General features: G+C 42.7%; 1 protein-coding gene and 1 non-coding gene across 2 annotated transcripts; one reads left to right on the top strand and one right to left on the bottom strand.

The window, feature by feature from the left end:
* Positions 1 to 18,767: 18,767 nt before the first annotated feature.
* Positions 18,768 to 19,336, top strand: LOC120926356 (60S ribosomal protein L21-like). Its single transcript, XM_040336193.1, has one exon. The coding sequence runs from the start codon at positions 18,818 to 18,820 to the stop codon at positions 19,286 to 19,288; it is 471 nt and encodes a 156-aa protein (XP_040192127.1). The 5' UTR covers positions 18,768 to 18,817; the 3' UTR covers positions 19,289 to 19,336.
* A 553,194-nt stretch (positions 19,337 to 572,530) lies between these two features.
* TRNAG-UCC lies at positions 572,531 to 572,602 on the bottom strand. The gene has a single exon. It is a non-coding gene; the product is annotated as a tRNA-Gly (tRNA).
* Between the last annotated feature and the right edge of the window lie 4,114 nt (positions 572,603 to 576,716).

Genomic DNA, 576,716 nt, shown 5'->3' with positions numbered 1-576,716 from the left:
AGTCCAAAATGTTTTAGTGGCTTTTGTAACTGTTCCATGAAAGTCATTTGTGATGTGAATATGAATATTGTTGTTCTACGATTTATTTCTAAAGATTTCTAGCACTTGTGTGCATATTGGGCTATATTCTAAGCATTGTTTAACCTCACTTTGAGAAAAAAATAATAAAATTTCACTTCTGAGTATTGGTTGTGTAGGTTGTGAAAGACGATTGTCTTGTACAGTGACACGCTTCCTCTTTTTTTTTTTTTTTTTTGCAAAGGAGCTTATTGCAAGGGAATCAGGTAGTGTGTAAAATTTGTGAGAGATACAGTTCAGTAGTGTGTAAAATTTGTGAGAGATACAGTAGGGTAACATTTGTTCTGTGTTTATTATTCATATTTTAAACACCTTGGGACTCTTGGCTGTTTACTATTTATGATCCAAAAAAATGCTTATTTCAGCTATTTGCCTATATTTTGGGGGTTAATTAGGGGTTAATTAAAAATTAATATAGTTAATTAGGTGTAAATAGAGATGAATCTTTAATTAAAAAAAAGTTTTTTCCACATTACAGATTCCTGCAGCCCCAGTTCAGGTAACAGAACAAGCCTATGACCTGAGCTACCAAAGCTGCAGCAGCCTAAGTTTGTGAGATAAACCCGATCAACGCCTCCTCCTTTTTAAACCGTGATCAGCCCTGATTGGACACAGTTGATCACTTGGTAAAGAGCCTCTGTGTGTAGCGGTGTGCCAGACTGACACGCCACACCACCGATCACCTTGATGCATGCCCCAACGGGCGCGCGGCAGCTGTTATCCTGCTGGACATATGAACCTTCTTCATCCTCCTGCACCTATTAAAAAAAAATCTCCTTTTTTTTTCTTCTCTTTTGTTTGCAGTGGACTGTCCAATACTACAGAGTATAATGTTAACATTAAATGTCTCTGCAGTATTGAACTGTGGGTCCAGGCTAACAGTGTCTGCAGCAGACTGTCATCAATACTGCAGAGAATGATGTTAACATTAAATGTCTATGCAGTATTGTACTGTGGGTCCAGGCTAACAGTGGCCCAGATTCAAGAAGCACTTGCGCCCGCGCAACCATAGGTTACGCAGCGCAAGTGCTTACTTGCTCCGGTGTAACGAGTGCTCCTGATTCAGGAATCTCGTTACACCGACTGCAGGCTAAAATATGTGCGGCATAAGGCTCTTATGCCTCGCAGATTTTAGGCTGAATTCTTGCGGGGGCCGCTAGGGGGCGCTCCCATTGTGTATCAGCGTGTAGTATGCAAATTGCATACTACCACTGATTCACAAGCTTGCGCGGGCCCCGCGCAAGCCAGGTACGGAGTTTCCGTACGGCTACTTTTAGCGCAAGGCTGCCCCTTCTAATAGTAGGGGCAGCCAATGCTAAAGTATAGCCGGCCTTCCCGCGCCGTGAAATTTGAATTTCACGGTGTTTGCGTAAGTGAAACGTGAATGGCGCTGGACACCATTCACGTTCACTTAGAAGCAAATGACGTCCTTGCGACGTCATTTGCCGCAATGCACGTCGGGAAAGTTTCCCGACGGAGCATGCGCTGTACGCTCGGCGCGGGAGCGCGCCTAATTTAAATGATTCCCGCCCCCGGCGGGATCATTTAACTTGCGCGCGCTTACGCCAGGCAAATTTGCCGGCGCGCCCTCGCAATTCACGGAGCTACTGCTCCGTGAATCGAGGGCAGCGCAAAATATTTGCGCGGGCGCAGGGCAAAATCGTTGCCCTGCTCCCCCGCAAATATCACGCAATTCTACTTGAATCTGGGCCAGTGTCTGCAGCAGACTGTTACCAATACTGCAGAGAATGACGTTAGGATTAAATGTAGATGCAGTATTGTACTGTAGAACAATAAGGGGATATCTACAGCAGCCAAGGTTCACAGTAAACAGGTTTTCCTTCAGCACACTGTTATCATAGGTTGACAAAGGTGCAGAAATGTAAACAAAGTTTTTTTTTTTAATTAATGGAATTTTTTTTAGTACTGTCATTTTATCTGACAATGAAAGTGTAAAACAGATGTACACTAACACCTTCAGCCTAGAGGCTTAATACATATTTTTTCATAGCTAACATGGTGATCATATGTTCAGGAACCATTGAGATTTGCTCCTGATTGTTAGTGGGGGCCTGTACTATTAACGACAGCCAGATATTGGAGCTAGCAGTGTTCTGCCACTCAAGGACCTTATAATCTAAGGTTTCTATTACAAATGTCCACACCCATACGCAATAACATCAGTCTGAGTGGAATTAACTAAACTGCCTGTTTTTAGATAATGGAAGGAAATGAAAGAGCCCAGAAGAGACTCATTCAGACACAGTAAAGGCATACACGCGTTGAAGAGATGTAATAGGATGTAATAGGATGACAATGGGATAGTCTACTATATTCTAATAAATCATTGCCTCATATTCTCGGTTGGACTCCAATCCTGCAGTCCCAACCCAGCACTGCTTCTCCTGCTTCTGGATAGGCCCTCAGACAGCCTATCAGCCAGATGTCCCTGGGATAGGCCTCAGGTTTCTGGCCTAGCAGCCCGGGCAGCATAACACATCCACCAAGACAGCCATCCAGGTGGCACAGAACACCAATCACCTGACTCCAACCAGATAAATTGGCTCTCCCAGCAGACCAAGGGGCTAAAGAAACCCCCGCCATAACCTGACCTTGCTAAACCCTTGTCTATCTAATGTCACCAACATAATGCCACCTAGAAACAAAAGAGAGAAGGTGCAGCACGTCCAGAACTAGAGAGAAATCAGTGGATCTACTAACAATTAACCAGGGCAACTACTGCCTGGCAAACAAAATTTACTAGCAACCCTGCCTAAACACCAGGATGCTACAAATGTATATATAATCCTTATATACATATATTGCATGCACATATACTACATGAGGTAAACAAATGTGATATAATGAAATATTTGCAGAACCAGGTTATTAAAAAATGAGCCTATTTATACTTAATCTGAATACCAAATACTGAACCACAGCTAGGAGAATTACTAGAACCAAAACCCAAATGTTGGGCCAGATTCACATAGAGATACGACGGTGTATCTCCTGATACACCGTCGTATCTCAGAGTTGCGTTGGTCGTATCTATGCGACTGATTCATAGAATCAGTAACGCATAGATATGCCTAAGATCCGACAGGTGTAACTGTGTTACACCGTCAGATCTTAACTGCAATTTTAAAATGGCTGCTGGGGGCGTTCTCCCTGATTTACGCCGAGAATATGTAAATCAGCGAGATACGCCAATTCACGAACGTACGCGGGCCCGACGCAGTCACTTTACGCCGTTTACGTAAGGGTTTTCCCGGCGTATAGTTACCCCTGCTTCTATGAGGTGCAGACAATGTTAAGTATGGCCGTCGTTCCCACGAACAAATTTGAATATTTTATGTCGATTGCGTAAGTCGATCGCGAATACGGATGGACATAATTTATGTAAACGTCGAAACCAATGACGCCATTGCGACGTCATTTGGAGCAATGCACGCTGGGAAAATTTCCGGATGGCGCATGCGCTATTCAATCGGCGCGGGGACGCGCCTGATTTGAATAGTACACTCCCCCTATCCGCGGAATTTGAATTCCGCCGGGGGATTTACAATACGCCGCCGCAAGTTTTGAGGTAAGTGTTTTGTGAATTACCCACTTGCCTCAAAAAATTGCGGCGGCGGATCTTAAATCACATAGGTTACGCGGATCTAAAGATCCGCTAACCTATGTGAATCTGGCCCGTTATGTTTATTTTAGGGTTTTAGGATCACAATTTACCAGTAGATTGATGATAGGTACCAATCTGATTTAGAGGCTTCTTAACTAAGTAGAAAAGTGCCCAGGTCACCTGCTGGAGAGTTGTAGTACTTGCATTTATAAAAGCAGAAAACTGCTTGAGCCCACCAAACTGCAGGAAAAAGGAACATATAAAGGAATTAAATCAAATTATGCCATGCAAGATTCTTGGACAACATGGGAGTTTTTATTTATTTTTTCTACAGTTTCTGTACTTGCGAACACCAATAAATAGGTGCATACAGTAGTTTAATTTAGAGGCTATGTTCACCTTTATAAACATGTTCCACTCATGTTTACAGTGTAACATGTTGGGCAGGGGATCTTCTGTCACTATGTGCTCCACTGTGTGCTAAACCCACACAGTCACATCATTCATTTACAGAGATCTGTGAATGAAAAAGCTATGAGTACCATCTTCCACTGTAGCTGTTTGCAGATTTGTAGTTTGCATGGGCCAAGAGCTTTAGAACTGAAAGCCCATATGTAAATATGGCACAAAGCTAGGGGAAGACTGTGCAGGAGCCTGACAATGCACCCACAATCTGCTGATCATCGATGCAATGCGCTGCAGACTCAAGTAAAAAAAATAATAAAAAAATGCACATTTTTTACCTGCAAAAATATGTGCAATTATTTATTAATTTGTTTATTTTTTAAACTGAAACTTATCCTTTACCCAGTTCACCAGGGTATGAATGTTAATGGTCTCCTCCCCATTTGAGGGCATTAATTTCCCTTGCTGGCATTTTCGCTAGGATGATAAAGACTTGAATTTCAGCATGCTGGGTCTTTCAGAATCACCACATCTAAAATGTATTTTAAATTTGCAAAATATAAAACAGATACTATTTTTTAGGAAACCTTTGTAACCCATTAGCAGAAGCAAGAGTTAAAAAAAGAATTGCTATTTCAAAGGATTCAAGTGTTCACTTCCATCAGTTCTGACAAAAATGCACACATAACGGGAAATTATTTAAATACCTGCCATTCTTATCTAAACCTAATGATGCTTTAGCTGATTAAATTAGATGGTATGCCATGGCTTTTGTCCAGAATGATATAGCAATATAGCATTTGAAACTGTGTTGAGAGAAAGCAGACCTCTTTATAACAAAGTCTGATTGTACAGAAAAATCTATGTTTGCAGAATGTGAGACAAAAATGAATTTCATTGTTGCAGAACCTCCATCTATAAGAATTGCAGCTCTATTTAACTAAACCATAGTTGCTATGAGTGCAAGCATGAGCTGAAAATATGTCATGCCTCTTTTCAAATAGTGTAACATAAAGAATAAGACCATTTGACTTCTGTAACTTTTAAGAGTTAATTTGGAGAAGAGGAAAGAATACACTAATGGGTTACAAGAAAGAAATCATCAATGAGACAGGAACGGATATTTAATTAAAATGAGAATAGATTCTGATTTATTGCACCCATTATTATAATAATTATGCCTTTGCAAATATTATTAAGAAAGAGAAATGAACTGAATATTGATGCAATTACAGATATTTGGCTGTAAAATAATGAGATTTGTGATGGTAGCTTGTGTTATATTGCAACAAAAATGTTTCTATTATCAGTTTATAAAATAACAGTGCACATTAAATGAACTGTCACATACAGTTATTAAAGTTCATGCCACTGAATATAAAAGATTAGGTTTTTCAACACTTAATATTTGTGTGGGAATGAAGTCAGTATGATGATGGATTATGAGACATCTGCCTAGCTGTATATCCTGTCTCTTCCAGTATACATCAGGTGAACACACCATTAGGCGCGGTTCACACCGTTACCGCATGGGGCTCACAGCAGGGGTCCGGTGCGTGCTGGTTCACCGTTTCAGGTCCGATTTCAGCCCGAATTTTGGGCTGAAATCGAACCTAAAACGCACCAAAGAAGGCACAAGTTTTTCCTGCGCACCGCACCAGACCCGCTGCAGAGATATGTATACCGGCTCCATAGAGAGCCAGTCACATTATCCTGCTATGCGAATTGGATGTGGAGAAACGCACATTCAATTTGCATAGGTGTGAACCCAGCCTTAGGGGTGTACTGCATGTAGCTGCAAGGGGAGTCTCTCGGCCTCCAACCAGGTACATGACATGTTAGAATAGGTTACTGGTGACATCAGTAATAGCAGGGGAGCCTAGATCTAAGGTTGCATATGCTGAAATATCCACCAGAGCTCTATGGCTGGAACTCTGAGGGATTCCCACACACACACAGTCAATGGACTTGATATAGCTACAGTGGTTGAAAGCATGAAGTGAAGAAGCCCGACTATTAGCTTCCAAACATTAACTCTTGCAACACTAAAAGGTATGATCCAGCACCTAGTGCTTAGGTTTTGTTACTACTGGTGAGTGTTATTTATTTACTTATGTGGCAGAATATATAAAGCCTGGTTCACACTGTTCTTCCATTCAACCCAGTAGGCTGAACGGAAAGTAACTGAGGAGCTTGGGAGGAGCTCACTGCATTAACTATTTAACCTCCCACTGAGCTATTGTGTTCTGACAATAGGACTGCTCCCCCTGCCATTGGCTGTCAGCACTGACCATTTGCCAATTAGATGCTGGTTTTCCAGCATGCATATTCCACAGAATCCTGGTGTACACACAGGGGCTGAATGTTGGCCATTTTCTGTTGAACTGGCCAAAACTGGCCTATACTTGGCCCATGTGTACTAAGCATTAGCCTGTTTCAACTATTTATGCTGGTTGGACTGTGGTTATAAACTGTTGTACATTATGTTTAAATATTAATTTACTGTATACAAATGCCCTTACCTGGGGACAAACTAGTATGTTAAAAGACAGGTACCCTATATGCAAAGCATGGTATACAGTATTGTATCTAAATAGTTTATTTCTATCCAAGTGTCCCTATTTGAGCATAGTCTATTGCATTGTATTTTATGCTGTAAGATAGTCAATCCAATTTGTGAGAGTACCACTCTAACGCTATAAAGAAGTGTAAGAGCTACTTACTAACCCTGTTTGATATACATACAATAATACAAAATATTCAAGTATGTCACATCACATCAAGCATAAAACAGCATATCTACACACTCCCCTGTTAATTCCTACTAAAAAAAATACATGCATGTATATAGGTAAAGTGTGCAGTTGTATCATGCTGCCCATTGTTTGAGTTATTATGTAAGGGAAATATTTCTAGAAGGGGCAACTAGATTCACAGGTCCACTATATATATATCCTTATGGCGTCTCCAGCACAGAACTAATGTAGATGGTTCCTCTATTATTTTTCTTAAGTACTTCTAATTTACATGCAAGCATTCCAGTGTTGCATCATACTAATTATGACAATTGTGAAACATACCTGATTTTTTCTTAACAACAAGTCATGAGTCAGGATCATACAGCACACAGCTATGGAATGGATCTAAAAGTGCAAACTGTGGGGTTATAGACATATCAATCATCCAAGAAAGAATATTCATCCCAGATACCTTTACTACATACCATTTTTTCAAAGAGTCATATATACTTCTTTGCAAGTGATTGGATATTTTTTTAAATGTGACCTTTCGCTAATATTTACTAACTCCAGGGAAACGTCCATTGCAAAGTGAACAGCTTATTTGCCTTTAGTAAATCCACACCAGACTCTCTTCTGACATGATGGTGGTGTATATAAATAATGTATTAGCAAGGTAAATTGAATCTCACATTTTAACTTTTTATCTGAACCCCACAGTCCCAAATGAAGTAATCAGCGCTAGAGACATTTTTGCAATCTCCTGTTGTCCAACTGTCTTCTCAAATGTCTGGGTTTCTGAATGTGCACAGAAGGTCATACTGCCAATCGTTGTTTTTGTTTTATTTCTATATGCTAATGATCTCCAGCCCTTTTGTAGGTACATGCACCCTAACTTTAATAGGGAAGTTTCAGGAAAAAACTTTCCACAGCCCCCTTGGTATAACACGCAGGCACAGTTTACCCTCTATTTTCAGGGTAAATAAGTGAGTGTTATACCCAGGGCTTTTTTTCTCAGACAATAGGTACAGGAACTCCCCCTATCCAAGTCACCCCTTTTCTCTGCCCCTACCCACCTCCCAGTACTGCCCCTTTTAGACAATATAGAACCAAGTATCATTTTGTGGTTCTAAGTAATTTCTATGGAATTTGGTAATGATATCAAGGAAAACTGTAAAATAGATCCCCTGTAGCCAGCTACAATAGATCCCCCTAACAACAATGGACCAACCACAACAAAATCTCCCCCCAGCAACAATAGACTCCCAGCAGCATCAACAGACTCTCCGGCTGCCATCAACAATAGACCCTGCCCCCAACAGTAGACCTCTTTCAGCAACAACTGACCCCCCCAGAAACATAAGAAACCCCCAGCAACAATAGACCTCCCCAGCAACAATAGACCCCCCTGCACAAATAGATCCCCAGCAGTGAGCATCAATACCCTGCAGCACACCCCAGCACCCCTTGCCATTACATACAGTCAGTCCAGGAGGTGCCGGAACTGCGTTCCCCCGCATTCCCGCTGAAAAAAAGCCCTGGTTATACCACAATAAATACAGTACAGTACTACCAGTCTACAGAGAAGCATTCCAGCATTGGCGGAATGTTATTGATCTGGAATGTTTGTTGGCACAGCTGCTTGTAGTCTTCACCAGGAGTGAAAGTAAGAATACAAAAGCAGTTGGTAGAGAGTTGTCACACCATAACAGGAAGGGCCTGAAAAAAATACTTATATGTTAGGATCACCAGGTGGCTTAGAAATGCTTCAAAATGAATGGCCACAGTGCTTGTGCATAGCCTGCCAGATTTTAAAACACACTGAAATACTGAATGAGCTATAGGAACACAGTGGTTTAAAATGACCTACTTGTGCAGTTTGTCAATGTTCAGTGTTATGTTTTAAATTGGACTAACAATGAGTTTTCGGGATGAGATCTTTATAGGAATACAGCAGACAATAAGACAAGTTGTACACTGTATTGGCGAGAATATGTCTTTAGAAGTGGACCCAGATATGTCTGTTATACATCATAGGTTGCAGGAAAACAGGGAAAGGGAAAATAGATTTAGAATAAAGTGTCAAATGTAGACATGAACAAAACATCACATAATTAGCTTTGCAGTCAATTTGCCAAGTTTATCCTTACATTTTGGTTTATGATGTGAAAATCCTCTGCAATTCAAAAAGAGTGAAGTACAATATACAAATAATCCAAAAGAGTAGACATTGAGAATGTATCAACTTTAAAAAAATGACACATCAATTACATTGCAACTCTTGGGGGGAAAAAAAATGTTTGTTCAAAGAAAACTAGATGGTTTTTCTGAATTGTATTTTGCATTTATCATGCATTTTATAAACTGATGTTCTATATCTGTTTAGTGATTTTTTTGTGAATCCTTTTAATCTTCTGCCCTTGTTGTTTTAACTTTGGATAGTAAAACATTTTTTCTGCCAGTAAATTTCTTATAAAGCCCACTTTCTGTTTCTTGTCTGGTAAAAAGCCTAGGCTTATGACATCATGCACATCTCTCTTGCTCAGTCTTGTGAGAATTTTCCAGGAAGGGAGGGGGTTGAGCCAAAAGAGGGACAATGAGAGCTGCAGGGCTGCATAATTGGAGGTGTGCTTCTGTGTGTTGGTGTAAATCCAGGAAATGAACAGGCAGCAGCTTCAGCTACCCATAGTTAAAATGGATGCAGTCAGACTTAGTGGATGAAGATTTCTGCAGAATAGTTGGCAAGCACAGATACACAGTATATATAAAATAATATGCAGGGTGTTTGGAGGGAAGCTTCAGAATGGCAAAAATGTTTTATTTCAAATTATGAGAGCAGACTGCAGTTCCTCTTTAACGAACCAGTGAAATGTTAATGATAAAATTAATTAAAGTTAAGAAAGCACCTTTGCATACGTTTCTCAAAATTTCTGCTTGGGTTTTAGCTTTAACCACTTAACGCCCGCCGCACGACTATTTACGTCCGCAAAATGGCACGGACAGGCAGATGGGCGTATATATACGTCCTTGCCCTTCCGCGGGTCGGGGGTCTGATCGGGACCCCCCCGCTGCGTGCGGCGGGCGGCTTACCCCGGGGAGCGATCCGGGATGACTGCGCAGCTATTCGTTTATAGCCGCTCCGTAGCGATCGCTCCCCGGAGCTGAAGAACGGGGAGAGCCGTATGTAAACACGGCTTCCCCGTGCTTCACTGTGGCGGCGCATCGATCGTGTCATCCCCTTTATAGGGGAGACACAATCGATGACATCAGACCTACAGCCACACCCCCCTACTGTTGTAAACACACACTAGGTGAAGCCTAACACGTTCAGCGCCCCTGTGGTTAACTCCCAAACTGCAACTGTCATTTTCACAATAAAGAATGCAATTTAAATGCATTTTTTGCTGTGAAACTGACAATGGTCCCAAAAATGTGTCAACATTGTCCAAAGTGTCCGCCACAATGTCGCAGTCACGAAAAAAATCGCTGATAGCCGCCATTAGTAGTAAAAACAAATAATTAATAAAAATGCAATAAAAATATCCCCTATTTTGTAAACGCTATAAATTTTGCGCAAACCAATCGATAAACGCTTATTGCGATTTTTTTACCAAAAATAGGTAGAAGAATACGTATCGGCCTAAACTGAGGAAAAAAAATGTATATATGTTTTTGGGGGATATTTATTACAGCAAAAAGTAAAAAATATTGAATTCTTTTCAAAATTGTCGCTCTATTTTTGTTTATAGCGCAAAAAATAAAAACCGCAGAGGTGATCAAATACCACCAAAAAAAAGCTCTATTTGTGGGGAAAAAAGGACGCCAATTTTGTTTGGGAGCCACGTCGCACGACCGCGCAATTGTCTGTTAAAGCGACGCAGTGCCGAATCGCAAAACCTGGCCTGGGCATTTAGCTGCCTAAAGGTCCGGGGCTTAAGTGGTTAAAGCATGCATCCACTAAATCTATCTTTCAGGGCTTCCTTTCCACTTATATTAAAATAAACTTACTTAAATCACTAAGGCCGCGTACACACGGTCGAACATGTCCGCTGAAACTGGTCCGCGGACCAGTTTCTGCGGACATGTCCGACCGTGTGTATGGCCTAGCGGACAGGTTTCCAGCGGACAAAAGTTTCTTAGCAAGCTAAGAAACTTGTCCGCTGGAAACATGTCCATCGGACATGTCCGATGGTTAGTACACCTAATCGGACATGTCCGCTGGTTATGACGTGTAATCAGCGTCCCGAAATCCCGCTCATGCGTCAAATTGATTCGACGCATGCGTAGAAGCATTGCACTTCCGTGTTTGAGAACGTCGGTGTCTTCTACGTCACCGCGTTCTCTGTCCGCGGGGATTTTGGTCTGATGGTGTGTACACACATCAGACCAAAAGCTCCCAGGAGACATGTCTGATGAAAACGGTCCGCGGACCGTTTTCATCGGACATGTCTCCTCGTGTGTACGGGGCCTAAGAGGTTTACTCTTTCATTGGTTTTTCAGCATCTCGTTTCTGTAAGCAGCACACATATTTTACATCAGCCTACCGGTTTTATCTTTAATGGGGTTGTGAAGGTTTATTTTTCTTAAATAACAAACATGTCATACTTGCCTCCACTGTGCAGTTTGTTTTGCCCAGAGTGGCCCCGGTCCTCCTGTTCTGGGGTCCCATGGCAGCTCTCGTTGCTCCTCCCCGCAATAGCTAACCCCCTCTGGGAAGCTCTCTCCCGAGGGGGTTACCTTGTGGGTGCACTTCCGTGTCATACACTCGGCGTCCATAGACGCCGAGTGTATGACTTGGTCTCGCCCTGGCGGCCGCGTCATTGGATTTGATTGACAGCAGTGGGAGCAAATGGCTGCACTGCTATCAATCTATCCAATCAACGCTGAGACATAGGATGCATTAAGGTGAAAAAACACAAACCTTTACAACCCCTTTAAGCACTCCTGCTCTGTCCTCATGATTAAAGGGGTTGTAAACCCTTGTGTTTTTGTGGTGAAAAAACAACTTGCTGTGCCTGCCCCCCCCCCCATTTTACTTACTGAGCCCCAATTTCTATGGGCGTGATCCCGTGTCGCTCTCCCCACGGCTTCTCGGGTCTTCATTGGATAGATTGATAGCAGTGCAGCCATTGGCTCCCACTGCTGTCAATAAAATCCAATGATGTGGCCACCGGGGACGGGGCCGAGCCATACACTCTATGACACGGGGGTGTGCCCACAAGGTATTGCGGGGAGGAGCCGGGAGAGCCGCCGTGGGACCCCAGAAGAGGACGATCTGGGCCACTCTGTGCAAAACTAACTGCACAGTGGAAATAAGTATGACATGTTTGTTATTTAAAAAAAAATATGAACCCATAGTATCACTTTAAGGCCCCTTTCTACTTGTCCAGACAGTACTTACACTCACACAGACACTTTTACACAAATACATCAACTCTAGCTACTACAGGCTATATTGACCCATAAACTGACATCAGGGCAGAGAGCTCCTCTGCTCACGGGTGGAGCCTCCACATTTTTGACAAAGAGGGACATCTTTTAAAAGTATACCCATGGTGAAAGGTGGTTGTAACCATATGAGAATGCTTTTAAGGGGTGTACAGGTAGTTAAATCGTGGTGACCATGTGACTCAGATGATAGTCATCAAATCAGAAAATTAAGTGAATGAATAAAATAATGTTTATTATAATGGTTCTCGACAGTACCTCCATATTATTCTTTAATAACACTGCTCATAGCAGATCACCATATATTATATATCGGCAATTATATACAATCTTATATGTGCTCTTATATTAATATGTCTCTCTCAGCAAAATTATATTTTATATATATTCCTTTACTTGTGGAAATGGCAAGTATATTACTTTGCCTGGTTTTCTCCTGTGCACATGCTGCCTGCCACATGGGAACTCAAACAAGAGCACAAACAAGAGCTAGTTTTGGCATTACAACAGGCTCAGGATGTAGAAAAGAAAGCAACATTTTATTTTATCCGGCCCTGGAGCCTTGAGAATTTGTAGAGCTTTGGCCTCCATTTCTAGGTCCACATCTTAGGTAAAAACAAATGGCAACCACCCCAAACTTACAACTGGCCTTGGCAGCAAGGAGCCCATGGAATGGCATCACATGTCAAAAAACAACAAAAAAAATTCCCAGCTCACATACTGACAAAGTCTGTCTTGGATAAGGTAAAGCAGATGTTGGCATTGGGAGTAACTGAGGAATCACAGTGAGTGTTTGAGCTCAATTGTGTTGTACCCAAGACAAAATGCAATTTGTGATTCTTCAATGATTTCTTAATGAAGTGTTAACATGTGATACCTATCTCATGCCCCAAGTCGATGAGCTATTTGAATGACTATGTTAAGCAAAGTAAATCACCACTTTGGATCTTACAAATGGATATTAGCAGATACCAGGCTGCCTGAAAGAAGACACCTTTTTCCACCCAGATATGCTGTCATTGGGAATACAGTTTGGTGTATGTGGGTGAATCTGCCAGGAGGGACTGGGAATACCAGGCACGTACCTAGGAATAGGACGTGTGGCCCATAGCTCCAGGCAGGCAGGTTCTCTGCTCTAGCCAGCACCTAGCATCCAACATCACGGTGTCCAGGACCGCAGAACAACCTCAGATCTCGCACCCAGTCTTCTTCCTTTCCCCCAGCCCTCACAGCCCTACCAGGGCTTTCCCCCTTCTCCAAACAGCAGCCAACTGTAGCCATGGATACCTCCCGCGCACTGACTGTAAAACCAGGCTGGTAGGACAGACCGTGGCTGCGGCCTGCAGTTTACCCAACTAGCCGCCCTTCTTCTCCTCTCCCTCACCGCCTACCTTCCGCCCGCAGGTACCGCCAGGCTCAGATACCAGAGGTGTGCACGATAAGGTAAGCCCTCACCAGCTCCCACTCTCCACAACGCTCCAGCCCACGATGGCTGCTTCAGGAAAGCCTGCGGCCTAGCGGCACACCGCCAGCTTCCAGACGCCACATCCACGGCAGAAAATTCCCAGTTCTCAGACCCAACACCGCCTCAGGAGCCTCTCCGGTTCCCCCTCCCATTCCCGGTGCCCCCTGCGCCGAACGGCCTCCTTCCCTGGCAGGAAAGCCCACGGATCGGGCCTAGCTCTGTCCGGGGGCCATCTTGCTACACCCAAGGGACAGGGATCACCCTGTTCCTCACCCCACCTCACCATCTACAACCATACCATCCACAAGCAGGATCCACCTGGAAACCCTCACCCTTGAGCCTCCAAATACATCAGAGAGCTTACCCTCCCTGGTTACTCTTTTTCTCTCCCCCCATCCGCATCCCAGTGCAACATTGGAGTATCGGCCGCACAACGTGGGACAAGCAGGCTCCCTGCAACTCCAACAGGTAAGGACCTACACCTCGATCGCCATAGTAAGTTGATCCAGGGTTCACCCGATCACCCTCGAGGGATCAGGAAGGAATTTTTTCCCCTGCCACAGCAGATTGGTCATTGCTCGGTAGGGTTTTTTTCGCCTTCCTCTGGATCAACTGGGGGGTTAGTTGGGGGTCCACCCCATCGCCGCTCACCATGGCCATCAGAATTTGTCACCGTCATTTATCACCAGCGCGATCACCACAAATAATTTTTAACTATCTTCGGCGCATCCGCTAAAATGGTTAACTTGCAATATTCTGCAAAAACCTTGGGGTCTAAGGACATCCACCTCAACACTACCAGTCCTCATCAAAAAAGCACTAAGGAAAGAGCAACTGTTAAGAACCAATCAACGATCGACAGTAAAAAATAGCACGCCAACACTTCAGGTAAAACATATATCATGCGCCTTGATCAACACAAGATCCGCAGTAAAGCACCGACAGGAAATCCACGATTTCATCATTCAACACAACATTGACTGCCTCTTCATCACAGAAAGCTGGCTAACATCGGACTGTAACACCATTCTAGGAGAATTGGTGCCAGAGAATTATGGCATTCTAACAGAAAACAGAGTGGGGCAAAGAGGAGGAGGCCTAGCGGTGATCTACAAGGCTCACCTCTCGGTCACCAAACCAGATCTACAGAGCTCCCTACCATTCATGGAAACCCTCACTCTGCAACTGCAAACAAATCCCCAGGACACCATTTACATACTACTCTGCTATACAGTAGACCACCTGGACCAAAAACACAGCTCATCACATCATTGACAGAATTCATCTCCACCTACACCTTATACATCAAACATCTTCTGCTATTCGGGGACTTCAACCTCTGGGCCAACTCCTCACAGGACTCTGTCGCCGATGCCTGCATTGACCATTTGGAAGGATTAGGTCTGCAGCAACTTGTTTGCGGGCCCACACACGTTTCAGGTCACACGCTCGATCTTATCTTCAAACGAGATTTGGATATCAACATACTGGGAAATCAGCCCCTACCATGGACAGATCACCATGCAATAAAGTTCAAAATCACTACAAACGCCCCCTTAAAAATCAACAGACCTGTTAACAACACACTGGACAAGATCCCAGAAGAAGCTCCACTCGGAATTCTTCAAAACGACATTATTGAACAAAATAAAAACAGCAGAACAACGTCAAACAGCAGCGGAAACACTCAACTCCGTCATCAAAGCTCTACTACAGACAGCAGACATAGTAGCTCCGAAACGCAGAACGCTCATCTGGAAAAACAACTTCGGCTGGTTTAACGACGAGCTCACATTGTTAAAACAAGAACGCAGAAGAGCAGAAGCAGCCTGGAGAAGAAGCTCAACAGAGAAAATCCACACAATTTACAAACTAATTACCAAGAAATATCATAAAGAAATCTTTAAAGCAAAAAAATATCACTTTTCTAACATCCTTGCAAAAGCCTGTAACCGTCCCCCCGAATTCTTTAACTTAGTCGCTCAGACCATGAACCCAGTATGCCTAGAGGCTCCAAATTTTGAATCGCAAGAGTTTTGCAACGAATTATCGGATTATTTCATTAACAAAATTGAAAAAACCTGTGAAATTATTTAGCAAAAGAGAACCTCCACCGACTCCCCTTTAAATCAAAAAGGCAATATTCACATAAATATGCAGCAATCAACTAAATTCACACTAAAGTCTATCTTCATCGACACCACTAAAAATATCATTGGTACCCTGCGAGACAGCACAGCACCTAACGATATCATCCCCACCAAACTGTTGAAAGAATGTGCCGATATTATGGCACCGTCTATCACGCACCTCATAAACCAATCATTTAAGGAAGGCATGGTGCCAACCCCGCTGAAACAAGGCATAATTAAACCAATTCTAAAAAAAAACACCCTCGACCCCAAAGACCAAACCATCATCGACCCATAACAGGCCTAAACATTCTCTCCAAGGTAATGGAGAAAGCAGTAGTGCAATAGCTACAACATCATTTAGACACCCACAAACTACTGGATCCACTTCAATCGGGGTCCCATCCTGGTCACGGGACAGAAACAGCACTTCTCAAAATATGGGACGACGTTCTCGAAGCAGCAGACGAAGGAGAATCTTGCCTTCTGGTACTGTTAGACCAAGCGCAGCTTTTGATACAATAGACCACAAATTGTTGCTGACTTGCCTAGCCAAAGTAGCTAGAGTGGAAGACTCCGATCTACTGTGGTTCTCCTCCTTTCTGGAAAACCGATCACAAATAGTGAAACTAGGACCTTTCACTTCTGAAAAATGCACAGTGGCATGTGAAGTCCCTCAGGGGTCTCCCTTGTCGCCCATTCTATTCAATATTTATCTCCGCCCTCTCCTTGAAATCATCAGCAACCAGAATTTACTCTACCATTCCTATGCGGATGACACCCAACTCTACTTTAGCATCAGCAACAAAAAGGATCATTATCTCGGACTAGAGAAATGCCTTACTTTGATAGAAAATTGGATGACGGAGAGTTAACTTAAACTTAATGGCTCAAAAACAGAACTTCTGCTTCACGCCAACCAAAAGAGATTTGCCACGACAACATGGACACCCCCCACCCATTTTGGGACTAACCATCACCCCCAGCACCAAAGTCAAAAGTCTCGGAGTCACGACTTGTAACAGGAAAAAAAACATGGGAATCAATCTCCCCCTCCCTGAGATCCATTCACTGGTTGCCCGTAAAAGACAGAATTACGTTTAAGGCACTATGCCTGACGCATTAATGTGTTAAAGGAGGTGCACCTTAATATCTATGTGAAAAAATTAAATGTCCCAACCCCAATCGCGTTCTCCATTCTACTAACCAAAATCTACTCCAGATACCCAAGGCCAGATACAAGTCCAAAGGAGAACGAAGATTTGCAGTCCAAGGACCTAGACTGTGGAACGCTCTACCGACCAGCATCCGAACGGAAATGAATCACCAGGCCTTCAGGAAAAAACTCAAAACCCATCTATTCTGAAGGCAAAATAAAGTAGGAAATGGATACCAAGTGCCCTGAGGTGATTCAGTTCGCATGTGTCGCGCTATACAAGTTTCTCACTCACTCACTCACTCACTCACTCACTCAGTGTTGGACTCCCTGAGAAGGAGGGGATTTTCAGTGAACCCAAGAAAGTGTGCTTAAGGCACAGAGGTAGTGAAGTACCTAGGGTACATCATGAGAAAAGGGATGGCAAAGTGCAAATAAGCAAGGTAAATGCTATACAGTCCTGGCCCCTCCCCTTACCAAAAATCAGGTGTGTGCATTATTGGGCATGGTAGGGTACTACAGATACTGTGTGCCTAATTTTGCCCCCTGGTGGTGCAGTTGACAGATCTGACCAAGGGTTCTGAAGTCAGTGATGATCAAATGAAACACCATTGCTGAAAAGGCCTTCCAGGAGCTGAAGTAATTGCGCCTTCTTCTTAACCTGTCAGCGCCGACTTCTCAGAATAATTTCTCATCCAGATAGATGCCTCTAATGTGGAACTAGGAGTCATTTTGTCACATATAGAGGAGCTTCTCAAGGTCTTTCTCAGTCAAAAATGAACCATGACTGAGAAAAACAATAGTGGAAAAAGCATGTTAGGCAATTACATGAGCTCTGGTATTACCACTTAGGAAGGAAATCCAGGCTTATATCTTACCATGCTCTATATATACAGTAATACACTGCTCAAAAAAATGAAAGGAACACTTTGAAAACACATCAGATCTCAATGGTGAAAAATATCATGCTGGATATCTAAACTGATATGGGTAATGTGTTAAGAATGAAAGGATGCCACATCATTTGATGGAAATGAAAACGATCAACCTACAAAGGGCAGTATTCAAAGACACCCCAAAAATCAAAGCATGCTGGTCCATTTTGCTGAACTCTCATTGGAGCAGCTCAAAATGGTACACTGCACCAACGTAGGGTCTGACAATGGGTCCAAGTCAGGGTGCCATTGTCTAGCCTGAAGAGGTCTGTGAGTCCCTCCATGGATATGCCTTCCCAGACCATCACTGACCCACCACCAAGCCGTTAATGCTGAAAAATTTGATAGGCAGCATAAGGTTCTCCACAGAGCTGGACAAATGCAAAACAAGTGAAAAACAGTCAGATGAGTAGGGAAAAAATATCAGTAGCCTCCACCTGTTAAACCATTTCTGTTTTGGACATTGTCTCATTGTTGCCTATCTAGTGCACCTGTTAATTTCATTAACACCAAAGCAGCTGAAACTGAACAACAGCCCGCTCTGCCACCTAACTGACCAGATAAATATCCCAGCAGTTTAAATGACTTGATGCTATACTCTGATTAAGAAGTGTTCCTTAATTTTTTTTTAACAGTGTATTTATTTTATAAATGAACATAATACATGACAAAGAATTTCCAAAGGCATATGTGTTTTGAGTGGAAAGACAATAACAGAAGCTATCTAATTCTAGACACAGCCATCTTGACCATTGATAAGGGAGGTAAATTATTTCCCATGTAGCTCTTTCCACCGGACCCGCCATCTTGCAGTAGGGGCAATTGTAACTGAAAAATGACGAACACAAGAGGCAAGAGGAGAGGAACCCGTTATATGTTCTCTAGACCCTTCCGCAAGCATGGTCCGGTGCCACTGTCAACTTATATGCGCATCTACAAGAAGGGTGATATTGTTGATATCAAGGGTACAGGCACAATCCAGAAAGGTATGCCACACAAGTGCTACCATGGCAAGACTGGCCGGATCTACAATTTCACACAGCATGCTGTTGGAATAATTGTCAACAAACAAGTCAAAGGTAAGATACTTGCCAAGAGAATCAATGTCCGTGTAGAGCACATCTGCCACTCAAAGAGCAGAGACAGTTTCCTGCAACGTGTGAAGGAAAACGAGAGGAAGAAAAAGGAAGCCAAGGAGAACGGCACCTGGGTGGAGCTTAAACGTCAGCCAGCCCAACCAAGTGTAGCTCACTTTGTCCGAACATTTGGAAAGGAACCCGAGCTCCTTGAGCCAATTCCATATTAGTTTATGGCATAAAGTACTGCTATTAAAACATCCTTTTCTCAAAAAAAAGTTTTAGCTTGAGCTATTGAGCTGTGTAATCACATATAAGGAGAAAGAACACATGTAAAAAAAGCCTAAGGCCCCGTACTCACGACCAAACATGTCTGCTGAAACTGGTCCGCAGACCAGTTTCAGCAGACATGTTTGGCCGTGTGTAGGCCCGAGCGGACCATTTTCGGGCGGATCGGACACCTGTCCCCCCGACATGTACGGTCGTCTGTACAGACCTACCGTACATGTCCGGCCGCCCGCCATCCCTCGCATGCGTCGAATGACTTAGACGCATGTGTGGAAGCATTTTAAAGGCAGGCCGCCCACGTCGCCACGTCATTGTCGCGGCGACACCGCGTCATCGACGCGGCGACACCGCGGACACGCCCCGCGTATTGTTTACGCGCGGACCTCTGTTCGATGGTGTGTACAGCCATCGAACAGAAGTCCCCGGGCAGACATGTCTGCTCGTGAGTACTCGGCCTAAAGCCACCTAAATGTTACCATGTAACAATTTATACTTACTGTGTTTGAATTAACAAATACAGTATATATATATATATATATATATATATATATATATATATATATATATATATATATATACATACATACACAAACATTACTAAAAGTATTGTGACGCCTGCCAACCCTTTGCAGCTATCACAGCTTCAACTCTATGGGAATGTTTAATCATTCATCTAGAAGCAAATTTGCGAGGTTAGGCACTGATGTGGATGAGAAGGCCTGGCTTACAGTCTCCGTTCGAATTCATCCCAAAGGTGTTCTATAGGGTTGTGGTTAGGACTCTGTCCAGGCCAGTTAAGTTCCTCAACCCCAATATATACAGTCCTCAATCCTCAATATTATATATATATATATATATATATATATATATATATATATATATATATATATACTGTATATATATATATATATATATATATATATATATATATATATATATATATATATATATTGTGATTGTGCAAGGCTCCGCCACTGTGAAATCATAGGAGAAGATTTCTTCCTTTTCTTGGATGATAGAAAAGCATGGAAGGATCTCTACTGCTCTTTTGGGACTGTCCAGTACTGGCATACTTTTGGCCAAGGGTCAAGACCTCTAATAAAAACCTGACAGAGTTGTCTCTTGCAGACAAGCCCCCCACCTAATTGTTACATGACACTCCACTTTTATTCAAGAGACACAAGAATTCTCTTCTCAAACACCTTTTGAATTCCACAAACGTTTTCATTCCTGCTATGTGGAAAAAGACAGAACCACCTACCATGGCATAGTGGCACACCAGAATTTTGTACATCAAATTTATGAAGCAATTCAAGGCAGACTTGAAGGACCAATTCGAAAAAACATTTTTTGCATATGTTTGCTGGACTTTGTATATATAATCACTGACCTCCTATCCCCAGGCTTCCTAGTTCTGCGTATTTAGCCTTGAGACTCATTATCTGGTAGGAGGAACCCCCCACATCTCTGCCACCTTTTTTTCCCACCCAGCCTCATACATTCCCACTCTCCTAGGATATAGATATCCCTGCCCTCTTCTTCGCTCTACCCTTACCCCTCCAATGATATCACATACACCCTGTTCCTTCCCCAATAATTCATGCAAACCCTACAGAAAAGGGGAACTTTAAATATACCTCTAATAGTGAACTTACCCACAAAGACAAACCAATTAAAATGTATCATATAAAGTCTACATAAAAAAAAATAATCATTACATCATATCATCATAAACATTGTATGCAAAGAATCAAACCTCCATCACTTGCATATAAAGGCAAGGAAGAACAGAGAAGAGCAAAGGGAGAACAAAAAAAGAGGGTGGAGGAAGGAACAACCCACACCCAAAAGCTACCACTCACACATATCCGCATAAGTGGGTGATGAACAAAACCTCATCAGTTTCTCCCACAGGCACCAATTCCAGATAGAGTGGTGGGCATCAAAGAGAGGTAAAAAAAAGGCTCCCCTAGCCCATGGATGACCCACACCACGCACACCTGTCACAATGCCAAATGTAGATATATTTGTCTGCCTATATTGTTGTGGAGAGCAGGGAGGGGTAGGAACCTCTAACACATATTTACTGTGGGCTGTGTCTCTGATAGGGAAATGTGTCCCATCAAGTTCCCAGTTATCATCACCACTAGACATAAAGGAAGGGAAAATCACGCATTTTAAATTGTTCTCTTATGAAAGCAAAAGGTGAAGAGAAAAAATTTCTGGTGACAACTGTTACTAATATGACAATCCCCCTCACTTTTTGGAGACACCTCCTCTCACTTTCTGTTGCATCTCAAAGATGGCCAATGTCTCTAGCGTGACATAGACAGAAAAAAATTACCATATAAAGGTATTATTCCTTCACTACTTTCTCCAAAACGAAAAAAAAACTTTTGATACACACTCTATTTTAGTTATGCACTGTCTAATATAAACATCTTATTATTACCACATTTGTACCTGTTGGAATTTTGGGTGACCCTCTTGTCAAGACTTTGCAATTGCTGTCATATGACACTGATTAGCTGCTACTGGCTGGGTACAAAGAAGAATTTGCTTTCTGCTTTAGTGGATATCAAATTGTTGACCGCCTCTTAAAATCATTGAAGTATTTGCATATTTGCACAGTGAATATTCCTCGTGTGTTTACTTCTTTTTTCCAGACACTGCATTGTCTCTCTCTCTTGTAGTTTCTTGTTAATGCAACTGTTTTATGAACAACTTGTCTTGGGATATTTTATGTATTTTTTTTTACCTGGACTATCCTCCTTCATTATATCTGTCACTTTGTCCATTACCATGAAGTTGTTATATAATTTAATATATAACAAGAAAAATATTCCTATACGAAATGTAAAAAGGAGCGTGCTTAAAAAGTAATTACAAAATGTCTTTGTATGCTACTTTTTACTGAATGACTTTACATTAATTGTATTGCCTTGTTAAAAATCTACAAAGAAGTGCATATTTGTGTAGATTTTCTTATTTTATTTTTTTTTGTAGAGTTTCATTCTTACAACTGGAAACACAATAAATATATTCAACATAACAGCAATAGTTTTTATTAAATAAAAACTGAATAATGTATTCTGCTGCATGGGGATATTGGCTCTACAAATCTGAAAGGTTAGTGTGTTATCTAAAATGAGCAATAGAGACCCTTTCATCGAGGTGCCAGATGCACAAGCCTTGAGCAGTGCTCTAACAAGACATTACTAATTACTGATAGAGCTCTGGAAAGGGAACCTTGGCATTGATGATGTATGAGCACATTTGTCTTCATAGTGACAAATCCCATTAAGGTTACTGGGAGGATAGAGGAAAACAAATGCAAGATCATTTGTATTGTGTTGAAACAGAATGAAAAAATACATTCATGAAAATGGAACAAGGGTATAATTTAAGAAAAAGCATCCCTGTAGAATAAACTAGTCTTTGCAAAAACAAATTTGCCCCTTAAATGCAATTACAGTGGTTCTAAAGGCTAAACGTTTTTTTTACCTAAATGCATTCCCTACATTAAGGTAAAAAACTACCCATTAACTGTTCCCCCACCCAACACTTACCTTAGTACTTTCAGCAATCCAGCACTGTCCTGGCTGGAGCTCTTCTCCTGTCCCTTCCTGGTCTCACAGGAGACACAGGCAGTAGCGTGGGCGATAGGATTCTGCTACTGTCAGTCAAATCCTATGAGGGGGGAGTGGGGTACATGCCATCTTTGGACACACACAGCCCATTTCAGGAGCATACCTGTACATGTGCCCCCCCCCCCCCCGGCACACAGTTTGCTATTGGGGCACTCACAGGAAGAAGGACCAGACAGCACCTGCGGAGGACTCCTAGGGAGGAGATAAGGGACCACTCTGTGCAATGTCATTGCACAGGGCAGGTAAGGAAAACCTCTTTAATATTTAAAGCGGATCTCCGCAGAAAAAAAAATATTAAAAGCCAGCAGCTACAAATACTGCAGCTGCTGACTTTTAATATTAGGACACTTGCCTGTCCTGGAGTCCAGTGCGGTCGGCAGCAGAGGATGAGTGATCACTCGTCACTCTGCTGCCCCCACCGCCATGCTCGGTGAGGGAACCAGGAAGTGAAGCATTGCGGCTTCACTGCCCAGTTCCCTACGGCGCATGCGCGAGTTGCACAGCACCGTCCTCACTGGTTCCCGCTGTGTTCTGGGAGCCGAGTGTTTCCCAGAACACAACGGGCAGGGGTGGGAAGTGACGCACTACCCGCAGAATCCCCGCAGTGAGGATTTCCGGAAGTGGGTGCAAATACCTGTCTTTGACAGGTATCTGCACCCCCCTCCCCCTGAAAGTGTCAAATGTGACACCGGAGGGGGGAGGGTTCCGATGAGCGGAAGTTCCACTTTAGGGTGGAGCTCCGCTTTAAATAAATAAAAGGTTTTAATATTACCTTAATGGACTACAAATACTTTTACGTAAATAGATTTTTATATCTTTTCGGTTATCATTGTTCATCCAGTGAAACGTTACAAATTTCTATGAATAAAAAAACTTTATTCTAATGATGTTGAGTGAACAGCAGCTAGATGATGGTTCTACCATTGTTATCATTGGAGTGGAAAAGTGAAATTCCCCTCTTCTCCTTACTGTTGTGAGCAGCAGTAAGACCCCTCCAAGAGATTCAAGGCATTGGCTAAATTTACATTTCCAATGTCTTGTAAAATATATTATTTTATAATATATCAAAGTATAGTTTGCTTTAAAGGATAACTGTTGATGGAAATTCTGTTGCACATGAGCAGGCTGGCTAACAGATGTTTTGTAAGAAGGTTGTACCGTTCTCAACAGTCTATGAGGAGTGGGAATGATTCTTCTTTAACGTTTAAATGATAACTCAAATAGTTTTAAGTTCCTGACACAAAAAATTACTAAACCTTTAAAAAATGAAACATTTGTTAGGGTAACCATCAATGGAGGCATCCCAATTATGAATGAGCTGATGGTTTGGTCCGAATCTAGGTTTAGACCAATCTTTGACTGTTGGGGCATTCGAACAAATACCCAAACTTTTGCCTGTTCAGCCCCCTATGTGCAGCAGCTAAGCATCATATATTATGGCACCCACTGCATCCCTAGCAACTGCCATTGTCACCAGCACATTGCTTACATGGTAATGACATTGACCAAATATGGCCATTACCATATTTGGTCAATGATGTCACTACTAACCTCTTCCTTTCCCTTATATAATTGATAACAGCTCAAGGAGCTGTCATTTGGTGAGGGGTGCCATTGAGATCAGTTGTGTGCTCTAGGTTCATCAGGTTTTGAATTTTGGTGAGTTAGCAGGCAGGGGGCATTGTGATTGACAATGGATTTATAATGGGGGACTTTTTTGGCATTTTTAATAAAGGACTTGTCAAACATTTGGGTTTTTATTTCAAGGTTACTTTTTCTTCTTTTTTTTTGTTTTCAATATTTTTTATTGCTAATCTCCAGGTAGTGCACATAAAAAAAAAAATGTCTAATATAGAGAATGATTATTCATCAATATCAACCAATGATAAAATTCAGACAGATGGGACACATTTTGACACTATTTTGGGACCACTGACATTTATACAGCGATCAGTGCTATAAATAAGCACTGATTACTATATAAATGTCACTGGCAGGGAAGGAGTTAACACTAGGGGCGATCAAGGGGTTAAATGTGTTACCTAGGGAGTGATTCTAACTGTGGAGGGATGGGACTGACTAGGGGAGGAGACTGATCAGTGTTCCTATATACTAGGAACACACAATCTGTCTCCTCTCCCCTGACAGGACATGGAATTGTGTGTTTACACACACAGATACACGTTCCTGCCTGTCACAAGCGATTGCAGGAGCATAACAGTCATCGTGGCCACCGGCATGCGCATTGGCTCCTCAGTGATGTGGCTGGCATGCGCACACCCCCCCTATACCACCGGGAAGCTGAGGCTGTCATATGACGCCCGCCCAGGATGGGAGATCCCATCTGCGGACGTCACATGACAATGGGCAGGGAAGGAAGTGGTTAAGATGATGATTCTATTAAATCTTGAGAAAAGTACATGATCATAGGCCTTTAGGTCAGAGAAGATTTTTTTTGGGGGTGGGGCATAGTTCGAAGAGTACAGTTGGGTGAGATCCACTGGAATATGTGCACCTAAGTATTTCGGTAAGTGGGGATACTTCTTAAAGGGGAAGTTTAGGTTTTGAAGTATTGTCTCAAGAACAAGGGCATGCTTAATATCTCAGATTTTGAGTAGTTGAATTTAAAATTGCTGAGTGAGCTAAACCACTTGTATTTGTGAATAAGGGAAAGCACAGCCATGAGGGAACTGGTGAAGTATAATAAAAGATCGTCAGAGAACAGTGAGAGTTTAATGTTGAGAGCATACCTGACTTCCAGAAATTGACAGGATGGCCCAGAGAAAGTTAGAGATAGTCAGGACATAAAGCAGCATATGGACAGGTAGCAGTATATTATTATATTATATTTATATATTATATTATATTATATTATTTATTATTACCTTTACTGTAGTATAACGATGATTACTTTGACTGAATGATATACTATGTACTATTCTACTGACTTTCTATTATTGATTACATTGTCATTATATTTGTGCAACCTTTCATTATTATTACAATAAAAGCTTGTAAACAAAAAAGCAGCATATGGAACCTGGAAGACAAATATATCTATAGACAAATAGCTGTTAATGTAAAGTGCTAGAATTTTCTGAAGAAGGTTGGAGTCTAGTCCATTTGAAGGGGAACATGGTGCAGAATGGAAAAATTAACATAGTGAAAGGCTTTCTCTGCATTGACAAATACGAACATGAAAAATACATGAAAAGCACATGAAAAAAAAAATGTCACTTAGAAATAGACCCAAATGTTTGTCAAGTCCAATATTTAAAAAATGCAATTTCCCCCAAAAATGTCCCTCATTGTAAATCCATCGTCTGAATTCCTGAACAACAAAGTCCATGACAGTGTCACTATGGCAATGAAAAAAAAATCATGTTAAAAATGTAATTTAATTTTGTTTTTAATATACTGTCACAAGTTATTATGCCTGCCACACCAGTCATGTGATGACACTGTACTGCACAAGTGACAGTATGTAAAATAAACATTGCAAAAAAAAATGTATTTCTTAATTTTTCCAAAAAATTGTGACAAAGAATTATAGCGAGTAAAGGGTATTGGAACCCATGGATAGAGAGTGCTGCACACCCCTGATATGTCTTGAGAAAAGAGAAAATTACCCCTAGGGGCTTTGTGCTGCAGCAAGGAATAGAAACGTACCAAAAAATATATAAAAGTATAAATTTATTTAAATATGTTGTACGAAAAAAGCCCCAAACAGTAGGGACTCAAGATATGAGCTTGGTAAAAAACATAAGTCATACATGGCAAATAAAAACACAAGGTAGAACAAGTACAGACATAGCATAACAGTACTGTAAGTATACAAATACTATGGGCGAAAAACACCCCTACGCGTTTCGACCTTTTATAAGTAGCGGTCTTCTTCAGGGAGTATTAGTTAGACGCTGCCATAGGTTCTGTAAGAAAGAAAATACATACAAAGAGAGATACATATAGATAAGTGGGACATAATAAACAGAAGAACACAAAGAGGGCCCGCCACCCACAGCCATATAGGTAGATGGCAGGATGCGGGTAAACCTCCTACAAAAGTGGACTAGTGTAGAAAATCCCACTGCCACTCACCCAAGACGTCCAATGGAAGGCGTAGACCCGGACCAGATGAACCACTGCCGCACCATCAAACTCCCCCGGGGGGTACCAGAGGGGTGGAAAAAGGGGAGAGGAGCTCCCCTGGGTCAGTGTAGAAAAGGACTCCGAATTCAGGTGCACCACCAAGAGAGGTACCGCCCGGGCCTACGAGAGGTCACCAGATAGCGTGCCAAAGCCGCGCCCCGAGGCAAGCCGGAGGGGGGGGCGGGGGCGGCAGGCAAAAAGGGGGGGGGGGAGGAGTGACAAAGAATTACAACTTCAAAAAACCCAGTATGCCTCTTACTAAATACCTTAGACCAGTGGTCATCAACCCTGACCTCAGGGCCCACTAATAGGCCAGTTTCTGCCTAGTGACATGTCAGGGATCTACTGTTCCCTGTGATGGGGAACAGTGATCGCTGACATGTCACTGGTAGCTCCTCCTCCTAACAGTTAGAATCACACCCTAGGACACACTTAACCCCTGCAGCGCCCCCTATTTGTTAACCCCTTCACTGCCAGTGTCATTTTTACAGTAATCAGTGCATTTTTATAGCACTGATCGCTGTATAAATGACAATGGTCCCAAAAATGTGTCAAAAGTGTCCGATGTGTCTGCCATAAAGTTGCAGTCACAATAAAGTTCAGTCTGAAGACTAATTGAAAAAAGTTTATGTTTGAACGGACATATTTACTCCCCATGCGCAAATGAAGATGCAGGCCCCTATAACTATTTTTCCTATAATTCCGTGGGTTTCTGGACATACCCAGAAGAAAAAGTTCCCCAGTTTCTTTCCATAAGCAGCTCAGACAGGCCACACCTAGTTAGGCATAGGTAGCTGGGAAAATGATCTGAAGCCAAGTGGCTTCACATCAGGCAGGAGTTTAATAGCACACAACTTCTATGGAAGATCGAGCTAATATGTACTCCAGAGTACTCCAGTTCTACTAGGGTAATCCTTTATCCTTGGGCCTTGGGTTCCTCTATCTCAATGGTTCTCAACCTTCCTAGTGCTATGACCCCTTGATAAAGTGCTGGGGGTAGTTCTGATCAGCCAACTTAGGTGCTCTTGATCAAGGTCATCTGCTGATCTGAAAACTGTAGTGAGGACTTTTAATGGCAAATATAATCACAGGCAGTGTAACTCACTGTGTCTCTGGCTTTGTGATGTCTCGCAGCAGTGACCCCTATGCTGAAATCAGGAGATAGGGTCTCTTCCAGCTCCTCCCACTTCACATTCCTCACCAGTCAGCTGACCTTTAGTGTCTGCCCCCAGCCATGCTGTCAACCAAATGGGCAGCCGCAAAGAGGTTGAGTTGGCGACCACGGGCTCTAGGGACAGCCCTGCTGGGCAGCCGCGAAAAAGGCTGAGAGAGTGGTGTGGGATTCAGGAAGAGCCCAGGATTCGGTGACCCCTGGCAAATTGTCATTCGACCCCCGAGGGGGTCCCGACCCCCAGGTTGAGAACCACTGCTCTAGCTGATTGCCTGTGTTACTAGAGCTACCCTGGACATCACTGTGAGAGATGGTATATATGAGGATAAACGTTGCACTCTGAACTGTTTTTCTGAAGTAGTAATTCTCATCTTGACTCTCTTTTGGTATAGAGTATTATAGAGAATTTGCTATGTAGCTATGTAGTCACATTGCCCATATTAAGCCACAGTGACAAGAGTCTATGTTTGTGCAATTTTCATAAACTGTTTTGTTTTATTCTGCAGTATAAGCATTGCATCCTGAGACTGTTTTGCATTGATAAACGGAAAGTTACTCCACGTCTGATCATTTAGCCGATTAGCTATTCTGCTAAAAGGTCACATCCTCCCCCATATCTGGAAGAACTGTGCATTTTTAAGGAGCAGCAGTCACAGAAGAAGAAGCAGCAGAGAGTAACATGAGATAAGTGTAATGTGGTTAAGGCCAACAGGCACTGTCACTTTGCCCCGAATGGGAAAGTTTACAGTGTTTCTTTAGGTTAACCACAGTGGATTGTTAAATCAGATACGGAACGTGGGCAAGGGGTGGGGGATTATGGATGATGTATAATTTACCTCCCACAATGAGGTCCTGTTAGCTACTACTGTCAGTCTTTTGAAACTGAACCGCCTAGACATTTACAACAATGTAATAAGAGTTAAAGCTGGAGTTCACCCAAAAATCTACTTTCTGCAGTTAGATCCAGCATACTGCTGACATCTGCAGTATGCTGGTCTTTTTTTTTTTTTTGGTACTTATTGTTTTAGCAGTATTTCTTCTATGGCTCCGAGCGGGGATTACTTCCTGGTATAGGCGTTCCCTTCAAGACAAGCAAGTTGATTGACAGCCTTCGATAGCGCGTCACAGCTTCCGAAAATACACGAGTGACGCTCGGCAATTTACGGCGCCTGCGCAGTCAGCTCTACACGGCAGGCGCAGTCGCCGTAAACAGCCAAGTGTCACCTCGGCTGTTTTCGGAAGCTGTGACACGCTATCGAAGGCTGTCAATCAACTTGCTTGCCTTCAGGAACGCCCATTCGCCGAAGGATTCCCCGCTCGGAGCCATAGAAGAAATACTGCGAAAACGATAAGTACCAAAAAAAAGAAAAAAAGACCAGCATACTGCAGATGTCAGCAGTATGCTGGATCTAACTGCAGAAAGTTGATTTTTGGGTGAACTCCCGCTTTAAGGAAATCAAATACAGTTTTTTATACAGTAAATCAAACTAAGGTCTTAAGTGTAAATCAGGGTAAAAAAAATATACATCTATACAATACATATTTATATACAAAATCAAATATTTATTTCTAAATGTTTTTTAATCACTTTTAGCCTTCTAATAATTTGAATGATCATGCTGTAGGAAACGTTTCAAGAGAAGGAATCAGTACAGAAATCACTGCTTGCAGGCAGCAAGGTACCATGGGTTATATAGTCATTATCAATTGAAAGTAAACAACAGAGAAGCTGCAAAGCATGCTGAGAATCCAGGAATGTTAAAGAAGCAGATAGGCAGCACTCACAACATGACAGAAGATTTTTTGAGAAATCTTATATTGGATTGTCAAAATATCTATTGTTTTTGTTGCTATTACAAAGCTGATGTTGAAAATGAAAGTGTATGCTGTGACCATAGATGTCCCTGAAAGACCATGCAAGTACAGAAAAATAACTATTAATCTGCCAGAAATTTACTCAGATCCTAATGCCGCGTACACACGATCAGTTCGTCTGATAAAAACGGTCTGATTTACCGTTTTCATCAGACGAACCGATCGTGTGTGGGCCCCATCAGTTTTTTATCCATCAGTCAAAAAACTAGAAACTTGTTTTAAAATTATCTGATGGTTAAAAAACCCATAGAAAAAAAACAATCATCTGTTAAAAATCCACGCATGCTCAGAATCAAGTCGACACATGCTCGGAAGAACTTAACTTAATTTTTTTCAGCACGTCGTTGTTTTTTTACGTCACCGCGTTCAGACACAATCGTTTTTTTAACCGATGGTGTGTAGGCACAGACCGTTTTCATCAGATGAACTAATCGTGTGTACAGGGCATAAGTTGTAAGTGGTGTCAACCCTGTCCATTGTCTTTTGCCAAACTACTCAAGCCCTTCTACTCTTCTATCTCTACAACACAGATTCTAATTATAAATCCGTACAAAATAGGAACTAATGGGGGTAATTACTATCCTTGAAATAAAACATAAAGTGTGAAGTGTGAACAGGATGTAGAATATCTCTTTATTTATGACATGATCAACATTTTTTTTTTTTAACAGATATAACAAAGTGCTTTCAATGGTATATTTAGCAAAACAAAAGGTAACAAATACCATTTTTTTGTGTTTGATATGCTTTAAATAACAATGTCTCCCTCCCTATTCTATGGCTCTTGTGTTACTTCATCTGGGGTTATATATGAAGAAATCTTTCTTGACGTCATAACTTCCAACTCAAGCTTTTATTAATCTTGAGGAAAAAACACAGATTTGTGGTGCAAATATAGAAAAAGATAAATAGTTCACTTTCTATTTTTATGTATGCAGCCCGACACCATGCTCAAATTTTAAAAGGAAGATTTACATAAAAGTATGTTTCTCCTTGGTATTTGTTAGAGCTTAATTTCCAAATCAGATTCATGGGATTTAAAAACAATTAAATAAATCTCCTCTGAACCTGATTGGGTAGTTATAGAAAACATAAGCACCTTCTTGTACAGTACTTCACAGAAGGATTCCAACTGTAACTTTGCCAAATTACCATTTTAGAGATGGATTGTTTGGTGGGTTACAAATTCTGAGGATATTTCAGACAGTCTAATTCATAGTGAAAGCCTGCTCCCTAGTGTTACAGTGTAGTGAAAGTTCAATAGATCAGAACAAAGGTATTATAATTCATACAGACAAGAGGAGAACTGACAATCTGCTGGAAATTTATTGTAGAGGAATTTTAAGGGAACACATTCATTGCATGTTTATAAAATAGTGCACTACTCTACATATTTCTAAAAATTGTCTGTTTGCAGAAATAACGACACGCTGCTTTAAAATCATTTTAAAAACAAAATGCAAATCTTTCAACAAATCTTCACACTTTGCCTAATGTAAATGTTCTGCATTTCAGATACATCAAACACACTGTCATAATATAATCATCATTTTACAGTTAATATAAATTGTTTTTATGAATTCCTATTCACTAAACATCTTTCTGTGTATGTTCACATCCTTTATAAAAGAATTTGAGGAAACAGAATTATCACCTTTGTAAAGTGATACAAAGTTCATTAAGCTTAGTGACTAGGATAAAGCCACTTCAATCATCCAATCACGTGCAAGCAAATGTATGATATATTCACTGAAACACTGCAGACAATCCAGTATGTGCTGCTATACTTGTATGATACATACATATGAGTGAGTTGTTTTTTTAAACCTTTGATTAATGAAAAAATTAAAAAAAAATTATTTATTTTATTTCATTTTAGAAGTTTTAACAAACTCACAAGTATAAGATGCCATTCTAATGTACAAACAATAAAGTTCACTGTGGACCAATACAAAAGTGCAAGCAGAGCTGAACAATGAAGAAGTACAGTAAAAAGGCTTAAGGTATCATCTGATAGGCCAGTGATAACATACTGATTTAACAATGATATTCTAGGTGTCAACCTTAGGGTATTTCTACTAATACCTCCTCTCACCGCTGGACACAGCCCAGCGAATGAGCGGCTGAAGCTGTGACATTACTTATATAGAGGAGGCAGGGCCACCCGTCACGTGACCCCGCCCCCTCTGACGTACCCTCTGCTACGTCACTGGGGAAGCCCAGGAAGAGGAAAGACCCTGGGCTTACCCAGTGACGTAGCAGAGGGTACGTCAGAGGGGGCGGGGTCAGGTGATGGGTGGCCCTGCCCCCTCTATATAAGTAATGTCACAGCTTCAGCGCGTCATTCGCTGGGCTGTGTCCAGCGGTGAGAGGAGGTCGGGTGATGCTGCTGCGCTGGATTGATGGATCTTCTCATCGCTGGAGCGGAGATCACCCGACGCAGGATCTTCTCATCGCTGGAGATCACCCGCAGCCGTCGCAGGACATCCTCCCCATGTTGAGGGCATGTGGCCTGGTGTGGTTCAGGAGAAGGGGGGCCGCACTCTGTCCCCCCCTCTTTTCTGCGGCCGGCCAGGTCAACGTGCTCGGATAACGGGTCTGGTTATGGATATTTAGGGGGAACCGCACGTCATTTTTGTTTTAAATTGACGGCGGGGTTCCCCTTAATATCCATACCAGACCTGAACGGTCTGGTTATGGATATTTAGGGGGAACCGCACGTCATTTTTTTTTTAAATTGACGGCGGGGTTCCCCTTAATATCCATACCAGACCTAAAGGGTCTGGTTATTGAATTTGCGGGGACCTCCGCGCATTTTTTTTCCCAAACTCCAATCCCGGACCCAAACTTTTTTCAATTATTCGGGTCCGGGTTCGGGAAAAACCCAAAGTCCGTACCGAACCCGAACTTTACAGTTCAGGTTCGCTCAACCCTAGAAGCAAGATGAAGTACTTTGTACAGATCAGCAATCTGGGAAGGACCCTGGGCACATGTTTTTTCCAAAAGCGTAAATAGAACTAAAAAAAACTTTCAGGAAGATCAATTATAGTACTCAAGTCATTAAAAGCCCTTATTCGATGGGTTACTTATTGCCTGAGTTGGAAAAATTCAGCTTATGCCCCAGGTCACACGTTATGCATAGAAAGGCTCTCTGACTAATATTCAATACAGAAGAAAAGGGGAGTAAAGGGAGTTTTACTCTCTGCATTGATTTCTTATAGCAACAGTAAATTGCATTGAACTGAAACCCCCAGTTTCCCAATCAGTTGCTTATTAGAGGGCCACACCAATGAACAAGGATTTGCAGATCCACACAGTGGTGTAGTGGTTAGAACTTTCACCTAGCAGCAAAAGGGTCGCTGGTTCAAATCCCGACCACGACACCATCTGCCTGGAGTTTGCATGTTCTCCCTGTGTCTGCGTGGGTTTCCTCCTACACTCCAAAGACATGCTGGTAGGTTAATTAGATCCTGTCCAAATTGGCCCAGTATATATGTGTGTACGACTGTGTGCCCCAAGCATGTCAAGATCCTACGGGGTAAATGACCGCACCAGCCGGGAAGACACTGGCTGCAAAAAGCGCCTAGAGGCAATTCAGTTTGCATGTGTAGCGCTATATAATTCGCTCATTCATTTATGTTTAATCTCTGTCCAAACATTCTGGCCATATTGGGCCAGATTCTGAAAGGACTTACATTTCCGGTCAAATGCTCGGCCCATAGGCTATAGAAAAATTCTAATGTTGGTTGACTAGTAGTAATAATTAATACAGAGAAAATAACGCTGCGCCAAGACACTTTTAAAAATAAAATTAAAATTTCAATAGTGAATTTTAAACAAGTCCAAAAAATATATATATGGGTGTAAAGTCCCAAAGTGCATACATATACACGATCCTGAGTACAGACACCACCGTGATGTAACAAGTATTTCCACACTGAAGTGACAACCCTCCTCCAAGATATGAGGCCGCTTACCAAAGGGCAAGCTTGATTTGCAGTCGACTATAGCCCAGCAGCTGCCTTTATTTAAATGGACTCACAGGAATGCAGGGGGAGACAGGTTCCCAGGGAAGAACTTCTGGCACAATCTCAGGCTCATCCAGATATATAGGTAGAGAAAAGGTGCACCATAGTGTAATTCTATTGTTCTTACAAGAGCAGATAAAAACATGCAGCATAGAAAACAAAGTGCCGGCCGGCAACTAACGGAGCCCTTCCTCCTTAGCGTGGTGACGTCACTGCACGTCCTCCCAGATGCGTTTCGTCATTACTCAGGGATGGTAACGTTTTCAATGGGATAATAATTAACCACTTGCCGCCCGCCAATGACAGATTGACGGCGGCAAAGTGATTGTAGAATCCAGACTGGACGTCATATGACGTCCGAGGGGTTCTGAGCCGCTGCTCGCCCCCGGGGGCACGCATCGCGGCGATCGTTATTGCGGGGTGTCAGTCTGACACCCCGCGACACCGATCTAGGTAAAGTATCTCTCACGGAGACACTTTACCACGTGATCAGCTGTGTCCAATCACGGCTGATCACGATGTAAACAGGAAGACCCGTTGATGGCTCTTCCTCACTCGCGTCTGACAGACGCGAGTAGAAGAGAGCCGATCGGTGGCTCTCCTGACAGGGGGGTTCGCGCTGATTGTTTATCAGCGCAGCCCCCCCTCGGATCGCCACACTGGACCACCAGGGAATTAAAAAAAAAAATGGGCAAAAAAAAACAGTAAAAAAAATATAAATAAAAAAAAAGACAGGAAAAAAAGATGCCAATCAGTGCCCACAAATGGGCACTGATTGGCAACATGGATCCATCAGTGCCACCCCTCAGTGTCCATCAGTGCCACCCCAGTGTCCATCAGTGCCACCCCACAGTGCCAATCCGTGCCCAGTGCACCACCTATCAGTGCCCATCTGTGCCACCCATAAGTACCCATCAGTGCCACCCATAGGTACCCATCAGTGCCACCCATATGTGCCACCCATGAGTGTCCATATGGGCTGCCTATGAGTGCCCAGTGCCGCCTATGATTGCCCTTCAGTGCCGCCTATGAGTGCCCATCAGTGCCGCCCATCAGTGCCGCCTATGAGTGCCCATCAGTGCTGCCTATGAGTGCCCATTAGTGCCGCATACCAGCGCCCATCAGTGCCGCATACCAGCGCCGCCTATCAGTGCCACCTCATCGGTGCCCATCAGTACTACCTTATCGGTGCCCATCAGTGCCACATCATCGATGCCCATCAGTGCCGCCATATCAGTGCCCATAATTGAAAGAGAAAACTTACTTATTTACAAAAAAATTAACAGAAAAAAATAAAAACTTTATTTTTTTTCAACATTTTCAGTCTTTTTTTAGTTGTTGCGCAAAAAAAATCGCAGAGGTGATCAAATACCACCAAAAGAAAGCTCTATTTGTGGGGAAAAAAGGACGCCAATTTTGTTTGGATACAGTGTAGCATAACCGCGCAATTGTCATTCAAAGTGCCATATGGCTGAAAGCTGAAAATTGGCTTGGGAGGGAAGGTGCGTAAGTGCCCTGTATGGAAGTGGTTAATAAATATAATTATTACTAGTCATACAACATTAGAATTCTACTATAGCTTGTAGGCGGAACATACGACCGGAAAAGTATGATTGCAGCATCGTATAGTTTCGCTGCTCCGTTGAATCTGCTTTGAACATTCGACAGACAGTCAGACACCATAAGCCTTCAAAGACAGATTCAACCTCAATTCGTTCGGATTTTTGGACAAATGCAATTTCCAACGAAAAACTAAATAAATAAAAATTAATTTCGGGAGTAACTAAATAAATGTATTTTTCCGACGAAAACGAAATTCCGAAACAAAATATTTCAGTGTGCACATGTCGAAACGGTAATAGGTAGACCAACTGTTACTATCAGCATGTTTTGCACATTGTGTGCTGCTTTAACACCTTGCCATACAGTATAAGGTATTCAGCCTTTTAAATAATGCTTATTTAAAATAACATTTTAAATCATTATATATTTTTTTTCTTTAATAATTACCCCAAAATTCTAAACTATGCCTGCTATAAATATAGAAGAACTTGTACAGTATAGTGGTTACTTTACACACTTTCATTTTCAAAGAATATCATTTTATCATATCTGAGCAGCATATTCCATTTACGCTTGTTTCTCTATATGAGAATATTAGAACAAGGAAATGATGCATGTCCTTATTGTTGCCAGCCATAATTTTCGCTGTACTGAGCTACATGCAAAATCCTTTTCTAAGAAGAAAATCCTACAGTCATCAGTATACATAGAAGTAACTGACAAGAAAGCTTGATTTAAAATGTGATTGGAGAGCTGGAAAATAGCTCATGTTAAAATAATTTCAATCATCTGCTCAACATGTCTTCGCTTGATATTCATAATTACAGATTCAATCTGGCTTAAGTTTTTAACCACTTAAGGACCGCCTCCTGCACATATACGTCGGCAGAATGGCACGGCTGGGCACAAGCACGTACCTGTACGTCCTCTTTAAGTGCCCAGCTGTGGGCCCGTGACCCAGTCCAAAGCTCCGTACCCGCGGACCCGATCGCCGCCGGAGTCCCGTGATCGGTCCCCGGAGCTGAAGAACGGGGAGAGCTGTGTGTAAACACAGCTTCCCCATTCTTCACTGTGGCGCTGTCATTGATCGTCTGTTCCCTGATATAGGGAAAGGCGATCAATGATGTCACACGTCCAGCCCCGCCCCCTACAGTTAGAAACACATATGAGGTCACACTTAACCCCTACAGCGCCCCCTAGTGGTTAACTCCCAAACTGCAATTGTCATTTTCACAGTAAACAATGCATTTTTATAGCATGTTTTGCTATGAAAATGACAATGGTCCCAAAAATGTGTCAAAATTGTCCGATGTGTCCGCCATAATGTCACAGTCATGAAAAAAATTGCTGATCGCCGCCATTAGTAGTAAAAAATGTTTTGTATAAAAATGCAATAAAACTATCCCCTATTTTGTAAAAGCTATAAATTTTGCGCAAACCAATCGATAAACGCTTATTGCTATTTTTTTTTACCAAAAATAGGTAGAAGAATATGTATCGGCCTAAACTGAGGAAAAAAAATATATTTTTTATATATTTTTGGGGGATATTTATTATAGCAAAAAGTAAAAAATATTGCATTTTTTTCAAAATTGTCGCTCTATTTTTGTTTATAGCGCAAAATATAAATACCGCAGAGGTGATCAAATACCACCAAAAGAAAGCTCTATTTGTGGGAAAAAAAGGACGCCAATTTTGTTTGGGAGCTACATCGCACGACCACGCAATTGTCAGTTAAAGCGACGCAGTGCCGAATAGCAAAAACTGGCCAGGTCCTTTACCTGCATTTTGGTCTGGGTCTTAAGTGGATAAAATGTCCTTTCGACACAACTGAAAACCTCCTGCTTCAGTGTTTGCATACTATCAGAAAACTGATTAACCCTTTATTGGTATAGACTGACAATAAAAGTTAACAGTGAGGTTGGCAAACTGTATTTATTTCAGAGCTATTCCTAGATTTAATTGAATTTGAAAAACTAAGGTAGATATAAACCTCATACATAAAATGTCATATAATCTTAAACATTTATTTGTACAAGTTTGCAAGTAATTGCAAAAAAACTTCAGCTTTTGTTATCCATGAAGGTTCTCTTTAAAGCACTTCCTTTTATAAAGTGACAATCTGTTCGTGTCTTTCAATTGCTCTCCCGTATTGACACCCCTTCACATGTACTTCCAGTCACTGCTATAAACAGCTATGCATTTTCTCAATGTTCAGGCAATTTCAAATGTTGTAACTATCAGGAAGAAAATAGAAAAATTAACTATGGTACACCCTTCAAGTTATGTCCCTAAATCTTTAAATAGGTGACTTCACAAATTTCCATTTCCAGCAAAAGATCACTAGAGCTGGTGTGTGCTCTGCCAGCTTCTGATTTACATTTTAGTGCATCCTGCCTGTATAGGAGAGAACATGGTTAAACCTGTGTGATTTGTTTTCTTGTGAATCAGAATAGTAATTCATTTTAACAAGTCTGAAATTTAAAACAAAAACAAATAATTCATTAGTATTCATTTATTTAATTTGGATGAGATAATGCAATATTTTTGGGCCATGAAGGCCTAATGCACACTGAACATTATAAAAAAGCCAGTAGCCTTATCTTTAGAAAGCTGTAGCTGTAGAAAGCTGAGTTGTTCAGCGTTTTTCAGCTGTAGCGTCTGATAGCTTTTTTTAGCACAACCATTCTCCCACAAAAGCTTATGGCTCAAAAAGCTGATAAACGCAGAATAGCCAGATTTTTAAGCTGTTTTTAGCTTTTTTCAGCATTAGAATGTTTTTCCAGCTGAAAAACACCTCTCAAAACCTACTAGTTCTGGGAGGGGTTTTCCAGCTAGAAAAAAAACTGCTGATAAACGCCTATGTGTGCATGGACACATAGAATAACATGCTAGGGAGTTTATTGGCTGCAGAAAAAAAAACGCCTGAAGCCAAAAACAGCAGCTGTAAAAATGTCCAGTGTGCATGAGGCTTTAATGTTTGAAGCATCCTAAATCCGAAATAATAAATTCTCCAAATTGATTCTGAATCCATTTGTTTTTACTCTAATTAGCGTAGCATGAATATTCTAATACGATTCTTTTTGCATTGGGGTTGAATGTACTACATATGAAATGGAAACATATTGCAATCAATACAGTAAGGTATAAAAGTGAAATAAGATGATTCCTACTTATTTAGTTTAAGTTTGATCGTGGTGGATCCTTGAGAATCATTACATAACAAATTAATTTGAAATTACGAACAAGTTAACACATTAAAAAATATAGCCAATCTTTCAAAATAACTGAAAATCTGAAATTAATATTTTAAACAAATCCAAATATACTATATAAAAAGGAATTCCGAAAACAAATCATTTTAATGTAACAAATATCATGAAACAACATGGTTTACTTAATGAATGAACCTAAAACAAAACAAATGTTTCCATTGTGCACAAGGAAAAGACCTGGGGGCAGATCCACAAAGATCTGCACCGGCGCAGCATATCTAAGATACGCTACGCCGCCGTAACTTACTTGGCTTTGTTTTAAATCCACAACGAATTTGCGCCATAAGTTACGGCGGTGTAGTGTATCTCTTGCGGCGCAAGGGCGCGGAATTCAAATGCGGCAGGTAGGGGGCGTGTTTCACTTAAATGAAGCGTGTCCCCGCGCCGAATAAACTGCGCATGCGCCGTCCCTAAAATTTCCTGCTGTGCATTGCGCTAAATGACGTCGCAAGGACGTCATTGGTTTTGACGTGAACGTAAATGGCGTCCAGCCCCATTCACAGACGACTTACGCAAACAACGTAAAATTTTCAAAATTAGACGCCATACTTAACATTGAGTACGCCACCATATAGCAGCTTTAACTATACGCCGGAAAAAGCCGAACGGAAACGACGTAAAAGAATGCGACGACCGCTCGTACGTTTGTGGATCGTCGGAAATAGCTTATTTGCATACTCAACGCGGATTACGACGGGAACACCACCCAGCGGCCGCCGGAAAATTGCATCTTAGATCCGACGGCGTACTAAGGCGGAAGCCTGTCGGGTCTAACACAGATGCCGTCATATCTTGTTTGGTGGATACCAAAACAAAGATACAACACGCAAAATTTGAAATTATGCGGCGTATCAACAGATACACCGGTGTAATTTCTTTGAGGATCTGCCCCCTGGTGGTTAGCAGTTGATCATTCCATGTATTAGCTCCTCATAAGGGATCAGAAAATGGAAATAACTTGTTACTTTAAGATTTTTCACAGAGGGACTCTGGTTTGATGATGTTTCTCTTTTTTTAACACCAAATTCTGGGGTAACTTTTTCTTTTATAGAATAGACTTTTGGGCAGGGTTAAAAAGCAACATTGTTCTGTCTCTCCAATCTAAGTGCTTCAAGTGTCATTTCTATAACTGATCCAGTTGTGACAAGATAGCTGTAACGTACAGTCTCAGTAGAATTAGCAGATCACTTGATCCAAAATGAGATCTAGAAGATTGTAGAAAGTTTATTCCAAAACATGTGCAGATCTTAAAAAAATTACATCAGATAGACCAAAAAATCCAAGTATGTCCAGTAATTACATGTTTTTACAAAAGAAAATAAAGAAACACTGAAAAAAGGGTGTTACTAGCTATAACAATTATCTTATAGCAAAAGAATGAGAAAGGGACAAAAATATTTAAAGGCAAACAAACAACAATGCACATGTTATTTGATAATCCCTGTTGAAATCTACGATTTAAAATATTAAACAAGTGAGAATAAAGCACAATTTTCACAAGAGAAGACTATTCCTGGAACACCTGAAAAAGAAGGAAGGGAGAGAAAATGGAAGAATAATGCAAACATTAAAGGCTAAGGCCTCGTACACACGGGCAAACATGTACGATGAAAACGGTCCACCGGACCGTTTTCAGCGTACATGTCTGCCCGGGGATTTCTGTATGATGGCTGTACTCACCATCATACAGAAATCCACGCGTACTCGATACGCGGCGACGAGGCCATGCCATCGCTGCGACGATGACGCGGCGACGTGCGTGGCCCTGCCAGTTCAATGCTTCCACGCATGCGTCAAAGTCATTCGACGCATGCGAGGGATGGCGGCCGCTCGGACATGTAGGTCTGTACAGACGACCGAACATGTCCGAGCGGACAGGATTCCAGCGGGCTGTTTCTAAACAAGTTAGGAAATATTTTGGAAATAGGCCCGGCGGGCAAATGTATGCTGGAATCCTGTCCGCTCGGCTGTACAGACGACCGAACATGTCTGCTGAAACTGGTCGGACCTGTTTCAGCAGACATGTTCGGTCGTCTGTACGGGGCCTAAGTTCATCTTTTTTTTTTCTAAATTCCAGCTCCCCTATGCACCAATATAGCATTCATATAATTTTTTTGCAAAAATATCAAAGCTTTCTGTAAAATCTACAGACACGTACCTTACTGTCCTACATCAATGATTCCAAAAGTATCTATTGCTTCTGTCTTATGTCCTTACAGACTGTAGGTCATGACACAGGAAGGAGGTGACCAGCTGATCTCATTAGCACACACCCTGCATCATCCACCCTCCCATTCCCAGGTGCACGTTTTTTAAATGAAATACAATCAATCAGTGATCACCCTTCTCACTAAATACACAGATTGCATATTGTATGGCCATCTTTATACAAGTACATAGGAGGGAGCTGTCAAGCCCCATTCACATCTCTGCATAGCGGGAACTCACATTCTCACTTGCATTTTTTTAGTGAGGCGGGGGGAGATGTTTTGGAGCATTTTCACTCATCACACATAGGGCAGCCCATCCACCTAAATGTGCTGCCATATACACAGCAATCATCCCAAATAAGCTTCAGAACTTTTTTAGAGCTGAGCTTGGTGCATTTTTACTGCGATTTGTGGGGCAGTATATTTCTGAAATGCAAGGAAACACACAGATGTGAATGGAGCCTCATTGTTCTTGTGTTACCGCACCAATTTCACTTTCAGGCCCCATTCACATCTAGCATAGTGGGAGCGAACGTTTTGTGGCTCGTTTTTCCCGTGACACACATACAGTAGGTGAACCCGATTTTGTGTCAATCTCGCTCTCTTTCTCGGCGAGATTGAGCACCTACGAGCCCCATCGCGGGAGCCAGCGCCGAGCTGGCTTGCCGCGATGGAGACAGAGCCGTCATAGAAGCGACGGGAGATCCGACTTGGATTCCCGCCAATTCTACACGTGTGCGGCGTTTGTTATGAATCCTGAGGGGGAAGTCCCCGCCGGATTTTAAATAAAAATCCGGCATGGGTTCCCCCTCAGGAGCATACCGTGCCCTTAGGTCTGTTATGGGTTGTAAGGAGAGCCCCCCCTACGCCGAAAAAAACGGCGTAGGGGGTCCCCCTACAATCCATACCAGACCCGTATCCAAAGCACGCTACCCGGCCAGCCAGGAAGGGAGTGGGGACGAGCGAGCGCCCCCCCCTCCTGAGCCGTACCAGGCTGCATGCCCTCAACATGGGGGGGTTGGGTGCTCTGGGGCAGGGGGGCGCACTGCGGCCCCCCACCTCAGAGCACCCTGTCCCCATGTTGATGAGGACAGGGCCCCTTCCCGACAACCCTGGCCGTTGGTTGTCGGGGTATGCGGGCGGGAGGCTTATCGGAATCTGGGAGCCCCCTTTAATAAGGGGGCCCCCAGATACCGGCCCCCCACCCTAAGTGAATGAGTATGGGGTACATCGTACCCCTACCCATTCACCTGCAAGAAAAGTGGTAAAAACACAAATAAACCACACAGTGTATTAAAATATTTTATCCGGGGGGTCTTCTCAACTCTCCGGGGTTCTCCTTCTGTCTTCGCCGCTCTCCGTTGTTGACTCGTCGCACCCCGGTTCTTCGTCTCGCAGTCCGGTCCCTTCTTCCGTGCTGTACGTCTTCTTCTCCTTCCGTGCTGTGATGAGTTCTTCTTCCGCGCTGTGACGTCATGTTCTTCACGTCTCTCCTTCTCCCGATGTTGACACGTCGCCTTTCCTCTCTGCAATGACGGGTGCGCGGGTGCATCGGACCTATATAGGCCTCACAGTCCCATCATGCTCTGTACCTACCCATGTGATACCTACCCACGTGGGTAGGTATCACATGGGTAGGTACAGAGCATGATGGGACTGTGAGGCCTATATAGGTCCGATGCAATCCGTCATTTCAGCGAGAAGGACCGGCGTGTCAACATCGGGAGAAGAAGAGAAGTGAAGAACATGACGTCACAGCACGGAAGAAGAACTCCTCACAGCACGGAAGGAGAAGACGTACAGCACGGAAGAAGGGACCGGACTGCGAACCGGGGTGCGACGAGTCAACATCGGAGAGCGGCGAATATAGAAGGAGACGCCCCGGATAGCGGAGAAGACCCGTCGGGATAGCGGAAGAAGAAGAGCCCCGCCGAAGACGCCGGAGGAAACCCGCCGGGGGGGTGGGGGCTTTTTTAAAAGCCACCCCCCCGGCGGTGGAAGAGAACCAGACGGCGGCCCCCACCCACCCGAAGACGTCAAAGAAGAAGCCCCCCCTGGTAAAAGAGCTAATAAAGAAGACAGGGGAGGCCTCCGGAGCAGAAAAATAAAATATTTTAATACACTGTGTGGTTTATTTGTGTTTTTACCACTTTTCTTGCAGGTGAATGGGTAGGGGTACGATGTACCCCATACTCATTCACTTAGGGTGGGGGGCCGGTATCTGGGGGCCCCCTTATTAAAGGGGGCTCCCAGATTCCGATAAGCCTCCCGCCCGCATACCCCGACAACCAACGGCCAGGGTTGTCGGGAAGGGGCCCTGTCCTCATCAACATGGGGACAGGGTGCTCTGAGGTGGGGGGGCCGCAGTGCGCCCCCCTGCCCCAGAGCACCCAACCCCCCCATGTTGAGGGCATGCAGCCTGGTACGGCTCAGGAGGGGGGGGGGCGCTCGCTCGTCCCCACTCCCTTCCTGGCTGGCCGGGTAGCGTGCTTTGGATACGGGTCTGGTATGGATTGTAGGGGGACCCCCTACGCCGTTTTTTTCGGCGTAGGGGGGGCTCTCCTTACAACCCATAACAGACCTAAGGGCCCGGTATGCTCCTGAGGGGGGACCCATGCCGGATTTTTATTTAAAATCCGGCGGGGACTTCCCCCTCAGGATTCATAACAAACGCCGCACACGTGTAGAATTGGCGGGAATCCAAGTCGGATCTCCCGTCGCTTCTATGACGCGCTTGCTGGGATGTGCTGTCACTATTCCAGTGAGTGCGAGGTGTCGGCGAGATCTCGGCACCATGTCGCCGAGAATCAGCGCGATGCTGTCGTGCTAAAAGCACAATATCACAAACACCTACTGTAGTGCAGCCTGCTGATTTAAATGGGCTGTGCTATATGTGGCTTATGAGACATGATGGCGTTTTGTGGGTTGCGTGTTTTTTACTGTGCCTTTTGCAGCATTTTGTCATTCATTTTTTCACATGCCAAAATGTCCATAGTCTTATTTTCCTTCAAGAGGACTATGTTGACCATTTTTAAGTTGGGATTGCTAGTTTGCCATTTGCCACAAGCTGAATGGTTACAAAGGTATTCCCTTTTCCAACAACTCCAGAAGACATTGGTAAAGTGCTGAACTTGCTCGTGGTGATGTTGAACCAGCAGTGTAATGATGTGATGTTGACCTGGATTAATAAGGGGATTCTGTTCCCTATATAACATCCAAATCAAAGTAACTAGTTGCATTCTTTTTTTTTTTCACAAACATTCTTTATTGGGAGCCAAAAATGTATACAATACAGACTACTCAAACAATAGATAGAAGTTCAAGACAGCCATAAGCAATCAAGATAACAAACATCAACAAAGTCATGGAGGGCATCAAAAGGAACAGAACAGTATATCAAATTGTATTTCAAAGTTGCATATTATTCAAGGAAAAATCTATTAGCAAAATTGTATTACAGTTTAAGATTATTTCAGATCCATATTTTGTATCCTGTGAGGCTCAAGAAAGACTGCGTGCTGGAACAGGAGATGTGAAAAGAAACAAAAGAAGAAGAGAGAAAAAAATAGAGGGGAGGAGAGTGGGAGGGGAAAAAGAATCTGAGGGAAAAAATTGTCAGGGTAAGTTAAGGAGTTGCCCCGCTCACCTGCTCCCATCCACCTTGGTTTATGCTGAAAGTATGTGTTTCATTGGACCGTCCAGGAGTCAGTATGACAGGTAATACTCAATAGTTTTGAAGTGATTCCAGCATAACCAGGTATTCGTAAATTTTTGTAACCACTATTGGGACTATATTCTAGCCATATCTGCCCTACCCCATCTATTCACATATTTATTTATTTATACCTCTTTTTTTCCTTTATGGACATATCTGCCCTACCACCATATTCACGCTCATTATCACTTATCCTTGGGTCCTGATGAGGACATTCCCAGGGGGCCTTACATTTACTAGCATCCAGTCTGTTAGATTATGGAATTTCATGTGTTCCCATATAGTATTACCGTAGGTGCATACTATTATGACTAGTTATCCACCCATTTAGTTGTGCTATGAGTCTATGGATGACTTTTGGGTTATATGGCGTTATCGTATTTGTTTTGATGATCGCGTTATATACATTTATGTTAGTACAGAGTGCTGCCTTTACTAATGTTATGGTGTATCCTTCACACAATCCCGCATATATATGGGTGTAACATGGCACTATCTGTTTAATTACATCATGGCCCCATTGTATCTGTATATTGTTGAATTAATCTGTATGCTATCCGGGTGTTGTATTGTGCCGCAGATTATCACATCCATGGGATCTTTCGGCCCCCCCTCCAAATCTACATATTGGCAGCTCACTGCCGTAAGGGTACTTGGATTGGATGTATCCCCAGGGGGTGGGCATATTGACCCTGCATGGTGACACCCATAAGTAACAGCAGATGACGAAGCACAGACACGCCTCAGAAGACGAAAGGATTTTGAAACGTACGTCAGGCTTGTACGTGCTACGTCACTTCCGGGTAAGCGTTAGGTGGTTCTTGGCTGGAACGCACGCCAGCATTGTTAACCACACTCTCGATACCCAGCACAGTCTAGCTAGTGTTTATCCGCTGGCTATTTTACATTTAGACTTTTATTTTATTTTTTCTCTGTTTTTACCATTATCTGTACGCTAGAGGCTGTGCCTCAATGTGGGTCATATTGTCATTTTGTAATTACTGTGCTAACATGCTATGTGTGTGGTTCTTAGTGCCAATGAGCCCACATGGTACCATGTTATGTCATTACTATGCTATCCATCTATGTGCAATAAATTGTATTATTTATGTTTTACTTAATGGCTACAAATGGTGTTACTGTGCTACATACATGGTTCTTGTTTACCATTTCCTACCCACCAGACACACTTTGACGTGTTCCCTCCTTGGCTGCTTGATTCATACAAAGTCCCCCATGTTCTTCTCTCTTCCATATTGTCATTCTAGCCATCCTGCATAGGTACACGGCGCCTCCCACCACAGGTTATGACATGACTTTTTATGGAATAAATTTATATTTTTTATATGTCACAATGGTGTCATACATTATTGCACTATTGGTGTCCCCCTTTTTCTCCCATTGAGGCACGGAGGGAGCTGGGCTGTATTAGCGCTTACGGCTGGAAAGCTACACTTTGGAGAGCCTATCAGAGGAGCTGAGGAGAGAGAGAGCAGCGGAGTAGAGCGGTGATCCAAGGAACCTGTCCTATACGCATGTTACCCCAAGCGGGGGCTTCTATCTGGTGAGTGGGGAACCCTGAGGGGAGCACCGGGACCACCTCCAATTGTGCTATAGGAACACTCCCTTCACACTGGACCTCCTTGCTGGACTCTTAACCACTTGCAAGCAATATTGATGATCTCAGATGCTCATATAATAATAGCCTAGTGGCTACGGATTTATTGTCTTTTCCCTCATTATAGGAACCACGGACATTGCTTATATTATATATATTTATATTTTTTTTATCTTTATTGTGAATGCTGGACCTACGCATCACAGTCCATATTGGGTTATTTACTACGGCACTATATCTGTTGCATTATTAAGTGGACATTCTTGTTAACAGGTTTTTCTTTATAGGGGGCATTAGCCCAGGTATCAGCACATAGTGTATTTTCTGTGTTTGATGCATGGTCTCTCTTATTTTTGATAACGTATCTTATGTTTGCATACTCTCTAGTCTGCACACTAACTCCCCCGGTTTTGGAATTGTTTATTCTCATTTATTGGGTGCATCCACACATTGTACCTGCCCCTTCATTGGGTAGACCATTTTAGGGTACACAGTGGGCATTAGCACACCCAGGCAGCGCCACTACCCCAACCTCGATACTTACTAATTTATATCTATCCCCTTCTAGGTGATAGACTTAGGGGGGCAGCAGCCTTTACCATCTATATCCCAGCGCAGGTCTTCACTACTTATTACTCTTGGGACATATGTATAAGTTCTTCTATTTACTCTATCCCAGAAAGTCTAGCAAACTATTCCCTTATTATATGAACTCCAATGTACAGGAATGCAGTGTCTTGCCGTGTACCATGTGCATCATGTGCATAGCCAGTGATTTGTGGTAGTCTTTTTTGGATAAAGTTGTGTGGTGTAAGAGAAATTGAACTGGGGTAAAGTCAAGAGGGAACGTAGTCACTTGTGCAAAGTAAACATGGACCTTCCTCCAGAAGGAATGGAGCATCTGACAGGATCACCAAATGTGGAGCATGGAACAGAGAATCTTCGGATCGACAGCACACCCACACAGAGAGTAAAGTAGGTAGCAGGGGCGTACCTAAAGCATTTGGCAACCGGGGCGGATCCTAAGATCTGACAGTAAAAAAAACTATTACACCTGCCGGATCTTAGGAATATCTATGCGTAACTGATTCTGTGAATCAGTCGCATAGATAGAAACAGGGATACGATGGCGTATCAGTAGATACGCCGGCGTATCCCTTTTGTGGATCTGGCCCAAAGTCATTTGTGACGAAACGACGTAGGGTGAAGCGGCGTGCTGACGTCATCACTACATACAGAGTCCCGGAGTGAACGGGTTGTGTTAGCCGGCCGGCTACAAATTTTCGCATGCAATTTTTTTATCTTCATATTGTAGGTGTGATTTTATCTATCTAATTTTATATTAAAATGTCAGCCTTCTTTCCTTCCTCACTTGGTTGTAATAACATCTGACCATTTGTGAGCGGTGGGAGACCCATTGGATACCGGAGAAACAATATCCTGCTGCATAGACCCCTAGGCTGGGTTAGAGAGCCATACGCCAACAGAAGATCTCTGGTTGGGATCTTCTCTTTCGGTAAGAGGCAGCTGTTTAAGAAGGTGGATGTTTTCCTTTCTATCACATCACTGTTCTGCGGTTTCTTTTGGCTTGATGTCACCATTTTTATCTGTAGGAGAACAGCAAATCTTCAGCTTCTGACCATCATTTGATCATCATCATCCTTTTTTCACTGGGACTTATCAGAATGTAATACAAGTAGGGCAACCTACCTGTTGCAGTGATTTCAATACACTTAGAGCACAATAATTTTAAATATTTATGCTTGTTGAGCTTTTGGTTTGAATGATCACATTTATTGCGCAGCTTGTTTTTTCTATATTTCTATTAACATTACCTCGTCTAGGCTTTTTGTCACACAAGAGTTTCTCCCTCTCTGTGCCCTCTGCAATATTAATAGCTCTATGAAGCATGTTCTCACCATAGCCTCTCTTTAAAAATCTTTTGCTCATACTACTTTTTTCCTTTTGAAAATTCTCATCCCTGCTGCATAGTCTACGCAATCTTAAAAACTGTCCCACAGGGATGCCACGCGTACCATGATAAGGATGCCCGAGTAACGCATTGCCAGAATTAGGCTTCCTATATATGCTAGACTGAACTTGGCCATCGCTACTGAAAAGCGTGACGTCCAAAAAAGAAATAGATTCGCTGTTCATCTGTTCATCTGCCCAGTAAACTGCAGGTTCAGACGATTGTCATTTAAATGTTCCAAATAAGGATCCAAATCACCTACAGTACTTGAGCAAATAAACAACAGATCGTCTATGAATTGCCAGTAAAACTTTATTCTTGATCAGTACCTCTCCCACCAACCCATGTACAGGTTGGCAAGAGATGGTGAAAACCAAGCTCCCATAGCTGCTCTACACTTCTGGAGATAGAAACCCCCATCAAAAGAAAAAAGTTGTGTCAACAATAAATCTAAACATTCCAAAATGTATTCCTTGTGAGTCACTGAATAATTGCTGAAATGATCAAGAAAAATTTCTACAGCACGCAAGCCCATATGATGAGGTATCGACGAATAGAGACTGGTCACGTCACACGTTAGTAAACAGAAAATGTAGCGCTAACAAACTAAAACTCCAAAAGATATATAGTACCATGTAAGGTATTTACCATGTGGGGCAAATATATAGTACCATGTGAGGTGGCAACATTCATCTATGAGTACATATACATGAACCACTAACAAAAATACAAGTAGCTCAAACAGTGCTGAGTGCAAAGAAAAAGTCTATATCTCAAAGTTGAATGGACACCAATTAGGTGATTGGTGCAGAAAAACAGGTGAGCTGCTATCCGATGATTGGGATACAACAGGTATACAATTTGTCTGTAGCACTCTATAGGATCACAATCACATCAAGGTAGGTAGTGGATATAAATACGCTTACCAGATGGGTTGGACTCTAGTACTGTACAGCAAAGAGTGAGCCAGACATGGTGGTCTTTGGAAACCGGGACCACTGAAACCGGAATAGGACCATAAGCGGGACTGGAACTCCAGAATGACATGGACAGCAGGAACCAGCAATGCTTGAATGGTGTATTAGATCAATACCACAAGCTCTGAATACGATCCTTGAACCAACAGTCAGGAGGTGCAGGCAGGAATGTTGCTAGAGCTCCCAAGATAATATAAAATGGAAAAAGGAACTCCAATAGTGCAGGTCAATTAAAACCAGATAGGTTTATTGGTAAAAAGTCATAGACAAAATATGACATGGATAAAAGTGATCACGTACAAAAATGGCAATGTGGGGTGCTCAATAGCAATACCCGACGCGTTTCGGCTAAGTAAGCCTTCAACAGGGGCATGTTACCCCAGTGTTACCCCCACACACGTTACCCCAGTGTCTCCATCCTCCCATACCAAGTCCCCACATTGCAACAGCTGTTTTGTGTCACTAAGGTAAGCAGGGAGGCTCCTCACTAAGGGCTGTAGCTGACAGTCAACCCATAAACCCAGATGTTCATTAAGGAAGCCTATCCCAGCAACTATGGGGCTTCCCTTAAGTGGGTCTAAGCCTTTATGTGTCTTAGGTGGATGGTGAAACACAGACATAATAGGTGTTAAAGGAACCATATTCTCACCCTCCTTCTGTGTCAAAATGCCCAGATGAACCCATTTCAAAACTAAACTGGCCAAAATACATTTATACTCATTAGTAGGGTCACTTTTAAGCTCGGAATATATGTCGTTATCAGACAACTGTTGGAGGGCCTCTTCCTGATACATGGTAGCATCCTGAACCACCACTGTGCCCCACTTATCTGAATTTTTGATCACTATGGATGATTCCTTAATAAGTGACTCAAGCGCAAGTCTCTCTTCAGAAGACATATTTTCATTGAAAACATTGGGCCACATTCACAGTGGAGATACTCCGTCGTATCTCTCAGAGTATCTATGCAACTGATTCATAGAATCAGTTACGCATAGATATCCCTAAGATCCGACAGGTGTAATTGTTTTACACTGTCGGATCTTAGGATGCAGTACCGTGGCCGCCGCTGGGGGGAGTTCGCGTCGTAAACCAGCGTTGGGTATGCAAATTAGGAGTTACGGCGATCCACAACGGTTTTTCACGTTCGCTACGTCGCCGCTAGTCTAGTTTCCCGTCGCAAAGTTAGTCGTCGTTTTTGGTGCCTTAACTTTAGTCAGCAAATGTATTGCTGTCTAAAGTATGGCCGTCATTCCCGGGTCGAAATTTAAAATTTCACGTCGGTTGCGTAACACGTCCGGGAATACGGAATTACGCTACGCGCGTCGCCGTTCGAAAAAATGACGTCACTTCACGCAAAGCACGGCGGGAGTTACGAAACAGAGCATGCGCATTAGGTCCGGCGCGGGAGCGCGCCTAATTTAAATGGCACACGCCCATTTAAATTACGCGGTCTTACGCCGGAGGCCACCGGCGTAGTTTTCATCGCAAGTGCTTTGTGAATCAGGCACTTGTGATGAAAACTTGCGGCGGTGTAACGTATCTACGATACGTTACGCCGCCGCACTTGTACCTGAATCTGGCCCCATTGCCCCTATTACCAGAGCATAAGTCCAATCTAGTAAATTTTTTTCAATTTTTCAACAGTCCTCTGAAAAGTATCCAAGGCTTTTCCTTTAGAATTAATGAGATAAAAGTCAGAAATGTGTTTTAATAGGGGCCTCCACAGGAAGGGTGATGTCACATTCGTCTCCAACAGATGATGTATCTTGTAGCTCTTCTAAATCTTGAATTGCACATGATTCTCTAAAATTCATAGATAATTGTGATGTCACAGAGCCAGAAAGATTAACTGAAACTTTGACATCTTGGTAGTAATGTTTCCGTTAAGTGAGATTGCGTGCAAATTTATTTGCATCCAAAATTGTATCAAATAAACTAAAATGTCTAATCGTACATAAATTCAAACCCTTGGAATGTAAAGAAACTTGTGATGGGGATAGTGATTTTGTGGACCAATTTAGGACGTTAGCGCAGTCTTCCACTGATACCAACTGATAGGGGACTCTTCCTTCTTCTCCTACCCCCTCTCCTTGTTTTCTTGGGGGGTGTCGTTTTCCCTGTTTTTTTTTTTCTTTTTTTCTGGAAGGCTCATTTGGGAGTTTAAATTCATTTCAACAACACCTCCAACCACCCCCTTCACAGATGAATCAGAGGCAAACCCGCTTCCAGCATGATCATAAATCTCAGTTTCTGTGTCTGAAAAGCTAACGTGCTTGCCCGTGCTGCTCGCTGTAGAACGTCTCCTAAACCTGTGTTGAAATTTTTTTTTTCCCCATACAAAAACTGAATTGGTCTCATAATCAAATCTCCTTCAGGTCCCCTGGTTCAAAAGAGACCATCTACATCAAACTGGAATGACCATCCTTAACCACTAGCTGACGGCCGTACGACTTTGTATGGCCGCAACGCGGCTCTCAATCTCTAACAGGCCGTCTTTTTACGGCCGCCCCTTTGCTTGTTCCCCGCGCGCACTCCCGAGCGCGCAGCGGGGAACTGCTGTGCTGGCCGTGTCCCTTGGACACAGCCAAACACAGATCGCGGTAAATAGCCAATTGCAGCGGCTATTTACAGCGCGATCTGTGCGGCCAATGAGAGATGATCTCATATGTAAACATATGAGATCATCTCTCATTGCCGGCTCTCCCCTCCTTACACAGACACCGCGTGTGAGGAGGGGAGAGAAATCAAAGTACGGCAACCAGCAAAAAAGAAAAAAAATTACTAACCAGTGCCACCACCTGTGCCCCCCACAGTACTACAGTGTCCCACACAGTGCCCCCCACAGTACTACAGTGCCCCACACAGTACCCCCCAGTACTACAGTGCCCCCACAGTGCCCACCACAGTGCCTGCCACAGTGTCCCCCACAGTACCACAGTGCCCTCCGGTACCACTGTGTGCTCCCCAATACCACCGTGTGCCCCCCAGTACCACCGTGTGCCCACCAGTACCACCGTGTGCCCACCTGTGCCCACCAGTACCACCGTGCCCACCTGTGCCTACCAGTACCACCGTGCCCACCAGTACCACTGTGCCCACCAGTACCACCGTGCCCACCAGTACCACTGTGCCCACCTGTGCCACCGTGCCCACATGTGCCCGCCTGTGCCACCTGTACCACCTGTGCCCAGTGCCCATCTGCCACCTCAGTGCACATCTGCAATCAGTGCCCACCTGTGCCACCTCATCAGTGCCCACATGTGCCACCTCATCAGTGCCCACCTGTGCCACAGTCAATCAGTGCACATGAGTACCCATCTCATCAGTACCCATCTCAGTGCCATCTGTGCCACCTCATTAGTGCCATCTGTGCCGCCTCATTAGTGCCATCTGTGCCGCCTCATTAGTGCCATCTGTGCCGCCTCATCAGTGCCCACCTGTGTCCACCAGTACACAGGCCTCATCGGTGCACATCAGTACCCATCTCATCAGTACCCATCTCATTGCCATCTGTGCCGCCTCAGTGCCATTTGTGCTGCCTCAGTGCCATCTGTGCCACCTTATCAGTGCCATCTGTGGGCATTCCTGGCTTGTTAGGGTCTCAAGAAATTAGATAGGCCTTCAGTACATCAGGTGTGATCAGATGTGATTATGATTTGCACTTGTAGACTTTAAAACTTTCACACAGACCAAATAATTTCCAAAAACTTTGGGTTATTTTTATCAAAGACATGTAGCAGTATAAATTGTGGCCAAAATTTATGAAGAAAAATTAATAATTTGCAAAATTTTATCACAGAAACTAAGAAAAAATATAATTTTTTCCAAATTTTCGGTCTTTTTTCATTAATAGCGCAAAAAATAAAAAACGCAGAGGTGATCAAATACCACCAAAAGAAAGCTCTATTTGTGGGAAAAAAAGGAAAAAAAAAACATTTGGGTACAGTGTTGCATGACTGAGTAATTGTCATTCAAAGTGTAAGAGCGCTGAAAGCTGAAAATTGGTCTGGTCAGGAGGGTGTTTAAGTGCCCAGTATGGAAGTGGTTAAACACCATTTAACTTCCACATATAATGCTGTGGTACCAACTCTACCCAGGAGATTTGATAACATTCACACCTTATACTATCTAATTGAATGACTAACACCTATAAACACTTTCTAAAAATTAGTATTAGGATTATGTAGCTAGAACAGGGAAATTCCACCACTTTTACACCTCCTAACCTTTTATTGGACAATAAACGTGTCCACGGGAGGACGTCATATAACGTCATATAACGTCCTCGACTTTGTGCGGTGATATCTGAATGATGCCTGCAGCTACAGGCATCATTCAGATATTGCCGTCTTCAGCCGCCGATACTGTGCACGATAAGAATGATCAAAGTGGCGGTTGCACTGCTTGATCGTTCTTATGGGCAGCCGGAGGGGACGTCCCCCCTCCCGCCACGATCCGGTGCTTCTCCGGGCTCCCTCGTGCCAACGGGGGCCCGGAGAGCGAAACGGTCGGAGCTGCTGTAAAGCATAGAGATGACTGGTGACCAGATGGTCATCAGTCATCTCTATGACCGTCGGAGGTCCGGGCGCGATGTTATGACGTCATGCCCGGTACCTGGAAGTAAACAAAGCTGCAATTGCGGCTGTCAGCATGTGATCTGTGATTTTTTTTCACAGATTTCATGCTTGTAAGCCTGGAGGAGAGATGTGGGGTCTTATTGACCCCACATCTCTCCATAAAGAGGACCTGTCACACTGATTCCTATTACAAGGGATGTTTACATTCCTTGTAATAGGAATACTAGTGATCAAAAAGAAAAATTTAAAAAAAGTGTAAAAATAAAAAAAAGAAGTAAAATAAAAATATATATATATTTTTTTCAAAACGCCCCTGTCCCCGTTATCTCGTGCGCAGAAGCGAATATGCATGCAAGTCCCGCCCACATATGTAAACGCCGTTCAAACCCCACATGTGAGGTATCGCCGCGTGCGTTAGAGTGTGTGCAACAATTCTAGCACTGGACCTCCTCTGTAACTCGAAAATAGTAACCTGTAAAAAATGTTAAAGCGTCACCTATGGAGATTTTTAAGTACCGAAGTTTGGCGCCATTCCATGAGTGTGCGCAATTTTAAAGCGTGACATGTTAGGTATCTGTTTACTTGGCGTAACATCATCTTTCACATTATATAAAAAAATTGGGCTAACTTTACTGTTTTGTAATTTTTTTAATTCATGAAACCGTTTTTTTCCCCAAAAAAAGGCGTTTAAAAAATTATTGCGCAAATACCGTGCGAGAAAAAAAGTTGCAATAACCACCATTTTATTCCCTAGGGTGTCTGATAAAAATATATATATAATGTTTGGGGGTTCTGATTAATTTTCTAGCAAAAAAATTGTGATTTTTACATGAAGGAGAGAAGTGCCAAAATAGGCCTGGTGGACAAATGGTTAATGGCCTTTTCTATATCAGCTTTTTTAAAAGGGTCACTTAAAATAGCTTAGTTGAGTCTCCAGTGTCCACAGCTATTCAAACCCAGCTGACGTTTGAAGACTGCAAAAACCGCTGAATGATCAGCGACCACTGAGTCTTTAATGTAGGATTTAGTGACCAAAGGAGAATGCTTTGCTAGGATGAATATGTTATCAATTTGTGAAAATGAATTATGCGGGGCAGAATAGTGGGTATAGTCACGCATCGCAGGGTTGATTTCCCTCCAAATATCAATTAGAGCTTGAGAATAGATCATTTTAGCAATCTTCAAGCTCTTTTTCGATGGTCATATAAGATGATCACCTCTAAGTCTATCTTTATCTAGACCTTCGTCAAAAGCCACATTGGAGTCTCCCCCATAGATCACCGTGCCTTCTACCAGGGGCCCTAATATTTTGAACATATTTTGAAAGAATTTGTCCTGGCCAGTGTTTGGAGAGTAATATGAAATTAATGTATATATTTGCTCATCAATAAGTCCCTTGACCAATATGAATCTCCCTTCTGGGTCCTTAAGTTTAGAGTAAATTTGCATTTCTGTGAGAATATTATAGCAACACCTTTTGTTTTGTCCTCAGCATTTGCTAAATAGAAGGTTGGGAATTTGGCATAGAGGAAGGAAGGTTTATAATGTCTGGGGAAATGGGTTTCTTGCAATAGGATGATATCAGTTTTCTGACTATAATAATGTTGTAAGGTCTTACGTCTTATAATAGGCGAGTTTAGACCCTGTACATTATGGGAGACTACCTTCATAGTAGGATGGTGTGAATCGGATTTAGCCATGGAACAAGAAAGGGGGATCATCTCGCTTCACAAGATCACTTACCTCAGAAGTACATATCCCTGATTTCTGTGTTTGATGGGCAGAATGATGCGTCTCAGATACCATGAGGAAAGCAATGCGATCTCCCGGGACGGTCACTAGAAGAGAAAGGGGTTTAGTTTCACAAGTAGGGTCAGATAACAAACATATGCAGACAGTAGGAGAAAGGGGGGTCCAAAACATACCCTCTAGGCTTGGGGGATGGTTTCCCCCCAGGTCTAAAGGGGGAGAAGTTAGAAAAAAATTGTTTCACCTCTTCTAGAGAGGAGACTGACCTGTCTCAGAGTGAGTCGAAGCTCAAAGCTGACCAACAGGTGGAGGTATAAGAGTACCACTCCGGGCCTTCGGCCGCCTCTATGTTAGTATTAAAATAAGGGGGATAATAAATCCCCTTAGGAGAATGAATACATCCTGTAGTGAACATTTTGGTGTAGGGCCCAATCAAAGCCGTCGAACAAGAAATAAACCCTAGCGGGTTAACATAAGAACAAAATATAGGTTAGAACAGTAGTTCTTAACCTTGTTGGAGGTACTGAACCCCACCAGTTTCATATGCGCATTCACTGAACCCTTCTTAATTGGAAAAATAAAAAATGATTTTGCGTGTGATGGGCACAGTGGCTGCGTGTGATGGGCACAGTGGCTGCGTTTGATGGGCACAGTGGCTGCGTGTGATGGGCACAGTTGCTGCATGTGATGGCATAGTGAGGCTGCAATTTATATATATATATTTTTTTGCTAGTCAGAGAAGGCTCATTTAAAATAACACAAACATTTTTTTTTTATCTGCCATTTTATATTAATAAAGTGCTGGTCACCTCACCTCAGTCAGCCTCCTCCCCTCCCCCCCCAATCCAGCCATTTAATTATATGCTCTTAACAGGTTCTACTTACTTTTAAACAAGTTCAGTAGTCTATTTTAGCACACTGTCTGCTTGGTTCAAATTCCACTAGTCAGGCAGGCTCCCCGAGACTAGTCCTTGCCTCTCTAGCTCGTCACAGGCAGCGCCGACACACAGCTCTCTGCGCTCCGAGTCCCCCCCTTCCGGCCGTGAGTGGAGTGACATCACGCCGCTGGAAGGGACCAAGAGACTCCTTCATAGGGGGAGTAAAAAGGCTGCAGCAGACAGGAAAGGGAGCCGGGAGGTGACGCTCCCGGATGCAGGAGTGCACTCGGCACACAATTTGTACAGTGCCGCTGGCCGCGCTGGCAGCCGTGGCAGAGCATCACCTGCGGATGCGCCCCCCCATCTATACGAAATGGTATCGCCCAAGGCACCCATCCGCCTTTGCCTTGTACCGGCGGCCCTGTGTGACCTCATTATACTTCTGCTACAGGTAATGTTCTTCGTAAATTGTGGGAAGTTTCCCGCTTTCTGTGGGCTATGGGGCTCCTTGGGCTATCTAAGGAGAATATCCCCTTGTTTCCTGGCTCTGTATATTTGTGCCTGCAAAATGGGGGCAGTGTCCTTTTGTCTGTGGGTTGTGTGGCACTGGGAGTTAACTGAGGTAAATATCACCTTGTTAACTGGTGATGGACCCTGCAAAATGGGAGCTAGCTGAGGATAATATTACCTCATCCACTGGCTCTGGTTAATTGCCTCTGTAAAATGGGGAAGGTTATTTCCTGTCAGCAGGCTGTTGGGCTCTGGGAGCTGGCTGAGATATGTGCTTATTCCATTGTTTGAAGCGCAGTCCGGGCGCCTGTGTGGAGCGGAGAAATCCCCCCTGCCTGTGGAGGAGGAGCCTTAAGCTGCCGTTTGTGGCTGAGGTGCAGGTGCCATTTTAGGTTTAGCGGCTATGTCCCGCCATTTTAGGAGCGGAGAACTGCCGGAGTGGGACGGAGCTCCTAGATTAGCCGTCTATCCTCAGAGCCTCCGCCGGCTTGTTGTTTTTAACTCTCATCTGTAGGCTTCTAACAGTTAACCTCTCTATGAGTTTGTGAGTGTTTAGAGGACGTTGTTGTATTTTGTACTTTGTTTTTATTTTTTTATTTTTTAATCAGATTGTATTTATTAGAAAAAAGTTTTAATCACATAAACAGATACACAAAAAAATTAAAATAAAAGTGAAAAGAAAACAAAAAATAATTAAAAACTAAACCTACAGACACACACATAGCACATGCCTGAATGCAATTGAAACAATGTAAATGGCAAACTATCAGTTTTATTAGTTTTGTTATGTTTAGAATTATTTATTCTTGTAAAGCCAGGTGTATTTATGCCCATGTGTTTGATTTATATTTGGTACATATTGGTTTTAGGAAATGACCAAGTTTACAAAAGAGATATGTCATATGCTAAGCCATTTTATAGTAAATTAATAAAGCATATCTTCAAAAATATGAAGTTGTAGATTGTCTGATGTGTTGCATAATTACTTTGAGCATGCTGCTTTCAATAAATATCAAAGAACAAATTAAAATTACAATTATGTGAAAGGAATAATGAGATCTTCTTTTGAGCTTATAATTAAAATGCTCTTTTGCTACCATTAATTAAAGACAACACAGAAATTCCATTGCCTTAAAATATGATGTGTTATGGCATTTCCATATGTTTAGCAAAGGTGACATCTTATGCACCTAAGCAAATATTTAAATCTGAATGCTATTTGTTTCATTTTTTTAAATTATATATGCAAAATGAAGTATCTTTACATGAAAAGATAGTACAAACATTTCATATAATGAGTATTTAAAAGCCCATTTTAAAATTATACAGCACTGAATACATTTTTTAAAGAAGTGTATTGCTGGTTAAGGATGAGTTCAATGTTCGGGTCAAACATAAGTTGGACTCAAACATTGGGTGTTCAACCGTTCGCTGAACAGCGAACATTATGGGGCGTTTGTGGAAAATTTGAGTGCAGCGGAACGCCCCATAATGCACTGCATTGCTGTATGATGATTGGCCAGAGCAAACACCTGACCTGCATGCTTTGGCCAATCACAGCGCACTCTGCTAGGAGAGACATAGTTGGCCAAAGGTAGGGTGCCTTTAGCCAATCATGGCTCAGGGGGACTAAGTCCATGCCCCACACTATATAAGGCTACTTATAAAGTCCATAAATGTTTAACACATGAAATGCCAAAAGCCTGTGCTCTGTGCCAAATTACAAAATCAGTTGAAAACGTGTCCAAAGAAAAGTGATGTATCCTCCACCAAACTATAGATTGGCTCCTTACCAAATCGCCATGATCCATTATGACAGGGGATCATGAACAGCATATAATAGGTAGTCGCTCCCAGTCTTGCAGTTCAGACAGATACGATCCTTAACATTGGGTCTCATCCACAAGTGATTAAACTTCACCAACATCAATGCCCACCATGTAAAAAACAATAACAGCTCCACATAGCGCATTAAATGAGTAAAAAAAGATTTATTAAAAGTTATGTTGCACTTACAAACATGCAATAAAAAAATGCCTCGAATCTGATGTGCTGGCCGGTACACAAATTCCCAGACACCCGTCCACTGGGGGAATGTTTGGAGCTCTTGGGTGACGACAGCGCGCCGCTTCGCCCTACGTTCGTTTCGTAAAATATTACTTCTTCCAGTTAGAACACCTCTAGGGAACACACATTTAACCCCTTGATTGCCCCCTTGTGTTAACCCCTTTCCTGCCAGTGACATTTACACAGTAACATCAGAAACAAGGTAACTAATACAATCAAAACAAATAACCACATCCACATCATTGCACCACAAAGTGAAGAATGATGCATAATGATCATATATAAAACATCATTCAAAAATCAATGTATAAAGAAAATAAATGGAAAAGTAAAAATAAAGTTCTATTAGACATATAACAAAGTATGTATATAAAAACCAATGTTTGGATGAGAACTCAAAAAAATATCCCAAAATTTTGTGACCTCATGATGGTATCCAGTTGCGGAATAACACTGGAGGTGGAAGACTATGTATGTTCAAATATGTGAAGCAGTGTATAAATTCAGTGAATCAGTGTATAAATTCATATATATATAGGGGTAGATTCAGGTAGATTCAGGTAGATTGGCGCATCTTTATACCGGCATAGCGCATCTCATATGGGCTACGCCGACGTAACTCAGAGAGGCAAGTACAGTATTCACAAAGCAGTTGCTCCTAACGTTGCGCCAGCGTAACTTAATTTTGTTGGCGTAAGCCAGCGTAAGTGTAAGTGGGTGTGACCTTATGCAAATGATGGTCGGAACGTGGAGTAGTGATATACGGCCGGCGTATCCTGAATGGAGCATTCAGGACTATGCTGACCCAACTTCCTGGGATACGCCGGCCAACCGGCTTACGCCGAGCCTATAAATACACCCAGACATGCGCCCGTCCGGCGCAAAAGTACATCCTGTTTTGTTCCCCCCTTAGGGAAGGTACTTTTGCAAAGCGATGGCAGCTGCTGCAACTACAGACAAGAAGGAGAGGAGGAAGAAAAACTTTAGCCTGGAGGAGAGGGATATTATTGTTGCTGGCATAGTGGCACATGACAAGTACCTCCATGGTGCCCTCAGTCACCAGACCAGCAAGGCTATAAAGAAGGAGATCCTGAGGGAGCTCAGCCTGCAGGTCAGTGCCGTGGGCAATTCGACCAGGAGCCCCCAGGATATCCCAAAAAAAATTACGATCTTAAACGTAAGGTCCGTGAAAAGCTGGCTGGGATAAGGAGGCATGCCAGGGGCACGGGAGGAGGACCAGCCTGTACTGTGCGGTTGACCCCAGAGGATGAGATGATCACCCAATGCCTGCAGCGTGAGCAGATGGAGGGCATGGAGGGGTTCAACTCCGGTGACCAGTCCTTGAGGTCAGGTAAGTGTGTTTTATCTCCTATCCGGTGTGTAGCATGTGAGGGGGTGGAAGGGAATATGTGAATAAGTGTGTGGGTCCACCAACATGTGAATGCTTTGTGTCATCCACAGATGTGCTGGAGGGAGCTGGGCCGTCGTCGGCTGAAGGGCGACCCACACCATCCAGGGATGAGAGTGCCCATACCTCACCTCTGGAGGAAGTAGTGGAGGAGCATGGGGACCTGGAGGACGTGTTCTACATAGTGGAGGAAAATCCCAGCATCCCTGAACCCTCCCAACCCTCTTCTGCCATCAGTGAACCCTCTAAACCCTCCTCCACCATCAGGGTACCATCCTTACCCTCCTCCACCATCAGGGTACCATCCTCACCCTCCTCTTCCATCAGGGGACCATCTTCACGGGCCTCCCCATCTACACAGCCCCAAGCCTCTCCTGCTCCCAGGAAGGCCACCAGAAAAACCAGGGGTGTTCCTGAGGCCATCCAGGAAACCCTTGCGAGGGATCAGGCCCACCAGACCCACCATGTGGGTGCTGTTGCCCGGGACATGAAGCGTCTCGCAGACAGCCTGGCCTCCTCGGCAGAAATACCAGACTGTCTGCAGGATATTAATGCCAATTGTGAAGCAGTTGCCACCTGTGTTGGGGGGCTGCAGGCCACGACTCCACGCCTGGTGACAGAGGTCAAGAGCCTCACAGTGGCTGTAAAGGCCAATACGGCAGAGGCAAGGCACAGGAGGCTCCAGCAACAGCAGACCACCATCCGCCAGCTGTGGATGCAGGCAGAGACCAATGCGGTGCTCACCCGCATAGCCGTGGCGTTGGAGGGCAGGCAGCCAGAACCTGCCAGGAGTGGCAGACTTGAGGAGGAGTCTCCTGCTGATGCCCCACCCCCACCTGAAGTTGCCCCCAGGAAAGTGAGGAGCCAGAGACGTGGCACCAGGCGGAGCCCACGACGGGGCAATTGAGTGTTTTTTTTTATGCTCCGGTGAGGATTTTTTTTTGTTTATGCTCCGGTGAGGAGTTTTTTTTTTTATTACTGCACATGGTCAGTAGTGCAGGCTACAGTGTGACTGGTGTTAATGTGGGGGTGACATACCTGCCAGTAAGGTGTGTCACCCTGGGTCGTCGGGAAGAAGTTATCCCCACGACCGTGTGAATGTGGTATGAATGGTCAGCGACACCATTGGAGCCTTGGCGCGGTGTTGCTGCTCCCAAGTCCTGCATGGTGGACTTGGGCTAATCCAATGTGATGTGGATGTGGTGTGTGAGCTAGGGACCACAGTGGTGTGCATGCGTGTATTCTCCTTGTGCCATGATGAATGTGTGTGTTTAACGTGCAAAGATGCCTTCCACGAGGCATCTCCTGACTGCTCTTCCCTCAGCAGACGGGGTAGACTCGGGCAGGGGGGGACTGTGTGGTTCGGGGGTCAGGTCATCACGTATGTCAATCTCCAGACCCTTTCTCATGGCGTAGTTGTGCAGCACGCAACATGCACCGATGATCTGGCACACAAAGTTTGGGGAATACAACAGGGTCCCCCTGGAATTATCCAGGCATCGGAAACGGGACTTCAGGAGCCCAAATGTGCGTTCCACCACTGCACAGGTACGTATGTGTGCATCATTGTATTTTCTCTCTCCTCTGGTTTCGGGATTCCAGAATGGAGTCCTGAGATGGGGCCCAAGTGTATATGCAGAGTCACCTGGAAGGGAAAAGACAGGAGGACGTTAGTCATGCATGTGCCCCTCGTGATGTCTGCATCATGAGGTCGGACCCATGTCACTCACCAACCAGCCAGCTGTTCCCGTACACGTTCTGTTCGAATTCTGTTGGGATGTTGCTTTGACGGTATATGTAGCTGTCGTGGCTGGACCCGGGGTGTTTGGCACGGACGTGCCATATGAGGCATTGGGCATCGTCTATCACCTGTACGTTGATGGAATGCCACTGCTTCCGATTGCGGAATATGTGCTCTGTGTCACGGGGGGGGCCATAGTGCCACATGTGTGCAATCAATGGCCCCCACGGTGCGTGGGAATCCTGCAATTTCGTAGAAAACCCACATTGCCTTCTGCCGCAGGTGCTCATGGGTGGGTTTGATGAAGTGGTGGGACATGTGTCTGAGGATTGCAGGGACAACCTGGCCCCCACGGTGCGTGGGAATCCTGCAATTTCGTTGAAATCCCACATTGCCTTCTGCCGCAGGTGCTCATGGGTGGGTTTGATGAAGTGGTGGGACATGCGTCTCAGGATTGCGGGGACAATCTGGTGCACACATCTGCTCATGGTGGATTGTGACATCCCAGCCATGACTCTACTTGTACGCTGAAAAGATCCACTTGCAAGGAAATGCAGTGTTGCCAGTACCTTGACCAGTGGCTGCACTGCATGTGAGCGATGTGTCTTGCTGGTGAAGTCATCATGCAGGGTTGTGGATATTTCCAGGATGGCTTCAGGGCTGAATCTGAAAATGCGATACACCTCCAAATCACCCATGCCAAAGACGTTCATGCGCGTGCGGTATATCCTCTCCCGTGCCCTCCTACGTGGCGGTGGGCCCATTAGTAGTTCTAGGACCACAGCTGCCATGTGTTGTCCTGCAAGTGGGGTTGCTCAGCTCGTCCGTAACGGTGCTGCTGAAGCTACTCTCCAGCTGACTTGTGCAAGTCTGGTGCAAAGTTACCCCTGCTTTATGAGGGGTAACTTAAGGCCGGGCGTACAACTTACGTGCACCGCGCGTGGCCTGTGCCGGACGCGCGTATGTTCGGGAATCGGCGTATCTCCCTCATTTGCATATTTGCATCCGAAATCAATGGGTGCGCCAGTTACGTTCGGCGTAAATATGCGCCTACGATACCCTGGCGGAGGAAGGTTACGTCCGTCGGGAGAAGCCTATTTTCAGGCGTATCTAGTTCTGTCGCATAGATACGACGGCGCACATTTACACTTACGCGGCGTATCTCGAGATACGTCGGCGTAAGTCCTACCTGAATCTGGCCCATACTGTATAAGCCACAAAATTATGTCTTGGAATTGTGATATAGTCAAAACAGATTTTTTGCTCAATATTACCTATTTTGCGAAGCATAAATGCTCAGTTTTTAGTATTTGTGTGTTTTTTTTTTATTTGATTGTTTTTTGCATACTGGGACCTTTTCTTAAAGGGGTTATAAAGGTAAAAACGTTTTTCCCTAAATAGCTTCCTTTACCCTAGTGCAGTCCTCCTTCACTTACCTCTTTTGAATGTCCTTATTTCTTCTGAAAAATCCTCACTTTCTGTTCTTCTGTCTATAACTGAAAAAAGAGAGAGTTTGGTCAGCGGGACTTTAAATGAGGCCAATCACCATGCAGAGTAAGCATATAAGATATACAGTATTGCTTAATTGGGTTCCAACACAAAAGGGGGGAGTAGGTTCGGGACTTGGAATGAGAGATGTTTAACAAAAAGCAGTCTTAGCAAAGAGCATTTTATTATGACTTGTGATATAATGTAAAGCATACTGAATGACAAAAATTGCATCCACAAAATCGCATAAACATGCTACAAATTACATATGCATATTGACATCATGGTACTTGGCATATCGTGGAGTAAGGACAAGTCCTGCACAACACGAACCACTGGAGGGGCTTGATGGTATAATGAGAATGTAGGAGTAAAACAGTATAAAAAACATAAAATCATCTGTATGAACATCATGCATCTGTGTATGCCCGATGCGTTTCGTTGGGGTATATCAACTCTTCAGGGGCGAATGCAATAGTGATGTCAACTGTATAGATGTGAGCACAGGACCAGAGCCGTTGAAATTGTCTGGCATGGGAGCTGAGGTAGAGACACGTGGACAAACAGGGAGCACTGTAGATTCCCCAAAGCCAATGTGTGGATGTGGAAGACAGTGGGCCAACACTTCTGTGGATTGAGATCAGTAGTATATAATAAATGTATAATATTATTAAGAAGTGTGAAAAAGCCCATGCACCAGGTCAGATGAAAGGAAGAACTGAGCAAGCGCTAAGTGTGAAAGTGGGTGAGAAAAAAGGAAGATGTAGCCTGAGTGAGATCATGAAGGAGCCTTTCTGTCTGTAACTACACACCGTAATGGGAGGCTTTCTCCCTGGTGTGGAGAAAGCCTCTTGAGGGGGAAGGGGGCGAGCAGGAGTGTCAGGACTCCCACTAATACACAGCTCCTTTCTCTATCTGCAAAGTAGAGAGCGTCCTGACCCTCCTGCTTGCCTCCTCCCCCCTCAAGAGGCTTTCTCCACACCAGGGAGAAAGCCTTGCATTACTGCATGTAGTAGACAGAAGAACAGGAAGTGAGGATTTATCAGAACAAATAAGGACATTTAAAAGCAAAATTGAAGGATGAGGTAAGTGAAGGAGGACTGCACTAAGGTAAAGGAAGCTATTTAGGGAAAAACATTTTTACCTTTAGTTTTTTTGTCTTTTTTCTTTAATAAAAACTGTAAAATAAAAAAGCTAAAGAAGGGGTTGTTTTTGGAAAAAGAACAGATCCAGGATATTGAAAGTAACTTCTATAAACCTCAGAAGTAAATTTTTTTAAGTGTCCCTATATATGTCATAATTTTTGGACAATAGTAGCTCATTTGCATTCTTCATCCTTGCTCTTAAAGGGTTTGTAAAGGATTTTTTTTTTATCTTAATAGCTTCCTTTACCTTAATGCAGTGCTGTTTTCATGTCCTCATTGTTCGTTTTTGCTCTCAAGTTGCTGTAATTCTTCTCTGATCTCCACACTTCCTGGATGTCTGTTTCCTGATAACCACAGTACTGGGAGCTTTCTCTCTGTGGTCACTAACTTCAAGGAGGTGTGATTACTTTGTGTCTAAAACCCCTCAGCACCAATCAGTTTAGTTTTCCAAACCATCACTGCCCTGTATTGGCTCTGTGGCTCTGTATAGCAGAGAGGCAGGAAACAACATGCAAAAATTAAACTAGAAACTACAGGTACATTATATGATTGATTTTTATCTATTTGTAATCGTTTTTAAAAGGAATCAGTTAACTATTATGTCTCTATACCCTGTAAACAGTCATTTCAGCAAAAAAAAACATTTTTTATTTACAACTCCTTTAAATGTTCTGAACTGTAAGCTTTGGTAACCTATACTTTGTGAATACTACATGCAGTTTTGCTGAAATTTCTTTCTGTACATTTACTGCAAACCTTTAGTTGGATTCAAATAGACCGCCGCATCTTTGCGGCGGCGTAGCGTATTGTATTTACACTACGCCGCTGTAAGTTAGCTAGGCAAGTACTGTATTCACAAAGTACTTGCCTGCTAAGTTACGGTAGCGTAGCGTAAGCGTGCCTAATTCAAATTAGGCTGAGGGGGCGTGTTTTATGTTAATGGTGGGTGACCTGACGTGATTGGCGTTTTTTTACGAACGGCGCATGCGCCGTCCGTGTACATATCCCAGTGGGCATTGCGGCAAAGTACGCCGCAAGGACGTATTGGTTTCGACGTGGATGTAAATTACGTTCAGCCCTATTAACGGATGACATACGCAAACGACGTAAAATTTTCAAATTTTGACGCGGAAACGACGCCCATACTTAACATTACTAGTCCAGCTATTTGATGAAATAACTTTACGCCTGAAAATGCCTTACGTAAACGGCGTATCTTTACTGCGACGGGCGCGCGTACGTTCGTGAATAGGCGTATCTAGTGATTTACATATTCTACGCCGAGCACAATGGAAGTGCCACCTAGCGGCCAGCCTAAATATTGCACCCTAAGATACGACGGCGCAAGCCGTCGTATCTTAGATAGGTTTAAGTGTATTTCTGTTTGAGAATACACTTAAACTTATCTACTGATACGCCGGCCTAACTCTATGTGAATTTAGCTACTTGTCTTTTTTCATTGAAGGACTGAGCATAAAGCAATGTTTCTTTAAAAGTTTGCTTTTCATCACTGTATAAACATGACCAATTGCAACATGAAGAGGAGTTTACACATTTTTAACACAAGTTATGACTTTTTCTCAGTGAGTTATGCAAATGAGTTCCTTTTTAATAAAGTGACTTCAATGATGATTTTAATACATGTACAATGCAAATTATAGTCTAATGACCTGTGCGCACTTTGACCTGCTGAACTGAAGTTGACAGTCAATTATAGCTAAACTATTATGCCTGAATTTAAAGCACAGAGATTCAAACATTAGCTTCATTGACAGGCTGCCTTAATTTGTATCATGCAATACAACAAACCTTCTACAAAATTCACCCTAGAGGGCTACACAAGAGTGCTTAATGGTTTCCTACTTTTACAGTACAGTATAGAATTTAGGACAGAGATTTTTTTATTTGATAATGTGACGAGTGATCTAATCAGGGGCAGCTGCAGCATCAGAGTCCTACAGCTATTACATGTCAACTTGTATCAATGTAAACTGTTTCCACTCACTTTTTGGTGAACCTATTCAGATGCAGTGGACTATGCAAAAAAAAAATATATATATATATATATATATATATATATATATATATATATATATATATATATATATATATATATATATATATATATATATATATATATATATGAATTAGTTCAGTGATTATCATTGAATCAAATCTAATTTTTTAAATTGGAAAATAAAAATGCAGGGTTATTTAAAGGGCAAACACAATGTCAATGCATAAAATAGGAAAGGCTGTTATTTTTTGTATTGTAATTATCTGGTTGTGGTTGTCTATGGTTTGTATTTGCAGTAAACGATAACTTTGAACTATACTGTAGTAAATGTATATTATAGTGAAAATAGCCCCAGGTTATAATCCTTAACAGAATTGTTAATTTGCCCAGGCTGTGGTGCTTTCATGACTGAGTAACTCATCCTCAGCTTTTGGCACCTTAGTGGGTAGCCACAGGTGCTTGAGTGGAGGTAGGGTCGCTCAGAAAATAGATCACCAACCCTAATTGTGCTACTAAAGGCACCTGCAAAATGCTTGGAGTTTTCCTTTGGATGCACCCTGTGATTGTGATTAACCAGTGGTTGTGAATGTGCAGTTTGCCACAGGGGCAGAAAAGAATGATTCTCAGGGCTCTGTCCACTATTCTAAAATAAAGGAATATGGCAAAACACCCTTATTTTTGGACCTGTGATTGAAATGAGATCTTCCTTCTATTTAACCCCTTCCCGACCAGCCGCCACAGTTATACTGCGGCAGGTTGGCTTCATGGGCCAACCGACATAGCTACATGTCGGTTCACCTTTTGACCACTAGGGGGAACACGCGGTGACCAGCGGACACCTGCGATTACTCCACACAGAGACAGAATGGAGATCTGTCAATGTAAACAGACAGATCTTTGTTCTGTCAGGGGTGAGGAGAGCGATCTGTTGTTCATACTAAGTATGAACAACGATCAGTCTCCTCACCACTCAGTCCCACCCCCCTACAGTTAGAATCACTCCCTAGGTAACACAGTTAACCCCTTGATTGCCCACTACTGTTAACCCCTTCCCTGCCAGTGACATTTACATAGTAATCAGTGCATTTTTATAGCACTGATCGCTGCATAAATGCCAATGGTCCCAAAAATGTGTCAAAAGTGTCCGATCTGTCTGCCATAATGTTGCAGTCCCGATAAAAATCGATGATCACCGCCATTACTAGTAAAAAAAAAAAATATTTCCCCTATTATGTAAACGCTATTACTTTTGGGGATATTTATTATGGCAAAAAGTACAAAATATTGGGGTTTATTTACTAAAAGCAAATCGACTTGAAAGTGCACTGAAAGTGCACTTGGAATTGCAGTCATTGTAGATCGCTGTAAATCTGAGGGGAAGATCTGAAATGAGGGGAAGCTCTCTGCTGATCTTATTATCCAATCATGTGCAAGCAAAAATGCTGTTTTTTTTTATTTTCCTTGCATGTCCCCTTGCAGTGCAGTTTCAAGTGCACTTGCAGTACAAAGTGGATTTTCCTTTTGTAAATAACCCCCATTGTGTTTTTTTTTTAAATTGTTAGTCTTTTATTATTTATAGCGCAAAAAAATTAAATCCAGAGAGATGATCAAATACCACCAAAAGAAAGCTCTATTTGTGGGAAAAAAATACATCAATTTTGTTTGGGTACAACGTTGCACGACCGCTCAATTGTCAGTTAAAGTGATGCAGTGCCGTATCACAAAAAATGGCCTGGTCATTGAGCAGCCAAATCTTCTGGGCTGAAGTGGTTAAGAAGCCTCTGTTCTGTTTCCCACATATTAAGAGGGGGTAGGATTGGTACCTTTATGTCCACCACACCATAATGGGGGTTATTTACAAAAGGCAAATCCACTTTGCACTACAAGTGCAAAGTGCACTTGATATTGCACTGCAGGTGCCCTTGGAAGTTCAGTCACTGTAAATCTGAGGAAAGATCTGAAATTAGGGGAAGCTCTGCTGATTTTATCATCCAATCATGTGTAATCTAAAATACTGTTCTTTATTTTCCTTGCATGTCCCTCTTGGCTATACAGTGACTACACTTCCAAGTGCACTTTCAGTGCAATTTCAAGTGCACTTTGCACTTGTAGTTTGCACTTGTAGTGCAAAGTGGAGTTGCCTTTAGTAAATAACCCCCATTGCAGCTATACAGCTGTATGCAGTTTCAAATATTTAGCTCTATAATATTAGGCTGTATCTATACTATTAGTCAGCAGCTCTGGGTGTTCAGTTGACCCCAGGGGCAGAAAGAAAGGGTTTGCATGGCCCTACCCAATATCCTAACATTAAGAATAAATTATTTTGTTAATATCTGATGAAAGTAAGACATGCAAATATCTTGTGTTTTAAGTCTCTTCTGTGTTTCTGGTTAGTTATGTTGGAAGGAGTGATTTGCAATTTCTTTTAGCCAGCCCTGTCATAATGTGTCAGGTTGTCCCATTTTACCATTTTTTTCCTGTTCTCATTGCTCATCCTTATCTGAGGTGAGAATTGCTTGAGAATGAGGGATTTTATACCCAGAAAACATTGCAGAAAAGAGGAGAGGGTGTCTCTGGCTACTAAAGTCTCCAGAGTTTCCAGGTTTTGTTGTGTTTGTCTAGAGCAGTGATGGTGAACATTTTTGAGCCCGAGTGCCCAAACCGCAACACGAAACCAATGTATTAATTTCAAAGTGCCAACATATACAGAACTTGATGAGCGTATGCTGTGATGTCTGGGGGTGAAAATGGGACACATCAGAAATCATTGTGTATTCACTATGTAGTCAGTGTTTTGTACAAGAAAATCTAAAACTAGAACACATTTGACAAAAGTTTTTTTTTTTTTGGAAGCTGTCCTAGCATTGTGCAATCAAATTCCAGTATCACTATTCTACTAACGATTAATATTCAATACACTCAAGTTGCATGACAGGTGCACTTTAAATTACTAGTTGTTCAGTAGAAGCATCGGCTGGATGATAAAGAAATCCTGTTACAGGGGGTGACATGCAACCAGCCACTCTGCAGCTGCAGAAGAACTTCCCATTCCCCCCATGCCCTGCTGGCACACATTATAGTCCTCAATGTCCAGGAAACATTCTTCTGAACGTGAACATTCAAGGACAACTGTAACAATGCATTACCAATGGTTCACTCACAATGCCTGTGCAGTTCATTGCATGTCAAATGCAAACTCCCAGCAGCAGCTTTACACCTCTGTATAATACCAGTGATTCTGGACTGTCTGTCATGTGACTCTGGTGTAATAAAATACAGGGGGATGGCAGGGACAAAAACCATATGTATTTACATCTCATTATACTGCAGTGGTCTCTGCAAAATCTAGGAGGCATTCCCAGCCAGATAAACCTGAATATACAACACAAAGCATGAGACATCTGCAGCTTTCATTTTTTCCCTCTTCATATCCAATGGAAAATGCTTCTCTGACAGCTTTGATAGAGAGTAACACAGGCAGCATATACACAACATTATTCTGACCTAGAATAATTTGTTTCTATTTGAAGAGGCACATAAAAATTGTTTACACAACTAAACACATTACTTCCCCACACAGCATGTACACTTACTTTAACAGTGTCAGCGATTGCCACAGCACTCTAACAACACATGCATCAGCCGACTCAGTTCCCGGGCACGAGAACGGCCTGTGATTGGGCATCCTCAGTAGGCACCATCACAGCCCCCCATTGGCTCAATCCCCACCACCTGTTCTGTCTGCCATCCAACAAGGAGCAGCTCTTCATTCTTGTCCACGCCCATCCTAGACACGGCCCCCCATTGGCTCAATCCCCACCACATGTTCCACCTGCCATCCAACCCGGAGTAACCCTTCATCTCGTTCACGCCCATCCTAGACACATCACCCTTGAACCCAAAGACTTGTGGGAAATGTAGTTCTATGTGGAGGGGAGCTGTGGACGAGATACACCTCTGTACATGATTTACAGGATTTTCTCACGTGCCCACAGAGAGGGCTCGGCGTGCCGGCTGTGGCACGCGTGCCATAGGTTCGCCATCAATGGTCTAGAGCATTGACTAGCATGACCAACAGAAGCTCTATCATTTACAAATACCTTTGTATTTTTTTTAAGTGCCGTATGAATGTGAGCATAATATTATCAATTGTTAGAAAATTATGGATTATAAATTAAAATTCTTATTGAAAATTTATAATTTTTTAGACACATACAAAAATTCCTTGAAGAAGCAGAAGTGCTCTGCAAAACATGCTAGAACCTAATGTGTTATGGAAACAAATGTGTAAAATTTACCGCTTGAAATTCCAAATATGGATCTATATTAAGCCACTGATATAGTTTTATGCCTGTACATCATTTTCATGCTTTTAAGATTGGTATGATTTTGGTGACCCAAGAATGGATTTTTAACCTATATTACAATAAAGAATGTTTATTTTAACAAGTATTTATGTCTACCTCAGTGACAACCTCACGTGCACTAAAGTCCTGTCACCCCATTGGATTGTCTCTTTTTGAAATTTGGATATTAGCGGTCAGTCTGTTCATAGCAGGAGCTACACAAGGAAAAGGTAACCTTAGGGGGTACTGTGTAAGACCTGGGGGAGAAGGAAAACTGTAATTTTAGAAATTAGTTTTTAATTTTAAAGTTTTAATTTTAGAGCATAGGCAAAACATTTTGAAAAATTGCCTATTACATGCCTTACAAGATGTTTTGGGGTGTAGTACTAATGAAATAGGACTTTGTAAGCATTTTACTTAAATAGGGTTTAGATGGAGCTCCTATTAGCCTGTCTCCTGATTATCCCGATTATTTGGATTATCAGGTAGAAATAGGGAGTTCTACACACAGGTCTTTTTCCCATTTTGCAAGGTAGTGATGTTTGGGAATGGGCTGTTTGTTAAGTTTTACAAATGTCCTAAGTTACAGCTTTTCTTAACAGACTATGCTTACAGATAGATTCAAAGCAAGTAAACGTGGAGAGTATAAGGGTTGTGAGAGGGTTTGGGTGTAGTAAGGTATTTTAAAGGTAGGAAAAATCATTTAGTGGAGATAAATATAGCCAGGAGCTAGCATAAAGTACCCTCTTTAAATAAACAAGTGGGGGTCTGCAGGAGAGGGGCTTATTGGAATCTGGAAGCCCCCTTTAACAAAGGGGCACCCCCAGATCCCGTCCCCCCAAGTGAATTGGTAAGGGGTACCCCTATCATTTCACAAAAAAAATGTGAAAATGTTAACAACGACAGGAGACGGCTTGGGGCAAGTCCTTTATTAAAAAATAAAAAATAAAAAAATGATTCCAGCAATGTCAGTCTCAATTTCCAGCATTTTAAACCATTCTCGATGTCCAGTGGTGATCCATTCTCCAGCGATGCTCTCTCCAGCGAGGAATGACACACGATCCTGCCCGCACCGGAGGCACGCGGCCGAATGACACGCAAGCTGTTTGACAGTTCTTTTATAACTGAGGGAGAGGCCACCCGTGATGTGTGACCCCCACCCCCTTTGACGCATCAAAGGAAACCCCCTTAGCCACTATTACCTCAGAAAAAGGACTGTAGCCATCTTTAACAGTCAGCAATATTTCAGAGAAGCTGTCAGTTTTTACCTGAAGCAACCATTATCTCAGGAACTGTACGGCAGCCATCTTTAGCAATCAACAAAGCTGTCAGTTCATTTTTGGCCACCAATATATCAGAAAAAAATAATGGTAGCCATCTTTAACAGTCAGCAATTTTTCAGAGAAAATTACAGATTTTACCCACAGCCAGCCTTACCTCAGGGAGAGGAAAACAGTCATATTGAATAGTCATCAACAATCCAAAGGGGAGTTGTCAGTTTCTCTCGCGACTACTTTTACAAAGTGGCTGTTGGTCATTTCTTGAAGGGGTTGAAAAATGGCAAAAAATCATATTTTACATTGTTGAATCTTAACAAGGTTCCAAGTAGAGCTTCCACATGCAACAAGAAGAAATGAGAGTGAGACAAACATTTTTTTGAGCATTCAATTAATTGAAAATAACGAATAAACTGAAACAGGCTGTTTTTCAGCTGATCAAAAGTTTAGGACCACATGCCTTTAAAAGGCCAAATATGTGCAAAGATGTGGATTCATTGTCATTTTCTGTCAGGCAGTCACACGTTGTGATGGCAAAGGCAAAAAAAAACTCTCCCTTTTTGAACTTGGTAGGGTTGCTGAACTGCATAAGCAGGGTCTCTCATCAAGACACTGGACGATCCTCGACCCAAATTAAGGCCCGTACTGGTGCTGACTGCAGCCCCATAACCATCAGACGGCATCTGAGACTGAAGGGCTTCAAAAACAAAAAACGTCTTCAAAAACCTTGTCTCCTTGAACGCCACAGAACTGCTCGTTTGGACTTTGCAAGAGAGCACCAAACATGGGACATTCAAAGGTGGAAGAAAGTTTTATTCTCTGATGAGAAAAAATGTAACCTTGATGGTCCTGATGGTTTCCAACGTTACTGGTATGACAAGCAGATCCCATCTGAGATGTTTTCTAAACGCCACAGTGGAGGGGGCACCATAATGGACTGGGGTGCTTTTTCCTTCAGTGGAACAATGGAGCTTCAGAAAGTGCAGGGGCGTCAAACGGGCGCTGGCTATGTCCAGATGTTGCAGAGAGCATACCTCATGACTAAGGGCCCTCGTCTGTGTGTTAATGACTGGGTTTTTAAACAGGACAACGCTACAGTACACAATGCCCGCAGGACAAGGGACTTCTTCCAGGAGAATAACATCACTCTTTTGGCCCATCCTGCGTGTTCCCCTGATCTAAATCCAATTGAGAACCTTTGGGGATGGATGGCAAGGGAAGTTTACAAAAATGGACAACAGTTCCAGACAGTAGATGGCCTTTGTGTGGCTGTCTTCACCACTTGAAGAAATGTTCCCACTCACCTCATGGAAACGGGAGGCATCAAGCATGCCGAAACAATTTTTTAAGTGATCTTAAACTTTTGACCAGGACTGTATATGTCTGTAGATGGCTCTGATGGGGAAATTGCATATTTCTTTAATAATGTTGGCCTCAAACGGTCATTTCTCATGGCAAATCCACTCTGCACTACAAGTGCACTGCAAGTACACTTGGAAGTGCACTTGGAAGTGTAGTCGTTTTAGATCTGAAGGGAAGATCTAAAATGAGGGGAAGTTCTGCTGATTTTATCATCCAATCATGTGCAAGCAAAAATGCTGTTTTTTATTTTCCTGGCATGTCCCCCCCAGATCTACAGCGACTGCATTTGTAAGTGCACAGTGGATTTGCCTTTAGTAAATAAACCCCATAGTCTACTAAGTAATTTTTGTGCAAAGTGGTAATTTTAAGGTTTCTTTACAGTAAGAGGTGTGAAAATGTTAAAAATACATTTACACGAGCTGGAGTGTTTATACACACACAGAATATAACTGGCTATTAATATTTTTAAGTAAAAATAACACTGTTACTAAAACTAGAGTGCAAAATCTGGTGGAGCTCTGCCTAGAAACCAATCAGCTTCCAGGTTTTATTGCCAAAGCTTAAAGCGGTTGTATACCCAAATGTGACACTTTTACCTACAGGTAAGCCTATAATAAGGCTTACCTGTAAGTCAAATTAATATCTCCTAAACCTGTATGGTTTAGGAAATATTCCCTTTGCATGCAGCCGCTGACATCAACAGCGCATGTGCGGGAGTGAGGTCATCGCGATTCCAGCCACTCACAGCGCCAGAGCCGCGAACCTGGAAGACACGCCAAGGGCAAGATGTCAGCTTCCTCGGCGTGGACCGGGCTCTGATACATGGGCTTTGTTCTGAGGTAAGTATTTCATACCTTTGCCTTCAAAGTTTTTATTTTTTATTTATTTTTTCGTGAGCGGGTATACAACCGCTTTAATTGAACAGGCTGAATTTAAAAGCTGATTGACTACCATGCACAGCTACACCAGATTCTTTGTGCACCATGCTTAGTAAATCTCCCTCTGTATATTGCTGATTCAGTTAATATATAATTGCCCTAAGGTTCGGGAAGGAATTTTAAGAGACTTTAAAATACTGCATATGCTGAGGCTGGGACGCTGAAAGTTATTCATGTAAGACTGTGTTGTACTGATGGGAAGATTTACCTGTCGTGTTTAGGCTGATTCTGAAGACAAAGCCTGTCGCTTTTCAGTTTTGCTGATGAACAAAATGGATTTTAAGTTTACTGAGCTGTCTGTCAAGAGCCGGTTTATCCCTCGGATCCTGACAATATATAAATATATACACAAATGTTTTGCCTTTTATTACTGAATGGGTTGTTTTACAAGGTGAGGGTTTACATATACTTTAATAAATATTTAGAGATGTATGCAAGGCTTCTTTTTTAATTGGATTGTTTTTTTAAGAAAACCAATTGATTAACATTTATACACTAATGCTAATATGCAAACACTGCAAACACCTCATAGACAAATGTGCACAGCATATGCTAAAAGATTACAAAATATGGAGGAAGTAAACTAAAATATTAATGTGTTTTAAAACAATACAACACACTCCCATCACTCCCTCCTAACCAAAAAAAATATTATTTGACACCCTTAATTGCTTACATATGTGCAGCAGATCTAAAAAAATTACTTTTAAATACTGTACTTTAAAATAATAATAATAATAATAATAATAATAATAATAATAATAATAATAATAATAATATTTTACAAAATATTCATTTGGGGCTAGTCACAGTGGCCCTGTACCATGTTATAGCTGTAGCCAATCACAACAGTAAACAAGCTTTTATGAAGGAAATATGTTCATGACTGTTAAAATGATTACGTTTACAGTGAAATGGGGACACTATGGTGACACTGCACTATTCTGGTGACAGTATGTAAAAAACATTGCATATATACCCACTCACAGTGTCCCTATCACGTTGCACTAGTCCCAGTGTCCCTGATTATTGCCAAACCAGTCATATTGTCACTAATCAGTAATCACCACCACATAGTTACATTGGGCTCCATTCACAAAAGCATCTGCATTGCGGTATTTAGGTTCCCAGACACTTTTTTCCACTTATCACTTGCAATCCTGAAACTGTCAATTAACTATACCGGTTTGCGGTATTTACCACAAAAAGATGAAAATGCTTGGAAAAATACTGCATGAAAATGCATTAAACTCAATTCACAAATAAAAATAAATAATTAAATGCATGTGGTAATTAAGTATGGGTCCATGCATGTGGTATTTAACCTCCTGGTGGTATGATTATGTCAGATTTTTGATGCTGAAAGTGGTACATTGTTTTGTACAGAATTTTGTCGTTTTATATTGTAGGCCTGTAATTCTTAGGCCTTGTACTCACGACCGGATCTGTCCGCTGAAAACTGTCTGCCGGACAGTTTCCGGCGTACAAGGCTGATTTTTGTTTTGTTCCGCTGGCTTGTACACACCAGCGGACCAAATTCCCGTCGTACCGGAACGCGTGCACGTAAACCACGTACGACGTCACTATAAAGGGGAAGTCCAAAGTTAATGGCGCCGCCCTCTGTTCCTCTTTTGCTAGTTACGGGTTTGCTCGTGTTAGTGAAGGTTTGGTTAGAGCTGATTCGCGCTTCTCGGTCTCCACGCTTTGACAGCGTGTATTCACGGGTTCAGTGCGTGTGCTTGCGGGATCGTAGTTGTCATTCGGCTATAGGCTAGCAGGTTGTTTCTGCTTTTGCAGTTGCATCCTGTGCGCTCATATCTGTTTGTCACGCATTCGTCGCAGGTAGTGCTGGATTTGCGAGTGCTTTCTGTTGGAGTGTGTTCTTGACTGACCAGCCGGCCGGTTTGAAGCCATGATGGAGCAGCAGCGTCAATTTTCGCGAGTTGGTGCTGTTTATGGGATGGCTGCTGGATATGTTCATTATTCCAGTACTTTGGCCAGAAACAGGGGGCGGAGGCGTTTCTGGACCAAGAATTGGTTGCGCCAGCGTGACCAGTTCTCACATATGCCTCTGCTTAGGGAAATCCAGGAGAATAATCCTAATGACTTTAGGAATTTTCTCCGTATGACGGACCCCGTATTCAACAGTCTGCTGGATCTTCTGTCCCCCTATATCACGAGGCAGGACACTGTGATGCGCCAAGCCATCACGGCCGAGCAGAGGCTTATTGCCACGTTGCGGTACCTGGCGACTGGCAGGAGCCTGCAGGACCTCAAGTTCTCGACAGGCATCTCTCCGCAGGCGCTTGGGGTCATCATACCGGACACGTGTGCTGCCATCATCAAAGTTCTGCATGAGGAGTATCTTAAGGTAAGTTTCCTGGCTGTAATAATGTGGGCAACTAACTTTATTTTTAAATTCCCAGATATGCTGTGTGTTTAACTAACGTTCCCTTTTCTCCCTATGCATGTTGATATAAGCTTTACATGTTTTATTCTTGGCCTACCTGCATATTTGTCCCTTACCCAATATTAACCTGTCCAGCATGCTATCCTAGGGACAAACCCACCTTGCCAATTTGTCAAATACGACTTTTTGGTTTTTGTGTTCCCCCCCCCCTTAAAACTTTTTAAGTCCACATCAGAGGGCTGTGGAGTCTCTTAATTAAGTGGCCCTATATATTTCATTCCCCAAATTCTCCCTGCACATTTTTGAAATGCAATTTTAATACTGTGAAGTAGCACAAGGATGCTTGTAGGATTATGTTTTGAATGTTTATGTGCCAAAGTACTAAATCTCTTTATTTGTTTGTCCCCACAGCTACCCTCCACACCACAGGAATGGCAGTCTGTGGCTTCCCAATTTGCCCAGCGGTGGGATTTCCCGAACTGCGGTGGAGCAATAGATGGGAAACACGTCCGCATAGTGCCCCCACCCCACTCGGGGTCCTACTATTATAACTACAAGGGTTATCATAGTATTGTGTTGATGGCGGTGGTGTCGGCACAGTATGAGTTTCTATATGTGGACGTGGGGAAGAATGGCCGGATGTCTGATGGGGGAGTGTTCGCACGGACTGATTTTTATGATCGTCTCCAAGCTGGTGGTCTGGCATTGCCACCAGATGAAGATAATGTGGAAGGACTTCCGTTTGTGTTCCTAGCAGACGAGGCTTTCGGGCTTGGTCCTCACCTCATGCGGCCTTTTCCCCAGAGGACCCTCACCTCAGAGAGGAGTGTGTTTAATTTTCGGTTGGCCAGGGCTCGGAGGGTAGTCGAGAATGCCTTTGGGATACTCACCAACCGGTTCCGCCTGTTCAGGACATCGATACATCTGGCGGAATATAAATTGAACACCGTTGTATTTGCCTGCTGCATTTTGCACAACTTTTTACGCAGGCACTCCCAGACGTACCTACCCGACATCGGTTCTGAGGCAAGACTACCCTCAGATCCCCTTCCCGGGCTGGACACTGGTCGCGCTGGCTTGGCCCCCCAATCAGCTCGTGAGGTACGCGACAAATATGTTGAGTACTTCATGGGTCGGGGGGCCATTGCTATGCCAGATCATATTTCTTTCTAATTCGGCCCCCAAAAGAAAGGAATATTCTCACAACTAATAAATAATTAGACCATTGGACTTTATACAGTTGTTTGTCATTAATGCTTTTTCTCTTTTTATCTGTCTTCCTGGTTCTCAAACTAACTTCTGCAGTTATAGTGCCAAATTTATTTCTCCACTTTTAGTAAATAACCACATTTGCACAGTATTCACTCATCTACAAACAGGGTATTGAGTCTAGAAATAAGAAGCCACTCCATTTTAAAATTTTGAGGTCAAGTGTTTTAATTTCTGCTTGTTCATGACCACAACAATTATTTTATATTTTTTTCAGTACTCCCTGCTTTTGTACTTAGGAGTCTACAATATTTTTTGTACTTTGTGTAGTATTTTTTCAGGTAATTAAACAAAAAACATTATCAAGAATATACATTTTTTAACAAGTTCACAGTTTTGGTTATCAAATATAGTTCTATTTATTGTTTACATATATATATATATATATAGAATATTTTTGGTGGGGTGTTTACCGCCTTTGAATTTTTTCTTTTTAGATTTTTTTACAAATATATTATATTTTTTTTTCCTTTTTTTGTTTTTTTGTTGTATTTTTTTTTCAAATTTGGTTTGGGTTTTTAAATACGAATATTTTTTTGGGAGATTTTGGAGTCAAATCTCGACTTCACTAAATTAGGTGATTATAGAGATATATAATTCTATATATATATATTTACTTTTTTTGGGTGTTTATTCTTTGATTGTTTATGGTATAAACTTTATAGTATACAACAATTTACAAAATGGACAAACAAAAGAACTTAAACCTTATAAAAATATAAGAATTCACAACAGCAGTCAGTCATGGTGTGCTTTCACACTGGAACACGCCAAAATTTGAAGATACACACATTCAGTGAAAAATCGCCAAATGTCATTGGTTCAACAGACAAATGGCCACATGTGCTATCTGACATCATGGGTGATCAATGTCTGTGTTTTGTGGGAGCAAACCCTTCCTCTCAACTACTTGAGGATGGAGGAGGGGGTTGGACCCACAAAGCACAGACACTAGATATTCTGTGATGGCAGATAGCACATGTTGGCACACTGTGTGTGTATCTTCAAATTTTGGCGTATTCATTATTAAAACAGTAAAAATGGTTGTGGGGGCGGGGGATGGGCGGGGGGTGTTTCAGTCTTTGACACGGCCCATCATGTCAATAATAATTTTCAAATTTGCTTCGATGACCATCATTCTTTGCCGCATATTGTCCATTTCCGTGCTGCATTCCAAAAGGACATTTGTTACATTCTGTTCCATGACAACCATCCTTTCACGCATATTGTGCATTTCAGTGCTGCACTCCATTACCTGTTGAATAATTATAGCAGCACTTGCACGCGAAAATATTGCCACACCATCCTCCTCCCCTAAAAAAATAAAAAATGTGCATTCAAAAATTAAATATTTGATGAGGCCTATCTACATATGTTTTTCAAAATCAAGCTAGGGTGACACTGACCTGATGGGCTTCTCCTTTCCACCTCTTCGCCATCTTCTATCACTCCTCCTTCTTCCACCACCTCCCCATCATCTTCTATCACTCCTCCTTCTTCAACCACTTCCCCATCATCTTCGACTCCTCCTTCATCCATCAATCCACCTTCTTTCAATTCGCCAAATTCTTCTTCCGCCACTTGCCCTTCATCTGCTATAAATTCTAAGTCCAAAATTACTTCTTCCTCCTCTCTTCCTTCCTCCTTTCTTACTTCCTCCTCTCCTTCCACATCCTCTTGTCCTTCCACATCCTCTTCTCCTTCCACATCCTCTACTCCTTCCACATCCTCTTCTCCTTCCACATCCTCTACTCCTTCCACATCCTCTTCTCCTTCCACATCCTCTTCTCCTTCCACATCCTCGTCCTCCTCCACATGGCGAGATTGTAGATTTTGGCCTTGTCTGGCCCTCTCTGCCTCCTCCAAATGCTGGTGACTTCTTTCCCCTAAATAACACAAAACAAAATGTATACTCATCAGCACACAGATATTGGAGAGCAGAAATCGCACACATTGCTTAGAAGAGGCTTTCATTTATTGACTTTTATCTTTCACCAAACCTACATTTTTGAAAGACTTCTATGGCAAGCTCTGATCCTGCCCCTTTTTAGCAAAGTGACACACATGGATGTCCCCCCTAAACTGTATTTCTGGGAGACCCTACCAAAAACAAAATTTTAGTTGGGGAGACACAGGTGCTCTGCATTGCAGATGTGAAAACATCTGCTTTATTACCACTGTTTTTAGAATGAATCCTGTTTGCCTTTCCCATTCTCTTAATTAGATTTTTTCAAACTAGCTTTTACACAATGTTTACAAACAAAGTTTTTGGCCAGTGAGCCATGTCCAGGTGTGTTGTTCCTGGAATAACCGAGCCTTTCTGAGAAACTATGTGATGTTACGTGGTTTACTAAGAACACTATTTGTAAATAGGTAGGTATTTATGTAATAAAAAATAAATGACAACATGTCTTCAAAATTGCAAGCAGGCCAAGGAGGCAGATGGTGAAATATACATGGCAACACATTCTTGCAGACTATCAACCCCCCCCCCCCAACCCCCAAAAATATTTACTTACTTTTACGCAGAATTTTAAGGATCTTCTTCATCTGATGTGGCTCCCTCAATTTTAAGTCTGACCAGCGTTTCCTCAGCTGTTCCTTGGACCTGGTGATCCCAAACATCCTCTGCATTCTCCTCGCCACCTTGTCCATAATATGTGCCTTTCGGCGGTTAGGGGTCTTGTATGGCCCTAATTCACCATCATAGTCCTTCCTCCGCATGATGGAAACTAACTCCACCATTTCCTGGAACCGCATATTAGTGGCTTTGTATCTTCTTTGCCTGGATCGGGACGTCCCTGCCTCTGTCCCTTCACTTGTGGCATGAGTGCATCGTGCCCGCTCGTGTGACATCGCCATCTTTCCTTTCCCACAGAGATTATGGGCGGGGAAAAGAGGAAATGTTACGCCATGGGCGGAGACGAGGGCGGCATTTCATACATACGCGGAGTGTAGAGAATGCAAACAACGTGTTTACGTAGGTTACGCGGAGAATATTCGAGCGCATCCAGAACATACACAGTTAACGCCATATTTCCTAAACACATTGATTAGGGGCCTAGCAAAGGTGACGAGGGTGGCGTTTCATACATACGCGGAGTGTTTAAAAGGTGCACGCCGTGATTACGCAGCTTACGCGGTAATTAGGCGAGCATGAGAAACGAGGAGCGAGAGACAGGAAGGTAAGGAAATTAAAAATGGGATCAGCAGAGGCCTAGAAAATGGAGAGCCATGGGATGGGGGTTTGGTCTGTTGGTTGCACCCTTTTTAAGCTATTCTGTCTATGGGGTACCACAATGTTATTTTGGTGTCCAAATGCTTTTGGACACCTCACAAAATAGAGATGTGAACAATGCTGTACCTCATTGACAAGTTTTTGAATGGTGTATTCAGATCAGGCAAAGTATTGTTCAAGTGTTGGTTGTACAGAGGTCATTAGGAAGTGTCTTTTATGTCATCCATTGTCAGGGGCAGGAGATCTACACATGAAAGAGTGCCTAGATGAATGCTCTCATTTGTAAGCATTGTTTAGTTTTCTATATTAAAATTAGTTACTGCAATGTTAACAATGGCTCTGCATCTAGCAAATCAATGTTTGGTACAACCAATGCGGCCGAGCTGCCAATCATTTTTTCAACAAGAGAGACTGTGTTTGTAATTAGATATAGGTCATAAATTTGAAGACACATATTATATCAAGGTCAACGCTGATCCTTTTTAATATCTATTTTTCTTTGGTTTATGTTTTGCGAATCTAGACTCAAAAAAACAATTATAAAATCACGCCGGGAAATGGACCTCCTACAAACTAAGGAATCAATAGAGGCCTTACTAGAAAAATTTCAGGACACGCCCATCCTGTGGAATTCAAAACACTCGTTATATTGCAATAAAGATGTACGAGCGGCAGCACTAGAGGAGCTAGCAAACTATATGCAAACATGAGTGCCAGGATGCACTGCCAACATGGTGAAGGATAAACTTGCCAACCTGAGAAGCACATATAGAAGAGCATACAAAGCTAATAAAACCAAAAAATCGGGAGCAGCAGCAACACAAGCAAAGGAACCCAAACTATGGTATTACAAACAGATGGCTTTTTTGCGGAACGAAATGGAGGGCAGGAAAACGATGTCTAGTCTTGCTTCCAACCTTCCCTCCACGCTACCTTCCAGTGGACATTCCCCAGATGATCACAGCCCTGCAGAGTCGGAGGAAGAGGGCCTGGCTGACAGAGATGCAGATCTGCCACCCTTCGATGAGGAGGTATAGTAGTTTCCTCTATATTTCTGGCGTAAATAATTATTGGTGGATTAATGAGTTGATATTGTAAAAGAAAAGCCAAGCTGGGAAAAAGCCAAAAAAAAGGTGTACAGACAAATAGGTGTCAGGGATGACAACTGCAGGGGTCAGAAGTAGAGTCTATTCAAGTAATAATGAACCGAAAATACTAAACGAAAAACAGGAAAATGAGTGTGGTTTTATTTTACGAAATTGTAAAAAATGTCCTTTTTTTTTGCACACAGGAAGAAGAGATCAGCCAGGAGGTGGCAGATCCTCCCGTCTCTGTCAGCCAGGAGGAGGCCGGGGTCAGTGGCAGCCAGGAGGAGGCCGGGCCCAGTGGCCTGCAGCAGGTCCCCCCGCCCAGGACAACCACCACCAGCCAGTCTTCTCCCCCCCAGGTGAGGCCATCAGGCCGAAGGAGGCAGTTGAGGCCTGTGGAGGAGGCAAGCCTCCGCATGATCCAGGAGGCAAGCGCCATCATGAGGGCCCCCCTCAACCCCACAGAGGCCTTCAGTGCCTCCTTGGCACATGATTTAAATGAAGGGGAGGAGGAGCAGAGAAGACTGGCAAAGGCCCTGATGAACCAGGTCCTTTGGTGGATGCAGAAGGGCCTGCTGACCCCAGACACTGGGCTATGTGACCCGGCCCGGCTTGCTGAACACCATCCTCCTGCTGCCACATCGACCCCACCTGCAAGAGCCCGTGTAAGATCCGCTGGAAGGCTGCCTGGAGGGAAGGCTGGAAAGAGGAGGAAACGGTGATTCCCTGCCTTACATTTCCTTCCACACAAAGGACATCTTGTTTGGACTACCACAGTTTGGGTTCCTTTGTTTCTGTGCTGCTGCTTCATATTTTTGGTTTTGCCTCCTGAGGCTTGGTAGTTTATCCTTCACCATGTTGGAAATGCAAGTTTGCATATAGTTTGCTATCTGTTCTAGTGCTGCCGTTCTTTTTTTGTTTGGATGACATTTGCATAAATAAATGTCTTTTTGCTATCATTTGAAAACATGTCTATTGTTTGTTATACTGTGGGGATTATTAGGCAGCAAACCTTTAATAAATATACAATGGGTCATTTACAAAGGACACACTCCTTGGGGGGGGGGACATTTGGTGTGCCAACATGATTCAATATTCTCAAATGAAACCCCAAAAAAAAAAAAAACACTATAAAAAAATAAAAACATGTAAGAACAAAATGAAGAAAATGGTGACATAACTAGAAACACCAAAAAAAAAAAAAGATGCACATTCCTTTACAAAAATGATTTAAAAAAATTATGGAGGACCACCAACAAAAACACACGTCTGGCCTAGAAAACATTTTTAAAGCATTACATCACAAGCAAGAAATGTGACATTTCAGTATGGGACAACTCAATAGAAATTGCATCAGCAAGAGAACAGGGTTATTCTAGCAAGAGAATAATTAATAAAACGAGGCAAGAAACTGTGGTTTAGTGCGCCTTTTTAAGACATTGTTCTCTTGCTAGAATAAAAGCTTTCAAATGACGAATGTGCCATATCCCAAACAAACGCGAGTTTTACCTGAACGAGCGCTCCCGTCTCCTCATTTTGACTGAGCATGCGCGGGGTTTTTGTACGCTGCTTTTGTGTACAGACGACCGAACATGTCTGACGGACACGATTCCAGCGGACTGTTTTAAAGCAAGACCAGGAAACAGTTGTTCGTTGGGAAACGGTCTGGCCGACGAATGTTTGCTGGAATCCTGTCCGTTACTGCCTACACACGATCGAACATGTCCGCTGAAACTGGTCCGCGGACCAGTTTCAGCAGACATGTTTGGTCGTGAGTATGGGGCCTGAGGAATAACTTACTTACATCTGTCCAAACAAGAGTCTAGTAGACATCCCGGGTATGATAAAGTTTGAAACACAAAATCATAAATTATAATATAAATAACTATAAATAATCATCAAAAATAATAATATGAATAATAATAAAATGTATTCAATAATGTACGCAACTCAAAAACACTGAAATTTGCTGAGTTGCAGAATTTTCGCTGTCGTCACTTTCAGTGTCTGATGATGAATTTCCCCACAAATCACTATGGCACAATTCTGTGTTCTAATTTGCTATTTCTGTTTTCTAGCTGGCCTAAAACCGCTTTTGACATAAAGGAATGCTTTTTGGTCGCTATGGACATTATCCAGTTTCCAGGCAGTAAAAACAGTATTAATAATATAAAACTACATGTGGGGCACTGGACAAAGCACTAGGGACAAAAGAGAGGTGAAATAATTTGATACAGTAATGTAATCTGTAAGATTGCAATTTACTGTGTATATTCTGTTTTTTGCACTTTTTGAATCTCCCGCGTGTGTACCGCTAAGAAGGAACGTGTATGATCTTAACTGGTTGTTAACCAGTTCCTGCCTAGCGAATAGCAGATTGACGGCAGGGCAGTGGTTTTGTTATACTGACTGGACACCATATGACATCCTGTCAGGTTGCGGCGAGAGCGCAGCCATGGGGCCATGCAGTGGCATGATCTGTCACTTGCCGATGACCAATCAGAGTACCAGCTCACTGCCGGTAACATGTGACCGCCATGACCAATCACAGCAGGTCACATGACAGTTGTACCCAATGGATGGATTTCTTTCATGCCATCCATTGGTTACAACTGTGTTGCTAGCTGTGACTGAAAACTTCAAAAGAAAAACTCTATTTGTGTGAACAAAATTTATAAAAAGTTAGTTTGGGTACAGTACAATTGTCATTCAAAGAGTGTACTTTTTTGAAGTTAGGCAGGCTAGTCAGTTAATGTTACAGTGTGTAGAGGATATATATACATCCCCGGAGTTGTACATATATTTATACACTGTATAGTTTAGTTAGATTAGAGGTGCAGGGTGCTGTGTAATATAAAGGGGTCCAGTGGTGCAGGGTGCTATGTAGAGGGGTCCAGAGCTGTGGGGTGCTGTGTAATGTAAGGGGCCCAGTGGTGCAAGCTGCTGTGTAATATAAAGGGGTCCAGTGGTGCTGGGTGCTATGTAGAGGGGCCCAGAGCTGTGGGGTGTTGTGTAATGTAAGGGGCCCAGTGGTGCAAGCTGCTGTGTAATATAAAGGGGTCCAGTGGTGCTGGGTGCTATGCAGGCCCGTCGGAACAGGACAGGCAATACAAGCAACTGCTTGGGGCCCCGACCTGGTCAGGGGCCCCCAAGCAGCAGCCTGCATGCCTGTCCACTCTGGCTGCGGTGCCGCAGAGCGCCAGGGTATCCTGATCGTTAGTCCTGATTGTGCAGGGGGCCCCCCTCGCGCCTGGCGGCTGTTGTGTATTCTGCATGTACGAGGAGGAGGTAGGCTGTCCCACCTCCTCCCCATGTGTTAACTTCCTCCTCAGTACCTACTGATTTGCTCCACCCACCTCTTCCCTGCGTCCAAACAGCAGCATGCATAAATTCATGAAGGAAAGGATAATAAAAGGCAAGTACAATCCGATGCACTCACCATGGCAGTTTGGGGTTAAAATGCTCAGTTAGATCTCCCCCAGCAGCCAGCGTGCTGTGCTGAACTGTCAGCACTTCACAGGAGCTCCGAGTGTGTGTCAGCCTGGAGCAAATACTGATAAGAGGACGGGGTCGGCAGGAGAGGACACCAACAGATGAGATTACACCCTCGAGGGATGGAAGGAGGACAGATCCTTAAATATCAGGGCAAGGTTCATGCTGGGATGTGCCCCCCCCCCCAAAGTTAAGGACTACAGGTCCCAGCATGAACCCCCCTAGAACTGAAGATGCCCCCCTCAATCAGTGAACTACAGGTCCCAGTATTAGCATGTGAAATCTATGAGCTCACAGTAATTCTCAGGGGCCCATGCTGGGACCTGTAGTCCTTCAATATGGGGGGATCACATTCCTAGATGTCAGGGGTCCATGCTGGGACCTGTAGTCCTTCAATATGGGGGGATCACATTCCTAGATATCAGGGGTTCATGCTGGGACTTGTAGTCCTTCAATATGGGGGGGATCACATTCCTAGATGTCAGGGGCTCATGCTGGGACTTGTAGTCCTTCACCTTTGGGATGTGACCCCCCAAAAGTAAAGAACTACAGGTCCAAGCATGAACCCCTGACATCTAGGAATGTTATCCCCCCCATATTGAAGGACTACATGTCCCAGCATGGACCCCTGACATTTGGAGGCAGGCTACAGGTGGAAAGTGGCACACTGGTCTCTGAGCATTTTCTGTATCATGTCTGCAGTCTCTGACCACCTCTTGTATGATATCTGCGGGGGTATATACTTATTGGAGGGGAGGTCCGTACTGAGGTAGGGGGCCTATACCTAGTGGAGAGGGGGGTCCGTACTGAGGGAGGGGGTCCGTACTGAGGTAGGGGGCCTATACTTAGTGGAGAGGGGGGTCCGTACTGAGGGAGGGGGTCCGTACTGAGGTAGGGGGCCTATACTTAGTGGAGAGGGGGGTCCGTACTGAGGTAGGGGGCCTATACTTAGTGGAGAGGGGGGTCCGTACTGAGGGAGGGGGTCCGTACTGAGGTAGGGGGCCTATACTTAGTGGAGGGGGGGTCTATTATTACAATGTAATAATGGAATTATATTCCAAGCATGGTATTTGGATGATATAAGTGCTATAACCAGCCATTCACCTGACAAAACACCCTGCACCGAAATCCCGCCAACCCTGAAATTACATTCAACACGACCCCCCTGGTCCTTGGCAAAATTGTCCCTGAATGGCAGTTTGGAAATGTGGTCACCCTAGATGGGGACACCTGCTGTGGGGGGGGACTCTGATGGGGACACCTGCTGTGGGGTGGGAGGGGGGAGTAAGAAATATGTTGGATTTAGTTATTGTGCACTTTTTTATGTATATTAATTGATTTTATGGTACAGTGGTGTTTTTTGCAAATGTTCAATTGTTGAAATTGTTCAAATCTTATGCACATTATATGCAACAGCAGTATCTGCACTGTAAACCTTTTTTATTTATATAACGTGTGGGTGAACTTAAACTGTATCGCTATGTTGTGGTTCCTGTAGGCTTTGCGTGCGTGCGCGGGGGGGGGGGGTCGGGGTTTCTGGGGTTTGGGGGCCTCCATGTCCATTTTGCTTGGGGCCCCCAAATTCCTTCAAACGGTCCTGGTGCTATGTAGAGGGGCCCAGAGCTGTGGAGTGCTGTGTAATGTAAGGGGCCCAGTGGTGCAAGCTGCTGTGTAATATAAAGGGGTCCAGTGGTGCAGGGTGCTATGTAAAGGGGTACAGAGCCGTGGGGTGCTGTGTAATGTAAGGGGCCCAGTGGTGCAAGCTGCTGTGTAATATAAAGGGGCCCAGTGGTGCAAGCTGCTGTGTAATATAAAGGGGTCCAGTGGTGCTGGGTGCTATGTAGAGGGGCCCAGAGCTGTGGGGTGCTGTGTAATGTAAGGGCCCCAGTGGTGCAAGCTGCTGTGTAGTATAAAGTGGTCCAGTGGTGCAGGGTGCTATGTAGAGGGGCCCAGAGCTGTGGAGTGCTGTGTAATGTAAGGGGCCCAGTGGTGCAAGCTGCTGTGTAATATAAAGGGGTCCAGTGGTGCAGGGTGCTATGTAAAGGGGTCCAGAGCTGTGGGATGCTGTGTAATGTAAGGGGCCCAGTGGTGCAAGCTGCTGTGTAATGTAAAGGGGTCCAGTGGTGCAGGGTGCTATGTAAAGGGGTCCAGAGCTGTGGGGTGCTGTGTAATGTAAGGGGCCCAGTGGTGCAGGGGGCTGTGTAGTCTAAAGGGGTCCAGAGATGCAGGGTGCTGAGTAATGTAAAGGGGCCCAGAGGTGCAGGGTGCTGTGTAATAAAAAGGAACCCATAGGTGCAAGGTGCTGTGTAATGTAAAGGGGTCCAGTGGTGCAGGGTGCTATGTAAAGGGGTCCAGAGCTGTGGGGTGCTGTGTAATGTAAGGGGCCCAGCGGTGCAAGCTGCTGTGTAATATAAAGGGGCCCAGTGGTGCAAGTTGATGTGTAATATAAAGGGGTCCAGTTGTGCTGGGTGCTATGTAGAGGGGCCCAGAGCTGTGGGGTGCTGTGTAATGTAAGGGGCCCAGTGGTGCAAGCTGCTGTGTAATATAAAGGGGTCCAGTGGTGCAGGGTGCTATGTAAAGGGGTCCAGAGCTGTGGGGTGCTGTGTAATGTAAGGGGCCCAGTGGTGCAAGCTGCTGTGTAATATAAAGGGGTCCAGTGGTGCAGGCAGGGCCGATCCTAGGCAGGGTGCACAGGGTGCTTTGCACCCAGGCGCCTCCAGAGGTGGGGGCGCCAAAGTGGCAGAGTTCTCCCCTCCCTCCTTCTCTCCTTGTTTGTGTCCGTGCAGAACTAGTGTTCTGAGCATAGGTGTATGTCCGTCCAGAACTGATGTGTCAGTTGACCATCTCCTGTACTATGTCTGTAGTCTCTGACCATCTCCTGTACTAAGTCTGCAGTCTCTGACCATCTCCTGTACTAAGTCTGCAGTCTCTGACCATCTCCTGTACTAAGTCTGCAGTCTCTGACCATCTCCTGTATCATGTCTGTAGTCTGAAGGGGGCTCTTTCTAACAGACTCTCTAACAGAAGCCCTCTCTGTGTCCATCAGAGAGGCCCCCCTCCAGGTCCCAATAAAGTACTCTGCTTCTCTTCCTATATTATGTATTTTGTTTATTGTTAACAGATCATGTAAGGATCCCAGGGTAATGAAGACTTTGTGGGGGAGCATTTCATGCGGTTGAGTCATTGCCATAGACTCAACTCAGGGGAGGGGTTAGTAAAATGACCACGCCCATGCGGGGGCGCCAGAAATATTTCTGCACCCAGGAGCCTGTGACCCTAGGATCGGCCCTGGGTGCAGGGTGCTATGTAGAGGGGCCCAAAGCTGTGGGGTGCTGTGTAATGTAAGGGGCCCAGTGGTGCAAGCTGCTGTGTAATATAAAGGGGTCCAGTGGTGCAGGGTGCTATGTAAAGGGGTCCAGAGCTGTGGGGTGCTGTGTAATGTAAGGGGCCCAGGCTCATAGCGTAAACTGTGCCCACCTGCCCAGTGCCACATCTCATCTATATTGTGTTGGCACAGTTGATAAGATATAAAAACAAAATTCACTGCAATACATAATAGTAGTCATTTGTCTGCCAGGGTGTCTTTGCCTCACAGGGTAAACTGTGCCCACCTGTCCAGTGCCACATCTCATCTATATGCGTCAGAGGGTGCGGGGTCACGTGATGGGTGGCCCCACCTCCCCTATATAAGAAATGTCACAGCTTCAGCCGCGTCATTCGCTGGGCTGTGTCCAGCGAGAGAGGAGGTCGGCGTGGCTGCGCAACTGGATGGATTGATCTTCTCATCGCTGGACCGGAGATCACCGACCGTCGCTGGAAACAGACGTTAATTTATGAAGAACAATTATTTATTTGTAAAGATTTTTAACAGAAACAAAGAAAAAACATGTTTTTGTCAAAATTATCAATTATTTTTAGTTTTAGTTTTAGTTTTTATAGCATATTAAAATGTTGATTAAATACCACCAGCTCTATATGTCTCAAACATTATACAAATCATACCCATTTGCTTTAATATATCAGCCCCTGAGTATCTTTCCAAAGGCATATATGTTCTCCCTTGTTTATCCACCTACAACATAAATCTTGCTAGGCCATTCCATGTAACAATATGTGATCCATTATGTAGGTACAAATGTAATTCCCCAATATACACTGCCTGTTGAATGGCAGGGTGTCAGGAAATTTGACAGCTAAAGCATCAGCTTAACAGCCAGGCAATCTGCATTTTCAGAAAAGGTCAGCAATAACAGCCTACCTATTTTTTTGATTGCAGGTTTAACTCTTACAACGGTTTATTCCAGGTCAATATGTTACTCTAGATATTAGATATTAGGAATGAGAGGACAGACATGTGAATGGCTGAGCTGGGTTTCAAAGCACTTAAATCTGAAGAGAAAAACCTGCAGGAAAACGGATAGTGTGTATGGGGCTTAATGCCGCGTACACACGATAGTTTTTCGGCATGAAAAAAAACGACGTTTTTAAAAACGTCATTTAAAATGATCGTGTGTGGGCTTTACATCGTTTTTCGACTTCTGAAAAAAACGACATAAAAAAATTCGAACATGCTGCATTTTTCAACGTCGTTTTAAAAAATGTCGTTTTTCGGGTTGTAAAAAATGATCGTGTGTGGGCTAAAACAACGTTTTAAACCCATGCATGCCCAGAAGCAAATTATGAGACAGGAGCACTCGTTCTGGTAAAACTACCATTCATAATGGAGCAAGCACATTCATCACGCTGTAACAGACAAAAAAGCGCAAATCGTCTTTTACTAACAACGAATCAGCTTAAAGTAGCGCAAAGGCGAATAGAACTTCCCCTCCAGAGTGCCGTTGTACGTGTTGTACGTCACCGCGCTTTGTTCATAATTTTTCAAAAACGATGGTGTGTGGGCAACATCGTTTTTAATGATGAAGTTGGAAAAGCTTCGTTTTTTGGACATGCTGAAAAACGTCGATTTTTTTCATGCCGAAAAACGATCGTGTGTACGCGGCATAACTCTCGCTTTTACACAAGCACAGGGATCTGATTGCTGACTTCCTGGTTTGCCTGATACGTTGAGCCCATCCAGTCTATTGTGCTGTTTACCATTGTGAGCTGCAGTTCGTATAAACCCAGAGTGAGATTTACAGTAGTAATGGTAATGGTATGAAGTATAGGCTTCATACCATTTGCTTTCTGGTAAGCAGGATATCCTCACGGTGGTGGCACATGTGTGTTAGTGGTGTAAATATTTGGAGGTTCACCCTTCTATCCAATGCACCGTTAAGGGGTTGGACACGCCAGGTTTCTATACCTACTTATGGACTCTTACATTTAATTATTTGATTTTGATTCATGTCACTGTCATATACTTATTTATGGACTTTCTTATCCTATATTCATTAAATTTATGTTTGATTCACATCACTGTTATCAATTTAATTTATTAGCGCAGCCCTCTTTTTTCTTTATTTACTCTAGATATTGCATTGCTGTACTTTCAAATCCCCTTTTGTTTGTAACATGGATTCGCTTCACTTTCTTTGAATAAAGAATTGTATCAGATTGTTTTTTTGATGATGACTAGTTCTACCCCTTAGCAAAAAAAAAAAGCATAATGCCATTACTATACACAAAGAAGGCCAACGGTTTTCCATACAAATACAGTAGGTGTTTGTGATATTGTGTTTTTAGCACGACAGCATCGCGCTGATTCTCGGTGACATGGTGCCGAGATCTCGCACTCACTGGAATAGTGACAGCACATTCCAACGTGCGCGTCATAGAAGCGACGGGAGATCCGACTTGGATTCCCGCCAATTCTACACGTGTGCGGCGTTTGTTATGAATCCTGAGGGGGAAGTCCCCGCCGGATTTTAAATAAAAATTCGGCATGGGTTCCCCCCTCAGGAGCATACCGGGCCCTTAGGTCTGTTATGGGTTGTAAGGAGAGCCCCCTACGCCGAAAAAACTGCGTAGGGGGTCCCCCTACAATCCATACCAGACCCATATCCAAAGCACGCTACCCGGCCGGTCAGGAAAGGAGTGGGGACGAGCGAGCGGCCCCCCCCTCCTGAGCCGTACCAGGCTGCATGCCCTCAACATGGGGGGGTTGGGTGCTCTGGGGCAGGGGGGCGCACTGCGGGGGCCCCCCCACCCCAGAGCACCCTGTCCCCATGTTGATGAGGACAGGGCCCCTTCCCGACAACCCTGGCCGTTGGTTGTCGGGGTATGCGGGCGGGAGGCTTATCGGAATCTGGGAGCCCCCTTTAATAAGGGGGCCCCCAGATACCGGCCCCCCACCCTAAGTGAATGGATATGGGGTACATCGTACCCCTACCCATTCACCTGGAGGAAAAATGTTAAAGTCAATAAACACAACACAAGAGTTTTTAAAATAATTTATTAGTCTGCTCCGGAGGCCGCCCCCTGTCTTCTTTAGCTCTGTTTACCAGGGGGGCTTCTTCTTTGACGTCTTCGGGTGGGGGCCGCTCTTCGCCGCCGTCCGGTTCTCTTCCACCGCCGGGGGGGGTCGCTTTTATAAAAGCGCCCACTCCTCGGCGGGTTTCCTCCGACGTCTTCGGCGGGGGGTGGTGTGCTTCTTCTTCCGCTATCCGGGGGGGTCTTCTTCGGCTATCCGGGGGGGTCTTCTTCACTCTCCGGGGGTCTTCTGCTATGTTCGCCGCTCTCCGCTGTTGACTCGGCGCACCCCGGTTCTTCCTCCAGCTGTCCGGTGCCTTCTCCTTCAGCGCTGAACGTCTATCTTCTTCTTCCGTGCTGTGACGTATTCTTCTTCTCCTGGGCTGTGACGTCATCTTCTTCTCTTCTCCAGATGTTGACACGCCGGCTCTTCTCGCTGAAATGACGGGTGCGCGGCTTGCATCGGACCTATATAGGCCTCACAGTCCCATCATGCTCTGTACCTACCCATGTGATACCTACCCCGGGAAGGGGCCCTGTCCTCATCAACATGGGGACAGGGTGCTCTGGGGTGGGGGGCCCCGCAGTGCGCCCCCCTGCCCCAGAGCACCCAACCCCCCCATGTTGAGGGCATGCAGCCTGGTACGGCTCAGGAGGGGGCGCTCGCTCGTCCCCACTCCTTTCCTGACCGGCCGGGTAGCGTGCTTTGGATACGGGTCTGGTATGGATTGTAGGGGGACCCCCTACGCCGTTTTTTCGGCGTAGGGGGGCTCTCCTTACAACCCATAACAGACCTAAGGGCCCGGTATGCTCCTGAGGGGGGAACCCATGCCGAATTTTTATTTAAAATCCGGCGGGGACTTCCCCCTCAGGATTCATAACAAACGCCGCACACGTGTAGAATCGGCGGGAATCCAAGTCGGATCTCCCGTCGCTTCTATGACGGCTCTGTCTTTATCGCGGCAAGCCAGCTCGGCGCTGGCTCCCGCGATGGGGCTCGTAGGTGCTCAATCTCGCCGAGAAAGGGAGCGAGATTGACACAATATCGCGTGCACCTACTGTAGGAGGCATAATCAACCTTTGCCCCAGAACTTAGTGAATGCGGTGAAGTAACACTTTGCAAAGAATACCCAATCACATGCAAGGAAACTTTTGCTTGCACGTGATTGGATGATGAAAGTCGTGGAGAATTTCACCTCATTCACTCGCAGCGCGGCGATCGGTGAAGCGGGGTGTCAGTCTGCCACCCTGCATCTCCGATCTCGGTAAAGAGCCTCTGGCGGAGGCTCTTTACCACGTGATCAGCCGTGTCCAATCACGGCTGATCATGATGTAAACAGGAAGAGCTGTTGATGGCTCTTCCTCACTCGCGTCTGACAGACGTGAGTAGAGGAGAGCCGATCGGCGGCTCTCCTGACAGGGGGGTTCGTGCTGATTATCAGTGCAGCCCCCCTCGGATCGCCACACTGGACCACCAGGGAAGCCCCCACTGGACCACCAGGGAAGTGCAAAAAAAAAGGGGGCAATAAAAAAAAGAAAAAAAGGCAGTAAAAAAAAAAAAGGCAGTAAAAAAAAAGATGCCAATCAGTGCCCACAAATGGGCACTGACTGGCAACATGGATGCATCAGTGCCACCCCACAGTATCCATCAGTGCCACCCCAGAGTGTCCATCAGTGCCACCCACAGTGCCCATCCATGCCCAGTGCCCACCTATCAGTGCCCATCTGTGCCACCCATAAGTACCCATCAGTGCCACCCATAAGTGCCGCCCATGAGTGCCCATCTGTGCCGCCTATGAGTGCCCAGTGCCGCCCATGAGTGCCCATCAGTGCCGCCCATGAGTGCCCATCAGTGCTGCCCATGAGTGCCCATCAGTGCTGCCTATAAGTGCCCATCAGTGCCGCCTATAAATGCCCATCAGTGCCGCCTATGAGTGCCGCATACCAGCGCTGCAAATCAATGCCCAGCAGTGCTACCTCATCGTTGCCCATCAGTGCTACCTCATCGGTGCCCATCAGTGCCACCATATCAGTGCCTGTAATTGAAAGAGAAAACTTACTTATTTACAAAAAAATTAACAAGAAAAAAAAAACATTTTTTTTTTTAAATTTTCAGTCTTTTTTTTAGTTGTTGCGCAGAGGTGATCAAATACCACCAAAAGAAAGCTCTTTTTGTGTGGAAAAAAAGGACTTACAACCAAATCTTCCGGGGCTCAAGTGGTTAGAGAAGAACTTTGCAAGGACACCAATTTTGTTTGGGTACAGTGTAGCATGACCACGCAATTGCCATTCAAAGTGCGACAGTGCTGAAAGCTGAAAATTGGCTTGGGCGGGAAGGTGCGTAAGTGCCTGGTATGGAAGTGGTTAATAAATCAATCATATCTAGTTTGAAAGCAGTAGCAGAATCAGTGCTTGGTACTATGTTATGACCTGCATAAAGTAACGCCACTTGTGACATTGTGCTCTGTCATGTTGGTGGTAATCCTACCTGACCTCTAAATTTTACTGCATGGGGTATATTATTACCATTATGTATACAAATTGTCACAGAAGCTAAGATTTCTCACATATTTGCACTTGCTACTGAACTGATAGCAAGCTACATTAGTTTTATCTGCTATCATTTCATGCTTGAAAAGTAGGCTTGCCTTCAGTACCCTTCAGCCACACATTAAAAACTAGGTTTACTATAAAAACATTGTTAGGCATTATAATGATTTATCTCCGAAGAATTAATTCAAATTTGTGGGTAATAGAGGCAAATGTGTTAATTTTTGTGTTGTTTTTCATATCTTTTCATTCATGTATTTATTCTATGGCTTCTTTTACATTATCTGTGTTAATCATGTAAAACATAAATGACTTTTACCACCATTTTAGAGGAAAAAAATGATTAATAATGACAATACTCCTTTTGGTGAAATGTATTGCTTCAGTATGATAAATTAAATCTTCACCTTCTTACCCTTGGAGACAATTTGTGTCTACAAACATTTTATGGAACAAATTATGCATTTAGCTACTTTCAGTTCTGCCTTTTTTCTTAAAGAAAAAATGCATACTCTATGTGTTTTTCCCTTGGGCAATGGCACAGGAAGAAATTAATTTTCCTCTGTTCACCTAACAGAAGCTGACTGGCAATATCTGACTGCTTGTCCTTGGAGGTAAAAGTCACTAAAACACTGCAGTCATGCAGTGATCTAATTTAGCTATTGTAGAATTAAAGAAAAAAGTGTCTAGTCCCTGCTCAGTTTTAACCACAAGAAGCATCTGTAATACACAATTTACACCAGAGAGATGATTATTATCCACTGTGATAAAGAAATATAATTATCATATGTTTTACTATATGCTAATATTGGGATTCTTTATATAATAGGTTCCAGTGCTAGGATGTCAGACTCTTTTGTGTCCCTGGAATGTGGTTTTAGAACATGTTTAGAAGATTCTATTTTGCAGTCATGGACAGACAATAAAACTAGCCATGGATGGATCAAATGTCGGCTGGCTCAACAGGGACCGGCCGAGATTCAATTAATCTATCGGCAAGCTGATTGTTTTGGATCGATGGATCGACTTGGGTACAACCAATATTGTCAGATTTTTAGCATGCGATTGTTGCCAGTAGCTAAAGCCACTAGCAGTAACCACTGTGTTCTCCTGGCAGGTTGCAGGAAAAAAAATTACATTATCTATGGCCTGCTTAAAGTGGTTGTAAAGGCACAAGATTTTTTACCTTCATGCATTCTATACATGAAGGCAAAAAACCTTCTGTGTGCAGCAGCACCCCATCCCCCCTAATACTTACCTGAGCCTCCTCTCGATCCAGCGATGTTCAGGAGAGTCTTGCCTCTCAAAGGACTTGCACTCCTGATTAGCTTTTGACAGCAGCAGGAGCCATTGGCAATCACAGCCAGTAAACCAATCAGGAAACAGATGGGGTGGGGCCGAGCCATGGCTCCATGTGTGAATCGACACACAGAGCAGTGGCTCAGCTCAGATGCCCCCATAACAAGCTGCTTGCTGTGGGGGCACTCGGCAGGAGGGAGGGGCAAGGAGTGCTGACATGGGACCCAAGAAGAGGAGGATCTAGACTGCTCTGTGCAAAACCACTGCACAGAGAATGTAAGTATAATATGTTTGTTATTTTTTAAAATAAAAAACAAGACTTTAAAATCACTTTAAGTCTCCTAATATTGTACAGAGATGTATCTTTAGGCTATGTTAGGCTGATAAGGTATTCCATGACAACAGAAATTATTTTCTCTTGTGAATCTTATGTATAACTTGCCCAAATTCTTCATGGCTTAGCATTTGAGTTAATGTTTGCTAGGTTTTGCAACAATAAACTATGCTAGAACCCTTCAACCATACTAATATCTTTTATTATATAAATACAAAAGCAATGCGCTTTAGAATGCAAAAACACAATAGTAGTGTTGTTTCTTACTGTAAATACCATAAACGTAACAAGAAATAAAAAAACATAAATATATAACAGTGTATATATAATACAATCCTCAGTAGTGATCTTAAATGTGTCCAAAAAAGAAAAAAAAATCTTAATAATGAAAAAATATATATTGTATATATAAATATACGGTGAAAAAAATACTAATAATAATATAATAATATACTATATACACACATATATATATATATATATATATATATATATATATATATATATATATATATATATATATATATAGTCATGGCAAAAACTGTTGACACCCCAGAAATTTTTCCAGAAAGTCTACTATTTCTCACAGAAAAGTATTGGGAGTAACTTTGACAGCCCACCAGGCTGTCTCTCCTAATGGCGGTCATCGCAATACTTTTTGTCACACCGTATTTTCGCAGAGGTCTTACAAGCGCACTTTGTTTGGAAAAAATTAACTTTTTTGAATTAAAAAATAAGACAACAATAAATTTGGCCCAATTTTTTTATATATTGTGAAAGATAATGTTACGCCGAGTAAAATGATACCCAACATGTCACGCTTTAAAATTGCGCCCGCTCGTGGCATGGCGTCAAACTTTTACCCTTAAAAATCTTGATAGGCGACGTTTAAAAAATTCTATATGTTGCATTTTTTTAGCTACAGAGTAGCTCTAGGGCTATAATTATTGCTCTCGCTCTAACGATCGCGGCGATACCACACTTGTGTGGTTTGAATACCGTTTTCATATGACGGCGCTACTCGCGTATGCGTTCGCTTCTGCGCGCGAGCTCGTCGGGACGGGGCGCTTTAAAAATATTTTTTTTTGGTTTTCTTATTTATTTTTATTAATTTTATTATTTTTTACACTGAAATAAAAAAAAAAATTATCACTTTTATTCCTATTACGAGGAATGTAAACATCCCTTGTAATAAAAAAAAGCATGACAGGTCCTCTTAAATATGAGATCTGGGGTCAAAAAGACCTCAGATCTCATATTTAGGCTTCAATGCAAGAAAAAAAAAAAAAAAAGGAAAATTTGTCATTTAAAAAAATGACAACAAAAAAATTGTCTCTTTAAGACGCTGGGCGGGACTGACGTTTTGACGTCACTTCCGCCCAGCAGAGCTATGAGGACGGGTGGGGGCCATCTTGCCCTCACTACAGTCCTCACTCTCCAGGCGGCAACATCCGATCTCCTCCGCCGCTACCGACGGCTCCGGTAAGCGGCGGAGGGCGCGGAAAAGCGGCGGGAGGGGGGGGCCCTCTCCCGCCACCGATAACGGCGATCTCGCTGCGAATCCGCCGCGGAGACCACCGTTATCGTTTACACGGCAGCCCACTGTAAAGGTGGATATCCCGGTTCTGGCAGCAGCTGCTGCCGTTACCGAGATATTCAGCTTTAAAAATAGGACGTATATATACAGTGGGCTGTCGTTAAGTGGTTAAGGTAACTTACCAGCAAGCATTTAAATATTATGTCTTAAATCTAGAAGTCCGGCCATAGAAATTTGTGAATACCAGTCTCTATATGTTCATGCACATTATTACATAATTTACTTTAGTGATCAATACAATATTACCCCTTTGTCAGCCATCTTAATTTCAAGGTCAGGGTGATTCTGTCATTTTTGAATAGCCTGTAATTGTGACCATGTTAGATTATTATTTTTGGAAGTAATGATCATTCTTTTAATATCATTTACTGTGCTCAATAGAAAGGCCCACATGTTGGGATTGGTCATTAGGTCAGGAAATTAGTAAGACCTCATCTGGAATATGCAGTTCAGTTTTGGGCACCAGTTCTCAAAAAGGATATAGGAGAACTGGAGAAAGTGCAGAGAAGAGCAACCAAACTGATAAGAGGCATGGAGGAGCTCAGCTATGAGGAAAGATTAGAGGAACTAAATTTATTCACTCTTGAGAAGAGGAGAATAAGGGGGGATATGATCTCCATGTACAAATATATAAGAGGTCCATACAGTGAACTTGGTGTTGAGTTATTCACTTTACGGTCATCACTGAGGACAAGGGGGCACTCTTTACGTCTAGAGGAAAAGAGATTTCACCTCCAAATACGGAAAGGTTTTTTCACAGTAAGAGCTGTGAAAATGTGGAACAGACTCCCTCCAGAGGTGGTTCTGGCCAGCTCAGTAGATTGCTTTAAGAAAGGTCTGGATTCTTTCCTAAATGTACAGAATATAACTGAGTACTAAGATTTGTAGGTATAGTTGATCCAGGGTAAATCCGATTGCCTCTCGGGGGATCAGGAAGGAATTTTTTCCCCTGCTGTAGCAAATTGGATCATGCTCCGCTGGGGTTTTTTGCCTTCCTCTGGATCAACTGTGGGTATGGAGTTGGGTGTATAGGATTTTACTGTGTTTTTTTATTTTGTTTTTTGTGGTTGAACTGGATGGACTTGTGTCTTTTTTCAACCTGACTAACTATGTAACTATGTAACTATGTAACTATGTAATCTATGAGATTTTGGTTTGAACTTAGTGATATGTGTTTGGGTAGGCAAAGAGGGGGTAGGGGGAGGGGGGCTGACTGACAATGGCGTCCAACTCGTTATTCTCATCCAATAGAAGCATCAGATAACAGAGGGCTCGAAAGTCATCCATGGTATAATGTTTGATCTGTTCAGTTATCTGTCTATCTTGTTTGGATCAAAGAAAGTCTTTATCAAAGAGGATTTGTAAGTGAGTTTGCGTGTAAACATATAGACAACTTGGATAGCTTAATATTTATTGATGTTCATAGAGGAGCAAAAACTGAGCCCTAACTTTAAGACATCCAATTCCTGACTCATAAAATAAAAAGGGGTAAGATTTATCACATCTAAACCGGAATCTAAGTGGGTGGTAGATTGGCCATTGGTAATTAAAAAAATGCCTGTGGAGTACCTGGCTGAGTGATATGTGAATCTAGTGTGCTTTGTTTTGTGAACACCTGTAATTGTGTCATGGGTGGTATATTTTGTTGTGCGTTACCTGATAGTGATTGTGAATTATCAGGAAGTGAAGTGTAGCAAATGAAACTGCAGCTATATTACATCCTATTAGTGACATGTTGCAAGTGGAAAGTGATTGGGATACATGTGGGATGTGTGGCTGTCTGGCTGAGTGTTTAAGATTTGTAAAGCTTGCATAGCAGCCACACCGCATATACAGTGGGGATCGAAAGTTTGGGCAAATTTGTATTAATGTGCATAACAAAGCCAAGGAAAGATGGAATAATCTCCAAAAGGCATCAAATTACAGATTGGACATTTTTATATGTCAAAAAAAGTTAGATTTTATTTCCATCATTTACATTTTCAAAATTACAGAAAACAAAAAAATGGCGCCTTCAAAAGTTTGGGCACCCTGTAGAGTTAATATCTTGTACTGCCCCCTTTGCAAAGCTGAGACCTGCCAGTGTCATGGATTGTTCTCAATCATCGTCTGGGAAGACCAGGTGATGTCAATCTCAAAGGTTTTAAATGCCCAGACTCATCTGACCTTGCCCCAACAATCAGCACCATGGGTTCTTCTAAGCAGTTGTCTAGAAAACTGAAACTGAAAATAGTTGACGCTGAAAAAGCTGGAGAAGGCTATAAGAAGATGGCAAAGCGTTTTCAGATGTCAATATCCTCTGTTCGGAATGTAATTAAGAAATAGCAGTGGAAGTTAAAGCAAGATCTGGAAGATAAATTATTGAAACTGATTATAACCTTGATACAACTACATAGAATCTAGAGCAGTGGTTCTCAACCTGGGGGTCGAATGATGATTTGCTAGGGGTCACCAAATTCTGGGCTGTTCCTGCAGCCCGCACTGCTCTCCCAGCCTTTTCACAGCCACCCAGCAGGGCTGTCCCTGGAGCCTGTGGCCACCCAGCTGGGCTGTTTCTGGATCCCACGGCTGCCCACTCAGCCTCTTCGCAGGCATTCAGTTCACAACATGGCTGGGGGGGCAGAGACTAGAGGTCAGCTGACTGGTGAGGAAGGTAAAGTGAGAGGGGCTGAAGGAGACCCTATCTTCTGATTTCTGCATAGGTGTTACTGTTGCAAGACACCTCAAAGTTGGAGACACAGTAATATCTGTGATTATAGTTTCCATTAAAAGTCTCCACTACAGTTCTCAGATCAGCAGATGCCCTGGATCAAGAGCACCTCAGTTGGCTGATCAGAACCCCCCATCAGCACTGTCACTGATCCCACCCCCTATCAGCACTGCCACTCGTACCAACTCCCAGCCAGCACTGCCACTCATACCACCCCCCCCCCAAGGAGTAAGAGATGGAATAAACATAGAGAATACATGGAAGGGAGAGGAAAAGAGGAGGAAGAATAAAGAAAAAGGGTGAGAAAGAATAAGAGAACAAGAAAGGCGGTTAGAGAGAGGGATGGGGAAAAAAACAAGAAATTAGGATAGAGAGAGAGAAAAGGGAAAGAAAGGAGAACAAAGAGAAAGAGGAGTGGTACATCCCAAAATATACCATAAGGGGTTTTAATACTGTACAAGTGGAAGGAACTCAGGGAGCGCTAAATGTCCGTAGGTTAGGGGCGAAAATTATTTGTCTTGCCTTGGGTGCTGACAACCAACCCTAAGAAAATTATTTTAATGTTAGGGTCCCCACAACTTGAGAAATGTTATCAAGGGGTCACGGCACTAGGAAGGTTGAGAACCACTGATCTAGAGGCAGATAGGAACATACCATAATATCAGTAGATCCCATAGTTCAGTTATGGTACAGTAAAGCGATATATACTTGATTGTGCTCTACATGTTACGCGCCGTGCGCATTTATGGTGACTATTTAATGAGGAAAAGAAAAAGCATAAATAAAGTATACAGTTTACACAATATGAAAATTAATAATAATAGGTATAAAAGGCACAAAACACATAGAGTAGAGAGAATATACTGCTCACCCCGGTATATACGATAGAGAAAGTTTCCCCGGTGGGGTTTTTAGGCAGGTCAGAGTGACGAGTTAGATGCAATTTGTGAAAATATTATTTATTCACATGTATCAACGAGGGACTGGGGGTATAAATATGATATGAGTTGCAGCATTGCAAAGGACATTTAAAATTCACATAATATTTACAGTACACAACAAATGATTTATACAGCTGAATACAATAAACACTGCATGTATAAACAATAATCCTAACGCGTTTCGACCATGATGGTCTTCTTCAGAGGTTTTTTGGTTGTAACGGTAAAAGAGTACAAAAAAGAGTCTTGATGATGCTTTGCTGTCACATTCAAGGAGGTCTGGCCGCCTTCCCAAGGATCGCTCCAACCCTGGGGCTCCCATGTGAGCGTCCAAAGTGTGCTGTGTGGTCCCGTGTGACCCAACAGGAGGCCACCCGAAGGGGGGGCGAAGCCCAAGAAAAAATGGTAGATGGGGGAGGAGGGGGAGATCACATGGAGGGAAGGATAAGCCTTGGTAGACAGAGTACAGGTGAATCCTTAGGTTAGAGGGATCCAGTGAAGACCAAGGTTCAATATGAAGAAACCACTGGTATTCAAAAAACGTAACAGCGTTGTCCCCCTCTCCTTTGAAGGGAAGGATTGTTACTTCTCCTGGAGGTCAGCAGAGTACCTAATAATAGGTAGACCCAGATATAAGCAAACAAGGGGGAAAACCATACAAATAGAGTGCTGTTAATAACAATGAAAGCAGAAATTTAAAACGTGCATTCTAAAATATCTCAGATGGGAGATCCTCAGAAATGTGAGCTGCAGCTGCAGTAGCAACACTGATGAATGTAGCCAGATATACATGCTATCTTCAGCGTTCTATGTATGTACATCCTGGTTCTGGTGGAACAATAACCACATTGTAGATTTTACTCAAAAAAAGCAGTTGACCAGAGGACCTGGGTCATCATCTCAGTTTGTGAAACCTTTTACAAATATTTTATAGTTAATATAAATTAAAAGTGTTTTTTGTGTTTTTTTTATTTAAATGTAACAGGGTGTTTAAAATATAAATTTTAGTTTTTTCATAGCACAGAAATACAGATGGATGTGTAAGCTGCATTTTTACTTATTTGACAAAGTTTCATTTCAAAGTATTCCACAAAGCAGTAATATTATTTATATCATAATAGCAACTGAAGCAATCACAAGGGAACTCTGTATTTTATAAAATGTTATCACTTCAAGGTCACAAAGGGCGGTGTTCTGTCTTCCTACTCCCATTTTGTTCTTTAGATGTCAATCTAATCTTTTACTCACTAAGTTTCCATCTACAAAAAGCAGAATCAGACTTCAGATTGCACTTGGTAGTTTTGCTTCAGTAGTTTTAAAACAGCTACTTTTGTCGGTTACCATTTCGCATGGTCAGTCTTCACTAGATTATTTTATCCTTCATTACCTTCAAACTGAACTTTGGCTGAAGTATTGCTATTATGGAACCTTTGTCAAAGCTACAAATTTTCCTATCATTTTAAAGTATGGAGTGCTCCTCTCTCTCATTTGGCCTTGCTAGTTTAAATGACCTGTAGGCTTTTTACAATCCATAAAGGTAGTGCTATCAAAATTGGAAACCATTTTTTCAAATTGCATTCATTTGAACTGCCATGATCGAGGTTAACGGCTTGACCTGGCAATTTATCTGCAATTTTTTATATATTTATTTTATTTATTTATTTTAGGAAAAGTGATTTGACTAAAATTGTTAAGAGTATCACTGTGATATTTAAGACATTGTATTGGTCTTATCTTGCCATGGATTTACAATCCTTAAGACTAATATTGTTAACCAAAAGATTTTAAGATGTAATGGCTATGCATAAAATGGCAGTTGAAAAGGATGACTGGCAGATAAGCCATTTTATAATAGGAAAGGTTAAACATTTCAGCTATTTCTTAATGTAATTATATTATTGAGATTACACTGGAGCCTTACATGTAAAGTCATAAATGCAGAGGCTCAGTACATTGAAATAAGGCTTCAAAGCAATTCTTGTCTAAGCCAATGACCTGAATATGGAAATACACTTTTCATTCACTCTTTTAGTCTAACTCAATTATATTAAATAATTTTTTAAATATATTTTGAAAATGAGCACTGTACAAAGGGGACAGCATTTTAAACAAAGTTCAGTTTATAAGTGCTTGCAAGTAAAGACCATCTGAATGTCGATAAGGCTAACTTGTATGATTTAAAGAGAATGCACAGACAAAATCCTTCTTTAAGGGGTTAAGGGAAACTTTATTTCATATAGAAAATGCTGATAAAAGATTTATTTCCCCAACTTTGGGAGCATGCACATATAAAGAGATAAAAAAAAGTTAAATCATTAAAACCATCCACAAGATAATGAAGTACATATACAGTACATTCCACTAATATTTACACAGCTACCTGCTTAAGTTGAACATAGGTTAGACTGCTAACATTTAAAAGATGAAAAATATTCTAGTATAAATAAAAGCTTGATCTGAAAATGTAGGACAATAAACTATGGGCCAAATCCACAAAAGGGATACGACGGCGTAACTGCTGTTACGCCGTCGTATCCCTGTTCCTAACTATGGAACTGATCCAAAGAATCAGTTTTCCATAGTTAGGCAGAAGATCCGGCATGTGTAAGGGACTTACACTGCCGGATCTTAGGATGCAGTACTGCATCCGCCGCTGGGGGCATTTTGTGTCGAAATGCCGCCTCGGGTATGCAAATTAGCACTAAGTTTTAGTTTGCATACGCAAAATTAGGGCTGATTTTACAAGGTGTAAAGTTAGTACACCATGTAAAAGCAGACCCTTCTGTCCAGCGACGCGATTTTTATTTTATTTTTTATTATTTTTTTCCCGCCGTATCTTTTTTTTTTCCCGACGCAACTTTATTGACCCGACGCGATCCACAAAGCACGGCGTAACATAATTTCGCACTATGCACGTCGGGAAAATGACGTCACGAGCATGCGCAGTACGGCCGGCGCGGGAGCGCGCCTCATTTAAATGGGAATCGCCCCCATTTGAAGAGGAACGCCTTGCGCCGGCGGAATTTAAGTTACACCGCTGCAAATTCCCAGGTAAGTGCTTTGTGGATCGGGCACTAACTTGGGAAATTTGCGGCGGTGTAACTTAAATGGAAAAAGTTAAGTTACGCCGCCTGGCTGAGGATTTGGCCCTATATACCTGTTCTTATAAGTATTTACACTGAACAAAAAAAACAAAATGAACAAATAGATTGGTCCAGGTTTACTGAGTCCTGTAAACCTAGGGCAATCAGAAATAATTAGAACCTGTTCTAGGTTTTCACAGAAAAACATGCCTTTAGTGAGACATACTGTATATGAAATAAATAAAATGAATGTCACACAACAAATTATCTAAATATTTGTGTGGTTATGGGACATAATTGTGCATTACTATCTCCATGTACAATGGGCCAGATTTTAGTAGAGCGGCGCATATTTAGATCGGCGTAACGCATGTCTATTACATATAAAAAGAGATTTAAAATCTATAAGAACAATAATTGTCAGCATAGAAAAAATCACAAACAGCGCTAATAGTGGTAAGTTCTAGTGTAAATCCCAAAGAAGGAACCACTTATACACTCGGTGCAGAATAAAAGAGTGTGTCAGTAAAATAAAGAAAAGTCCATTGATACAGTGTCCGATATAAGGAAGAAATCAGATAGCAAACACCTTCCACCCGAATTCCTTAAAGGGCACCACGTGGGACAAAGTAAGCCCCCTCTGGGGTGCGAACTCACCGCAACACAATGAATATAAGGCGATGTATAATATCTCCAGACTGACAAAACTCTTCAGGTAGGGTAATCAGAAACATCTGCTAATAGTCTCCCAAACAGACCAAAAAAACACAGAGAAATGCCATAGCGTAATTCCGTTTTTAATGGTAATGTAAAACAAGAGCCCCACAGCACAGATTCCCCTCAATCAATGCACGTACATGTAAATAAAATCAATAGCGCAACATAGTCACCATCTCCAAGGACTGGAGTAGCATCATACTGGCCTGGTGTAATCTCGTGGGAGACAGACTGTCCTGGTTCCAGCAGAGGCTCTGGTGGAGCGCATAGGTCACTTCCTGAGCGTCGTGATAAGCCACGCCCTGACGCGTTTCGTCATAGGACTTCGACAGAGGGCGTGGCTTCACGACTGCAGACGCTAATATAAATAGGCAAACCCATTGAACAGCGCTCCAATCGCCGTGTAGTGGAGGGCGGGCATTGGTGCTTGTCCCGCCTACCTCTAATCACTGCCAGCATATGGGAACGAGCAAACAACGGTCTCCACAGAATAATCTGTCTCGTACACCACAATGCGGCACAGCCACTCAACAGAGCAGAGGGGCAGCATGTGGATTAATAACAGACCTCAAAATACATCACATCAATACACAATATATATTAATTATGCAAAGCGGAATAATATATGTACATGTTCATGAAAGGCATACTCATGTGACACGAAGCAGCATAAGATCACACTTATTAAAAAACATGTATTGATCAATTAAGCATCAATATGTAAAAGCCAAATCAACCAATATATCTATATCAATCAAAAGCATACATACATATATATATAATAAATATATCTAAATTAAAAAACGGCTTTAAAATGAGTATCATATTACAAATATAAATAAAACATTATGTATTGCTACACATAATATAGCCAAAAAAAAGAAGAAGACATATATATAGATGCTCCATCTTGTGGTGGTTAAGTATATCTACGACTAACCTCAGCATCAGGCAGAAGCAGGTCACAAACAGATTGTTTGCAAAATGCCCCACCATGGGAAGCCAACAAAAAATGCCAGCTAATGGTCAAAAAACAGCTAAAAAAAGAACCATAAATGGGAGGCAAAAATTGTATGGCAAAAAAATATATATATATATTATCCCATAGAGTAAGTCCCGAAAATATAAAGCAGACATAACTCACAGATCGATAATCTCTCAATAATCACTAATAAAACAATTGATATCTAAATCAATATTAAGGCCCTTCGGGGCCAAAGTGTCAGCCGAGATTATCCATTGGGTCTCTCTTTTTGATAAGTCCCTCACCAGATTAGAGCCTCTCCATGTAGGTTTCAAATGGTCAATGCCCCAAAACTTCAGACCACTCGGGTCTTGCTTATGAAAAAGTTTAAAGTGTAACGAAACGTTATGATCCTTGAAACCCAACAGGATATTAGCAATATGCTCCCCAATACGTACTTTAAGTTGACGTTTAGTACGTCCAATATAAAGTAAACCACAAGGGCACTGGAGAGCATATACCACATGGGTGGTATTACAAGTGATGAACTCACTAATCAAAAATTCTTTGTTATTGGCACTGGATGTAAAATTACATGTCTATTACGTTACGGCAGCTTAATTTTGTGACGTAAGTCCCGTATCCACAGAGTATTTGCGCCCAAATTTGCGTGGGAAGGAAGTGGGCGTGCTCCATTGAAATAAACAGTGACACCATGCAAATGAAGGGCCGGCGGTACTGCGCATGCGCGCATGGTTATGCACCTCACTGGGCATGCTCAGAACTCGGTCCGGCGCAATCATTGAGATAGGAACTAGGCCCGGCGCACTTAGTGAGATATGCCCTGTGTATAAATAGGCCCAGACAAACGCCCTTCCATTGCAAAAGTACATCCATGTGTTTCCCTTCCTGAAGCAAGGTGCTTTTGCTCCGTTGTCTGTTGGTGTTTGTTGGTTAGTGTAGTAGTGTTAAAGTAAAGATTTATAGGAGTAGGATATTGTATTAGCTGTTTGTTTTTTCTGAGTGTTTTTTGTGTTTGTTTTTTCTGTGTGATTTTTGTGTTTGTTTTTTCTGTGTGATTTTTGGAGTCTGTATTAGCTGTTTGTTTGTGCTGTTTGATTTTGGTGTCTTGTTTGTGCTGTTTGATTTTGGTGTCTGGTTTTTGCTGTCTGATTTTTGTGTCTGTTTGTTCTGTGTCTTTTTGTGTCTGTTTGTTCTGTCTGATTGTTGTGTCTGTTTGGTGCTGAGTGCTGTGTCGTGATATGGCACCAAAGAGGAGAAAGCTCAACTACTCGGTACGTGAGAAGCAAATACTTGCTAGGGCAATCACCCAACATGCATGGCCCTGAGAGCCGGGACATCACCCCGGCCAGGACGAAGGCGATCCTACAGCAGATTACTGATGAGATCAATGTGGGGGGGGAGACGAGGACCGCCAATGGGATCGCTAAGAAGATCAATGATCTGAGGAGCCTGGTCCATGATAAGCTGGCCAAGATTACTGCACATGCCAGGGGCACTGGCGGGGGACCACCTTGCACCATCAGGTGGACAGATGAGGAGCGTGCAGTGGCCCAGTGCTTCCACAGCCAGCAAGTGGTGGGCCTGCCTGGCTTTGACTCTGATGAGGCCGTGAGGACAGGTAAGTTATTTTTTTTTATTTTCTATCTGGCGAGTAGCATGTGTGGGGGGGGAGGGAATATGTGCCAAGTGTGTGGATCCTCCAACCTGTGTATGTTTTGTGTCATCCACAGATGGCCAGGAGATTGCTGGGCCATCTGGCCAGTCTGCTCCATCCCCTGGACATCAGGCTGCTGAAGAGCCCCAAGAAAGGCAGGAGTCCTCAGGCCAGGGGAGTGGCCACAACTCACCTCATGAGGAGGTTGAGGGGGAGGAGGTTGAGGGGGAGAAGGATGAGGGGGGGAGGTTGATGAGGATCCAATGGACATTGCCAGTGAGATACTTTTGGGCTTTTGGATGATGCTCCCCCTGTGGCTGGCAGCAGTCAGGCCTCCATCAGGGGTGCCCCTCCCACTCCCCCAACAGGGCTCCCCCCCAAGGGTCTCTCTCTCCCCTCCTCCCAGGCCCCAAGCCTCATCTGCAGGCAGGAAGGCCACCCAGAAGACCAGGGGGTGGCCGAGTTTCTGCCTGCAAATCTTAGGAGGGACCAGGCCTGTCAGACCCACCATCTGGGTCAGGTCACCCGGACTTTGGCCCAGATGGAGCACAGCCTGGTCTCCATAAAAGACTCCGTCAATGATGTGGGCACCAACTCTATGGAATACATAACTTGCCTTTGTGACCTGCAGACCGCCACAGCTGGCGTGGCCCTGGAGGTGAATGCCCTGACCCAGGCTGTCCAGGCCAATACCCAGGCTGTCCAGGCCAATACGGCAGCCCTCACTGTGGGCCTGAACAGAATAGCCATGGCCTTGGAGGGCAGGCCAGCAGGTGGGTAGAGCCCAGGGCAGGCTCCTCCTTCCCCTGCTTCCCCCCCCATGAGTCTCCCCTGAGGGCCCGTGGCCGTGGCCGGCCAGGCGTAGCTCACGCCGTCGGTAATTGTGGATGTTCTTTAGATTATTTTTTTTTAGGGATTTGTACTGTGATTATGATTTGTTTTATGTGTGTGAATGATGTATGAATGTGGGGGTGACATTCCTGCCAGAAAAGGGGTGTCACCCTAATTTTTGGTGGAGTAGGGATCCCCAGGACCAGGGAGAAGTGATCCCAGGTCCATGTGAATGGTGTATGAATGTACAGTGACATAATTGGAGCCTTGGCGGGGCGTTGCTGATCCCTAGTACCGTGCGGTGTACTTCGGTCTAATCCAATTAGATGAGGATGTGGGGTGTGTGTGCTAGGGACCACAGTGGGTGTGCATGCATGCATTCTCATTGTGCCATGATTAATGTGTGTGTTTACTGTGCAAAGATGCCTTCTGTGAGGCGTCTCCTGGCTGCTCTTCCCTCAGAAGACGGGGTACCCTCAGTTAGGGGGGAATGTCTGGTTCGGGGGTCAGGTCCTCACGTATGTCAATCTCCAGGCCCCTTCTCACTGCGAAGTTGTGCAGCATGCAACATCCACCGATGATCTGGCACACAAAGTTTGTGGAATACAACAGGGTACCCCCAGACTTATCCAGGCATCAGAAACTGGACTTCAGGAGGCCAAAGGTGCGTTCCACCACTGCACGGGTACGTATGTGTGCAGCATTGTAGTTTTCCTCTCCTGGGGTTTGGGGGTTCCGGAATGGAGTCATGAGATGGGGTCCAAGTGCATATGCAGAGTCACCTGGAAGGGAAAAGACAGGAGGATGTTAGTCATGCATGTGCCCCTCGTGATGTTTGCATCATGGGGGGGGCAGTCATGCCTGACACCCATGTCACTCACCAACCAGCCAGCTGTCCTTGTACACGTTCTGTTCAAATTCTCTTGAGATGTTGCTTTGACGGAATATGTAGCTGTCATGGCTGGATCCTGGGTGTTTGGCACGGACATGCCATATGAGGTATTGGGCATCGACTATTGATTGAATGCCAATGCTTCCGATTGCGGTACATGTGCTCTGTCTCACGGGGGGGCTGTAGTGCCACATGTGTGCAATCAATGGCCCCCACGGTGCGTGGGAATCTGGCAATTCTATAGAAATCTGTCATTGTCTTCAGCCGCAGGTCCTCCTGGGTGGGTTTGATGATTTGGTTGGCCATGCGTCTCAGGATTGCAGGGACAACCTGGTGCACACATCTGCTAATGGAGGATTGTGCCATCCCAGCCACCACTCCACTTGTACGCTGAAAAGAGCCAGTGGCAAGGAAATGGAGTGTTGCTATCACCTTGACCAGTGGCTCCAGTGCATGTGAGCGGTGTGTTGGGCTGGTGATGTCATCTTCCAGGGTTCTGGTTAATTCCATGATGGCTTCAGGGGTGAATCTGAAGTTGCGATACACCTCAGAAGCAGCCATGCCAAAGACATCTAGGCGTGTGCGGTATATCCTCTCCTGTGCCCTTCTCCTCCTCCGTTCCCTCCTCCTTCTGCGTGCCTCTAAAGTCACTAGTATAGCTATGAGCATGGATGCCCCAGGCATGTTGGCATACAGATTGTTGTCCTGCAAGTGTGTGTGTGCTCAGCTCGTCCCTAATGGTGTTGCTTTAGCTGACCTGCACACGTCTGGTGTAAAGTTAAGGCAGCTTTTATAAGGTGTAACTTTACACCGGGAAAAAAGCAGATGCGCACACAGCGTAGCCTGCGCTGCACAAGCGTACTTTTGTGGATCGCCGTATCTCCCTCATTTGCATATTTGACTAGCAAATCAATGGTGCGTCTAGCGTATTTTGCGCTCCAAGATGCACCGGTGTAATCGTTTTACGTCGGACGGAAAAAATGGTTTTCAGGCATATCTAGTTTTGAGGATACGGCGCATAGATACGCACGGCGCATTTTTCAATTACGCTGCGCATCTCTAGATACGCCGGCGTAAGTGCTTTGAGAATCTGGCCCAATATTATTTCCAACTGAGATGAATAGCAAGGCAAGGCATCTGTTCTACAGAAAGGTAATTTTTTTAAGTGATAACTCTACATTACATAAAGTACAATTCTTCTTCTTTCCCAGTCACCATTAAGAAATGTAACCAAATTTCCCCCACCACATACTGTATGTATACATTTCTAGATCTCACAACCACAGCCTGTCATAATGTTCACATCCTACAGACAACCTTTGATATCCATCAGGGGGAAATAACCTCTATGATCAATGTTCTACAGTTTTCACTTTTAGACCATTAAAACACAGTTTTGGAGTGTTGACTTAGAACAACACACCACACATGAATATGTGGCGAATAGGTGGTGAATATTATTTTTGCCTGGTGTGTGTATATATAGGGTGAATTATATGATTAGAACAAGTTCCCACTAAATATGAGATATTGGTAGACAGCAGTAAATGTTTCTTTATTCAAAAAATGTGCAGTGATTTTTGGTGAGTGCCACATTTGTCAGTGTATAAATGTGTCCTTATTATGTTAAACCAAGCACATTTGCCCTTTAGGTTTTGGTCTTTGAAAAATACAATGAACTAAAATGCAGCCATGTTTTTTTTTATCATTAGGTATTATGAATATTTCTAGAAAGTAATTTCCTTCCATATTATATATTCCAATAGATGTTCAGGGGCTATGTTGTTTTCAAATTAATTCGGTATTTCACTCAAAACAAAATCAATTAACTTTATTATTCATCTCATGAAAAGTTTTGGAATGAAAATGCATATTTCTAAAAGTATCTTTTAGACTGGATTCTTAATATTTGATTGTGTTATCTGGAGACATGAGCTTTGGAAAACTAATCCAGAATGTGCTTGATCAAATGGATTTAGAATTAGTTTGTCAGAGGTTGTTATCTGGGGAATAATCTCATCTCTAATGGAAATATTCCAACATAAGCTGTATAATTATCACTACTGCAAGCTATTAATGCCATTGATTTTCTGTCTTATGAAAACAACAAACTCTCTTTAAAATTCATTGCGATCTGAACTCTGTGCTTCCAAACCACTTGTAAGTATGTAATTTACTTTTAAACTAGAAGCAAAAGAAAATAATGGAAAGTAAAATATAAGACAAGGCTAAAGAAACAGCTATGTAGCATTTAATCTTCCATAATTTTAAAATAGTTTACCTTGTAGTGCAAAACAATGTGACAGACATGCAGCTACTGCAAAAATAAAGACTATAAAGAATTCAGTAAAAAGGTCAGAAATTCACTGCACAATTTAAGGTTATTTTTCATGCATGACTCCTACTCATAATTTTATCTTTTATGACACTAATTGTGTAGAAATGACAATATCTTCATTTTTCAGCTGTATGCATGAAATCTTTATACTAACTGATATTCAGAAATATAATCCAAATTTCTTTGTCACTAAAATTAATGTGGAAACAAAAAAGCCCTCTGCAATAAAGACATCTAAATCCGTGTACACACGGTCGGACATCAAACAAACTTTCCCTTGGATTTTTGTCCGAAGGGAGTTGTCCGGTCACACCCATAGCATACACACGCTCTGACTTTTTCGGCAACAAACCAGAACGTAGTGAAATTTCAACATACTGACGAGAGTTTAAAAGAGGAAGTTCAATTCTCCGGAGTCACCCTTTGGGCTCCTTCTACTAATCGAGAGTTAGTAGAGGTTTCATCTGTGTGCATCTGCGATTTTCAGTTTCGTGCTGTTTATGGGCTTGGAGTTCTGGCTATAGCTCAAGCCCAGTCCAGGTCCAGGAGTAGGAGGAGAACTGTTTGGACCAAAAATTGGTTGCTTCATCGGGACCAATTTTCCCATATGCCATTGCTCAGGGAGCTGCAGGAGAATAATCCGAATGATTTTCATAACTATCTGCGGATGACGGATTCCTGCTTTCAGCATCTTTTATACTTGCTGTCCCCGTATATCAGGAAGCAGGACACCTGTATGAGGACTGCTATTCCTGCAGAGCAAAGGCTCATAGCCACTTTGTGTTACTTGGCGACAGGGAGAAGTCTCCAGGACATTAAGTTTACCACTGGGATCTCTCCCCAGGCTCTGGGAGTCATAATTCCTGAGACTTGCTGTGCTATTATTCAAGTCTCAGATCAAATCTTCGTTTGTTCCCCATTTTGGTCACATGGAAGTGGAGAGGAATATTACCACTCCCAAAACTTTACCCATTCAACCTCATCTCCCTAAAATTATTGTAATGTGTCACCAGAGGGAGTGAGGAACATATAAGTATAAAAATTTCAATTTTTGGTCAACATACTGCTTTAAATGCTATATTGTTATATTGCCCCGAGAATGTATGTGTCAAAATAGCTTGCAATTGTATGTGCTCAAGTCGTAACTAATGTTTTTGTTTGTCTCTACAGTTTCCTTCCAACCCCGAGCAATGGCATGATGTTGCGGCCCAGTTTGCCAATCTTTGGAATTTTCCCAACTGTGGGGAAACATGTCAGGATTGTTCCACCACCTGACTCTGGCTCATATTATTTCAATTACAAGGGCTTTTGCAGCATAGTTCTGCTTGCTATATTTTCAGCGAACTATGAGTTTCTGTATGTGGATGTCGGTATGAATGGTCGCCACTCTGATGGAGGTGTCATGACACATACCAAGTTCTACCGGTGTCTCACGAATGGCACCTTATGTTTTCCACCTGCTCAGGACAACGTGGAGGGCCTTAACTTCGTCTTTGTGGCAGATGAGGCCTATGCTCTTGGGGAACATCTGTTGAAGCCCTTTCCGATTAGGAACCTCACCCCTGAGCAATGTATCGTTAATTACAGACTCGCACGTGCCAGAAGGGTGGTCAAAAACGCCTTTAGCATTTTATCTAGTCGTTTTCGCCTTTTTCTTACTGCCATTAACTTGGTTGAATATAAACTTAACCATGTGGTGTTGTGCTGCTGCATCCTTCACAATTATTTACGAAGGAATGCTACCAACTACATAGGCTCCGGGCATACTGATGACCCCTCAGGTGGACGGCCAGCTGAAGAGTCAGTGATGCCAACCCTGCAAATTTGCTCGACCTGCTGACTTCTCCCAGAATGCCCGTCTTGTGTGTGAGCAGTATATGGAGTACTTTGTGAGCAGAGGGGCAGTGCCTTGGCAGAAAAATGTCCTGGAGAGTCTGTAAAATGTATATATTTTTCTTATAAAATGATTTTCTGGACCTACTGTTGTCTGTGTTTATTATTCTTTTATCAAATGTCATTCTAATCATATTTGTCATTTTATCAACTATTGCAAACCAAGCAGATGTGCAAATTTGCCTCTCAAATCTTGCATTGAGCTATGTAGTGTATTATTTTGTGTTCTGGCTCTGCTACACACATTTTCCAATACAATGTCAATGTAACTACACCAAATTCTCAAAGATACTGGTAGTGATCATATAAATAAGAAGCCACACATTGTTTGAATCAAAAATAATTGTTACTTCCAGCAGAATCAAATGTGCGTTTTTTAGTGTTTTAGAAAAATAAAACATTGTTATTTGTGTATGAACATTTATATTTTCCTTATTTTCTCTTATTTTCTTGCAAAACATGCACATTTTGAAACAGAGCAATACACATCGTCAATTCTTTAAAAAATGTCCACATTTTTACCTAAAAACGCCATATAAGACATTAAAAAATGTATGTGAAAGTGTCTGCGCTGTAAAATCTTGAAATGGGGGAGGGGGAAGGGTGAGTGGACAAAGGTCCGTGGACCAGTGGGGTGGTGGGGTGTACAAACACAAACACAAATGGAAGTGACCTACAATTGGAAATTGTGTGAGTGCAGTCTGACCTAGACTGTATGGCAGGGAACACACAAAAAAACTACAAATGTAAATAATTGATGAACTACAGTTCAAAGAAAACCTTGGATTGTGGATGGAAATCAGAAAAAATAGAATAAGCAAAACTAAGTAAAAAGTGAGATCCTACAAACAATATTGGAGTGCAGTCCAAAATTCAGACAAATACAAAGTGAAAATGGGTAAATAAGTGGTTAAATGTGAGAGGTATCAAACTCAGGTGAATGAAGGTGTCAGGTAAAAATATCAAGTGTCAGGTAAAATCCACACACCGTGCACCCTTCACCAATGGTGAATCAAACAGCTTACCTCCCTACTGACATACAGACCCAGATGAATCACTATACCAGCTTACTATTTGATGGATGTCTACTTGTCAGATCTCAGTGGTTGGTCATACATGTAAAAACAATGGTAAAGGTATTGTGGCTTTATTCTCTTGAAGACAAGGAGGAGAAAAACTGCACAAAAGAGTGACCAGATGTCCACTTACACAACTTACAAAAGTGTGTAGGGAGCGTGTGCCTGTTTCCACGAGCGCCGAGCTCGTATCCTTGTTTTCTTCCCGCTGCCAATTTCCCCCTAGCATCCGTAGAGCCGTCCGCTCATAGCGAGATAAGAAAGGCAGGGGTGGAAGAAGAGAAGAGGGCACATCGCATAAACCGTGCAGCAAAGTAAATTTATTAGATCATAAAACATTCGGTAAAAAACTCACATGGGGCAGTCTAAAGGCGGTCACGTAGCCACGAACACCGCGCTCGTCCACCGTCCGTCAGGTACTGCTCCTAGTGTATGCTCTGTTGTCCCGACGCGTGTTCGTCACATCACGTGACTTCATCAGCCATATAAGACATTATTAAAGATTATTCTCAAGTTAAGAATATATTGCCTTCCTCAGGTGGTATGAGCTCATCACTTTCCTTGCCAAATTTAGAAGAGGCCTAAATCTAAAATTTGCCTTATGATACCCTGCCTAAAATGTGTGTACCTTCAATCCATAAATAGTAAAAAAGTGTTTTTTTTACAATTGATAAATCCACTTTGCACTGCTAAGTGCACTGAAAATGCATTTGGAGGCGCATTCGCTGTATATCTGAGGGGGGCAAATAGGATACCAAACATACATTTTTGGATCATGCCCATGATTGGATCTTACAATCAGCAGAGCTTCCCCTCATTTAGGCTATAAATAATGTTTAGCGACTGCACTTCCAAGTGCACTTTCATTGTACTTGCAGTGCACTTGTAGTGTACATTTTGAATGGTGTCTAGAAAAAAACACCCACTGTGTATTGTATGGAATTTTAAATCTCCATGTAGGCTAAAAATTCTCCTAATTTTGGCAAAAAGTGATCATTAGGGAAATTGAAGGTTTGTGTCCTCATTTCTGTGTTTCTTCACATTTTGTCTTTGAATAGACAAACAAAAAATTATTAACCCAAAATGTAAATGTAGGACCAGATGCAGTATCGTTCAGTTTGGTGTGTGCGTCAAAAATGCATGCACAGTGTTTCCCATGTATTCCAATGGTTCTAGTTGGCTCTAGTTCACATCATGCAGTCAGTTTCTGTGCCAGAAACTTACTGCATGTTGTGAACTAGAGCCATTAGAATACATGGAAAACACTGTGCATGCATTTTTGACGCACACAAAAATTAACACCAAACTGAATGGAACTGTGTTTGTTGTGAACTGGCCCTTAGGACAGTGTTTCTCAACTCCAGGTGCATTACCAGGTCCTATTTTCTCTAGTTTCAACTTTTTCCATAGGTGCATTGTTAATTTTTTTTTTTATGCGCAAAGTTTACGTTATTAGGTTTTAAAACTTTAATTAACTTCTTCTTTAGCCCCCCCCCCCCAAAAAAATAAATAGGCCCGAAAAAGTTTGATCCATCTATTATAATGTACAGACAGCGAATTCTAACATTAAATGTGCTTACTTTTTTAATAATGGTGCGGGGAACGGAGTTCTCTGTGTTTCAAATCGGACCATCGCTTGCGAATTTCATCTTTAATTCGTTTGACCCCATATTCTCCTTCCAATACCTTCTTAAGAACCCAGTCTTTATGGCTGTTGGGCCTATCATAGTTCTCCATATTGCAGTCATAATCATATTTTTCAAATATGCGCACCATCTCCCCCTTGCTCATGGGGGTGGCCTTGTGTTTGCGATAATCTCCACCACTGCGGGGCCTGTTTGTTTTCGTGGATTCCGCCATCATGTTCTCCCTCACACATGTTCCGCCGTGTATGTTGCATGCAGAATAAAGAATGTGGTCACGTCCCAGCGTCATGACGCACGGAGAGCGGAGTTTCACGCATGCGCAGGCTATAAAAATCCATTAACGAGCGGTCAATGTACCGGACACATGAACGAAGGGATACGCGAAAATAAGGTAGGTGACTACATTGTGACACTGGTGGTTACTGCAATATTCTGCTTAGATAAAGACCTATATTGTAAGCAGGTTATGAGCTAGAAGCAAGCCATTATTGTTTGTATTGTATCCTTTATTGCAGACATCTGCTAAACTTGAGCCCAAAATGAAGGGGGGGGAACTGAATTCACGCAATTTCATCACTGCTTTTATTGAGCAATTCAGATCGCACACCTGTCTGTGGCAGGTCAAGCATAAGGACTATTCGAATAAGAATAAAAGGCAGGCAGCAATTGATCAACTGATGAAATTAGCGAAGACTGTGTACCCCAGGACAACTGAAAATATGATAAAGACTATAATTGGGGGCCTGAGGAGCATGTTTATCAGGGAGATCAAGAAGATCAAGGCATCTAAAAGATCGGGAGCAGCATCAGATGACGTTTATGTGCCCAAGCTGTGGTACATCTCCAGCCTGCTATTTTTGAAAGATCAAACTGTGCCACGGAAACATCTCTCCACACTACCCTCCGCATCAGCAGAGGCCACCGATACTGAGGCAGATCCTACACAGGATGAAGAGGAGGAGGAGGAGCTCAGCTTGACACAGGTATAGCATTCTAGAAAATATTGTAATTCAAATATACAATGATGTTAATGTGTTGTTATGATGGCTCAAAAATTATAACAAAAACAAAGTGAGTTGCATATCAAATAGACAGTAGTGAAAAAATCCATTTGGACAAGAATGAGAAATGTTGGAGGCATAATGATAGGCTTTGCTTTTTGGACACATTCAAGTTGTAAAAGTAATTAGCTAAAAAAGTGTTTGGTATTGATGGCACAAAAACTAAAATGAGGCTCCTTTTTCTGACACAGGAACTTGATAGCCAAGAAGAGGCCGGGCCCAGCAGCCAGAAAACTGAGTGCAGAATCTCTGCCCTGCGCCCTCCTAGAAAAAGGGCCAGAAGGAGCCACCACCTGGATGAGGCCACAGCTGAGTTCCTTACTAGTGCCACATCTGTAATCACCACAGCACCCAATAGTGCTGAAGGCTTTGGCTGTTTCACAGCCAATAAGCTTTGTGAGGTTGATGCAGATCAAAGGGAGCTATGTGAAGGGATCATCATCCAGCTCCTGAGCAAGGCCAGGAAATGTGAGCTAACCCCTAAATCCCATGTGTGTGATTTGGACCACACACCTCCACCTCCTCAACAACAAGCCTACCCACCCCAGCCAACCTACCAATCCCTGATAACGTACCCACACCAGCCAACCTACCCACCCCAGACAACCTACCCACCCCAGCAAGCCCACCCACCCCAGCAGGCCAACCTACCTCAGCAGCATGGGGGTCAGTGGCCAACTCCGACCCAGGATTTTAGGGGCTACTAATTTTTGATTTAATTGTATTTATTTCATTTATCTTTTCTTGGTTCTAGTTTTTGTTGGATAATTTGCTGTTTTGATTTCAAAATTATCATTTTGATGACACAGAATATGTCTTATTTGTTGGATTTTATTTATGTTGGGAATGCACAAGAAACAAAATGGCCTCAGCTGATGTGGATAGAAGTGTGGAGAGTGTTGTGCGTGGTTCAGTCTGGTATGACAAAAATAATAGCCTGTTGTAGTACCACACCCTAGGGACATATATGTCTTCTGCTGCTGCTCCCCATCTTTTAGAGTCCACGATCTTCTTGTGCTCCCTATATTTTACGTACTCAGGTTCCCAATTTTTTAGCTTAAAACATAATTGATGTATGTCCTGGGGTACAGATGCTTTGCCAATTCCACCAGTTGATCTATTGCTGCCTTCCTGTTGATTTTGATATGCCATTCTTGTTATTTTTTAAAATTAAGATGATAAAAAATCTTTGATTATGTGTTGACATTCTAATGTCAGTTTGTGAGTAGACAGGTACTTTGCTAAAATTAAAGGGACACACATAGAGTAGTTGGTACTTTGAGCATAATAAATATAGGGGATAATGGGGTTGTGCCAACGTGACCCACAAAATAATATAGAAATTTGTTTGATTCATATAACTAAAATACACTAAGTAAAGACATTTGTTTTGACTCCCTCACTATCACCAGCAAAACAGCTTTTAGTATTATGACACTATAAAGAAGAAGAGAATGTTCGCTGCTTTTCTTGATATCAGAACTTGCTGCGTCACGAATGTGCTCTTTCAAATACGAACGCTAGTTTTACTAGACAGAACGCTTCCGGCTGGTCTTTGCTTCTGAGCATGCGCGTTTGTACCTTGTACAAAAGTCTGATTGCTTGCTGTACACACGGTCGGACTAGGCACCATCAGACTCTTGTTGATGTAAAGTTTGTCCGTTTGCAAACCAAACTTTTTGTCCGATGAAACCTGAAAAGGCTTGTCTGATGGAGCGTACACACGGTTGGACTATTTTGAAAACTTGCTTGTTTTGAAGTTTGTTGGCAAAAAGTCCGACCGTGTGTAGGATCTGGTGAGTGCGGGATATATCAGAGCACAAAAGAAGGGGGCACTGTGCGGAACACGGCAACAGTGTTGAAACTGGCACAAAGCATTTTTTATGCAACATCCAGCACTCTCTGAATGAAGACACAAAGCAATTTTATGCAACATCCAGCACTTCTTTGATAATATAGTTGCACATGGACTGTTCACTGTAATTTTATTATAATTAGCACCTTCATGTGCACTATTGGAATATTTTATCCTGTGTTATCATTTAATATATATTGTTTATAATTTCTTAGCACACCACTGGAAGCAAACTTATATATATATTTATATATATTATCTATTTATCTTTACACTTACTGAATAGAATTTGTCAGGCATGCACCAACTTCTACTAATTTTCTCCATTCCATACAAAGTTTGTTGTCTAGGGGACCTACGGCTGGGGAGCACCGATTTTTAAAACCGGGCACCCCTTCCATAGACTCCCATGTTAAAAGTCAGTCTAGTCATGGACACAGTGAGGCATGGACACAGTGAAGCATGGACACAATCAGGCATGGGCACAGTGAAGCATGGACACAGTGAGGCATGGACACAGTGAAGCATGCACATGGACACAGTGAGGCATGGACACAGTAAGGCATGGGCACAGTGAAGCATGGACACAGTGAGGCATGGACACAGTGAGGCAAAGTGAGGCACAGTGAGGCATGCAGATGGACACCCTAAGCTTATACTCGAGTCAATACGTTTTTCCATTTTTTTTTGTGGTAAAATTAGGTGCCTCGGCTTATATTTGTGTCAGCTTATACTCGAGTATATACGGTACGTGATTCTGATTTTCCGGGTAGGCGGTGCGTGCCTGCCCCCCCAGCTGTACAGTCATTGGCTCCCTTACATGCCATTCAACAGGTCCTGGCCAATGACTCATGGCCTGAACCCCACTCATCGGCAGAGTGGAAGACACATGCCTGAGTAAAAGCACCACACAGTAAACACATAAAGCCCTTGTTAAGCACACAGTTAACCCTTTGATTGCCCCAGATGTTAACCCCTACATGTTTTATAGCAAAAAATAAAAAAAATAGTTTTTTTCAACATTGTTGGTCTTTTTCATTTATAGCACACAAATAAAAAACTATGCTGTGATCTAATACCACCAAAAGAAAGCTATATTTGTTGGGAAAAAAAATTGCGCACAAGGCTGTATGACTGCGCAATTGTCAGTTAAAGTAGCGCAGCACCATATAGGAAAAAATGGCCTGGTCATGTAGAGGATGTAAATCTTCTGGAGCTGATTAAAGGAATCTTTTTCATTTTTTAATGTTGCCTATAAAATATTATTATTATTATTTTTTCTTTGGTACATTTTCCCTAGGTAAATGTCCAGCTTCTCATGCTGTTTGTTTTCAAAGCCCTTGTCTATTAACCTGGGCCATTACTTTTTTTTACATTTACATCTCATTGACCTCAATAGGGTTCAGATTTGGCACCCAAATTTCAGTAATGTTCTCCAAACCCACCAGGAACTGAACTCAGGTACACTTTTCTCATCCCTGTTCCCTACTAAATCATAAATTCAAAGTCTAATATGCTTAGATATGCACTTTTTAGTACTGCATTTCATCACTTCTTGCATTTACATGCATTTATGTGCATCTTGATGCATTTAAACATGTTCATAGTATCCTTTCTGTCTCTGGATGCACAGAGTGTATCTGGAGTTCTATTTTCTCAAGGTACAGTGTGAAATACACTATTTAACCACTTAAGGACCCCTCACTGTATATATACGTTATTTTTTTAAAGCTGGATATCTCGGTAATGGCAGCAGCCGCTGCCACAACCGAGATATCCATCTTTTCAGTGAGCGGTCCTCTAAACAATAAGGGTGGTCTCCGCAGCATTTTTTCCTGCGAGATCACTGTTATCGGCCACTGGAAAGTGACCTTTCATCCTAATTTTACAGGAACAGTTACAGGCCCCCTATTTATATTCACATTTTGATGAATTAGCCAAATTTTTGAGCTTCTATATATCTATAATTAATAGTGGACATATCATCCTGTTCATTAGGAATTAATCGTCACTCAGCTGACACCTGTTTACTTGACTTTGTATGAATGTGCGGTTGATGTTGCTACCTGTGTGATGATAACATTATCATTCTTTATACAATTATATGGTGGAGGTATAGTTTTTAACTTTTTCTATGGTGGAATTATTTATAATAAAAATATATATATATATTTTTTTTTTGCTAAAACCAGTTTTGTTCCTCTTTGAAGAATCCTGTCTGGGTTGTTTTTCCCTTCCTTTCCCCCTGTTTCTATAGGCATTCAATTGATTCAGAGGAACATACCTAATCCTTCCTAATTAATATAATCTAGGTACATGGTTTGATTTTGGGTAGTTGTGGAATCTACGATGTACCATGTTTTTTGTTAAACATGATTTCCTCACTACCCGAATCTATATACTAGGGGGATCCTTCATGACAATTCCCCCTCTTTTTTTCACACAGGTTACATACCCCACGATTGTTAGAGCAAGAGCAATAATTCTAGCACTAGACCTCCTCTGTAACTCTTAACATGGAGATCTAATGCCGCGTACACACGGTCGTTTTTTGTGATGAAATAAAGCAACGTTTTTAAAAACGTCATTTAAAATGATCGTGTGTGGGCTTCACATCGTTTTTTGTCTTCTAAAAAACTACCAAAAAAAAATTCAAACATGCTTCAATTTTTTATGTCGTTTTTCAAAATGTCGTTATTTGTGTCATAAAAAATTATCGTGTGTGGGCTAAAACGACGTTTAAAACAACGTTTTTAAACCCGCACATGCTCAGAAACAAGTTATGAGGCAAGCTTGAATGGAAGTGCCGTCGTACGTGTTGTACGTAACCGCGCTTTGCAAGAGCAATTTCAAAAAACTATGGTGTGTGGGCAACGTCGTTTTTAAAAATGAAGTTTGAAAAACTTTGTTTTTTTTCATGATAAAGTACTAAAGTTTGGCCCCATTCACAAGTGTGTGCAATTTTAACCACTTCAGCCCCACTTCAGCCCCGGAAGAATTGGCTGTCCAATGACCGGGCCATTTTTTGTGATTCGCACTGCGTTGTTTTAACTGACAATTGCGCGGTCGTGTGACGTTGCAGAACAGGGACATGTGTGTGTGTAAACACACAAATCCCTGTTCTGTGAGGAGAGGAGAGGCAGATCTTGTGTTCCTAATAGCTAGGAAAAAAGATCTGTCCTATCCTCTAGTTAGTCCCATCCCCCTACAGTTAGAACAGACACTAGGGAACACAGTTGACCCCTTGTTCGCCCCCTAGTGTTAACTCCTTTTCTGCCAGTGACATTTATATCGTAATCAGTGCATTTTTATAGCACTGATCGCTGTATAATTGTCAATGGTCCAAAAAATGTGTCCAATCTGTGCGCCATAATGTCGCAGTCCCGTCATTACTTGTAAAAAAATATATATAATAAAAATGCCATAAATCTATCCCCTATTTTGTTGACGCTATAACTTTTGCGCAAACCAATCAATATTTGCTTATTGCAATTTAAATTACCAGAAATATGTAGAATAATACATATCGGCCTAAGCTGAGGAAAATTGTTGCTTTTAAAAAAAAAAATGGGAAAATTTATTATAGCAAAAAGTACAAAACATTGTGTTTTTTTCAAAAAAAAAACTGTTTATAGCGCAAAAACTAAAAACCACAGAGATGATCAAATACCACCAAAAGAAAGCTATAATTGTGGGAAAAAAAGGACGTCAATTTTGTTTGGGTACAACATCGCACGACTGCGCAATTTTCAGTTAAAACAATGCAGTGCCGTATCGCAAAAAATGGCCTGGTCATTGAGCAGGCAAATCTTCGGGGGCAAAAGTGGTTAAAGTAGCCGCTCTGTATTTAGCTTCTGACAGGCTGTGCAAGGAGCCCCAAATCTCTGGAACCATAGGTCGTACCCTGCCTCACCTTCCTACCCTGACTGCACATGCCTGAACTCAAATGGAAGTGCTAGGACTGGGTTACAAATTTACTCCAGCACCTGACCTAGTTCTTTGCAGCAATAGTAAGGGATTTTAGGAAAACAGGGCTGGCACCATTATACAATACAATATGAGCATCACCTTGTTGCTTTTACATTTAAATTGACAATCCACAATATGATATATTTGCTCAAGCTGTGCTGTAGATTGAATATGAAACAGAAGAGCAAGGGCCCTTTCACACGGGGCAGATCAGTAATGATCCGCCTCCGTGTGTCCGTAAGCTCAGCGGGGATCACTCTGTATATCCCCGCTGAGCCGGCGGATGACAGGGCGGTCTCCGCACACTGTGCAGGGACCGTTCTGTCTTTTCTCCGCTCTACCCTATGGGGGGATCAGATGAAAACAGACCGTGTGTCCGTGTTCATCCGATCCGATCCGCAGACGGAATAAAAAATAGGACATTCTTCCGTCTGCAAAATCGGATGTTTGCGGAGGCGGATGATTATGGGTGTCAGCGGATGTTTATCCTCTGACACCCGCAATCACATAGGGACCAATGTATGTCCCTTTTTCATCTGTAAACGGATGGATGAAAAAGCGGACATACGGTCCGCACGTCTGAAAGGGCCCCAAGAGGGTTTTCTTAAAGGTAGTGGTTAGAAGCAGCTGGGAAAGTATTACTTAACCACTTAACCCCCGGACCATATTGCTGGTCAAAGACCTGAGCACTTTTTGCGATTCGGCACTGCGTCGCTTTAACTGACAATTGCGCGGTCGTGCGACGTGGCTCCCAAATAAAATTGGTGTCCTTTTTTCCCCACAAATAGAGCTTTCTTTTTTTGGTATTTGAGCTATAAACAAAAATAGAGCGACAATTTAGAAAAAAATGAATATTTTTTAATTTTTGCTATAATAAATATCCCCCAAAAATATATATAAAAACAACTTTTTTCTTTAGTTTAGGCTGATATGTATTCTTCTACATATTTTTCGTAAAAAAAAATCGCAATAAGCGTTTATTGATTGGTTTGAGCAAAAGTTATAGCGTTTACAAAATAGGGGGTATTTTATTGGCATTCTTATTAATATTTTTTTTACTAGTAATGACGGCGATCAGCGATTTTTTTTTCGGTACTGCGACATTATGGAGGACACTTCAGACACTTTTGACACATTTTTGGGACCATTGGCATTTTTATAGCGATCAGTGCTATAAAAATGCATTGGATTACTATAAAAATGCCACCGGCAGTGAAGGGGTTAACACTAGGGGGCGGGGAAGGGGTTAAGTATGTTCCCTGGGTGTGTTATAACTGTGTTCTAACTGTAGGGGGGGTGGCCTCACTAGGGGAAATGACTGATCTTCTGTTCATACGTTGTATGAACAGAAGATCAGCATTTCTCTCCCTGACAGGACCGGGAGCTGTGTGTTTACACACACAGCTCCCGGTCCCCGCTCTGTAACAAGCGATCGCGCACGGGAGTCGGGGGAGAGCGGCCTGCACGAGAGCTGATGTATAGCTACGTGCTCTCACACAGGGGAGCCAACCTGCCGCCGTAAAACTGCGGCTGGTCGGCAAGTATGAAAGTTCAAGCCAAAATACCTAATACATTTAGACAAATACGCATTGAGGATTATTTACGAAAAGGAAAATGCACTTTGCACTGAAAGTGCACTTGGAAGTGCAGTCGCTGTAAATCTGAGGGGTAGATCTAAAATGAGGGGAAGCTCTGCTGATTTTATTATCCAATTATATGCAAGATAAAATGCTTTTTTTTTTATTTTCCTTGCATTCCCCCTCGGATCTACAGTGACTGCACTTCCAAGTGCACTTTCAGTAAAATGTCAAGCGTACTTGTAGTGCAAAAGTGGATTTGCCTTTAGTAAATAACCCCCATAGTATATTGAATAAATTGAGCTCTAGCTCAAATGTACACACACACATATAGCAAAATGATTTAGAAGAGTGACTTATTGCCAGTTTTCAAATGGGCATGGAAAATAACTCAAAAAGAAACGAATCTGTTAAGCATTAAAGTAACATTGTCAATGCTAAGTTGAAGTTTTACATTGCCACTTAGCAGTAGGCAGGTCATCTGTGACACACTGGGAGAGATAGGTTATTTTATTGTCAGCCTAACAAATCCATTGGGCTTGATGATAGCATAGCGTTATACATCTCCAATGAATCATAACGTTTTCAGTATACATTAAGCAGACATTTGGAATTACTTATTTAATTTGAAGATCTCTGTTGCATTGTGCATTTGTCTTTTTTGATACACAGAGCTAGAATAGACACTGTCAGCTTCAACTAAAGGATTCAAGAATAGAAGTGGTATAGTGCAACTTTTTATTATAACATAGAAATGACAGTGTCAGGACAAAAACTGGTTTGGCCTAATGATCATTAGTTAACAATAGTATCTGTACCTTTTTATGCATTTTTTTTTCATACAATGATGAACATGTCTTTTTGTTTAAATGTGTTGCAATAACTGTATTTTATCATGCACAACTTAAAAATTAAAGATTAAAAATAAGTCATATCAAGAAATTATAGTGCAGCACCACTTTTATGAAAAGCTATACTTTGACTCAATACCAATACTGAATTCAAATATCTAATCAAACACTACTTTCATTTTATCTTCCATTCAAGCCCAAAACTGTATTTTATTTTTTTCAAAGAGAGTCTTTTGTTTACTTTATGCCTGGTTTCTTTTGGGGAAAATGCTCCCCTTTTCATGTCTGTTTCATGGGTTTTAAACAGAACAGAGAAACAGGAGGGGAAATTTTACTAGCAGGAAAACACAGAAGAATAAAACTTTTTTCTTGTTAAATGGTGAAAGTTCAGAATCTTTGATTGCTGTCTATGCTACCATCAGAGAGATTCACTTCCTGTCCAGGTGTCCAAGTATTAGACATTGTCACAAACAGGGGTCCATATCCACAGAGGGAGAGAGAGAGTCCAGGAAATACAGGTGCATACCTGAGGCTGTGTGAAGAAACACGTATCACAAAGGTGTTCAGTTGGAGTCACAGAACGATAAAGGGTGCTCTGGGGTCACTGCATAGGACAGGATGTTCTGGGTCATTGGGAGACATTGGATGCTGTGGAGTCACTTGAAGTCACAGGGTGCTGATAGGTCACTGTGCGATGCAGGATACTCAGAGGTCACTGGAGATTCTGGAGACACTGGGGTCACTGAAGGAACCGCAGTCAGACACAAGAGCACAGGGGTTACTGAAAATACTTCAGTTACTGGAGTCACTGGAGATGCAGGAGAGCAGGGATCACTGGAGACACAAAATTCACTGGAGACACAGGAGAGCTGTGGTAAATGTAGACACTGGTGTCACTGGAGACACAGGAGTGCAAGGGTCACTGGAGACAGTGAGTTCACTAGAGACCCATAAGCCACTGGAGAAACAAGAGCACAAAAGAAAATTCTGCAGTCTTTCTAGACACAGGAGTCACTGGAGCAGCAGAAAGAAAAAGGGTCACTGGAGACACAGAAGTCACTGGAGATTCAGGAATATAGGTGTAGCTAGAGTCACAGCTGAAATGCATGATACATGGAGGGACATTGGAACAGAGTGTGGGTAAGTCTCAGGCCGCGTACACACGGTCGATCCATCTGATGAGAATGGTCCGACGGACCGTTTTCATCGGTTCACCGCTGAAGCAGGCTGATGATCTAATGTGCGTACACACCATCAGTTCAAAAAACGATTGGGTCAGAACGCAGTGACGTAAAACACACGACGTGCTGAAAAAAACGAAGTTCAATGCTTCCAAGCATGCGCGGGTTTTAAACCGATGCTTTTGTGTACTAACCATCGGTTTTGACCGACGGTCAGCCGTCCATCGGTTCGATTTTAAAGCAAGTTCTAAAACTTTGGTCTGAAGGGCCGTACACACCGGTTTGGACCGATGAAACTGGACTTCGGTCCGTTTTCATCGGTTTGGACTAGTCGTGTGTACGCGGCCTAAGAGGGCACAGGGAATTGGTGTAGGGCATAGTGATGTCTGTTTTCCAGGTGGGGCCAACATGATGCAGGAACTCTGGATCTTTCTTTAGAGCTAAAGCTCTACCAGTCATTTGGTTACTTAACTTTCCCTCAAGAAAACTTGAAATATTTGTGAACTTATTACTGTTGGAACGGTTCAGCTTGAGGAGTAGCAAGAGACAAATAATGGGAAAACCCTTTTAGGTCTAAAGATGTGCGTATTTACTCCCCCCCCCAAACACAAGTGTGCAGTAGCATCTTACAGTGCCTTGTGATCTTTAGGCCCCATGAACACAGGTGTTTTTTTTTTTTTTTTTTTTTTTTTTCTGATTCCAAACACCCCTCCATGTTATCCTGTGTCAATGCACACATAACATTTTAGAATCTTTTGGTGGCAGGGGCATTTACAGGCAGGAAAAAAACAAACAAACAGGGCCAGTGCGTACAGGAGCAGCAGTGTTTTGGCTGAAAAAACGTTTAACACATGTAAATGTGCCTAAATGCGTATTAACACTAGGCGTTTAGTGCTTGAATGTAATTTCAATGGCCAGAATAAATTATTGTTCTGGCCAATGAAATGAATGCCCAAGTGCTTGATGCCTGTAAATGAGCCTACAGTAGGTGTTTGTGATATTGTGTTTTTAGCACGACAGCATCGCGCTGATTCTCGGCGACATGGTGCCGAGATCTCGCCGACATCGCACTCACTGGAATAGTGACAGCACATCCCAGCAAGCGCGTCATAGAAGAAGAAGCCTCCCCTGGTAAAAGAGCTAATAAAGAAGACAGGGGAGGCCTCCGGAGCAGACTAATAAAATATTTTAATACCCTGTGTGGTTTATTTGTGTTTTTACCACTTTTCTTGCAGGTGAATGGGTAGGGGTACGATGTACCACATACTCATTCACTTAGGGTGGGGGGCCGGTATCTGGGGGCCCCCTTATTAAAGGGGGCTCCCAGATTCCGATAAGCCTCCCGCCCGCATACCCCGACAACCAACGGCCAGGGTTGTCGGGAAGGGGCCCTGTCCTCATCAACATGGGGACAGGGTGCTCTGAGGTGGGGGGGCCGCAGTGCGCCCCCCTGCCCCAGAGCACCCAACTCCCCCCATGTTGAGGGCATGCAGCCTGGTATAGAGCATTTGGCTGGGCGCAGGTTTGTGTACCTCTGCCCGAAAATGGAAAAATAGTCCCTCCCCAGTGCCCACCTCCTGAGCCCCTCTGTTCACCCGAAGGGGCCCAGGAAAATATATTTATACACTCCCTAAGCCAGTAGGATGTCATTTATTCAGCCCAACTTTTTGGGTTTGAATAAAATGCACTATAAAACTGTCCCCCTGATGAGCTCATAGGGCCGGGGCCCAGTACAGCAGTGCAGGTTGTACTGTCCTATCAACGGCCCTGTTGGAAAGTATACAGTTTTGTAGGTGATTTGCAAACTTCTTGTGTTTCAGAGCAGAGTTCTGGAGTGCATTTTAAATCTTGAGAGGAGACCTGGCACTGCATCAGGGAGGAGGTGAGTGTAACACACAGAACATAAAGTGAGAGAAAATCTTCTTTGTGGTGTCACAGACAGACAGACAGCATTTGAAACCCTGCAGGTGCTCTACTCTTATCTAATTTACAAGAAAAAAAATGATTGGAGTTGGGCTTTAAAAGCTTTAGTAGTTGGTTTTAAATAGTTGCATCATTTATTTGTAAGCTCCACATGGGGTATTAGAGGTAACTAGTTGATTAATTCATCTTTACTTTATTTCTGCAGATTGTTAATGGTGCTCTAAACCCTTATGATTGTTATGTCTTGCTAAATAAATCAGAGAACAGAAGTTTGAGACTTTGCTAAAATTCACTTAAAGTACTGTTTGCATCATTTGAGTTTGTAATAATACTTAGGCCAGTAGCGTATTTAGGTTTTGTGCGGCCCTAGGCCTGATTAAACTCGTGCACCCCCTAATTTAAAAATATGACCCACCCCTTCCTGTTAAGGCCACGTCCCTTTCTGTTTAAGACCCACCCTGAAATTTTTTGAGTGTGGACACTAGTTCTGAGGCAATGAATTCCCTTAATTTGCATAGATTTCCTCTCACTTCCTGTTTGGATATGGGGCAGGAAGTGTAGGGAAATCTCTGCAATGGGACAGGAATGGTAAAAAATAAACTGACATGGGTTGTAACCCTCCCTTACTCTATCCAAAATGAAAGAAAAAAGTGCTGCCTATAGTTCTACTTTAAGCACAAATTTCTGATAATTTTATGGAGAGGACTAAGAAGATATAGCCATGCCAATGGTGCAGCAGAAAACATATAGCACAGTGAAGAAGGTTTGTGGTCCAGGCTGATAGGACAGTCAAAATTAGAAGCAGCACCCCCTGCCACAGTTGTGGAATGCCGGCCATCCGGCGTCTGCATACCAGAAGCAGTGTGGCCGCTTTATGTGGGTAATAGACTAATTTGCCTCTCAGCCCAGTCCGCCCCATAAGACTGGAGCTACACAGTGTAGCCCAAGCCGGCGGGGACTCTTTCCATGATGCCCCCCTGCAGAGTGCTGCCCTAGGCATGTGCCTTGTTGGCCTAGGCCAAGATACAACGTTGCCTAATGCCACGTACACACGGTTGTTTTTTGTGATGAAATAAAACAACGTTTTTCATCATGAAAAAAACGAAGTTTTTCTAACTTCATCATAAAAAACGACGTTGCCCACACACCATCGTTTTCTGAAAATGTTCTAGCAAAGCGCGGTTACGTACAACACGTACGACGGCACTCTGTTCCATTCAAGCTCCCGTCTAATAACTTGCTTCTGAGCATGCGCGGGTTTAAAACGTCATTTAAAACGATGTGAAGCCCACACACGATCATTTTAAATGACGTTTAAAAACGTCGTTTTATTTGATCACAAAAAACGACCATGTGTACGCGGCATTAGGCACATCAAAGCTTCCAAAAATATTCAGTTTTTTCCTTACTGACACTTTGCCATGTTTTATGTTGATTTTACTCACAAATGATATGAGAACTCCTCTTTAATGCCACACCTCCAGCCAAATTATGCCTACCACTAATACTTTTTTCTATGGAAGGTGGAAACCTTGCTTGGAGATTGGGTGGCTCATTAAAGCAAATCCTACCTATTAAAAACTAAACAAAATTTGACTTTACAAATCCAATGCTAGTAAAGAAAAATCAAAAAATGTTCTGATTGTTAAATACACAGTACCCTTTTGAGCAAACACTGTCTTTCTGATGAGCATAAAAATTGTATTCATGGACATTCATCCAATATTGAGGCCAAACCATAACTCTTCACTTGAGAGTCATTTATTTTTCTGTGCACATGATTACCATTTACTCTTGCACATCACTGTCTGGCTTTGGTGAAGCAAAGCAGCTGAATACTCAGGTAGATTTGGGCCTTGTCTGAAGATGACACTGAAGCCTTTATCTAAGCCACATCATCTGACCCAACCCCCCCCCCCCATGACTTAGCAGAATTCCATTTTTTTTTAACAGTTTATTTAGAGTTGTCATGATTGACCAAAGAAAGTACACAATTATATAATCAAAATAGGAATGTGGGGGGGCGTGGCTACCGCACGGCTGTATGGACGTGTGAGTGAGTTGCTCCGTCCAAGGGAACCTTCCGCCTAGCTACAGCGGCGACTATTCCGCCCATCACTCGCTCTACTCCCGCCTGGAGGTCCGGAGACACCCGCAGCATGACCCGCAAGAGAAAAGAGGGGTCCCAACCCCGGAAATTGGAGGAGTTTTATCCTCCAAAAGGCCGCGGCCTAATACAAGATGGCGCTGGCGCCGGCCTGGGAGACGCGTCTCCCTCCTCACCCTGCAGCTCCCGATCAACCGCCTCGAGTCCACGGATGCATCCTGGCACTACACAGCAGTCTCCAGGAGGATCGACCCCGTTTGATAGGAGCCCTGCTAAGTCCAAACCTCGCCTGGAGGCGAACACCAGCCAGGTGAGCGGGGGGGCCGAGGCCCTGGAGGACACTAGAGAGCTGATTGACCCCTTCACTGCCTTCCCCACTTCAGGAAAGGCAGTGTCTGACACGACTCTGAAAGACATGCTGGTCTCCCTCAGGAGTTCCATGCATGCTGACATGCTTCAGTGCATGAGGAACTTTAAGGCAGATGTGGGTGAGCTGGGGGACAGAGTTACACACGTGGAAGAAAAAATGGGGGAATTTGCATCCTCCCACAATTCATTGATCGATGCCCACTCTGAACACGATACTGAGATAGCCTGGCTGAGGGCAAAGGTCGCTGACCTTGAGGACAGGTCAAGGCGCAACAATGTTAAGCTAAGGGGGGTCCCGGAAACGGTGCTCCCCGCCCAACTACAGAAATTTGCCAGAGACCTGTTGCAGCAGATTCTCCCAGATGCCTCTGAGTCAGAGCTGCAGATTGATAGAATCCACAGGCTGCCCAAGCCTGGTTTCCTGCCTGATAATGTACCCCGAGACGTCCTGTTGAGAATACATTTCTACCAAATTAAGGAGCAGCTCATGACTTCATTCAGAAAAGCTCAACAACTTCCGGAGCAGTTCGCTGGGCTCCAGCTGTTCACAGACTTATCACAGTTCACTATGCAGAAGCGACGGTCACTGGTGACAATTACCAAAGCTCTGCGCAATCACAACGTTCCCTATAGGTGGGGTTTTCCGGTGAAGCTTACTGTCACTCATGATGGGAAGGACACAACAATTGTTAGCCTGGAGGAAGGCCTTACATTACTCAGATCCCTAGATATCCTCCCGGCTCAGGCGCCTACAGGTCCCATGCCATCTGCCAAAATTGACCAGCGCTACCAATGGCAAACAGTGTCCAGAAAGAAAAGCGGCAAAAAACGTGCTGCGTGATCCTTTCGGGATGTAGTGTCTCATTGCTCACTTGAAGGTTCCCACTCCATGCGGAGTATCCACTTTGTTCCGTTCCTTGATCCCCCTTGATTATGGGCAGAATGTCTGCCCTCTGGTTCTTGCTTCTTCAAGCTTTTTTAGCTGACTCCATGTTTTTTTTTCTTCCCTTTGACTCTGACTTTTTTATTTCCTTTCCTCCTTCCTGGTCGATGGACCCAAGTCTACGCTGGAAAGCTCTGTCTGCACCCCCTACTCTCCCTGCCGCCCCGGGAAGGCTGTATCCAATAGGCATTGAAGGCTGTCTACACCGCAAGATGCACCGCTCTCCACAGATGAATACAAGGTACTCTTTCCAACCTCACTCACTGTTCCCAAATGGCGATTAAGATTGTCTCCTTTAACGTGAATGGCCTCAACCACCCCGCCAAACGGGCATCGGTCTGGAGGGAGGCTCTGGACCTCCAGGCTGATGTCCTCTGTCTTCGGGAGACCCATTTCTCCACTGATAACCCGCCCCGCTTCTCACACAAGCGTTTCCCACACATTTTTATGGCTTCTGCTCCAACCAAGTCCAAGGGTGTTTTGGTAGCTATAAAGGACTCGGTGGCTTTCAGCTTACAACAAACCCTCGCTGATCCAGAGGGGAGGTACCTGGTCGTGGTGGGAGAAGTAAACAACAAACCCTTCACTATTGCCAATGTGTACGCACCTAACTCCCACCAGCTCCGTTTTTTGAAGAGGACTTATGCTAAAATCGCCTTGGTAAGACAGGGGTCCCTGATAATCTGTGGGGATCACAACCTGACAGTTGACCATGCCCTAGATTCCTCCTCCACGACGAAGAGATCCCTTCCCCAACTCCAACAGCTGTTGCATTCGGAGGACATCTTTGATGTTTGGAGGTGCCACCATCCAACAGAACGTGACTATTCTTTCCATTCAGCCAGGCACAATTCCTATTCAAGAATTGACCTTATACTTGTTGATAAGATGCTTTTGCAGGCAGTGTCCTCCTCCGCCATCCATAATATAACGTGGTCTGACCATGCTCCGGTCTCTATAACGGTGGCGGAGGGGCACACTCCCAGTCCTGCGTATATTTGGAGGGCTAATTCAAGGATTTTCCAAATTCCTACTCATGCTACTACGATTGCCAAATGTCTGTCGGAATTCTTTGTAAATAATGTGGGGTCTGTCTCTGACCCAACTACTCTGTGGTGTGCCCATAAGGCAGTGGTTAGGGGGGTGATCCTTCAGATCTGTGCGAGGGAAAAAAGGCAGAGGACACTGAAAATTAATCAACTCCTAGGTGACATCAAACAATTAGAAGCCCAAAACAAATCCAATACAAATACGACACTGGGGAAAACTCTCTCTCAGTGTCGGGCAGAGCTCAGGTCCCTTCTTATCGAGCAGTATGATAAACATCTACAGCGGTTGAAACTCAACCACTACTCGTCTGGTAATCGAGCGGGGAAATTTCTAGCCCAGAGGCTCCGAGCAGCCCAAACTAAAGCTAAGATCCCTTTCCTGTTCCATCCGACCAACAAACACAAAATTGTTAACCCTAAAGACATAGCAAACTCCTTTGCTGATTACTATTCATCCCTGTATAATCTAAGAGACGACCCTGACACTCCACAACCCTCTGATGACAAGATCCGGGGGTTTCTCGCTAGTGTGAACCTCCCGGCTCTGTCTCAATCACAACTAGACTCTCTAAATGCCCCTATCTTGGAACCTGAAATTAGGAAAATTATTAACTCACTCCCTCTAGGCAAATCTCCAGGACCTGATGGTCTTCCAAATGATTACTATAGAACGTTCCAAGACGATTTGGTTCCTGCTTTACAGACCCTATATGCCAAAGCGGTGTCCTCTGCCTCCTTCCCTCCTGAGATGCTCAAAGCGTATGTGGTTACTATCCCAAAGCCTGGTAAAGATCCCACCACCCCTTCCAACTTCAGACCAATCTCATTATTGAACTCTGATGTAAAATTATATGCAAAGATATTAGCTCATAGAATCCTATCTGTCCTTCCCTTTCTTGTTAAATCTGACCAATCGGGCTTCACCCCAGGAAGACAGGCATCGGATGCCACGAGAAGAGTGTTGGGAGTTGTGCAGCATGCTAGATCCTGTCGGACGCCTTCTCTGCTACTCTCTTTGGATGCGGAGAAGGCGTTCGACAGGATACATTGGGGATATATGAAAGATACCCTAGGGAAGTTTGGGTTCTCTGGACCGATTCTCTCGGCGGTGCTCGCCCTCTACTCCTTTCCGTGTGCCCAGGTGTACACCTCAAATCTATTGTCAGACACATTCTCAATATCAAATGGCACCCGCCAGGGGTGCCCTCTGTCCCCCTCGATCTTCAACCTCTTAATGGAGCCGTTGGCGGAGAGGATCAGGTCCCATCCAGCCATTGAAGGGTTTCGGATTCACAATAGGTCGCATGTTATCAACTTATTTGCGGATGACATCATCCTCTTTTTGACCTCTCCCCTGGTGTCCTTGCCCCATGCTCACGATACCTTACGGATGTTTAGTGAGATCTCATTCTATAAAATTAATTTTACCAAATCGATTATCCTTGGTCTGAGTGTTCCCTCCCCCTTAAAATCAAGACTTCAACTTAATTTTCCCTACTCCTGGGCCACATCCCATATCTCCTATTTGGGCCTAAAGCTGACCCCTGACCCATGTGCTTTAGCAAATGCCAATTACCCTCCCCTAATCGACAAATTAACTAAAGAAGTCACCAGGCTTGCCAATGTGGAACTATCCTGGTCTGGAAGACTGTCGGCATTTAAAATGCTGCTTCTTCCGCAGATACTATATGTGTTCAGAACCCTCCCCGTCCCTCTACCGGCCCCTTATCTTAAAGCCTTGAACACACTCCTCTCCAGATTTATTTGGCGATCCAGACGTCCCAGATGCTCTAAGCCCCTGTTGACCAAGCATAGAAGAGCCGGAGGTATGGGTCTGGTGGACATTAGGGACTACTACAGAGCGTCCATCTTGACGCAACTTAAGACCTGGATGACCCCCCAGGATGATTCAGTCTGGGGGTCAATCGAACGGGCCCTGGGACCTTCCACCCACCTTGATCTTCTTCTCCTTGCGGATGTCTGGAGGCCATTTAGTCTGCGAGAACTCCCGATTACTATTCGGGCCTCCCTTGAGGCCTGGAGGGCTTTGAGGGAGATTCATTTTCCCCCTTCTGAATTAATAGAGGTCCCCATCCCACTGGAGACATTCTCCCTGGTCATTCCGGACCTTCCCATGCCCAGGTGGAGGGCAAGGGGGATTGCCGTCGTTCAGGACTTGTTCCTGGGCGGGGCTCTCCTCACCTTTCCAGCCCTGGAGAAAAAGTTCAACTTAGGCCCCCCAGATCATTATGCCTATGTTCGCATCTCCCACTTCCTGAACTCAATTGGACCGCATAGTATACTCATGGCCAGAGAAGTGTGGAATTTTTATCATACCGTCCCGACACCCCGTAAGGGTATTTCTTTTTTCTACAACCTCTTCCAAAACAAACTGCGCTTTGTTAAGTCCCAACCCTTCAGGAAGTGGGAGTCTGACTTGGGAATAACAATCACGGAAGCACAGTGGAGTAAAGCGTTTAGCTCAATCTACTCTTCTTCCAGATGCATCAATCACTGGGAGCTATCCCAGAAAATAGCACTTCGGTGGTACCTCACTCCATATAGAATTTCTAAATTTGGAAACCAGGGGTCCCCGCTATGCTGGAGGAATTGTGGTGGAATAGGCAATCTGTTCCATATGCTATGGTCCTGCAAGAACTTAACTAGTTTTTGGCACTCTGTTTTCCAATACATATCCAGGATCACTGGTATTCTAACTAGGCCCAATCCTAGCTTGGCAATTCTACATGTGGGGATAGAAATCTTCCCGGTAGACTGCAGAGTAGTGGTGACTCATGTCCTCTTGGCGGCTAGACTATTGCTTGCACAGCAATGGAAGGCTGATAGGGCCCCCAATGCCTCTGAGGTTCTCCTTTTGACACAGACGCATTATGTTCATGAGTCTCTTTTGGCTAGAAGAAGAGGGGTAGGGTGTAAATTTGATGCCCTGTGGAAGATATGGACCACCTGGTATATGGTTAAAAACTGAAATTCTCTTATATATTTGATGTCTCCCGTAAAAGCGGAATCAGCCTTCTTAGTACTGCTACCCTACTCCTCCTCATCTCAGCCTTCCCTTCCCTCCCTCCCTCCCTCCCTCCCTTTCCTCCTCTTCCTTCTCACCTTCTGTCTCCTCTCTGTCCCCTCTTCTCATCTTGTTTTAGTTCCTATACCTTTGACACCTTCCTTCTTATTGTTCTTCTCTTACTTTGAAAGAGGACTGATACATTGAAGGTTTTATAATTTATTTTGATTTATCTTTATCATTTTCTTTGTTGTCTTTTTACACTGGATCCATGGATGCGATAGTAGATTTATGTTATGCTGTATAGCTGTAAGATGAAAATCTAGCTCTGGTCGCGCTGTGCGCAACGACCTCTTGAAGTACTATGTATGTATCTGTGCTTCCTAGGTACCAAGTGTATGTTTGATGTTTGACGAAAAAAAAAAAAAAAATTTTTCTTCTCAATAAAAACAATAAAAAAAAAAAAAAATAGGAATGTGAACAGAAAAGTAGGATTCCAAATTACAACTTTACCTGTTTTCAAAATGACCCTCTTCCCTGTAAAACATCGACAAAAATTATGCTAAAATGCAGAATAAAATGCATGAAAAAAGCATATAGAATATGCACCAGTATGTAAACCTGTACAGTATAATGCACATGTTAAAATGCATGCATTTTTAATGTAAAATAGTACACGATGTTCTCTGGATCTTTTAGCATATTTTGGTATAAGGAAAAATAACTAAATCAGGTTTTTAGTAGGAAATCCACTGGCAGCTCCATGGTAATTGATTTTAACTTTTCTTCTTCTAATCCACTTTCCGAAATTTTGTTCATCTGTATCCCACCTCAATAACTTTTATGGTGTATTGACATGACATAGGCTAAAAAATGGTGAGTTTAGAATTTTTATTGAAATTGTTTTGTTAAAAAATATTTGGCCAATTTAATAAGTTATTGCTTTACCTTTTCTCAAGGACACAATGGATAATATAAAAGCTTCAGAATAAAAGCATTTAATTTGCTATCCCGTCATTCTTCCAGTTACTGCAAATAACGTACTGCTGATTCACATCTGTTCTGCCTTTTAGAGTTGTGTGCATTATGTTATAAATATATATTTTTAATAACTTTTACAGAGAATTCTTCAATTACTCCAAGGGTCATTGAGCTTTTCTCTTTACGTTGCTATAAATCTTGATTTTCTTGGAAAATAACATTCCACAGGAAGCATATTTGCCTTCCCTTCTATCACGTTATTTGTATTCTCCTTGCAGGTTTCCATCTCTTCGACCTTATATAGTCATTTTTTGTGTAGGCGCCGTGCTCATAAAATCAATCAAAGCATCACAAATGTTTAATAACCTCCAAATAAGGTAAAACCAATATCTGTTTGATGGAAAGATGTTTATGGCTGATGGTTTCCAAATCAATCATTTTTTTAAACATGGTTTCTGTCCTCCTTGAGGGCATGAGAGGACTCCTGGAATAGACTGACAGATGCTGTGAGCATAGAAAAAAACTTTGTATCAGTGGAGTATGTGACAGCATAAATGATATTGATATAACAGCAAATAACATGCACTTTTTTATTGGTCTTAAAATTGTATTCAATGATTTCTCCTGGTATACAGGTAATCTGTAGATATAGCAACTATATGTTTGCTTTTATTCGACAAATATACAACATCACAACTGAGAATTTTTTTCAAACATACTTAATTATGTATTTATTATTATAAATTGTATTAATATTGTTGCTATTATTATTATTATTATTATTATTAATAAATTGTCTATTAATTTACCTTGTTTTTCCCTAAATGTAAAGTGACCATGACACCACAAGGTCACTTGTACACAATGCACATCCTGTAAAAAAGAGGCAATATAGTAATATTTCCAGTGAACTGTGTGCTGAAATGTCACCACATTGCTTTTTCCTGGCTGCTACATGTAACTAAACACTCCCAGCTGTGTAAAATACATGGTCACCCACCACATGGGGATACAGGAAGAGCTTTTGGGAAAAATAGTAGCGCACACATGAGCGCACACATGAGTGTTTTGTAAAGGCATTGAATTTGTTGACTGAATATGACAATGCAAGACAAATCCAATGTAAACTGCTACTAGCTATACCATGACCTGAAAATGAGAACTTAATGGGTAGGCTGAATACACCAAGTTAATTGATCGATCAACTTGGGTACAACTAGCCTGTTGGATTCTCTTGCGATTATTGCTAGCAATTATTGCTAGCAAGTGATTTGGGTGTCTTACTCTGGTGGATTAGATCTCTTCGATTATTTTGGATGTCACATTTTGAATATTGCATAGGCGATCTTCACTGGACTTTATTTTCACTGTTTGGATCTTCCACTACTCACCACTATAAGTGTATGGACTACACTCATTTATTACCAATTTTCCAATATCACCATTTAATATGAACTTTGCCCTTTTTTTTTTTTTGCACTATTGGAATTTTACAATATCATATGTAATTTCTATATATGTATCGCTTGTGTTTTTTATATATATACACCTTAGTTCATTCATAGGTATTTTCATCAGTCACTAATAGTTTTTGCGCTGTACCTCTTTCCTTTATCACTTGTCTTTTAATTTGTTCTGCAATTTTTGGTACTTGGCAGCATTTACACCTTATTGTTTCTGTGCAGTGTTTTTTCTTGTTAGAAATGTATTTGTTTGAGAAAGTTTTTCCGATTATAGCTAGCAGCTGCTGGATCCTGTGGTTCTTTAATCCGGCCCATAGCTGAATGACGGTTACAGGGCAGTTTGATAACTCTGGGAGGGCCTACATTGACGTCCTCCCAGAATCGTGCTCCGGGGAGTGTGCGTGACCGTCAGGTCCAGAGGACCCGACGCATCAAGGATCACGGTAAATGGTCGCTGACAGCTACTTCGTGATCGCTCGTTAAATGATGGAGCAATCACTTCCAAACAAACCGATGTCATGACGCCGGTTCCTCTCTCCCCTCTCTGTACCGATCGGTACAGTGTGAGAGGAGAGGGGGAGAGATCGGTGGCAGCAGCGCTGTGGGCTGGATCTGTAGTGCCCACAGCGCTGCTCGGTGACAATTGCAGTCACATCCAGTTATCCATGCACATCCATCCCTGTATACCCAGTACTCAGCCATCCATGCATACCCAGTACTCAGTCATCCCTGTACACCCAGTACGCAGCCATCCCTGCATACTCAGTACTTCGCCAACCCTGCATACTCAGTACTCAGCCATCCCTCCATTCTCAGTACTCAGCCATCCCTTCATTCTCAGTAATCAGCCATCCCTCCATGCTCAGCTATACTCAGTGATACCCAGCCATACTCTTCCATACTCGGTGATACCCAACCATGCTCAGTGATACTCAGCCATACTCTACAATACCCAGCCATACTCTGCCATACTCTGCAATACCCGGCCATACTCAATGATACTCAGCCATACTCTGCAATACCCAGCCATACCCTGCCATACTCTGCAATACCCAGCCATACTCTGCCATACTCGGCCATACTCGGTGATACCCAGCCAAACTCTGTGATGCTCCGTTGATACTCAGCCGTACCCAGCCACACCCAACCATACCCAGCCGTACTCAGCCTCTCTAGGTGGACAGGCTGTGGAAAATTCTCCCACATGTGGTATCGCAGTACTCAGGAGGAGTAGGAGAATCTATTTTGGGGTGTCATTTTTGGTATGCACATGCTATGTGTTAGAAATATTGTATGAATTGACAACTTTGTGTAAAAAAATGCATTTTCATTTTCTTTCCACATTTTCCAAAACATTTTAGAAAAAAAATGACATGTTCAAAAGACTCATTATGCCTCATAGATTATACGTTGTAGGGTTTTATTTCCAAAATGGGGTAATTTTTGGGGCATTTCCATTGTCCTGGTGTTCCAGGGCCTTCAAAAATGTAAGAGGTAGTCAGGAAATTAGATGTGTAATTTATGCTCCTAGAACGCCAGAAGGTGCTCCCTGCATGTTAGGCCTCTGCATGTGGCCACGCTGTGTAAAAATTGTACACATGTGGTATCGTCACACTTAGGAGTAATAGCAGATAGTGTTTTGGTGTGTAATTTGTGGTATGCATATGCTATGTGAGAGAAATAACCTGCTAATATGTCAATTTTGTGGGAAAAAAACATGATTTTGCAAAGAATTGTGAAAAAAAATTATAACTGCAAAAAACTCACAATGCCTATTACTAAATACCTTGGAATCTCTACTTTCCATGACAGGGCGGTCCCTGAGCAGGGACCGCCCTGTCATGCGCCGGCTCAGCGGGGATCAACAGAGCGATCCCCACTGAGCAAGCAAAGGTTCACAAGGCAGATAATTACTGATCCGCCCCGTGTGAAAGGGGCCTTAGGGTCTCAAGAAATTAGATAGGTCTTCAGTACATCAGATGTGATAAATTTTCAGAGATTGGCATCATAGCTTGTGGACTCTATAACTTTCACAAAGACCAAATAATATACACCAATTTGAGTTATTTTTACCAAAGATATGTAGCAGTATAAATGTTGCCCAAAATGTATGAAGATAAATGACTAATTTGCAACATTTTATAACAGAAACAAAGAAAAACATTTATCTTTACAGAATTTTCAGTCTTTTTTCTTTTATACCACAAAAAGTAAAAAAAAACAGCAGTGATTAAATACCACCAAAAGAAAGCTCTTTTTGTGTGAAAAAATGAACAAAAATTTCATATGGGTACAGTGTTGCATGATTGAGTAATTGTCATTCAAATTGTGAGAGCACCGAAAGTTGAAAATTGGTCTGGTTAGGAAGGGGTGGACAAGTGTCCAGTGGTCAAGTGGTTAATATATGATTTTGGGCTTGAAGGGAAAAAAAAGCAAAACTGGTAGGCCTTAGGCCTTTTGGTGTGAAGTACTATCATAATACAGGTTAGGGTAATCATAACTTATCGTATTTTCCGGCGTATAAGCTGACTTTTTGCATCTAAAATCATGCCCCAAAAGTCGGGGGTTGTCTTATACTCCAGGTACCTGTCTGTCAGACGGCGGCCATCCATTATTCAAAAGCCGCGCCTCCTCCTCAGAGTGTTCTGTGATTGGCGGAACACTAATTTTCCCAGCAGAGCCTCTGTTCAGTGTTCCGCCTATCACGGATGCCTTCTCATCCTCGGTCTTGGCCGAGGAACAGCCTGAGGAGGAGGTGCAGCTTTTGAATGATGGATGCCAGCAGCCTGAGTAACTCTGCAAACAGGAGAAGGTAGGAAGATCGTCGAGGCAGGCATACTGGCACAGTGAGGCAGGCATACTGGCACAGTGAGGCATGTATAATAGCACAGTGAGGCATGTATAATGGCACAGTGAGGGGTCGTCTTATACAGTGAGTATAGCCCAAAACCAGCATTTTAGCTGGAATATTAGGGGGTTGTCTTATAAGCCCAGTCGTCTTATATGCCGGCAAATACGGTACATTAATTAATTTGTTTATTTGTTTGTCTTTTTTTGACAGAAAATATGTGCAGGTACTCACCTTCTTTCAGGGGGAGTGTAATAAAGTGTTAAATGGTGGGTGTGATCAAATTCTGCTAATAGTGGAAGGATCTTAAAAAAAAAACGGTTAAAAGAAACCTGAGTCTACTCTACTCCATGACAGCAAGCAGGGGTTCCTCTGTCTGGGCCGCTGGCTGTCACATATAAAATCTTTGTGGCTGTGTGGGGCTCTGCCTTCACAGCTGAAGTCATTCAATCACAGGGATCTGTAAATAACTGAACTACAAACGTGTCTGATATTATGGCAGATGGCTTGTAGTTCTCAAAGGACTACTAGCATGCTGATCAACATACTTGTAGTCCATGCACACTTCTTCCAGCTTTGTAACTGAAAGTCTGTGTGGAGGTACGAGAAGAGGGTTAGGAGGAGAGTGTACAGGTGCAAGAAATTGCACACGCAATCCACTGATCGGTGAAATGCTTTGCAGGCTCCTGTAGAAAAAAATAATAGATGCACATTCTTTGTTGAATTTAGCCGTTAACTACTGTGCCACAAGTGAGAATCTAACATACATTCACAAACATTAAAACAAATGAAAATGGGGGTGGTTCTGGTGCAAACTGTAGTTCAAATGATGCATTGTAATGGGTGGGGATCAGGGGAGAGCACAAAACATGCAAGATCGATGGTGATATCCAGGGGTGAAGATCCACACCTCAAAGCCATTCTTCCTGCCAAACCTTGTGTCACATATATTTTCATTAAAAAAGGCAAAAACGCACAAAATCGCTGAATTTTACTACTGTTCCTCCGATTTGGTGGTGTACTGCATTACTTGCCCATGTAAATTTCTGTATATAGGACGTACTAAACATCCCCTCATACATCGGTTTAGTAAGCACCGTCGCTTTGTGGAAGAGGGAACAGATCAACACAGTATCCCTCACCGCTTCACACAGTGCCACCAAAAATCTACCCAGGGCCTAGAAGTCTGGGTTGTTGAGCAAATACCAAAAAGTCTCCCTGAAGCAGAGAGGTTTCACCAACTGTCCACCATTTGGCTCCCTTGTCCCCATTTCTTAAATTACCAGCACATTATTATGCCCTCATGATCCCCACGATGGACTGAAAGTCCAACGCTTACATCAAGTCTAAATGCTTTTATCCCAATATTTTAAGATTTATCACACAATTTATCATTGTTTCTATTTTTATTTTAGCCACCTTTTATTGGTCCATGCCTTTTTTTTTGTTGCATGGTCATTCCTATTCTGAAATGTAGTACATTACATTGGTTATCATTGTTGGTTTTATTGTTATTTCCAGTATGTTATTTCCAGTATGTCCACTAGATGGCCCCCCACCTGTATGACCATATTATTCTCCACCTGTGTTTCATCACCTGTGTTTCATCATCACCTCCCATTTCCCCCTATCACCACAATAGCATGTTGAATTCATGAATATCCAGCGTGACAAGGGAACGCGCCTGTCCATTCCACTGACAGTGTGCAAGAAATGGCGTTGCAACACTTCCGTTGATGTCAGACACCGCTGCAGTCTACGAACGCCTCAGACCTTTCCTCTGTATTGCCATCTAAGCCACAGAGTGCACAGAGCCGGCAGACGGCCTGTTGAACCAGCGAGCAAGGAGACGATCCGCTGCAGGATTTTCCTCATGCTGATCGTTTTTAACCTCAAAGTGAGTGTTTTCATTTATTGTACCATAAAGTTTCTATAGTTCATACTTAGAAGGCACCTCTTTCTTTACCCTTTTATTAAAACAAATGATACTCTTCTGTTATGTATGCTTTTTGACCTACCTCAACCAGTTGCCGACTGGCTCATGCCAATATACAGTGGGGATCAAAAGTTTGGGCACCCCAGTAAAAATTAGTATTAATGTGCATAACGAAGCCAAGGAAAGATGGAAAAATCTCCAAAAGGCATCAAATTACAGATTAGACACTCTTATAATATGTCAAAAAAAGATAGATTTGATCTCCATCATTTACACTTTAAAAATTACAGAAAACAAAAAAATTGCATCTTCAAAAGTTTGGGCACCCTGCAGAGTTAATATCTTGTACTGCCCCCTTTGGCAAGTATCACAGCTTGTAAACGCTTTTTGTAGCCAGCCAAAAGTCTTTCAATTCTTGTTTGAGGTATCTTTGCCCATTCTTCCTTACAAAAGTCTTCCAGTTATTTGAGATTTCTGGGCTGTCTGTCACGCACTGCTCTTTTAAGGTCTATCCATAGATTTTCAATTATGTTGAGGTCAGGAGATTGTGAAGGCCATGGCAAAACCTTCAGTTTACGCCTCTTGATGTAATCCCCCGTGGATTTTGAGGTGTGTTTAGGATCATTATCAATTTGTAAAAACTATCCTCTCTTTAACTTCAGCTTTTTCACAGATGGCATCAAGTTACCATCCAAAATTTGCTGAAATTGTATTGAATCCATTTTTCCTTCTACTCGTGAAATGTTCCCTGTGCCACTGGCTGCAATACAACCCCAAAGCATGATTGATCCACCCCATGCTTAACAGTTGGACAGAGGTTCTTTTCATTAAATTCTTCTCCAAATGTACCTTTGCTCATTCCGGACAAAAAGTTCTATTTTAACCTCATCGGTCCACGTAGAAGAGGTTTTCTTCTGATGACTCTTCCATGAAGACCATATTTGTACAAGTATCTCTTTATAGTGGAATAGTGTACCACAACTCCAGTGTCTGCCAGATCTTTCTGGAGGCATCGTGCAGTCAAACGTGGGTTTTGAATTGCTTTTCTCACAATCCTGCGAGCTGTTCTGTCTGATATTTTTCTTGGTCTTCCAGATCTTGCTTTTAACTTCCACTGTTCCTGATGACTGCCATTTCTTAATTACATTTTGAACAGAGGATATTGACATCTGAAAATGCTTTGCTATCTTCTTATAGCCTTCTCCAGCTTTGTGAGCATCAACTATTTTCAGTTTCAGTTTTCTAGACAACTGCTTAGAAGAACCCATGGTGCTGATTGTTGGGGCAAGGTCAGATGAGTCTGGGCATTTAAAACCTTTGAGGCCTCGTACTCACGACCAAACATGTCTGCTGAAACTGGTCCGCGGACCAGTTTCAGCGGACATGTTCGTTCGTGTGTAGGCAGTAACGTACAGAATTCCAGCAAACAATCGTCGGCCAGACCGTTTTCCAACGAACAACTGTTTCCTGGTCTTGCTTTAAAACAGTCTGCTGGAATCGTGTCCGTCAGACATGTTCGGTCGTCTGTACACAAAAGCAGCGTACAAAAACCCCGCGCATGCTCAGTCCAAATGAGGAGACGGGAGCGCTCGTTCAGGTAAAACTCGCGTTTCTTTGGGATATGGCACATTCGTCATTAGAAACCTTTTATTCTAGCAAGAGAACAATGTCTTAAAAAGGCGCACTAAACCACATTTTAAAGCCTCGTTTTCTTAATTCTTCTCTTGCTAGAATAACCCCGTTCTCTTGCTGATGCAATTTCAATAGAGTTGTCCCATACTGAAATGTCACATTTCTTGCTTGTGATGTAATCCTTTAATAATGTTTTCTATGCCAGACGTGTGTTTTGGTTGGTGGTCCTCCATAATTTAGAGTAGTCATTTTTGTAAAGGAATGTGCATTTTTTTTATTTTTTTTTTGTTTCTAGTTATGTCACCATTTAAACAATTTTTTTTTTACATGTTTTTTTAAATTAATTTTTTTTTTTGGTGTTTCATTAGAGAATATTAAACCATGTTGGCACACCAAATGTCCCCCCCCCCCCCCAAGGAGTGTGTCCTTTGTAAATTACCCATTGTATATTTATTAAAGGTTTGCTGCCTAATAATCCCCACAGTATATCAAACAATAGGCATGTTTTCAAATGAAAGCAAAAGGCCTTTTATTCAGGCAAATGTCATCACAAAAAATAAAAAGAACGGCAGCACTAGAATAGATAGCAAACTATATGCAAACTTGCATTTCCAACATGGTGAAGGATAAACTTCCAAGCCTCAGGAGCCAAACACAAAAATATGAAGCAGCAGCACACAAACAAAGGAACCCAAACTGTGGTAGTACAAACAAGATGTCCTTTATGTGGAAGGAAATGGAAGGCAGAAAATCAACGTTTCCTCCTCTTTCCAGCCTTCCCTCCAGGCAGCCTTCCAGCGGATCGAACACGGGGTCTTGCAGGTGGGGTTGATGTGGCAGCAGGAGGATGGTGTTCCGCAAGCCGGGCTGGATCACATAGCCCAGTGTCTGGGGTCAGCAGGCCCCTCTGCATCCACCAAAGGACCTGGTTCATCAGGGCCTTTGCCAGTCTTCTCTGGTCCTCCTCCCCTTCATTTAAATCATGGGCCAATGAGGCACTGAAGGCCTCTGTGGGGTTGAGGGGGGCCCTCATGATGGCGCTTGCCTCCTGGATCATGCGGAGGCTTGCCTCCTCCACAGGCCTCAACTGCCTCCTTCGGCCTGATGGCCTCACCTGGGGGGGAGAAGACTGGCTGGTGGTGGTTCTCCTGGCCGGGTGGACCTGCTGCAGGCCACTGGGCCCAGCCTCCTCCTGGCTGCCACTGACCCCGGCCTCCTCCTGGCTGCCACTGACCCCGGCCTCCTCCTGGCTGCCACTGACCCCGGCCTCCTCCTGGCTGACAGACACCTGAGGATCTGCCACCTCCTGGCTGATCTCTTCTTCCTGTGTGGAAAAAAAAGGAATTTTTTTACAATTTCGCTAAATAAAACCACACTCATTTTCATGTTTTTCGTTTAGTATTTTCTGTTCATTATTACTTGAATACACTCTACTTCTGACCCCTGCAGTTGTCATCCCTGACACCTATTTGTCTGTACACCTTTTTGTTTGCTTTTTCCCAGCTTGGTTTTTTTTTTACAATATCTAATCATTAATCCACCAAGAATTATTTACGCCATAAATATAGAGGAAACTACTATACCTCCTCATCGAAGGGTGGCAGATCTGCATCTCTGTCAGCCAGGCCCTCTTCCTCCGACTCTGCAGGGCTGTGGTCATCTGGGGAATGTCCGCTGGAAGGTAGCATGGAGGAAAGGTTGGAAGAAAGACTGGACATCGTTTTCCTGCCTTCCATTTCGTCCCGCAAAAAAGCCATCTGTTTATAATACCACAGTTTGGGTTCCTTTGCTTGTCTTGCTGCTGCTCCCGATTTTTGGCTTTTATTAGCTTTGTATGCTCTCCTGTATGTGCTTCTGAGGTTGGCAAGTTTATCCTTCACCATGTTGGCAGTGCATCCTGGCACCCAAGTTTGCATATAATTTGCTAGCTCTTCTAGTGCTGCCGCTCGTACCTCTTTATTGCAATATAAAGAGTGCTTTGAATTCCACAGGATGGGCGTGTCCTGGTATTTTTGAAGTAAGGCCTCTATAGATTCCTTGCTTTGTAGGAGGTCCATTGTAATTTTTCCCAAATTATATTTCTTTTTGAGTCTAGATTACAAAAACATAAACCACAGAAAAATAAATATTCCAAAGGATCAGCGTTGACCTTGATCTAATATGTGTCTTCAAATTTATTACCTATATCTAATTACAAACACAGTCTCTCTTGTTTAAACAATGATTGGCAGCTCGGCCGCATTGCTTGTACCAAACATTGATTTGCTAGATGCAGAGCCATTGTTCACATTGCAGTAAATATTTTAAATATATAAAATTAAACAATGCTTACAAATGACAGTTTTCATCTAGGCACTCTTTCATGTGTAAATCTCATGCCCCTGACAATGGATGACATAAAAGACACTTCCTAATGACCTCTGTACAACCAACACTTGAACAATACTTTGCCTGATCTGAATACACCATTCAAAAACTTGTCAATGAGGTACAGCATTGTTCACATCTCTATTTTGTGAGGTGTCCAAAAGCATTTGGATACCAAAATAACATTGTGGTACCCCATAGACAGAATAGCTTAAAAAGGGTGCAACCAACAGCCCAAACCCCCATCCCATGTGTCTACATTTTCAAGGCCTCTGCTGATCACATTTTTAATTTCCTTACCTTCCTGTCTCTCGCTCCTCGTTTCTCACGCTCGCCTAATTACCGCGTAAGATGCGTAATCACGGCGTAAACCTTTTAAACACTCCGCGTATTTATGAAACCCCGCCCTCGTCACCTTTGCGAGGCCCCTAATCAATGAGTTTAGGAAATATGGCGTTAACTGTGTATGTTCTGGATGCGCTCGAAGATTCTCCGCGTAACCGACGTAAACACGTTGTTTGCATTCTCTACACTCCGCGTATGTATTAAACGCCGCCCTCTTCTCCGCCCATGGCGTAAGAATTCATCTTTTCCACGCCCATAATCTCTGTGGGAAAGGAAAGATGGCGATGTCACACGAGCGGGCACGATGCTCTCATGCCACAAGTGAAGGGACAGAGGCAGGGACGTCCCGATCAAGGAAAAGAAGATATAAAGCCACTAATATGCGGTTCCAGGAAATGGTGGAGTTAGTTTACATCATGCGAAAGAAGGACTATGATGGTGAATTAGGGCCATACAAGACCCCTAACCGCCGAAAGGCACATATTATGGACAAGGTGGCGAGGAGAATGCAGAGGATGTTTGGGATCACCAGGTCCAAGGAACAGCTGAGGAAACGATGGTCAGACTTAAAATTGAGGGAGCCACATCAGATGAAGAAAATACTTAAAATTCTGCGTAAAAGTAAGTAAATATATATTGGGGTTGGGGGGGGGGGGGTGATTGTCTGCAATAATGTGTTGCCATGTATATTTCACCATCTGCCTCCTTGGCCTGCTTGTAATTTTAAAGACATGTTGTCATTTATTTTTTAGGACATAAATAACTACATATTTACAAACAGTGTTCTTAGTAAACAACGTAACATCACATAGTTTATCAGAAAGGCTCGGTTATTCCAGGAACAACACACCTGGACATGGCTCACTGGCCAAAAACTTTGTTTGTAAACATTGTGTAAAAGCTAGTTCTAGAAAAAAAAAGTATGAGAATGGGAAAGGCAAACAGGATACATTCTAAAAACAGTGGTACTAAAGCAGATGTTTTCACATCTGCAATGCAGAGCACCTGTGTCTCCACAAATAAAAAATGGGTTTTGGTAGGGTCTCCCAGAAATACAGTTTAGGGGGGACATCCATGTGTGTCACTTTGCTAAAAAGGGGCAGGATCAGAGCTTGCCATATAGAAGTAATTGCTAAATGTAGGTTTGGTGAAAGATAAAAGTAACTAAATGAAAGCATCTTCTAAGCAATGTGTGCGATTTATGCTCTCCAATATCTGTGTGCTGATGAGTCTACATTTTTTTTGTTTTATTTCAGGGGAAAGAAGTCGCCAGCATTTGGAGGAGGCAGAGAGGGCCAGACAAGGCCAAAATCTGCCATCTCAACATGTGGAGGAGGAGGAGGATGTGGAAGGAGAAGAGGATGTGGAAGGAGAAGAGGATGTGGAAGGAGAAGAGGATGTGGAAGGAGAAGAGGATGTGGAAGGAGAAGAGGATGTGGAAGGAGAAGAGGATGTGGAAGGAGAGGAGGATGTGGAAGGAGAAGAGGATGTGGAAGGAGAGGAGGAAGGAAGAAAGGAGGAAGGAAGAGAGGAGGAAGAAGTAATTTTGGACTTAGAAGTCATAGCAGATGAAGGGCAAGTGGCGGAAGAACAATTTGGCGAATTGAAAGAAGGTGGATTGATGGATGAAGGAGGAGTCCAAGATGATGGGGAAGTGGTGGAAGAAGGAGGAGTGATTGAAGATGATGGGGAGGTGGTGGAAGAAGGAGGAGTGATAGAAGATGTCGAAGAGGTGGAAAGGAGAAGCCCATCAGGTCAGTGTCACCCTAGCTTGATTCAAAAAAACATATGTAGATAGGCCTCATCGAAAAATAATGTTGTAAATGCCTTTTTTTTTGTTGGTTTTAGGGGAGGAGGATGGTGTGCCAATATTTTCACGTGCAAGTGCTGCTATAATTATTCAGCAGGTAATGGAGTGCAGCACTGAAATGCACAATATGCGTGAAAGGATGTTTCTCATGGAACAGAATGTAACAAATGTGCTTTTGGAATGCAGCACGGAAATGGACAATATGCGGCAAAGAATGATGGTCATCGAATCTAATTTTAAGAACATTATTGACATGATGGGCCGTGTCAAAGACTGAAACACCCCCCGCCCATCCCCCGCCCCCACAAACATTTTTACAGTTTGAATAATGAATACGCCAAAATTTGAAGATACACACACAGTGTGCCAACATGTGCTATCTGCCATCACAGAATATCTAATGTCTGTGCTTTGTGGGTCCAACCCCCTCCTCCATCCTCAAGTAGTTGAGAGGAAGGGTTTGCTCCCACAAAACACAGACATTGATCACCCATGATGTCAGATAGCACATGTGGCCATTTGTCTGTTGAACCAATGACATTTGGCGAGTTTGCACTGAATGTGTGTATCTTCCAATTTTGGCGTGTTCCAGTGTGAAAGCACACCATGACTGACTGCTGTTGTGAGTTTTTATATTTTTGGAATAGGATTTTGTTACTTTTTGACCATGTTGAACATTTTGGGATACTATAAAGTTTAGACCATAAAGAATAAACAACGGTAAAAAATTTAAAATATATATATATAGAATTATAAATCTCTCTAATCACTGAATTTAGTGAAGTAGAGATTTGACTCCAAATTCTCACCTAAAAATTTAGTTTTAGAAAAACACACCAAAAACAAAAAAAATGTTAAAAAAATTATTGTTTTTTGTGCATAAAAAATATGCCCAAAAAAAAAATTAAGGCGCTAAACACCCCACCAAATATAATCTATATATATATATATATATATGTAAACAATAAATCTAACTATATTTGATAAAAAAAAAAGTGAACTTGTTAATAAATGTATAATCTGCATAATATTTTTGGTTGAATTACCTGAAAAAAAAAAAAAAAAAAAAAAAAAAATTTTTTTGACTCCTAAGTACAAAAGCAGGGAGTAATGAAAAAAATATAAAATAATTTTTGGGGTCATGAACAAGCAAAAATTAAAATACTTGACCTCAAAATTTACAAATGGAGTTGCTTATTATTTCTAGACTCAATACCCTGTTTGTAGATGAGTGAATACTGTGCAAAATGTGGTTAGTTACTAAAAGTGGAGAAATCAATTATGCATTACAATTGAAGAAGTTAGTTAGAGAACCAGGAAGACAGAGAAAAAGAGAAAAAGCATTAATGACAAACAACTGTATAAAGTCCAATGGTCTAATTATTTATTATTTGAGAGAATATTCCTTTCTTTGGGGGCCGAATTAGAAAGAAATATGATCTGGCATAGCAATGGCCCCCCGACCCATGAAGTACTCAACATATTTGTCGCGTACCTCACGAGCTGATTGGGGGGCCAAGCCAGCGCGACCAGTGTCCAGCCCGGGAAGGGGATCTGAGGGTAGTCTTGCCTCAGAACCGATGTCGGGTAGGTACGTCTGGGAGTGCCTGCGTAAAAAGTTGTGCAAAATGCAGCAGGCAAATACAACGGTGTCCAATTTATATTCCGCCAGATGTATCGATGTCCTGAACAGGCGGAACCGGTTGGTGAGTATCCCAAAGGCATTCTCGACTACCCTCCGAGCCCTGGCCAACCGAAAATTAAACACACTCCTCTCTGAGGTGAGGGTCCTCTGGGGAAAAGGCCGCATGAGGTGAGGACCAAGCCCGAAAGCCTCGTCCGCTAGGAACACAAACGGAAGTCCTTCCACATTATCTTCATCTGGTGGCAATGCCAGACCACCAGCTTGGAGACGATCATAGAAATCAGTCCGTGCGAACACTCCCCCATCAGACATCCGGCCGTTCTTCCCCACGTCCACATATAGAAACTCATACTGTGCCGACACCACCGCCATCAACACAATACTATGATAACCCTTGTAATTATAATAGTAGGACCCCGAGCGGGGTGGGGGCACAATGCGGACGTGTTTCCCATCTATTGCTCCACCGCAGTTTGGAAAATCACACCGCTGGGCAAATTGGGAAGCCACAGACTGCCATTCCTGTGGTGTGGAGGGTAGCTGTGGGGACAAACAAAAAAAGAGATTTAGTACTTTGTAACAAAAACATCCTACAAGCATCCTTGTGACAGTTCACAGTATTAAAATTGCATTAGAAAAATGTGCATGGAGAATTTGGGAAATGAAATATATAGGGCCACTTCATTAAGAGACTCCACAGCCCTCTGATGGGGACAATAAAAGTTTGAAGGGGGGGGGGGGGGGGACACAAAAACCAAAAAGTCCTGTTTGAAAAAATGGCAAGGTGGGTTTGTCCCTAGGATAGCATGCTGGACAGGTTAATATTGGGTAAGGGACAAATATGCAGGTAGGCCAAGAATAAAACATGTAAAGCTGATATCAACATGCATAGGGAGAAAAGGTAACGTTAGTTAAACACACAGCATATCTGGGAAAATAAAAATAAAGTTAGTTGGCCACATTATTAGAGCCAGGAAACTTACCTTAATATACTCCTCATGCATAACTTTGATGATGGCAGCACACGTGTCCGGTATGATGACCCCAAGCGCCTGCGGAGAGATGCCTGTCGAGAACTTGAGGTCCTGCAGGCTCCTCCCAGTCGCCAGGTACCGCAACGTGGCAATAAGCCTCTGCTCGGCCGTGATGGCTTGGCGCATCACAGTGTCCTGCCTCGTGATATAGGGGGACAGAAGATCCAGCAGACGGTTGAATACGGGGTCCGTCATGCGGAGAAAATTCCTAAAGTCATTAGGATTATTCTCCTGGAGTTCCCTAAGCAGAGGCATATGTGAGAACTGGTCACGCTGGCGCAACCAATTCTTGGTCCAGAAACGCCTCCGCCCCCTGTTTCTGGCCAAAGTACTGGACAAATGAACATATCCAGCAGCCATCCCATAAACAGCACCAACTCGCGAAAATTGACGCTGCTGCTCCATCATGGCTTCAAACCGGCCGGCTGGTCAGTCAAGAACACACTGAAACAGAAAGCACTCGCAAATCCAGCACTACCTGCGACAAACGCGTGACAAACAGATACGAGCGCACAGGATGCAACTGCTAAAGCAGAAACAACCTGCTTGCCTATAGCCGAATGACAACTACGTTACCGCAAGCACACGCACTGAACCCGTGAATACACGCTGTCAAAGCCTGGAGACCGAGAAGCGCGAATCAGCTCTAACCAAACCTTCACTAACACGAGCAAACCCGTAACTAGCAAAAGAGGAACAGAGGGCGGCGCCATTAACTTTGGTCTTCCCCTTTATAGTGACGTCGTACGTAGTTTACGTGCACGCGTTCCGGTACGACGGGAATTTGGTCCGCTGGTGTGTACACGCCAGCGGAACAAAACACAAATCAGCCTTGTACGCCGGAAACTGTCGGGCAGACAGTTTCCAGCGCACAGATCCGGTCGTGAGTACAAGGCCTGAGATTGACATCACCTGGTCTTCCCAGACGATGAATGAATGAATGAATGAAAAATTTATATAGCGCGGCACATGCGAACTGAATCGCTTCTGGGCGCTAGTTGTTTGTGTCTCATGCCTTCAGAACAGCAGGGTTTTGATCTGCCTTCTGAAAGACAGGTGGTTTTGCTCCAACCGAATGCTGGTTGGTAAAGCATTCCAAAGCCTGGGGCCCTGGAAAGCAAACCTTCTTTCTCCTTTGGACTTGTATTTGGTTTTAGGAACCTTGACCAGATTTTGGTCGGTGGATCGCAGAATGCGGTTGCAATTGTGCGTTTTGATCTTGTCGCATAGATATCTAGGAGCCTTCCCATGGATGCACTTATGTGTCAGGCAGAGTGCTTTGAATGCAATTCTGTCTTTCACTGGCAACCAGTGAAGGGATCTCAGTGAAGGTGAGATTGATTCCCAAGATTTTTTCCCAGTCACCAGTCTAGCGGCCGTATTCTGTACGACTTGAAGACGAGCGATTTGGTACTTGGGGAGCCCGAGGTAAAGGGCATTTGCATAGTCCAGTCTGGAATTCACGATTGTTCCCACCACGACTGCTATGTCTTCTTTGGGAATAAATGGAATAAGTCTGCGTAGTAGGCGCATCAAATGGTGCGTCCCGCTGACTACTGACCCTATTTGTGCGTCCATTGTCATGAAGGTGTCAAACGTGACTCCTAGACTTTTGACTTTGGAGCTAGGGGAGATGGTCTGACCCAGGATGGGCGAAGGTGTCCAGTTTGTTGTCGGTTGTCTCTTCCGACTGGCATTGAACATAAAGAGTTCTGTTTTAGCGCTATTGAGTTTGAGATAACTCTTAGTCATCCAGTTTTCTATTGAAGAGAGACATTTCTCTAATCTGAGATGATGATCCTTTTTTTGGCAGATGCGAAAATACAACTGCGTGTCGTCTGCATAAGAGTGATAGAGTAGTTCTTGGCTACTGATAATATCAAAGAGAGGACGAAGATAGATATTAAACAGCACCGGTGATAGGGGGGATCCTTGGGGGACCCCACATGGCACCGTGCGTTTTTCTGACGTGAAAGATCCCAGTTTCACTGTTTGTGATCGGTTTCCGAGAAAAGAGGAGAACCATGGTAAGGCATCTTCTGAGACTCCGGCGACTTCTGTTAGTCGTCTCAGTAGCAATTTATGGTCTACTGTGTCAAAGGCTGCGCTTAGGTCCAGCAGAACCAGGAGACACGATTCTCCTTCGTCTGCGGCCTCGAGCGCATCGTCCCATATTTTCAGTAAGGCCGTTTCTGTCCCGTGTCCGGGACGGAACCCGGATTGAAATGGATCGAGTAGGTTGTGGGTATCCAGATGCTGTTGCAGCTGATTTACCACCACTTTCTCCATTATCTTGGACAGAGCATTTAGACCTGTTATGGGACGGCGGTGAGTTGGGTCCATAGGATCCAAATTAGGTTTTTTCAAGATCGGCAGGATTGTGCCCTCTTTCAGCAGGGAAGGCACTATGCCTTCCTTAAATGACTGATTTATAAGCTGTGTGATCGGAGGCGCCAGGATGTCGGCACATTCCTTCAGTAGCTTGGTGGGAATGATGTCATTGGGTGCTGTGCTGTTGCGCAGCGCGCCAATGAATTTTTTAGTGGTATCAATGGAGATGGGTTCCAAAGTGAACTTAGTTGATTGTAGAGGCGTTTCGTCAGTGTTTTGATTGAAGAGGGGGCTGAGTGGAGTATTGTTTTGCCGAATACTTACCCGAATTTTTTCAATTTTGTTGATAAAGAAATCCGATGATTGAGAACAATCCATGACACTGGCAGGTCTCAGCTTTGCAAAGGGGGCAGTGCATGCTTTAAATTCTGCAGGGTGCCCGAACTTTTGCAGACGCCATTTTTTGTTTTCTGTAATTTTGAAAGTGTAAATGATGGGGAAAAAAATCTAACTTTTTTTGACATATTATAAGAATGTCTAATCTGTAATTTGATGCCTTTTGGAGATTTTTCCATCTTTCCTTGGCTTCGTTATACACATTAATACACATTTTTACCTGGGGTGCCCAAACTTTCGATCCCCACTGTACAGCTACAGAATGGCTCTCCCTTTAAAAAAAAAAAAAAAAAGAATGGCTCTCCTGCGCAAACTGAGGTACCTGTATGTCAGTCCGTAAGAATAGGATAGCATGTGGTGCCGGAGAGTGCCCGCGGGTCCCACGGACTCATTGATCATTGCATTTTTATAGCACTGATCAATGTAATAATAAAAAGTGTAATTTGGTGTCAGATTTGTCTGCCGCAATGTTGCAGATTGCTGACATTACCAGTAAAAACAATAAAGAAAATAAAAGTCCCTAAATCAATCCTGTAGTTTGTAGACACAATAACTTTTGCGCAAACCAATCAATATACACCTATTGTGATTTTTTTCAATTAAGAATATTTTAGCAAGGTGCTACTTTACAATGTGGCTGAAAGACTACCGTTTATAGTTAAGAAGTAACTCAGCTCCCTCCGTTGGACAATTGTTATATTGCCATCTCTTGTTTGATTTTACTTTATTAAAGCAATGGATTATGGGAGTTGAAGTGCGGGGATATAAAGACTCCATCGCCTTGGGTATTAGACAGCCTACGATGCCAAGAGTGCAACTGTGCCACCCCAAAGTGCTTTGCACCCGGCACAGCCTGCGGGGTGAGGGGATTTAAGGAAGAACAAGTCTTTGGCTCGCTCTCTTGGGACCACCTCTCCTAGCAAGCGGAAGGCTTGTGCAGAGACCTGCTTCCAGGAAACCTAGGCCCGAGAAGCCTGGGCCTACAGTCGCCAGCGTGGATCGCCCATCCTGAGAGGGGATCCCTCATGGAGTGTTTTGGCCTACATTCCATTGCAACGAGTGGCATCTGTTGACCAGCGATTTGTGACGGCTGCGCGGAAGACCAGGGACTGTCAGTTGCGGAGAGGCTGAGACCCGAATATTACAGAGGGAGCATACCGGAGAGGCGAGGCCTCATTGGGTGAGAAGGACCCAACAATATCATAACTGTGTCGCAGGAAGGTGGATATAGTAGACTCATCATTGTTACTTGAAGGTTGACAGGCCACGTGCTAGGATACGTAGCATCCGGCAGTGACTGTGCATCAGAGGAATTGGCGCTAGCGTTGCCAACACACCATACTTACTCAAACGTTCGTTTCCAGTTCACTTACTCCCATTGGATTACAAATTGTTTTATGTGCATCGACCAATGCTAGCGAAGACATCGATCAACTGTTAAGGAACGATTGAAAGGCTTAGTTTGATCAACTAGGCCACCATATTAGGACACATGTCCAAGGACTACCCACTAGAGGGAGTTAAAGAGGTATAGACTCTTATACATAGAGTAATTAGTTCATACTCATTTTGCACAGTATTGCTGTTACTAAGATCTGGGCGAGGCCTGGGGGAGAGGTACTTCAGTGCTGATAGTACTGTACTGGAGAGACCCCTCCACCATGTGCTTACATGGGTCTGTATTCTGGTTTGTGACATTTGAACCAGTTTGATATCTATTATTGACTCTTGCAGGGCCCTGTAAGCAGTCCACTGTACCTGTTTAACTGTGTTTATTTATTTTTCTCAACAAGTGAACCATTACCTTTTGGTTAATCAGAAGTTGTGTGTGGAGTTTATCTGTTACCTTTCAGGACAGGCGGTATAAGGTAACCATAATTAATTGCAATTTATTTACTGTGTATATCATTGTAGTTCCCAACTAGTGGGTTCACGGGAGGGTTCGAGCAAAATATATTGGGGTTGATAGGCAGAGTACAGACCCAAAATTACTCAGCAGCTCCTTCAGGGCTAATGCTACACGTGGGGGCTCGTCCGGGATAGGCTGTTACCTCTCGCAACGGGATTGGAAATGTTATTTCGCTATTGAGAGTCTGAGCTTGTCAGGGTGTTGAACTGTGCTTGCAAAGGGGTTAAGGTCAGGTTACTTGGCAGAGGTGTTGGCTGCACGTGCAACGGAGAAAGGTGCATGGAGCGACGTGCCACGCAAAGAACTGAAAGGGAGAGGAGTTACCAACCCCTGCGTGAGACGTGAGTGTGTCTGAAGCAGAAAAAGTCTTAATTGCTAGATCGTAGAGTGAAGATCGCAAGCAGTCATATCGGCGTATCCATCGATCGCCATCAGCAGGACCGAGGTCTGTAATGTTCCAGGCCGGAGCTAGTGTGAGTTCTGCACCAACAGGAGCATCATTGACGGATACGGGCGTTACGTGCTATATACCAGTGGTAATATGGAAGCGCTTTGTGTGTCATGCCCACGATGCAAAGGATTAGCGGTCCAGCTCTGACCCTTCGGCTGATGTCTTCAGTGTGGAGAGTATTTGTTTGCGGTGGATCAGCCTACCGGATCACCCCACGCCTATCGGGTGTACTGGATTACAGGCACCATCACTTTAGCCATTTCCTGGCCTACTTCCAGCTCTACACCTGCCGTGCCTGCTATGGTGAGTGACACCAGCAAAGATGTCGCTAATGCAACTGTTTCTGAGCCACCAGCAGATGTTGTTACAGAGAGTGTTTGTACGGCGGTTGTACCTGCCATGCCTGCCGGGAAGAAGGTGGGCTTCATGGAGGCTTCTCACGGCTGTGGTCAAGGCCTACCCCAGCATCTACCAGAACTGGACTCTGAGGAAGATGTTACCCTCGTGGAGACCGCGACAGGGACTGGTAAGCAGGCTGGGGATAAAGTGATAAAAATTGTGCATACATATTTGCCTGTGGAGGAGTATGCAGGCTCTGAGATGGACTCTTTGTCAGATGCCGGTGATGATCACTGGTTTGAGCCAGAGTTGAAGTGGGACAAGAGATTTAATGCTGCCTTTACCCGTAGTTCAGGGAAATGTTTTCCTATGAACTCTGGGGACACAACGCCTTGGGCGGAAACCCTGGGTGTAAATCTAGAAGTTGTCATGGATGCAGGTATTGTTACTGGCAGAAAAGATGCGCCTACAATTATGACGCCTGTTCTGGAAAGATCTCCAGAGGCTTGTGTAATGCCGGGACTGGGACACTCCTGCACACTACCCAAACTTGCCCGTCTGCAACGAATACTAATGAAAAGAGTAGCTATTGATTACGGGTGGGAGTTTCCCTATGTGCCAGAAGCAACTATGGAGGAGATCGAGGCAAATCGGGAGAAATGGTAGAGTTTCTCTTTTATCATGGCTCACCGTTTTGAAGGTTGTCCTTATAAAGGAAGGTCTGTGGCAGAGACTGTACTTTATTCCGTGTGTCATTCCTGCTGCTAGGCCAGTGAGAGGGACCTATCCGGGGTGAGCAATACCCACTCTGGCTAGAGTGGCAATGAGAACTGTTTGCTGGAAGCAGGAGTGTTTCCTATTTGTGACTATACACCTGAACCTATTTACCTACCCTTCCACCCCTCCAACTTCTATTCTACTAAGTTCTACAAATAAATCTTAGAAAAAGAAGCGTATCGTGGGGACATTAGAATTTTTTAAACTCTCTTTACCATCCTGGACAACGAGAAGATAGAGGTAATGTGCCACCCAAAAATACTCAGCAGCTCCTTCTGGGGTAGTGCTACATGTAGAAAAATATATATCGGCCTAAACTGATGAATACATTTTTTTTTCTTTTGGGGAGATGTATTATAGCAGAAAGTAAAAAAAATATATATATTTTCAAAATTGTCGCTCTTTTTTTGTTTATAGCGAAAAAAATAAAAAACGCATAGGTGATTAAATACTACCAAAAGGAAGCTCCATTTGTGGGGAAAAAGGACGTCAATTTTGTTTGTGTACAGCATCGCATGATCGCTCAATTTTCAATTAAAGCATTGCAGTGCCGTATCGCAGAAAAAATCTGGTCATTAAGGGGGCAAATTCTTCCGGGGCTGAAGTGGTTAACCACTTGCTGACTAGCCGCCGCAGTTTTACTGCGGCAGGTTGGCTTGGCTGGGTAAAACAATGTTAACTTAATGACACTTCGCCTTTTGGTCACTAGGGGAACGCAGCGGCAGCATGTACACGGAGTCAATGCGAGTGCCCGGCGGACGCAATGACCGCCGGGCACCCATGATCGCTCATGACAGCGCGAGAACTGGGATCTATGTGTGTAAACACACAGATCCTGGCTCTCTCAGGGGAGAGGAGACTGATTGTGTGTTCATACAATGTATGAACACCGATCTCTCTCTTCCCCTAGACACTCCCATCCCCCCTACAGTTAGAACACACACTAGGGAACACAGTTAACCCCTTGATCACCCCTAGTATTAACCCCTTCACTGCCAGTGACATTTATACAGTAATCAGTGCATTTTTATAGCACTAATCACTTTATAATTGTCAATGGTCCCAAAACTGTGTTAAAAGGGTCCGATCTGTCTGCCACAATATCTCAGTCCCGATAAAAAACGCAGATTGACGCCATTACTAGTAAAAAAATAATAATATAAAATGCCATAAATCGTTGCCCTATTTTGCAGACGCTATAACTTTTACACCAACCAATCAATATACGCTTATTACGATTTTTTTTATCAAACAGAAGAATACATATTGGCCTAAACTGAAAAATGTGTTGTTGCTCTTCTTTAGTTTATGGAGCAAAAAATAAAAAGCGCAGAGGTGATCAAATACCACCAAAAGAAAGCTCTATTTGTGGAAAAAAAAGGACTTACAACCAAATCTTCCGGGGCTCAAGTGGTTAGAGAAGAACTTTGTAAATTATCAATGACTACTCAGAAATTCTTGAGACAAGAGGTTAGAAGTATGTAATGTAAAATATAGCAAAAATGAAGGTGTCAGGAGTATGTCATATATAGCCTAGAGCAGTGGTCATCAACCCTGTCCTCAGGGCCCACTAACAAGCCAGGTTTGCAAGATAACTGAAATACATCACATGTGATATCATTTGCTGCTCAGTGATTGCAGCATTCTAGTCTGCATCTTCCCAAATTAATACATAAAACCTGGCCTGTTAGTGGGCCCTGAGGACAAGGTTAATGATCACTGGCCTAGAGTATAGAGTGCAGTTCCCATAAGTATAAAATGTACAACAAGGTATACCAGTGGCGTAACTAGAGACTTCAGGGCCCCGGTGCAAGAAATCATGAAGGCCCCCCCGAAAAGCCTGATTTTGATATTTAATTTTTTCACACTGTACGACAAAGTAAACAACTCTGTTTCTGATTTCACTTGAGGGGGGGGGGGGTCTGCGGCGACAGTGATGGTGCCATCCTCTCCCACCACCACCTGTGCCTCTTACTGATCCCACCCCCCCACCACTGTTCTCATGTCTACCTCTGTTGTAGAAGTAATAGGGGGATAGGGATGAGATCAGTGGTGGGATGAGATCAGTAAGAGGCACGGGTGGTGGTGGGAGAGGATGGAACCTCCACTGCCACCACAGCCACCCCTCCTCAAGTACCACCGCTGCCACCTCCCTCAAGTATCACCGCTTCCACCCCCCCTCAAGTACCAGCGGTACTTGGCTGCAGCGGCAGTGTTGGTGCCATCCTCTCCCACCACCACCCGTGCCTTTTAGGGATCCCATCCCCCCACCACTGATTTCATTCCTATCGCCCCTATCACCTCTGTTGTAGAAGTAATAGGGGGATAGGGATAAGATCAGTGGTGGGGGGATGGGATCAGTTAGAGGCACAGGTGGTGGTGGGAGAGGATGGCACCACTACTGCCAACCCCCCTCAAGTACCACCACTGCCAACTCCCTCAAGTATCACCGCTACCACGTATCACCGCTACCACCCCCTCAAGTACCACTGCAGCCACCCCCCTCAAGTACCAGTGGTGGTACTTGATGGGGGGTGGTAGCGGTGGTACTTGAGGGGTGTGGCAGTGGTGGTACTTAAGGGGGGTGCAGCTGTGGTACTTGAGGGGGGTGGCAGCAGTGGTACTTGAGGGGGGGTGGCTGCAGTGCTACTTGAGGGGGGTGGCTGCGGTGCTACTTGAGGGGGGATGGCTGCGGTGCTATTTGAGGGGGTGGCTGCGGTGGCGTGCCATCCTCTCCCACCACCACCTGTGCCTCTTACTGATCCCAGGCATCCCCCCACCACTGATCTCATCCCTATATCCCCATCACCTCTGTTGTAGAAGTAATGGGGGGATAGGGATGAGATCAGTGGTGGGGGGATGGGATCAGTAAGGAGGCACAGGTGGTGAAGGTTGGCATCGATTGATGAGCTCTGCCTCTGTCACTTAATTGACTTACCGTCAGTCAATGAATCAATCGATTCCCCAGGAATTCCTATTGACTTCTGTTCTGTCACGGGTCTGACCTTCACCGTGCCTTCTTCTCCCGCCAGGATGCCTTGCCTCACATGGGAGCCGGGTAGGTACACGAAGCCGCAGAGGGGAAAGCTCCTCCCCCGCCATCTCTCATTTGTTGTCAGGGTCCGCCCTGCCTCGCCTCCCTACATCTCTGTGTGCTATCTCAGCGCCTCTGCATTCTCTCTATGTATAAGCCAACATAACACACTGACAGTCAGGCAGACGTCTCACACGGACGTGTGGCGGGCCCCCCAGACTTGGCAGAATTACAGGGCACAGTCGCAACTGCGACTGTCGCGACCCTGATAATTCTGCCACAGTGACTGTGCCATCAAACGCAGCCACGGGGTGGCTGGAGAGAGGGGGGGCGCACCGCTACTAACACATACATGCACACTCACATACATACATATTTACATGCACACTCACATTCATACACACATGGCATGCACACTCACTTACACACATATGCACAGGCACATGAGCACATACACATGAACACACACACATGAACACACACACATGAACACACACACATGAGCACACACACATGAACACACACACACATGAACACACACACACATGAACACACACACATGAGCACACACACACATGAACACACACAAATGAACACATACACATGCAAACACACACACATGAACACACACACACACACATACACATGCAAACACACACACACACACACAGTAGATAAAAAACGGCAGTCTTTTACCTTAGCACTGGCAGCTCTTCCTGCCGGGTACTGCACTGTAGGGGGAGACAAACAGCACACACTTTCGCTTTCACTTTGTAATGAATGTGATGAGCTCCCCGCACAGGGCCGATTACAGTTCGGCTTGGGATCGGGGAGCTCATCTCCGCTCCTCCAAAGCACTGTATACAGGGGGCCCTCGAGGGCCCCCTGCAGCAAGGGGCCAGGTCGCCATGGCGACCTCAGCGACCCCTATAATTCCGCCACTGAGGTATACATAACATAGAGCATATATACACAATACAACATATAGTCAAAATCAGTAATGAACTGGCACTGCTACAAAAAAGTCCCCAGAGGCACAATTAGGGATGCTCATCCAAATGCCCATTCAGCAAGAAATGAACATCATATACTGAATATTTGCTTGTTTTTTTCCTGCTGCTATATATGACAGCTGCTGTCTTCTTATTGAAGGTTGTTAAGGAATCATAGGCCACCGACACCCACCACATTCTTAGCAAACAGGGAAGTCATTTAACCCCATTGATTTACTGTCAGGGAATCCCCGCCAAACCCCATGCTGTATTTTTTGTTCTGTGTGGCAGTCCCCCATTAACATCTATATCAGACCCTCATCTATGATAAGGGTTTAGAATAAAGGAAAGGAAAACCACAGAGATAGTTTTTAAAAAAACAGTGTGAGGAGTTCTACTTATAATTTATACTAGGCCCTCTGGGTCTGAAGAACCCCACACAAAAATCAACAAAAAAGTGATAGCCTCCAAAAAAGAAAAAAACAGTCTTTCTGAGCATTTAGCTTGTTTGACCAAGAAAGGGGGAACCAGCATGTGCCCCCCCTGAATCATACCATGCACCATGCCCTCCACATTTGGGGAATACCTTTCCAGGGAGGATGCTCTGGCAAAGCACCTTGTCCCCATGTTGATGAGGATAAGAACATCTTCACATTAGGCGAGGGTTAGGAGGGTCTGCGGGTGGGGGGCTTATCATAACCTGGATATCCCCTTTAACAACAGGGGCATCCTGATAAGGGCCCTCCCTATGTGAATGAGTAAGAGGTTCATAGTACCCTGACTCTTTTACAAAAACATACACAGTTTGAGAAGTTTTTGAGAAGTCCTTTAATAAACCCAAAAGTCCTACAATGTACGTCTATCATCAATCATGTCCTCCAATGATGTAGATACTCAGTAATCACAATGCCTGATGCCTGCTGACCCACTAAAGGGAAATAAATGCAGACACGTGTCACTTCTCTCAGCAAAATGACATCTCTAGGTCCTGGCCGCTAAACAAAGAAGTGGGGTCTCCCAGGTGATGTAATTTACAATATATGGACATGCCTATATTTGGCCATTCATGTCTCACAGATGATCTTCCCTCTTAGTTTTTATTTTAGTGTCCAGGATCAGGTTTTATTCTCCAAAGATGGTGCGCTCACCATCCTGAATGAACACATCACTCTGAATGAAAACATTGAGCAATTGGTACCGATTGCTCACTGCAGGGGTACATATACTGTTTGAAGGGGGTATCATTTCTGGCGTGGCTTCAAAGCATAGCATCCTGGGCGTTGCATTTTAAATATTTGATTGAATTTCATAATAATCGACATAATTCCATTAACAGAGCATATACAATAATATAATCAAAATAGATATTCCATTAACAGAACATGTACAATAGAATAGTAGAAAATGGTGTAATCATTCATAAATGTAACTTTTATGCCGCGTACACACGATCAGTTAAACCGATGAGAATGGTCTGATGGACCGTTTTCATCGGTCAAAACCGATCATGTGTGGGCGCCATCGGTTAGTTAACCATCAGTTAAAAAAAAGGCAACTTGTTTTTAAATTAACCGATGGATTCCTAACCGATAGGACAAAACCGATCGTTAGTAGGCACGATCGGTTAAAAATCCACGCATGCTCAGAATCAAGTCGACGCATGCTTGGAAGCATTGAACTTCGTTTTTTTCAGCACATCGTTGTGTTTTACGTCACCGCGTTCTGACACGATCGTTTTTTTAACCGATAAAACAGTCCATCGGTCCGTTCTCATCGGAGGGACTGATCGTGTGTACACGGCATTATAAATGTAAATGAAAATAGATAACCTAGCGGATTTTCGAATAAGATTGTGTAATGAATTTATTAAAATAAACATAAAATTGCACTTACAATTGTGCTGGTATATGTAGGCGATACAATTCATAAATTCGAGACGGCCAGCTCTCGATTACTTGGGTAAGTGGCGTGCTGACGTCATTGCATACTTTGTCAGTCCCGGAAGCTATGAGCTGTGATCGAGAGCCGGCCGGCTTGAATTGAATTGTATCGCCTACATATACCAGCACAATTGTAAGTGCAATTTTATGTTTATTTTAATACATTTATTTTTCCGGGTTACACTATGGAAGTGTCTTTCTGTTCCACATGGGCCGTATATTTATTTGTTGCGGTGGATGATTGGGCTGGATACCTCTGAAAACTCCCTCCATTGAGATGCAGAGACCCAGAGCTGGGGAATAAGCTCCTAGGGCCAGATTCTTAAAAGGCTTACGACGGTGCACCGCCATTTGCGCCGTCGTAAGTCCTAATCTGGCCCGGCGTATCTATGCGACTGATTCTTAGAATCAGTTATGCATAGATATCCCTTAGATCTGACAAGGGTAAGGCTCTTACGCTGTCAGATCTTAAATGCAATTTTTTTTCCCGCCGCTAGGTGTCGCCTCGTCGTTTTCCCCGTCGTCTATGCAAATTAGCTATTTACGGCGATTCCCGAATGTACGCGCGGACGACGCAATGAATTTACGACGTTTCCGGAAGCGTAAACTTGCCCCTGTTATATGAGGGGCAAGTTTACTAAGGTCCGTCGTAAGCCATGTTAAGTATGGCGTCGGGTCAGCGTCGTCTTTTTCCGTCGTTTACGCCGTTTTCATAAGTCGTTCGCGAATACGACTTTACGTCAATGACGCTCACGTCGGCGTCATTGACTTTTTCCGTCGTGAGCTGGAGCATGCGCACTGGGCTATTTTTATGCCTGGCGCATGCGCAGTTCGATCGTCGCGGGGGCGCGCTTAATTTAAATACAAGCCGCCCCCTTTGAATTACGCGGCCTTACGCCGGGCCATTTACACTACGCCACCGCAAATTACGGAGCAAGTGCTTGCAGAATATGGCGCTTGCTCCAGTAATTTGCGGCGGCGTAGTATAAATGGCTTACGCTACGTCGCTGCAGATTCTACCAGAATCTGGCCCCAAGTGTGTGTGATCTCTCGAACCAAGGGATAATATAATCTGGTAAGCGGCTGCTACCTGGTGGTGGAGGATCCCTTTTCACTATAAATATATATATATATATCACTCCTTCCTGGGTGTTGTATACATGTCACTGCAGATTCTGGGTGCGAGGAATCTACATCTTTGAAACCCCCTTTTGGAATTCTGCTTCTGTTGTGGAAATGTAAATGTGGATTTACATTGTGTAGGGCACATTAGCCCATTTTTTTTAATCACCTTTTTCTTACAGCACTCACTGAAAGATTATGAGTTATGTTTTATAAGGTTTCTTTTTTATATTTGTATGACACATGATTACAGTGATCACTCACTTAGATCAGTGGAGGAAACACGAGACAGTTTCTCCATTTTTTTATGTGTATGCACATCATATATATACACTTTAATTTATTTAATTTCACTGTCACAGATATTTGCCCAGCTTAATTTTTTTGTTGTACTGTAGTGTGTGTGTCTCACATGTAAGTTGCAGCATTATCATTCACGTATATTTTAGGAACAGCGCAGTAATCATCATTTTTTTAACAAACTTGCATATGTTGTGGGTGTTTGGCAAAGCTGGCATTAAAATGCTGGGCATGAGGGAGCCTGCAAGATTGTATTTTTATTTTACTCCAGCAGCAGAAACATTAAGTACCCATTAAGACAACAATGCAGAGCTCTGTGTACCAGTCCTGGGAATTGCAGTGATGAAATCCACTGACTGCTTATAGCCAGTTAGCAGAGTGATACAGGGTTAGCTGAGAAGGAGGAGAAAAAAATACACATGAAGAGAACTATAAAGAAAATGGTTACTATGCAAGCTTGAGAAGAATGAGTAGGAAATGGGTGTATTAGTAGCAATGTAACAAAATGGCTGACATATGCTCTTGTGCCCAGCTACAAAATGCCCTTTATTGTGCAACCCCTTGCCTATTAGTCTTAAAAATGGCCAGAATTGATTATCAAGATTTGCTCCATTTCTTTTCATTACAGGAAGCTCTTACACAAAGGATTAATGTACAAGTCTTGAAGAAATATACAAAGCACACCAAGATTGATATAGGAACGTACACACTTCTTATATTTAGCTTTTAAACGCTACTAAACCTTCAGTTTATTTAAGCAATTTCAGCAGCTGATTTAGTCATGTACTGAGTATGCAGCTCCTTTATCTTTAAATCCTTGTTTTTGCTCCATTTTAAGCTGGCTGCCATGATGGCTGCTCCAGGTTTTCAGTTTCAGGATGGCTTCATTCTCTTACAGCATTCTATGTTGAGATTCTTGCACACAGGGACCCGAACTATGTCTTTGTACACTGTGTGCTTCATTGGTAACACACAGCCCCATAGCCTAGGATGGCAAGGCCCAACCCTGATCCTTCCTTCTCCTCTTCCCCACCGTCTTCAAGCTAATTGACTGGCGCAAGACTGCCCGCTCTTAACTGTTTCCTGTGAAGACCAGAAGCTCAGGAAAGCAGCACTAATAGAGCAGGAGCTAGAATGCTTTGAAAGTTGTAACTTTCAAGTACTGAGGTAGCAATTTTAGCAAATAGATTACTGGGCATTGTGTTAATTTAAAAAATGTTGAGTGGTATTCAGTGCGTCTTTAAGTGTGAGTATAACAATTTTTATTTTTCAGGTTATTTTGTTTTCACTTGGTTTTAAGTTTCCCTTAATGTAAGCCTTGTGCAGCTTTATACTGAAATTTCTACACATTACTCTAAAACAAGAGCTCAACCTCTTGCTTTTTTGGATTTGCGAGGAAGTGATAATATGTGAAGGCAACTGTGTACTTTTTTATTTGAATTACTGTGTCGCATTTATTTTAAAAGGTTTTAGCATTGGCATGCTGGTAGCTGCTTGTATCTTTTATTGTGTGTTAAATCCAATTTAGTAAGAGAATCAGTGTTAACTTACATCTAAAGAATGGTTTTGCTTTTTCTTCTGCAGTTATCAAATTACATGCTCCATGTGCAGGAAAATTCAGGTTAGGAGTTCTCAGGTATTTTCACGAATGCTAATGACCAAGCAATTTGCTGTATGTCTAGATACATTTTGCTTGCTGCCATCAACAATTAAGAGGTGCCATGAAGAGGTCATTCCAAATTAATATACGGTTTAATACACAAGCAGATTTAAATAATAACTGGTCACTGGTAGGAAATAAAAGATTTGTTTTGTGGTATTAATATGGAACGAAAACCTCTGCATTCATATAATTATACTGGCAAAAAATATACATGTTTAATGGGTTTTAAACTATACAAAAAAAATGAAAATATCACAGCAGCGATAATGTCTCTATTGCCCAAATGTTTGTACAATGCCAGGATCCTGCAGCTTGCTCTTTCCTCCTTTTGACTTTGAGCGCTATAACGTCAGGTACGACAATTTGTATGCAAATTCAGTTTTTGCAGACATAAGCCACAGGACAGATGAGGTCTGTAAATTTTCTATAAATAATATTAGGCTACACAATTGGCCAAAATGGCACAGTGGCAAACCATAAGCAACACCCCCCTTTGGAGATCACTAGAGGCCAATTTTCACTGCCCTATCGCAATAGCTAACCTGCCCTCTAAGAATCAAATTAGGAGTACCTGCCCTGTCACCAAGTACATTTTTGAGGGTGTGGAACCCTTTGAAGGCCACTCTGCAATGGTGTGTATGTGCATCTGATTTTATCTGATTATTTGTCTTGTAGTGCTGAAGTATTGTTAGTTGAATACTATACACAGAGATGCAAGGACCAGTGTACATTTACAAACATCAATGCAATCAACATTCTTGGCAACCTTTAAGCCTAGTTATTTGTTATTTTAGGGTTGAACGAAAAAAAAACTGTCAGCTCCAGTCAGAGCTGCTGTACTCACTATACAAAATAAGTACAGCGATCTCCCCCACCTGAGGTGTTGTGTTCTGACAGGGGGATGGCCCCCTCGCCAGAACACTTTGATCAGTGCTCTCCGCCATTGGCTGAGAGTGCTGATTGGGAGTTGGCCAGCTGCTGGCTGTTGCACAGACCGACATACAAATGGGCTGAATGTCAGACATTTTTTTTTGAACCGGCATATGTCTCCTGACATTCGGCCAATGTGTACCCGGCTTTAGGTCATGTATCTATGTGGGCATATTTTGAGTCTTGTTGACAAGTAAGCTCATCTGTTTATATGAAGTGTGTGAAGTGTGTTCTTGAGACACACACATCATGCGTAGCAGGTGAGGATAACCTGCAGAAGATAGAAAAGCCCTTAAAGAGACAGTGCTCTCCTTTTTTTCTGCTGAGTGGTACTAAGTACTATCATCTGTGCTACAGAGTGTCTGTAAGTGTGGAGCATTCAAAAATAAAAGACTACTTTGAAAAGATGATTGAAAGAGTTGGGAGGCTGGAGGGGAGGTCACCAGGTACCTGAACGAGCTGTGTCTGCAAGGAGAAAGGGTAAATGTGTGTTGGTAGCGGTGGCCCTCAGCTACTGCAACTGTAAAGCTCCTGCTGTGGGAGTAGGAGCCTAATGAAAAGTTCAAGAGGTGTGCAGTTGCTTGTAGCAATGTTGGTGACATCAGGCCTGCTGAACGTGTGACAAAGATGTTGCCTATCGCAGATTGTGGTAAAGCAAATATGCAATATGGATTTAGAGTGTCAAAGTAGAAGAAGAGTGTTTCAATGACAAACAAAAGCTTCTAAGTTTTGGCTCAATCTTAACGTGCGCTCTGCTTGCCAAGGGTCGGCATGAAGAAAGCTGTGTGTGTGTCCTAAAATGTACTTTAGTGTATTATTCACTGAAAATATGCATTTAATAAACTTGTGCACAAATAGCATGTGACATAAAAAAATTGTGTGTAAAATGTGCATTTTAACATGTGTACAAAACCTGAAAAATTACTGGTAGAAAAGTGGTTAAAGATGAAATGTGCAATGGGAGGAATTTACTGAAACTGGAGCATGAAAAATCTGGTGCAGCTCTGCATAGAAATCAATCAGCTTACAGGTTTTATTGTCAAAGCTTAATTAAAAAAGTTGAGGTTTGAAGCTGATTGGCTACCATACACATCTGCACCAACCTCTGAGGTTAATAATTTTAGAAAATCCCCTACTCTCACTATGTTTTGCTGTGTCTCCTTGGACAGACTGAGCAGTGCTGCAGAGTACTTTTTATTGGAGCATAGAACAATTAGATTGGTAATACTTTTTTTTCCCCCAAATTAAACCAATGTTAAAAGAGGTCTCTGTGTGTAAGAGTGGGATGTACTTTTTTTTCTGCTGTGCCAGAGTGAGGGGCTGCTAAACAGCTTATGGACAAGCAGGCATGTGCAGATACCTCTCAGAAGTCAAAAATTGTTAAAAACAATTGGACGCCAAACAAAGTGGTATCAATGAAAGTGCGGAATGACACATGCTGTAGTAACAGAAGAGATTGAGGTCACTGCCTAAAAAACGGTGTATGTAAGGAAGATAATATGTAAGGACAGTTGCTGGCAGAATGTCTTGTGTCAGTAGAGTTAGTGTACAGTGAGATTGCCATGGAAGATGACCACTACGGTGGTCATTGATAACAATATTGATAATGATGGAATGTGTAAGTGAATGTGTAAGCTGAAAAGTGTAGTGAAATGGGTATTGGTTCATTGGTGAATGCAGAGTTAAATTCGCATGTGCTGCGCTATATAAGTTTTCATTCATTCATTCATTCATTCAATGTAATGGGAGTAGGCCCCTTACAAGCACAGGAGAGTGACTTGGTAAAAAAAAGAATGTGCCCAAAAACCTATTGCAACGACAACTGTTGTAGCTTGATTTGGAATTACACTTTAAAGATTGTTTTATTAATCTATCTCACTAAGTGTAAGTCTAACTCTATTGTGGCAATTTTCATCCATGGTGAAACATATGTTGTGGGCAATAATAGGAAATCATTTTTAGGCTTTTGTAAAATGGGGGGGGGGTGAGTTAGGAGCTTCCACTACAGGCAAAACTGATTATATCATCCCTGAAGCTTTAGATAGGAATGGGAAACTGTGGGTGTGTCTGAGGAATGCCGTGGGGTGTTGAATAATGTACAAGATGTTTTGCCTGGCTCTAATAGTAAAAGCAAATAAGATTATGTGCCAAACTCAGAAATCAAAAATAATAATTTTGGTACTGAACAACTGAAAGATTCCGCACTAGCTAAAGCCATAAAAAATTACAACAATGTCACAAATCATGCTCAGAGTATAAGCATATGCAGAATAGAAAAAAGTCAAGCAGAAGTGTACCCATATGGATGACGGTTGCCAAAGAAAGGGGTAGTGTGTGTTTCAACCCCTAGGTAAAAACGAGGCAGCATGGCAATATCTGATAAGAGATTGTAATGTCACAGTGTAAAATGGCTGTTAGAATGCAGTTTTGCAGGCGAAACGGAACTGCAGGATCATAAAAAGTTTAAACACCACCCAGGGTTTTCAGCCATACAGGGTAGGCAACACTAGGACGTGTGTTGTATAGAGAAAAAAACAAGTTTGTCAATATTCTCAAGGCTTGAAAAATCCAGGCCTGAGTCCGAGAGTGTGTAGGTTTTACAGAGACTTGGGAGAGATGAAGTTTGCAACTCTAGGTCCACAGTTTCTAAGCAAGCAGTTGTACATAATCCCTTTTTAGTTTTGTAGTGACTGTAGCTTAGGGCTTCACCCTGCCTAGGAGTCCATGTGGCAGCAAGGAAGCAGCAAGGGGTGCATGTGTGTACAAGAAAGTTTGAGTACTGTGCAAGGATTTTTCTCTACACAGGCATTTTGCCATAACCCCCACCCCCTATTAGCTGGTGCCGATCCTTTACACACTAAAGCTAACCTAATTGTTCAAAATGACAAGGAGGGGACTAGGATGCTGTCCACATCTCTGTCTCAGAACAGAAGTGATCTATTAAGTCTCTGTTCACATGTGTGCAATTTTACACACCAACATGATTACCATTTATTGTTATGGGGTTCTGTTAACACTGTGTGATTCTCTTCTCTACAACTTAAAAAAAAGTCTAGATTTTTTTTTTTTTTTTTGTGCAACATTTTCAAGCCCCATAGATTTCATGGTAATGCATGAAAAACATTGAAAATGGATGAATAAAACAGCATAATGTAGAGATGCACAATGTGAACCTAGCCTTAATGTGAAAGAAGGATATTAAAACAGAATCAAAGTTCTATAAACAACAGCCAGCCAGGACCCCTCAATTAAACTACGCTTGAGCTAATATTTCCACTATATATATATATATATATATATATATATATATATATATATACACACACATAAGCAACTCAGAATTTTTTTTCCCTCTTGTCATGTTACCACTTTCCTTTCCCAGAACAAGTGATACATTTTCACCCCATCAGGTGTTAAACAAAAGATATACAGTATAATTAATTGAAAAAGACAAGCTAACCAAACAGGAAGTGGCAGCTGGGTAGCCAATGTTGTGACAACTCATTGATTGTGACAATCAGCAATTAGAAGTGCAGAGTAAACAAATTAGAGTAACTCAAATATAGGTTTAAATTTAGATTGCACCATTACAAAGCTCCTGTTTAGTATGGCCATATATGTGACAAATATTCAGATAAAAAAAAAAACTTCAACAAATCTGACAATTGTACAAAAAACAATTGCTGGGGAGCAATAGAAATGGGGGAGAAGAGCAGATTTTGGACAGCCAATTATTTTGGGTGGACAAACATCTCTAAAAATGCTATCTACACATTGGGGTTGATTTATTAAAGGCAAATAGGCAGTTTACTTTTCAAAGGAATCTTCTCTTGGCTTAGAAAATGTGAAAAAATATAGGGCCAGATTCACAAAGAGATACGACGGTGTATCTACAGATACACCATCGTATCTCTGACGTAAACTGGTCCTATCTATGCGCCTGATTCATAGAATCAGATACGCATAGATAGGGCTAGATCCGACAGTGTTACACTGTGTTACACTGTCGGATCTTTTTTTAAATTTAAAAATGGCGCCGGGGGCGTTCCCGCTGATTTACGATAAATAATATGTAAATCAGCGAGATACGCAAACTCACGAACGTACGCGGACCCGTCGCATTGTTTTTACGTCGTTTCCGTAGCGGTTTTCTGTCGTATACTTACCCTTTCTTTTATCAGGCGCAGCCAATGTTAAGTATAGCCGGCATTCCCGCGTCGGATTTGAAATTTCCTACGTCGTTTGCGTACGCCGATTCACGAACACGCGCGTCGCAAGTCCCGCTCACGTCGCAACCACTGACGTCCTATTGACGTCAGTGGGAGCAATGCACGCCGGGAAATTCCCCGGACGACGCATGCGTATTTAAATCAGCGCGGGAACGCGCCTGATTTAAATATGACACTCCCCTAGCCGCGGAATTTGAATTCCGCTGGGGGATTTAGGATCCGCCGTCGCAAGTTTGGAGGTAAGTGGTTTGTGAATTAGCCACTTGCCTCCTAAACTTGCGGGAGCGGATCTTAATTCATGTAGATCGAGCGGATCTATAGATCCGCTGAGCTACGTGAATCTGGCCCATAGATTTTTATTTGAATTGCAAGTGATTGTGTATTCTTTGCAAAGCAAATTTCCACCTCATTTACTTAGCTAAAGGAAAATTCCCTTGCAAAGTGAACAGCCTAATTGCCTTTAGTAAATCAACACCCTTAGATACAATGACTTAACCCCCCCCCCCCCCCCAAATCAAATGAGTCATAAAAAACAAAGGCTTACTAATAATGACACATAATTATACACAATACAATTTTATTACATGTTTTGCGTGATCTTTGCACCTAAGAGATATTACATATGGGCCCCACTCTACTTTTTTTATGTAGTAGGCAGTAGAAAGAGTGTAACAATCCTGCATGTTCGCACACATTTTTTGTCTGTTCGCATGTTCTGGCCAAACCAGGGGTGTTCGGCTCATGATTATATGGAAACTCAAAGTTAACTGGTGTGTTTTGATTTAACATAGATCTTTTTCTAACTACTTCTTGTATTATCCTTAAACCTTAAAGTGTCAGGCATGAAATTCACATGGAAATCATTAATTTAAAATTAATAAATGTTATGCCATTTAGTGAATATTTGCATATGCTGCAATCTAATTTGAATATATTAGGGATTCAGAAACAAGTGCATTTAATCCAATTAGTAACAGTACACCCCAGAAGTACACAAACTTATTTTCTCTTTAAATATTCTGTTCAGAAACAATCAGAATGTATGCTTCTAATAAACTCTAAGGTACATAATAAAACCAAACATTAAAGAGCTTTAAGACACAGCTGCTGTATATAATATGAAGTTGCTGAATCAAGCAAAGAAAATGTTATTATAACCTCAGAAATACTTGGATTCATATTTCTTTGGACTTTGTTGTGTCTCAACACAAAAGTAGTTTAGAATACCACATAGTTCTGCATTCATGATCATGCATATTTTAAGTGATTTTAGCTTTTTGGAAGAAGATAGAAAAATATGCAGTGGGTGTGTGTAATCCCCTGGATAAGTTCACCACACAAAATTAGGCGAAGCAAATAGCATTGCAGGTGAAAAGACAAAGGTGCAGTTTATTTACACGATATACAAGGTAAAAAAAAATGTCAACAAAACAAAAAGAAACATAACAATAAACCCTTGCCAACTTGGGAACTTACTACATATACAGGTTCCCTGGCTATCAACTAAGTGCAACCTTGTGCTGCCCCCAGTACCAATCTCCCTGTTTAAGAGGATTGCCACACAGGCTATGTCTCACCGCACTGGACATAAGATTTGTCTCAACACAAAGGCAGGTATCAAGCTTCCCCCAGTCTACACATGCACAAAACTGGTCCAGGAAGGAGGAACTCTCTAAGCAGGCTGGGGATTTTTGTAGAGGCCCTAATGAGCCAACTTACTTTAGCTGGGCTCATTACCTCACCACTGAAGGACTTTCAGCACTTCCCACTAATGGAACACATTTGCATAGAGCCTGAATCTAGGACACACATACCTGCTATCCTGGATGCAACCAGGCGATTTTTAACATACCCCCCTCTTGTTTCAACCTTGGGGTTAGAACACATGTAGTCAGGCACACATGAACCCAGGATAAAGCATCCACATTCCTCATCTGAATACCAGGGTGATGCTTTACAGTAAATTTGAATTCTTGTAGGTCCAGGAACCACCTATTTAATCTTCTATGGGTCTCCTTGTTTTTAGCCATACACATTAAGGGAGAGTGATCATTAACCAGGTCACAATGGCTACCTAGCAGATAGTACCAAAGGAAATCTAGAGCTAAACACTTCTTCTCAATCGAGTCATTTTTCACCTCGTGGGATTTCAATTATCTGCTGAGGTAAATGACTGGATGCTCTTCCCCCTTCCAAACCTGGGACAACACGGCTCCTAACTAGGGATGAGCCGAGCACCCCCCTGTTCGGTTCGCACCAGAACTTGCGAACACACCAAATATTCGTGTGAACATTAGAACCCGTTAAAGTCTATGGGACTCGAACATTTGAAATCGAAAGTGCTATTTTTAAAGGCTAATATGCAAGTTATTGTCCTAAAAAGTGTTTGGGGACCTGGGTCCTGTCCCAGGGGACATGTATCAATGCAAAAAAAAGTTTTAAAAACGGCCGTTTTTTCAGGAGAAGTGAATTGAATAATGCTAAAAGTGAAACAATAAAAGTGAAATATTACTTTAAATTTCGTACCTAGGGGGGGTGTAAAGTTAGCATGTGAAATATCGCATGTTTCCCGTACATAGAACTGTCCCTGCACAAAGTGTCATTTCTGAAAGGAAAAAAAGTCTTTTAAAACCGGCTTTGTGGCTATAATGAATTGTCGGCTCTGGCAATTCAGAGCGAATTCATTCATAAAAAAAGAAAAAAAATTGCGTGAGGGTCCCCCCAAATTCCATTACCAGGCCCTTCAGGTCTGGAATGGATATTAAGGGGAACCCCGCCGTCAATTTAAAAAAAAGCACCCTGCGAGCTGAAGGGAGTAACGCTGGTATTACAATACCCCAATCACGGCATTCGGCACCAGGTTCCTCTCTACATATAGAGCTCGGGATTCCCCCTAGCAACTCTAAGAGGATCGTCCGCATTGGACTCAAAAAAAACCCCTGACCTGCTGCACTATTGCCCTAACAAGCCCTACATTTGGGATACCGTGTGTTTGGGATCAATCGGAGCCATCCCTCCCCTTTCTCTTTTCTTACTTATGAGACCCCATAAGTCGGCCCTGGGGATATCCTAAACCGACAAGTTGAGGGTCAATTTTCAAACCCTGGTTTACCACAAACGAGAGAGAAAAACAGCTTGTAATCACACACTCCTGTGGCCCCTGATGAAGGTCTGTTGCTCCATCAATAGACCAGAAACGCGTCGGGCATTTCTCTACTACTCTCTACAGAGTGTTTTTTAATCTAATTGTATTGTATCTTCACGAGGTTTTATTTGAGTACTTTCTTGTTGTTTCCTATTTTCTCCTGGGTCCACACATGGGACGTGTGCCCCAGGTGTCACTTTATCACTACTTCTTATATGTTTTTTATTCTTATTATACATAATTTCTGACTGTTCCAGAAGATTTCTGTAATCCAACATCCAGAATTACTCTGTAATTAAGTGTTTACCCATCTTGGTGCAAATATCTAATAAATTAAAAAAAATTTTATATATACATTGGAGTCTGGCCTTAAAAGTCCCATCTGGGGGTAATCGTTTTTTTTTTTTTTTTTTTCTTTCTTGTCCAATTTAAAAAAAATGACGTGGGGTTCCCCCCAAATATCCATTCCAGACCCTTCAGGTCTGGTGTGGATTTTAAGGGGAACTCCACCCCAAATTTAAAAAAAAATGGCGTGGAGTTTCCCCAAAAATTCACACCAGACCACTTATCCGAGCACGTTAACCTGGCCGGCCGCAGAAAAGAGGGGGGGACAGAGTGCGCCCCCCTCTCCTGAACCGTACCAGGCCACATGCCCTCAACATGGGGAGGATGCCCCCATGTTGATGGGGACAAGGGCCTCATCCCCACAACCCTTGCCCGGTGGTTGTGGGGGTCTGCGGGCGGGGGGCTTATCAGAATCTGGAAGACCCCCAGATCCTACCCCCCCTATGTTAATTGGTAATGGGGTACATTGTACCCCTACCATTTCACGAAGGAAGTGTAAATAGTTGGAAAAAACACACACACACCGTAGAAAAAAGTCCTTTATTAATAAAAAAAGAAATAAAAAAAATCCAGCGGTGACACTCGTTCCCGGCTTCCTGCTCCAACGTTGTCTGTATCCAGCGACGGTTGCGGGTGATGTTCAGTCCAGCGATGAGAAGATCCATCCATCCAGAGCGCAGCATCGCCGATCTTTATTAAGTCTTCCCCCTTGCTGGTCTTCCCCAGTGACGTAGCAGAGGGTGCGGGGTCACGTGACGGGTGGCCCCGCCTCCCCTATATAAGAAATGTCACAGCTTCAGCCGCTCATTCGCTGGGCTGTGTCCAGCGGTGAGAGGAGGTCGGCGATGCTGCGCTCTGGATGGATGGATCTTCTCATCTCTGGACCGGAGATCACCCGCACCCGTCACTGGATACAGACAACATTGGAGCAGGAAGCCGGGAACGAGTGTCACCGCTGGATATTTTTTTATTTTTATTAATTTATTAATAAAGGACTTTTTTCTACGGTGTGTGTGTTTTTTTTTAAACTATTTACACTTGCTTCGTCAAATGGTAGGGGTACATTGTACCCCATTACCAATTCACATAGGGGGAGGCCAGGATCTGGGGGTCCCCTTTGTTAAAGGGGTCTTCCAGATTCTGATAAGCCCCCCGCCCGCAGACCCCCACAACCACCGGGCAAGGGTTGTGGGGATGAGGCCCTTGTCCCCATCCTCCCCATGTTGAGGGCATGTGGCCTGGTACGGTTCAGGAGAGGGGGGGCCGCACTCTGTCCCCCCCTCTTTTCTGCGGCCGGTCAGGTTAACGTGCTCGGATAAGGGGTCTGGTGTGAATTTTTGGGGGAACTCCACGCCATTTTTTTTTTATTTGGGGTGGAGTTCCCCTTAAAATCCACACCAGACCTGAAGGGTCTGGAATGGATATTTGGGGGGAACCCCACGTCATTTTTTTTAAATTGACGGCGGGGTTCCCCTTAATATCCATTCCAGACCTGAAGGGCCTGGTAATGGAATTTGGGGGACCCCCACGCTATTTTTTTTTTTTTATGAATGAATTCGCTCTGAATTGCCAGAGCCGACAATTCATTATAGCCGCAAAGCCGGTTTTAAAATACTTTTTTTCCTTTCAGAAATGACACTTTGTGCAGGGACAGTTCTAAGTACTGGAAACATGCGCTATTTCACATGCTAACTTTACACCCCCCCCCCCCCCCAGGTACAAAATTTAAAGGAATATTTCACTTTTATTGTTTCACTTTTAGCATTATTAAATTTCACTGCTCCCGAAAAACGGCCATTTTTAAAACTTGTTTTGCATTGATACATGTCCCCTGGGACATGACCCAGGTCCCCAAACACTTTTTAGGACAATAACTTGCATATTAGCCTTTAAAATTAGCACTTTAGATTTCTCCCATAGACTTTAACAGGGTGTTCTGCGGCTTTTCGGATTTGCCGCGAACACCCCTAATTGTTTGCGGCAACGTTCGAGTCGAACATGAGTTCGACTCAAACTCGAAGCTCATCCCTACTCCTAACCCAACAAGAATGATTAGCTAATAATGGCCAGAAATTCCTACACATACTTGTACCTGCTTCTTGCTGTTGGGACACGGCCAACTATGTATAGCTTCAACTTTGTTGAGTTGGGGTTTTATTACTCCCCTCCCAATAGTGTACCCAAGATATCTGGCCTCTACAGTACCTGTACAATGGTACGCTTCTTTGGATTGGCTGTAAACTCAGCTTCCCGTATAGAATCTAACATTGCTTGAACTTTTGGCAGATGTGAGGCCGAATCTGTGCTATGGACAATCACATTGTCCAGGTAAGCTGCAGCATACTTCTGATGGGCCACAGAATCTTATCTTTTTTCTGCTGAAATGTTGCCAGCACATTCTGTAACCCAAATGACATTCTTCTATACTGGAATGCCCCATCCAGGGTTACAAATGCAGTTTTCTCCTTTGCCAACTCGGCTAGGAAAATCTGCCAAGACCCCTTGGTCAGATCAAGCGTTTTCATATACCGGGCTGCTCCCAGTCGGTCGAACAATTCATCTATATGTGGCATGGGACAGGTGACAAAATTTGTAACTCTCTTCAACTGTCAAAAATTGTTACATAATCGCCAGCTCCCATCTGGTTTGGGCACTAACACTACGAGACTGAATGAATGAATGAATGAAAACTTATATAGCGCGGCACATGCAAACTAAATCGCCTCTGGGCGCTTGTTGTTCCTGTCTCCTTTGATATCAAAAGAGATGAGTCTTGATCTTTCTCCTGAATGCTAAGTGGTTTTCCTCCAACCGAATGCTTGTTGGTAAAGCGTTCCATAGTCTGGGACCCTGGACCGCGAATCTTCTTTCTCCTTTGGACTTGTAATTGGCTTTCGGTATCTGGAGCATATTTTGGTCGGTGGATCGCAGAACGTGATTGGAGTTGTGAGCTTTTATTTTGTCGCATAGATAATGGGGAGCATTCCCATTGATACATCTATGCGTTAGACAGAGTGCTTTAAAAACAATTCTGTCTTTTACTGGCAACCAATGAAGGGTTCTCAGTGAAGGTGAGATTGATTCCCAGGGTTTTTTTCCAGTCACTAGTCTGGCGGCCGTATTTTGAACGACTTGCAGACGAGCAATTTGGTACTTTGGGAGTCCGAGGTAAAGGGCGTTTGCATGATCCAATCTGGAGTTTACAATCGCTCCCATCACAGCCGCTATGTCTTCTTTGGGAGTAAGTTTGCGTAGTAGGCGCAGCAGATGGTGAGATCCGCTGAATACTGAACCTATTTGTGCGTCCATTGTCATGTAGGAGTCAAAGATGACCCCGAGACTTTTGACTTTGGAGCTAGGGGTGATGATTTTGCCCAGAATGGACGGGGGTATCCAAGTTGTTGCAGGTTGATTCATACACTTGGCGTGAAACAGGAGAAGTTCTGTTTTCGCTCCGTTGAGTTTAAGATAACTCTTTGTCATCCAGTTCTCTATCAAAGAGAGGCATGTCTCTAGATTGAGGTGGTGATCCTTTTTGTTGCAAATGCGGAAATACAGTTGCGTGTCGTCTGCATATGAGTGATAAAGCAGACTGGACCAGTTACTCTGGGACTCCTGTATCACACCCAATTTAAACATTCTCTGTACTTCCCCACATATTGCCTCCCACCTGGCCTCTAATATTCAAGAGGGTTTCATGGGCTCTATGATCGTACACCCTCTGCTGTGCTAACTGCACTTAGGCTAAATGTTTATTTATGATTGGCATTACCTGTGCAATTCTATCTTGTATCTGTGCTATATGCTCAATCACACTCCTGTAGGGAGAACTCTCACGTTTCCAAGTTTCCTTAGCGATGTTAAACAGCCCTCTTGGGTGTCTTCCATAGAGTAACTCAAAGGGTGAAAAACCTGTAGGCAAACATCCAGTAGGGTATTAGACAGTCCCAATACTTTTCATCTCTATCCACCACCTTCCTTAACATTTGTTCTAGGGTTTTGTTGAACCTTTCAACCAACCCGTCGGTTTGGGGGTGATACACAAATGTACACAATTATGTCCCTTTGAATAACTTGCACAACTCTTTCATAAGCCGGGACATAAAGGGGGTACAATGGTCTATAAGCAGTTCCTTACAATACCCACGCAGCTAAAAAAAGAAATGGCTCTTTGGCTATCATCTTGGCAGAGGTATTTCAGAGAGGAATGGCTTATGGATAGTGGATGGCATAGTCCAGTATAACTAAAATAAACTGATGCCCCCTAGAGAACCTCATCAACAAACCTACCAAATCCATTGAACGAACCTACCAAATCCATTGCAATCCTCTCAAAGGGGACCTCAATGATGGGAAGAGGTACCAGTGGATTACGGAAATGTGGCATAGGTGCCAACCTCTGACACACAGGGCTGGAGGAACAATAATTTTCTATTTCCTCAATGAGCCCAAGCCAATAGAATCTCTGCAATACTCTCTCTCTGCTTTTTTTCTGCGCCCAAATGACCTCCAAGAATGTGCCCATGGGCCAACCCCAACACCAACTGCCTGTAAGTTTTGGGCACCACAAGTTGCTCAATGGTTTCTTCTGCCTTTGAGCAACTCGATACAGTAGATCCCTTTCCACAATGAAGTACGGGTAAGCACAAGTCTTATCTGGGTTTTTGAAAATCCCTCCCCATAATGGCATCATGTGGTAAGTGAGACACTAACCCCCACCTGATAAGAGGTTACCTTTGGGGGTCTCAAAAGACACTGTAGCCACAGGATACTCTCTGGTGTCCCCATACACACAAATAACAGCCACCTTTTTATGCCCAGAGACCTTGGTAGTAACTAACTCTGCTTTTACCAATGTTACCAGGCTACCCGAATACAGCAACACAACAACATTACTACCATTAATATACATTTTGTATAAATGTTTCTCTGTACCCCGACTGGCAGTGCATGCAACTGTGGCAAACAGCGACTGACGTCTGTCCCTTAGAAGGTCACAACAGGGAAATTTCAAATTTGCTGCAATATGTTCCTCTTGCTGGCAGCGGTAACAAATAATCTTTTTAGCTGCCTCGTGCAGCCTTGACTTCCCAGGCTGCTCTCGCCAGACATATGGTAGAATTCCTGCCCTCTCACTCTCTTCACCCTCAACCCTTGGTATCATCTTACCTGCCACTGGGTATGGTCTGGTCTTAGGGTGGAAAGTCTATGAGTCCCTGGGAGAGGAGAATAGGTTCTCTGTAGCTAAGTACCTTCCAACCAGATCCACAAGCTTGTCTGCCGTTTCTGGGTTTCCATGGCTTACCCACTTTTAGATGGCAGTAAGAAGAGCTCTCAGGAACCAATCCATAACCACACGTTCCACAATCTTTGGTGCGGTCAAAGTCTCTCTCTCTGACGCCACTTCCTGCTCAGGTAAATGAGATCATACATCTAAGACATGGGGGGATTTCCCAAGCCCGGATAGCCACGGTGACACCCAGCTGTGCCAATATTTCCATTTTCAGCACATCATAGTCTATTTCTTGGTAAGGCTCCAGGTCATAATAAGCTTTTTGCGATTCACCAGATAATAATGGGGCCACCAGTCCAGCCCACTGCTCCTTAGGCCAATTTACAAGGTAAAAAATAGCAACAAAAACAAAATAAAAACATGAAAATAAACCCTTGGCAACTTACTACACACACAGGCTCCCTGGCTATCAACTAGGTGCAGCCTTGTGCTGCCTCAAGCACTGATTTCCCTGTTTAGGACGATTGCCACACAGGCTATGTCTCACGGCACTGGACAAAATATTTGTCTTACCACACAGCTAGGTATTAAGCTCCCCCAGTCTACACAGGCACAAAACTGGTTCCAGGATTGAGCAACTCCCTAAGCAGGCTGAGAATTTTTGTAGAGGCCCTAATGAGCCAACTTACTTCAGCTGGGCTCATTACCTCACCACTAAAGGACTCTCAGCACTTCCACTTAGTGTAAGAAATCTGCATAGAGCTTGAATCTAGGACACATATACCTGCCATCCTGGATGCAACCAGGCGATTTTACCTGCCTGCTGTCACAACTGTAAGCCCAGGTTCACACTGGGCTGCAGTAATGAAGCCATGGGAGTTCAGCTTAACTCGCACAATTTAACTCCCGCTTGTCAGTCCCGATTTTGGCTGCTATTACAGAGACATCTGTGCAGTACAGAAACTACTTTTTGAAATCGGTGCAGCATCGCAGATGCAGCGTCACACCGATTAGTACGGTGCAATTGCTGGCAAATGCCGCCGATTTGACATGCGATTTGACATGTCAAATTGCACCAGCGTGAACCAGGGCTAAATGTTGTATTTTTAATGCTTGTATGACATGGTGGTTAATTATCTTACAGTTTATAACTGTGTCCACTATAAGTTATTATAGGAGGCATATTTTAGATGATGTTTCTATTTAATCTCCCAGGAGGGAGGGGGTCTACATGTTGATAATTTTCTAATTAATTATTAGCATTTATTTGGCTAAAATGAGTCTGTTGTAAAAAATAAAAAAATAAAAAAGTTACCAGTAGTGATGTGTTGTTTTGTGGTATCTGCAATGTGGAATTCTTATACAGGATCATGCATGATTTTTTTTCAAAGTTAGGTGCTACTTAGTTCATTAGCTTTGATCAAGTATTACTTCTTACTGTGACCTTTCTTTCATTTTTCTTCCATCTTTATTAAGGCATCCTTCAAGCCCTGTGTTTACCTCCTAAATAAAGATGGTGTCCCATAGATCACATATTCATGTAAATCTTGATGCACAGTATTCTTTATGTTGCTGGAAGTATTAACCCAAACTTGTTTTCTCTGCCCAGCTCATCTGCTGCTGCCTCTAACTTTGTATATTGCCAGATAATTATAGTGTTATAGCTTTTTGCGGAATATTACAGTAAAAGATTACTGGTGCTTTTTTCAGGCTTTGGGTATTAATAATAAAGATAGAGCCCATTTTTTTTTAAAATTAGAGTGTTTATACAGTTACTAATAAATATATTTAATGGTTAGTCATTGTGTCTTTGTGGAGCCCCTAGATTCCAGGGCTCAGCTATACACAGGTCCATAATGTTGTCCAGGTTGGTACTAAAACATGCCCCTTTCCAGCAATTAGCCCTAACACAGCATTCAAAAGTCTAACACCAGAATTTCAGAGGGCAATAAAGATTATGGAATTGTGATATTAAGGCTGGGTTTACACTATTGCGATGTCAGACACGGCATGTGATTCACACCACATTGCTGTGCAAATCACATGTGATGCCTGTGCAATGCAAATTTGATGTGTATGCTGTATGTGCATCAAATTTGGACCAAAATGACATTATCCCCCATTAAATCAGTAAACAAAAAATAACAAAAAGGGAAACTTCAAGTCACCAACAGAGGAGCCTGGACTAGGGGGATGTTATTTGTGTCATACAATACACAAAAATAAGTTTGTAAAAGAAACACAATGGGCTAGATTCAGAGAGAATTTACGCCGGCATATCTATAGATACGCCGCGTAAATTCAAATCTGCATCAGCGTTTCTTCTTTCTGTATTCAGAAAGCAAGATACGCTGACATTAGCCTAAGATGCAACTGGCGTAAGTCTCTTACACCGTCGTATCTTAGGGTGCATATTTACACTGGCCGCTAGGTAGCGCTTCCATCGTTTTCGGTGTAGAATATGCAAATTACCTAAATACGCCGATTCACAAATTTACAAACGCCCAGCGCAATTTTTTTACGTCGTTTACGTTAGGCTTTTTCGGCGTAAGGTTACTCCTGCTATTAGGAGGCGCACGCAATGTTAAGTATCGCCGTCGTTCCCGCGTCGAAATTTGAAAAATTGACGTCGTTTGCATAACTCGTCCGTGAATGGGGCTGGACGTCGTTTACGTTCACGTCGAAACCAATGACGTACTTGCGGCGTACTTTGGAGCAATGCACACTGGGAAATTCCACGGATGGCGCATGCGCCGTTCGGGAAAAAAGTCAATCACGTCGGGTCATCAAGAATTAACATAAAACACGCCCCATCATCCTCATTTAAATTACGCGCGCTTACGCCGGCCCCATTTACGATACTCTGCCGTAACTTAGGAGGCAAGTGCTTTGTGAATACAGCACTTGCCTCTCTAACTTACGGCAGCGTAGCGTAAATACGATACGCTGCGCCGCCGTAACTATGCGCGCCCCTACCTGAATCTAGCCCAATATCTTTATTAATGTTTAAAAAACATTTTTTCTTATTACAATTGATCCATATTTGCATTATATAAATGTATAGAATACAAAATGTTGAGCCTACTGGACTAACCCATTTTGCATTAAATCCAGTGCTTTTTCAAGATCCACAAGCTCTCTATGTCAAAATATGGGTACATTATCTAAAAACTACAGGTATACATTAACCAGCCATTGTGAAAAGTTGTATATCAATGAAGTATAGATGTCTCTCACAAAAATGTCCAAAGGTGATCTTACTCCATCAAATATACAAGACCCATCCACATTCAAACATAGATTGAATCACAGAGTATAATGTTCCACTCTTTCATAGGATGCTTATACACCTACAACTTCCAGTGATCACACCAGGAATGGCAGATCCTTTGAAAATACATTAATCCTTTTTACACAAGTATCCATATTTGCATGATATAAGTGTATAGCGTACAAAATGTATTGTCCTGTAAGGATGCCTTTTAACGACGTGGATGTCCACTTTTATAGTACAACATTGCATTTGTGGCTGTAGGTGTGCGAAACAGCTTAGTAGCTATACTATTATCAGTTTTTTTTCTAAACCGGCAAATACAAAATTGAGATTTGCTACAAATCGTATACCAGAGTACAATGCAAGTTAAAAGGATTTCTGGCGAGCAGTTCAGCAAATTCAACCAACAGATCCACTAAACCAATCCAAAAAAATTCAATTTTCTCAACATGTCAAAGGACAGCTGTCAAATGTAATAAAGACCAGCTAATGGTCCATAAGAATAATAGAAGCGGATAGGGATCTCGGGGCTTACTATCTTGACAGCAGAGCAGTATCATGACAAGATTGATAGTCCAGGAGGTTAGATTCAGTCCTCTGTACATAATGAGATGATAGCCTGGTAGTCTCTGTTTAATGAGAAAAGGAAAGAAGGAGTTCCACAATGGCAAGTATGGGATTTTCCTGAGGTAGTATGCCATGGTTAAAAACAAGAAACCGCGCTAGTACCTCCCACTCTATACCCCAGGCAGCAGCTGGCGTGCGATAACACAAAGGCAAAAATTAAACAGAAAAAGCCGCGCCACAAAACAGTCAATTGAAACACACAGTCTCTGAGCTTGTGATTTGGTTCCGTAATTGATTAAAACAGTTGTATGTTCACAAGGTAGGCAGATTGGACCCTGGCGAAAATACTTCATACGTTTTCACACCACCAAGTGACACATAAACAAAAGTGACCCTCCACCGGAAAGAAGAGCTGCTTACCAGAAGGCAAGCAGTTAAGGCAGATGGCTATAACTGCGTGATCCTCCCAGACGCGTTTCGTCACTAATTGGACGTTGTCAATGGGGGTAGTGACGTCCAATTAGTGACGAAACGCGTCTGGGAGGATCACGCAGTGACATCACCACGCCAAGGAGTAGGGCTCCTGTATGCCGGCCGGCAATTTATACAAATGCTGTTTTTATACGCTCGTTTGTGAGTATGTTTTACCTTCTTTTTTAAAATAAAAGTGTATGGTTATAGAGTTACGCTATGTGCGCCTCTTTTTTTGTTTATATCTGAAACGTTGGAGCTGACATCCATCATACTGAAAGGACAGGGGGCTCCCTGGTGGACAACGTCCAAGGATTAAAGGCCTCGGCTGGGTTATAGCCATCTGCCTTAACTGCTTGCCTTCTGGTAAGCGGCTCTTCTTTCCGGTGGAGGGTCACTTTTGTTTATGTGTCACTTGGTGGTGTGAAAACGTATGAAGTATTTTCGCCAGGGTCCAATCTGCCTACCTTGTGAACATTCAACTGTTTTAATCAATTACGGAACCAAATCACAAGCTCAGAGACTGTGTGTTTCAATTGACTGTTTTGTGGCACGGCTTTTTCTGTTTAATAGTATGCCATGGTTCCCAGGATGAAAGATATAGGAATGTTGGACCTGGGGGATCTGGCCACAACTAAAATTCCACTGCAGACAGGCCTACATTTTTTACAAAAGTTGGAAGGTCAGCCAGAAAGCTGAGGATTTGAAAATGGCTGTTAAGGAAACCCAGTGTTTTGTGCACCTGATCTATCGATGGGGTCAACTACTGGGTTGCACAAGAGTATGTTGAAAATATCTATCACTGTTGACAGCAGGTCATCTTGTTGTGTTGTCTCGGGTAAGCTCCACAGGCATATGCTGTCCCTTTGGTGTCTGTCCTCCAGGTCATCTACTCTAGACCTGTATCTGGGTATGATGATCCAGGAAAATGGCCTGATGTTCCCCCTGGGTTGACAGGAGTGGCAGAATCACAGTCTACACTGTGTCTAAGCAGTCATGGAACCCTTTGCAGGCTTGAGTGAAGGTCTGCGATGGCCCAATTGTGGACTTCATCCATCCATCTAGACTTGGCCTCCAGATTCCTCTTTGTTGGCAATAGGGCAATTTTGACAAGGATCCCAGTGGCTCACTATGTTCCTGGTCACTGCCCAAATCAGAATGATGATGTGGACAGTTTGTAGCAGTTTCACTGATGTTGCAAGCTGAACGAGCCAAGGAAGATGCTTTGGAGCCTGCTGAGAAAGGTGCCATCTTGAAGGTATACATAACATAAGGCAGGGCTCAAAATTTCAAGTCCTGAGCTACTAGCCAGGCCTCAAGGGTTACTCGCCACCAGTTGCCCCACCCAGCCCTCCCCGCCCCTAATTTTGCCCCTAAACATGCCCTCATAAATCTCATGAAATGACACTTAAATGTTTTATGCAGAATTAAGTTATAAAAATAAATATTAACCACAACTGTATCCGTGCCCACCAATGCAGGCTGCCTATGCCCACCAATGCAGTCTTGTGTCCACCAAATGCAGCCCGTGTTCACCAAATGCAGCCTGTGTTCACCAAATGCAGCCCATGTCCACCAAATGCAGCCCGTGTCCACCAAATGCAGCCCGTGTCCACCAAATGCAGCCCGTGTCCACCAAATGCAGCCTGTGTTAACCATGCAGTCCGTATCGAACAAATGCAGCCTGTGTACACCAAACGCAGCCCGTGTCTACCATGCAGCCTGTGTTCACCAAATGCAGCCCGTGTTCACCAAATGCAGCCCGTGTCCACCATGCAGCCTGTGTTTACCAAATGCAGCCCGTGTCCACCATGCAGCCTGTGTTTACCAAATGCAGCCCGTGTCTACCATGCAGCCTGTGTTTACCAAATACAGCCCGTGTCCACCATGCAGCCTGTGTTTACCAAATGTAGCCTGTGTCCACCATGCAGCCTGTGTTTACCAAATGTAGCCTACCTGGTTCCTGTGTGCAGGGGAGGAGAGGAACAGGAGAGCCACCCAGGTGATCAGAATTGATCAGAATGCAGCGCGGTGAACACAGGATAACAGTTTTCGTTTACTTGTTCCCGCCGCTCAACGTCATATTCAGCCCCACCCCCTGGCCGGGGTAACTTTAATTGACAGATCACCCGTCACCAGGATTGGATGGGTGATCTGTCTATGAAAGTTCCCGGGACCAGGAGGCAGGGCTGGATCTGATAGCGAGTGGCTGGGAACATGGCAATTAAAATGAAAACTGTTATTCTGTGTTCCCCCGTGCTGCGCTCTAAACATCTGGGCGGCTCTCTCTCTCTTCCCCCTCCACGGTCACTGGGAGAAGGACTCCCATTACATACAGGCTGCCAGCAGTGCTCGCCCCCCGAGTCCCAGGCAGCCCTTCCTCGCCAGACCTCAAAATCCACTCGCAAAATGCGAGCAGGCGAGTGGATTTTTTGAGGGCTGAGGTATACATAACATATGTTGGCTTGTGGGTTCCTGAAAGAAAGTTCGGATATCAGAGTTTTAGACCCCTTTAAACTTGTGCCTCTGGGATTTTTCTTTGTTTGCTTGCTCATGGCATGTGAGCTGAGTAGGTGTATAGTGGATTCTTATGGTGAAAAGGTTCACAGTTACCGGAGCTGTAGAAGAAAGCGTCAGCAAGCCATGCCATGATGAAATTAATAAGTTATGATACAGTAGATAACATTTTGAATATGTGGGATTTGTTGTTACCACTAGGTAAGTGGATGCAAATAATTATTTTGCATCAGCTGGTTTATGTTTATTATTTGTAGGTAAGGAACATTATCAAAATAATAATAATTTTTTGCACTGCTCCATTATTAGCTGTTTTTTACCTTTTCCTTTTTTTCACTGTTTGAAAGCAGCTTAGTTTTAGGATCCTGAGGTTTCTCTTGTCAGATTTATGAAAATGTATGCTCTGCAGCACACAGCATTGTAACCTTCATGGGCCCTTACTGAAAGAGTCAGCTACCTCTTTTCTTGTAACTCTTTTTTGTATCTAACTGCTCCAAATTGTATGTTTAAGGTTATTTTCCTTGCTATTTCATGCTGTAGCTCAGGGTCTTAATCACATAACCATGACAATTCAATTATTGTTCAATTGCAATTTTTCTTCTGTTTGGGGACGGGACCCCGTCAAAATTTCACAATGGGGCAGTGTGATCAAGTTATGCCCCTAGATCCAAGCATTTTATAAAGCTGGTCATGTAGATTCATCCAAATTGTTTGAACACAGCAGAATTTTTGAATCCACATCAGATTACTATACAAACATATTCAAATTCAAATACTTTTAGCAAGTAAAATTTGAAAGTTTCAATGTACCTTAGACATATAGAAATATGTGTAATCTCACAAGCAATTCAAGAAAGTGTATGCAAGCCTTACCCTATTCAAATGCTATTCACTTTGGTGGGGGACAACTACACCATGTATATTGTTTGATCTACATCTGTTTCATCGTCCTATTAACACTACTAGGTTTGAATTGACTTTCAGTAAAAAAATTATGCAATGCACCTTTAAAAAAAGGTTAAGACTATTAAAAAGAAACTATGAAAAGTAGGACATTGCTGTAAATGGAAAAGATATAATTAGCAGTTATACACAAATGTGTTTAATTAAATAGTGAACACAAAGAACAATTCTTTGCATTAGCCCACAGCACATTTCAACAGTTCATAGCACACTGAACAATTATTATTTTTATTGTTAATATTGCTGGTTATTTTGCTAAACATTTGGAAATATACTTATTAGCAATAAGGTTTGCAATAAATGTTTGATTTGAATCCTTTTCATATAAAATCTATAAAATCATAGTCATTACCACCATCCTTGAAATTTTGATAATTTTAATCTTCTTTGAATTCATCTGCTGATACACATTCTAAGCCTCATGGTGAATAGGTTTTTCTTTCACCTTCTTCGGTCATTGTTTATACATCATTACATTTTTTAGAAAATCAATACCATAATTCCCTATTTGGGATTTTCAGCTTGTAGTACTTTAAAGTGATTTTGAAAGTGAGTTGCCCTCAAATATATTCTTTCCCCTTTCCAATATTTAATTGACCTCTTCATTGTAGATAGTTCAGTGGTTAGATTGGATCAATCTTGGTAGTGCCTACTTATGCAGTCATCATATTTTGTTAAAACATTTCATGGTTTTGGCAGCCTTTTCCAATTACAGGATTATTTCATTTGTTAAATGTATTGAATATTGTCATTTAACATCCATGGTTTATAATAAGCTCCCAAGCATGTCACAGTAAGTTTCTAATATTGTAGTTTCATTTGTGTAAATTCCTGAAATACCTCAAACTTGGGGGCTGTTGTCTTCAAAATCCATAATCATAGACTTCCTTCTTAGGCCCCATACACACGGGAGGATTTATCCGCGGATACGGTCCAGCGGACCGTTTCCGCGGATAAATCCTCTCGAGGATTTCAGCAGATTTTAATGCGATGGAGTGTACTCACCATCGCATTGAAATCCGCGCCGAAATCCTCTGGCGATGACGTGTCGCGCCGTCGCCGCGATTATGACGCGGCGACGTGCGCGACGCTGTCATATAAGGAATTCCACGCATGCGTTGAATCATTGCGACGCATGCGGGGGATCCCTTCGGACGGATGGATTCGGTGAGTCTGTACAGACCAGCGGATCCATCCGTTGGGATGGATTCCAGCAGATGGATATGTTGTGCATGTCAGCAAATATTTATCTGCTGGAAATCCATCCCAGGGGATAAATATCCGCGGAAAAAGATCCGCTGGCGTGTACACACCATAGGATCTATCCGCTGAAACCCATTTGATGGGATTTATCTGCGGATGGATTCTATGGTGTGTATGGGGCCTTAGTATAGAGGGCTCTTTTTTCTCCTTTATCTCACTGAGCTGTTAGCACTCTCAGCCCCGTCTGCAAAATCAGAATTCAAGAATGAATTCAAACAAGACATTTTGAATGAATGGTGATACTTGTTAGTCAAAGTGGAATATAAAATATATATTTAGTGTGATAGTAGTAAGACATGCGAAAGCCGTCATGAAACCCATACGACACCCTCATTTTCTTTTTTAGCTTAGGAAAGTATCAAAGTGATTCTATGGAGCATGTCACAACATTTCAGGATCTGAATTTGTAGTATAATTTTAAATAATACAGTACATATTGCTTTGGTAGCTTTCAACACCGAACATCCGGTGCAGATTTCTATCTAAGTCCTCCCTTAAACTAAGCCTTGCTACAACTCTGATACACCGACCCTCACACTAACCCTTTCCAATCAAATAAAAAAAACATACAGGTGCACAAGGGTCAAAATATAAACACAAAAATTGAAATTCAAAGTATACAATTTTTTTTTGAGAATATAGAAAATCCCAAAAAATTCAGCAATCTGCCACTAGATTAGTTGAAAAATACTCCATATGCCCAGGGAAAACTCAACAGGCAATACTGTAATATAGCCAAGGGACCAAATCTTGTGAGACTGATAAGGATACAAAAGAGGGAACTCCAATCAGTAGTAAAAACAAACACTTGGATAACCTGAAAGTATCCACTTGAGACCATGTCCAGAAAACAGGAACTGATGCATGGGGTAGAGAGAGATTTTAGCTTCCCATCTTGTGGCCAGTCAAGGAAAGGTAGAGGACACAGTTGAAGGAAACAACTGTCGGTGCCAGACCACCAGTACCAAAGGGGCTAAAACTGTGCAGTTGCCAGTCCCTGTACAGAGACCAGATCTACATCAGCATGTTGTTCCATCCTACAGAACTTCCTGGTAAATGAGAAAAGCATCCCACCATCTGTGTAGAAATCCATATCAAGGCACGGCTTCTTTCTCAAGCCAGTATGGAAGACGGGCATAAGAAAACTGAATACTATTGAAAAGGGGCATAGTGAGTGACCGGAAAACTAGAATCTGCATTCTAGAGATAGGCATGACAAAATAATAAATTTTATTTAGTTTAGGATTCATTCATTAAGTCAATCATTTCATTGGTCATATTCATTATGTTAGAATGATTTGTTTTTGGAATTCATTTTGTATATTCAGATTTGTTTTGTATATTCTTTGTCCCAAATCGGTGAGTATTTTCTAAAGTTATTTTGGAAGATTCAGAGTTATTCGGTTTCCAGTTCAGCTTTACATTGCGACTTGCTTATGACTTCAATGCAACAAGCTTGCAACTTGCTTGTGATTTCAATGTTTTAGGACTTTGGCCTTGGCCAAACATAACAGTACAAAGAGTGCCACATATTATTAAACTTCCAAATTTTGGATTTGCTGAAATTCATTTCTATTGTGAAACAAAACAGAAATTTAAATTAATAACAAAAAAAAATCACTTGCATGCTACATCAGAATTCTGCCAAAACAACCTTTACCAATATAAAAAAAAATATTTATAATAAATGGATGTTTAGAAGCAATAATAAATTACTAAATTCTATGAAGCCCTTAGAGGTTTGTTACAGCACCATAGTGAACAAACAGCATCATGGAGGCCAAGGAGCCCATCAGACAGGTCAGGGATAAAGTTGTGGAGAAGTTTAAAGCAGAGTTAGGGTATAAAAAAAATATCCTGAGCTCTGAACATCTCACAGAGCACCGTTCAATTCATTATCCAAAAATGGAAAGAGTATGGCACAACTGCAAACCTGCCAAGACATGGCTGTCCACCTAAATTAACAGGCCACGCAAGAAGAGCATTAATCAGAGAAGCGGCCAAGAGGTCCATGGTAACTCTGAAGGAGTTTTAGAGATTCACAGCTCAGATGGGAGAATCTGTCCACAGGACAACTATTAGTTGTGTCCACCACAAATCTGGCCTTTATGGAAGAGAGTGGCAAGAAGAAAACCGTTGTTGAGAGAAATACAGTAGGTGTTTGTGATATTGTGCTTTTAGCACGACAGCGTCGCGCTGATACTCGGCGACACGGTGCCGAGATCTCGCCGACATCTTGCACTCACTGGAATAGTGACAGCACATCCCAGCAAGCGCGTCATAGAAGCGACGGGAGATCCGACTTGGATTCCCGCCAATTCTACACGTGTGCGGCGTTTGTTATGAATCCTGAAGGGGAAGTCCCCGCCGGATTTTAAATAAAAATCCGGCATGGGTCCCCCCTCAGGAGCATACCGGGCCCTTAGGTCTGTTATGGGTTGTAAGGAGAGCCCCCCTACGCCGAAAAAACCGGCGTAGGGGGTCCCCCTACAATCCATACCAGACCCGTATCCAAAGCACGCTACCCGGCCAGCCAGGAAGGGAGTGGGGACGAGCGAGCGCCCCCCCCCCCCTCCTGAGCCGTACCAGGCTGCATGCCCTCAACATGGGGGGGTTGGGTGCTCTGGGGCAGGGGGGCGCACTGCGGCCCCCCCACCTCAGAGCACCCTGTCCCCATGTTGATGAGGACAGGGCCCCTTCCCGACAACCCTGGCCGTTGGTTGTCGGGGTATGCGGGCGGGAGGCTTATCGGAATCTGGGAGCCCCCTTTAATAAGGGGGCCCCCAGATACCGGCCCCCCACCCTAAGTGAATGAGTATGGGGTACATCGTACCCCTACCCATTCACCTGCAAGAAAAGTGGTAAAAACACAAATAAACCACACAGTGTATTAAAATATTTTATTTTTCTGCTCCGGAGGCCGCCCCCTGTCTTCTTTATTAGCTCTTTTACCAGGGGGGGCTTCTTCTTTGACGTCTTCGGGTGGGTGGGGGCCGCCGTCTGGTTCTCTTCCACCGCCGGGGGGGGTGGCTTTTAAAAAAGCCCCCACCCCCCCGGCGGGTTTCCTCCGGCGGGGCTCTTCTTCTTCCGCTATCCCGACGGGTCTTCTCCGCTATCCGGGGGGTCTCGCCGCTCTCCGCTGTTGACTCTTCGCACCCCGGTTCTTCGTCTCGCAGTCCGGTCCCTTCTTCCGTGCTGTACGTCTTCTTCCGCGCTGTGACGTCATGTTCTTCACTTCTCTTCTTCTCCCGATGTTGACTCGCCGGTCCTCCTCGCTGAAATGACGGATGCGCGCCTTGCATCGGACCTATATAGGCCTCACAGTCCCATCATGCTCTGTACCTACCCATGTGGTAGGTATCACATGGGTAGGTACGTTTTTTCGGCGTAGGGGGGCTCTCCTTACAACCCATAACAGACCTAAGGGCCCGGTATGCTCCTGAGGGGGGACCCATGCCGGATTTTTATTTAAAATCCGGCGGGGACTTCCCCCTCAGGATTCATAACAAACGCCGCACACGTGTAGAATTGGCGGGAATCCAAGTCGGATCTCCCGTCGCTTCTATGACGGCTCTGTCTCCATCGCGGCAAGCCAGCTCGGCGCTGGCTCCCGCGATGGGGCTCGTAGGTGCTCAATCTCGCCGAGAAAGAGAGCGAGATTGACACAAAATCGGGTTCACCTACTGTACATAAGAAGTCCAGTTTGCAGTTTGTGAGAAGCCATGTGGGGGAACATGTGGAAGAAGGTGCTCTGGTCAGATGAAACCAAAATTTAACTTTTTGGCCTAAAAGCAAATAGCTATATGTGGCAGAAAACTAACACTGCACATCACCCTGAACACACCATCCCACCATGAAACATCTTCAGCAGGGACAGGGAAGCTGGTCAGAGTTGATGGGAAGATAGATGGAGCAAAATACAGGGTAATCTCAGAAGAAAACCTGTTAGACTGAAAAAGATTTTAGACTGGGGCAGAGGTTCATCTTCCAGCAGGACAACAACCCTAATCATACAGCCAGAGCTACAATGGAATGGTTTAGAGCAAAGCATATTCATGTGTTTAAAATGGTCCAGTCTAAATACAATTGAGAATCTGTGGCAAGACTTGAAATCTGCTGATCACAGACTCTCTTGATCCAATCTGACAGAGCTTGAGCTATTTTGCAAAGAAGAATGGGAAAAAATGTTACTCTCTACCTGTAGATGTGCAAAGCTGGTAGAGACATCCCCAAAAAGACTTGCAGCTGTAATTGCAGCGAAAGGTGGTTCTACAAAGTATTGACGGCAATACTTAACATTGGCTAGGCCAGCTATTTGTTGGAATAACTTTACGCCGGAAAACGCCTTTTACGTAAACGGCGTATCTTTACTGCGACGGGCGCACGTACATTCATGAATCGGCATATCTAGTCATTTACATATTCTATGTCGAACTCAACGGAAGCGCCACCTAGTGGCCAGCGGAAAAAATGCACCCTAAGTTAGGTTTAAGTGTATCTCAGTTTGAGCATACACTTAAACTTACGACGGCTTAGATTCCGAGTTGCGTATCTACTGATGAGTAACTCTTTGTGAATCTGGCTAATAGTGTGAATGTCATCATCCACCATTTTATTCTCTAGGGCCTCTGAAAATAAAATATGATGTTTCAGGATTCTAAGTAAATTTTCAGCAAAAAATACAGATTTTTTACTTGTAAACAAAAGTGCCAGAAAAGGTCTGGCCTTAAATGGATAACTGTGCCAAAGTTTGGGTACTGTAAAACCCCATGCACACGATCAGATTTCCAATGGACAAAGCCGTGGAATTTTATGCGAAGGGTGTTGGCCGTGAACTTATTCTGCATACAAACGGCAAAACTTTGTCGGCTAACAAACAGAAACAATGTGGCTTTCTGCTCTTTTGCATCACCCTTTGGGCAACTTTTGCTAATGTTGTCTTATGGTTAGCATTGCTTCTGAGTAGGGATGAGCCGAACACCCCCCGGTTTGGTTTGCAGTAGAACATGCGAACAGGCAAAAGATTTGTTCGAACATGCGAACACCGTTAAAGTCTATGGGACACGAACATGAAAAATCGAAAATTGCTAATTTTAAAGGTTAATATGCAAGTTATTGTCATAAAACGTGTTTGGGGACCCGGGAGCCCCAGGGGACATTTATCAATGCAATTTTTTTTTTAATGTCTGTTTTATCGGGAGCAGTGATTTTAATAATGCTTAAAGTGAAACAAAAGTGAAATATTCCTTTAAATTTCGTACCTGGGGGGTGTCTATAATATGCCTGTAAAGTAGCACATGTTTCCCGTGTTTATAACAGTCTCTGAACAAAATGACATTTCTAAAGGAAAAAAAAGTAATTTAAAACAACTCGTGGCTATAATGAATTGTCGGGTCCCGGCAATACAGATAAAAGTAATTGAAAGTCATTGAAAAAAATATGCGTGGGGGTCCCCCCAAATTCCATTACCAGGTCCTTCAGGTCTGGTATGGATATTAAGGGGAACCCTGCACCAATAAAAAAATGGTGTGGGGGTTCCCCCCAAAAATCCATACCAGACTTGGAGGGTCTGGTATGGATTTTAAGGGGAACTCTGTGCCAAAATAAAAACAATGACATGGGGTTCCCCCCAAAAATCCATACCAAACCCTTATCCCAGCACACAACCTGGCAGGCCACAGGAAAAGAGGGGGGATGAGAGAGCGCCCCCCCCTCTTGAACCATAACAGGCCACATGCCCTCAACATGGGGAGGATGTCCCCATATTGATGGGGACAAGGGCCTCATCCTCACAACCCTTGCCCGGTGGTTGTGGGGGTCTACGGGCGGGGGGGCTTATTGGAATCTGGAAGCCCACATTAACAAAGGGGACCCCCAGATCCCAGCCCCCCCATGTGAATTGGTACCTACCATTTCACAAAAAAGTGTCAAAATGTTAAAAACGACAGGAGACAGCTTGGGACAAGTCCTTTATTGAAAAAAAATTGAAATAAAAATAAAAAAAAAGATTCCAGCGATGTAATCCATTCTCGATCTGCAGTGATGTAATGTATCCTTGATCTCCAGTGATGATCTCCAGCGAGGATACGACGCACACGATCCTGCCTCCACCGGAGGCACCCAACGAATGATGCGTCACCAGCCTGACAGCTCTTATAATGATGACGGCGGGGCCAGAGATGCAAGGGGAATCGACAGAGGTTACCCAGTGATGAGTACGGGTGACCCTACCCTCCCCTCTGATGCAATGGGAAACCTGACTTTTTTCCTTTAGAAATTTCATTTTGTGCAGGGACTTTTCTAAGCACAGAAAACATGCGCTACTTTACAGGCATACTATAGACACACCCCAGGTACAAAATTTAAAGGAATATTTCACTTTTATTGTTTCACTTTAAGCATTATTAAAATCACTGCTCCCGAAAAAACTTCTGTTTTTAAAACTTTTTTTGCATTGATACATGTCCCCTGGGGCAGGACCCAGGTCCCCAAACACTTTTTATGACAATAACTTGCATATTAACCTTTAAAATTAGCACTTGAGATTTCTCCTATAGACTTTTAAAGGGTGTTCCGCAGATTTTCGAATTTTCCGCGAACACCCTAAATTGTTCGCTGTTTGGCGAATGGGCAAACAGCCAATGTTGGAGTCAAACTCATGTTTGACCCGACCATATAGCTCATCCCTACTTCTGAGCATGCGTGTTTGTACTTTGATTTTTTTATGATGGACCTGTTGTACACATGATCGGAAAACCCGACAAGACACATTTGTTGTCGGAAAATTTTAAAGCATGTTATCACACATTTGTTGTCAGACATTCTGACAACAATTGTCCGGTGGAGCGTACAAACGGTCAGATTATCCGACAAAACCCAGCCATCACACAAATCCCGTCAGAAAATTTGATCGCGTGTACAGGCCTTTAAGCCTCGTACACACGATCAGATTTCCATCAGACAAAGCTGTGGAATTTTGTCTGAAGGGCGTTGGCCATGAACTTGTTCTGCATGCAAATGGCAAAACTTTTTCAACTAGCAAACAGAAACAATGTGGTTTTTCTTCTTTTTAGTGCCACCCTTTGGACAATTTCTACTAATGTTGTCTTATGGTTAGCATTGAATCTGAGCATGCGTGTTTGTACTTTTGATTTTTTTCCGACGGACTTGTGTACACACGATTGGAAAATCCGACAAGACACAAAGGTTATCAGAAAAATTTAAAGCATGCTATCCCACATTTTTTGTTGGAAAATCCAACAATTGTCCAATGGAGCATACAAACGGTCGTATTTTCCGACAAAACACTGCCATCACACAATTCCCATCAGAAAATCCGATCGTGTGTACGAGGCATAACAATTACTGTGCAACATATACTGTATATGTGGGGTTGTCTTGACTGATTAGGCAACACTGGGCCAACAATGACAGATAAATGTTTTAAGGCAATTTCTTTTATTCAATGTTCAATAAAAAATGTGTTTAGATTTTTAACTAATTGTGGTCAATTGGTGCCTACAAAATCCCCGTCTGTGCTTTCTGCTTCTGCCTTAAATTACTATGATGCCGCGTACACATGACCATTTTTCATGACGAGAAAAATGCAATTTTTTTTAATTTGGTCATTAAAAATTATCCTGTGTATGCTCCAGAGCATTTTTCTCGATGATAAAACTGGGCATTAAAAATTTAGAACCTGCTCTATTTTTTCTCGTCGTTTTTGACATCCTCGTTTTTATCGTCGTGAAAAAATGCATGCTCAGAAGCGAGTTATGAGAAGGAAAATTTGCATAATCAGCCCAAAGGGTGGTGCCATTTGAATGGAAATTCCCCATCGTACGTGTTGTACGTCACTGCGCTTTGCTCAAGCATTTTTTTCACGATCATGTGTATGCAAGGCAGGCTTGACAAAAAACACGTTGAGAAAAACAAAGTTTTTTTCCATGACATGAAAAACGGTCGTGTGTACACGGCATTAGGGATGTGGCACCTTCGCAATGATCAGATTATTGTTCCTACACAGTAAAGTTCTGAGCAGCATCATTTACAACATTACAATGACTTTTGCTACCACTGGATAATAATCTATTCCTGCCTTACCCAAAAGTCCCTTTTAAAAATGTATCAATTCACATCAAGTGTTTAAAAGGGTATGTTATCCTTTTATAACATAAGCTCTACAACATTTGCGGAGTGGATTGGTTTCCCTTGTGCAATGGGGTAAACTGGTTCAAACCCAAACAGGGTCTGTTATCCAAAGTGGTCATGTTTCTTCAATACACTAACATAATGTCACAGAAAAATGTATTTCTGGTTTCCGAAATGTGTTCTATAGATTGACATCTTGGTCCTTTTAGATCTGTCCACAGCATTCGACACGGTCGACCATCAAATACTTCTTTCTAGACTACGGGAGGTGGCGAGGGTAAGCGATCCAGCCTTGGCTTGGTTCGCTTCGTTTTTGGAGGATAGGGAGTTTAGGGTGAAGATGGGGGATCACTATTCCGACCCTAAAAAGGTGACTTGTGGGGTCCCCCAGAGTTCTCCCCTCTCCCCCCTCTTATTTAACATCTACCCTCGCCCTCTCCTCGCCTTTATAGCGGGGATGGGACTCCGTTTTCAGTCGTATGCTGACGACACCCAACTCTTTTCCAGAATTTCAGCCGACTCTCCTGCGGCTGAGGCTAGGTTGATTGAGGGATTGGACGCCATCAAAAGATGGATGGGGCTCAATTTCCTTCAGCTCAACCGGGCCAAAATGGAGGTGCTGCGGTTCGGCAACATTACGGGAGAGGTTTGGGTGTTATCATGGCCTGACGAAGGTGGTGAGTTCCCTAAATCTGCATCTGCGGTGAGGACGCTGGGTGTCCACATTGATGAGGGCCTAACCCTGGGACCACGCCTGGACCAGGTTGTCAAAACTTGCCACTTTAAAATGCGGCTGCTTCACCGCTTTCTGCCCAACCTGACTGATCAGGCCAGGATCGTTGTGGTGCGCGCCCTCATCCTTCCGCATCTGGACTACTGTAACGGGCTGATGGCTGGTTTACCTCTCTACCAGATCAAATGCCTACAGAAAGTCCGGAATCAAGCGGTAAGGTTTGCCCTCAATCTGAGAGGCCCAACCTCTGGGCACCAGGCAGCCCTTCATTGGTTGCCTGTGGGTCAGTGGATCAGATTCAGGGTTTTAATCTTAGTTTTTAAGGCGTTCAATAAATTAGGTCCTACTTACCTCCAGGCGAAATTGACAAGACATCTCACTGGCCGTTCATTGTGAGTGGCCACTCAATTCCGTCTGGAGGTCCCAAAGTTTAGATTAAAAAAGTGGGGGGGCAGAGCATTCTCGAGGTTGGGACCTAGAGAGTGGAACCTCCTGCCGTTGGCTCTCAGGCAGACCTCAAACCTGCTCCAGTTCCGGAAGGGACTGAAAACCCTTCTGTGGACTGAGGCTGGGTAGATGGCTGTGCAACAGTGGGTGGAAACTGATGGGGTGATAGGGGTTCTTTTTCTTCTCAGGGCTCTTTTACAGTTTTTTTCTATTTTTATTTGATTTATGCTATTGTTTTTTAATGTTTCTTTGTTTTAACGGCTTTGATGTCTGTGATTTTATTGTTGTTATTGTATGTACGGCGAATGGCACGTGGTCCCGTCGCCGGGTAGCGTTTTGATACCTAACGCTTAACAAAAATATTCAATAAACAATAAACATAAAAACCTGAACGCTACACATTGTTTTTTGGTTTATGAATATTTGAATGGTTCCAAAAGGTTTATATTATTGAATGGTTAAATACAATTTTGCAGCATTAAACAGTGTGTACTGTATAAAGAGTATGACATACCTGAAAATACATCAGATATATTTTATTTTAAATACTAATTTACAGCAAGCACAATGAATCCAAAACTCTTCATTGCTACAGTTTAAATGATACAGCATGATAAGGTGCAAGCAGCATTCAGTCAAGGGCAATTAAGCATACCTATTATCTAATGCAGCAGACAGCTTAAGATGTTAGAAGTGGTTCATTTTACCCATTAGTAGGAACATCATAAGGGTGCAAATGTCCTTTAATATGCAGCTTCCATAAATAGGCCATCTGTTTTCCATTAGATCAATATGAATAAGAGCTGAACTTATGCCAGTCATTTTCGATGTTAAACTAAAAAAAAATCTTTTAAATGGATCTTTTGATTTTTTTTCCTCTTTTCTTTTGATGTACAAAAATTACAGTGCTAGTGATCTACAACCCTGTATGACAACTATATGTTAAAAAAAACATTATTTCTATTTCCAAAACTTGTATTTTCTTTGTTTTGGTGTTTTAAGTGCTAATTGAACCATCTGCACGCTAGATCGCAGGTGACGGAAAGACATGTAAATGTACTCTCCATATGTTGGTACATTTTATACAAAGGTTTTAACATACTTACATTGCTTAAATATGAAAACTTTTTTTATTGTAATGTTCTTGAAAAAGAAAATTAAACAATGACTAAGGAAACAATGTTCAAAGTAATTAAATGAACCAGTACACATTTAGACACTTAAAATAATAGATTAACCACAATTCATAGAATTCCATTAAAGTAAATGCTCTATTATTTGTATAAAAAGCTACTGTATACAATGTCAGCCATAAGATTAATTATCATGGCTTTAACTAATTTTTTGTTTTAATTAGTACTTTTCCTGAATTTTGGAGATGATATTGTGAAGGAGATGATATTGTGATTTGTGAAGGCTAAAGGGTTTTGTGTTATTGTTTTAAAAGCAAAATAATAATAGGGGCAAGTTGCATTGATTAACTTTGATAGGATCTTTGAAATTTTTGAAGTGAGAGCATTTTTAGAAATGTTACATGGTTTTATATATCTTTCAGGTTCTGATCACCTTTTCCTTGTTTAGAGGTTCTGTGGTAGAGAATGTAGTCAGTAGGTCTAATGACAGTATGAGTTCATGTACACAGGTACTGTTTTCTTGCATTTTACATAAAAAATGCACATCAAAAGCAGGTGAGCAAAATGCCAATGTAGAGCAAGTACATGACAGTCCAGAGGTTGTGCTTGAGCTGCTTTGCATTGTGATGTGTTTATTTGAACCAGCATATCCTGGTCCAAGCAGGCCAAACACAACCTTTTCTTGTTAAATGCTGTAATTTCCATATAAGTGGAGACACGTGCATTTAATTTTTTTTTTAAATGTGTTATTTAGAGGAAAAAACACTAAAATTGATTAAGAGGAAACTTATACAATACAGTGTATGAAGCCCATTTTCAAAATTATATTGTTCATATGTGGCCAAAAGCCTAAGGCCGCGTACACACGATCAGTCAAAACTGATGAAGACGGACTGAAGGACCTTTTCATTGGTCCAAACTGATCGTGTGTGGGCCCCATCGGTCAGTTAACCTTCGTCAAAAAAATTAGAACTTGCTTTAAAATTGAACCGATGGACGCCTAACCGATAGGTCAAAACCGATGGTTAGTATGCAAAAGCATTGGTTAAAAATCCATGCATGCTCAGAATCAAGTCGACGCATGCTTGGAAGCATTGAACTTCGTTTTTTTCAGCACGTCGTTGTGTTTTACGTCACCGCATTCTGACACGATCGTTTTTTAACGTATGGTGTGTAGGCACATCAGACCATCAGTCAGCTTCATCGGTTAACCGATGACAACGGTCCTTCGGACCATTCTCATCGAATGGACTGATCGTGTGTACGCGGCCTAAAGAGCTATCAAACACTAGATGTACAACTAGCCCCCATGTCCCAATCAACTGCTCTAATTAGGAACAAGCTGGAAAAGCTAAAAGGACGCTTCCATGTAAGTACTTCTACTGCATAGAAAAATAAATTGCAAGTGAAAAAATATCTAATGTTGCGTACACACGATCAGAAATTCTGACAAGAAAATCGTGGATTTTTTTCCAACGGAATGTTGGCTCAAACTTGCATACACACGGTCACACAAAATTCCGACCGTCAAGAACACGGTGACGTACAACACTACAACGAGCCGAGAAAAATTAAGTTTAATGATTCCGAGCATGCATCAAATTGATTTCGAGCATGCGTGATTATTTGCATATTGGAATTGCATACAGACGATTGGAATTTCCGACAAGAACTTTTCTTGTTGGAAATATTGAGAACCAATTCTCAAATTTTTGCTGTCGGAAATTCCGGCAGACCGATGGAGTCCGATGGAGCCTATACACGGTCGGAATTTCCAACCAAAAGTTTCTTGTCGGGATTTCCGATCATGTCTACGCGGCATAAAAATAGCTGTTTATGCTGAGTTAAATTCTCATTAAATTACCAATTTTTCAGAAGTATCACTTAGAAAATACGTTAATAATACACTTGCTAAACCAACAGTGTGTACCTGTAAAGAGTGGATAAAAGTATTCTGAAAACTCAGGCTAGGCACAATTCTTGGTGAAAGAGAAATCAAGTAGTGCAGATCATGAGGCACAAAAATCAACATCGAGGTCACAAGCTGGGGTTGGTGCAGGTAGCAAAAAAACAGTGTCAGGGTCACAAGCTAGGGTCAGGGCAGGCAGCAGAGAGCCGGCACCAGGATCACAATCCAAGGTCAGAAACAAGAGGTATCTCAGGACAGCAGGCAGGATTATGTGTGGAGCACAGTAATCTGCCAAGGAAGCAGTAATGACTGCAATTGTTAAAGCAAGTCATGCACTATTCCTTGGGAGACTAGAGTTCAAGAGCTGGCAGACTCAGCTCCTGACTTTTGTGGTTGCCTCCACATTACTATTTAATTGCTGGGTCTTTTATGATTTTTTTTAAGGAGAAGTAGGGCCAAAACACTTTTGGCCTGACTTTTCTTGTGGGTCACAGGAGTGCATTTAGCGGACAGCGGGTTAAAGTCACTCAGTTGGTCCAGACTTTGGATAGATCCACTTAGATTCCTGAGCAGTGAGGGAGGAGCCGGTGGGGTATTTAAGCAGACCACTCGACCATGCCCTTTGTCGGTTTCAGTGCACAATTCCTTATGTCACCAGGCCGACTCTTCCCAGCTCACTTTGTGTTTGTGAGTCTGTTGTTCCCGAATTCGGTGTCTTGCGGTTGCTTTATTCGTAGTTTTGTCAATCGAGTCTTGCTCAATGTCGCATGTAGGATCTGTAACCTCGTTTCATATTATATTCAAATAATTCCTGTTCATTGTATGCCCTACTTTGCATGTTCGGTTTCCCGCAGCGGAACGTACAAATTGTTTGTAGGTCTCCAAAGCGCAGTCTTTATTCCTGTCTTATTTGCTGGATTCGCATTGCATACATTGCATACTCACTACAGTCCTATTCAAACCTAGTCACGACAGCGGCACAACTGTTCGCAATGGATACATTGCATGCCGATTCGTATCGGTTCATGACGCTTCCCCTATTACCGATTCGTATCATTTCACGTTATTTTCTCCGTTCATGTCATTACCCTACCTACCAATTGTATCAGATCCGTTTTCCTACTCATCACAGCCCGATGCAAATCTAGTCGCGTTGGTGGCACAATTCGTATCGGACAAACTGCACACACCAATTCGTATCAGTTCACGTCCTACCCTACAACTGATTTGTATCGGATCCGTTTTCATACACATCACAGCCTAATGCAAATCTAGTCGTGTCGGCGGCACATCGATTCATATGGATGCACTTCACACACCGATTTGTTCACCTGCTACCCTACAACTGATTCGTATTGGATCTGTTGCACAGCTACAACCTGTTAGGGTCACAGTTCATTCCTACACATTACATTTTTCTGCTATCCTTGTTTTCAATTATCAGTAGGTTACTTTCTTGCAATTGTTGCAGGCACAATTCAAGCAGCACAGACTCTTAAAATTGTTGCAAGCATGTCTCCAACAGCACAAACATCTTGCAATCGTTGCAAGCACGTACAGTAACAGAAACTTCTCACAGTCACTACAGAAACATCTTCTGTGACATAAACTCCCTTGCAATCATTGTAAACACACATCCAAGCACAAATTTGTCCAATAGTTTCAAGCACACATCCAAGCACAACTTCTTGCAATCATTTCAAGCACGCATTTAAAGGGGTTGTAAAGGAAAAAAATGTTTTCCCTAAATAGCTTCCTTTACCTTAGTGCAGTCCTCCTTCACTTACCTCATCCTTTGATTTTGCTTTTAAATGTCCTTATTTCTTCTGAGAAATGCTCACTTCCTGTTCTTCTGTCTGTAACTACACACCGTAATGCGAGGCTTTCTTCCTGGTGTGGAGAAAGCCTCTTGAGAGGGGAGGGGGTGAGCTGACAAGTCAGGACATTCTCTACTTTGCAGATAGAGAAAGCAGTTGTGTTAGTGGGCGTCCTGACACTCAAGCTCGCCCCCTCCCCCTCAAGAGGCTTTCTCCACACCAGGAAGAAAGCCTCGCATTACGGTGGTGAGTTACAGACAGAGGAACAGGAAGTGAGCATTTCTCAGAAGAAATAAGGACATTTAAAAGCAAAATGGAAGGATGAGGTAAGTGAAGGAGGACTACACTAAGGTAAAAGAAGCTATTTAGGGGGGAAAAAAATCCTTTACAACCCCTTTAAGCATAACTCCTTGCAATTGTTGCAAGCACGCATCCAACCATAACTTCTTGCAATCATTGCAAGCACATCCTCAGTGGCACACAATAAGCCACACATCATTTTTTAGTGGCACTTGTCTCAAGTGGAATTCATATGACCCACTCATTGCTTTCTGTCTGTCATTTCTTTCTTAGGTCAGTCGAGTTCAGGTCCCATCATGCACAAGTTTGGATGCTATTTCCTCAGGTAAAGAAAAAAAATTAAAAAAAAACATAGGGATCGCACCTTCACCCGGGCCAGGCACATATAACATGGGTGGGACAGCTTGTTTAAAAAAATAAAAATAAAATATCATATAAATATAAGGTATGTATTGCACTTATGTCACCCTACTACGGGTCTCCGGTCGACCAATATTTCGAACTGGAAAGGTGAAAAATCCACGCTGCTCTCTATAGTCAAGTGTAGAAAATAAAAATCTCACTAACAAAATGGAGAGGAATGAACCTCACCTGTGAAACATTTGGGTGCTGCAATTCAATTACGGAAAATACACCACACATCCCTGTGTCCGAGGGACCCTGGATCCATCCGCAGCGGTTTGTGAACCATCTTTATAGTATCCAGCTCCGAAATCCATGATTAATCCGTGTGTGGAATAACTGAAAGGATTTTTCCCAAGGGCAGGTCGGCACTGCTGCGAGCCCAATATCACCATCGATCCGATAAGCGGCCATTCACTTAGCGTTAAATGGATTACATTGCATGATACCTATCAACGTACTAGTGATGTTCGGTTTTGATATGACAACATCTTTCTAGCAACATTATATTCACATGTGGCATTTTTGGACACTGATTATTATCTTCCTACCTTTTTTGGACTTTTAGCACAATTTATTCATAGTATTGTGATATTTTTTATGCAAATTTTTCAGCATAATTGTGTAGTTTATGGCATTGCTAGATAATTTCCAGGCAAGTCACTTATTTTATTCAACACATTTTTTTGGGTTGCGCAGTTTCAATCACTTTCTACTAATATTTCGATCCCAACCAGGACCTCGCTACTAAGGCGTCAATCAGGTGTATAGTTCATGGGTTCCTCTGTCACATTATCCTGCAGCACCCTTTCACTAAACCTTTACTTCACATACATGATTTGAGATGCTCATCGGGCGTTAGTTACTGTGACATTTGTCTCTGCATTACACTCTGTTTTTAAAGGGCGACCCTTCAACAGCAGACCACAACATCCCTACGTAGGCCATACCAGACTTCAGCTTCTTGCCCCAGTACACCCTGGAGTTCTGGTCCACAGGTTTGTGTTCAGCACAGACAGGCACCCAAACTATTGGTTACCTGGATATTTACCTCCTGGCTCACCTCGGTTGCCATGTACTTTTTTGCGTTTTCTAAATTTCCACTCTACACAATAGAACACAGTTGGCTCTATCTACGCTTGTCATTTCTTTTCCTGTTCTCCTTTTTTTTCTAGTCTAAATTTTCTGGATCACACTGCGCTCTCAATTCTTACTGCTATGCCTCCTCTTAAACACATGCACCCCCTTGTTTTTGTCTTATAGCCAGAGCCATGTCGCAGGCCAGCAGTGAGGACTTCACATCCGCCCCTCTGTCACCCTCCGTGGGCTCAGGGAGCGGAAGCGAGAATTCCCTCAGGGGATGGACCATTGCCAAGCTCATAGCAGAGCTTAGGTGCCAGGACATTACCTACCCCACCACGGCCAGGAAGGCAGAGCTTTTCAGGCTCCTCTTCCTGCCACCAGCTGCAGCTGGGCCCAGCACCCAGCAGATATCCCTGCAGTCCATCTCTTGGGACATCTGCCAGCTGCACTCCTTGGTCTCCTCCTTATCCACAGCAGTCTCTGATGTTCAGACCAGAGTGACAGTCCATCCAGAAGCGCCAGCCTGTAGCCAACAGAAAACGCCCGCCCATCACAAGTGTCCTCTTTAGGGACATGTCTAAAATCCTTTCACATTCCTCGTTCAGGGTTATGCCCAGTCTAATCATCTAAGCAGCCATCTACCTGTCCTTCTGCGATATTCTATAGCCTAGCAAATTTACCTTTAGTGGCATTGGCAGCCAGATACAATACAGACACCACCTGACTCACTTTCAAAACCATTAGGTCCTTCATCTTGCGGTCTCCAAAACTCAACAATCCAGAACCTGGGTAAACAACAACCTCTTTCAAAAGAACAATGTCCGGTGCCCAGTAACAGTACTCGACCGACTACTGTCTCACCACCAACCTAGCCAATCAAATTCTAGCCCATTGTTGCATTTTCCGACCAGCCCCCTAAGTGGAAGCCAATTCCTTTCTGATTGGTGCAGCCTCAGCTGCATCTCAGCACAGAGTGCCAGACCATGTGATCAAGAAATTAGGCAGATGGAAATCCACCTGCTTCACTAGACACATTCCAAATCCTTAGGTGGAAATGGCACAAGCCTTTACCAAGCATGCTTAATGATGACAGTGTCAATAAAGAATTACTTCCCTATCTGGGTATTTTACCCCCTTTTCTTTGCATAAGGAACACCTCAGGTCTATGTTATTGTAAGTCTTATCGCGTGTTTATATCATCCATGTTTGTCTCGGTCAATGGGCCATGACCATAAATAATAAGGCCAGTATGGTGGCCTGAATTTGTGGCCTGGGGGATATTTAAGCAGACCACTCGCCCATGCCCTTTGTCAGTTCCAGTGTGAGATACCCTCCCTCCCATTCCCTTTTTCAGCCACTTTTTTCAGCATATTCTTCTCCACAATCTGTCTTGGCCAAAGGGGCATGACCATAAATATATATATATATATATATATATATATATATATATATATATATATATATATATATATATATATATACACACACACACATACTGTGTGTGTGTGTATTTAGATATAGATGTATCTATATATATCTATATATATATATATAAATATATATATATATATATATATATATATATAAATATATATATATATATATATATATATATATATATATATATATATATATATATATATATATATATATATATATATATATATATATATATATACAGTGCCTTGAAAAAGTATTCACACCACTTGAAATTTTACAAATGTTGTCGTGTTACAGCCAAAAACGTAAATTAATTTTATTGAGATTTTATATGATAGACCAACACAAAGTGGCACATAATTGTGAGGTGGAAAGAAAATGATAAATGTTTTTTTTTTTACAAATAAATATGTGAAAGGTATGGTGTGCATTTGTATTCAGCCCCCTTTACTCTGATACCCCTAACTAAAATCTAGTGAAACCAATTGCCTTCAGTAGTCACCAAATTAGAAAATAGAGTCCACCTTTGTGTCATTTAATCTCAGTATAAATACAGTTGTTCTGCGAAGCCCTCAGAGGTTTGTTGGAAAACCATAGAGAACAGCATCATGAAGGCCAAGGAACACATCATCTGAAAAAGGAAAGAGCGTGGCACAACTGAAGACCTACCAAGACATTGCTGTCCACCTAAACTGACAGGTCGGGCCAGGAGAGTATTCATCAGAGAAGCAGCCAAGAGGCCCATGGTAACTCTGGAGGAGCTGCAGAGATCCACAGCTCAGGTGGGAGAATCTGTCCACAGGACAACTATTAGTCGTGTATTTCACAAATCTGGTCTTTATGGAGAGTGGCAGGAAGATAGTGATTATTGAAAAAAAGCCCTAAGAAGTCCCAGTTACAGTTTGTGAGAAGCCATGTGAGGGACACAGAAAATATGGAAGAGAATGCTCTGGTCAGATGAGACCAAAATTTAACTTTTTGACCTAAAAGCAAAACGCTATGCGTAGTGGAAAACTAACATTGCACATCACCCTGAACACACTGTAAAACATGGTGATGGCAGCATAATGTTGTGGGGATGATTTTCTTCAGCAGGGCCAGGGAATCTGATCAGAGTTGATGGGAATATGGATGAGCCAAATACAGGGCAATCTTAGAAGAAAACCCTTTTAAAGTCAGCGAAAGACTTGAGACTGGGGCTGCGGTTCACTTTTCAGCAGGGCAACAACCCTAAACATACAGCCAGAGCTACAATGAAATAGTTTAGATCAAAGCATATTCATATTTCAGAAGGGTCCAGTCAGAGTCCAGACCTAAATCCAATTAAGAATCTGGCAAGACTTGAAAATTGCTGTTCACAGACGCTCTCTATCCAATCTGACAGCGCTCAAGCTATTTTGCAAAGAAGAATGGGCAAGAATTTCACTCTCTAGATGTCCAAAGGTGGTAGAGACATCCCCAAAAAGACTTGCAGCTGTAATTGCAGCGAAAGGTGATTCTACAAAATATTGACTCAGGGGGGCTGAATACAAATGCACACCACACTTTTCAAGTGTTCAGGGCATTGTACACCTGCATTACTGGACAGGTGAGTGTCTAATAATTAATAGTCAGCAGCTACACTTTTTGTAGCTGCTAACTTTTAAATGGATTTAAGGATGAGTTGGCAGGAAAAGTTTAAGTGATACTTACGTCTAATTTTTTTTAATTAAAGATAACAAACATGGGTCCCGCTTGGGTGCTTCTGGCACCTCCCTTCTGTTGATTGCCTCCACAGCAAGCAGCTTGCTATGGAGGCACCTGAGCTGAGCCACAGCTCCCTGTGTCCATTCAGACACAGAGTCATGGCCCGGCCCGGCCTCGACCCCTTTCTCTTCTCATTGGCGAACTGGCTTTGATTGAGGGCTGCAGGAGCCAATGGCGCCTCACTGCTGTCTCGGCCAATAAGGAGGTGAGTCCTGGGCAGCTGAGGCACTCCTACAACATCACTGGATCTAGATGGGGCTCAGGTAAGTATTGTGGGATGCCCCACAGATGCTCAATAGGGTTTAGGTCTGGAGACATGCTTGGCCAGTCCATTACCTTTACCCTCAGCTTCTTTAGCAAGACAGGGGTCATCTTGGAGGTGTGTTTGGGGGTCCTTATCCTGTTGGAATACTGCCCTGCAGCCCAGTCTCAGAAGGGAGGAGGATCATGCTCTGCTTCAGTATGTCACAGTACATGTTGGCATTCATGGTTCCCTCAATGAACTGTAGCTACCCAGTGCTGGCAGCAGTCATGCTGCCCCAGACCATGACACTCCCACCACCGTGCTTGACTGTAGGCAAGGCACACTTGTCTTTGTACTCCTCACCTGGTTGCCACCACACACGCTTGACACCATCTGAACCAAATAAGTTTATCTTGGTCTCTGTATTCAACAAACTGTTTGCAGGCTTTCTTGTGCATCATCTTTAGAAGAGGCTTCCTTCTGGGATGACAGCCATGCAGATCAATTTGATGCAGTGTGCAACGTATGGTCTGAGCACTGACAGGCTGACCCCCCACCTCTGCAGCAATGCTGGCAGCACTCATACGTCTATTTCCCAAACACAACCTCTGGATATGACGCTAAGCATTTGCACTCAACTTCTTTGGTCAACCATGACGAGGCCTGTTCTGAGTGGAACCTGTCCTGTTAAACTACTGTATGGTCTTGCCCACTATGCTGCAGCTCAGTTTCAGGGTCTTGCCAATCTTCTTATAGCCTAGGCCATCTTTATGTAGAGTAATGCCGCGCACACACGGTTTTTCCAATGGAAATCTGCTCAAGCTTGGCTTGCATACACACGGTCACACAAAATTTCTCTGAACTTTCGTCCGTCAAGAATGCGGTGACTTACAACACTACGACGAGCCGAGAAAATTAAGTTCAATGCTTTCGATCATGCGTCAAATTGTTTCCGAGCATGCATCTGAATTTTGTGCGCCGGAATTGGTACAGACGATCGGATTTTCCGATAGGATTCTTTTCCGGCTGAAAATTTGAGAACCAGCTCTCAATCTTTTGTTGGTGGAAATTCTGACAGCAAAAGTCCGATGGAGCATATACACGGTCGGAATTTCCGTTCAAAATGTCAGACTTTTGCTGTCGGAATTTCGGATAGTGTGTACGGGGCATAACAATTCTGGTTCTCAGATCCTCAGAGAGTTATTTGTCATGAGGTGCCGTGTTGAACTTCCAGTGACCAGTGTGAGAGAGTGAGAGTGATAACACCAACTTTAACACACCTGGTCCCCATCCACATCTGAGACCTTGTAACACTAATGAGTCGCATGACACCGGGGAGAGAAAATGGCTAATTGGGCCCAATTTGGACATTTTCACTTAGGGGTTTACGCACTTTTGTTATATATATATATATGTGTGTGTATGTGTGTGTGTGTGTGTGTATATATATATATATATATATATATATATATATATATATATACATACAGGGCTTTTTTTCTCAGAAAATAGGTGCAGGAACTCCTCCCTTCCGAAGTCCGCCCCTTACCCACCTCCCAGTACCACCCTCTTTTAGAGAATACAGAACCAAGTCTCATTTTGTGGTGCTAAGTATTCTGTATGGAATTTGTTAATAATAACAAGAAAGGCAGTAAAATAGGTCCAGCAACAATGAACACCCCAGCAACAATAGATCTGCCCCAGCAACAATAGATCTTCCCCAGCAACAATGGACTCCCAGCAGCCAGCAACATTAGACCCCTCTCTCAACAGTAGATCTCTCCCAGCAATGATTGACCCCCCTGCAACATAAGACCCATCCCCAGCTACATTACATCCCCCACCAGCAACAATAGTCCTACCCAGCAACAATAGACCCCCCTGCAAAAATAGATCCCATTCAGCAACAATAGATTCCCAAGTAGCAAGCATCAATAGATCCTCCAGCAGCCATAGCAACATTAGACTCCTCCCTCAACAGTAGATCTCTCCCAGCAATGATTGACCCCCTGTAACATAAGACCCACCGCAGCTACATTACATCCCCCAGCAGCAACAATAGACCTACCCAGCAACAATAGACCCCCCTGCAAAAATAGATCCCCTTCAGCAACAATAGATTCCCAAGTGGCAAGCATCAATAGATCCTCCAGCAGCCATAGCAACATTAGGCCCCTCCCTCAACAGTAGATCCCTACCAGCAACTATTGACAACCTGCAACATAAGCCCTACCCCAGTAACAATAAATCCCCCATGAGCAACAGAAGACCTACCCATCAACAATAGACCCCCCCTGCAAAAATAGATCCCCTTCAGCAACAATAGATTCCCAAGTAGCAAGCATCAATAGATTCTCCAGCAGCCATAGCAACATTAGACCCCTCCCTCAACAGTAGATCCCTCCCAGAAACTATTGACCACCTGCAACATAAGCCCTACCCCAGCAACAATAAATCCCCCATGAGCAACAGAAGACCTCCCCAGCAACAATATATACCTTGTCTCCATGAAAACATATCCCCTACAGCAGTGGTCATCAATTCCTGTCCTCAGGGCCCATTAACAGGCCAGGTTTTTATGTATTACCTTGGGGGAGATGCAGACTACAATACTGCAATCACTGAGCAGCAAATTATATCACCTGTGATGTATTTCAGTTATCTTGCAAACCTGGCCTGTTAATCGGCCCTGAGGACAGGAGTTGATGACCGCTGCCCTACAGCAACAATAGATTCCCCAGTTGCCAGCATCAATTGACCCTCCAGCACACCCCAGCACTCCTTGCCATTATATATATATATATATATATATATATATATATATATTCAGTTCTGAAGGTGCCTGAAATGCGTTCCCCCGCGTTCCTGCTGAAAAAAAGCCCTGCGTATGTATGTATATATATATATATATATATATATATATATATATATATATATATATATAATTGTTTTTTTACATATGCTGTATAAACTGTATATGATATTTACTTGACTTTCATTTTTATGTATTTTTGCTGGAAAATGGTAAGCTTTAACAGACATTTACTCTTTACTTTGAGTGGTAGTAACTTCAGGCATTTACAGTCACTCATGCTAATTTCTTAACAGTAACACAGCAGGTTATTAGTTCCTACTGTTATATTCAAAACTGCAACAGAATTGAAAAACAAAACTATCATAAGCAATAAATATCACAATAGTAACAAAAGTAAAGGGAAAAAAAGATGTGCTAACAAGGTATCATGTTAAATTTTTTGATACAAGATGTTTCAATAAAAAGTTAAAAGACTGGAAAAGATGACCACAGGCTACAATTTAATTAATATATATATATAGGAAATGGAGCAGTGGCGGTCCGTCCATAGAGGGCGATGGAGCGCCGCCCCCTCTGGCTCCGCACAGCCACTGAAAATAACATACATTCATGCATTGCATGAATGTATGTTATTGTTGCCAGCTGCCGCTGGTCTATTCAGGTGGCCGGACATTGAGCGCCGACCACCTGAATAACGGCAGCTGGTTGGCTGTGCGGAAGTGCCTATCAGAGCCAGCGGCTCTGATTGTTTTTCCGAGTACAGCCCTTGTCTCCCGGATGCTTTATCCAGGGAACGTATGGGGTGCGTTCGTTGGATAAGACTGACGGCCGTCTCAGCCAATCAGGTTCGCCGATTCTGGTTATCGGTAACCTGATTGGCTGAAGGGTCACCAAGGCGGGAGAAGAAATCGAGGGCCATGGAAGGATTAAGGTAAGTGCATTTTACAGGGCACAGCGGCGACAATGGGCATCAATGGGCAGAGTGGCATCAAGGGCACAGTGGTGACAATGGGCATCAATGGGCACAGTGGCATCAAGGGCACAGTGGCAACAATGGGCATCAATGCGCACAGTGGCATCAAGGGCACAGTGGTGACAATGGGCACAGTGGCAACAATTAAAGGGCACAGTGACATGCACAGTGGCAACAATGGGCACAGTGGCGACAGTTAAAGGGCACAGTGGTGACAATTGGCACAGTGGCGACAATTGAGGGGCACAGTGGCTGTGTTTGATGGCATGGCACAGTGGTGACAATTGATGGCACAGTGGCTGTGTTTGATGGCATGGCACTGTGGCTGCGTTTGATGGCATGGCACAGTGACTGCGTTTGATGGCATGGCACAGTGGTGACAATTGATGGCACAGTGACTGCGTTTGATGGCATGGCACAGTGGTGACAATTGATGGCACAGTGACTGTTTTTGATGGCATGGCACAGTGACTGCGTTTGATGGAATGGCACAGCGGCTGCGTTTGATGGCATGGCACAGCGACTGCGTTTGATGACATGGCACAGTGACTACGTTTGATGGCATGGCACAATGACTGCATTTGATGGCATGGCACAGTGGTAATAATTGATGCCACAGTGGCTGCATTTGATGGGCACAGTGAGGCTGCAATTTTTTTATTTTTTCGTTTGCGCCCCCCCAAAAATTTTGAGCACCAGCCGCCACTGAAATGGAGTATAGACTAGCTATGCCCTATGTGCAAAAAAGTAATGAAGCTCAAGCTGTGGCTTACAAACATTTCTTTGTTGATATTCTGACAGCATCCTAATGTCAGGGGCAGATTTTTAGCAATATGTTGCAAATCAAATAATAAGTGATAGTTAATGTTCTCCCAGGTTTTTTAAATAAGCGTGATAGTGCTGAAACTGTATACTAAAATAACGTTCACTCAGGATACGTTTTGTGCTTTAATTATATAGTAACGCAAGCTTTATAACTGCCCTCACACTTTTGATTATGCGATACCAGGCCATGCACTTTGCTGTGTTTTAGTGCCCAATGCACTAAAGCAACACAACTGATGCAGCATGCCTCAATGCCAGAAATGCAGTAGAATGTGTTGCATCCAAATAAGGTACACCATGACATACGGGTACGTCTCATAGCCTGGTTGTCTCACACACTACCAGTATATGTACTGTTGGTGGATGACAGGTAGTTAAATAGGAGCTCCAGACTCCTTCAGAAAAAAATAAAAGTCAGCAGCTACAAATTCTGTAGCTGCTGACTTTTAACATTAGGACATTTACCTGTCCAGGAATCCAGTGGTGTCTTCACCTGATTCACCTGATTTTTCAATCGGCTGTCAAAACTAGGTACCCGCTCCCACCTCCCCCCAAAAGATGCTAAATGTGGTAGCGGAGGAGAGTAAATGGATAGACAAGCGGAGATTCCCCTTTTGGGTGGAACTTTGGTTTATTCACCACTGGTACAGCTGAAATGTTTTAATTTTTTTTTTGTAATTTCAGTAGACTACACAGGAAATAGTAAACTATGGGGCCAGATCCACAGCCAGCGGGCGCAACTTAAATATTCCGATTTAAGTTACACCGCCGCAAAATTTCTACCTAAGTGCCCGATCCACAAAGCACTTACCTTGAAATTTGCAGCGGTGTAACTTAAATCCGTCCGGCGCAAGGCGGGCCCAATCTAATGGGGCGAGTCCCATTTAAATTAGGCGCGCTCCCGCGCCGGACGTACTGCGCATGCTCCCGACGCGATTTTCCCAACGTGCTTTGCGTTACGTTGCGCCGAGTTTTGTGAATCGCGACAGGTAAAAAAGAGATGCGGCGGGAAAAAAAAAATTGACAGCGACGCGGGAAAGAAGGGTATACTTTTACATGGTGTACTAAGTTTACACTTTGTAAAAGCAGCCCTAATTTTGCGACGGAAAACTAACACTTACGGAGACTTAACGAAGGGAAAAACCTTTGTGGATCTCCGTAAGTGCTAATTTGCATACCCAACGCGGAATTTCGACGAGAAATGCCCCCAGCGGCGGCCGCGGTACTGCATCCTAAGATCCGACAGTGTAAAACTATTACACCTGCCGGATCTTAGGAATATCTATGCGTAACTGATTCTATGAATCAGCCGCATAGATAGAAACAGGGATACCACGGCGTATCAGCAGATACGCCTGCGTATCCCTTTTGTGGATCTGGCCCTATGTATGTAAACTTGTCCTTACCTAACTCTCATGCCGCATACACACCATCACTTTATGTGAAGTAACATTTTCTGTGAAGTAAAAAACAAAGTTTTTGAAACTTTAATTTTCAAAAACCACATTGCCTACACACCATCGTTTTTTCACAATGCTCTAGCAAAGTGAGGTTACGTTCACTACTTTTTTCCATTGAAGCTCGCTTCATAACTAGCTTCTGGGCATGCGCGGGTTTAAAAACGTTGTTTTAAACGTCGTTTTTTGCTACACACGGTCAATTTCTGTGAAACAAAAAAACAAAGTTTTGAAAAACGACACATAAAATTGAAGCATGCTTCAATTTTTTTTTGTCGTTTTTCACAAGACATAAAACGACGTTTTCCCCCACACACGGTCATTTAAATTGACGTTTTTAAAAATGTCGTTTTTTTTATCACATAAAGTGATGGTGTGTACGGGGCATTAGAAACCACTTTTTCTTGAAGTGGATGGTACTTATTTTGGGACTGGGGCTTTACTCCTTCAAAATGTGTCAGGCAGTAGACAACCTTGTATGAAGATGTATACTATCAGTGACTGAGAGTTCCTTGTTTGATAGGCTTTATTCTTTACAAGATTTACCTTCACCATCACTTATAGCACTGAGTAAGGCAGATGACCTGTCCAGGTCTTCTGGTGTTTCTGGTTGCGGTGAAGTTGCTAAGAAAGTAAAAGTTCATTGGGCAGTTACCACCACCTATGCACTTATTCATAATGGTGGCCCAGTATCTGGTGTGATATCAAAGATTTCATCCTGGTCTTCCTGGTAGATGCCCAAACCAAAGCTTGCAAATTGGACCACTCAGGTTTTCTTCAGCCTCTACCTATGGCATTGTATCCCTATGGCATGTGTATATATTGTAAAGTGCTGCGTAAACTGTTGGCGCTATATAAATCCTGTATAATAATAATAATAATAATTAGATCGTTCACGTTTCCAAGGATTGCCCTGTTTCCTGGGTTGCTGTTGACTGATCTTCCTGGTTTCACTTCCCTCAGCGCTGGTACACATTTTTTTTTTTCATCAAGGAGGTCTTTTGTCCACATGGTTTTTCGACACACATTACCTTGAATAGAGGGGTACTCTAGATTTTGTAAGGCCTTGTGCAAAGACTTTGGTGCTTCACAAAGACATGTAGCGTCGCTTAATTATGAATGATGTCATCATGCCCCCCCCCCCCTCTTGGCCAGTTATCTTGCTTCCTGCTAGCTACAGTGGCCTCCAATCATACACACCCGTGTGGGTTCTTTCTGGTTCTCATCTTATGAAAAACTATAGTGCTTCTTGGCATACTTGCCAATGCCTGTGTTACACTACCTCTATATAAATTGCATCTGTTTATTTTTCGTACATGGCCTTTTATTACTACACAGAGTGGTGCACTTTCCCTCTCTCCTCTTTCTTTTCTTTTAATATCCATCAAATTATCCTTAAGAAGTTGCCATCCGTTGATTTCTCTACTGAACATATTGGTATGCTGTATTTTATCCATGTGTATGTGAGTGCATTACTTATTCCACCTGCAATTTTTACATTTTTTAAGTCAGCAGCTACTAACAGTGTAGCTGCTGACTTTTAATAAGAACACTTACCTGTCCTACTCGCCCGCGCTGATGCCCCCCCCCCCATGCCGATCCCTCGGTCTTTGCAGGTCCCACGCCACCATTAACACTAAGGGAAACAGGCAGTAAAGCCTTACAGCTTCACTGCCCGTTTCCTACTGCGCATGCGCGAGTCTCGCGTCGACTTGTGAATGGGCAGCTGCTCTCTGGGAACACACACAGTTCCCAGAAAGCAGCACGCCCCATTCACTAGAAGAAGACGCGGCTTAGGAAGAGGCAGATTAACGACTTCCGCATAGCAACAGGTATTTTGGGTGAGTATACTGTACATTTATTTTTCCTGGGTGGAGCTCCGCTTTAACATCCACTTTTTTTTCCCTAATACTACTATGCTTAGACAGTGGCAATCTCGCTCCCCCTCCCTGTTTTCTGTTATTACCAGCCTTTGGCATTACCCTGAATTTCCCACATCATCCCCAATTGAATAGCCAGATGGATAGGATTAATTTAGAGCAGTTCTTTGACCCAAAGAATCCTGCATGCTTACTGGCCTTGGAAGGTTTGCTGTGCATGCACTAGAGAAGATCACTTATTCTTTATACTCTGGTCTTCTGTAAACCCAGCCGTGGATAGGGTAGGCTCTCTCCGGCTGTGGTTTGGCTGTCTGTAACAGTATACATATAATTAATGCTCAAGATAAACATAAAGATTATGCTACAGAGTTTTCAACACAAACTAAAATCTTACATTAAAACTGAATTACCAGGTGTACAAGCAGTATTTGGAAAAAACTGAGGAACTGAGAACATTGTTGCAGATACATACTGGATGACTGAATAAGCCAAGGAGTACACGATGAAAGTCAACATGTGTTTATAGGTTACAACCCAGCCTTTGACTCTGATAAATATGTGATATAAAATGTCCTCAAGAAAATGGGTTTTTATAAAGAACCTCTACATGTATCAAAAAATCATAGTGATGACTTAAAATCGAAACAGATTGGTTTAAGACTGGCCAAAAAATAAGACAATGCTGCATACTCTGATCAACCCGTATCCTGAACATATAACGAGAGAAGCAGGTCTGGAGGAAAATCATAAAGGTTTCATTTGCGAAAACTAAGGTTATGAAAATAGGAAGGACAGCTATCTTCAAAGTTGATAATGGAGACATAGAAATAGTAGATAGTTCCTGCTTCCTTGGAATAATTATTTACAACAACAGTCAAAAAATACAATGAACCATGGAAAAAAATGATAAACGAACTAGAAAATATCTTCAAAAGTACTGATGTGTTTATAAGAACAATGATCAGAACAGTCCAGTTTATGGTATTTTCTGGCACTCCTATGAATGTGAAAGCTGGAATGTAATGACACAAAACAGGAAAAGTATGCTTTGAACCTTGGTGTAGACAAAGAATTCTAAAAATATTATTGACAACAAATAAAAAAAGCAGATGGAACCTTCATGTTCAACCTTCCACTAGATGTCCAAAAGACTAGACTGTAGGTATGTTATTTTTAGACATATCATGGGAAGAGCCAACTCAATGGAAATTTTTAAATATGCTGGGAGAAGTTGAAGGTAAGAAATAAAAGGGCAACCAACAATAATGTGGCTGGATAGAGTCACAAAACATCGGGAACATGCTGTTGTGAAGATGTAAGAATGAACAGAGCCACCCTCTTACAGGATGTCAGATCATAGCCGCAAAAAACAGGAATTTGGAGATTTGGAGGAGGCTGAAAGCACAGGTGGCATAATATAGGTGGCACTGATAGGCAGCACTGATGGGCATTGATAGGTGGCACTGATGAGCACTCATAGGTGACACTAGTGTGCACTGATGGGCACTAATAGGCGACACTGATGGGTACTAATGGGTGGCACTGATAGGCGGCACTGATAGGTGGAACTGATACGCGGGAATGATGGGCAGTGATAGGTGGCACTGCTGGGCACTGATAGGCGGCACTGATGGGTGACACTGATAGATTGCACTGATAAGCATCACTGATGGCACTGGCTGGCATTTTTAATGGACACTGATTGGCAGCTGCCTGGGCACTGATTGGCATATCCCTGTGGTCTAGGGTGGCATACCTGTTGGGGTTCATTTGTGGGCATCCTTGGTGGTCCTGGTGGAATCCCTGATGGTCCTGGGTGGGCATCCATGGGGGTGGCTACACTGATAAACAATCAGCACAGACCCCCATGTGATTGGACACGACTGATCATGTGGTAAAGAGCCTCCGTCAGAGGCTCGTTACCGAAATCGGTGATGTGGTGTGTCAGACTGACACACCAAACCACTGATCACCATGCTGTGCACCCCCACGGCTCGCGATCGTGGGTTATCCTGCTGGACATCATATGACTCCCAGTCAGGATAACTGAACCACTTCCCAGCTGTCATTCTGCTATAGGCCAGGCGGGAAGTAGTTAAACATTATGTTGACTGTCTTTTTGTTTGCAAGTTACACAGCAAAATTTGGCAAAATGTATCTGTAGCCATGTCCCCATAGGAGTTGCTGAATGTAGTGGTTCACCTGCCACCCTGCCCAGCCTGGCATCCATCTCTCAGACACTCAGAGATGAAGTTTGCTTTATATTGAGGGGATTGAACTTGGATGGGAAATGGGAAATTATGGGATGCCCAGGAACATTCAGTTCAACTTTCTTGGGACTTCTATATACACTCCAGTATATGCACTCCAGTTTTCTCTCCAGCACAAACTCTTGCTTAAGACCTCTTATCCTTCACTCCTCCAGAATTGCTCTTGCTACAGACTGTTACTCCACCAGCACTTCCCTTGCTGCAGACTGTTACTCCTCCAGACTAGCTAGCACCACATGGTTAGGCCTGACACTAATTCAGCCAGACCTCAGTAAACTGCCTTTTGAGGGCAGGGACCTCGGGTCCTTGTGGTATAGAAATAGTTCAGGTGCTAACTGTTCTCTATTCAGCTACCAATCCCAAATAACTGTCTTTAGGCCCTGCCAGCCAGCCTGGCTGCCATTACCTCTCTCCACTGCCACTGCCCTTCCCAGAGTCTTCTCTTCTGGTTCTGCACCAATCTAGTTATCTCCCCAGTCCTCCCGACTGTACTTCACTCACCAGCCCTCCTGGCTGCAACCAGTTGTCCTTCCTGGAGTCTCTTAGCAGTGTTCTCTCCCACTGTCCTCTCCTTGCTCTCTCATGTGCTTCTCCTTCCAGGATCTCTTCTCTCCTCCTGGATGCACCTGAGCCCTGGCCCTGAGCTACATCACCAATCTTGTCTCCAAATATCACTCAAACTGTCCTCTCTGCTCCTCTCAAAGCCTCCTACTCTCAAGCTCCCCTGTCTCCTCCTCCAATGCTCATCTCCAGGATTTCTCCAGAGCCTCTCCAATCCTCTGGAACTCTCTACCTCAACCTGTCTGGCTATCTCCTACTCTAGCTGCCTTCAGGCAATGCCTAAAAAAAAATTTCTTCAGGGAAGCCTATCACGCCTCCATCTAATCTTTTACCACTTCCATCAGCTCATTCCCCACAGTTACAACCTTTTTTACCACCTGCCCCATCCCATTAGATTGTAATAGGACCCTCTTATCGTCTTGTATTTTATTGTATTGAAACTGTATTGTCTCCCTTTTATATTGTAAAGCGCTGCGTAAACTGTTGGCGCTATATAAATCCTGTATAATAATAATAATAATAATAATAATAATCATCATAGGAGACCTTTTTCAATTCAAAAGTAAAACTTCCTTGGCACAGAATGTGCCCCAATGAAAAGTCAGCCCAGTGCTCTAGCAAGCTACATTATTTCATGTCACATCAAGACTTTCTTTAATGCTCTAAAAATGCTAGTTCCCTGGTTGTTTTTTATACCCTCTGAACTAAAGGCTCAATCCCTGACTCAAAGCACGAAGCAAAGTCAGAGTGAATTTATTCCTCTTTACCAACAGTTCTGTTCCAAGTCATTAGGGTTGACTTACTAAAGGGAAATAGACTGTTCACATTGCAAGGGAGGTTGCACCCTGCAAGGGAATTTGGCCCAGAGCTTAGTGAATGGTGAGAAGCTGTGTTGACTTTCATCATCCAATTATGTGCAAGCAAAAATGCTCTTTTTTTCTTTTGCACATGATCAGGTATTCTTTGCTCAGTCAAATTTTCTCTAAGCTCTGGGGGAAATTATTGTGCAAAGTTCAACTACCCTTGCAAAGTGAACAGCTTATTTGTCTTCAAAAAAATCAACTCCATTGTCTCAAATTATTAAAATAAAAGTGTCAGCGTGATAAACAACTAGCATTTTCAGAAGGAAAGGTTAACAATGGCAACTTCCATCTTTCCCTCATGACAGGCTTCCCTAAAGTATCTCCTTAAGCTTTTATGGCATTTCTTGTGTTACACAGGACACAAGTGGTATTCCAAAAAAATACAGACTTGAAAACTCCTTGCGGTACTTTACAACCAATCTCCCTTAATTGATTCAATAGTGCTGAAAACATATTTGGTTGTTCCAGTGCCATTTTTTAAATGACATCTGATCTCTGTGTCATTCTTCACTGGGTCCTTGTGGGTGTTAATTATAACTGCCATAGAGAGCTGCTCAGAAATGTGAGCAACTAAGAAAACTGGTGTCTGTGCAGATAAGCTGGCAGAGGAAATAACAATACAGGCCCATGTGTCATATTGGTGGATGCAGCACATGCACAACAAGACGACAGTATGGCCGAAGACCACAGGAAAGTTGCTTATGTTGGGGATATAAAATAAATACAGATCTAGATTAACCCAACAGGTATACCACCCTAGACCACAGAGATATGCCAATTGCTATGATATTGATGTTGGCTTCCTAAACCTCCTTTCCATGCCCACAGGCACGCCACTAGTGTTTTGGGGTGGTACCTCTCCCTTTATATGTGCTGCCCCTTTCTGTCGAGGATGGTATTTTTTTTATCTGCCCTATCTTACCTTCTACTATAATTTGTAAGCAACTAATTATTATTCTATGGTTTCTAAATTGTGTTTATAATGATGGAGTTTTGATGGACTTTTTGAATATTAATGATGGAGTTGTGTTTGCATGCATGAGTTTTTAAGAAATTATATGTTAGCCTTAGTTGGGTGAGACCATTGAACACATTTTTTTTATCTGAAATTGTGCTTATATACAGTACATGCACTTTTGTATGCATACACTTATCTGTTAGTAATATATATATATATTTATGAATCGTACTGTATATGTTGCTTCCAGATGGATTAGACCTTTTACAAGAAAAAAATATAATTTGTACTACATATCTGCCCTGCTCTAAAGAAGCTGACTTGACCAATAAATACTTTTCCAAAGGGGTTTAACATCTGTATGTTATACACTGTGTAATATACATCCTGTTTTTAAAGATGTTCCTGGCATTTATTCTATTTTCTGCATACTGTATTTTTCGCTCCATAAGATGCACCTGACCATAAGACGCACTTTTAGAGGAGTAAAACAAGAAAAAAAATATTCCGAACCAAATGGTGTGCTAAAATATTTACCAGTGCCCATGAAATGCAGCCTGACCAGTGCCAATGAAATGCAGCCTTACCAGTGCCAACAAAATGCAGCCTGACCAGTGGCAATAAAATGCAGCTTGACCCGTGCCAATAAAATGCAGCCTGACCTGTGCCAATAAAATTCAGCCTGACCAGTGCACATAAAATGCAGCCTGATCAGCACCATGAAATGCAGCCTTACCTGTGCCACTTCCACCTCGCACAGACTGACATTCCTGTATGCATCCACCTGTCACTCAGATAGAAGACAGAGCAACCTTAGCGGCCGCCAAGTCTTCTGTCTGTGGCTGAGTGACAGGCCCAGCGGGAGATCGCTCGGTGCTCACAGGTGATGGCCGGGCCGCTGCTGGCTCTGTACTGTAACATGGCGGTGGCAACAGGGGGGGAGGGGCCTGGTCAGTATTCACTCCATAAGACGCAGAGACATTTCCCCCCTTTTTTATAGTGTGTCTTATGGAGTGAACAATACAGTATATGATAAAATTGTCACACTTTAATTTTAAGAAAATGGTCTAGGAGTTGCTTTAGGAGTCATTCTTCTCTGTTTGGTTTACAGTTGTCACATTAGATGAAGTGATAAAAAATGGTGAATCCATAAAATATACTGAAAATAACTAAATACTAAAAAGCCTTTTTTGCACTTGATGGCCCTTACACTTACTGCATCTGCCTATGTCCTCATTCTCTGGTTTCCATGGATTCAGAAAGTTATTCATTTTGTTTAATAAATATCATTGCTGGCACTCATCTTTCCCAGAGCTATGGTGATTTTATTCAAGTGAGGCACACAATGATTTCAGCAGCCTGACTTGATATGATCCTGGAAATTAATTTTCCACGCAAGCCCTGACATTGATGGTGAAGTGGATAGATGCTGAATTGATTTACTGTTTGTTGCTGTGAACCCCAATGCTGGTCCCACTTATGGGCAATGAAATTGCTACTAGTAGGAAATGAAATTGCATCATCAGAAATAAAATGCTTCCATACAGATAAATGCAGCAAACTTTAAGATTTAAGGAACTTTAAATACAATGAAGCATTTTAATACCTCACCGCTGCTCCATCAAAGAGCCGCGACAAAAGTATTGGCCCTGACATTCTTTCCTGTAACAGATGGAGTATTTTCCTGTGAATTAATATTTGATTTTTTGCATGAATGAAAAGGTCTTCCCAAATACCAAAAAATTAATTGATATTAATATTGCAAAGGCATAACTCCAGAATATTTCAGGATCACAGGCTATTTCCAAATGAATAGCTTGATGTGTTAATTCTTCTGGGAATGCTTGAATGAAAGATCTTCTAGAAACTGCAAATATTGTGATGAGAGGCCAAAGTCAAGAAAGAGGTTTTGATCTGTAAATGCAATATAAACTGATGGATGTTCTTAATGTTAACTTTTGGCAAGTTATCACTATTTCTGTAATCTGTAACATTAACCAGTGAGTCTGTAAGAAAGTGAAAAGAAGGGTGAGGGAAAAGGGGGCGCTAATAAATAAACAGTGCATATAATATATACCAATATCGTGTATCTAGCAAAAAAATATATACAATTATAAAAATAAGAAATAATATAAATAGTCCATATAAGATATATATATTTTGAATATAATATCTGCTGCTGTGCAAAAGAAATATATTTGTGATCAAAAAGTCCTTTATGTTGTATATTTTGAAAAGTTGTGTGATGAAAGTAGATATCCAAAATGGAAAGTGAAGCCTTCACCAGACATAAAACATTCACCCGACGTGAATAAATAAATTGGCTCCTTACCAACAGTAATGGACCCTTTAACTAAAAAGAGGTCAAATAGGCTTGTTTTACCCAATGTAAATAATCATTGCAGACAGGAGGAATCCAAAATCAAACGATAGTACTCCAGACAACAGATGTCAAATCCCGCCGAATATAGAAGAGAAATACCGCAATAGTATAACACTGCTTTATTTAAAATTGGATAAAAACAAGAAGACAGCCAAATGGCTCCTTACTATGTCCGGTGCCCAAGTCCCGGCACTGAGGCTGCTGAGCGTTATGTCAGTATGAGAGAGCAGGTCTCCATCTCCGCGTGTGCTGGCGTGCGTTCCACCTCCAACACCCACCGACCCGGAAGTAGCGTGCGTGTGCGTGACCAATCTGCGCCTCGACGTACGTTTCGTTATGGATTACGTCATCAGGAAGCGTAAGAAAGTGGTGCTAACAGAACAGATAATAAAATAGTTTTTTAAATGGACTTTGGTAAAAAAAAAATACACTGTAACTTTTAGTACCAGAAAATATTTATTGGGCTACATTTAACTGCTTAATACTAATTATGGGGGTTAGTGTATTTGATTGGTTACAGTTGACACAGAGTATGTGTGGGGGAAACTCCACATTTGTCCCAATTTTTCGTCTATGAACAGCGAACAAACAGCGAACAGCCTGCACAGTATGTATTTCTCACTATACCATAGCTTTAGGTCACACATCTCTCTATATGCAGTGCAATAATTAACAAATTGTTTGCTTTCAAAGTTAAGGCCCCTTTCACACTGGGGCGGGAGGTGCGGTGGTATTCAGCCGCTATCGGTGTGCGGTTTTACCCCCGCTAGCAGCTGAAAAAAGGTTAATACCGCCGGCAATGCGCCTCTGCAGAGTATAGCCGCGGTTTCCTATTGCTTTCAATGGGAAGGATCGGTGGAGGAGCGGTAAACACACCGCTCCTTCACCGCTCTAAAGATGCGTCTAGCAGGACTTTTGGAGTGGTCCTGCTAGCGTACCGCTCCAGTGGAGAAACAGTAGCCGCTGTTTCATGTTGGTTTCAGGCTTTCAGCCTGCTGTTTCAGGCGCGATTTTTAGCGCAATAGCGCCTGCAAACCGCCCCAGTGCTGAGGGGTAGCCAGAACAACCGCTGACAGGAACAACCGCTGACAGAAACAGGTTTTTTTTTAGCTTTTTTCAAATCTCACTGTGCCATTACATTACATTACCTGTCTCACTGTGCCACAACATGCCTCACTGTGCCATTACATTACATGCCTCACTGTGCCATTACATTAGATGCCTCACTGTGCCATTAAATTACATGCCTCACTGTGCCATTACATTACATGCCTCACTGTGCCATTGCCTACCTCATTGTGCCATTATACATGCCTCACTGTGCCATTGCCGACCTCACTGTGCCATTGCCAACCCCACTGTGCCAATGCCGACCTCACTGTGCCATTGCCTGTCTTGACGATCTCCCTGCCTTATCCTGTTTGCAAAGTTTGTCAGGCTGCGGGTGTCCATTATTCAAAAGCCGCGCCTCATCCTCAGGCCGTGATAGGCAGAACACTAATTTTCCCAGCAGAACCTCTGTTCAGTGTTCCGCCTATCACAGATGTCCTCTCATCCTCGGCCTCGGACGAGAGGACATCCGTTATGGGCGGAACACTGAACAGAGGCTCTGCTGGGAAAATTAGTGTTCCGCCTATCACGGAACAGCCTGAGGAGGAGGCACGGCTTTTAAATAATGGATGCCCGCAGTCTGACAGACAGGTACCAGCGTATAAGACGACCCCCGAGTTTTGAGGCATTTTTTTTACATACAAAAGGTCGTCTTATAAGCCGGAAAATACAGTACTAATCTTACTGTGTATGAACCTTCAGATGCCTAATTCACTAAGGTCATAGGCAGACTTGCTAAAATCATTGATCTTGGTGATGCTGCAGGGATATCTCTCTAGTACTATGTTTACCCAAAAATAAGACCTACCCCGAAAATAAGACCAAACATTATTTTTTCAGGAGGGCTACAATGTAAGCCCTAGTTTAAAATGCTTGAAAAATCCTATAATCCACTCTATTACAGTAGTATATCATGAACAATGTGTGTTTCTGTAATATAGATGTGTCAAATACCTCCAGTGCAGCGCTGATCGGCACTCAGCTGACCTCCCGCTGCTCTCCTCCTCTTCTTCCAGCTGTTAGCAGGGGATCCTGGCCCCCCTCTGCAGTGCTTAGAGTGGGGAAGAGAGCTCCAGCAGGTCACGGAAGCAAAGAGCGGCACTATAATGAAGGTATTTGGCACAATTATATTACAGAAACATACACATTATACATTATATACTACTGTAAGAGAGTGGATTATAGGATTTTACAAGCTTTTTAACTCAATTTACACTGGGGATTCCTGACAGGCAGGGAGGTAGAGGGGGAGAGAAGACAGCACATTACACGGTAAAACCTACCCCGAAAAAAAGCCCTATTGTGTCTTTTGTCACCAAAATTAATATAAGAACCAGGCTTATTTTCTGAGAAACACGGTATATTGAAAGAAAATACAAATACATAGATGTGTAAAAAGGCATGATCTGATGGTTTAGAAGAGTGAACTCTTCGGATTGGCTACATCACCTTGACTACATCTAATTCCGCGTACACACGGCCATTTTTCATGACGTGAAAAATTACATTTTTTTTAATGTCATTAAGAACATACTCTATTTTTTCGTGTCGTTTTTCACGTTGTCGTTTTTCACGTTGTGAAAAACGGTCGTGTGTAGGCTTTAACAACCTGAAAAAAACGCACATGCTCAGAAGCAAGTTATGAGATGGGAGCGCTCGTTCTGGTAAAACTAGCGTTCGTAATGGAGATAGCACATTCGTCACACTGTAACAGACTAAAAAGCACAAAGACAGAAAAGCGCAAATCGTCTCTCACCAAACTTTTACTAACACGAAATCAGCAAAAGCAGCCCCAAGGAAGGCACCATCCAAATGGTGCTTCCCCTTCTATAGTGCCGTTGTACGTGTTGTACGTCCACGCGCTTTGCTTGAGCATTTTTTTTTTCACGATCGTGTGTAGGCAAGAATCGAGTGGAAAAAATGTTGTTTTTTCTAGACCATTAAAAATGGTTGTGTGTACGCGGCATAAGACTTTCTTTATTCAGTGGTTTTTACCTCGAGTTTGTCATTATTGATTTTTTAGCGCTGCTTTGTGTATTTTAATACTACAGAGACTGAACTGTTTTGCCATTTTTTGATATACCTGTTAACTTAGGAAGTGGGAATTGCTTTTTTTTTATCATGCAGCTCCCATTGACTTCAATAGGACTTGGATTTGGCGCACAAACTTTAGTTCACTGAAACTACCTTAAACTGAACCAATTGTGATTTGATGTATGTAGATAGGTTTAAGGGGGCTTTCAGTGTATGGGCTACTTTGGACTAATAAACAGGATTACACTATATTGCTGTTTCTTGTTTTTATGACCTTGTGTGGAGCTCCTGTGCCTGCTGTCCCCGCCTGCTGGTGATGGTCCGTGACAAAGTGGCTGATGTATTCGCTTACTTAAGGCTCTGATTTTTCAGTCTTCTGATGAGTTTAACCCCCTTGGGGAGAGTGCATCACGTGGTGGATTGAGATCATTGTTTTCCCTGGTGGAAGGTGCATGCTAGGATTACCACTACTGACACACCATTCAGCACTTTGGATTGTCTACATCACCTTCACTACATCCAAGACTTTCTTTTATTCAGTGGTTTTTACCACGAGTCTATCATTATTAATTTTTTAGCGCTGTTTTGTGTATTTTAATACTACAGAGACTGAACAGTTTTATTCTTATACCGTGTTTTTATATATAGACATGACTATGATCAATCACAGGAATTCCGGTAAACTCCTTTTTAACCTCTTACATCGAATATGAGGGCTCTCGTGGGTTGGCCTTGGTGCAGTGGGGACGCATAATTCCGTGCATTAGTGCAAATAAAGCTGTGCTGAGAGTGCATGCCCTGTGCGCTCCCGTTACCGGAGGCTAACAAAAAGCTTGCGATCGGGAGCTATCCGACCACTTGGCCACCGCGACAGCCAATCACGGCGGTCACATGACCATAAGCCCTACCTCCCAACATTCTGAACCTCTTAAGGGAGTGTCAGGTGCCAGTTCCAAGGGGTTAATTACTACTTGCTTGCAGTATGGTCTCAAATTTTGTAAATCAGGCCTTCAGCTTGGTTAATTATAACAAATGAATGCATCCTTATAAATACGGTATGTACTAATTTTCACGCAAATATTGTCTTCTTTTATAAAGCCGCATGAGCAAGTTAGACTGCCATAAAAAAAATAAAAAAACAGTTTTTAGACATTTAATACACCCCTATCAATATTCCACAAAATGTGCTTTCAGTTTCTCATAACATTTGATTCCATCAGACAAAATAAAGTAATGATATTCTTTAATAGTAACTTCAGGGAGTAATAACTCACACTTCTATGGACTGCTTTTTAATATACCTCCTATACTTAAAAACAAATCTTTACTAATACAGCTTAAATTGCTTGAAACTATTGAATTTCAAAGAAAAATAATGGTAGGCAATATTTTTAACTGTTTTTTTCCCCCCAGTCTGAGTCATGTGCAGTGTATTTGGTCTACCAATAAACAAGACAAAGCCATAACAACTGGAAAAAATCCTGAGATTGATCATGCAATGTATTCATGCAGCAATACCAGAAAATATATCAAGTCTGAGCTAGGCTTTTTATAGTAAAAGAAGTGACTGGTCTGTGTAGAATTCTATGACATCTTTATTGATCTACTTCTGGCACTTGTCAAAAACTATTGCTGTTACATGAGATGAATACAGCATAATAATGAATAGGTATCTTTCCCATTTTTTTGTCTGCTTAGAATATTAAAGGTGCCAGATCCAATCGCAGCAATGTTTCAAGATAGGACATTTAAAATGCCACAAGCTAATGATAAACAAAGCCAGCCCAAACATCACTACCGTATTTTCCGGCGTATAAGACGACCCGGCGTATAAGACGACCCCCTAATTTTCCAGGAACATTTTTGGTTTTGGGATATACTCACTGTATAAGACTACCCCCTTTTTTTCAAGCCCCACTGTGCCATTACATGCCCCCACTGTGCCATTACATGCCCCCACTGTGCCATTACATGCCCCCACTGTGCCATCACATTAAATGCCCCCACAGTGCCATCACATTACTTTCCCCCACAGTGCCATCACATTGCATGCCCCCACAGTGCCATCACATTGCATTCCCCCACAGTGCCATCACATTGCATGCCCCACAGTGCCATCACATTGCATTCCCCCACAGTGCCATCACATTGCATGCCCCACAGTGCCATCACATTGCATGCCCCACAGTGCCATCACATTGCATTCCCCCACAGTGCCATCACATTGCATGCCCCCACTTTCCCCCCCACTGTGCCATCACTCACGTTTTGCAGGCCGGTGACAGTCTCCGTCTGCTGCGAGCGTCCATGATTTCAAAGCCGCGCGCCGTCTTCTCAGCGTGTCCTGTGATTGGCAGAACACAAATTATCCCAGTAGCGCCTCTGTTCTATGTTCCGCCAATCACGGATGCCTTCTCATCTCGTCCGAGGATGAGAAGGCATCCGTGATAGGCGGAAAACAGAACAGAGGCGCTGCTGGGAAGATTTCTGTTCCGCCTATCACAGGACAGCGAGGACGGTCTTGAGAAGACGGCGCGCAGCTTTGAAATTATGACGATCGCAGCTGCACGGAGACCGTACCCGGCGTATAAGACGACCCCCGACTTTGGATGCATTTTTTTGCATCCAAAAAGTCGTCTTATACGCCGGAAAATACGGTATTATATTATTTCTCAAAATATGTTAATCCAAATCAACATTTTTTTAGCTTGCCTTTGTGGTAAAGTGGTAGTAAAGCCTATCTTGTTTACTTGTACCTAAAATAAGGCTTACTTGTAGGTACAGCAAATATCTCCTAAACATGCACCTTTTAGGAGATATTTACTAAAGTAGCAGCCGCTGGCCTCACCAGCACATGAGCACTGAGCTCTCAATGGACGGCATGCCATTCATTGAGAGAGGCGAGCTGCGGCCGTGACTCCTGTGAAGTCATTGCTCGGCTAGTCAAACAGCCAAAGCCCGCGGACCCGGAAGGAAGACCTGATGAAGCCCTGTAAGAAGTAACAGCATGCCACTGGAGGGCTTCATGCTAAGGTAAGTCTTTCATAATGTGCTAGTATGTGATGCATACTGGCACATTATGCTATTATTTTGCAGGGGACATTTTTTGCATTTGTTTTGGATGATTTACTATTACTTTAAAATGATGTTATATAATATATAAATGTACATTCTAATCATTAAATATTGTAAGTGTATCTAAACCCAATAACAAAAACACAATATATCGCTGTTTACTAGTCAAGTTATGGTGTCTGTATTAGTTTTCTTTTTTTCCAGACCCTTTTCCCATTTATTTTCACCTGATGGTCCTGGCAGTAACACATCCTAGGTTGACTACACTTGTCCTGCTATATATAAAGGAGCAGTACTGTCAAGCCGTGTACACACAACCACTTTTAATGTCCTAGAAAAAACAACGTTTTTTTGGACGTGATTCTTGTCAAGTCTGCCTTGCATACACACGATCGTGAAAAAAAAATGCTCGATCAAAGCGCGGTGATGTACAACACGTACGACGGCACTATAAAGGGGAAGTTCCATTCAGATGGCGTCACCCTTTGGGCTGCTTTTGCTGATTTTGTGTTAGTAAAAGCTTGGTGAGAGACGATTCGCGCTTTTCAGTCTTTGTGCTTTTCAGTCTGTTACAGCGTGACGAATGTGCTATCTTCATTACAAACGCTAGTTTTACCAGAACGAGTGCTCCCGTCTCATAACTTGCTTCTAAAAATGCAAGTTTTTTTCACATCGTTAAAGCCTACACACGACCATTTTTCACGGCGTGAAAAATTATAACGTGAAAAACGATGCAAGAATTTAGAACATGTTCTAAATTTTTAATGCCCATTCTTCACGTCGAGAAAAATGCTCTGGAGCCTACACACGGTCGTTTTTAATGACCATTTTTAAAAATTTCACGTCATGAAAAATGGTAGTTTGTATGCGGCATCACTCTTGATTGCTGTCCTTTTTAGACTATAAACACTTTTCCCTCAACTTCATCTCCAGAAAACAATGGAAGGGAAGGTTCTGTAGTTTACCAAAAAGAACTGGGAAGGTTGATACAGTAACATTGTTTGGGATTTCAGTGCAGTGCAAAGGAAGTTATAAGCACAATGGATTGTACTAAAATACAATTTCTTCCTCCATGTTGTTGGACATACCTGTTTCATCACTCTCGTTAACAGGCTAATGCCTTGTACACACGATCGGAATTTCCAATGGGAAAAGTCCGACGGAATTTATTCATCGGATATTCCGACTGTGTGTGTGCGCCATCTGAGTTTTTCCATCGGAAATTCCGATGGACTTAAAAAGAGAACATCATTAAATTCCTAAAGGAAGAAAAATGTATGCATAAATAAATAAATAAATAAATATAGATGTCAATGTCCTAATCGGGCCAAGGCTGGCACACCTGGAACAATTGCCAAATACAATGAATGGAGGCAGTTCCCAGTGAATCACTCAGGAGTGTAAGTCAGTCCTCACACAGTAAAAAAAGAAAGAAGGGCTGCGCTAATAGCACATAAATCTGTGACTAGACAAAAAAATATATAATAAATGAATATGTAAATGTAAATAAATTTAATTGAATTAAATTAGTATATATATATAAATCCTGTTTGAACAGGATCAATATCACACCAAAAGGCGTTTGCCGTGTGCAACCGTGTGAAAGCAGTCCACAATAAATAAGGGAATTCGTTTAAATAAATAAATAAAATAAATAAATAAATATGTTAAATTAAATAAATAAATTGTTATTATTACCCAAGGAGGGGGGCTGAGGCTGAGCCGTGAGGCCACAACCACTCCTCCAACACCAAAATGAATGAGACATCAGGTAAATCACAATAGTAAGCAAAGTGACATGTGTTTTAAAAAAACAGTCATAGTAATTAAAGGACGTCTGTGAATCAGATGAAAAGTCCCAAGGACCACATATGTGGTGAAAAACATAAATGACCCGATTTAACTGACATCCACTATAGCAGGACGATTAGCAGAAGTAGAAATCCACCACCAATTAGAATTGAAGTTGGTAAAGGAGGAAGAAAGGAATCCCAAAGATCACACCGGCAGGACAAAGGTAAGTATATGCTCTTACCAGATCACCATGAATTCAGGCGTATTGATCCACCGATCGGATGTACCAGGAACTGTAAACTCCCACGCTTCCAGCTGCTTCTTGCAAGGTAACCATACACCACCTCTCTCCGCTCCACTCAAGGTCTCAACTCACAGGCTCCATCTTCCAATGGGGTACCCAGGAGGAAAAAATGAGGGCTCGAGATCGTGAGGTACCGTTAGGCAGGTTTATTAAAAGATTTGTAGCCAGAAACACACTACATGCATTTAAAATTGCCGGCATAAAACATATAAAACAGAGATCAAATATAGAGCAAAATCATACGCCTGTGCTTCCGGGTCACAGACAGCGCAGTGACGTCAGTGCGTAGCTCCGCCCGGTGTGATCTTTGGGATCCCTTTCTTCCTCCTTTACCAACTTCAATTCTAATTGGTGGTGGATTTCTACTTCTGCTAATCGTCCTGCTACAGTGGATGTCAGTTGGATCGGGACATTTATGTTTTTCACCACATATGTGGTCCTTGGGACTTTTCATCTGATTCACAGACGTCCTTTAATTACTATGACTGTTTTTTTTTAAAACACATGTCACTTTGCTTACTATTGTGATTTACCTGATGTCTCATTCATTTTGGTGTTGGAGGAGTGGTTGTGGCCTCACGGCTCAGCCTCAGCCCCCCTCCTTGGGTAATAATAACAATTTATTTATTTAATTTAACATATTTATTTATTTATTTAATTTATTTATTTAAACTAATTTCCTTATTTATTGTGGACTGCTTTCACACGGTTGCACACGGCAAACGCCTTTTGGTGTGATATTGATCCTGTTCAAACAGGATTTATATATATATACTAATTTAATTCAATTTAATTTATTTACATTTACATATAAATTTATTATATTTTTTTTTGTCTAGTCACAGATTAATGTGCTATTAGCGCAACCTTTCTTTCTTTTTTTACTGTGTGAGGACTGACTTACACTCCTGAGTGATTCGCTGGGAACTGCCTCCATTCATTGTATTTGGCAATTGTTCCAGGTGTGCCAGCCTTGGCCCGATTAGGACATTGACATCTATATTTATTTATTTATTTATTTATTTATTTATGCATACATTTTTCTTCCTTTAGGAATGTTAATGGTGTAGTCACATATTTATTTATGGAATAATTACACACTTCACTAGGTGGTAATACTAGCGCAAACCTTTTTTTGATTTTTTTGTTCTGTTTCACATGTATATCACGTGTTTGTAGGTGTTGCAGCTGGAGTTTTTGATCTAACACAATTTATCATAATTTCTGTATCAATTTAAATACTTTTCCCCTTAGCGCAATTATTTGCCTTGTTTACTTTTTAAAAAGAGAACGTGTTCTCTTTTTTTCCCATAAAAAAAAATTCTATCAGAAATTCCGTTCGTCTGTATGGAACTCCAACGGAGAAAAAATCATGCATGCTCAGAATCAAGTCGACACATGCTCGGAAACATTAAACATAATTTTTCTTGGGTCGTCGTAGTGTTGTACGTCACCGCGTTTTGGATGGTCAGAATTTGGTGTGACAGTGTGTATGCAAGACAGCTTGAACGGAATTCCGTCAGAAAAATCCATCTGAGTGTACGAGGCATTACATCCAGTCTTCAGAGGCTCAGTTCACACTTGTGTGATGCGATAATCCTGCAAATCCACTGTGGGTTCCTGCATCGCACCCGACTCGCACAGCAGTTCACACTGCCATATGCGAACTGCAAGGAGTGTCAATACATTGTTAATGAGACCCCCATTTTCAGTTTGCATATCACACTGCAAACTGACAGTTAATCCGATGCAATTTGATCCTGGTGCGGACCAAATAAAGGGTCCTGTGCAAGTTTGGTCCAAATGCAATGCAATATCAGCCATACTATCTGGCTGAAATCGCATCGCACGGACATTGTATGTTATTTACACTGCAGTGCGGTGCAAATTACATGCAATCTCGCAGAGCGCGCTGGTGTGAACCGGCACTTAGACTAGTTTCCACCTTTAACCCTATACTTCAATCCCCACTGTTGCTTCCCATAAACTCATTTACTGTCCATGACATTTCAAAAACAAGATATGTGCAATTTTGATGAGATTGCCACCGTCCAGTGATGTCCCCCAATTACCATTTGAGCTCCAGAAGCTTTTACCCCCCCATGACGAGCCATTTTTTTTCTATTCAGCACTGGGCTACTTTAAAAGGCAATTGCGCGATCATGCAGTACTGTATGCAAATTATATTTTTATCATTTCACCCCCCCCCCAGGACCTATCCTCATTACCTCCCTCCCCCCTACCACCTTTCTCTCTCTTTTCTTACAGTACCTTCATACCCTCCTTCTTCTTCAGATGACGCACGCAGTCTTAGCCCAACATGGATTACCCCTATCAAGGACAACCCATCCAAACAATAGCATGCATAAAAACCCCTTTTTGGAAAGTAGACAGCTGGAGGCATTTAGTAAGAGGCACTGTGAATAGGGATGAGCCCGATGTTCAAGTCGAATAGCAAACAATTTGGGGTGTTTGCGGCAAATTCAAAGGCCGCGGAACACCCTTTAAAAGTCTATAGGAGGGGGGGGCGCGGCCTGCAGCGGAGCCGGATGGCAGCATAGAGAGAGAGCTCCGCAATCCACGAGCGAACAACGGCACTAAACAACCTACAAAAGGACTAATTTTGGCTTTACAACTGTGCGACCCGATCTGGGCACACTCGGGGATCATGACTAACAAGCGGAAGGGCTCCGTGAAACCTCAGCGCCTGATGGACATGTTTACAGTCCCGAGGGACGGAGGCAGGCAAGATGGCGCCGGCGCGGCCTCAACACCCGTGCCCAACAACCAGACCAAACGCAGTGGGGGAACCCGCTCGGACTACAGATCACAGATGTCCCCTCAGGGAGACCAACAATCCACTCCTTCTCCCTCCGACAGCCCTGCAAAAGCTCGGATGAGGCTGGATGGCGCTGGATGCGGCCCTGCAGTGAGCCCTATGACAGAATCTGGGGATGACACACGTGAGTTACCAGACTCCATTGCCACTTTCCCTACTAGTAACCAGCCTGTGATGGACACTGTACTTAGGGACATGTTGGTGACACTACGTAGCTCACTTCAAGCAGATATGATGAACTGTATTCATAAAGTGAGTGGGGAGCTGAGGGAGGTGGAAGACAGGGTGGAACACATCGAAACAAAGATGGGGGAGTATGCCTCCACCATTAATAGCCTAGTGGATGCTAGTGAAGCTCAGGAGGAGAGCAGTGACTGGATCAAAAACAAGTTAGCAGACATTGAGGACAGATCCAGGAGAAACAATATGAAAATAAGGGGAGTCCCTGAGTCAATACAACCCCTGGATCTGCGATCGTATGCGATCGACTTATTCTCGTCTCTCCTCCCTAACCTTACCGAAGTAGACATTACAATAGATAGGATCCACATGCTTCCAAAACCTGCCTTCCTACCTGCTGATGTACCCAGAGATGTGATTCTACGCATGACCTTTTTTCATGTGAAGGAGCAGCTAATGCAGGCGATGCGCAGAAATGATAATATTCCCTCCAGATTTCAAAACCTGCAATTCTACCCTGATCTCTCCCAGCACACCATGCAAAAAAGGTGGAATCTTGGCACTATCACCAAGGCTCTGAGGAATCATAGTATTCCCTACAAATGGGGCTTTCCCACTAAGCTTGTCATCACATACAAGGATAGATCATTTAATGTAGACACTGTGGACAGGGGAATCAAGCTACTGAAAGAATGGGAGATCCTGCCGAGTTCCAGCGAGAGCGACAAACCAACTTCCCAAAGAGCAACTGTCACCCCCGTTTGGAAACAGGTTACACAAAGAAACGCCAGATCACATAAGTAATCTCCACTTTGTCCTTCGTTAGGATCTTTAAGGTCTCTCGTGGTTACCGCGATGGGTTTTGGGCATGAACTTACCCCTCCTTGAACCTGAGCAGTATTCAGCTGCACCCGGGCATGACCTTTTTGTGATACCTTCTGTTGCCATGGAAATGGCCGGATGTCCGTTGATATCCCAACTATTTTTTTGTATTACCTTTCTGTTTCCTTCTTTTTTCTTTTGTTTTTGGATACATGCAGATGACAATGAACCCTTAAGATGGAGCTCTGCTGGATGTTATGCTCAATCTCCGCACCATGGACCTACGGCTCGGATGGTCGTCTCCAGAGGCAGTTGCCAATTCGGGGACGCAGTGAGTAGTCTTGTTCATAAACCTAAACAGACACTGATACATGGCCCGCCAGGAGGAGTTACGACCCTCCAGGGATCGATCCTGCCACAGAATACACATCTTCCCTGGTACGCAGATGCCGATCACAATCTTATCTATTAATGCTAGGGGCCTAAACCACCCTGTCAAGAGACGGTCCATGTGGAAGGAAGCCACGCTACATAAGAGTGACATCATATGCGCCCAGGAAACACACTTCAGCAGAGAATCCCCACCCCAGTGCTCCCATAGAAACTTCCCCCATGTATTCGCTGCCAACGCTAACACCAAAACGAAGGGGGTACTAACAGCTATACGAGACACAGTAGCCTTCACGTTACACATGGAGTTGGCTGACCCTGGGGGGAGATTCCTGGTCCTGGTGTGTGATATCAACTCAGTGACATACACAATTGTTAACGTTTATGCTCCGAATGTCCACCAGACACAATTTTTCAACAAATTAATGAGGAAACTACAGTCTATTAAGAGAGGTCTTCTTGTGATGTGTGGGGACTTCAATGCTGTGCCAGACCTAGCCATGGACTCCACGACCAGAGCACATAGGATGGGGGCGTCCCTTCAGGGATCTATCCACAATGCAGAGATGTTCGATGTATGGAGGTGTCTCCATGCTGGAGAAAGAGACTTTACCTTTTTTTCGGCTCCTCATCGCACGTATACCAGGATAGACTTGTTTTTGACTGACTACAACACTCTGACTAGGGCTGTCTCCGCATCTATTAACGACATAACGTAGTCGGACCATGCTTCAATTTCTATATCTCTTAAAGATGCTTCGCCCGCCAATCCTCCCCCTGTGTGGAGGGCTAACACGTTTCTATTGCAACAACCTGATGTGCGACAAACTGTAGAAAAGCACCTAAAAGAATTTTTTGCTATAAACGACACACCTGCCCAGGATCAATTCACCTTGTGGTCTGCCCATAAGGCGCATATTCGGGGGATACTTATCCAATTGGGGGCTAGGGCGAGGAGGCAGCGGCATAAAAAAATCAGGGACCTCACAGAGGAAATTGCAAGGGGAGAATGTGAGAATAAAAAACATTCCTCACAGGCATTGTCTGCTAGGCTCACACAACTGAGAAGTGACCTCAGGCTCCTCCTATTAGAGGATTTTGAGAAAAGTTGAAGATGACCTACTATGCACAGGGCAACAGGGCTGGCAAAATGCTAGCAAACAAAATTAAGGGGCGAAGAATTAAAACCAGAATCCCTTACATTCTGCATCCCTTACACAAAACAAAATTGTTTCATCCTCAAGATGTGGCAGATGCCTTCAGCCATTACTATGGCACTCTTTATAACTTAAAAGAAGACAAAGACACGCATCAACCCACTGCCCCTATGATAAATGATTTTTTGAGCAAAGTGTCCCTGCCCCAACTATCCCCGACACAAATTGAGTCCCTAAACTCCCCCTTTACTATTATGGAGATCCAAAAAATTATTGATTCCCTCCCCTCCAACAAATCCCCAGGTCCTGATGGTTTTGTAGGGGAATACTACCAGATGTTTAAGACCATCCTGACACCCTACCTTGGAAAAGTATTTAGCAAAGCTGCCGCCTCCTCGTCCTTCCCCTCAGAAATGCTATAAGCACTTATCGTGACCTTGCCCAAGCCAGGGAAGGATCCGGATACTCCAGCCAACTTTAGACCCATTTCATTATTGAATAGCGACATTAAATTATACGCCAAACTTATTGCAAGCCGACTAGTGGATATATTACCTGTATTGATTCACCCTGACCAGGTCGGATTCACCAAGGGGCGACAGGCCTCAGACGCCACGAGGCGGCTGATCAATGTTGTTCACTTGGCGCAGGTGCAGCGAAGGCCTTCTCTGCTCCTTGCTCTGGACGCAGAGAAGGCCTTTGATAGGGTCCACTGGGGGTATATGGAGATGGTCCTGAAGAGGTTTGGGTTCACTGGACCCATCCTCTCTGCAATATTGGCCCTATACTCATCGCCATCAGCCAGGGTGTTTACCTCTGGGACGCTCTCTAGACCCTTTACTATCACCAATGGCACTCGCCAGGGGTGCCCTTTATCACCCTTGATTTTCAACTTAATTCTAGAACCCCTTGCCTCGCATAATAGAACACATAACAACATCAGTGGATTTCCCACGTCTAAAACGGAACACGTTGTCAGCCTTTTCGCTGACGACATTATTTTGATGCTTACAAACCCCAATACTTCCCTGGCTGCGGTACATGAAACACTTCAAATGTTTGGGAAACTTTCCTACTACAAAGTTAATGAAAATAAGTCTTTTATTTTGGGTATGGGGATTAGCAATGGATTAAGATGTTCACTCAGTTCACGGTTTCCGTACACCTGGAGCAACAAAGGAATTAAATATTTGGGTATCACACTGACAGCTGCATCAAAGGAACTATATACGTCCAACTATACAACATTCCTGGCCTCCTTCCCAGCTAAGCTGCAGGAGTTGGCTAAAAGCGAACTGCTGTGGTCGGGCCGCCTGGCGGCCTTTAAAATGATGGTCCTCCCACAAATAATTTACTTGTTCAGGACTCTCCCCATCCCAGCCCCTAACTCCTTTTTTGTTAAACTCCAAGATCTGATCAATCGTTTCTTATGGAAAGGCAAGAAAGCAAGGTGGGCATTTAGGAATTCCATAGCTTCTAGAGGGGCAGGGGGGGTGGGAAATGTAGTGGTCAGAGACTATCATACGGCTGCTATTCTGACACAACTTAAGACGTGGTTCCCTAGTTCGCCAGCCAAGAGATGGAAAGAACTGGAGGAAATCCAATATACCCTTGGGAGTCTTTATGATCTTCTAATGGCATCTGTTCTTCCATCTAGGCCTCCAGACGGAATGTCTCCCACTATGATGGCCTCTTTGAAAGCGTGGGATATGCTTACGCAGATACCCCAGATACATCATCCTGGGAAGACTTTTCCTTTGCCGATAACATGCCTCACAGCCGTTATCCCAGACTTAAATCTTACTCATTGGTCTAAGAAGGGAATAGCTTACATCTCCGATTTAATGATAGGCCCCAGGGGAAAGACATTTAGATCACTCCAGGTGGAGTTTGGCCTGGGGAGGCTGATTACTTTACTTACCTGCGAATATACCATTTCCTTAAGAATGGTCCGCCTCTCTCGATCCAACTCCACTGGAGGATAACACTTACTTCACCAATCAATATACCAACATAAAAGGGATTTCCCTGTTTTATAGTGCTATAAGTAATAAACTAGTGTTTACGAAATCCACCAATATAGAAGCGTGGGAGAGAGACCTAGCTACTTCTTATTCCTCGGAACAATGGCAACGTGCTCTACAAATTACTTACGCCTCCACTAGATGCATAAATCTTTGGGAACAACACCAGAAAGTGCTGCTAAGATGGTATTTGACCCCTTTTAGGATCTCAAAATTCAGCCCTCAGGCATCTCCACTATGCTGGAGGGGATGTGGCCATGTGGGTACTCTATTCCACATACTGTGGGAGTGCCCACACTTACGCCCGATCTGGAACGCAGTTTTTGACCTGGTGACCCAAGTAATACAGGGGAGGGTGCCTAAAACCCCGGGGTTTGCTGTGCTCTCGCTGGAGATAGACTCTATCCCAAAACTCAGTAGAGGGATTGTTTCCCATATACTACTGGGTACCAGATTGGCTATCACCCGCCACTGGAGAGACAAAAGGGTTCCCGTATTGCAGGAAATAATTACAACAGTCAACACGCACATAGGATATGAACTAATGTTCGCAGCATCCCAAGGCAGATATGTGATGGCTTGCAAAAGGTGGAGTCCGTGGACTGAGTGGTACAAGATGAAACATAGCTGTTAACAGGATTTATATTTTTAACTATTGAGAATACATGGAGCGCCCATAGTAGATACAGACTTCAAATGTGCATATAATCACTTGATATCTGTATGTGTCCTGCTCTCCCTTTTTTTTTTTTCTCTTTGTTTTTCTTTTCTCTTTCTTTTTCTTTTATATTTTTTCCCCTCTTCTCTTTCATCCTCTCTATCCTTTTCATTATTCACTGATGTTTACTTACCCTCTACTGTGCTATCTTGACAATCTCGAATATGACTTTTATTGCTTCACTCATGTAGGTCTTGTTATTGTTGCTATGTGGGGATGGGGGGGGGGGGGGGGGGCTGGACCCTCTCAGGAAGTACACAGTTAGATCCCATGGGGGTGTGGAGGGAGATCCACCCTTACTCCTTCCTCTCCTTATGCCCTCTGGTCTCCCGCTCTTTTCCCGAGACCACACCAGTTTGAGAGTTCTGTTGACCTAGAGGGAAGACATGTCTAGAAGCATATTCCTTCAATACAGTATACGGGTATATTGATGTATAACTTTTACCTTGCAACTAAGTTATCGAGATTTTCTGATGATTTGTACATAACGTGTTGCTCATTGTGTTTATCTCTTGAAAAATTTAATAAAAACGTATTGAATTAAAAAAAGTCTATAGGAGAAATACATGTTTACCGCTCTCTAGGTTTAGACCTGGGGTTTACATGTCTTATTAGCGCTGCACATTTCTTTCATTCAATACAATAAATGTTTAAAAACTATTTTGCGGGGAGAATCTCTTTTAATAAGACTTAAAATGTAATAATAATTTATGTGAGGCCTATAGATCAATTCCTTTTATAATTTTATTTCTGTAATGCAGCTTTCTGGCTGCATGCATGGGTAATTTCTTATATCCTTTTAGATGTAAATGTACTGTTGAAAAGCTGTATTATAACTGAAACAATTTAAAAATTTCTATCTAGAACATCAGCAATTTTACTTCTTGAGCCAGCTGATAAAAATGTCAAATATCACTCATGATTATTACAATAAAAAGGGCTGAGAGATGAAAAACAAGATACTTTTACTTCTTTAAATGTAACATTCAATAAATCCCCAAAAAGAGATTAGCCCTCTGAAACTCAACCTATAATTTGGTTTATTATAAAATGTATAATACCTATATTTGTATTTGTTCATTTCCCACGTGAAATTACAGGGTGCAATGGAGAGCATGTCTATGTAAATGTTTGTATTAGATAACACTATTTTTTGATCCATAAATGATATCAGACTTTGTGTTATAATTAATAAACAAATTAAATATACTTAATTTAGGCAGTGTATTCACTACCAACATAAAATACAAAACAGAAAAGCTTATAAAAAGGAGTAGGTTTGATAGGAGAGGTACGCAAAAGCCCATTGGTAGCCCATTGGTAGCAGCAGAGGTACTCATTAACCACTTCATTACTGGGCTCTTAAACCCCCTTCGTGCCCAGACCAATTTTCAGCTTTCAGCATTTTGAATGATAAATTGCGCGGTCATACAACACTGTACCCAAATTATATTTTTATAATTTTTTTCCCACAAATAGAGCTTTCTTTTGGTGGTATTTGATCAACTCTGTGATTTAAATTTTTTGCGCTATAAACAAAAAAATATAGAAAATTTTGAAAAAAAAAACACAATATTTTTTACTTTTTGTTATAATAATATCCCAATATTTTTTTTATTTTTTATATTTTTTTCCTCAGTTTAGGCCGATATGTATTCTTCTACTTATTTTTGTTAAAAAAAATCACAATAAGTGTATATTGATTTGTTTGCGCAAAAGTTATAGCGCCTACAAAATAGGGGATAGTTTTATGATTTATTTTTTATTTTTTACTAGTAATGGCAGCGATCTGCAATTTTTTTTGTCAGGCCTGCGATATTGCGAAGGGACATATCGGACACTTTTGACACAATTTTGGGACCATTCACATTTATACAGCGATCAGTGCTATAAAAATGCACTAAATTACTGTATAAATGTGACTGGCTGGGAAGGGGTTAACACTAAGGGGTGAGGAAGGGGTTAAATGTATTCCCTGGGTGTGTTCTAACTGTGTGGGAGGGGGACTGACTGGGGGAGGTGACCGATGCTGTGTCCCTATGTACAAGGGACACAGATCGGTCTCCTCTCTCCCTGACAGGACGTGGAGCTCTGTGTTTACACACAGAGCTCCACGTCCCTGCTGTCACCGCCGATTGTGGGTACCTGGCAGACATCGCTGCCGCCAGGCACACACATCAGCATCCGAGCGATGCACCGGGCACAGTGTTTACCCGCTGCGCGCCCCCAGCGGCGCGCGCGGGTAATGCACATAAAAGGACATCCAGGGATGTCCACCCGGCACTTGAGAGCTGCGCTGTGGACGTCTTTCGTCTATAGCGCGGCTCTCAAGTGGTTAAGATTGATTGGAGTGATCTGGTTAAATGCCCATCTAATTTGCTTTATTTAAGCAAAAGGATGCATTTTGTGGCTTTAAATTGCCAATTCTTCAATTCAGGGGGACACACTGATGTCTGTGGGTACAGAGTTTAAAGAACATAACACATAGGGTTGTGTAATAGATCGAAGAAGATTGATTAAAATATGGTGAATATATAGATAAAATAAAATTCTACATAAATATTGTGTGTATATATATATATATATATATATATATATATATACACACACACACACCGATCAGCCATAACATTATGACCACTGGCAGATAAAGGGAATATCTTGTTACAATGGCATCTCAAAACTGGTGGGATATATTAGGCAGCAAGTGAACATGTTGTCCATTAAGTTGATGTGGTGTAAGCAGAAAAAAATGGGCATCTCAGTTTTTTGTGTATGGGGCTGTGAAGCCCATGTCCACAGCTAAAAGCTTCTACAATGGTCACATGAACATCAGAACTTGACTAGGGAGCAATGGAAGAAAGTGGCCTGGTCTGAAGAGATACATTTTCTTTTACATTATGCGGATGGCCTGGTGTGTGTGTGTCACTTACCTTTGGAAGAGATGGCAACAGGATGCAGTATAATAAAGCAAGTGGGCAGAGGCAGTGTGATGCTTTGGGCAATGTTCTGCTGGGAAACCTTCTGTCCTGACATTCAGGTGGATGTTATTTTGGTGTCCATGTCTCAATGGGTCAGTGCTGTTTTAGCAAAAGGGGAACATACTCAATATTAGGTGGGTGGTCATGATGTTATGGCTGATCTATATCTATATATATATAGATAAATATAATGGATAAATAAAAAAACACAATATAAAATTATGTAATATTTACTGGTGTTTGCACCAGTCCTCAGAAAGGATGTACTGCAACTGAAGAGAGTCCAGAGAAGGGCAAAAAAGTTAATAAAGGGACTGGAGGATATTAGTTATGAGTAAAGATTATGAGCACTGAACTTATTCTCTCTGGAGAAGAGATGCTTGAGGGGGATATGATTTCAATGTACAAATACCGTACTGGTGACCTCGCAATAGGAATACATTTTTTTTGCGAAAGGGGATTTAAAAAGACACTCGGCCGTTCACTTAAATTAGAAGAGAATTGGTTTAACCTTAAAATGCGTAGAGGGTTCTTTACTGTAAGAGCAGTAAGGATGTGAAAAATGTATACATCATATTTTATTCAATCTCCTTCGAATCTATTGTACAACCACAGACATCAGTTTACCACCCTGAACTGAAGAAGTGACAGTTTAAAGCCACAAAAATGCATATTTTTGGTGAAATAAAGTAAATTTGATATTCATTATACCAGATGACTCTGATCCATCTTTATGTGTAGGGGTTGGGGTAGGTGTGGAATCACAAGTACTCCTACAGAGGCACCATACCCTGAAAGTATGCAACTATGTTTCAAAAAAAGGTTTGGACTTTACTTGTGCTTCTGAGGCGTGTAAGAAAGAGATGCAACTACTATGATTTATAGAAAAATAGATAGTTTTATTTATCTGCCAAGTGGCAGTACAATTTAAAAATCAAATATAAACAAATTACAGTCTTGAAGTTCGGGGTGTGCAGATCCCAAGCGGTTATAACAATGTGGCGCCCCTCTTTTTTCTAATCAACACTGTTTACATAGCTCCCTCTCTCTGACTTATCAGATCTTCCTATTTATATAAAGGAGTCCCCCATTTTCCTCCGTCTAGGTGGGGGAGAAACGTTCCCACGGGCAGGTAGGCTTCTGCGTCTCACCGAGCCAGTGTTCTCCGATTACAGTCTCTGGGTAAGTCGTGAATGTGAATCTAAGCCAACTACCTCTAGTGCAGGCATGTCCAAAGTCCAGCCCGCGTTCCAGTTTTGAATGGCCCGCCAGGTTATTTAGACATATATATATTTTGTGGCCCCCGACGATCTCCCAGCACCGGGGTCACAAAAGATGTATATGCCTTGGAACGGGACAGGGAGGAGGCAGGACAAACGCTGCCACTGCCGCACACACACAGGAGAATTTCCTGTTTACGGACGGCCTCTGTAATAGATTTTCTATTAAAGATGCCACTGTGTAAACAGAAGATTCTCCTGTATTTAATTTTTGGCGCTTGTGAGTGCATTCCTGGCAAATGGTGCTGCATTCCTGGCAAATGGTGCGTGCATTTCCATTTCCCCTTCTAATTTGGCCTTCAGAATAGGTGGGTCTTGAGTTTTTTTCTGAAGGCCTGGTGATTCATTTCCGTTCGGATATTGGTTAGTAATGCATATAGTCGGGGTCCTTGGACTGCAAATCTTCGTTCTCCTTTGGTCTTGTAACGGGCCTTGGGGATTTTAAGTAGATTTTGATTAGTTGATCAGAGAACGCAATTGGGGTTGTGGTATTATATTGTGGAGCGATTCCTTGTACACATTTGTGTTTCAGGCAGAGGGACTTAAATGTGATCCGGTCCTTCACAGGCAGCCAGTGAAGGGACCTGAGGGAGGGAATGATTGATTCCCAGTTTTTTTTTTCCTGTTACAAGTTGTGCCGCCGTATTCTGGACAACTTGTAGACGAGCAACCTGGTATTTTGGGAGACCAAGGTAAAGGGCGTTTGCATAGTCGAACCTGGAGTTGATTATTGTTCCCACCACTACTGCATTGCCTTCTTTTGGGATGAAGGGAACAAGTCTACGTAGCAGGCGCAGCAGGTGATGAGATCCGCTGACTACTGAACCTATTTGTGCATTCATTGTCATGTCGGAGTCAAAGGTGACTCCGGGGCTTTTGACTTTGGTGCTAGGGGTAATGGTTTGTCCCAGAATGGGCGTGTGGCGTCCATGTCGTCGTTGCTAGTCTCTTTCAGTTTGCGTGGAGCAGAAGAAGTTCTGTTTTTGATCCATTGAGTTTAAGGTAACTCTCCGTCATCCAGTTCTCTATCAGTGAGGCATTTTTCTAGCCCGAGAGAATGATCCTTTTTGCTGCTGATACGAAAATAAAGTTGGGTGTCGTTGGCATATGAATGGTAGAGTAACTCCTGGTTACTGATAATTTTGAGGAGAGGGCGGAGATAAATATTGAATAGTACAGGCGACAAGGGTGACCCTTGGGGGACTCCGCATGACACGGTACGTTTTTCTGAAGTAAAAGGACCTAGTTTCACTGTCTAGGATCGATTTTCCAGGAAGGAGGAGAACCAAAGAAGATCCGAGTCTGCAACTCTAGCTACTTCTGCTAGGCACGTCAGCAACATTGTGTGATCTACTGTATCAAAGGCAGCACTCAGGTCCAGCAGTATCAGAAGACATGATTCTCCTGTGTCTGCTGCTTCGAGAGCATCATCCCATATTTTGAGAAGTGCTGTTTCTGTCCCGTGACCAGGACGGAAACCCGATTGTAGTGGGTCCAGTAGTTTGTGGGTGTCTAAATGGTGTTGTAGCTGTTGCACTACTGCTTTCTCCATTATCTTAGAGAAGACAGTTAGGCCTGTTTTGGGTCAATGATGGTTTGGGTCTTTGGGGTTGTTTTCTTTTAGAATGGGTTTAATTATGCCTTGTTTTAGGGAGATTGGTACCGTACCTTCCTTAAAAGATAAATTTATAGGGTGCGTGATCGCCGGTGCCAAAATATTGGCACATTCTTTCAGCAGTTTTGTGGGAATGATGTCATTAGGCGAAGTACTATCTCATAGGGTTCTGATGATATTTTTTGTGGTGTCGATGGAAATTGATTTTAGTGTAAATTTTGTTGATTGAGGCGTACTTGTATTGATATTAACTTTTTGATTTAAAGGGGTGGGGCTTGTAGATTATTTTTTCTGAATTGTTTCACAGATTTTTTCAATTTTGTTAATGAAGTAATCCGATAATTCATTGCAAAAATCTTGTGTTTCATAATTTGGAGCCTCTAGGCAGGCTGGATTCATGGTCTGAGCGACTAAGTTAAAAAACGTGCGGGGACGGTTACGGGCTTTTGCGAGGATATTTGAAAAATTATCTTTTTTTGCTTTAAAGATTTCTTTGTTATATTTTTTAGTGATTAGTTTGTAAATTGTGTGGTTTTCCTTTGTTAATTTTTTTCTCCAGGCGGCTTCTGCTCTTTTGCGTTCTTGCTTCAATAATGTGAGCGTGTCATTGAACCAACTGGAGTTGTTTTTCCGGATGAGGGTTCTGCATTTTGGAGCGATTATGTCTGCGATCTGTAGTAGTGCTTTGTTGATGGAGTTAAGTGTTTCTACTGCTGTTTGATGTTGTTCTATTGTTTTTATTTTGTTTAATAGTGTACTTTTGAAGAGTTCCGAGTGGAGCTTTTTCTGGGATCGTGTCCAGTGTGTTGTTAATGGGTTTGGCGTTTTTTTTTTAAGACGGTGTTAGTAGTTATTTTGAATTTGATTGCATGGTGATCTGTCCAGGGTAAGGGCCTATTCTCCATTATGTTGATATCCATATCCTGTTTGAAGATGAGAACGAGGGTGTGGCCTGAAGCATGCGTGGGCGCGCATATCAGTTGCTGCAGACCCAGTCCTTCCAATTGGTCAATGCAGGCGTCGGCGCCAGGATCCTGTGTAGAGTGGGCCCAGAGGTTGAAATCCCCAAGTAACAGGAGGTGTTTGGTATTTAAGGTGTAGGTAGAGATAAATTCTGTCAGCGATGTACAGAGATGTGTCTTTGGGCCTGGCGGTCTATAACATAGTAGTATGTGGATGGTGTCCTGGGGTGGTGTTTGGAGTTGTAAATCACTGCTAGGCCTCCTCCTCTTTGCCCCACTCTGTTTTCGGTAAAGATACCATAATTCTCTGGCACAAGTTCTCCTAGAATGGTGTTACAATCTAATGTTAGCCAGCTTTCTGTGACAAAGAGGCAGTCTATGTTGTGTTGAATGATGAAATCATGGATTTCCTGTCTGTGCTTTACTGCGGATCTTGTGTTGATCAGGGCGCATGATAACTGTTGTATCTGAGATGGTGCCGTCCTGTTTTTGAAGGTCGATCGTCGATCGATTCTTAGCAGTTGTTCTTTCTGTAGTATTTTTTTCATGGCATCCGGTAGCATTGCAGCGGTAGTCCTTAGACCACGAATGGTTTTTGCTGAATATTTCATGTTAACCATGATACAAAAAGCGCCGAAGATGATGAGATGGTCAGTGGTAATAGCGCTGGTGATAACGATGGTGGTAACTATCTGGTGGAGAATGCTAATGATGATGAACGGTGGCGATAGGGTGGACCCCCAATCTGACCCCCCCAGTTGATCCAGGCGAAGGTGAAAAAAAACGCAGAGCAAGGCCAATTGGCTACAGCCGGGGAGAAAAATTATTTCCTGATCCCTCAGAGGCAATCGGGTGAACCCTGGATCAACTTACTATGGTGACAGAGGGCTGGGTCCTTACCTGTTTGTGAATCAATGGTCGAGACCTACTTGTCCCACGCAGAGCTTTTTTTCTCAGAAAATAGGTGCAGGAACTCAACCACGACCCCGTTCAGATTTCATAAACAGTAGAAGGGTCTTTAAAGGGGCATTAAATACCAGGATTACATTACATACAGAGTGTAGAGTTCAGGGGGTTACACACAGAGTGCAGAGCTGTCACTTGTAAACACAGAAACCAGACTTCTGTGTTTACAAGTGATTGTGGTGAGCAGGCACCAAAGGGACTGAGCCAGAGGTGGTGGAACTCAGTTCCCCCAAGTTCCCCCTGAAAAAAAGCCCTGGTCCCACATCATGCGGCTGACGGTCCTCTGGTGGAGGCACGGCAGGTAAGGGGAGGTTGTGATGGAGGGAAAAAAAGAGGGGATGAAGTGAGGGTGAGAGTGCTAGGTTGTAGCACTAATGGCTGGTGCTTAACGGTCTGTCCACCTTCCTTCCGGATTTCCTGATGTTGGTGGCCCGGGGGGGGGTTGCTAGTTCCAGTATGGTCTTATGGAGGCTGAGGGGGGTAGGGATAGGTGAACTGGTTCCTTAGTTCTTCAGCTGGGTGTACCAAGATGGCCGCCGGACGGAACTAGGCCTGAGCCGCAGACTTTCCTGCTGGAGGTGGAGGCCGTTGGCTCGGGAGAGGGGAGGGGGGGTGAGCCGCCATGGCTGCTCAAGGTGGAGGGCGGTCTGGGGCAATAAACTTGCGGCTGGCCTTGTGGATGGGATCATAAGTGCCGAACGGCGTGCCGCTAGGCAGCAGCAGCGGACTTTCCTAAGGGAGCCGCGGACTGTCATGGGGAGCGGGCGCTTACCTTTTTAAGCGTTCCGGGGCTCACTGCCGGTTGGGTGGCAGCTCTGTGGAGCTCGATAGCTGGCGACCTGGGGAAAAAGGAGGTAGGAGAAAGCTGGGGGGGGCTGGATGATTTTAGGGTGCAGCCGCGGTCTGTCCTATGGGCCTGCGCCGCTCAGGTGGCCAGAGAGACAGAAATGTGGCTGCGGTCGGCTGCTGTTTAGGGTGTTGATCAGGGCGCATGATAACTGTTGTATCTGAGATGGTGCCGTCCTGTTTTTGAAGGTCGATCGTCGATCGATTCTTAGCAGTTGTTCTTTCTGTAGTATTTTTTTCATGGCATCCGGTAGCATTGCAGCGGTAGTCCTTAGACCACGAATGGTTTTTGCTGAATATTTCATGTTAACCATGATACAAAAAGCGCCGAAGATGATGAGATGGTCAGTGGTAATAGCGCTGGTGATAACGATGGTGGTAACTATCTGGTGGAGAATGCTAATGATGATGAACGGTGGCGATAGGGTGGACCCCCAATCTGACCCCCCCAGTTGATCCAGGCGAAGGTGAAAAAAAAACGCAGAGCAAGGCCAATTGGCTACAGCCGGGGAGAAAAATTATTTCCTGATCCCTCAGAGGCAATCGGGTGAACCCTGGATCAACTTACTATGGTGACAGAGGGCTGGGTCCTTACCTGTTTGTGAATCAATGGTCGAGACCTACTTGTCCCACGCAGAGCTTTTTTTCTCAGAAAATAGGTGCAGGAACTCAACCACGACCCCGTTCAGATTTCATAAACAGTAGAAGGGTCTTTAAAGGGGCATTAAATACCAGGATTACATTACATACAGAGTGTAGAAAAAAATGAGAAGGGGGGGGGGGGGAAAGGGGGTAACCAAAAGGACCCCGGGGCTTTTGAACGGTGCAAGTAGATAATCAGACAAAATTTGATTATAAAATTAGAAAATATAATTTATTACACAAATAATTAATATGCCATAAATACGATAAATTTTAAATACATCTCGATTAAATACGTGATATCAAGACGAAGCATTGTTTAAGTCAGCTCTACATGTTTCACTCCGACGAGTTTCTTCAGGAGCTTTCAGACATACAATGCTAAATATCAAAAGAAAAAACAACAAGACATATAATTAAATGACTGTTGAAAACAATCATTTATATATCAATACATTTTGGTAAATAATGTCAAAAAAGGGAAAAGAAAAATATTGATCATGAATACATCAGTTATTATAGATAATGCATGCTCAAGGATCTCAACTACATATAAACAGGGGCCAAAAGTGAAAACAATAATATTTACTTACCAAAAAGGTAAAACAGCAAAAGACAGCAGACCATACAGGAAGGAACCAGAGTCCTCAGGGAAAACAGAATAGTTCAGGAGAACCACAGCAAGATTTTAAGCCATTAATAGAATTGATCTGAAAAATCAGAAAAGCACATGTGGAAACACATATGCAAACTATTCTCAGTTATATTATGCAACAGTGGGTAAAGAGAATATACACTCCAAAAACTTGTTATAATGAACAATATATGTAATATATATACCTGTCAATAGTAAGCAAAAATGCCTATTGTCAGTAGAAACAGTCTAATGTTTGCCATAGATATGGATTGAAAGAGGATAAAGGGGAAGGAAGACACTCTCACAGCCCCTCAAATAACCTGATCAAAAAGCGGCATCCGCTCTGTTAAGAAAAAAGGGGAGAAATAAAAAAGTATATTATAAGTAAATAGGGATAGTTCAGTGCCAAAAAATGCACAGAACAAACAAATCCCTAATGCTCACAGTGTGTAAGCACAAAGCCAAAAAGCTTGTAAGGTAAATACCTGATTAGGACAAAGTCCAAAGATGAAAAGGCAGAGCCACCTAGATAGCTGTGCATACAGCAGCCTTTCCTTGCATTAATTAGGTCTGGTCTCAGCTGGAGCGCTTAACACAGCGCTTGGGCTTTAAATCTGCCACCACGGCGATGATTGACAGAGTGTAGAGTTCAGGGGGTTACACACAGAGTGCAGAGCTGTCACTTGTAAACACAGAAACCAGACTTCTGTGTTTACAAGTGATTGTGGTGAGCAGGCACCAAAGGGACTGAGCCAGAGGTGGTGGAACTCAGTTCCCCCAAGTTCCCCCTGAAAAAAAGCCCTGGTCCCACATCATGCGGCTGACGGTCCTCTGGTGGAGGCACGGCAGGTAAGGGGAGGTTGTGATGGAGGGAAAAAAAGAGGGGATGAAGTGAGGGTGAGAGTGCTAGGTTGTAGCACTAATGGCTGGTGCTTAACGGTCTGTCCACCTTCCTTCCGGATTTCCTGATGTTGGTGGCCCGGGGGGGGGTTGCTAGTTCCCGTATGGTCTTATGGAGGCTGAGGGGGGTAGGGATAGGTGAACTGGTTCCTTAGTTCTTCAGCTGGGTGTACCAAGATGGCCGCCGGACGGAACTAGGCCTGAGCCGCAGACTTTCCTGCTGGAGGTGGAGGCCGTTGGCTCGGGAGAGGGGAGGGGGGGGTGAGCCGCCATGGCTGCTCAAGGTGGAGGGTGGTCTGGGGCAATAAACTTGCGGCTGGCCTTGTGGATGGGATCATAAGTGCCGAACGGCGTGCCGCTAGGCAGCAGCAGCGGACTTTCCTAAGGGAGCCGCGGACTGTCATGGGGAGCGGGCGCTTACCTTTTTAAGCGTTCCGGGGCTCACTGCCGGTTGGGTGGCAGCTCTGTGGAGCTCGATAGCTGGCGACCTGGGGAAAAAGGAGGTAGGAGAAAGCTGGGGGGGGCTGGATGATTTTAGGGTGCAGCCGCGGTCTGTCCTATGGGCCTGCGCCGCTCAGGTGGCCAGAGAGAAATGTGGCTGCGGTCGGCTGCTGTTTAGGGTAAGGGAGGGCTGAGAGAGGGAAAGGGAGACTGCTTTCTCGGGGGACCATGGACTGGTAAGATCCGAGGGAATATCACTGGAATCTGGAATCGTGCTGCATTCCTGGCAATGGTACTGCATTCCTGGCAAATCGTGCTTCATTCTTGGCAAATCGTGCTGTATTCCTGGCAATGGTGCTGCATTCCCGGCAAATCGTGCTGCATTCCTGGCAATGGTGCTGCATTCCTGGCAAATCGTGCTGCATTCCTGGCAATGGTGCTGCATTCCTGGCAAATCGTGCTGCATTCCTGGCAATGGTGCTGCATTTCTGGCAATGGTGAGTGCATTCCTGGCAATGGTGAGTCCATTCCTGGCAATGGTGAGTCCATTCCTGGCAATGGTGAGTGCATTCCTGGCAATGGTGAGTCTATTTCTGGCAATGGTGAGTGCATTCCTGGCAATGGTGCTGCATTCCTGGCAATGTTGTGTGCATTCCTGGCAATGTTGTGTGCATTCCTGGCAATGGTGCGTGCATTCCTGGCAATTGGGAGTGCATTCCTGGCAATGGTGGGTGCATTCCTTGTAATGGTGCTGCATTCCTGGCAATGATGGGTGCATTCCTGGCAATGGTGCTGCATTATGGGCAATGGTGGGTGCATTCCTGGCAATGGTGAGTGCATTCTTGGCAATGGTGAGTGCATTCCTGGCAATGACATGTTCTATTTTTTTTCACCGATGGAAAACACACACGATTGGTTTGTCCTATGAAAACGGTCCATCGGTCCGTTTTCATCCGACAAACTGATCGTGTACAGGGCTGTGTACATGTGTGGTTTAAACGGCTTTTACATATGTGGGCGGGACTTACGTGTGTGTTCGTTTCTGAGTGTGAGCTACCGGGGACAGGGGCGTTTTAATTATTATAACATTTTTTACTTTATTTTTTTTATTTTTACACCTTTTTAAAAAAAAAATTATGACTTTTATTCCTATTACAAGTAATGTAAACGTCCCTTGTAATAGGAATCACTGTGAACGGTCTTATTTATGGAGAGATGTCTTATTGACCCTGTATCTCTCCTCCAGGCTTGAAAGCATGAGATTGTGAAAAAGAAAAATCACTGTTCGCATGCCGACAGCCGCAATTGCGGCTTTGTTTACTTCCGGGTACCCGGGAGTCACGTCATAATGTCGCGCCCGGGGCCTCCGGCGGTCATAGAGGCTCGTCGCGAGGCGGCCGATTCGTTCTACGGCCCCCCAATGGCCTGGTAGAGCACGGAGAAGCACCGGATGGTGGGGGGAGGGGGGAGTCCCCTCCCGCTGCCTATAAGAACGATCAAGCCGCTATGATCATTCTTATGGTGCACATAATCGCCGGCTGAAAAGAAGGATATCTGAATGATGCCTGTAACTGCAGGCATCATTCAGATATCCCCACCTCAGTACCAGGACGTCATATGACGGCGTGCGGTATTGAGGTGGTTAAAAACCTTCTGAATTTATAACCCCTTTAAATGCCCTTTTTTACTTTGTAAGATTCATTTGACAGCACTTTCAGGCTTACTTTGTGTTGTTTATTGAACATACATTGATTGCATTACATTATAACTAATGTGTGAATTCATACATTACAGCATAATTCATCTCTGACACCAAGCTTCTTGCTTCAATGCATTGCAGCACTAAAAAAAATGTTTTTTTTTTTGTTTTTTGTTTTTTAAAGTGAGCCACATACTATGCATTTTTTAACAATTACTTAGGTTTTCAAAGCCAGATGGTATGGAATGGTGACCTTTACATGTAAGAATGAAATGGTGATCCAGAAAGAAAGTGAATAAATGGAATTCCACATTTACAAAGAGATTTTATTTTTATCAGAATGTTAAATATTATTAAAGCATAATGTGATGGTACAATACATTAAATCAGAGAAAATAAATATATGTCTCTTATTTATTTATTTCTCTCTATTGGAATTCCTCTTGAGCCAATGATGTCCTTAGATGTCACTCTTACTAATACATGGAAAAACAGGTTAACAATCACTGACAACCAGGGACAGAACAAACAGTCCCTTGAGTCATAAAAGTCACATTTTTATTCAAAAATTAACAGTTATGGTTATACTAGGAGACTGCCATAGCAGGCAAGTCATTGACATCCAGGATTGTATTAACTATAGAAGTACCAGTGGGCCATTGCCTAGGGCAGTAGGGTTAGAGGTGGCGGCATCATGTCTCAAAATTAATTATTTGCAATAACATTTTGCTTATTGCTTCCACTCTTCTGGCTTCTGTCTTGCAATTTGTGGCTAAATTCAGCAAAACATTAGATGGTGAAGGAGCTGAAGAGCATGTCAAAAGAAGAAGACAGTAGACTCACTACAGTTCATTACAACATAAATGTGTCTCCTTTATGTGTTTGCTGGTCTTAACAGATAAAAAGTAGCCCTTAATATACAGAAACCCCTATGCAGCTTATACTAGCAGTGTTTTTAAAATAATAATCGCATGACTCGAGGGGCAGAAGAAAGTGTTACCATTAAGGCACCATCTAGTGGGAACCAGGTCCAGCGGTATAATTTAATACATTGGAGCAATGACACAAAATGTGAACCATGCCTCACTACTAAAATCAGCTTCACTAAGCTCAAATACCTATAATAAATAATATATGGACATACAAATATTTTCTAGCTAATAATCACACTCTGAAGCTACCTTTAATGCAATGATAAAGACGGAGTGTAATGGGCCTTTCACACTGATGCGTTTCTCCTGTGTTTTTTTTTTCCTTGCACGAAAAATGCAAGAAAAATATTTCCCTTTAAATCCTATTGGACTTTTCACACCACTGCATTACAGGTACAGTGTGTTTTGCAAAGTCCTGCAGGCTACAGCTTCCCATTGAAATCATGGCTAAATCGTGGTAAAATCGCTATAAAAACACACCACAATTTTGCATTTTCGAGTCACATATCCATTTTTTATAGGTGCAGGCAAAACCAAAAACGCATCAGAAATGTGAATTTTTTTAAAAAAATATCACTTTATTCATTTGTTTGTCATGCAAATTATGCTAGCTGCTATATTTGTTTTGTTTTTCTCATACATTATATCAAAGCACTGGTTATCAACTCCACTAAACGCATCTGAAACACAACAAAATTGCGGTAAAAATGCACTTTGCTACAGAGCAGTGTGAAAGTACCCTAAAGCCTCGTATACACGATCATTCCAAAGCGATGAAAACGGACAGAAGTTCAGTTTCATCGGTCCAAACCGACCGTGTGTACGCCCCATCGGTCTGTTGTCCTTCAGTCCAAATGCAGAGAACTTGCTTTAAAATTGGACCGATGGACGCCTGACCGATAGGTCAAAACCGGTGGTTAGTACGCAAAAGCATCGGTTCCAAACCCGGGCATACTCAGAATCAAGTCGACGCATGCTTGGAAGCATTGAACTTCATTTTTTTCAGCACGTCGTTGTGTTTTACGTCACCGCGTTGGACTCGATCGGTTTTTGAACTGATGGTGTGTAGGCACATCAGACCATCAGTCTGCTTCATCGGTGAACCGATGAAACTGAACTTCAGTCCGTTTTCATCAGTTTGGACTGATCGTGTGTACAGGGCCTAAGTTCAAAGCTAGTTGTTACCTCTGCTACTCTTGCAGCCACTCTGCTGGTGGAAATCACAGCTACTAAAGGTAGTTTAAAAAAAAAAATAACAAACATGTTACATTGTACTTGTCTGCTCTGTGCAATGTTTTTGCACAGATCAACCCCAATCCTTCTTCCCAAACACAAACTCTTCTTGGGTCCACTGATGGCGCTCCTGGCTCATCTCCCCTGCTGAATGCCACATAGCAAACTGCTTGCTATGGGGGCACTCATGCATGCTCGCTCCTGAGCCAAGCTCTGTGTGTCCATAAGACACACAGGGCATTGGCTCAGCCCCGCTGCTTTCTCTGAGCAAATTAGGTGGCAGAGAGCCAAGAAAGCCACTGCTCTCTTGCACATCCCTGGATCAAGATACAACTTGGGTAAGTATTTTGGGGGCCTTAAGGGGAGCTGCACACAGAATGCATGAAGGTAAAAAAAAACTTCAGCCTTTAGAACCACTCTAAAGATTTAAAGTAGTAATAAACTCAAAAGCACACATGTATTTCATTGCAGATTACCAATTCTTAGGCCTCGTACAGACGGGCAAACATGTACGATGAAAACGGTCCGCCGGACCGTTTTCAGCATACATGCCCGCCCGGAGATTTATGTATGATGACTGTACACACCATCATACAGAAATCCGCGCGTACACGATACGCAGCAACGAGGCCGCGATGATGATGCGGCGACATGCGCGGCCCTGGCAGTTCAATGCTTCCACGCATGCGTCGAAGTCATTCGACGCATGCAAGGGATGACGGCCGCTCGGACATGTACGGTAAGTCTGTACAGACGACCGAACATGTCCGACGGGCAGGATTCCAGCGGGCTGTTTCTAAACAAGTTTAGAAACATTTCCCGCTCGAAAACGGTCTGGCAGGCAAATGTACGCTGGAATCCTGTCCGCTCAGCTGTACAGACGACCGAACATGTCTGCTGAAACTGGTCCGCGGACCAGTTTCAGCAAACATGTTCGGTCGTGTGTACGGGGCCTTAGATGTGATTGCTGCATTCATTTTCTTTTTTAGACCTTTTTTCTTCTATTTTCATCAGGTGATGCATATAGTGGGCCAGATTCAGAGAAGAGATACGACGGCGTATCTCCTGATACGCCGTCGTATCTCTGAGATACGATTGTCGTATCTATGCAAATGATTCATAGAATCAGTTATGCATAGATAGCCCTAAGATCCGACAGGTGTAACTTGTGTTACATCGTCGGATCTTAGGCTGCAATTCTAGGCCGGCCGCTAGGTGGCGAGGCCATTGCGGTCGGCGTAGAATATGCAAATGACTAGTTACGGCGATTCACGAACGTCCGCGATGCCTGTCGATCTAAATTTACGTCGTTTCCGTAGCGATACGTGTCGTAAAGTTAAGGCTGCCTCCTAGGTGGTCTAAGCAATGTTAAGTATGGCCGTCGTTCCCGCATCAAAATTTTAAATTTCACGTTGTTTGCGTAAGTCGTCCGTGAATGGCGCTGGACGCCATTTACGTTAACGTCAAACCAATGGCGTCCTTGCGACGTCATTTAGCGCAATGCACGTCGGGTAATTTGACGGACGGAGCATGCGCAGTACGCTCGGCGTGGGAACGCGACTAATTTAAATGGTGCCCGCCCCATTTGAATTAGGCAGGCTTGCGCCAAGCGGATTTACGTTACACCGCCGCAAGTTTACAGGTAAGTGCTTTGTGAATCAGGCACTTACGCTGTAAACCTGCGGCGGTGTAACGTAAAAGGGATACGTTACGCCGCCGCTGCGCAACGTAATTCTTTCTGAATCTGGCCCAGTAAGTCTGTTGTTTTTCAACAGAACAAGCTCTCCAGCAGAATGTATCAGTTGCAGAAATTAAACAAAGCATTTAGCACTAGCAATAATAATCTGCTTTAATTTATTTATGTAATACCTTTCCCCCAAAATGTTTGCTGTATATACTTGAATTAGTTTTATTTTATGGAATTACGCTATGTATATGCATCTTTTTTGTCAATAGTGACACTTAGATGGAAGGATCGGATCGTAACTCTTTGAGTGGATGTTAACACTGGTGCATTCCTATATTTTATCCGGTGAGTTCATTACCATAGGGGAGAGATCTCACGAGGTGTGGTGACGGCTAATCGTTTAGGATTTATACCGCACATGGATAATTTGGATGGACTTTTTATTCAGGTTTTAGTAATCTGATATATGTGAATATAAGGATGGACTTTACACATTTATATTGAAATGGATGGATTAACAAATTTCAATCACAGTGCTCTGTTTACAACCGTTTACTGATCATTCCATATGTTTTGTACTTTAAAGTATTATCTGGAGCCTGGCTTCAATGTGTTAATATATTTACATAGTTACATAGTAGATAAGGTTGAATAAAGACAATAGTCCATCCAGTTCAACCTGTGTAGGTGTACGTGTGTCAGTGTCTATAATTATTTCCCATATCCCTGTATGATATGTTCTTTAACCGCATGCCGACCAGCACACGCACGATGATGTACGTCAGCACAATGGCCACTGTGCAAATGAGCGTACAGGTACGTCCCCTTTAAATAGCGGCTTAGTGGGCGCACTCATGCCCACCGCGTATTCCGTGACTCAATGTCCGCTGGTGTCCCGCGATTGTGTCAGGGAGAGGCAGAACGGGGAGATGCAACAAGGCATTTCCCTTTTCTGCCTAGTAACATGACAGTGATCTACTGCTCCCTGTCATTGGGAGCTGTAATTGCTGTCATGTCAGTGGTAGCCCATCCCCCCTACAATTAGAATCACTCCCTAGGACACACTTAACCCCTTGATAGTCCCTAGTGTTTAACCCCTTCCCTGCAAGTGTCAGTGGTACCAAAATAGCGTCAAAAGTGTCTGATGTGTCCGCCATAATGTCGCAGTCACGATAAAAAATCGCAAATCGCCGCCATTTCTAATTAAAAAAATATATAAAAAAATTGCATAAATCTATATCCCCTATTTTGTAGATGCTAACTTTTGTGCAAACCAATCAATATACGCTTGTTGTGATTTTGTTTTTTACCAAAAATATGTAGAAGAATACATAATGGCCTAAACTGAGAAAGAAATGCTTTTTATATATATTTTTGGGGGATATTTGTTATAGCAAAAAGTTAAAAATATTGTTTACTTTTCAAAATTGTCGTTATTTTTTTGTTTACAGCGCAAAAAAAAAAATGTAGAGGTGATCAAATACCACCAAAAGAAATCTCTATTTGTGGGGAAATAAGGACCTTAATTTTTTTTTTGTGCAACCTTGACGTGCAATTGTCAGTTAAAACTACGCAGTGCCGAATTGCAAAAAGTGCTCCCTACACTGGCACTGTTGCTGTCCAAAGGTGTCCCCTGTGCTCCTTCCTCCAGAGGCAGGGTATCCTAATACAGAAGGTGTGTTACTCGCCAGATCACCAGGTGAAAACAGAGGGGGAAAAGCCAAAGAAAAGAAAACTGATGCAGCCACCACTCCTAATGATTGGTAAGCTGAAATATATATCATTATTGGTTTTGGGTTTAATACCGCTTAAACTCCATGGTCTCTGGCACTCAGGAAAGTTTTTGCACATCTGACACTGTTGGCCGATTTGTAATAATATGCTTTGCTGCTTTGTGATGCATGCACTGTATCTTAGGCCCCATACACACCATAGAATCTATCCGCAGATAAATCCCATCAAATGGGTTTCTGCGGATAGATCCTATGGTGTGTACACTCCGTCGGATATCTATCCGCAGATAAATCTCCCCTGGGATGGATTTCCAGCAGATGGATATTTGCTGACATGCTCAACAAATCCATCTGCTGGAATCCATTCCAACGGATGGATCCGCTCGTCTGTACAGACTTACCGGATCCATCCGTCCAAAGGGATTCCCCGCACGCGTCATAATGATTTGACGCATGCGTGGAATTCCTTATATGACAGCGTCGCGCCCGTCGCCGCGTCATAATAGCGGCGACGTCATCGGCAGAGGATTTCAGCGGGGATTTCAATGCGATGGTGTGTACACGCCATCGCATAGAAATCCTCTGAAATCCTCGAGAGGATTTATCCGCGGATACGGTCCGCTGGACCGTATCTGCGGATAAATCCTCTCGTGTATGTGTTCTTATAGGAAAGGGATGAACTCACATGGCTTGCATTCTGAAAACAATATATATTTACTGCAGTGTTTCAGTCAAGTAAAAGTAATATCCTGAGGCACAAATCAAAGCATTATTGAACACAAGTATATATAGGGTAGGTTTTGTTTGTGTATATATTTTGTGTGGTGTGTCTTATTATGATTTCAGCCTGAGGGTTGTCGATTTACTTTACACAACAGAAACATTGGAGAAAATATATTTTTGTCTGGATGAGTCCTGAGAGTTTTCCTCTGTTCTGCCACACATACACACGCAAACAAGATAAGCAAAAAAATTCTATTTTGTGAATAAACAGAATCTGGAGACACATACAAGTTATTGCTTTTTTGTTTTGAGCAAAGATTTTGCAACATATTGTAAATGTACAGCGGTATGTATAGAAAAATAACTTTTTCTTATTGTTCATTATGAGTTTCAATTTAATTGAAATAAGTAAATACAGTAAATAAAAGACAAATGAAAGGTTTAATATAATGGTTTATGGAATTGTCTGATTTTGTTTTTGTTTTGTTTTTTATTTTGTTTTTTAATTCGTTTTTTTTTGTTTAGTTTGCAAGCATTTAAAGGGGTTGTAAAGGTAAAAAAAAAATCACCTTAATGAGTTCTATGCATTAAGGTGAAAAGAAATCCGACAATACCAGCCCCCCCGTTATACTTAACCGACCCCCTCAAAAATCCTGTGCTCGCCACCGACATCTTCTTCGCCGCTTTGCCTGGCCGTTGATTGGTTACAGTGTATGGATTCAAAGCAGCGCAGCCATTGGCTCGCGCTGCTGTCAATCATATCCAATGATGCGGCGCGCCGTGGACGGGGCCGAGTGATACAGTGAGCGGCTATGGCCGCCGGCTGTATCACGGGAGCGCGCCCGCAAGAACTCAACACCATGCAAGCTCGCATGAAGGTGTTGAGTCCTTGTGGGGGGAGCCGAGACAGCCGCCGAGGGACCCCAGAAGACAAAGTTCGGGGCCACTCTGTGCAAAACAAGCTGCACAGTGGAGGTAAGTATAACAGTCACAAAAAAAATTCGCCGATCGCCGCCATTACTAGTAAAAAAAATATTAATAAAAATGCCATAAAACAATCCCCTATTTTGTTAACGATATAACTTTTGCGCAAACCAATCAATAAACGCTTATTGCAATTTTATTTTTACCAAAAATATGTAGACGAATACGTATCGGCCTAAACTGAGGAAAACGTTTTTTTGTATATGTTTTTGGGGGATATTTATTATAGCAAAAAGTAAAAAATATTGTTTTTTTTTTAAATTGTCGCTCTATTTTTGTTTATAGCGCAAAAAAATTAAAACCGCAGAGGTGATCAAATACCACTAAAAGAAATCTCTATTTGTGGGAAAAAAAGGACGTAAATTTTGTTTGGAAGCCACGCCGCATTACCTGCATAATGGTCCAGGTCTTAAGTGGTTAAACTGTTTAATATGTGTGTTAACTATGTATGAAAGCTAGTCAAAAGGAAATTTTGTTGGTTTGAGGATTATTTCATACTGGTCATATATTTGACATTTTATGTTTTTTAAATGTTGTTTTGCATCAGTTTATTTATTTTTGGCTGTATGCACACAATATTTGTTTTTGACCCCTTTCACACTGAGGCAGTTTTCAGGTGCTTTAGCGCTAGAAACAGCACCTGTAAAGAGCCTGAAAACTGCCTCCCATGCTGCCCGAATGTGACAGCCTGAGTGCTTTCACACCCGGGCGGTGCGCATGCTGCACGCTAGAAAAAAACCTGCAAGCAACATCTTTGGGGCAGTTTGGTAATAAAATGAATGGGAAGTGCTTTGAAAGCGCAGCATCACAGGTGCTTTTAACCCCTTCTTAGGCCACTTCGGGCACTAGCAGGGGTTAAAAGTGCCCCGCTAGTGGCCAAAAATCACCGCTTAAACAGCGTTAAAGCACCACTGAAATGGGCGACTCCAGTGTGAAAATAGTCTTAAAGTGAATGTTTTGTACATAACAAAGGATTCCCAGAGCGCTACAATTAAGGAGGCAGCATAGCAGTTGTCCCTGCAAAACCTAATTCAGTCCACAATAAACAGATATTATCTGACATACTCCTACACATGTGTTGTCTTTTTTGATGGGGGAAACATGGCAACAAGGTTCACATCAAGGCCCCTTTCATACAGGGCGAATCAGTAATGATCCGCCCCGTGAACCTCCGCTAGCTCAGCAGGAATCGCTCCGTTGATCCCCGCTGACCTGGCTGATGACAAGGCAGTGCAGGGACCGCCCTATCTTTTCTCCGCTCTCCTCTATGGGGCGATCGGATGAACACGGACCTTCTGTCCATGTTCACCCGATCCAATCCGCAGACGGATGGAAAAATAGGATTTTCCTCCCTCTGCAGAATCGGAGGATTGCAGATCCGCATGAGATTGGGTGTCAGCGGATGATCCGCTGACACCCGCTGACACCCAACCTGGAACGCAGCACGGTGCCGTGCGATGACGTCAACACGCGAGCGCCGTATGCGCTCCAGCACGGAGCGCCTGTTACAATGTGCCACTGTGTAGCAAGCTGGAAAATATTCAGTCCGAGATGTCTTGGTGATACTCCAATTGATTACCATGTAAAGGAGAGATGGACCCCAATAGTATAATACTGATAAAACTTTTATGTTAAAAGGAATATGGAAACGTACTCACATTTAGCTTAAACATTAAAAGCATGTATTACTGACACTAACGTTGCCGACCGGAAGTGGTGCAAGGACGCACGTTGACTCTACCCTACGTGCTTTGTCACTCTGACGTCATCTGGAGCGTGGGGATTTAGAGAAGTGTTTGCATAGTGTTTGCATAGTGGGGATCTCTGAAAAACACAGAATAAGGATTTCCCCCACGGTAAAAATGTGAGCATTTGAATTGTTATGGTTGGAGACAATGTTCATGATTTCAAGCCATGCGCCTTCCTTCGTCTTACTAGAGAGCATGGCTTCCAGGTACAGGGGGCGGGAAATCGTACACACTGCCTCCACCCAGACATGCCCATAATGTCCTGTACACATGACCCTATATTTCCGTCGGAATAAACTCGGATGATTTTTCCGACGGAATTCTGACGGAACTCCGCTCAAGCTGTCTTGCATAAACACGGTCACACCAAATTCCAACCGTCAAAAACATGGTGACGTACAACACGTACGACGACAATATAAAACGGAAGTTCAATTCCAACGGCGCCACCCTTTGAGCTGCTTTTGCTGATCTCGTTTTAGTAAAAGTTTGGTGAGAGACGATTCAAGCTTTTTAGTATCTGTTTTTCAGTGAGTTCTTGTCCACTCATTTCTGATTTTCAGGTCGTTCTTCATAGGCCTTGCTGTTCTTCAGTGCGTTCTGTTTAGTTCATTCTGACCAGCCGACCATTTTCTAGCTATGTTGCGGTTACATACTCGTCGCAGAGTTTGTGCTGTTCATGGGCTTGGTGTTGGGGTTCTTGCTTTAACCCAAGCTCAGTCCATGAACAGGGTTCATTGACAAAGAATTGGTTGCTCCAGTGTGACCAATTCTGTCTCATGCCTTTGCTGCGGGAGATCCAGGAGAATAATCCTGATGACTTCAGGAATTATCTCCGGATGACGGACCCCGTTTTTCACCGTCTGTTGGCTTTGTTGTCCCCTTATATTACCAAGAAGGACATCTGCATGTGGCAAGCCATCACTCCCGAGCAGAGGCTAGTCGCCACGTTGCGCTACTTGGCGACAGAGAGAAGTCTGCAGGACCTCAAGTTCATGACAGGCATCTCCCCCCAGGCTCTGGGGATCATTATCCCAAAGACCTGTTCTGCCATCATTCAAGTCCTGCAGAAGGACTATATTAAGGTAAGTTTTCTCCTTTAACATCACACCACTTTCTCCTTTAACATCACATTCTATGTATTAGCGCCCAGAAGCGATTCAGTTCGCATGCGCCGTGCTTTATAAGTTTTTCATTCATTCATTCATTTAATGTATGCTAATGTATTGTATTTCCTTCATTATTCCCTAATTACCATGATTGCAATATGCTGTGAATGTCCTCTTTGTCCTCATGTATGCCGTAAGCTTTTAATGCTCCTTTTTTGGCCTACATGCATATTTCCTTTCACTAACCTCTCCAGCATGCTATCCTTGGCCCATACCAACCTAGCCTAGTCATTTAACAATGTATTTTGTCAGCTCCACTGTAGTCCTTTACCATAAACACCCCTTAAAATGTGTACAAATATTTTAGTTCTCATTAAATTCAGACAGAGTGGCAGAGGCTTTTTTTGGGGTCCAAAACTCAGCTAGAACCCCCCTAAAATGTTTACAATGGGCCATCAGAGGGGGTGAGGAATCGGATAAGTGGGCCTTATATTGTTGTCTTTAAATACTCCTTTAAATAAATGTTATACTGATGTTTGGCAAGAATGTTTTTGTGTAATCTGCTTGCAATTTTATGTGCAAAAGTACTAATATATTATTTTCTGGTTTAACTGCACAGTTTCCTTCAACGCCACAGGAATGGCAGACTGTGGCACCTCATTTTGCCGAGCTGTGTTTTCCAGACGTCTCCAGAGGGGTGGCTTGGCATTGCCACCTGATGAAGACAATGTTGAAGGACTCTCATTCGTCTTTATTGCTGATGAAGCATTCTGTCTGGGTGATAACCTGATTAGACCATTCCCCCAAAGGACTCTCACCCCAGAGAGTAGGGTTTTTAACTACTGGCTGGCCAGAGCCGAAGAGTCATTGAGAATTCCTTCGGGATAGTGACCAGTCAGTTCCGCCTATCAGTGGCGGCTGGTGCTCCAAATTTTTGGGGGGGCGCAAACGAAAAAAAATAATTGCAGCCTCATTGTGCCCATCAAATGCAGCCACTGTGCCATCAATTGTCACCACTGTGCCATGCCATCAAATGCAGCCACTGTGCCATCAATTGTCACCACTGTGCCATGCCATCAAATGCAGCCACTGTGCCATGCCATCAAACGCAGCCACTGTGGCATCAATTGTCACCACTGTGCCATGCCATCAAACGCAGCCACTGTGCCATCAATTGTCACCACTGTGCCATGCCATCAAACGCAGCCACTGTGCCATCAATTATCACCACTGTGCCATGCCATCAACTTCAGTCACTATGCCATCAATTCGCACCACTGTGCCATGCCATTAAATGCAGTCACTGTGCCATGCCATCAAACGCAGCCACTGTGCCATCAATTGTCACCACTGTGCCATGCCATGCCATCAAACGCAGCCACTGTGCCATCAATTATCACCACTGTGCCATGCCATCAAATGCAGTCACTAGGCCATCAATTTGCACCACTGTGCCATGCCATCAAACGCAGTCACTGTGCCATGCCATCAAACACAGCCACTGTGCCATCAATTGTCACCACTGTGCCATGCCATCAAACGCAGGCATTGTGCCCCTCAATTGTCGCCACTGTGCCAATTGTCACCACTGTGCCCTTTAATTGTCACCACTGTGCCCTTTAATTGTTGCCACTGTGCCCATTGATGCCACTGTGCCCTTTGTCGCCACTGTGCCCATTGATGCCACTGTGCCCTTTGTCGCCTCTGTGCCCATTGTCGCCGCTGTGCCCTGTAAAATACACTTACCTTTCTCCTTCCACGTCCCTCGATGTCTTCTCCCGCCTTGGTGACGCTTCAGCCAATCAGGTTACTGATAACCAGAATCGGTTAACCTGACTGGCTGAGACGGCCGTCAGTCTTATCCAAGGAATGCACCCCCCGTACGTTCCAAGGATAAGCATCCGGGAGACAAGGGCTGTACTCAGAAAGCCTATCAGAGCCGCTGGCTCTGATAGGCACTTCCGCACAGCCAACCAGCTGCCGTTATTCAGGTGGTCGGCGCTCAAGGTCCGGGCCACCTGAATAGACCAGCGGCAGCTGGCAACAATAACATACATTCATGCAATGCATTAATGTATGTTATTTCAGTGGCGGTGCGGAGCCAGAGGGGGCGGCGCTCCAGCGCCCTCTTTAGACGGACTGCAACTGCCACCTATATCTGACAGCAATACATATGGCGGACTTCAAACTTAACCACATCATATTATCCTGCTGCATATTGCACATTTTTTCATGGCAAAATGCCCAAAATTATCTTGTCTCAGTTGCAAAGCACCCGTGACGTTAGCCAGAAATATGTCGATTATTTTACAGGTAGGGAGGGCCATTGCTATGCCAGACAATGTATGAATATTTTTTTAATAAATTATCTGCTAAAATCTTGAATTTCCTTTATTGCTTATGTTTATTTTATAGCTGTCTCCTAGTGCACTTTTCCTTTAGTAAATAACCCTCATTGTCACTGTAAACACAAAATTACTTCAAAAACTGGTATTGAGCATTGAAAGAAGAAGCCACACATTGTTGATTAGAAAACTTTTTACTCTGTGCACATTCACATGTGCGCTATAAAATTTGTGGGTTAAATTAAAACATATATTTTTTCTCAAGTTTTACAATATATATATATATATTTTTGTATAAACATGCATGTTTCAAAACATAACATACACAACTCTGGAACTTACATAGTTCAACGTAGAAAAACTGAGGCAGGATCAGACATTATAGTGTGTCAAAACTGTGTTGATCTGGCCTTCATCAGATAAGGTGATTTTACCCCTGTAAAAGCCACATTTTGAAGATGCACACAAATTGGCAGTCAAAAAATGTGCATTCCTTCCTGATCCCATGCCTACTGTTAACATGTCCTATTTCCCATAATGGGGGATCAATGGATTCCATCAGACTTTTTCCATCGGAAGCTCTGACCAGGGCCAGGGTACAGGGCATAAGACTCCTAGTCATTTTTCAGTATAACCCCTCCTGTTTGAAGGAATGCTTGATTGGTCGATTGTGAATCCATCAAGCTCTATTGTTATATAAATAAAGATTGCTCCCAGGATCAGGCCAGTTGATCGAGCAGAGGACATAAGTTTGTAAGCATGGTGGTCATATCTGTTTACTTATACAGGAAATGGGTTTACTAAGATACATTATACCAAAAGGCTGAGAAGGGTGCTTAAAGTGCAGGAGACATGGATTACGCATGGTGTATAGAGAAATCTCCATGACAGATGGTGAGCCAGTTAAGGAGTGAACAGAACCTCATTCACATCAGATCGGGGAGGAGAGTGGATCCCAGTCCGGGACATCAAACTGGTTGAAATACTTTGTTGTCCTGAGGCAAAGGGGTACGTTTTCCCGGTCCGATGTGTTGGGTAGGTTCTGCTTTGCAAAAGAACACATTTTTCATCTTTTGGTATACTGGAGGGATTGTAATTGTATGTTAATTATGTATATGATTTGTCAGTATTGTTTGGGATACTTACCTCCCATATAGGACCCATTTAATACAACCTAAAATGTTTGTGTAAGGAGACTGTATGTTGTGTATGACTGAGCAGGTTGTGTAACTAACTGATGCTGTGTAATAAGTTTGTGATGCATATGAGAATTAGAAATGTATGAATTGTGATTATTACCTATTTATGTGATCAACAAGCCAGTTGTGTATATTGTTTAACTGATGTCCCCATAAATGTAATAATATTTTTTTTACAAATGGTTTAGTGGACTTAGATGGTCGTTTAGGAAAGGGTTTGTTAAGTTACTTTTGAAAATGGCTGCCGCATTTTCAAGTGTTCAGGTGGCTGAGGGGGGAAGGTCATGCATTGCTGGGAACATCACTTACAATAGTACCTGTTTGTTGAAAGGGAGACGCCCTGTGGGTGGTCTCAGTTTTTTTGGACAATAGCATGGGAGAGCTCTATTATTTTGAGATGAAAAGATCATGCATGCAACCATTGCTGTTTGTATTTCTCAATGTCTTGTTCCCATAGAAGCTGATGCCAGAGTAAGTATATGAACTTTATTTGGAAACAAGAGTGTATGTTTGAGCCATGTTATTTTGTGTTTTATGTAACGTTGGCAGTTGGGGCTGTGTTTGTTTAGTTGGATAGCCTGTGTTCCTATGGGCCCTAGTTGATGTAGCCTAAAGTGTGTGTCTACGATTAGGTGTTCATTTGGTGTCTCAATTGTGTAGTCAGTTTTTGTGAGGAGAAATTTTGGTTTTCTGTGAAGAAAGAAATTAGTGAAGAAATCTTGGTTTGTGCAACTGCATTCCATGTGTTAAAGTCACCATGTGGTCCGATTGTCGTTGCCCATTTTTTTGCAGTCACCAAGTGGTCCGATTGTCATCGGTCATTTTGTTGTAGTCACCATGTGGCCCGGCTTTCATCAGCCATTGTGCTGTAATCCAGATGTCAAAAGATAGAACACTCCTAAAGCCCCATCTGTATAGGATCGTGTTTGTGAAAAAATGAGTCACATTTTTTTTTTCAAAGGCTCTGGGTCAGACTTTGTATCAAGATGGACAAGAGTATAATAAAAAAATGTATTTTATTAAAAAATCGCTCACAAACAGATAAGGTTTAGAAAGAGTTAAAAAAACATACATTAAACACAGAAAGATACATAAAACTATGATGTGAACAGAAGGTTGACACCAAATGGACAGCAGTGAGCCCCTGTGAGTCAACGTGTTTCGCTATTTCACTTCATCAGGACACACTTGAGGATGATCGAAAATAATAGGTCTCACTATCTATGTGTCAGGGACCTGCCAATAGGCTCCGGCGTGCACGCATGCGCACACATACTAATGGTCGGAATCAGCACCAGTCACCTATTCATGTGCGCAGGCGCGCCCCACATGCACACGGATATGTGCCAATTGCGCGCATCTGCGTGCCAAATGTGCGCGCGCATGCGCCTACTACACACGCACATGCTCGTTAATGCGCGATTAGCGCCACTCAGCCTTTAAAAAGCTAACAGCTGCAGTGACACTTTGCTGTCTGATCTGCAGCGTTGTATCAGTGAAATCTGTGACCTGTTGTAACCTGTTACCTCAAACCGACCCGGCTCCGTCTGACCATCCGACCCTCTCCACTCTGACCCCTGGCTTGCTCTGACTCCACTCTGCTCTCCTGTGCCTGAATCTGACTACGCTTGCTTAACCCACCTGATTATCTGCTTACCCGGTTTGCTTCACCAGCTCCTGCTATCCAGTGCCTGTGCCAGCTCCAGAGACGCTGTCTCCTGCAACCACCGCTCCGAAGGACCACCAACCGTGCCGAGCTGCTATCATCACCAGGCACTCCTACCTCGCCGCGCTCCCGAGCTTGCTGTCCCAACTTCAGCAGCTCCAGAGCCGGGGCTGTAAGAGAGACCTCTTCCTGCACACTAGGCTCTGGCTACAAGGTACGTTCCAGTACATAACACTATGATAAAACACATCAGTCAGACATTATATACTAATAACATACAAAATAATATACAAAAAACATTAGTCGCTGCCATATCCAAAGGACATGCACACAATGCACATATACAAATACCTTATCAGCATACAATTAACCCGTATGGGAGACTCCAGATTGGACCTCAAGGCTCATCATATGAAGAGGAAAGAGAAAAGGGTATTCTAGCGTTGCTAGCGGCCAAATATTTTGCTGGAATGATCGACATAATAGTCACAATTACCATCACAGTCAGTCAGTCCATCATTAATAAGATTTAGTAAAAAATTGCATATAAAAATCGCATATGAAAAATATATACTTACTAGCAGAGGATAGAAACTATTTCTTCCTATAGAGTTTATTGCAGAGTAATGTATATCAAAATGACATAATAAACACCCAGATGATTAAAAAGAAAGAGATAGGAAAATGGAAAAATGGGGGGGGGGGGGGGGGGGGGTGGTGGTGGTGGTATATCCAAGGCCTTTCAAAACTGTATTTGGTACGTAGTATCAGAGACTGGAAAATTCACCCATTTAAACCGGTTAGATGGGTTTTTAGAGCCGAGCATGCAACAGGAAGTTCTTTACAGGATGTGATGTATCAACAGGAAGTTGGTGGGGGGAGCTTGGGGTCTTTTGAAATAAACATGTGGACAAAGGGACTTTGGAAGGACGATGGAAATCGCCTTGGTTTTTTAAATAGAATTCCAGTTGTTTTGCAAAGTTTTATACTGTAATACAGTTTTGGGTACAGAGTAACCACTCTGTAAGTAAAACGCAGGGTTCTCTGGATGCAGAGTTTGCACAAAAAAATGATTTGGATCATCATGGGTAATGTTGGTCATCCATGCATTGGAGGAAAACTCCACACCAGTCAGACAGCTGCACCGCACATGAGGTCTGGGTTTGGGGCTCCGGACACGAGACCCCTTAAAGATTGGCATATATAGTCTGAAGGTACCAGTAAGGCCCCGTACACACGACCGAACATGTCTGCTGAAACTGGTCCGCGGACCAGTTTCAGCAGACATGTTCGGTCGTGTGTAGGCCCGAGCGGACAGGATTCCAGCATACATTTGCCCGCCGGGCCATTTTCCAGCGGGCAAATATTTCTGGACTTGTTTTAAAACAGCCCGCTGGAATCCTGTCCGCTCGGACATGTTCGGTCGTCTGTACAGACCTACCGTACATGTCCGAGCGCCCGCCATCCCTCGCATGCGTCGAATGACTTAGACGCATGCGTGGAAGCATTGAACTGGCAGGGCCGCCCACGTCGCCGCGTCATCGTCGGCGCGGCCACACCCCGCGGATTGTTTACACGCGGATTTCTGTATGATGGTAAGTACAGCCACCATACAGAAATCCCCGGGCAGACATGTACGGTGAAAACGGTCCGGCGGACCACTTTCATCGTACATGTTTGGTCGTCTGTACACGGCCTAAGGTGTATTCCTTCGGAAGGTACTTTTTATGTCTGGAGGTACGAGATCCCAGAATAAAAATAAGTTGAAAGTAGTTCAGCTGTGGCTTCAGAAATCTGTAATGATAAATGGGTTGATGGATGTGTAGTATTTTTTTCTATTGCTAAAAGAGTGAAGGCCGAATTCCATCTGGTTGTTTTGTTTTTTAATTTTTGTTTTGGAAACTATGAAATATCTCCCTCACATTTGTATCTAACTGTTTGTCTCATGTTTTAGAGCCGGTTCACACTGGGGCAGCACGACTTGCCGAGCAACTCGGCAAGACGATCTGCCCACGTCCCAAAGTAGTACAGGAACCTTTTTCTAAGTCGGAGCGACTTGAGTCGCTCCTATTAAAATGGTTCCATTGTACAGAACAGAGCACGACTTGTCAGGCAGCTAAGTCGTCTGACGAGTCGCTGATGGTGGTAGCCCCTCATAATGAGCACAGCACAGGGATGGTGGGAGTCCCTCATAATAAGCATATTGAGTCGACAACTGCCATATTGACAAAGGTATTTTTTGCTTTTTAAATTCATCATAATGAATGTTCGTAATTGTTGTGGAAAGTTAACAAACCTAATGAAAATTCGTATTCAATCCAAATTGAATTTCGGACACAAATTACGAAATACAAATAAACGGCCCAAGCTACAATACCTTTCTCAATATGGTAGTCGTCAACTCTCATTATGCTCATTATGAGGGGCTACCACCATCCCTGTGCTGTGCTGACTTCCTCCTGGGGCTGTGCCCCTGCTGTGCTCATTATGAGGGGCTCCCACCATCCCTGTGCTGTGCTCATTATGAGGGGCTCCCACCATCCTTGTGCTGTGCTCACTTCCTCCTGGGGCTGTGCCCCTGCTGTGCTCATTATGAGGGGCTCCCACCATCCCTGTGCTGTGCTGACTTCCTCCTGGGGCTGTGCCCCTGCTGTGCTCATTATGAGGGGCTCCCACCATCCCTGTGCTGTGCTCATTATGAGGGGCTCCCACCATCCTTGTGCTGTGCTCACTTCCTCCTGGGGCTGTGCCCCTGCTGTGCTCATTATGATGGGCTCCCAACATCCCTGTGCTGTGCTCATAATAAGGGGCTCCCACCATCCATGTGCTCTGCTGACTTCCTTCTGGGGCTGTGCCCCTGCTGTGCTCATTATGAGGGGCTCCCACCAACCCTGTGCTGTGCTCATTATGAGGGGCTATCACCATCCCTGTGCTGTGCTGACTTCCTGGGTTTTTAACTTCATTATAACGAATAATGGTAATTATTATAACAATAGTAAAACAATATTTTAACATTCGAACATTCTTATTTTGTCTGATTCTGAATCTCCAATCAACTACCAGTACCAGTCTCCCACTCCCATATTAAAAAAAGTCATTTTCCCAACCCTTTAGCAGCAGAAGAAAACCTCTGGTCAACAAAACACAAGTCACGTTTCCGTAATCCAAGATTCGTAATCCAAAATTCGTAATCCAAAATTCGTCAACGAAATTTCATATTTTTCATATTTCGTAAAATTCGGAAGCATAGCAATTTGGATTTTGGATGCTTACGAATATATGAATTTTCGTAAATTCGTATGAATTTTTGATTTGTGCGAAATGAACCGCACATGTCTACCTCCTACCTATTTTTGTAGGAACGTGAAACTGAGGCCTTGTACTCACGACCGGATCTGTGCGCTGGAAACTGTCTGCCCGACAGTTTCCGGCGTACAAGGCTGATTTGTGTTTTGTTCCGCTGGCGTGTACACACCAGCGGACCAAATTCCCGTCGTACCGGAACGCGTGCACGTAAACTACGTACGACGTCACTATAAAGGGGAAGACCAAAGTTAATGGCGCCGCCCTCTGTTCCTCTTTTGCTAGTTACGGGTTTGCTCGTGTTAGTGAAGGTTTGGTTAGAGCTGATTCGCGCTTCTCGGTCTCCAGGCTTTGACAGCGTGTATTCACGGGTTCAGTGCGTGTGCTTGCGGTAACGTAGTTGTCATTCGGCTATAGGCGAGCAGGTTGTTTCTGCTTTAGCAGTTGCATCCTGTGCGCTCGTATCTGTTTGTCACGCGTTTGTCGCAGGTAGTGCTGGATTTGCGAGTGCTTTCTGTTTCAGTGTGTTCTTGACTGACCAGCCGGCCGGTTTGAAGCCATGATGGAGCAGCAGCGTCAATTTTCGCAAGTTGGTGCTGTTTATGGGATGGCTGCTGGATATGTTCATTTGTCCAGTACTTTGGCCAGAAACAGGGGGCGGAGGCGTTTCTGGACCAAGAATTGGTTGCGCCAGCGTGACCAGTTCTCACATATGCCTCTGCTTAGGGAACTCCAGGAGAATAATCCTAATGACTTTAGGAATTTTCTCCGCATGACGGACCCCGTATTCAACAGTCTGCTGGAACTTCTGTCCCCCTATATCACGAGGCAGGACACTGTGATGCGCCAAGCCATCACGGCCGAGCAGAGGCTTATTGCCACGTTGCGGTACCTGGCGACTGGGAGGAGCCTGCAGGACCTCAAGTTCTCGACAGGCATCTCTCCGCAGGCGCTTGGGGTCATCATACCGGACACGTGTGCTGCCATCATTAAAGTTCTGCATGAGGAGTATATTAAGGTAAGTTTCCTGGCTGTAATAATGTGGCCAACTAACTTTATTTTTATTTTCCCAGATATGCTGTGTGTTTAACTAACGTTACCTTTTCTCCCTATGCATGTTGATATCAGCTTTACATGTTTTATTCTTGGCCTACCTGCATATTTGTCCCTTACCCAATATTAACCTGTCCAGCATGCTATCCTAGGGACAAACCCACCTTGCCATTTTTTAAAACAGGACTTTTTGGTTTTTGTGTCCCCCCCCCCCCCCTTCAAACTTTTATTGTCCCCATCAGAGGGCTGTGGAGTCTCTTAATGAAGTGGCCCTATATATTTCATTTCCCAAATTCTCCATGCACATTTTTCTAATGCAATTTTAATAATGTGAACTGTCACAAGGATGCTTGTAGGATGTTTTTGTTACAAAGTACTAAATCTCTATTTTTGTTTGTCCCCACAGCTACCCTCCACACCACAGGAATGGCAGTCTGTGGCTTCCCAATTTGCCCAGCGGTGGGATTTTCCAAACTGCGGTGGAGCAATAGATGGGAAACACGTCCGCATTGTGCCCCCACCCCACTCGGGGTCCTACTATTATAATTACAAGGGTTATCATAGTATTGTGTTGATGGCGGTGGTGTCGGCACAGTATGAGTTTCTATATGTGGACGTGGGGAAGAATGGCCGGATGTCTGATGGGGGAGTGTTCGCACGGACTGATTTCTATGATCGTCTCCAAGCTGGTGGTCTGGCATTGCCACCAGATGAAGATAATGTGGAAGGACTTCCGTTTGTGTTCCTAGCGGACGAGGCTTTCGGGCTTGGTCCTCACCTCATGCGGCCTTTTCCCCAGAGGACCCTCACCTCAGAGAGGAGTGTGTTTAATTTTCGGTTGGGCAGGGCTCGGAGGGTAGTCGAGAATGCCTTTGGGATACTCACCAACCGGTTCCGCCTGTTCAGGACATCGATACATCTGGCGGAATATAAATTGGACACCGTTGTATTTGCCTGCTGCATTTTGCACAACTTTTTACGCAGGCACTCCCAGACGTACCTACCCGACATCGGTTCTGAGGCAAGACTACCCTTAGATCCCCTTCCCGGGCTGGACACTGGTCGCGCTGGCTTGGCCCCCCAATCAGCTCGTGAGGTACGCGACAAATATGTTGAGTACTTCATGGGTCGGGGGGCCATTGCTATGCCAGATCATATTTCTTTCTAATTCGGCCCCCAAAGAAAGGAATATTCTAAAAAATAATAAATAATTAGACCATTGGACTTTATACAGTTGTTTGTCATTAATGCTTTTTCTCTTTTTCTGTCTTCCTGGTTCTCTAACTAACTTCTTCAATTGTAATGCATAATTGATTTCTCCACTTTTAGTAACTAACCACATTTTGCACAGTATTCACTCATCTACAAACAGGGTATTGAGTCTAGAAATAAGAAGCAACTCCATTTGTAAATTTTGAGGTCAAGTATTTTAATTTTTGCTTGTTCATGACCCCAAAAATTATTTTATAGTTTTTTCATTACTCCCTGCTTTTGTACTTAGGAGTCTACAAAATTTTTGTATTAATTTTTTTTGTTTTTCAGGTAATTCAACCAAAAATATTATGCAGATTATACATTTATTAACAAGTTCACTTTTTTTTTTAACAAATATAGTTAGATTTATTGTTTACATATATATATATATATATATATATAGATTATTTTTGGTGGGGTGTTTCCCGCCTTAATTTTTTTTTTGGGCATATTTTTTATGCACAAAAAACAATAATTTTTTAACCATTTTTTTTGTTTTTGGTGTGTTTTTCTAAAAGTAAATTTTTAGGTGAGATTTTGGAGTCAAATCTCTACTTCACTAAATTCAGTGATTAGAGAGATTTATAATTCTATATATATATATTTTATATTTTTTGGCGTTGTTTATTCTTTATGGTCTAAACTTTATAGTATCCCAAAATGTTCAACATGGTCAAAAAGTAACAAAATCCAATTCCAAAAATCTAAAAACTCACAACAGCAGTCAGTCATGGTGTGCTTTCACACTGGAACACGCCAAAATTGGAAGATACACACATTCAGTGCAAACTCGCCAAATGTCATTGGTTCAACAGACAAATGGCCACATGTGCTATCTGACATCATGGGTGATCAATGTCTGTGTTTTGTGGGAGCAAACCCTTCCTCTCAACTACTTGAGGATGGAGGAGGGGGTTGGACCCACAAAGCACAGACATTAGATATTCTGTGATGGCAGATAGCACATGTTGGCACACTGTGTGTGTATCTTCAAATTTTGGCGTATTCATTATTCAAACTGTAAAAATGTTTGTGGGGGCGGGGGATGGGCGGGGGGTGTTTCAGTCTTTGACACGGCCCATCATGTCAATAATGTTTTTAAAATTAGATTCGATGACCATCATTCTTTGCCGCATATTGTCCATTTCCGTGCTGCATTCCAAAAGGACATTTGTTACATTCTGTTCCATGAGAAACATCCTTTCACGCATATTGTGCATTTCAGTGCTGCACTCCATTACCTGCTGAATAATTATAGCAGCACTTGCACGTGAAAATATTGGCACACCATCCTCCTCCCCTAAAAAAAAAAAAAAAAATGGCATTTAGAAAATTATTTTTCGATGAGGCCTATCTACATATGTTTTTTTGAATCACGCTAGGGTGACACTGACCTGATGGGCTTCTCCTTTCCACCTCTTCGACATCTTCTATCACTCCTCCTTCTTCCACCACCTCCCCATCATCTTCTATCACTCCTCCTTCTTCCACCACTTCCCCATCATCTTGGACTCCTCCTTCATCCATCAATCCACCTTCTTTCAATTCGCCAAATTGTTCTTCCGCCACTTGCCCTTCATCTGCTATAACTTCTAAGTCCAAAATTACTTCTTGCTCCTCTCTTCCTTCCTCCTTTCTTCCTTCCTCCTCTCCTTCCACATCCTCCTCTCCTTCCACATCCTCCTCTCCTTCCACATCCTCTTCTCCTTCCACATCCTCTTCTCCTTCCACATCCTCTTCTCCTTCCACATCCTCTTCTCCTTCCACATCCTCCTCCTCCTCCACATGTTGAGATGGCAGATTTTGGCCTTGTCTGGCCCTCTCTGCCTCCTCCAAATGCTGGCGACTTCTTTCCCCTGAAATAAACCAAAATAAATGTAGACTCATCAGCACACAGATATTGGAGAGCATAAATCGCACACATTGCTTAGAAGATGCTTTCATTTATTTACTTTTATCTTTCACCAAACCTACATTTTGCAATTACTTCTATATGGCAAGCTCTGATCCTGCCCCTTTTTAGCAAAGTGACACACATGGATGTCCCCCCTAAACTGTATTTCTGGGAGACCCTACCAAAACCCATTTTTGATTTGGGGAGACACAGGTGCTCTGCATTGCAGATGTGAAAACATCTGCTTTATTACCACTGTTTTTAGAATGAATCCTGTTTGCCTTTCCCATTCTCATACTTTTTTGTTCTAGAACTAGCTTTTACACAATGTTTACAAACAAACTTTTTGGCCAGTGAGCCATGTCCAGGTGTGTTGTTCCTGGAATAACCGAGCCTTTCTGAGAAACTATGTGATGTTACGTGGTTTACTAAGAACACTATTTGTAAATATGTAGTTATTTATGTCCTAAAAAATAAATGACAACATGTCTTTAAAATTACAAGCAGGCCAAGGAGGCAGATGGTGAAATATACATGGCAACACATTATTGCAGACAATCACCCCCCCCCCAACCCCAATATATATTTACTTACTTTTACGCAGAATTTTAAGTATTTTCTTCATCTGATGTGGCTCCCTCAATTTTAAGTCTGACCATCGTTTCCTCAGCTGTTCCTTGGACCTGGTGATCCCAAACATCCTCTGCATTCTCCTCGCCACCTTGTCCATAATATGTGCCTTTCGGCGGTTAGGGGTCTTGTATGGCCCTAATTCACCATCATAGTCCTTCTTTCGCATGATGTAAACTAACTCCACCATTTCCTGGAACCGCATATTAGTGGCTTTATATCTTCTTTTCCTTGATCGGGACGTCCCTGCCTCTGTCCCTTCACTTGTGGCATGAGAGCATCGTGCCCGCTCGTGTGACATCGCCATCTTTCCTTTCCCACAGAGATTATGGGCGTGGAAAAGATGAATTCTTACGCCATGGGCGGAGAAGAGGGCGGCGTTTAATACATACGCGGAGTGTAGAGAATGCAAACAACGTGTTTACGTCGGTTACGCGGAGAATCTTCGAGCGCATCCAGAACATACACAGTTAACGCCATATTTCCTAAACTCATTGATTAGGGGCCTCGCAAAGGTGACGAGGGCGGGGTTTAATAAATACGCGGAGTGTTTAAAAGGTTTACGCCGTGATTACGCATCTTACGCGGTAATTAGGCGAGCGTGAGAAACGAGGAGCGAGAGACAGGAAGGTAAGGAAATTAAAAATGTGATCAGCAGAGGCCTTGAAAATGTAGACACATGGGATGGGGGTTTGGGCTGTTGGTTGCACCCTTTTGAAGCTATTCTGTCTATGGGGTACCACAATGTTATTTTGGTTTACAAATGCTTTTGGACACCTCACAAAATAGAGATGTGAACAATGCTGTACCTCATTGACAAGTTTTTGAATGGTGTATTCAGATCAGGCAAAGTATTGTTCAAGTGTTGGTTGTACAGAGGTCATTAGGAAGTGTCTTTTATGTCATCCATTGTCAGGGGCATGAGATTTACACATGAAAGAGTGCCTAGATGAAAACTGTCATTTGTAAGCATTGTTTATTTTTCTATATTAAAATTATTTACTGCAATGTGAACAATGGCTCTGCATCTAGCAAATCAATGTTTGGTACAAGCAATGCGGCCGAGCTGCCAATCATTGTTTAAACAAGAGAGACTGTGTTTGTAATTAGATATAGGTAATAAATTTGAAGACACATATTAGATCAAGGTCAACGCTGATCCTTTGGAATATTTATTTTTCTGTGGTTTATGTTTTTGTAATCTAGACTCAAAAAGAAATATAATTTTGGATAAAATACAATGGACCTCCTACAAAGCAAGGAATCTATAGAGGCCTTACTCCAAAAGTATCAGGAGACGCCCATCCTGTGGAATTCAAAGCACTCTTTATATTGCAATAAAGAGGTACGAGCGGCAGCACTAGAAGAGCTAGCAAATTATATGCAAACTTGGGTGCCAGGATGCACTGCCAACATGGTGAAGGATAAACTTGCCAACCTCAGAAGCACATACAGGAGAGCATACAAAGCTAATAAAAGCCAAAAATCGGGAGCAGCAGCAAGACAAGCAAAGGAACCTAAACTGTGGTATTATAAACAGATGGCTTTTTTGCGGGACGAAATGGAAGGCAGGAAAACGATGTCCAGTCTTTCTTCCAACCTTTCCTCCATGCTACCTTCCAGCGGACCTTCCCCAGATGACCACAGCCCTGCAGAGTCGGAGGAAGAGGGCCTGGCTGACAGAGATGCAGATCTGCCACCCTTTGATGAGGAGGTATAGTAGTTTCCTCTATATTTCTGGCGTAAATAATTCTTGGTGGATTAATGATTAGATATTGTAAAAAAAAAACCAAGCTGGGAAAAAGCAAAAAAAAAGGTGTTCAGACAAATAGGTGTCAGAGATGACAACTGCAGGGGTCAGAAGTAGAGTGTATTCAAGTAATAATGAACAGAAAATACTAAACGAAAAACATGAAAATGAGTGTGGTTTTATTTAGCGAAATTGTAAAAAAATTCCTTTTTTTTCCACACAGGAAGAAGAGATCAGCCAGGAGGTGGCAGATCCTCAGGTGTCTGTCAGCCAGGAGGAGGCCGGGGTCAGTGGCAGCCAGGAGGAGGCCGGGGTCAGTGGCAGCCAGGAGGAGGCCGGGGTCAGTGGCAGCCAGGAGGAGGCTGGGCCCAGTGGCCTGCAGCAGGTCCACCCGGCCAGGAGAACCACCACCAGCCAGTCTTCTCCCCCCCAGGTGAGGCCATCAGGCCGAAGGAGGCAGTTGAGGCCTGTGGAGGAGGCAAGCCTCCGCATGATCCAGGAGGCAAGCGCCATCATGAGGGCCCCCCTCAACCCCACAGAGGCCTTCAGTGCCTCATTGGCCCATGATTTAAATGAAGGGGAGGAGGACCAGAGAAGACTGGCAAAGGCCCTGATGAACCAGGTCCTTTGGTGGATGCAGAGGGGCCTGCTGACCCCAGACACTGGGCTATGTGACCCGGCCCGGCTTGCGGAACACCATCCTCCTGCTGCCACATCAACCCCACCTGCAAGACCCCGTGTTCGATCCGCTGGAAGGCTGCCTGGAGGGAAGGCTGGAAAGAGGAGGAAACGTTGATTTTCTGCCTTCCATTTCCTTCCACATAAAGGACATCTTGTTTGTACTACCACAGTTTGGGTTCCTATGTTTGTGTGCTGCTGCTTCATATTTTTGTGTTTGGCTCCTGAGGCTTGGAAGTTTATCCTTCACCATGTTGGAAATGCAAGTTTGCATATAGTTTGCTATCTATTCTAGTGCTGCCGTTCTTTTTATTTTTTGTGATGACATTTGCCTGAATAAAAGGCTTTTTGCTTTCATTTGAAAACATGTCTATTGTTTGTTATACTGTGGGGATTATTAGGCAGCAAACCTTTAATAAATATACAATGGGTAATTTACAAAGGACACACTCCTTGGGGGGGGGGGGGGACATTTGGTGTGCCAACATGGTTTAATATTCTCTAATGAAACACCAAAAAAAAAAAAAAAAAAACATGTAAAAAAAAAATAGTTTAAATGGTGACATAACTATAAACAAATAAATAAATTAAAAAAATGCACATTCCTTTACAAAAATGACTACTCTAAATTATGGAGGACCACCAACCAAAACACACGTCTGGCAGAGAAAACATTATTAAAGGATTACATCACAAGCAAGAAATGTGACATTTCAGTATGGGACAACTCTATTGAAATTGCATCAGCAAGAGAACGGGGTTATTCTAGCAAGAGAAGAATTAATAAAACGAGGCTTGAAAATGTGGTTTAGTGCGCCTTTTTAAGACATTGTTCTCTTGCTAGAATAAAAGGTTTCTAATGACGAATGTGCCATATCCCAAAGAAACGCGAGTTTTACCTGAACGAGCGCTCCCGTCTCCTCATTTGGACTGAGCATGCGCGGGGTTTTTGTACGCTGCTTTTATGTACAGACGACCGAACATGTCTGACGGACACGATTCCAGCAGACTGTTTTAAAGCAAGACCAGGAAACAGTTGTTCGTTGGAAAACGGTCTGGCCGACGATTGTTTGCTGGAATTCAGTACGTTACTGCCTACACACGAACGAACATGTCCGCTGAAACTGGTCCGCGGACCAGTTTCAGCAGACATGTTTGGTCGTGAGTATGGGGCCTGAGGCCTCGTACTCACGACCAAACATGTCTGCTGAAACTGGTCCGCGGACCAGTTTCAGCGGACATGTTCGTTCGTGTGTAGGCAGTAACGGACAGAATTCCAGCAAACAATCGTCGGCCAGACCGTTTTCCAACGAACAACTGTTTCCTGGTCTTGCTTTAAAACAGTCTGCTGGAATCGTGTCCGTCAGACATGTTCGGTCGTCTGTACACAAAAGCAGCGTACAAAAACCCCGCGCATGCTCAGTCCAAATGAGGAGACGGGAGCGCTCGTTCAGGTAAAACTCGCGTTTCTTTGGGATATGGCACATTCGTCATTAGAAACCTTTTATTCTAGCAAGAGAACAATGTCTTAAAAAGGCGCACTAAACCACATTTTAAAGCCTCGTTTTATTAATTCTTCTCTTGCTAGAATAACCCCGTTCTCTTGCTGATGCAATTTCAATAGAGTTGTCCCATACTGAAATGTCACATTTCTTGCTTGTGATGTAATCCTTTAATAATGTTTTCTATGCCAGACGTGTGTTTTGGTTGGTGGTCCTCCATAATTTAGAGTAGTCATTTTTGTAAAGGAATGTGCATTTTTTTAATTTATTTATTTGTTTATAGTTATGTCACCATTTAAACTATTTTTTTTTTACATGTTTTTTTTTTTTTTTTTTGGTGTTTCATTAGAGAATATTAAACCATGTTGGCACACCAAATGTCCCCCCCCCCCCCAAGGAGTGTGTCCTTTGTAAATTACCCATTGTATATTTATTAAAGGTTTGCTGCCTAATAATCCCCACAGTATATCAAACAATAGACATGTTTTCAAATGAAAGCAAAAAGCCTTTTATTCAGGCAAATGTCATCACAAAAAATAAAAAGAACGGCAGCACTAGAATAGATAGCAAACTATATGCAAACTTGCATTTCCAACATGGTGAAGGATAAACTTCCAAGCCTCAGGAGCCAAACACAAAAATATGAAGCAGCAGCACACAAACAAAGGAACCCAAACTGTGGTAGTACAAACAAGATGTCCTTTATGTGGAAGGAAATGGAAGGCAGAAAATCAACGTTTCCTCCTCTTTCCAGCCTTCCCTCCAGGCAGCCTTCCAGCGGATCGAACACGGGGTCTTGCAGGTGGGGTTGATGTGGCAGCAGGAGGATGGTGTTCCGCAAGCCGGGCCGGGTCACATAGCCCAGTGTCTGGGGTCAGCAGGCCCCTCTGCATCCACCAAAGGACCTGGTTCATCAGGGCCTTTGCCAGTCTTCTCTGGTCCTCCTCCCCTTCATTTAAATCATGGGCCAATGAGGCACTGAAGGCCTCTGTGGGGTTGAGGGGGGCCCTCATGATGGCGCTTGCCTCCTGGATCATGCGGAGGCTTGCCTCCTCCACAGGCCTCAACTGCCTCCTTCGGCCTGATGGCCTCACCTGGGGGGGAGAAGACTGGCTGGTGGTGGTTCTCCTGGCCGGGTGGACCTGCTGCAGGCCACTGGGCCCAGCCTCCTCCTGGCTGCCACTGACCCCGGCCTCCTCCTGGCTGCCACTGACCCCGGCCTCCTCCTGGCTGCCACTGACCCCGGCCTCCTCCTGGCTGACAGACACCTGAGGATCTGCCACCTCCTGGCTGATCTCTTCTTCCTGTGTGGAAAAAAAAGGAATTTTTTTACAATTTCGCTAAATAAAACCACACTCATTTTCATGTTTTTCGTTTAGTATTTTCTGTTCATTATTACTTGAATACACTCTACTTCTGACCCCTGCAGTTGTCATCCCTGACACCTATTTGTCTGTACACCTTTTTGTTTGCTTTTTCCCAGCTTGGTTTTATTTTTACAATATCTAATCATTAATCCACCAAGAATTATTTACGCCATAAATATAGAGGAAACTACTATACCTCCTCATCGAAGGGTGGCAGATCTGCATCTCTGTCAGCCAGGCCCTCTTCCTCCGACTCTGCAGGGCTGTGGTCATCTGGGGAATGTCCGCTGGAAGGTAGCATGGAGGAAAGGTTGGAAGAAAGACTGGACATCGTTTTCCTGCCTTCCATTTCGTCCCGCAAAAAAGCCATCTGTTTATAATACCACAGTTTGGGTTCCTTTGCTTGTCTTGCTGCTGCTCCCGATTTTTGGCTTTTATTAGCTTTGTATGCTCTCCTGTATGTGCTTCTGAGGTTGGCAAGTTTATCCTTCACCATGTTGGCAGTGCATCCTGGCACCCAAGTTTGCATATAATTTGCTAGCTCTTCTAGTGCTGCCGCTCGTACCTCTTTATTGCAATATAAAGAGTGCTTTGAATTCCACAGGATGGGCGTGTCCTGGTATTTTTGAAGTAAGGCCTCTATAGATTCCTTGCTTTGTAGGAGGTCCATTGTAATTTTTGATAAATTAGATTTCTTTTTGAGTCTAGATTACAAAAACATAAACCACAGAAAAATAAATATTCCAAAGGATCAGCGTTGACCTTGATCTAATATGTGTCTTCAAATTTATTACCTATATCTAATTCCAAACACAGTCTCTCTTGTTTAAACAATGATTGGCAGCTCGGCCGCATTGCTTGTACCAAACATTGATTTGCTAGATGCAGAGCCATTGTTCACATTGCAGTAAATATTTTAAATATATTAAATTAAACAATGCTTACAAATGACAGTTTTCATCTAGGCACTCTTTCATGTGTAAATCTCATGCCCCTGACAATGGATGACATAAAAGACACTTCCTAATGACCTCTGTACAACCAACACTTGAACAATACTTTGCCTGATCTGAATACACCATTCAAAAACTTGTCAATGAGGTACAGCATTGTTCACATCTCTATTTTGTGAGGTGTCCAAAAGCATTTGGATACCAAAATAACATTGTGGTACCCCATAGACAGAATAGCTTAAAAAGGGTGCAACCAACAGCCCAAACCCCCATCCCATGTGTCTACATTTTCAAGGCCTCTGCTGATCACATTTTTAATTTCCTTACCTTCCTGTCTCTCGCTCCTCGTTTCTCACGCTCGCCTAATTACCGCGTAAGATGCGTAATCACGGCGTAAACCTTTTAAACACTCCGCGTATTTATGAAACCCCGCCCTCGTCACCTTTGCGAGGCCCCTAATCAATGAGTTTAGGAAATATGGCGTTAACTGTGTATGTTCTGGATGCGCTCGAAGATTCTCCGCGTAACGGACGTAAACACGTTGTTTGCATTCTCTACACTCCGCGTATGTATTAAACGCCGCCCTCTTCTCCGCCCATGGCGTAAGAATTCATCTTTTCCACGCCCATAATCTCTGTGGGAAAGGAAAGATGGCGATGTCACACGAGCGGGCACGATGCTCTCATGCCACAAGTGAAGGGACAGAGGCAGGGACGTCCCGATCAAGGAAAAGAAGATATAAAGCCACTAATATGCGGTTCCAGGAAATGGTGGAGTTAGTTTACATCATGCGAAAAAAGGACTATGATGGGGAATTAGGGCCATACAAGACCCCTAACCGCCGAAAGGCACATATTATGGACAAGGTGGCGAGGAGAATGCAGAGGATGTTTGGGATCACCAGGTCCAAGGAACAGCTGAGGAAACGATGGTCAGACTTAAAATTGAGGGAGCCACATCAGATGAAGAAAATACTTAAAATTCTGCGTAAAAGTAAGTAAATATATATTGGGGTTGGGGGGGGGGGTGGTGATTGTCTGCAATAATGTGTTGCCATGTATATTTCACCATCTGCCTCCTTGGCCTGCTTGTAATTTTAAAGACATGTTGTCATTTATTTTTTAGAACATAAATAACTACATATTTACAAACAGTGTTCTTAGTAAACAACGTAACATCACATAGTTTATCAGAAAGGCTCGGTTATTCCAGGAACAACACACCTGGACATGGCTCACTGGCCAAAAACTTTGTTTGTAAACATTGTGTAAAAGCTAGTTCTAGAAAAAAAAAGTATGAGAATGGGAAAGGCAAACAGGATTCATTCTAAAAACAGTGGTAATAAAGCAGATGTTTTCACATCTGCAATGCAGAGCACCTGTGTCTCCCCAAATCAAAAATGGGTTTTGGTAGGGTCTCCCAGAAATACAGTTTAGGGGGGACATCCATGTGTGTCACTTTGCTAAAAAGGGGCAGGATCAGAGCTTGCCATATAGAAGTAATTGCAAAATGTAGGTTTGGTGAAAGATAAAAGTAACTAAATGAAAGCATCTTCTAAGCAATGTGTGCGATTTATGCTCTCCAATATCTGTGTGCTGATGAGTCTACATTTTTTTTGGTTTATTTCAGGGGAAAGAAGTCGCCAGCATTTGGAGGAGGCAGAGAGGGCCAGACAAGGCCAAAATCTGCCATCTCAACATTTGGAGGAGGAGGAGGATGTGGAAGGAGAAGAGGATGTGGAAGGAGAGGAGGATGTGGAAGGAGAGGAGGATGTGGAAGGAGAGGAGGATGTGGAAGGAGAAGAGGATGTGGAAGGAGAGGAGGATGTGGAAGGAGAGGAGGAAGGAAGAAAGGAGGAAGGAAGAGAGGAGGAAGAAGTAATTTTGGACTTAGAAGTCATAGCAGATGAAGGGCAAGTGGCGGAAGAACAATTTGGCGAATTGAAAGAAGATGGATTAATGGATGAAGGAGGAGTCCAAGATGATGGGGAAGTGGTGGAAGAAGGAGGAGTGATTGAAGATGATGGGGAGGTGGTGGAAGAAGGAGGAGTGATAGAAGATGTCGAAGAGGTGGAAAGGAGAAGCCCATCAGGTCAGTGTCACCCTAGGTTGATTCAAAAAAACATATGTAGATAGGCCTCATTGAAAAATAATGTTGTAAATGCCATTTTTTTTTTTTGTTTTAGGGGAGGAGGATGGTGTGCCAATATTTTCACGTGCAAGTGCTGCTATAATTATTCAGCAGGTAATGGAGTGCAGCACTGAAATGCACAATATGCGTGAAAGGATGTTTCTCATGGAACAGAATGTAACAAATGTCCTTTTGGAATGCAGCACGGAAATGGACAATATGCGGCAAAGAATGATGGTCATCGAATCTAATTTTAAGAACATTATTGACATGATGGGCCGTGTCAAAGACTGAAACACCCCCCGCCCATCCCCCGCCCCCACAAACATTTTTACAGTTTGAATAATGAATACGCCAAAATTTGAAGATACACACACAGTGTGCCAACATGTGCTATCTGCCATCACAGAATATCTAATGTCTGTGCTTTGTGGGTCCAACCCCCTCCTCCATCCTCAAGTAGTTGAGAGGAAGGGTTTGCTCCCACAAAACACAGACATTGATCACCCATGATGTCAGATAGCACATGTGGCCATTTGTCTGTTGAACCAATGACATTTGGCGAGTTTGCACTGAATGTGTGTATCTTCCAATTTTGGCGTGTTCCAGTGTGAAAGCACACCATGACTGACTGCTGTTGTGAGTTTTTATATTTTTGGAATTGGATTTTGTTACTTTTTGACCATGTTGAACATTTTGGGATACTATAAAGTTTAGACCATAAAGAATAAACAACGCCAAAATTTTTTAAAAATATATATATAGAATTATAAATCTCTCTAATCACTGAATTTAGTGAAGTAGAGATTTGACTCCAAATTCTCACCTAAAAATTTACTTTTAGAAAAACACACCAAAAACAAAAAAAATGGTTAAAAAATTATTGTTTTTTGTGCCTAAAAAATATGCCCAAAAATAATATTAAGGCGGTAAACACCCCACCAAATATAATCTATATATATATATATATATATGTAAACAATAAATCTAACTATATTTGAGAAAAAAAAAAGTGAACTTGTTAATAAATGTATAATCTGCATAATAGTTTTGGTTGAATTACCTGAAAAAAAAAAAAAAGTTTAAAAAAATTTTGTAGACTCCTAAGTACAAAAGCAGGGAGTAATGAAAAAAATATAAAATTATTTTTGGGGTCATGAACAAGCAAAAATTAAAAAACTTGACCTCAACATTTACAAATGGAGTTGCTTCTTATTTCTAGACTCAATACCCTGTTTGTAGATGAGTGAATACTGTGCAAAATGTGGTTAGTTACTAAAAGTGGAGAAATCAATTATGCATTACAATTGAAGAAGTTAGTTAGAGAACCAGGAAGACAGAAAAAGAGAAAAAGCATTAATGACAAACAACTGTATAAAGTCCAATGGTCTAATTATTTATTATTTTTGAGAATATTCCTTTCTTTGGGGGCCGAATTAGAAAGAAATATGATCTGGCATAGCAATGGCCCCCCGACCCATGAAGTACTCAACATATTTGTCGCGTACCTCACGAGCTGATTGGGGGGCCAAGCCAGCGCGACCAGTGTCCAGCCCGGGAAGGGGATCTGAGGGTAGTCTTGCCTCAGAACCGATGTCGGGTAGGTACGTCTGGGAGTGCCTGCGTAAAAAGTTGTGCAAAATGCAGCAGGCAAATACAACGGTGTCCAATTTATATTCCGCCAGATGTATCGATGTCCTGAACAGGCGGAACCGGTTGGTGAGTATCCCAAAGGCATTCTCGACTACCCTCCGAGCCCTGGCCAACCGAAAATTAAACACACTCCTCTCTGAGGTGAGGGTCCTCTGGGGAAAAGGCCGCATGAGGTGAGGACCAAGCCCGAAAGCCTCGTCCGCTAGGAACACAAACGGAAGTCCTTCCACATTATCTTCATCTGGTGGCAATGCCAGACCACCAGCTTGGAGACGATCATAGAAATCAGTCCGTGCGAACACTCCCCCATCAGACATCCGGCCGTTCTTCCCCACGTCCACATATAGAAACTCATACTGTGCCGACACCACCGCCATCAACACAATACTATGATAACCCTTGTAATTATAATAGTACGACCCCGAGCGGGGTGGGGGCACAATGCGGACGTGTTTCCCATCTATTGCTCCACCGCAGTTTGGAAAATCACACCGCTGGGCAAATTGGGAAGCCACAGACTGCCATTCCTGTGGTGTGGAGGGTAGCTGTGGGGACAAACAAAATTAGAGATTTAGTACTTTGTAACAAATACATCCTACAAGCATCCTTGTGACAGTTCACAGTATTAAAATTGCATTAGAAAAATGTGCATGGAGAATTTGGGAAATGAAATATATAGGGCCACTTCATTAAGAGACTCCACAGCCCTCTGATGGGGACAATAAAAGTTTGAAGGGGGGGGGGGGGACACAAAAACCAAAAAGTCCTGTTTGAAAAAATGGCAAGGTGGGTTTGTCCCTAGGATAGCATGCTGGACAGGTTAATATTGGGTAAGGGACAAATATGCAGGTAGGCCAAGAATAAAACATGTAAAGCTGATATCAACATGCATAGGGAGAAAAGGTAACGTTAGTTAAACACACAGCATATCTGGGAAAAAAAAAATAAAGTTAGTTGGCCACATTATTAGAGCCAGGAAACTTACCTTAATATACTCCTCATGCATAACTTTGATGATGGCAGCACACGTGTCCGGTATGATGACCCCAAGCGCCTGCGGAGAGATGCCTGTCGAGAACTTGAGGTCCTGCAGGCTCCTCCCAGTCGCCAGGTACCGCAACGTGGCAATAAGCCTCTGCTCGGCCGTGATGGCTTGGCGCATCACAGTGTCCTGCCTCGTGATATAGGGGGACAGAAGATCCAGCAGACGGTTGAATACGGGGTCCGTCATGCGGAGAAAATTCCTAAAGTCATTAGGATTATTCTCCTGGAGTTCCCTAAGCAGAGGCATATGTGAGAACTGGTCACGCTGGCGCAACCAATTCTTGGTCCAGAAACGCCTCCGCCCCCTGTTTCTGGTCAAAGTACTGGACAAATGAACATATCCAGCAGCCATCCCATAAACAGCACCAACTCGCAAAAATTGACGCTGCTGCTCCATCATGGCTTCAAACCGGCCGGCTGGTCAGTCAAGAACACACTGAAACAGAAAGCACTCGCAAATCCAGCACTACCTGCGACAAACGCGTGACAAACAGATACGAGCGCACAGGATGCAACTGCTAAAGCAGAAACAACCTGCTTGCCTATAGCCGAATGACAACTACGTTACCGCAAGCACACGCACTGAACCCGTGAATACACGCTGTCAAAGCCTGGAGACCGAGAAGCGCGAATCAGCTCTAACCAAACCTTCACTAACACGAGCAAACCCGTAACTAGCAAAAGAGGAACAGAGGGCGGCGCCATTAACTTTGGTCTTCCCCTTTATAGTGACGTCGTACGTAGTTTACGTGCACGCGTTCCGGTACGACGGGAATTTGGTCCGCTGGTGTGTACACGCCAGCGGAACAAAACACAAATCAGCCTTGTACGCCGGAAACTGTCGGGCAGACAGTTTCCAGCGCACAGATCCGGTCGTGAGTACAAGGCCTAAGAGTTACAGAGGGTTTCGTTGTCGGTTTTGGGGAATGTCAGTGACAATTTACCAATGTACACACATGTTATATTATTTGCCATTCTTTGCAGGTTAAAGATGAAGGATAGAGTAATACATTTTGTTTATAAGTATCTTTTCAGGTCCAAGGAGTTTCTGAAAGTATATGTACATAGAAAGAAGGTGTATGTAGATAGCTGTACACATACATAAATACTCTTGCCAAAGAAGGTAAAAGTATCATAGGCTATTTCACTGTTTAATTGTTTTTTCTGCACCATTCTAGACCCTGCGTGTCTTCCTCCAGTTTGTAATGAGGAAAAAAATGGGGGGATAAAGGCAAGAATGACAATTTTCAAACCAATAATTCTAGCCAAGTTTGTGACCTAGTAGGATGACATGTTCCATGACTGTCTTTCTTTGATGGAATTTGAATCAGCAAGCAGCAGTCCGGTGAAGGAGGCTCCCATCCCAGATGCTAAGAACCTTTTTGTCAATGGTTCCAGGTATTACACCCCAGATGGTAAGCCACGCACATGTTATGCAGTGACCACAGTCATTCACCATATGAGGTTTGTTTGGAAGTCAACCAAAAACAGGGTTGTACTTTCCTCAGCAGCTGTCGACATTCTCAGCTGATGGGGTAGGTGCAGTCACTGTAACATGAACTTCAAAAGACCACCACAGGGTTCATGAGTCCCTCCTGGACCGTGACACAATAACCGGTTTACATTATTTCCAACCAGGTGACTGGGTCATTATAAAAAAGCTTAATGGCTGACACAACTGGATCCACACTAGCCACTGCAAGAAGCTGCTCAACTACACCAAAGGATGAGAAGTATCTTTGTTTATTTATATTTTTAGCTTTGCGTATCCTCCAACTAGCTAAGAAAGCAAACAGGACCAATTGCTGGGTCTACTCTGAATCTCCACCAAGCATCAGTGATGGACCTGTCCATGAAACAATCACAATGACCAGTCATTTACCAATCTGTACATTTTGCACTACCACCACCACTAAAGGCCAGGGGCCAGATTCACAGAGCAGATACGACGGCGTATCTCCTGATACGCCGTCGTATCTGTTGTTCTATCTATGCGACTGATTCATAGAATCAGTTATGCATAGATAGCCAGAAGATCCGACAGGTGTAATTGTTTTACACTGTCGGATCTTAGGATGCAATACCGCGGCCGCCGCTGGGGGGAGTTTACATCGTAATACAGCGTCAGGTATGCAAATTAGGAGTTACGGCGATCCACGAAGATTTTTCCCGACGTTACGTCGTCGCGAGTGTTAGATTTCCGTCGCAAAGATAGGGCACCTTTAACATTGTGTAAAAGTACTCCACCATGTTAAAGTATGCCCGTCTTTCCCACGTGGCTTTTGAATTTTTTTTACATTTTTTCTGTTTCCCGGCGCAAGTTTTTTTTTTCACGTTGCGATTCACAAAACGTCGGCGCGTCGTAATTTTGCACAAAGCACGTCGGGAAATTTGCGACAGGGGCATGCGCCTAATTTAAATGGTACCCACCCCATTTGAATTGGGCCGCCTTGCGCCGGACCTGTTTACGATACACCGCCGCAAATTTCCAGGTAAGTGCTTTGTGGATCGGGCACTAACTCGGAAAATTTGCGGCGGTGTAATGTAAACGGGTTACGTTACGCTGCGCCGCCGGACTGTGAATCTAGCCCCAGATTCCTAACTATCGTAATTTAAATTTACCACTGAAAATCCCACGTGAGGTCAGTGACTATATGGTCATTGACCTCACCTGAGTTTCTGAGCAGTCTAAACTTAGCTGCAAATCTGCCATTTAGCTGTGGGAGTGCAACATGTACAGCCCATCTGAATTCCGTCACCATTGATTTCAATAGTGTTTGTAACACTAATAAACAACTCATCTTACTTAGGTCTGGAATGGATATGTTACACTTTACAGAAAACTGTTATTTCAAACTTTGTATATTTAAAAAAAAGAAACATTTCTGGCAGTCTAATACGTTTTTTTTTTTTTGTATTATTTTCAAAACTAACAAGTTTTTCTAATTAATTCTGATAAACATCTAAAATCTGAATAAAGCCATAATTATTCAGAAAGAAAAAAAGAGATCAAATAAAGTTATTGGCAGTTTGTTCAAGTGAAGCTACAAATATATTTTACACTTGCCTGATTATGATATTTGATAGTACATATTTAAAAAAAGAACAGCATTAAGAGCACCTTACTTCTGGAGGAGATTGAATTATTTTATTGTAGACAAAATTCTTCAGGTGGAAAACACTTCTAGTATACCAGACAAGAACACCTGGCATCTTAGGAGTTGTAAATATCTGGCAAAAGACAACGTGGGCAATGTAGCAGCAGATGTTTGTGATGAAACTAAGATCACCTTGAGCTGTTATGAATATGAATCTAGCAAACTGTGAAAAGTTTGTCCTTTTAAAAGTACCTGCTGAATTGTCGTGAAGTTAGCATGCCAAAAGTAAAACTCATAAAAGCTTTTATTTTTAAAGCAATATATTCTACAGGCCCCTTTGCTTTTATGTAGGCAGTATTCTAAACTAAATGTGTTACACATGTGCCAGAATAGGTAGCCGACTTCTGCACATATGCTTAGTAATAATGACACAGATGTTGCTATCCAAATCATAAATTTTATTTGCTATAATTTTAGTACCAGTGCAAATTTAAAGTAAGCATCAGCCTAATAAGGAAAAAAAGTACAGTCATTATTGGCCGGTCAGTTTATGTGAGATCTTTGTTTTTTGGGTTAATTAGGGTTCAAACAGGAGAGAAAATTATGCAACACAAGGAGTCAAATTGTTCATCTGCTTAAAAGGAACTTGGCGATGAAAGGAGAAAGCAGAGTGACAGAGATGTGCTCATGACTGTGCTGGTTCTCCTTAGGCTGGGCTCACACCATCACCACATCTGTCTCAAAGCTGGGGTCTGGTGCATCTTGGTCCACCGTTTCAGGTCCGATTTCTGCCCAAATTTTGGGCTTTATTCGGACCTGAAACAGACCAAAAGATGCACAGTGCAAAACACACCAGACCTGCTGCAAAGGTATGTGAACCAGCTCCATAGAGAGCTAGTCAAAATCTCCTGCTATTGTGAATTGTATGTGGGGAAACCCGCATTCAATTCACAATAGTGTGAACCCAGCCTAACTGTCCCTTCACAGGTCGGGAGCAGGTCCATGATATTCTGGCTCAGTGGCGGTAAGAGGTAATCGGGGGGGGGCAGTTCTGAATTAAATGCAAAAATGTGAAAAGTATTGAAACACAACTGCTTTTTAGTTTATTTTTTAATGTACTATTCATTTTTTTGCCTAAAGCAGTGGTTCTCAACTACTGTCCTCAGGACTCACTATCAGGTCATGTTTGCAAGATAACTGAAATACATCCCAGGTGTTATCATTTGCTGCTCAGTGATTACAGTATTCTAGTCTGCAACTCCCCAAGGTAATACATAAAATCTGGCCTGTTAGTGGGTCCTGAGGACAGGAGTTGGAAAATTTAGGAAAAAATGCCCCTGGGATGATATAGATTGGAATATAACCATATGGAATGCCAAACGTATATATACAAGTAGAAAAATATATTTATTATAAAAAAATTAAATATGTACATACAATACTGAATTTTTTTTAAAAACAGACTCTAGCATACAATTCAAGTTGCTCAAATACATGTAGATACACTCCAATGTTGACAGATGGGTCAATGCATATGGGAGCAGATGAAAATCTACATATTTCGGAGACAAATGTATAACTCCTTCTTCAGGGTTTGTATATAAGTACAGAGCATTTAGTTTGTCTATTAAGCAAAAAACAGAAAAAACATAATGTCATTATAGGAGTAAGTACAATTGTTTGTTACTTTAAGTCTCTCATAAACAACATAATTTATATACATAACAAACACAGAGAGCGAAGAAGAAGAAGAAGAAGAAAAAAAAAAGGAATTGATGTCTCTATAAAACAGGGGTGCCCAACCTTTTGAAGAGCGAGGGCCACTTAATCAACTTGGTAACCGGTCACGGGCCACATTGAACGGAGCAGGTGGATGGCAGCCCACTCTACTCTACAGAGCCCACTCTACTCCTTTTTTTGTTGGATCAGATTGGAGGTAGGCATTTGTAAACAGACACAAGTCCATTTACATCTGCCACTCCTTAGAAGTGATTGGTCTGTCCGATTGGGTCGTACTGACTGTGTGAAAGGGGCCTAAGGCTGCATTCACACTGATGCATGGTTGTTTACCTGCACCACAAGTGCAGCACAGTTCACCTGTGGCTTTCCTGCAGGTTAGCTGCACTTTGCCAAAGACTTCTATTATATCCTGTAGGTGTTATGCACTTTCAGAAAGCACACCAAACTCACAGGTAATAGAAGTATATGGCTTAGTGCAAGTTATCAGTTTGAAAGCAGCCCAGTAATCACTGATGAAAAGATATGCCCATATATACACTGTGATTTTAGTAATAAACGTACCTTTTAATAACAGTATTCTATTCTAGTGTATTCCATCCCAGAGCATGAGGTCACGGGCCACATCAGAGGGCGTTCCGCGGGCCACATGTGGCTCCAGGGGCCACATGTGGCCCCCGGGCCACTGGTTGGGCACCCCTGCTATAAAGTAATACTTACATCTCACAAAGTGATTGCATATATGAAGAAAACCTGGACAGGGAAAGTGCCATAGAATGGAAGGACCCCTGGGGGATGGAAAAGCCTCGATATTTACCTACCATTTTTGTGCGCAACACATCCGGGCTGGCTTTTTTTTATCATTGCTCTGTGTTTGTTATGTATATAAATTATGTTGTTTATGACAACTCAAAGTAACAAACAATTGTACTTACTCCTATAATTACATTATGTTTTTTCTGTTTTTTTGCTTAATGTACTTGTACTTGGTCTTAAAACGGTACTTGCACTTGGTCTTAAAAAAGTGGTATCGGGACAACCCTAGTATTAACTAAAGCACTGTGTTTTAGTGTTGTAACACATGTACAACTGGAGTGTTGTATTGTAGCACATGTACACATAGTATTAACATGGGTGCACCACAGAGCAAAAGACTGTTTTTAGCCTTACTGGCTTCCTTTTTTGTAAAAAAAAAAAACACTGTTCTGTTATGAAAACAATTGGATTCTTTGTTTCCTTTTGTGACAATGACAATACTACAATTTTTAGATGCTTCAGATTGTCCCCAAGTCATAAAATCAGCAAGTACTTGGCAGATAGCGTAACCATGTTCTTAGAAGTTCTAGATATTATCTCTGTTCTGTAAAAATAGTGATCGTACTTAAGTTCAAGGTATGTTAACTGAAATTGATATTATGATGGGGTGGGATAGGGTGGGTATAAAGAGATGTTTCTTAGGCCCCATACACACGATAGAATCCATCCGCTGAAAAATCCCAGCGAATGGGTTTCAGCGGATAGATCCTATGGTGTGTACACTCCAGCGGATCTGTTTCCGCGGATATTTCTCCCCTGGGATGGATTCCAGCGGATCGAATATTCGCTGACATGCTAAACAAATCTATCTGCTGGAATCCATCCCAACGGATGGATCCGCTGGTCTGTATAGACTCACCGGATCCATCCGTCCGAAGGGATCCCCCGCATGCGTCGCAATGAATCGACGCATGCGTGGAATTCCTCATATGACGGCGCGACACGTCATCGCCAGAGGATTTCAGCGCGGATTTCAATGCGATGGTGAGTACACTCCATCGCAGAGAAATCCGCTGAAATCCTCGAGAGGATTTATCCGTGCAAACGATCCGCTGGACCGTATTCACGGATAAATCCTCTCGTGTGTATGGGGCCTTAGGGATGAGTAGTTCTGGGGTTTGGTTGCTCTCTTTTTTTATTTACCGTATCTTTATACATACAGTAATCTAAAGTGTATTTAATTAGTGTTAGAGAAAAAAAGATTTTGGTGTAAAAGAGAACTTATGCTGCGTACACAAGATCATTTTTCGGCATTAAAGAAAACGTTGTTTTTCAGCATGTCCAAAAAACGAAGTTTTTCCAACTTCATCATTAAAAACGACGTTGCCCACACACCATCGTTTTTAAAAATTTATGAAAAAGTGCGGTGACGTACAACATGTACAACGGCACTCTAAAGGGGAAGTTCTATTCGCCTTTGGGCTGCTTTAGCTGATTCCTTGTTAGTAAAAGACGATTCAGGCTTGTTTTGTCTGTTACAGCGTGACGAATGTGCTTACTCCATTATGAACGGAAGTTTTACCAGAACGAGCGCTCCCATCTCATAACTTGCTTCTGAGCATGCGCAGGTTTAAAACGTAATTTTAGCCCACACACGATAATTTTTTACTACCCGAAAAACAAAATTTTTTAAAACAAAGTTAAAAAATGCAGCATGTTCGAATTTTTTTTTGGGGCGTTTTTCAGAAACCGAAAAACGATGTGCAGCCCACACACGATCATTTTAACCACTTAAGACCCGGCAAAGTACCTTGCCCCTTTTTGCGATTCGGCACTGCGTCGCTTTAACTGACAATTGCGCGGTCGTGTGACGTGGCTCCCAAACAAAATTGGCATCCTTTTTTCCCCACAAATAGAGCTTTCTTTTGGTGGTATTTGATCACCTCTGCGTTTTTAACTTTTTGCGCTATAAACAAAAATAGAGCGACAATTTTGAAAAAAATGCAATATTTTTTTTCCTCAGTTTAGGCCGATACGTATTCTTCTACATATTTTTGGTAAAAAAAAACGCAATAAGCGTTTATCGGTTGGTTTGCGCAAAATTTAAAGCGTTTACAAAATAGGGGATAGTTTATTGCATTTTTTTTTTTTTTTACTACTAATGGCGGCGATCAACGATTTTTTTCATGACTGCGACATTATGGTAGACACTTCGGACAATTTTGACACATTTTTGGGACATTGTCATTTTCACAGCAAAAAATGCATTTAAAATGCACTGTTTACTGTGGAAATGACAGTTGCAGTTTGGGAGTTAACCACAGGGGGCGCTGAGTTATGTGTGACCTGAAGTGTGTTTACAACTGTAGGGGGGTGTGGCTGTAGGTGTGAAGTCATCGATTGTGTCCCCCTATAAAAGGGATGACACGATCGATGCTGCCGCCACAGTGAAGAACGGGGAAGCCGTGCTTACACACGGCTCTCCCCGTTCTTCAGCTCCGGGGACTGATCGCGGGACTCCAGCGGCGATCAGGTCTGCCAATCTCACGGTCCCAGTCACGGAGCTTTGGACCGGGTCGCAGGAGCGTGCCGCGGCACGCGCCTGTGACCCACGGCTGGGTACTAGTACAGGACGTACATGTGCCCAGCCGTGCCATTCTGCCGACGTATATGTTCAGGAGGCGGTCCTTAAGTGGTTAATTAACAATAATAGTGTCATGGATATGCAATAAAGTCTGGCAGCTTACCTGTCTCATGTCTTCATTAGAGGCCTGACCCTCTTTCTTGCTTCTTTTATCACCTTCCTCCCTGTATGGCCCCACCCAGGCCATCCCAGGAAGTCTATATTAACTGTTGCACTACAGGTCTGCAGTGCTGTTCAACCTTTGTTTGTAGCTTGTTCCTGTCTGCAGTGTGTTACGTTTACCTTCCTGTGTACCGACCTTGGTTCGTCTCTGACTTCTCCTGTTTGCCTGTTTCCCTGACCCTTGGCCTGTTCCTTGTTTACCCTTGTCTGCCTGTTGCCCCGACCTCGGCTTACCCATCACTATCGCTTGTCCTGGTTGCTGCTTCCCCCCTCTCCCTGCGGAGCGTGACCTTGGGGACCCCAGGGGTCGCGACCTGGATCCAGCTGCGGCGAAGGCCATCCTCACCACCAGAGGCTCTGGTGAACACAAAGCTGGGTCTTAGACTCTGCGCCCTGGGGAATCTTGGGCTCACGCTTCCTCTCTGATCGCAGCAGTCGGCCATAGGGTTCACTACCCTGTGGTGCATCCCTGACCCCAACGGGGTGCACTTGTCACCTGGCCACAGGTGACCTGACAAATAGGAAGTCAATTAATAATGTGGAAGAGGCACACTGGTGATTTCCTGTTTGTGTCAGGCAATTCTGAAAATGAGCCTGAAGGGGTATAAAGACACAATGGAACTGGAACCTCAAATTCACTATCACATATAGTACAATGGAGGTAACTTTTTTAGGCTTGACCTTCAATAAACAACTTCCCAATGTCTTGGGAGGGACAGCCAAGTGACTGTTTTTGTTTTGCCTACTTCAAATGCTTCTTTGTACCTTTTCATTAATGTTTTATCACTCATTTTCTAGATGCACAGGCTTTGGGGGTGCTCTAAAATTTAAATAAAAGTCATGTCAACACTTTAGGCAAAATAACGTGTTTAAATAGATGTGTAACTCGTTTAATAAATATGTCTACAGTATGCAATGTATGCAGAGGATTTTTTTTTATAATATGCTAAATCCTTGTTTGCAATATGTGCAAAATTAATATCCTGCAGTCTTGAAATAGTGATGTATAAACACTTTTGGGCACATTAGCAAAAACTAATAGCGTGCATGGCTTGGATCTTACCGTCTGTGAAGAAGTGAATACCTTATTACTATTAATGGATGAAATACACTATTTATAAGCCCTGTTGTTTATCAGTGACAGTTTCATATGCAGTTTGCATAAGTACTTGAAGATTAACAGTAAAAAAAAAAATATATAAGCTACAAATTCTGCTTCTTCAAGTCACAGAAGATTGTATGCAATATATTTATATGAATAAATAAAATAATAATAATAAAAAAAAACTAAAAATAATTTTATAAACATTGTAAAAAATGCATAAAAACATACACATTTCATATGTAGAACTTCTTCACATCTATTTGTTGCAGTAGAATGCATTACCACAATTTATGCCACTTATTTAGGCACAACACCACAGGTGCTAATGGTTGCACACTGCAACTTAATTTAACACACATACCATTGAGTTTTTGTTCCACTGCCATTAGTTGGCGGCTTATTCTTAAGGCCTTACACACGATACGAAAATCGGAAGTAAAATTTCATCCGATTAACGATCGGCCGATTTTCAGATCGTTAGTATGGTGCTTTTTCGACAGCGGATTCTGGATTTTCGTTAGACAAAATCTGGACCTGCAGACTATAACATTTTCGTCATACTTGACCTCAACGTCCCAATTTCTTTTAATTAGTATGGTTTTCGTGTGAAAAAAAAATGTAAGACTATGACTACACATGCTCAGAAATGAAAGAATACATACAAAACTAGTCAACACATTACGTCACCTCTGAAGTTGTTTTCTTACATACGAGAATTTTTGTATGGTTAGTAACCTCTTCACTTTCGACATGAGACTAGCATGCAACAAAAAAAACGGATGTTAGGTCATCCGAAAATCTGATTGTGTGTATGAGGCTTTAATGAAAGGGATTATCAAAAGAAACACACACGAATGAAAAATATACATGTGTTAACATCACAACAGAATGTACAGGTGTATACTACACAAGCATATACCCTTGTTCAGGGGTGGACTGACAACTCATGGGGCTTCCAGGTTATAGGAGATTATGGGGCCCTAGGGGAATATGAGATTATGGGGCCCCTGGGCAATAGGAGATTATGGTGCCCCCAGGCAATAGATTATGGGGCCACACAGCATACACACAATATACACACACAGTATACATATATACACTGAGAAGGTACTGGAGAGGCGGGGCAGCTATAATCTTGGGATTTTAAGGCCAAAAGGAAATTGGTATGGGATATTTCAGGGACAGATGTAAAAAAACACAGATTTTTACATACTGTCCCTGTTTTTACTGAGGCTGGCAGCCCTGATGGGGCCCCCTAGTGGCATGAGGCCCAAATGGTCAGTCCACCCCTGCCCTTGTTACACTACAAACATTAGATATCCTCACACATATTATATATTTGAACCCTTTCAAAATCATGCACTGTAGTAACACATGGTAAAAATTCACATTTCACCTTGCATTATCACAGTGCGCATAAGTGCTTTGTGGTCCCATTAATTTTGGATTGCATCCCAATGTACCTAGCCAGAGTATCTCAATGACCATGCCATAATAAATTATTAGAATCTCACAGGGAGCAAAATGAAAAGCTGATATTAAAGTGAAAACGACTATGCAAACTAAAGTGTTTAAATATTCTCAACCAGCGGTGAAAGCACTTTAAGGCAGACCCTCATTTATCTATATAGCTATAAGCAGTGGGGAGAAATTAATCTTCAATGTTCACTGAAATCTTAGCTATTTTTCTATTTCAAAAGAATCTTGTCAACCTGCCAGCCCTCTAAATTATACTAGCGTTCTAAGTTGTCAGAGACCAACTTTAAAGACTTTTAGCTAGATTCATAAAGACTTACGACGGCGTATCAGTAGATACGCCGTCGTAAGTCTGAATCCGCGCCGATGTATCTTTAAGCGTATGCTCAAATTGAGATACGCTTCTCTGTTGCTAAGATACGACCGGCGTAAGTCTCCTACGCCGTCGTATATTAGCTGCATATTTACGCTGGGCGCTAGGGGCATATAAGCGATTTACGCCGAGAATATGCAAATAAGCAAGATACGCCTATTCACGAACGTACGCACGCCCGTCGTATGTAAGATACGCTGTTTACGTAAGGCATTTTCAGGCGTAAAGATAAACCAACAAAAAGATGGTGCAGCCAATGTTAAGTATGGACGTCAGGACAGCCGTCGAATTTCACGTAGTTTACGTCGTTTGCGTAAGTCGATTCAGAATGGGGCTGGGCGTAGGTTACGTTCACATCTACAAAGAAACTCCCACTTGAAGCGCTACACCATAGAAACGGTAAACCACAGTGTTATGTGTGATTAAAAAGTTTCGCTAAAACACACACGTTCACGTCTAAAGCATTGACGATTTGAGATGTGATTTTGAGCATGCGCACTGGGATACCCACTACAGTCTACTTTGAATTACGCGCGCTTACGCCGGCCCATTTACACTACGCCGCCGTAACTTAGGACGCAAGTTCTTTGTGAATACTGTACTTGCCTCTCTAACTTACGGCGGCGTAGCGTATATGAGATGCGCTATGCCCGCCTAAAGATAGGCACGTCTACCTGAATCTGGCTAACTGTTGTGATCTTTGGTGATGTTTAACCACTTGGTAACCGCCCTATAGCCGAAATACGGCTACAAGGCGGTTCCCTAACTCTAGGAGGGCGTCAATATACGTCCTCCCAGAGAGTCAGAATTGCGCGCCCGAGCGGGCGCGCACACGCGATCACCGGCGCTCGCTGGGTCCACGGGACCCGCAGCAACACGGATCGCGGTAAGGAACCAATGGAAGCGGCTCCTTACCACGTGATCGCGCCGTCCAATGACGGCGCGATCACTTGTAAACAAACCGGCGTCATGTAATGACGCCGGTTCCTCCCTCTCCTCTCTGTACCGTTCGGTACAGTGTGAGAGGAGAGGGAGGGGGGGGGGAGCGGGCGGCAGCAGCAGCCGCCGCACTGTGGGCTGGATCTGTGACAATTGCAGTCACAGATCCAGCCATCCCTGCGCAATACTCTGCAATATAAAAATAATGATAAGCGCTAAAGTATGAGTGCAATACTCTGCAATACTCCCCCCCATACTCTGCAATACTCCCCCCCATACTCTGCAATACCCCCCATACTCTGCAATACCCCCCCCATACTCTGCAATACCACCCCCATACTCTGCAATACCACCCCATACTCTGCAATACCACCCCATACTCTGCAATACCCCCCCAATACTCCGCAATACCTTGCAATACGTCGCCTATGGGGATTTTTAAGTAGCAACGTTTGGCGCAATTTCACGAGCGTGTGCAATTTTAAAGGGTGACATGTTGGGTATCTATTTACTCGGCGTAACTTCATCTTTCATATTATGCAAAAACATTGGGCTAACTTTACTGTTTTGTTTTTTTTAAGCACAAAACAGTTTTTTTTTTAAAAACACGCGTTCAAAAAATTGCTGCGAAAATACCGTGCAAGATAAAAAGTTGCAACAACCGCCATTGTATTCTCTAGGGTATTTGAAAAAAAAACATATATAATGTTTTGGGGTTCTATGTAATTTTTTAGCAAATAAATGATGATTTTTACATGTAGGAGAGAAATGTCAAAATTGGCCTGGGTGCTCCAGAACGCCTGATGGTGCTCCCTGCACGTTGGGCCTCTGTATGTGGCCACGCTGTGTAAAAGTCTCACACATGTGGTATCGCCATACTCGGGAGGAATAGCATAATGTGTTTTGGGGTGTAATTTGTAGTATGCATATGATGTGTGTGAGAAATAACCTGCTAATATGACAGAAACTGGAATTTTTTTTTTATTTTTACAGAATTTTCAGTCTTTTTTCTTTTATAGCGCAAAAAATAAAAACCGCAGAGGTGATCAAATACCACCAAAAGAAAGCTCTATTTGTGTGAAAAAAAGGACAAAAATTTCAGATGGGTACAATGTTGTATGACTGAGTAATTGTCATTCAAATTGTGAGAGCACCGAAAGCTGAAAATTGGTCTGGTGATTAAGGGGGTTTTCGTGCCCAGTGGTCAAGTGGTTAAGAAGGAATAACTTCACATACAAGCAGCTCGAGAAGTTGGGAATGGCTTTTTTTAAAGCTCTTTTAATTCTTGGTAAGACTATATTAAAAGCTAAATGTCCACAGGCTAGGCACTCATGAACTTAAAGGTTTCAATAAAAAAATAAAAAACTTTGATCATTATAAAGGGGAAATGAAAAACCTGCTCGGACATTCAGACTTTTGAATTTGATATTGCTGCAATGTACCAATCCACCCTAATATTTTTGTTGATGATCTGGTGATTTGGCCAGGCCCTATTCCAACCTTTTTGTAATGCAGGATTTAATCCCAAATGCATACACACCATAGACTTCTTGCAGTCATACAGCAAGCCCAGTTAATCAAATCAGTAGTAAGAAGAAATTCTTTACAGCCACCAATGAGATTCAAAGCTGTCTTGAATATTTTAATCTAATAAGCAGTGGCGGTTCGTCCATAGAGGGCGCTGGAGCGCCGCCCCCTCTGGCTCTCACCGCCACTGAAATAACATAGATTCATGCATTGCACGAATCTATGTTATTATCGCTGCTGCCGCTGTTATTCAGATGGTCGCGCTCATGTCTGGCCATCTGAATAACGCCAGCTGGTTGGCTGTACGGAAATGTCTATCAAAGCCAAAAGCTCTGATAGGCTTTCCCAATACAGCCCTCGAGTCCTGGAAGCTTATTCTCGGAGCGCACAAACTGTACGCCTTTTGGATAAGATGACAGGCGTCTCAGCCAATCAGGTTGGCCGGTTCTGGCTACCGGTAACCTGATTGGCTGAGACGCCTGTCAGTCATCGAGGGCGGGAGAAGACATTGTGGGACGTGGATGCCTGACTCCAGTAAAGGTAAGTGCCGGGCGGGGGGGGGGGGAGAAAGCAATTTACAGGGCACAGTGGGGACAATTGGCACAGCGGCGACCATTGGCACAGCGGCGACCATTAAAGGGCACAGTGGTGACAATTGATGGCACAGTGGCTGCGTTTAATGGCATGGCACAGTGGTGACAATTGATGGCACAGTGGCTAAGTTTAATGGCATGGCACAGTGGTGACAATTGATGGCACAGTGGCTGCGTTTAATGGCATGGCACAGTGGTGACAATGGATGGCACAGTGGCTGCGTTTAATGGCATGGCACAGTGGTGACAATGGATGGCACAGTGACTGCATTTAATGGAATGGCACAGTGGTGCGAATTGATGGCACAGTGACTGCATTTGATGGCATGGCACAGTGACTGCATTTAATGGCATGGCACAGTGGTGCGAATTGATGGCACAGTGGCTGCATTTGATGGTATTGCACAGTGGTGCAAATTGATGGCACAGTGGCTGCATTTGATGGCATGGCACAGTGGTGCAAATTGATGGCACAGTGGCTGCGTTTGATGGCATGGAACAATGGCTGCGTTTGGGCACAGTGAGACTGCAATTTTTTTTTCCTTTGCGCCCCCCCAAAAAATTTTGAGCACCAGCCGCCACTGCTAATAAGTGATACATCAAGCATAAAAAAATAAAGTTTTACAGCACAGACTCACTAGAATTTGAAAACAGTGCATTAAATAGAGGCCTGTGTAGGGTAAATAAGTAATCTTTTTGAGTATATTATTATATATGTTATACAGCTAGCATTTACATTGCACTGTTTTTATCTTTGCCTCAGAGTTGCTCTGTGATTCACTAATGCAATCTGCTAGGTTTTAAAATGCCACAAAATAAAGCAATTGTTCCAGATTGAGTTTCTGAGAGTACATTATCATACAGCATCAAATGTCATATGCTTTCAATTATTATCTGCTGGTATATGGAACATATTTCTAGGTGCATTTTATTAAAAAGGAAAACAACTATGGAAATGCAAACAAGCAATGTTCATCAAATATCACTGAAGATATTCTAATATCAGAAAAAGAACTGTTTCTTATTTTAAATAAAAAACTAATTTCAAACCACAATGAGGCACAGAAGAAAAGGCCTGGTGGTCTGTTGCTAAGCAGCTGAGATCTTTCTTGACGGTCTGGTGACATAGGTTGAAAGGAACAGCATAAGGAAACAGAATTTGAATTCCAAAAAATGTGAGAGACAGTTATATAAATAGGAAGAGACCACAATACAAATATAAATTTACATTCTAAAAGCATGGACAAAGCTGGCAAAAGCAGACCATTTCCAATCCTAATAATACGCCTTGAAACATCACTCTGGTCTGAAGCAACAAGCTAAATTATTATTTTAATCTTTTTTCTTATCAGTTTTCATAACATTTAAGGTTAAAGCACATCATGTGAGATATGAGAAATGGGAATAGTTTCATTAACATTTTTGTCACTTGTGGATACATTTATAAAGAAACATGCATTTATTTTCGGTTTTGCCTTTGGATGTAGTTATGTTATTGTTAACAGTTTGTTTTCCATTTTTTACCCTGTAGGTTTGAATTAAAGGGTACACTTGCCTTTGATAAAAGAGCCCCAGCTTAAAAAAAAAAAAAATAGGCTTACTCTAAATGAAAATCCTGTAGGCCAAATGTGGCTTTCATGAAGTCTGGCCTAAAGCTTTCGTGACATCTGCAGCATCCTGTACAGACTATAGGTAGTGAAATCTGTTAGGTGCAACTCAGCTTCTAAGACATGCTCACACAATCTAATACAAGGGTTGGCAACCTGTTGATCGCGGGCTATCTGTCGACCGCCAACAGGTAGACCGCAAAGAAACCCCACTATTGCGCCCCAACATACGTGTGTCTACAGACCTCTGTACACTGCCCTCTATCCTACTGACCTATCTCACAGGAACCTATGCAGTGCTGGTGTAATATGCAGAGTATCTCACAGGAACCTAGGCAGTGCTGGTGTAATATGCAGAGTATCTCACAGGAAAATATGCAATGCTGCTGTAATTTAATTTGTGAAGCAGGACTGACTCCTATATTTTTCTCTCCCTATAAGAACAATCTGGAACCTTTCCCTAAACTATCTAATGCAGAGTATCTCACAGGAACCTATGCAGTGCTGGTGTAATATGCAGAGTATCTCACAGGAACCTAGGCAGTGCTGGTGTAATATGCAGAGTATCTCACAGGAACCTAGGCAGTGCTGGTGTAATATGCAGAGTATCTCACAGGAACCTAGGCAGTGCTGGTGTAATATGCAGAGTATCTCACAGGAAAATATGCAATGCTGGTGTAATATGCAGAGTATCTCACAGGAAAATATGCAATGCTGCTGCAATTTGATTTGTGAAGCAGGACTGACTCCTATATATTTCTCTCCCTATAAGAACAATCTGGAACCTTTCCCTAAACTATCTAATGCAGAGTATCTCACAGGAACCTATGCAGTGCTGGTATAATATGCAGAGTATCTCACAGGAACCTAGGTAGTGCTGGTGTAATATGCAGAGTATCTCACAGGAACCTAGGCAGTGCTGGTGTAATATGCAGAGTATCTCACAAGAACCTAGGCAGTGCTGGTGTAATATGCAGAGTATCTCACAGGAAAATATGCAATGCTGCTGCAATTTGATTTGTGAAGCAGGACTGACTCCTATATATTTCTCTCCCTATAAGAACAATCTGGAACCTTTCCCTAAACTATCTAATGCAGAGTATCTCACAGGAACCTATGCAGCGCTGGTGTATTTTGATTTCTGTAGCAGGACAGTCTGACTCCTATCTAAATCTCTCCCTCAGATCAGATCTGCAGCAGCCTTTCCCTACCCTATCTAAAGCAGAGTGACGAGCTGTGCTATGTCCCTCTAGCTTATATAGAGTCTGGGTCACTTGCTGGGTCACATGCTGAACTGGCCAATCACAGCCATGCCATTAGTAGGCATGGCTGTGATGGCTTCTTAGTCACAGTAGCAAAACAAATTACAAATCATTACACTGTTTATTTGTGGAATGTTAATCTAAACATTCATATATTCATCATTACTTATTTATGATATGTTATTTTGCTTAGGAGCTGGTGATTTTGTTTAATATGTATACCTAGCACAATATATATTTATGTAGCAATTATTCATATATATTTAGCACAAATTTTTAGCGCCCCCACCCCCACATAGACCCCCATACACTGCCCTGCATACTACTGACCTATGTATACTGCCCTACTTACTACTGACTCCCATACACTGCCCTGCATACTACTGACATCTGTACACTGCCCTACATACTACTGACCCCCATACACTGCCCTGCATAACACTGACCTCTGTACACTGCCCTAAATACTACTGACCCCCATACACTGCCCTGCATAATACTAACCTCTGTACACTTCCCTACATACTACTAACCCCTGTACAATGCACTACATACTACTTGCACTGGCCAGAAATCAGAGCAGGCAGCCAGGACTGAAATTAGTCAAGAAAATTAGCCTGCAGTACTAGATGTTCTGCCTTCATGATGATCTCTGGCATCAGACTTGTGGGGGTAACCAATTACTCCCCAGACATGAAAAAAAAAATTGTGAACACAAATGAATGCTGAGTTTCTCACTGAAGCTAATTTTATAGGTAGGCTAAGGGTATATTTTTACAGTGACATTAATTGTAGTACATTTTTCTAGGTTTTTTATTGCCACCTTTATTGGGGGCTTGCTAGGTAATTGCTTTAAAAAAATCGAGGTCACTGCAGGAGATCTTTGATCTCCTAAATGTTGTCCAGGTAGATCTCCATCTCTCAAAGGTTGCCTACCCCTGATCTAAAAGTCATCCCTCCCCCTGTCAGAGGTGGCTAAGCTTAGCGCCTAATGGATCTTATGTTCTAGATTCTATGCAGGACACAGTGAATGCACTGAATGAAAATAGTTTTGGCTAGGCTTCAAAGAAGCCACACTTGTCATACAGGCTTATCATTTAAAGTAAGCTCAATTTGTCTCCTGTAAAGAATGTTTTTTTTTTTTTTTTTTAAACTAGAGCCCTTTATCGCAGTGTATATGTTAATACAAAGACAAGCTAACCCTTTAAGCTGTTTTTATGAATTAGGATATTTTAGAATTTTTTTTTTTATATTTTACATATTAGATAAGAGTTGCATGCTAATATTTTGCCCATTTGTAAATTATTAGGTATTGTGTTTTTAATGACAAGTTTAAATATTTTTAAAGCACAAAAAAGAGATGAATTAAAAAAAAAATGATATTTCAGTGCCAGGAATAGTAACATTTCCCTGCAATAATGCTAATCTCAGGATCTCCAGTGTATGCCCAATATAAGATGGTAGGAGTTCTGCCTTACTCCTATTATTACAATCATTCTTCAGAGGCATAGTTCAATATCTTTCACACATGTACTCATCCATTTGATGGGTATCTAGAGGGAACAATACCTGCTTACGGTGAAATCCCTCCACCGTAAGTGTAAGCCGCTTACCAGATGGCAAGTAATACAAGCGGTTGGCTATAACCCAGCCACGGCCTTTGGCTCCCCAGGGATCTCAGATGGAGCAGACAGCGTCCCGATTATCCTGATATAGGCCACTCCAAAGCATATGATTGTATGATAGAAAAAAAGGCGCATATAGCGTAATTCCGCGAGGTAACACAATTTAATTAAAAGGTAACGTACTTACAAACGTTGAAGTTAAAAACAGCGTGTGTATTAAATGAAAAAAGCCGGCCGGCATGAAGGAGCCCTCCTCCTAAGCGTGGTGACGTCACTGACGTCACCACGCTTAGGAGGAGGGCTCCTTCATGCCGGCCAGCTTTTTTCATTTAATACACACGCTGTTTTTAACTTCAACGTTTGTAAGTACGTTACTTACAAACGATTGCTTATGATTGCTTACGATCTGCTTATTTAGTCACTTCTCCTCTCCCTGTCTGCTGACTGGCCAATTAAGAATGACATAGAGATCAAGGTCAATCCTGAGCTCTCTCCTTATTTAACCCCTTGTCTATCAAGGTACGTTTATAAACATCCTGGTGACTGAGGAACTAAAACAAGATCACAGCTGCTCTGCAGTCATAAGCTTGCTATTGTTTTTTTCAGTTTGCTCTGGGCTTTCATGTAAAAACAATCTGAGTGGCTGTAGAGTTGTAAATGCTACTAAAGAGCCTGACAATTACTTTTACGGTACTGTGGATATGCTGCCCCCTCCCAACGACACTGCCCACTGTGGTTCCCAGGATTCCCCTTCTCCAAGGAACTCAGGTCAGTGGCAAATTTTCTCACCCATTACTCGATCGCCTCTGTGAGTAATAAACTTGAAAGTGACTGGGATTTAATCACTTCTGGGTTCAGAGCTGTCTATCCTGTGCGGCTAGGGAAGCAGTTAATAATGTGCAGTCTGTGCTTGATTAGCTGCAGTGAAGGACAGAGGTAACATGAAAGATCTAACAGACCCCTGATGTCTCCATAATCAGAATCTGTCATCTGTCCTGCATGCAAGTTAAATTAAAAAATAGAAAAAAAAGTTTAAAAATGCAATTATAATAAAATAAATAAAAATAATAATAACATTTAAAAGCAACCCCACTGCCCCACACACACCAGGGTATGCAGTAATATGTAAAGAGTAGCTGTGAGCCATAACCCATGGTTAATTCTAAATTGATAACCTGTAAAGGCTTTTAAAGCATCGCCTATTGGAAATATTTAGATACCATCATTTTTTTGTCATTTCACAGGTTGTTGAAATTTTAAGGCATGACATGTTTGATACAGTATCTATTTACTTGACACAAGCCAATATTTTATATTTTACTAAAAACGTTGGTGTTATACTATCCTTGTTTGTGCTAAAATTCATTTTAGTGTATGTTTTCTTTAAAATATGCATTTGATAAACAGTTGCACAAGCATCATTGAACATAAATTGCAACGGCCACCATTTTGTTCTACAGTGCCCCTGCTTTCAGAAAATATATACAGTAATTGTTTGGGGGTTTAAAGCAATTTTCTAGCAAGAAAACTCAGATTTTAACATGGGCAAAAAATTGCCCTGCAGAAAAGTGTTTAGGGAAATTCAAGCCAATGACTAGTTGAGAACATCCTCCTCCAGTTTCAGTGGTGCTGTTCAGAGGAGTGTGGGATGATGGCTGTAGATGTATGTAAAAATATATTTAAAGCCCCACTCCAGTCTATATATATATTTTTTTTGTCTTGTGAGGAGTAAATACTTATGTCAAGTTTGTATTGCTGTCCAGTACTCCACCGGGGAAATTTTGCATCACTTTTTGTCCACTGACAGCAAGGCAAAAAATTAGAGAAGCAGTTGTTTACTTACAAAAAAATAATTGTAGTCAACTGGAGATATTTCCCATTGCTTTCTATTTCTAATGTAAGGAGAATTCTTGTAAATTGGGACATAAACTACAATTCTCTTCTCTTTCCCCCTGTGTCCAAAGCTAAAAAAAAGTTTTCGCTGGAGTTGGGCTATAATGATTTTTTTATGAGACTGGTCATAAAACTTGATAAACTAAAAAACAATAATAATAACGATTGCTGCTGTTTTGTCATTGTTGACTAGTGGTATAAAGGGAATTAACTTTTATCCTTTTTCTATCTTTTATTCATTTTTCTTTAAAGAATACTCTTTAAGAGGAACTAAACTCCGGAGGCTGTCCAAAAATGACAAGCAGAGGTCAAAAGACTAGCCACTAGCTTTGCCTGTGATCTACTTGCAGCTGATCTTTCCTCGTTGCAGACCTACTGTGCCTTTTTCTGCAACATGACTCTGTGTCAAGGTGACCATATTGCCTTTTTTCAAAAGGAATTTAAGATAAATTGTATTGTAATACTATACATTTGCTTCAATAAACTTGTAATGTTAAAAAAAAAAGAAGTACCCTGATACATAGTTATTTGTATCAGGGTACTTCTTTTTTTTTAACATTCCAAGTTTATTGAAGCAAATGTATAGTATTACAATACAAGTCAAGTGCAGAGGCCTCTGCTTAAAATGAGGCAAAAACAGGTACAAATAAACAACAGTTCGCAACCTAGGAGGTCAGGCACCCATAAAGTATGGAGATTAAGTCGTCAATCTTATGTTACCAGGACTAAGTATCATCAGTACTGTAGCAATTTCTAAAGCGTTTCAATAGCCTATACGAGCCCATAGAACTATGGCTGCTACCTCAGCCTCAAGTGACTGCAGTTATATTGAAACAACAACAAAACAGACACAGCAAGCAACAACCACGCGATCTGCACTTTGGAATGAGAGCAGGAGAGAGAAAAAGAAGAGTATATAAACAGAAAGAGACAGTAATAGTCAGTATACTGAAGATGAACCCAGACTCATCCAGATAAGAGGGCCCGGGCGCCAGAGACGACCCAGGACCCTCCAAAAAAATATATACAAGGGCACTTAGGACACGTTATCCATCTATGTAGCAGAGTACCTAAAGAGCAGCCATGGCTGCCAAATTTTGTGAAATTTTTCGACGCTATCAGTGGACTGAGCTAGAGTTTCCTCCATGGTGTAAATGTCAGACACCCTCCTCAACCATTCAGCAGTGGATGGAACTCTTTGTGACTTCCAGTAAAGTGAAATTAGGGACTTCGCCACATTCAGGAGATGCCTCGTCAGAGAGTTATTGTATCTCTTCAGGGAAACATTAGTGATGTGTAGCAAGCATGCAGCCGCATTCAAATTAACTTTGGTTTCCGTTATCTGCTTAATGAGAGCAACAACTTTTTCCCAAAAAAGCGCTATTTTTGGACATTGCCACCAAATGTGTAGCAATGTCCCTCTCTTCTTACTACATCTCCATCAGGAGTCTGAAATCTGAGAGTTCCATCCATGCAGTTTGGCCGGCGTGTTGTACCAGTGAGTCATGATTTTGTAGGCCGTTTCTTAGTGCTTATGGAACATTTATGTGTCAAAATACAGGCATACCTCCACTGTTTGACAGTGATCTCTACGTGCAGCTCCTTCAACATTCTCACTCTGAGTTCATCTGTTGCTTTGTGCTTCAGGTCCTGGAGCCCCACATAGGCCAAGGAAGTGTTTTTTATACAGCGCACACCTTCATGACAGACAGACTCCAGGGCTGTAAGGGGCCTCTGAAATTTGCTTTTAACCGTTGGCCTACCCAAATAACTGCGTAATTGTAGGAAGGCTCAAAAAGGCAAGTGAGGTGTATTCGCCTCCGTCCTAAGAGAATCTTTCACTACTCCCTTGCTGAAGCAGTCCCCTGCCAGGAGGGGCTTCAAAGTGTCCGAAGATCGAAAATGAGGGTTATTCATGCCTGGTTCAAAGTCAGGGTTATCTTTCAAGGGCGTCAGCGGACTAGGTTGAGAAGAAATGTCTAGGGTCTTAGTCAGCTTATGGAAGATTTCAAGCGTACCTCCAGTAATGGGGTGATTTTTAAGACTATTCGGATAGCTTCTCCAGGGCACCCAGGGGGAGTATCCAAACGGGTTGAGGACTTGAATCCGCCTCCAGGGTCCCCCAATCTTTCACTGCACCATGACAATGCCAGTCGATGATTCTAGTCAGATGTGAAGCCTGATAGTAGGAGACAAAATCTGGGATACCCATGCCCCCTCTCTCTTTGGGTTTCATCAATAGGGAAAATCTGATTCTAGGCCTTTGGGAGTTCCAAAGAAACCTCAATAGAATGGTTTCAGCGAGGCAAAAAAGGTCATAGGAATTCTGAGGGGAAGGGCATGAAATAGGTATAGCAACCGGGGGAGAATTACCATCTTAATGATGGCGGCACGTCTGAACCAAGAAAACAGTCCCGACTGCCATCTCTCTAAGTCAGTCTTAACATTTTTGATAAACGTGGGGAAGTTCTGTCCGTAAGTTTCTGTCAGTCTGGGTGTGAGCCAAACCCCCAGGTATTTCATGGCCATCTAAAAGAGGACGTCAATTTCACTTGACTTAGCAATCTATCAGATAGGGAGACATTCAGGGCTTCCGATTTGGCGTAGTTTATCTTGAGATTGGAGACATAGCTATAAATAGCAAACTCCTTCATCAGGACAGGCAGGGACATTAATTGGTTTGTTAAGCAAAAAAGTAGGTCGTCCGCATAAGTGGCCATTTTGTAACTAGCACAGTCCGTAGGATTCTTACCATCTTTATGAATGTGATATGGGCCGATAAAAAATTGGGAGGGACCCTTCTGGGTTCAGACAAAGAATTCAGGGCAGCTTGCAGAGGATTCACCAAGATCTGGGCAAAGGACTTATAGTAGATGGACGAGAATCCATCCGGACCTGGGCTTTTACCTGGCTTAAGTTGTTTAATGGCAGAAGTCACTTCCTCCACCGTGATCGGTGTCTCTAAAAGTGACACGTCTGAGTCAGAAAGGGCAGGCATGCCACTTTTCACAAGAAAATCCAGAATAATCTGGGGCCTCTCTCCTTCCATATCCCCCAATCTATGCTGAGCAGGTAAGTTGTATAGTAGTGTAGTGTAGTGTATAGAAGTCATGGAAATGTCTGGCTATCAAGTCAGTTGTAACATCCCGTTTACCATCTCCCCCTCTAATACCCTGTATGAAGTTCCTAGACTTCTGTTCCTTTAAGGCCCTTGCCAGGAGCTTACCTGACTTGTTACCAGATTCATAATAAATCAGTTTTCTGAAAAACAGATACCTCCTTGATCTGTCATCAAAGAGCTGTTGGAGGGCCTTCCTTTTTTCTAGAAGTTCGGTGGCCATCTGGATGGACAGGAACTGCTTGTGCAGTCCCTGTCTTAGTATTTGATCCATCCTGCTAGGGCCTGTACAAGTTTTTCTCTATCTTTCTTACGTCGCGCACCCATCCCCATGAGTTCCCCCCATATCCTGCATTTGTGGGCTTCCCATACTGTGAGTGGGTCAGTGTCTTCAAGAGAGTTTCGTTGGAAGAATTCAGTGATCGAGGTAGTCAGTTCCACCAGAAGGTCAGGATCGGTCAATAGGGACATGTTAAGCCTCCAAGTGTGGGCTCTTGGCGAAGACGCAAGATCATTCAAGAAGATTGGGACCGGGGCGTGATCTGAAAAGGATTGGATACCTATGTGTGCACCCGTAAGCAATGTCAGATCTTTTTGGGAGATAATCTATGCGGGAATGTCGGTCATGAGGAGGAGAGAAAAATGTGAAATCACGTCCGTCAGGGTGTAAGAATCTCCAAGTATCAAAAAAAGTAAGGACTGGAGCATAGATTTGATCCGCTTAAGGGTCCGATACGTAATGCAAGTTTTCCCATTGGAAGTGTCAGTAAGCGGATCAAGCGGTACATTAAAGTTCCCGTCCAGGATTAACCATCCCGAGGTGAACCCCAGAAGTTTCTGTGTTACTTACTGGCAAAAGGAGAAGTGTGACTTATTTGGAAAATAAAACATTGGCTACCGTCAAAGGAGCATTGTTGTACAAGCCCTTCAGAAACACAAATCTGCCTCCGGGATCTATCATCGTTTCCTGTAGGGTAAAAGGTGCAGTTTTGTTGATCAAAATGGAAACCCCTCTAGCCCTGGAGTCATCAAACGTTGCGTGAAAATCCTCCCTATATAGGAGTATGTCAGTCTAGGGACATGGTGTGTTTTAAAATGAGTCTCCTGTAAGAGTACAAAATGTGGCCTACCTTTTTTAAGTTCTCTGAAAAATGTGGATCATCTCTAAGGGATGTTCAAGCCCTTGACATTGTGGTATATTACGAATGGGTTCCGGGCTAGGTCCGCGTAAGCCATGACGAGAACTCAGAGCGAGGTGGTGTAGAGCGTCTCTGAAAAGTAAAACTATAGGTCTCAAATTAGCTAAAAGCAATTATAGTCACATACACAAGTTAAAGTTGACTGTACCAATAGGTAAAAAGGAAAGAGTATAGAGAAAGATCAGAAAAAGAGAAGAGTAAAAGATAAAGGAGTGAATTAAAGAGTTCCCTTCACAGGTAGAATTATGCTAACCTGAGTAGGAGGTGTGATAGTGTGTCTGTCACCCAACAGATAGGTGTGGAGGCACTCAGTGGGGGAAGAGGGAGGCAGCCGAAACCAAGTAAACAGTCAGCTACTCGACTCTGCTGAATCAAACTATAAAGTGGTAACTCAAGTAGGTGTAGGAATTTGCAACAAAACACACACACAGCCTGCAGGTTAAAGCTAATGTGGCATCATCTAATCCTAGATGTAATTTTTCCCTGACCCAATACGGAGAAGCAAGACTTCTGGCTGGCAATACAGTGATCAAACAAACCCCGATAGTATCAAGCCACCCCACCCACAGGAAACAATAAACAAAAGTAGGTCCCCAGCCCCCACCCCCCCAACCCACCCCATTCCCAACCTTCCAGCTCTTCCCAGTCCCAAAGCAAGCAACCTAAATTTGTCCTCATTTTCTGGGTTGGCCAGGTCTAACGAGTCTTCAGTTGAAACCTGAACGGAAGGGGAGGGGGGGACACAAAAACATGAGGAGGGAAATGAAAATAGCCAAGCCAGGAGTTTTAGTATCTCCTGTCATTCAAAGTCAGCTGCTCATTCCTCCTCGCCTTGCGCATTATTTCTTCCTTCAGTGTAAAATCAGTGTAAAATACTTTAGGGGAAATTTGCATAAACATATTTAACATACTTTTGCATACGCTCAGGGTAGAATGAAAATTCAGATATAACATTGTCTTGGGTGTTAAATGTCGTGTGTTTTATGTCTCCAGTTTCTACCAATAACTGCTCGATTTTCAAGCAGATGAAATATTTAGGCATGTATTCCAAAGCCTGATATAAAGCCTGATAGCTTTATATTTATCACAGATGTTCTTGATGCCAGAATAATATCTTAAAGACAGTTCACAGAGATAAGCCCTGTTAATAAATTACATAACTACAACGCCTGAAGATCAGAGCTAATAACTTTTCCATAACATTATGTTATATGCCCTTCTGGTAATTTAATATTCCCTCAACTTACCGAATTTCTTAAATATATACTTTTGACATCCATAAGTCTAAATCTCTCAGTATTTTATATATAGGTCCCATGGGGAATGGATTACAGGATCTAGCTAAGGTATTTCCTGATAAATGGAAAGGGGATATGAAAGGAAAGCCCCACATCAGCTTTATTGGTGTTAATGTAGTACGTATTTGATAATAACTAAATCTCTCTGGAATTAAATATGAAGATGTAATAGATTCAAAGGTTCCATAATGGATCCATAAAATATTTAATTTTAAGCTCTCTGGAAAACCAATCTTGGTAGATTCTATCAATCACTGCGCTCACAAATCTGGGATTCCCAATGAATAATAAAGGAAAAGCAAATCATGAAATTCAAACCCAACCATAAAATGGGGCATACAACTACATTCTAATTGTGTCAGCAAGTACTGTATATGTACCTCTTAATTTACACCCAGGTAATAGGATGATATGTATGAAGCTTAAAGGGTGAGTTCACCTTTACCAAATAGCTGCATATGCAGGTAAGGGGCTCCTGCAGTTAAAACAAACTTTGCAGCTTTGGCAAAAGTTGGATAATGCCCTTGTAATTAGTGTAGGCCATGTATGTGCCTCCTCAACCTTGGCGAAAAAACTCCCAGAGATGGCATCGTCCTATGCTGCCTTGCTCCCAGAACATTGCTAAGACACTCCCATCTGCTACTGCTCACCCCCACCATGACAGAAGTGAGCTCTCAAACCTCCACTATCCAGATCCAGATCCACTATCTCCTTCATTGCAGCATTGCAGGGCTCAGAGCTAATGCAACAGTGGAAAAATAGTTTGCGGTAGGGGTTTGAATCAGCAGGGAATGTCTTTGTGATGTCCTAGTAACATGGCAGAATGGTATGATGCCATCTCTGGGGGTTTTTTAGTCAGGCGCCAAAAGTTATGTAAATACACCTTTAGCAAGGGCATTATTTAATGTTGGTCAAAGCTGCACAGTTTTTTTAAGTTTTTTTTTATCTAAAAGTGCTCCTTACCTGTATAGGAAGTTTTTTGGCAAAGGTGAACTAACTCCTTAACCACTTAAGCCCTGGACCATTTTACTGGTCAAAGACCAGGCCACTTACGTGCGACGTAGCTCCCAAACAAAATTGACGTCCTTTTTTCCCACAAATCAAGCTTTCTTTTGGTGGTAGTTGATCACCTCTGCGGTTTTTATTTTTTGCGCTATAAACAAAAATAGAGCGAATTAAAAAAAAAAAATATATATATATTTTTTACTTTTTGCTATAATAAATATCCCCAAAAAATATATTTTTTTTCCTCAGTTTAGGTCTGTGACGGTATCGGTATGATATCCCCGTCAACGTTCCCTTCTTCCCATAACGACAATCACCCCAATATTCCACGAGGAGGGATATCCCTGGAATCGCCCAGAAAGCCACACATGAGACAAGCTTACTGCTGGAACAAGACACTTTATTGACACAAAAACTCAGCTTATATGTGGTTACAGCCTGTTAGGAACGCCCCCCTCACACAGTGGGGTTTCCCATACAGATTATAGGAGACAAGTCGGAGCCGACCATGCAGACATGTTTCTTTAGATAAAGACATCACTGGAGTTAATTACTAGGTGTAACAGCCTGACCACAATGAAGCAATCAGAATAATTAACATGAGCCCCTTATCTAATCATTGTAAACAGTAAGGCCGGTCTCCTTCCCACACACAATAAATCAATTACCATTTGAACTAGGGAGCTGGCTGAGGAAGGGTCATTAACATGTCAATAGCTTGTGACACATGAACCAAGCAGGGAGATTTACACTGACATCCTTCACAATGGCCCCCCTTTTTCTCCCTGCTCCGGCAAACCCGGTTGGACCTTCCCTGGTCCAGTAGGGTTGACGGGTTCAGAGCTTTTAGTCCGAGGTTAACTCCGTTTGGCGTGACTGACCTCCATTGGTAACTGCTTCCGACTCAGGTATGCTACCGGGTCGTCAGATCACACGCCGGTCAGTCCCCAAGTCTTTGTACGATCTGCAAAGTCACCAGAAGTCAGTGTGAAGACAGCGAATGGGTCTGTGCGCCGCCGTCTAGGTGTCCCGCTATGGGAGGGGGCAGGTTATGGCTCTGAAGTGACAATCACAGGAGATTCATAAAAAGAAAAAGTTATATTTGTTGAAATGCTGTAGCACTGGTGCTCAGAGTCCGGGGGGGGGGGGGGAGAGGGGACTCAGAGCCCCATAAGGTCAGCCACCCCCTGCTCCCTCCGCAGCCGCCGGTTCTCCTCTTTGAGCTTCTCCAGCTCCATCTCCAGTTCATGGAGCCTGGGGGGGTCAGCCCGCTGTGACCTCAGGTGGTTGTTCTCCTCCTCCATGCGGCTTATGCACTCCTCCAGCTCTATGTACTCACGGATCAGATCCTGCTTGCTCATGTCCTGCAGGCTCTCCACGTGGTCCTTCATCATCAGGAACTGGGTGGTGGTGTAAGGGGCCACCGGTGGGCCCTTGGCGAACATCTCGGCCCGCATCTGGGGCGCCCGCTGCGATTCCATCTCCTCCAGTCGCTTCTTCTCCTCCCAGGTCCGCTGGTTATATGACTTCCAGGACCTCTTCTTCTTGGAGGGTAGCTGGCGGTGCCTCTTTCTGCCCAGCTCCCTCCAAGGCCCCTCCGGCTCATGGCGGTCGCCCATGACCAGCTGACAATGGTGTTCCCTGTTGTCCGTAATAACAGATTGTACCATGAGGTCTTCGTAAGGGGTGCCCAATGGTTCTTCCGGACCCAGCTCCTGGAGATCCCAAGCCGAGTCTACACAATGGGCTGCTGCTGGTGGGCGGTACCCAGGTTGAGACCAATTTGACCTGGTGTTGTCGTTCATGGGGCAATTCTGCTTGAAGTGACCCAACTGTTTGCACCGGAAGCAGCGTTGTTCGTTGTCCTCCTGGCGTGGGTAGCGAGGGCTAGATGTCATCGGTCTGTTAGGCGGTTGGTATCTAGCGGCTGGTGGGTGTGAGGGCGCCGTTGGTTGTGGAGGTTGTACCCGTGGTGTGACCTGGTTTGTCTTGCGAGTATCCGCATATTCATCCGCCAACTTCGCGGCCTCTGGTAGAGTCATGGGCCTGCGATCTCTCACCCAATCTTTGACATCCGTCTGGATGTGATTGTAAAATTGCTCCAGGAGCATTAGTTGCAAAATGTCCTCTGCGGTGGTAGCCTGGCTGCTGTTAACCCAGTTAGAGGCCGACAGGGACAGCTGGCATGCCCATTCTGCGTAAGAGTCTTTCGTGGTTTTGCGTGAGTCCCTGAACTTCTGTCGGTGGGACTCTGGGGTTACTGCATAACGAGCCAGGAGCGCTTCTTTAACCCGGGCGTAGCTATGGATATCCTGATCTGGCACGGTCCGGAAAGCATCAGAAGCTTTGCCTGACAGTTTGCCTGACAATATTGCAACCCACTCTCTTCTAGCAATTCGGTGCAGGTTACATTGTCGCTCAAAGTCTGCCAGGTAGTTATCAATTTCACAGTCCTTTTCATCAAAAGCTTTAAAAGCGCTAAACGGAATCTTCCTTGCGTCTGCTGTGCTGTACTCACTGTTCGTAGAAGGTGCGGCTGCTTGTTGGACTGCTGCCAGTTTTAACTGTAGCTCTGCGTCCCTTATTTGTTTATCCTTCTGTAGTTCTGCGTCCCTTATTTGTTTATCCTCCTCCGCTAACAGGTCCATCACTTTCAGAACCACATCCGGCGTTGGGTTCGGGCCGAACCACGCTAGCTTCTCTCTCATTAGCTTGTTGGCTGGCGATTCCTCCTCCTGAATCACTGGTGTCTCCATCTCTTGTACTGCTGGCGTTGCTGCAATCCCGTCCTCCTGGTCTAGCTCCATTAATTCTGCTATGATGACCCGCTTGGTTTTGTTGCTAGCGATCCTTCCACGAACTTCCAGTAGTTCTTCCAGTGTCTGCTTGGAATCCGGGTGTGAAGGGGAATAGAAGGGAAAAATCCCGCTGCTACCAACCAATTGTGACGGTATCGGTATGATATCCCCGTCAACGTTCCCTTCTTCCCATAACGACAATCACCCCAATATTCCACGAGGAGGGATATCCCTGGAATCGCCCAGAAAGCCACACATGAGACAAGCTTACTGCTGGAACAAGACACTTTATTGACACAAAAACTCAGCTTATATGTGGTTACAGCCTGTTAGGAACGCCCCCCTCACACAGTGGGGTTTCCCATACAGATTATAGGAGACAAGTCGGAGCCGACCATGCAGACATGTTTCTTTAGATAAAGACATCACTGGAGTTAATTACTAGGTGTAACAGCCTGACCACAATGAAGCAATCAGAATAATTAACATGAGCCCCTTATCTAATCATTGTAAACAGTAAGGCCGGTCTCCTTCCCACACACAATAAATCAATTACCATTTGAACTAGGGAGCTGGCTGAGGAAGGGTCATTAACATGTCAATAGCTTGTGACACATGAACCAAGCAGGGAGATTTACACTGACATCCTTCACAAGGTCGATACGTATTCTTCTACATATTTTTGGTAAACAAAATCGCAATAAGCGTTTATTGATCGGTTTGCCCAAAAGTTATAGCATCTACAAAATAGGGGATAGTTTTATGGCCTTTTTATCAATATTTTTTTTGTTTACTAGCAATGGCAGCGATCAGTGATTTTTATCGTGACACATCGGACACTTTTGACACATTTTTGGAACCATTGTAATTTTTACAGCGACCAGTGCTATACAAATGCACTGATTACTGTGAAAATGACACTGGCAGTGAATGGGGTTAACCACTAGGTGGCGCTGAAGGGGTTAAGTCAGTACTAGGGAGTGATTCTTAATGTTAGGGGGTGTGGCTAAACGTGACACATCACTGATAACCGTTCCCGATCACGGGGGAACAGCCATCAGTGACATGTCACTAGGCAGAATAGGGGAATGCCTTGTTCACCACGATCGCGGGCCGCCCAAGAACATCGAGTTCCAGGGACCCGCGAACACGCTCACGAGGCACGCGGCGGGCGCGAGCTCTCCCGTGGCGGTGCGAGCACACCCACGCCTGCTGGCCGGAAAATTTAAAGGTACGTACAGGTACGCCCATTTGCCTGCCCGTGTCATTCTGTCGATGTACATCTGCGTGCGGCGGTCGGCAAGTGGTTAAAGATACCACACCCAGCAGTTCTTCAGATTACCACCTAGGCTTACATGAATTTAATTATGAAGACTATGCAATAATGTCGGTTTTTAAACGCCTTACAGTGAAATAACTGATTTTATATAATTGTGTGATCTTTTTAAATCTTTAAGCACTCACAATCTTCTTTTTGAGGGCATTAAAGTGATACTAAAGTCTTATTTACATTTTTGGGGGTTTAAAAATAATAAACATTTCATACTTACCTGCTTATTGGGTCCATTGCTGGTGCACCTGGCCCCTCCCTCCTGCTAAAGTGCCCACATAGCAAGCAGCTTGCAGTAAGCAGCTTGCAATGGGGGCACCTGAGCCAAAGCTCTGCTCTGTGTGTCCATTCAGACATGGAGCTGTGGCTTGGACTCGTCCCTTTTCTCTCCTCATTGGCTCACTGACTTTGATTGACAGCAGCTGGAGCCAAGTCTCAGCCAATCAGGGAGAATCCCCGCAACATCGCTGAATAGAGAGGGAGCTCAGGTAATAAGCAATAAGCGTTTATCGGTTGGTTTGCGCAAAATTTATAGCGTTTACAAAATAGGGGATAGTTTTATTGCATTTTTATAAAAACAATTTTTTTTTACTACTAATGGCGCCGATCAGCAATTTTTTTCATGACTGTGACATTATGGCGGACACTTCGGACAATTTTGACACATTTTTGGGACCATTGTCATTTTCACAGCAAAAAATGCATTTAAAATGCATTGTTTATTGTGAAAATGACAATTGCTGTTTGGAAATTAACCACAAGGGGGCGCTGATGGGGTTATGTGTGACATCATGTCTGCTTCTAACTGTAGGGGGGTGTGGCTGTAGGTGTGACGTCATCAATTGTGATTCCCTATATAAGGGAACACACGATCGATCACGGCGCCACAGTGAAGAACGGGGAAGCTGTGTTTACACACAGCTCTCCCCGTTCTTCAGCTCTGGGGACCGATCGCGGGACTCCAGCGGTGAACGGGTCCGCGAGTCCTGCGGCCGTGGTCACGGAGCTTCGGACCGGGTCGCGTGCACGTGCCCGCGCGACCCCACGGCTGGGCTTAAAGGGCAACGTACATATACGTTGATGTGCCCAGTCGTGCCATTCTGCTGACGTAAATCGGCGTGAAGGGGTCCTTAAGTGGTTAAAGGAGTTGTAAAGGAAAAATTTTTTTTTGCTGAAATGACTGTTAACAGGGTATAGAGACATAATAGTTAACTGATTCATTTTAAAATTGATTAAAAATAGATAAAAAATCAATCATATAATGTACCTCTAGTTTCGTTTTTGCATCTAGTTTCGTTTTTGCATGTTATCCTGCCTCTGTGCATGTACAGAGCCATAGTGATGGTTTGGAAAATGAAAATGAAAACTAGAATCTCCCAGTACTGTGGTCATCAGGAAACAGACAACCAGGAAGTGTCCAGAACAGAGAAGAATTACAGCAACATCAGAGCAAAAACGAACAATGAGGACATGAAACCAGGACTGCAGTAAGGTAAAAAAAAATCCTTTAGTGACACTTTAAGTCACACACAATAAGAATATTGGACAAATGATTGTCTGTTTTTTATTTTCATGCCAGTCTTATATTGAAAATGAATAGGTCACTAGAGTTACGGAAATTCTTGTAAGAGGTAATACAACTTCCTGCAATGATGTAATGTATCGTTTCTGAGAATTTGCAGCTTTGGTCACTCGATTTTTATGGATGAATACTGTACTGATAAAATGAAAATTGTTTATTCGTTCTGTTCTCGTACGAGAAAAATGTCATGCTTGTCTCTTTGAAGTTTTGCATGAACTGTCGTGAAAGCTGTGTACTGACGATCAGATTATTGTCCAATTTTTCATCTTGTGTACTAGACATTAGAATGTTATTTTGATCTTGTCCTTATGACACCATTCATGTCCATTGCAAAGATCCTAGGGGCCAGATTCAGAGATATCTGCGGCGGCGTAACGTATCGCATTTACGTTACACCGCCGCAAGTTTTACGGGCAAGTGCTTGATTCACAAAGCACTTGCCTGTAAAGTTGCGGTGGCCTAACGTAAATCCCTCTGGCGCAAGCCCGCCTAATTCAAATGGGGCGTGGATCATTTAAATTAAGCGCGTTCCCGCGCCAAACGTACTGAGCATGCTCCGTTTTGAAATTTCCCGCCGTGCTTTGCGCAAAATGACGTCGCACCGACGTAATTTTTTGAACGTCGACGTGAGTTACGTCCTTTCCTATTCACGGACGACTTACGCAAAAAAAATTTTTTAATTAGACGCGGGAACGACGGCCATACTTTAACATGGCAAGTCTAAATATAGGCCAAGAAATAGCAGCTTTAACTATACGCCGGGAAAAGCCGACTAGCGACGACGTAAGAGAATGCGACGGCCGTGCGTACCTTTCGTGAATCGCCGGAAAAAGCTAATTAGCATACCCGACGCGGAGAACGACGCGAATTCCACCCAGCGGGCGCCGAAGTATTACACCTACGATCCGAAGGCGTACGAAGCCGTACGCCTGTCGTATCGAAGCCAAAAGCCGTTGTATCTTGGTTTGAGGATTCAAACTAAAGATACGACGCGGCAAATTTGAAAATACGCCGAGTATCAGTAGATACTCCGGCGTATTTCTTCTGTGAATCTGGCCCTAGATATCTAAAGTTTAAATAAGACAGGTTCTACCTGAATACTCCATACGGAGGTTCAAATTATTTGCACCTGATTATAATGTCAAGGATTGGAAGTGGTGTGAGTTAACTTACCTTTTCCATGTGATGAGCTACTTTTTCACTAATTTAGATTATGTGGATAAATACACCACATCAATGTTATGCATATTCATTCAAGTAAATCAACTTTATCCGTAGGCACTGTTTGAATATTATCTAATATTTGCCTATTCATATACACTCACTAGCCACTTTATTAGGTATACCTGTTTAATTGCTTGGTAACACAAATTGCTAATCAGCCAATCACATGGCAGCAACTCAATGCATATAGGCATCTAGACATGGTGAAAACAATCTGCTAAAATTCAAACCAATCACCAGAATGGGAAAGAAAGGGGATTTAGGCGACTTTGAATGTGGCATGGTTGTTGGTGCCAGATGGGCTAGTCTGAGTATTTCAAAAACTGCTGATCTACTGATCTACTGGGATTTTCACGCACAAACATCTCTAGGGTTTACAGACAATGGTCTGAAAAAGAGAAAATATCCAGTGAGCGACAGTTGTGTGGACAAAATGCCTCTGCAGATACCATCTCTGAATGCACAACATATCGAACCTTGAAGCAGATGCACAATAAATTCTATGAAAATTCACCTACATTTTTCTAAATATGTGCAAATGAAAAAATAGAACATGGGACGCAGCACCAAAAGCATAGTGTAGTTAGTAGGATTAATCAATTGTTTTATTAGACATATTGTGTTTTACTCTCAGGGTTAATAAACTTCATATCATGTTGAGGAACATGGGAAACTTGTGTGAAGATGAGAATGGGTCAGCTACAAAGTTCTCCAAGTACCTTGGCCAAGGGCATGGATAAAGATGGAAAGACAACATCTGAACAGCTGATATTCTAGTGAACCTCCCCAGTTCTGAAAGCACCAGCCGCCCTATGATGTCACCGCTGGAGCATGCACAGAACATGTTTTGAGGCAATACAAAAATAAAAAAAAAATGGATGAAACCAAGTTTTTAAATAATAATGACTAATAAATAAAAATAACTAACTGGGGAAGGTTTTTTTTTACAATTTTTCTTAAAAAATAAAACAAAATAAAAAAATGATATATAATGTTTTAATAACATCAAGGATTGCAAAAACACATGCACATACCCCTAAATAAGAGAGCGCACATACATGCATGCCCAAAACAACATGCATATGTAGAGATGTGCACTATAAATGTGCACAACTAAAAAAAATAGTTTTGTTTCAGATTCATTCGTTTAGTAAATTATTTTGTTTCCTCATATTTCTTAAGATTAATTTTCAGAACTTTTTTTTAGTATATTCAGATTTGTTCTTCCGAATCGATTAGCAATTTTCAGTAGCTATTTTGGATTAATTCGTTATGTTGCTTGAAAAAAAACAGCCCAGAATAGCTGCTTGTTAAGGAGCAGCGGCCACCGCGTCCTTCACAAATATCACTCACCTACTGTCAGTGGGGTTCCCCGCTGAAGGCAGAATGTAAACAATAGAAACAGAATAACTGGTGATTAAGGAGTGGGTGGCTGCCATGTCCTTAGCAATTATGACTGTCAGCAGGGTTCCCCTCTTGTAAACAAAATAAGCCGTATCTAGCTAAGTTGCATACTCGACGCGGAATTCGACGCAAGCACCACATAGCGGTAAAAAAAAATGCAGTTAAGATCCGACGGCGTAAGAGACTTACGCCTGTCGGATCTAATGGATATCTATGCGTAACTGATTCTAAGAATCAGGCGCATAGATACGACGGGTCGGATTCGGACTTAGAACGACGTACATGTATTAATAAATATATACGCGTAGAATACCAAACTCTGATGATCGTTTCATGATGTGATTATCTTATAGAGGTAATGTGCGCATGTGCATGATTATCTTATAGGTCCAATTACCTTTTCTATCAATTAGGTTTTGCAATGGTTGCTGTATACTGTATGGCCCACATCCACGTAGCGCGGCGCATTTGTAAGTCCAGCAGTGTATCTCAGATACACTACGCCGCGGTAACTTACAGCGTATTTCCCATATACACAAAGAATTTGCGCCGTAAGTTACGGCGGCGTAGTGTAAATGTGTCGGCGTAAGGGCGCGCAATTCAAATCACTAAGTTGTGGGCGTGTTTTATGTTAATACGTCTTGACCCCACGTAAATGACGTTTTTTTTGAACGGCGCATGCGCCGTCCGTAGGGGTATCCCAGTGCGCATGCTCCAAATTAACCCGTAACAAGCCAATGCTTTCGATGTGAACGTAATTTTACGCAAAGCCCTATTCGCGAACGTTTTACGCAAACGACGTAAACAACGGAAAATTCGACGCTTGCCCGACGTCCATACATAACATTGGCTTTGCCTCATATAGCAGGGGTAACTTTACGCTGGAAAAAGCCTTACGGAAACAACGTAGAAAAATGCGCTGGCCGGACGTACATTTGTGGATTGGCGTATCTAGCTAATTTGCATACTCGACGTGGAAATCGACGGAAGCACCACCTAGCGGCCAGCGTAAATATGCACCTTAGATGCGACGGCGTACTAAGACGTACGCCAGTCGGATCTAGCACAGTTTCAGGCGTATCTTGTTTTGGATACAAAACAAAGATACACCGGAGCAACCTAGAAGTTACGCGGCGTATCAATGGATACGCCAGCGTAACTGCTTTGTGGATCTGGCCCTATGTGTTTGTGTACAGAAGAGAGAAGTAGAGATATTATTTGCATTTATGTGTCTTGACTAACGTATTGTTTTTTTTTTATTAGACACAGAAGACAGTCATTAAAATGTTACTACTACAATCTATGTATTTATTGTCCAGTATTGTGGACTTTAAAGTTTACATTCAGAAGTGAACACAAACTGTTTCTTTATGTTGAAATTATAACAGCAATTATAATAAAACTGCATTGGCTTATATGCAGCTTAGACTTATAATGAAATTTCAAACACTGATATCATTTTTACATTAGGGAAGATTAACATCCATAGAGACATCTACAATTTAAACTCTTTAAGTTAAGTACAGTACTCTTGAGAAAAGTCTGTTAACTAAATTGGACCATGTAAGTGAAATATAGTAATTGTAGTCTGTAATAGAAAATCTTCTCATAAGACACCTATTTTAAAGCTCATTAATTTTTGTAGCTGATCACGCATAAGGCAGCGCGCAGTAATTTGCTGAATAAGATTGTGAAACCTTATGAATTCTTCATCTCCCAAGGGTGTATGTCTATAATCAGATGAGGTATTCCAGAAGACTCACGGTGTCATACATTACACAGTCCTTAGTAAAATATTTCCTAGAGATTATGTTCCAGTAATTTCAACACGCATAATGCATTTTTCTCTTCACTTGGACTCACAAATGCACTTGTAAGATATGTGCTTAATATTCATAGAATATCAATATCATAAAATTACAATGCTAACAAAATGCAACCTACTCTCATGATTATTTGGATTATTATAGATAGTGGTGTGCAATAATTAATAACAACTAATCAGAGAGCAGCACCGACCAATTTAGCTACTCGAATCCTTAGGCATCTCATTACTCATTGACAGCTACAATTTCTGGCCCTAATGTGCCATTATATGGGTATCTATCTTTCATCAATCTGCAGTTACATTCCCATGTTATCTGATTAGCCAGGGCTATGATGTCAAAAATTGATCAAAGCAACATTCATTGTATGTAGATTATTAACCACTTGACAACTGGGCACTTAAACACCCTTAATAACCAGACCAATTTTCAGCTTTCGGTGCTCTCACATTTTGAATGACAATAACTCAGTCATACAACACTGTAACCAAATGAAATTTTTGTCCTTTTTTTTCCCACAAATAGAGCTTTCTTTTGGTGGTATTTGATCACCTCTGCGGTTTTTATTTTTTCCGCTATAAATGAAAAAAGAAAGAACATTTTGTAAAAAAAATGAATTTTTCTTCATTTCTATTATAACATTTTGCAAAAAAGTATTTTTTTTTCATAAATTTGGCCTAAAATGTATACTGCTACATATCTTTGGTAAAAAAAAAAAAAAAAAATTGGGTTATTATTTAGTCTGGGTAAAAGTTATAGGGTCTACAAGCTATGGTACCAATTACTGAAAATTGATCAATTTGATCACATCTGATGTACTGACGGCCTCTCTCATTTCTTGAGACCCTAACATGCCAGAAAAGTACAACACCCCTTTTTGGAAAGAAGACATTCCAAGGTATTTAGAAAGAGGCATGGTGAGTTTTTAGAAGTTGTAATTTTTTCCCACAATTCTTTGCAAAATCAAGATTATTTTTTATTTTATTTTTTTTCACAAAATGTTCATATTCGCCGGTTATTTCTCACACACAGCATATGCATAACACTAATTACACCCCAAAACACATTCTGCTATTCCTCCCGAGTATGCCGATACCACATGTGTGAGACTTTAACACAGCGTGGCCACATACAGAGGCCCGACATGCAGGGAGCACCATCAGGCGTTCTGGAACACCCAGACCAATTCTGACATTCCTCTCCTACATGGAAAAATCATCATTTATTTGCTAGAAAATTACATAGAACCCCAAAACATTATATATGCTTTTTTAGCAAAAACCCTAGAGAATACAATGGCGGTCGTTGCAACTTTTTATCGCGCACGTTATTTTCGCAGCAATTGTTCGAATGTGTTTTTTTGGAAATAAAATGGTTTTGTGCTTTTAAAAAAAAAAAACATTAAAGTTAGCCCAATGTTTTTGCATAATATGAAAGATGAAGTTACGCCGAGTCAATAGATACCCAACATGTCACCCTTCAAAATTGCACACGCTTGTGGAATGGCGCCAAACTTTCGCCTCCCGTAAGAACGATCAAGAGGCGGAACAGCCGACATGATTGTTCTTATGGTGTAGGGAATCGCCGGCTGAAAAAAATGATATCTGAATGATGCCTGTAGCTGCAGGCATCATTCAGATATCCCTGCACAAAGTCAAGGACGTCATGACGGCCGGTGGGCGGGAAGTGGTTAAAACGCATTTTTTTCCCAGAGTATTTTCTGGGTACTGCAGAGTATTAGCCGGGGTATTGCAGAGTATTGGTGTTGGGGTATTGCAGAGTATTGGTGTTGGGGTATTGCAGAGTATTGGTGCGGGGGTATTGCAGAGTATTGGTGCGGGGGTATTGCAGAGTATTGGTGCGGGGGGTATTGCAGAGTAATTGCGCAGAGTAATTGCGCAGGGGTATTGCAGAGTATTGCCGGGGAGTAATGCAGAGTATTGCCGGGGAGTAATGCAGAGTATTGCGCAGGGGAGTAATGCAGAGTATTGCGCAGGGGAGTAATGCAGAGTATTGCGCAGGGGGGTATGCAGAGTATTGAGCAGGGGGGTATGCAGAGTATTGCGCAGGGGGTGGTATGCAGAGTATTGCGCAGGGGGTGGTATGCAGAGTATTGCGCAGGGGGGTATGCAGAGTATTGCGCAGGGGGGTATGCAGAGTATTGCCAAGGGGGGTATGCAGAGTATTGCGCAGGGGAGGTATGCAGAGTATTTCGCAGGGGGGTATGCAGAGTATTGCGCAGGGGGGTATGCAGAGTATTGCGCAGGGGGGTATGCAGAGTATTGCGCAGGGGGGGTATGCAGAGTATTTCGCAGGGGGGTATGCAGAGTATTTCGCAGGGGGGGGTATGCAGAGTATTTCGCAGGGGGGTATGCAGAGTATTGCGCAGGGGGGTATGCAGAGTATTGCGAAGGGGGGTATGCAGAGTATTGCGAAGGGGGGTATGCAGAGTATTGTGCAGGGGAGGTATGCAGAGTATTTCGCAGGGGGGTATGCAGAGTATTGCGCAGGGGGGTATGCAGAGTATTGCGCAGGGGGCTATGCAGAGTATTGCGCAGGGGGGGTATGCAGAGTATTTCGCAGGGGGGGTATGCAGAGTATTTTGCAGGGGGGGTATGCAGAGTATTTCGCAGGGGGGGGTATGCAGAGTATTTCGCAGGGGGTATGTTGAGTATTTCGCAGGGGGTATGCAGAGTAAGAACGATCAAGAGGCGGAACAGCCGACATGATTGTTCTTATGGTGTAGGGAATCGCCGGCTGAAAAAAATGATATCTGAATGATGCCTGTAGCTGCAGGCATCATTCAGATATCCCTGCACAAAGTCAAGGACATCATGACGGCCGGTGGGCGGGAAGTGGTTAAAACGCATTTTTTTCCCAGAGTATTTTCTGGGTACTGCAGAGTATTAGCCGGGGTATTGCAGAGTATTGGTGTTGGGGTATTGCAGAGTATTGGTGTTGGGGTATTGCAGAGTATTGGTGCGGGGGTATTGCAGAGTATTGGTGCGGGGGTATTGCAGAGTATTTGTGCGGGGGGTATTGCAGAGTAATTGCGCAGAGTAATTGCGCAGGGGTATTGCAGAGTATTGCCGGGGAGTAATGCAGAGTATTGCCGGGGAGTAATGCAGAGTATTGCGCAGGGGAGTAATGCAGAGTATTGCGCAGGGGAGTAATGCAGAGTATTGCGCAGGGGGTGGTATGCAGAGTATTTCGCAGGGGGTGGTATGCAGAGTATTGCGCAGGGGGGTATGCAGAGTATTGCGCAGGGGGGTATGCAGAGTATTGCCAAGGGGGGTATGCAGAGTATTGCGCAGGGGAGGTATGCAGAGTATTGCGCAGGGGGGTATGCAGAGTATTGCGCAGGGGGGGTATGCAGAGTATTTCGCAGGGGGGTATGCAGAGTATTTCGCAGGGGGGGGGTATGCAGAGTATTTCGCAGGGGGGTATGCAGAGTATTGCGCAGGGGGGTATGCAGAGTATTGCGAAGGGGGGTATGCAGAGTATTGCGAAGGGGGGTATGCAGAGTATTGTGCAGGGGAGGTATGCAGAGTATTTCGCAGGGGGGTATGCAGAGTATTGCGCAGGGGGGTATGCAGAGTATTGCGCAGGGGGCTATGCAGAGTATTGCGCAGGGGGGGTATGCAGAGTATTTCGCAGGGGGGGTATGCAGAGTATTTTGCAGGGGGGGTATGCAGAGTATTTCGCAGGGGGGGGTATGCAGAGTATTTCGCAGGGGGTATGCAGAGTATTTCGCAGGGGGTATGCAGAGTATTGCGCAGGGGGGTATGCAGAGTATTGCGAAGGGGGGTATGCAGAGTATTGCGAAGGGGGGTATGCAGAGTATTACGCAGGGGAGGTATGCAGAGTATATCGCAGGGGGTATGCAGAGTATTGCGCAGGGGGTATGCAGAGTATTGCGCAGGGGGGTATGCAGAGTATTGCGCAGGGGGGGTATGCAGAGTATTTCGCAGGGGGGGTATGCAGAGTATTTCGCAGGGGGGGGTATGCAGAGTATTTCGCAGAGGGGGGTATGCAGAGTATTGCGCAGGGGGGTATGCAGAGTATTGCGCAGGGGGGTATGCAGAGTATTGCGCAGGGGGGTATGCAGAGTATTGCCGGGGGTATGCAGAGTATTGCGCAGGGGGGGTATTGCAGAGTATTGTAGGGGGGGTATTGCAGAGTATTGTAGGGGGTAATGCACAGTATTGCAGGGGGTTTCAGGGATGGCTGAGCAGGGATGGATGGATCTGTGACTGCAATAGTCACAGATCCATCCGCAGCGCTGCTGACACCCGCGCTCCCCCCTCTCACACTGTACCGCTCGGTACAGAGAGAGGAGGGAGGAACCGGCGTCATCAAAAGACGCCGGTTTGTTTACATGTGATCGCTCCGTCATTGGACGGAGCGATCACGTGGTAAACAGCCGCTATCAGCGGCCATTTACCGCGATTCGTGATCGGCCGGGTCCTCTGGACCCGGCGGTCACGGATGTTCCCGTGTGCGCGCCCCAGGGGACGCGCGGGAGAGCGACTCTGGGAGGACGTACATTGACGCCCTCCTAGAGTTAACCACCCGCCCTGTAGACGTATATTGTCTATGGGGCGGTTACTAAGTGGTTAATGGAAATGTATAAGGCCAAAATTTGAACAAATATAGACAGTTATATAAAAATGTTTTCAAGTATACCTCTCTACATTACGTTTCAACTTAAAATGGGTCTGTCTTAAAATATGTTAAAGAGGAGCTCGAGGCTCCTGCAGAAAAAAATACTGCAGCTGCTGACTTTTAATATTAGGACACTTACCTGTCCAGGACTGTCCAGGAATTCAGCAGTGTCTTCACCTGAGCCGATATTTCAATCGGCTATCAGGTGCTGCCACTGCCATCTCCACTAAAGCTGGCTATACACCTATAGATTATCTGCACATTTTCTATGGTTAGATGGAAAAAGTGCAACACATTTCTCCAAGTACGTTAACTGTGTGGATGGAGGAATCTCCCACTGGGCCAAGCTTCAGTATCTTGCTAGTCGGCCCCACTGGCTCTCAACCTAAACAATGCCCGCACCTAATCAGAATGTTTAGGGATTGTGAGAGCCAGCGGGGCCGACTAGAAAGATATGGAAGCTTGGGCCAGTGGGAGATTCTTCCACCCACACAGTTCAGCGTAGATGGGGGAGTCTGTTCCACTTTTTCCATCTGACCTACCCACGTGGGTAGGTATCACATGGGTAGGTACAGAGCATGATGGGACTGTGAGGCCTATATAGGTCCGATGCAAGGCGCGCATCCGTCATTTCAGCGAGGAGGACCGGCGAGTCAACATCGGGAGAAGAAGAGAAGTGAAGAACATGACGTCACAGCGCGGAAGAAGAACTCACAGCACGGAAGAAGACGTACAGCACGGAAGAAGGGACCGGACTGCGAGACGAAGAACCGGGTTGCGACGAGTCAACAGCGGAGAGCGGCGAGACCCCCCGGATAGCGGAGAAGACCCGTCGGGATAGCGGAAGAAGAAGAGCCCCGCCGAAGACGCCGGAGGAAACCCGCCGGGGGGTGGGGGCTTTTTTAAAAGCCACCCCCCCCGGCGGTGGAAGAGAACCAGACGGCGGCCCCCACCCACCCGAAGACGTCAAAGAAGAAGCCCCCCCTGGTAAAAGAGCTAATAAAGAAGACAGGGGGCGGCCTCCGGAGCAGACTAATAAAATATTTTAATACACTGTGTGGTTTATTTGTGTTTTTACCACTTTTCTTGCAGGTGAATGGGTAGGGGTACGATGTACCCCATACTCATTCACTTAGGGTGGGGGGCCGGTATCTGGGGGCCCCCTTATTAAAGGGGGCTCCCAGATTCCGATAAGCCTCCCGCCCGCATACCCCGACAACCAACGGCCAGGGTTGTCGGGAAGGGGCCCTGTCCTCATCAACATGGGGACAGGGTGCTCTGAGGTGGGGGGGCCGCAGTGCGCCCCCCTGCCCCAGAGCACCCAACCCCCCCATGTTGAGGGCATGCAGCCTGGTACGGCTCAGGAGGGGGGGGGGGCGCTCGCTCGTCCCCACTCCCTTCCTGGCTGGCCGGGTAGCGTGCTTTGGATACGGGTCTGGTATGGATCGTAGGGGGACCCCCTACGCCGTTTTTTTCGGCGTAGGGGGGGCTCTCCTTACAACCCATAACAGACCTAAGGGCCCGGTATGCTCCTGAGGGGGGGACCCATGCCGGATTTTTATTTAAAATCCGGCGGGGACTTCCCCCTCAGGATTCATAGCAAACGCCGCACACGTGTAGAATTGGCGGGAATCCAAGTCGGATCTCCCGTCGCTTCTATGACGGCTCTGTCTCCATCGCGGCAAGCCAGCTCGGCGCTGGCTCCCGCGATGGGGCTCGTAGGTGCTCAATCTCGCCGAGAAAGAGAGCGAGATTGACACAAAATCGGGTTCACCTACTGTACAATGCAAGAAGCTTGGCTACTAATTCGGGCAGACAGTGTTCTAGTTATAATTGATAATGAAGATTTGCCTGTACAAAGTTAATTATGACAAACACAGTTGTCCATCCCCATCATAAGCAAAGCAAACTATGTAGGATTTTTCCTTGCTTAGAAGAGCCAAAACAGAGCATCCAAAAATGGTAAGCTGCATATTTTTGTTTTTAAATTATTATATGTGAATTGGGACATGCAACAAATATAAATTAGGTGCTATCCCAATTTGGCTGCAAAAGCAGAAATACATTTTAAGATTTTAAAAAAGTGCTCCTTTGTCATTCCATGCCTGAAAGCCATACATGGCCTGCCTGCACAAACTCAGAGTAGGCTACCTTCCTTCCATCTTGTCCAGGTGGCAGGATGGGCTGGACAATACAAGCAAGCTCCCAAGACAGAGAGACGTTCAAAGACTATTCATTTGCAATGTGTGATCGCTTCCTCTATATGGCCTATACGTTTGGAATGACAACGGAGCCCTTTATAAAAAAAAACCTGAAGAGTGGATTGCAACATGCTTTGGGTTCTACAGTTCATAGGGGGTTTTAAAGAATGACCCTAAATGTGATTTAACTCTTTAGGGCAAATAGCTACATCCAACACACCTCAATCGTTCCATTATTAGTGACATTGGAGCAGTCATGTCAATGACTACATGTTACAATGGGTTAACACTGCACTTTCCCAGTATTAAATACTTTTAATATGAAAAAAAACATACTCAAAAAAATTTATGCTACTTTAAATATACCTTGCTATTGGTATTTTCTTTTAAAGAAGCAGAAGTTTGGGTTCCAAACACAGGCAACCAGCTGCTTCACAAACAGGTGTTAGATACATGTATTAGAAATCTAATTTTTATTGCAAGAGTAATTCGCTAACCTTTAAGCCCCACATTTAATTTAAAACCATGCCCAGCACTGTGTTATTTTTATAGTTCAATAATTGTACAATGGTTCACTAAATCCAAATTAAATGTTGCTATAGCTGTATCATGAGTAGTTGCTTTAGCAAAGTCATTCCCTTTAACTTAGCCATACGCAGAAAGCTGTAAATCCTCTTTTAATGAATATTTTTAACACAAAAATCTAAATCGCCTAAATGATATATCTGGAAAAGTTGTCCATTCCAGGAATTATTTTCTTTCTTATAATTTAGAAAAAATGAAAGTCCAAGACTAATGGTGCATTAAACTGCATAGGAAATGTCTATACAAAATCACAGTATTCTTCAATAAAGGATATAATATATTAAGTACTCAGACTTCCTTTCTAGTCCAAAAAAAAATTATACCATACTACTACATTCCACAAACTAGTTTGTTTAAATCACTGTAGTTAAATGTTTTTTTTTTTTACATTCTTAACATTTTTACATTCTTAAGGACCACGGAAAGAATTGCCCCCTTATGACCAGGCAATTTTTTGCGATACTGCAGTGCATCGCTTTAACCACTTAAGGACCGGACCAATATGCTGCTAAATGACCCAAGGGGTTTTTACAATTCGGCACTGCGTCGCTTTAACAGACAATTGCGCGGTCGTGCGACGTGGCTCCCAAACAAAATTGGCGTCCTTTTTTCCCCACAAATAGAGCTTTCTTTTGGTGGTATTTGATCACCTCTGCGGTTTTTATTTTTTGCGCTATAAACAAAAATAGAGCGACAATTTTGAAAAAAATTCAATATTTTTTACTTTTTGCTGTAATAAATATCCCCCAAAAATATATATAAAAAAAAATTTCCTCAGTTTAGGCCGATATGTATTCTTCTACATATTTTTGGTATAAAAAAATCGCAATAAGCGTTTATCGGTTGGTTTGCGCAAAATGTATAGCGTTTACACAATAGGGGATATTTTTATTGCATTTTTAATTTTTTTTTTTTTTTTTACTACTAATGGCGGCGATCAGCGATTTTTTTTTGTGACTGCGACATTATGGCGGACACTTCGGACAATTTTGACATATTTTTGGGACCATTGTCATTTTCACAGCAAAAAATGCATTTAAATTGCATTGTTTATTGTGAAAATGACAGTTGTAGTTTGGGAGTTAACCACAAGGGGCGCAGTAGGAGTTAGGGTTCACCTAGTGTGTGTTTACAACTGTAGGGGGTGTGGCTGTAGGACTGACTTCATCGATCAAGTCTCCCTATAAAAGGGATCACTCGATCGATGCCGCCGCCACAGTGAAGCACGGGGAAGCCGTGTTTACATACGGCTCTCCCCGTTCTTCAGCTCCAGGGAGCGATCGCGACGGAGCGGCTATAAACTAATAGCCGCGCCGTCGTCCCGGATCGCTCCCCGCGGGAAACCGACCGCCGCATGTAGCGGGGGGGGGTCCCGATCGGCAGAGCTTTTTTTCTCAGAAAATAGGTGCAGGAACTCAACCACGACCCCGTTCAGATTTCACAAACAGTAGAAGGGAATTAAAGGGGCATTAAATACCAGGATTGCATTACATACAGAGTGCAGAGTTCAGGGGGGTTACACACAGAGTGCAGAGCTGTCACTTGTAAACACAGAATCCAGACTTCTGTGTTTACAAATGATTGTGGTGAGCGGAGGCACCAAAGGGTCTGAGCCAAAGGTGGTGGAACTGAGTTCCCCCAAGTTCCCCCTGAAAAAAAGCCCTGCCGATCGGACCCCCGAACCACGTCTAGGTGGTCTGGAAGTGGTTAACTGACAATTGCACGGTCATGGGACACTGTACTTTTTCCCCACAAATAGAGCTTTCTTTTGGTGGTATTTGATCACCTCTGCAGTTTAATTTTTTGTCCTATAAACAAACAAAGAGCTACAATTTAAAAAAATATTATTTTGCTATAATACATATATTTAAAAAAAAAAACATTTATTCATCAGTTTAGGTCGATATATATTCTTCTACATATGATTGTTAAAAAAAATTGCAATAGGCATATAGGGCCAAATTCTCAAAAATCCTGCGTAACTTAAATTTCAGCAGTTAAGTTACACTGACTTAAAATTTCTACCTAAGTGCCCGATCGTCAAAGCACTTACCTAGAAATTTCAGGCCGTGTAACTTAAGTGCCGCCGTCGTAAGGCGGTCCTCCTCTCCTGGGGGCGTTTAAAATTTAAATGAGGCGCGCTCCCGCGCCGGCCGTACTGCGCATGCGTGTGACGTCATTTTCCCGACGTGCAGCACGCGAACGTAATTAACGCCGGGCGGCTTTGAGAATTTCGACGGGACACTAAAGTTGCGACGGGTGAAAAAAAAAAGACGCGCCGGGAAAACAAATAATTATTAAAAAAAATGACAGCGTCGCTCAGCATGCATTCCTGAGAGGGAGAACTCCATGCCAATTTTCAAAGAAAAAACCGGCATGGGTTCCCCCCCCCAGGAGCATACCAGGCCCTTAGGTCTGGTATGGGTTGTAAGGAGACCCCCCCACGCCGAAAAATTGACGTAGGGGGTCCCCCTACAATCCATACCAGACCCGTATCCAAAGCACGCTACCCGGCCGGCCAGGAAGGGAGTGGGGACGAGCGAGCGCCCCCCCCCCCTGAGCCGTGCCAGGCCGCATGCCCTCAACATGGGGGGGTTGGGTGCTCTGGGGCAGGGGGGCGCACTGCGGGCCCCCCCACCCCAGAGCACCCTGTCCCCATGTTGATGAGGACAGGACCTCTTCCCGACAACCCTTGCCATTGGTTGTCGGGGTCTGCGGGCGGGGTGCTTATCGGAATCTGGGAGTCCCCTCAAATAAGGGGGCCCCCAGATACCGGCCCCCCACCCTAAGTGAATGGATATGGGGTACATCGTACCCCTATCCATTCACCTGGAGGCAAAAAGTAAAAGTTAGTAAACACACAACACAAGGCTTTTTAAAATAATTTATTATTCTGCTCCGGATGCCCCCCCTGTCTTCGTTATTAGCTCAATTACCAGGGGGGGCTTCTTCTTCCACTCTCCGGGGGTCTTCTTCCACTCTCCGGGGGTCTTCTTCCACTCTCCGGGGGGGGGTTTCTTCTTCCGCTCTCCGGGGGGGGGCTTCTCCGCTCTCCGGTGGGCTTCTTCCATCTTCTCCCCTCTTCCGCTGTTGACTCGGCGAACCCCGGTTCTTCTCCAGCTGTCCGGTGCCTTCTTCTTCAGCGCTGGCTGCCTGCTATGTTTGTGTGTTAGCTCAATTAGTAACAGGCAGCCGGCGCGGTCTTCTGTGACGTCAGGGTCTTCTGTTCTTCTCCCCTCTTCCGATGTTGACTCGTCGCCTGTTGTCGCTGTAATGATGGAAGCGCGCCTTGCATCCCATTTATATAGGCATCACCGTCCCATCATGCTCCGGTAGGTACCCACGTGGTGGGTGCCTACCCACGTGCACCCACCACGTGGGTACCTGCCGGAGCATGATGGGACGGTGATGCCTATATAAATGGGATGCAAGGCGCGCTTCCATCATTACAGCGACAACAGGCGACGAGTCAACATCGGAAGAGGGGAGAAGAACAGAAGACCCTGACGTCACAGAAGACCGCGCCGGCTGCCTGTTACTAATTGAGCTAACACACAAACATAGCAGGCAGCCAGCGCTGAAGAAGAAGGCACCGGACAGCTGGAGAAGAACCGGGGTTCGCCGAGTCAACAGCGGAAGAGGGGAGAAGATGGAAGAAGCCCACCGGAGAGCGGAGAAGCCCCCCCCCCGGAGAGCGGAAGAAGAAACCCCCCCCCGGAGAGTGGAAGAAGACCCCCGGAGAGTGGAAGAAGACCCCCGGAGAGTGGAAGAAGAAGCCCCCCCTGGTAATTGAGCTAATAACGAAGACAGGGGGGGCATCCGGAGCAGAATAATAAATTATTTTAAAAAGCCTTGTGTTGTGTGTTTACTAACTTTTACTTTTTGCCTCCAGGTGCATGGATAGGGGTATGATGTACCCCATATCCATTCACTTAGGGTGGGGGGCCGGTATCTGGGGGCCCCCTTATTTGAGGGGACTCCCAGATTCCGATAAGCACCCCGCCCGCAGACCCCGACAACCAATGGCAAGGGTTGTCGGGAAGAGGTCCTGTCCTCATCAACATGGGGACAGGGTGCTCTGGGGTGGGGGGGCCCGCAGTGCACCCCCTGCCCCAGAGCACCCAGCCCCCCCATGTTGAGGGCATGCGGCCTGGCACGGCTCAGGAGGGGGGGGACGCTTGCTCGTCCCCACTCCATTCCTGGCCGGCCGGGTAGCGTGCTTTGGATACGGGTCTGGTATGGATTGTAGGGGGACCCCCTACGTCGATTTTTCGGCGGAGGGGGGGTCTCCTTGCAACCCATACCAGACCTAAGGGCCTGGTATGCTCCTGGGGGGGGAACCCATGCCGGTTTTGAATTTAAAAATTGCCGTGGAGTTCTCCCTCGGGAATGCATACCAAATGCCGTCGCTGGAATGGGCCTTTACAATGTGTGACTAACTTTCCACATTATAAAACCAGCCCTAGTTTTGCGCAGGCAAATTCGGAACTTAGGCAGAAATCACAGTGATGAAATGCTTTGAAAATCTGCTTAAGTCCTCATTTGCATACGCAAAGCTGCATTTCAATGAGAAATGCCCCCAGTGGCGGATGCGGTACTGCATCCTAAAATCTGACCGTGTAAGTGTCTTACACATGTCAGATTTTCTGCCTAACTTTGGAAAAAGCCTTTTGAAAATCGTTTCCAAAGTTAGGCACAGGGATACGCAGGCTGAACAGCAGTTAAGTCTGCGTATCTCTTTTGAGAATCAGGCCCCTATTGATTGGTTTGCACAAAAGTTATTGCCTCTACAAATTATGGGATAGACTAAGGCCTCGTACACACGATAGGTTAACCACTTAAGGACCGCCTCCTGCACATATATACGTCGGCAGAATGGCACAGCTGGGCACAAGCACGTATATATACGTCCTGTACTTGTACCCAGCCGTGGGTCGCGGGCGCGCTCCCGCGACCCGGTCCGAAGCTCCGGGACCGCGGGTCCCGCGGACCCGATCGCCGCTCGAGTGCGGCGATCGGTCCCCGGAGCTGAAGAACGGGGAGAGCCGTGTGTAAACACGGCTTCCCCGTGCTTCACTGTGGCGACGTATCGATCGCGTCATCCCCTTTATAGGGGAGACACGATCGATGATGTCACACCTACAGCCACACCCCCCTACAGTAGTAAACACTCACAAAGTGAAGCCTAACTCCTACAGCGCCCCCTGTGGTTAACTCCCAAACTGCAACTGTCATTTTCACAATAAAGAATGCAATTTAAATGCATTTTTTGCTGTGAAAATGACAATGGTCCCAAAAATGTGTCAAAATTGTACGAAGTGTCCGCCATAATGTCGCAGTCACGAAAAAATCGCTGATCGCCGCCATTAGTAGTAAAAAAAATTAAAAAAATAAAAATGCAATAAAACTATCCCCTATTTTGTAAACGCTATAAATTTTGCGCAAACCAACCGATAAACGATTATTGCGATTTTTTTTACCAAAAATAGGTAGAAGAATACGTATCGGCCTAAACTGCGGGGGGAAAAATTGTCGCTCTATTTTTGTTTATAGCGCAAAAACTAGAAACCGCAGATGTGATCAAATACCACCAAAAGAAAGGGGGGAAAAAAGGATGCCAATTTTGTTTGGGAGCCACGTCGCACGACCGCGCAATTGTCTGTTAAAGCGACGCAGTCCCGAACTGTAAAAACACCTTGGGTCTTTAGCCAGCATATTGGTCCGGGGCTTAAGTGGTTTTCATCGGTCCAAACCGATCGTGTGTAGGCCCCATAGGTTATTTAACCTTAGGTCAAATAAATGGCAACTTGCTTTAAAATTTAACCGATGGATTGCTAACCGATAGGTCAAAGCCGATCGTTAGTACACACAACCATCGGTTAAAAATCCACGCATGCTCAGAATCAAGTCGACGCATGCTTGGAAGCATTGAACTTCATTTTTTTCAGCACGTCGTTGTGTTTTACGTCACCGCGTTGGACTCGATCGGTTTTTGAACTGATGGTGTGTAGGCACATCAGACCATCAGTCTGCTTCAGCGGTGAACCGATGAAAACGGTCCGACGGACCATTCTCGTCGGATGGACCGACCGTTTGTACGCGGCCTGGACCGACGACCATTCTCGTCGGTCATTCCGACGAGAATGGTCCGTCGGACCGTTTTCATCGGTTCACCGCTGAAGCAGACTGATGGTCTGATGTGCCTACACACCATCAGTTCAAAAACCGATCGAGTCCAACGCGGTGACGTAAAACACAACGACGTGCTGAAAAAAATGAAGTTCAATGCTCCAAGCATGCGTCGACATGATTATGAGCATGCCCGGGTTTGGAACCGGTGCTTTTGCCTACTAACCATCGGTTTTGACCTATCGGTCAGGCGTCCATCGGTCCAATTTTAAAGCAAGTTCTCTGTTTCTGGACTGAAGGACTACAGACGGATGGGGCGTACACATGGTCGGTTTGGACCGATGAAACTGAACTTCAGTCCGTTTTCATCGGTTTGGACCGACCGTGTGTACGCGGCCTCAGAGAGGCCACACTTGAGAAAGAGGTAGCTGAGCAAGTGATCTGCAGCTAGGTGAGTGGACCGCCACTGTACGAACCCGTGTGCAGACAGCTAGGTCAGAGCCTAATAGCATCCAGCTTCACTGGAAGACCCAACTACTGTGGACAGCCTCTCCTAAATTGCTAGCAGAGTACTCTAATCCAGTGGGTGGCCCTTTGTCCTTGGACCTTGGATCCATAATGTTAATCACATGTATTAGTGCCCCTGGAAGACGTAATTCTGTTGCGGGACAACATGGGGCGGAGCGGCGCGCTGACATCATCACCTATTACACTTTTGTATCCAGTTGGACAGGTTTGCCTGTTTGTGTCCGGCCGGCACAACAGGCTTAAGGCTTTTTCATACTGCATAAATTGTAGGTGTGCTACTTTTTATTTCCAATAAATCTTGAAGCGTTTTTACACTATAGAAGCTTTATGTCTCTTACGTGTATTATACATGAGTCTGATGCCGCGTACACACGATCGATTTTCGGCATGTAAAAAACAACATTTTTCAGCCTCTAGAAAAAAAGGGGAAGTTCCATGTGGATGACGCCACCCTTGCTTTTGTTGATTTTGTGTTTGTAAAAGACGATTTGCGCTTTTTGTCTGTTACAGCGTGATGAATGTGCTTACTCCATTGCGAACGGTAATTTTACCAGAACGAGCACTCCCGTCTCATAACTTGCTTCTGAGCATGCGTGGGTTTTTCACGTCGTTTTAGCCCACACACGATCATTTTTTACAACCCGAAAAACGACATTGTTTAAAACGTTGTTAAAAAATGCAGCATGTTCGATTTTTTTTTTTTTGTCGTTTTTCAGAACCCGAAAAATTATGTGAAGCCCACACACGATCATTTTAAATGACATTTTTTAAAAACTTTGTTTTTTAAATGCCGAAAAATGATCGTGTGTACGCGGCATGAGATCTACTGAAAATATCCACGGAGTGGTTTGACTAGGATTGAGATACATCTTTGGTGTTCCTGGAGTGTCTTTCATACTAAGCTTCTCTGGATCTTCCGTAGCGGGGGGTTACGGAGTTCTGGTAAACAGGCATTTTTTTAATTTTGGTGGTGGATCTCACATTAGTCCCTTTCGAACATCTGAGAAGTTTTTTGCCTATGGATGTTTTTCACGGGTGCACGGATATATTATTATTATTTGATTATTGATCAAATTTTTTATGATTTTTATGAATTTCTCACTTCACTATTTTTTATTGATTCTTCATTGATTTCTCTGATTTATTTTCTGCTTGAAATCTATCTTTGAGTTATTCATTCATGTAAGGGTTATCTTTATCTTTTTTTCTGATAATCAGCAGTGTGTTTTTATTGGATTAGTCCCTGCAAAAGTCAATATACAAAACTAGAAGGTTAATATTACTAAATTCACAAGTAGCTATAGATAGTCTATGCTCGCGAGCTCTCCTAGTGGGCAATTCTGTAAAGTACAGTTGCGGATAATCTTGGCTAAGCCTAGCCCAGACAACTCCAGAATGTTCCTCAGAGGTGAAATCGATCGTGAAGACGTTGGTGCACTTTAACTTATTTTGTAATCCAAGGATACTTAGGCTCAGTCAAAGGGGGATGGTAAATACAGGTGCTTGCGGACCGATTGCCCAGTCAGCATCGGTCAACTCGGCCAGCGTGACTTCCGGACGTTAGGGATGTGCTCTGGGATGTGTAACACTACAAGTCACAAGGCTGAGGAAGTATTGAAACTTTGGGCAGGTGCCCTCTCACCCGAGCAGGCCTAATCCGCCTGAGTCCCTCACGAAAGATGCGCTGATCAGTGGCCGCTCTGCAACGCGCAGTTTCCGTTGTCAGACTTTACGCTGTTACGACTGTCAGCCGGTGTGTTTCTCCGATCTCTTGAAAACACAATCTGGAGGCACTTGGTCTTGTCTCTCCAGATGGCTGGCCTCCAGATGGATCCCGCCTCAGGATTCAGGCCTAGCTGTTTTGCTGGAGAGCTCTCCCTCGTTCCGCAGAGGGAAGAAGGCCAATCCCAAGAGAGCAAACTCAGCTCCTCCCCGCCTTTAAGTAACCTCCCCCATAAAGCTGTGCGGGGTGCAATGTTACCTGGCAAGCCAATGCATTCTGGATAACGTAGTCTATTCCTACTACTGTCAATGGAGTCCTTTTCTCCTAATCCTTCAAATCCCACAATGCATTGCTTTTGAAAAATAAACACATATGTCCAACGTGACTGGAACTCCCGGGGAATTCAGGTTTACATAACTATCAATAGTCCACGGTAGTGTGACCCCGCTACAATAAATAACAGGATAATAAATAAGAATACATGATCATAATAAATACCGTATTTATCGTCATATAACACACACAGGTGTATAACATATACAGGTAGCTTCATCTTATGGGGGAAGTTTCAGGGGGAAAACAATTTAAATAAAGGACTTTGAAGCAAAATAAGGGTCAGTGCCCATCAATGCAGCCTGATAAATGCCCATCTGCAGCCTCAAAATTGCCCATATATGCATCTTGATCAATGCCCATCTGCAGCCTCATCATTGCCCATCAATGCAACTTAATCAATGCCAATCTGTAGCCTCACAATTGCCTATTAATGCAGCTTGATTAGTGCCCTTCTGCAGCCTTCCCATTGCCATGAATGCAGCCTGATCAATGCCCATCTTAGGGGTGGGATGAGCGCCATCAGATTACATACAGCGAGAATCTCCTGTTTACTCGCCGGCCTCTTTAATTCAAAGTCCCGCCTCCTGGACCAGCTTCTATGATAGACAGAACAGTGGTCCAATTGCCGGCCCAGGAGACAGGACTTCCTATTACTGAGGCCGCTGAGTAAACAGGAGATTCTCACTGTATGTAATCTGATGGTGCTCTTCCCACCCCCTCCCCATGCTCTCCGAGGCAGCAGAAATTGCAGTATCGGCATATAACACGCACACACTATTTGCAACCGCTTTGCAGGGTGAAAAATTGAGTGTCATACGCCAATAAATTAACTTGTTGTAATTTATATATACAAATATGCACATATGGTATGATACAATTCAATGACAAGTTGATTGTGTATAGCCTCCAAACTCTAACAAAAGCCTCAAACTATTGCATCATGTAATCCTAATGAATTTCAGATTGGTTGAAATTTGTTACTATTGCAAATAGTACGTTTAGAATTTATCGGAATCTCCAAATCATGCAGATTTTGTCTGAATTTCTATTTGTAACGGAACAAATCATACATGTCTGCCTGCTTTGTTAATGCTAGTGACAGACTTCACCATATATGTCATTTTTCCTTTTTCCTTTAATACCGCTTTAGCTGCATGCATAACCCTTACAAATGTCATATCCATACACTGTAATGCCGCGTACACACGATCGGTTCGTCTGATGAAAACGGTCCGATGGAACCAACTATTATCCGAACAGTGTTTTCTTATGTGATCTCAATCAATTTTCTCATTTTTTTCAGTGTCTTTTTTCAGTGTCTTTCAGAGAGATTATGGCTATGCAGCTGTCGTTTCTGGGTTGTGCTATATGTATTCTTTGCCCTTTCCTGTCTATCTATCTATCTATCTATTGATCAATTCAAGTAATTCAAGGTGCAAAGTACTATTTTTCTAGCAACATGGTTATTCAGGGTATCTGACAAAATTATTGATAACCAATAGCAGACTGGTTTGAACAAACATTTAGCAAACCAAATAGCTCAAATATATTACTGAATACAAAGTTGAGATAAAGATGAGCTGCGATGTCACGAGGACAGGAAGAGGTTAATCTTCCACTTGATACATTTTCTTTTTCAATATAATTTCTGAAAATACTCTCATAAAATCTCTAAGCAACTGGGAAGTAGCACCTAGCAAGTAATGAGGATCAAACCAAGAACACGTTGTTGCTAAGCAACAACAGTACATAAATGCTTTGAGACAAAATGAAAATGCAGCACAGCACTTTTTAGTTTTCAAAAAATAAAAACAAGATTATAAAAGGAACTTACTCTTTTACACATGTGTACGTTATTCATAAAGCTTTATTATACATGATTTGTTTGTATTAAAATAAATAAAGAGAAAATATATTGTAATGCGAGTGCCGCCGAACGAGAGACAAATAGATCACTTAGCTCAGCTTCATGTGTCTTCTTCCACTGGTCCGCTCTGTCCTCATACTTCAGAGAGAAAACAGGAAGTGATGTCTTCAATCTTCTCCTGCCTTTGTGACGCTTCAGCCAATCAGGTTACCAATAACAAGAATTCGGGAACCTGATTGGCTTAAATGGCCATCAGTCTTATTTAAGGAACGAAGTGGGCTGCGTTCCTTAGATAGACTTCCGAGAGCCGGAGGGCTGTACTTGGAAAGCCTATCAGAGCCGGTGGCTCTGATAGGCACTTCCGCTCAGCCAACCAGCTGCCGTTATTCATGTAATCGGTTATATGAATAGAGTCCAGAGGCAGCTGGCAACAATAATAACATACATTCATGCAATACATGAATGAATGTTATTTGCGAGAGAGGGTGGCGCTGCAGCGCCCTCTATAGACGGCTGCCACAACTGCAGTTAAAGTTAAAGTAAAATGACAGAACGCGTAAAATAAAAATTCTTAAAGGGCCCGTTTTTTGTTTTGTTTTCGTGACTACAGGAGGGGGGGCGGCGCCCGGGCGCCCCCTATGGACGGGCCGCCACTGGTGTCTGCCATCAATATTGTATAGAAGCATAAGTAGGATGCAGAAAATGAAATAAGAATAGTGACAAATCATTACCCCTATACAGTACCTGTTGCAAGTCAAAGAACTGAAGCCAAAACATAAGCATGACAACCAGACAACTACCATTTCTGGAAGAAGAGTTGTAAGGTAGAGCACATGTCGTAAAATCCAATGTCAAGTTCACATTGGCATCATCCCATAAATGAAAATTATATTTTTGAAACAAAAGAGTAGTGGGACTTTAAAGGGGTTGTAAAGGTTTGTTTTTTTATTTTCTAAATAGGTTCCTTTAAGCTAGTGCATTGTTGGTTCACTTACCTTTTCCTTCAATTTCCCTTCCAATTTTTTTTTCTTTTTCTGAATCTCTCACTTCCTGTTCCTCCTCAGTAAGCTTGCCCCCTCCCTTGGGATGTAGTCCCAAGGGAGGGGCGAGCACGCTGACTAACCCCCAGACAAAACGGCTTGGATAATGGGGGCAAGCTTACTGAGGAGCAACAGGAAGTTTTGGCTTCCAGGGACATGACAGAGATTGCGGTTCCCGATGACTGGGAACAGAAGATCTCTGACGTGTCATCTGTCAGAACAGAGATCCGCCTTGTTTACAAAGGCAGATACCCATTCTGCCTCTGTACTAGGTGATCGCAGGCCGCCGGCAGACATTGAGTCTGCCCGATCCGCAGGCATGCTCCCGCAGCAATAAGTGCTGGCCCACAACTGCGCTTGCACAAGCTGTTGTAAAGTGATTTGAGCCAACCTGCCGGCGTATAATGACGGTGGCTGATCAACAAGCAGTTAAACTATGCATCAACCTGTGTACAACGGCCTCCAGAAGTCATCTACTTAGTAAATAGAGTCCACCTGCATCTAATTTAATCTCAGTATAAATACAGCTGTTCTGTGATGCCCTCAAATGTTTGTTAGAGAACCTTAGTGAATAAACGGCACCATGAAGGCCAAAGAACACACTACACAGGGCTGGGATAAAGTTGTGGATACGTTTAAAGCAGGGTTAGGTTAAAAAAATCCCAAGCTTTGAACATCTCACGGAGCACTGTTCAAGCCATAATCCAAAAATGGAAAGAGTATGGCACAACTTCAAATCTACTAAGACATGGCCATCCACCTAAACTAACAGACAAGGAGAGCACTAATAAGAGATGCAGCCAAGAGTCCCATGGTAACTCCGGAGGAGCTGCAGAGATCCACAGCTCAGGTGGGAGAATCTGTCCACAGGACAACTATTAGTCGTGCACGCCACAAATCTGGCTTTTATGGAAGAGTGCCAAGAAGAAAGCCATTGTTGAAAGAAATTCATAAGAAGTCATGTTTGCAGTTTGTAAGAAGCGGGGGGAGGTGTGGGAGACACAGCAAAAGAAGGTGCTCTAGTCAGATGAGACAAAAATGTAGCTTTTTGGCCCAAAAGCACATTACCCTGAACACAGCATCCCTACCGTGAAATATGGAGGTGGCAGCATCATGTTGTGGGGATATTTTTCTTCATCAGGGACAGGGAGGCTGATCAGAGTTGATGGGAAGATGGATGGAGCCAAATACAGGACAGTCTTAGAAGAAAACCTGGAATGCTGCGTTCACACGGTTGAAATTTCCGATAAAAAAAGTCAGATGGAATTTTGTGTATGCCCCATCTGACTTTTTCCTTTGGAAATCCTGACGAACTTAGAAAGAGAACATGTTTTTCCGACGGGACATCCGATCGTGTGTACAGGGCATTAGAGTCTGCAAAATACTTGAGACTGAGACAGAGGTTCACCTTCCAGCAGGTCAATGACCCTAAACATACAGCCAGAGCTACAATGAAATGGTTTAGATTAAAGCATATTCATGTGTTAGAATGGCCCAATCAAAGGCCAGACATAAATTCAATTGAGAATCTGAGTCAAGAATTTTTTAAATTTCTGTTCACAGATGCTCTCCATCCAATCTGATAGAGCTTGAGCTATTTTACAAAGAAGAATGGGCATGAATTGCACTTCCTAGATGTGCAAAGCTGGTAGAAACATTCCCAAAAAGACTTGCAGCTGCAATTGCAGCGAAAGGTGGTTCTACAAAGTATTGACTCAGGGGGGCAGAATACAAATGCACATCACACTTTTCACATATTTATTTGTAAAAAAAAAAAAAATGAAAACCATTTATCATTTTCCTTCCACTTCACAATTATGTGCCACTTTGTCTTGGATTATCACATAAAATCCCAAATCCCGATCCATTTAAGTTTTTGGTAGTAACATGGCAAAATGTGGAAAATTGCAAGGGATATGACTACTTTTTCAAGACACTGTATATGTTTTTTTTTACCTTTATGCACCCTTTTCATCCTCCTTATCTTCCTTAAAGCGGAGTTCCAACCACAATTAGCATTTTTTAAATGTATGTCCTTTCATCCTGCGTTTTTATAATATAAATCTGGTCACTTACTATTTTACAATCCGCCGCCGATCCGCATAGATATTCAAAAAAGATAGTTTATAAAACTATATCTACACCGTTGCCATTTTGCTTGTGGGCATTGTGAAGCCTACAGGCACTTACTTCCTGGAAGTCTTGGATGGGGAGTGATAATTGGACAGCGCACTGCATCCTGGGAAATGATGACACACATTTCCCAGGAGTATTAGAGGGAGATGATGTCAGAATCCTAGGTGGTTTCAAAGGAAGATTTTGTGGGACCGCATAGCAACAGGCATTTCCAGATGAGTAAAAAAAAAAATTGTCTTTTTATTTTCCTTTTTTAGTCGTAAGCTACAGTTTAAAGCAAAATTGTTTTTTTGATGGAACCTCCACTTTAAGGCTGCATAGAACCCATTTATTTTTACTCCATTTCCTCCTCCAACACAAGATAGTTGTAGCTGAAGTAGAAACTGCTACAAAGCAGCAGCATAGAAGAGTAAGATAATTACAGGGGAACTACCCATTTTTCATTGCCGCGCAGCAAAAAAAAAAAAAAATCACACTGTGGCGCTTTTCAGGCATTTTAGTGCTAAAAATAGCACATGTAAAGCACCTGAAAAGGACCTCTTATCCCTCCCTAGTGCGAAAGTGCTTTCACTGGGGCAGTGCAGTAGCAGGATGGGAAAAAAAAGTCCTGCAAGCAGCATTTTTTAAATGAATGGGCAGCGCTTCGGCAGCGCCGAAACACAGGTGCTGTTCTTCGGCCGCTAGAGGGGGTTAAAACGTCACGCTAGTGGCTGAATAGCGCCGCTATAACAGCGGTAAATCGCTGCTAAAACTATCAGTGCTGACGCCTGCACCGCCCCAGTGTGAAAGGGTCTAATGGCTACAAGGAATACCACCTTGTAGTTAAGGGCAAAGAGAGGAATGTCTCTAATGCAGGGGTCTCAAACTGGCGGCCCTCCAGCTGTTGCAAAACTACAAGTCCCATGAGGCATTGCAAGGCTGACAGTTAAAAGCATGACTCCCACAGGCAGAGGCATGCTGGGAATTGTAGTTTCGCAACAGCTGGAGGGCCGCCAGTTTGAGACCCCTGCTCTAATGGGTAAAAATGGCATTTCTGAAGTACAGAGGGAGCCATATTGTAACACATAAAGAATAGTTAGTGGGCAATCCAGCACTTGTCAAAATCTTCTGAATAGAAAGCTACTGCGAATGTGGGGACTCTTTTTTTCAAGCTGCTCAGAATCTTAGTGGGCGATATCCTACTGGATTGGGAAAAGGGGGGAGCTGGGTAGTGTTAGCTGTAGACAGAGGAGACACTTTGAAAATTAACAAAGTGACTTTGAAGTATTTTGGCACCTGTACAATAAAGAGATTTGATCTAACTTTCCCTAAAAAGTTTATAAACCAATTATGTAATGATAATGTTAATTTCTTAGACTTATAGTTTGTGGTAATATGAGAAAAACAAAACGGATTACTCAATACTATTAAAGGCAGCTTTTGTCCCTGTTGACATATTGTCCAGTAAGCAAGGGCAGAATCTAGGTGTAAATATGATGATAACTAGACACTAGACTTTATTTTTATTTTTAAATAGAAACATTATTAGCATAGCTCCCAACCGTCCCTGATTTCGAGGGACTGTCCCTGATTTGGAGCAATGTCCCTCTGTCCCTCAGTCTTCCTCATTTTGGTCTGATCTATATAGATGTATATAAAATGCACTTTTTATCTATCAAAACCTGTTTTCTAGCGCTAAACCTTTCATCTGCTTTCTAATTTGCTGCATGTATTAGTAATATTATTATTACTGGTATTTACGGTATATACATTAGGCTTTATTACTGGCTCCCTACTATCGTAAAGCAAGAGAAGATAAAGAAATATTTTTGTCTGGCTGTTCTGGTTTAGTATAGAGACTGAGTTGCATATTAATAGCCATCACAGCTTCAGATATTATATTGATCAAGCAGTATATTAAGAAATCTAATATGATTTCTCATTAGACTGGATTTTTTCCCCTAATGTATTACAGTGGAGAGCCCTTTAGTGTAGTCACAGGTGCAGCTGTGCACATTAAGTAACTTGGAGTGTACTGATAACTATGCAGACCATCTCCTATTACATTTCCCATGTATATTACAATATAGCACTTCACTAAATGAAACCCATGTAATGCACACCATATTTAGAATTTCCTGCTTCAACATTTTTATCCTTGGCATGAACTTATTTTGACATCATGCTACACTTGGGAAATATTTGCCCTTGTGTCATGTTGTTATTTAAATAAAAAATGTATTAAACAATGCAGCGTTGGAGGCAGCATGTCATTAGCTATATATGCAGCTATTTTTCAACTACCATATATACTCGAGTATAAGCCGACCCAAATATAAGCCGAGGCACCCAATTTTACCATAAAAAAATAGGAAAACATATTGACTCAAGTATAAGCCTAGGGTGTCCATCTGCATGCCTCACTGTGCCTCACTTTGCCTCACTGTGTCCATGTGCATGCTTCACCATGAACATGCCTCACTGTGTCCATGCCTCACTGTGCCCATGCCTCACTGTGCCCATGGCTCACTGTGCCCATGCTTCACTATGCCCATGCCTCAGTGGGGCAGATTCAGATAGAGATACGATGGCGTATCTCCTGATACGCCGTCGTATCTCTGAGATCCGACGGTCGGATCTATGCGGCTGATTCATAGAATCTGGTTCCGCATAGATCTCCCTAAGATCCGACAGGTGTAAGTGACTTACATCGTCGGATCTTAGGCTGCAATTCCCTGCCGGCCGCTAGGTGGCGCTTTGGTTTTTTACGCGACGAATATGCAAATGTCGATTTCCGCCTATTCAGAAACGAACGCCCGCCCGTCGCTTTTTTTTACGTCGCTTGCATTCGGCTTTTTCCGACATATAGTTACCCCTGCTATGTGAGGCGTATCGTATGTTAAGTATGGCCGTCGTTCCCGCGCCGAGTTTTGAATTTTTACGTAGTTTGCGTAAGTCGATTCAGAAAAGCGCTGGACGCAAGTTACGCTCACGCCGAAACCAATGACGTCCTAGCGACGTCATTGGGAGCAATGCACGTCGGGAAAATTTGCGGACGGCGCATGCGCAGTTAAATCGGCGCGGGGATGCGCCTGATTTAAATACTACACTCCCCCTAGCCGCAGAATTTGAATTCCGCCAGGGGATTTACGATACGCCGCCGCAAGTTTTGAGGTAAGTGCTTTCTGAATACAGCACTAGCCTCTCAAACTTGTGCCGGCGGATCGTAAATCAGATAGATTACGCGGATCTAAACATCCCCTAATCTATCTGAATCTACCCCACTGTGTCCATGACTAGACTGACGTTTAACATGGGAGTCTATGGAAGGGGTGCCCAGGTTTGAAAAATTGGTGCTCCCCAGCCGTAGGTTCCCCAGACAACAAACTTTGCACACTTATAGACGAGAAATTGGGCTACATGTGTACCAAGTTCCGGGTCTTGGAGACCTACGACCGGCTAGTACTAGATCCCCAAAGTCCAGGAGATGAGATGCAAAAAGGTGACTCCAGTATAAGCCGAGGGGGGCATTTTCAGCACACAAAAGATGTGCTGAAAAACTTGGCTTATACTCGAGTATATACGATATATGTCTATTTCCTGTCAGTTTTCCTGAATAATAAAAAACCGTTTGATGCCTGTTACCGTCCCCAGTACCTCCTTCCTCCTACAGTTTTCTTGCTGAATGTATTACCAAATGTACAGAGATATGCACAGGAGGGAAAGAAGATTATTAATAATTATTTGTGCATTTTAAGGATTAGTGATATTATAACAAAACAATAGTGTAGCGCTCAGGCAGTGAATGAATAAAATTAAGATAATAAATGTTGAAATGCAAATAAACATGTGCAAATAGGAGGGATAATAACACAACGTATTAGTCCATCTTATTAGGAGATACCGTCATGGTATGAAGTGCATTAACACAAGTGAATAGTGAATCTTGAAAAGTACTTGATCGTGAAGTGAAGTAAGGTTGGCACGCTTACCGGATGAGATGGACACATCATGTACCGTACAGCACATGGGTCAAACAGGCATGATGAGGGCTTTGCCTCAATGGAGCAATAAGCAGAAAGTAGACCTCATGGATGGTCACACTTTAGATCGGCAAACTCCAATTCATATAGCAAATGTTAAAACGTTCCATTGGCTTTGAACATGAAAAACAAATGGATACACATAGAGTAATAATGTAAGGTCTTTTATTTAAAAAAAGAGGGGGTTCACACTTACAGAATTGCAGGTAAAAAACAAGCTTGTTCTTAAATGGGTAAAAAGTAATTGCCACAAATGTCACAAGGTTTTTGCTATTATCCAAAGATCCATTAAGCCTCATACACACGAATGGTTTTCCCGTCAGGAAAACTGCCATGAGAGCTTTTGGCCGAGAAAACCGACCGTGTGTATGCTCCATCGCAGTTTTCCCGACAGGAAAACTGCCAGGAAAAAAAGAGATCCTAACACCATTATGAAAAAGACTTCCCATCTCTCTGGCCCTATGCAGCAAAGTTACTTTATCATTATAGTTTAAACATTTCAGCAGCATTGATCTGGGATATCCTCCTGGGGGTGGGGGCCTAAAAGGGACTCTGTGTGCTCTTTCTATTGAGAACTGTTGTGAAAAAGTCTCTCTTCCAAATGACTCAATAAACCATTTTTCCAAAAAAATCAATTGGATTAGGCCCTTCACTCTTTTCGGGTAGTCCCACCAGCCTCACATTATCCTTACGAAGTCTATTTTCCATTTAATAAATATTTTTTCGGTGAGCTTGCCCATTTGATCTTTTAGAGTTTTAACCTCCTGTTTTACTGGATGTAAAGCATCCTCTATTTGACTTATCCTCCCTTCCTCAGCCGTTGTTCTTTCAACATTTTTTTGCAGCTCATGGCATACCAAAGACAGTTCCTCTTTAATACCCTTCATTTGATCGCATAGTTCCCCCAGCGACTGTTTACATGCATTGACCACCAGCAATACATTGTTTAAACACCTCAATACTGGGCACTTTTACCCCCTTCCTGACCAAGCCATTTTTCAGCTTTTAGCTCTGTCACACTTTGAATGACAATTGAGCGGTCATGCAACACTGTACCCAAATGAAATTAATAATTTCCCCACAAATGGAGATTTCTTTTGGTGGTATTTGATCACCTCTGCATTTATTTTTTATTTTTTGCGCTCTAAACAAGAAAAGAGCGACAATTTTGAAAAAAATTCAATATTTTTTACTTTTTGCTATAATAAATATCCCCCAAAAAACATATAAAAAACAATTTTTTTCTCAGTTTTGGCCGATACGTATTCTTCTACATATTTTTGGTAAAAAAAATCGCAATAAGCGTATATTGATTGGTTTGCGCAAAAGTTATAGCGGCTACAAAATAGGGAATAGATTTATATATTTTTTTTTTTACTAGTAATGGCGGCAATCTGCGATTTTTATTGTGACTGCGATATTGTAGCGGATACATCGGACACTATTCAGCCACCACTAACCAATGCTCACAAGCAGAAATGGCTGCATTGGGTAGAAAAATACATGAAGACTAATTTTCAAACAGTCCTGTTCACTGATGAGTGCCATGCAACCCTGGATGGTCCAGGTGGATGGAGTAGTGGATGGTTGGTGGACAGCTACCCTGTTCCAACAAGGCTGCGACGTCAGCAAGGCAGAGGTGGAGTCGTGTTTTGGGCCGGAATCATGGGAAGAAAGCTGGTCAGCCCCTTTAGGGTTCCCAAAGGTGTAAAGATGACCTCTGCAAAGTATGTGGAGTTCCTGACTGACCACTTCCTTCCCTGGTACAGAGGGAGGAACTATTCTTTCCGTAATACAATCATCTTCATGCATGACAATGCACCATCTCATGCTGCAAAAAATTCCTCTGCATCAATGGATGCTATGGGGATAAAAGGAGAGAAAGTCATGGTGTGTCCTCCATCCTCCCCTGACCTCAATCCTATTGAGAACCTTTGAAGCAGAAACTTTCCAAAAACTCACAAGTTCAATAGATGCAAGACTTGTGAAGCTGCTCTCAAATAAGGGATCCTATGTTAAAATGTAATGTGACCTGTTAAAATGTTTACAAAGTTAAAATGTTGTTCAAAGTTTGATTGAAATAGCTTTTGATTTCAGTAAATATGCTGCAAACACAACAAATGACAATTTTCAGTTCTTTACAACCTATAAAGTGTTTTGAAACTTACTGTGCATAAAAATTTGGAACAGTGCATTGTAAGTTTTTTATTTTGAAAAAAAAAAAACTTATCATTAGGAGGTTTGTTCAATAATATTTGAATTGTACTCTTAATAGTTGATAACTTGAGAATTATGCTGACTGTTGTTTACATCAACTATTTAGGTAAATTAGAAAAATATCATTGGCATAATAATTTGGAACAGGGTGTATGGTCTGGGGTATGAGCATACCTCTCCAATTTGGCTGCTGTTGCTGCGGACTGTCTCCCCTAATGCCGCGTACACACAATCAGTTCGTCTGATGAAAACGGTCTGATGGACTGTTTTCATCAGACGAACCGATCGTGTGTGGGCCCCATTGGTTTTTTATCCATCGGTGAAAAAACTAGGAACTTGTTTTAAAATTATCTGATGGTTAAAAAAACGATAGAAAAAAAACAATTGTCTGTGGGCACGTCCATCGGTTAAAAAACCTTGCATGCTCAGAATCAAGTCGACGCATGCTTGGAAGCATTGAACTTCATTTTTCTCAGCACGTCGTACGTCACCGCGTTCTGACACGACCGTTTTTTTAACTGATGGTGTGTAGGCAAGACTGATGAAAGTCAGCTTCGTCGGATATCTGATGAAAAAATCCATCAGACCGTTTTCATCGGATGAACCGACCGTGTGTACAGGGCATTATCCTTTTCCTTTGCATACCTCAATGATTGTGGCCCCACATTCTCCTGGCTGGCATGCTCATCCCCTCTCCTCCTTGCTGACATATCTACTCTCCAACATGTTTTTTTAAGGTGATTTAGGGGGACTCGGAAGATCTAATGGGACTTTACCCAATGCCTGACACAAATCAGAGGCAATCAAGTGGAAGGGATAGGGTCTAGGCAGGCAAGTCTAATTATGTCCAAAGTGTCCAATATATCCTGTATGCATCTCTACAACTCTCTGTATGCATACAATTAAAACTAAACCAATATAGGACCAATCCTGGTCAGCTTGTAAAGCTTTTAAACACATAGGGCCAGGAGGAGACACACACACCCTTGCTCTCACTCCTCCTAACTCCCCGCCACCATCACCATCTGTTCACGCCCCCACATCGCACAAGACTCTAATTTGAATACTTATTGTTTTTAATCCCTATTTACTTTTTGCACCTGTGTATGAAAGCCTCTAAATTGTCTATCAGTTCTCATTATTGCTATATCACACATGAAGTTTCTGACTGTGCTGAACCTCCTTCTCATCCCTCCCACCACTGTACCTCCTGCACATCTGCCCCACCACTGTACCCCCTTGCTCTTCTGTCACACTACTGTAAACCCCCTGCTCATCTGCCCCATAAATGTACCCCTTTTCCCCTTTTTCTCATCTGCCCTACCACTGTACTTCCCTGCACATCTGCTCCACCGCCGTATCCCCATGCTCTTCTGTCTCACTACTGAATCACCTTCTCATCTGTCCTAACACTGAAGCCATCTGCTCCACCACTGTAACCTACTTTCTCATCTTCCCACTAAAGTACCTCCTGCACATCTGTCTCACCTTTGTACCCCCCCTGCTTTTCTGCCCCACCACTGTAACCCCCTGCTCATCTGTCCCACCAATACACCTCCTTTCACATCTGCCCACTGTCCCCTACTTTTCTGTCTCACCACTGAACCTGCTTCTCATCTGCACCAACACTAAACCCTCCTGCTCATATGGCCCAACATTGAACATCCTGCTCATCTGCCCCAATACTGAACCCCTCTGCTAGGGATGAGCTTCGAGTTCGAGTCAAACTCATGTTCAACTCGAACATTGCCTGTTCGGCGAACAATGAACAATTTGGGGTGTTCGCGGCAAATTCGAAAAGCTGCGGAACAACCTTTAAAGTCTATGGGAGAAATCTAAAGTGTTAATTTTAAAGGCTAATAGGCAAGTTATTGTCCTAAAAAGTGTTTGGGGACCTTGGTCCTGCACCAGGGGACATGTATCAATGCAAAAAAAAGTTTAAAAAACGTCCGTTTTTTCGGGAGCAGTGAATTTAATAATGCTTAAAGTGAAACAATAAAAGTGAAATATTCCTTTAAATTTCGTACCTGGGGGGGGGTGTAAAGTAAGCATGTGAAATAGCGCATGTTTCCCGCACTTAGAACTGTCTCTGCACAAAGTGTAATTTCTGAAGGAAAAAAAGTAATTTAAAACCGGACTCCTGGCAATTCAGAGAGAATTCATTCATAAAAAAAAAAAGCATGGGGTCCCCTTAAATTCAATTACCAGGCCCTTCAGGTCTGGTATGGATATTAAGGGGAACCCCACCGTCAATTTAAAAAAATTACGTGGGGTTCCCCCCAAATATCCATTCCTGACCCTTCAGGTCTGGTGTGGATTTTAAGGGGAACTCCACCCCAAATTTAAAAAAAAATGGTCTGGTATAGATTTCAAACGTTCGAGTCCCAAAGACTTTAACGGTTCTAAAGTTCACACGAACATTTTGTGTGTTCGCAGGTTCTGGTGCGAACCGAACAGGGGGATGTTTGCCTCATCACTACCCCCTGCTCATCTGCCCCAATACTGAACCCCCCTGCTCATCTGCCCCAACACTATACCCCCTTCTCTTCTGTCCCACTGCTAAACCCCCTTCTTATCTCTTCCACCACTGTACCCACCTGCTGATCTGTGCCACCTCTGAACCCCTCCTGCTCATTTTCCCCACCGCTGTAACCTCCTACTCATCTGCTCCACTGCTGTACACTCTTCTCATCTATCATATGCGTAATATGCAGAGTGGTAAAAGGAAGCAGAGATGAGACATATCTTCCTGTCCTGGCAGACTCATCCTGCTGATCCACCTCTCGCATCTAGCCCTGGTGCTTGTATGGGATGCATGTGATGTATGTGATGACCCAGCGGAGCACAGCTGCAGCCTCCAACTGAGGCTGCATCATAGAGGTTAGTATGTGTGTTTTTTTTTTTTTTTTTAATACTACACTTCTCGTTTAAGGAGTATGAAACATACAGTAGTGAAGCAACGTAATTATAACATACAGTAGTGAGGCAACCTAATTATATTTTCCATTCTGATTCACAGGAATAACACAAAAAGGTAATTAAAGAATTCAGACTTCTCATTTTTATTTATCATTAAAATTTCACTAATGCTTTAAGCAGTTCAATTTGCATTCATATAAAAATAAGGATAGAAGATTATGTGAAAAATGTCAGTAAGAGCAGTTTGCTCCAAAGTGATGCCAGACAGCATCTAACCTACAAATTCTTCTGCACCAAATCAGATAAGTCATGTCAAGTAACATTTAACCATCCACTTGGTTGAGCAAGCTTACAATGGCCCGTGTTTTGAATAGTAAACATTGAGTGACTAGGTTAGTTTAGGTCATGAAATTCATAGAAGGCAAAATAAATGGAGAGCAGACAGGTCAAATTAATTCCAAATCAATTTAAATTCCCTTGAAATAACATGTACTGGTATAAGAAATTCCAGCGGCTCCTATTTTGTGCTTCATTCCATATTTCTCTGCTCAGAAAGCATTTCATCTAAATTTACAGCATGCTGTTAATACTGTTGAATTGGTTTATTTGATAAAAGATGATTACTTGACATTTGTAGCACTTCTTAGAATGACTTTGTGTTAAAGGGTTGATAGAAGGGGGATTCAAAAGAGAAAGCTTGACCATTAGTCGCTCTTTAGCTACATGAAATCTTAGTCAGGAATCAGATTCATAGAACACTCACTTGGGTTGATTTACTAAGGGAATGGAGATTATTATTCGTTTAGCAAAGTGCATGTTCACTTAGCTTGGAGCAGCTTTGAATACCCAATCATGTATAAGAATTTGTTTTAAAAATACTTACTTTGCTAAGTAACCAAATCTCTATTCCATTGGTAAATTAATTGCACTAATTCTATTCTTATTTCAGGTCAGCCTTGCAATGATACTTGCTCTTGCCTTATCACCTCTTAGCAAACTAAATTGGGGATAACTTTCTATTATCAGATAGACCTAGTATACCCCATTACAAACTCTTTACATTCCCCACCTTTTTTACATTTTTTTCAGTCCTGAACAAACACGCATTTTAAAAGAACTCATTCTAAGAATTCAATTATAAAAAATATATTTGTAGGCATTAAGATACTTGCATTAAAGTTCAGATTTGTTTTCAAAGCCGAAAGCTGTGGGCTCAAATACAGTATATTGCATTACATTCCATGTGTGCCTTTTTTTTTTTAATACTCACTTTTTTTTATTGTATAGACATAGAAAAACACAGTTACATATTCAAAAAGAAAGAACCTCCTATTCCTTAAACTATGCCCTATACACTTATTCCCTCTACCCCTGTGTGCCTCTGTTAATATAGTACAGAGACAATACATTTTTTATTATTTTTTTTTATTATTTATTTGCATACATTTTTTCACGAAAAGCTTTAGGAGTATGTCTCTTTCAAAGTCCAAGCAGTACTGTCTCCTTCTTCAAAATCCAAGCAGTACTGATTTACAAAGGTTTTAGCAGAATGTTAAAATGTAAAAAGAAAAACACAATCTCTGAGGGAAAGGAAAAAAAAAGAAAAAACAAACTCATACAAATCAATGTATATGGCAATGGTAATAAAGATAGCAGTTGAGTTTGTGAGATAAGGCAGAGGGAGAGCTATAGACTGGGGGGGGGGGGGGTGACAGTCACAGAGGGGGTCGTAAAACTTTAGTATAATGGGTAAGGAAACCAATACAATTCAGGCCATTATTTTTTGTGTCAAAAATAAGTATCATTCTTGCTTCAAATGTTTTCCTTTCCTGAATAGTTCTGAATTCCCTTTAAGAACTAAAACATTGAGGTCTTCTATAGAGTGGTCCAGTTGTGAGAAGTGATGTCCCACAGGTGTGCAGAAACTGTCTCCTTTATGTTCCCCGATAGTGTGTCTGTGCAAATTCATCCTTGCTTGCAACTTCTGTCTTGTTTCACTAATATAAGATCCTTTGCTACACCTTTTGCATTGGATGAGGTACACAACATTACTGGAGGTACAGCTGTATGATACAATGATTCTGAAGGTCCCATTTTGTGTGTGTGACACTTTTGGATAGATTGATCTGGTTGCACAATTCGCAGCGTTTTTTATTGCAGGGTTTGTGACTTCATAATCAGAGTGAAGTTTCCTGCTGATTAGTTTATGTCTGAGGTTGGGTGGTTGTCTGAAAGCCAATATTGGGGGTTGTTGGAATATTTATTTTCATCCTCTGTTATAATGGGTTGTAAATCTTTGATTAGCTTTTTGATCCCTTCTAGTGCTGGGTTGTATGTGGTGACTAGAGGTACTCGGTTATTTTGTTCTCTGTGTATTGGATGAGATTTTCTCTTTGGGTTTTCAAGTCTGTGTTTATGCTGTTGTTGATGGTTTTGTCTTTGTAACCTTTCTTATGGAAGACATTTGCTAGTGTTTTGAGATGTTTATCTCTGTCTTCTGGGTCTGAACATATTTGGTGGTATCTGATGGCCTGGCTGTGTATGATGACCCGTTTAGTGTGTTGGGGGTGAAAACTGGAACTATGAAGATAGCTGCATCGGTCAGTTGGTTTTCTGTATATCGAAGTGTGAAGCTTATCATCCCTGATGTATACTGTAGTGTCTAGGAAGTTAACATGTATGTTCAAATAATCAATTTTTAGTTTGATAGATGGGTGAAAAGTGTTGGTCAATGAGAAAAATTGCTTGAGATTTTCCTCACCTTCAGTCCATATCATGAATCAATATAGCAATAATATCTGTATGGCTTTTGTTGTATGCTGTTAAGGAATTTGTCCTCTAGGTCAGCCAGTAATAAGTTTGCATATTGGGGTGCAATTTTACTACCCATGGCAGTACCCATACACTGGAGATAGATGTCTTTGTTGAAAGTGAAATAGTGTGTGTAAGAATAAATTAGATGAGCTGTGAAACATCATCAGCTGTGTATTTGTGGTTTGGTGAGGATGATAAGACTCTGTGACATGCCACCAACCTATACTTGTGAGGGATGTTACTGTACAGAGATTCTACATCCATAGTGACTTGAAGTGTATTTGGTGGTAATTGGTGTTTACTGTTAAGCTTGTTCAGAAAATCAGTGGTGTCATGCAGGAAACTCACAGAGTTCATGACTAACGGTTTTAATATATTATCTGAGATATGTTCGGTAAGTGTATTTAAACCTGTTATAATGGGTATGCCTGGATTTCCTGGCTTGTGAATCTTGGGCAGCATGTAGTAGTCTCCAATTCCTGGATTATCTGGAATAGCACTGATAAATTCTGAATGTAGGTGGCTTGGTATTGTTGTAATAAGACCCCTTTATTTGCTTAGTATAATCCTGGGTCGGATCATAATCCAGTTTTTTGTAGTAAGTAGTATTTGCCAACTGCCTCTGGCCCTCTTGTATATATGTGTCTGTATCCATCACAATGACTGATCCCCCTTTATCTGCTGGTTTGGTGGTTATGGCATAATTATTGTGCAGATCGTGTACAGCTCTTCGTTACAGTGGTGAAAGGTTGTATAATATTTTCTTTTTCTGGATGAATATCAGGGATGTAACTTGCAGCCTGAAGCTGTCAATATAGGTGTCCAGTTTGGGTTTGCGTCCTTGTGGAGGTGTAAAGTTGCTGTTCTTTTTATTTTTGTCGCATCCTATTGTCCTAGGATTCCTTTCAGAATTGTGAAAATATTCTTTGCGCCTTAGTCTCCTGAAAATTTCCTCCATATCTGACCATACCTGTAAATTATCCAATTTGGTGGTTGGAAAGATTGTAAGGTCTTTGGAGAGGGCAGTTATTTCTGGTGCTGAAAGTTTATGATTTGACCAATATTTATGATTCCAAGGTCCTCTATTAAATCCACATTTTCAGTCAGATGTGCATTTTCACAAAGGAGACTTTGGGATTCTGGATCGGGTTCCAAGTCGTTGATAGCAGGAGTTATAGAAGTTGTGTTTGTTTTATATTGTTTAGGTCGTATCCAAAAGGTCTGCTCTAGGTGTAGCTTTTGGAGGTTTTTTTTGCTTCCTTTTTTTGCAGTTGTCTTTGTAAGGTTTCAATTTCAGAAGACAAACTGGGGTTGTTTTACTGAAGGCAATATAGGCAGTACACTTTGCAAGGGAATTTTCATTTTATGAAAGAATGTTCCCTGAGCTGAGCTTAAATGAGTTGTAACTTCAGAAGGTTTTTTTTTTATCTTAGTGCATTCTATGCACTAAGATAAATAAAACATCTGTATGTAGCAGCTATCCTAGCACCCACTAATTACTTAACTGAGCTCATCTCTGTCCAGCAATGTCCATAAATGTCTTGGCCGTCCAAGATTCTTCCTCCTGATTGGCTGAGACAAAGCAGCGGTGCCAATGGCTCCTGCCAATCAAAGTCAGTATGCCAATCAGGAGAGTAAGGGCCGAGGCCAGGCCGCAGCTCGCGCTTTAGCTGTTCTCAGCATCTTGACCTTGGTAAGGTACGTGACAGTGGGAATGCAACCAAGTTCGTCCATTTTGAAAACAAATCTTTCACATACCGTATTTATCGGTATATACCGCGCACTTTTTTGCCCTGAAATTCAATGCAAAATCGTGGGTGCACGATATACGCCGATACCCGCTTTCCGCGCCGAGTTTGAACTACTGCGCCGGCATATACCGAGCGCAGTACACTCGTGTATAGTCGGGCAGGCTCGGGTTCTCTCGCAGTCACGTCCTGGACGTACAGGACGCCGGACCCGACAAGGACACCATCGAAGCCGCAGACGGACGCCGGACCCGACGAGGCCGCCAATGGACGCCGCGCAAGACATCAAAACTGTAAGTACTAAAATCTTTTTTTTTTACAGGAATGCAGGTCCACTTTAGGGGTGCGCGCTATACGCCGGAGTGCGCAATACCCTGATAAATACGGTATATATGTATCTGTATATAAAACAAAATCTATGATGAGTCTCTTATCCCTTTTATCCATTTTGTCCAGTCCCATTAAAAGTCAAATATCTTGTCTTCTTAGACTCTTTTTATCAGCTGCATGTCAGCTTATCTCTAGGTTCTGGAAATACAATACTAAACCTCCCCTAAATTTATGGGTAGGCTTAATAAATTACATCATGCTTATGGAGGAGAAGCAAGCTAGGGAACTAGACGCATGGGAAATACATAACAAATTGTGGTACATTTGGCTTTAATACTCTACCTCGGATACATTTTCAAAAAAGATTTTCCACTTAACCAGAATGGGATTTCTAGCATTACCTCCCCCTTCCTCTTTTACCTTATTCCAATTCCTACTCATAGATTCTTCCGCACAGAAAAAACTTCTGGCAGTCTTTTGATTTTAATGGTTAACATTGTGTCATTCCAACCAATATTCCATGCAACTTTCCTTTTCTTTTTCTTCTTTTCTCTTTATCCCCTTCCCTCTATCCCCCCATTCCTCCCCGTGACAATTTGTAAAATGCTCACATGATGTGGTTTACTGTAACCTGTGGCCTCTGAAGGGCCTCTTTTTGTTGTTTTTGTATACTTCTGACGATGGTTACACTTCATTCCTCTCCCTTTCTTTTATTCTGTACCCACATAAACTTTGATTTTTATAAGCAGAAAATACACTGTATTAATAAAAATATATTCAACTTAAAAATAATTTTTTATTTATTTTCCTTGCATGTGATTGGGTACTATTTGCAAAGTGGAGCCTTACCTCATTTACTAAGCTCTGCAACGTTTGTTTTTGCCTTTAGTAAATGAACTCTGTTGTGTTTCTAATAACAGTATTTAAAATGTCTAATAAGTAGGTAACTGAACTAATGTTTAGTTGGAGTTTTGCTTTAAAGGGGTTGTAAAGGAATAATTTTTTTTCCCTAAATAGCTTCCTTTACCTTAGTGCAGTCCTCCTTCACTTACCTCATCCTTCGATTCTGCTTTTAAATGTCCTTATTTCTTCTGAGAAATCCTCACTTCCTGTTCTTCTGTCTGTAACTACACACCGTAATGTGAGGCTTTCTCCCTGGTGTGGAGAAAGCCTCTTGAGGGGGGAGGGGGCGAGTAAGCAAGTCAGGACACTCTCTACTTTGCAGATAGATAAAGGAGCTGTGTGTTAGTGGGTGTCCTGACACTCCTGCTCGCCCCCTCAAGAGGCTTTCTCCACACCAGGGAGAAAGCCTTGCATTACTGTGTGTAGTTACAGACAGAAGAACAGGAAGTGAGGATTTCTCAGAAGAAATAAGGACATTTAAAAGCAAAATGGAAGGATGAGGTAAGTGAAGGAGGACTGCATTGAGGTAAAGGAAGCTATTTAGGGAAAAACGTTTATTTCCTTTACAACCCCTTAAAGATTGGCTGGCTGAGTTGATGTTTATCTTAAATGGTAGATAATTACATTCTGAATTTGTTTTAGGAAATTGCAGATATAATTTTCATCTAAGTATAGATTAAAATTATACAGCACATTGTGTGCTCCTTTTTATGAGTACTCAATTAAAACTTTTTTGAATAGTAATAATAGTTTTATTTTCAAAAGTTAAAGTGACACAAATTATATTTTGCATGTTGATTATAATTACGTCTTAATTTTCATTCCACCTTGTCACATTGTTGACATGTTTGTCTTTAATTAAATCATGGTAAAAGATGTTCTGACAAAGATTGCTGTTTAAGTTGACAACATAATTGTTAATGCAAAATTTTGCCCAAACCACAACATTAAACATTATCACATTACAAGAGAATCAATAAAAATAACCCAGAACAACGTTTATTGTAGAAGACTAGGGATGATATTTAAACCCCTTTCACACTGTACTGCCCATAGCGTCGGCGGTAAAATAGCGGTAAAACGCCGTTATTTTAAAAGTCAGATTTGCAGTGCATTTCGGCCGCTAGCGGGACGCTTTTAACCCCCGCTAGCGGCAAAGAAAGGGTTAAAGACTCCCGCAGTGCGCCGCTACAGTGGCGTATTGCCGGCGGTACATCGGCGCTGCCCATTGATTTCAATGGGCAGGAGCGCATTAGGAGCGGTGAGTTCACCGCTCCTAATGGGCTCCAAAGAAGCTGCTGGCAGGACTTTTTCTGACGCCCTGCCAGTGCACTGCTCCAGTGTGAAAGCCATCAGGCTTTCACACTGGAGTGAATAGAGCAACAGTTTAAGGGCGGATTGCAGGCGCTATTTTTAACGCTATATCGCCTGCAAAGGCCCTCGGTGTGAAAGGGGTCTTAAGATTGCAGTTGTCAAGGGTTAACAGTGAATCCCTGAGGTTCACAAAGCTCATAAACTTTTGGCTTAATAGTTGGCAGGTTCGCAGCCATAAATAAGAAACAACCTATAATGCACTTCCTAGGCTTTTGTATGGTCAGTTGAGTTACAAGAGCCAATAAATAATTTCAGGAATGGATAACCAAGTCCCCTTTTTTTAAAGGATAGGCTCCCAAAATAAATATTGCCAGCATGTTTGAGAGATATTAGGCAGAGCTGATATTTCAGTATAGGGAGAGACAATTGTTTTAATGTTGGCACTGGTACATGTCCTCCATAGCGGTGCTTAGCTTCCCATGCCTTTTGTTTAACAAAAGCTAGCTTAATAATAGCACTGCAAATAGCCAGAATTGAATACTAAGATTTACCCTCATAAATTTCAATGGTTCATGAACTTTAAACCAAACTTACAAATCAAACCCAGACAAATGAGTTCAACTATACAGAAGCCTGATGGACCTTATGATGGAATGATATTATCTTTGACTTGGTACCATTCCCTTATCCTTCTACTACTGTCTACACTAGAAACTGAAAGAAACAAGAATTAGCTATCAAACAACACTGCATAGTTTTATGCTCGTTTAGGAGCATGGGTCCAGTATATTAGACAAGCAGAGAAGAGTGTTTAGTACAGAATGGTACAATAATCTTTAGTACATCTAATATTTAATTTGTAGCTAAAGCCTTTTTTTGTAGTAGTGGTAAGGGGTTAGAACCTCTGTTGGGGTTTTACTGCTGCCTGTGTCCCCTCTGATTCATCTTTTCTTTTTGTCCTGATGACCATTGTAACTGTGATTGAAAGTGAGAAATACATTTTGATTAGGAATAGAAAAGAACTCTAAAAACATTTGTCCTGCTTGACAACTTTAGTCTTTTTTTTAACCTGTGGATGTCCAACTATTGCACCCCCCCCCCCCCAATCTCCCTATGTTCTCTCACCCATTGGTTTTGGGCCCAACTTAAACTGTTATCACGTATTCATTAGTAAGTTTGGGTTTTTCCCATATTGTTTAACTAAATGTTGTAAAATAAGATGTGTGGTGTAATAGATGATCCTATTTTATCTTTACTACCTCCCATTATATGTGTCCCTTATCAGATGGCTTCCACTTGATGGTTATCCCTCTGTCTCCTCTGACATAGGAGGACTCAGTATATTTGTTGTGGATTACAGCCCCTTTAAACTATATTAGGTGTATGCTTTTTACACCGGTCATGTTGTTTTCTCACTTTGGCAACGTTTGTTTCCAGCATTATGACTCCTCCATTCTGGTTTGCCTCATGTCCCCTGAATAGTTTGTTCCAGAACAGTCCTCCAGATTCTTATTGATAGAAATCTATATTTTTCTCTCTCTCCTTCCCCTCCCCTTCTCCCCCCCTTCCCTCCTTTATATATATATATATATATATATATATATATATATATATATATATATATATATATATATAGTGCTATATTTTTCCCTTAGTTTTTTTTTATTTTGTATATAGTGAGTATCACTGGTAGTGATAAACAACTTGAATATATTAACACTGTTAAACCTTGCTGCAAATAATTATTGCATTAGAAAAGACAACCCTCAATATTCAGCAACTGTGTGTATAGAAAAGGCAGTAATCAATATGCTCATAACACAGGCGCTGAGAGGGAGGAGAGAAGACTTGTCAACTTCTCAGCTCCTTCTGGGCCGAAAACTCCCTTGAAAGGCAAACACACAAAGAAAAGAAATGTGTTACACAAGTACCATAAGCACAGTTCTGTAATGTTACAGGTCCTAAGGGGAAGAATACTAGTGTCTTCTGCTAGCAAACGGTAGGGCCCTTGTTTTAAGAGTAGCTTTAGCTTGTGTGGAGTAGTGTTGAGCAGAATATGCCATATTCGATTTCGCGATATATCTCGAATATATATTCGAATATTCGAGATATATTCGCTAAATTCGAATATTCGTGATATTTTATCGAAAGTAAATGATTGCGATTTTTCGCTATTGCGAATGCGAAAATAATTGCGATTTTTTAATAACTGCGGTAGGAGCACTCTGATTGGCTCAGAATATTCGTGATATTCTATCGAAATATCGCAACATGCGAATGCGATATTTATTGCGCAATTTCGAGAAATGCTGGAGGAGCGCTCTGATTGGCTCAGAATATTCGTGATATTCTATCGAAATATCGCAACATGCGAATGCGATATTTATTGCGCAATTTCGACAAATGCTGTAGGAGCACTCTGATTGGCTCAGAATATTCGTGATATTTTACAATACAAAATAATTGCGAATATTCGGCAAATGCGGAAGGAGCACTCTGATTGGCTCAGAATATTCTTGATATTTTACAATACAAAACAATTGCGAATATTCGGCAAATGCAGAAGGAGCACTCTGATTGGCTCAGAATATTCTTGATATTTTACAATACAAAATAATTGCGAATATTCGGCAAATGCGGAAGGAGCACTCTGATTGGCTCAGAATATTCTTGATATTTTACAATAGAAAATAAAAAGTGTTTTGCATTGGTGGTGATTCTTTACTCTATCCATCTGTCACAGCCGTTTGTCAATCAAACACCTTAAAGATTGAACACGTTCATGCTGCATGCTTTGGACTTTTTTTCACTTCACATATCAAAGACATTTTTATGAAAGATTATTTTTCTATTATTGGGACTATATTTCTTTATATATTTGTTTCACTGTGTATTTCACAAGTTATTTGCGCTTGCTTATTTTATAATTTGCCCACATGTCTTGTCACTAGACATATTTTTTATTCTTGTAGAGCGACTCCATTTTCTGTCTTGTATTAATTTATGTTGTATAACATTTTTGAGTTGCTGCTGTATTCTCCCCTTTTTTAAGGTATGCGCAATTTTTCCCTTCTTACAAAAAATAATAATATCAAACATACAAATATTCATAACATACACATACACAAAGCCCCCCCCTTTTGCATCAGAGACAATCAGAGTTCTCCTACCACAGTTATCGAAAATTCGCAATCATTTTCGCATTCGCAATAGCGAAAAATCGCAATTTTTTTTTTTTCAATTTGGCAACATAAAAGGATCGCCTCAGCTTAGCTACTCGGCCCAGGGTCTCTAATCATACCAGCAATGCTTTTAGACGTCGATAGGATGTGATCTGTTTTAAAAATCAAATTGAAAAAATGCGAATATTCGGAATTGCGAATATTCACCGCGAAATTCGAAATATAGCGCGATTTCTCGAATATGCTATATTCGAGTCGAATATTCGCAATGCGAATATTCGTGAGCAACACTAGTGTGGAGCAGTAATCATCTAGAATGTTCCATTAGGTAGAGATTTAAAAGGACAAACTGCTAGAGATGGCAGCTCGAAATAAACATCCCGTGGCACTAAAAAGCAAAATTGGTGTCTACATGCAGTGTCAGTACTGTGTCAATATGGATGTTGGGTTTGCACCCGCTAACCAATCCTGGTACAACAATCTTATGTGCTGGTTCAGGCTCCTGATGCTCCTAGCAATGTAGTAAGGCACCGGATCCCATCTTGATCAAGATGACTGATAGTGAAACTGACAAGGATACCGGACAGTGGCCAAGCCAATACCAGGATGGTCTTCGATGAGCTGGGTGGTCCTGAGCTGCTGAACAGGGTACCTGAGCTGAATGGTAGTGGACCAGGTGGGTGACACTGTTCCTGGATCCCCTCAGTCCTCTGGCAGCACTCTTCTAGGAGCCGTGGCAAAACCATGGCTTTCTCTCTCCTTTAGGTGGAATTCCTCCACAAAGTCCTGTCACCTCACCACTCCTGTTCTCTGTCCCCTCTGTTTGGTGTAGACAGTCACACAGCAAAAGGGGCTTTTTGAGGCTTGTATCTCTGTCCTTCTGTCAGCCACTCCATCTTCCCTTTCTCCCTCCTCTATCTCTCACACACACACACACACCACCGTCCCTAGGCTTGTACCTCTTCTCCTCTTTTCTGGGCTCCCGATCTCCCTCCTTCTTGTCTTGAGCATGCTGAGAGCTGTGGCTTAGTCCAACAGGGATCGCTTGCTGCCACCTGTCTGTGGGACTACACTTCCCATGATGCACCTCTGGCCTCTCTGTGATTGGTTGCCCTCATCCAGCCAATAGAAGGGAAGAGGGGACTGAAGCGTTGGCGGCTGGATTTCACAGAGCTGCCCCCTCTCTTCAGCCTTCTCCCACACTGTGACAGGAGACAAGGGGGGGCCGAGTGGGGGAAGATGAACTGACAGCCCATGCTCTGTCCCTCCTTTAGTGGCAGCAGACCTCAGCGGGAAGAATTAGGGGGTTGGCAGAGTGAGCTGCAAGCGGGAGAGGAGACACACGCCCTCAGCTTTACCCTCTCTGCCTTTACATGCAGGTCCTATGGTCTTCCCTGTGGTCGAAATTGTTGGCACCCCATTTTTTTTCCAGAAAATCAAGTATTTCTCACAGAAAAGTATTGCAGTAACACATGTTTTGCTATACACATGTTTATTCCCTTTGTGTGTATTGGAACAACACAAAAAAGGAGGAAAAAAAAATTGGACATAATGTCACACAAAACTCTAAAAATGGGCTGGTCAAAATTCTTGTCACCCTTAACTTAATATTTGGTTGCACACCCTTTGGAAAAAATAACTGAAATCAGTCACTTCCTAAACCATCAATAAGCTTCTTACACCTCTCACCGGGAATTTTGGACCACTCTTCCTTTGCAAACTGCTCCAAGTCTCTCTTATTGGAAGGGTACCCTTTCCCAACAGCAATTTTAAGATCTCTCCACAGGTGTTCAATGGGATTTAGATCATTGTCCTGCTGGAAAACCCAAGATCTCAGACGCAAACCCAGCTTTCTGACACTGGGCTCTACAGTGCGACCCAAAATCCTTTGGTAATCCTCGGATTTCATGTTGCCTTGCACACATTCAAGGCACTCAGTGCCAGAGGCAGCAGAACAACCCCAAAACATCATTGAACCTCCACCATATTTCACTGTAGGTACTGTGTTCTTTTCTTTGTAGGCCTCATTCCATTTTCAGCAAACAGTAGAATGATGTGCTTTACCAAAAAGCTCTATCTTGGTCTCATCTGTCCACAAGACATTTTCCGAGAAGGATTTTGGCTTACTCAAGTACATTTTGGCAAACTGTAGTCTTGCTTTTTTTATGTCTGTGTCAGCAGTGGGGTCCTCCTGGGTCTCATGCCATAGCGTTTCATTTAATTTAAATGTCGACGGATACTTCTTGCTGACACTGATGATCCCTGAGCCTGCAGGACAGCTTGAATTTCTTTGGAACTTGTTTGGGGCTGCTTATCCACCATGCGGACTATCCTGCATTGCAACCTTTCATCAATTTTTCTCTTCCATCCACGCCCAGAGAGATTAGCTACAGTGCCATGGGTTGCAAACTTCTTGATAATGTTGCGCACTGTGGACAAAGGCAAATCTAGATCTCTGGAGATGGACTTGTAACCTTGAGATTGTTGATATTTTTCTACAATTTTGGTTCCCTAGTCCTCAGACAGTTTTCTTCTCCTCTTTCTGTTGTCCATGCTTAGTGGGGCCATAGGTGTGTGCAGCCTACGGCATTAGAGTGTGCACCCCAAACCTTCAACACATATGCGTTTGACAGAATTACCGGCCTCTTCCCCGCTCTCCATTCTGAAACAATGGGGGAAAAAGGGGGAGCAAGGGAGCACATGGGGGATCCGAGCAACAGAAGGAAATGGAACAGGCAAAGGAGGGGTGCAATATATTAGCACCGATCCCCTATATTTTCCTCCTGTGGCAGCTGAATGTTGACAAAAAGGGAGAGGAGGAGAAGCCTACTATCAGCTGCTGCAGGAGGAAAATACAGATCAGTTCCACCCCCACCACCTCTCCTGTCCAGGTTCTGAGGGTCGGCAAGGTAGGATTGTGGTTTACTGATCACCTGCCCACCATTGACAGGTTGCCAACCCCAGGATTAGGGTGTGCCCAGGCACACCTGGCACACCCCTTGCGCACGCCTATGAGTGTGGCACACACAGACACACAATGCAAAGACAAAGTGAACTTCTCTCCTTTTTATTTGCTTTCAGGTGTGATTTTTATATTGCCCACACCTGTTACTTGCCCCAAGTGAGTTTAAAGGAGCATCACATGCTTGAAACAATCTTATTTATCCACAATTTTGAAAGGGTGCCAAGAATTTTTACCAGACCATTTTTAGAGTTTTGTGTGACATGTCCAATTATTATTTTTCCTCCCTTTTTTTTGTTTTGTTCCAATACACACAAAGGGAATAAACATGTGTATAGCAAAACATGCGTTACTGCAATATTTTTCGGAGAGAAATATTTGATTTTCTGGAAAAATTTCTGGGATGCCAACAATTTCGACCATGAATATAGGTAGCTATGGCTTCCCATAGGCATTGAAAAATGTACCCCACATTGAGCAGGGAGTTTTCTTAGGCGGGAGATCTCTAAACTGAAAACGAGATAGATTTACTGGGCCAGATTCACATAGATGGGCGTACTTTAGGGCGGGCGTAACGTATTTGATTTAAGGACGTCCTTGGTTTTGACGTGGACATAAATGGCATCCAGCCCCATTCACGGACGAATTACGCAAAATAATATGCACCGTATTCATATGTTTACATTTTTCAGATGTATTTCTAAAGTAATATTTATGTGTATATGGGAATATTGTTGTATGTTCTTCTAATTTTTGTATATTTGGTATCAATTTTTGTGTTAGCTGCTTTCCACACTACACTGTCAGCAAACCTGAGAACAGATTTATAAGCCCTATTGTGTTACTTTCCTGGCTGTAGTGGGTAGCACTGACATCTAAGGACACCAAATTTGAGTTTGCTACCCGCACATCTTCACTTAACTTATCAAATTTGTTTGGACGCTGAAACACAGGACTGGCTTTCCTATTCTTTGAGCCCCTGCCACTCAATCTAAACACAGTAACCCAGCATTCTACCTGATCATGCTCACTTTCCCCTCCACCCCCCATATCAACCCCAACTGCTTGCTCAGTGAGCAGAAGATTCCTCTCCAGGAAGTCAAGTCTCTTCATTGTTGCAATTCAAGCCTCCTGATCTCTAATGTAAGTCTAGGACCCTCTAGTATGTGCTAGGATTGTTAGTGTAGAATTGTTAGTGTAGGAAAATTTTGTTCAGCTCAGGACTAAGCCTCGGCTGTGAATCTGGGTCAGTGACCCTGGGCTGGATGACTCATCCTAGCAGCCTTTCTGATGCCTTCCCTTTTTTCTGGGACGTTGGAGAATGTTCTAGACATAGTGGGTGGGGGGTAGGAGGGGCTGCTATGAATATTTATGAGGACCTCAGCCAATCCCCAGTAAAGGGCTGGCAGGGGGCAGGCCACCTCATAAATAGACATGAGCCATGCTAGTAGGAGGAGTTGGGTGGAAGATGGAGATGGGGTGCTGAGAAGACTGTAGGTGGCCCTCAAGGGTGCCGCCTAGTCGGGGGGGGGGGGGCTGACCTTGGACCAGGGCTCAGGTGCTGGAAGGATCCTGCCATAACACACAGAGGAAGACCTTCCTGGATGCATGGGAGCAAGAAGAGAGGACAGCAGAAGCAGGTCAGCACTACTGAGAGCTCTCATGAGAGTCAGCTGGGTGGGCTGGTGAGTGTCAGTCTGGAGGGCTGTGGTGGAGAAGTTTGTCTGGAGGGCTAGTAAACGGTCTGATGAAAACGGTCCGTTTTCATTAGACGAACTGATCGTGTGTACGAGGCATTAAGGGTGTACTCACTTTTGTTGCCAGCGGTTTAGACATTAACGGCTGTGTGTTAAGTTATCTTGAGGGGATAGACACTGTTATACAAGCTGTACATTGACTATTTTACATTGTAGCAAAGTGTAATTTCTTCAGTGTTGTCACATGAAAAGAAAGATGTAATAAAATATTTACAAAAATGTGAGGGGTAAAATTACTTTTGTAAGATAATATATATATATATATATATATATATATATATATATATATATATATATATATATATATACAGTATATATATATATATACAGTATATATATATATATATATATATATACAGTATATGTGTATGTATATATACATACACACTGTTTATACTGTATGTGTATATACTGTTCTTTTAGTACAAGCTATATAACGCTATTTCTCTTGCAGTAAGGCCCATTTTTGGTAGTAGAAATACACAACAGGTTAAACATTAATGGATTACAAGAATATGGTATCCACAGGTGTACTTTAAACTCTCATAATGGTAATTGCATCTTAATCCTTTAATGTTTCCTAACTTTCTCAAGTCATAGAATGATTCAAAATAGGTGACATGCAATTCCCTGTTTTGTAGAGCATATCCTAGGATGTTCATTGTTGTTTAATGCCTTTTTCTCTGCTTTCTTATCTACACTCAATCCAGGCTCATTTAATTTCAGGAAAAGCTGAAAAAAAACCTGTGAGGGCACATTGAAGAAATGTTTTTAAGTACAAATTCGTTTTGGAAGTAAGCACAGGTTAGATTAGCATGTTGAGCCTACATAGGCCTAACGTTTTTCATTTCAATTTCAATTAGCTGAAAGCAATACCTGTCCATAACAGTATTTAGGGACAGGTATATAACTCTATGCTTATGGCACAACAAATCTACAGAAAACTGATACTTGACACACACTGAATTCAATGTTTGGCCAAATGAAATAACAAATTAATTGCACAGATGTTTTGCTGTTTGCATCAAAGCTGAACAGTTTTCTTGCCAAAATGCAAAAGGAGATTGTGTTCTCATCAGAAAGGAATAAACTTATTCTTAGCACAACGCATACAATGAATGATTTTCTTCTGGATGACTGCTACTGAAAGAAGGCAATTATATATTTTTTTAACTATTACACTTCCCCCATGTCCTTCAAAGTCAAACGTTATACAAGGGAGTTCAAAGAATATAAACTAACACATATGTTAATATTAACAATAATTTGATCAGCCGTGTGGATTGTTTAACCTTTTAACATTTGCAATTGGCAGTTTTTTATATACAGTTTTTATTTCAGTTTCATGGTTCAATACAAGGTAATAGATAATAATTATGCTGTAAAGGTACTTGATTTATATAGGATGCAATACCATTTATACCAACCTAAAGTGTGCACAGAGTGTAAGTCCAGCCAAAACTTTTTTTATAGAATAGGTAAGAATAAGCTATAATTTTGTGGACACCTGTCCATTATACTACATTAATTTGTTGGACACCCAGTCCCGAAACCGTGGGCATAGATATTTTAAGGCTAAGTACATTTTCTGTAGGTACCTTTTCTTTCAGAAGCCTTGTGTCACTGTAACTTATTTTAAATGTAATTTTTTTAGCAGCCTTCCTAGGTCTCTTTGTGGACTATAGAACACCCCCATGTTATGGAGCTAAGGAGAGGGGGAGGTTGTCCTAAAACTTCCTGTCATAGGATTTCTCCATAGATGTATTATTTTTGGGTTTAGATACATTTTTCAAATGATAAAGCTTGGTCACCTTATTGCCCCCAACTTTTGACTGGACAATAAAGCTGCACCATTAGTTCACCCTTCTGCTCATACTGCTCTTTTCTCCAGTTGGAACAGATGATCAGCTTCATTATCTGAACTTTCCTCTCCCAGCCTGGGTGGTGCTGTATGGCAGAGGTCATCAAGCTCCGGGCCGTGGCACACTACCTGTTTACAACTGGGCTACGAAGGCTGCATTGTCTGACTTGCGGCAGGGGATCGAGCAGAGAGAGGACATAATTTCTCACTGCCCGCCTGCATCACCGCTGTTCTTCCCTCACAGCGCCCATCACTGCTCTTCTGCCTACACAGCACAGCAAAACACTGCTACACTGTTGGAGGTGAGGCATGGGAGCAGAGAGATAAGATCATCTCTCACAGCCCACCCCCCATCACCCCTGTTTTCCCTCACTACCACTACTCCAGGCTTGCCTCTGAACTAATGCGCATGCCTGTTCTACCACCACTGCAGTGAGAATACACATCTGGTGGAAGGCCACGTGGCAAATGAGAAGCTGCATCTGATGGAAGTTAATGTGGCAAGTGACAAACCGCATCTGGTGGCAGGTGATGTGGCAACGGACAATCCGCATCTGGTGGCAGGCGACGTGGCAAGAGACAATCCGCATCTGGTGGCAGGTGACATGGCAAGGGACAAAACGCATCTGGTGGGGGGACTTCTGTTTTCCGGGGCGTGGTCTGAGTATGGCAGTGTGAGACGCCGTTGAGCGGAGCCGAGCGATCCGACCCCGCACTAATCTAATGCCGCTCTGACCGGGATTAGATAGTGACCCATGCTGGGAAGTAAACAGAGAGCAGGAGCCAGAAAGGTGCATGACGCGGAGACATGCTCACATGCTATACCCACTGTACGTTCGCAAAGTCAGAGAAACAGTACAGCAGAGGTAGGGGGGTACCTAACGCGATCTACGGCAGCAAGGGCAACAAACACTGGATTCATCACTGGAGCTGCATCACAGGACACCCTGCTAAAGGTAACTCAGCTGGAGCAGACTTTGTTGAGGTCTTAAACAGTAGAATTGAGCATGGAAGCTAACGGGGAGGCAGTAGTGCACAGCAGCAAGGGCAGAGGAGCATCTCTAACATCTCTGCACCCCCTACATCGCAAACACCCTCAATATCATTAATACCGTCGACACTGCTAATATCTTCAATACCGCTAACACCACCAACACCAACACTAATGGCACTGCCAATACCTCTAACATCAGCCATGTTACAGCCGACCCCAAGAGGTGATAACTCTCAGGTATGCATTTTAAATTCCCAGGGCATAGGTTCAGGAGAGCAGGGGAATTTACAGGAGCTAAGGCAACTGATCCAGGCTCTCCCCACAAAAGAGGATATACACATGATGATGGGGAATTGTCTGGGACTGCTGAAAAAGGAAATAGGAGAGGTGCGAGAAGAGGTGGAGGTTATAGACCAGAAAATGCATAGACTTGAGGAGTCGCAAGAAAAATCCTTTATACGGATAGCAATGATAGAAGATAAAGTGAAAATACAACATCAGAGAATGGTGGCAATACAATTACAAGCTGAAGAAGCTGAGTACAGAAGCAGAAGGAACAATATACGTAGAAAGGGATACCAGAAACAGTAGCAGTGTCAGAATTAAGAGTAACCGTGTCGAATATTCTGAATAGGCTATTGGAAAATCCCCTTGATACGCAGATTGAGATGGATCGGGTGCATAGGGTCCCGGCAGTACGTTACCATGCTCAGGTAATCCCTAGAGATGTTGTATGCAGAATGCATTTTTTTAGAGTTAAAGAAGATATTATGAAGGCTGCCTGGCAAAAGAGAACTGGGGAACCTAATAAGGATGAGGTACAAATTTTTTCAGACCGTGCTGGCAAACAAAGGAAAGGCGAAAAAGGGGAGAGGGGGAGGGGGGAATAGGTAATAAAGGTATGTTTCTTTTTTTTTGTCCCCTCACTAGTAATTATAGAGGAATAAGGTTAACACAGTGGGATATACATATATGTATAAGTGTGTGTGTGTATATATATATATATATTTGTGTAAAAGGGGGACTATATCAAATACACAGGATGACACTTGGGCAAGTAGTAATAATTTGAATAATACTAACATAAAATTAATTTATTATACATAGATGTATGGGAGGGCTCAGTACACAGTTATACACCTATAACTAATTACATAAATACACAAATACACTAAGGAGAAGGTTAAAATGGAAAAGTAATAAAAACAATTTTTTTTTTTGGGTTCGACCCCTAGATTATTATACTTTTTTACATTTTGAAGGGAGAGAACGGCAGTAGTTTAGAAAATATATAAGCACATAAAATATGAGATTTAAAAAGCTTTCAAAAGCCTTAGAAAAGCTGAATACACAAGGGAGTGGGAGGGCATAGGATATCACACTGGAGCAGGAGTCTATGATTATGGTGTAGGGGGGGGATGACCCTGTTTTCCTTCATGTGTATATATATGTGTTAATAGTTAATATATATATGTATGTGTGTATGTACATATACTGTAAATATGTTTTTTTTTTGTCTATTCCTACCTTTTTTTTCTCCTTTTTGGTGTTCTCCCTAAGAAACCCCTTAAGAATCGGTTGATAAACAATAAAAGTGGGAGTGGGGAGAATTTTGAGATTAAGAGGTTAAGCTAAATAAATTGGCAGGAAGATTTTGAATATACAGTATGTATGTATGTATGTATGTATGTATATGAGGGATGCGGGGGAGATGGTTAAAACGGAGGAGATATGAGGTAAAAAATGTTGTCTCCAAAATATAATTTTAAGTTCATATGCAGACAGGAGACTGTGACTATAAGCTGAATTGAAGGGGATAGGGGAGGGGAATGTATATGTTTTTGTTAATAGGAGGGGTATTGATAATAGGTCACATAGATATAATTATGGTGCAGGGTTTTGGATCGCTTGGTGCGGACCCTGGTCTGCTCAACCACTACCCCCACAACAAACGCCTCTCCTCCGGGTGGAGGATAAGTCGGAGGCGATGGGGTATAAAAGTTTTTTTGTTTTTTTTTTCTTCATCTTTTTCGGGACAGAGGTCAGATCCGGAATCACATCTAGACATCTTCCCACCCTGAGGGAGGGGTTTTGGAGGAAGGGAGGGAGGGTGAAGGTTTTTTGTTTGTTTTTCTATGCTCTCGGATTTTGTACGGGTTTCCTCCCCTCTTCGATACAGTAGCGATTGGTTATAGAAATGACAGAGATAACATTTATGTCATATAATGTTAAAGGACTGAATATCCCAGAAAAACGTGTTAGACTTATGACTGAACTAGGGAGATCTAAGTCCCAGGTAATTTTCCTACAAGAGACGCACTTCAGAAAGGACACAATACCAAGAATTATAGATCATAGATTCCCAATAATGTATCACAGCACATTGCAAACATCAAAAAGCTGTGGGGTGTCTATTATAATTTCCAAACAGATACCGTGGATAGAGTCTGGGGTGAACACGGATGATGAAGGGTGTCTCTTGATAGTAAAAGGAACCCTAGGCCAGCAGAAGGTCACATTGGTGAATATATATCTACCAAATACAGATCAAGTAAGCTCACTAGAGCGATACCTATTTAAGGTGCAACAACATAAGGAGGGAGCACTGGTGATTGGGGGTGACCTTAATATGGCTTTAGACCCATTGATAGATTCATCGAAAGGTACCTCGCATCTATCGTATGTCAGACTGAGAAGATCAAAAAAACTCATTCAAGATCTGCAAGTGATAGATAGCTGGAGAATGTTTCACACACAAGGGACAGAGATTATACGTTTTTTTCAGCAAAACATAATACATATACCAGAATTGACTATGTATTGATATCCCAAAGTATGATTACCTCTTTGAAAAAAGCTGTTATAGGTCCTTTCACGACCTCAGATCATGCACTCACAACTTGCACGGTTGAAATGGGAAGAAGAGAGAATAGAGAGTGGCATTGGAAGATAAATGAAACCCTCCTAAAAGAGTGGGAATATGAAGAAAAATGGAAACAGGAATTAGATTCCTTTTTTTAAATTAATGAGACAGGAGAAACAACACCCTTTGGTGTTTGGTAAACACATAAATGTGTAATGAGAGGGGTGCTTATAACAAAGCGAAAGCTAAATTAACAAGAGGGAGGCGGATGTTTTATGAATTTGGGAACAAGCCAGGGAGAATGTTAGCAAATGCTTTAAAAGGGAAAAAATACGCAAAATCTGATTAATCACATTCAAACACCAAAAGATGGATTGGTTAATACCCCTCAGAAAATAGCACAGGCCTTCAAGGAATATTATGAGCATTTATACCAACTTGAAGGGAAACCTACTCCAGAAAAAGCTCAAAAGAAATGGGAGGAGTCGATCAGGTATATTGGAGAAACAGAAATGCCTAGGATGTCGGAAGAAACAGGAAGAGAATTAGATATCCCAATTAGTTTAGATGAGTTTAGGAAGACATTAAAAAGTTTGAAATTGGGGAAGGCACCAGGCCCCGATGGGTATACCCTGTTATATTATAGATTGTTTTCTGAGAGACTGGCTCTGAGATTCATAGCGGCGTACAATTCATTACGCAAAGGAAAAAATATGCCGACAGAAACTTTTAGCACATATAACGGTGATCCCCAAAGAAGGGAAAGACCCCTCCCAGTGTTCTAGCTACCGCCCGATCTCCCTGCTCAATGTAGATCTTAAAATATTTACAAAAATACTTGCTATGAGACAAATAGATCAAATCCCAGGACTGGTACACCCAGACCAAGTATGATTTACGCCTGGGAGAGAAGAAAGGGAGAACACACAACGGGTAGTAAATGCAATTTATTTGGCTCAAAAACAGCACAAACCAATGGTGCTAGTGTCCGCGGATGCGGAAAAAGCATTCGATAGAGTAGACAGGATGTTTTTGAAAGCAACTTTGCAACACATAAGTCTGAGAGAGGGGATGATGAGGTGGTTTACAGAAATATACTCGAACCCTAAAGCGAGAGTATAGGTAGGGGATAGAATCTCGGAGTCATTCTCCATTCACATTGGTACACGCCAAGGATGTCTACTTTCGCCCATTATTTTTATTCTGACATTAGAGCCTTTCTTAAGGGCAAATCAAAGTATTAAGGGGCTACCCATCAAAGAAAAGGAACAGAAACATGATGCTTACGCAGACAATTAATTTTTTTTTATAATTTCCCCAATTATATCTTTACCATCACTGCTGGTGGCGTTGCGCGAATATGGAGAGATTTCCAATTCTAAAGTAAACTATGGGAAATCAGAGGCAATGGGTATCGAAATAAACATGTGTTTACTACAGTTGATTACCACACAATTTGATGGACTGAGTCTCATATAAATTATTTTGGGATAAAAGCAGGGTTTGACAAATTTGCTTTGAAACTAGGAGCCAGCTAAAAAAGTTAGGAGCCAGAAAACGCGCCCCTTCCCGACGAGCTTGCGCGCAGAAGCGAACACATACGTGGGTAGCGCCGGAATATGTAAACGGTATTCAAACCACACATGTGAGGTATCGCCGTGATCGTTAGAGCAAGAGCAATAATTCTCCTCCTCTGTAACTCAAAACATGCAACCTGTAGAATGTTTTAACCGTCGCCTATGGAGATTTTAAAGGGTAAAAGTTTGTCGGCATTCCACGAGCGGACGCAATTTTAAAGCGTGACATGTTGGGTATCAATTTACTCGGCGTAACATTATCTTTCACAATATAAAAAAAAATTGGGCTAACTTTACTGTTGTCTTATTTTTTAATTAAAAAAAGTGTATTTTTTCCCCAAAAAAGTGCGCTTGTTAGGCCGCTGCGCAAATACGGCGTGACAGAAAGTATTGCAACAATCGCCATTTTATTCTCTAGGGTGTTAGAATAAAAAATATATATAATGTTTGGGGGTTCTAATTAGAGGGAAGGACATGGCAGTGAAAAATTACATATTAGAACTGCTGTTTTACTTGTAATGTCAACGGCCACCACCAGATCACGCAGGTCACAGAAGGAAGCTTGGCACTTTACAAGGCCTCAATTACCGGTCGTCGCGGGCCTTCCGCGATCGCGTGGCAGCGGAGGTGGGGGTGCACGGGGGCACACTGTGCCTCCGTGCGCCCCCACCTCCCCCGCCGCATGATCGCCGCAATCCACGGGAGCGCAGCGGGCAGTACCGCGACCGCGGCCTCAATTACCGGTGGGCACGGGCGCCAGGTCACAATTTCTTGTCGCAATTGCGCCCTGGTGCCCTGATTTTGTCGAGCCCTGGATAAAAGTATCTAAAAATTGGAATACATGTTTTTAGCTTAATTGGAGCTTAACCACTTAAGGACCGGACCAATATGCTGCTAAATGACCCAAGGGGTTTTTACAATTCGGCACTGCGTCGCTTTAACAGACAATTGCGCGGTCGTGCGACGTGGCTCCCAAACAAAATTTGCGTCCTTTTCTTCCCACAAATAGAGCTTTCTTTTGGTGGTATTTGATCGCCTCTGCGATTTTAATTTTTTGCGCTATATACAAAAATAGAGCGAAATTTAAAAAAAAAAAACAATATTTTTTACTTTTTGTTATAAGAAAAATCAAATAAACTAAATTTTAGTCAAACATTTAGGCCAACATGTATTCAGCCACATGTCTTTAGTAAAAAAAAATCGCAATAAAAAAAAAATAGCTGCCTAGCGGGAACAGCGACACTAATACAGCGATCAAAAAAATTATCGCTTAGTGACACTGGCAATAGGGAGTGAAAGGGTTAACTCGGGCGGTGATCAAGGGGTTAAAACTTTATTAGAGGGGGTACGGGGGCCACCCTGGGCCTAACACTAACTGCCTGTCACACTGACACTAAATGCAGTGATCAGTACATATATGATCACTGCATTCAGTGACACTGTGACAGGGGGGGGAGGGGGTGATCGCAAGGGGTTAATGTGCCTGCGTGTACTGGTGTCAGTGTAGTGTTGTGCAGACTCACTGTGTGATGTGATCTCTCCTCAGCGGCGGTTGAAAATACCGCCGAAAGGAGAGTGTGATACATTTGCCTATATGTCTCAGTTTACTGCTCCCTGCTAGCCAGGTTATTGATGTGCTAATGTCCCCTCACTATTTCTAAAGGTTAATTGATCTATTGTGTTGTGTGAAGGAGAGCTGGGTTTAAGTGGCTTGTGTTAATTATTCTGATTGCTTCATTGTGGTAATTATCTCTATACAGGCATACCCCACTTTTAAGTACACAATGGGACCAGAGCATGTATGTAAAACGAAAATGTACTTAAAGTGAAACAATACCTTTTTTCACTTCTAGGGTGTAGCAGGGGGTCAGGGGCTGTAGTGGGGTTGTCAAGAGCTGTAGTTGAGGTCTCGGCGGCTTTAGTGGGGGTGTCAGGGGCACACTGGAACAGAGTGGGCTATGCTCTCTGAGCTTCAGCTCTTTCTACTGCGATTGTAAAATGTCTGTAGAGTACTTGTAAGGCACTTTACATACACTCGCGGGTATGTCCTTACTCGCGAGTGTATGTAAAGTGAGTGTACTTAAAGCGGGGTATGCCTGTATGCGGGGTCGAGCGGTCTGGTTGATGTATTCAGTACAGCTAGTGCTCAGCGTCATTGATGTCATTGTCTAAAGAAAATGTGTTTTCAGCATCGGCCCCGTCGTGTCTGCCTACTCATCTGTATGGAAGCCCCAGTGTGAGGGGGGCGGAGATTTGTCATTGTAACAGTTTTGGAAATGACATATAAGCTGTGTGTTATAACATTAAAGTCTGTGTTGTTCAAGCAGTAAGCTGGTCTCATGTGTGGCTTTCTGGGCGACTCCAGGGATATCCCTCCTCGTGGAATATTGGGGTGATTTTCGTTATGGGAAGAAGGGAACGTTGACGGGGATATCATACCGATACCGTCACAATTGGTTGGTAGCAGCGGGATCTTCCCTTCTATTCCCCTTCACACCCGGATTCCAAGCAGACACTGGAAGAACTACTGGAAGTTCGTGGAAGGATCGCTAGCAACAAAACCAAGCGGGTCATCATAGCAGAATTAATGGAGCTAGACCAGGAGGACGGGATTGCAGCAACGCCAGCAGTACAAGAGATGGAGACACCAGTGATTCAGGAGGAGTCACCAACCAACAAGCTAATGAGAGAGAAGCTAGCGTGGTTCGGCCCGAACCCAACGCCGGATGTGGTTCTGAAAGTGATGGACCTGTTAGCGGAGGAGGCCAAACAAATAAGGGACGCAGAGCTACAGTTAAAACTGGCAGCAGTCCAACAAGCAGCCGCACCTTCTACGAACAGTGAGTACAGCACAGCAGACGCAAGGAAGATTCCGTTTAGCGCTTTTAAAGCTTTTGATGAAAAGGACTGTGAGATTGATAACTACCTGGCGGATTTTGAGCGACAATGTAACCTGCACCGAATAGCTAGAAGAGAGTGGGTTGCAATATTGTCAGGCAAACTGTCAGGCAAAGCTTCTGATGCTTTCCGGACCGTGCCAGATCAGGATATCCATAGCTACGCCAGGGTTAAAGAAGCGCTCCTGGCTCGTTATGCAGTAACCCCAGAGTCCCACCGACAGAAGTTCAGGGACTCACGCAAAACCACGAAAGACTCTTACGCAGAATGGGCATGCCAGCTGTCCCTGTCGGCCTCTAACTGGGTTAACAGCAGCCAGGCCACCACCGCAGAGGACATTTTGCAACTAATGCTCCTGGAGCAATTTTACAATCACATCCAGACGGATGTCAAAGATTGGGTGAGAGATCGCAGGCCCATGACTCTACCAGAGGCCGCAAAGTTGGCGGATGAATATGCGGATACTCGCAAGACAAACCAGGTCACACCACGGGTACAACCTCCACAACCAACGGCGCCCTCACACCCACCAGCCGCTAGATACCAACCGCCTAACAGACCGGTGACATCTAGCCCTCGCTACCCACGCCAGGAGGACAACGAACAACGCTGCTTCCAGTGCAAACAGTTGGGTCACTTCAAGCAGAATTGCCCCATGAACGACAACACCAGGTCAAATTGGTCTCAACCGGGGTACCGCCCACCAGCAGCAGCCCATTGTGTAGACTCGGCTTGGGATCCCCAGGAGCTGGGTCAGGAAGAACCATTGGGCACCCCTTACGAAGCCCTCATGGTACAATCTGTTATTACGGACAACAGGGAACCCCATTGTCAGCTGGTCATGGGCGACCGCCATGAGCCGGAGGGGCCTTGGAGGGAGCTGGGCAGAAAGAGGCACCGCCAGCCACCCTCCAAGAAGAAGAGGTCCTGGAAGTCATATAACCAGCGGACCTGGGAGGAGAAGAAGCGACTGGAGGAGATGGAATCGCAGCGGGCGCCCCAGATGCGGGCCGAGATGTTCGCCAAGGGCCCACCGGTGGCCCCTTACACCACCACCCAGTTCCTGATGATGAAGGACCACGTGGAGAGCCTGCAGGACATGAGCAAGCAGGATCTGATCCGTGAGTACATAGAGCTGGAGGAGTGCATAAGCCGCATGGAGGAGGAGAACAACCACCTGAGGTCACAGCGGGCTGACCCCCCCAGGCTCCATGAACTGGAGATGGAGCTGGAGAAGCTCAAAGAGGAGAACCGGCGGCTGCGGAGGGAGCAGGGGGTGGCTGACCTTATGGGGCTCTGAGTCCCCTCTCCCCCCCCCCCGGACTCTGAGCACCAGTGCTACAGCATTTCAACAAATATAACTTTTTCTTTTTATGAATCTCCTGGGATTGTCACTTCAGAGCCATAACCTGCCCCCTCCCATAGCGGGACACCTAGACGGCGGCGCACAGACCCATTCGCTGTCTTCACACTGACTTCTGGTGACTTTGCAGATCGCACAAAGACTTGGGGACTGACCGGCGTGTGATCTGACGACCCGGTGACATACCTGAGTCTGAAGCAGTTGCCAAGGGAGGTCAGTCATGCCAAACGGAGTTAACCTCTGACTAATAGCTCTGAACCCGTCAACCCTACTGGACCAGGGAAGGTCCAACCGGGTTTGCCGGAGCAGGGAGCAAAAGGGGGGCCATTGTGATACATTTGCCTATATGTCTCAGTTTACTGCTCCCTGCTAGCCAGGTTATTGATGTGCTAATGTCCCCTCACTATTTCTAAAGGTTAATTGATCTATTGTGTTGTGTGAAGGAGAGCTGGGTTTAAGTGGCTTGTGTTAATTATTCTGATTGCTTCATTGTGGTAATTATCTCTATATGCGGGGTCGAGCGGTCTGGTTGATGTATTCAGTACAGCTAGTGCTCAGCGTCATTGATGTCATTGTCTAAAGAAAATGTGTTTTCAGCATCGGCCCCGTCGTGTCTGCCTACTCATCTGTATGGAAGCCCCAGTGTGAGGGGGGCGGAGATTTGTCATTGTAACAGTTTTGGAAATGACATATAAGCTGTGTGTTATAACATTAAAGTCTGTGTTGTTCAAGCAGTAAGCTGGTCTCATGTGTGGCTTTCTGGGCGACTCCAGGGATATCCCTCCTCGTGGAATATTGGGGTGATTTTCGTTATGGGAAGAAGGGAACGTTGACGGGGATATCATACCGATACCGTCACAGAGAGATCACATCACTTCCCTCTTCCTGTGTTTACACAGGCAGAGGAAGTGACACACGGGGGAGCGCGAGGATTGGCTGAGAGCGATCCGGAGGGGATGGACAAAAACGAACAGCCGCCCCCTCATCCCGGATCGCTCGGACAGCCACGGGAACCGCCGCATGTACCGGGGGGGTCCCAATCTGACCCCCGACCCACGTCTAGGCAGGGACGTACAGGTACGTTGATGTGCCTGTCCGTGCCATTCTGTCGACGTATATGTACATGCGGAGGTCCTTAAGTGGTTAATTATATACCAATGGCGAGACAGATCAAAATGGATTTTCAGAGATGGGATAAAGAAATTTTTACATGGTTCGGAAGGACAAATATTATAAAGATAAATATGATGCCAAGATTCCTATACAGACACTGCCAATTAAGATCCCACTGAGCTTCTTGAAAGATCTGAGATCGAGCTTTATGAGATTTATATGGGTAGGGAAGTCTGCAAGAATACACAGGGTGGCATTGGGGTTCCAGACCCATTAAGATATCAAGAAGCCTCTCACTTAGGCAGAGTAGTGGAGTGGTGTGGGAGAGATGAGGAAAAACCGTGGATACAAATGGAGCAGGCAACAATAAATATACCCTTAGAGGGGCTAGTATGGATACCAGAAAGAGAGATAGTAAGGGAAGTGAGAAAACATCCGACAATAGGTGCTACTTTAATAGCAACTAAAAAGATATTTAAGAAGACAAACATCTCAATGTATCCTAGTCCGATGGCCCCAATTCTGGGTACCCCGGCCTTTCAGCCAGGCCTTAAAAATTCCAGATTCAGAGCAATACGCCAGAGAGGTATTAGCAAGATTATCCATTTCTCTATGAATAATCAGCTTATGTCAAAAAATGAGAGAGATAGTAGCGAAATTGGACTTTTTAAGAAAGATGTAACTAGATGCTTTTTTTTAGAACTCAATTAAACATGTATGCTAAAGTGAGATCACCGTTGAGATTTGAGGAGATATGTCTGAAAGGGGAATCAATAAAACATTCTATGTCATATTTTTACGCAATATTAACTGAATTGGAAGCCCCACAGGAACTCACCTTCTTTCAGGAATGGGAGAGAGATTTGGGTGTAATATTTTCGCAAGAGCAGAGAAATAGGATCCTGGGGCATAATCAAAAAGCATCTGTGGCGAGTAGGTACCAAGAAGGGGGATATAAAATTCTTACCAGATGGTATAGAACACCTATGGTTTTACTGAGAGATGATACTGCTCTAAAAACTGCTAATCCCTTGGCTTTGCTTCCGTCCCACTAAACCAAAAAGGTGCTGGCTATGCACAGGTGCATTGGATAGAAGAAGATCCTGAACTGCCGCACTCCTTAAAACTAAATGTCTTTATTGTACAAATGAAATCATGTGATGCTTACTCATAGCATACCTACAGTTTTACACCGGATAGACCCCCATAAATCAGAAATCTGTTGGAGATGTAAAGAAGCAATAGGAACCTTTTTACATTTTTTGGGGGAATGCGTAAAAATCCAACAATTCTGGAGAATGGTAGCGGAAATTATTGAATCAAAAACAGGAATAATAATAGGAGAGAATCCGGCTACATCTACTGTTTGATATCCTTATCTCAGTTGAGAAATATAACAATTATTTATTGCGACATCTCTGGTGGCAGCGAAGGCGGGTATCCCTGTTCTGTGGAAATGTGAAAGTTCTCCATCAAGAGCACAATGATTAGCGAGAATCGCGGAAATTCAACAGATGGAGAACCTCACTTTGACAATGAAAGATCAAGATGGGAGGCACAGAAAGACATGGGCTCCATATATGGCATATAGGGAAGAGAGAGGGGCCGTTGAATAAGAAATGCGACAATCAGCGGCTTTGAGACTATGAAGGAGGACGGGGGGTTTTTTTTGCTTGTTTTTTTGTTTTGTATAGGGATGGGGAAAGGGAAATTGCAGGTTATGACAAGTACTAAATCTGGAAATAATCAAATGTATTCAATAGATTGTAATAGATATGTGAAAAAAAGACTATGAAAGATTATTTGGAATTATGTTAAGAAAATTGTGTAAAATAAAGAATTAATAAAAAAAATGCATCTGGTGGCAAGGGACAATCTGCATTTGGTGGCAGGCAACATGGCAAGGGAAAATCCACTTCTGGTGACAGGCGACATGTCAAGAGACAATCCGCATCTGGTGGCAGGCGACGTGACAAGAGACAATCTACATCTGGTAGCAGGCGACGTGGCAAGGGACAAAATGCATCTGGCGGCAAGTGATACACTAAGTCTGGTGGCACATTCTACATTATTGTGAGTTGAACTATGTCATTCTACAGTGTGGGCCATTTATATGGATACACCTTAATAAAATGGGAATGGTTGGTGATATTAACTTCCTGTTTGTGGCACATTAGTATATGTGAGGGGGAATCTTTTCAAGATGGGTGGTGACCATGGTGGCCATTTTGAAGTCGGACATTTTGAATCCAACTTTTGTTTTTTCAATAGGAAGAGGGTCATGTGACACATCAAACTTATTGGGAATTTCACAAGAAAAACAATGATGTGCTTGGTTTTAACGTAACTGTATTCTTTCATGAGTTATTTACAAGTTTCTGACCACTTAAAAATTGTGTTGAATGTGCTCTCCAGTGACATGCGGCGAGTGCTACGCTGTGGGCTCTTGCTGAATGAAGCTAGGACAGCCACTGATCTTTCTTCATTAGACCCCTTTCACACTGGATACGCCTATAGTGGAGCGTTAAAATCGCGGTAAAACACTGCTATTTTACCGCGATTTTAGCGCTCCGCTATAGGCGTATCCAGTGTGAAATGGGTCTAATGAAGAAAGATCAGTGGCTGTCCTAGCTTCATTCAGCAAGAGCCCACAGCGTAGCACTTTAATTGTAATTCTATACTGTATATAACTATATTGATTGGTTAGGGTTTCTATCTAAAACTTTTTATTTAACCCTCAAGCCAATAGGAATCCAAAAGATCTTAGAAGCACCTCTAATTGTTGGTTTAACAAAATAGGTAATCAGCAGAATGATCATAAGGGAGTAACTGTGTATATATATATATATATATATATATATATATATATATATATATATATATATATATATATTTATATATATTTTTTTATATATATATATATATATATATATACATACAAGTGCAAAGTGAGAATAAATAAGGTAAACATGTTTTAAAGTGGCAAAGATCAAGAACAGACTGCATAATAATGCAAAACAGGTAATAAAAACCGCACAAACATGGACTCTTATCCTTGTGGCTTAGTCAGGGTAACATGTGGCGGCATTGCAATGCCTCTATAAGAGTGATCAGTTCTGTAATTTTCCCTTACTGTGATAGACACATCAGAAAGAATAGGAGAGATGGGGCTGCATGCTCTCTGCCGACCCCTGCCCCCCCCCACTCAGATTGGGAGGGAGAAGAAGGGCTGTTAACCCCACGGGCTCTGCTTGTGTAATCACTGCAGGGGCAGAGTAGGGTACATGAGCATGCAGGACTTTGGTGTGCGTTTTAGAAAATGCATTAAAACTGCCCAATCTAATTGAAGTCTATGGCAAGGCATGTTTAACCCACACCAAACCATGGGTACACTGCACTGCAACCTGCTTTGTGCAGTGTAACCCTAAAAAAATTGGGTCCTGTTCCCTTAAAGCATATTATACAGCACAGTGCTTGTGCTGTGTCATTTGATCCCTTCTATCATCTGAAATACCTGGCTGATCCTGCCTGGTTATACCCCCCCCCCCCCGTAGACTGACCATGGTTTATCATGGCTGCTGGGCCCTAAAACCGTCGTCAGTTTACATGACTCAATCATCCGCTGCTATCTGCAGCTCTTCAGCACTGGGGACATTATTTAACATACAGTAGCAGAGGGGATTGTTCCAAGCTTGTTGTATTGGCTTAACTAACTCTTTAAGATGCAGTTTGTCTGATTGAAACTTAGGACTAAGCCATATCTGTAGATTTGAGGCACTGTAATGTCACTGTGATAAGTGACTGCTGACGAGTCACTGGGCTGTGGAAACAACTCAACAAAAAGGAAATTAGAGCAATTAAATTGTGACTAAAGCAACATTTACATTTTTAATGAATAAGGAAAAAAAATGATGCTCAAAATCCTTTTTAAAGCACACCTGAAGTGTAAAATACTTGTCTAATCAAGAACTTTCAGCTTGGGTCACTGCATTTCAGGCCCATTTTCTATTTACGCATCCTGGTTTCTCTGCTATATTTCGAAAGAAAATGTCAAGAGGAGTTTGGCTTTGCTTCCTCCTACTTCCTAATGTTTACTATTGGCTAATCTGGTCACCCATTGCAGGCATTGATTACCCATCAATTTGAGAAACTTCTGCACAGAAGAGTACCAGGGATTCTGGCTACATAGGGTGTAGTAAAGACAAAGGGGCAGATCCACGTACAACGGTGCATTATTACTATACACTAAGCTGCCGTAACTTACTTTTTTTTTCAAATCCACAAAGCCAATGCTTACGACGGTGATGTCATTCTACGCAAATCCCTATTTGCGAACGACTTACGCAAATGACGTAAAAAATTCAAAATGCGAGGTGGGAACGACGGCCATACTTAACATTGAGTATGCCTCATAACAGTAGCTTTAAATATACGCCGGAAAAAGCCGAACGCAAACGACGTAAAAAAATGCGCCGGCCGGACGTACGTTTTTGGATCGCCGTAACTAGCTAATTTGCATACTTGACGCGGAATTCGACGGAAACGTCACCTAGCGGCCACCGAAAAATTGCATCTTAGATTCGATGGCGTACTAAGACGTACGCCTGTCGGATCGACCCGAGATGCCGTCGTATCTTGTTTTGAAGATACAAAACAAAGATACGATGTGGGAAATTTAAAATTACGCCGGCGTATCAATAGATACGCCGGTGTAATTCTTTTGTGGATCTGCCCCAAAATCAGAAATGGCATAAATGATGCAGCCGTCACTAGCATTAACAAAGCAGAACCTTTCCCTCCATAAGGTTTTTCCCTGTTGCTCCTGCTGTAACTTTTCAACTTCCTTTAACAGTCCAAACTGTCCAGCAAAAGTGTCAGTAATGCCTTGTACACACGGACAGACTTTTGACCGTGCAAAAGTCTACCGTGAATCCGTCGGAAGTCCGACGGAAAGAAGGAGAACAGGTTCTCCATCTAAGGTCCGTCAGACTTCTGAAAAAAAAAGTCAGATGGAGGCTACACACGGCCAGAATTTCATAGAAAAAAAGCCAGTCTGACTTTTTTTCTCGGAAAATCCGGCCGTATGTACGAAGCATAAGAGGGTTGAGACAACCATTTAACACTGTTGCTTACAATGGTCAGATTTTCTTTATTTTGTTTATCCCAAAAATAAGTTTGTGTAACTACTGTACATATAGTGTTTGGTCGAACTAGACTTTACCTTGTTAATCACTTAACCTCCCTGGCGGTATGATTATGTCAGATTTTAGGTGCTGAAAGAGGTACCATTATTTTGCGTGGAAATTTGGCGTTTTATATTGTAGGCCTGTAATTCCTAGGAATAACTCACTTAATTTTGTCCAAACAAGAGTCTAGTAGACATCCCGGGTATGATAAAGTTTGAAACACAAAATCATAAATTATAATATAATAAATAACTATAAATAATTATAACAAATAATAAAATAATAATTATAAAAATTATTCAATAATGTAATCAAATCAAAAACACTGAAATTTGCTCAGTTGCAGAATTGTCGCTGTCATTAGATTTGTTTGATGACGAATTTCCCCACAAATTGCTATCGCTTTCTGCAAGTGATTCTACAAGAATTCTGCAAGTGATTCTAATTTATTATCGCTGTTTTCTAGCTGGTCTAAAAGCACTTTTGACATAAAGGGACACTTTTTGGTTGCTATGGACAATCTACAGTTTCCAGGCAGAAAGAACAGTTTTTATTATATAAAAGTGCATGCAGGTCACTGGACAGACCACTAGGGACAAAAGGGTGTGTATTTATTGTATACAGTACTGCCATCTATAAGATTACAGTATACTGTATGTGTACTGTGTTTTAACTTTTTTGAATTTGGTGCTGATCTCCGCCCCCGTGCGTCGTAACGTCACAAGGAACGGAGCACGGTGGCACTCGGCACTGTGTGAATCGAGCAAGGACACAGCTTGATCGCACAGTGGGGAGACATCACAGGATCCAGGGACAAGGTAAGTAACTCCCTGCCTGTATCCTGCGATGCAATCTCGAGTCTGCCTCGAGGTTACCGCTATTGGTGCTGAAATTCCACCCCGAGCTAGACTCGGGAATACCGCTAGGTAGGTTAAATAAAGCCCATCTAAATCTACTAGTTCATCTTACACTACCCTTTCCAGAAAGTGCTGCTTTCCAAGAGTGATTCCATTGCTCATCCATATAGAGACACCCTAGAACAGCCATTGTTTTACTGGGCAGATCACCAGATGATGAACATATAGGTAAAATGCCTATAAATGAAAACAAAAGAAGCCATCATATTTAAGGAGTACTAAACTGCAATATATATTATATATATTTTATTTTTATTTTTATATAAGGCAAATTTTAAATATAATTGCATCGTACTGTACATGCAGTCCCCTGGATATACCATATAACAGCAGTAGATTCAGTAAATTATTTACACCTCATGTTTACTTAAATTGGGCCAATCACTACTGTAATATTGATTTATAATAGCAACCAACATATATGCACTTTACAGATAACTGTCATAAGGATTCAATGATTAATGCCTCATTTGTGCCTCAAAATAACAATCAATTAAGGAACTATGCTTAGCTGAAATCACTTGACCCCTTTTCTGTACAAATTGAGTGCAGAACAGGTGTTTATCTGAATTTAAAAACAGAACTCTAAATTACTGAAAATTATTCATTTGATGATTTAATTATTAATCACAAAAAATAATTTCCATAAATGAATACAACTACACAATATAGTACATCCTCTGCCTGTATTTTGTATTCTTGCTTCATCTACTGTAAGTGTGTTTATTACGTAAAATGTGTTTCAAGTTGGAGGCATTAGCATAATTGGGGAGATGGCTTTTTTTATCTACTAAAATGGGAAGATGAAAATATAACTCAAAGGCTCTACCTGATCAAAACTTCAATACCAATGTATGCAGATCAAATAAAATCTGGTCAAAAGGTGAAGAAAGGCAAACACTTCACTGACCTTTAGTTAAAAGGTACTAGTGAAAATCAAAAAGAAATGTTCATCGTTCATGGCTGCATGTCAAACAGTAGTTTGCTCATTAAGTAAAATGTAATCAAATTAGATTTTCAAATGCATCACATCTGTCACATTTTGTTAGGATGGAAATGTATTGTATATTTTAGTAGTTTGTATGTGCATCCTGAAAATAGTTTTAAAAAGTACAGAGAACAGTGTCTACCTGGCAATGGATTTCTTTTTTATTCAGGCACATGGGTAATGCCCCAGACCCTCCTCCATGCTGCCTTTTGCCAGTACACAGGTGTCCTTGGGGTACACCATAATACTTCTAAAGTTACCCACTTTAATCTCCTAGAATTAAAATATGACTATGCCTAGTCATAGATCAAGATCTACCAGCATCAAGCGTAAATAGATAACATTGAACTCATATTAAGGTAAAATTTGTAAACATTTTGGCCTGGATTCACGTAGCACTTACGCCGACGTATTTCGAGATATGCCGCGTAAGTGCACATATGCGCTGTCGTATCTATGCGCCTCACTTTGAAAGCAAGATATGCCTGTAAATAGGCGTCATCCGACCGATGTAAGTTTCCTACGCCGTCGTATCGTGGGCGCATATTTACGCTAACTGGATCACGCCCACTTCCACCTACTTTGAATTAGGCTGGCTTACGCCTACGATTTTATGTTACGCCGGCGCAACGCTGGGAGAATTTGCTTTGTGAATTCCATGCTTGCCTCTCTGCATTGCGTCGACGTAGCATAAAAGAGATACGCTACGGCGGCATATATATGCGCCGATGTATGTGAATCCGGGCCATAAACTTTAACCCAGCTAGAATGTTCCCAGGAGAAATGCAGTTCACTTATTGAATTTACTTGTTACTTATAGTTACACCTTTAGGTAATACTGATAACATTTGTAAATTTGTAAATCCATACATTATTAAAACATTATTAAAATATACTTTTAAGGTGGTAAACAAGTATTTTATAAACAAACAAAGCGGAACTTTACAAGGAACTTAGAAGTTTTAAAAAAAATAATTGATTAATAAAATTGACAGAAAATAGCCAGAATCATTTTTGTCGGGTAACCTGAAAATCCTGTGCCAGTGTACATTAAGGCCCCTGGGCCTACGTGGACTCAGAAGATCTTCAGGAGTCAGCAACAGAGGATATATCAGGATATTTACTAATCCCAGTCCCACTATAGCAGCAATCAGTCAGTAGTGGGTACTCATTTTTCTCACACCTAGTTGTTGTGCTTCTCCCTTACTTGATAATATTTCCTCATGCAGAACCTAGGCCCATTGCTACATGTTCTTTTAGGTATTATGTCACTTATATAGCAGGTGTCTATGAGAATTTTGTTGGTTTTCATTTAGTTTGAGCTAATCACCAACCACGTGGAGATGTAGACTGTGGTGCTTTCAGACTCTTTCTCTTTAGAACACAGTAAAAGCATGTTTTTATCTCTGCATCTTTGGTATAATAGGGTAAATTTAGAAGCTTCATTGACACTCCTCCAGACCCCTCTAGAGTCTATATGGGCTACCTAGATATGAGATTTAGCCTACATATGTTTGATTCTGAAAGCAGCTTGAAGGGCTCACCAGAAGATTGCTGCCAGGTGAATTCTGCATGAAGACATCATTGTACTTTTCGAGAACATTCTTTGTGAGCTTCCAAATATGTTGTCAAATAGGGCTGCTTTCACTTACTGTACAACAAACCAGGGAATGTAGCTTGCTACCAGTTGTAACATTAGCAGTTCCTGTTGAGGGAATTGATCACACAAGTGATTTGGATGTGTGTTAAGTCTCGTTAATGCCCCCTAGCTCTGCAGGGCACACCTATGTCATGTAGCGTGCCCTGCAGATTTCTCCCCCCTTTACTGATGAAAACTGGGAATCAAGGTGTTGGAAGATGATGTCACCCAGATTCCAGCAGGAAATTTCAAGGGACAGAAGTAAGGTAATTAAGAAAAAATTTTGGGGGGTGCGCATGAGTGGGGGTACTTCCTTATCAACTAACTTTAGATATAATAGGGAAGCATTGGAACCCATGTCAAGTTGTTATTGTTTCTTTTTTCCCTGTTGAGGAGATTGACCCTCTCTATTGTCTCAATTGTCAGTGAGGGGAAACCTTCTGAAGGGTCATTTGTTCACACGACAACTGGCTAAGAGGAATTCCTTTCACTTGCATCATGTTGCATCTCCAGGACAAGACAGAAAGTGAAGGGAAAGTTTCAGGGCACAAACATCAAAAAGTAAATGCACAGAATTGTTGCCCTTTCCTACATTAAAGTGGAGCTCCACCCTAAAATGGAACTTCCGCTCATCGGAAACCTTCCCCCTCCGGTGTCACATTTGGCACCTTTCAGGGGGGAGGGGGTGCAGATACCTGTCTAAGACGGGTATTTGCACCCACTTCCGGGAGTCCACTCTGCAGGGACCTGCGGGTAGTGCGTCACTTCCCCCATCCCCCACGGTGGAGCTCCACTTTAATAAAGAAGAAAAAAAGTGTTAGCTTTACATGGCTTTACATACACTTTAAATCATATTTGTCTTGGGATATCTGTAAAATCTTTTCCAATGCTATTGTAAAGCAATTACACAAGTTGAAAAATGGTTAGACATCTTTTCACAGATGCATTATTGCGTGTTATGTCAGGCAATAACATTACTTAAGGCTGCACATTGAATAAATGAGCTGCCAATGCACTATAATATCTTCAAAATTAGAAATGCCACATAATTTGTAAAACAATGTTCTATGGTGTATTGCCATGTGTTGTAGTGCATTGAATTGCATAAATGTTGCCTTAATGCATGTGTGTTAATGTGCGGGTTACCACAGCACACAAGTCTTAATAGGAGCTAATAGATTAATATGAATACAGATTTTTTTTTTACTTTGAATGATCACAAAATTCAAACAAAATAATACATCTGAAACTTTCTGGATAGGCAGAAAAATGTCTGACCACAAGGAAGAAACTTTGCAAGTTGAAAGACTATAAGCAGTGGCTTTATTTCCTATTGTTTTCCTTGCTTCAGGTATAAAATGTGTGAATCAATATAATTACCCATCTCTTGGCTTTAGTAAGCTTTAATCTTACCCAAGTCCGAACTGAACACATTTTGTTCCTTAAGCCCTAAAAGCCTAGTCATGAGCAGCAGTGGCACAAAATAGGAGTCTGATTAGATTAAGTGCTTCCATCTGGAGATTGCATAGTTGTAAATTGTTCTGTTCACAGAACACTGTGTGATGCATGTAAAAAAAAAAAACTTTAAAAAATACATTACTTCTATAGAGGGAAACATCCTGCCTACCAGCATTAAAAGGGAAAATTGCTAATTACTTTTAACTAATTAGAGATAGCTAGGGAAAGGCTCCAGAATATCAATTTATGCTAAAAGTGTAATGTTTCTTTTTACAACAAATGTCTGTTCTTTCTAACTCTATAAAGCCTTATAAACCTGGCTTAAAGGAAATATTTATATTTCAGCAATGCAAAACAATCGTGGTTCATGTTTTTTTTTTTTTTTTTTTTTTATGTTTCATTGGAATCTATTTTTTTTTTTATACATTTTATGGTTTTGCAGTTTGCACTTTATATAACCACTTAAGCCCCCGAAACAAAATTTGCGTTCTTTTCTTCCCACAAATAGAGCTTTCTTTTGGTGGTATTTGATCACCTCTGCGGTTTTTATTTTTTGTGCTATAAACAAAAATAGTGCGACAATTTTGAAAAAAATGCAATATTTTTTACTTTCTTCTATAATAAATATCCCCCAAAAATATATAAAAAAACATTTTTTTTCCTCAGTTTAGGCCGATACGTATTCTTCTACATATTTTTGGTAAAAAAAATTGCAATAAGCATTTATCGGTTGGTTTGCGCAAAATTTATAGCGTTTACAAAATAGGGGATAGTTTTATTGCATTTTTATTAATTATTTTTATTTTACTACTAATGGCGGCGATCAGCGATTTTTTTCGTGACTGCGATATTATGGCGGACACTTCGGACAATTTTGACACATTTTTGGGACCATTGTCATTTTCACAGCAAAAAATGCATTTAAGCCCAGGTTCACACTGGGTACGATTTTCTTTCGATTTGAGATGCGATTTCACATGTGAAATCGCATCTCAAATCGGCGGTATTTGCTGGCAATTGTCGGCAATGACACTGTCCTAATCGGTGCGACGCCGCATCTGCGGCGCTGCACCGATTTCAAAAAGTAGTTCCTGTACTACTTTTTGCGATTTCTGGCCACGATTTACATAGACATCTGTGCAGAAACCTGCACAGATGTCTCTTAAATCGCGGCCGAAATCGGGACTGCCAGCGGGAGTGAAGCCGTGCGAGTTCAGCTGAACTCGCACGGCTTCACTCCCGCAGCCCAGTGTGAACCAGGGCTAAATTGCATTGTTTATTGTGAAAATGACAGTTGCAGTTTGGGAGTTAACCACAGGGGGCGCTGAAGGAGTTATGTTTCACCTAGTGTGTGTTTACAACTGTAGGGGGGTGTGGCTGTAGGTCTGACGTCATCGATTGTGTCTCCCTATAAAAGGGATGACACGATCGATGCAGCCGCCACAGTGAAGCACGGGGGAAGCCGTGTTTACATATGGCTCTCCCCGTTCTTCAGCTCCGGGGAGCGATCGCGAGGGGGCGGCTAGAAACGAATAGCCGCGCCCTCATCCCGGATCGCTCCCAGAGGCTTACCGACCGCCGTATGTACCGGGGGGGGTCCCGATCGGACCCCCGACCCACGTCTAGGCAGCGACGTGCGGGCACGTCGTTCTGCCTGTCCGTGCCATTCTGCCGACGTATATGTACATGCGGCGGTTGTTAAGCGGTTAAAGGTACTTTATATATTTTATAATATAAACAAAACGGCACCCCATGTGTTGAGGTCTAACTAGTGGTGGAACGTCCTGGTCTTGTGCTGACGTCACGTTCGGTTCAGATGAGCAGCAGCGAGGATTGTAATCTCCCAGGCTCTATACAGTGGTTGCCGCTTCATGGCACATGAAATTGTTAGTTTACTGGCATATGTTTTTAACAAGCAATCTTTTATATAAACGTATTGCATGATTATTGTGGTATTGCTTTCTCATTCTGGGATTTCCCTGCTGGTGATATTAGAAATAAGAATAAAAGAAAGTGGATGCCAAGTACCGTATTTATCGGCGTATAACACGCACTTTTCCCCCCATAACATCAGGGGGAAATCGTGGGTGCGTGTTATACGCCAACAGCATACCTCGGAGGGGGAAGGAGGGGGACTGAGTCGTCATCTCCTCTCCACTCGGCTCTCACGTCACACACACAGTCCCGCCTCCTTCACAGCGCTGAGATCCCACGATATTGGTCTCATTCAACATTTTCTGATGCACCACATGTGACCTTACACGTCACAGGGGGTTTAAACATCGGGACATTGCAGCATCTATCAAAATAACGGCACACTGCAGTGGGGCATGGTTGTCTAGGTGATCAGGAAACTAGAGTGAGGCTTGGCTAAGATCCCCAATGTAGATTACAGATCATTCTCGCAGGAAGGGCGGAAGTAAAATGATAGATGACAACAGTTAAAATGGAGCTGCCTTTTCTCAGGAAGAAGATTTTTTTTAAACGGCTGAAAAACAGTAAGAGGTGGTTATTATAAATGTGGAATGTGTTAGAATACATTGCCGAATCACTTCAACGTCATGCGCAGGTTCTCGGGCCAGCGGACATGTCCGATAAGTCGTACTGACCATCGGACATGTCCGACGGACAGGCTTCCAGCGGACATGTTTCTTAGCATGCTAAGAAACATTTGTCCGCTGGAAACCTGTCCGCTAGGCCGGAAAACTGTCCGGTCAGCTGTACACACGGTCGGACATGTCCGCGGAAACTGGTCAGACAGACCAGTTTCAGCGGACATGTTCGGTCGTGTGTATGAGGCCTCAGATTGCTTGAAAGTTGTTTATTTAAAAAATGTGTTTTTCCTGAAAATTCCCTCTTAAAATTGGGGTGCGTGTTATACGCCGGAGTGTGTTATACGCCGATAAATACGGTATATACCAAGCCTTAACCATTTAAGCAGTGAGGGTCCTGGTGACCCAAAGCTATCTGGTGAGGGCTCCCCCCCCTTACATTAGGTGGTGGAACACATTATTTAAGTTGAGCACCATAGATTTATAGGAGCATGCATCACTAATGCACATGTGGTGAAAGGAAGAAGCTGATTAGAAGATTTTTTGCTTTGTGCAAAATTTTCATTTTGGACTTTTGCATTGTTTTGTTACTTTGTACTCAAATATTGGTTGCATTAATTTGTCTAAATAATTATACACATATTATTTATGGTTATTTTCATACTTACTAAATTGCATTTGAGTTAGCGCCTCAACACACAGTATACTTTATATATTTACTTGTAATTATTTTCCACATTGCATGCATCTCATAAATCTCCAGTTGGATAGCATTTTTGGTTGCTTTTTTTCTTTTTGAAACAATTTTCATCATTGCAAACTTTCTGAACAAAATACAAATTACAGGAGTTTCCTCCACAAATGCAATATAATAGTATCTGTAGCAAGGAATGCAAAGAAAACATGTATAGCCGAGAAAAAATGGCTCCTGTCAGAACCAGTCATAATTCGTATTTAATTTTTATTTATTATTATATGTTTTGTAACAGTAACTGTTTGCCATGTGTTCTGTGTAATATAAGCAAACATCAAACTTTTTTATATATTTATAGAATACTGTTTTCATATTATATATTCTTTTTTTGCATTTTTGTTCTGCTGATCTCCTCTTTAACCATTTTAATGTTTACATATACTGCGTCCAGGTTTAGTTGTACATCATTGCTTTTGGCTGACTATGTCACATATATTTTGGCATGACCTTTTATAGTCTACATCTAGGGTAAAAGAGTGACAACACAGGACCAATAAGTACAACTGGAAGACAGTTGTCACCCTATATGGGGAAGTGGATAAACAAAAACCTTAATGGCAGAATCACCAGGAAGTAATTAACGAAAATGTTGAGACTGAAAATGACATTGAAGTGTTACAGATTATATACTATTTTAGTGACTTGTTTATATGTACTTTAGTTAGTTACTTCCCATTATCCCTTTTATCCATCTTTCACTTCATACTGAATAAGAAATAAGAAAGTTTTGAACAGCTAACACATGTACACATTTTTTGCAGTCAGCTTCTCATCTTTTTAACTTTGAATATATTCAGCTCTGCAAATGCATGCAAAATTAGCCTGCTAAATCCATCCATCTCATAAAACGTATAAAGTATGTCTTCCTATTTTTGAATATTTACCTTGCTGTTATACTGTACAGGGGTATGTACCTGCTGTTTACAATATGCTTCTGTCATCAGTGTTGCCCTCTTTAGCTTTTTACATACTCTAACATTTATCAACGGCAAAGTGGTGGACAGTTTTTTAGTGTTGTTTGTAAATGGCACTGGAGCAAGTACCGTAGGGTGGTCATTAAGGCTGTAATGTCTGTGCCATAAGCAGGTGGTAGTTTGTTCACCAAAGAGCTGGACAGCAGTACAATAATGAGTGTCTGCAGGCAACAGTAAAGCATGGTTAATGTTCTTTGCAAGTTTGGGACTGCATTTCTGATTTGGTCAGGATCAATGGTGTCCTCAATTCTGATAAATAAAGGTAGATAATTATCCTTAATACCATCAGGGAGATGTGTGATTGGCCTAAATGCATGCTCCTGGCTTCACCGCTATCTGGTCTCCATGGCATGGATACAGTGGCGTAGTGTGGGTTGTCAGCGCCCGGGGCAAGGCAAGAAATTTGCCCCCCCTAACATATGGACTTTTAGCACCCCCTGAGTCCCTTCCCTTCCTACAATAGTACTGACCAGCCAAATTCCTACAATGACCACTACACTAACCTCTACACTGACCTACATGATTCCTAGACTGATCACTACACTTACCTAACTGTCCACCGCACTGACCTACCCTATTCCAGTGCTGACCACTACACTGACTAACCTGATTCCTATACTGACCACTACACTGACCTACCTGTCCACTACATTGACCACTACACTAAACTGTCCACTACAATAGATACTACACTGACCACACTACACTAAACTGATCACTACACTGTCCACTGTCCACTACAATACACACTACACTACACTGAGCACTGCAACACACACTACACTGACCACTGCAACACACACTACACTACACTGACCACTGAAACACACACTACACTACACTGACCAGTGTAGTGTAGTGTGTGTTGCAGTGGTCAGTGTAGTGTAGTCTGTGTTGCAGTGGTCAGTGCAGTGTAGTATGTGTTGCAGTAGTCAGTATAGTGTGTGTGTGTGTGTGTGTGTGTGTGTGTTGCAGTGGTCAGTGTAGTGTGTGTTGCAGTGGTCAGTGTAGTGTAGTGTGTGTTGCAGTGGTCAGTGTAGTGTAGTGTGTGTTGCAGTGGTCAGTAAAGTGTAGTGTGTGTTGCAGTGGTCAGTATAGTGTAGTCTGTGTTGCAGTGGTCAGTGTAGTGTAGTATGTGTTGCAGTGGTCAGTGTAGTGTGTGTTGCAGTGGTCAGTGTAGTGTAGTCTGTGTTGCAGTGACCACTGCAAAACAGACTACACTACACTGACCACTGCAACACACACTACACTACACTGACCACTGAAACACACACTACACTACACTGACCAGTGTAGTGTAGTGTGTGTTGCAGTGGTCAGTGTAGTGTAGTCTGTGTTGCAGTGGTCAGTGCAGTGTAGTCTGTGTTGCAGTAGTCAGTATAGTGTGTGTGTGTGTGTGTGTGTGTGTGTTGCAGTGGTCAGTGTAGTGTGTGTTGCAGTGGTCAGTGTAGTGTAGTGTGTGTTGCAGTGGTCAGTGTAGTGTAGTGTGTGTTGCAGTGGTCACTAAAGTGTAGTGTGTGTTGCAGTGGTCAGTATAGTGTAGTCTGTGTTGCAGTGGTCAGTGTAGTGTAGTCTGTGTTGCAGTGGTCAGTGTAGTGTGTGTTGCAGTGGTCAGTGTAGTGTAGTCTGTGTTGCAGTGACCACTGCAACACAGACTACACTACACTGACCACTGCAACACACACTACACTGACCACTGCAACACACACTACACTACACTGTCCACTGCAACACACACTACACTGACCACTGCAACACAGACTACACTACACTGACCACTGCAACACACACTACACTATACTGACCACTGCAACACACACTACACTGACCCCTGCAACACACACTACACTGACCACTGCAACACAGACTACACTACACTGACCACTGCAACACACACTACACTACACTGACCACTGCAACACACACTACACTACACTGACCACTGCAACACACACTACACTAAACTGATCACTGCAATGCACACTACACTGACCACTGTAACACAGACTACACTACACTGACCACTGCAACACACACTACACTGACCACTGCGCCCCTCCAAATGTTGCGCCTGGGGCAACGGCTCCCCAAAACACGCTACGCCACTGCATGGATATGACTGCAGGATTGCTGGCATGGAGCTTTAGTACCTGGTGGTCGCAGATCCGCTCAAAGTCCCTCACACATACACTGGGCCAAAGACAGTGAGTAGCTGATTGATATGTATCCAAGTTTGGCGTGCTGCTGAGCTGCTACGAGGAGAGTTGATGGGAGCTGGACTTGCCATTTTGGTATTAGAATCTGTACAGCAACCACAGAGCTATATGCTGACACTAAAAAATGTAACTATGCAATGAATAAGTATTGTGCACTGTGTCTTTTCCTTATGGCTTCGCTGTTGGTTGACGGGCGAACCACACATCATCTGTTCATGCTTGACCCTCCGTTGCTCGACCACTCCCTCAATGCTACCACTGGTATTGGAGGTTATACCATCACCTTCCCCATTAGCCTGGAGTTTGGCCCTTGTGTATATGTACATGTGCTACCTGCAATGATTTCTCATGGACTATAAGTCACAGCTCCATACACCACTTTGTGATCCCTTTCCAACCATGGTATATAGTCCTTTGGAAAATTGAGTTATTGCTTGCAAATGACTGCCACTCTATTATTACTAGATCTGCTGAGCTATCCATCTACCAGTGTTTGCAACACCATTATTATTATTTTTTGCACACTACACTTTATGACATGCTGTATATTTGTGGATGCATGGATGGTGTTTAGATGTTTATTTGCTTCAGACAATGTTGTCTTTTTAGATGATGGAAGGTGGAGGTTTGTTATTCTATCTACATATTGTTCGTCATTAAACTGACTCTACATTGCCTACTACAGCCAGTAGCACACAGGGACACTGCAGAAGGTATATTGCATTATCTCTCCAATAAATAAATAAGCTCTGTAACAGGACCACAGGATAACTTGTGTAGTAAGACATTTAACTATTAAATGTACCCCACAGGCAGTTCTCATGTACCAGTACAGTTCTATTTTTTTCTTTAGGGAAATGTGAGGCCCTGTACACACGATCAGTCTAAACCGATGAGAACAGACTGAAGTTCAGTTTCATCGGTCCAAACTGACCGTGTGTGGGCCCCATCAGTCCGTTATCCTTCGGTCCAGAAATTTAGAACTTTGCTTTAAAATTGAACTGATGGACTGGTAACCGATAGGTCAAAACCGACGGTTAGTATGCAAAAGCATTGGTTCAAAACCCGCGCATGCTCAGAATCAAGTCGACGCATGCTTGGAAGCATTGAACTTAGTTTCTTTCAGCACGTCGTTGTGTTTTACATCACGGCGCTGGACTCGATTGGTTTTTGAACTGATGGTGTGTAGGCACATGAGACCATCAGTCAGCTTCATCAGTTAACCGATGAAACTGAACTTCAGTCCGTTTTCATCAGTTTGGACTGATTGTGTGTACAGGGCCTCAGATTGACCCATTTTTTTAATTGGAGACCATGGCATTTAAAATTCACACTCAGTCTTAGAGGCATGAATAGATGTTTAGTCAGAAATTATGATATACACATTAGAACATGTAATAAAACTTTTCAGCATGCATGAAAAGAAAAGCGTGCATAACCATTTTCATTTGGCATTTTAAAATAAAATATTAAAATTATGCAGCTTATTTATTTTCATGAGTGGATCAAAAACAAAAGCATTCCTAGTAGATGCCGCAAGCATGCTTATGCTGCATATTACCTACAATACCATCACTGCTTAAAGGGAACATGTGATGAAAGTATTAACAGTGCTGCCACTCATGACTACCTTCTATATTTACTAAGTGCCGGGATGTCATGTTGGTGACCTGGCTTCAAAACTTAGTAAATTGCTGACTTGGAGAATATGCCAAGGACAGGCGATTTTCTCCACCAAGTGCATACTCACACAAAGTTAGTGGCAAACTATATGAAGAAGGCAGCATGACAGAATAAAACTTTCTAAAGGACGTTGGTAGTGCAGGACATTTATTTCTTCTATGACAGTTATCTTCAAAAGCCTTACAAACCTCTGCATTCTTTTCATGTACATGTCTTTCAAAGTGATGTTCACTGGAGGCAGAAAGACAGTAAAGCCGCGTACACACGATCGGTTTGTCCGCTGAAAACAGACCCGATCGACTGTTTTCATCGGACAAACCGATCGTGGGTGGGCCCCATCGGTTTTATTTCCATCGGTGTAAAAAAATAGAACATGTTTTAAATTTTTCCTATGGATAAAAAAAACGATAGAAACATCTGATCGTCTGTATGGAACTCCATCGGTTAAAAATCCATGCCCTGAATCAAGTTGACGCATGTTCGGAAGCGTTGAACTTTTTTTCGGTTTGTCGTATTGTTTGACGTCACTGCGTTTTGGCACGTTTTGGCACGATCGGATTTTTAACTGATGGTGTGTAGGCGAGACTGATGAAAGTCAGCTTTATCGGATATCCGCTGAAAAATCCATCGGATTAGATTCCATCAGATATCCAATCGTGTGTACAGGGCTTAACAGAGTGAGTTAAAGCTTGACTCTAGCACGTTCTAAGGTCACAGGAGTGTATATATTGGAGCAGTAAAATAATCCCTGGAAGAAGTAGCTACCAATTAATTAAAGTGTTACTAACCCCACAACAGTAAAATCAGTCTATATATGCAGTAAAGCTTGCTTGTTATACTCACTGTGGGACCTAAGGGCTTAATCCTCTGCATTGTGCAATGTGCTGTTCGATCCTATCTCCTGTCTCCTCATCTTCTTCTTCCACTGTCTCCAAAAAGTAAGCTAATATTTACAGAGGCAGAAGACAGGCTGCACCTGCTCAGTTTGGTGTGCATTGCTAGAGAGTTTTCTCGTTTTTTTAATTGGGACAGTGCATGTGATCAGCGCAGGGCCAATCAGCACTGTCCATAAAGAGGGTCAGGGGTCCTGCATTCACATTGGACAATCGTGGGAGAATGAAAACTCCTCCTACAAGCTTTAATCAGACACTGATAGAAGTCACAAGACTACTCTAACTGCAGATGAAAAAACGTATTTAACTATTTATATTTACTAAAATAATTGCATTTTCATGTTCTGTGTACAGAGGGAGACCAGATATAGTGAATTCAGGCTCATGGGTTTAGTAACACTTTAACTGAGGCAATGTACATGCGCTTACAGAAATCGGAGAATATTTACCCAGTCCAGCCCATTGCGGTCAGATTTGGATTGGGGTGCATTCATATATCTGTAGGAATTCCATGACTGTTTCCCATAGCTTTCATGCATGCTTTTTCATTTTGCTTTTGTTTTACTCTGGTATAGGAGGCCACCAGGGATGTCTGCACATAGCTTAACGGAGTGTTCATGTCCCCTTTACATGTTTGCCTGAAATGAAAAGTCTTGAGTAGGGGATTTCTGCCATTGCCAGCTAGTGCTTGAAGACATTTAATCATTCCCCAAATTGACTATAAATAGCTAAATCAGGTGAATATTAATTGATCTTCTTGGGGTATACATAAAGCCAATTTTGTTTTTACTTTAAGATTTATACTGTGAATATTTATGCACTCTATTTCTTCCAGTGACTATTGTCATCAAGAGAGAACGTGGTAGTGAAAATGTTACTGTTGACAGATAGAAATATACGGTATTCAAAATCTTCCAAAGGGGGCAGCTGACCAAGGCAAAACTGAGAGATTTTTGCCATCATTCTGCATTGACCTCATGTCTCTGAGCCAGGTAGTGAAAGTCATTCTCTCTAGTGCAGTGGTTCTCAACCTGGGGTCGGGACCCCCTCAGGGGTCAAATTACGATTTGCCAGGGGTCACAGAATCTTTGGCTGCTTCTGAAGCCTGCACCCTTCTCCCAGCCTTTTTGCGGCCGCCATGCAGGGCTGTCCCTGGAGCCCACAGCCGCCCATTCAGTTCATGGCATGGCTGGGGGGCAGAGACTAGAAGTCAGCTGACTGGTGAGGAAAGTGAAGTGGGAGGGGCTTGAGGAGACCCTATCTCCTGATTTCGGCATAGGTGTCACTGCTACGAGACACCACAGAGTTAGAAACACAGTGAATCCGAAGACACAGCGAGTAACACTACCTGTGATTATAGTTGCCATTAAAAGTCCCCACTACAATTCTCAGATCAGCAGATGACCTTAATCAAGAGCACCTAAGTTGGCTGATCAGAACTCCCCCCAGCATTGCCACTGATCCCAAGGAGTAAGAGAAGGAATAAAAATAGAGAATACATGGAAGGGAGCAGAAAAAGAGGGAGGAACAAAGAAAAGGGGAGAGAAACAATAAGAGAAAGAACAAGAAAGACGGCTAGAGAGAGGGATGGTAAAAAAAAAAAAAAATTAGGATAGAGAGAGAGATAAAGGGAAAGAAAGGAGAACAAAGAGAAAAGGTGGTAAATCCTAAAATTTACCATAAGTGGTTTTAATACTGCACAAGTGGAAGGGACTCAGGGAGTGCTAAATGTCCATAGGTTAGGGGCACAAATTATTTGTCTTGCCTTGGGTGCTGACAATTCACTCTACTAAAATACATTTTACTGTTAGGAGTCCCCACAACTTGGGAAATTTTATCAAGGGGTCCCGACACTAGAAAGGTTGAGGACCACTGCTCTAGTGGGTACACAGACAGCTAAAGAAAAAAGTATAAATAGAGTAAAACAAAATAGTCAGCTACATATAGCATATATAAATTAAATACTGCAATTAGTATTTTTTTAATTGTAGAAAGTGCAACGTCACAATATTTATTATTATTATACTGTACAGGATTTATATAGCATCAACAGTTTATGCAGCGCTTTACAACTTGAGGGTAGACAGTACAAATACAATACACTTTAATACAGTAGGAATCAGAGGGCCCTGCTCCTTAGAGCTTACAATCTAAGGCCCCGTACACACGACCGGATCGATCTGCTGGGATTGATTCGTGGATCAGTTCCAGCAGATCCAGTCTTGTGTACGTCCGAGCGGACATTTCCCAGCGGATAAAAATCCAGCCGACGGATTCCCAGCGGATAAAATTTTCCTAGCATGCTAAGAAATCTATCCGCTGGAATCCAGTCCAGCGGACTGATCCGGTCGTCTGTACAGACTCACCGGATCAGTCCGTCCGCTCCAATCCCTTGCATGCGTCGTAATGATTCCAGGGTCGCGCACGTCGCCGTGTCATCGTCACGGCGGCGGCGTGGCACGTCACCGCGGATGTATTCCGCTGGGATTTTGATCTGATGGTGTGTACAGCCATCAGATCAAAATCCGGCAGAGGATTTTTTATCCGCTGGAAACGGTCCGGCGGACCGTTTTCAGCGGAAATCCTCTCGTGTGTACAAAGCCTAAGAGGAAAGGTCAAGAGACACAAGAGGTAATAGCTGTGGGGGATTTGCAGAGGGAGAAAATACATGTACAGTTGTTAGGTGGGGGCCAGATAGGCTTCTCAGGTGGAGGCCAGATAGGCTTCAATATTCAAATATATAATAGTGCACAAAATAAATTATAGATTATTATTATTATATATATAGATATCTAAGTATAAGTAAACCATTGAGCTGAATGATAGCAGTATTTGTAAAACTTGCTTATCTTAATATATTTAAACAAACTTATTAATATCAGCGGATTCAAGTGGGACTTTGAGACAGAGCACAAAATTCCCCAACATCATTTAAGGAAAAATACTGCAGAATCACAACTCTGTAATGTAATTATGATAAATTATGCAGATATGAATGACTATGAAAATTAATGTTGTATAGCAAAAGTAAAGTAAATGAAATATACTTTGAGGCACAAGTAAGAGTCATGATGTAGGTATAACTGTGGTGCAATAGTTAGAGTAAACAGCATAAATCAAAGTAACATATTTAATTGCAAATTAAAAGAATAATCCACTATTGTCTGAAAGGCAGTTGTTAATGTAGAGAGAAAAAACAAATTAACAACCTTACTTATACAAAGGCTATTCACTGGAAATAAACTTTATATAAAATGTATGAGGTTTGCTTTGATCAACTAAGAAAATCATTATACATCATCATTTGCTAAGCGATTAAAGTGAACCACTGTTTCCAAGAATTTACTGTTAATTATTGTGTAACGATGAAGAATTACACATTGGTAAAGGGAAAAGATGTCTAATTGTACTTAAATGTTCCAGACACTATAATGAACCTACATAGAAATGCTTTCTGAGCTGTAAAAGTATAGATCAGACATAGCACAAGTGTTACAGACATTACTGGTTAATGTAAATCAATTATCAAACCATTTCCAAAAGTTCCAAATAGATTTTATCCAGAAGCTCACAGGTGTGTCATTCAGGCCATCAACATCTTAGACATGAGATCATTTTCATATTAGTGATGATTTACAGGTCTTATGATAAAAGAAAATATACTTAATTGATCATTCAGATACCTAGCATTCAATAATCAACCAAATACGGCTGTTTCCGACCTAAAAAAGCAGGATGTATCTGGCTGCTGTATCCTCCAAATATATTAACATGCAGAACTGAGCAATTCAAGTGTGCATATAATGGCAGGACAGCTCAGTGAAATGTCTTTTTAGCAGCTAGAATGATCATTTCTAGCATACTTGATATTAGTACACTGAAGAATAATTATGCAATGACAAGAGCATTTCATTCTGCGTTATTAGAAGGTGTCGGGGCATAGTGTTTTTCATTGCCCTGATCTGCACTGTTAAACTGTCACATGGCATGGAATGACTATAATCTTGTATTTTAAAAAGAAAATATTCTTTTTTCATTACTAACTACTCTATAAGTAATTTTGCTGATTTTAACAGCTTTTGGATATTGTTTTGGATCCTCCCTTTTGTGTATACTTTTTTCTATCCTTGCCAGCAACATATCTGGCAGGAAACATGCTACTGTTTGCAACCTTATGTAATCACTTATTTTATGGGTACTGCTGATAAAAGAAAACATAGTACTACTAAAGTTTACAAGCTTAAAAATGAATATTTTATATAAAAACATTTAAAGTGGAGTTCCACCAATTTAAAAGTCAGCAGCTACAAAATGTGTAGCTGCTGACTTTTAATATTCAGACACACACCTTTCCCACTGTCCAGCGATGCGGGCCTATGAAGCCCCACTCCTCTCCCTCTCCTCTCCGGGGTGCCAGAATTATAACTATGGGCGCCCGGGTGTGGCTTCACAGCCGGGAGTGCACTGCGCATACGCGAGCAGCACTGCACGCTGTGAATGGCCGGGCAATCTTCTGGGACCTGTGGCATGCTCCAGAAGATTGCAGGGAGGGAGGAGGAGGGAAGACGTGAAGTTCCTTGCAGCACCGCAGTGGGAGCTAGGTACCTCTAAAAACAGGGTACCCCCCCCCCCAAAAAAAAATTACATGCCAAAAGTGGCATTGTCAGGGGGTGGCATTCCAGGGTGGAACTCCACTTTAAGTTATTTTATTTCCAGTAGCAATTTATTTACAGTAAACATTTATTTTTTGGTACATTCACAGCACATTCTGAAAAATTCAATAATGTATTTACAAAACGTTGCTAATGATAGGTCACTTTAATACTACCCTACAAATCCAGGCTGTCACTTTCATAGCCTACGACTGCAATAGGTTCCAAAATAATTACTGACAGTTCACAGATTAGGTAACTGGTGGTAAGTTGGCATACAGAGTAGTGTGGAGTGGGGCATTTTGTGTTGAAAAGCTGTAATGAATGTGATAAGTTCCTGCACAGGACTTGTGGTTGCTAGGATGCTGACAGCTGCTGCCTTCCTGGCAACCAATGACTTATCCCCAGCCCAATTAGGCTGCCAGCCATGAGATTCCCTGGCTGAAAGCTGATTGTAAAGAAAGAGGCCAGAGATACTGGCTGATACCATTACCCAAAAATGGCAATGGCCATATTTGGGTAATAATATGTGTCACAGGAGGTGAACTTGACATAGAACTAGTATCCAAGTTCCCCACCAAACTCCACCCTTCCAAAACCACATCTGCCCACTGTCATGCACTGTCAATCACAAGCTGGATGATTCTTAGCCCACATTCAAATCTACAAATAATGGCCAAAATAAACAAAGGAGAAGTCTCATAGTGCAGTACAGTTAAAAGCATGAATGTATTTAAAAAGTATTGAACTTACCGGTACATGTGTCAGAGAAACACATTGTGAAGAGTCATGTTCTACTTCCATTTGAACGCTAGATGGCAGCAAAGTTGACAGTGAAGCTGTCAGAGAAACACATTGTGAAAAGTCATGTTCTACTTACATGTAAACGCTAGATGGCAGCAAAGTTGACACTCACGCACCACATGACTTCCTGGCTGTCTATAAAAGCTCAGGAAGTGCTCGGAGGTATTTCTGGTTTGTCTTCAGCTTCCTGTTCCTGTGTTTGATTACCTGCTGTGACCCGGATTGCCTCTGACTCTGCTGATCTTCTCCTGGACCTGACCTTGGCTTGTATTACGGACTCCGCTTGTCTCCTGTGTTTGACCCTCGGCCTTTGAACTGGACTTTGCCTCTTATCTCCTTGCCTTGACCTTTTGCCTGTGACCTGGACTTGCCTTGTATGTTCCCTACACAGTACCTCCGGCTGTGTTTGGACTATCTTGCCAGCCCGTGCTTGACCGTCAGCCTGGTTTTGGACTCTCTGATTAAGTTCTTCCAGCAAGCCATGCACCTGCTAGTTTAACACAGCTACTCGACCACTTGAAAGACCCTGATACAAGTCTACTTGAACCTGCTTGGTAGCCTGTGCCTCTTTGTGCCTTTCCTCCCCTGTCTCACTTCCAGGGGTCGAAGTGCGCTTAGTCGCAAGGGTGAACCGCTCTTGGCATCTCGGCCTCGGTAAGTACTAGTCTGCCCGTGATAACATGTTAAGCAGGAACAAACAAACAGTAAGGCCATGTTCACACTGGTGCAACACAAAAATCACATGATTTTCGATCCAACTTTGCCTTGTGACTATGACCTGACTTTGACATGAGTGCAACTTGTCCTTTGAGACCCCACCCCCATGTGACATCACAGACCCATCATACCCGAGTCCATGACTTCTCAAGGGAGTGGGGTCTCCGAGTTACATCACTGCATGGCCATGCCCCATAGCTATATAAAAACTGTCAGACACAAGAGCTGCCAGAACGCCGGGAGCATCGTCGGGGGAGGAGCATCGGGGTGACAGCAGAGGAAACATTGTGATTGATATTGGATCTACATTGGGGATATTATAAATTTTTAATAAACGACTTATCAAAAACCAGTTCATGTTTTTTGTTACACTACACCTTTTTTTGGGTGATTGGGTAGGGGTATTATGTACCCCGTACTCATTCACATAGGAGGGGGCTGGGATCTGGGGGCCCCCTTTCCTAAAGGGTCTTACAGATTCAATTAAGTCCCCTGCCCACAGACCCCACAACCACAGCTCAGGGTTGTAGGGAAGAGACCCTTGTCCCCATCAACATGGAGACAAGGTGCTTTTGGGAAGGGGGGTAGAGCCCATCTGCTCCGAAGCACCCCCCCCCCATGTAGCCTGGTATGGTTCAGGATGGGGTGCTCGCTTGCCCCCCTTTCCTGGCCTTCCGGGCTGCATGCTTGGATAAGGGTCTGGTATGGATTTGGTGGGGGCACGCTGTTTTTTTAATACATTTTGCATTGCTAACATTGCCTCTGAGCACAAGTCCAAAGTCGGACCGACACAAGTCGGACCAGTTAAGACAGCTCTTATAGGGAAACATTAATTTTTACATGTTGTGCGACTTGAGCTCTCAAAGTCAGAGCGATTGCGGCACCAGTGTGAACTGGGCCTAAAGTGTATACACAGCGCTGCTGCAGAACCAGCATGTGAGTTGATGTCACAGCAGCTACACAAAGCACATTTCCCCCCGAACAGGCGTCCTCGAAAAGGAAACTTACAGGAGTGTATACGGACATGGTACATGCTGTACAATGTTTTTTGTTACACACCAGTATGAGTGTCTAACATGTATATGTAAAGAGGTAGTCATATCTTCTTGTAGTTACCAATAAGATGGACAATGAGATAATCCTAGGCCTGTGTTTGTGGATTTTAAAATCCACAATAAAGTTTTGTTATGGTTTTTATATAATAAGTTGTGTTCTTTGGTGCTCTAAAAATCCTTTTTTTCTTTGGTTGTACTAAAAACAATACAGTTGACAGCACAATAAATAAGATAATTTTTCACCTTCTTGTGTAAATAGGTTACATTAAAACTTAGTTAAAGAATTTTAAAGACAGGATTTACTTGCTGGAAATGATGTGGCTACTACAGATGCCGGAAAGAGTTGCAAATGGAGTTAAAGCTCCCCTGGTAATCCATTTGACTCTGATAATATCCCAGGTGCTGGGGAAGAGGGGGGTGGGTTGGAACTGAGACCAAGTATTGTCAGAAGGTTGACATTGTCATTTCAAGATTAGCTGCTTGCCGAATACAATGCAGAATTAATTGTATTGACTTGCTTTGATCTTCCTTATGGAGTGGAGTATACCAGTGTATTGTGAGAGGAAATACCTTCCTTTTGCGTAATTCTATTAATGTGATTGGAATCCAGATAAACATACTCAAATATGTGCTGGGAACTTTCAGACTTGCATGTGTAGCTGGATGAACAAAAACTTCAAAAAAGCTCAACAGTTCTGGTGAGGCAGCTCCTACACAGAAAAGCTTGTTGATGGGCACCCAACGGTAGCTCAAACCATAGAAATACAGAAAGGTATGCCAGACCCAAACCAGATGAAAGATTCCAAGATAGTTTTAATTGTTTTAACAATTTATTTCTATTGTATTACAATAGTTTTAATGTTATTGACAGACTAAATCATATATGTTCCACTTTACTATTAATATAATGAAAAAGGATGTATAAAAATTTTGTATAATTAAAATTCCACTACTTAGGCCTCATGTACACTGGATGTTTTTGGACTATTTTACAACTGCTGTTTTTGGCTTCAGACATTGTTTTTCTACAGTATGTTATCCGATGTGTCCATGCACAGATAGGCTGTTATCAAAGGTTTTTGGCTGGGGTGTTTTTTGGCAGGAAAAAACCCCCACTAATAAACAAATGTGTTCTAAGAGGCATTTTTCAGCTGTAAAAAAGCTTGAATGTCAACAAATTATAAAAAAAAAAGAGAGAAAGGTGAGCAAGATCTGAAAAATCTTCCATAAATAAGAAATGTTTCCAGCTCCAGCTAACTGAACATATCAATTGTTAGACAGAAATATTACCATAAGTATATAAACTACAGTAATTACTGAACCAAAACAAAAATAAAAACGATTTCAAATAAATGTGTCTAATATATAAATCAAAGGTCCAATTTTATATTGTTCGTCACTCAACATGTGCTGAAAATCATGGGGGTCAGCACATACTTAAGGGATCGTAATAAATTAACCTTTTATAAAGAACAAGTTTGGTGCCAGTTAGTTATTTTTATAAATGTGGGATTGTTTAGAATGACCCCGGTATACAATATCAAAACTTTGCAGAACCTTGTCCACAAAGTCATTGAATGAATAAGTGAAAAGCTCCTAGTTAATATAAAATGTGGGAAAGCATTAGAGGTTCCTTGCTCATAGGGGTGTCTCTTGTCCTCAATAAAATAGCCCTGATTTATAATGCTAAGCAGATGACAGGCGTATTACCCACCTAATGTGTCATCTCCAACCATGCCCTATAGCAAACCATTAAAGGGTTCTCTGTCTATCCATTCACCATTCTGAAGGCAATTTCTCTAGAGATACAAAATATTCAAGCCTAGTTTAAATAAAAAGCCTAAGTTTAGTCAAAACATTTTTAGAAATCAGCACAGGGAACATTATTTACAGTCAATGCAATGTGTCCCTTATGCTGCTGTCCCTTGTCCTTGTTCTGCTGCTTTAGTAGAAATCTTCCATCCTCCAATACCCCCTACCTCTGCAGCAATCATTTTCTGATGTTTGCGGGAGGTAAAGCTGAGGTACCTTTCATATGCACTCATCAACAGCCTGCCCTTTCTGCCCACCTCCTCCATTTGTCAAAGACGTAAAATAGCTTGTATGAATGAAAAACAATCTATAAATGGAAGTGGGGCAGATGACTGAATTATGTGCCTCTTCCATTCATAGATAAAGTTGATAATAATGAATAATAATAATAATAATAATAATAAATGTTTCATTCATAGAAGCTATAGTACAGCTATAAATCGAGGAGAGGGGTCAGAAAGGGCAGGAGTAGTCAACATTCTTGATGAGTGTATATGTCAGGTCCCCTAGCTCTATTACTCCCACAATGCCATAAAGAGTATGGCTTCAGGGGTGGGGGCAGAAGATAGAAGATTTCAACCAAAACAGCAGCCAGCATTGATTGTAAGAAATGTCTTTTATACTTATTGTTATTTAAACATTTTGGGACTAAACTTTGGCTTTAATTGTTTTTTTTTTTTTTTTATTTATAATGGAGAGACCGGCCTTCACGGCCCACAATACAAAATCATTAGTTAACAGCATGTACAACAGAGCAAAATAATACACACGTCTCTATGTAACATAACAAGGTCCTCTCCGGGGCCCTTCCAGTTGTGGTATTTGTCCAATGTCCCCACGGGTGTTATCTCCTTTCAACATGGAGAGGTTAATAAAGGGGGGGGGGACTTATACCATCGTGTGCTCATGCTTCCATGGCATGTGGTTATAATCACGGGGTTCTGTGTGACTCCGCACTGGGGACTCGGTCTGGTTGTCCAGGCCGTATCAGTCCGGTCTCCCTTCCATTTTTTGTTAAAAGATAAGAGAAACAAAACAGTTCAAGAGATAGGGGGAGGGGGAGGAGAGGGAGAAGATCAAGGGTAGCACAGAGGGAAGGGGGGATTTCACAGGGGTGTGCGGCCAGTGTCTATTGGGGTGTGTCTGCGGCGGCATCTTCTGTTTGCTCCCCTCGGAGGGACTAACCCTCAGTGGAGTACGCTTTAATTGTTTTAATTGCAATTGTATAGATGTGTAAGATGTGTTCAAGCTTTATATGCATGTATATGTACATTATTTTTATTCAAATATTATTTTGAAATGTTGTTGCTATACCTATTATCTATCTATCTATCTATCTATCTATCTATCTATCTATCTATCTATCTAGCTATCTATCTATCTATCTATCTATCTATCCAGTAAAACCTTGGTTTGAGAGCGTTTTGCAAGACAAGCAAATTTGTTTTAATACATTTTGACTTGATATACAAGAGATAAAATAGAGTATAAAATAGAAGACAGGTGCCTCTAAGTGTAGCAATATGGTTACATTTAATGAAGGTATAACAATTTGAAACTCACATGGTTGATGATTAAAACAGGCACATCTAAGTATGCAGTCATCCAGGGTAAAGCTGTCCACATGGATCATTCTCCTCAGCGCCATTGATGTCATCCCTTCCATGACAACTTCAAGCCTCACTTTCAGATCGCTCTACTTCAGGGTAGTCTTCCCGGTCACGATTGCAGACTGATATTGGCGAGAGATGGCGGTGAGGAGGACGGTCTATGTGAACAGCTTTACCCCATGTGCCTGCATACTTAGATGTGCCTCTTTTAATCATCAACCATGTGAGTTGCTAAATGTTGTACCTTCATTAAATTTAACCATAATGCTACACTTAGAGGCGCCTCTCTTCTCGTTTATGCTCTGTAGCTCCTGCTGGATTTTGCTTCTAATCCCCTTGTGGAGGCTTCCATTTGTGGATGGACATTTTATGGCTACACAACTTATCACATTGCTATAAATTTTTTTATGGACTATAAATTGAATGACTTATGAATAAATGGTTGTGGAACGAATCATTTAAGTTTCCATTATTTCTGATGGTAAAAGTTGCTTTGATATGCAAGTGCTTTGTATTACAAGCATGTTTCTGGAACAAATTATGCTCACAATCCAAAGTTTTACTGTATATCTATCTACCATTGACTCTTCTATAGTTCATATGAAGATCTGACTGCCAAAAAAAAAAAGCTGCAAAAGTATAAATTTTTATAGTTGTAATAAAAGTACAAGGTCGTTTTCACTGTCTCATCCAGCTTTAAAAGAAAAACCTTAATACAATTCAACCATCATGTTAACGCTGGTATGTATTTTTAATAACTTTTGTAAGAATGAGCAATTTTATTTTATGAACTAAAATTGCCTTTTAATGAGAGAAACATTGAGTAGTTGCTTCAGGAGCTTATTCCCTAGGTAGACGGCTGGCAGACATTTTGCTACTTTTATGCACCATATGTCCTGTGCTGTACTAAACACACCTGCAATTAAACTTCATCCAATGTGTGTCAGTATCTTAAAAGATAATCGATGCAACTTAAAAACTGCATCTACTCACTTTTTGGATAAATGAGAGGGAGGATGAACTAAAATTGAGATATATTTACTGTCTGACAATTGTAGATGAGCATTAATATTCTGTATCTTATACACAATCAGTGTGTCCTCAGATGTGCAAACGAACAGCTGGAATCAATGCAGTTAAGGATTTTATATCTGTCAGTCTGCTTAATGTGTGCAAAAGATTATTTTTCTAACTTTCAGACATATGCCCCAAATTATGTAATATCTTGCTGAATTGCCAAGATACATAGTTACTTATTGGAAACACAGATATCAAGCATATTTAAATAATAATAGTAAAGTACAAAGGACAGCAATAAGGTCAGTATTAATTCATTATTACTGTTCTAATTACTCCAGTCTGAATAAACGTGACAAATGGTTGCTGCATATTTTACTTTTTATATCACCATTGCTGTTTTCACCATCTTATTAAATTTACTACAATGTATTAGTGCTTGAGTAGATCAGTAATATAGTAGAACACAATCTTCGGTGCTTAGTGCCCAATGTGCCACCTTACACTGGTGGTCAGTACTCAGTGTCCACTTACATTGGTAGTCAATACTCAGTGTCCCCTTAAATTATTGGTGGTCAGTACTCGGTGTCCCCTTTGGATTGGTGGTCAGTGCTCAGTGTGCCCCTTAACAATGGAGGTCAGTACTCAGTATGCCCATTTATAATAGTGGTCTGTAACCAGCATGCTACCTTACATTGGTGGTCAGTACCCAGTGATCCACCTTGCACTGGTGAGCAGTGCCACAACGGTGGTCAGCATTTAATGTGTTCCCCTTGCATTGGTAGTCAGCGTGTTTCCCTTACATTGGTGATCAGTTTGTTACCCCTTACAATGTCAGTCAGTGTTCTCCCCATAAATTGGTGGTCAGTGGGTTCTCCTTACATTGGTGGTCAATGTGCTTCCCTTACATTGATGGTTGGCATGCTACCCTTACATTGGTGCTCAGTGTGTTCCCCTTTCATTGATGGTAAGTGTGTTACACTTACATCGGTGGTTAGTGTGCTCCCCTTACATTGGTAATCAATGTGTTCCCTTTACATTGGTAGGCAGTGTGTTCCGCTTACATTGGTGATCAGGGTTTTACACTTATATTGGTGGTCAGTTTGTTACCCTTACATTGGTGGTTAGTGCGCTCCCCTTACATTTGTAATCAGTGTGTTCCCTTTACCTTGGTAGGCAGTGTGTTCCACTTACATTGGTGGTTGGTGTGTTCAACTTACATTAGTGTCAGTGTGTTCCTCTTACATTAGTTCTCACTGTTCTTCCATATACATTGGGGGATCAGTGTGTTCCATTTACACTAGTGGTCAGTATTTTCACCTTCCACTGGTGGTCAGTGTGCCCCCCTATTATTGGTGGCTGGTGTGTAATGCTATTGCTGATTAGTATGCTCTACTTACATTAACGGTCGGTGTGTACCCCTTTCTTTGGTGGTCAGTGTTCTTCCCCTACTATAGTGTTCCGCATGCTCTAATTACATTGATGATCAGTGTGTTCCCACTTACAATGGTAGTCAGTGTTCTCTTACCGTTTCCCTTAAATTGGTGGTAATTCTGCATCCCATACATTGGGGATCAGTGGGCTTATTAGTGGTCAATGTGTTCCACATACATTGGGGATCAGTGTTTTTAAACATACATTGGTTGTGCGTGTTCTCCACTTACATCATGGTGATCATTATGTTCCCTTTATAATGGTAGTCAGTGTGTTTGTGCTTCCTAAATTGGTGGTTATTGTGCTTCCCTTATATTGGTGGTCAGTGTGCTCTTTTTACATTGTTGGTTAGCATGTTCCACTTACATTGATGGTCATTGTGTTCCCTTTACATTGGTGGTCAGTGTGTTCCCTTTACATTGGTGGACAGTGTGTTTCCCCCATAATGGTGGTCAGTGTTCTTCCCCTACAGTGGTAGTCAGTGGGCTCCCCTTACATTGGTGGTCAGTGTGCCCCCACTAATTGTCTCCCCATCTGTCCCCTTTCTTACAATCAGTAGCATACCTACCAATTGGCAGGCGTGTAAACAGGGTAACCTATGGTAGTGTCGACGTGTATGTTTCCACTGGTGGTCCCACATATGGGCAGGTTTAGAGGTGGAAACACCACCCACACCACTAAGCCAGGTCTGCCTGCAGTCAATATAACAGGTGGGAAATTTAGGGTAGAGGTGGTGGAAGGGGCTTTGCTTGACAGTAGTGGCTGCTGATAAGGGTGCTTGAAGAATTTTTAGGGGTGCTTCAGCACACATATGCAGACCCCTGGTGCCACATCTGCTGTCTATGGAGTGTATCAGCACACCTCAGTTTGTACTACCTGGACTAAAATAATGTGCTGACTCTCATATATATATATATATATATATATATATATATATATATATATATATATATGAATTTACTTCATGTACAACCTAACCCACTTACTGTATGATCATTTTGTGAGGAAAAATCAATGCCACAAACCATGGAATTAATTGTATAGTGTTCATACACCTTTTGGTAAAACAGGGCTCTTCACGTGTAAAGTGCAAGAAATTTTAATTAGTTTCATGTTGAAGATGATATACATTGTGGCACAATGCAATATGCTAAAACTAAAAATGGATTTGTTAACTTTTTTAACCAGTAAGCACCATCTAAGAAAAGTACAGTCGACATTTTTAGATGCTATTTGTCATGCCATGGATTTACTGCCATCGTTATGCTCCGTTGAAGGAACAGTGCCTGTTAAATTTTACAGTTTTTCGTTTATGCACTTCTAATTTGCTCCAGTAACAACCTGAAGGTCATGCTGCATCAGATAGAGGCATTCAAGCAGGAGGAAGATTGATTTCCGCAACAGTTGGTGACTATTTTCTATTGACAGCCTTGCTGTAGTAAATCTCTATTTGGTAAGACACAAACAATTTTACTTTAGTCATTATGTATATTAAATGAGTGATTACAAATATTAAAAGTAAATATATGACCTGTTTGTACCCATATAAACCAAAAAAGTAACCTTCCAGCAGTGTTTTACTGGTTACAACCATAGTCTTGTTGTTGTATGCATTTTGTTTCCAATTATTTTATACCGTTTTTCATAAATAAAAATATACCTAACCATGAATATTACCATGGTAGGATAAATCAGGAGCTTCCAACATCCTGAAGATGTTTGCGGGTATGTTTGATGCAAAAAGGGTCAATTTTGCTTTAGGGTTATGTTATATTTGTTTTAGAGCCTGAAGTTGACATGGTTAGTTTCGTTTTTGGTTATGTTTTAGGGGGGTTAAAGGGGTTGTAAAGGTTTGTTTTTTATTTTCTAAAGAGGTTACTTTAAGCTAGTGCATTGTTGGTTCACTTACCTTTTCCTTCAATTTCCCTTCTAATTTTTTTTTCTTTGTTTTCTTTGTCTGGATTTCTCACTTCCTGTTTCTCCTCAGTAAGGTGTTCAGTAAGCTGTTCTAAATGACTTTTCACCGCTCAGATGATGGTGGAAAGCTTACTGAGGAGAAACAGGAAGTGAGAAATTCAAACAAAGAAAAAAACATTTAGAAGGGAAATCAAAGCAAAAGGTAAGTGAACCGACAATGCACTAGCTTAAAGGAACCTATTTATAAAATAAAAGACGAACCTTTACATCCCCTTTAAGTATTGGGGGAGGATGAGAACACTGGCCCATATTCAGATAGAATTGTCTATCTATCGGCGGGCATAACGTATCGCAGATACGGTTCTGGTTCCGTATGCAGAAAGAACTTGCGCCCTTAGTTACGGCGGCGTAACGTATGTGTGTCGGCGTAAGCCCGCCTAATTCAAATGGGGATGATGTGGGCGGGTTTTATTTAAATTCACTGTGACCCCACGTATTTGACGTATTTTACAATTGGCGCATGCGCCGTTCGTGAAAAAATCTCAGTGCGCATGCTCGAAATTACGCCGCAAGTCGTCATTGCTTTAAACGTGAACGTAACTTACGTACAGCCCTATTCGCGAACGACTTGCGCAAACGACGTACAATTTTCAAAACTCGACGCGGGAACGACGTCCATACCTAACATTGGCTACACCTCATATAGCAGGGGTAACTTTACGCCGAAAACGTAAACGACATAAATAAATGCGCCGGGCGGACGTACGTTTCTGAATCGGTGTATCTACCTAATTAGCATATTCATCGCGGAAATATACGGAAGCGCCGCCTAGCGGCCAGCGTAAATATGCAGCCTAAGATAAGACACTTACGCCGGTCGGATCTTAGGGAAATCTATGCGTAACTGATTCTATGAATCAGTCGCATAGTTTTGAACCCGCACACTCAGGGATACGACGGCGTATACGGAGATACGCCCTCATATCTCCTTTCTGAATCCGGGCCACTTGCTTCAGGGTTTAGATCAGGGGTCTTAAACTGGAGGTCCTCTAGTTGCTGCAAAACTACAAGTCCCATCATTCCTCTGCCTGTGGGAGTCATGCTTGTAACTGTCAGCCTTGCAATGCCTCAAGGGACTTGTGGCATTGCAACAGCTGGTGGGCCTCCAGTTTGAGACCCCTGTATTATGTTAAATGCTAAGGTAAAAGTGAAGGTGCGGGTTAATGTGGTTGTAAAGCCTTTGGGTCAATCTATGCATTACTGTAAAAGACTTTCTGTGCTGCATGTGTTCCCCCTCACCCCACTTATACTTACCTGATCCAGCAATGTGAGAGCAGCCTCACTGCACAAATTGATAGCAGCAGGAGCAGCTGTCAATCAAATTCTGTGACAAGGTAGCGGGGGTGGGGCTGAGCTGCCCTGTCTGTGTCAATGAGGAGCCAGGAGTGCTGGTGGGAGACCCGAGTAGAAGAAGATCGGGCTAATACCATTGCACATAGCAGGTAAGTATAACATGTTTATTATTTTAAACGAAAGAAAGCAAACCTTTAATGTTACTTTAATGGCCAGTTCACATCTATGTGGTGCATTTTTGTGCATTGTGTTTTAAGCATGCTTTACATGTGTTCATTAGATTTGAACATGTGTTTTAATTAAAGTGCATCAAAGATGCACCACACCTAAAATGCACATAAAACACATAGCTGTGAGCAGAGCAAAACGTTAAAATCTGATTCAGAGCTTAATGCCCTTTAGCATCAAGCAGGTAAATCAACAAGAGGGCTCTAAAAATTAGCCTGAGCCTAAAGGGAACTGAGCTCTACATCACAATAGTAAAAAAGGTGCAGACATCAGGGGGCATCTATTCCCAAAGTACCCCAAGGGTTACAGAATGCTGGTTATACATCTCAATACTAGTGTGTTACATACAGTAGAGCATGCAGGGAGGCAAGACCTTATTTTCTTTTACGAAGAGCAAGAAACACATCTTTATTGATACGAGGGTACATCCAACAGGTGGGTTGGAACTGACACAACAGCAGGGCCTCTAGCAGCTAAAATTGCATGAAACATCACTAGTTATCACACGGTGGAACTGGTGTAAAAAAAGGAGCAGCATATCAAAAGAAAGACTGATAGGATAGGAAGAGTAAAAAAAGCAACCTTTAGATCAGAAATAACTCAATGATGTATTATATGTGAATGAAAACACTCTGGGCCAGATCCTCAAAAGAGATACTCCGACTTAACTGCTGTTCAGTCTGTGTGTAACTTTGGAAACGATCCTCAAAAGGCTTTTTCCAAAGTTAGACAGAAGATCCGGCATGTGTAATTGAATTACACTGCCGAATCTTAGGATGCAGTACCGCATCCGCCGCTGGGGGCATTTCGAGTCGAAATGCCGTTGCTAGTATGCAAATTAGCACTTAAGGCGATCCACAAAGCTTTCTAGCTTCCTTTTTGCGCCGTAAGTGTTATTTTGCAAGTGTAAAATTAGGGCTCGTTTTACAAAGTGTAAAGTTAGTAACACCTTGTAAAGGCCCATTCCAGCGACGGCATTTGGTATGCTTTCCCGAGGGAGAACTCCACGGCAATTTGTAAAAAACAAAACCGGCATGGGTTCCCCCCCAGGAGCATACCAGGCCCTTAGGTCTGGTATGGGTTGTAAGGGGACCCCCCCTACGCCGAAAAATCGACGTAGGGGGTCCCCTACAATCCATACCAGACCCGTATCCAAAGCACGCTACCCGGCCGGCCAGGAATGGGAGTGGGGACGAGCGAGCACCCCCCCCCCCTCCTGAGCCGTGCCAGGCCGCGTGCCCTCAACATGGGGGGGTTGGGTGCTCTGGGGCAGGGGGGCGCACTACGGGCCCCCCCACCCCAGAGCACCCTGTCCCCATGTTGATGAGGACAGGACCTCTTCCCGACAACCCTTGCCATTGGTTGTCGGGGTCTGCGGGCGGAGGCTTATCGGAATCTGGGAGTCCCCTTTAATAAGGGGGCCCCCAGATACCGGCCCCCCACCCTAAGTGAATGGATATGGGGTACATCGTACCCCTATCCATTCACCTGGAGGCAAAAAGTAAAATGTAGTAAACACACAACACAAGGCTTTTTAAAATATTTTATTATTCTGCTCCGGACGCCCCCCCTGTCTTCGTTATTAGCTCTTTTACCAGGGGGGGCTTCTTCTTCCACTCTCCGGGGGTCTTCTCCGCTCTCCGGGGGTCTTCTCCGCTCTCCGGGGGGGCTTCTCCGGACTCCGGGGGGCTTCTTCCATCTTCTCCCCTCTTCCGCTCTTGACTCGGCGAACCCCGGTTCTTCTGCAGCTCTCCGGTGCCTTCTTCTTCAGCGCTGGCTGCCTGCTATGTTTGTGTGTTAGCTCGATTTCAAACAGGCAGCCAGCGCGGTCTTCTGTGGCGTCAGGGTCTTCTGGTCTTCTGTTCTTCCGATGTTGCCTCGTCGCCTGTTGTCGCTGTAATGATGGAAGCGCGCCTTGCATCCCATTTATATAGGCATCACCGTCCCATCATGCTCCGGTAGGTACCCACGTGGTGGGTGCATGTGGGTAGGCACCCACCACGTGGGTACCTACCGGAGCATGATGGGACGGTGATGCCTATATAAATGGGATGCAAGGCGCGCTTCCATCATTACAGCGACAACAGGCGACGAGGCAACATCGGAAGAACAGAAGACCAGAAGACCCTGACGCCACAGAAGACCGCGCTGGCTGCCTGTTTGAAATCGAGCTAACACACAAACATAGCAGGCAGCCAGCGCTGAAGAAGAAGTCACCGGAGAGCTGCAGAAGAACCGGGGTTCGCCGAGTCAAGAGCGGAAGAGGGGAGAAGATGGAAGAAGCCCCCCGGAGTCCGGAGAAGCCCCCCCGGAGAGCGGAGAAGACCCCCGGAGAGCGGAGAAGACCCCCGGAGAGCGGAGAAGACCCCCGGAGAGTGGAAGAAGAAGCCCCCCCTGGTAAAAGAGCTAATAACGAAGACAGGGGGGGCGTCCGGAGCAGAATAATAAAATATTTTAAAAAGCCTTGTGTTGTGTGTTTACTACATTTTACTTTTTGCCTCCAGGTGAATGGATAGGGGTACGATGTACCCCATATCCATTCACTTAGGGTGGGGGGCCGGTATCTGGGGGCCCCCTTATTAAAGGGGACTCCCAGATTCCGATAAGCCTCCGCCCGCAGACCCCGACAACCAATGGCAAGGGTTGTCGGGAAGAGGTCCTGTCCTCATCAACATGCATGCCGCTGTCATTTTTTTTTTCCCCGACGCAACTTTAAGCCGTCGCGATCCTCAAAACTCGGCGTAACGTAACTTCGCGCATGCGCAGTACGGCCGGCGCGGGAGCGCGCCTCATTTAAATGGGACTCGCCCCATTTGAATAGGAACGCCTTGCGCCGGCGGAATTTTAGTTACACAGCCTGAAATTTCTAGATAAGTGCTTTGTGGATCAGGCACTTAGGTAGAAACTTTAAGGCAGTGTAACTTAAATTGGATTTTTTAAGTTACGTCAGGTTTTTGTGGATCTGGCCCTCTATTCCCATCTCTACCTTGATACAGATTTTTTCATGAAAATTACAATTTTTAGTCAGATTAGAGTGCACATTTTAGGGAAAGACGTGCCTTTACAACACCTGATGGAGATTATTTTAAGGGTATCCCTATGTTTACATGATTGGGAAATTGAAAGGTTTGGTTCAAACAGGTAATACACAGTTTTATATTCCCACTTTGCTGTCTTTTTCCAATGTAACATCAAAACTATGTTGACCACTACATTACTGAGATTTGGTGTTTACAAGTTAAAAACAGTTTTTTTTTTTTGCTAGAAAATTACTTCGAACCCCCAAACATTATATGTATATTTTTTTCTAACACCCTAGAGAATAAAATGGTGGTTGTTGCAATACTTTCCGTCACACCGTATTTGCGCAGCGGTCTTACAAGCGCACTTTTTTTGGAAAAAATACACTTTTTTGAATTAAAAAATAAGACAATAGTAAAGTTAGCCCAATTTTTTTTATATTATGAAAGATAGTGTTACGCAGAGTAAATTGATGCCCAACAAGTAATGCTTAAAATTTGCGCCCGTTTGTGGAATGGCGACAAACTTTTACCCTTTAAAATCCCCATAGGCGACGTTTAAAAAATTCTACAGGTTGCATGTTTTAAGTTACAGAGGAGGTCTAGGGCTAGAATTATTGCTCTTGCTCTACCGATCGCGGCGATACCTCACGTGTGGTTTGAACACCGTTTTCATATTCGGGCGCTACTCACGTATTCTTAGGGGGTCATTCTTGTTTTTTCAGTATCAATAGGGATGTGGTGACCTATAAACCCATACAAGTCTGTGAGTGACAGGTTTTTCTTCTACTCGCGTATTTGTTCACTTCTGCACACGAGCTTGGCAGGACAGGGTGCGTTTACATTTTTTTTTTCTTATTTTTTTTACCTTTTATTTTACAATTTTTTTTTTACTGTTCTTTAAAAAAAATTGGGTCACTTTTATTCCTATTACAAGGAATGTAAACATCCCTTGTAATAGAAAAAAGCATGACAGGTCCTCTTAAATAAGAGATCTGGGGTCCAAAAGACCTCAGATCTCATATTTACACTAAAATGCAATACAAAAAATTGTCATTTAAAAAAAAAAAAAAAAAATGTCCCTTTTAAGCGCTATGGGAGGAAGTGACGTTTTGATGTCGCTTCCGCCCTGCAAAAACTTGGAGACGGGTGGGGGCCATCTTCCCCCTCACTCGTCTCCATGTCACAGAAGGGACAGGTCCGGATCACCCCTGCCATTACCGACGGCTACGGTAAGTGCGGCAGGATAAAAGTCATCTCACGATGAATCCGCCGCAGAGACCACTCTTATCTAAAAGAGAACCGCCGGCTCTTGAAGAGAATACCGGGGTTATGGTAGCTAGCTGCTACCATAACGACTGTATTCCTCTTCAAAGACAGGACGTTTATAGTCGTCCTGCGGAAAGGAAGCGGTTAAGCAAAGATACAATACCAAACAACCACTCATGCCAGGGATTAAATGTCTCACTCATTTCCATCAGAACTTTAAACCCTACTGTGGTTGGAAGAACATAGATGAGCATTATTTGTCCTCAGAATATATCACTATGCCGAAAAATGACCCAGTTTATTTTAATCAGATTATTGGGTATCAATAATGTTTTTAAGACTGATATTCTACCAATTGCCTCACGTTACAATACCAGAGTTCAGAATCATGGTACTTTATAACATGCTTAAATATTTCTGGATATAATTATTTTAATTGCCACTCTCTATTTCAAGGTGTACCTTTTATGAAGCTATCATCTGTAGAAAACCAAAAGTGTCACCTGAGGAGAGCTTGGCTGCATAAATCATGTCATAAGTTGGATTCAGCATGACAGACCCAGCTGCATATCAACAGGATTAAAGAGTCAGCTGCTAGGAGAAAAGGTTTACAGAAAATCCTGCAGGGAGACACTGCTAGTAAATCAAAGTACCTAAAAGAGGAACTAAACATGCAAAATATTTTCATATTTTCCAAAGAAAGGTGAGTTTGAGTCTCTTGCATTACTTAAATATTATAAAGACTAGGCCTTCTTTCTGAAAAAAAGTAATAACGAGCTCATCAAATTCTGAAGTATAATCTATGACAAAGATGATGATTATTATTATTGTTATTATTATTAGTAATAGTAGTAGTAGTAGTTGCAGTTGTGTTTTATATGCTAATAAGGCTATAGGTCAAAGCATCCGTTTAACTCTTTTACCATTTAGTTTTTCTCCTGTAGATATTTTTGTTTTATTTCAGTACATAGATTTCTCTGCCATACATCAATTTAAGTATAAGAACCTGCATGGCCCCTCCACGAACACCCAAGCTCTGGCAGTTTGCAGCTTTCTAGTTTCATAAATGACAGCACCGAGGAAAGGTACTCGGGCCACCCCAAGAGCAAGTACTTATTTTTGTGCAGATGCATTGAAAGATGTGCGGTGAGCAATCACAAATCTCAACTTTGCTAAGGGAAGGATTTCTATATTGCAAGTACTCAGATTTCAGTAAAAAGTTACCTGGCAGTTGCTAGGCTTCCCATGTAATGTTACCACTACTTCACATACCTTTGCGGCGGCGTAACGTATCCTATTTACGTTACTCCGCCGCAAGTTTTCTTTTTTGTTTACAAATGGTTTATTGAAAAATAAGTCTCAATACAGATTTAACATACATTGGCAAGAAGTACATAAAAAAATGTAAATATATATACCTATACATATACACACATATACACATCAGCAGTAAGTAACTATGAAACATAAGCATAGCAGTTATTCGGGAGGTAGAAAAGTAGGACATGGTATCTATAAAAGGTCACCCGGAAGCAGTATACAGTGAAGTAAGAATCTGATGAAATAATTTTATGGCCGATAGGAGGAGATAAAAAAAAAAAGGGGGGGGGAAATAACAGGCACACATCTTACTTTAATGAATCAGCAGAGAAAGGTCCCACGGTTTCCATTTCTGATCGTAGATGTCCATAGTATCATATAAGGTGTGGTGGATGCGTTCTGCTAGTTTGATGGACAACATACAATCCATAATTTGGGACCATGGTACAGTCGAGGAACGCCAGTTGAGAGCTATAGCCCAGTGTATTGAAGTGAGCAAGGTGTGTATTAGCCTGGTGTGGGCTATAGGAATGTCAGGGATAGGATAAAAAAGGAGACACATTTTAGGTGTCAGATCTATTCTTCTACCTATTATTTGTTCTATTTTGATACTGACCTGTTGCCATGTATTTTTGAGGTGTGTACAATCCCAGAAGGTGTGTATGAGGGAACCCTGTACTGAGCAACCTCTAAAACATAATGGAGAGGTATCAGGATAGAATGTATTAATTCTGTCAGGGCTTAGGTACCATCTATATTGAAGTTTTATAGCAGATTCCCTAATAGAGGTTGTTTTGGTGCATTTTCTTAGGTTATTTGTCATGCTGTCCCATTGTTCAGTAGAGAAGGATTCATCAAGATCTGATTCCCATTGCAACATTTGGCGTGTTTTGTCTGGTAAGTTGTGTTCATTTAGGTCTCTATAAATTCTAGCCGCCGCAAGTTTTCAGCGTAAGTGCTTGATTCACAAAGCACTTGCGTGTAAACTTGCGGCAGCGTAGCGTAAAGCCGTTCGGCGCAAGCCCGCCTAATTCAAATGGGGCGTGTACCATTTAAATTAGGCGCGTTCCCGCGCCGAACTTACTGCGCATGCTCCGTTTTGAAATTTCCCGCCGTGCTTTGCGCGAAATGACGTAGCCCCCGACGTAATGTTTTGAACGGCGACGTGCGTTACGTCCTTTCGTATTCCCGGACGACTTACGCAAAAAATAAATAAATTTGAAATTCGACGCGGGAACGACGGTCATACTTTAACATGGGCTGTCTAATATTACACCACCTAAATAGCAATCGCAACTTTACGACGGTAGAAACCGACTAGCGACGACGTAAGAGAATGCGACGAACGCGCGTACCTTTGTGGATCGCCGTAAACAGCTCATTTGCATACCCGACGTGGAGAACGACGCAAACTCCACCCAGCGGTCGCCGAAGTATTGCATCCTAAGGCGTACGAAGCCGTACGCCTGTCGGATCTTAGCCAAATGCAGTCGTATCTTTGTTTGTGAATTACAAATAAAGATACGACGCGGCAAATTTTAAAGTGAATCTGGCCCAGTGTTTTCAGTTCCCACCACTTCTGCTCCTCCATAGATACAGTAAAGTGATTGAGTTTAAATGAGTTGTAAAGGTACATTTTTTTCCCCTAAATAGCTTCCTTTACCTTAGTGCAGTCCTCCTTCGCTTACCTCATCCTTCCATTTTGCTTTTAAATGTCCTTATTTCTTCTGAGAAACTCTCACTCCCTGTTCTTCTGTCTGTAACTTCACACTGTAATGCAAGGCTTTCTCCCTGGTGTGGAGAAAGCCCCTTGAGGGGGAGGGGGCGAGCAGGCAAGTCAGGACACTCTCTACTTTGCAGATAGAGAAAGGAGCTGTGTGTTAGTGGGCGTCCTGACACTCCTGCCCCGCCCCCCTCAAGAGGCTTTCTCCACACCAGGGAGAAAGCCTTGCATTACTGTGTGTAGTTGCAGACAGAAGAACAGGAAGTGAGTATTTCTCAGAAGAAATAAGGACATTTAAAAGCAAAATTAAAGGATGAGGTAAGTGAAGGAGGACTGCACTAAGGTAAAGGAAGCTATTTACCTTTACAACCCCTTTAACCACTTCCATACCTTGCCTATTCTGGCACTTTTCTCCTTCATGTAAAAACCAAATTTTTTTGCTACAAAATTACTCAGAACCCCCAACCATTTTATATATTTATATATATATATATATATATATATATATATATATATATATATATATTTTTAGCAGACACCCTAGGGAATAAAGTGGCGGTCATTGCAACTTTTTATTTACGCAATAATTTTTCAAACGCTTAAAAAAAAAAAAAAAACGGTTTCATAAATTAAAGAACAAAACAGTAAAGTTAGCCCAATTTTTTTGTATAATGTGAAAGATGATGTTACCCCAAGTAAATACCTAACTTGTCACACTTTAAAATTGCGCACACTCATAGAATGGCGCCAAACTTCGGTACTTAAAAAGTTACAGAGGAGGTCTAGTGCTAGAATTATTAGCATGCGGCGATGCCTCACATGTGTGGTTTGAATGGCGTTTACATACGAAGGTGGGACTTACCTTCGTGTTCGTGTTTTTTTTTTTACTTTTTTTTTTTACACTTTTACTTTTATAAAAAAATCACCAATCTCATGCTTTCAGCCGCTTTCAGTTTACTTCCGGGTACCCGGGCGAGAAGTCATAACGTTGTGCCCAGGCCTCCGACGGCTATAGAGATGGTCGGTGACCTCTGGTCACCGGAAATCTCTATCGATCCCATCCGGCGGTGGCCGATTCGTTCTCCGGGCCTCCGATGGCACGGGAGAGCCCGGAGAAGCACCGGATGGCGGCGGGAGGGGGGACGTCCCCTTCCGCCACCTAAAAAAACAATCAAGCGGCAAAACTGCCGCTTTGATCATTCTTATGGTGCGCAGAATCGCAGCCTGAAAAGAAGGATATCTGAATGATGCCTGTAGCTGCAGGCATCATTCAGATATCCCCACACAAAATACAGGATGTCATATGACGTCCTACAGTAGGGAAGTGGTTAATCATCGAAGGACAGGAAGTGCATTAGTAAAAGGATTACAAGATTAAAAAATAAAAATTGCCAGAGAAAAGAAAACAAGTGCAGCCACCACATAATAGGACTGGTAGGTTGCAATATATTCAAGTTTTGTGCCTGGGCTTAGATACACTTTAAGCACATATAGCCAGATTCACGTAGATGGCCACAACTTTAAGGCGGTGTAGCTTAAGGCATTTAAGCTACACTGCCATAAGTTAGCGAGGCAAGTACATGATTCTCAAAGTACTTGCCTGCTAAGTTAAGGCGGCGTAGCCTAAAGCGGGCGGGTGTAAGGGCTCCTAATTCAAATTTAGCTGAGGGGGCGTGTTTTATGTTAATAGGGCTTGACCTGACGTTTTTGAAGTTTTTTTTTAACTGCGCATGCGCCGTGCGCCTACATTTCCCAGTGTGCATTGCGGATACGTCCGCCGCACGGGCCTATTGATTTTGACGTGGACGTAAACGACGTAAATCCCTATTCACGGACGACTTACGCAAACGACGTAAAAATTTCGAATTTCGACGCAGGAACGGCAGCCATACTTAACATTACTATTCCATCTATTTGATGGAATAACTTTAGGCCTGTAATGCGTTACGTAAACGGCGTAAATGTACTGCAGCGGCCGGGCGTACGTTCTTGAATAGGCGTATCTACTGATTTACATATTCTACGCCTAACGGCAATGGAAGAACCACCTAGCGGCCAGCCTCAATATTGCAATCTAAGATAGGACGGCGCAAGCCGTCGTATCTTAGATATGTTTAAGCGTATCTCTGTTTGAGAATACACTTAAACATAGGTCAGCGCAGATTCTGAGTTAGGTCGGCGTATCTACTGATACGCCGACCTAACTCTTACTGAATCTAGCTAATAGAAAATAAAACCTCTTTCTTGAGTAAGTTGTAAGACTGCAGGTAAAAACTTCATATTATCATGGTCTAAAAAGCAATATGTCATCTGTGCTGCATATTATATGCCCATAGGACGTACTGGATTTTTTTTTTAGCAGAAGCAAAAGATTAAATTGCCTTTACTGCTCTTTGTTAAAACATTGTTCACTCTATTTCTCACATTAGTACCACATGGTTGAAGATGATTGCCTTCATCCTTGCTTTACTTCTTTACTTTACAGGTAACAAAGAGGCTTCTGGGAGAAGATTAAAGATTGATACTTGATGCGTTATCAACAATTGGCAAAGAACATCAGTGATGCTTCATAGTGCCTTCAATTACATTTCAAGAAGTTAAAATTCAGTACTTACTATTCGATGTTTGATTGCTAAATATTTTACTGCTTCGTAATTTTGCCTTGACACATTGTATGAGTTTGATAAGGTGATTCATTTGTTAGTGGAGCGTTAAGACTTAAAAATACAATATCACATAATGGTAAGCAGAACTCGAGGCACTGTAAACATTGTCAATTCTAAGTTATGTATCCATTCAAAATTAGATATGTTTAAAACAAAATAGTAAAAGTACCTTAAATTGCCTTGATATCAGCATCCTGTACTCCTGGGAGGGCAGCACTAAAACCTAGTAAACACCAGACTTAAATGTTTTTTGTTTAACCTAGTAGGGTTGAACGATAAAAAAAACTGACAGCTCAGGAGGAGCCACTGTACTAACTACCCGACTTAAAGGGGTTGTAAAGGAAAAAAAGTTTTTCCCTAAATAGCTTCCTTTACCTTAGTGCAGTCCTCCTTCACTTACCTCATTCTTTCGATTTTGCTTTTAAATGTCCTTTTTTCTGTTCTTCTGTTCTTCTGTCTGTAACTACACACAGTAATGTGAGGCTTTCTCCCTGGTGTGGATAAAGCCTCTTAAAGGGGGGAGGGGGCGAGCAGGAGTGTCAGGACGCCCACTAACACACAGCTCCTTTCTCTATCTGCAAAGTAGAAAGTGTCCTGACCCTCCTGCTCGCCCCGTCCCCCCTCAAGAGGCTTTCTCCACACCAGGGAGAAAGCCTTGCATTACTGTGTGGAGTTACAGACAGAAGAACAGGAAGTGAGGATTTCTCAGAAGAAATAAGGACATTTAAAAGCAAAATGGAAGGATGAGATAAGTGAAGGAGGACTGCACTAAGGTAAAGGAAGCTATTTAGGGATTTTTTTTTTTACCTTTACAACCCCTTCAAAGGGATCTCCCCTTCTGTGCTATTGTGTTCTGACAGAGGGATGGCCCCCTGCCAGAACACTCCGGTCAGCGCTCTCAGTTATTGCCAATTGATCTTTTTTGGCCATGCACCTTCAAACGGCTGGCTTCTGTAGGACCAGCAGCAGTACACACGGGCCGAATGTTGGCTGGTTTCTATTGAACCGGCTAATGCTGCCCAACTTTCAGCCTGTGTGTACTAGGCTTTTGTCATTCAGGTTGTGCTGCAGTGTACATATACTGGCAGGGAACATGCTGACTGGAGGACAAACTAGAGTGAGCAGACTTGTGACCAAATCAGAGTGCTACCACACCCAGGCCTGGATTTACTCCATTTGCCGCCCCAAGGCCGGGTCCTTCAATGTCGCCCCCCCACACACACACACACAATCATTATTGTCCTTTATCGATGACTGCTACAATAGATCAATAAAAAACATATTTCCACACACGAGAACACTGAAAATAACTGTGCCCACTAATTGCAGCCTCTGTGTCCATGAATGCAGCCTCTGTGCCCACTAGTTGCAGCCTCTGTGCCCACTAATTTCTGCCTCTGTGCCCACTGTTTGCTGCCTCTGTGCCCACTGTTTGCTGCCTCTGTGCCCACTGTTTGCAGCCTCTATGCCCACTGTTTGCAGCCTCTGTGCCCACTGTTTGCAGCCTCTGTGCCCACTGATTGCAGCCTCTGTGCCCACTGTTTGCAGCCTCTGTGCCCACTGTTTGCAGCCTCTGTGCCCACTGTTTGCAGCCTCTGAGCCCATGAATGCAGCTTCTGTGCCCACTGATTGCAGCTTCTGTGCCCACTGATTGCTGCCTCTGTGCCCACTGTTTGCTGCCTCTGTGCCCACTGTTTGCAGCCTCTATGCCCACTGTTTGCAGCCTCTGTGCCCACTGTTTGCAGCCTCTGTGCCCACTGTTTGCAGCCTCTGTGCCCATGAATGCAGCCTCTGTGCCCACTGTTTGCAGCCTCTGTGCCCACTGTTTGCAGCCTCTGAGCCCATGAATGCAGCTTCTGTGCCCACTGATTGCAGCCTCTGTGCCCACTGTTTGCTGCCTCTGTGCCCACTGTTTGCTGCCTCTGTGCCCACTGTTTGCAGCCTCTATGCCCACTATTTGCAGCCTCTGTGCCCACTGTTTGCAGCCTCTGTGCCCACTGTTTGCAGCCTCTGTGCCCACTGATTGCAGCCTCTGTGCCCATGAATGCAGCCTCTGTGCCCACTGTTTGCAGCCTCTGTGCCCACTGTTTGCAGCCTCTGTGCCCACTGATTGCAGCCTCTGTGCCCATGAATGCAGCCTCTGTGCCCACTGTTTGCAGCCTCTGTGCCCACTGTTTGCAGCCTCTGTGCCCACTGTTTGCAGCCTCTGAGCCCATGAATGCAGCTTCTGTGCCCACTGATTGCAGCTTCTGTGCCCACTGATTGCAGCCTCTGTGCCCATGAATGCAGCCTCTGTGCCCACTGATTGCAGCCTCTGTGCCCACTGATTGCATCCACTGTGCCCATAAATGCAGCCTCTGTGCCCACTGATTGCAGCCTCTGTGCCCATGAATGCAGGCAGCCTCACCATTTCCTGGATGGATAACATGCAGTGATCCCCTCCCTCTGTCCTCCAGCGCACGGATGTCACAGAGCTGGGTCTGTGTCTGTGAGCTGGTCTAGGGGGGCAGGACCTTGCACACACAGACCCAGCTCCGTGACATCTGAGCGCCAGAGAATAGAGGGAGGGGAGCGCGCCGCCCCTGCACCCACTGCCGCCCAGAGGCCTGGCCTCGGTGGCCTTGTGAGGAATCCGGCCCTGACCACACCTTCTTTGCACAGTCAGCAAACCTGGGGTATGTTTTGGACCAAGTTCTGCTGCACTGCAGTGGAGGTTGGCGGACTGGCTTTGTTGTCTAGCAGAGGTGCTTACACCTCAATTTTTTTGGCCAGTTTTCTCATATGAATTTTAGCTGTCTATTTAGCTTCTTGCCTAGAGCTCATGTTTCAGTGTCATTTACATATGGAATTGAAACCAGTATTCAATATATTTTTTGTGCATGATAAGTAATGCTCAGAGAGGTCATAGTCATCCCTTTGCCAATATATTCATCTGCTTTAATCACCAAGTGGATGGAACTATTTTTGTTTAGGCACCACGCAGAATCCAGGAGAAGTGGGCTCAGAGATCACACAATAATCCTAGTGACTGCTCAGTTCTTGTTCACCCTTGTGAAGACTCTGGCCCAGATTCAGATAGGAGATACGACGGCGTATCTCCTGATACGCCGTTGTATCTCTAAGGCCGGCCGGTCGTATCTATGCGACTGATTCATAGAATCAGTTACGCATAGATATGCCTAAAATCCACCAGGTGTAACTGTGTTACACCGTCGGATCTTAGGCTGCAATTCCAGGCCGGCCGATAGGTGGCGCTTCTGTTTCTTTTACGCGTCGAATATGCTAATGAGCATTTACGCCGATTCAGAAACGAACGCCCGCCCGTCGCTTTTTTCTTACGTCGCTTGCGTTCGGCTATTTCCAGTGTATAGTTACCCCTGCTATGTGAGGCGTATCCTATGTTAAGTATGGCCGTCATTCCCGCGCCGAGTTTTGAATTTTTACGTTGTTTGCGTAAGTCGTTCGCGGATACGGATGGACGTAATTTACGCTCACGCCGAAACCAATGACGTCATAGCGACGTCATTGGGAGCAATGCACGCGGGGAAAATTTGCGGACGGCGCATGCGCAGTTAAATCGGCGCGGGGACGCGCCTGATTTAAATACTACACTCCCCCTAGCAGCGGAATTTGAATTCCGCCGGGGGATTTACGATACGCCGCCGCAAGTTTTGAGGTAAGTGCTTTCTGAATACAGCACTTGCCTCAAAAAATTGCGGCGGCGTAACGTAAATCAGATCACTATACCACTATGACATCACACCACTATATCACTATGACATCACATCACTATGACATCACTATACCACTATGACATCACACCACTATGACATCACTATACCACTATGACATCACACCACTATGACATCACACACTATGACATCACTATACAACTATGACATCACTATACAACTATGACCCCACTATGACATCACTATACCACTATGACATCACACCACTATGACATCACTATACCACTATGACATCACACCACTATGACATCACTATACAACTATGACATCACACCACTATGACATCACACACTATGACATCACTATACCACTGTCATCACTATACCACTATGACATCACACCACTATATCACTATGACATCACATCACTATGACATCACTATACCACTATGACATCACACCACTATGACATCACTATACCACTATGACATCACACCACTATGACATCACACACTATGACATCACTATACCACTATGACATCACTATACAACTATGACCCCACTATGACATCACTATACCACTATGACATCACACCACTATGACATCACTATACCACTATGACATCACACCACTATGACATCACTATACAACTATGACATCACACCACTATGACATCACACACTATGACATCACTATACCACTGTCATCACTATACCACTATGACATCACACCACTATATCACTATGACATCACATCACTATGACATCACTATAACACTATGACATCACACCACTATGACATCACACCACTATGACATCACTATACCACTATGACATCACACCACTATGACATCACTATACCACTATGACATTATACCACTATATCACTATGACATCACATCACTATACCACTATGACATCACACCACTATGACATCACTATACCACTATGACATCACACCACTATACAACTATGACACCACTATGACATCACTATACCACTATGACATCACACCACTATGACTTCACTATACCACTATGACATCACTATACCACTATGACATTATACCACTATATCACTATGACATGACACCACTATGACATCACACCACTATGACATCACTATACCACTATGTCATCACTATACCACTATGACATTATACCACTATATCACTATGACATCACTATACCACTATGACATTATACCACTGTCATCACTATACCACTATGACATCACACCACTATATCACTATGACATCACATCACTATGACATCACTATACCACTATGACATCACACCACTATGACATCACACCACTATGACATCACACCACTATGACATCACACACTATGACATCACTATACCACTATGACATCACTATACAACTATGACCCCACTATGACATCACTATACCACTATGACATCACACCACTATGACATCACTATACAACTATGACATCACACCACTATGACATCACACACTATGACATCACTATACCACTGTCATCACTATACCACTATGACATCACACACTATCACTATGACATCACATCACTATGACATCACTACCACTATGACATCACACCACTATGACATCACACCACTATGACATCACTATACCACTATGACATCACACCACTATGACATCACTATACCACTATGACATTATACCACTATATCACTATGACATCACATCACTATACCACTATGACATCACACCACTATGACATCACTATACCACTATGACATCACACCACTATGACATCACTATACCACTATGACATCACACCACTATGACATCACTATACCACTATGACATCACACCACTATACAACTATGACACCACTATGACATCACTATACCACTATGACATCACACCACTATGACTTCACTATACCACTATGACATCACTATACCACTATGACATTATACCACTATATCACTATGACATCACACCACTATGACATCACACCACTATGACATCACTATATCACTATGTCATCACTATACCACTATGACATTATACCACTATATCACTATGACATCACTATACCACTATGACATCACACCACTATATCACTATGACATCACTATACCATTATGACATTATACCACTATGACATCACTATACCACTATGACATCACACCACTATGACATCACTATACAACTATGACCCCACTATGACATCACTATACCACTATGACATCACACCACTATGACATCACTATACCACTATACTATGACATCACACACTATGACATCACTATACCACTGTCATCACTATACCACTATGACATCACACCACTATATCACTATGACATCACATCACTATGACATCACTATACCACTATGACATCACACCACTATGACATCACTATACCACTATGACATCACACCACTATGACATCACTATACCACTATGACATTATACCACTATATCACTATGACATCACATCACTATACCACTATGACATCACATCACTATGACATCACTATACAACTATGACATCACACCACTATGACATCACACACTATGACATCACTATACCACTATGACATCACTATACAACTATGACCCCACTATGACATCACTATACCACTATGACATCACACCACTATGACATCACTATACCACTATGACATCACACCACTATGACATCACTATACAACTATGACATCACACCACTATGACATCACACACTATGACATCACTATACCACTGTCATCACTATACCACTATGACATCACACCACTATATCACTATGACATCACATCACTATGACATCACTATACCACTATGACATCACACCACTATGACATCACTATACCACTATGACATCACACCACTATGACATCACACACTATGACATCACTATACCACTGTCATCACTATACCACTATGACATCACACCACTATATCACTATGACATCACATCACTATGACATCACTATACCACTATGACATTATACCACTATGACATCACTATACCACTATGACATCACACCACTATGACATCAATATACCACTATGACATCACACCACTATGACATCACACACTATGACATCACTATACCACTGTCATCACTATACCACTATGACATCACACCACTATATCACTATGACATCACTATACCACTATGACATTATACCACTATATCACTATGACATCACTATACCACTATGACATCACACCACTATGACATCACTATACCACTATGGCATCACACCACTATGACATCACTATACCACTATGACATCACACCACTATGACATCACTATACCACTATGACATTATACCACTATATCACTATGACATCACATCACTATGACATCACTATACAACTATGACATCACACCACTATGACATCACTATACCACTATGACATCACTATACAACTATGACATCACTATATCACTATGACATCACATCACTATATCACTATGACATCACACCACTATGACATCACTATACAACTATGACATCACTATATCACTATGACATCACTATACCACTATGACATCACACCACTATGACATCACTATACAACTATGACATCACACCACTATGACATCACACACTATGACATCACTATACCACTGTCATCACTATACCACTATGACATCACACCACTATATCACTATGACATCACATCACTATGACATCACTATACCACTATGACATCACACCACTATGACATCACTATACCACTATGACATCACACCACTATGACATCACTATACCACTATGACATCACACCACTATATCACTATGACATCACATCACTATGACATCACTATACCACTATGACATCACACCACTATACAACTATGACACCACTATGACATCACTATACCACTATGACATCACACCACTATGACTTCACTATACCACTATGACATCACTATACCACTATGACATTATACCACTATATCACTATGACATCACACCACTATGACATCACACCACTATGACATCACTATACCACTATGTCATCACTATACCACTATGACATTATACCACTATATCACTATGACATCACTATACCACTATGACATCACACCACTATATCACTATGACATCACTATACCATTATGACATTATACCACTATGACATCACTATACCACTATGACATCACACCACTATGACATCACTATACAACTATGACCCCACTATGACATCACTATACCACTATGACATCACACCACTATGACATCACTATACCACTATGACATCACACCACTATGACATCACACACTATGACATCACTATACCACTGTCATCACTATACCACTATGACATTATACCACTATGACATCACTATACCACTATGACATCACACCACTATGACATCACTATACCACTATGACATCACACCACTATGACATCACTATATCACTATGACATCACTATACCACTATGACATTATACCACTATATCACTATGACATCACTATACCACTATGACATCACACCACTATGACATCACTATACCACTATGACATCACACCACTATGACATCACTATACAACTATGACATCACACCACTATGACATCACACCACTATATCACTATGACATCACTATACAACTATGACATCACTATATCACTATGACATCACTATACAACTATGACCCCACTATGACATCACTATACCACTATGACATCACACCACTATGACATCACTATACCACTATGACATCACACCACTATGACATCACTATACAACTATGACATCACACCACTATGACATCACTATACCACTATGACATCACTATACCACTGTCATCACTATACCACTATGACATCACACCACTATATCACTATGACATCACATCACTATGACATCACTATACCACTATGACATCACACCACTATGACATCACTATACCACTATGACATCACACCACTATGACATCACTATACCACTATGACATTATACCACTATATCACTATGACATCACATCACTATGACATCACTATACCACTATGACATCACACCACTATGACATCACTATACCACTATGACATCACACCACTATGACATCACTATACAACTATGACATCACTATATCACTATGACATCACTATATCACTATGACATCACATCACTATATCACTATGATATCACACCACTATGACATCACTATACAACTATGACATCACTATGACATCACTATACCACTATGACATCACACCACTATGACATCACTATACAACTATGACATCACACCACTATGACATCACACACTATGACATCACTATACCACTGTCATCACTATACCACTATGACATCACACCACTATATCACTATGACATCACATCACTATGACATCACTATACCACTATGACATCACACCACTATGACATCACTATACCACTATGACATCACACCACTATGACATCACTATACCACTATGACATCACACCACTATGACATCACTATACCACTATGACATTATACCACTATATCACTATGACATCACATCACTATACCACTATGACATCACACCACTATGACATCACTATACCACTATGACATCACACCACTATGACATCACTATATCACTATGACATCACATCACTATGACATCACTATACCACTATGACATCACACCACTATGACATCACTATACCACTATGACATCACACCACTATGACATCACTATACCACTATGACATCACACCACTATATCACTATGACATCACATCACTATGACATCACTATACCACTATGACATCACACCACTATACAACTATGACATCACTATACCACTATGACATCACACCACTATGACTTCACTATACCACTATGACATCACTATACCACTATGACATTATACCACTATATCACTGTGACATCACACCACTATGACATCACACCACTATGACATCACTATACCACTATGTCATCACTATACCACTATGACATTATACCACTATATCACTATGACATCACTATACCACTATGTCATCACACCACTATATCACTATGACATCACTATACCATTATGACATTATACCACTATGACATCACTATACCACTATGACATCACACCACTATGACATCACTATACAACTATGACCCCACTATGACATCACTATACCACTATGACATCACACCACTATGACATCACTATACCACTATGACATCACACCACTATGACATCACTATACCACTATGACATCACACCACTATGACATCACACACTATGACATCACTATACCACTATGACATCACTATACAACTATGACCCCACTATGACATCACTATACCACTATGACATCACACCACTATGACATCACTATACCACTATGACATCACACCACTATGACATCACTATACAACTATGACATCACACCACTATGACATCACACACTATGACATCACTATACCACTGTCATCACTATACCACTATGACATCACACCACTATATCACTATGACATCACATCACTATGACATCACTATACCACTATGACATCACACCACTATGACATCACACCACTATGACATCACTATACCACTATGACATCACACCACTATGACATCACTATACCACTATGACATTATACCACTATATCACTATGACATCACATCACTATACCACTATGACATCACACCACTATGACATCACTATACCACTATGACATCACACCACTATACAACTATGACACCACTATGACATCACTATACCACTATGACATCACACCACTATGACTTCACTATACCACTATGACATCACTATACCACTATGACATTATACCACTATATCACTATGACATCACACCACTATGACATCACACCACTATGACATCACTATACCACTATGTCATCACTATACCACTATGACATTATACCACTATATCACTATGACATCACTATACCACTATGACATTATACCACTGTCATCACTATACCACTATGACATCACACCACTATATCACTATGACATCACATCACTATGACATCACTATACCACTATGACATCACACCACTATGACATCACTATACCACTATGACATCACACCACTATGACATCACACACTATGACATCACTATACCACTATGACATCACTATACAACTATGACCCCACTATGACATCACTATACCACTATGACATCACACCACTATGACATCACTATACCACTATGACATCACACCACTATGACATCACTATACAACTATGACATCACACCACTATGACATCACACACTATGACATCACTATACCACTGTCATCACTATACCACTATGACATCACACCACTATATCACTATGACATCACATCACTATGACATCACTATACCACTATGACATCACACCACTATGACATCACACCACTATGACATCACTATACCACTATGACATCACACCACTATGACATCACTATACCACTATGACATTATACCACTATATCACTATGACATCACATCACTATACCACTATGACATCACACCACTATGACATCACTATACCACTATGACATCACACCACTATGACATCACTATACCACTATGACATCACACCACTATGACATCACTATACCACTATGACATCACACCACTATACAACTATGACACCACTATGACATCACTATACCACTATGACATCACACCACTATGACTTCACTATACCACTATGACATCACTATACCACTATGACATTATACCACTATATCACTATGACATCACACCACTATGACATCACACCACTATGACATCACTATACCACTATGTCATCACTATACCACTATGACATTATACCACTATATCACTATGACATCACTATACCACTATGACATCACACCACTATATCACTATGACATCACTATACCATTATGACATTATACCACTATGACATCACTATACCACTATGACATCACACCACTATGACATCACTATACAACTATGACCCCACTATGACATCACTATACCACTATGACATCACACCACTATGACATCACTATACCACTATGACATCACACACTATGACATCACTATACCACTGTCATCACTATACCACTATGACATCACACCACTATATCACTATGACATCACATCACTATGACATCACTATACCACTATGACATCACACCACTATGACATCACTATACCACTATGACATCACACCACTATGACATCACTATACCACTATGACATTATACCACTATATCACTATGACATCACATCACTATACCACTATGACATCACATCACTATGACATCACTATACAACTATGACATCACACCACTATGACATCACACACTATGACATCACTATACCACTATGACATCACTATACAACTATGACCCCACTATGACATCACTATAACCACTATGACATCACACCACTATATCACTATGACATCACACCACTATGACATCACTATACAACTATGACATCACTATACCACTATGACATCACTATACCACTATGACATCACTATACCACTATGACATCACTATACCACTATGACATCACTACCACTATGACATCTACCACTATGCACATCACTATACCACTATGACATCACACCACTATGACATCACTATACAACTATGACACACATCACTATGACATCACTATACCACTATGACATCACACCACTATGACATCACTATACCACTATGACATCACACCACTATGACATCACTCACTATGACATCACTATACCACTTCACCACTATACCACTATGACATCACTACACTATGACATCACTATACCACTATGACATCACACCACTATGACATCTATACCACTAAGGACATCACTATACCACTATGGACATCACACCACTATGACATCACTATACCACTGTCATCACTATACCACTATGACATCACACCACTATATCACTATGACATCACATCACTATGACATCACTATACCACTATGACATTATACCACTATGACATCACTATACCACTATGACATCACACCACTATGACATCAATATACCACTATGACATCACACCACTATGACATCACACACTATGACATCACTATACCACTGTCATCACTATACCACTATGACATCACACCACTATATCACTATGACATCACTATACCACTATGACATTATACCACTATATCACTATGACATCACTATACCACTATGACATCACACCACTATGACATCACTATACCACTATGGCATCACACCACTATGACATCACTATACCACTATGACATCACACCACTATGACATCACTATACCACTATGACATTATACCACTATATCACTATGACATCACATCACTATGACATCACTATACAACTATGACATCACACCACTATGACATCACTATACCACTATGACATCACTACAACTATGACATCACTATATCACTATGACATCACTATATCACTATGACATCACATCACTATATCACTATGACATCACACCACTATGACATCACTATACAACTATGACATCACTATATCACTATGACATCACTATACCACTATGACATCACACCACTATGACATCACTATACAACTATGACATCACACCACTATGACATCACACACTATGACATCACTATACCACTGTCATCACTATACCACTATGACATCACACCACTATATCACTATGACATCACATCACTATGACATCACTATACCACTATGACATCACACCACTATGACATCACTATACCACTATGACATCACACCACTATGACATCACTATACCACTATGACATCACACCACTATATCACTATGACATCACATCACTATGACATCACTATACCACTATGACATCACACCACTATACAACTATGACACCACTATGACATCACTATACCACTATGACATCACACCACTATGACTTCACTATACCACTATGACATCACTATACCACTATGACATTATACCACTATATCACTATGACATCACACCACTATGACATCACACCACTATGACATCACTATACCACTATGTCATCACTATACCACTATGACATTATACCACTATATCACTATGACATCACTATACCACTATGACATCACACCACTATATCACTATGACATCACTATACCATTATGACATTATACCACTATGACATCACTATACCACTATGACATCACACCACTATGACATCACTATACAACTATGACCCCACTATGATCACTATACCACTATGACATCACACACTATGACATCACTATACCACTGTCATCACTATACCACTATGACATCACACCACTATATCACTATGACATCACATCACTATGACATCACTATACCACTATGACATCACACCACTATGACATCACTATACCACTATGACATCACACCACTATGACATCACTATACCACTATGACATCACACCACTATGACATCACTATACCACTATGACATTATACCACTATATCACTATGACATCACATCACTATACCACTATGACATCACACAACTATGACATCACTATACCACTATGACATCACACCACTATGACATCACTATATCACTATGACATCACATCACTATGACATCACTATACCACTATGACATCACACCACTATGACATCACTATACCACTATGACATCACACCACTATGACATCACTATACCACTATGACATCACACCACTATATCACTATGACATCACATCACTATGACATCACTATACCACTATGACATCACACCACTATACAACTATGACATCACTATACCACTATGACATCACACCACTATGACTTCACTATACCACTATGACATCACTATACCACTATGACATTATACCACTATATCACTGTGACATCACACCACTATGACATCACACCACTATGACATCACTATACCACTATGTCATCACTATACCACTATGACATTATACCACTATATCACTATGACATCACTATACCACTATGATATCACACCACTATGACATCACTATACCATTATGACATCACACCACTATGACATCACTATACAACTATGACCCCACTATGACATCACTATACCACTATGACATCACACCACTATGACATCACACACTATGACATCACTATACCACTATGACATCACTATACAACTATGACCCCACTATGACATCACTATACCACTATGACATCACACCACTATGACATCACTATACCACTATGACATCACACCACTATGACATCACTATACAACTATGACATCACACCACTATGACATCACACACTATGACATCACTATACCACTGTCATCACTATACCACTATGACATCACACCACTATATCACTATGACATCACATCACTATGACATCACTATACCACTATGACATCACACCACTATGACATCACACCACTATGACATCACTATACCACTATGACATCACACCACTATGACATCACTATACCACTATGACATTATACCACTATATCACTATGACATCACATCACTATACCACTATGACATCACACCACTATGACATCACTATACCACTATGACATCACACCACTATGACATCACTATACCACTATGACATCACACCACTATGACATCACTATACCACTATGACATCACACCACTATACAACTATGACACCACTATGACATCACTATACCACTATGACATCACACCACTATGACTTCACTATACCACTATGACATCACTATACCACTATGACATTATACCACTATATCACTATGACATCACACCACTATGACATCACACCACTATGACATCACTATACCACTATGTCATCACTATACCACTATGACATTATACCACTATATCACTATGACATCACTATACCACTATGACATCACACCACTATATCACTATGACATCACTATACCATTATGACATTATACCACTATGACATCACTATACCACTATGACATCACACCACTATGACATCACTATACAACTATGACCCCACTATGACATCACTATACCACTATGACATCACACCACTATGACATCACTATACCACTATGACATCACACACTATGACATCACTATACCACTGTCATCACTATACCACTATGACATCACACCACTATATCACTATGACATCACATCACTATGACATCACTATACCACTATGACATCACACCACTATGACATCACTATACCACTATGACATCACACCACTATGACATCACTATACCACTATGACATTATACCACTATATCACTATGACATCACATCACTATACCACTATGACATCACATCACTATGACATCACTATACAACTATGACATCACACCACTATGACATCACACACTATGACATCACTATACCACTATGACATCACTATACAACTATGACCCCACTATGACATCACTATACCACTATGACATCACACCACTATGACATCACTATACCACTATGACATCACACCACTATGACATCACTATACAACTATGACATCACACCACTATGACATCACACACTATGACATCACTATACCACTGTCATCACTATACCACTATGACATCACACCACTATATCACTATGACATCACATCACTATGACATCACTATACCACTATGACATCACACCACTATGACATCACTATACCACTATGACATCACACCACTATGACATCACACACTATGACATCACTATACCACTGTCATCACTATACCACTATGACATCACACCACTATATCACTATGACATCACATCACTATGACATCACTATACCACTATGACATTATACCACTATGACATCACTATACCACTATGACATCACACCACTATGACATCACTATACCACTGTCATCACTATACCACTATGACATCACACCACTATATCACTATGACATCACATCACTATGACATCACTATACCACTATGACATTATACCACTATGACATCACTATACCACTATGACATCACACCACTATGACATCAATATACCACTATGACATCACACCACTATGACATCACACACTATGACATCACTATACCACTGTCATCACTATACCACTATGACATCACACCACTATATCACTATGACATCACTATACCACTATGACATTATACCACTATATCACTATGACATCACTATACCACTATGACATCACACCACTATGACATCACTATACCACTATGGCATCACACCACTATGACATCACTATACCACTATGACATCACACCACTATGACATCACTATACCACTATGACATTATACCACTATATCACTATGACATCACATCACTATGACATCACTATACAACTATGACATCACACCACTATGACATCACTATACCACTATGACATCACTATACAACTATGACATCACTATATCACTATGACATCACTATATCACTATGACATCACATCACTATATCACTATGACATCACACCACTATGACATCACTATACAACTATGACATCACTATATCACTATGACATCACTATACCACTATGACATCACACCACTATGACATCACTATACAACTATGACATCACACCACTATGACATCACACCACTATGACATCACTATACCACTGTCATCACTATACCACTATGACATCACACCACTATATCACTATGACATCACATCACTATGACATCACTATACCACTATGACATCACACCACTATGACATCACTATACCACTATGACATCACACCACTATGACATCACTATACCACTATGACATCACACCACTATATCACTATGACATCACATCACTATGACATCACTATACCACTATGACATCACACCACTATACAACTATGACACCACTATGACATCACTATACCACTATGACATCACACCACTATGACTTCACTATACCACTATGACATCACTATACCACTATGACATTATACCACTATATCACTATGACATCACACCACTATGACATCACACCACTATGACATCACTATACCACTATGTCATCACTATACCACTATGACATTATACCACTATATCACTATGACATCACTATACCACTATGACATCACACCACTATATCACTATGACATCACTATACCATTATGACATTATACCACTATGACATCACTATACCACTATGACATCACACCACTATGACATCACTATACAACTATGACCCCACTATGACATCACTATACCACTATGACATCACACCACTATGACATCACTATACCACTATGACATCACACCACTATGACATCACACACTATGACATCACTATACCACTGTCATCACTATACCACTATGACATTATACCACTATGACATCACTATACCACTATGACATCACACCACTATGACATCACTATACCACTATGACATCACACCACTATGACATCACTATACCACTATGACATCACACCACTATGACATCACACACTATGACATCACTATACCACTGTCATCACTATACCACTATGACATCACACCACTATATCACTATGACATCACATCACTATGACATCACTATACCACTATGACATCACACCACTATGACATCACTATACCACTATGACATCACACCACTATGACATCACTATACCACTATGACATTATACCACTATATCACTATGACATCACATCACTATACCACTATGACATCACATCACTATGACATCACTATACAACTATGACATCACACCACTATGACATCACACACTATGACATCACTATACCACTGTCATCACTATACCACTATGACATCACACCACTATATCACTATGACATCACATCACTATGACATCACTATACCACTATGACATCACACCACTATGACATCACACCACTATGACATCACTATACCACTATGACATCACACCACTATGACATCACTATACCACTATGACATTATACCACTATATCACTATGACATCACATCACTATACCACTATGACATCACACCACTATGACATCACTATACCACTATGACATCACACCACTATGACATCACTATACCACTATGACATCACACCACTATGACATCACTATACCACTATGACATCACACCACTATACAACTATGACACCACTATGACATCACTATACCACTATGACATCACACCACTATGACTTCACTATACCACTATGACATCACTATACCACTATGACATTATACCACTATATCACTATGACATCACACCACTATGACATCACTATACCACTATGTCATCACTATACCACTATGACATTATACCACTATATCACTATGACATCACTATACCACTATGACATCACACCACTATATCACTATGACATCACTATACCATTATGACATTATACCACTATGACATCACTATACCACTATGACATCACACCACTATGACATCACTATACAACTATGACCCCACTATGACATCACTATACCACTATGACATCACACCACTATGACATCACTATACCACTATGACATCACACACTATGACATCACTATACCACTGTCATCACTATACCACTATGACATCACACCACTATATCACTATGACATCACATCACTATGACATCACTATACCACTATGACATCACACCACTATGACATCACTATACCACTATGACATCACACCACTATGACATCACTATACCACTATGACATTATACCACTATATCACTATGACATCACATCACTATACCACTATGACATCACATCACTATGACATCACTATACAACTATGACATCACACCACTATGACATCACACACTATGACATCACTATACCACTATGACATCACTATACAACTATGACCCCACTATGACATCACTATACCACTATGACATCACACCACTATGACATCACTATACCACTATGACATCACATCACTATGACATCACTATACAACTATGACATCACACCACTATGACATCACACACTATGACATCACTATACCACTGTCATCACTATACCACTATGACATCACACCACTATATCACTATGACATCACATCACTATGACATCACTATACCACTATGACATCACACCACTATGACATCACTATACCACTATGACATCACACCACTATGACATCACACACTATGACATCACTATACCACTGTCATCACTATACCACTATGACATCACACCACTATATCACTATGACATCACATCACTATGACATCACTATACCACTATGACATTATACCACTATGACATCACTATACCACTATGACATCACACCACTATGACATCACTATACCACTGTCATCACTATACCACTATGACATCACACCACTATATCACTATGACATCACATCACTATGACATCACTATACCACTATGACATTATACCACTATGACATCACTATACCACTATGACATCACACCACTATGACATCAATATACCACTATGACATCACACCACTATGACATCACACACTATGACATCACTATACCACTGTCATCACTATACCACTATGACATCACACCACTATATCACTATGACATCACTATACCACTATGACATTATACCACTATATCACTATGACATCACTATACCACTATGACATCACACCACTATGACATCACTATACCACTATGGCATCACACCACTATGACATCACTATACCACTATGACATCACACCACTATGACATCACTATACCACTATGACATTATACCACTATATCACTATGACATCACATCACTATGACATCACTATACAACTATGACATCACACCACTATGACATCACTATACCACTATGACATCACTATACAACTATGACATCACTATATCACTATGACATCACTATATCACTATGACATCACATCACTATATCACTATGACATCACACCACTATGACATCACTATACAACTATGACATCACTATATCACTATGACATCACTATACCACTATGACATCACACCACTATGACATCACTATACAACTATGACATCACACCACTATGACATCACACACTATGACATCACTATACCACTGTCATCACTATACCACTATGACATCACACCACTATATCACTATGACATCACATCACTATGACATCACTATACCACTATGACATCACACCACTATGACATCACTATACCACTATGACATCACACCACTATGACATCACTATACCACTATGACATCACACCACTATATCACTATGACATCACATCACTATGACATCACTATACCACTATGACATCACACCACTATACAACTATGACACCACTATGACATCACTATACCACTATGACATCACACCACTATGACTTCACTATACCACTATGACATCACTATACCACTATGACATTATACCACTATATCACTATGACATCACACCACTATGACATCACACCACTATGACATCACTATACCACTATGTCATCACTATACCACTATGACATTATACCACTATATCACTATGACATCACTATACCACTATGACATCACAACACTATATCACTATGACATCACTATACCATTATGACATTATACCACTATGACATCACTATACCACTATGACATCACACCACTATGACATCACTATACCACTATGACATCACCACTATGACATCACTATACAACTATGACATCACACCACTATGACATCACTACCACTATGACATCACTATACCACTGTCATCACTATACCACTATGACATCACACCACTATATCACTATGACATCACATCACTATGACATCACTATACCACTATGACATCACACCACTATGACATCACACCACTATGACATCACTATACCACTATGACATCACACCACTATGACATCACTATACCACTATGACATTATACCACTATATCACTATGACATCACATCACTATACCACTATGACATCACACCACTATGACATCACTATACCACTATGACATCACACCACTATGACATCACTATACCACTATGACATCACACCACTATACAACTATGACACCACTATGACATCACTATACCACTATGACATCACACCACTATGACTTCACTATACCACTATGACATCACTATACCACTATGACATTATACCACTATATCACTATGACATCACACCACTATGACATCACACAACTATGACATCACTATACCACTATGACATCACACCACTATGACATCACTATATCACTATGACATCACATCACTATGACATCACTATACCACTATGACATCACACCACTATGACATCACTATACCACTATGACATCACACCACTATGACATCACTATACCACTATGACATCACACCACTATATCACTATGACATCACATCACTATGACATCACTATACCACTATGACATCACACCACTATACAACTATGACATCACTATACCACTATGACATCACACCACTATGACTTCACTATACCACTATGACATCACTATACCACTATGACATTATACCACTATATCACTGTGACATCACACCACTATGACATCACACCACTATGACATCACTATACCACTATGTCATCACTATACCACTATGACATTATACCACTATATCACTATGACATCACTATACCACTATGATATCACACCACTATGACATCACTATACCATTATGACATCACACCACTATGACATCACTATACAACTATGACCCCACTATGACATCACTATACCACTATGACATCACACCACTATGACATCACACACTATGACATCACTATACCACTATGACATCACTATACAACTATGACCCCACTATGACATCACTATACCACTATGACATCACACCACTATACAACTATGACACCACTATGACATCACTATACCACTATGACATCACACCACTATGACTTCACTATACCACTATGACATCACTATACCACTATGACATTATACCACTATATCACTATGACATCACACCACTATGACATCACACCACTATGACATCACTATACCACTATGTCATCACTATACCACTATGACATTATACCACTATATCACTATGACATCACTATACCACTATGACATCACAACACTATATCACTATGACATCACTATACCATTATGACATTATACCACTATGACATCACTATACCACTATGACATCACACCACTATGACATCACTATACCACTATGACATCACACCACTATGACATCACTATACAACTATGACATCACACCACTATGACATCACACACTATGACATCACTATACCACTGTCATCACTATACCACTATGACATCACACCACTATATCACTATGACATCACATCACTATGACATCACTATACCACTATGACATCACACCACTATGACATCACACCACTATGACATCACTATACCACTATGACATCACACCACTATGACATCACTATACCACTATGACATTATACCACTATATCACTATGACATCACATCACTATACCACTATGACATCACACCACTATGACATCACTATACCACTATGACATCACACCACTATGACATCACTATACCACTATGACATCACACCACTATACAACTATGACACCACTATGACATCACTATACCACTATGACATCACACCACTATGACTTCACTATACCACTATGACATCACTATACCACTATGACATTATACCACTATATCACTATGACATCACACCACTATGACATCACACCACTATGACATCACTATACCACTATGTCATCACTATACCACTATGACATTATACCACTATATCACTATGACATCACTATACCACTATGACATCACACCACTATATCACTATGACATCATTATACCACTATGACATCACTATACCACTATGACATCACACCACTATGACATCACTATACAACTATGACCCCACTATGACATCACTATACCACTATGACATCACACCACTATGACATCACTATACCACTATGACATCACACACTATGACATCACTATACCACTGTCATCACTATACCACTATGACATCACACCACTATATCACTATGACATCACATCACTATGACATCACTATACCACTATGACATCACACCACTATGACATCACTATACCACTATGACATCACACCACTATGACATCACTATACCACTATGACATTATACCACTATATCACTATGACATCACATCACTATACCACTATGACATCACATCACTATGACATCACTATACAACTATGACATCACACCACTATGACATCACACACTATGACATCACTATACCACTATGACATCACTATACAACTATGACCCCACTATGACATCACTATACCACTATGACATCACACCACTATGACATCACTATACCACTATGACATCACACCACTATGACATCACACACTATGACATCACTATACCACTGTCATCACTATACCACTATGACATCACACCACTATATCACTATGACATCACATCACTATGACATCACTATACCACTATGACATCACACCACTATGACATCACTATACCACTATGACATCACACCACTATGACATCACACACTATGACATCACTATACCACTGTCATCACTATACCACTATGACATCACACCACTATATCACTATGACATCACATCACTATGACATCACTATACCACTATGACATTATACCACTATGACATCACTATACCACTATGACATCACACCACTATGACATCACTATACCACTGTCATCACTATACCACTATGACATCACACCACTATATCACTATGACATCACATCACTATGACATCACTATACCACTATGACATTATACCACTATGACATCACTATACCACTATGACATCACACCACTATGACATCAATATACCACTATGACATCACACCACTATGACATCACACACTATGACATCACTATACCACTGTCATCACTATACCACTATGACATCACACCACTATATCACTATGACATCACTATACCACTATGACATTATACCACTATATCACTATGACATCACTATACCACTATGACATCACACCACTATGACATCACTATACCACTATGGCATCACACCACTATGACATCACTATACCACTATGACATCACACCACTATGACATCACTATACCACTATGACATTATACCACTATATCACTATGACATCACATCACTATGACATCACTATACAACTATGACATCACACCACTATGACATCACTATACCACTATGACATCACTATACAACTATGACATCACTATATCACTATGACATCACTATATCACTATGACATCACATCACTATATCACTATGACATCACACCACTATGACATCACTATACAACTATGACATCACTATACCACTATGACATCACACCACTATGACATCACTATACAACTATGACATCACACCACTATGACATCACACACTATGACATCACTATACCACTGTCATCACTATACCACTATGACATCACACCACTATATCACTATGACATCACATCACTATGACATCACTATACCACTATGACATCACACCACTATGACATCACTATACCACTATGACATCACACCACTATGACATCACTATACCACTATGACATCACACCACTATATCACTATGACATCACATCACTATGACATCACTATACCACTATGACATCACACCACTATACAACTATGACACCACTATGACATCACTATACCACTATGACATCACACCACTATGACTTCACTATACCACTATGACATCACTATACCACTATGACATTATACCACTATATCACTATGACATCACACCACTATGACATCACACCACTATGACATCACTATACCACTATGTCATCACTATACCACTATGACATTATACCACTATATCACTATGACATCACTATACCACTATGACATCACAACACTATATCACTATGACATCACTATACCATTATGACATTATACCACTATGACATCACTATACCACTATGACATCACACCACTATGACATCACTATACCACTATGACATCACACCACTATGACATCACTATACAACTATGACATCACACCACTATGACATCACACACTATGACATCACTATACCACTGTCATCACTATACCACTATGACATCACACCACTATATCACTATGACATCACATCACTATGACATCACTATACCACTATGACATCACACCACTATGACATCACACCACTATGACATCACTATACCACTATGACATCACACCACTATGACATCACTATACCACTATGACATTATACCACTATATCACTATGACATCACATCACTATACCACTATGACATCACACCACTATGACATCACTATACCACTATGACATCACACCACTATGACATCACTATACTACTATGACATCACACCACTATACAACTATGACACCACTATGACATCACTATACCACTATGACATCACACCACTATGACTTCACTATACCACTATGACATCACTATACCACTATGACATTATACCACTATATCACTATGACATCACACCACTATGACATCACACCACTATGACATCACTATACCACTATGTCATCACTATACCACTATGACATTATACCACTATATCACTATGACATCACTATACCACTATGACATCACACCACTATATCACTATGACATCACTATACCATTATGACATTATACCACTATGACATCACTATACCACTATGACATCACACCACTATGACATCACTATACAACTATGACCCCACTATGACATCACTATACCACTATGACATCACACTACTATGACATCACTATACCACTATGACATCACACACTATGACATCACTATACCACTGTCATCACTATACCACTATGACATCACACCACTATATCACTATGACATCACATCACTATGACATCACTATACCACTATGACATCACACCACTATGACATCACTATACCACTATGACATCACACCACTATGACATCACTATACCACTATGACATTATACCACTATATCACTATGACATCACATCACTATACCACTATGACATCACATCACTATGACATCACTATACAACTATGACATCACACCACTATGACATCACACACTATGACATCACTATACCACTATGACATCACTATACAACTATGACCCCACTATGACATCACTATACCACTATGACATCACACCACTATGACATCACTATACCACTATGACATCACTATACCACTATGACATCACACACTATGACATCACTATACCACTGTCATCACTATACCACTATAACATCACACCACTATATCAATATGACATCACATCACTATGACATCACTATACCACTATGACATCACACCACTATGACATCACTATACCACTATGACATCACACCACTATGACATCACACACTATGACATCACTATACCACTGTCATCACTATACCACTATGACATCACACCACTATATCACTATGACATCACATCACTATGACATCACTATACCACTATGACATTATACCACTATGACATCACTATACCACTATGACATCACACCACTATGACATCACTATACCACTGTCATCACTATACCACTATGACATCACACCACTATATCACTATGACATCACATCACTATGACATCACTATACCACTATGACATTATACCACTATGACATCACTATACCACTATGACATCACACCACTATGACATCAATATACCACTATGACATCACACCAATATGACATCACACACTATGACATCACTATACCACTGTCATCACTATACCACTATGACATCACACCACTATATCACTATGACATCACTATACCACTATGACATTATACCACTATATCACTATGACATCACTATACCACTATGACATCACACCACTATGACATCACTATACCACTATGGCATCACACCACTATGACATCACTATACCACTATGACATCACACCACTATGACATCACTATACCACTATGACATTATACCACTATATCACTATGACATCACATCACTATGACATCACTATACAACTATGACATCACACCACTATGACATCACTATACCACTATGACATCACTATACAACTATGACATCACTATATCACTATGACATCACTATATCACTATGACATCACATCACTATATCACTATGACATCACACCACTATGACATCACTATACAACTATGACATCACTATATCACTATGACATCACTATACCACTATGACATCACACCACTATGACATCACTATACAACTATGACATCACACCACTATGACATCACACACTATGACATCACTATACCACTGTCATCACTATACCACTATGACATCACACCACTATATCACTATGACATCACATCACTATGACATCACTATACCACTATGACATCACACCACTATGACATCACTATACCACTATGACATCACACCACTATGACATCACTATACCACTATGACATCACACCACTATATCACTATGACATCACATCACTATGACATCACTATACCACTATGACATCACACCACTATACAACTATGACACCACTATGACATCACTATACCACTATGACATCACACCACTATGACTTCACTATACCACTATGACATCACTATACCACTATGACATTATACCACTATATCACTATGACATCACACCACTATGACATCACACCACTATGACATCACTATACCACTATGTCATCACTATACCACTATGACATTATACCACTATATCACTATGACATCACTATACCACTATGACATCACACCACTATATCACTATGACATCACTATACCATTATGACATTATACCACTATGACATCACTATACCACTATGACATCACACCACTATGACATCACTATACAACTATGACCCCACTATGACATCACTATACCACTATGACATCACACCACTATGACATCACTATACCACTATGACATCACACCACTATGACATCACACACTATGACATCACTATACCACTGTCATCACTATACCACTATGACATTATACCACTATGACATCACTATACCACTATGACATCACACCACTATGACATCACTATACCACTATGACATCACACCACTATGACATCACTATATCACTATGACATCACTATACCACTATGACATTATACCACTATATCACTATGACATCACTATACCACTATGACATCACACCACTATGACATCACTATACCACTATGACATCACACCACTATGACATCACTATACCACTATGACATCACACCACTATGACATCACTATACAACTATGACATCACACCACTATGACATCACACACTATGACATCACTATACCACTGTCATCACTATACCACTATGACATCACACCACTATATCACTATGACATCACATCACTATGACATCACTATACCACTATGACATCACACCACTATGACATCACACCACTATGACATCACTATACCACTATGACATCACACCACTATGACATCACTATACCACTATGACATTATACCACTATATCACTATGACATCACATCACTATACCACTATGACATCACACCACTATGACATCACTATACCACTATGACATCACACCACTATGACATCACTATACCACTATGACATCACACCACTATGACATCACTATACCACTATGACATCACCACTATACAACTATGACACCACTATGACATCACTACCACTATGACTTCACTATACCACTATGACATCACTATACCACTATGACATTATACCACTATATCACTATGACATCACACCACTATGACATCACACCACTATGACATCACTATACCACTATGTCATCACTATACCACTATGACATTATACCACTATATCACTATGACATCACTATACCACTATGACATCACACCACTATATCACTATGACATCACTATACCATTATGACATTATACCACTATGACATCACTATACCACTATGACATCACACCACTATGACATCACTATACAACTATGACCCCACTATGACATCACTATACCACTATGACATCACACCACTATGACATCACTATACCACTATGACATCACACACTATGACATCACTATACCACTGTCATCACTATACCACTATGACATCACACCACTATATCACTATGACATCACATCACTATGACATCACTATACCACTATGACATCACACCACTATGACATCACTATACCACTATGACATCACACCACTATGACATCACTATACCACTATGACATTATACCACTATATCACTATGACATCACATCACTATACCACTATGACATCACATCACTATGACATCACTATACAACTATGACATCACACCACTATGACATCACACACTATGACATCACTATACCACTATGACATCACTATACAACTATGACCCCACTATGACATCACTATACCACTATGACATCACACCACTATGACATCACTATACCACTATGACATCACACCACTATGACATCACTATACAACTATGACATCACACCACTATGACATCACTATACCACTGTCATCACTATACCACTATGACATCACACCACTATATCACTATGACATCACATCACTATGACATCACTATACCACTATGACATCACACCACTATGACATCACTATACCACTATGACATCACACCACTATGACATCACACACTATGACATCACTATACCACTGTCATCACTATACCACTATGACATCACACCACTATATCACTATGACATCACATCACTATGACATCACTATACCACTATGACATTATACCACTATGACATCACTATACCACTATGACATCACACCACTATGACATCACTATACCACTGTCATCACTATACCACTATGACATCACACCACTATATCACTATGACATCACATCACTATGACATCACTATACCACTATGACATTATACCACTATGACATCACTATACCACTATGACATCACACCACTATGACATCAATATACCACTATGACATCACACCACTATGACATCACACACTATGACATCACTATACCACTGTCATCACTATACCACTATGACATCACACCACTATATCACTATGACATCACTATACCACTATGACATTATACCACTATATCACTATGACATCACTATACCACTATGACATCACACCACTATGACATCACTATACCACTATGGCATCACACCACTATGACATCACTATACCACTATGACATCACACCACTATGACATCACTATACCACTATGACATTATACCACTATATCACTATGACATCACATCACTATGACATCACTATACAACTATGACATCACACCACTATGACATCACTATACCACTATGACATCACTATACAACTATGACATCACTATATCACTATGACATCACTATATCACTATGACATCACATCACTATATCACTATGACATCACACCACTATGACATCACTATACAACTATGACATCACTATATCACTATGACATCACTATACCACTATGACATCACACCACTATGACATCACTATACAACTATGACATCACACCACTATGACATCACACACTATGACATCACTATACCACTGTCATCACTATACCACTATGACATCACACCACTATATCACTATGACATCACATCACTATGACATCACTATACCACTATGACATCACACCACTATGACATCACTATACCACTATGACATCACACCACTATGACATCACTATACCACTATGACATCACACCACTATATCACTATGACATCACATCACTATGACATCACTATACCACTATGACATCACACCACTATACAACTATGACACCACTATGACATCACTATACCACTATGACATCACACCACTATGACTTCACTATACCACTATGACATCACTATACCACTATGACATTATACCACTATATCACTATGACATCACACCACTATGACATCACACCACTATGACATCACTATACCACTATGTCATCACTATACCACTATGACATTATACCACTATATCACTATGACATCACTATACCACTATGACATCACACCACTATATCACTATGACATCACTATACCATTATGACATTATACCACTATGACATCACTATACCACTATGACATCACACCACTATGACATCACTATACAACTATGACCCCACTATGACATCACTATACCACTATGACATCACACCACTATGACATCACTATACCACTATGACATCACACCACTATGACATCACACACTATGACATCACTATACCACTGTCATCACTATACCACTATGACATTATACCACTATGACATCACTATACCACTATGACATCACACCACTATGACATCACTATACCACTATGACATCACACCACTATGACATCACTATATCACTATGACATCACTATACCACTATGACATTATACCACTATATCACTATGACATCACTATACCACTATGACATCACACCACTATGACATCACTATACCACTATGACATCACACCACTATGACATCACTATACAACTATGACATCACACCACTATGACATCACACCACTATATCACTATGACATCACTATACAACTATGACATCACTATATCACTATGACATCACTATACAACTATGACCCCACTATGACATCACTATACCACTATGACATCACACCACTATGACATCACTATACCACTATGACATCACACCACTATGACATCACTATACAACTATGACATCACACCACTATGACATCACTATACCACTATGACATCACTATACCACTGTCATCACTATACCACTATGACATCACACCACTATATCACTATGACATCACATCACTATGACATCACTATACCACTATGACATCACACCACTATGACATCACTATACCACTATGACATCACACCACTATGACATCACTATACCACTATGACATTATACCACTATATCACTATGACATCACATCACTATGACATCACTATACCACTATGACATCACACCACTATGACATCACTATACCACTATGACATCACACCACTATGACATCACTATACAACTATGACATCACTATATCACTATGACATCACTATATCACTATGACATCACATCACTATATCACTATGATATCACACCACTATGACATCACTATACAACTATGACATCACTATATCACTATGACATCACTATACCACTATGACATCACACCACTATGACATCACTATACAACTATGACATCACACCACTATGACATCACACACTATGACATCACTATACCACTGTCATCACTATACCACTATGACATCACACCACTATATCACTATGACATCACATCACTATGACATCACTATACCACTATGACATCACACCACTATGACATCACTATACCACTATGACATCACACCACTATGACATCACTATACCACTATGACATCACACCACTATGACATCACTATACCACTATGACATTATACCACTATATCACTATGACATCACATCACTATACCACTATGACATCACACCACTATGACATCACTATACCACTATGACATCACACCACTATGACATCACTATATCACTATGACATCACATCACTATGACATCACTATACCACTATGACATCACACCACTATGACATCACTATACCACTATGACATCACACCACTATGACATCACTATACCACTATGACATCACACCACTATATCACTATGACATCACATCACTATGACATCACTATACCACTATGACATCACACCACTATACAACTATGACATCACTATACCACTATGACATCACACCACTATGACTTCACTATACCACTATGACATCACTATACCACTATGACATTATACCACTATATCACTGTGACATCACACCACTATGACATCACACCACTATGACATCACTATACCACTATGTCATCACTATACCACTATGACATTATACCACTATATCACTATGACATCACTATACCACTATGACATCACACCACTATATCCCTATGACATCACTATACCATTATGACATTATACCACTATGACATCACTATACCACTATGACATCACACCACTATGACATCACTATACAACTATGACCCACTATGACATCACTATACCACTATGACATCACACCACTATGACATCACTATACCACTATGACATCACACCACTATGACATCACACACTATGACATCACTATACCACTGTCATCACTATACCACTATGACATCACACCACTATATCACTATGACATCACATCACTATGACATCACTATACCACTATGACATCACACCACTATGACATCACTATACCACTATGACATCACACCACTATGACATCACTATACCACTATGACATTATACCACTATATCACTATGACATCACATCACTATACCACTATGACATCACATCACTATGACATCACTATACAACTATGACATCACACCACTATGACATCACACACTATGACATCACTATACCACTATGACATCACTATACAACTATGACCCCACTATGACATCACTATACCACTATGACATCACACCACTATGACATCACTATACCACTATGACATCACACCACTATGACATTACTATACAACTATGACATCACACCACTATGACATCACACACTATGACATCACTATACCACTGTCATCACTATACCACTATGACATCACACCACTATATCACTATGACATCACATCACTATGACATCACTATACCACTATGACATCACACCACTATGACATCACTATACCACTATGACATCACACCACTATGACATCACTATACCACTATGACATCACACCACTATGACATTACTATACCACTATGACATTATACCACTATATCACTATGACATCACATCACTATACCACTATGACATCACACCACTATGACATCACTATACCACTATGACATCACTATACCACTATGACATCACACCACTATGACATCACTATACCACTATGACATCACACCACTATACAACTATGACACCACTATGACATCACTATACCACTATGACATCACACCACTATTACTTCACTATACCACTATGACATCACTATACCACTATGACATTATTCCACTATATCACTATGACATCACACCACTATGACATCACACCACTATGACATCACTATACCACTATGTCATCACTATACCACTATGACATTATACCACTATATCACTATGACATCACTATACCACTATGACATCACACCACTATATCACTATGACATCACTATACCATTATGACATCACTATACCACTATGACATCACACCACTATGACATCACTATACAACTATGACCCCACTATGACATCACTATACCACTATGACATCACACACTATGACATCACTATACAACTGTCATCACTATACCACTATGACATCACACCACTATATCACTATGACATCACATCACTATGACATCACTATACCACTATGACATCACACCACTATGACATCACTATACCACTATGACATCACACCACTATGACATCACTATACCACTATGACATTATACCACTATATCACTATGACATCACATCACTATGACATCACTATACCACTATGACATCACACCACTATGACATCACTATACCACTATGACATCACACCACTATGACATCACTATACAACTATGACATTATACCACTATATCACTATGACATCACATCACTATACCACTATGACATCACATCACTATGACATCACTATACCACTATGACATTATACCACTATGACATCACTATACCACTATGACATCACACCACTATGACATCACTATACCACTATGACATCACACCACTATGACATCACACACTATGACATCACTATACCACTGTCATCACTATACCACTATGATATCACACCACTATATCACTATGACATCACTATACAACTATGACATCACTATATCACTATGACATCACTATATCACTATGACATCACACCACTATGACATCACTATACCACTATGACATCACACCACTATGACATCACACACTATGACATCACTATACCACTGTCATCACTATACCACTATGACATCACACCACTATATCACTATAACATCACTATACCACTATGACATTATACCACTATATCACTATGACATCACTATACCACTATGACATCACACCACTATGACATCACACACTATGACATCACAAACTGAATCTACCCCTCTGACCTTTGGAAACTAAGATACAATAGTGCAGTGTGATCACTGGGGGTGAGGAGACTGAGGAAATGCCTCCTAATGTCAGCAGTAAACTGATGACATCATCTCAGCCAGTCACTTTACTGACCGACTGCTTTTTAGTGCTAAAATGTAGATCTTATATGAACAATTATATTATTACTGTACTGTATTTTATGATGTGTCAGGAATTTATTATTGCAAACTTAATGCAGACTTGTAATGTTACTTAAATGTCAGCCTTAAATTGTAGCAGTAAATCTATTTGTTTCATTGATTTAATGAACTCAACGATTTTAATCACAATGGAGTATATTGTACCTGTAAATAATAATGATACAAGGAGCAAATAGATTTTACAAGCATATTTCTGATTGTGCTCTGTTACCCGAAGTTGATATCATTAAAGATAAGACTGCTTTATAACCCTCCACATCTACGCGTACATAACTTGGTAAATAAAGATTAAAAACATTTGCGCAAAAGCTTGAAGATAACAACAGAAATGTATGGTATTTTGTATACAAGGAAAGGATCTAAATATGGCAAACCAACAATCTATTTATCTACAGTTCAAAGAAATTATTAAGCATGCTTTAAGTCATTTTTTCAACTTCCCATCTATTAAATCTTCTGCCATTTTTGTTTTAACTTTTGATAGTAATTTTTTTTTTTCTGTCAGTAAATACCTTATACAGCTCACTTAAAAAGCCCAGGCTTATGACACCATGCCCAGATCTCTCTCTCTCACTCTTGTGAGAGTTTGCCAGGAAGGGAGGGGTGAGTCATAAGAGGGTCAATGAGAGCTGCAGGGCTGGAGGTGTGCCTCTGTGTGTCTGTGTAAATCCGGGAAGTGAACAGGCAGCAGCTTCAGCTGCCCACAGTTAAAATGATTGCAGCCAGACTCAGTGGAGGGAGATTTCTGCAGCCTATTTAGCAAGTACAGAATCACAGTATATACGAAAAAATATACAAAGTGGTTGGAGGGAAGCTTCAGAATGGCAAAGATGTTTTGATTACAAATTATGTGAGCAGACTGCAGTTCCTCTTTAACCACTTGTCCACCGCATAATGCACATATATGTCGGCAGAATGGCTTGTGTGGGCAAAGCAACGTACCTGTATGTTGCTTTGAAAATCACACCGTGTGGGCGTGCGCCATAAGCTCCGTAACCATGCCCACGGGACCCGTGGACTCGATGTCCGCCGGTGTCCCACGATCGTGTCTTGGAGCTGCAGCGCATTTTTGTAAATATTTTATTATATCTTTTCATGTGACAACACTAAGGTCCCGTACACACCATAGAATCCATCCGCAGATAAATCCCAGCAAATGGGTTTCAGCGGATAGATCCTATGGTGTGTACACTCCAGCGGATCTATTTCCGCGGATATTTCTCCCCTGGGATGGATTCCAGCAGATCGAATATTTGCTGACATGCAGAACATATCCATCTGCTGGAGTCCATCCCAACGGATGGATCCGCTGGTCTGTACAGACTCACCGGATCCATCCGTCCGAAGGGATCCCCCGCATGCGTCGTAATGATTAGACGCATGCGTGGAATTCCTTATATGACAGCGTCGCGCACGTCGCCGCGTCATCATCGCGGCGACGGCGCGACACGTCATCGCCAGAGGATTTCAGCGCGGATTTCAATGCGATGGTGTGTACACTCCATCGCATGAAAATCTGCCGAAATCCTCGAGAGGATTTATCCGCGGAAACAGTCTGCTGGACCGTATTCGCGGATACATTCTCTCGTGTGTATGGGGCCTGAAGAAATGACACTTTGTAACAATGTAAAGCATGGATTAAAGTGCTAGGGTATAGAAATGTTATTATGTATTGTAAAGAAAAGGGAGGCTGTAATGGAATTTAATGGCATCGTATGAGTAACCGATAGGCAGTCAAAATTATAATGTAAAAATATTTTTATTACAAAGTAAAAGAAGTTTCTAAACATTTACAATAAAATATTGATTGTGACAACCATAAATCAGCTCATCATTAACATTGTATTAACAATGATGTATACAAAACATCAAATATTGTGCAGTGTATCTAAACTCTACTTGTTGCACTCTACGAAAGACGTCCACAGCACGGCTCTCAAGTAGCGGGTGGACGTCCCTGGACGTCCTGTTGTTTTCATTCCCTGTGCACAACGCTGGGGGCGCGCAGCAGGGGAAAACTGTGCCCGGCGCATCGCTGAGAAGCCGATGCGCGTGCCTGGTGGCTGCGATGTCCACCAGGTACCCGCGATCGGCGGTGACAGCAGGGACGTGGAGCTCTGTGTGTAAACACACAGCTCCACATCCTGTCAGGGAGAGAAGAGACCGATCTGTGTCCCTTGTACATAGGGACACAGCATCGGTCACCTCCCCCAGTCAGTCCCCTCCCCCCACACAGTTAGAACACACCCAGGATACACATTTAACCCCTTCCTCACCCCCTAGTGTTAACCCCTTCCCTGCCAGTCACATTTATACAGTACTTAGTGCATTTTTATAGCACTGATCGCTGTATAAATGTGAATGGTCCCAAAATTGTGTCAAAAGTGTCCGATACGTCTGCCGCAATATCGCAGGCCTGACAAAATATCATAAATCTATCCCCTATTTTGTAGGCGCTATATCAAACCAATCAATATACGCTTATTGTGATTTTTTTTAACAAAAATATGTAGAAGAATACATATCGGCCTAAACCGAGGGAATTTTTATTTATTTTTTTTAATTGGGATATTATTATAACAAAAAGTTAAAAATATTGTGTTTTTTTTTCACAATTTTCTGTCTTTTTTTTGTTTATAGCGCAAAAAATAAAAATTGCAGAGATGATCAAATACCACCAAAAGAAAGCTCTATTTGTAGAAATTTTTTTTATAAAAATATAATTTGGGTACTGTGTTGTCTGACCGCGCAATTGTCATTCAAAATGCGTCAGGGCTGAAAGCTGAAAATTGGTCTGGGCACAAAGGGGGTTTAAGTGCCCAGTAATGAAGTGGTTAATAATTGATTTACCTATGTATGGCTCCTGAGGAAGCAGACATCAAATAACCGCGAAACATGCAACATGTAGAGTTTAGATACACTGCACAATATTTGATGTTTTGTATACATCATTGATAATACAATGTTAATGATAAGCTGATTTATGGTTGTCACAATCAATTATTATTATTATTATTATTATTATTATTATTATTATACAGGATTTATATAGCGCCAACAGTTTGCGCAGCGCTTTACATCAGGGAAGACAGTACAGTCACAATACAATTCAATACAGGAGGGATCAGAGGGCCCTGCTCGTTAGAGCTTACAATCTAGAAGGGAGGGTCAAGTGGAACAAAGGGTAGTAGCTGTGGGGGATGATCAGATGGACTCAAATGCAAATACAGTTGTTAGGTGTGGGTAGGATAGGCTTCTCTGAAGAGGAGGGTTTTCAGGGATCCTCTAAAAGCTAGTAGAGAAGGAGATAGGCGGATAGATTGGGGTAAGGAGTTCCATAGGTTTGGAGAGGCTCTGGAGAAGTCCTGGAGACGAGCATGGGAGCAGGTGATGAGAGAGCTAGAGAGTAGGAGGTCTTGAGAAGAGCGAAGAGAACGATTAGGTTGGTATTTAGAGACTAGGTCAGTGATGTAGCTGGGGGCAGAGTTGTGGATGGCTTTGTAGGTAGTAGTTAGTAGTTTGAATTTAATTCTTTGGGTGAGTGGAAGCCAATGGAGGGATTGACAGAGAGGGGAAGCAGAGACAGAGCGTTTGGTAAGGTGGATGAGTCTGGCAGCAGCATTCATGATGGACTGAAGGGGGGTTAGAGTATGCAGAGGTAAGCCAATGAGAAGGGAGTTGCAGTAATCGAGGCGAGAGATGACCAGGGAGTGAATTAAGAGCTTTGTGGTGTCATTGGTTAGAAAGGGGCGTATTTTGGAGATGTTGCGGAGGTTGAGGCGGCAAGATTTGGACAGTGATTGAACATGGGGCTTAAAGGACAGTTCAGAGTCCAGGACTACACCTAGGACCTTGACATGTGGGGATGGGCTGATAGTTGTGCCATTAATTTTGACAGAGAGATCAGGGGAAGAGGCACGTGGGGGAGGGAAAATGATAAGTTCCGTTTTAGATAGATTGAGTTTGAGGAAGTGGTGCGACATCCAAAGTGAAATATCTGATAGTAAATTAGTGATACGTGAGGAAAATGAGCTAGTGAGTTGAGGGGTAGAGAAATAAATTTGAGTGTCGTCAGCGTAGAGATGGTATTGGAAGCCGTGGGAGGCTATCAGCTGACCCAGGGAGGAGGTGTAGATTGAGAATAGGAGAGGTCCAAGAACAGAACCTTGGGGGACCCCAACTGAGAATGGAAGAGGAGAGGAGGAAGTAGAATTGTAAGTAACGCTAAAGGTGCGGTTGGATAAGTAAGTAGAGAACCAGCGAAGAGTACAGTCACGGAGACCAAAGGTGTGAAGTTTTTTGAGGAGGAGTGGGTGGTCAACCGTATCGAAGGCGGCAGAGAGGTCCAGGAGTAGGAGCACAGAATAGTGTCCCTTAGTTTTGGCCGTTAGTATATCGTTTGTAAGTTTTAGGAGAGCAGTTTCTGTGGAATGTTGAGGACGAAATCCAGACTGAAAGGGATCAAGAAGGTTATTATCAGCAAGGTGTACGCTCAGTTGGTTGTAGACTAGACGTTCAAGGAGTTTGGATAAAAAGGGGAGCAAGGAGATGGGACGTAGGTTGTCAAGATTGGACGGGTCCAGTGAGGGCTTTTTAAGTATGGGGCTGACTAGTGCATGTTTCAAAGAGTTAGGGAAGATGCCAGAAGAGAGGGAGAGATTGAAGATGTGGGTTAGAGAATGTAGAATAGAGTCAGAGGGTGAACGTAGCATTTGCGAGGGAACAGGGTCCAGAGCGCAGGTGGTAAGATGGACGTTGGCAAGTAATTTAGCGACCTCGTCTATAGTGGTGGGGTTGAAAGAGGGAAGTAAAGATTGTACCTGTGGGCATGAGGTGGGAAGTGTGGAGGGTATCTGAACAGTAGAGATCTCCTTGCGAATTGTATCAATCTTCTGTTTGAAGTGATTGGCGATCTCCTGGGCAGTGAGTGAGTTGGTGGGTGGAGGCAGTGGGGGACGAAGTAGAGAGTTGAAGGTAGAGAAGAGTTGACGGGGACGGGATGATACGTTTTTAATGAGGGTGATGAAATAGGTCTGCTTGGCAGTGAGGAGGCTGGAATTGTATTTTTGGAGGGCAGATTTATACTGGACGAAGTCTTCCTTGGACTTGCTCTTGCGCCACTGGCCACTATTGTAAATGTTTAGAAACTTCTTTTACTTTGTAATAAAAATATTTTTACATTATAATTTTGACTGTCTATCAGTTACTCATAAAATGCCATTAGTCCAATACAGCCTCCCTTTTCTTACAGCTTGTGTAAATTAGCTGTCCGCTCAAAATAACTCAACGCACAGCCTTCAAAACTGAGTACACCCTAAGTGAAAATGTCCTAATTTGGCCCAATTAGCCATTTTCCCTCCCCGGTGTCATGTGACTCGTCAATGTTACAAGGTCTCAGGTGTGAATGGGGAGCAGGTGTGTTCAATTTGGTTTTATCGCTCTCACTCTCTCATACTGGTCACTAGAAGTTCAGCATGGCAGCTCATGGCAAAGAACTCTCTGAGGATCTGAAAAAAAGACTGGTTTCTCAACATAAAGATGGCCTAGGCTATAAGAAAATTGCCAAGACCCTGAAACTGAGCTGCAGTAATGTGGCCAAGACCATACAGCTGTTTAACAGGACAGGTTCCACTCAGGACAGGCCTCATCATGGTCAACCAAAGAAGTTGAGTTCACGTGCTCAGCAAAATATCCAGAGGTTGTCTTTGGGAAATAGACGTATGAGTGCTGCCAGCATTGCTGCAGAGGTTGAAGGGTGGGGGGTCAGTCTGTCAGTGCTCAGACCATACGCCGCACACTGCATCAAATTGGTCTGCATGGCTGTCACCCCAGAAGGTTCAGATGGTGTCAAGCGTGTGTTGTGACAACCAGGTGAGGAGTACAAAGAGAAGTGGGTCTTGCCCACAGTCAAGCATGATGGTGGGAGAGTCATGGTCTGGGGCTGCATGAGTGCTGCCAGCACTGGGTAGCTACAGTTCATTGAGGGAACCATGAATGCCAACATGTATTGTGACATACTGAAGCAGAGCATGATCCAGAGACTGGACCAAAGGGCAGTAGTCCAACATGATAATGACCCCAAACACACCTCCAAGGCGGCCACTGCCTTGCTAAAGAAGCTGAGGGTAAAGGGTGATGGACTGGCCAAGCATATCTCTAGAGCTAAAACCTATTGAGCAATATGTGGGGCATCCTCCAATGGAAGGTGGAGGAGTGCAAGGCCTCTAACATCCAACAGCTCCGTGCTGGAAAATAATGGCAGTCACACAAAATATTGACACTTTGAGCCCAATTAGGAAATTTTCACTTAGGGGTGTACTCACTTTTGTTGCCAGCAGTTTAGACATTAATGGCTGTGTGTTGAGTTATTGTGAGGGGACGGCGAATGTACACTGTTATACAAGCTATGCACTCACTACTTTACATTGTAGCAAAGTGTAATTTCTTTAGCGTTGTCACATGAAAAGATATAATAAAATATTTACAAACATGTAAGGGGTGTACTCACTTTTCTTAGATACTGTACATGAATATTTACCTCTGCAAATTAAGATTTCTTGCATAAACCTCACAATGTACCGTGTTCTAGCTGTATGACTCCTCTCCCTGACTTGCTATGTTTTATTGTTGCCATTGTCTGTGAGAGCACTGTGCATTCTAAAGCAAAAATCAATAATGTATATACATTGCAGACAGCATTGTGTAAAACTGTGAGAGGAGTGTCACAATAAACATAGTACAATCAAAATATGTTTTTATCTTTTAAAGCAATCATGTGTACAAGCTGTTCTAAAACCTTTGGCTTGTGCTATTTTCTTACTATTTCAGTAAATGATGTGCCTCAAAAACCGAAGAACGACACTATACCCAAGTGACCAAAATAACCAATAGTTTTGCAATATTTTTACTGTAGTAATCTACTGTATGTTTATAATATAACATTATTGGGCTTATGTATAAACCATTAAATGATTTTGCTTCACAAATTAGACATTTTCCTTCAGCTTATAAAGATCTCATTTTTAAAGTTAATACATTTGTTAAAAAAAACTTGGAAAACTGGCTAAATGATGCAATAAAATTTTACTTTTTATTTTATTTATTATGGACAGTTTCTTCAATAATAAATAAAATATTTGTGGCAGTATCTAGAGGTGCGCATCTTCACTGGTCTCACGATTCGATTACAATTATCTGGTCAACAATTTGTTTCGATTCCGCAATGCATCACGATGCATCACGATTACTGATGAGCTACCACTTCCGCTTGGGCCTCCTAAGTGGCCCTTTCTCCCTGCAATCTTCTGGGACACATAACAGGTCCCAGAAGATTGCTCATCCTCCGGTCTCCTCCTTCTCCCCCTGCTTCTTCTTTCGCTTTTCTTATTTCTTCGGTCTTCTTTGTCCGGTGCTCTTCTTCCTATGCCGCCACTACCGCCGACGACCCTCCTCCGAAACTGCGTCCCGCTGATCTGTCGGTGCCGATGTCCTGCATTTCTTAAATAACGATGGGGATGTGGCAATCAAAGTATGTCATCATGAGGCCACGCCCCCTTGTGATGTCACAGACACATCATGCCCCGGGCAGTGACGTCACCATGGGGTGGGGCCTCCGGGTGAAGTACTCCGATTGCTATGCCCCGCTGTTATTTAAGAAATGCAGGACATCGGCGCCAACAGATCAGCAGGTTGTCCCCATCAATATGGGGGCAAGGTGCTTTGGGGTGGGGGGCGCAGAGCCCCCCCTGCTCCAAAGCACCCATTCCCCATGTTGAGGGCATGCGGCCTGGTATGGTTCAGGAGGGGGGGAGGCGCTCGCTCGTTCCCTCCCTTTTCTGACCTGCCGGGTTGCATGCTCAGATAAGGGTCTGGTATGGATTTTGGGGGGACCCCACGCCATTTCTTATTTACATTTTGCCATGGGGGTCCCCTCTGAATCTATACAAGAACCAAGGGCCTGGTATGAACCTGGGGGGACCCCACGCTGTTTTTTTATTTATTTTTAGCCCGCTGACAGCTGATGACTCATCGGTTGTTAAGGACGCGGCAGCCGGCTTCCGGGCCCCCTCCTTAGCAACCAGCTAGATACAGTATAAAAAACGCAAATCACTGCAAAATCGTGGTAAAATCGCTGTAAAAACGTGTGTCCAAAAAACGCGGCAAGCACCGCAAAAACTACTGCAGAAACGCTCAAAAGCAACATGCATGTGAATCGAACCTTAAGGCATCAGCATACCAAGACATTTTGGAGAATTTCATGCTCCCAGCTTTGTGGGAACAGTTTGGGGATGACCCCTTGTTTTAACATTTAGCAAGGCCCATAAAGATGAGCGAGTTTGGGGTGGAGGAACTTGACTGGCCTGCACAGAGTCCTGACGTCAACCGATAGAACATCTTTGGAATGAATTAGAGCGGAAACTGCGAGCCAGGCTTTCTCATTCACATTAGTGCCTGACTTCACAAAATGCGCTTCTGGAAGAATGGTCAAATATATATATATATACATATATATATATATATATACATACACAGATTTAGTGGATTTAACATCATGCAAAATATTAAAGAGATATACTACAGCACAGAACAGGTTAACACCTGTTTTAATGACACAAAAGAAAGTAGCTGAAAGTTACATAGCTAAATACCTATTCTATTATATCTGATCATAATGCAATGACAAAGTAAACCGTTTACCTTTCTAAGTGAGATTCCTAATACGTGCCCTTTTATTTCCCCTTAGAGGCATGAACCTTTGCTAAAAAAACTCTTAGCCCAGTATCTTTCTAAATGCTTTTTCCCTAGTGAAACAATAACCTGCCATTTTACGGACTCTATATACAATTTATTGGTCTTCATTATTCCTTTGAGATGAGCAATTTTCTTGAAAATTACTTTTGTCCATGACTTTTGTGCAAATTATTTCAAAGACACAAAAAAAAAAACCTGCAATACCTCTTACTTAGACATAATCTCAGCCGAAGTCTAATAATCCCCTTGCTAAGCCCACAAGATAAATGCTCTGTCACTGGAAATAGAATATAGGAAATAGTGAGATACCATTTTTAAAGCATCACATTCTTCTTGCACAAACCTCATTGTACAGTATTACTTTGTGCAGTGCTGATACAATTTATGTCACCTGCATCTCATAGCGCATATCCGCAGAGATTGCTTTTTAATGTATTTTTACCCAGATGGATGTCTGATTACACATATTGTGCTTTGTTTGAATGTCACATGCAGAACAGTATTTGCTGCTTTTTTGCTATCTTAATTTAAATCCTACCTGCTTCAACACGAATCCAGTTATAAACCTTGTTTCAACTACATATGTGTCAGAAATATTTTTAAGAAAGCAACACCAACATTATAATGCAAGATAAAAGTACATATAAAAATGAAAATGCCATATCTGGACAATTCCGAATAAATGTCTTTTCATTTTATTCTAGTAAGAAGACATTTTCAAGTATAACAATACTTTTAATGGTTTGGTTTTTGTTTTGTGTTTTTTATTTTTTAGGGTTTATATGTTGTTATCGCTATGGAACAACATTTCATTAACTGTTTGGTAAATGAAACATGGCTATGGTCATTTAGTAGCAGCAAAATGTCTGCACTGCTTTGTTTTGCAGAAAAGTGCTTATGTTCCCATTTACTCATGTACTAGTGTTCGCTATGTCTGCTGAAGTACAGCAGAGAAGAACAGTTTTGTGTGTTTGATGGTCTACCTCAAGCTGGATACACACTTTACAACTTGTTGTTCAATTTCCTTTAGATTTACCTTCAACTATGTAGTGCAATGGCTGGCCTGATTGCATACAAATGTAAAGTGTTTAGGTTTAACCTCATATTATATGGTTGTGGTAAATCTTAAGGAAAAAATCTAAAGAAAATTGTATAATGTGTATCTAGCTTTAGAAACCACTTACAGATCTACATTTTTAAAAAGAAACAAGGTATACACAATGGGCCTGACTTAACAATATGCATGTATACCATTAATACTATATGAACAGGGGTGTAGATAAGGGGGGGTCAGGGGTGTTCAAACCCCCCCCCCCCAGGCCAAAATGAAATGTATGGTGTCCCTGCTCTGCAGCCACACATGGCACCAGTGACAGGCAGCACTGCAGTCAGTGGCACACAGAGTGTAATAACGCAGCTGCAGCAAGTGCAATAGATCATTAGGCACACCCGCATGCACGTTGTGGTCACCGCCAGGCCGGTCTATGGGGCCCGGGATGAAGGCTGACAGATCTATCACCAGGCAGTACACTGAGCACAGGGTTCTGCTGGTGCGTGTAGTCCTGCCCACTGCTCTCTACATCCTGTATTCCCATTGGCTTGCAGTGCCAGTTCCACTTTGGACTTGGAGAGGAGCTTTGCCTGGGCCCCAGAGCGCAGAGTGCTTGTACAATGCTGTGTAGCCGTCGGCCCCCCACATGGATGAACTGCTGCTGTCCTGTCCAAGTATGTCCCTCTTTCTCGTCTTGCCCAGTCTCAGAGATTCTCAATTGTCCTCGGACTTATCACTGCTCAGACTGCTGTGCTGCTGCTCGCATTCTGCTGTTCATACTAGGTAATCGTTAGTCAGTCAGAGACTCGCTGTGATTATGTGTGGCAACTGGCAAAGTTAGTGATTGATGCTGGCTGGGCTAAATTTTGCATTACTTTTGTTACTGACAGTTGACTGAGGCTAAGCTGAGTTTTCTATTGCTTGTGTTACTGACAGTCCAGCCTGGCACTGACAAGCTTGTTGTGGTCCTCACGGGCTTACTGGTTCAGCACAACATGTCTGCTGATGCCAGAGCCAGGCTGGACTTTCTGCTGCCCTCAGTGGCATGTATTGGCCCTGTTTCACCCCTGGTTCATACATATGTGGTGCAGGAAAAACTGCAATCCCTGTGCGTTTGCCACACTGCATTGCAATCACATTGTGTTTTTTTTCTGCTGCAATTTAAAGTTAACAACTCCACAATTAAGCACATGTGAACACGGTGAGTGTGCTGCCTTCCACAAATTGGTGCCCTTTGTACCTGCCCAATAGGATTGGCCATTACAGTGCACCATCCTGTGGTGGGCAGTGCATTCCCCCCTTTTTTTTCTTTTTTTTCGATCTTAAAAAAGTCAGTGAGTGCTCTGTCTGACACAACATGATACACTTTGTACCATCATTTTAGCGCAATTTATTTTATTTAAAAATACTTTTACTTAGTATCTACTGCTGAACCCCCCCAGAACAAAAAATTATCTACGGACCTGCATATGCATATACCATTTGAATGGCAAACATCTGTATCCTCATAATATGTATCATATTCCAGTGATACACTTGGAGACGACGTGTGCAGCAGTCACAGTGTACATGTTTTGTTCACTAAATAATGTAGTTTGATTTGGACTGTGCATTTATGCAAGCTTTGTACTAGAGTACCTAAAAGAAAAATGGAATTTCCGATTCTTAGGGGTTTTCGGCCCTCACAATCGATTTTGCATATGCCTTTCACAAAGAAACAGGACAACTTGAGTATGCACTAATATCACTAAGGCGACTGTAAAAAAAATGACTAAAAGTAAAAATGCTATAGTCTATACTGTGTAAAGGTTACCACATTGCGCATGTACACTATATAACCAAAAGTTGTGACGCCTGCCTTAACACGCACATGAACTTTAATGGCATCCCAGTCTTAGTCCATAGGGTTCAATATTGCGTTGGTTCACCCTTTACAGCTATAACAGCTTCAACTCTTCTGGAAAGGCTGTCCACAAGGTTTAGGAATGTGTCTGATCCACAGCTTATTGCCCAGCTTGACATGGCTGACCTTGTGCCTGCTGTGCAGCCTGACTCCACTGATCCCATGCCTGCTGTCAAGCCTGACTTTGATGATCCTGTGCCTGCTACCCAACCTGACTCTGCTGATCCTGTGCCTGCTGCTGTTGGCTGCTGGGAAGGTATTTAGTCCCTCCTCTAGTATTCCATAATGCCTCAGTATTTTGCCTGTGTGCCTCATGTACTCTGCCCCCAGTGACCTGTAATTTTGTTCCCATCCCTCTCCCTGATCCTGCCTGTTTGTTTACTGCTTCTGTGTGCCTGGTCCCTACTTTGCATATTCTCTGCTGCTAAGCCTGATCCTGCTCTGCCCTATATATCCTATTATTTGTACATAGTTAGTTAGTTAGTTAGTTAGTTTAGGTAGGTTTGCTTAGTTGTATTCACTTCCACTGAAATGTTCAATTTATAGAGGTTTATTCGGCTGGTATTCCTTTGTGTATTGTATGCTTAAATATATTGTTGTGTTTGTCAATTGTGTTGTTTTCTTAATAAACCACATTTACTTGTATTCATTGTTGAGCATGATGGTCTCTGTGCAGAACCATACATATCTGGTTACTTCTGTTTTAAAGGATACCAGCAATTGGGTTCCTGATAAAGGCTTTGATTTTGTGAATGTGAACATTCTTCTGAAAAGTGAATCTGCATGTTCACATGCAGCCACGGGTAGGCTATGTTTAATCAAAAAAAAAAAAAAAACAGTAAATTGTGTTTTTGTTTCAATAGTTTCTTAAAAGTGATTTAAAAAACTTTTTAGACTACAAAAATGTACTGTATTTATTGGCATATAACACTCACTTTTTTAACCTGAAAATAGAGGGTAAACTGTGCCTGCGTGTTATACGTAGGGGGCCGTGGAAAGTTTTTTTCCTGAAACTTCTCTCCTAAAGTTAGAGTGCGTGTTATATGCCTGTGCGTGTTATACGCCGATAAATACGGTAATTCTTTGCTGAGCTCTATCTTTCTCACAGTTAAATTCTCTTTATGGACTGTATTTTTTAAGGTGCAATTTTGCAGTCACTAGGACCTTTATTTATTATACCGAAGCTATTATCAAGTCTATGAAACATACAGCAGCACACTAAGCAAGAAATGTATTCATTTATGTTTCCATAAAAACATATACAGTAAATCAGAAAAAAACACCAACTTCTCTAACAATCAGTACCATCCACTGTTTAAAGCAAAACAATCTCACAATTACTAAAAGAACAAAAATCTAAATGTCAGATCTATGCTTTCCCAGTAATGGAAAATTTGGTTTTGAGGTATACTGTAAGTCTGTGGGCTTGACAGTAAGATGATTTGATCACCATGGGTTCAATGGATGGCAATGTGTGGATCTATGAAGAGGGCATTTTTTTCTGGATAACAGTAAGAGAAAGAGAAAACCCTCAGTTAAAAAGGACAGATGAGCATTACCTTTAAGGACCAGAACAAATGAACTCACCAATTGCTGTTTATGACAGGTTTCACCTTAGGAAGAGTCTTGCAGGTGACATATGCAGGCTTGGCTGTGGGTACAGAGTGCAACAATGGTCCATTGGGTGGCATGAGTACATTTTCAGAAAGTACAGGTAACTTCAGATTCAGATTCAGAATACTTTATTAATCCCAAGGGAAAATTACTAAAATGTAATTACATTCAACAAGACAACACAAAGATCACAAAAACAAGCCACAACAACAATACAATTACCAATAACGACATAAAACTAAATTAATACTGTACTGTAATCAACCATACCATCCTATTAAAATACTTCATAGAATAAAAAACACAGATTAAAAAAATAACAAGAAATCAAAATACCATCATGCAAATTTACACCACTTTCTATAACATTACCCAAAAATCACTACACATAGTTAACCTAAAATCAACATAATATAAATACTAAATAAAAATCTGGATCATAAATAAGATTAAATCCTCGCATCCAGCACTCACAGAGAATAATTATATAATTTGATGGCCACAGGCAAAAAAAGATTTTCTGTGTTGCTCTGTGGTGCATTCTGGTTGTAACAATCTGTCACTGAAGGTACTCCTTAGACTGACCAGCGTATTGTAGAGTGGGTGGGAGGAGTTATTCAAGATTAAACGTATCTTGGACAAGATTCTCTTTTCTGACACTGTTGTTAAAGACTCCAACTCCAATCCAACAACATCACTGGCCTTGCAAATCAGTTTAGTCTGTTTGCTACCCTAATGCCCTGTACTCATGAGCGGAATTTCCGTCGGAAAAAAGTTGGATGTTTTTTCCCGACTAAATTCCGCTCAAGCTTGGCTTGCATATACAGGTGGTTCTCAAAAAATTAGCATATTGTGATAAAGTTCATTATTTTCTGTAATGTACTGATAAACATTAGACTTTCATATATTTTAGATTCATTACACACAACTGAAGTAGTTCAAGCCTTTTTATTGTTTTAATATTGATGATTTTGGCATACAGCTCATGAAAACCCAAAATTCCTATCTCAAAAAATTAGCATATTTCATCTGACCATTAAAAGAAAAGTGTTTTTAATAAAAAAAAGTCAACCTTCAAATAATTATGTTCAGTTATGCACTCAATACTTGGTCGGGAATCCTTTTGCAGAAATGACTGCTTCAATGCGGCGTGGCATGGAGGCAATCAGCCTGTGGCACTGCTGAGGTGTTATGGAGGCCCAGGATGCTTCGGTAGCGGCCTTAAGCTCATCCAGAGTGTTGGGTCTTGCGTCTCTCAACTTTCTCTTCCCAATATCCCACAGATTCTGGTCAGGAGAGTTGGCAGGCCAATTGAGCACAGTAATACCATGGTCAGTAAACCATTTACCAGTGGTTTTGGCACTGTGAGCAGGTGCCAGGTCGTGCTGAAAAATGAAATCTTCATCTCCATAAAGCTTTTCAGCAGATGGAAGCATTACGTGCTCCAAAATCTCCTGATAGCTAGCTGCATTCACCCTGCCCTTGATAAAACACAGTGGACCAACACCAGCAGCTGACATGGCACCCCAGACCATCACTGACTGTGGGTACTTGACACTGGACTTCAGGCATTTTGGCATTTCCCTCTCCCCAGTCTTCCTCCAGACTCTGGCACCTTGATTACCGAATGACATGCAAAATTAGCTTTCATCCGAAAAAAGTACTTTGGACCACTGAGCAACAGTCCAGTGTTGCTTCTCTGTAGCCCAGGTCAGGCGCTTCTGCCGCTGTTTCTGGTTCAAAAGTGGCTTGACCTGGGGAATGCGGCACTTGTAGCCCATTTCCTGCACACGCCTGTACACGGTGGCTCTGGATGTTTCTACTCCAGACTCAGTCCACTGCTTCCGCAGGTCCCCCAAGGTCTGGAATCGGTCCTTCTCCACAATCTTCCTCAGGGTCCGGTCACCTCTTCTCGTTGTGCAGCGTTTTCTGCCACACTTTTTCCTTCCCACAGACTTCCCACTGAGGTGCCTTGATACAGCACTCTGGGAACAGCCTATTCGTTCAGAAATTCCTTTCTGTGTCTTACCCTCTTGCTTGAGGGTGTCAATGATGGCCTTCTGGACAGCAGTCAGGTCGACAGTCTTACCCATGATTGCGGTTTCGAGTAATGAACCAGGCTGGGAGTTTTTAAAAGCCTCAGGAATCTTTTGCAGGTGTTTAGAGTTAATTAGTTGATTCAGATGATTAGGTTAAGAGCTTGTTTAGAGAACCTTTTCATGATATGCTAATTTTTTGAGATAGGAATTTTGGGTTTTCATAAGCTGTATGCCAAAATCATCAATATTAAAACAATAAAAAGGCTTGAACTACTTCAGTTGTGTGTAATGAATCTAAAATATATGAATGTCTAATGTTTATCAGTACATTACAGAAAATAATGAACTTTATCACAATATGCTAACTTTTTGAGAACCACCTGTACATGGTCACACAAAAGTTCTCTGAACCTTCGAGCGTTAAGAACGCGGTGACATACAACACTACGACGAGACAAGGAAAATAAGTTCCATGCTTTCGAGCATGTGTCGAATTGTTTTCGAGCATGCTTGTTTTTTTCCCCGTCGGAATTCCATACAGACGAATGGATTTTCCGATAGGAATTTTTTCCGTCTGAAAAATTGTGAACCTGTTCTCAAACTTTTGCTGGCGGAAACCCTGCCAGCAAAAGTCTGATAGAGCATACACACGGTTTGAATTTCCAATGAAAAGCTCACATCAGCCTTTTGCTGGCGGAAATTTTGCTTGTGTGTATGGGGCATTAGTCTGCTTCCCCAGCATGCAACTACATACAGGAGAGCACTGGCCATCACAGACTCATAAAAAACATCTTCAGCATTATCTGGCAGATGTTAAAAGACCTCAGCTGCCTCATAAAATAGAGGCGGCTCTGGCCATTCCTATAGAGCACTTCAGTGTTCTTGCTCTAGTCCATATTATTATGTACAGTATGTGCACCCCCACATAGAGTTGGGTGAACAGTTCAGGCCAAGGAAGAGTTCAGGCCAAACATCGCCTGTTCACCCGCTGGTCCGGTGCAATGCTTTGCCAATTAGGGCACAGAGAACTGTTAGAGCCCTGATTGGAAAAAGTGATGATGACTTTGTCAAATCACGTCACAGTGCTCATAATTCCATTCCCACCCCACGCTTTAAAAGGTTCCTTCCCACAGGAAGCTTTTGCAGTGTGTTGTTGGAGTGGAGATAGATAGAACAGGGCTCAGTTTGCTACCAGTGTGAGTATAGAGTGTCAGTTTAGTGTATCAGTATAGTATGAGTACTGTGTAGTGTGTTAGTATAGTGTGAGTATAATATAGTGTGTCAGTATAGTGTGAATATAGTGTAGTGTCAGTGTAGTGTGTTAGTGTAGTGTTTAACACAGCAGTACAAAACATTTAGTGCTGTATACAGTGCGGTATTCTCTTTTTTTTGGTTGCTGCATGTTTTTTTGTTTTTTTTTGAGGGGGGGTTGTCTTTTTTTTTTAAAGTATCAGCTGCAGTTTTTCTGACTGTGATGCTGATGCTCGCTCTTTTTTTTTTTTTTTCGATTTGTGTTAGTGTTAGTTCTCAATTACCCTTCTCATATCTAATGCCACCAAATACCTGGCCACCTAGCGGCAAAGGAGAGAAGTGCAGCAATAGCAGACTTGGAGTGCAATCAATTGATCCTCAACAATTAGCCAAGGCAGCTATACACATGGGCCCAGATTCAGGTAGAATCGCGCAATATTTGCGTGGGCAAAGAGCAAACATTTTTCTCTGCGCCCACGCAAATATTGCGCTTTGCCCGCGATTCACGGAGCAGTTGCTCCGTAAATTGCGCGGGCGATATGCTAAATAGCCCTGCGTAAGGGCGCCTAATGTAAATGATCCCGCCGGGGGCAGCGCATGCTCCGTCGGGAAACTTTCCCGACGTGCATTGCGGCAAATGACGTCGCAAGGACGTCATTTGCTTCTAAGTGAACGTGAATGGCGTCCAGCGCCATTCACGGTTCACTTACGTAAACGACGTAAAATTTGAATGTCGCGAGCGGGAAGCGCAGCTATACTTTAGCATTGGTTGCGCCTGCTATTAGCAGAAGCAGCCTTATGCTAAAGTGGCCGTACGGAAACTCCGTACCTTGCGTGCGCAGGGCCCGCGCAACTTTTGTGAATCGGTGGTAGTATGCAATTTGCATACTATACGCCGATCACAATGGCCGCGCCCCCTAGCGGCCAACGCAAGAATGCAGCCTGGGATGTGAAGGCATAAGGAGGCTTATGTCTGTCACATCCTAGGCTGCAGTCAGTGTAACGAGGTTCCTGAATCAGGAGCACTCGTTACACCGGAGCAAGTAAGCCCTTGCGCCGCGCAACCTATGGTTGCGCGGGCGCAAGTGCTTCTTGAATCTGGGCCATGGCAGGTACATTTAGGAGCAACCCTGCCTAAACACCAGGGTGCTACACCCAATTTCTATAAAATTTGGGTAATAAGCCCCCTCCCCCCATCATGTCTGACAGGCCAACAAGGAGAGGCAGATGTTCCCATGCCATTATGAGGGGGCCAGCAAAGTTTGTGTCCACAGGCAAAGGTGGAAGTGGTCTGTCCTCAGGCAGGGCACATTTGTCTCTGTTCAGTAATCTTGCCTGTGCTATCCAACCACGGCATGCAGAGGAGGTAGTGGACTGGCTTACTAAACCATCCTCATGTGCAGACCACTGCAGCTGCCAGAGCGGCTTATTCTGCCTCCTTGTCCACAGCTACTCCTGCCATAGCCCCAGCATCATGCATAGAGGAGTCAGTTAAATTATTTGAACACAGTGTCAGCCACTTGTTTCTTGAGGATGCACGGACATTACTTGATTCTGATATTAGTTCGGAGGTAGAGGAAGGGAGTAACATGAGCCTACAGAGAGGGGAGAACACTGATAAACAACAATTTGTCAGTCATATTCCTCCAGCCGCAGTGTATTACCAAGTTGGCTCCAGTGATGATGAGGATGGAGGGGATGATGATGATGATTATGAGGTCATTGACGCGACTTTACCATTATAGCCCATTCAGCCGTTCTCTACAAAATTTCAAGTATAAAATAGCCCATAATTAGACCAAATTCTTCTCCTCCTCACTCCTCACCTTTCACGTCTACCCCCCGCTATGACCTCTCAGCAGCCTTCACTGACAGGGATGATGGTATAGCGAAGTGTCACAGGTCCTTGCAACACATCTGCCAGCAGTACACCACCAGCTGTAGACTATATCAGACAAATTTCTTTGCCCCAGCTGCTGCATTGAAAAAGTACACTTCCTGCCACCCACATGCCCAGCGTCTACATGCCCAGCATCTACATTCCAGCCTGTCCAAATAAAGAAAGCTTGCTGGGAAAACCTATTTAAATGTAATTTTTTGCCTTTATAAATGTCAGTTTTTCTGCAGCAGGTTCTATACATGGTACAGATGCACCACTTTATAGGCAAGCTGAGGGGACTCTCTAGGTACTATTTTAAATACATTTTAAATTTTTATTGTTTCACTTTAAGCATCATCAAACTCACGGCTCCTTTAAAAGCAATATTTTTTTTACGTTTTTTTGCATTGGTACATGTCCTCTAGAGCAGTACCCATACCCTTTTTATGGCCAGTAACTTACATATAATCCTTCAAAATAGGGACTTCTGATTTTTCAAGTTTGAGTCCGATCGACTTCAATGAGGTTCACAGTTTGAGTCCAAACTTTTGCAATGTTTGAGAGTTCTGTCTTAAACCGAACCGGGGTGTGTTCGGCCCATCTCTAATGCAGAAGGGGGTCACTGGTGCGTTCCTCCTTCTCAAATCCACACCTAGCTCCTTTGCCTTATGCCGCGTACACACGGTCGGTTAAACCGATGAGAACGGTCTGATGGACCGTTTTCATCGGTCAAAACCGATCGTGTGTGGGCGCCATCGGTTATTTAACCATCAGTTAAAAAAAAGCCTACTTGTTTTAAATTTAACCGATGGATTCCTAACCGATGGGAAAAAAAACGATTGTTAGTAGGCACAACCATCGGTTAAAAATCCACGCATGCTCAGAATCAAGTCGACGCATGCTTGGAAGCATTGAACTTTGTTTTTTCAGCGCGTCGTGTTTTACGTCACCGCGTTCTGACACGATCGTTTTTTTAACCGATGGTGTGTAGGCGCGACGGACCTTCAGTCAGCTTCATCGGTTAACTGATGAAAACGGTCCATTGGTCCGTTCTCATCGGATGGACTGATCGTGTGTACACGGCATTAGTCACATTTAAATACAGATGATTATCTTCACACCATATGATAAAGTTCTCAACCACAGTCCTATACTCCATTCCTGATACATGCCAGTACCGCTGAGTCTTCAGAAAACTTCTGAAGATGACAAGACTCTGTCTGGTAGCTGAAATAAGTGTTTTTTATTTTTAGCTCTGGTTTTTGAATGCTTGTGAATTTTAAATACCAGGGGGTGTTATTTTACCAGCAGCTTGGGGAAGTACAGCTGAATGCAGGTAAAGTGGGTTATTCATATGAACACATGTCACCCCTCATGCTCGAGAGTGCAGTTCCAACCGTGTTTGTTTTTATGTGCACCTAATTCAATAAAGCTTTGCTACAGTATTAGACTGTCTTGTGCCCTTCCTGTTTATGTTTTTTTGAAGATTTCAGTCTCCCACTTTGGTTCCAAGTGGCAGTACTTCTTTTAGCTAGTAATGATTTGGTATTCACTATGAAATGTGTTGTTTGGTGGCTTTATACATTGGACATTTTTCTTTTTTTATGTGTTTTACAGAATAAACCTAGCCTGATTCCACCTTGAGCCATTGGGCTGAGATAGAATAAGGCCATTTAAGGTCAGCTGAAGTCAAGATTCTTGTCTGCATGACCTTTCCAACCTCCTATCTTTCTGAGTAGTATAAACACGAAGCCTTCGAAGCACTGAGTTTTTTTTATGCAATGTATTTAATGCAGCAGCACTAAGACATCAAATGTGATATTTTTCTCTACATAACAAGAACTAGACAAGTCATGCCTCAGCATATAGAAGAGATTCACTGTTTGTAATGCAATAGTATGTGTAAGGCCAGTGTGAGCAAAAATAATGTGTAGCAAGGGAAAAAAAATCACATAATGTAGATGACAGCCCACAATGAATGACATCTAGTTTACTGAAGTACTGTGAATCATAGTTTCTGTTTTTTAATAACATTATTACTTTCACTCTTTTTTGCCTAATATTTTGTTGCACCTAAGTGCTTCTGGTCTCATTCTGACTCTTTGTAGCCAGTTGCTTTTTACATGCATGCACACCAGTGATGGCTACATTTCCAAAGAGTGGATTGTTGTTTTAATGAAGTTGGGCTTTAAAGTCATTTTTGGTGAAACTTTCATTGTACATTTTAAAATTCCCATACTCCAGATTTTTTTTATATATATAATTAGGTGAGCTAAAATAAGTTGTAAAGGCAGACAGTTTTTTTTATCTTAATGCATTCTGTGAAATAAGATAAAAATCCTTCTGTGTGCAGCAGCCCCCTTCAGCCCCCCCCCGATATTTACCTGAGCCCCATCAAGATCCAGCAATGTTGCACGAGAGACTCGGGTGCCCTTTTCTTTAATTAATAAATATATATATATATATATATATATATATATATATATATATATATATATATATATATATATATAGTGGAACCACACTAAGCCAGGAAGTGTGTTACTAGCCAGATCCTCAGGTGGAAATAAAGGGGAAAAAATCTACAGAAATAAAACAAATGTAGCTACCAGAACTAAGGATTTTACATTTTTGTTTTTAGGCTTAGGTACACTTTAAAGTGGATATAAACTTGATTCATGAAATTTGACCTAAGCACATATATCTGTAGTGTTTTCTTATCTCTCCAAAGCGCTAAGTCCCTGTGTATTTCTGCTGTTTCGTTACTCTGTTATTAGCATGATAACTTCTGACAAGCGAGATAAGAGCAGCCTTAAATTTGTGTCGGGGCGGGGGCTATAAATAGATTAGCAGAGAGCTTGTCTTATCCCAACAGAGCTCTGCACATTCCTTCCTTCCTTTGCCTATGTGGAGTGGGGGTGTGTGCCTTTCTTCCAATCAGCTGTCACACAGTGGGGTAGATTCAGGAACAATTTCCGCCGGTGTAGACTGAGATGCGCGGCGTAAATGCCAATTTGCGCCGGCGTATCTCTGCGCCGTATTCAGCAAACAATATTACGCCGTAACGTAGATTTTTTTTTTTCGTTTGGACCTTTCCACGCCGGTGCGGCGTGGGCGCCCATTTACGCTGGTCTGAACTAGCGCGGCCCTGGTTTTTCTATTTTAAATATGCAAATGAGGGAGTTGGTCCGATTCAGCAAATTACGAATTGCCGGCGCAGGCTACTCCCGGTGCGTGTAACTCTGGTTTGCAGCGGAAAGTTACCCTTTATAAAGCAGGGGTAACTTTACACCACACTTGCACAGGTCATTTGGAGAGCAGATAAAACCACATCGCTACAGACGAACTGAGCTGCAAGTACACTTGCTGGACAACACCTGTGTGCCATCATGCCAGGGGCAGCCGTGGTCCTTGCACTTCTGCGTCGACGGGCACGTAGGAGGGAACAGGAGATAATCTTCCGCACACGCATTAATGTTTTTGGCATGGGGGACGCAGAGGTGTATCGCACCTACAGGTTCAGCCGTGAAGCCATACTGGAAATCACCAGATTCCTGCAGGATGACCTCACAAGCCCCACACTCCGCACACATGCAGTGCAGCCACTGGTGAAGGTATTAGCCACACTTCATTTCTTGGCCACTGGTTCTTTTCAAAGGACAAGTGCACTGTCGGCTGGGATGTCACAACCCACCGTGAGCAGGTGTGTTCACCAGGTGATACCAGCAATATTGAGACACATGTCCCACCTCTTCATAAAACCCTCCCAGGAGGTCCAGCGGATGAAGACAATGCAAGATTTTTATGCAATTGATAGATTTCCTGGCACAGTGGGTGCAATTGATTGTACACATGTGGCACTTCAGCCCCCCCGTGACATCGAGCACATTTATTGTAATCGAAAGCACTGGCATTCGATTAATGTGCAGATTATAGTAGATGCCCAAGGACTAATATGGCACGTCCGTGCCAAACACCCCGGCTCGTGCCATGATAGCTTTATTTATCGTCATAGCAACATCCCTGATGAATTTGACCAGAACGTCTACGGGGACAGCTGGCTGGTTGGTGAGTGACATGGGTGTCAGGTATGACTGTCCCCCCCATGATATAGACATCACGAGGGGCACATGCATGAGTAACATCCTCCTGTCTTTTCCCTTACAGGTGATGCAGCATATGCACTTGGACCACATATGATGACCCCATTCCGGAACCCCCAAACCCCAGGAGAGAAGAGATACAACCTAGCCCATGCAAGTCTGGGGGGACCCTGTTATATTCCCCTGAATTTGTTTGCAAAATTATCGGGGCTTGTTGCATTCTCCATAACTTTGCAGTGAGAAGGGGCCTGGAGATTGAGCTACGTGAGGACCTGACCCCCCAACCACATAATCCCCCCCTGCCAGAGGCTAACCCGTCTGCTGAAGGAAGAGCAGTCAGGAGTCGCCTCGTCGAACGTTATTTTTAACGATTAAATTAATGTTAATGGATGCATGCACATCACTGTGGTCCCTAACACATACACCCCACATTCACACAGAATTGGATTAGACCGAAGTACCACCCATGGTACTAGGGAGCAGCAACGCCGCGCCAAGGCTCCAATTATGTTGCTGTCCATTCATACATCGTTATGAATAAATCATACACTAATTCCCGTGTGCATATAAAATAAAAAATAATTCTCATAACTTGAGAAAATAAATATAAATTTTAGCAAAACATGAGTAAAATGGAAAAAATATTCTCATAACCTGAGTAGAAAAATAAAATTTTTTAAATAACATGACTATAAAAAAAAAAAAAAAAAAAAAAAACCTGAGTATAATTAAATTTAACCAAAATCAACGGCCCTGTCGTGGGCTCTTTCTTGGCCCTCGGCTCCTGGGGCGCAGTTGCCTGCGGCGAGCCGGGGCTGGTGGGGCCGGGGCTGGTGGGGCCGGGGCTGGTGGGGCCGGGGCTGGTGGGGCAGGGGGTGGTGGGGCAGGGGGTGGTGGGGCCGGGGCTGGTGGGGCAGGGGGTGGTGGGGCCGGGGCTGGTGGGGCAGGGGGTGGTGGGGCAGGGGGTGGTGGGGCCGGGGCTGGTGGGGCAGGGGGTGGTGGTGGTGGTACCTCCCCCAGTCTCTCCCTAGCTGCATCCCTGCCCTCCATTGCCACGGCTAACCTATTAAGGTAGATATTAGTTGCAGCCTGCATCCGCAGCCGGCGGGTCACATTGCTGCGCTGCTGGCGCCGTGTCAGCCTCCCCTCCTCTCTTACTGCACCTGCCAGGCTGCGGACCTCTGCCACCAGCTCGCTTGTGGTGGCCTGAAGCTCACCCAGAGACGTGAGAAGGGCTGCCCCGTTACCCACCACGTCCTGGAGGCTGTCGTTTATTAGTAAACTCTGGCCAGCCTGCTGAGTAATGGCCTCCTTCATTGCCAGAGTGCAGGCAGCCTGGCTCTCTGCAGAGGACTCCAGGCTAGCAGCCACCCGTGAGAGATCCCCCGCAAGAGACCCCATATAGCGGGTCTGTTTAGTTTGGTCCCTTGCCAGAGACACCTCCAGCTCGTCATGGACTCTCCTCCTTTTTTGACGAGCCATCCTTGGGGCAGGAGTAGATTGAGGACGGCTGGAGGGGCTTGGGTCCTGTGAGGGCCCGGCCTGGGAGGGGCTTGGGTCCTGTGAGGGCCCGGCCTGGGAGGGGCTTGGGTCCTGTGAGGGCCCGGCCTGGGAGGGGCTTGGGTCCCTAGGTGGGGAATCCCTGATAGGGCTAGAGAGCCCTGAGGGGGTAAATGTCATGAGGGGGGAGGTGGGGGAGGGGTCAGGAATGGGGGTCTCCAAAAATAAAATAAACGTTTCCTCCTCCTCTTCTACGGGCTGCTCCTCCACCACTTCCTCCACCACAGAGGTAGGGGCAGTCTCCACCCTGGATGTGGTGGGTCGGTCGGCAGCCGATGATGGCCCAGCTCCATCCTGCACATCTGTGGAGGACACAAAACATTCAGATGTTGGTGGACCCACACAATTGTCACTTGTTCCCTCCCCCCCACACACACATGCAACACACCAGAAAGAAGAGAAAACACACTTACCTGTCCTCAAGGGCTGCTCTCCAGAATCAAACCCATCCAGGCCCTCCACCACCGAACGATCTAGGAACCTGGCCACCACAAGGTCCTCTGATGTCAATGTAATTTTTTTTGCTGGCCCACCACCTGTTCCCCTGGCATGTTTGCGCATTGCCACCAACTTGTCTTTAACCAGTTTGCGCAAATCATTAATTTTTTTTCTGATATGTTTGGGCTGCCTCTCCGCAACCCCCAAAGCATTGACCTGGTTAGTAATGATGGCAAAAATTCGCTCTTTATCAGATTTGCCAGTGTGCCCACTCTGTGGCCCATAGAGGCGGTCCCCATGTTGGGAGAGCCCCTCAATAATTACTGCCCTCTCCTCAGGGCTAAAGTTGGTCATCCGGCCACCTGTTGCTTCTTCAGCAGACATAATAATGCACAGACAATAGCAAGAGCAATAGCAAATTACCTAGCAGTTGATAAAATTGCTTGGGAACATTTGCACCTGTAGGGCGGAACTCTGGTCTGATTTATGGCCTGGGCGTAGGCAGTGGGCCGGCGTAGCGCAGGTGTCACGCCGGGGGGCAGTTCGGAGCATGGGCAGATTGGGGCATTTGCCCCAGGGAGCACACTGCGCATGCGCGGCCGACTCTGCGCCCCGCCATGACCCCTGCGCCACGCTCCCCGCTTCATTAGCATAGGGAGCCACCCATTTTATTCTACCCTGCCTTACGCCGCGCTACGCCGCCTTCCGCCGTGTAAAATCCGCCACGCCGGGGCAAGAGACAGGAAAAAAGTTTCCTGAATCACTAGCATGCCTCTCTGCGCTGCTCCGGCACAGTGTAAAAAAGATGCACTGCGCCGGACCAAAGATCCGCTGATGTTCCTGAATCTGGCCCAGTGTATGCCAAGAATCCACACCCAGTGCTGAACAGGAAGAAATACATCTCTCTAAGGAAGTTCATTTTCTAAATAATATAGCAAGCTCAGACAGCAAATATGCATGTAAAATGTATGTGCAGAGATTTGTTTCATCACTGTGTATCATCTGAGGCTGTTAACTTCACTGGGTATATGTGAGGGTTTACATCCACTATAATACTTCTTTCTATATGCCTTCACAACAGTGTTGTGAGCATTTTTAGTTGGATGCACCCAGGGCCGGCCTTAGGCCTTTAGGCGCCCTGTGCGAGAAAGATTTACAGCGCCCCCTAGTGACCACGCCCCTCAGTAACCACACCCCTCCATAACCACGCCCTTTCAGTGTCCACACCTTTCTCCAATACCGGCTCCATTTAAAGCCTTCCATTCCCAAAAAACTGATTACAAGCTATGATAAAAATACAACTTTTATTCACATAATAACGCCATCTATACTGTATATCACACGCTATAATAACACTGCCTATACTATAAATCACACGCTATAATAACGCCACATAAAAAATAAATCACATGGTATAATAACGCCACATATAAAATAAATCACATGGTATAATAACGCCACATATAAAGTAAATCACATGGTATAATACCACTACCTGTAAATTTACTATCAAATATCAAACATAATTACAATAAAGTATTTTTTAACTTTTGTATTTACTGTTCCTTTAAGAAACACCCTATTTAAATAAGAAAATACAACAACAGACAATAAGCAGTACACTGCATTTATAAAAAAAGAATTTACTTACAGAAAAAAGTTTTTACATCCGCCGCCTGCTTCTGTGGATTATTGCGCTCTTGTCTTCTCAGTGCGCATGGCATATGAGCTCCTCATTCCTGCTCCTCATAGCAAGGACAGCCGCCCACGCCGTCTTTCCGGCAGAATACGCCTGTGGCCTGCCAGTACTTTGTCCAGTTTTAAAGATGGCCGCTGCACTGTTGCAGAGCGGTGGCAATCTTAATGAGTAACCCACAGACTGCCAGTGACAGTGATCTCCGACTCCTAACAAGGCAGGGACAGCCGCCACGCTGTCATTCCTGCAGAATCCGCCTGTGGCCTGGCTGTACCTAGAGCATTTGGCACCCGGGACGGATCCTATATCTGCCCCCCCCCGGTAAAATTTAAAATCCCACTGTGCCCCCTGCATCCTTCAATATCTCTGTCACTACTGTGTACCCCTCTCCACAACTGCACCTCTGGACCCCTTTACATTATACAACACCCTGCATCACTTTACAATTCACAGCCCCCCACAGCTCTAGACACCTATATGTTACACAGACACCCCCCTAACCGTTCTGGACCCCCTGCATGTCACACAGACCTCCCTACAGTCTCCCCCTACAGTGCAGGCCCATCCCCCTACAGTGCAAACCCCCCTTACAATACAGACCCCCCCCCACACACAATACAGATCCCCCCACACACACACACAATACAGACCCCCCCACAAACAATACAGACCCCCCCCACAATGCAGAACCCCCTCCCCCCTACAATACATAACCCCCTCCCCCCTACAGTACAGAACCCCCCTACAATACATAACCCCCTCCCCCCTACAGTACAGAACCCCCCCACAATACAGACCCCCCCCACAATGCAGAACCACACACAATACAGACCCCCCCACAATGCAGAACCCCCCCCACACACACACAATACAGACCCCCCCACAATGCAGAACCACACACAATACAGAACCCCCCCACACACACAATACAGACCCCCCCACACACACAATACAGACCCCCCCACAGTACAGAACCCCCCCACAATACAGAACCCCCTCCCCCCTACAATACATAACCCCCCCACACACACAATACAGACCCCCCCACAATGCAGAACCACACACAATACAGAACCCCCCCCCCCCACACACACACACACAATACAGACCCCCCCACAATGCAGAACCACACACAATACAGACCCCCCCACAATGCAGAACCCCCCCCCCACACACACACAATACAGACCCCCCCACAATGCAGAACCCCCCCCCACACACACACACAATACAGACCCCCCCACAATGCAGAACCCCCCCACACACACACACACAATACAGACCCCCCCACAATGCAGAACCACACACAATACAGAACCCCCCCACACACACACACACAATACAGACCCCCCCACAGTACAGAACCCCCCACAATACAGAACCCCCTTCCCCCTACAATACATAACCCCCCCCCACACACAATACAGACCCCCCCACAATGCAGAACCACACACAATACAGACCCCCCCCCACAATGCAGAACCCCCCCCACACACACAATACAGACCCCCCCACAATGCAGAACCACACACAATACAGACCCCCCCACAATGCAGAACCCCCCCCCCCCACACACACACACACACACAATACAGACCCCCCCCCACAATGCAGAACCACACACAATACAGAACCCCCCCCCCACACACACACAATACAGACCCCCCCACAGTACAGAACCCCCCACAATACAGAACCCCCTTCCCCCTACAATACATAACCCCCCCCCACACACAATACAGACCCCCCCACAATGCAGAACCACACACAATACAGACCCCCCCCCACAATGCAGAACCCCCCCCACACACACAATACAGACCCCCCCACAATGCAGAACCACACACAATACAGACCCCCCCACAATGCAGAACCCCCCCACACAATACAGACCACCCACAATGCAGAACCCCCCCCCCACACAATACAGACCCCCCACAATGCAGAACCCCCCCCCCACACACAATACAGACCCCCCCACAATGCAGAACCACACACAATACAGACCCCCCCACAATGCAGAACCCCCCCAATGCAGAACCACACACAATGCAGAACCCCCCCCCCACACAATACAGACCCCCCCACAATGCAGAACCCCCCCCACACACACACACACACACAATCAATATAGATCACCTGAGCCACGTGCTGCACACACACAGCATAGGAAAAGGGGGAGGTGGCTGCACTCAGTGCACTGTGCTGGGCTGCCTGTGACTGAGACAGACAGTCACAGGCAGCTGAGACTCATCAGACCCGCGGCGCTGCAAAGGGAAGGGGGATTATTGCTGCCGGGTCCCGGGTGTCGACGGCTCGCTCGGGTGCGACTTGCACCCTCCATGCCTGCAGTGTATCTGGGGGGGGGGCGCCGCGGCGCCGCCCGCGAGCTGCGCCGCCGAATCTGACTGTGACCATCGGAATCTGTGCAGGTCGTCAGGCGCCCATGTTGCTATGGCGCCCTGAGCGACCGCACAACCCGCACACCGCAAAGGCCGGCCCTGGATGCACCCCACACCCCACATTAGCAATATACACTGGGCAAAATATAAATATAAACGCAACACTTTGTGTTTGCCACTTTTTATCAAGCGCTGAACTCAAAGATCTACAACTTTGTCATTGTACACAAAAGGCCTATTTCTCTCAAATGTTGTTCACAAATCTGTCTAAATCTGTGTTAGTGAGCACTTCTCCTTTGCTGAGATATTCCATCCATCTCTCAGGTGTGGCATATCAAGATGCTGATTAGACAGCATGATTATTGCACAGGTGTGCCTTAGGCTGGCCACAATAAAAGGCCACTCTAAAATGTGCAGTTTTACTGTATTGGGGGGTCGGGGTCCAAAAAACAGTCAGTATCTGGTGTGACCACCATTTGCCTCACGCAGTGCAGCACATCTCCTTTGCAGAGTAGATCTGGTTGTTGATTTTAGCCTGTAGAATGTTGTTCCATTCCTCTTCAATGGCTATGCGAAGTTGCTGAATATTAGCAGGAACTGAAACACGCTGTTGTATACGCTGATCCAGAGCATCCCAAACATGCTCAATGGGTGACATGTCTGGTGAGTATGCTGGCCATGCAAGAACTGGGATGTTTTCAGCTTCCAGGAATTGTGTACAGATCCTTGCAATATGGGGCCATGCATTATCACGCTGCAACATGAGGTGATGGTCATGGATGAATGGCACAACAATGGGCCCCAGGATCTCATCACGGTATCTCTGTGCATTCAAAATGCCATCAATAAAATGCACCTGTGTTCGTTGTCCATAGCATACGCCTGCCCATACCATAACCCCACCACCACCATGGGCCACTCCATCCACAACGTTGACATCAGCAAACCGCTCACCCACACAACGCCATTCACGCTGTCTGCCATCTCTCCAAAGTACCAGACACCCTCAAATGTGAGCATTTTCCCACTCAAGTTGATGAATAACTGCAGTCAGGTTGAGACCCGATGAGGACAATGAGCATGCAGATGAGCTTCCCTGAGATGGTTTCTGACAGTTTGTGCAAAAATTCTTTGGTTATGCAAACCGATTGTTGCAGCAGCTGTCCGGGTGGCTGATCTCAGACGATCTTGGAGGTGAAGATGCTGGATGTGGAGGTCCTGGGCTGGTGTGGTACACGTGGTCGGCGATTGTGAGGCCGGTTTGATGTACTGCTAAATTCTCTGAAACGCCTTTGGAGGCGGCTTATGGTAGGGAAATGAACATTCAATTTAAGGGCAACAGCTCTGGTGGACATTCCTGCAGTCAGCAAATACACGCTCCCTCAAAACTTGCGACATCTGTGGAATTGTGCTGTGTGATAAAACTGCACATTTTAGAGTGGCCTTTTATTGTGGCCAGACTAAGACACACCTGTGCAATAATCATGCTGTCTAATCAGCATCTTGATATGCCACACCTGAGAGATGGATGGAATATCTCGGCAAAGGAAAAGTGCTCACTAACACAGATTTAGACACATTTGTGAACAATATTTGAGAAAAATAGGTCTTTTGCGTACATAGAAAAAGTTGTAGATCTTCGCATTCAGCTCATGATAAATAGGGGCAAACACAAAAGTTTTGCGTTTATAATTTTGCTCAGTGTGTATAAATGGATGAGATTTCGTTTTTAAACTGTGGGCAAAAGTCTCATTCGATTTATTTAACATTTAAAAATTGACTTTTGCTCTTCTAAGCCAAGAACTTTTTGAGTTTTAGTAAAAAGTGCTATTAGACTGCTACAGAAAGTGCGCATTGTTAGTTACTCGCATAGAAGTTACGTTGAACTCCTGAGGATATTTCAATCATGAATCTTTCAGTTTCAAACTACATCAATGTTTAACATGATGTACACCAGCCCAAGGAGGGAAAGCAGACTTGTGCCTAGATGATTAAAACAAAAAAAAGGTTTAGCTGTGTACCTCCTATTGCCATTTGTATAACATAAGAATTTGAAAATGTTACCTAATGACTTTATACAAGGATCCTCAATTTCTTAAGAAATACATGAATATTTTGCATTTCGGGTGCCCTTTAGCACACAAAGGTATATGTGATTAATATTTTAGAATTGCACGTTCATATCAGTACAACCAGCTGGTATTCTGGAAGCTGAATCAGAATGCACAATGTTGTTTTTCACATAATATTTTTTTTTTTTGTAAACAGCTGCACCTCCAGCATCATTTCAAATCATATAAAACTATACCACATATGCCTGAAATCACAACTCTGCAAAAAGCCAAGGGACTGGATTTGTTCTAGAAAGAGATCTTATTGTTCACAGAGACTAATCTACAAAAGTGATTTACCTTCTCAATCATAAAAGAACAAAAGCAAGTTCCGCAGGATAACTGTTATTTCATCATACTACTTTTTTACATTGCTATTATATGTACATTTTAGTGTCTTGAAGGCACCCATAGGGGTTTAAAGAAAAATATGCTCACCGCAGCAAATTAGGCACTATAGGATACCAGAGTTTAACTTGTCACAATACTCATGCAGACAGTGCTGCCATTCTTTAACTTTTTCAGTTTATAATTACATTAAAATTACATTTCTGGTACAAAGAATTGAAAATAGATTTACAAATGAAAGAAATGCATTTTTATTTTCAGTTTTGCAAAAAAAATAAAAAAGATGTAGCACTAAAAATGATGAGATAAAATGAATAACAGTGACTTTTTAAAAAATATTAATGGTTAAAAAAAAAATAACAATAGGAATACTAGTAAAATAATAGTTAAGGGTAAGGGCGGAGGGAATACATTAGGAGTGATTAGGGTTAGCTAATGGCAAACAGGAACACATTTTGCTAAAGAAAAACTTTTTTTTTATGTTTTTTTTTTCTTTGTAAGGTCGCTTTAATGGACATCATATGGACGTCCGATGACAGGGAACACGATCAGTGACAGTGTCACTAGGCACCTGTTCTATCTCTCCGTGAGACGATCGCGGGTATGCCCATTGCAATCGAGTCCGTGGGACCCACGGGCGTGCTCATGGAGATTGCGGCAGGCACATGCATCAACCGCTTCTTAAAGGGGACGTACAGGTATGTCCTTTTGCCTGCCCGTGCCATGCTGTAGATTTATATCTGCGTGCGGTGGGCGGCAAGCGGTTATTGAAGGTACAACATTTAGCAACTTATTGCTACACTTAGAGGTGCCTCTCTTCTCTTTTATACCCTGTAAACAAATGCTTTGATATACAAGCACTTTGGATTACAAGCATGTTTCTGGAACAAATTATGCTTGCAAACCAAGGTTTTACTGTATTTACAAACATTGATCATAATGTAAATCATTGACAGCAGTGACTCTTGTTTCTGACCGCCTATTCTAGACCCCACAAACATGATATTCCATCACCCAAAGCAGTGGTAAAAGCAACATAGAGAGGGACAGGAAGTTCTGTGTATACAATTTGTGTTTTGGGGTTTTTTTGTTTTGGGGTACATAGCACCTTTAAGGTACAAGACTGGTTAGGTTTGTCTGGGACATTAGTTGTGATTGTGAACTTTTTTTTTTTTTTTACATTATGTGAGGGTATTACTATTTTCTCTTGACTTGCAAAATGTGTTTGCTTGTTCATTAAATTCCTTTAAATGACAATAACCACAAACATTATTATTTTTTTGGCTCTGCATGCTGTAAAACATGAAATGGAAAAATAGACCCCTCAAATATATATATAAAAAAAATCAGTCTGTATGGTCGCTTTGATTCCTATTTGATCTCAGGAAAATGCATTAAAATGATCTAATTTAACAACCAAATCCTTCTATTTTTAATAAGTACAATTAGATCAAGACATGTTGGGATAGTTTTACTTGTACACAGTTTATCAGTTTTTTCAGGTAGTGTTTCAATTTTCCTTGGTGTGTGAAAACCATTCATTGGGAGTGGGCCGATAGATGGTGATGGGGGAAATGAGAACTTGATGGTGAAGGTGTGGGGCATGAGAAATGATGGTGGGGAGAATGAGATCAATGGAGATAAGATGTAATAGTGGTGGGAGAAGGAATACAATTGATGGTGAGGGGATGGAATATGATGTGTGTGGGGTCTGGAAGGTAGACTGTGATATTTTATTTTCCAAATCAATGGAAAACATTTACCCAGCACAGGACATAACCTAATACCATATATTTTTTTTTGTACATGCCATTCCAGTAGGCAAATTGCTATGCATTTCTTTTTAAATACTCCCCTAAGATAGACAGGATGGATAGAAGACACTGAAGCCCCGTACACACGACCGAGTTTCTCGGCAGAATTCAGCCAGAAACTCGATCGGAGACGTATTCTGCCGAGAAATCCGGTCGTCTGTACACTTTTGGCCGAGGAAGCCGACGAGGATCTCGTCGGGCCAAATAGAGAACATGTTCTCTATTTCCTCGTTAGTCAATGAGGAAACTTGGCTCGCCGAGATCCTCGGCGGCTTCACAAGGAACTTGACGAGCAAAACGATGTGTTTTGCCCGTCGAGTTTCTCGGACGTGTGTACAGGGCCTTAGAGATTTCAGAAGAAGCTTTTAAGGGTATAAAAAAGGAACACTTTCAAAAACATTCGGGAGCAGAAGTAGGCAGAGAAGAACAAAACATGGAGAACATGTAAGGGAAATTATAAGAAGGTGCTGAATAAGGGGCCTGTTTTCACTTTGGAAAACAAGAGCAGAGTGGGCACAGAAGAGGAGAGCAGTGACAGTAAAATGGAGAGAGATGGGATAAATTCAAGAAAAAACAGGACGGTAACTACACCTAGAACAGCTGCAAAGCAGAGGAGCATAGACACTTAAAGTGTTTCAAAACCCACAACAGTAAAATTTGTCTGTATATGCAGTAAAGCATGTTTGTTATACTCACTGTGAAACCTATTATGTATTATGTAAAAAGGCTGTTTGATCCAGTCTTCTCTGATCCTCCCCTTCTTCTGCTGTCCTCAATATATCTGCTGATAGAACAGAGCCTTGGGGGTAAGCTGCACATGCTCAGTTTGGTGTGTATTGCTAGAGAAGTTTTTTTTGTTTCTTGGAAGAGTGCATGTGATCAGCACATGGCCAATCAGCACTGTCTAGACAGAGGGTCAGAGGTCCTACAGCCTTAATGGACAATCAGGCGAGAATGAAAACTCCTCCTACAAGCTTTAGCCAGACACTGATAGAGGTCACAAGACTGCTATATACTGCTGATGAGAAAGGGTATTTAGCAGCTTATATTTACTAAAATAATTGCATTTCCATGTTCTGTGGGAGACCAGATATAGTGAATGCTGGGACCTTGGTTTAGTAACACTTCAAAAGTAGAGCATATAAGTAGGGGAAGAGAGCTGGGGGAGAAGAGGCCACAAAAGTGGTAAGTGCAAAACTGAGGATAAGAGTGTGGAGGAAAAAATGGAAGAGCTGAGAAGGAAATGGAACACATAAGTGTAGAGCACAGAGGAAGGGTACGCATGCGGCCTTAAGCCTGGTACACACTATAACTTTTTTATTAACTGCTGTGCTATTTTGTTCTGACAGGGGGACCACCCCCCGCCCCAAACACTGGTCAGCTCTCAAAGCCATTTATTTTCCAGCATGCTCATTGGACAGAAGCTGGTCATGAGATCAGCTTCTCTCGGATAGGCAGCTGTACACACAGGCCAAGAGTCATCTGGTATCTACTGTAACAGCTGATTTCACTGGATATTAAACCTGTGTGTATCCGGCATAAGTATTTAAAGTTGAACAGGTTTCATAGCAATTCCTGTTGACTTCAGTAACCCTGACGCTGACAGTCAACAGGAATTGCCTTCCTCTCATCACATTATACAGCGCGTTTGCGTTTCATAAAAACAACTGTGCACAATGCACAAAAATATATACTTAGACACTTGTGTGTTCACCCTCAACAGACCATTGTTAGTTTGGCTTTCTGGGGGTCGGCCCGCATGACCGGAGGAGTCAGGTTCCCCCAATAGTTGGATAGGGAGAGGGCTCTTCCCAGCGGGTGGATCACCAGATAAGGTCTGAGATATGAGATGAGCTTAAGGCTGCATACACACCTGAGCGTAGCGTTTTTGGTATTTTTTTCCGACGTTTTGTCACATGTTTTGTCGCGCGTATTCACACGTATTCGCGCGTTTGCATACAGTGTTGTCCGACGTTTTTGAACTTCGACGTTTTTTATTTTAGCCAATAGGAAAAATGTAATCTCTTTCATCACTTGTTGCTATGTTTGTAGATTTGTTTAACTTCTGCCTGGGTGAAATGTTATATTTTACAGAACAGATTAAAGCGACAAAACGCCTGTAGAAACGCTCATTGTCACGCTAGACCAGTGGTTCTCAACCTGGGGGTTGGGACCCCCTTGGGGCTCAAATGACAATTTGCTAGTGGTCACCAAATCCTGGGCTGTTCCTGAAGCCTGCAGCACTCTCAGCCTTTTCACAGCCATCCAGCAGGGCTGTCCCTGGAGCCTGTGGCCGCCCAGCTGGGCTGCTCCTGGAGTCCTTGCCTGCCCATTCAGTTCACAGCATGGCTGTGAGGCAGAGACTAAAGGTCAGCTGACTGGTGAGAAATGTGAAGTGGGAAGGGCTGGAAGAGCCCCTATCTCCTGATTTCGGCATAGGTGTCACTGCTGCGAGACACCACAGATCTGGCGACACATTGAGTAACATTACCTGTGATTAGAGTTGCCATTTAAAGTCCCCACTACAGTTCTCAGATCAGCAGATGATTTTGATCAAGAGCATCTAAGCTGGCTGATCAGAAATCCCCGCCAGCACTGCCAGCACTAACCCCCCCCCCCCCACTCTGATCAAGAGCATCTAAGCTGGTTGATCAGAACTCCTCGCCAGCAAAAGGAGTAAGAGATGGAATAAAAGTAGAGAATACATGGAAGGGAGAGGAAAAGAGGGAGAGGAACAAAGAAAAAAGAGAGAGAAAGAATAAAAGAAAGAACAGGAAAAATTACTAGAGAGAGGGGTGGGGGGACAAGAAATTAAGATAGAGAGATAAAAGTGAAAGAAAGGAAAACACAGAGAGAGTGGTACATCCTAAAATGTACCAGAAGGGGTTTTAATACTGTACGAATGTAGGGGACTTAGGGATCCCTAAATGTCCGTGGGCTAGGGGCGCAAATTACTTGTCTGGCCTTAGGTGCTAAAAACCCACGCTACAAAAATTCTACTGTTATGGTTCACCACAACTTGGGACATTTTGTCAAGGGGTCACGGCACTAAAAAGGTTGAGAACCACTGCGCTAGATGCTTGAATCAAGCGTTTCCATTACTTTCTATGGGAATACAAACGTTCTAAAATGCCTAAATCCGGCCAATTCGCGCAACAAAAAAGGGTCCGGAACTTGTTTGAGCTTCAGGCGTTCGGCTTCAGGCTTTTTTTTATTGGAGATGTGAACCATCTCTATAGAGAATAATGTATTTTTTCCCCCTCTAGCGTTTTGGAGCTTCATGCTTCAGGCGACAAAACGCTCAAGTGTGAATAAAGAAATAGGATTTAGTGGACAAGTATCAATTGTCAAAAAGCACCTCACCTGATGGTGACAGGTGAATAAACACCCAAAAATGCGACAAAGAAATAGGATTTAGTGGACAAGTATCAATTGTCAAAAAGCACCTCACCCGTAACTGACCAGTCAGCGCCATAACTGGGCGCTTCATTTGATCCTATTTTTTATCTATTTCTCAAACAAATAATCAAAATCTGTATTTTCACAGTATATATATATATTTTTATGTTTCCAGCATGTTATGCATTTTTTTGCTCTGACGGCACTTGCCTCCAGGGGTGCTGTGCTTATTTGCCTGGACCCGGATTCCTTCAGAGGAACCGTACGGACATGTAGGGACCTTCGGGATTAATTGGTTTAACCAATCCCTTTTTTATTTTCTCCCTTAGGTCCTTTCTTTTTGACCTTATATGTCAGCCCTTCCTCCCCAGCTCTTTGGTTTATTGCGCGTCTTTTCCTCCTTAACACACGCTGTTCACTTCAATTGTTTTCAATGTTAAAGGAGTTCTCTGACCTAAAACTTTTAACCCCCGCTGTGCCCGGGCTGTAAAAAAATAGAAAATAAACTTTCACTTACCTGCCTACGATCCCCCGTTGTTCCGATATCGCCGTCCCGTTCTCCGGTCCCGGGCCCCTTCCGCTTCCTGTGTGTCGGTGACTCATAGTGCGCTCAGCCTATCAGCGGCCGCAGCAATGTCCCGTCGCGGCCACTGATAGGCTGAGCGCACTATGAGTCACCGACACACAGGAAGCGGAAGAGACCGGGACCGGAGAACGGGACGGCGATATCGGAACAACGGGGGATCGTAGGCAGGTAAGTGAAAGTTTATTTTCTATTTTTTTACAGCCCGGGCACAGCGGGGGTTAAAAGTTTTAGGTCAGAGAACTCCTTTAAATGAGTATTGGAAGTTTTCCAGCTTCCAAGATGGCGCGGGTCCATTCAGCGCCGCCTCCCCAGGCCTTTTTCGATTGGCCGTCCAGGCGGCGTTTTCGGTTCACCCCCTTGGGTCAGCTGATGTTCACAGCTGAGGGGATGGGTTTAGATGTTTTGGTCATGTGTCCGCATCGCGGCTGACGGATTTGTCAGACGCCGCCGCGGTGGCTGATATAAGCACGGCCCAGCTGTCAGACCAGACACACCACTGTGAGGGACAGTCGCATCCCTCCTGCCATCCAGGTTAAAACTTTTTCTCCCGAAACTTCCTAACCAGGTAACTATTCAACTAGCCGTTTTTGGCTTTATTCAGATATCTCCTTTGCTGACTATATAAAACCATCTCTATACTTATTATTTATTTATATATGTATTTTTTCTATATAGTTAACATCATTGTGACCAACCCTTCAACACTTGGCTTTCATATTGCTTTTCTCCTTATCTAATCCCTATGTGTGGGAAAACGCTGATTGGTTCAATTTAGGCCTTTTTGCCTTAATAGACAGGTATTTACCATATCTTCTATTTTTTTATATATATATATATTTTTTCTAAAATGTAAATATTATATCAAGAGAGATTTTGGATACATGTTTGTATATACATATCCTTTGTCTTTTGCATTTTTATCCACTAGGTGGCTTGTATCAGCTATGGTTCTCCTGAGGTCTCTGTGGTTTTGGTTGGAGCTATAGTTCTTCCTGGGCGAGTTGCTGTCTATACATGCTGGTCTTTTCTTGATATTTTTTATTACCTTCGGGTAAGTTATCTTCATCTTGCGCCTTTGTTATCCTTGGTTAAAATTGCTGAACATGCACATTCTGCCTAAACTGATGTAACCTATTAACTTGTTTCTTTTTCATATACTCAATAATAACATATTCATTTACCTCCATTTAAACATCGGTATGTAAATTTTACTTTACAGTCAATTAATTATATGTTTTTCTTTTCTTCTTTTTTTGATACCCAGCATTGTCTGTTAACGCTCCTGAGGAAGCTCTAAAAGAGTGAAACATGTAAAGCTAATCTGACTAATCAATGCCTTGTCTTGATTCTGCATTATGAATTTCATCAAGATTAGATTTATCTATCATATATTTATGTCATATAATTGTCTTAAATAAAATGTTTTTTCTATTTTTTCATAAAACTTTGATTGTGTGAATCTCTATCTGCACCATTACAACAGCCCCTGGGTCCCTTTGGTACCCTTTTTTTCCCTTTTTTTACTTCTCGCTCAAGTGTGAATGTGGCCTAAGGTCCTAGGTGTAGGGGACCTGTATATTGTTTATTATGGTGCTAATGTGTTTAGTTCACATTTGAAGGTCACATTTGACAATGTAGACTATGCAAGTAGGACTCAAGTTGTATGGAATAATCTATGTATGTTTTCCTGATTATGCTGATTACTGTACAAGAACATGCTGAGATCTTTCTGTTTTATATTGTAAATCTTTAATAAAAACGATTGAAACAAAAAATATATATTGTTAGGTTAGGAGGGATCTTTATGAAGAAATCTGAACTGATATTTTAATAGCAGTTTCTTTTTACCTTTCTAGTGTCACCACCATGAAGCAGTGACATGAAAACAACCCCACTTACCTAACCAAGCTTATTTATATAGTGTCCAAAATACCAGAGTGCTGTAACTTATACAGACTAAACAAATTAGTATTCCACATTCTCAAACTCATTACTCTTACAGTTGATATTAAATAAGCTCTGAAATGTCACTGCAATCCTGATTACACCAGTAATCAGTAAAATTCATAAAACCCCACCATGACAAAGTTATGTTGTGAGGAGGTCTAGGCTTCTGATTGCACATAATGCATTACCTTAAATCTACCCAGCATGAGGAATTGCATTTATAGAATTACTTTATAGGAAATATTTTCTGAGAACTAATACCTGGAGGGAAAACAAATTTGTGAACTTGAACAAATTTCAGATTTTCAATTCGTACTGATTAATTGTAGGCCTGCTTAAGCATCTAAACAATAGCAAGTAATTGCGCTTGCTGGCTCTTCAGAAAATAAATATGAAATTACATAGATGTCACATAATTTCGTGATTACTTCACCCCACTGTCAATTATTCATAACTCCAGCTAATAGTCATTGTGATTTTTAATTTCTACATAATTGCTTTTGTGTTACATTATATTAACTGTTAAATGGTAAATAAATGAGCCACAAGTGGCCATGCTAGTGGATATGACATATAGAATTAGACAAGTGGTAGTAAAGTGTATTGGTATAGAGTGAAGAGGAGCATTTTGAAATTAAAATGTAAAAATATGCTTTGTAAATTAATACATGTATGCCAACAATTATGAATTTGCATTGCCGTTGCTGTATTTTAAAAGAAAACATTTATTATACTGCAGCTTATCAATTCTTAGACGTAAATTGCGCCATTCATTTTCTTTTTTCAGGCTTACTTTCTTCAATTTTCATCTGGTGACCTGGCCAATAAGTCTGTTGTTTTTCAAAAGAGCAAGCTCTCTTGTAATTACAGGAATGGGAGAAACCATCTAACACTGGCAGGGGTGCTTTCAATGATTAGCTTTTATTTATGGAAAATCTTTATGCAGAAAGGAAAAATCTGTTTACTGTAACTGCTTATAAAGTGTTATGCCCTGTACACACGATCGGAATTTCCGATTGGGATAAAATCTGATGGAATTTTCCGTAGGAATTCCGTTCAAGCTGTCTTACATACACACTGTCAGACCAAATTCCGACCGTCCAAAATGCGGTGACGTAAAACACTACGACGAGCTGAGAATATTAAATTAAATGCTTCCGAGCATGCGTCGACTTGATTCTGAGCATGCGTGTTTTTTTCTCCACACAGACGATCGTAATTTCCGATAGGATTTTTTTCCATCGGAAAAAATATAAAACATGTTCTATTTCTAAACTCTGATGAAAAAAAGTCAGATGGGGCCCACACAAGGTCAGAATATCCGATGAAAAAATTCCGTCTGACTTTTGTCATCGGAAATTCCGATCGTGTGTACAAGGCATGAGACAGAGTTTGGCTTCAATTTGTTAGTGTATTTAAATCTGAAAGTGCATTTAACACCCCCTCCCCCCAGACTGACAATGATACTGTCCAAAGCCCCCTGTGCTCATTCACCCAGAGTGGGTGCATTCCAATACAGGTTTGTTACTGGCCAGATCACTAGGTGAAAACAGAGGAGAAAAAAGCCAAAAAAAAAAAATTATAAAATTAATACAGCCACCACATCTAATGATTGGTAAGCTGCAATATATTCACTGTTTTTAAGTTTAATACAATTTTAATTACCTAACAACAGAAATGGGCAAACTAATACATATTCCTGTACATATCTCCTGAAACCCCAACTCCATCACATTGCATGACACGTGACATATCTAGCAGATAAGCAGTCATGTCACCTGGGCAATACAGTTTTATCAATATATTGGACAATTATGTAGTTGCTCAATTCCATAAGTCCATAATTATATATCAAAGTGTCTTTACTCTAGAGCAACTTGTTTGATTCCCTTTTCACTTCTCTGGTGCAAATTAAGGAATAAAACTGAGACTGTTTGCTGTGTTAAAACACACAATGCTTTGAGACAACCAGGTTTATTACAGTATAAGGTAAAATACTGTGGAAAGCATGCACATTTGTGACCCTTTTCCTGATTATTTATTTTATTTATCACATGTATGGGCAGTTTGACAACACCATTGGATTCACAGGGGTTGATTTAGTTAACTTAATTGACTTAGTAAAGGCTGCTGACTATACAAGGTAAGCTGCAATTTTGCAATGGAATCATCCTTAGAGCTTACACAGCTGTCAATGCTTACGCAGCCAGGTATAAGCAGTCCCCGAGTTACGAACGCAATAAGGACTGTAGGTTTGTTCGTCAGTGAAATTTGTTTGTAAGTCGGAATTTGTAAGGGCTCTTTCACACGGAGCGGATCCGTATTGATCCGCTCCGTTAGCCCGTTTGGCTCAGCGGGGCTTCCTCCGTAAATCCCCGCTGAGCTGTTGGCGGACAGGGCGGTCCCCGCACACAGTGCAGAGACCGCCCTGTCTCTCCTCCGCTCTCCCCTATGGGGAATCGGATGAATACGGACCGTGTGTCCGTATTCATCCAATCTGTTCCGCCGGACGGAAGAAAAATAGGGTTTTCTTCCGTCCGCAAAAGCGGATCTTTGCGGACGCAGATGGTTGCAGACGTTAGCGGATGCATCATCCGCTAACATCTGCAATCCCATAGGGATTCATTACATTACAATACATTATTGTAATAAACGGATCGTTTGTCCGTAGGTGTGAAAGGGCCCTAAGTGTAACTTTGGTCGGAAAACACTGCATTTGTAAGTGTAACTTCTGCCTGTGCATGGATGTGGGATGTTACAGGCACTTGTTATGTTATCTGGGGCTCTTCTGGCCATGCAGTACATGTAGTACTGCAGTGGGATGTGTCCGGAGGTGCTCAGTAGGTATCCAGGACCTGCGTGGAGCACAAGTGGCTGGCATTTGAGGCCGTTCGTAAGTAAGAGTCGTCCGTAACTAAAGTGTTCGTAACTCAGGGACTGCCTGTATAGCGTTCTGGGGATTTTAAAGCCCCGATCTTCTTCCCTGTCTTTCCTTATAGCTTCCAGGACTGATCAGAGCAATTCCAATTGGTCATTAGAATCTTTCTTATCTGTCCTGGAATCTGTGTGAAAAGGTTAACTTACACCTTAAGAGCACTGATGATGTATATAAGTATAGTAATTAGCATAATACTCCTCAGTCACCAACCAAATGTCATCCTCTATCTGAGTAGAAAACTCTGGACAATGAAAACTACATTTTGATTGGTCGTTATGGCTTACTGCATTTTGTACTTGGATGCAGTTTGAATCACTTGTTTTCCTAACTGGGTATGTAAAATTAGACAATTTTAACACTATGTGGAATAAATTGCTCAGAACTGCTCTTTATAACTAATTACCAATTTTATCAATCTTACCACTGAGGTCATTAAATAATATTTAACACCATCCATGTAAAATGCTCAAGAAAATATGCAAATCAAATCAGCAGAAACATGGAAAATCGTATTGAAATCCTGTTAAGACTTTACAGAGTGTTTTGTTTCTGACATTTTTTCACTATTATTTCTCACAGCTGTAACATTCAGCACCATGCATTTTTGTAAATGTCAAGCTCGAGTATTAGAGACTCAAGTACCAAAGACAGTGTTTCTGCTAATAATGATACTCTGCTGCCATCAGCTGGAATGACAGCCTCCTTCAACTAAAATTGGACCCATTTCAAGTAATAATGTGTATAAGAGACATTTGCAGTGTGGAAGTAGAAATTTAGCGGTGTCATTGTATAATATATGACCAGAATTTTTATCATTTCAGTTTTCAAACAGAAAGAGGGATTTAAACTCAGTCAGCATCCCATGGATCATAGCTAATTCACTGGTCATTAAAGTCTTTCTGTACGCCATTGTACTAAGACTATTAATGATTAAGCACTTAAGAGGATATCCTTGTTAATGCTTCTCTGCCCACTGATCCAACCCTCACCTTCACACACACACACACACACACAGTTACTGACTTTTGCCAATAAAGGGAATTTCATTCAATAGTATTACCTGCAATGCCACTCTAGAAGGCATTAAAAGGAAAGGCAGCTGCCTACAGGGACCCCTAAACCTCCCCTCTTCTAAAGTCGATTTATCTCTCTCCAGTTCATTACCTGTAGGTACAATACCTCCCAATTTTCTGGGATAAGAAAGATGGATGCCTTTCATTATACACTACGTACAGGGCCTTTAAAAAGTATTCATACCCCTTGAAATTATCCACATTTTGTCATGTTACATCCTAAAATGTAAATGTATTTTATTAGGGATTTATGTGATGGACCAACACAGAGTGGCACATAATTGTGAAGTGGAAGGAAAAGGATAAATGGTTTTCAATTTTTTTTACAAAAAAAATCTGAAAAGTGTGGCATGGATTTGTATTGAGTCAATACTTTGTAAAACTACCTTACACTGCAGTTACAGTTGCGAGTCTTTTGGGGTATGTCTTTACCAGGTTTGCACATCTAGAGAGAGTGAAATGTTTGCTCATTCTTCTTTGCAAAATAGCACAAGCTCTGTCAGATTGGATGGAGAGCATCTGTGAACAGCAATTTTCAAGTCTTGCCACAGATTCTCAATTGGATTTCGGTCTGGACTTTGACTGGGCCATTCTATCACGTGAATATGCTTTGATCTAAACCAGGCATGTCCAAAGTCCGGCCCGCGGGCCAATTGTGGCCCTCGTTACAGTTTAATGCGGCCCCACTGGGAAATTTGGATATATATCTTTTGTGGCCCCCAATGAATCCCTGAGCGCCACTGGGATTTGTTGGGGGGGGGCCACAAAAGCTATATACCGGCAGCCTCGGAGGGGACAGGGAGGGGGCTGGACGAGTCCTGTCAGATTACATACTGGAGAATCTCCTGTTCACTCGGTGGCGTCTGTAATAGGAAGTCCCGTCTCCTGGGCTGCTATTAGATGACTGTTCCGTCTATCATAGGAGGCATGACTTTGTATTAAAATAGCCACCGAGCAAACATGAGATTCTTATGTATGTAATCTGTTTGCGCTCATCCCGCCCCCTCCCTGCCCCCTCAGAGGCTGCAGATGGCCATGGATCAGGCTGCACTGATGGCAATGGTGAGGCTGCATTCATGGCAATGGTAAGGCTGCATTGATGGGCAGTGAACCTTATTTTGCTTCACAGTTCTTCATTTAAAAAAAAAAATCCCGAAACTTCTCTCTTAAAGTGAAGGTGTGTGTTATACGCTGATAAATATGGTATATCCAAATAACACGCCCAAGCTCATCCTTAGACTCCTCACCACACACAGCCACAGAGGCAAGAGAATTCTTGTTGGGCAGTGTATTTTTTAATTTGCATTTAATTTTAATGGGTCAAAGAATGTTAGGCAAAATGGTCGGCCCTCACGCATGTTCACTTCACCAAATCTGGCCCTCTTTGAAAAAAGTTTGGACACCCCTGATCTAAACCATTCCATTGTAGCTCTGGCTGTATGTTTAGGGTTGTTATCCTGCTGGAACGTGAACCCTTGCCTAAGTCTCAATTATTTTGCAGACTCTAACAGGTTTTCTTCTAAGATTGTCCTGTATTTGGCTCCATCCATCTTCCCATTAACTCTGACCAGCTTCCTTGTCCCTGCAGAAAAAAAGCATCCCGCAACATGATGATGCCACCACCATGTTTCACAGTGGGGATGGGGTGTTCAGGGTGATCTGCAGTGTTAGTTTTCTGCCACATTTTGCTTTTAGGCCAAAAAGTTCAATTTTGGTCTCATCTGAACAAAGCACTTTCTTCCACATGTTTGCTGTGTCCCCCACATGGCTTCTCGCATACTGCAAATGGGACTTTTTAAAGCTTTCTTTCAACAATGGCTTTCTTCTTGCCACTCTTCCATAAAGGCCAGATTTATGGAGTGCACGACTAATAGTTGTCCTGTGGACAGATTCTCCCACCTGAGCTGTGGATCTCTGCAGCTCCTCAAGAGTTACCATGAGCCTCTTGGCTACTTCTCTGATTATTGCTCTCCTCTCCTTGCCCGGACTGTCAGATTAGGTGGACAGCCATGTTTAGGTAGGTTTGCAGTTGTGCCATACTCTTTCTATTTTCAGATGATGGAATGAACAGTGCTATGTAAGATGTTCAAAGCTTGGGATATTTTTTTATAACCTAATCCTGCTTTAAACTTCTCCACAGCTTTATCCCTGACCTGTCTGGTGTATGTTTTGGGCTTCTTGATGCGGTTTGTTCACTGAAGTTCTCTAACAAACCTCTGAGGGCTTCACGGAACAGTTGTATTTATACTGAGATTAAATTACAGGTGCACTTTATTTACTAATTAGGTAAATTTACTAATTAGACTTCTGAAGCAATTTGTTCCACTAGATTCTAGATAGGGGTATCAGAGTAAAGGGGGCTGAATACAAATGCACACCACACTTTCCAGATATTTATTTGTAAAAAAAATATGAAAAACATTAATCATTGTCTTTCTGCTTCACAGCTATGTGCCACTTTGTGTTGGTCTATCACATTAATTACATTTACATTTTTGGTTGTAACTTGACAACATTTGGAAAGTTCAAGGGGTATGAATACATTTTCAAGGCACTGTAGGCAAAGGACGCATTCTTTCCATGTCCCCCAGTTATGTGGACCATTAAGATTTAAAGAGCAAGAAGTTATCAAATGCCTTTTTTTACAACTTTTCCTCTGTATTGTCTTTTCAAAATACCAAAATCTAATCATTTAGATGTCTACCGCGTTTCCCCAAAAATAAGACCTACCCCAAAAATAAGACCTAGTGCTATTTTCCAGGAGGGCTGCAATATAAGCCCAACCCCAAAAATAAGCCCTAGTTCGAGGTGATTGTGTGCTTTTCGAGGAAACATGGTATAATCCTATTATGGCAGTGTGTGTGTTACTTTGCTACAGAGCTAATCTCCCTCTGGTCTCCTCTTCTCCCGTCTGTCTGCGGGGGATCTTGGGCCCCTCTCCCTTCACAGAGCTTTGGCGGGTCACTGAAAGTACGTGCAGAGCCTCTGCAATCAACATGTGTGCAGTATGCAGCATGGATACTCAGGTCTCTTCTCCTGCCTGTCTGCGGGGGATCTTGTCCTCCCCTCCCTCTGCAGAGCTTCGGCGGGTCACTGAAGGAACGGTGCAGAGCCTCTGCAATCAACATGTCATACGGTACTGTGTGCGGTATGCGGAATGGCTACTCCACAAGGTATTCACAGATTATTTTTCTTCACATGCTGGTGGGCTCTCTTCCCTGCTTCGAGCATTGCAGAGGGAGGGGGGCCAGGGTCCCTCTCTGGTGGCTGGGAGAGGTGGAGGAGACCTGAGGTGTTTGACACTGTTGAATTGCAGGGGCACACACATTCTGTATTGTGTGCTACTGTAAAAGAAAGGATTGGGGCATTTTAAGTTTTTTCAAACTGGTAATTCCTGAATATGTTAAGACCTACTGGGTCTTTTGTTGCCAAAATTAATATAAGACCCGGGTTTATTTTCGGAGAAACACAGAAAGGAGTGGGTGTGGAGGTAGTAGAGAATTACAAGTATCTGGGGGTGCACATAGATAATAACTGGACTGGAGTAAGATCACTGAAGTGCTCTTTAGGAAGAGCTACCTCTATTCTATGAAGAAACTGAGGTATTTTAAGATCTGGAGACGATACTAAAGATGTTTTAAGAGTCTGTGGTGGTAAGTGCTTTCCTGTATGCGGTGGCATGCTGGGGAAGCAATCTTAAGGTGGCCAACACCAACAGACTAAATTATCTGATCCCCAAGGCCAGTGATGTTGTTGGATTGGAGTTGGATTCGTTAACAACAGTGTCAGAAAGGAGGATACTGTGAAAGGTATATTTAATCTTGGACAACGCCTCCCACCCACTCCACAATACATTGGTCAGTTTAAGGAGTACTTGTAGTGATAGTCTGTCACAACCACGATGAAACAAAGAGTGACACAGGAAATCATTTTTGCCTGTGGTCATCAAATTATATAATTCTTCTGAGCCTGGACCTATTATCCAGATTTTAAGTTTTAGGCTAATTTATGTGTAACAATCTTTAGTCTAATATTCAGGGAAGTAATGCAATATTTGCATTTTTGTAGTTTGATTATTTATTTATTTTTTAATCTGTATTATTTATTCAATACAGAGTTTTGATATAATGGCCAGTTTATTATAATATTTAAATCATTTATAATTTGTTTCATTTCAATTCATGTTATTGTATATATATTAGTTCAGGGGTGCCCAACCAGTGGCCCGGGGGCCACATGTGGCCTGTAGAGCCCTCTGATGTGGCCCACGATCTCCTGCTCTGGGATGGCTGGTTGGCAAGCCCAGATTGCAGGTTGCCGACCTGCCAGCAGAGAGCATCAGTGTTGTAAATGAAGCCAGCGGTAGAGGAAGCAAGTGGCTTTTTAGAAAGTGCACCACACCTGCAGGATATAATAGATGTCTATGGCAAAGTGCAGCTAACCGGCAGGAAAACTACAGGTACACTGCTCCGCAATAGACCACAGACCATCAGTGTAAAAGCAGCCTTAGGCCCCTTTCACATGATCGATCCAACCGAATCGGGCACTCCATTCACCTCTATGGAGCGGCAGATGTAAACAGACTTTTGTCCATTAACACCTGCCTACCTCCAATCCGATCTGCCCCCTTCTATCTTATTGGATCGGAGGGCCCATAGAGTAGATTGGGCTGTGTCTGCTTTGCATATGCAGACTGGACACAGACCTGTCATCTGCCCACTCCGCTCATTGTGGCCCGCGACTGGTTACTAAGTCACTTAAGTGGCCCTCGGCTTTCAAAAGATTGGGCACCCCTGTATTAGTTTGTTATTAGTGGTGATGTATGTTATGTTTGTTATTGTGTTTTAGTTTTGTTTGTTATTGTGTTTTTCTTTGTTCTTCGTTGAGTATACTTGTATCTTAAAAACTTCCATTCTGTATTAATAATGTATAAATAATAATAATAAAAATGTATTTCAATTTTCTTACTTTATTTGTTTTTGAAGGCACAACTGAAAGTAAAGGTTACCCATGCATTCATTTTCAGTTTCTAATAGGTAACAACATGTTTTAATTGGAAGCTCATCTCTTGTTTATTACTTTTCTTTTTTGCAGTCAACAATACCACTTGTTTTGCCGGTTTTAACACACAGTCAATTATCTTAGCCTGGCCATACATGGTTCAAATCTCGGCCAGTTCCTGCTGAACCGGCCGAGATTTGAACCATTAATGGGCAGGCTGAATGTACCAAATTGATTGATCGATTAACTTGGGTACAACCAGAATGCTGCGGATTCTTTTGCGATTATCACTAGTGGCTGCTATAGCCGCTAGAAATAATCACTGTCTTCTCAAAGCGGGGATGGCTTCCCCTGCTCTCACTCCCCCCCCCCCCACTCACCCCACCGCGAGAAGACAATGGACCATCAGGAGGGATTCCTAAATCAACACTGTCTGTGATGATGGGGGAATCAAGAAAATTTCAGGAAATAATTTTTCTCCATGTATGGCACACTCGAACTCTATTAAGTTTATATCCCTCTTGGACATGTTACAAACAGGCAACTTTTTATATTAACATTATCAAGGTCCCTCAGAACTACTTTTTTATAAACCTTGATGCATTCATTGATGGTGTTCTTAGGACTGAAAACAGACTTTTTTTTTTTCTTAGCAACATAATTGCTACTTTGTAATTACTTTGTTTTATTTAGTAATCTTAGCTACTATTTGACAGCTGCCTTTATTTTTACCATTTATAATTAAAATGTCATTCTCTTTGTTCTTCTATTTTTTTAGTGATGCATTAAAAACATGTACTTTTGTGTGCAATAGCACGTTTTGTTTGAGAACTAACTCAAATTAGAAACATTTCATTTGTTTATGTTTTGTTATGTCTTTTGTCTATAGGTTGCAAAAAAAAAAAAATAAAAAAAAACATTTGATCAGACAATACTGCCAACGTAAGGGAAAAAAAGGGGGCAGGAGACTCCCAGGGGCTTATGGACAGCAGAAAAAAATGTAGACTCTTGAATAAAGTTTTTATAAATGTATTTATTAATAAGTATTACAATTGTTGTACATAAAAGGATGAGAAAAAATGGATCCAATACATACAGGGATAACATTAAGAGCTCTGGTTAGTATTGGATCCATTTTTCCTCATCCTTTTATGTACAACAATTGTAATACTTATTAATAAATACATTTATAAAAACTTTACTCAAGAGTCTACAATTTTTTCTGTTGTGCATAAGCCCCTGTGAGTCTTCTTCCCCCTTTTTTTCTAATAGTATTGGGCTAGCAACAACAGTTTGGACATTAGAAGTCGGGTACCCTATTTTTATACTGCCAATGTAATTCCTTGTACCAAAAAAAAAAAAAGGACTACAGTATAGCCAAATCAATAGTTCAATAGCAGAAAATTACGAATTGTTGTGGTATATAAGGTAGGCCATACATGGTTCAAATCTCATCCAGTTCAGCAGGAACCGGCCAAGATTCAAATCGTATATGGGCAAGCTAAATGTACCAAGATGATCAATAGATCAACTTGGACACAACCAGCAGGTTGAGTTTTACCTGTGATTATCGCTAGCGGCTGCTATGTCCATTAGCAATAATCACTGTATTCTTCAGGCAGGGATGGCTTCCACCGCCCTCCAGCTGGGAGAAGACAATGGTCCGCCATAAGGGATTCCCACATAAACACTGCCTGTGTTGATGGGGGAATCAAGTGAACTTCTTTACTGCAACCCGTGGTTGCAGGAAAAAAATTCACTCTGTGTATGGCCAGCCTAAGTGGTATACAGATTCAACGGTTAAAGTTGTTGAAGATAGTCACTAAGGAGTACAAAAAATAGTGTCAGCCATTTGATGTTTAAAGTGGAGGTTCACCCGAAAAGTAAATTTTTAACATTAGATTCATGCTCATTTTGTCAAGGGGAATCGGGTAGTTTTTTTAAAATCGAAGCAGTACTTACCTTTTTAGAGAGCGATCTTCTCCGCCGCTTCCGGGTATGGGCTGCGGGACTGGGCATTCCTATTTGATTGACAGTCTTCCGACAAGCTTCACGCGTCACGATTTTCCGAAAGAAGCCGAACGTCGGTGCGGCTCTATACGGCGCCTGCGCACCGACGTTCGGCTTCTTTCGGCTACTCATGACGCGATAGATACGACCGTCGGCAGCCTGTCAATCAAATAGGAACGCCCAGTCCCGAAGACCATACCCGGAAGCGGCGGAGAAGATCGCTCTCTAAAACGGTAAGTACTGCTTAGATTTTTTTTAAAAACGACCCGATTCCCCTTGACAAAATGAGCATCAATCTAAGGTTAAAACATTTTTTCGGGTGAACTCCGGCTTTAAATATATAGAAAAACTACCTTCAACCACACCCACCTCCCGCCCCATCCTACCCAAAACATAAGATCATCACAAGTCATCCAGAAATATGTGTAGGTAATGGAATGTTAGTGTGGTTTTCATCTACTTATATGTCAAGCAGGGTATATTTTCCATATGGATTAGTAAAGATGTATACATAAGCTGAATGACACATGTTATTAAAAAGCCATAAATAAACAGAATTGACAATATCTTTGAAATTCAAACCTAGTTTCTGCATAAAGAGTATTTCTCTGCCTGCACAAGCAAACAAATATAATGTTCAAATCAGCAGGTCATGAATAATTCATTTAACAAGAAATCAGGAAAGTTATATTAGCTACATTCATTTCTCAGCCAGTAGAACACACCAAAAAGTTCTAATTGCAATTAGCTGATGATTTAGATTTAATGTTATTAGGAGACAAGAAAAACAAGTGCACAGTCAGAATAAATAAAAGCTCTCTATTTTACACTTAACTGTTTGTGTAAAATGTTGCTAATATCAAAGGTAGGTAAATAATGCCAAATAAAGCCAGGTAAATTACCTATTCATGGCAAACTACTCTTTATAGAATAGACCACTGAGCTAGGCCATGTAACATATAGTTCTAGTTACTTATATAATCAACTGTGCCTTCAAATTGCCTTAGGGATATGATAATGAGTACATCTTCATGCATGGATTATACTTGTAAGGGAAAATTGTGTGCAATGGGACCATTTCATACCTTTTCACTATGAGGAAAGGCAAAGATGTGGTTATCTGCTTCCAAATTCCAGATACAGGGAAAATATTATTTTATCTACATTGGGTATATCTGTGTTTCAAGTTAATCCCTAGTTATCCAACGAATGTCCAGGTCCATCACCCAATCCCTGGTCCAAGGGCAATTTTTATTTGGTAGTGTTTCATAGAAAGCCAGACATAAGTAGGTGGCCATTCTGTGAACTACAACTTGACAGATTTGCTGTAGGAGTATTGCTACACAGGGAAAAGAGCTTTACTGATAAATACACTGCTCAAAAAAATTAAAAGAACACTTTGAAAACATATCAGATCTCAACGGACAAAAATCTCATGCTGGATATCTATACTGATATGGACAGGGTAATGTGCAAGGAATGAAAGGATGGCACATCATTTTATGGAAATAAAAATTACCCACCTACAGAGGGCTGAATTCCAAGACACCCCAAAAATCAAAGTGAAAAAATTATGCAGCAAGCTAGTCCATTTTGCTGGAATTTAATTGCAACAACTCAAAATGGTCCTCAGTAGATTGTATGGCCCCCAAGTGCTTGTATGCATGCCTGAAGACATCAGGGCATGCTCCTAATGAGACGACGGATAGTGTCCTGGGGTATTCCCCCCAGATCTGGACCAGAGCATCACTGAGCTCCTGAATAGACTGAGGTGCAACCTGGTGGCACCGGATGGACCGAAACATAATGTCCCAGAGGTGTTCTTTTGGATTTAGGTCAGGTGAGCGTGGGGGCCATTCAATGGTATCAATTGCTTCATCCTCCAGGAACTGGCTGCATGCTCTCGCCACATGAGGCCGGGAATTGTCGTGCACCAGGAGGAATCCAGGAACCACTGCACCAGCATAGGGTCTGACAATGGGTCCAAGGATTTCATCCCGATACCTAATGGCAGTCAGAGTGCCATTGTGTAGCCTGCAGAGGTCTGTGCCTCCCACACCATCAATGACCCACCACCAAACCAGTCATGCCGAACGATGTTACAGGCAGCATAAAGTTCTCAGTGGCTTCTCTAGATCCTTTCACTTCGGTCACATATGCTCAGGGTGAACCTGCTCTTATCTGTGAAAAGCATGGGGCACCAGTGGCAGACCTGCCAATTCTGGTGTTCAATGGAAAATGCCAATCGAGCGCCACAGTGTCCGGCAGTGAGCACAGAGCACACTAGAGGATGTCGGGCCCTCAGGCCACCCCCACGAAGTCTGTTTCTGATTGTTTGGTCAGAGACATTCACACCAGTGGCCTGCTGGGGGTCATTTTGTAGGCCTCTAGCAGTGCTCATCCTGTTCCTCCTTGCATAAATGAGTAGATACCAGTCCTGCTGATGGGTTAAGGACCTTCTACGGCTCTGTCCAGCTCTCCTAGAGTAACTGCCTGTCTCCTGGAATCTCCTCCATGTTCTGGGAGATACGGCAAACCTTCTGGCAATGACACGTATTGATGTGGACTGACTGTGCAAACTTTATAGGGTCCAAGTATCGCCTTGTGCTACCAGTAGTGACACTGACCCTAGCCAAATGCAAAAACTAGTGAAAAACAGTCAGAAAAGATGAGTAGGGAAAAAAAAATGTCAGACACATCCACCTGAAAAAACATTCATGTTTTGGAGGTCGTCTCATTGTTGCCCATCTAGTGCACCTGTTAATTTCAATTAACAGCAAAGCAGCTGAAACTGATTAACAACCCCCTCTGTATACACCCCTCCCCCTCTGCTACTTAACTGACCAGATTAATATCCTAGGAGTTCTGATTCAAAAGTGTTCCTTTAATTTTTTTGAGCAGTGTATATATCTACACCCCAAATAGTTTAATGTATTCTTTTTTTTTTTTTCCTTTTTCTCTTTCCCCTTTTCCTTTTTATTTCAATGTTTTTTTTATTGTTGTTTGCGTATAAAAAAATTACAAAAATTGTGTTACATCATCGTACATATTATAAACAATACACAAGCATACGTTTTTCCCTGTTTTCCCCTTATCTTTTCCTACCCTCGTTCTTTGTGACATTGTGAAGAGATGAAAAAACACTTATTTCTGAACTGTCATACCTCGCCTCGTCTCCCCTCCCCCACCTCACCCACCCTCCCACCTTCCCATCACACCTTGAACAGGTTTTTGAAGTTAATGTACTTCGTTAAGTACGCCTACCCCATAAAGGAATGCCCGATAGCGGGTTAAGATATTTATTAAATTTTAATGGCGATTTTTATATAGAACATCCTGTTTCGTCTAGCCAGGGTTTCCACATCCTCACAAACTTACTATAATTCCCCTGTCGAGTAAGTGTCACTCTCTCACTCCAAATCATTGTGTTAATAGTTTCAACCCAAGATTTGACTGTGGGTGGCATCTGGGCCTGCCACCTTAAAGCGATTAACTTCCTTGCCTGGAAGAGGCATCTCAGTACCACTTCAAGGGAACTGGCTGGCACTCTATTCTCCTCTATGCTGCCTAACAAGCATATCTTGGACTCAGCTTCTAGCTTAGTTTTAAAAGTTTTATTTATTATGGTAACCACCTCCTCCCAGTATCTGAATAACTTTGGGCATTTCCACATCATGTGGATAAGATTGCCTGTCGCTCTGCACCTTGGGCATTCGTCAGTACTTCTCCACCCGAGATTGAACATTCTCCTGGGGGTATAGTATACTCTATGCAAGAGAAACAAGTGTGATACTTTCTGAGATGGGGAGATCGAAAACCAATACCCCCCTCCTCAAGATCGCACTCCACTGTTCCGTGGTCATTTGACCTAAGTCTTTCTCCCATTCTGTCCTGCTCTTAATGGGGCCTGCCCTACTTATTGTTTTGGCTCCTAATCTAGAGTACAGCTCGGATATTAGGCCTTTGGTTGTTTTTGGAGAGGTTATTTTCTGGAGGGTAGGGGACGAGGACCATACAATGGGTTGTAACCCAAACTGAGCTTGGATAGCATGTCGTATCTGTAGGTATCTGTAGAATGTTTTATTTGTTATATTAAATTCCTGTCGCAAGTCTGCGAAGGATTTCATCTGTTCTCCATTATAAAGTTGGTTTAAGCGGCTTATCCCTTGTCTCTCCCATTCTTTACATCTCTCAATGTCTTTTAATTCTCTTAAATTTTGGTTGCACCAGAGGGGGGCGAATATTGTTATTCCCTTGTAGCCCATCAATAAACAAAGGAGAGAAGGATATGGGAATCCCACCTATTTATCAAATATGTAGTACTCACCGATATTTTCGGGGGGTGCAATCAAAAATAGCCCATCAATGCTTTTGTTGTTTGCCACACTTTAAGGCTTAGTTTTATAGTTGGGCATCTATGGACGAACGAACCAGCCTCGAGTGCCTCCACTATTGTCCTATGTGGTGCCCCAGTTAACATCAATCTACCAGAGTTTCCACCTCCCTCCAGTCCGCAGTTCGCAAGCTGTTGTAGCTGTGAGGCTAGAAAGTATGTTTTCGGGTGAGGCACTGCCATACCCCCCTCTTTAGCTGGCAACTGCATGGTCTGGAGACAAATCCTAGCTTGTCCCTTCTTCCAAATTAACTCTCTAAAGAGGGATTCTATCTTCTTGAACCATTTTTGAGCTATCCAGACAGGGGAGTTATGGAGGATATAGAGTAACTGGGGTAACCATAGCATCTTTATCAGATTACATCGTCCCGCAATGGATAATGGTAGTCTACACCAGGCGTCTCTTTTATGTTCCCATTTAGACAAAAGAGGAATTAAGTTATTTTGGACAAAGCTATTAATGTCCCTCGTGATCCATATCCCGAGATATTTCATCGTATCTACTACTTTTAATTGAGGGATTCCATGAGGTATCTGGGCACCAAGGGGGTCGATTGGCAGTAGTGCTGACTTTTCCCAAACCGGAGCATAGCCCAAACTCGCCCACTACTTTGATCACATTTTTTAACAAGGTTTCAATGTCTCCCAAAAAGAAGAGGACATCATCCGCAAACAGTGCAATCTTATCCTCAATAGTCTGTCTGTGGGACCCCTGTATATCTTTAGTTTTCCTAATTTTAATGGCTAATGGTTCCATCGCCAAAGCGAACAGTAAGGGAGAAAGGGGACAGCCCTGTCGCGTTCCTCTCTCTAATTGAAACGTTTCTGAAAATTCATTGTTGATTTAAATTTTTGCTCTTGGCTGATTGTATAACAACTTCACCCAACTCATGAACCTGGGGCCGAACCCAAATTTCTCTAGGACCTTCCATAGGTAGTCCCATTCCAGGCTGTCGAAAGCCTTGGCAGCATCCAGGGCTAAGACGGCTCTAGAGCCCTCTCCCTCTGTTGGAATTTGCATATTCAGAAACACTCTCCTTATGTTGTTACTGGTTGACCTATCGGGGATAAAGCCGGATTGGTCAGGATGTATAAGCAATTGGATATACCGGTTAAGGCGTGTGGCTAACACTTTGGCCAGGATCTTGGCATCGGTACATAGGAGTGAGATAGGGCGATACGATGAAGCCTCTCTTGGATCCTTCCCCTCCTTATGCAAGACAATGATAGTAGCTTCGGTCATAGAGGTGGGAAGTATTCCCTGAGTCATTGCCCAATTTAGTGTATTTAAGAGTTCTGGTAGCAGGATATCCCCATATCTTTTATAGATCTCTATGGGCATCCCATCCGGGCCTGGTGCCTTTTGAGTTGACATCCCCGCCACTGCATGTTTTAATTCTCCTAAAGTAATTGGCGCCTCCATATTAATGTTTTCTTCCTCCGATAAGGTCGGGATGGGCAGTCCCTGGAAAAATATTTCCAGTCCTTCAATCCCCTCCCTTCTCTTGGAGCTATAAAGGGATACAAAGAATTCTCTAAAGGTATTTACTATCTCGGTTTTATCATTTATATATAGTTAGATAGATAGATAGTTTAATGTATTCTTGGTTCTTAGCAGAGTCGCTGATATGGCAGTACAGCCAGTCCTCCTCTACTGAGCCCAGGCATCGTCAGTTCAAAAAGGGGACCCCCGCACCCCCGCAGGAGGACCAGCTGTACTGCTTTACTGCTGATACTTGTGAACCTTGTGCAGTGCTGCTGGCTTCAACTTTTCTTTTCTTCCTCCAGCTGTACTGCACAGGGATTGGTTCTGCGTCCCCTTTACCTTGCTGTTTGGGACCCCTGTGTGCCAAATTTCCCCACAGTGCTGCTGTTTTCCCTATTCTCCCCTCTTCTTCCTGAGAGCTGCTGTGCACAGGTGGATTATTTCAGGACATTGGGGGGGGGGGATGAATCCTGAATAAGTACACCACCCTGAACGAACACAGTGAGCGATCGGTACCGATCGCTCACTGTGGGGGTGAAGATATTTTCTTTGTGTTGCTATTAACTTGAATGGGTCTTGTTCAATGGGGGCCATGGCTACAAAGCATTGCAATGTGGGCGTTGCATTTTAGCAAAAAATATTATATATATCAGATATATTGAGAGGAGGGGTCCCTGTCAGGTAGGCTGTACGGGGCCTCATATTTTTTATGAGGAGCTCTGGTTCCTAGATGTGGTGGTTACATTAATTTAATTTTTTTCAGAATAAGTACACTGTCTGCAAGTGCGCATAAGTACCTTTTGTGATAAAGCTAAAATCTTATTGTCATTGTTTATCTGTTTTCTTCCCTGAATTACAAATCCTGCCTTTAATATGTACTGAGGATAAAGAGAAGGGATAATTTTGCAATCCAAATCAGAAAAGCAGCCTAGGGTGACAACACTTCTCCTCCATATATACATAAAGTACAGTGATTAAGGACTGTAGACTGAGGATTGCCTCCAAAATCCCCCTCCCCAGGCCAAGATGGATGTTACTGCCAGAATTACCAGGTGAAACACACGGCTGGTGGTATATTTTTTTCGGGGGGGGCAGCAAACAATCCAATTACCCCCGTCCCCATCGTCACAGGCACCCCCCGGTTTGTCGGTCACCAGCCCTGCACTCACCCTATCTAGGTCGTGGGCAGCACTTGCTCCAGGCGATGTCTTCTCCTGCTGGTGCTTTATAGCAGCTTCCCCTGCGTCTCCTTCCTCCTCCTCCTCTCGGCAAAACAGGTGATGGGTCTCAGGACCCGCTTCCTGATTGGCTGGGAGGAGAATCAGGAAGACAATCACAAATATTAATTCAGTCTCTGGCTCTAATCACGTGCTTCTAAAAATAAAAAATAAACCATTGGAATCCATGCGTCCGGTGCCCCGCATGTAGATTAGAGTGCCGGATGCAATGATTCAGGGATGTCGCCCCAGCGCCCTGCATTTAGGGAGCAACCACTCATGAAAAATAATGTTAAAAAGAAACAAAAAAAAAAAAGAAAACGAATACAGTCACCATATCAAATAACTGCTAAGCTGCCACATATTACTTTTTACACATTTAAACTTTTTTTTTTGTGTGTGTGTGTTTAGATCCATTTTAAATAATATTTTTCTTTATTTGTACCTTTTTGGCACTGTTCATTTTCTTGTCAGACACATGGATGGATTTATTGTTTATTCTGTAAAAAGCAAACAACCCAAGTCCTTTCCAAGGCCAACGTTGCAGGTACACTTCAAATAAAGGCAACAGAGCCATACAATTCTTTGATTTTATGTGCTTCTGGGTTTCTTTATGACTTGCTTACAATTTCCTTATGCAGAGATTTTGAGAGAACATACATTTTATTGCAGGCAGATCCATAAATGTTCTAGACAATTTTTATTTGACAAATAGCACTCTAATGGAGTTGTCTAAGGTTGTCTAAGGTTTAACTTGCCTTTTTTTGCTAAGTATTATTATATAGGATTTGAATAGTGTCATCGGTTTGTACAGCTCTTAAAATATAATTAAATACAAGAGGGTTCAGTGGTTCCTGCTCATAAGTGCTCAATTTAAAAGGGTGGGTCAAATGATACTAAATGCTTAGAATTGTGAGGGATGACCTGATGGATAAGGTAAAGCTACAGTTTATTAGGTGGAGGTGGGATAGACATCTCTAAAGAAATATGTTTTTAGGGATTACTTAACCACTTGACCACCGGGCACTTAAACCCCCTTCCTAACCCGACCAATTTTCAGCATCCGGTGCTCTCACAATTTGAATGCAACACTGTACCCATATGACATTTTTGTCCTTTTTTTTTACCACAAATAGAGCTTTTTTTTGGTGGTATTTATTCACTGCTAGGTTGTTGTTGTTTTTTTTGCGCTATAAAGGAAAAAAGACTGAAAATTCTGTAAAAGAAATGCATTTTTCTTTGTTTCTGTTATATAATTTTGCAAATTTGTAATTTTTCTTCATAAATTGTGGCCAAAATGTATACTGCTACATATCTTTGGTAAAAATAACCCAAATCAAAGTATATTATTTGGTCTTTGTGAAAGTTATGCTATGGTTAAGCTATGGTGCCAATCTCTGAAAATTGATCACACCTGAAGTACTGACGGCCTATCTAATTTATTGAGACCATAACAAGCCATAACAACACAAATACCCCCCAAATGACCCCATTTTTGGAAAGTAGACATTCCAAGGTGTTTAGAAAGAGGCATGGTAAGTTTTTTGAAGTTGTAATTTTTTCCCACAATTCTTTGCAAAATTTGGATTTTTTTTTCTTTTTTACAAAAATTGTCACATTAGCAGGTCATTTCTCACACACAGCATATGCATACCAAAAATTACACCCCAAAACACATTCTGCTATTTCGCCCGGAGCAAGTGCTGCCCACGACCTAGATGGGGTGAGTTCAGTGCTAGTGACCGACAAACTGGGGGGTGCCTGTGACCCGATGGGGACGGGGGTAATTGGATTGTTTGCTGCATTTATTTATGCTTTCAGTGCATCTCTCAGGAAATGGCAAGGACATTTCATTTCTAGCAAGAGCAACAGGTATTTTCTCTACTTGTTGAACTTGTTCTTAGCCTAAAAAATAATGTTTTGTCCTTGGGTTATAGCTAATGGTTCTCCACTCCTTTAATACATCTACCTAGTTTTCTGTATGGCAGTAAATCAGTGTTTCTCAACCTTTTTTTCAGTCAAGGCAACCTTCTCGAGGCACTCCATTCTAAAATGTAAACTACAAACTATTGGTTTTATATAATGCAGCAACATCCACACACATAGGACACTCAATGTTAGAGGTGTTTTATTCTTTCAAAGCAAATATAGCAAAGCATGGGAGGGGCAAACAAGGATGTGTGCATGATGGTCCTCCTTACCATTGGTTGTTTGAACACTTGTAGCTAGAAGGTTGTAATGGTGTACAATGAAAACCTGTGACTTTGGGGGTTATTTACTAAAGCTGAAGAGTGCAAAATTGGGTGAAACTAATTGAACAAGCTGAGGTTAGAAGCAGATTGGTTACCATGCAGAGCTGCCCCAGACTCTGAGTGCACCAGTTATAGTAAATCTACCCCTTTGTGTAGCTAAAAGGTAAAATGATTGTAATAATATAAATTAATTATCAGGACTCCATTTTGTTTAGAGCGCCACCATTTTAAATGTATCTGCCTGGTATAAACTCTGTATATTTTGCCAAGGGGTGTAACTACTACCTACAGAGCCATCCACAACTCTGCCCCCAGCTATATCACTGACCTAGTCTCTAAATACCAACCTAATCATTCTCTTCGTTCTTCTCAAGACCTTCTGCTCTCTAGCTCTCTCATCACCTCCTCTCATGCTTGTCTACAGGACTTTTCCAGAGCCTCTCCCAGCCTATGGAACTCCTTACCCCAATCTGTCCATCTATCTCCGTCTCTATTAGCTTTTAGAGGATCCCTGAAAACCCTCCTCTTCAGAGAAGCCTATCCTACTTACATCTAACAACTGTATTTTCATTTTGTCCATCTGATCACCCCCATCTACTACCCTTTGTTCCACTTGACCCTCCATTCTAGACTGTAAGCTCTAACGAGCAGGGCCCTCTGATCCCTCCTGTATTGAATTGTATTGTAACTGTACTGTCTTCCCTGATGTTGTAAAGCGCTGTGCAAACTGTTGGCGCTATATAAATCCTGTATAATAATAATAATAATAATAATAATAATATATTTTCTCTTGTGATAATCTTGTATATCTGTATAGTATGTAGGAATGTTTGTATAACAACACACCATCTATTGTGTTTGTTTATGGTTAAGTCTGTACATCTTGTTTAACCCGGGCCATGGCAAGACTAAATGACCAGGTGACCATCTAACTGATTGTAGATAACAAACTTGTTTTGTCCCTAGCTTATGGAGCTAAACAAAAAAATCCTTTATTTTCTATACATCTTTATCCCATAAATACTGTATGCCATCTCAGTAAAATCAGATATCTTAGGAATGCACAACCTGCCCCTCATGTCTCGTTCATTCGATGTCTCTAGATATCTGAAAGGGCGCTGTTGATAGACCTATAAGAAGGATGGTTCATCCAGAAGAACTACTATTTCCTTTCAAACGGCAGGTTTGATCACCTGCTGACTTGTATACAATTATTGGACAATTTTTAGGAATTTTGCCAAAGCACCCCTGAAGAAACCACAAGGCACCCTGCTTGAAAAAGTCTGCAGTAAATAATAAATGTACAGTATGTGTCTTTTTCATAAAAATTCTCTATATGTTTAAAAGATGTTCTACTAAAAAAAATGTAGATTTATCTAGCCTCACATTGCTGAACTTTATTAGCTAAAACCTGGAATCCCCCTTTAAGCAGCTTCATTAGCTTTTAAATGCTTGTTGAAATTTTTTATTTCCTTGTTACTTTATTGATCTTGTTTTACTGCTCCCTATAGTTGCATTATATTGTATATGTCAATGAGCATTCAGTGATAGAAGCCACTCACTAGTTGAAACAGTATCTTTATTTAATGACTCTTCAAAAACTTCAGTAATGGAGTTTTGCAAACTTAAAAAAGAACAAATATTGTATAATAATATTGATCACAAAGCCATTTGGCACCTATTACAGCATTGCGGGCTCCATGGATGATATTTAGTAAACAGGAGCAGGCTGTGCTGTCTATTTGTGGACTTTTCACACTGTGATATTGACCTTACTGCTGGCATGCTGTGATCCAGATGATAGACATAAATCCACAATACTGCACAATCCAGAATTTAAAGGCCCTTTTTGTAAACATCAACTGTTTGTTCTATGGCTGAGCAATAATTACACACACTAACGTTTATTAATCCATTGTAGTTTTGCTTTTTTTGTTATGTATCACATTGATCTCCTTTTACTGTGCTTTTTATTTTATTTTATAAACCATAAAAAAAAAAAAAAAAAAAAATGAGGTTGTATTTACAGGTTGCTTTACAGAGTTCATTTTACTATTTAATTATGTGCACTTTGTTACACAAATGGAATCTAGTTATGCATTACTATTGAATATGTTTTATAGTGGCACGTTCACCAGCTGCTGTCTTGTAGAATCAACACAGATGGCTTACTTCCAGCCTGGTTAATCTAATACAGATAAGCCTGTTTACATTTATAACTTTACTGATTTCCCTCTTTATTTTTTTCTGCTGAGAAGTCTATTCTTTTTATTATCAGCTCTTCACTAGACTTTTTGTTTGCTAATTAGTTTTTGTTTGACAAAAGAGCACAGGCTCTGCAACTTGATTAGAGTCAATGATTGAAACATTGGGAATAATGAGGTATTTATGGCTGCACAAACAATTGAAATACATGCAGTTTCATTTGACAATTTATTAGCTTATATACATTTGCTCTGTCATTCTGATAGCATATTTTAACCATATACTGTCACTTTTTATTTCTCATGTTGACTTAGGCCTGAGGCCTCGTACACACGGCCGAGGAACTCGACGTGCCAAACACATCGAGTTCCTCGGCCAGTTCAGCACTGAAGCCGCCGAGGAGCTCGGCGGGACGAGTTCTCCCATAGAACAACGAGGAAATAGAGAACATGTTCTCTATTTCCTCGCCGAGCTCCTCGTCGGCTTCCTCGGCCGAAAGTGTACACACGGCCAGTTTCCTCGGCAGAATTCAGCCAGAAACTCGGTCGGAAGCTGAATTCTGCCGAGGAAACTGGTCGTGTGTACGAGGCCTGATTCACACTTATGCATTTTTAGTGCTTTTTGCATTTTGCACTACAGAACGTGTTCCATAGGAAACCATGTTAACTGGACTGTAGTGCAAATCAGCAAAATATCAAAAAGCACTAAAAATGCATAGGTGTGAATCCAGCCTTAGAAACAGAAAATCATGGATACCTATAAACATGAGGTGTACAGCAGGATACCCAGTCCCGCTGCAGGCTTCCAGTGGTCACTGACCACTCAATAAAGTACACTTTCAAGCAAAATAAAAAGAAGGTAAGCCACTATCCATTAAAACCCTTTCTTTTATTGAAGTATTCCATGCACAAGCTGATCCACCTGTCCCACAAGCACTAATGCATTTCAGTCCCCCCGGGGCTTTTCTGTCAGGTGGTGAACATTTCCAGCCGTGATATATTTTTATAGAATTAAAGCGTATCAAAACTCCTGTTTCATAGTTACATAGTTAGTCAGGCTGAAAAAAGACACAAGTCCATCCAGTTCAACCATAAAAAAATAAAAATAATAACAATAATAATATCATACAATCCCATATAACCAATTCTATACCCACAGTTGATCCAGAGGAAGGCGGAAAAAACCCCAGCAAAGAATAATCCAATTTGCTATAGCAGGGGAACAAAATCCTTTCTGATCCCCCGAGAGGCAATCGGATTTACCCTAGATCAACTTTACCTATAAATGTCAATACCCAGTTATATTATGTACATTTAGGAAAGAATCCAGGCCTTTCTTAAAGCAATCTACTGAGCTGGCCAGAACCACCTCTGGAGGGCGTCTATTTCACATTTTCACAGCTCTTACTGTGAAGAAACCTTTCCGTATTTGGAGATGAAATCTCCTTTCCTTTAGATGTAAAGAGTGCCCCCGTGTTGACCGTAAAGTGAATAACTCAACACCAAGTTCACTATATGGACCCCTTATATATTTGTACATGTTGATCATATCCCCCCTTAATTTCCTCTTCTCAAGAGTGAATAAATTCAGTTTGTCTAATCTTTCCTCATAGCTGAGCTCCTCTATGCCTCTTATCAGTTTGGTTGCCCTTCTCTGCACTTTCTCCAGTTCTCCGATGTCCTTTTTGAGAACTGGGGCCCAAAACTGAACTGCATATTCCAAATGAGGTCTTACTAATGATTCAATAATTTGTGCCATTTGGCAACTTCAGTTCCCGATCACCATGTGTACTTGTCAAATTGCTATAGGGAGAATTTTACAAGCTTCCTTTACAAGTAGTCACTAATGAATTAAAGAGGTCCTCCAGAAGAGGGTGACATTCCTTTCCAAAGATGGTGCCTGTTTACTAATTTAGCACCATCCCCAAAGCAGGGAGTTGTATGAAGTCTTAGCCTGTATCTGTAAGAAAGTATCACAATACTTTTTTTAATGAGTATTTAGAGAAGCATCTCCATTAAAAAACAGTCTGTTTCATTAAGGGCTCTTTCACACAGCCAGCCAGGGATGCAGTAAAAAACAGGTGGTTGAGCTGTGGTTTTATCCCCCTGGCTGCCTAACAGAAGTCTAACTTTACAGGCTGACCACAATGTGCACATGTTGTGGCCACAATGATTAACTATGGTACTGCAGCAGTTTTAACTGGAGCTGCAGAATTTGACAGGTGGCACTGCCTGTCGAATTCAACCATTAGGATCAATGGGACCACACCACAATCGTGGCCAAATGTTTTGCTCACAGTTGTGAAGCAGCCCCACAATATAAAATTTCCAATTGGAAATAATCAGGATGCGACAGTAGCACCCCCGTCACCTGCTGCTATAATGCTCTTTAAAGGGTCACTAAAGGAAAAACATTTTTTTGCTGAAATGACTGTTTATTGGGTATAGAGACATAAAAGTTAACTGATTCCTTTTAAAAATGATTAAAAACTGAATGTAATCTATCATATAATGTGCCTCTAGTTTCACTTTCTTTTTTTTTTTCATATTTAAATCTTTTATTTTATTTTTCTTTTATGGTAAGGTTCACAGAAGGTTAACATATCTTATACAATGGATACATAATCATATAGTTCTTATCACTACACACTTATGATGGGCTAGCAAATAAACAGGTGGGGATTCGGAAACTTAAGAAGAGTAAACCAAAAGCAGTACCTCCCCGGTCCTCTTGCTCTGTTCCCATGCCCGCCTGCCTTTTATCAGTAACTTCTTTTCCCGTTTCCTAATACCACTGTATTGACCTCACACTTCTTCCTCCCCTCTGTTCCCTTGTCCATTCCTATACCCCACCTAACCCCCCCTTAAACCTAGAATCAACATAATCCTCAACAAAACAAAACAACAACCAAAAAAAAAAAAAAATGAGAAAACCCCGCCAACCCCCTCCCCTCCTCTCCCTCCCCTACCTCGCCGGAGACGGACGGATCCTCCCTTACTTCAACCCTTCGGCCTCTCCCATTTCACTTCTACCCAAAAAGGATTCTTCTCTCCCCTATCTATTCCTCCAGTAATCTCTTCCCCTCTTCCGTACTCATAAACTGATTCCAACCTGTCCAAGTTTCTACATACTGTTCCCTTTTGTTCCGGGCTGAGAGGATCAGATCTTCTATAGCTCCAGTCTCTCTCACTCTATTGAGCCATCTCGCAATAGAGGGTGATCTACTGTCTCTCCATTGTAATGTTATTCCATTTCTGGCAGTATTTATCATGTGACATATCACCATCTTTTTGTACTCTCGCACTGGGATTTGTGAGCAATGGAGCAGAAAAAAAGCTGGATCCTCCTGAATCTGGTACTCCGTAAATTTTTGAACAATTCTCTGGACTTCCTTCCAGTAATCTCTTACTTTTGCACAGGACCAAAATATATGCAGCAAGGTTCCCTGCTCCACACCACATCTCCAACAATACTCTGAGTAGCCTTTAGAAAATTTATGTAACCTTACTGGTGTATAATACCATTGGAACAATAGTTTATAATTGGATTCCTGTATTCGCGTAGATATTGAGGAGTTTAGTGCTAAGTGAATTTTGTGTTTACGTTGAGTCTGTGAGAAATTTCTCCCCAGATCTCTTTCCCATTTCCCCAGTCCCGGCAACTCAAAATCCTCCTGAGGGGAATTCAATAGTCTATACATCTTTGAACTCACTCTTTGTATTGGTTCCTCCTCGTCGCAGTATTGTTCAAATTTTGTTAGTTGTCGCCGAAAATTAGATTGTTGTCCCAGGGATCTTAAAAAGTTGCTTATTTGAAATGCTTGCCAAAAGGATAACTCATAATTCCCTCCTCTCTTTGTTAGGGCCTCCAATGATGGCCACATACCAGTTTGCAGAAAATGTGATACCTGTACTTTACCCCTTTGTTTTAATTTATTAAAAACTGCTCCTGCTGTACCTGGTATGAAGCCTGGGTTCCCTAATATAGGGAACAGGGGAGAACACTTCGATGAGAATTTTGGATTTTTACATATTTTAGCTGCGATTGACAACGTTGGGCCAATTATGGGATGTTTCTTCATCTTACTTGGCAATAACTTATAACACCAAGGGGCTCTACTTAGTGTTATTGTACAGGTCTGCTGTTCTACCTCAACCCACCTTTTATAGTGTCCGTTTCTACACCAGTCTATCAATCTCGTCAAATGTGCCGCTTGATAATATTTGGCAATATCCGGGACTGCCATCCCCCCAAAACACTTGGGTAACCTCATCACCTCTTTCTTAATTCTTAATTTCTTAATTTCTCTAGTTTCACTTTCACTTTCAAGGTACATACATGAAGTTCCGGGTGAGAGGTGAGTCGGTAAGACTCACAGAACAAAAACAAACAAATCCAGGGCAGTGTTTTGTTTTTAAAATTAATCTGATTGGTTCTGAGGAGTTTTAGACACACAGTAATGACAGCTTAGACCACCGTGAAAATCTCCCAGTACCATGGTTATAAGGAAACAGGCAACCAGGAAGTGTGGAGATCACAGCAGAATTACAGCAACTTCAAAGCAAAAACGAACAATGAGGACATGAAACCAGTACTGCAGTAAGGTAAAGGAAGCTATTTAGCTAAAAAAAAAATCCTTTAGTGACCCTTTAAAAGCTACTGTGAAAGAACCCTAAGGTTAATCAGAAAAGCAGATGCATAAAACAGTCTCTAAGGCCCCTTTCACACTGGGGCATTTTTTGAGCATTATTCAAGCGTTTTTTCGACCGTTATTCGAGCGTTATTCGAGCAAAGCCTCATCTGCAATCCCAATGTGCTGGTAAAGTATCGCTAAGACCCTAAAGTTTTTAGGTCGTTTTTGCAGTGCCTCACTGTGAAAGGGTAAGGAGTTTTTACAGCGCTTTCAATTCATTTCAATGGAGAGGGGCATTTTTGGAGCGTTTTTTTCAGCGCCCAAAAGCTGCTCCAAAGATGCTGCTTGCAGGACTTTTTTTTCAACGCCCCGCCAGTGCAACGCCTCAGTGTGAAAGGGCAAGGCGTTTTTACAGCGCTTTTAATTCATTTCAATGGAGAGGGGCGTTTTTGGAGCATTTTTTCAGCACCCAAAAGCTGCTCCAAAGATGCTGCTTGCAGGACTCAGTGCGAAAGGGTCCATTAAGATGCATGGAGAGTGTTTTATGAGCGTTTAAATAGCGATATTTTTAACGCTAAAACTCTGTAAAAACACTTTAGTGTGAAAGAGATCTAAACTATGGTGCAAAGCAACAGTTTTAGTTTAATGCAAACCCCTGCAGCCTATATTCACTTTCACTTAAAAGAAGAACCCAATAATTCTGGTTATGGGGTGGTCATGTGACTCTTCCCTCCCACATTATAGAACTGTAACATGGAGGCAAGGTTAGAGTTCTAAGTGCATTCCTGTGCAATTTGCATGTGATCCTGGTGCAGTGCGATGTCAGACCTTAAATGGACTGAAATCATGCTGGACCACACAAAAATGAAGTGCATGCACTACTTTAAAAAATACATAGCATTCAGATCGCATGGTAGCATGCAATACACTGGGTTTGCAACCTATGTTTTGGGTGTCATTATGTTAACACTGACACCAACTGCAGATCGCAAGTGCAGTGCATTTTAAAAATGGTGTGTCAACTGCGCATGGAATGCAGGCCCTTTGTTTTGAAAAGTGGTGAGGAGCTAGAAACTGTGTTGGGTTTTTATTGCTGTCTATGTTTTTTCTATTACCCTACTACCCTTTCTACTTGTCTTTGTGACCATTGTCACTGGGCTTGAAAGTGAGAGAAAATCCAACAATTTGAGTTGTTACGAGAGCAGGAATAGAGGGGAATTTTCCAATGGGAACCAAGTATTTACTTATTTCCTAGTGTGTCTACAGTGCAAAAAGTGAAGAAAATCTCTCAAATGGGACACAAAAAAAATCCTGGCTGGATTTTAACCATCCCCTACTCTACCAAAATGAAACAAATGGTTTTGGCTTTCGATATACATTAATGAGCTTCACTACAGTACATAGTGAATCATTAATCCAGAAAATGGTAAAGATTGGGACAGACTGCATACTTGTTCAAAGTAAATGCTTGATCAGCCAGCATATTTACAATACAAAAGGTCAAGCAAGCTTATATTTGACCTCATTTGACCAAACTGTTGGCACGCATTATGACATTTTGCAGCAGTGGATGCAGGGAGTAAATAACAGCATGTACAGATTTTTAAATGAAAATTTTCATGTCAAATGTGCAGCAAAAATAAAGCAGAAATATATTTTATAGAAGCCAGTGACAAAGTATTAATTTATTCATAGATTTGCCTTTTAAATATGGTAACTGCCTAAAGTAGACCAGTACTATTATAGAAAAATTGGCAATATAAAAAATACAGTAAATATTACTTTGACTGGATTCATCATTCAAATATAATTAAGACACACAGATACTATATTAGTTATTATTATTATTATATCAGAGAAATGCAGATAATTTAGAGCACTGCTTTAAAACTGTCCATAAGTAGAGAATCAATGCCAGCTTTCACCTACTGTATAAGTTTAGCAATGGCAGTCCTCATATCTGTAGTGATCTCAGGTATAGTGTATATCAGATCAGGTATATTACCATTATCCGGGTCACGGCACCAATGTAGTGATCTCAGGTATAGTGTAGTCCGGTTAGATAATTGATATTTAGGTGTTAGTATGATGACTATAAATTATATTGTCCTACAGCAACAAACCAGGCTCTCCAGAGAGTGCATTTATTTGACTTCCAATACAGAATAAAGTCCAAATTCCACAGACGATACAAATCCAACAGAGTAATTCAGAATCCCATCTTTTCCTAGACCTGTGCCATATTCATACAGAGAATATACTGAGAATATTCTGATCACTTCTAGACCTGTGCCATATTCATACAGAGAATATACAGAGAATATTCTTATCACTTCTAGACCTGTGCCATATTCATACAGAGAATATACAGAGAATATTCTCAGTGACAAGATTGACTGAATGCCAGCTTGACTGTCTCAAATACTGGTCTCACACTGGAGGGAGGGGTTCTTCCAGGTCAACCAAATGTTTCCCTGAATGAATACCCCCTCAAGTCTAATTACCATCAATAAATACTTCCTTATGTATGTAAGCAATTTACCCTTTGAGGTTACCAGGCCATCTCACACACATAGGTAGTCTTAGATAAGATTAACACATCAAAGGGTCTTTTGTACCTTTGATATGTTAGAATTCAGCTGGCTTGGACAGTTCAACTGATTTCCTGGTCAATACGGTAATGCAATACAATATATTGTGCCATACATACCTACACATACATATTAATATTACAACAATATCTATTTTCTGGGTTTGCATTTAAATTCCATCTCTGGAAAATTTCCCCCCCCCCCCTCCAGTCACTCTCAATCCTCCCAACCCTCCCTCCCATTCACCAAACGAGAATTGTCACATCAGCCCAGATTTCCACTTCAATGTTTGATGTTATTGACTTCTATTATATATACATGGGGCTACTGCTGCTCTGAGTGGGTTGTTAAATACATTTGATTCCATGTATCCCAATTCCGTAGGACCATTGAAAAGAAACATATAGTTCCTGATTAAAGCTATTCCTAATTCCTAACGGCATCTTTAAGAGCCTGGGGATGACGTGCTATAGATTAAGAATTCTCTTAAATAGAAGAGTAATGATGCTGCCCCCTTGTCCTGATGAAGCCCGGCTATTAAAACAGGTGAAATTCTTCAATGTCAGCACATCCTGACATCATACTGGCCATGCATCCTCTCTTCCAAGGTTTGGGTGGTAAGCTATGCAAAGAATGCAGGCGGTAAACTGCAATAGGGGAAAGTTCATTACGTTCAAAAGGGGAACGAGTTAATTAACGAAGAAAGTAAAGCTTTGAAATGATCAGCCTTGAATGCACCAGCAGTAGTGAGGAAATATCAATACGAGACCTGACACGGGGGTAAGAGACATCTTGGAAGTCTGAGTGCAATTTGGCCCATATACTGTATGCAGTGACTGCTCCTTAACCAATGTCACCACTTGATAACATTATCATTATACTATCTCTAATTAGGCTGTTTTCTGCCTTTGCTTCGCTGCACTTTTGCTTAGTGGTTTCATTAACAATATACTGCACATCATTGTCAGATGTGAGCAATGCAATAACATCTTCTTAGTGAAAGTGCATGAGGTAGTGATCTGCTTGCTTATGCCCTCTGCTCTGCTATATGTATTCAGCTACTGCTGGCTGGCTATTATACAACTATCAATTTCCTGCTCTGCATAAAGACTTGCAAGTTTGCAAATTTTCCCTATTTGCTGACCTATTCCTATTGCTTGGACACTAGTTAACAATTCACACTTAATTTGATATTATCATTTGATAAGATCTGATGTAATAATGTACCAGTGTTTTACTGGTGATATTCAGCAGTGAGGATCATTATCCCTTTTTCTAACAACCCTAATGATCACAAACAATGATTGTCTTGCCATTAACTTGACTGTTTAACTGATACAATAGGGTGCTGTGTATCAACTGAACCTAAGGACTCCATTGCATTGGCATTAGATTGCTTTTTATGCCTTGCACACACGATCGGAATTTCTGATGTAAAAAGTCAGACTGAATTTTTTCATCGGATATTCTGACCGTGTGTGGGCCCTATCTGACTTTAAGTTTAGAAATAGAACGTTTTATTTTTTTCCGATGGAAATTTCGATCATCTGTGTGGAATGCCGACGGAGTTTACCACGCATGCTCAGAATCAAGTCGATGTATGCTCGGAAGCATTGAACATAATTTTTCTCGGCTCGTCGTAGTGTTTTAGGTCACCGTGTTTTGGACAGGCGGAATTTGGTCTGACAGTGTGTATGCAAGACAGCTTGAACAGAATTCCGACAGAAAATTCCATTGGATTTTATCCTATCGTAAATTTTGATAGTGTGTACAGGGCATAAGGGATATTTCATTCCTCTGGAGTGGACCTTAACGGATCCTATGGTATTGATAATCATGTGTTACTATGCTGGCCAGTTTAGTCAGTTGTGTGGGGCAATAAACTGTATGCAGTGGCCTCTTGATGTTCGGGCATTGTGTGTGAGTTGTAACAACGTTGTCATTTCAATGGAATGCTATTCATAACAAATTACTTACATCTTTTAACTTATAATTAAATAAATAATACTTAAATAATTAAATAAATAATATACTGTTGTGTGGATTTTAATGGCCGCGGCCTTTATTATAGGTTATTCAAAATATAAATTTTAACCGTCAACATATCATAAAATTTATTAAATTAATTGTCTTCAATAACTTACAAGACAAATATACATATGGTCTAGCTATTAAAGCTCAAACCATAATAATTAATAACACAAAAGTCCCTTTTCAGAGAAAAGGACAAACCTCATAACTGAGCCGCGACAGGGAGGGAGGGAGGGATGCTGCTTCTCTAGAAATTTCAAATGAATTGCACTAACTGACGCATTTTCTTTTCTTTTATAGGTCTGGATCTCTGCTGATTGTACCATTAGGATCCCAATAACTGACCAATAATAGTAAGTTATTTTCAAAACCTTTTATGCAAATTAGCTAGCTATTTCTATGACAGCATTCCATGTGTGATGATTGGGGAAATTTTATGCCTCTCCCCTCACATTTATGGAATGCTATTCATAACAAATTACTTACATCTTTTAACTTATAATTAAATAAATAATACTTAAATAATTAAATAAATAATATACTGTTGTGTGTATTTTAATGGCCGCGGCCTTTATTATAGGTTATTCAAAATATAAATTTTAACCGTCAACATATCATAAAATGTATTAAATTAATTGTCTTCAATAACTTACAAGACAAATATACATATGGTCTAGCTATTAAAGCTCAAACCATAATAATCAATAACACAAAAGTCCCACCAGCCGATCTTATGGACCATAAGAACGGCACCCCAACCGGCCCACAGCCATTTCCACACAGGATTGTAAATTTAAATTAAAAATATCTAGGGCAACATCCGAAAGATGGAATCCGTCAGGGCGATAAAAACCTTGTACACCGCCCTCCAAATCCACATGCCGAAATGATAACCCATTAATCGAAGGCATAAATTTCCAGATAGCCCTATTAACATTTTTCCTAACTTTCTCAAACGTATTAAACTGCGTAGAAAACCACAACAAACGAGGGATGATCTCAGAATACACTAAAACACAGTTAGGCAATACAGAATGGATGCTCAAAAAATCACTTTTTATATGAGCAATAATATCCAGTGTCCTGTGTCGACCAAGATCATTCCCCGCCAAATGTAAAACAATAATATCTGGCACTGGCCAACGCAAGTAAAGAGAGGATAATATCTTGCGCAGAATAAACCAGGATAAACCCTTCTGCCCATACCAATATAATTTAACAGTAGTAGGTGATAAAGTAAGATTGGTACCATAACACCTGTAGTCAGCTCTCGTATGGGCCCAATAGATAAATGAATGGCCGACGATCCACGCCACCAATGCAGAACCTGAAATCAAACAGAAGTATCAGCACGAATGTAATTACTATAACAATTAGATGACCACCTACCAATATTTTTAATAGCAGAGACGTCAAGACCTATACTAGCAGCAGTAGTAGCAGCCCCAATACGGAAGGAATGTGAAGAAATTGGAAGGTGACCCAAACGCAAATGAAGCAAGCATTTCTTTAAGACCGCACCAAACTGAAAACTAGTCAACGGTGTGGAATCAATATGGAGAAGGAACTGAGAACCACCGGCAGGCCGCAAAAGCACATATTGTTCCACCAAAGTAACTGCACAAACAGAATCATCAAAATGTCTGTAAATCGTGATCCATCGACCCTTACCAAATTGATCTGTCTTACTCCGTTGTAAAAATAAACGCAAGACTCCAGGCTGAATAAGCACGGCAGAAGCCGGCATACCAGAGCCTGAGTATTTATTATTGGGCACCAGCTCAGAAATCCTAAAAGCACCATAAAAACATAGGCAAAAGGCAAGCCTAAACAGCAGTGCCTCAAAAGACGAGAAACAAACCGTGCTAGTCGCAGCACACAACTGTCTCAACAATTCAAAATTAATCGGCAACCTCTTATCAGTCGACACATTTTTCCCTTCGGCAACCCCTCAGAGCCATCTTAATAGCAAAGAAACTATTGCAAGGGGCATTGCCCGACATTTTTTGAAAAAAAGAAATGCCAGCTAAAACTTTCACAATCTTAGAATAAGAACAACCCTTACTCATCAAAGCATCCAGAAAAGAGAAAATCAAATCCTCCTGGTCATCCGAAGCAGAGACATCCAAGGAGCCTAAATAACTTGTCCTTAAGTCCCACACAGCCATATAACTCGCTCGCGTGGACGGGGCTAAAGAATTATATAATGCAGCTAAGACAGGGCTCAGACTATGGACCAAAGATGTGGAGGAAAAGAAAGGCCAAATTCGTCTGCATCTGGAACCAATTCCCGAAACTTCTGTACCTGTTGGCGAGATAACGATTCAGCGATGGAATTACTGAAACCCAGTATATACTTCGCCTTCAACCAAACATTCAATCGAAGACACTGAAGGACTAAAAAGCGAAGAACGGCAATAACAGGAATTGATTTAGACACCAAACAGTTGATCGCAAACACCACACCTTTGTTATCCGAATGCAATAAAATTCTCTGATTCTTAAACTGATCCCCCCATAGCTCAAGGGCGACCACCACAGGAAACAACTCTAAAAGGACAATGTTGGAAACCAATCCCCGATCAACCCAGGAGGAAGGCCACAGACCAGCCGACCAATGACCATGCCAAAAAGCACCATAACCAAATGAACCAGCCGAATCAGTATACAAATTCAATGCTGGGGCAGAGCAAAAAGGGGATTGCCAAATAGCACAACCATTAAAAGTAACTAAAAAAGACCGCCACATGAGCAAATCATCGCGAACTTCAGCTGTAATCCGTACAAAATGTCTCGGAGACTTGACACCAGATATAGCCCTATAAAGGCGCCTAGAAAAAAACCTACCCATAGGCATAATCTTGGCCGCAAATGCCAACAATCCCAATAAAGACTGAATGGTCCGTAGCTGAACCTTCCTTTTAGACAGAATAATATCCAACAACAACCTAATCTTCACAATCTTTTCTCCAGGAAGCCTGAATTCCTTCGCAACAGTATAAATTTGTATGCCCAAAAATTCCAAACACGTGGTCGGGGAGACCGACTTCTCAGGGGCCAACGGGACACCAAAAGATGAACAAATCTTTTTAAACTCAGAAAAAATATATAAACAATCCAGAGAACCCGCCTTGCCAATGAATAAGAAGTCATCAAGATAATGCACGCAACAGTTAGAACCCGCACGACGACAAACAACCCAATTTAGAAAAGTTGAAAACATCTCAAAATAACAACATGACAAGGCGCATCCCATCGGCAAACACTTATCAAAATAGAACTGTCCATCAAAAAAGAAACCCAAAGAATTGAAAGCCGACGGCCGTATAGGCAACAACCGAAACGCGGACTTGATGTCAGCTTTTGCTAACAACGCACAATCACCCGCCGAGCGAATCAAAACCAAGGCATCCTCAAAAGAAGAATAGGTAACCGAACACATATCAGAATCAATCTCATCATTCAAAGACAAACCAAACGGGAAAGACAAATGCTGAATCAGTCTAAAAGAACCAGGCTCTTTTTTTGGAATGACACCCAGAGGGGAAACTCTAAAATCGGTAAAAGGAGGTCTATCGAAAGGACCGGCAACTCTACCTTCTTCAATTTCTTGCACGATCTTCCTTCTCACCACCTCCTTATGCATATCAACAGAAGCCAAATTATCAAATATGACACAGCCAGATCCAGTAAAAGAAGGCAAAAGAAAACCATAACAAAAACCTTCAATTAGTGTGTCTGCACTCTTGCGATCCGGGTACTGTAGTAGCCACGGCAACATGTTTACTAGACTCACCGGCGAAACCGCTTTTAAGAAAAGGCTCTTTGGAATGAGTCCCCGGATAACCTGTCTTCTTGAAGCAACGAAAAGCAGGGTGTGATCCAGCACAATGAGCACATTTGTGCTTGTACAGTAGGTGAACCCGATTTTGTGTCAATCTCGCTCTCTTTCTCGGCGAGATTGAGCACCTACGAGCCCCATCGCGGGAGCCTGCGCCGAGCTGGCTTGCCGCGATGGAGACAGAGCCGTCATAGAAGCGACGGGAGATCCGACTTGGATTCCCGCCAATTCTACACGTGTGCAGCGTTTGTTATGAATCCTGAGGGGGAAGTCCCCGCCGGATTTTAAATAAAAATCCGGCATGGGTCCCCCCCTCAGGAGCATACCGGGCCCTTAGGTCTGTTATGGGTTGTAAGGAGAGCCCCCCTACGCCGAAAAAAACGGCGTAGGGGGTCCCCCTACAATCCATACCAGACCCGTATCCAAAGCACGCTACCCGGCCAGCCAGGAAGGGAGTGGGGACGAGCGAGCGCCCCCCCCCCTCCTGAGCCGTACCAGGCTGCATGCCCTCAACATGGGGGGGTTGGGTGCTCTGGGGCAGGGGGGCACACTGCGGCCCCCCCACCTCAGAGCACCCTGTCCCCATGTTGATGAGGACAGGGCCCCTTCCCGACAACCCTGGCCGTTGGTTGTCGGGGTATGCGGGCGGGAGGCTTATCGGAATCTGGGAGCCCCATTTAATAAGGGGGCCCCCAGATACCGGCCCCCCACCCTAAGTGAATGAGTATGGGGTACATCGTACCCCTACCCATTCACCTGCAAGAAAAGTGGTAAAAACACAAATAAACCACACAGGGTATTAAAATATTTTATTAGTCTGCTCCGGAGGCCGCCCCCTGTCTTCTTTATTAGCTCTTTTACCAGGGGGAGCTTCTTCTTTGACGTCTTCGGGTGGGTGGGGGCGTGGGTAGGTATCACATGGGTAGGTACAGAGCATGATGGGACTGTGAGGCCTATATAGGTCCGATGCAAGGCGCGCATCCGTCATTTCAGCGAGAAGAGCCGGCGTGTCAACATCGGGAGAAGAAGAGAAGTGAAGAACATGACGTCACAGCACGGAAGAAGAACTCACAGCACGGAAGAAGACGTACAGCACGGAAGAAGGGACCGGACTGCGAGACGAAGAACCGGGGTGCGACGAGTCAACAGCGGAGAGCGGCGAACATAGAAGGAGACCCCCCGGATAGCGGAGAAGACCCGTCGGGATAGCGGAAGAAGAAGAGCCCCGCCGAAGACGCCGGAGGAAACCCGCCGGGGGGGTGGGGGCTTTTTTAAAAGCCACCCCCCCCCCGGCGGTGGAAGAGAACCAGACGGCGGCCCCCACCCACCCGAAGACGTCAAAGAAGAAGCTCCCCCTGGTAAAAGAGCTAATAAAGAAGACAGGGGGCGGCCTCCGGAGCAGACTAATAAAATATTTTAATACCCTGTGTGGTTTATTTGTGTTTTTACCACTTTTCTTGCAGGTGAATGGGTAGGGGTACGATGTACCCCATACTCATTCACTTAGGGTGGGGGGCCGGTATCTGGGGGCCCCCTTATTAAAGTGGGCTCCCAGATTCCGATAAGCCTCCCGCCCGCATACCCCGACAACCAACGGCCAGGGTTGTCGGGAAGGGGCCCTGTCCTCATCAACATGGGGACAGGGTGCTCTGAGGTGGGGGGGCCGCAGTGCGCCCCCCTGCCCCAGAGCACCCAACCCCCCCATGTTGAGGGCATGCAGCCTGGTACGGCTCAGGAGGGGGGGGGGCGCTCGCTCGTCCCCACTCCCTTCCTGGCTGGCCGGGTAGCGTGCTTTGGATACGGGTCTGGTATGGATTGTAGGGGGACCCCCTACGCCGTTTTTTTCGGCGTAGGGGGCTCTCCTTACAACCCATAACAGACCTAAGGGCCTGGTATGCTCCTGAGGGGGGGACCCATGCCGGATTTTTATTTAAAATCCGGCGGGGACTTCCCCCTCAGGATTCATAACAAACGCCGCACACGTGTAGAATTGGCGGGAATCCAAGTCGGATCTCCCGTCGCTTCTATGACGCGCTTGCTGGGATGTGCTGTCACTATTCCAGTGAGTGCGAGATCTCGGCACCATGTCGCCGAGTATCAGCGCGACGCTGTCGTGCTAAAAACACAATATCACAAACACCTACTGTACTTACAATTAGCAAGCCATTTACATTGAGACTCATTAAAATTAAAACAAAGACCTTTGCGAAACTGTCCCGTGGAAGGCACGGCAGACTTAACAACTTGTCCCTGTGGCAACAGCAAGTTCAACCATAACCCCACATCCTTCATACCCCATCTCAAACTGTTATGAACCGCAAGCTTCTGCCTAAATGATTCGTCATAGAAGTACCACGATAGACCAGGAAAGTTCTTATAAGCTTCCAGAATTATTTCAACGTGCTGAAAAAGGCCACTGCACAACTCTGGGCGACGTTCTCCTAAAACACCAGCAAATATACTAAAGGCTTGAAGCCAATTATTAAAGTTTCTTGCAACTACTTTACGTCTTTCATCATCAAATTTATCATCCCCATCCTTTTTTAACCTGTTATCTTTCATCGAAGGAAGCAAAGAGAGTAAATCTATATATTCTCCTTTCCATATCTTCTCTTTTATTGTCAAATTTAAATGAAACCCCAATGGAGATAGCTCGCACGAAAGCACCTCTTTCAAATGCGATTCAGGTATACCAGAAGAGGGTGTCATAACAGGCATAGACTGTAACCTAGGCGACGACAATGCTACATTATGCACAACAGGCGAATGTACTGAAGTATTTAAATTATCTTTCCAAACAGATGCAAGCCCAGATTGATCAACATTAGTAACAGGTAACAAAGGTGTAGGCAACAGCTTGGAAAATAAATTGTGCATAGAAAAAGCGAAGTCATTTAACAAAGAGGCAGTAGTGTGCTCACCTCTACAAACACCAGGCTGCGATGCAGGAATGCTGGCAACAGGAACGGACACTACAGGCAGAGCTGCAGCTGATCCAGACTGTGTATTTTCGGTTGCCATGGGAACCACCTGAGCAGCTGACATGTCCTGTAACGAAATTTCAGCAACTACAGGGTTAACACTAACACTGCCAGAAAAACGGGTAACCCCATGCCCCGCTCTACTAACCGCATCCGTAGACACCGTCGACAGCATAGGGTTCACCCCTGTTATAGGCGGCCGAGCGCCCGGTCTCTTGTCTGTCTTCTTAGTCTTCTTACCCCCTCTCGTTTCAGTACGAGGAGGCGGCGGAGAATCGAATCTCCCGGGCCTCTTGCGCTGCCTCTTCGACGTCACTTCCGCGCGGACTGCGCACGCGACGTCATCGGAAACCGGCGAATAGCAGCCGACATCTCGCTCCCCACCGAATGACGCGGGATGCGTCACGGGGACAGCCAAAGGGTGTTGATAGGCGGAAGTGTCGTCACAACCGGATGCCGGAAACGCTGACCGAAGGCATACACCATCACGGAGGGAACCAGGGAAAGAGACCGGAGTGGTAGACGTGGACGGAACCGAACCGGAAAGAGAGGACGAAACCGGAGGTAAACCGCTAGATGATGTAGAAGGCGGTAATGACAGCAAAACGTGAACGCTGCTTCTCTAGAAATTTCAAACGAATTGCACTAACTGACGCATTTTCTTTTCTTTTATAGGTCTGGATCTCTGCTGATTGTACCATTAGGATCCCAATAACTGACCAATAATAGTAAGTTATTTTCAAAACCTTTTATGCAAATTAGCTAGCTATTTCTATGACAGCATTCCATGTGTGATGATTGGGGACATTTTATGCCCCTCCCCTCACATTTATGATGAACATGAAGGGTTGATTTTCTAATTTGATATTTGTATTGCTTCTATAGAATCATAGAAGGGACGATGGAAAAATAAAGAGTAGTCCATCGAGTCTAATCTGTTTTTTATTGTCTGAGTATACAGTAGATCTATGTTTGTCCCAAGCATGTTTGAAACTATTTACTGTTGACTGTCTTGCTACCTCTGCTGGTAGTTAATTCCACGGTTTCAGTAAAATAATACTTTCTAAGATTAGTTTTGTACTTGCCACCAGTTAGTTTGAAGTCATGCCCTCATGTTCTTGATTTTGGTTTCATATGGAAAAAACTGCCCCCCTGAACCTTATTCACCCCCTTGATGTATTTAACCCTTTCAGCCCCGGACCATTTTGCTGGTCCAAGACCGGGCCACTTTTTGCGATTTGGCACTGCTTTGCTTTAACTGACAATTGCGCGGTTGTGCGACGTGGTTCCCAAACAAAATTGGCGTCCTTTTTTTCCCACAAACAGAGCTTTCTTTTGGTGGTATTTGATCACCTCTGCGGTTTTTATTTTTTGCGCTATAAACAAAAATAGAGCGACAATTTTTAAAGAAAATTAATATTTTTTACTTTATGCTGTAATAAATATTCCCCAAAAATATATAAAGAAACAATTTTTTTCCTCAGTTTAGGCCGATACGTATTCTTCTACATATTTTTCTAAAAAAAAAAAAAAACGCAATAAGCGTTTATTGATTGGTTTGCGCAAAAGTTATAGTGTCTACAAAATAGGGGATAGTTTTATGGCATTTTTATTAATATTTTTTTCTTTTTTTACTAGTAATGGCGGCGATATGTGATTTTTATCGGTACTGCAACCTTATGGCGGACACTTTGGACACTTTTGACACATTTTTGGGACCATTGGCATTTTTATAGCGAGCAGTGCTATAAAAATGCATTAATTACTGTAAAAATGTCACTGGCAGGGGGTGAGGAAGGAGTTAATTATTTTCCCTAGGTGTGTTCTAACTGAAGGGGGGGTGGGACTGACTAGGGGAAATGACAGATCGCTGTTCATACATCCGGCGGTGCATGTGCGCCCCTAGTGGCTGAAATGCGAAATTACGTTATACACACTCTGATATCTATTCTTTGGGGGATCTGCATATCCACTAAACCACCCAAGAGTTAAGTCCTAGCTTGTACAACTTTTGTATTAGATCATTATGTGGAACTGTATTTAATGTCTTGCTGAAATCAAGATACACCCCACAGCACCACCCTGGTCCAAAACATTGGTAATATAGTAAAACAAATTCAGTCAGATTAGTTTGATATGATCTGCCCTCAGTAAAGCCGTGCTGTTTTGGGTCCAGCAAGTTGTGTATTTTTAACCACTTCCTTACTGGGCACTTAAACCCCTTCCTGACCAGAGGACTTTTTGCGATTCGGCACTGCGTCGCTTTAACTGACAATTGCGCGGTCGTGCGACGTGGCTCCCAAACAAAATTAACGTCCTTTTTTCCCCACAAATAGAGCTTTCTTTTGGTGGTATTTGATCACCTCTGCGGTTTTTATTTTTTGCGCTATAAACAAAAATAGAGCGACAATTTTGAAAAAAAATAAAATATTTTTACTTTGTTGCTATAATAAATAGCTCAATTTTTTTTTTTACGTTTTTTTTTATCCTCAGTCTAGGCCGATACGTATTCTACATATTTTTAGTAAAAAAAAAAAAAAAATCGCAATAAGCGACTGGTTTGCGCAAAAGTTATAGCGCCTACAAAATAAGGGACAGAATTATTATTATTTTTTTTTTTTTTTTTACTAGAAATGGCGGCGATCTGCGATTTTTATTGGGACTGCGACGTTATGGCGGACACATCGGACACTTTTGACACATTTTTGGCACCATTCACATTTATACTGCAATCAGTGCTATAAATATGCACTAATTACTGTATAAATTTTTTTTTTTTACTAGAAAAGGCGGCGATCTGCGATTTTTATTGGGACTGCGACGTTATGGCGGACACATCGGACACTTTTGACACATTTTTGGCGCCATTCACATTTATACTGCAATCAGTGCTATAAATATGCACTAATTACTGTATAAATGCTTTTTTTTTACTAGAAATGGCGGCGATCTGCGATTTTTATTGGGACTGCGACGTTATGGCGGACACATCGGACACTTTTGACACATTTTTGGCGCCATTCACATTTATACTGCAATCAGTGCTATAAATATGCACTAATTACTGTATAAATGTGACTGGCAGGGAAGAGGTTAACACTAGGGGGTGAGGAAGGGGTTAAATGTGTACCCTAATTAGTGTTCTAACTGTGGGGGAGGGGGGGTGACTGGGGGGGTGACCGATCCGTGTCTCTATGTACAAGAGACACAGATCCGTCTCCTCTCTCCCCTGACAGCACCGCTGTCTGCGAGAGCCGGGAATGAGAGATGATCTCATATGTAAACATATGAGATCATCTCTCATTGGCCGCACAGATCGCCTAGGAAACGGCCGCTCCGATTGGCCGTTCACGGCGATCTGTGACTGGCTGTGTCCGAGGGACACGGCCAGCACAGCAGTTCCCCGCTGCGCGCTCGGGAGCGCGCGCGGGGAACGCGAAAAGGGGAGGCCGTAAAAAGACGGCCTGTTAGGGATTGGGAGCCGCGCTGAGGCCGTACAAAGTCGTACGGCCGTCAGCAAGTGGTTAAGTGATCAATGATCCTTCTTTTTTCAGGAGTGATTCCATTAACTTGACCACAATTGATGTACTCACTGACCTGTAATTTCCAGCTTATATCTTGTTGCCCTTCTCGTGGACAGGTACAATATTAACCTCCTGAGCGGTGTTCCCGAGTCTGACTCGGGGTTAGATTTTTGTGCTAGGATCGGTAACCCCGAGTCAGACTCGGGCTCGCCTCGCTGGATGTACAGGCATGGTTTACTTACCTTGTCCCTGGATCCAGCGATGCCACCGCGCTGTGTGAGCGAGCGGGACCTCGCTCGATTCACACAGTGTCCTCCTGTGCCGCCGATCTCCGTTCCCTGCGACGTTACGACGCACGGGGACGGAGAACGGCGCCAAATTCAAAAACGTAAACAAACACATTACATACAGTATACTGTAATCTTATAGATTACAGTACTGTATGTAAAAAAAACACACCCCCCTTGTCCCTAGTGGTCTGCCCAGTGTCCTGCATGTCATTTTATATAATAAAAACCTTTTTTTCTCCCTGCAAACTGTAGATTGTCCATAGCAACCAAAAGTGTCTCTTTATGTCAAAAATAGTTTTAGATCAGCTAAAAAACAGCGATAATAAATTATAATCACTTGCAGAATTGTGCGATAGCGATTTGTGGGGAAATTCCTCATAAAAAAAAAAAAATAATGACAGCGACAATTCTGCAACTGAGCAAATTTCAGTGATTTTGATTTGATTACATTATTGAATAATTTTTATTATAATTATATTATTATTTGTTATAATTATTTATAATTATTTATTATATTATAATTTATAATTTTGTTTTTAAAAAAATGTCATACCCGGGATGCCTATTAGAATCTTGTTTGGTCAGATTTAAGTGAGTTATTTCTAAAAATTACAGGCCTACAATATAAAACGCCAAATTTCCTTGCAAATAATGGTACCGCTTTCAGCATGTTTTTTCTGAAAGAATCATACCGCCAGGGAGGTTAACTGTCCGCCAGTCATGGGGAACGTCTCCTGTTACAAGAGATTGATTAAAAAGATCAGTTAATAGTCCAACAACTATATTTTAGATTTCTCTTCTCTGAGATGAATACTATCAGAGCCCATTGCTTTATTAAGCTTTAATCGTGCCAGTTCCTCTGCTACCTCTGTCTCCAGAAATCCTAAAAATGAACACTCATTACTAGAACCAATATAACAATATCCTCCGTCCTCCTGCTGTCATCTGGGAGACACACATTCCGATCGCGCAGCGCAACTCGCGCATGTGCATAAGGAAACCAGGAAGTGAAGACGCAAGGCTTCACTTTGATTCCCTTACCGAAGATGGCGGCAGCAGCATCCGAGAGCTGAGGGAGAGATTGGCTTTGGGTGCCGACATTGTGGGCGCCCTGGACAGGTAAGTATCATTATTTAAAAGGTTAGCAGCTGCAGTATTTGTAGCTGCTGACCTTTAAAAAAAAAAAATTGACGGACCTCCGCTTTAACAGAGACCATGCTCACTAACAAATAAATGGGCCAATGCTTAGTAACATGACTTTCTCACTGAGTTAGCACACTGGTGACATGTTAGGGCAGAATTTGTGATCCTATATGTGGGCAGAGGGTATTGATGTACCTTTAAAATCATGATTTACTACATGTTAACAGTAAATGCTTCTGCTGCCTTCTATACTTCCTCTAAGCTTAATAGTGGCTGCCCCATTCACCCTTGTCTGCTCACAAAGATATTGGGTACCTGGTGCTAATGCAACTGCAAGGCTAGCCCAAACTCTTTTCTCACATGATCCCTGATAGAAAAAAAAGCATGGCTGCATACCATGTTATTTAGTGTTCAAAAATCTTTATTGAATCAAACAAATAGACTAAAAATTCCCTGTCTGGATTTTCCCATTTGCCTGTGGCTAGACATTGCCCTTAAAATAGATATCAGAGTAAATGTGCTTTATTCCTTTCTTTCTACACAACTAATGTGGTAACAAATGTTAGAAACTAAAACGAAAGAGAATTAAGAAATCCTTTTAAGGAAAATGCATTTCTCTAAAAAGATATTTTTAAAATATTGTATTCTGCGCTTAGGTATAGGCTAGGCTGCTGCCTCCCCTGGTGGGCTCCAATTGGAGCACCTGTATTAGAAGGTTGTATAGATGCAGGGGAGGGCTGGCAGGGGGGGCAGGGTGGAAATCTCCCCCTGGGCTGGTGACACTATGCACGGCCACCGGCCGCCACTACCAAATGCTGTTTTTGCAGAGCAGGAATATGCCTGCTGGAGCTCTGTTAACACAGGTCACGGCCGCTGCTCACCTCCCACTGTGCAGCTGTGCCTGTGTCAGCTCCGAGGTAGATGGCTGCAGAGCTGAGCTATGTCTCGTCTCACACATAGCTCAGCCTCAGCGCACACCAGCGCTGACATCCCCTTCTCTCTCTGCACAGACACGAGGAGAGATAGAGCTCATCTGCTCCTCCTCCTTCTGAGTCTGCCCCGCCCACACTCCCGGGCATGTGTGGGCACTGGACAGGAAGTTTGAACCCAAAAAAGCATCAGACAGCCTGCCTGCGCCTGAGCCTCCATATTGGTAAGTTCACACTCTCTAGTCTCTCTTGCCTCCCAGTGTATAAAAAGGGGTGCTCTGTGGACTTTGTTAAAGGGGAGGGGGGCAGGCTTTGGTGAGTTGAGACCCTCTTTACACAATAGTCCACAGCATGCACCCTTAAATCAAGTTTCCCAGAACACCCCTTATATCAGATCTGATGTATATGGGGTCTGTGTGGACTCTGATGCAAGGGGGGCCTCTGTGCGGACTCTGATGCAAGGGGGGCCACTGTGCGGACTCTGATGCAAGGGGGGCCTCTGTGTGGACTCTGATGCAAGGGGGGCCTCTGTGCGGACTCTGATGCAAAGGGGGCCTCTGTGCGGACTCTGATGCAAGGGGGGCCTCTGTGCAGACTCTGATGCAAGGGGGGCCTCTGTGCGGACTCTGATGCACTCTTGTGATCATGAAAAATCTTAGACTGTTTTCCGCAATCCATCACTTTTCACGCTCTATGGGCCACTTGACTGGACTTGCCCCCCAGGCCTAAGGCTGCCAGCCCTCCCCTTTATAGATGTATAGATGTAGGGGTGGGTGGCGCTCCCGGGCACTTATAGTGTAAATCCGAATGATAAAGGTATCTATTTTTAATAAACAAATCATTCTTTACACTATGAGTGCCTGTCTCTTTCGTCCATGAGGCTATCCTACGGTTTCTTATGGTTTGTTACAGAAGAGGTGATTACTGCAACCTTACCTATCGGTAGCGATTCACCCCCGGAGGGGCAGTAGGATTCAGATACCCCAGTGTCTGCTGAGCCAAGCTAGCTGCCATATCCCAGGTATCCATCTCTTCAGTGAAGCAGTCCGGTTTACAATAATGGAGGTCTCTGCGGTAAATTCTCCACGAGATCACTATTATCGGCGGCGGGAGAGGGCCGCCGCTCTCCCAAGCCCTCCGCCGATTACCGGAGCTGTCGTAGCGGCGGAGGCAATCGGGTCCTCTCTCGTGCTGGCTATTAAGACGAGTGAAGGGAAGATGGCCCCTACTCGTCTCCATACCATAGCAGGGCGGAAGTGACGTCAAAACGTCACTTCCGCCCATAGCTCTTAAAGGGCCATTTTGTTATTGCATTTTAGTCCAAATATGAGATATGAGGTCCTTTTGACCCCAGATCTCATATTTAAGAGGACCTGTGTTGCTGTTTTCTATCACAAGTGATGTTTACATTCCTTGTAATAGGAATAAACGTGACCCCAATTTATTTTTTAAAAACACGAGCTTGCACGCAGAAGCATATGAAAACTGTGTTCAAACCACACATGTGAGGTATTGCCGCGATCATTAGAGCGAGAGCAATAAGTCTAGCCCTAGACCTCCTCTGTAACTCAAAAAATGCAACCTGTAGAATTTTTTAAACGTCACCTATGGAAATTTTTAAGGGTAAGCGTTTTTTAGCCATTCCACGAGCGGACGCAAATTTTGGCGTGACATGTTGGGTATCAATTTACTCTGCATAACATTATCTTTCACAATATAAAAAAAAGTACACTTGTAAGACCGCTGTGCAAATATGGTGTGACATAAAGTTTTGCAATGACCACCATTTTATTCTCTAGGTTGTTAGAAAATATATATATATAAAGGTTTGGGGGTTCTAAGTAATTTTATAGCAAAAATAAATTGTTTTTAACTTGGAAACACAGAGTCTGAAAAAGAGGCTCGGTCCTTAAAGCGGTGGTTCCCCCTTAAAAACAACTTTTTTTTATTCCACTGCCCCCCCACATTCCATCACGATTAAGGCACATATTTTTTTTTCCTGCTGTACATACCTTACTACAGCATATTCACCCTTGCATCCGGGTTGCGAGTCTCGCGGGAGTGGGCGTTCCTCACATGCTGTTGATTGACGTTTTGCCCAAAAACGAGCTCTCCCCCATCGCGTAAGCCGCGTCACGATTGGCGAAAGGAGCCGAACGGCAATGCGCATGCGCAGTATAGCGCCGACTCGCCGTTCGGCTCCTTTCGCCAACCGTGACGCGGCTTACGCGACGGGGGGAGAGCTCGTTTTTGGGCAAAACGTCAATCAACAGCATGTGAGGAACGCCCACTCCCGCGGGACTCGCAACCCGGATGCACGGGTGAATATGCTGTAGTAAGGTATGTACAGCAGGAAAAAAAAAATATGTGCCTTAATCGTGATGGAATGTGGGGGGGCAGTGGAATAAAAAAAAGTTGTTTTTAAGGGGGAACCACCGCTTTAAGTGGTTAAGACTAAACTTTATAATTGATGTATATATTGTTTTCAATTTTTTTCACTTTTTTCACTAGACTTTAACTTTATATATTTTTTCGATTAATAATATTTATTTTATCATATATCTTTTGCATAATTACTATATAATGTTTGGAATGAATTGTCTAGGATGAAATTTGATTGCTTTTGCCGATTTGATGAGATAATTATCACATTTGGCATGTCTACTTTGATATTGGAAGTTGGACACATGTTTGCAACCAGCACAATTAATAGAGCATTAATAATACACTTTTTGATATAGGTCACAGGGTGAGAACACCCTCTATGACATCTACCTCACATATTGGGAAATCACTCACCATTCATCTGAGAAGAGTCACTTATTTGGAGGATCACCCTTTAGGTGGCGGGAGTGATTATCACCCGTCTGTTGCACATTCACCTGAGAGGAGTGACTCACTGTAGAGGATCACTTTTCAGGTGGCAGGCAGCACCACTCACCCCTACATCTATACAACCTTCTAAAAATATATGTATCATTATTTTTACATTGTGTCACTTTTATCACAATTAATGAGAAATTTCAAAAACCATTCATGAACTCAGTAATAATTATCGTAAATACAGCTCTTTTGTTCTCCTAAAACAAAAAGGGGCTGTTACATACAGCTATACTGTAGCTTCATTATTTTCAAGTGCTCATGCTAATTTGTCATTAGCTTAAGAGGACATTATCAAATCTGCATTTGGTTGCATAAACAAAAACACATATTTTTTGTTTTTGTTTTTTAAAACATGCAAAATTAGATCAAATTAATTATTTGAACTATAACATTTGGTATTAGAGAAATACACTTGAGAAAATATCAGCCATTAAGAAGTTCACCTATTTAAATGTGCAGCAACTCTAGAAAGAACTATGTAATCAGCGTGATTACCAGCTATGTGTACAAAATAAAAATGTTTTATGATGATCTCTGTATTATGCTCATTATGAAAAGGATTAATAAGGCACTTAAATTAAATCTGAACTCTGGGTATCCAAAATAACACCCCATTATACTACTCAAAAAAAGTTTCTAAGTACCTTGTTCTGCGGTTTCTTTAGTTGTTGGGTGTGAGTTGCTGTTGCATGGTTGACAATAACTGGTTTCTATTGAACAATGCAATAAGCAGGTATTTTCTTCAAGAATCTTGCTTCTGGGCATGTCCTTAAAGTAGGACTTCATGCATTCTACTACAAGCATATGAATTTTGGTGGCTGGTCTGGCTTCAGTTAATGGGCATAAAAGATAGAGCAGTCAGACAGACCAAAGAATGCAGGTTAACAGATTTTTACATGGAGGAATGGAAGGAGAACAACATTGTAATAATAACACTCAAATAGAAAGACACACCGGGGTAGATTTACTAAAGTTGGGTCCAAAATCTGGTGCAGCTCTGCATGGTAGCCAATCAGCTTCCAGTTTTTTTCTCAGAGCTTAATTGAACAAGCTGAATTTAGAAGCTGATTGGCTACCATGTACAGCTGCCCCAGAGTTTGCACTCTACAGTTTTAGTAAATCAACCCGACTGTTTCAACACTGTTGCAATATGGTTCTTTGGGCTTGTCGATCAACGTTAAATCAAACACCAGGCCTAGATGTGGCTTCATCCCTTGCAGGCCCGTTTTATGCTGGAGCGACAATCGCTCCGACTTTGAGAGCAAAAAAAAAGTTTCCCTATGAAAGCTTTCTTAACTGGTCCAACTTGTGTTAGTCCGACTTTGCAAAAGGTTCTGCACTACTTTGGTCAGACATCTTTTCGATTTCAGCCCATAGAATTTAATGGAAGTTGCATCCAAGTCAGACAAGCATCTTAACTGATCTGACTTGTGACATGCGATTTGTGCTCAGAGGTAATGTTAGGGATGCAAAATATATTGAAAAAAGAACCGATGTGGGGTCCCCCCCTCTATCCAAACCAGATTCTTATCCAAGCATGCAGCATGAAAGGCCGGGAAAGGGCGAATGAGTGAGAGCCCCCCCCCAACCATACCAGGCCACATGCCCTCAACATGGGGGGGTGCTTTGGGGCAGAGGGTCTCTTCTCCAGTCACCCCAAAGCACCTTGTCCATATGTTGATGGACAGGGGGCTTTTCCCCACAACCCTGGGCTGTGGTTGTGGGGGTCTGCGGGCAGAGGGCTTATCGGAATCTGGAAAAGAGGCCCCCAGATCCCGCCCCCCCCCCATGTGAATGAGTATGGAATACATTGTACTCCTACCCATTCACCCATACAAATAAAAAAACTGTGTAGTGTAATAAAAACATGAGATGGTTTTTAACAAGTCTTTTATTAAAAATGAATAATTTCCCCCGATGTAGAGCCAACAGCAATCACAATGTCTTCCTCCTGCACGTCTCCCTCTCCCCTCCATGCCTCTTGTTCTGACTGTGTGCCAAATAGGATCCCCTGAATAATCTGTTGGCGAAACGCCTAGTGATCCATTGACGTTGTTACAGTGACTCCGCAATTGGCCCCCATATATAGAAGACTATTACATACAGCAGGGCTCAAAATTTCAAGTCCTGAGCTACTAGCCAGGCCTCAAGGGTTACTCGCCACCAGTTGCCCCACCTAATTCATACACTGCCCTGCGCCTAATTGCACCCGTAAACACGCCCTCATAGATTATCTCATGGAATGACAATGTTTTATGCAGAATCAAGTTACAAAATTAAATATTACCAACAACAACTTTAACAAAATGGGACAGGGCACTGGGGGCAGACCAGAGGGACAGGGCACTGGGGGCAGACCAGAGGGACAGGGCACTGGGGGCAGACCAGAGGGACAGGGCACTAGAACTGGGTCTCTTCCCCATTCTCTTGCTGTCTCCTCTGCAACTCCGATCCATCCTCTCTCTCTCCCTCTCCCATTCATCTCATCATCAGGAGCCTGTGTGTGCAGCTCCACACTTGCATGTCCCCACTTCCCCCTTTTATTCAGGCTGGCAGAGAGGAGAGGAGCTGCAGCACAGCAAGAGGGAGTACAATCCAGCACTGAGATCCACACAACTGCACAGCCATTGACACCATAGCACAGCGCACACTGACAGCGCACAGCACACATTGAGACCAGTCTGTTCACAGTGCTCAGGCTAAACTGTTGGACACTTACATAGAGCACAAGGAGAAGAAAACTGCACAAACTAGAAGGCTGGCGCTCTCATGTCAGGGCAACTTTCAGTGAGCGCTGCACCGGAGTGGTAATTTTTGCAATCCTCCACCACACTCATTACTTTCTGCTCTCTAGCTACATTGGTCGGGGCCCAGGGGAGGGGGGCAGGCTCAGAGAGGTCATACTGTTAGGTCCCATGGCTTAATGAGAATTTCTAAGGAGAGCACCTGTGTACTGCTCTGCCTGTGCGCGGCTCACCAGACTACTTTTCCTGAGCATGCACCTTTCCTCTTCGGCCGCCAATCTCATCAGGACTCTAAGTGTAGGCACAGATTGGAGGGAGATTGGTCATGCAGCCCTGTCATCACTCGCCCCCAGCTTAAGTCCACTCGCCAAATGCTAGTAGGCGAGTGGAAATTTTGAGGGCTGACATACAGTACACACACTTGATTAGTGCTGGGTTTGTGGGACAATTGGCATAGGTTTCTCTGTATAATCTGTTTGTTTTTTTCTTTATATACATTGGAGAGATACATATTTTATAGCACAAACTCCACGATGTTCAAATTTTCTATGATGATTTTATATTTGACCTAATAAAAAAATTTCAACTTGGGATTAAAGTTACCGTAATGCCGCGTACACACGATCATTTTTCAGCATGAAAAAAAAACGTTTTCAGCATGTCGAAAAAGCGGCGTTTTCCCAAATTCATCATTAAAACGACGTAGCCCACACACCATCGTTTTTAAAAAATGATCTAGCAAAGCGCGGTGACGTACAACACGTACGACGGCACTATAAAGGGGAAGTTCCATTCGCCTTTGGGCTGCTTTAGCTGATTCCGTGTTAGTAAAAGACGATTCACGCTTTTTTGTCTGTTACAGCGTGATGAATATGCTTACTCCATTATAAACTGTAGTTTTACCAGAGCGGAAGCTAGACGTCTCCTTGACGACAGCAACACGTACCTAAGGATAGAAAGAAACCCCTTCCCGAGGATGGTTCAACTACTTAACAATATCCTTGACAATGCAAAAGAGGCAGGGGTCCTATCAAAACGGGAATACGATCATTTGTCGGTTAAAGAATATAATATTCCAACGTTCTATTTCATCCCAAAAATACACAAGTCCATGGAAAATCCACCGGGCAGACCGATAGTGTCTGCCATTGGTGGACCACTTGACAAAATAGGGACTTACCTCGACCTTCTACTTAAAGACATCGTGTACCAACTCAAATCCTATGTACAGGACACAAGACACGTACTTTCCAAATTGGAATCACTTGCGGTGGAAGGAGAGGCATGGCTAATTGCCATCGACGTGGAATCCCTGTACACCTCTATACCCCATTCCTGCGGTATTAGGGCGGTTAGAACCTTCCTTGACCAACACTTCCCTCAGATGGGACATCAGAACGAACTCCTTGAGGACCTTCTCCTTTTTGCATTGACAAATAATTTTTTCCAGTTCTCATCACAATACTTCCAACAGGTCAAAGGAACCTCAATGGGAGCTGCATGGGCTCCGGCCTACGCCTGTCTCCACCTGGGGCTGTGGGAGGAAGAAGACGTTTATACCCTACCAGAATATCAAGAACATGTACAAACATGGTTAAGGTACATAGACCATATTTTCGTCATCTGGACAGGCGACGCCGACTCCTTCCACAGCTTCATAGGGAAACTTAACATCAATAAGCGGAATATCAATCTAACCCACACACTAGATAGGGATATGATTCCCTTCCTTGACCTGAGGATTGGTATTGGGGGAGGGAAAATCTTCACATGTACTTTCCGCAAAGAGACATCGGCCAATACTTTATTACAGGCCAATAGCCATCATCCATTCTGGCAAAAAAATAGTATCCCCATCGGGGAATTCATTAGGATTAAGCGGAACTGCTCTGATAAATCAAGCTATGACACTGAAAGTAGGGAACTCTACAACAGATTTAGAGAGCGTGGTTACTCCCACAAGCAGATTAGATTTGCTAAAAAGAAAGCAGCTGAACGTAGCAGAAGCAGTCTCCTTGGTACTAAGTCCAAAATGCCGGCATCTACCGGTGGTGACACCAACCCGGTGAGGCTCATCACCACATACGGCCCTCAATGGGAAAATTTGAGACACCTCCTGGAGAAACACTGGGGGGTCCTCACCGGCAACAAAATGCTTGCTAAAATTGTTGGCACCAGCCCACAAATGGTGGCACGAAGAACAAAAAATTTAGGGGATCTCTTAGTCCATTCTGAGTTCACCAAACAGCCGCAGACTTCCTGGCTGTCAGAATATCCCCGCAGCACGGGAATGTTCCCATGTGGCAAATGCCAAATGTGCCCATTTGTCGATAGGACGGACACTTTCAGTGATGCAAAGGGTGAGAAAACCTATAAGATTAAGGGACTCATCAATTGCACCACAGAGAGAGTTATCTATATGCTCACCTGCCCATGCCCGAAAATCTATGTGGGCAAGACTAAGAGACAACTTAGGGTGAGGATAGGTGAGCACATTAGAGACATTAAAAATGAAGAAAAGGAGGAGGAGAAACGCAAAAAAGCTGGATACATGGAAAAATTCCATGACAGTCCAATAGCCAGACACTTTCTACAATGCCATGGTGGCAAACCCGATGGTCTCAGGGTTAAAGGTATATATACCCTGAGGTTATCGGCGAGAAGAGGTGACTTTGACAAGGTGTTGGTCCAAAAAGAGAAGTGGTGGATATACATTTTAAAATCTTTGGCGCCACTCGGAATCAACACTGAGCTCAGTATGCAATCCTTCCTCTAACTATTTCATTCCAATGAATTATCCTGTACCATACTCACTACTTTTGTTGTTTTTTGTTTTTTGTTTTTTGCTTCTCATTATACTTTATATATATCTTATTATATCTGATGGTTATGGCTATAATCATTCAGAATAGTTTTTTCATCTAACACATTGCTGAGCAATCATGTGACATTTAACCTATTTTGATGGCCACTGTGCCTGTTATAAACAGGGGGGTTCACTGTACACCTCATGTCCCCCCTCACAGTATGACTTGCCATTCAAGCATAATCCATGTCATCATTTCATCTCTTCAGGAGAGCTGTTCATAATCCCTTTATCTTTTGAATATGATAGGACACCGATCCTCACTATTTCTTGCGATTTGGTCTGTCTTGCAGTCTGCGTATGTGGTTGTCTTCTTTGTTTTGTGTCAATGTCTCCCCCTGCACCTATTAAATACATATCGTGCTGCATAGTCCTGCGGTAAAAGATTCTTTCCTAGGAGCATGGATTTATTCCTTTATTTATACAATAAAGCGGAGCATACACTATAACCACATCTATCAACAAATGATTTTTCAAGCAGAACAGTCTTACCGATAGAAAACTCCCTGTTTTATTGCATCCCATATTTGTACCTGTCAGTCTCTACGGACATTACATGTTGCTGTGAACATACACTCCGAGAACAATCTTAGAACTTTAAGTTCAGGAGAGTGGGCGTGCACAACAATATGCATAAGAAGGAGCGATGCACTGCCCACCTCCAAGCGTCCAGACGAAGCTACGCAAGTCATCTGCGAAACGCGTTGACGTCATCACGCTCAGACGCTAGACACATCCACACACTCCCCCTCCCAGCTGGGGGCGGGTGACGGAGGAAACCTCCACGGCTGAAGGACTCTCCCCGATCTTTGCTGGCTCAATGTACACCGCTACAGGCAATTACCCATAATATAGCAAAGCGAATCATCTGCACTTCCGATGATTTCATCTTACAGTGACGTGTCCGTCCACCTACCAGGAAGGTCATACGTTTGAACGCAATCTCTGCAAGTAATTGGAAGAGTATCTGTCATTCCCTATATTGCAGCTAACATTGCTGGTAAGATCTTTCCAATCACAATTTCAACTGTATTAAGTTTGACAAGCAAGTATCATTCGTCACTGAACTCCCTTCACAGGAACTGTATGCTATACTGGGAACTGCCTCGATCTCTTTGAGTCCATGACATAGGAGTGGGACTGTTCATACATATAACCAGTTGGATTCGGTTACCATCAATAGAACTGCAGTCCCCCAAGTCCCGTTTAAAGCCCCGGATTCTTATATTGAATACTCAGGATATTTTATTGCATGTAGGCACATTTTGCCAGATAGTGGGCCCCATTTTTGCCCCCTTGCTCCAACTAACAGCTGTCCACATATCATCTTTATTCCAGATCTATCCAGGGCATTTCCTTTTCAGCCTGTTCCCCCTCCCCGCAGTGTCACTTCTGTGATTTGTTCACCAATTCATTAGGCTTATTTACATAGCATAATTGAAATAATTAATGGGGTTTTTCCCTGGTGAACCATCACAGAAACGACACCAATGTGTCCGGACTGTCTGAGTTTTATTGTTATATGTTTGTTATATGTTTTTTGTTTGTCAGTCTGACATAACTATATTGCCTAGGCGATAGCATACCTTTTCACTTATCAGCTCTGCCACGTTTTTTACGTCACTATATATATTGACATTTTTTATCTTGTTTTGTAGTACCTTATATTTAATAAATTATAGAGATTATTCGCACCCTTGAGTATAGACCTTGATTTACCAGTAGTAGCCTCTTTCTGGGGGCGACCTTTCTTTTTAAGGGTTCCCTCCCAGGTTCTTGTATATTTGCTCAGTTGGTTTTGGTTACGGTAAACAACCCCACCACTGGGGGAGTGTCTCCTCGGTGCCGTTACTACATTACCTTATCTAGTTATCATATGGGACACTTTTTGTTTTTTCTTTCGGTAAATGCATGGGATTTTCTTTTGATCCATTCTTGTGTCTCCCATATCATATTTTTAAATTTGGCAGAACCTCACGTGAATGGTTTTGGTACACCTGGCATGCACACCACAGGGATGCTTCTATCAGAACACCAACGACCGACATGGTCCCTTCTTGTATTTTGACACTCTACAATAATTAATAGTTCCTTACCACTATCTCCCTTCTTTTCTTTTGTTATACATACAATATTTTTTTCTTTTCATAGTCATTGCTGTACTCCTTTTTTCCTCTCCATACAGCTACATTTTTTGCCAATATTAATTGCTGACAAATAGCAAGCTGTTTGATAACTACTTGCTATTTTTTTACCTCTCCTCCTGTTTTCCTATTTGATGGCATTCACTCTGGGAGAGGACATTGATGAGGAAATTAGAGAGGCCTTTGAAAAGGATGCTACTCAGCTTCTTGACCACGTGGAAGAGATAAAAAACGGCTTTAAAAATCATAGAAAGCTATTGACTAAACACCTCAATCGGAAGTGGGACGTATCCTTCCTAGAAACCTACATAACACACCGAATAGTCCCCAGAGGCTTGAGGGATAAAACTGTTCCAGCAGAACATTTGCAGAACCCTCATTTCCTCCCTAAGTGGAAGGAACTATGTGTCAATCATGGCATAGCGGTTATGACTTTAATAGTAGAAGAGGAAAAGCTGCAATTAATTGAGCTTAATGAACAGATAACAGAGAGTGTAGCAACCTTAAACCTTATGAAAGAAGAGGAAGAATTTTCCAAACAAAATGATCTCCTAAAGAAAGAGATTGATAGAGCGCAAAGGAATTTAAAGATCACTAAACAGTCCAAATATAGGAGAGATACCCTCGATTTTGAGACAGATCAAATTTTTGATCTCACCATAAGACGGGGAAGAAGTAGCTCCACTAGGAGGGGTCACCAGTCGCACTCCCGGAATAGACGGGAAAATTCCCCTAGTAGCCAAGAAGAGGGGGAAATACCAAGGACTGTTACTTTTTTAGAGAAGGGGGGACTGGGGGACGTCATAAATCAGACTTCCTCTCAGGAAACATCTCAGCCCCTACAAAACTCGCAAAAAACAAACTCAAGGGTGAAAGGCCCAAGAGGAGGGAGAGGCAGTTACAGAACACGGAGTCAGAAATAGGGGATTGTAATTCCCCACCCCCGATAGGGGATAATAAAGTTATCAACCTATCTTCATTCACTTTGGAGAAAAGACATATCACTTTACTCCAAAAGGGACTATCCTTCTCACCAATAAATAATATGGAGGAATTTACCGTGTATAAGGACATCGTGCTGTTCCTCCGCAAAATCTTCTATAGATCAATATATGACAAGAATGAATCAGTCGACCCTACCCCGGACACTGATGACCAACACGCGCTTGACATTCTCAACTCTTTGTTGGAGGAAAATGACACAGTGGTAGTCAGTAACCCAACTAGAAGAGATGCTAAAATGATAATCAAATCTAACAAAATGCCACCACTTAATAAAAATAAATGGTTAAATGTTTTTCTAGAGCTGGTCCAACATGACCTGGAACAGCTGGATTGGAAACCCAAAAGCGCGGACAACCTTTCAGTAGCGGAACGACAGGCACTTAAGGAATTGCGAGAAATGAAAAGTGTTATAATTAAGAAAAGCGACAAAGGGGGTAATGTTGTTCTTATGGATGACACAAAGTATGAAGCGGAAGCTAGACGTCTCCTTGACGACAGCAACACGTACCTAAGGATAGAAAGAAACCCCTTCCCGAGGATGGTTCAACTACTTAACAATATCCTTGACAATGCAAAAGAGGCAGGGGTCCTATCAAAACGGGAATACGATCATTTGTCGGTTAAAGAATATAATATTCCAACGTTCTATTTCATCCCAAAAATACACAAGTCCATGGAAAATCCACCGGGCAGACCGATAGTGTCTGCCATTGGTGGACCACTTGACAAAATAGGGACTTACCTCGACCTTCTACTTAAAGACATCGTGTACCAACTCAAATCCTATGTACAGGACACAAGACACGTACTTTCCAAATTGGAATCACTTGCGGTGGAAGGAGAGGCATGGCTAATTGCCATCGACGTGGAATCCCTGTACACCTCTATACCCCATTCCTGCGGTATTAGGGCGGTTAGAACCTTCCTTGACCAACACTTCCCTCAGATGGGACATCTTGACCTGAGGATTGGTATTAGGGGAGGGAAAATCTTCACATGTACTTTCCGCAAAGAGACATCGGCCAATACTTTATTACAGGCCAATAGCCATCATCCATTCTGGCAAAAAAATAGTATCCCCATCGGGGAATTCATTAGGATTAAGCGGAACTGCTCTGATAAATCAAGCTATGACACTGAAAGTAGGGAACTCTACAACAGATTTAGAGAGCGTGGTTACTCCCACAAGCAGATTAGATTTGCTAAAAAGAAAGCAGCTGAACGTAGCAGAAGCAGTCTCCTTGGTACTAAGTCCAAAATGCCGGCATCTACCGGTGGTGACACCAACCCGGTGAGGCTCATCACCACATACGGCCCTCAATGGGAAAATTTGAGACACCTCCTGGAGAAACACTGGGGGGTCCTCACCGGCAACAAAATGCTTGCTAAAATTGTTGGCACCAGCCCACAAATGGTGGCACGAAGAACAAAAAATTTAGGGGATCTCTTAGTCCATTCTGAGTTCACCAAACAGCCGCAGACTTCCTGGCTGTCAGAATATCCCCGCAGCACGGGAATGTTCCCATGTGGCAAATGCCAAATGTGCCCATTTGTCGATAGGACGGACACTTTCAGTGATGCAAAGGGTGAGAAAACCTATAAGATTAAGGGACTCATCAATTGCACCACAGAGAGTTATCTATATGCTCACCTGCCCATGCCCGAAAATCTATGTGGGCAAGACTAAGAGACAACTTAGGGTGAGGATAGGTGAGCACATTAGAGACATTAAAAATGAAGAAAAGGAGGAGGAGAAACGCAAAAAAGCTGGATACATGGAAAAATTCCATGACAGTCCAATAGCCAGACACTTTCTACAATGCCATGGTGGCAAACCCGATGGTCTCAGGGTTAAAGGTATATATACCCTGAGGTTATCGGCGAGAAGAGGTGACTTTGACAAGGTGTTGGTCCAAAAAGAGAAGTGGTGGATATACATTTTAAAATCTTTGGCGCCACTCGGAATCAACACTGAGCTCAGTATGCAATCCTTCCTCTAACTATTTCATTCCAATGAATTATCCTGTACCATACTCACTACTTTTGTTGTTTTTTGTTTTTTGTTTTTTGTTTTTTGCTTCTCATTATACTTTATATATATCTTATTATATCTGATGGTTATGGCTATAATCATTCAGAATAGTTTTTTCATCTAACACATTGCTGAGCAATCATGTGACATTTAACCTATTTTGATGGCCACTGTGCCTGTTATAAACAGGGGGGTTCACTGTACACCTCATGTCCCCCCTCACAGTATGACTTGCCATTCAAGCATAATCCATGTCATCATTTCATCTCTTCAGGAGAGCTGTTCATAATCCCTTTATCTTTTGAATATGATAGGACACCGATCCTCACTATTTCTTGCGATTTGGTCTGTCTTGCAGTCTGCGTATGTGGTTGTCTTCTTTGTTTTGTGTCAATGTCTCCCCCTGCACCTATTAAATACATATCGTGCTGCATAGTCCTGCGGTAAAAGATTCTTTCCTAGGAGCATGGATTTATTCCTTTATTTATACAATAAAGCGGAGCATACACTATAACCACATCTATCAACAAATGATTTTTCAAGCAGAACAGTCTTACCGATAGAAAACTCCCTGTTTTATTGCATCCCATATTTGTACCTGTCAGTCTCTACGGACATTACATGTTGCTGTGAACATACACTCCGAGAACAATCTTAGAACTTTAAGTTCAGGAGAGTGGGCGTGCACAACAATATGCATAAGAAGGAGCGATGCACTGCCCACCTCCAAGCGTCCAGACGAAGCTACGCAAGTCATCTGCGAAACGCGTTGACGTCATCACGCTCAGACGCTAGACACATCCACACACTCCCCCTCCCAGCTGGGGGCGGGTGACGGAGGAAACCTCCACGGCTGAAGGACTCTCCCCGATCTTTGCTGGCTCAATGTACACCGCTACAGGCAATTACCCATAATATAGCAAAGCGAATCATCTGCACTTCCGATGATTTCATCTTACAGTGACGTGTCCGTCCACCTACCAGGAAGGTCATACGTTTGAACGCAATCTCTGCGAGTAATTGGAAGAGTATCTGTCATTCCCTATATTGCAGCTAACATTGCTGGTAAGATCTTTCCAATCACAATTTCAACTGTATTAAGTTTGACAAGCAAGTATCATTCGTCACTGAACTCCCTTCACAGGAACTGTATGCTATACTGGGAACTGCCTCGATCTCTTTGAGTCCATGACATAGGAGTGGGACTGTTCATACATATAACCAGTTGGATTCGGTTACCATCAATAGAACTGCAGTCCCCCAAGTCCCGTTTAAAGCCCCGGATTCTTATATTGAATACTCAGGATATTTTATTGCATGTAGGCACATTTTGCCAGATAGTGGGCCCCATTTTTGCCCCCTTGCTCCAACTAACAGCTGTCCACATATCATCTTTATTCCAGATCTATCCAGGGCATTTCCTTTTCAGCCTGTTCCCCCTCCCCGCAGTGTCACTTCTGTGATTTGTTCACCAATTCATTAGGCTTATTTACATAGCATAATTGAAATAATTAATGGGGTTTTTCCCTGGTGAACCATCACAGAAACGACACCAATGTGTCCGGACTGTCTGAGTTTTATTGTTATATGTTTGTTATATGTTTTTTGTTTGTCAGTCTGACATAACTATATTGCCTAGGCGATAGCATACCTTTTCACTTATCAGCTCTGCCACGTTTTTTACGTCACTATATATATTGACATTTTTTATCTTGTTTTGTAGTACCTTATATTTAATAAATTATAGAGATTATTCGCACCCTTGAGTATAGACCTTGATTTACCAGTAGTAGCCTCTTTCTGGGGGCGACCTTTCTTTTTAAGGGTTCCCTCCCAGGTTCTTGTATATTTGCTCAGTTTTACCAGAACGAGCGCTCCCATCTCATAACTTGCTTCTGAGCATGCGCAGGTTTTTTACGTCATTTTAGCCCACACACGATCATTTTTTACAACCCGAAAAACGACATTGTTTAAAACGATATTAAAAAATGCAGCATGTTTGATTTTTTTTTTTTTTGTCGTTTTTCAGAACTTGGAAAATGATGTGAAGCCCACACACGATCATTTTAAATTATGTTTTTTAAAAACGAAATTTTTTTCATGCCGAAAAATGATCGTGTGTAAGCGGCATTAAAGTCCATCAACCCCTTTTCCATTTTTTCTACTGTAATATTTGTGAGTTATGTCTCTAAATTTTTGCATAGCACTCATCTTAAAGTCGGATCAAAATCGCATCCTGTTCATTAAAGTCGCATGGAAGTCAGACCGAATTCGCAAGGCAAAGTCGGATAGAACGTCACGTGACTTTCATGGCGGATCAGTGTGAACAGGGCCTCAAATGTTTTAGATATTATCAGCTGCCAAATGGATAACAATTAACCCAAATTGTAAGTTTCCTTTCTACTTGCATGGGCTATGATTCATAAGCCTGGAAAGAATGCTTTGGATATACATCATTTTGAAATGTTATCTTTATAAAAACAAACCAGGAAAAACTACTCAGCGCTTCACTTAAGACAATCGCAAGATGATCTTATGCAATCAGATTAACTAATATATGAGGGACTGTATCCACCTTTGAGGAAAGTTTGCTGAATTAAAAACCTCAAATAACACTGATAAGTAGCCAAGCAGTGATTTGAAATTACAAAGGTATGTGCATGTATGTATACACATATACAGTATGTATAACCCCGGAGGTCTGGGCTAAAATGGATTTTATCGGGACTGGAATCTTCACTGGTGGCTCCATATGGAGCTTGTTACATGCCTGTTTTTAGCGATACCTATGAGTGCATTTTCAATGAATTTTACAAACTCTGTTGAATAAAATTTGCTACACTATTAGTGGCTTGGCACCTCTCTTTCCTCTTCCTATTTCTTATAAAAACAAACCTCATTAAACAAACTGCTAGCTAAAAATTCAACAAGAGTTAACGGCCCGGATTCACGTAGCACTTACGCCGACGTATCTCGAGATACGCCGCGTAAGTGCAAATATGCGCCGTCGTATCTATGCGCCTGACTCTGAAAGCAAGATACGCCTGAAAATAGGCTTCATCCGACCGACGTAAGTTTCCTACGCCGTCGTATTGTGGGTGCATATTTACGCTGGCCGCAAGGGGCGCTCCCATTGATTTACGATTCGACTATGAAAATGAGTGAGATACGCCTATTATCGAACGTACTTGCGCCCGGCGCATTAATATACGCGGTTTACGTAAGTCATATGTCCGGCGTAAAGTTATGCCTCATAAAGCAGGTGTAAGTCAGCAGCATCAATGCAAATGGCTGCACCAGGGAACACAGCCGTCGTTTTTTATGTCGTTTAGGTAGTACGTAAACGTAGGCAATGATTCGACGTATCTTAAGCGTTCGTTCCGACGTGATTCTGAGCATGCGCACTGGGAAGCGTCCATGGGACGGCGCATGCGCTGTTCGTTATTCGTATCTTAATGGCGCTCGGCCCATCATTTACATGGGGTCACGCCTCATTAGCATGGCTGACGCCCACTGACACTTACGACGAGTTATGCCGAGGGTAAGATTTGGGGGCAAATGCTTTGTGAATTCTGTGCTCGCCGCTCTGCGCTACGTTGGTGTAGCGTATATTCGATACACTAAGCCAGCGTAACTATGCGCCGCTGTATGTGAATCCGGGCCAATGAGTCTTTAGTTTTGTATATACATGGTATTCAATTGGACAAGCAACAATATTCATATATTTTTTTGTCGTATTAATTTAAAAAAAATGAAGGCATTTAAAAATTAGGCATTTGGCCAGCACGTTGAAGGCACCCGGAACCAGTGTGGAGCTGGCAACCTGCTAGGTGTTTGTGAGGCTTGTGTGGCAAAACGGAGACATCAAAATAGATTTTATGTGCCTGTTATAGCGTGGTGCACTAGAATAAAAGTGAAGGGCGGGGCATGAAATGTCCCCACCCCCACCACCTGTGAGATTGTGGCAGACCTGTAATTTTGAATTAATTAAATTCAGCTAAGGCAATACATTTTTTTTTTTTAAATAATTACTTACCAGATTGGTTGATGAGTTGACAATTTCCCCAATAAACTGGCACGAGTCTCAGCCTATAAAAGGAATAGAGGATGTGCCATTAGTGGGCAGAAGACGAGGATCAGAAGAGGAGAACATCCCACCCTCCCTCCCTGTCATGGTCCGTTTTTATGAGGTTTGTCCCTTCCTTTGGAAAGGGGATATTATAGTTGGTGTTACAGTTATCGCTTGAGCTTAAATGGCTGAGCTATTTATATATATATATATATATATATATACATATAGATAGATATACATATAGATAGATATACATATAGATAGATAGATAGATAGATAGATAGATAGATAGATAGATAGATAGATAGATAGATAGATAGATAGATACAGAGCTTTTTTTCTCAGAAAATAGGTGCAGGAACTCAACCACGGCCTGTTCAGATTTCACAAACAGTAGAAGGGTCTTAACCACTTAACGCCCGCCGCACGAATATTTACATCCGCAAAATGGCACGTACAGGCAGATGTACGTCCTTGCCTTTCCGCGGGTCGGGGGTCCGATCGGGACCCCCTCCGCTGCGTGCGGCGGGCGGCTTACCCCGGGGAGCGATCCAGGACGACGGCGCGGCTATTCGTTTATAGCCGCTCCATCGCGATCGCTCCCCGGAGCTGAAGAACGGGGAGAGCCGTATGTAAACACGGCTTCCCCGTGCATCACTGTGGCGGCGCATCGATCGATTGATCCCTTTTATAGGGGAGACACAATCGATGACATCACTCCTACAGCCACACCCCCCTACTGTTGTAAACACACACTAGGTGAAGCCTAACACGTTCAGCGCCCCCTGTGGTTAACTCCCAAACTGCAACTGTCATTTTCACAATAAAGAATGCAATTTAAATGCATTTTTTGCTGTGAAAATGACAATGGTCCCAAAAATGTGTCAAAATTGTCCGAAGTGTCCGCCATAATGTCACAGTCACGAAAAAAATCGCTGATCGCTGCCATTAGTAGTAAAAAAAAAAAAATTAATAAAAATGCAATAAAAATATCCCCTATTTTGTAAACGCTATAAATTTTGCGCAAACCAATCGATAAACGCTTATTGCGATTTTTTTTACCAAAAATAGGTAGAAGAATACGTATCGCCTAAACTGAGGGGAAAAAAATGTATATATGTTTTTGGGGATATTTATTACAGCAAAAAGTAAAAAATATTGCATTTTTTTAAAAAAATTGTCGCTCTATTTTTGTTTATAGCGCAAAAAATAAAAACCGCAGAGGTGATCAAATACCACCAAAAGAAAGCTCTATTTGTGGGGGAAAAAAGGACGCCAATTTTGTTTGGGAGCCACGTCGCACGACCACGCAATTGTCTGTTAAAGCGACGCAGTGCCGAATCGCAAAACCTGGCCTGGGCATTTAGCTGCCTAAAGCTCCGGGGCTTAAGTGGTTAAAGGGGCAATAAATACCAGAATTGCATTACATACAGAGTGCAGAGTTTAAGGGGTTGCAAAACTGTCACTTGTAAACACAGAAACCAGACTTCTGTGTTTACAGGTGATTGTGGTGAACAGGCACCAAAGGGTCTGAGCCAGAGGTGGTGGAACGGAGTTCCCCCAAGTTCCCCCTGAAAAAAGTCCTGCCGACGCTAAATGCATATTCATTTAAATTCATGATATTAATTAAAAAGTTGAATATAATACTATATATATATGTGTATGTGTGTATGTATATATATATATATGTATGTGTGTGTGTATACATATATATATATATATATATATAATTCTTACAAAACTATTTAACCACTTACCAGTTGGTGGATGGGGGGTGACACTAGGGTTGTATCGGGACCGATACCGAGCATTTGCGCGAGTACTTGTACTCGCGCAAATGCTGCCGATGCCCTGTCCGATACTTGTCTATTGACAAGGGGGCGGAGAATGGGCAGGGGGCGGAGAGCAGAGCCGTCCGCGGGTAATAAGCGGCTGTAATAAGTTCTTCCTGTCCTCTTTCACGTCGCGCTGTTCCCGGTGGCCCCTCCCCTTCTCTCCTTTACTCTCCTTGTATGCTTGTGACATCATTTGAGATGGACGAGAGGAGAGGAGGGGCCGCTGGGGAATAGCGCAACATGATAGAGGATAGTAAGAACTTATTACAGATGTGAGCCATTTCTGCGCTACTCTGCATTTAAAGGAAACTGAAAGTGCCTAGTACCTTGTGCCCTGTGCCCTGCTGTGCCCAGTACCCTGCCATGCCTAGTACCCTGCCATGCCCAGTACCCTGTGCCCTCCCGTGCCCAGTACCCTGTGCCCTGCCGTGCCCTGTGCCCTGCCATGCCCAGTACCCTGTGCCCTGCCATGCCCAGTACCCTGTGCCCTGCCATGCCTAGTACTCTGCTGTGCCCAGTACCCTGATGTGCACCATACCCTGTGCCCAGTACCCTGATGTGCCCTGTGACCTTCCGTGCCCAAGTACCCTGATGTGCCCAGTACTCTGGTGTGCCCAGTCCCCAGTACCCTGATGTGCCCCATACCCTGTCCCCAGTAACCTGATGTGCACCATACCCTGCCCAGTACCTTGATGTGCCCTGTGACCTGCCGTGCCCAAGTACCCTGATGAGTACTTATACTCGCGTAAATGCTGCCGATGCCCTGTCCAATACTTCTCTATTGAGAAGAGAGTGGCGGGTGGAGAGTGGGCGGGGGGTGGAGAGCAGGGCGGAGAGCAGAGCAGTCCTCAGTACCCCGCTGTGCCCTGTGCCCTGATGTGACATGCACGATTGCACGGCAGACTTTTTTCCTCACTTGTTAGGATTTATGATCCAATGCTTGTTGCTCGTCTTTCTGCTGGTCGTGGTCACCCTGGAATTTTGCTCCATCTCTAATGTTTTCGCTATGTGACTGTAAAGGGGCATTCTTCCCACTAACCACCAATGTAAGAGACATCCTTCCCACTGACCACCAATGTACGAGACATCCTTCCCACTGATCACCAATGTAAGAGACATCCTTCCCACTGACCACCAATGTAAGAGACATCCTTCCCACTGACCACCAATGTAAGAGACATCCTTCCCACTGACCATCAATGTACGAGACATCCTTCCCACTGACCACCAATGTACGAGACATCCTTCCCACTGACCACCAATGTACGAGACATTCTTAAATTTGAAAACTGTCACATGACATTAAAAAAAATGTATCGAGTACATGGGGAAAAAAAATTATCGGTACTTGTACTCGGTCCTAAAAAAAGTGGTATCGGGACAACCCTAGGTGACACCAGTTTTTTCTGCACCAGGTGACACCAACTTGTTGACATGCCAACAAATCTATCCGCTGGAATCGGATCCCACGGATCGATCCGCTGGTCTGTACAGACTCACCAGATCGATCCGTCCGAGGGGATCCCCCGCATGCGTCGTAATGATTAGACGCATGCGTAGAATTCCTTATATGACTGCGTCGCGCACGTCGCCGCGTCATCATCGCGGCGACGGCGCGACACGTCATCGCCAGAGGATTTCGGCGCGGATTTCGATTCGATGGTGAGTACACTCCATCGGATGGAAATCCGCGCAAATCCTCAAGAGGATTTATCCGCGGATACGGTCCGCTGGACCGTATCCGTGGATAAATCCTCTCGTGTGTATGGGGCCTAACTCGCATTCATATATTAGGGACAATTTTTTTTTAGATGGAAGCCAATTATCAGCATATCTTTGGAGCGTTGGAGGAAACCGGAGTACCCGGAGGAAACCCACGCAGGCACAGGGAGAAAATGCAAACTCCAGGCAGGTAGTGTCATGGTCGGGATTCGAACCAGCGACACTTTTTAATGCTAGGTGAGAGTGCCGCCCACTACACCACTGTGATTCAGAGGCGATTCAGTTCGCATGTGCAGCACTATATAAGTCTTTCACTCACTCACTCACTCACTGTGCGGCCCGATGCTCTCTGGTGTATATATGATGTGTTTAGATGCTCTCTGGTGTATTTTTGATGCATTTAGATGCACTCTGGTGTGTTTTTGATGCGTTCATTCTGTATTCCACCGCTAATATATACTCAGCATTGACCTTGTATAGTGCTTTTCCCTCTGGGGACTCCAAGTACTTGGAGATGGCGTTGGCCGGGAATCGAACCCGGGTCAGCTGCTGGGAAGGCAGCTATGCTCACCACTGCACCACCAACGCAAGGTAGCATGTCTTTGTAGTGTGGGAGGAAACGGAGTATCCAGAGCAAACCCACGCAAACACAGGGAGAACATGCAGATAGTGTCCTGGTCAGGATTTGAACCAAGGACCCCCGTGCTGCAAGGCTAACCACTAAGCCTCTTTGCTGCCCATAAACAGCCTCTGTTCTCTAAGGCCCACCCCCGCAGAGCAGGGTACATAAGTCCACTCAAAGCGCCTACAGAAAAAATCCAAACGTAACCTAAACGACTGGGGTGCAGCGGTTGTACCCAATGTGACATCTGTGTGGGTGCCGGTGTACGGCCCTGAACGCACCCAGGGTGCGTCCACAAAACGGCACCCGCATGGATGTACTTTTTGGGGTAAACGCAGCCCCCACACAGGGTACAGATTCATACACATCATGTGAGTGAGGCCTTGGACTTCTCCATGAAGGACCTCACTGGTGGGAAGAGTTCTCATTTCCCCAGCAGAGAAAGCCTAAAGAAAGCTGGAAAGACTCCTCCCACCTCCTGAAGACAAGAAGAGTTCCAACCTCCCCTCATAGCTGGTGCAACACATGCCTAAAAAACATACTGGCCTCCAACCTCCCCTTATAGCCAGTCCAACACACGCCTGAAAAACATACCGGCCTCCAACCTCCTCTCACAGCAGGTCCAACACGCCTGCAGGAAAATAAAGTCTATTGGCCTCCAACCTCCTCTTACAGCCGGTCCATAGAGTAGCACAATTAATAATTTTTTTTTGTTTGTTTTATTTATTTTTTATTTTTTATTTATTTAATTTTTTTTATCTGGTTTCAACCCCCCTGACAATCTCCAATGTAGAGTTTGAGGATTCTTTCATTAAACAAGTGGAAGTCGCACTCTGGTGCCGTCTCTTTGTGGAAGTCGCACTCTGGTGGCGTCTCTTTGTGGAAGTCGCACTCTGGTGGCGTTTCTTTGTGGAAGTCGCTCTCTGGGGGACTGGCCTTGCCTGGGGGCACTCACACTGTCTTTTATTTTTTCTATTTTTGTTTCTTTTTCTGGTTCTTTTTCCTTTGTCTGGTTTTTGAATTTCGTACTTGTTTTCGTACTTGTTTTCGTACTTGTTTTCGTACTTGTTTTTGTACTTGTTTTCGTACTTGTTTTCGTACTTGTTATATTTCTTGTTTTCGTACTTGTTTTCTTTCTGACAGGGAGTGCCACTTTTTTGTGGAGTCTCGGTGTCATCGTCGCTTTCTGGAGGAAGCGTAGAGCGATCACGACGTTTTAGTGGAATCCTTGGGTGGAGGTATTTCTTTGATGCTTTCTGAAATAGACGGCTATGTTTTCGTCGAGGACCAGTTTCATCTTCCCTTCCTGGAGGAAGTGTAAAGCGAACATGACGTTCTGGTTTCTTTTTGTAGAATATGCCCTTTGGTGGCATCTCCTTGTAGAAATCGCCCTCCGGTGGCGTCTCCTTGTGGAAGTCGCCCTCCGGTGGCGTCTCTTTGTTGAAGTCGCACTCTTGTGGCGTCTCTTTGTGGAAGTCGCACTCTTGTGGCGTCTCTTTGTGGAAGTCGCACTCTTGTGGCGTCTCTTTGTGGAAGTCGCACTCTTGTGGCGTCTCTTTGTGGAAGTCGCACTCTGGTGGCGTCTCCTTGTGGAAGTCGCACTCTGGTGGCGTCTCTTTGTGGAAGTCGCACTCTGGTGGCGTCTCCTTGTGGAAGTCGCTCTCTGGGGGACTGGCCTCGCCTGGGGGGCACTCATACTGTCTTTTTTATTTTTTCTATTTTTGTTTATTTTTCTGGTTCTTTTTCCTTTGTCCGGTTCTGTGATGATCGAGGGTTCTTCCGGTGGAGTCACCTTGTGGAAGTCGAACCCTGGAGCGGCCCCGTCCGGGGCGCACTCTGTTGGAGCGGCCCCGTCCGGGGCGCACTGTATTGTAGCGTCCCAGTCCGGGGCGCACTCTGTTGGAGCATCCCAGTCCGGGGCGCACTCTGTAGGAGCATCTCAGTCCGGGGCGCACTCTGTAGGAGCGTCCCAGTCCGGGGCGCACTCTGTAGGAGCGTCCCAGTCCGGGGCGCACTCTGTAGGAGAGTCCCAGTCCGGGGCGCACTCCAATGTAGAGTTTGAGGATTCTTTCATTAAACAAGTGGAAGTCGCACTCTGGTGCCGTCTCTTTGTGGAAGTCGCACTCTGGTGGCGTTTCTTTGTGGAAGTCGCTCTCTGGGGGACTGGCCTTGCCTGGGGGGCACTCATACTGTCTTTTATTTTTTCTATTTTTGTTTCTTTTTCTGGTTCTTTTTCCTTTGTCTGGTCTTTGAATTTCGTACTTGTTTTCGTACTTGTTTTCGTACTTGTTTTCGTACTTGTTTTCGTACTTGTTTTCGTACTTGTTATATTTCTTGTTTTCGTACTTGTTTTCTTTCTGACAGGGAGTGACACTTTTTTGTGGAGTCTCGGTGTCATCGTCGCTTTCTGGAGGAAGCGTAGAGCGATCACAACGTTTTAGTGGAATCCTTGGGTGGAGGTATTTCTTTGATGCTTTCTGAAATAGACGGCTATGTTTTCGTCGAGGACCAGTTTCATCTTCCCTTCCTGGAGGAAGTGTAAAGCGAACATGACGTTCTGGTTTCTTTTTGTAGAATATGCCCTTTGGTGGCATCTCCTTGTAGAAATCGCCCTCTGGTGGCGTCTCCTTGTGGAAGTCGCCCTCCGGTGGCGTCTCTTTGTTGAAGTCGCACTCTTGTGGCGTCTCTTTGTGGAAGTCGCACTCTTGTGGCGTCTCTTTGTGGAAGTCGCACTCTTGTGGCGTCTCTTTGTGGAAGTCGCACTCTGGTGGCGTCTCCTTGTGGAAGTCGCACTCTGGTGGCGTCTCTTTGTGGAAGTCGCACTCTGGTGGCGTCTCCTTGTGGAAGTCGCTCTCTGGGGGACTGGCCTCGCCTGGGGGGCACTCATACTGTCTTTTTTCTTTTTTCTATTTTTGTTTATTTTTCTGGTTCTTTTTCCTTTGTCCGGTTCTGTGATGATCGAGGGTTCTTCCGGTGGAGTCACCTTGTGGAAGTCGAACCCTGGAGCGGCCCCGTCCGGGGCGCACTCTGTTGGAGCGGCCCCGTCCGGGGCGCACTCTATTGTAGCGTCCCAGTCCGGGGCGCACTCTGTTGGAGCGTCCCAGTCCGGGGCGCACTCTGTAGGAGCATCTCAGTCCGGGGCGCACTCTGTAGGAGCATCTCAGTCCGGGGCGCACTCTGTAGGAGCGTCCCAGTCCGGGGCACACTCTGTAGGAGCGTCCCAGTCCGGGGCGCACTCTGTAGGAGCATCCCAGTCCGGGGCGCACTCTGTAGGAGCGTCCCAGTCCGGGGCGCACTCTGTTGGAGCGTCCCAATCCGGGGCGCACTCTGTTGGAGCGTCCCCGTCCGGGGCGCACTCTGTAGGAGCTGCCCCGTCGGGGGCACACTCTGTAGGAGCGGCCCAGTCGGGGGCGCACTCTGTAGGAGCATCCCAGTCCGGGACGCACTCTGTAGGAGCGTCCCAGTCCGGGGCGCACTCTGTAGGAGCGTCCCAGTCCGGGGCGCACTCTGTAGGAGCGTCCCAGTCCGGGGCGCACTCTGTAGGAGCGGCCCCGTTGGGGGCGCACTCTGTAGGAGCGGCCCCGTCGGGGGCGCACTCTGTAGGAGCGACCCCGTCCGGGGCGCACTCTGTAGGAGCAACCCCGTCCGGGCCGCACTCTTAAGGAGCGACCCCGTCCGGGGCGCACTCTGTAGGAGCGACCCCGTCCGGGGCGCACTCTGTGGGAGCGACCCCGTCCGGGGCGCACTCTGTGGGAGCGGCCCAGTCCGGGGCGCACTCTGTAGGAGCGACCCCGTCCGGGGCGCACTCTGTAGGAGCGACCCCGTCCGGGGGGCACTCTGTAGGAGCGACCCCGTCCGGGGGGCACTCTGTAGGAGCGACCCCGTCCGGGGCGCACTCTGTAGGAGCGACCCCGTCCGGGGGGCACTCTGTTGGAGCGACCCCGTCCGGGGGGCACTCTGTTGGAGCGACCCCGTCCGGGGCGCACTCTGTTGGAGCGGCCCAGTACGGGGCGCACTCTGTTGGAGCGGCCCCGTCCGGGGCGCACTCTGTTGGAGCGGCCCAGTCCGGGGCGCACTCTG

Source organism: Rana temporaria, chromosome 2, assembly GCF_905171775.1.
Source record: "Rana temporaria chromosome 2, aRanTem1.1, whole genome shotgun sequence".
Lineage (NCBI taxonomy): Eukaryota > Metazoa > Chordata > Amphibia > Anura > Ranidae > Rana > Rana temporaria.
This window is presented reverse-complemented; position numbering and strand designations above follow the sequence as displayed.

Excerpts from the sequence above, each read along its gene's own strand:
- LOC120926356 (XM_040336193.1), top strand. The coding sequence starts at position 18,818 with ATGACGAACACAAGAGGCAAGAGGAGAGGAACCCGTTATATGTTCTCT.